The sequence below is a fragment of the Hemitrygon akajei genome, chromosome 6 (assembly GCF_048418815.1).
Source record: "Hemitrygon akajei chromosome 6, sHemAka1.3, whole genome shotgun sequence".
NCBI classification, from domain to species: Eukaryota; Metazoa; Chordata; class Chondrichthyes; order Myliobatiformes; family Dasyatidae; genus Hemitrygon; species Hemitrygon akajei.
Genome location: NC_133129.1, coordinates 44328775 through 44878937, shown reverse-complemented (window position 1 = coordinate 44878937; position 550163 = coordinate 44328775). Strand labels below are relative to the sequence as shown.

Sequence of the window (550163 nt, the reverse complement as noted above, 5' to 3'; positions counted from 1 at the left end):
AATTCTGTTGCAAAGACAGAAACACCATCTGAAACAGGTGGCAAGCAAATTTGGTCAGCTCTGTCTTCCTCAATCAGTTTCAATTTCACAGCCCAGATATTAACCAAATCTAAAAATGGATATATTTTAGTTTTACTTTGGTGCTCCGACGTCTCCTGCAAAAGACATTTTGATGGACAGCTATGATTGAAGCCATTTAGTTTTGCCCAATACTGCAGGCCCAACTTAACTCATCTTAAATGTAGAGGTGCTTCTCCCATCGCCACACATTATGCAGGGACTGATGTTGTTCTGAAAGCTCCACTGCAGAGTCTAAGTGCTTTCGACTGCACAGTGTCTACTTTTCCAAGCACTGCCGTAGCAGCGGAACCATAAGCAATACAACCATAATCAATTACTGATCTAATCATAGCTAGATATATTAAGTATGTAGTTTTCCGCCCTGCTCCCCAGTCACATCCAGCAATATTTCTCATAACATTTAAAATTTTCTCACGCTTTCCAATTGTTTTATCTATATGAACCCTCCAAGTAAGTCTTTCATCAAACCAGCCACCTAAAAACTTGAATACCTTGACTGTTTCTAATGGAGAATCATATAGACACAATTTACAATCAGGAATCTTTCTTCTAAAGCCAAAAATCATAAATTTGGACTTAGGAGCAGAAATCCTGAAACCCCATTTATTTGCCCAGTTTTCAACTGATCTTAAAGCCTTTTGTACCTGCTTTAATATATACTTGATGCTTCTTCCTCTTTTCCAGATTGCACAGTCGTCTGCAAACAACAATTTGCCAAATCCTGTCCCTACCTGCTCAAAGATATTGTTTATCATGACATTAAAAACTGGACTAATGATGCTTCCTTGAGGGGTACTATTTTAACTGACTTGGAGCTTGTTCCATCTATTCTTACTTGAATTGTCCTTTCCTTAAGAAAATCTTTGATCTAATTAAACATTCTACCTCAAATCCCCGCATTACAGAGTTTAATTAATAAACCATCCTTCCATAGTGAGTCATATGCTCTTTCAATATCTAGAAATACGCTTACCATTACTTATCTATTTTGAAACACTTTTTTAATATGATCTAAAAGGGCAACAGATTCCATTGTTGATCTTCCAGTTCTAAAACCATTTTGATAGGCAGCAAAATGGCCCTTATTTTCTAAAAAATAAACAAGTCTGTTGGTAACCATTCGTTCCATAGTTTTACAAAGCACTGATATTAAAGCTACAGGCTGATACGAACTAGGACTAGACACATCTTTACCTGGCTTTAAAACTGGAACTACCACTGCATGCTTCCATTCTACTGGTAATTTTCCTTCTTTTCACATTGAATTAAACAAAGCTAGCATTTCTATTAATACAGAGTCATCTAAATGCTTAAGCAATTCATAACAGTCCATCCCTACCAGAAGTGTTTGAACCTGATTGGACAGCTTCCTGCATTCCCTGAAGGGAGAAAAACAAATTTATGGTGCTATTATCATCCAAACTCCTGTCTAATTTCCAACTTTCCTTTAACATAATTTCCTTTCTCAAATTACCTGGCTCTCCAGAACTGTGTAACACTTGGAACATCTCTACAAACATATCAGCCTTTTCCTTATCAGTTACAGCTTCATTATCTCCTTCCAGCAAAACTGGGATAAATGGTTTTCTCTATATCCCTGACATTCTGTGAATGATCATCCATAGCTGCGTTATAAGTGTCTCAGGGCCCAGGGTCCCACAAAATCTTCTCCAACTATCCCTCTTTGCATTTTTAATTACTCTCCTTGCTACTGCTCTTTCCTTTTTATACTCCATAACATTATCTGACACTGGGTACTTTCTTAATTTCCTGTAAGCTCTATTTCTTTTTCTTACTGCTATATCACAATTTTTATTCCACCAGAGAACTAATGCTCGAACCTTAGGAACATTCTGTAGCGGAATAGTCATCTGAGCAACTTTATGAATTATAGAACAGAGGGATTCATTCCACTCGTCTATGGAGCCCTCGCTATCAATCTCGAATGTTATATCCACAGCTTTCTCCTGGTACTCATCCCAAAGGGCCAATGAAAAATTATACCCAGCAGCCCTCTCCTCAACTTCTACTATCAAATTTCTATCAAATCTACATAATATAGGATAGTGATCACTTCCTAGTGTGTACCTGTCCATAACATCCCATTCCCCAATCCTGGCTAAGTTTGAAGAAGTGATTGATAAGTCTAAGTGACTACAAGTATTCTTTATAATATTAAATCTTGTAGGCCTTCTGTCGTTTAGAAGTACCATGTTGTATTTATCTAGAAACTCCTCTACCACCGCTCCATTACTATCTTTACTTTCACTACCTCACATAGGATTATGGTATTGAAATCTCCAACCCAGATTACTGGGGATCTTACCTTATTCATAATTCCATCAAAATCTGATAGCATCATCTTATTACATGGATTATAGAAGTTAATCAAAGTTGTTTGACCACGAGAGCTCCAAACCTCCACAGCCACAATTTCAGGGTTAGATTTAAAATCAAGTCTTCTAAACTGAAGTCCTGTTTTTATGAAAGTTGCACACCCTCGGCCAGATTTACCCATTCTGTCAGCTCTCAAACTATCATATCCAGGGATCACAAAATCTAAATGAGGCTTTAACCATGTCTCCTGTATACAGATCAAATCAGGCTTATCTTTAAAAGTTCTAACGTATCTTTTACATTCTTGACGATTTGCAATTAAACTTCTTGCATTCCATTGTAATATTAAAAACATCCAAATACTAATTATCGGCCTTGTCATCCACATAAAGCTCCCCCATACTCTCTGACGCCGATAACTGGGAAGTATTCAGTGATTGTTTGTCTGTCATATACTCATGTAATTTTTCTGGTAAAACCTGTTTCATATCAAGGAATCTCTCTGCAGCTCCAACAACTACTTTTATCATATCCGACCTCTTGGTTGCAGTTTCAGCCCCGACCAGTACATCAACAACAAACGCCAAAAAAGACTTTATAGTCATCAACAACATGTCTGAAGGAACAATAGTTGGAGAACGCAGAATGTGCTGACTCCCCATTGTTCCAATCATTTCTTTACTTATCCTTTGCTCTCTATCAACTTTCTTTACTGCCTCAGCATATGATATTTTTGTTGGTTACTAACAACCTGAATCTGCTTTGCAGATACTCACATCCTCTGATCACTGCTACATGGTCCCCTCCACAGTTACCGCATTTCAGTGCCGCTGCCGTACACACTTTAATATCATGATCCTCGCCACATTTCACACATCTTCTTTTACCTTGACGTGAACCAGCAACGCGTCCAAATCTCTGGCAATTATAACAGCGCAAAGGAGGTCTAATATATTCTCTAACTTGATAAGACGTGCTCCCAAGATAGACTCTAATTGGAAGAACATCACCTGCAAAAGCCAGTTGGACAGGAGAATCCAAATCACCTCCTTTTCTCAATATTAATCGCTTGGCTTCAATCACTCTACCACCTTTAATATCATCCAAAATTTCCTTTTCAGTCATGCCAGACCAAATACCAAACACTACCCCCTAACTCCCTTCCTTTCTTTCGGAATAATACACTCCACTTTCACAACCAATTTTCTCACCCTTTATATTGGTCAACATTTTTGCAACAAATTTTCAGCAATCCATTGTATAAAATCTTGGCCTGGAATCCTTTACCTATTTGGTTCTCTAATGCTGCTGCCACTTTCAAAGGATTAAGGGCTCTAAATCCTCCTTCCCCTTCCTTCTGACCTTTAAATTTTATACAGAACTACAAATTCCTCTGATTCACCCATTTTCCTCAATTTGTTATCCCCTTTTACATCAGGTCTTTCACTTGATGCATCTCTCTTTTGGCTACCTTTACTTCTGGAGTATTCCACAGTCTCTCTCGCTCCTCCTTCAATCTCAACACCCCTCCCCCCCCCCCCTTTGCAGCCATAGGCTACAAACTAACCCTTTCAAACTACTAGACTGAATAAAGAAGAAGAAAATAAATTAATAAAATATGTAAGTTAAACAAACTAGGGAAACCACCACTGATCAAACATCAAAACCACCAGCCAGCTTGTTCAGCCATCCCTCTGGCCAGCCCCCTTGAGTTCCTTCTCAGCCAAGCTGCATGTCCAACAGCTAGACCTTCCAGATATAGGTATACTTTTACTACAATCAGTTGAAACACCTTGACTGTACACTGGTGATCTCCATTTAACTAATTATGTGACTTCTAAAGCCAATTGGCTGCAGCAGTGATGATTTAGTATCATATTAAAGGGGATGAATACTTGTGCGATCAATTATCTTGTATTTTATATTTGTAATTAATTTACGTCACTTTCTAGAGATCTCTTTTCACTTTGTCATGAGTTGTTTTCTGCTGATCAGTGTCCAAAAAAGCCAAATTAAATCTGCTGTGCTTCAACGTTGTAAAACAATAAAACATGAAAACTTCCAAGGAGGGGGAGAACTACTTTTTATAGGCATTGTACGATCCATCATTTCTGACTATCAATAACTCTGTATGGGCAGTATTTACATAGCACTCACTCAAATCAACATTTCTTTAATTGGAACATAATGGCATTCCTGTTTGGTTGAACCCTAAATCATACCAACCCTAGAAGTATATTGCTTATGAAAGATGGCCTTCTCACCACTGAGTGATGTGGCTGTTAGCAGAGTTAGCTAACAAGCCCTGGTGAGAGGGTTACATTTGTGGAGTGCTTGTCTGGGAATGCTGTGTGAATGTTGTTTAAGGACTGGTTACACTGTTTATTTGTGTGTTAAATTCCCCAGTGTTTAAACGAGTGTTTGTAGAAAGTGAGGTGCGCCATAATTAAGGTACTTTATTATGGATGCCATGGGGATTAAGGTTTGGTGCAATTCAAAGGAGATCTTTAAGGTATGCTTGTGTTCTGAGTGGGGAGGATGTCAAGATTCATGATGAGCTGCTACTTAGAGTGCTGAGTTCTGTAAAGGTGTTGGGAAAAGTTACACTGATTGAACGGTATTTTGACCAATTAGCTGGTAAAGATGTTGGTTAGCCCAGGCTACCAGTAACGTAACTAAAGTTGCGCTGCCTGATAAGATAGGGACATCTGGAGAGGTGGGGCCAATGCCAATCCATATCACTAAAGAAGGAGGGCATGTAGTTGAGGGTGAGGACTTTAAAGACAAGTTGTTCTCGTTTCTGCAAAGTGAGGGAAAAGGAGTTCTCTGATGTGAAAGGTCAAATAGGCCCTGAGCTGGTTTCAGCTATTACATCACTGGTTAATAAATGCCAACGTGTACCTGTGGAGAGTGAAAGTTATTGTAGGCTGGGAGTGTTCTCTGGAGTCAAGCTCACACCCAATGGAGAAGAAGAATATGAAGCTTGGGCTGAGCAGACATCTCAGTTACTGGATGAGTGGCAGTGCTCAGATAATTATGAAAAAAACAGAGACTGGTAGAGAGTTTAAAGGGTCTGGTGGCTGATTATAGTGAAGTTTCTAAAGGGAAAAAAATGATTAGCCACGTCAGCTAATTACCCGCAAGCTCTGGAAGATGCTTTTGGTTGTGCTGAAAGTGCAGCCAATTTTCAGATGAAGTTGAGGCACACATTCCAGGAGAAAAGAGAGAAGCTGCCTACCTATCTTTTCAGGTTGGAGAAATTGTTGCATTGTTTGTGCCACAAAGGGGGCATTTGGCTCTCTAAGAGAAATTGCTTGAGGATAGAGCAGTTTTGAAGGGAGTGTGTCATATGACATGATTATTCTACATACTCAAATGACTCAGAAGGTGCACCCTCCCCCATCTTTTACTGAGATACTTAGAGAAGTTAGAGAGGAGCAAAATGCGATGGACGTGATGGAGAATGCTGCTGAAATGAATCTCTTGACTAGAGAGGCGATCAATATTTTCTGTTACAATTGTGGAGAAGATGGACATTTCAAGCGAGACTGAGGTACAGGAAAATCCTTGAAAAGTAAGTCAGTGCTTAATTAAACAGAAGAAAAGAGGCATAATATATATTATTGCAAAGAAAACATAACAGTGCCTCTACTTTCTTAGGAGTCTGTGGAGGTTTGGCGTGTCATCGAAAACCTTGGCAAACCTCTATAGATGTGTGGTGGAAAGTATGCTGACTGGCTGCATTATGGCGTTGTATTGGAATACCAATGTCTTTGAGTGGAAGAACTCACAAAAGGTAGTGGATTTGGCCCAGTACATCACAGGTAAAAGCCTCCCAACCATTAAGCACATCTACATGAAATGTTGCTGTAGAAAAGCAACATCCATCGTCAAAGATACTTAGCACCTAGGCCATGCTCTTTTCTCACTGCTGCCATCAGATAGAAGGTACAAGAGCCTCAGGACCAGGCTCAAGAACAGGTACTACCCCTCACACCAGCAAGTTCAAGAGCAGTTACTGCCCCTCAACCATCAGGCTCTTGAACAAGAGGGGATAGCTATACTCATTTAAGGACTCTGTTATATTGATTGATGTATTGTCATTTCATGCTTGCTATTTATTGCTATTTATCTATATCTGCATTTGCACAGTTCGTTTACAGTCCCTGATGTTTACAGTACTGTTCTATAGATTTGCCAAATATGCCTGCTGAAAAAAAAATCTCAGGGTTGTATGTGCTGACATGTATGTACTCTGATAATAAATTTTACTTTGAACTTTGAAAACTACAGAGGGACTCAGTAAGGGAATGGGCTGGTGTCTCAGAGAGGATATGTTCCAATCAGTATATCAAGAGAAATACTGAAGTGCAAAATGGTATTTCCTGAAAGTTTAGTGGGACCAAGCTGTGATGTATCCATATGGATAGAAAGTGATATGCTAGAGCCATACTTGACACAGACTCTCAAGTTACTTTGCTTTATAGATCCTTTTACAACTGGTATTTGATGGATTTACCATTGATACCACTCAGTACCCTTGAGATTTGGAGGCTTAATACTAATGAGCACCCACACATTGGTTACTTGTTGAAACTGAAGTTTTCAGAAACAGATGTTGGAGTAACTAAGGTTATTGACACACCAGTGTTGGTCTGCACAGATCTGGTTGAAAAAAGTGAAGCATCCATTCTTATGGGAACAAATATTTCCATTTTGAGAAGGCTAGTGGGAGCATGCAAGGAGAGAAATGGAGAGAACTTTTTGAAAACCTTATCCGTTCATCCTGTGTTCAGAGCTGCTTTTGAGAAAGTGCAAGTTCCTCCCAAGCAGGATGATGAGCAGAAATGAGGAACTATATGGTACACCCAGTTTAAACCTGTCATGTTACATCCTGGAGGAGCAGCTAGAGTGATGGGAACCCCCAAATTTCCCAGAGTGCTCAACACTTCAGCCATCCAGGTAGATGCTCCTGATGATCAGGAAGAAGAGTCACGCTTACCTGCAGGAGTGCTAGTGAGACCTGAAATGCAGAAATCTTTGGCCGTCTTCGCATACAAGATGACAGTGATTATCAAGAGCACCCCAGGAAGAGATGTTATTCTCAGACATGGAATGCCAATTGCCCATCTTTTTCCTGTGACAGTATTGTCTATTTTTTTGAGAAAAAACAGAAGAGAAAGTTTCCTGGATCAAGCAAGTTAACATTAAAGTCATTCAACAGTGGTGCCTCACCTATACCCGAAGAATGGAAAAGGAGATTAATTGAGAAGATGTTGGAATGCGAAGATATCTTTTCTATTGACAAGTTTTATATTGGTTGCTCCAAGAGTACTTGCCACACTATTAGAGTGACAGAAGATTCACCTTTCCAAGAGAGATCTCACCAGTTAGCTCCAGTGGAGGTTGAAGAAGTTCAGCAGTAACTGCTTAAACTGAAAGAAGTTCAGTTCAGTAATGGGGCAGAGGGACATGAACTGCTGGAAGGTATGAGTGATAGACAGGGGGAGGCATCCTCTCGTTGAGAGGGAAGGTCACAAGAAGTACCTGAGGCCAAAGAAGCTGACAATGAGACAAGAAGGTCTCTTGAGACAAGAAAACCCCAGATAGGCTGGCATACGATGCACTGGGGAAACAAGAGTGTTGCATTCATCCCTATAGTGAGATATGTTACTTCCATTTACAAATGATTGGGGAGGTCCAGAAATCACACTAGAACACTAGAATACTACAGCACAGTACAGGCCCTTCAGCCTTCGATGTTGTGCCGACCCATATATTCCTTAAAAAATAGTACTAAACCCACACTACCCTGTAACCTTCTATTTTTCTTTCATCCATGTGCTTGTCCAAGAGGCTCTTAAATACCCCTAATGTTTTAGCCACCACCATCCCTGGCAAGTCATTCCAGGCACCCACAACCCCATGTGTAAAAAAACTTACCTCTGATGTCTCCCCTAAACTTCTCTCCCTTAACTTTGTACATATGCCCTCTGGTGTTTGCTATTTGTGCCCTGGGAAACAGGTACTGGCTAGCCACCCTATCTATGCCTCTCATAATCCATTTTTATGAATTATAATTTCAAAATTATAATTTGTCACAAAATTAATTTGAATACTGTGTCATTTGTAATGGTTTAATAAATTCCGAAGTCATGAGGACATGATTATTTTTTGCGGGGAGAAGGGTAACACCCTGTTTAGGATTCTATTGCTATTCTGTGAGGTAGTTTATATCAGCAGTTTTCTATAAAAGCGGTGTGCCATGCTAGGTGTGTTTTAGCTTCAGCTTAGGAATGTTGTTCAACTTAGGAATGTGTATCAGCCAGTCAGGATTGTGTGATGTGAAAGCAGGTTCTAGAAAGCTGTGGGCGGATGTTTTGGCGGGAGCTACAGAGCGGGGCACAAAGGAAGATGCTGCAAAATGCCATTGGAAGGAGAGTCCCCATTGCAAGAAGTGCTTTGTGCAAATGAATGGCTCCAAGGAGGAAGGGCCAATACTCCTGAGAGAGCCAGTATGTTCAAGATGGTCTTCAAAGGGAGTTCAGAAAATGGTGGATCCAGCGTGTGAGTAAAGAGATATACCCACCACTACTCCCATATGAGCTGAGACATTATGTGCACATTGGACAGGTTTAACTGTAATAGGCCCCTTTATTTTTCCTTTCTTTTTTTCTGTAACAGTTTGTTAAAGTTGAAAGTTGGTAAATATACTTTCTTTATAATTTTATGGTGTACGATCTGTCATTTCTGGGCTACCGATAACTGTGTATGGGCAGTATTTACACAGCATTCACTCAAATTGGAGTTTATTTAATTGGAACATCACAATGTTCCTGTTTGGCTGAACTCCAAATCATACCAACCCAATAATATATTATTTCTGAAAGGTGGCCTTCTCACCGCTGAGTCACATGGCTGTTAGCAGAGTTAGCTAACGAGCTAAGTCTGTATACAAGCCCTGCTGAGAGGGTTACACCTGCAATACCCTGGGCTCTCAACTTGTTAAGCAGCTTCATGAGTGTACCTTGTGAATGGTCTTTTGGAAAAACAAGTACACAAAATCCACCAATTCTCCTTTGTCTGTCCTGCTGGTTATTTGTTTAATTCTAAAAGATTTGTCAAGTAAGATTTTTCCCTTAAGGAAACCATGCTGACTGTGGCCTATTTTATCATATGCCTCCAACAACCTTAAAACCACATGTTTAAAAATTGACTCCAACATTTTCCCAATCAGTGAAGTGAAACTAATTGGCTTTTAATTTCCTTCCTTCTACCTCTCTCCCCTATTGAAGAGTGGAGTGGCATTTACAATTTTCCGGTTCTCCGGAACCATGCCAGAATCTATTGACTCTTGATAGATCATTACTAATGCCTCCACAATCTCCTTAGCTACCGCTTTCAGAACCCTGGGCGGTAGTCCATCTGGTCCAGGTGACTTATCTACCTTAAGACCTTTCTGTTTCCCAAGCACCTTCTTCCTATTAATGGCAACGTCACTCACTTCTGTTCCCTGATACTTTTGAACATCCGGCATACTGCTAGCGTCTTGTACAGTGAAGATTGATGCAAAATACTTATTCAGTTTGTCTGCCATTTCCTCTCCCCAGTCGTTGCTTCTACAGCCTCACTTTCCACAGCCTGATATCTCCTCTCGCCACTCCTTTACTCTTTATTTATCTGAAGAAACTTTTGTTATCCCCTTTAATATTATTGACTAGCTTACCTTTGTTTCCATCTTTTCCTTCTTTATGACTTAGTTGCCTTCTGTTAGTTTTTAAAAGCTTCCCAATCCTCTAACTTCCCACTAATTTTTGCTCTATCATATGCCCTCTGTTTGGCTTTTATGTTGGCTTTGCCTTCCCTTGTCAGCCACTGTTGTGTAATCCTGCCTTTAGAACCCTTCTTTGGGATGTATCTCTCCTGCACCTTCTGAATTACTACCTGAAACTCCAGTCATTGGTACACTGCCATCATCCTTGTCCCTTCCAATCAACTTTGGCAGCTCCTCTCTCATGCCTATTCTCCACTGTAATACTGATACTTCTTTAGCTTCTAAAGCTTTCAAATTGCAGGATGAATTCTATCATATTAGAATCACTGAGTTCCTTTACCTTAAGCTCTCTAATCAATTCTGGTTCATTGTTGCACAACACCCAATCCAGAATAGCTGATCCCCTAGTAGGCTCAACTATGATCTGCTCTTAAAAGTAATCTTGCAAGCATTCTACAAATTCTCTCTTGGGACCCAGCACCAACCTGATTTTTCCCAATCTGCCTGCGTATTGAGTTCCCCCATGACTATTGTAACATTGCTCTTTTGACATGCATTTTCTATCTCTTGTAATTTGTAGTCCATGTCTTTGCTATTGTTCAGAGGCCTGTATATAACTTCCATAAAGGTCTTTTTATTCTTGCAGTTTCTTATGTCCTCCCACAACAATTCTACACTTTCTGATCCTATGTCACCTCTTTCTAAGGATTTGATTTCATTTTTTACCAACAGATCAACCCTATCCCTCTGCCTACCTGCCTGTACCTTTTAACATAATGTGTATCCTTGGATGTTAAGCTCCTAGCTATAATCTTCTTTCAGCCACAATTCAGTGATGCCCACAACATCATACCTACCACTCTAACTGTACTACAATTTCATCTACCTTATTCCATATACTGAATGTATTCAAATACAGTATAGCAACTTCAGTCACATATTCATCACTCTTTTCAATTTTGTCTGCCTTTTACATTGCAACTCATACCATTGACTGCAATTTTGGCCTATCATCAGCCTGTCCTTGTTATCAGTTTCACTACACACTGCTTCTGTTTGTGAACCAACTGCCCCATCATCAGCCCTACCACTCCAGTTCCCATCCTCCTGCCAAGTTTATACCTGATAACTAAATATTCAATTGCACAAATGTAAGTGCTTCTTAGATCTTACTGAGTTATCCAATGCTTTGATCCTCAAATATATTTGTGCATCAATTGACAATGATATAGGTTTGCTTAGGAGTGGTTTAAGAAAATAAGTCGGAGTAGAAGTAGGTCCATTTGGCCAATCAAACCTGATCTGCCATTCAGTAAACTCTTGGCTGATCCAGTCTTGATCTCAAAATCACATTTCTAAGATTTTAGCAGTTTTGACATCTTGTAGTTTAAAGCTGTCATCCCAGTCCTACACATATTCAGTGACTCTCCCTTCAGAGCTGTCTGGGTGGAGAATTTCAAAGATTCATGATAGAAGGAATTCTTCCTCATCTCCAAACCTGGTGCTATAGATTAACAATTCAAAAAACAGTGGAGTGCAGTCTCTGACGTACCTGATTAAGTAAAAAACACACCAAGCAAAATGTTCAGTTAAGGTAAATGTTTTCATTCAGCATTAGCTTAACAAATGGAGTGACAACAATTCCAATGTACACAACTGTGTAGTTGCAAGTTCCCTCTAGTTGTTGTGTTGATTTGCAAACCCTAAAACAAGGATGGTGAATCTACAGTATATGTGACCAAAAGGGAACTTGCAAAAATACTGTTGGCATGTGGTGTGCAGTGCTGGCTCTTAATTCTTTAAACCCCACCCATAATAAAGAGATACATAATGATTATCTTTACTATCAAATGAAGCAGTGAATTTTTTTTACAACCAGAGAACAGTAAGATGTTTTCATCTGAAACTTCTCAAAGCCAGTTTGGTGACAGCTGGACAGTTGTGAGAAAGTGTTGGATGATATGTTTTGACAGCCTCACAGACCTAGTGAACACTTCAGGATTCAGATAGTGAATGGTTGGGCCAGCTGGCATTGGATTTGCTCTGCATACATTTTTTCTTTTGTCATTTGTAAGTGAATTCTGGATATTCACTCATAGCCACAAAAGTCTCACTGAGAGTAAAGTGTGTTTATCTTCTATTCCTTGATCGTTTATGAATACTGTATTTTCAATGAAAAGAAGAACAAGGGGCTCAGCAACAGATAGTATGGCTTCCGCAGAGTCCTGATATCAATGCGGAAATGTATTTTACTTGTAGTAACAAAATGGAGCCTGTATTGTACCAGGGTGCTTTGCTAATAGTGTTCGTGCAACGTAATATCAAAGGAACCTGAGTCCTTGACAAACTGCAGAGCAGCAGATGTGTTATAGGAACAATGCAAAATGCACTGATTAAGCAGATGAACAGAATGCATGCACCCTGTCCTTGAACTTGTGTTTAAGGGAGTGACTGTATTGTCTGTTTATTCAAAGCTATCACTGTCTCTTGTGTGTTGCTAGTCTTCCCTTGCTGTAAGTGAAATAAACGTGCTTATGATTGATCCACTCTGAGAGAACAGTGTTTAAGATGTAGCAAAAAGGTGATCAACATCAACATCATTGAGGCTGCCTAGGATTACCTGGAAAGACAGAAGTAGTGAGACAGCCGAAGTCTGAAGAAGAACTCTGGCCAGTTCTCAAAGCTGTTTGGAACAATCTGCCAGCAGATTTCCTTATAAAACCACATGACAGTGTACCTAAGAGAATTAATGCAGTTTTAAAGGCAAAGGGTGTTCACATCAAATATTGATTTGATTTAGTTTTTTTATTGTTTACTGATCTTTTGAATTTTTTGATATTTAGGAAGTTTTAATATAATTGTTTTTGAAAGCATCTTCACTTTGCAAGATTTTTTTTACATATACCCAAGACTTTTGCACTGAACTGTATGTACAAAAGATAACAATTTCACATTCACATTTCTTACGTTATATATGAGGTAAAATAACAGTACTTTTTAGAAATTGTTATTTTTCATCATCTTTTTAAAAATATTAATAATTTTAAAGAGGGTTTTCTGAATCGTTTCATTTATTTCAATTCATCTGTTATATGTTTGTTGGTAAATAAATGTAAATAAGCAACAGAACTCATCCACTTTCCTTAAAAGGGGTCCATAATTATTGTTACTTATTCATCAATGGTAATCTCTGCTTAAAATTACCATAGCATGTGAGAGAATTTTTTAGAAGAATATTACTAATTTGGACACATGCTCGCAAAAGGTTTGTCATTCATGCCCTAAATCTAGGCAGCATTACTGATCCAGTGGCTCCCATCATTCTGTTACATGTCTCTATAAAGGAACAAAGAATTTGTATTATTGATCCCAGCAACTTCTAGCTTCCTGCCTTGTGTACAAGGACACATGTTGATTAAATGCCCTCTCCCTTATCATTCCTCAATGAGTCATATTGGAGTTTAAATATTTTGGGTCACATGACTGCTTCTTTAATTTCCCAATTAACTGCTATAAGTAATGTATGCAGTTAAATATATCCTCATGATAAAAATAGATATGACTGCTTTTCCAGTGTGTTCCTCTTTAACCTTATCCATCCCATACATGATCCTTCTTCGCCTTCAGAAGGATGTCAATCATTTTCTCAATTTTCACATAATAGCGAATGCTATCAAAATAAGAGAAATATAATATTATAATACAGAGCTCTGATAAATATTTACTTGTTTTCTAAGTTGGGAGTCAGTTACTACTTGCATTGCTGGCCATTTTAAAGTATTAACTAAATCTTTGTGAGAAATTAACCTTACAATTTGAATGTCCTCTCCTTTAACACCCCTTAATGGATCATATATTGATTTAACCTCTTTTGGTTTGTATGCTTTGTATTCTTTAGAAAAGAATTGTACATTTTAGATTTTCTGGCACTCCTTTTTAAATTTATCCCTTCTCTAAGCAAAGTATTACCTCTCCTGAGCATTAAACTATCTTAATGCGACCTACATGTTTCAACTTAAACTTGACTGTTGCAAAATCAGCCCTGTGAAATTAGTGTCAGTGTGTAAAAGATTTTAAAGTTCCATCTCTTTTTCCTGAGTAACATTTCATGATATGCCCTTGTCAAATAGCCAATTATCTTTGCACCACATAGAAAATGCTGGAGGAACTCAGCAGGTCAGGCAGCATCAATGGAAAAGAGTAAACAGGTGATGTTTCGGGCAAAGACCCTTCTTCAGGACTGGAAAGGAAGGGGGGAAGTCAGAGTAAAAAGGTGGAGGGTTAGGAGGAAGAAGTACACGGTGGTAGGTGAGATAGGTGAAACTGGGAGGGGGGAAGGGTGAAGTAAAGAGCTGGGAAGTTGATTGGTGAAAGAGATAAAGGGCTGGAGAAGAGGAATCTTGTTAGGAGAGGACCGAAGATCATTGAAGAAAGGGAAGGAGGAGGGGAACTTTTGCTCCTTCCACCACAAAAAGCAGGATCTCCCAGGGCCACTCATTTCAATTCTACTTCCTTTTCCTATTCCAACATGTCAGTCCATAGCCTCGTGTACTGCCAGGATGGGGCCACATTCAAGTTGAAGGAGCAATACCATATATACCATCTGGCTAGCCTCCAATCAATGGCATGAACACCGATTTCTCCAACTTCCAATAATACCCCTCTCCCTTCACCACTCCCCATTCCTGTTACCTCTCTTTCCTTATCTCCTTACTTGCTCATCACTACCCTCTGGTGCTGCTCCCCATTCCCTTTCTTGCATGGGTCTTCTGTCCTCTCCTATCAGATTCCCCCTTCCACAGCCCTTTATCTCTTTCACCAATCAACTTCCCAGCTCTTTACATCATCCCCTCCCCTTCTCTGGGTTTCACCTATCATCTGCCATCTTGTACTCCTTTCTTCCCCTCCCCCCACCTTCTTACTCTGTCTTCTCAGCTTCCTTTCCAGTCCTAATGAAGGGTCTTGGCCCGAAACATTGACTATTTACTCTTTTCCATAGATGCTGCCTGATGTGCTGAGTTCTTCCAGCATTTTGTATCTGTTTCTTTAAATTTCCAGAATCTGCAGATTATCTCATAATTCTCTTTGTACGTTGTTGAGTGCCATCAAGTCATCATCAACTCATGGCAACCCTATGGATAGTGTAGTTGTTTCTTTGTATATTCACAGCCATATCCAAGCATCTTATCAGACATGAAATCCCCTCCAAACCAATATAAAGGACATTAAAAATCTGGAGATGTTGGTATATATCAATGTTTCAGGCAATGGTAAAATAATCAAATGTTGTTCCCTTGAAATGCCTGCACACAAGGACACAAGCTTCTCTCAGGAAAACTGTTTACCTGTTCTGAACAACAACTTTCCTGACTAATTTCAAAATTAAAGCATTATCTGATAATGAATCATATCCATTTAATTCCATTTAAAAGCAATTTTGAAAGACTTCCTGTTTGATGAAGTAACTCCTATTTTAGATACAGGAGTTAAGAAAAAAATTTACTGTCCTCATATATGTACTCTGATAATAAATTTTACTTTGAACTTTGCAAGCGTAAGTATTTTATCATCAGTGTCCTTAGCCAGGCCAATATCCCCAGCATTAAGGCCCTCAATGTACAACTGAGAGAATTTTCCATGAAGACTTGCACAATTTCTTTAATTATTTAAATTCCCAAGTTTTTCCAGTATGTTGTGCCTTTGTTCATTTTTCATTACTTGCAAAATGTTCTTATTCAAAGTTCAAAGGTCAAAATAAATTTTATTATTAAAGTACATATGTTGCCACTTACAACCCTGAGATTCATTTTCTTGTGGGCATACTTAGCAAATCTATAGAATAGTAACTATAACGGGATCAATGAAAGATCAGCCAGAGTGCAGAAGACAACAAACTCTGCAAATGCAAATATAAATAAATAACAATAAATAATGAGAATGTGAAATATCAAGATAAATAGTCCTTAGAGTGAAATCATTGGTTGTAGCAACACTTCAATGATGGGGAAAGTGAGTGTAGTTATACCCTTTTATCCAAGAGCCTGATGGTTGAGGGGTAGTTAACTGTTTTTGAACCTGATGGTGTGGAGTCCTGAGGCTCTTGTACCTTCTACCTGATGACAGCAGCAAGAAGAGAGCATGACCCAGTTGGTGGGAATCTCTGATGATAGATGCTGCTTTCCTATGTCAGCATTTCACGTGGATGTGTTCAATGGCTGAGAGGGATTTACCCATGATGTACTGGGCCAAATCCACTAACTTTTGCGGGATTATCCAAGGACACTGATGTTTCCATACCAGGCTGTGATGCAGCCAGTCAATATACTCTCCACTACACATCTTTAGAAGTTTGGCAAATTTTTAAGATGACATGCCAAATCTCCACAGACTCCTAAGAAAGTAAAGGCACTGCCATGCTTTCTTTGCAATTGCACTTACGTGCTGGGTCCAGGACAGATTCTCTGAAGTGGTAACACCCAGGAATTTAAAGTTGCTAGCCCTCTTCACCTTTGATCCTCGAATGAGGAGTGGCTCATGGACCTCTGGTTTCCTTCTCCTGAAGTCTATGATCAGTTTCATGGTCTTAATGACATTGAAATAGAGATTGTTGTTATGACACCACTCAGCCAAATTTTCAATCTCCCTCCTATGTGCTAATTTGTCACCACCTTTGATTCAGCCCACAACCCATCAGCAAACTTGAATATGGCGTTGGAGCTGTGCTTAGCCACAGAGTCATAGGTGTAAAGCGATTGGGGAATTGATAGGGTTTGTTGAATACAGTTTAATTCTGAATTAAAACTTTACTCTTTTTCATGCATCTAAACCACAGGATACACTTCCTGTTTTTTGTTGCAATCAAGATTTTATCATTCCCTTAGGCATTAGGTACACACCCTTGCTTCATGGCGTTTGGGACACTGAACAGCTCTGTGGTTCCATTTGGGAGGACAAGGCCATTGTGGAAGAGGTGAGTAAGACTGACGAACTTGTGTGGGCGTCCCAACTTTGAAAAGACTGTTCAGAGTGCTTCTCTATTAACTGGGTTAAAGGCCTTGGTTAAATATATGAAAACAATGTTCAAATCCAGGCTTTGCTCAATACATTTTTCTTGAGCTTTACGACCAGTGAACATCATATCGATGGTGCTTCTTCCAGGGCAGAACTTGCAGCATGTCTCGGGCAGGCTCTTCTCTCATATGGTGGTGATTAGGCAGTTGAGAATGATATGGGCTAGGATCTTCTCAGTAATCAACAGCAGCAAGATGCCGCAGTAGTTCCACAGTCAGCTTTGCTGCCTTTGTTCTTGAAAAGAAGTACAATCAAAGCGTCTTTGAATTCATTGGGCATGTCTTCATCTTCGCAGGTATTCATCAGAATGTCATGGAAGACCCTTAGCGCAGCTGGGCCCTTTGACTTGAAGATCTTGGCAGAGATTCCTTCCTTCCCAGAGGCTTTATTTAAGTGAGCAATCTCTTGTTTGACCTCAACCATGGGTAAGAGGGAGGTTGAGGCTGTCAGCAGTGGATTTCTGGGGGATCTGATGGAGTTTAGCCTGGTCTGCGGCAAAGATCCTGATGAACAAATTGCTGAAGTGCTCTCTCCACCTGTCGTTAATGCTCTTTTTCTCTCTGAGCTGGACTGGCATCTACTGACAGAAAGGATACGGAGCATGGCTTGTGTGGCCCATTGATTTGAAGGCATTGAAGAGCATCTTAAAGTTTTGGTGTCAATGGAGCACTGTATTTCCTTTGCCTTTCTCTCCTACCGTTCAGTTCACATTCTGTATAGTGCAGTTTGTGCTTGCCTCTGAAGATGTTTGAAGTGATCACGTTTCGGTATAGAAGAAGCAATGTTTAGCTATGTGAGAAGTGCCTTCTGCTTCTCTTCTAGTATCCTCATGATATTTTCATCAATTTTGTCAATCCAATCTGGATGAGCTCTCTTTTTTGATCCCAGGGCAGACTTTGCCTGTATTGAACCCACTTCTGTGGTTTGCCTCCATTCAGGAGCCTATGGGACACCAATGCATGGCTGTTTACAGATTGCTCTTGATGTTTATGGTGCTGTGACTTCTCAGTATCAAGAGGTTGTCAAATTTATTTTGGTGCAGCTGGACAATGTGCAGGGAGAGGATTGATCTAACCAGGCGATGATTATTCCAGTACTCTGCTCTATGCATTAATCTAGTGATCTTAAAATCACAAGTGTCCCATCTGCAACAAAAAATGCAATCAATCAAGTCCCATTGCTTGGATCTGGGTTGCATCCATGTTGTTTTGTATTTCTCAGTTTGTCTCAAGTGATAGTGTTAGTGAAAACCAAATCATTTCAGCACATAACTGAGCAGCAGTAAGCCATTGGTGTTGAGTTTATCAGCACTGTGATGTCCTTGTATCCCTTTCCAGTTGTTGGCGTCATTGCCTACCCTGGCATTGAAGTCACCTATCAGGGTGAACTTATCACTTGGAGGTGTTGCTTTCATAATTTATCTAAGGTTGGCATAAACGATCTCTTTGATTTCATCGCTGCATGTCATAGTATTTGCATAAGCACTGGTAAACATGACGTGGCGAGAGAGGTTGAGCACAAAGTGAAGTGTGATTAGTATTCATTGACGCAAGTTGACAGTTTTGGTAGCTGACACAGGAGCAAGGTCTTGTTGGCTAATCCTACTTCATAATTTTTATCTTTGTTTTCTGGTTTACCTTTCCAAAAGTTGGTGTAACCGCCCTTAGGCTCAGAAATAGAACCTCTGCTGCCAGTCGCTTCTCACTCAACATGGCAAAGTCAATATTGTAACAAGGTAAATCTCGTGCCATGGGGACCCTTCTTTGCTCAGGTCTATCAGTGTTCCAAGCTCCAAAAATAATTTTTGTTTTCATGAAATATCATTTTCACTCTTGTTTCTCCATGCTGTTCAAACACTTTTTCACATGCGTACTCAGTCACGTGGTCATGGACTTTGAACATGGTGTGTACTTACTGTTCAGATTTGTTGGATCATTATTTGATCTGCCAAGAGTCAACCTCGAAGATTGCTATGTGGAAGACTACACTCTACTGGTCCACGTGGAGAAGGATCTGCAACTGGTTATTGACAGGCTTGTAGAAGCCTCACATCTGTTTGGCCTCACCATCAACCCAGACAAAACAGAGGGATCCGCTGCTGCACTGCCTTCCATCGCTATCAAAGGCACAACACTGAGGTAGTAAAGGAATGTAAGTACCTCTGCAGTGTCATTGCCAGAGATGATTCCTTAGATAAAGAAATCAATGCCAGGATTTGCAAGGCCAGTCAGAGCCTGGGCTGCCTGTGATCACATGTGCTAAGCCAGCACAATATCCAAATCTTCACTTAGATTAACGTACAAGGCTGTTGTTCTCACTCTCCTCCTGTATGGTCGTGAAACATGAACTGTAAACAAAAGGCACCTCAAACTGCTGGAGCACTTCCACATGTTCAGCCTGAGATCCATTATGGGTATCTGTTAGTGTGACCATAGCGTGACAAACCTGGAAGTCTTCAACAGAGCAAAGACTACCAGTATTGAAGTCATGATCCTGAAATCGCATCTTCATTGGACCAGATATGTTATATGCATGGAGGACTCCAGAATCCTTAAGCAGCTGCTCTATGCCCAGTTGTCAGGAAGCAGAAGCCATGGTAGAACTTATAAGAGGTATAAAGACTGAGGGAAAACCAGCTTTGCTTTTTAGCAGGTGTAACCCTCTCACCGTGGCTCGTATATAGTCTTGGCTCATTAGCTATCTCTGCTAACAGCCATGTGTTTCAGTGGTAAGAAGGCCACCTTTCATAAATAATATATGTCCGGAGTTGGTATCATTTGGAGTTCAACCAAACAGGATCGTCATGATATTCTGATCAAATAAACCGCAATTTCAGAGAATGCTATGTAAATACTGCCCATACACAGTTATCAGTCATCAAGAAATAATAGATCGTACACCAGCAGAAAATTATAAAGAAGGTATATTACCAAATTTTCAACTTTAGCAAACAGTTACAGAAGAAGAAAAGAAAAATAAAAGGGCCCATTACAGTTAAACCAGTCCAATGTGTACATAAACGTTGGAGCTCATACTGGAGTATTCGGGGGTGTATCTCTTTACACACACTGAACCCACGGTCTGCAGGAAAGCACCCGCCACATTCTGAACTCCCTTGACCATCTCGAATGATCTAGCTCTCTCAGGAGTATTGGCCCTTCCTCCTTGGAGTCATTAATGTGGATCAACACCTTATATACTGGCTGGGTTGCCTCCAACCTGATGGCATGAACATTGACTTCCCTAACTTCCATTAATGCCCCTCCTCCCCTTCTTACCCCAATCCCTGATATATTTAGTTTTTTCCCCCCTCCTTTTTTTCTCTCTTTCTTCCCATCACTCTGCCTGTTCTCCATCTCCCTCTGGTGCTCCCCTCCCCCTTTCTTTCTCCCTAGGCCTCCTGTCCCATGATCCTTTCCCTTCTCCAGCTCTGTATCCCTTTTGCCAATCACCTTTCCGGCTCTCAGCTTCACCCCACCCCCTCTGGTCTTCTCCTATCATTTTGCATTTTCCCCTCCCACTCCTACTTTCAAATCTCTTACTATCTTTCAGTTAGTCCTGACGAAGGGTCTCGGCCCGAAACGTCGACAGTGCTTCTCCCTATAGATGGTACCTGGCCTGCTGCGTTCCACCAGCATTTTAGGTGTGTTGCTTGAATTTCCAGCATCTGCAGATTTCCTCGTGTTTGCATGTAAATGTTTCACCACTGCAGCTGACATGACAACAGCTCATTTAGATATCCTTTGTGAAAACACTCTGGTCAAGCGCATCTAAACATAGAAACATAGAAATTTGGCCCTTCGAGCCTGCACCGCCATTCAGTATGATCATGGCTGATCATCCAACTCAGAACCCTGTACCTGCTTTCTCTCCATACCCCCTGACCCCTTTAGCCACAAGGGCCACATCTAACTTCCTCTTAAATATAGCCAATGAACTGGCCTCAACTGTTTCCTGTGGCAGACAATTCCACAGATTCACCACTCTCTGTGTGAAGAAGTTTCTCCTCATCTCGGTCCTAAAAGGCTTCCCCTTTATCCTTAAACTGTGACCCCTCATTCTGGACTTCCCCAACATCGGAAACAATCTTCCTGTATCTAGCCTGTCCAATCCCTTTAGAATTTTATACGTTTCAATAAGATCCCCCCTCAATCTTCTAAATTCCAGTGAGTATAAGCCTAGTCGATCCAGTCTTTCTTCATATGAAAGTCCTGCCATCCCAGGAATCAATCTGGTGAACCTTCTCTGTACTCCCTCTATGGCAAGAATGTCTTTCCTCAGATTAGGGGAACAAAACTGCACACAATATTCTAGGTGCGGTCTCACCAAGGCCTTGTACAACTGCAGTAGAACCTCCCTGCTCCTGTACTCAAATCCTTTTGCTATGAATGCCAACATACCATTTGCTTTTTTCACCGCCTGCTGTACCTGCATGCCCACCCTTCAATGACTGGTGTACAATGACACCCAGGTCTGGTTGCATCTCCCCTTTTCCTAATCGGCCACCGTTCAGATAATAATTTGTTTCCCTGTTCTTGCAACCAAAGTGGATAACCTCACATTTATCCACATTAAATTGCATCTGCCATGAATTTGCCCACTCACCTAACCTATCCAAGTCACCCTGCATCCTCTTAGCATCCTCCTCACAGCTAACACCGACCGCCACCCAGCTTCGTGTCATCCACAAACTTGGAGATGCTGCATTTAATTCCCTTGTCTAAATCATTAATATATATTGTAAACAACTGGGGTCCCAGCACTGAGCCTTGCGGTACCCCACTAGTCACTGCCTGCCATTCTGAAAAGGTCCCGTTTACTCCCACTCTTTGCTTCCTGTCTGCCAACCAATTCTCTATCCACATCAATACCATACCTCCAATACCGTGTGCTTTAAGTTTGCACACTTATCTTCTGTGTGGGACCTTGTCAAAAGCCTTTTGAAAATCTAAATATACCACATCCACTGGCTCTCCCCTATCCACTCTACTAGTTACATCTTCAAAAAATTCTATAAGATTCGTTAGACGTGATTTTCCTTTCACAAATCCATGCTTACTTTGTCCGATGATTTCACCTCTTTCCAAATGTGCTGTTATCACATCTTTGATAACCGACTCTAGCATTTTCCCCACCACCGATGTCAGACTAACCGGTCTATAATTCCCTGGTTTCTCTCTCCCTCCTTTTTTAAAAAGTGGGGTTACATTAGCCACCCTCCAATCCTCAGGAACTAATCCAGAATCTAAGGAGTTTTGAAAAATTATCACTAATGCATCCACTATTTCCTGGGCTACTTCCTTAAGCACTCTGGGATGCAGACCATCTGGCCCTGGGAATTTATCTGCCTTTAATCCCTTCAATTTACCTAACACCACTTCCCTACTAACATGTATTTCCCTCAGTTCCTCCATCTCACTAGACCCTCAGTCCCTTACTATTTCCGGAAGATTATTTATGTCCTCCTTAGTGAAGACAGAACCAAAGTAGTTATTCAATTGGTCTGCCATGTCTTTGTTCCCTATGATCAATTCACCTGTTTCTGACTGTAAAGGACCTACATTTGTCTTGACCAATCTTTTTCTTTTCACGTATCTATAAAAGCTTTTACAGTCAGTTTTTATGTTCCCGACCAGCTTTCTCTCATAATCTTTTTTCCCTTTCCTAATTAAGCCCTTTGTCCTCCTCTGCTGGTCTCTGAATTTCTCCCAGTCCTCAGGTGTGCCGCTTTTTTTTTGCTAATTTATATGTTTCTTCTTTGGACTTGATACTATCCCTAATGTCCCTTGTCAGCCATGGGACATTCCTTCCCATTCCTGCCACAACCTTCCCTGGTTTATTCTTTTGCCAAACTGGGATGAACAACTGTTGTAGTTCATCCATGCGATCTTTAAATGCTTGCCATTGCATATCCACCATCAACCCTTGAAGTATCATTTGCCAATCTATCTTAGTTAATTCATGTCTCATACCTTCAAAGTTACTCTTCTTTAAGTTCAGAACCTTTGTTTCTGAATTAACTATGTCACTCTCCATCTTAATGAAGAATTCCACCATATTATGGTCACTCTTACCCGAGAGGCCTCGCACGACCAGATTGCTAACTAACCCTTCCTCATTGCTCAATACCCAATCTAGAATGGCCTGCTCTCTAGTTAGTTCCTCAACATGTTGGTTCACAAAACCATCCTGCATACATTCCAAGAAATCCTCTTCCTCAGCACCCTTATCAATTTGGTTCACCCAATCTATATATAGATTGAAGTCACCCATTATAACTACTGTTTCTTTATTGCACGCATTTCTAATTTCCTGTTTAATGCCATCCCCAACCTTACTACTACTGTTAGGTGGCCTGTACACAACTCCCAGCAGCGTTTTCTGCCCCTTAGTGTTATGCAGCTGTACCCATATCGATTCCACATCCTCCAGGCTAATGTCCTTCCTTTCTATTGCGTTAATCTCCTCTCTAACTAGTAATGCTACCCCACCTCCTTTTCTTTCCTGTCTATCCCTCCTGAATATTGAATATCCCTGGATGTTGAGCTCCCATCCTTGGTCACCCTGGAGCCATGTCTCTGTGATCCCAACTATATCATATTCATTAATAACTATCTGCACATTCAATTCATCCACCTTGTTACGAATGCTCCTCGCATTGACACACAAAGCCTTCAGCCTTGTTTTTACAACACTCTTAGCCCTTATACAATTATGTTGAAAAGTGGCCCTTTTTGCTTTTTGCCCTGGATTTGCCTGCCTGCCACTTTTACTTTTCACTTTACTACTTTTTGCTTCTACCCTCATTTTACACCCCTCTGTCTCTCTGCACTTGTTCCCATCCCCCTGCCACATTAGTTTAAAGCTTCCTGAACAGCAGTAGCAAACGCTCCCCCTAGGACATTGGTTCCAGTTCAGCCCAGGTGCAGACCGTCCTGTTTATACCGGTCCCACTTCCCCCAGAACTGGTTCCAATGCCCTAGAAATTTGAATCCCTCCCCCTTGCACTATTTTTCAAGCCACATATTCATCTGAAATGTCCTCCTATTTCTACTCTGACTAGCACATGGCACTGGTAGTAATCCAGAGATTATTACCTTTGTGGTCCTACTTTTTAGTTTATCTCCTAACTCCCTAAATTCACCTTGTAGGACCTCATCCCGTTTTTTACCTATATCATTGGTACCTATGTGCACCACGACCACTGGCTGTTCACCCTCCCATTCCAGAATGTCCTGCAGCCGTTCAGAGACATCCTTGACCCTTGCACCAGGGAGGCAACATACCATCCTGGAGTTTCGTTTGTGGGAATAAGTCTGGTGCCCAATATTAAATGCCACCTCACTTGCTGAGTTTTTCCAGATCTGATCTATGCATTACCCAATCCTGGAAATGGCCAGCAATACTATTTCAGTAGAAAATATTGAATATTGCCAAAATAATAGGGAAAATTATTTAACTTTGATAAATTTACATATCAGATGTCTGGAAGTCAGTGGAAAACCAATAATGTCCATAGTTTACCACAAGTTTATCTATTTTCTTAAGTTTGGTGTGCCTTGATCCCAAGTCATCACTCAAAATAAAATAAAGCAACTAATAGAACTGTAAACAGATTAAAGGGTATAAAAAAGCCATATGATTGATAGCTCAACAAACTTTAGATTCAAATGCAGATTGATTAAACATTTTGCTCAAATATACAGTCCTAACCACAAGGTTAACACCAGGTTGAGCTAGTGATGTGCAAGAGACATGATATTAGACTCAAATTAATTAAATTTAAAAGAGAAAGTTGAAAAAAAATGAGGCAGGCATATATCAGAATGTTGTACCAAAACGAACACAGGCAAACATATTTCAGGAGAAGATCACAACAAGAAAGGGCAGAGTTGGATTCTGGTGTCTTAATCCAAGGTTCTTTTAGAAGTCAGAAAAGAGGCACAAAACTTGATGCTTCACCATAATTTTATTAGGAGTTGGTAGAACAAAGGGAATTTGAAACAGAGCAGTAGGGTGTCTATTAGTTGAAAAAGATAAACTAAAGATGGTGCCTAGCATAAACAGCAATTTTATGCTACCTGGATAAGAAAAATTCCATTCAAATTTGTAGATTAGAGACAACCAGTTAGAAAGAGCTCATTTGAATATGGGCCGGCATAGTGGCATCAACGCCAGACTTCGGAGCGAAGGCTCCTGAGTTCGAATCCAGCCGGCTTTCCATCCGTGCTGGCTTGAACGTCGAGCTCAGCCTCATAAAAATAGGAAATCCTGCTAAACAGACTCTGAGTTAAGGGCTTTCTCCTTCATTCGAATACGGCAATACCAAGTTAACCAATGGCAAAGCAGTTACCTAATGTGGAACAAAGACTTACATAATGTGGAACAAAAATTATACTTCATATAGCCACTAGAGGCATATTAAACTTAAGAAATAATTAAACAATCCAACAACAGAAAATGGAAACATTTTTACTGAGTCTGAGAACATGGGAGTTTTCAGACTACTTCACAAGCAGCATAGCTAATATTGGAATATTAACAAGGATATGTTATGAAATTCAAAGATGGTGAACTGAAAGTGCTTGTAGACTATTCAACAGCAGTTACAGAAACACCAAAAGAGAGAATGGTGCAAGTAATTCAGAATCCAGTATCAGAATGAGAATAAGAATCAGAATCATTTTATTGCCTGTATGTGAAACTGACCAGAATTGATTGTGGTTTGGTGCCAAACGTAAAACACAAGACAGTGTCATAACAGACATTAGCAACCAACAATTTACAAGACAATAATGCAAACAGTGATGAGCAATCAACAAATAGCAGAATGGTTGCATGCAGAAACGACAATCAAACTTATATAAATGTGAACATATAAACAGACTCAATAACTATCAACAGAACAAGGAGAGCAGGAAAGACCTTTTAACAGATGTTATGCAGGGACAATTAGGGTATTACACCTAGTGAATTTTGTTGAGAACCTGGATAGCTATAGGAAAGAAGCTTAGGAGAAGATGTGTAGTCCTGGTGATGGTGGACTTGTAGCATCTCTGTAAATGCAATTTGGTGAATAGGTGACTGCTGGGATGGATGAAGCCAGCAGTAAATGTTTCAGCTCTTTCCTTTGTTCTAGCAATGAATGGGTCTTTTACTGTCAGTAGCTGACAACCACTGATCTTCTCAGCTGAGTGGACCATTCGTTGCAGCCTGGACTTGAAGAGGGAGGAGACAATGTGAAACCAAACAGTGATAGGGCTGGTCACAGCAATCTCAATGATGGCTGAATAAAAATTCATCAGACTATATCCTGAGATGTTAAGTTTCTAAAGCTGGCATAGGAAGAACAATTGCTGCTGGGCTTTCCTAGTGATGAGCATAACTTGCTTTTCCCACTTCTATGTATTGGTAATGGAAGTCTCCAGCAATTTGAATGACTCAGCCAGAGAGACAGCCTGACCATTAATTTCCAAGGAGGAGGGACAGGAAGGGGTTAGTTAATATGGTTAATGAGCAGGAGGTTTACGAGAACAAAGTAGTGATTAAGAGCCAAGTCTTGAAGATAGGAGTTACAGAAACTCCTGACAATCTCCAGGATGTTAGTTCCAGGATTGTTACGTCATGTGCTAGTGAGGCCAAAAAAAAGAAGATAATGCAATTTAACATGTGGCCAAAGAGATGGTGCAGGAATGAGGGCTTCAGATTTTGGTTCATTGGCCTGTCTTCCTGGGAAGGTTGGACCTGTACAGAGGGAACAGTTTGGCCTGAACTGGAGGGGGGCTAATATCCTTGTGGGAAGGTTTACTAATGCTGCCCCAAAAGGGTTGAAACTAGAATTGCAGGAGGATGGGAACCAGAATGCCAGGGCAGATAGTAGAATGGTTGTGGGGAAAGATATTAAGCCTACCTACAAAGACAAGAATCGAAAGGTTGAGCATGGTGGGAATAATGTTCTAAGTTCTGTATACAGTACTTCAATACAAGGAGTATTGTAGGTAAGACAGATGAGCTTAAAGCAAGAATCAGCATGTGGAATTATGACATTGTAGCTATTAGTGAGACTTGGTTGCAGGAGGGACAGGACTGGCAGCTCAATGTTCCGGGGTTCTGTTGTGTTAGACATAATAGAACAGGTGTCTTTGAAGGGGGGAGGGTATCATGACTAGTCAGGGAAATTATCATTGCAGTGCTCAGACAGGACAAACTGGAGGGCTCATCTACTGAGGCTATATGGGTGGAATAGAGGAATAAGAAAAGGATGACCATGTTAATGGGATTATATTGTAGACCACCCAATAGTCAGCAGGATTTAAAAGAACAAATTTGTAGATAGGTAGCAAACAGTTGCAAGAAAAATAAGGTTGTGATTGTAGGTTATTTTAACTTCCCATATATTGACTGGAACTTCTACATTGTAAAATAGATAGATGGCATAGAGTTTGCCAAATGTGTTCAGGAAAATTTCCTTAATATATAGAAATACAAGACAGGATGGGTGACAAAGGTGTGTGTGAGAGAGAGAGAATGCTGGTCCTCAAGTTGAGGTTCAAAATTGGAGAAAGGCAAGTGTGGATTGGGATAGCTTGTTTTCTGGCAAAGGTATGCTTGGTAAGTGGGAGTGAAATTTTAAGAGTGGAGTGTTTGTCTGTTTCCTGTCAGGATAACAGGCAAGGCTAACAGGTTTAGGGAACCTTGGTTTTCGAGAGCTATTGGAGCCCTGGTTAAGAAGAAGAAGGGGGTACATAGCAGGTACAAGCAGCAAAGAACAAATTTGATATTTGAGGAATATAAAAATGCAAGAGAACACTTAAGAGGGAAATTAGGAGGGCTAAAAGAAGACACAAGGTTTCTCTAGCAGATAGGGTGAAGGAGAACCTTCTACAAATATATAAAATATACTTTTCTATATATTTGGTGTCTACAAATATGTTAAAAGCAAAAGAATAGCAAGGAACAAAATTGGTCCTCTTGAAGATCAGCATGGCCATCTATATATGCAGCTGAATGAGATGGGGGGAATTTTAAATGTATTTACTCAGGAGACTAACACGGTGTCTATAGAAGTGAAGCAAAACAGCAGTGAAGTTATGGACTGTATGTATATGGATTACAGAGGAGGAGGTGCTTGAGGCAAATTAGGTGGATAAATCTCCTCGGCCTGTGTGAGTCTAGTGTAGAAACTGCAGGGGTCCAAGCAGAGAAATTTAAATTGTCCTTAGCCACAGGTGAGATGCTGGATGTTAGCTGATGTGTATCCATTGTTTAAGAAAGACTCTAAGAATAAATTGGGAAATTGTAGGCCAATAAGCCCAACATCAGTAGTGGGTAGACTATTGGAATGTATTCCAAGGGACCAAATACGTAACTATTTGGATAGACAGGCCTGCTTAGGGATAGTCAACGTGGCTTTGTGTGTGATTGATTGGGTCCAACCAATTTTATAGAGCAGCAACAGATGAAGTTGCAAGCAGCTGCTGAAATAGCCATATTATAGAGTAAATGCAGCAAATAAAACATGATACGGGACACCTTTTTCTCCATTTGCAATGGACCTATCCGTTATTTCATCCTCCATCAGATCCATGCGTGCAATTGCCGTTTCTTTGACTTTATCACGTCCTGCAAGGATCGCAAGATCTTCCATCTGCAGACCCCAGAGCCTGTTGGCTCCACCGCTAGCAAGCATGGACTTCATATCGTAGCCCCGGGCCTGGCCATCCATCTCGGCTACCCCAGTAACCCAGGGCATATTCAAAACCCGGACTCCAGCACCATCAATGCGTGTTCCAACGACCATGGACAGCTTCAAAGCAATTGCGCAACCACCGACTGCGACACCCCTCTCCCTCAGATCCCATCGTCAGCTCCTGGGCCCTCAGAGGCTCCATCTTCCTCTCACCCTAACCCTTCCCTCTCCACTGACACTACCAGCCTCTCTCCCCCTCTGATCCCATCTCTCATCCGTGCCAGGCCTTTACCATTCCCTCTGACCTTCAACTCTCTGAGGCAGAGCGCTCTGTCCTCAGTAAGGGTCTCGGCTTTGTCCCCCTTCGCCCACACCTCAGCGAGTTCCGCGTACACCATGACGCTGAACTCTTCTTCCGCCGGCTCCGTCTCCGAGCTTACTTCTTTGGCAAGGACTCTCCTACCCCCACTGATGACCCCTTCTCCCGTCTTCAACCCTCCTCCTCTACATGGACGCCCCGCTCTGGTCTTCTGCCTCCTCTGGATCTCTTTATTGCTAATTACTGACGGGACATCAACCGTCTTGACTTCACCACACCATGTTCCAGTTCCAACTTCACTCCTTCCGAACGCTCTGCTCTCCGCTCCCTCCGCACCAATCCCAACCTCACTATAAAACCCGCTGATAAGGAGGAAGCTGTTGTAGTCTGGCATACTGACCTCTACCTGGCCGAGGCACAGCAACAACTCTCTGATACTTCCTCTTATTTACCCCTTGATCATCACCCCACTAAAGAGCACCAGGCCACTGTCTCCTATACCATCACCAACCTTATCAGCTCTGGGGATCTCTCATCCACTGCCACCAACCTCATAGTTCCCACACCCCACACTTCCCATTTCAACCTCCTACCCAAGATCCACAAACCTGCCTGTCCAGGTAGACCCATTGTCTCAGCTTGTTCCTGCCCCACCAAACTCATTTCTGCATACCTTGACACTGTTTTATCACCCCTTGTTCAATCCCTTTCCACCTATGTTCGTGACACTTCTCACGCTTTGAATTTTTTCAATGATTTTAAGTTCCCTGGCTCCCACCGCCTTATTTTCACCATAGACGTCCAGTCCCTATATACCTCCATCCCCCACCAGGAAGGTCTCAAAGCTCTCTGTCCTTTGGTTGGCTTTGTGGACAGTCCATGTTCCAAGCCTATACGGGTATCCGTCCCCCTCTTTCCCTTTGCTACATCGACGACTGTATTGGCACTGCCTCCTGCAGGTATGCTGAGCTCATTGACTTCATTAATTTTGCCTCCGAGTGGTGGGTGGATGGGGTGAGGGCAGATGTGCGGGAAATGGGAGAGATGCGTTTGAGAGCAGAGTTGATGGTGGAAGAAAGGAAGCCCCTCTGTATCCCTTTTGCCAATCACCTTTCTGGCTCTCAGCTTCACCCCACCCCCTCTGATCTTCTCCTATCATTTCACATTTTCCCCTCCCCCTCCTACTTTCAAATCTCTTACTATCTTTCCTTTCAGACGAGACGAAGGGTCTTGGCCCGAAACGTCGACAGTGTTTCGCCCTATAGATGTTGCCTGGCCTGCTGCGTTCCACCAGCATTTTGTGTGTGTTGCTTGAATTTCCAGCATCTGCAGATTTCCTCATGTTTGCTTTTTAAAAACATGATCTTGTTAGAGTGTGCTTAAAACCATGTTAACACTGGCAATTTAAGATCTTGCGAAATGAAATGAAGTTATCAGATGCACGATAAATACTTTTAAAACATTATCAACATGGGCATCAAATACGGTAGAGATTTTCAGGTCCAACATCTAGTGCAGTATCAGTACTTCAAAGCGAAATGATATCACTGTCATATTGGATCCCTTTGTGTTGGTACAGCCCCTGAATGAAGGGTTGTCCCTTTAAAACTGAGAAAATAAGTAATTTCTTCAGTCAGAGAGTGTTGAATCTGTGGGATTTGTTGCCACAGAAATCTAAAGAGGCCAAGTCATTTGATGTATTTTAGGCAGAGATTGGTAGATTCTTAATTGGTAAGAGGGTTAAAGATTATAGGGAGAAAATAGGAAAAAGGGGTTGAAAAAAAGCCATGAGTAAATAGCAGAGTAAATTCAATGGGCTGAATGGCTTAATTCTGCTCCTATACTTTATGGTCTTCTGGTCAAAATGCGACATCAAGGTTTTAATCTTTCAATTGCTGTAAGGTGCAAATTTACATGAAACTGTTTTGTAAATAAATATGGTAACCTGCTTCAGTAAAAAAGCTTTAAGAATATTAGAGTCATAGACCAATATAGCATGGCTACAGGCCCTTCAATCCAACAAGTCCGTGCATACTTAGTGCCTTTTATAATCTTAAGCATTCCTATAAGGTCACCTCTCATTCTTCTACGTTCCAAAGAATAAAAACTTGGCCTGGCCAACCTCTCCCTATAACTAAGACTTTCTAGTCCTAGCAATGACCTTGTAAATTTGTTCTGCACTCTTTCCAATTTAACCATTTCTTTCCTATAACAGGATGACCAAAACTGTACGCAGTAGTCCAAGAGCAGTCTCCTCAATGTCTTATACAACTGTAACATAATATCTACTGTCATATAAGATACATCATCTTTAATTAGCAAGCAAACTATGTATAGCCCTGCTATTCTCACAAAACTGTAATGAAAATGTGCTAACTATAAATAGTGTGTATAAATAATTAATGTTTAACTACAATTTATGGTCAAACCATTGGATTGATAGGGAAAAGTCTGCATCAACTAGATCTATACTTTGAACATACAATATCAAATAAACCTTCCTAATTGCCTTTTCTAATCATCTTGTTACGTTCAAGGATCTCTGGACAAGAACCCCAAATCCTTTAGTTCCTGTCACTTCCCCCATGCATAAATTCTGAATTTAAAAAGATAGATTAATAAAATTATGTTAAAACAATCATTGTGATGTTGTTAAGAAGTGATACCCTTAAAGCTGACTTTATATCACCAAGATGCTTGCAAAGAAAATGAATAACTAAAATGATTAATTAATCTATTCAATTAATTTATCATAAAATTGGAGCTATTAAACTGTAAAGCTAATGCAGCTGAAAGTCTATACTGTTTCTCTCCCCATAGGTACTATCAGACTTGCAGAGTGAATCCATTATGGGGGCCCTGGATGGCCCCAGACCACAGTCTTTACTGCCACCCACATGGACCTCAATTCGATCATACATCCCCAGACCACAGATCTCACTGATTCCAACCCCGGCTCCGACAACCCTGGATGTCTCTGGACCAGTGACACAATTGTTGCCAACATCGGTTCCAGTGACCCTGAGCGAATCCAGACCTCGGGTTCCACCGCCGCCACCTCTGGTCCTACAACCCCAGATGCCTTCAGAGTGCAAATTGCAAGGCCTGTATCTCTGCGTCCAGCCTCTGCGTCCAGCCTCCTGGCCAAGGCTTTCATCACGGCCTCATCACCTTCCCTGAACCCTCATTTGTCACCTATCCTCTGGCAACACCAACTCTCCTTCCCCCCTCTGATCCCAGCAAAGATTCAGCAAAGTTCCAAGTCTGTCTCCTGGGTGAATCACAGATGCATAGGCAGAGCTTTGGCAAATCCAAGTAACTGTCACATTGTCGAGAAACCCAACTCCATGAGTTTGAGCACAGTGTAAGAGCAGATCTCCAATGAAGACATGCCTGCTTTTGGACTTGATCACCCACTCACACCTTGAAGGTGAAGTATTTCAAAAGAATACCCATCTGATGTAGCAGGAGCAGTGGCCAGTCAGAGAACAGCTCCCCTGATGTATAAATTTGATTAAAAAGAAATAATATGGCAATAACAAATTGCACAAAGGCTTTAAAAAGAGGATAAACCTACAAAAAAAAGCGATCTATGAAAGCCCAGAAGTGAAAATTTCAAAAGCAGAAAGCCTTGCAGTATTTTAGTTGTAACATGTTCACATAATGATTGGCTTCATTCAGTTGATGTTAAACTCTGATAAAACTGCAATGGTAAATCTGACTACTTTCATACATTTCTGAAAAGGAAGTAATAACTATAGGATGAATACATAGAAACAGCTGGTTAATATAGTACCTTTATGACACCCTCGAGCAATTGGTTTATTGTAGAGTAAGATAGTACTCTTCTGTTGCATAAAGGAATTTATAATTAACTATTGCTTCTTCCAATATGTGTGTATAACCATATTCTGGAAAGTACACACCAGCTTTAGTTATCAGACATGTAGTGGCTAGTACAGAAAGAGGAAGTTCTATTGTTGAATTTTTGAGGTTAAAAATTAGAGACAAGTCTATACTACGATCTATGGCCAGGAATTGAAAGATGTGAATCCTTGCAAGGCGACAGACTCTGAAGGAGTACCTGCTAAGGCTCTGAAAACCTGTGCCAACCAACTGGCAGGGGTGTTCAAAGATATTTTCAATCTTTCATTGATGGAGTTCCCACCTGCTTCAAAAGAGTAACAATTCTATCAGTGTCCAAGAAGAGCAGGTGAGCTGCCTCCCAGGAAATAGACTCGGAACTTTGTTTATTCTCCTCCATTTATGCTGCCTGACCTATTGAGTTTCTCTAGCATTTTCAGCACACACACACCTCATTCTCTCCCCTCTTTAGTCACACCTCGGTCTATTTTGTAATTCTGACATTTTACTGTTGAAAATTCCAGCATTAACATATTTAACTCCTTTTCCTTACCCACAAAAATGTCTTGATCTGTGGGATATTTCTTTCCAGTATAACAAGTAGGTTAGATTTCCCTAGATTAAAGTGCTAAGGTACTTTATGACTATTAAATGTGACAATCTTTTATTATGTTTACTATGCTGGCATGGAAATAATATGGCGGTTACCCCTGATCAGAAGCTCAACCTGGGTATCCTGCAGCAATGGACTCACTTCCTGCCTCTTCAAAGCCTTTCTAACCTTTTAACAGACAGAGAGTGTGATGGAAATAGAAACATAGAAAACCTACAGCACAATAAGGGCCTTCGGCCCACAATGCTGTGCCAAACATGTACTTATTTTAGAAATTACCTAGGGTTACCCATAGCCATCTATTTTTCTAAGCTCCATATACCTATCCAAGAGTCTCTTAAAAGGCCCTGTTGTATCCATCTCCACCACTGTCACCGACAGCCCATTCCACGCACTCACCACTCTCTGTGTAAATAAACTTACCCCTGACATCTCCTCTGCACCTACTTCCAAGCACCTTAAAACTGTGCCCTCTCACGTTAGTCATTTCAGCCCTGCAGTTCACCTCTCTTCCTCTGCTGCTCCAAGGAAAAAAGGCCAAGTTCACTCAACATATTCTCATAAAGCATGCTCCCCAATCCAGGCAACATCCTTGTAAATCTCCTCTGCACCCTTTCTATGGTTTCCACATCCTTCTTGTAGTGAGGCGACCAGAACCGAGTATAGTACTCCAAGTGGGGTCTGACCAGGGTTCTATACAGCTGCAACATTACCTCTCGACTCTTAAACTCAATCCCACGATTGATGAAGGCCAATGCACCATATGCCTTCTTAACCACGGAGTCAACCTGCGTAGCAACTTTGAGTGTCCTATGGACTAAAACCCCAAGATCCCTCTGATCCTCCACACTGCTAAGTGTCTTACCTTTAATACTATATTCTGCCATCATATTTGACCTACCAAAATGAACCACCTCACACTTATCTGGGTTGAACTCCATCTGCCACTTCTCAGCCCAGTTTTGCCCTGCTGTAACCTCTGACAGCCCTCCACACTATCCACAACACCCCCAAACTTTGTGTCATCAGCAAATTTACTAACCCAACCCTCCACTTCCTCATCCAGATCATTTATAAAAATCACAAAGAGAAGGGGTCTGAGATCCCTGAGGGACGCTACTGGTCACCATCCTCCATGCAGAATATCACCCCTCTATAACCACTTTTTGCCTTCTGTGGGCAAGCCAATTCTGGGTCCATATAGCAAGGTCCCCTTGGATCCCATGCCTCCTTACTTTCTCAATAAGTCTTGCATGGGGTACCTTATCAAATGACTTGCTGAAATCCATATACACTATATCTGCTGCTCTACCTTCATCAATGCACTTAGCCACATCCTCAAAAAATTCAATCAGGTTCTTAAGGCATGACCTGCCTTTGACAAAGCCATGCTGACTATTCCTAATCATATTATGCCTCTCCCAATGTTTATAAATCCTGCCTGTCAGGATCTTATCCATCAACTTACCAACCACTGAGGTAAGACTCACTGGTCTATAATTTCCTGGGCTAGCTCTACTCCCTTTCTTGAACAAGGGAACAACATCTGCAACCCTCCAATCCTCTGGAACCTCTCCTGTCCCTATTGATGATGCAAAGATCATTTCCAGAGGCTCAGCAATCTCGTCCCTCATCTCCCACAGTAGCGTGGGAAATGATCTCATCCGGTCCCAGAGACTTATCCCACTTGATACTTTCCAAAAGTTCCAGTACATCCTCTTTCTTAATGTCTATATGCTCAAACTTTTCAATCCCCTATAAGTTATCCCTACAATTGCCAAGGTCCTTTTCTGTAGTAAATACTGAAGCAAGGTATTCATTAAGTATCTCCGCTACCTCCTCTGGTTCCATACACACTTTTCCACTGTCACACTTGATTGGTCCTATTCTGTCACATCTTATCCTCTTGCTCCTCACATACTTGTAGAATGCCTTGGGATTTTCCTTAATTCTGCTCACCAAGGCCTTCTTATGGCCCCTTCTGGCTTTCCTAATTTCATTTTTAAGCTCCTTTGTGTCATCTTCCTGTATGCTCCTCTCTTAGCAAGCCAGTGAGTAAATGTACTCTTTTTAAATCTGTAGAACTACTCTAATCCTGTCAGGTTTGGTGGTTCAAGTACTTCCTCAGGACTGATGGTCGGTCCAGTTGATGACATGCAGGCTGCTTATTACTTTGAGGTATTTTCAAATAGTCAGTCTGGTTAATGACTTCAAGGAGCTAGGCTGAGCTGTGGCTTGGATGAGTGTTTTTGATTTGTCTGAATGAATACTGCACCACTGACTCTCAAAATCCAGGATGGAGTAGTCTGCCAGATTAGCACCCCATCTGTTTTCAACTTTGCCAACTAATATTGTCTGGAACGACTATTACCTGCAACTGCATAGGACCATCGTACAGCCAGCAGATGTTGGTATTTGATGCTTTGGAATCTCGATTTCACACCATTAAGCTTCGACAAAACCAGCCGACGTGTGCAGTATGCAGTGAGAATCCAGCAGTGAAGGATTTGATCGATTATGAGATATTCTGTGGCTCAGCAGCAACCGATCAGGTTAAGAGCACTGCTTTGTTAGATTATAGTTAATTGACTTTAAAAACAGAAGAAAAAAAACATTGACTGCAGAAAGGTTCTTTGCCAAAATTGTGGTTTGTTTAATAATAAGTTCGCCTCGAGATGTAAGGGGTGAGAGAGTGGTGAGTGCGTGGAATGGGCTGCCGGCGACGGTGGTGGAGGTGGAAACGAGAGGGTCATTTAAGTGATTTCCGGATGGCTAAATGGAGCTTAGAAAAATAGAGGGCTATGGGTAAAGCCTAGGTAGTTCTAAGGTAGGGACATGTTCGGCACAGCTTTGTGGGCTAAAGGGCCTGTATTGTGCTGTAGGTTTTCTATGGTAACCCCTTGTCAGGTTGATTTCTTTGGGACTTCCCCGGAGACGCTCATCGGGCATAATGGTTCAAAAATTTCAGCGATTTATGAGCACTATCGGTGCTTTCTGTGCGCTATTTGGCAGCTGCAGTTCTTACATTACTGCTTTACTGGCGGCGTACAGAGTTCGAGGAAGGGCGTTCTCTCCCTCGATAACTAGATAGTGTAGAAACGTGACATAACTCAATATGAAGCTATGCCCCTGCCGGAGATCGGAAGTTCTCGTGCGTCTGCTTCCTTTGGACCAATCAGGACGGATGTAGACCCAAACCTCAGGGCTTATTGGTTCTTCGACCTCGCAAGATCCCGACTGTCAGAGTGATTTCCAATCCGGAGAGGCGTGACATCCGCGTTCGGTTTCTTCAGCCAGTCAGGGCGAGGTTAGGATCGGACGATAGGTGCCATCTTTTGTTGTAGCCTCCCGGCTGGAACCGTAGCAACACTCGGGAGCTGGTCGGTGGCCGATTTGAGTCTTGGATCTTCTCTGAGCCTGGGTGAGTAAGGTGACCACTTTTAAAGAAGTATTGTCTTGTTTGTAGGCGCCGCGGCAGGCAGGCCTATCTAGGGTCCTGATGGAAGCCGGCGTCTGTGAGGTAATTGATGCCTCTTAGACTTTGGTAATTGTACTGGGTACTTGGTCGCTGCTTGTCTCTTCACTCTAATGTCTCGGGCCCGGTTGTGGAGGCTCATCCGCATCCCGTCCCCAGAAAGTCCACCTTGCAGCTGTCTCTCTCTACCTGAACGGGAAGGATCTGCGGTATCGCTGGGCCTTGAAATTGGTACTCATTCACTGTATCCTCTGGTAATTAGTTTTTGCACATCATCTCTGTTTGCTTCAAACCCGTGTCCTGAAATCGTGTGCCGCATCTCCATCGTCACAATTCCAACGGGTAACAATGTTCATTGCCCCTTTAAACAGCGGCAAGTGCACGTAAAGCTAAATGTTTTCAAAATATCTGAATTTTGGATATAGCGATTCAGTGTTGATGTATGTTGTTCGACAAAATTCTCGTTCAGAACTGGCTAAAAGATGCAGCTGTGCAATATACTTTAATCTGTTTTTCTTTCTTGGCACAATCCCATTTCAGGCAAATAAAAGGTAGCCATTTACACTTGCATTGCATTTGAAAGCTGCTGTGATTTTCCCGAGCCTTATCAATCATTACGGAATAATGACTCCGTTTGTAATTGGAATTAACAAAGTGAAATTATTAAATTCTTATGTTTTGCATTAACAGTAGTGGGCTGTTTCCTTCAATACAGTTCTCCGATTCGGAATCCTCAATTTTACATATATATGTTTTCAATGTGATTCAGCAGAATGCAACTTGCTATATTAAGAATATCCTGCTGTTGTCAAATGTGCCCCATGTAAATTTATGACAGGAAAAATTTGTATCTTTTATATTTTTGTCATTTGCTAGAGAGAGGAAAGAAAATATACAATGGATATAATTTCTAGAGATCTCACAGGACGGTGCTGACCATCAGACACTAATTCCATTTTATTTACCCCACATCCTTGTCATCCCCCTCAGAATCTGCCAGTCATCTGTACACTAGATATAATATACAATGGTCAGTTATGCCCCCCACCCCCAACCTGCACACCTTTGAGACGTAGGAGGAACCAGAACTTCCTGAAAAAACCATATGGTCGCAGAAAAAATACATATTCCCATAAAGATGGCATTGGATTGGAACCTAGTCACTGGAGTTGAGGCAGGTCTATTGGCTGCACTACTGTGCCATCCACTCTGGAAAATAAAATTTGGCAAATTAAAAAAAAAAATCAAGCATCATTTATTTTATCTGCTAATAGATGTTTTTTGGAGTTTTCGGTAATATTTTAGTTATTGAACTTGACGTGCACTGAGTAGGATCATTAATTCCATTCAAAAGTTAAAAATTTATTTCTGCCTCACACCCTGTTTTCATGGTACTGCTGGCAATTTGATTTGCTGTAACAAAATCCTTTCAGTAATTTTTGAGATGGCATGATAGTCGAGTGGTTAGTGTAATGCTATTACTGTGCCGGTGATCTGGGTTCAATGACTGCGTGGGCTTCTGGGTGTTTCAGTTTTCTCCAACATTCCAAAGACACATGACTTAGTAGGTTAATTGGTCACATGGGTGTAATTGGGCAGCATGGCATCATTGAACTAGAAGGATAGATAGATAGATAGATAGATAGATACTTTATTCATCCCCATGGGGAAATTCAACATTTTTTCCAATGTCCCATACACTTGTTGTAGCAAAAACTCATTACATACAATACTTAACTCAGTAATAATATGATATGCATCTAAATCACTAACTCAAAAAGCATTAATAATAGCTTTAAAAAAAGTTCTTAAGTCCTGGCAGTTGAATTGTAAAGCCTAATGGCATTGGGGAGTATTGACCTCTTCATCCTGTCTGAGGAGCATTGCATTGATAGTAACCTGTCGCTGAAACTGCTTCTCTGTCTCTGGATGGTGCTATGTAGAGGATGTTCAGGGTTTTCCATAATTGACCGTAGCCTACTCAGCGCCCTTCGCTCAGCTACCGATGCTAAACTCTCCAGTACTTTGCCCACGACAGAGCCCGCCTTCCTTACCAGCTTATTAAGACGTGAGGCGTCCTTCTTCTTAATGCTTCCTCCCCAACACGCCACCACAAAGAAGAGGGCGCTCTCAACAACTGACCTATAGAACATCTTCAGCATCTCACTGCAGACATTGAATGGACATTGAAGGGTCTGTTACAGCTCTGTATCTTTAAATAAAATATTGCTTGCAGTATTTGTCTGCCATATTTTTGCAGCATGATTAAGCTTTGATTCAAATATAGCTTGTTAGCTCTGCTATTTCCTTAAAGTATTACCTTATTTATTAATTTCAGAATAGTTTATTTCACATGATGGGCCGAAAGGCCTGTTCATGCTGTATTTTTCTATGACTATAGGTTGATGGGGTAGGTTTAAATGGCTCGGCATGGACTAGATGGACTGAAGGGTCTGTTTCTATGCTGTATTTTTCAGTGATTCTATGGCTATGGCAGTTGTATATCCATGGGTAACATCTGATCAATGGATTCTTATTCATTGCGAATTCTTTTTCAAGAGAGAACATGGATTCTTGTGCTTTGAGTCATGACCAGAAACCTGCAGTTTTTTTCTCTCTGGTATCCTTGTATGGCATACGCATCAACCAGTGTAACAAAAGTATAAGTAGCTAAAATACCTAGTGTTTGATCTGACATATTGATAACTGTTAATAATTCGTGGTACAGTATTGTGAATTTCAAAAGATGCTTATTGTTTAAATACATCAGAGGTAAATCAAGTCAAGTCCAGTCACTTTTTATTGTCATTTCGACCATAACTGCTGGTACAGTGCACAGTAAAAATGAGATAACGTTTTTTTCAGGACCATGGTGTTACACTTCGGAAGGATGAACTCCAAGGCAGAGTACAAAGTAAATGGCAGGATACTTGGGAGTGTGGAGGAGCAGAGGGATCTGGGGGTACATGTCCACAGATCCCTGAAAGTTGCCTCACAGGTAGATAGGGTAGTTAAGAAAGCTTATGGGGTGTTAGCTTTCATAAGTCGAGGGATAGTGTTTAAGAGTCGCGATGTAATGATGCAGCTGTATAAAACTCTGGTTAGGCCACACTTGGAGTACTGTGTCTAGTTCTGGTCGCCTCTATAGGAAGGATGTGGAAGCATTGGAAAGGGTACAGAGGAGATTTATGAGGATGCTGCTTGGTTTAGAGAGTATGCATTATGATCAGAGTTTAAGAGAGCTAGGGCTTTACTCTTTGGAGAGAAGGAGGATGAGAGGAGACATGATAGAGGTGTACAAGATATTAAGAGGAATAGACAAAGTGGACATCCAGCACCTCTTCCCCAGGGCACCAGTGCTCAGTACAAGAGGACATGGCTTTGAGGTAAGGGGAGGGAAATTCAAAGGGGATATTAGAGGAAGTTTTTTTTCACTCAGAGTGGTTGGTGCGTGGAATGCACTGCCTGAGTCTGTGGTGGAGGCAGATACACTAGTGAAGTTTAAGAGACTACTAGACAGGTATATGGAGGAATTTAAGGTGGGGGGTTATATGTGAGGCAGGGTTTGAGGGTCGGCACAACATTGTGGGCCGAAGGGCCTGTAATGTGCTGTACTATTCTATGTTCTATGACACAGTACAAAAACTAGACTGAGCTACGTAAAAAAAAAAACACAAAAAAAAAACTACACTAGACTACAGACCTACCCAGGACTGCATAAAGTGCACAAAACAGTGCAGGCATTACAATAAATAATAAACAAGACAATAGGGCAAGGTGTCAGTCCAGGCTCTGGGTATTGAGGAGTCTGTTAGCTTGGGGGAAGAAACTGTTACATAGTCTGGTCATGAGAGCCGGAATGCTTCAGTGCCTTTTCCCAGACAGCAGGAGGGAGAAGAGTTTGTATGAGGGGTGTGTGGGGTCCTTCATAATGCTGTTTGCTTTGCAGATGCAGCGTGTAGTGTAAATGTCCGTAATGGCGGAAAGAGAAACCCCAATGATCTTCTCAGCTGACCTCACTATCCGCTGCAGGGTCTTGCGATCTGAGATGGTGCAGTTTCCGTGCCACGCAGTGATGCAGCTGCTCAGGATACTCTCAATATAGCCCCTGTAGAATGTGATGAGGATGGAGGGTGGGAGATGGACTTTCCTCAGCCTTCGCAGAAAGTAGAGATGCTGCTGGGCTTTCTTTGCTATGGAGCTAGTGTTGAGGAACCAGGTGAGATTCTCAGCTAAGTGAACACCAAGAAATTTGGTGCTCTTAATGATCTCTACCGAGGAGCCATCGATGTTTAGCGGGGAGTGGTCGCTCTGTGCCCTCCTGAAGTCAACAACCATCTCTTTTGTTTTGTTCACATTCAGAGACAGGTTATTGACTCTGCACCAGTCCGTTAGCCACTGCATCTCCTCTCTGTAAGCTGACTCATTGTTGCTGATGAGACCCACCACGGTCGTGTCATTGGCAAACTTGATGATGTGGTTCAAGCTGTGTGTTGCAGCACAGTCGTGGGTCAGCAGAGTGAACAGCAGTGGATTGAGCACACAGCCTTGGGGGGAACCCCATGCTCAGTGTGATGGTGTTGGAGATGCTGCTCCCGATCCAAACTGACTGAGGTCTCCCAGTCAGGAAGTCTAGGGTCCAGCTGCAGAGGGAGGTGTTCAGGTCCAGTAGGCTCAGCTTTCCAATCAGTTTCTGAGGGATGATTGTGTTGAATGCTGAACTGAAGTCTATGAACAGCATCCGAACTTATGTGTCTTTTTTGTCCAGGTGGAGGGTGATGGCAATGGCGTTGACTGTTGAGTGGTTGGGACAGTACGCAAACTGCAGGGGGTCCAGTGAGGGGGCAGCAAGGGTCTTGATATGCCTCATGACGAGCCTCTCGAAACATTTCATGATGGATATGAGTGCAACAGGACGGTAGTCATTTAGGCAGGACACTGAAGACTTCAGCACAGGGACGATGATGGCGGCCTTGAAGCACGTTGGAACGGTGGCGCTGCTCAGGGAGATGTTGAAGATGTCAGTGAGAACATCTGCTAGCTGGTCTGCACATCCTCTGAGCACTCTACCAGGAATGTTGTCTGGTCCAGCAGCCTTCCGTGGGTTGATCCTGCGGAGGGTTCTTCTCACATCGGCCACGGTGAGACACAGCACCTGGTCATTTGTAGGAGGGGTGGACTTCCTTGCCGCCACGTCATTTTCCGCCTGAAAAAGGGTATAGAAGTTATTCACATCTGGGAGGGAGGCATCACCTGCACAGTCAGGTGATGTTGTCCTGTAGTTGGTGATGTCCTGAATGCTCTTCCACATGCGCCGCTTATCACCGCTGTCCTGAAAGTGGCTGTGGATTCGCTGGATGTGTCCACGCTTTGCTCCTCTGATGGCCCGAGACAGTTTGGCCCTTGCTGTTAGGGATGTCTTGTTGCCTGCTCTGAAGGCGGAGTCGCGGGTCCTCAGCAGTGCACGCACCTCCGTGGTCATCTATGGCTTCTGGTTAGCGTGTATAGTGACAGTCTTGGACAGAGTAACATCATCAATGCACTTGCTGATGTAGCTGGTCACTGATGCTGTGTACTCATCTAAGTTGGTAGAGTCGCCATCAGTTGCAGCCTCCCTGAACATGTGCCAGTCAGTGTGCTCAAAGCAGTCTTGAAGAGCAGAGATGGCTCCTGCTGGCCAGGTTTTCACCTGCTTCTGAACTGCTCTGGAGCACCTGACGAGCGGTCTGTAGGAGACTGAGGTCCTTTAACATCTGCCGGACGATGCTGAGGATGTTCTACGAGTCTGTGGTGGCCAGTGCTATCATGTTTGCTGTTGTGTGCTGGGGCAACAGGCTGAGGGTAGCAGACACTAACAGAATCAACAAACTTATTCGTAAGGCCAGTGATGTTGTGGAGGTGGAACTGGACTCTCTGACAGTAGTGTCTGAAAAGAGGATGCTGTCCAAGTTGCATGCCATCTTAGACAATGTCTTCCATCCACTCCATAATGTACTGGTTAGGCACAGGAGTACATTCAGCCAGAGATTCATTCCACCAAGATGTAACACTGAGTGTCATAGGAAGTCATTCCTACCTGTGGCCATCAAAATTTACAACTCCTCCCTTGGAGTGTCAGACACCCTGCGCCAATAGGCTGGTCCTGGACTTATTTCCACTTGGCATAATTTAATTATTATTTAATTATTCATGGTTTTATATTGCTATATTTCTACACTGTTCTTGGTTGGCGCGACTGTAACAAAACCCAATTTCCCTCGGGATCAATAAAGTCTGTCTGATTAGCATAACAGAGATGTGGTCTGAGTAACCGTGGGGGCGGGGCTCTGCTCGGTACACGCCGGGAATGTTTGTGTAAACAAGGTCCAACACATTCTCCCCCCCCTTGTTGCAAAGTCCACATACTGATGGAATTTGGGGAGCACTGACTTAAGGTTCGCATGGTTAAGATCACTGGCAACAATAAACAGTCCACCAGGGTGTGCATTCTGCAGTTCGCTAATAGCCCTATAGAGTTCACAGAGCGCCTCCTTAGCATTAGCACTGGGGGGAATGTACACACCAAATATAAGGACAGAGGTGAATTCCCGTGGCAAACAAAATGGTCTGCATCTAACAGCCACAAACTCCATTAACGATGAGCAGTATCTGGAAACCAGCACAGAGTTCTTACACCATTCTGTGTTAATGTAAACATACGAGTCTTACCAGAGAGAGCTGCATCCCTGTCTGCTTGAAACAAGGCGAGCCCGTCCAGCTGAACAGCGGCATCCGAAATTCCATCAGTGAGCCATGTCTCTGTGAAAACATACACACAACAGACTGTGTACTCCTGCCGAATATTTCGTTGGAGTCGGATGTAGTCCAATTTATTGTCCAGGGAGCGGACATTGGAGAGCAGAATAGACGGGAGAGCCGGCCGGCTAGGGTTTGCTTTTTGCCTGGCACGGACCCCTGCCCGCTTGCCTCGCTTCTGTTTCCTTGCACATCGCTTACAGCGTCTCCAGCTTCAGGCGACTCCGAGGATTGTAGGCCCATTCCCCTCCGCAAGCCGAGGTCACGTAATTTAACCAGCAGATCTTCGTGAAGGTTTGTTTTTGGGTGATCTCTATATTGTAGTAGTTTCTGGCGATGGTAGATAGTCGCTCTGTTATCCATGTGCCGGAATCGAAAATTGTGTATCAAACTTAAATTAGAAAATTAAATTAAAGTAACACTAGGTCTGAAAGGCCACTGCTGCTGTGCTGCGCCGTCTCATGGGACAAGGTAAGGAGAGAATCTTGTCAGAGTTATGCTATTAAGTCCCCTTATTCACAAGGAATAGGGGCATAGACTCTACACGGATAACAAAAAAAAAGTGCAGGTATCATTAAAGTTGCTTGCCATAAGACAAAACTGGGTTAACACACAGTGGTCAGCTTCTCCATGAATATAAACTACTCTATGTGTTGTATACATAGTGAATCTGATCTGGTTTCTGACAGTACATTGATTGACAGTACAGTCAGTTAATTGGGCCATTGGTTAATCAGGGTAAATGCTTTTTGGGGCAATTCTTAAAGCAAAAACTAATCGAGAAAATAGGCGAGGTTCCTTTTATTTATTTGAGACATTATGCTGTTTAATTGAGACAGGAGACTTGCTGATCAGTTTCTAACTAGCATCAATTGCATATTCTTGTGTGGCCATTAGACACGACAGTGCTCAGAGCAAACAGATTTTAAATGGTGTCAGTTGCATGTGTTTGTGTTCAAAAAGCAGTTATTTTTGTCACTGATAGTTGGTGAGAAATTAGCAGTAAGACAATTCAGAATTAGGATGGTGGAGAATATTGATAACTTGGTTTCAGTTGTTTATGCCCTGTCTGTTTGATGTTCCCCCAAACGAGAACTACAGACTGGTGATATGAAGACATGATCCACAGGGACCAAGAAGGGCACCACTAACTGGGACACTGTGGAGGTTCTAATGCAGGCAAACACAGGCTCAAATTTTTAGAAACATGTGTCCTCTTCTGATAACTCTGTAAACAAACGTGTACAAAGCCCTCAGAGCACAGCAAACCACTGCTTGGTGATTATTGAGTCATTGTTTAATAATCGGACTCTTGTGTCATCCATAACAGAATGTACTTCTGAAAGTAATTGTAAAAGATGAGTCCAGGGAGGACTCTTGAAAAGGGGGGTTTCCAACTGTGATGTGTTGAACTTTGCTTTATGGTGTTTGTCCATGGCATAAAAAAGGTTGGGAGCCCAGCTTTAAATTTTGTATTATCTGTCCTGTAGGTCTATAGTTTTCCCCACTATGATCTTTACTATAAAACAACAAAAGAATATATAATGGACTTCATTATATTAAGTACCTCCTTTTCTGGTGAATTTATTGTCAACTGTGTCAATAAAATAGTTTGTAGCACTCCACTTTTGTACTTTGGTTTCTGGTGCAGAGCTATTTTTAGTCCTTTTAGTGCCTATCAATAGTGGTTAGGAAAAGTGTACGGATTATTAAAATGTTTTTTTTAGCAATGATTACTGAAAATGTTGACAAGTTTGACTATGCTTCAAATAATTGAAGAATTGTCTTGTTGCCTCAAATTGCCAGGTTCCATGTATAAACTTGTTTTCTTTAAAGATCAGCAAAAACGAAAGTTATGAAGTCAAATGATATGTTGAAACTTGCTAATGTACATGTGAGTTTAAGATAGCTTTTTGTGCTAATGTTTACATGAACATGCACTGAGCAGATTAAAATATTTCACCAGTTGAGAAGCTAATCATTTGAACTGTATTCCTTTCTTGGTGACTAATTCAGAGTAAGATAGAGGTTAGAAATCAATGTCTTACCTATCTTTGGGCTGTGGAAAGATTAGATTTCATTATCCTTAAGAACAAGAATACAGTATATTTGTTAGTATTATGTCAAATTTCCTTATGATAATCAATTACTGTAATTCTGACATTTTTAACTTGTTGTTATGTTTACTAATTATACTTTCTTCTACTCTAAACAGGTTAAAGTACAGGAAAGGAAAAATGTTGTCCAGGTTGTTTCGCATGCATGGACTTTTTGTAGCCTCTCATCCTTGGGAGGTGATTGTGGGAACGGTTACAGTCACTATCTGCATGATGTCCATGAATATGTTTACTGGTAATAATCAGATTTGTGGGTGGAATTTTGAATGTCCAAAGATTGAAGAGGTAAGCACACTATTAGAAATAATAAAGGGATATTTTTACCATGCCTCATTTAAGCAAATTAATGAGTCAGATTTATTTTTGATCAATTTTTAAATTTTTGTCCCCTTTTGCCAAGGTTACATTTTATGTACAATTGAAATAGATTTAAAGCTTGAAGATCATTCTTAGATTCAATTTCAAGGCTCACAAATGAAATTGATTTTGAATTCAGTCATGTTTCCTGAAAAACTGCTTTTTATAGTCTTAAGGAAAATGAATGTAAATTCTTCATGTTTAGTATTACTAAGAGTTTTATAAGTGGAAGGAATAACTTTACTGGGGTAGATTTTCAGAATCTTTTTGTTTCAACCTATTTTTAATTCTGTTCAATTTCAATTCAGTTTTTCATTCGGATGATGGAAATTTGAACTAAAAACAATGCTGCAAGCTTTCAGGTTAAGCAGCAGTTCTAGAAATAAATAAAATCAATTAACATTCTCCAGATCTTTTGCTCTATGTTTTAATTATTGTGCTGGTAGCATCTTTCACATGAGCATTCCCAATTTTTTTTTATTCTTCATCAACTCCGGTTGCCTCTTCAACAAAGCTGATGGGACTCTGCACCTTCACGTAGTCTCTCCTCCCATCCAGAACAAAGGCAGGTTATTTTCTGCGTGCATTCTACCTCACTACCCTACCCATTCAAGTGATTTTGCTACCTTCAATGTGATGCCACCACCATCCCCACTTCCAGCAAACTCCCATCAACATCCTTTCTCACTGTTGCATGGAACGGTGCACACATTGTTTTATCACTTCGATCACCATCAAGGGACTCAAAAACCCTTTCCAGGTGATGTAGTAATTCACTTTGCATTGTTGCTTTTGTGTACTGAATTCTGTCCTTGTGCTTTATATTGGAGAAACCAAATGCAGTATGGATGATCCTGAGTTAGACCATAAGAAATGGGAGCAGGATTAGGGCATTTGTCCCAGCAAGCTTGCCCTGCCATTCACTTGTAGCTGATTTACTTTCCCTCTCATCCCCACTCTCCTGCCTTCTCCCCATAACTTTTGACACCCCGACTAAACAAGAGCCTATCGTCCTCAGCTTTAAATATACCCAATGACTTGGCCTCCAGAGCCATCCGTGACAATAATTTCCACAGATTCATTACCTTCTGGGTAAATAAATTCCCATCATTCTTTTAGACTCTAATAAGTAGAGACCCAGAGCCATCAAATGCTCCTCATATGTTAATCCTTTCATTCCTGGGATCATTCTTGTAAACTTCCTCCAATGTCAGCACAACCATTCTTGGAAATGGGGCCCAAAACTGCTCGCAGTACCCCAAATATGGTCAATGCCTTAAAGTCTCAGCATTACATCCTTGCATTAATATTCTGGTCTTCTTGAAATGAATATTAGCAAATGAATGAATATTTACCAAAGTGCACAACTATACACTTCAGTACACAATATTCCATCTGCCACTGCTTTGCCCATTGTTCTTATTCTGCCCAACTTCCTTCCGCACACTTACTGCTTCCTCAACACTACCTGCCCCTTGCCCTATCTTTGTATCATTCATAAACTTAGCCACAAAGCCTTCAGTTGTGTAGCTAGAGCATTAACATGCAATGTGAAAAGTAGCAGGCTGAACATCAACTACTTCTTGTCACCATTGGTCACTAGCAGTCAACGAAGGGGAAAAAACATTTATTTCCACACTTTGCCTTCTGCCAGTCAGCCATTCTCTGTTGATGCTAGTATCTTTTCTGTATTACCATTTGCTCTTTAACAGCCTTTTGTGTGGCACCTTGTTAAATGATTTCTGTTAATTCAAGTAAATAGCATCCGTTATCCTGTCACTTGAACTCAGTACTGTAACCAAATCCTGTGGACTTGTGTATTACATTGGAGCGGATCAAAGTGAGAAGATTAGCTTCTGTTGTGTTTGGGCCCATGGGAAAGAAGCTAAGATGGAATATTCACTGAGTATTGACTAAACATGGATGCAAAAGTTTGAATCTTGAGTTTAGGACTTTTGGCTCTACCATTGTTGATAGAAATCTGTTCAAGCTGCTTTCTTTCATTTGTTGCTTAATTGTCCACCCCCACTCAACTGTTAAGATGGAGGTAATGAAATTGTGGTAATAGAGGATTTCAACAATTTTGGATAACTAGCAGTTCCTTGTGTATTAGAAAATGACACTTCCAATAAAGGAATATCAAATAAAATGCCAACAATAAAATCCTCTTCACAAATGCTTGAACTTACTAAGGTTTTATTTTCCAATTTTTTTTGTATTCACAACTGTTTAGGGGCAAAAAATATTTTCTGATAAAATATTGTTCTTGTTTTCTCAGGAGATATTGAGCAGTGATATCATAATCCTGACTATTACTCGCTGTTTTGCAATCTTGTATATATACTTCCAATTCCAGAATCTGCGCCAACTTGGTTCTAAATATATGCTAGGTAAGGTCCAAGTACAATATTTAACATTTCCATTGAGTCTAAACTAATACTTGTATGTGACATATGCGGTATCTATTTTATCATTATTTCCTGCAACTGCATTTATAAGTTGATCTTTCTTTAGGGATTGCTGGTCTCTTCACCATCTTCTCCAGCTTTGTTTTCAGCACAGTTGTAATCCACTTTTTGGATAAAGAACTGACTGGTCTCAAGTGAGTACAATTATTATAAATATATTTTGCTTTTCTTGAATATTTTAGATATGTATTCAGACTTCCTTTATAACTATCTTTGTTTTGGATGCATGTGTTAAATGTATTTAGCTAGTCTGAGGTTGACACGGTGTAGTTTAGTTAAGTCTTTTTATTGCATTGTTAATTATTTGAAAGCAAGCCTGAGGAACATCTGGGTTCCTTTGGTAAAGAAGATAGTAGACATTCTTAAAATGGTGCCTCCACCACTTTTCTTTCTTGTACTTAAATGGCTCCAGATCAGCTTTTTGGTAGCATTCTCCTGATCTGAATCAGAAAGCTACAAGTTCAAAGTATCTATGAATTTTATCTTTGAAACTTGCAGGATCATTTCTACCAAGGCTAACTCCTAAATTCCTTTTTCAGTGAAGCCTTGCCTTTCTTCTTGCTATTGATTGATCTATCAAAAGCCAGTGCTTTGGCCAAGTTTGCATTGAGCTCCAACTGCCAGGTAAAGTGCTGATATATATACTTGACAAATCTTTCACAAAAGATGGATGAAAATTATTTGATATATGCAGTCTGAGCATTGCCTACAACAATACAATTCCTTTAGTAATGATGCGATTTTATTCCTTCACATTTTGGTATTTAATTAGGTGTGCTAAGGATAAAATTGATATTGTAGTTTACTTGAGTTTCTCATTTCATGTGTAAACCAGAAGAAATGCTGCTTTTTTTCTAATTAATAATATTAAATGATTTAAACAAACTTGCCATTCCTAATAATTTGCATCACAATTCTAGTCATTTTAGCAACTTTTATATATTGCAGTATGAAATTTGATATGTGTTCCATACTTAGCACCAATGGGCAAAATAATTATGTAGTCTGTTTACTTTGATAATATTCTGATGCAAGAATATTTTGAAGTTCTACAAAATGCAAAATTTGAAGATTTGGAGTGTTTGAGAATCTGGGTTTCTGTGGAAATAAACATTCCTAAATGTATTTCGATCTACAGGATGAAGTAAGGGAAAACATTGCACGTGGAATGGCTATTTTAGGTCCTACCTTCACTCTTGATGCTCTTGTGGAATGTCTTGTAATAGGTGTTGGTACTATGTCTGGTAAGTTGCCAACTTCATTTTCTTGTCCTTGTGTTTTTCCACACTGATTTAATTGGAAGTTGCTGAAAATTTGAAGTTTAGAGGGATGTGCTAAAATATATTAAACCTTACCAAGTTCTACTCTGTGACCAAGTGTAGGTGTGAAACTGCAATTTTATGAATGTGTAATCAACTTGGCATTGCTCTGAAATATTCCTAAGGGGGAATTGAGGGTTGAAGACAAAAACATTTTTTCATACCATTTCAACACCAAATTTTTAAAGTTTTGGCATTAAAAGTTATTGGATATTAACAGGAACATCAGGATAGGTAAATGCCTTTTAACCTCTTCCTTTTAGGTGTGCGTCAGCTAGAAATCATGTGTTGCTTTGGCTGTATGTCAGTATTGGCAAACTACCTTGTCTTCATGACGTTTTTCCCAGCTTGCGTCTCCCTGGTATTAGAGGTAAGAATGACATAAGATTTTCCAATTGTGCTGGCAGGATTTTAATGATTGTTAATGAGCTCCTTCTGGAGTAGCATTATTTCAGACAAATGTATAAAGTTAGCTTGCTTGTGAGATGTGAACTGTTTATGCAATCATAATAAATGATCTCTGCTTCTTGAAAATCGAAGAACCACGATGATTAAATATCAAGTTTCTCCTAGCTTTCCCGAGAAAGTCGTGAAGGTCGTCCAATCTGGCAGCTTGGACATTTTGCTCGGGTTTTGGAAGAAGAGGAGGATAACAAACCGAATCCTGTAACACAGAGAGTGAAAGTCATCATGGTCAGTACTTAAAGTTATTTACTGGTTAAAATATGGTAATTGGCTAGCTGATAAATTTGCCTTGCCAAAGTTTGTGTTGAAACAGTGTCAGCCTCCTGAGAATATTATTACACAGTGATTTCCTAAGAACTAACAATCTAGTCATGGATATTTTCTGGTGTTCTGCCACTACATTATTGATATTTTTAATTGTTTGATTTATGACTTGTAATCAGTATCTAAGTGCCTTTTAAGAGCTCCCATCCTGTCCTGTATCTGCTTCTGGTGAAGGTATTTTTGTAGTGTTGCTGAGTAAGTTTGAGCGTATACATGGTTATAATGATGTAACAATATTGCATTTCCAAATAAGGAACATGTGCAGTTATGAGGGGAAGTTGCACAAAATGATATTCCTATCCATCTGATATGTACAGTATTCTAGGCTTGAGTGGTAACGCTGAAGTGGGCTAGGGGCTGCAATGCGTTTTGTAAATGCTGTACGAACAACGGATGTGGTTTATTTTTGGTGGACGGGATGCTGATTAATTGGGCTGCTTTTCCTGGAAGGTATGCAATTTCTTAAAAATTTGTTGGAGCTGAACTTTTCCAGGAAAGAGAAAATAATTATGTGTAAATGGTGGAAGTATTCAGACTGAAAGGAGGTAAGTCACCCAGGCTTTGACCTTGTCAGTGTTTCTGTTGATTTGCATTTGAATTTCTAATCGAATGGTTGACTGCCTGGATGTTGATTTTTGTAGGGGGGAAGCAGCTGAGTGAATTTGCAGTTTTGGTGCTAGACTTGGAGAAAATGTTATTGTCAGGCACTTGAATGATAAATAGCTTTTATGCCACAGATTAACCCAAGAGTTATGTATTATCTAAGCTTTGCTGCATGCTGGTCTGTATCATGCTTTCTTAATTGATTTCAATGTTTGTAAAAACATCCTGTTTCTGAACTGGCAACAGAATGAAAGTTATTTAATCAGCTCAGGGTAGCTGTGACTAGGGCATTGCTTTGAGGAATTATGAAGATGATATTATTGACCTCCAGTGGCACTCAACTCTGCCATTATAATTGGGCTATGTAGTGTTGTACAAAGTATTAATCTAGTCATCAGAGAGCTTACCCCTTATGACCAGCCTTTACCATGGCCCTTGATGCCACACTCAGCCAAATGATGCCATGACTGCTCCTAATGACTGCTTTACCATCTTTTGGTATTTGTCTCACTAATCCATTTTAGGATCAAACATAATGATATAATGTGTGGCTAAGGGTTTGATAACACCCAAATAGGGTATCTGTGAGCAGAGTTTCAGGTAGAGTTTTGTCCCTTGGTGGCAATGTTAACAATACCTTCCACGACCTTCACTGGTAAATAGCTGGATTGGAGTTGTGTGCTTTTTTTCTTTTCTGAACAGAATATATCAGGTATTTTTGTTTTACATTGCCAGTAATGTAGGTTGACTAAAAACACAGTTAAATATGAAGTTTAAACTTACCTGCCAATTATTGAAAAATTATGATTGAAACATAGAAAACCTACAGTACAATACAGGCCCTTCGGCCCACAAAGTTGTGTGGAACATGTCCCTACCTTAGAAATTATTAGGATAGCCCACTATTTTTCCAAGCTCCATGCACCTATCCAAAAGTCTCTTAAAAGACCCTATCATATCCGCCTCCACCACCATTGCTGGCAGCCCATTCCATGCACTCACCACTCTGCTGTTTTCAAAAAAACAAACAAACATACAAACTTACCCCTGACATCTCCTTTGTACCTACTCCCCAGCTCCTTAAATCTGTGTCCTCTTGTGGCAACCATTTCAGCCCTGGAAAATAGCCTTGACTATCCAAACGATCAATGTCTCTCATCATCTTGTACACCTCTATCAGGTCACCTCTCATCCTCCGTTGCTTCAAGGAGAAAAGGCCAAGTTCACTCAACATATTCTCATAAGGCATGCTTCCCAATCCAGGCAACATCCTTGTGAATCTCCTCTGCACCCTTTCTATGGTTTCCACATCTTTCCTATCGGCGACTAGAACTGAGCACGGTATTCCAAGTGGGGTCTAACCAGTGTCCTATATAGTTGCAACATTACCTCTCTGCTCCTAAATTCAATTCCACAATTGATGAAGGCCAATATACCTCTTAACCACAGAGTCAACCTGCGCAGCCGCTTTGGGTGTCCTGTGGATTCGGACCCCAAGATTCCTCTGATCCTCCACACTGCCAAGAGTCTTACATTTAATACAAGATTCTGCCATAATATTTGACCTACCAAAACGAACCACTTCACACTTACCTTGTTGAACGCCATCTGCCACTTCTCAGTCCAGTTTGCATCCTATCAATGTCCCACTGTAACCTCTGACAGCCTTCCACACTATCCACAACACCTCCAACCTTTGTGTCATCAGCAAACTTACTAACCCATCCCTCCACTTCCTCATCCAGGTCATTTATAAAAATCACAAAGAGTAAGGGTCCCAGAACAGATCCCTGAGGCACACCACTGGTCACCGACCTCCATGCAGAATATCACCTGTCTACAACCACTCTTTGCCTTCTGTGGGCAAGCCAGTTCTGGATCCACAAAGCAATGTCCCCTTGGATCCCATGTCTCCTTACTTCTTCAATAAGCCTTGCATGGGGTATCTTATCAAATGCCTTGCTGAAATCCAAATACACTACATCTACTGCTCTTCCTTCATCAATGTGTTTAGTCACATCCTCAAAAAATTCAATCAGGCTCTTAAGGCACGACCTGCCCTTGACAAAGCCATGCTGACAATTCCTAATCATATTATACCTCTCCAAATGTTCATAAATCCTGCCTGTAGGATCTTCTCCATCAACTTACCAACCACTGAAGTAAATCTCACTGGTCTAGAATTTCCTGGGCTATCACTACTCCCTTTCTTGAATAAAGGAACAACATCTGCAACCCTCCAATCCTCTGGAACTTCTCCCGTCCCCATTGATGATGCAAAGATCATTGCCAGAGGCTCAGCAAGCTCCTCCCTCACCTCCCACAGTAGCCTGGGGTACATCTGGTCTGGTCCTGCCGACTTATCCAATTTGATGCCTTTCAAAAGCTCCAGCACATCCTCTTTTTTTTCTTAATATCTACATGCTCAAGCTTTTCAGTCTGCTGCAAGTCATCACTACAATCACCAAGATCCTTTTTCACAGTGAACACTGAAGTAAAGTATTCATTAAGTACCTCTGCTATTTTCTCCGGTTCCATAAACACTCTCCCACTGTCACACTTGATAAGTCCTATTCTTTCACATCTTATCCTCTTGCTCTTCACATACTTGTAGAATGCCTTGGGGTTTTTTCTTAATCCTGCCTGCCAAGGCCTTCTCATGGCCCCTTCTGGCTCTCCTAATTTTCTTCTTAAGCTGCTTCCTGTTGGCCTTATAATCTTCTAGATCTCTAACATTACCTAGCTCTCTGAACCTTTTGTAAGCTTTTTTTCTTGACTAGATTCATTACGGCCTTTGTACACCACGGTTCCTGTACCCTACCATAATAACTTCACTGTCTCATTGGAACATACCTATACAGAACTCCACACAAATATCCCCTGAACATTTGCCACATTTCTTCCGTACTTTTCCCTGAGAACATCTGTTTCCAGTTTAAGCTTTCAGTTTCCTGCCTGATAGCCTCATAATTCCCCTTACTCCAATTAAATGTTTTTCTAACTTGTCTGTTCCCATCTCTCTCTAATGCTATTGTAAAGGAGATAGAATTATGTCCAAAATGCTCTCCCACTGAGATCTGACACCTGATCAGGTTCATTTCCCAATACCAAATCAAGTAGTCAGTCTCTCCTCTTGTAGGCTTATCTACACATTGTGTCAAGAAACCTTCCTGAGCACACCTAACAAACTCCACCCCATCTAAACCCCTCGCTCTAGGGAGATGCCAATCGATATTTGAGAAATTAAAATCTCCCATCATGATAACTCATTATTATACCTTTCCAGGATCTGTTTCCCTGTTAGTATTGGGCGGCCTATTAAAAAACACCCAGTAGAGTTATTGACCCCTTCCTGTTCCTAACCTCCACCCAAAGAGACTCCGTAGACAATCCCTCCGTGATGTCCATGTTTTCTGCAGCCATGACACTATATGTGATCAAAAGTGCCACGCCCCCAGTTCTTTTGCCTCCCTCCCTGTTCTTTCTGAAACATCTAAAACCTGGCACTTGAAGTAACCATTCCTGTCCCTGGGCCATCTGAGACTCTGTCATGGCCACGACATCATAGCTCCAAGTACTGATCCACACTCTAAGCTCATCTGCTTTGTTCACAGTACTGCTTGCATTAAAATAGACACATCTCAAACCGTCAATCTGAGCGTGTCCCTTCTCTTATCACCTGCCTATCCTTTCTCGCACACTGCCTCCAATCTTTATTTGTGAGCCAACCTCTTCCCCAGTCTCTTCAGTTCGGTTCCCACCCTCCAGCAATTCTAGTTTAAACTCTCCCCAGTAGCCTTGGCAAACCTCCCCACCAGGATATTGGTCCCCTTGGGATTCAAGTGCAACCCGTCCTTTTTGTACCGGTCACACCTACCCCAAAAGAAGTCCCAATGATCCAGAAATCTGAATCTCTGCCCCCGCTCCAATCCTTCAGCCACACATTTATTCTCCAAGTCATCCTATTCCTATACTCACTGTCGCGTGTGTTGCAGTAATCCCAAAATTCCTACCTTTATGGTCCTGCTTCTCAACTTCCTTCCTAACTCCCTTTGGTCTTTTTTCAGGACCTCTTCCCTTTCCCTACCTATGTCATTGTACCAATATGTATCAAGACTTCTGGCGGTTCTCCCTCTCACCGCAGGATATCTTGGATGCGATCCAAAACATCCCGGACCCTGGCATCTTGGAGGCAAACTACCATCTGAGTTTCTTTCCTGCGCCCACAGAATCACCTGTCTTACCCCCTAACTATAGAGTCCCCTATTGCTACTGCCTTCCTCTTCCTTTCCCTACCCTTCTGAGCCACAGGGCCAGACTCTGTGCCAGAGGTACGGCCACTGTTGCTTCCCCCAGGTATTCTGTCCCCTCCAACAGTACTCAAAACAGGAATACTTATTGTCAAGGGGTACAGCCACAGGGGTACTCTCTAGTACCTGACTCTTCCCTTTCCCTCTCCTGACCATAACCCACTTATCTGTCTCCTGTGGTCCCGGTGCCAGCACCTGCCTATCACCTCCTCACTCTCCCTGACCAGACGAAGGTCATCGAGATGCATCTCCAGTTCCCTAACACGGTCCCTTAGGAGCTGCAGCTCAACACACCGGGTGCAGATATGGCTGTCTGGGAGGCTGGGAGACTCCAGGACCTCCCACATCTGACACTGAGCACAGAAAACCAGCCTTAAACACATACTTCCTTTCAGCAATTAACACAGGTAAACCTACCTTGCTTCGGTACTGCCAGAGCCCTATCACTCTGCTACCCCTCACTCCACTGCCTGCTGGATATGGCAGTCTTTTTAAACTTTTCCCGCTCTACTGGCTGATGTCATGCGCCTGTGCATTCTTGCCTGTCTTTGACCCCGAGCAGTAAAATGCCTTCCCTCTGGAAATCCTTCGCTGTTCCATTCACAGCTTCTTGCTCGGAATAGCTTTTTTTTTGGAACTCTCAACTACTGTTTAATGTCCTGTGCAATGAATCAAATTGGTTTGAATATTGGTTTTGGTGGGGAACTTGGATGGAAGCCAAGATGGGTTATCCACTTGGCATTTCTAGTTGAACATAGTGCCTGATGGTGGGCTCCAATATGTGGATGCTAAAACACATGCAGCACTTAATTATGTTCAGCCTTGAATACTTGACCTTTTTCCAGCACTTCCTTGCTGTTACAGAAGCTAGTCTTCAGCCTTTTGATCTTATGTGATCGCAAGACCTTGTTGGATATTGGTAACATTGAATAGTGCAAGTCATTGGTAAGACTGGCAGTGGGGAAGCTGTCATGCCTCGGTTATGGCGAGGTCTAGACCAAGGCAGCAGCTGACTAGGAGAGGAGACACCAAAGCAGTGTGGGAGTGCCACTGCAGGGCGCACTGGAATCTGCATTGGCGTGAGGGCTGCCCTCTGGTGTTTGCTTGGTGGAAGAACGAGCTGGACAAGGACAATTTACCATCAGTTCTACAGTTATGATACTCAAGCACTTGAACTATATGTTTTTTGTGACTGTATGTTTTTCTACAGCTGTAACCATATGTACTTTTTGTGCTATGTGCTGCTGATAATGTGTTTTGCACCTTTTCCTGGATGAATGCTGTTTCATTTGGCTATATTCATATATAGTTGAATGATAATTAAATTTGAATTTCTTGTAGACTGCTTAATGGAGAAGTTTGGAGAGCAAGTTGTATGCTGGTCCACAAGGTTACAGGTTGAAATGGTGTACATTGCTACTGATGCTGCGCATAAATTCAAGGATCTCTAATTCAAGCTGCCCGATTTGTCCCATTTGAACAATTGTAATATCTCATAGCTTGACAGAGGATGCCTGTTGTGTAACAAACAAGTCTTAATTTAGTCACCTCCACAAATGTTGTTGTTGACAGATACATCTGCAGTAGGTGGATATTGAGGATAAGATCAAGTAGGTTATCCTTCATTTGAGTTTGCTTTCTATGTGTTAAAGATCCAGTCAGGCAGTTGAGTTAGATTATTGTAGTTCCACTTCTGAAGGTAGCTCCTTGATGCCTGTTATCTTGTCTTTGATCCTGAATACTTTTGAACATGGTAAAACTAAGTCAATCTGGAATAGCATAAGTTGGAACTCGTTTTTTTAAATTTATAGAAACTAAGTAACAGCTGCTATAGAGTCAAGAGTCCTATAGCACATAAACAGGGCCTTTAGCCCACCTAGTCCATTCTGGTCTCATCTTCTGCATAGTCTCATCGACCCGCACCTGGACCATCGCCCTCCTTGCCTCTCTCATCCATGTAACTATCCAAATTTTCTTAAATGTTGCTATTGATCTTGCAGTCTACCTTTTCCTCTGGCAGCTTACTCTACACTTGCACCACCCTCTGAAGAAGTTACCCCTCAGATTCCCCTTAAATATTTCATCTTTTACCTTGGACTTTATTTCATCTTTCACTTTAAGCCAATAATCTCTAGTTCTAGTCTCACCCAACCTGAGTGGATAAAGGCTGCTAGCATTCACTGTATCTATACCCTTGTAATTTTGTATGCTATACCTCTCAGATCTTCCTTCACCTTCTGCACTCCATTGAATAAACTCCTAACCTATTCAATTGTTCCCTGTTACTCAACCCTCAAGTTCTAGCAACATTATTTTCCAAGCACTTTGATCTTTCCTGCCAATAGATGTTCAGAACTGCACATAATGCTCCAAATTTGGCCTCACAAACTTCAACATAAATCAGGAGTTGGGATGTTATGAAGGTCATTGTGCCAAAAACTGTCTTTATGACCCTGCCTAGTTATGCCAGTTTCAAGGAATTGTAGATCTGTATTCCCAGATCCCTTTGTTTTATCACACACCTCCAAGCCCTACCATTTACCTGCTGCTTTTCAGCCCATTTTCCTAGTTGGTCCAGATAACCTTGTAACTTTGGTTTCCTTCCTCACTTCACTATACCCCAGTGTTGGTGTCATCTGCGAATTTGCTTATCCAGTTTACCATATTATCCCCTAAATCATTAATATAGATGAGAAATGACAATGGACCAGTTTAATTTGCTACTTCATCCCAAATGCCAAGTGACTGAACCGTTTGGGGTAGCCTTCCACATGGGACTTTGTCAAAGGCCTTGCTAAAATGCATATAGACAAACATCCACAGTCTTCATCAACCTTCTTGGTGAATTCCTCAAAACTCTATAGTCTTACTTAGACGTGACCTGCCACGCACTGAGCCAGAGACTACTCCTAATTGTGCCTTGTCTGTCTAAATACTTGTATATCCTGTCCCTTAGAATACCTTTATAATAATTTGCTGTGGTGAAATTTTGGTGATCAATAAGATGAACACCAGTAATTGTGAAAGATGAATTGTTACTGAATTTTTGTTGTTTGTGGTTCAGTCACTAGGATTGGTTCTGGTTCATGCTCACAGTCGTTGGATAGCAGAACCAGCATCTGATGACAGCACCTTGGAAATGCCCAAGTCAACATCTGGGCTAGATGAAAGTATGCCGAGACGAATTGATCCAGAAGTACCACTGTGGCAGTTCTACCTTTCCAGGTAACTGAACACATAACCTTAAAACAGTTGTCAATTTTTCTAGCTTGGTCAGGGTGTGAAAGGTTATGGGGAGAAGGCAAGAGAATGGATTGAGAGGGAAAATGAATTGGCCATGATAAAATGGCGGAGCAAATTAAATGAGCCGAAAGGCCCAACTCTTATGGTCTTGTCATCTTGTGCGGTGAACAATGAATGGTATGAAAGTAGATTTAATGACATGTTTTACTTGGATTAAAAATGAGGATGTTAATTGCACAATTGGATTAACTAATCTTCAAACCTTCAAAAGAGTTATTTGTAGCTTTTTAAAAAAAATCAAACAGCAAGTTATTTTCTCGATGTTAGTTATAAATATCTCAGTCAACTTGTTGAGTTTCAAAGAAGTGTGGGAAACATCACCTGCTGAGCCAGGTGCCAAACTATGGTTGGAAAATGAATTATCTTAAATTTCACGGTAATGTTGCTCTTGGGATTTTAAAGTTGCACTTGAGAGGAGTATCAAGTGTAAATATTGTAAATTAATTTAGAATATTGTGAATTTCAGCTTGGACTGCTAGAAAGACAACAAGACTAGATTTGTCTTGCTTTTATATATTTAGTTATTTAGGGCAAGGAGGAAGAAAGACCTCGTGGTCCATCAAGTTCTATGACAACTGTGACACTGAGCTCCAGGGTTTGAGCACAAGCTCATAAGAGAAAACTAATATGGTAGATAAATAAACACTGTATTGATGCCAAAGGAAATTAGTGTTACAGTAGCATTACAAGTGCACAGCTGTACAAATATTAAAGAAGAAAGAATTAAAAAAAAAAAATAAGTTGCCTCACACAGTCTAATAGGAGGGGGTCATCACTTCCCTGGCTATAGGTTAACTCAGTATAGAGCCTATTGGCCGAGGGTAAAGGCTGATTTGTACTTCTGTGTAGGCTCTACACTGTAGCCTACGCAAGTGACCTATACGTTGTGAGCATTATACTTGTGCGTTGGTGTGTCTGCATCGCTCTGCAGTTCACTGCCAAAACGCTAGTTGGCGGTAGGGTTTCTATGCCACTGTGTTGAGTTTCTTTGTGTACTTCAAACAATGGCGACTGAAACTGAGCGCATCATGTTGAAGTTGGAGCTAATAAACGTTGAACAAGAGTTACTTTTATTGAAATTACTGCAACACAGAAAAGAGAGAAGACGTCAGAGGAGATGGTGTGTATGACCATTGAGCGGATTGAGGCAGAAGGAGGGTGAATTTTCTGTGCTTGTCTGGCCACTGAGAGACATGGATGAGGAAATGCATTTCAAATATTTTTGGATGTCGGCAGGTAGAGTTGACGATTTGGTTCATTGTTCAGAAGCAACCGGAAATGCGTAGGAGGAAATGCAATGCTACCAAGCAGACCAATCATAGTTGTTGCTGTCTGCGTCGCCGTGATGCATAGTTGCATTTTTGGGGAGCTGCACATTAGAGTATGCAGCTATGCCGTAGATTCGGCACAAAAGTATAAATTAGCCTTAAGAATGACTTCGTATAGTGCTCTTTGGAGCAGCGCTGTTGTCATAGGATTTTCCGTAGGATCCTTTGTTCTACCGCCTCCAGCGTGTCCAGTTTGACTCCTACAACAGAGTCAGCCATTCTAATCAATTTATTGATCCTGTTGGCATGACCGGTGTTGATGCCATTGCCCCAGTACACCACCGCATAGAAGGTTGTACTGGTGACAACAGATAGGTAGAATGTGTGAAGGAGAGGCCTGCATACTCCAAAGGACCTCAATCTCCTCAAGGAGTAGAGGTGACTCAGGCCCTTCTTGTACACAGCCTCTGTGTTGGTGCTGTACTCTAGTCTATCATCCAGCTACAGTCCCAGGTACTTGTAGGTCCTCACCACATCCACGTCCTCACCATCAATGGTAACAGGGAGCAGTGCAGGCTTAGTCTTCCTAAAGTGCATCACCATCTCTTTTGTCTAGTCAGTATTATTCTCCTTTGGTAGTCAGAAGGCTTTATAGATGATAGGTACATTGAGCTAATATGCTGCCTTCTATTCGTGTTCTCTTAATGCTATTATCTCTGTTAAATTCTATGAAAAAAGAAATGCTTGAACTTAACCTGACGTGCCCACAGCTTCTGTTCTTTCCTAAGCCTGTTTTATTGGAATAGCATTTTGACGAGATTGGCAACCGTTAGTGTGCGATAGATATCAAATAATTGATTTTGTGAAGCCTTTGTGCGTTTCTGTATGACTAAGTTTTATTTGATTTACCTTTTTTTAAATTGCACAGGATGGTCAGTATGGATGTTGAACAAGTAATCACCCTTGGCCTAGCACTCTTCCTTGCTATCAAATACATATTCTTTGAGAAGACAGAGACTGAGTCGACGTTCTCACTGAAGAATCCTATGTCATCGTCTTTGCACATGAAGAATACTGATTGTTGCAGGAATAATATTGAAACTACTAGATTACCGACAAACTGTCCAGTGAACGAGGAACCAACCAGTAAAGAAAATACAGGTGAAGGTTAAATATGTGCACTATATAATAAGTGCTGAGAGAAATGGTGAAAAGCTTTGTTTGTGTAACATCCTGATAGATCATTCCAGATGTAAATACATCATGGTAGTACAAAGGGGGGGGGGGGGGAATATACAGAATGCAGAATATAGTGTGTTTTTTTTTAATGGGAAAGGGGCAGTGCTTTAGCAGATTTTCTGCTTGACTAATTGAATTTAAATGATGAAATTATTATGGTCCTATTCTCTGAATTAATCAAATTATGAATTACATACCAGTTAATTTTATTTGTTCAAAGTTTTATTGGATTGTTATGACCATCCAAAACAATAACTTCTATGGCTAATTAACTATTACCATAGTATAATACTCAATTCTATCAGCTTGGATGTGTTTTTTTTTTCTGTCGCATGAATAATTTCTAACACCAATACCAACTTCAGCACAGTGAGAATTGTGCTTTTAAAATGATCACAACCATTAATTGGGAGCATAGCAGGAAATCCATTAACTTTTTCTATACATGACTGTTATCACACATTACTTGAAGTGTAATGACAAGCCTACTGATACTGATTGCCAATAACATTGAATTCTTATCCAAAATAAAGCCTGGCTTCTTGACCAATAGTTAGTAGAATTTTTAAGTTTCTCTTGGAAGAGGCAAAAGCAGAAATGGGAGACTGCCTGATAGAATTTTAAAACTACTTTGCTGTCTTGCATCCCTACCCTACCATATCTCAGCTTTCTCTTTTAAACCCTTATCCTTTTAATACACATCTCCTAATTAGCAAAGACTTTCTGGAGTCTTTGTCATCTCCTTTATTCCCTAAAGTTTGATCCTGGCTAAAGCAACTAAGATCCTAAGAAGAGTTTCAAAAATGCATGCAAATTAAATTATTTTCAATATCAAGTTTTACATATTTTTGTTCTTCTGTGTATTATTGTTAATGCCTTTTGAACATGTGACATTGTAATTTTGCTTGTACTTTAAAAAAAAATACTTTTTATACAGATGAAGTCATTAAGCCTATTGAGTGTTCCATCCCTAATTCAAACAATCGTATCTCGAAAGCAAAGTTTGTGTTGGGAGACTTCACTCCTCCTAGCTCTTCATCTTCGGGAACACCAGAGGAGCTAGATGCTGAGTATTTGTTAGAGCCAAGACCAATTGAAGAATGCTTGTCCATACTTAAAAACCCAGAGGTAAGAGTTCCACAAAACCTTCTCTCCCCCCCCCCCCCCCCCCCCACCATTTTGGTTTCTATTATATTGGGATGGGAGGGGAAGTTGACAGAAGGAGGGCAGTGGGTTTGTGAGCTTAAAATTAGTTTGAATGTGAACTTGGTTGAAGCCAGTTGTTAACAGCTGAGCTGCTGGAATTTAATGCCAATTAAAGATATGGATATTATCTGAATTGATGAAAGCTTTGAAATAAACATTTAGCCAGACTGAAAGTTATGTTCTGTAGTTAATAGTAACTTGTTAGTTCAGTGCTAGTCTTTACCTTTCTCCCCTCTACCTGCAGAATGATTTATTGTAATTTTAAGAGTGCTTAAAATTGAACAATGTAAAGAACTGAGGTTTTTTTTCCCCCTTACTTTTTAACAGCAAGGAGCAAAATACCTTACTGATGCTGAGGTAATTCTTTTGGTGAATGCCAAACACGTTCCATCTTATAAACTAGAGAACATGATGGAAACTCCAGAGCGTGGTGTATCTATACGTCGCCAAGTACTTGGTCCAAAACTCCCAGAGCCCAGTGCCCTTCAGCATCTTCCCTACCAGAACTATGATTACTCACTGGTAAGTTAGAGCTGTCAAGATTCAAGGTTTGTAATCATAATGAATGAGACTTATTCAATGGGTGTTTCATAAATATGAAGAGTTACTGAGATTGAACATTTATATGCAATGCTATCTAAGTGAAATCCAAATTCAACTTGGCAAGTTTTTTTTGTGAACACTTTCAACAATCCTTGGTGATGTTGAACATACTGAATTGAGATGACTATATTTTTATTATGGTTCCACTTTATTTTTCTGTCTCTCCCCTTGATGAAAGCCATACAACTGCAGAACAAATATGGGAAAGGAGCTAGGCACTTGTATAACTCATTTCTAAAAGTTTGATCTTCTTCCAAACTTAGGCCCTGTTAAATTATGGAACTTTAAGTTGTAATTTATTTTTCTCTGCCAGTGCTTAGAGATGTTACAGAATGCATTTTCTCTTGCGTGTAATTTTCATTTCCTATCCGTGCCTAGATAACAAAGTTTTAAGAAATTTGTTTTGTTTTTAAAACAATTAATGCTATAGACCCAGCAATTCATGCAGCATCTACTGAAAGGAAAGTGGTTAATGGTTTGTGTCAAAAACATTTTGTCACAACTAGGCCTATTTTTTTTTGTATCAGTCATGACCATGTCTTTCTAAGATATGATGATGATTTATAAAGGTGGAGTTATGAATGTTGCATACATGGTTTTACAAGGTTCCTTATAGTAGGCTCATCCCGAAGATTGAGATGCATGGGATCCATGGTGAAGTGGCCATTTGGATTCGGAGTTGACTTGCCCAGGTGAGGGACTCACCTGGTCCCTCAACACCAGCTCCATAGCAAAGAAAGCCCAACAGCGTCTCTACTTCCTGCAAAGGCTGAGGAAAGTCCATCTCCCACCCTCCCATCCTCATCACATTCTACAGGGGTTGTACTGAGAGTATCCTGAGCAACTGTATCACTCCCTGGTTCGGAAATTGCACCATCTCGGATCGCAAGACCCTGCAGCGGATAGTGAGGTCAGCTGAGAAGATCATCGGGGTCTGTCTTCCCACCATCACCGACATTTACACTACACGCTGCATCTGCAAAGCAAACAGCATTATGAAGGACCCACGCACCCCTCATACAAACTCTTCTCCCTCCTGCCGTCTGGGAAAAGGCACCAAAGCATTCGGCCTCTCACAACCAGACTATGTAACAGTTTCTTCCCCCCAAGCTATCGGACTCCTCAATAACCAGAGCCTGGACTGACACCAACTTACTGCCCTATTGTCTTGTTTATTATTTACTGTAATGCCTGCATTTTAAAATGTTTTCTGCATTTTATGCAGTCCTGGGTAGGTCTGTAGTCTAGGTTTTTTTTTCTGTTTTTTTTTAATGTAGGTCAGTCTAGTTTTTGTACTGTGTCATGTAACACCGTGGTCCTGGAAAAAAAAGTCTCACCTTTACTGTTCCAGCAGTTATGGTCGAAATGACAATAAAAGTGACTTGGCTTGATATAGGACAGGGTAATGGTTGGTGAGACTTATTCTGGCTGGAGCTCTGTGGCAGTAATGTTCCACAGGGATCTGTACTGAGATCTCTGCTGTTTCTGACCTGCACTTGGTGAAAATGTGAGTGGAGTGGGGGGGGGGGGGGGGGGGAGGAGAGAGGGGGTTAGCAAGTTCACAGATAGATAGATAGATACTTTATTCATCCTCATGGGGAAATTCAACATTTTCCAATGTCCCATACACTTGTTGTAGCAAAACTAATTACATACAATACTTAACTCAGTGAAGAATATGATATGCATCTAAATCACTATCTCAAAAAGCATTAATAATAGCTTTTAAAAAGTTCTTAAGTCCTGGCAGTAGAATTGTAAAGCCTAATGGCATTGGGGAGTATTGACCTCTTCATCCTGTCTGAGGAGCATTGCATCGATAGTAACCTGTCGCTGAAACTGCTTCTCTGTCTCTGGATGGTGCTATGTAGAGGATGTTCAGAGTTATCCATAATTGACCGTAGCCTACTCAGCGCCCTTCGCTCAGCTACCGATGATACAAAGATTGGCGATGTAGTGGATAGAGTAGAAGATTACCAAAGGATACATCGGGATACAAAGGATCAGTTGCTGGTATAGGCAGAGAAATAACATATGGAGTTTAATATAGCCAGATATGAGGTGTTACACTTTGGAAGAGCAAATGTAAAGGGCCGGTACACTGTTAATGGCAAGATCCTTAACAGTGTTGATCTATAGAGGAATCTTGGGCTCTAAGTCCATAGCTACCTGAAGAAAGTGGCTGCACGGGTTGATAAGATGGTAAAGAGGGCATTTGGCGCACTTGCCTTTTATTATTTGAGGTGTTCGGTTTAAGAGTTGGGAAGTTATGCTGCAGCTTTATAAAACACTGGTTAGACCACATCTGGAATGTTGCATTCAGTTCTGGTTATAGGGAGATGTGAAGGCTTTGGAGAGAGTTTAAAATAGGTGTACTGGAATGCTGCCAAGTGTTCTACAGGTTACTTAATTGTCTTTGCCACTTGTGCAGTTGCCTTCAATATGCTGGATAAGTGCTAAGTTTCTTTAGTATCTGTGCTATCTCAATATCTTTGTTTTGCTTTACTGACAGAATTTGGGCTCCCATTAAATCTGAGTTATTTTTCTTATATTTTAACTGTTAATAAAGTTGACCACCTTGTAGATAACCAAGCCTGTTTCTACCCCCCCCCCCCCCACCAATTGGGTTTGAACAAGTTCAATATTTTGCCAGTATGTTTTGGATTAATGGAAGCCATTTTGATTTTGTTCAAAATTTGCAAGTAGCCAAGTGATGTGTTTCAAATTTCTATCACCTTTGGAGAGTTAATTCCTAACTCTCAGAAAGGTCTGCATTGCTGAAGTATTCATTTTTATCTAGTCTCCATTTATTTCAATCAGTTTACCTTGTTATGAGTGCTGAACAGACCTGATGGAAATGGGGTGCAGAGTTAACCATTCCCCCCCCCCCTTTGAGAACAATGAACTATTGCTATGCTGCTAATGAGAGAGAGAGAGAGAGATGAAGCACAGAGACAGGAACATCTGCTACAGATAAGAGAGAGAGATGAAGCACAGAGACAGGAACATCTGCTACAGATAAGAGAGAGAGACACACACATTTGATTTGTGTATTATGGCTCTTCCTGGATTGTTTACCTTTCGCTGCAAGGACGTTACTTTGCTCGTTAACATTCCTAAGGAGACAGCAGGAGTGGCCTGATTTGATGGATGGCTGATACCCCGTCAGTAGGGATAAAAGACAGGTGTGGGGAGACACCCCTCAGACACACCAGTGGACACTGACTGGGTGTTGTGCACCCACAGGAAGGTGGGGGCTTCGTGGACCGAACCAGGAGATCGGTCAATAAAGCTCACAGTGTAATGGCAGGGCTGGTGGGGACTTGTGTGTGTGTCCACTCATGCCAGAGTGACGAGTCCACCACAGAAGAACGGTCTAGCTGAGAACGGAGGGGTCATAACTGAATGACCACAACGGTACAACGGAATCAGAGTACAACAGAAGGTTTGCTGGCTGCAGCTACTCAATCTCTTGCTCGCTGTCTCTCTCTCTCCAACGAATTACAATACAACAACCACAACTACTTCAGCACACATGAACTGAACTGAACTCTATATTCTCTTATGACAATTCATTTACCCCTAGACATTGATAGAGCTTGTTTATTATTGCTTATTATTATTCCTACGCTTTTATGTTTATTATTGCAAACCTGTTTTATATGTATATTTGCTTTTTTTTATACTGTATTGTGTAATTTACTAATAAACGCCTTTAGTTTTCGGTACCATCAGACTCCAACAGATTCTTCTATTTCTGCTGGTCTGTAAATCCAGTTACGGGGTACGTAACAACCTGTTCAGACTACTAAATCGCAAGGAAAACCTATTGGCAGGTCATGTTTATGATACCTGGGATGTATAATTGTAATGGTTTTTGGAATCTTAATTCTATCTTAATGTTTAAATTGATTGAACTTTCAGGTTATAGGAAATTGCTGTGAGAATGTCATAGGCTATGTGCCTATTCCAGTGGGAGTTGCAGGACCACTTTGTTTGAATGGAAAGGAATTCCAAGTGCCTTTGGCAACCACTGAAGGTTGTCTTGTGGCAAGCACTAACAGAGGCTGCAGAGCGATAAGTGTAAGTAGATGTAAATTGTCAGCTTTATTGCACCAGCACTGTGTAGTCGAGTACTTCCATGTGTCGGCATACTACAGTTTGAAATGTGATTTTAAGCTCAATGTTTATAAAGAAATTCTCTCAATCGTAGCTTGGGGGTGGAGCGTGGAGTTGTGTGATTGCGGATGGAATGACAAGAGGACCAGTTGTGAGACTTCCTACTGCGCGTAAGGCTGCAGCTGTCAAATTATGGTTGGAGAGCTCTGCTGGTTTCCGTATTATAAAGGAGATGTTTGATAGTACTAGCAGGTAAAATTTTACATATCTGTAAATTAGTGTATATCTTAAAGCAGCCACTGGCTTTGTTCTTTGTCCCAATGAAATGGTAAACTGAGCCACCCCACTTAGTTCCATTTTCTCCATCCCCATGTTGTCCCACAGCTTTGACACTGTGGATAGCACTGTCATTGTGTCACAATCGCATTTTCCACCATTGATTGTCACTCCATTCTTTCAGTGAAGGTATGGTGAACTGCTGGTGGTGCTGTTTTTGGATAATGCATTTTAACTGAGGCACCGTTTAACAATCGGTGTGGTTTTGGTATTTTAGCTAATGTGTACACTTTAAGTAACATCACTTAAAGACAAATATCATAAATGTTGCTGTTTTGAGTGCCTTGTGGGCAAGCCTGCTGCTATATTTCAACATGATTGTACTTATGAAGTACTTCGGGGTATCCAGAGGTTCTGGAAAAGCACCATACAAATTCATGAGTGTATCTTTATTCCCATCCAGCTGAGTGGTCTTAGCTTCTCAGTGGAAAACTTTTGAACTAATTGGAGAAATGTTAAAATAGATGATAATATATAATACGAGAGGCACAAGACTATGGATGCTGGAATCGAGTAAAAAAAGGTCAGAAATCAACAGGTTAGGCAGCATCTGTGGAGGGAACTGGACAGTTGACAGATCTTTCATCTGGACTGGGAATCTGTGATGCTGCCTGGCCCTCCAGTTCCTCCAGCACCTTTTTTTTTGCTTAACAAAATATTGAGTAGCTAACATAGTTATTGTATTTTGAACCTCTGCACATTTATATGTTTCACTTTTTTTATTTTTAAAAAAAAAATAAGAATTACAACTTGTTCTTGTCCTGTTATGCAGGTTTGCCCGGCTTCAAAAGTTGCAGATTGGCCTTGCTGGTCGTAACCTTTATATCCGCTTTCAGTCCAAGACTGGAGATGCCATGGGCATGAACATGATCTCAAAGGTGGGTACATGTTTCCAGTAATTATAGACAGGTGGGACAAAATGAGTGAAAAGATAGTACTGCCTAGAAAATGATACAGACAGTGAGCTATTTCATGAGATAAAATGAGTAACATCACTTGATATTTATCACAAAATTGCTTGCAGTTTTATATTTCTAGTCCCCTTTAACTCGTTCACTTGATTTTTGGCACCACGGTGTGTGGCGGTTAGTGCCGGCATGAAACCTGTAGTTTTCCCACCCTATCCACATGCCTCAATGTGGTTTCCTTCAATATCACAAAGATTTGCTGGCTAACGGGTTAATAGGCCTCTGTAAATTTCCCCTAGTGCAGGAGGGTAGCAGGAGAATCAGGAGTTAATTGGCATGTCAGAGAATAAGCTGCAGAGGTAAAATGAGAGAACGGGACTGATGATCAGACTCTGTTTCTCTCTCACTGGGTAAGAAAATATGATGACAGAGGCTCAATCAAATGTCAACGTTTTGTATTTGTCTTTACGTTAAGGCATTTCAGTCTCTTTTTGCACTGCATCAGTTGAAGGTGGATAGACACATTTAATACCACTTCCAGTTCCTGTAGTCAAACCAGGTCAGAAATACAGTGATATGTCAGTTTCTTTTATATAAATAAAAAAGAATAAATTGAAGACCCTTCATCTGCAGCAGCAAAATTCTTGGGCTGTGGGAAACATAGGAGGTTTGGGGGATGGGGGGAGAAAATGCTAAAAATGTCAGTAGGTGAAAAAAAACAATTAATGTTTCTGATAAAAAGAACTAATAAAATCTTTGAGTTAAGAGACCAACATTTCCTACCCAAGTATTTGAGCTATTTTATTTTTAAGTGGCAACTCGCATATAATTTTCCAGCCTTTTCAATTCTTTCTTCCTACCATTTTGGAGTTTTTCATTAGCTCTGCTTTATCTACTGTCTCTGTGGTATCTTGGATTCAAGTTTAAGGAACCATTTAGAGCTGTGAGACTTTACTGTGATTAAAGTGGATGGAAAGCAATTCTTTTGCCTTTGGCCTACAATTGAACATGTCTTTCCCTGCATCCCTTCCCTCACTGATTTTTTTTCTTTTTTTTTAGGGCACAGAAAAGGCTCTTATCAGACTGCAGGAAGAGTTTCCATCTATGCAGATACTTGCAGTTAGTGGTAACTACTGCACTGACAAGAAACCTGCTGCGATTAACTGGATTGAAGGAAGGGGCAAGTCTGTTGTCTGTGAAGCAGTCATTCCAGCTAAAGTAGTACAAGAGGTACATCACATCTGTTGGTATTTTTCCATTAAAGAAGCTTTACTGTCCTAATTATACACTCGTTTAACTAATTTTGTACATATTTCACATTTTCAAAGTGAAATTTTCAAAATCAGTTTGGTTTGTTTTCTTTACTTCAGGTATTGAAAACCTCAACACATTCTCTTGTTGAAGTCAATATCAACAAAAACCTTGTAGGCTCAGCCATGGCTGGAAGTCTTGGTGGTTACAATGCACACGCTGCAAATATCGTCACTGCTGTTTATATTGCATGTGGCCAGGTGGGTGCATTGATCCTTGTTTATACTGGCTTTTTTTCTGATAATTGTATGCAACTTTTTCATATTTAATTTTAAAATTATTATTCATTGAAAACTTATAAATCATTGAAGCCGTGGGTTCAGTGTTCACATTAGGATTATTTGTTTTGAAGTATACTTCAGAGTAGAGGTTCTCGGTTTGGAGGAGTTGGCTTGCCTCTAATAGTACAAGTGGTTTATAAAACTGCATAGAATCTTCTAATAGCATGGTTACTTAGCCCAATTTTACTTTTTTTCCCAAGTAATAAATTATTATAAATTTAGTAATTATTTGAGTGGAGTGGTTTTGTACAATCTGCTATCTTAATAATTCATTTGTGGGGAACTGTGCATTGCTCAGAGCCCATCTTGTAATAATCATTTCAGCATACTAATGTAGGAGCAGCAGAACAGGCTGAAGTGACTAAATAGCCCGCTTGTTTCCATGCCGCTAAGCCTTACATTTCCATATTTTGTTTTACCTTCAATGACTAAATCAGTTCCTTGGATGCCATCTGGTTTGCCCCTTTTGTTTTCTCTGGTGCTTTTCAAACTGCCACCAAAAGCCACCATCTTTCTGGTTGGTATTATAATGAATGCAGGCATTTTTTTAAATGACTAGTCCATTGAGGACATTTTGATAGCTTGAAACAACCTTAAGTTTGAAAACCATCAGATTCATAATTCTGCATTATACTTGTGTTGCACTGCCCTGCACTATATATAGCTTATAAAGGAGTGCAAAATACGTATGTGTCAAGTCACGCACTTTATTCTTCAAACATCTATGAACTGGCAATCTGAGAGGGCTAGGATGTTGCTATTCTTGAATATAATGTCTTGATGTTAAAGCCTATTCATCCTGCCCTTATCATTTTGCTGATGCAGATACCAATATTATCTACAAATTTAAATTGATATTTTGTTTCCCTTACGAACGCTTCAGGATCCAGCCCAGAATGTTGGTAGTTCAAATTGTATTACATTAATGGAATCAACTGGTCCTGATAATGAAGATCTGTACATCAGTTGCACTATGCCATCCATAGAAGTAGGTACTATTGGTGGAGGGACCAACTTGCGACCACAACAAACCTGCCTGCAGGTGAGCATTTGTATAGGGTAAATATTTCTACACAATTGTATCCTTTTGACTTAAGAATGTCATTATCAACTAAGCTGAGAGAAGGTTCTTGATATTTTGAAGGAGTATTCCAAAAGTTTGGGTAGCAGGGTGAAGATGCATCTGTACCAAAGGAGATGTAAGGTGCTCCTTTCCTCCACTAGCCTGCAGGAAATCCTTTGGACAAGGTGTAGCACCTGCTTCACCCCCGATCAGGGTCGTATGAAGCCATGGGAGCAGGTGGTGGGTGAGTGTATGAGCAGCTGGTGCATATCACAAGTCCTGTTTACATGACCACTGAAGCCAAGCAGACGATCTCTGAAGAACATTGATAATGGCTAGGGTCACCAGTCTTTTATAGGCACTGCCCAGAAGAAGACGATGGCAAACCATTTTTGTAGAAAAATTTGCCAAGAATAGTCATGGTCACCTTGATCACCTATGTCATGCACTAAGGTACCATAGTGATGATGGTGATGATTCCAAAAGCATCATTTAATTGTACATTTGAAGCAAATGGAGAAAGCAACATTCTTAAGGAATAAAAATTGATATTCGTAGTATTGATATTTAAACATTCTAAAAATAGCCCATGGACATAGGTGCTTTGGCAAATTTGGCAACTGATGCTCACAGCCAGAGGTCTCTTGTGTTATTAATTGACTATATATTTTGCTGTTCCAACTTGTATGGATGTCAGTGGCATGGGATGACTGATAATCAAGACTTGGGAAATATTTTCAGTTATTTGAGTAGTGACATGAAAGCTGACATATACACAGTGAGGTAAATAGAGCTTTGGTTTACCATCTGATCCAAGTGATAGCATCAATGATTATGTTATTAAGCACATCATGAAATGGACTTAAATCTATCAGTTAAAATTGCACAAGTCAACTATACTAATGCTATGCAACAGTACTTACTACTACAACGCATTTTTGGACCACTAATATGCATTAGTGGCGGACCTATCGATTTGCAGAAAGAGAGCTTTGCACAGGTCGGGGAGAAGAGTTTTAAAAAGGAGCATTTCACAGGGCTCGACTTATTAGTGGTGGACCAATCGATTCGAGATTCATTAGCAGGAGCGAATAAAATTAAAGCAGGGTCAAAGCAGAGTGGCCATTGTAGGAGTAGAAACTTGAGGCTTTGGCAAGGAGGCACAGGTAAATAGCAGATAAGGCTTTTGTAGTGTTTGAATTAAAAAGTCACTAAATTACAGCTAATTAAATAAAGTAGGGATGATGCAGGGTCAGATGATGAGCTGTAGCTGCATGATGTGGGAGCAGGTGAACTCCATTGTGGTTCCTGGTGACCACATCTGCAGCAAGAGTTGGCTGCTCGAGGAACTCTGGCTCAAAGTTGATGACCTGGAATCTGAGCTTCAAACACTGTGGTACATCAGGGAGGGGGTGAGTTACCTGGATTCTCTGTTTCAGGAGGTAGTAACACCCATTAGATTTGCAGCCTCAAATTCGGTGTGTGGTCAGGGACCAGAGGGTGTGACTGCGAGTGAGGCAGGTAGTGGGATTCAAGAGACAGTGCTGGAGAAGCCTCAGGCCTTGAGCTTGTTCAACAAGTCTGAGGTTCTTGCTTCCTGTGTGGATGAGAGTGGGGGCTGTAGGAAGAAGAAGCAACCTAACTGTTGCACCGTAGTTCAGGGAGCCATTCAAGAGGGGGGAGAGAAGAGAAATGTAGTGGTAGTTGGGGATATAGTCAGGGGAAAAGACAGAGTTCTCTGTCATGAGGATGGTGCGTCCTGAGGACTGTGTTGCCTGCCTGGTTCTGTTGTGGTTACTTGAAATGACTTGGAGACACAGACAATTCTTCAAGAAAATTAAACCTTTATTTGCAAACAAAGGCTGAGGCAATCAATGAACTTGTCACCGAAAGCCCACCGAGCTCCGGTGTACAGCATTCTTTATAGTAATTTCTTATCTCAGTTACATTTCGGTTTCATCGCCATACCCAATCAATTTTTAGTTGCATATCATCTATATATGAATTAATTAATCGCTCTTGCCTAGCCCGCGGTACGTCACCATTGTTTTTCACCCATTCGCATTGGGGCCTTATTCGTGGCCAAGATTATGTTTTTCAGACAACCTCCCTCACATTACATTCTTGCTCGCAGCATCCTGTCCGCCACCGTTATCTCGTACTAAACAAAGGCTGAGTGTAACACATGGGGTACATCGCAGCTAATAGTGTTGCAAAACAAGCAGGTGTTCTGTAAGTGCCATAATATGCAGCTATGAGAGTACAAAGTATCTAGTGAAAACAACACATAACAAAATGTGCCTAGTAAAATAATACATATTAATATTCGGTACCTAGAAGTGATTACGTAGTATAGTAAATAGCTAATACATAGTGATTATAGTTCAGGTATATATAATGATTATATCAGGTATATTTCTCAATAGTGCCAGGGTTCGGGACATCTTATTTGACCTGCAGAGGAATTTGCAGTGGAAAGGGAAAGATCAAGTGGGTTCATGAGGGTACTGGCAACATGGTGTTACGTTCCCCAGTAACCGGGTGACTTACCAGCAAAGATAGAGAGGTCCGCTGAAGCCTGGTGCTACTATTTTCAAACGTTTTTATTTATAAAGGGGCACAAACATATGGTTACTACAAAACATTCTGATCATGTACATCGTCAAAACTCAATCTAAAGCACAGGTGTAGTAATAATCAATCAAAAATGAGCTCTATCATTGTTTAGGGGATACTGAGTCCAATTGGATATAAGAGTCACTCAAAGTCTGCAGGCTTCCCCGTTTCGGGAACCGCTGGCATTTCACGTGCTGGAGAGAGAGAAGAGGAACACTTGCCTGTCGTCCTTGCAAGGCAAATCCCTGCTGTTAGTTAAAGCGGTTTTTCCTTTTGGGTCCAGCCACAGACTCCCGATCCGGAATCTAACGCACGTGGCTTCCTTCAGAATGGCTTCCCGCTCCGACGGGAAGCACTATCGTGTCTTCTTCGTGTGTCTCCTTGGTGCGTCTGAGGCCCCGCCTCGGCAGCCCACCTTTTATCTGGACTGGCAGGGTTGTAGATGTCAATCAGGATGGGGGTGAGGCAATCTTTCCCCCATCACCCATCTCACATTGCCCTTAGGGTTTGCACGTAGTCCAATTCCTTATTCCACAAAGGTGTCTCCCAAGACAATGGCTATGTCCAAGGCTTTTGTCTTGCTGAGCAGCCAGCCCACATTCCAAACCGTAAGGCTCTCTCTCTCTTGCGATTCTCACAAAGGAGGGGGCTGAGGTCATGACAATGGGTAGAATGGGGAAAGGGGTTCTGCTGAAGGAATTTGAGTAGCTAGGGACTAAGTTGAAGAGCAGAACCAAAAAGGTGATAATCTCTGGATTACGACCTGGGCCATGTGCAAATTGGCATAGGGTCAAGAAGATTAGAGAGTTAAATGCATGGCTCTAGGATTGGTGTGGGAGAAGTGGGTTTGAATTCATGGGAAATTGGCACCAGTATTGGGGAAGGAGGGAGCTGTACCAATGGGATAGGCTCCACCTGAACTCTGATGGGACCTGGATCGTAGCGAATCACATAACTAGGGCTGAAGATAGGGCTTTAAACTCAATAGTAGGGTGGAGGATTCAATAGATTGAAGAAGTTTGGATAAAGTTTTTTTAAAGTGTGAATGAAGATGAAGAAAAAGCAAAAGGTAAAAAAATATATATTTGTAAAGCACAAGGAGTGTAAGGACACTTTATCTGAATGCCCATAGTATTTGAAATAACCTAAGTGAACTTTTGGCACAAATCTGTACAAGGGGGTATGAGTTAGTGGCCATGAAACATCACAAAGGTTGGTTTGCAGCTGGTTATCAAGAAGGCAAATGGAATGTTGGCTTTCATTGCTAGAGGGATTGAATTTAAGAACGGGGAGGTTATGCTGCAACTGTACAGGGTACTGGTGAGGCCGCACCTGGAGTACTGCATGTGTTCTTACAATGTTTTCTTGATAACATGGCACAAGCTGCAAATTGTTCAGCTTAGAAATCCATATTTTATGGTATAGTTTGTTTTGTGGTAATACTCAGGCTGTATGGAATTACCCTCACACTTAAACATTCCATGTGTTTAAGTAGAATTCCAGTCCATTTATATTTGTACACTTCTATTTTTGCAGCAAGTTCTGCAGTATCTTGATACAGTAATTGCAATGTTTTGGGATGGGAGGAGTAATGCTGTATCACAGATTGTAGGAATTATTAAAATAACTCAAATACAGACTGTCAAGTGCATAGTCTTGGGCATGTGCTCATCTGTTAATGACTAATCAAGTTATGGAAACTTAAAAGTCTGCAGTTACAGACGGTGTTCAGGTCCTATCCAGCAGTGAGGAAACAGTTGGAAAACAGAAATGTCCAACGTTTTTTTGTATTGCTTGTAGATGCTTGGTGTTCAGGGTGCAAACAAGGAGGCACCTGGTGAAAATTCACGTCAATTGGCGGAGATTGTTTGTGGGACAGTAATGGCGGGTGAGCTCTCTCTCATGGCAGCTTTGGCAGCAGGACATCTGGTGAAGAGCCATATGATCCACAACAGGTAGTTTGATTCTTGTCACATTTTATTTTTGTGTAGAAACAAAGAAAATCATTTAATTTCTCTTTTCTTAATCCCTTCCTGTACTGAAAAGGGACTTAACAAATGTATCCTTTGATGCCTTTGTTCAGGTCATTCGTATACAGCTGTGAAAAGTTGAGTGCCAGCACTGATCCTCATCTATTACATGCAAACCAGAAGACCTTTTTCCCTCCATTTCCTGTTAAGTTAGCCAGCTAGTCTTCTATCCATATTAGTTTTATTTCAAATTTTAATGCCCAATTATTTCTGATGATTCAACTCTGACATTTGTAGCTACTTCATGGAACTCCAATAAATTGATCAAATCTGATTTCCCTTTCACAAAGCCATTTTGCATGGGTACGGGTGTCCCCTGTTTTTCAAACTTTTACTCAGCTTTCAAGTTCAAGTTCACACTTTTCCAGACTGAACTCCATCTGCCTCTTATCAGCCTAACTGTCCATCTGGTCAATGTCCCATAGTAATCTATGACAACCTACACTATCCACAACACCACCAACCTTTGTCATCTGTAACTTACTAACCCAACTTTCTATTTCCTCTTCCAAGTCATTTATTAAAATCACTTAGAAGGGGGTCCAAGAACTGATCCCGGCATAACACTACTGGTCACTGAATTCCAGGGAGAATGTGTCCACTTACTAACACCCTCTACCTTCTGTGAGCAAACTCAATCTGAATCCACACAAGTAAATTTTCCTGGATTCCATGCTCTTGACTTTCTCTAAGCCTACCATGTGGAACCTTATTGAAGGTCTCAAGTTTTTGATTTCTCATCATTGCTGATTTAGTTAATCTCTGTAGAGTAATTGTTGGAGTTACCAGGTTGCTTGAACAAAATTGAAAACCTAGCAATGATCTAATTCAATGCCAGAAGAGTCTATTTGAATAGATACGGAATTATACTAAAGTTCAATATCTCATTATTGAGTTGTCCATAAAATTTAATGGTTTGCTGAAAAAGAAATTAGAAGGTACTTGAAATTTTGAATAAGTAGGCCATAAAGGAAACACTATCACTTAGAATCAAGGAATAAAGGTTGTTAATTGGTTCGAATAAACACAAGATGCACTGTCATCTTGGTCTGTAAGTTGAACCTATTGGTATGCAAAAATCAGCTTTGTCAATTTTAAGTGATACAATTATGCAAAGTTATTCACACAGCTATCCATTAATCTGGTTTCTGCAGGTCGAAGATCAATCTTCAGGATGTCCCTGGCAGCTGTACAAAGAAAGCAGCTTGATCACAACAAGATTACAACCTGGAGGCTAACTGTAAAGACAAACATTTGGATATTCGAAAGTTGTTTTGGATTTTTCCCTTGTCAATGTGAGGGGACAGTTCAGTTTTCAGGATTGCTGAGATGTTGTCATATCAGTCTAGGCAAAAGCAGCATTGATTGGACGTGAATTAACACTCAAAGCTCAGAGGTGGTACAAACTCAAACTATACAGTCGTGCATAGAATCGAATATCACGTGAATGTACAGTGAAAGGAGTTGCAAATAATGGACCTTGTGAATGTTTGTTATCCCTACATATTTGTACAGTCTTAAGACAGTTTCCTCGGACTTTGCGTAATTTTCTCAGAAACTTAAGTTATTCATATTTTTGAAATAGACTTTATTTCAAAATTTAAACAACTTGTGGGTTACAAGAAAAGATTATTGGAAGGAATATAGTAACAACATTTAATTAGAAGTAACATGGTTATAGACAGTTTTCCTCTCTGTTCTGGTGTGGGGTTAACTGTCATAAAATGTCAGGTACTTGACGTTTTCAAAATCAGTCTTGAAAAATTTCATGATGTACTGCCCAACATTGCTTTATGCAATACATTCAGAAGAAGGGAATGTTGTGATGAAATGAAAATCAAATAGGATTATTATTTTTTTTTCAGAGCTTCATCCATTCTAACCCACCATACAATATAATCCCAAACATACTCTGTGCCTACTGGTTTCGAGCATCATTGGTAGCATATGGCAAAATCAAATGTATTGTTTCATGTACTGTCAGTCTCAAAAGTTAAAGCACTTTTCAACTGAAAAACTATTATATAAAAGGTGCCAAATTTTCAGTAATAATGTACTTCAGCTTCTCCTCCATCTCACTTTAACTCTATCCAGTGTCCACCAGTTAACTGAATTAACATATTAGTTTATTGAATGGATGTTAGAGACTGATCTGAATAGACAAAATTATATTCCAACAACTTCTGCCCCAAATTTACTGACACTTTACATGTATATAAACAAAACCAGAAACACTCTCCCACCATTACCTTCTTCTCACCCGTAAACTGCAGCTCCTACGTAATTTTAGCGCATCGGTGCTAGCAGACTACAAAATTAAGCTACAAAGTTCAGGCACAAAATCTGCCATTTTAATGCATTAAAAATAAATCTATATGAACTGATAACTGAAGCTTTGACATGACTGTTCAGGCACAATGGCATAACTAGTGGAGTTGCTGCCTTGCACTGCCAGAGACCCAGATGTAGTTCTGATCTTGAGTGCAGTCTTTACAGAGTTTTCATGTTTTCCTAGGATTTACTTCAACATCCCAGATTCCTGCAGTGTTGGAGGTTATTTTGTCCTGTAAATTTGTCCCTAGTATGTAAGTAAATGGTAGAATTTGAGGGAAGTTCATAATAAAAGAGAATGGGATTAATGTAACAGTGTAAATAGATGGTTGGCACACTCTGGGCTGAACAGTGTGGTTGTCTGATCCTATTGTGATGGCTTCACGTTAAATATTCATGTATAGATTAATGATAAAGGACAACAACAAAACTTTAATTTTCTCGGTGTTTAAATTTTTCCATTTCAGCACTTGTTCACGAGACAGAGGCTTTCTGTATAACTCACTTTAAAAAGTAGAAATTTTGATGCAATTTGGTGGATATGGTTTTAGGAAATTTTGATCCTGTGTAAATATAGGTCCCACTGCACGTGAACTATATTATGTTTAATGATAACAATTCTCGTAATATGACACACCTTGTTGCCTTTTCCTACTAATGTTAAGTATACATCCCCAGTTGGATATAATCAACTCCATAATTTTATAGAAACTTATCAATGAAAACATTCCATTCAGCAAGCTGAAATGGTTTAAGGTTTGTGCATGATGTAACTTTTTTCCTTGCGCTGCTGTGTTTCTGAGCCAGTGAACAAGTTCCTTTTGACTATGGTCCTCTTGGTATAATAGAATTTCAACATTTTTTTTAACCTTGGTGGGTATTTTCAAACTGTCCCACTAGTGCACTGAGACAAGATACACTTACATTTGTGTTTCCTCTCAAGACTACACTGAGTTCACCTAATTCTCTTGCCAGCTTTGCAACAATTGACCCATTGTACAGAACAGTAGATTTATTTTTCATCCAAATAATCTTACCAGTGATCTCTTTTTTTTAAAGAGTGCATTATTCCACCCGTTAGCAAATGGTTCTTAATCAAGTGTAAATAACTTAACATTTTTGACGTGCAATTTTAGTGTAGAATTCATTAATTTTATTTATATAATATTTACTTGAAAAACAATAGCTAGCTATTCAGTAACCAAGGAAGTAAAGTTCTCAGCCACCTGCTTTCCTTCTAGCATTTGTCCAGCAGAAGTTTTTGCAATGCAGTTGCTGAAGCGACTGTCCTTTATTTTGTCAGATATTTATAGAACTGCTTAATACACAAGTCAGCTGACAAAAAATTTAGCTGCGAAAGCAAAAATTCATTTCTTAGTGGGAAAAGATGCATCTAACCCTTTCCCTACCCCACTCCCCCACATGCATTCACACACTTTCAGCAGTGCTCCTGAATGAATATCAACTCTCATGGCTAATTTCCTCAAAACTGCTCTTTGAACAATAGATGTTATTTGTAACTGGCTTCTGGTGACCACCAGTGTTATATACTGTCTATTGAATCCCGAAAGTTTATCATTTGCTTGAAATTGAATCTAACGTGAACATACTGTGATGTATTTATATTGTACATTTTCTTATTAATGAAATGACAGCTTCTGTTACTTATTAAAGCTCAAATCAAATAAATATTTTCATAGTGTGCATATATATTCATTTGTTTATAAAATGGGTATTTTCAGTTTCCATGTGCATAGCATATTAACTTTCGTAATAATCATTAAATATTGCAAAAGATAGAGGTAAAACTCATTGATGAAAGTTAAACTAGAGAAATTTGAAGATCTTCTGGCTTGCCTGTATATCTTTGTTGCTTTATTTATCCATGAGTTGTAGTAAAATTGGTCATCCTCTGACACATGAAGCAACAAGCTTCTCCACACTCGTGGCTCTGGTAGAAGAGAAACTTAATTTCCCCACGTTTGTCTGTTTGAATGTTTTAAGTCTTCTCTACAGCTCTGTTGTTGCAGGTCTCTACTTGAAACATCAACCATTCATCTATCTCATTGAGGCTGCTTGGCCTGTGAATTCATCCAGGGAGTGTGTTTTTTCTAACCCTCTTTCCCCCCCCCCCCCCCCCCCGCCCCCGCCCCCGGCAATCCTCTGCCTATATGCCATGACTTCAATTATGTAACTTTTGTTTTGATTTGGCCATCAGCTGCTGTATTCCCCAAATTAATTCGCCCAAGTTTGCAGCACTTTCCCTTATTTGTGATAACAGTAAATTTAAGATGGGGCCAATGCCCCAATTAAATATTTGGTCTGCAATTGTTTAGACTCTTGGCAATTGAATTCAGCATGCTCACCAAAACAGTAGTCTGATAATCTAATTAATTTGAGGAATTGTAGATTCAGTTATCGAAGGTCAATGCTTTTGAGCACGAGAGAGTGGCAATGTTGTTGGGGATGAAGATGCCTTTCTTGGCCCATAGAAATTAATCAAATGGAAGTCTGTGATATATTTCTGTACAGTATGTAAATGATTTGTTAGCAATTTTGCATCTAAATAATAAAATTATGTGAATGAATAATGTGTGTTTTTTTTAAAATTAACTCCCTTGTTTCAAGTTTGTGTCCTGTAACTTGAAGTACGAGCTTGGCAATAGTCTACCTTGAGATACGGTACACATCCTGCAGACGAATTCAGTTATCTTCTGGAGAAGATAATCATAATTAGTTTTTCAAGTAGAGAAAATTAAGATGTCATTTAGGATACATTAAAGAAAAAAAAGAACAGAAGTGACAAAGGAATGCTATTTTTTAAAATATAGCAATTGAAAGCTGGGAGGATGGTAAGTGGTATGTTAGTTATGGAGAATAAAAGACTAATTTTAAAAAGTGCTTGTTTTCTGAATGACCCATAATTTAATATTGATTGCCAGTTGAATACTAATACTGTAGAAAATGTTCAGGTTTATCTGTACCTCTCATAATTTTGTATATCTCAATTTTGTATATCTCAACTTTTGCCTTCTCCACTTTAGGGAGCCTGGATTGTTCCCCTTAATCTTGTAAGTGAAGTTCCATTCAAGCACTATATTGGAGAATCTCCTCAGCACTCTCCAGAATACTGTTTTTCCTATAGTTTTGCAAGTAGAACTATACAACTGTAGCCTAAAAATATTTTGTGAACAATTCCTATCTTGAGTGAACTGCACCTTTATTCATTTACTGGGTGATGGGAGGATTGAAGATGACCAATGCGAGTTTACAGAGTCACTGAGACTCAATAACAGGAATTACGGATAATAGCGGAGGGAATAATTCAGTTGCAGTTTACGACCAAGACTAGGCTGGATAATGGGACTAGAAATTATTCACAAACTGCCACTTGTATGTAATAATTTTGGGAAGAGTAATTGGATAGGGACAAAGATGGGGGGGGGTGTTGATGTGTCAATTGAAAACAGGGTTCTGTGAAAGGGATGGGACTGGGTGATGGAACATAACTACATGTTATGTATCCCAAGGGTTCATATTTTCTGTGGACTATCACTTGAAAACGGCAGGAGAATGAGACTGGCTTTTGGAGAGACGAAGAATGCTCAGAAGATTGATGTTATGGTTTCTCGACAAGTTGTTTACCTTTCCACAAGGACACTTGCCTGCTTGTAAAGTTCTTACAGAGAGCGGAGGGCGGAGCAGGTTGATGGACAGCTGGTGTCCAACATATGGAGATAAAAACCAGGTCAGGTGATACATAGACATGGTTTTGGACGCTGAACAAGCTTTGTTGCACCCACAGGAAGGTGGGGTTTTTGGAGGATCGATTTGGGAAATAGATCAGTGGCTCTAGCAGTGTGAAAAGGTGCAACCGGTGGGGAATTATTTGTGTGTCCACCCTCACCTGGGTGATAATTCCATCATTAAAGAACGGTTGTATGTGTTATGGCCATAGTCGGTGACTTTAAAGGAAGAGAAGAGGGCATAAAAAGGTTTGAAACAGAAGAAACCTAGTGACAAAGAGGTCATTGTTTGGACTCTCCTCTGTAGCCCGTAAGGGTGAGTTTGAGTTCTATTTAAATACGAAGGTGTGACTGTCACGTAGTTAATCCACACTGCTAAGAATCCTGCCGTTAACCCTGTACTCAGCTTTCAAGCTCAACCTTCCAATGAGCATCACTTCACACTTTTCCAGACTGAACTCCATCTGCCTCTTATCAGCCTAACTTTCCATCCGGTACAACCTACACTATCCACAACACCACCAACCTTTGTCATCTGTAACTTACTAACCCAACTTTACATTTCCTCTTCTGTCATTTATTAAAATCACTATATAGAGAAAGGGGGTCCAAGAACTGATCCCTGCATAACACTACTGGTCACTGAATTCCAGGGAGAGTGTGTCCACTTACTAAAACACTCTACCTTCTGTGAGCAAACTAAATCTGAATCCACACAAGTAAATTTTCCTGGATTCCATGCTCTTGACTTACTCTTAGCCTATCATGTGGAACCTTATTGGGAGTGGGTTCTCTGGTGATTACCACTTGCGTGTTACCCTTGTTTGGGTGTGGTAGACAATAAACAGTAGGTTCAAGAGTAGGCCATTCGGTCCTTCTAGCCAGCACCACCATTCACTGATCATGGCTGATCATACACAATCAGTACCCTGTCCCTGCCCTCTCCCCATATCCCTTGACCCCGCTATCTATAAGAGCTCTATCTAACTCTCTCTTGAATGCATCCAGAGACTTGGCCTCCACTGCCTTCTGGGGCAGAGCATTCCACATATCCACCACTCTCTGGGTGAAGATGTTCTTCCGCATCTCTGTTCTAAATGGCCTACCCCTTATTCTTAAACTGTGGCCTCTAGTTCTGGACTCACCCATCAGCGGGAACATGCTTCCTGCCTCCAGTGTGTCCAATCCCTTAATAATCTTTTATGTTTCAATCAGATCCCCTCTCATCCTTCTAAATTCCAGTGTATACAAGCCCAGTTCCTCCAATATTTCAACATATGACAGTCCTGCCATTCCAGGAATTAACCTTGTGAACCTACGCTGCACTCCCTCAATAGCAAGAATGTCCTTCCTCAAATTTGGAGACCAAAACTGCACACAATACTCCAGGTGGGGTCTCACCAGGGCCCTGTACAGCTGCAGAAGGACCTCTTTACTCCTATACTCAATTCCTCTTGTTATAAAGGCCAGCATGCCATTAGCTTTCTTCACTGCCTGATGTACCTGCATGCTTGCTTTCATTGACTGATGTACAAGAACACTTAGATCTCGTTGTACTTCCCCTTTTCCTAACTTGACTCCATTTAGATAGTAATCTGCCTTCCTGTTCTTGCCACCAAAGTGGATAACCTCACATTTATCCACATTAAACTGCATCTGTCATGCATCTGCCCACTCACCCAACCTGTCCAAGTCACCCTGCATTCTCATAACATCCTCCTGATATTTCACACTGCCACTCAGCTTTGTGTCATCAGCAAATTTGCTAATGTTACTTTTAATCCCTTCATCTAAATCATTAATGTATATTGTAAACAGCTGCGGTCCCAGCACCGAACCTTGTGGTACCCTACTGGTCACAGCCTGCCATTCCAAAAGGGACCCGTTAATCACTACTCTTTGTTTCCTGTCAGCCAACCAATTTTCAATCCATGTCAATACTCTGCCCCCAATACCATGTGCCCTAATTTTGGCCACTAATCTCCTATGTGGGACTTTATCAAATGCTTTCTGGAAGTCCAGGTACACTACATCCACTGGCTCTCCCTTGTCCATTTTCATAGTTACATCCTCAAAAAACTCCAGAAGATTAGTCAAGCATGATTTTCCCTTCATAAATCCATGCTGACTTGGACTGATCCTTCTACTGCTATCCAAATGTGTCATAATTTCCTCTTTTATAATTGACTCCAGCATCTTTCCCACCACTGACATCAGGCTAACCGGTCTATAATTCCCTGTTTTCTCTCTCCCTCCTTTCTTGAAAAGTGGGACAATATTAGCCACCCCCCAATCAGCAGGAACTGTTCCTGAATCTATAGAACATTGGAAAATGATTACCAATGCGTCCACGATTTCTAGAGCCACCCCTTTAAGTACCCTGGGATGCAGACCATCAGGTCCCGGGGACTTATCAGCCTTCAGACTCAACAGTCTATCCAATACTGTTTCTTGCCTAATATAAATTTCCTTCAGTTCATCCTTTACCCTAGTTCCATTGGCCACTATTACATCTGGGAGATTGTTTGTGTCTTCCCTAGTGAAGACAGATCCAAAGTACCTGTTCAACTCGTCTGCCATTTCCTTGTTCCCCATAATAAATTCACCCGTTTCTGTCTTCAATGGCCCAATTTTGGTCTTAACTATTTTTTTGCTATTCACATACCTAAGGAAGCTTTTACTATCCTCCTTTATATACTTGGCTAGTTTATCTTCGTACCTCATTTTTTCTTGGCGTATTGCCTTTTTTGTTATCTTCTGTTGCTCTTGAAAAGCTTCCCAGTCCTCCGGTTTCCCGCTCATCTTTGCTATGTTATACTTCTTCTCTTTTATTTTTATACTGCCTTTTACTTCCCTCGTCAGCCACAGCCACCCCTTATTCCCCTTAGGATCTTTCTTCCTCTTTGGAATGAACCGATCCTGCACCTTCTGCATTATTCCCAGAAATACCTGCCATTGTTGTTCCACTGTCTTCCCTGCTAGGGTATTGTTCCATTGAACTTTGGCCAGCTCCTCCCTCATAGCTCCATAGTTCCCTTTGTTCAACTGTAATACCGACACATCTGATTTTCCCTTCTCCTTCTCAAATTGTAGGTTAAAACATATCATATTATGGTCACTACCTCCTAATGGTTCCTTTACCTCGAGGTCCCTGATCAAATCTGGTTCATTGCACAACACTAAATCTAGAATTGCCTTCTCCCTGGTAGGCTCCAGTACAAGCTGTTCTAAGAATCCATCTCGGAGGCACTCCACAAACTCCCTTTCTTGGGGTCCAGTACCATTTTGATTCTCCCAGTGTACCTGTGGGTGTAACAGGTGACAGGGTTAGGGTTGTCTTGGGTTGAGTTCTTGGCATTCTCAAAGGGGAGGATGAGCAATCAAAAGTCTTGCCTCCATGTCATTACCTCCAATGACATGGACAGGAAAGGTGAGGAGGTCCTGAAGAGAGATTTTAGTGAGCTACAGTAGGTAGTAAGGTGAAAAACAGGACCTCCAGGGTAGTAATCTCTGAATTGCTGCCTCTGCCATGTGCCATTGAGGGTAAGAATTGGATGATTTGGCAGGTGAATGCATGCCTGAGGAACTGGTGAAGGGGTCATGGTTGCAGATATCTGGATTTTTGGCATCTCTTCTGAGGGAGGAATGAGCTGTACAAAAGGGATGGGTTTCACCTAAACCCAAGGGGGACCAACATCCTTGTGGGCAGGTTTGCTAGAACTGTTCGGGAGCATTTAAACTAATTCGGCAAGGGGATGGGAACTGGAGTGATAGTGCTGAAGATGAGGCAGTTGGTTTACAAACAGTGGCAGTGTGTAATGAGGCTGCTAGCAAGTAGAGGCTGATGGGGCAAAATTGCAGTCAACAGAATGAGTTGCAATGTAAAAAGTCAGCAAAATCGAAAAGCAGAATATAGGACTTAAAGCATTATGTTTGAATGTGCACAGTATATGGAATAAGATATATGAACTTGTAGCACAGTTACAAATTGGCATGTATGATGTTGTGGGCATCACAGAATTGTGGCTGAAAGAAGATTATAGCAGGGAGCTTAATGTCCAAGGATACACACTGTATTGAAAAGACAGACAGGTAGGCAAAGGGGATGGCATGGCTGTGTTGGTAAAAAATAAAATCAAATTATTAGAAAGAAGTGACATAGGGTTGGAAGGTATTGAATCATTGTAGACAGAGATAAGGAACTGCAAGGGTAAAAAGGCCCTGATGGGAGTTGTGTACAGACCCCCAAACAGTAGTAAAAATGAGGACTTCAAATTGCAATAAGAGATAAAAAATGCATGCCAAATAGCCATGGGGGATTTCCATATGCAGGTACTTTGGGAAAATCAGGCTGGTGCTGGATCCCAAGAGAGGGAATTTCTGGAATGCCTATGAGATGGCTTTTTAGAGCAGTTCATGGATGAGCCTACTAGGGAATCAGCTATTCTGGATTGGGGATTGTGCAATGAACCAGAACTGATTAGAGTTTAGGGTAAAGGAACACTTCTGAGAAGTGATCATAATATGATAGAATTCACCCTGAAATTTGAAAAGGAGAGGCTAAAGTCAGCTGTATCAGTATTACAGTGGAGTAAAGGGAATTACAGAAGCACGAGAGAGGTGTTGGCCAAACTTGATTGGAAAATAACATTGGTAGGGATGATGGCAGAGCAGCAATGACTGGAATTTCTAGAAACAATTCAGAAGGTGCAGGATATATACATCCCAAAGAGGAAGATGTATTCTAAAGGCAGGATGACAAAATAATGGCTGACAAGAGAAATCAAAGGCAGCATAAAAGAGGGTGTATAATAGAGCAATAACTAGTGGGAAGTTAGAGGACTGGGAAACTTTTAAAAGGCAACTAAGTTATAAAGAAGGAAAAGATGAAATATGAAGGTAAGCTAGTGATGCACCATCAATAACTCACTCTGAGACGTAAGAAGCGAGATATCGGCTTTTATTGACTGGAAGAATGAACAACACTACATCCTGGAGAATGAGGCCGGGCTCAGGCCTCAATCGCCTTTATACAGGGGTCTGTGAGAGGAGCCACAGGAGCAGTCCAGACAGGTATATCTAGTTCACCACAGCTAGCCAATAATATTAAAGAGGATACCCAAAAGTTGCTTCAGACTCAAAGTGTAAAGGAAAATCATGCTGGAGAGGTAGTAATAGGGGACAAGGAAATGGTGGATGAACTGAATAAGTATTTTGCATCAGTCTTCACTGTGGAAGACACCAGCAGTATGCTGGAAGTTCAAATGTGTCAGTGGACAGAAGGGTGTGAAGTTGTCATTACTAGGGAGAAGTTCTTGAGAAATTGAAAGGTCCGAAGGTGGATTAAGTCACCTGGAGCAGATAGTATACATGACAGGGTTCTGAACGCAGTGGCTGGAAAAGATTATGGAGGCATTAATAGTGATCTTTCAAGAATCAATTGATTCTGGCATGGTTCCTGGGGAATGGAAAATGGCAAATGTCACTCCACTCCTCAAGAAGAGAGAGAGGCAGAAGGAAGGAAGTTATAGGCCAGTTGGTCAGACCTCAGTGGTTGGGAAGATGTTGGAGTTGATTGTTAAGGATGTGGTTTCAGGGTTCTTGGGGGGGTGGGGGGATGTGATAAAACAGGCAAAGTCAGCATAGTTTCCTTAAGCGAAAATCTTGCCTGACAAATCTGTTGGAATTCTTTAAAGAAATAACAAGCAGGATAGGCAAAGGAGAATCAGTGGATGTTGTGTACTTGGATTTTCAGAACCTTTTGACAAGGTGCCACACATTAGGCTGCTTAACGAGAGCCCCTGGTATTACAGGAAAGATACTAGCATAGTTAGAGTATTGGCTGAGTGGCAGGAGGCAAAGAGTGGGAGTAAAAGGAGCCTTTTTCTGATTGGCTGCTGGTGATTAGTGGTGTTTCACAGGAGTCTGTGTAGGGACTGATTTCTTACGTTATATGTCAATGATTTGGATGATGGAATTGATGGCTTTGTTGCCGAGTTTGTGGATGATACGAAGATAGATGGGCAGGTTGTGCTGAGAAAGCAGCAAAGCTGCAGAAAGACTTAAACAGATAAGGTGAATGGGCAAAGAAGTGGCAGATGGAGTACGGTGTTGAGAATTGTATGGTCATGCACTTTGGTAGAAGAAATAAAAGGGTAGAGTATTTTCTAAATGGAGAGAAAATTCAAAAACTCTGAGGTGCAAAAGGATTTGGGAATCCTCATGCAGGATTCCCTAAAGGATAATTTGCAGGTTCTGTCAGTGGTGAGGACAGCAAATGCGATGTTAGTATTCGTTTTGAGAGGACTAGATTAAAAGCAAGAATGTAATGTTGAGACTTTATAAAGCACTGGTGAGGCCTCTCTTGGAGTATTGTGAGCAGTTTTGGGCCTCTTATCTAAGAAAGGGTGTGCTGACATTGGAGAGGGTTCAAAGGAGGTTCATGAACACGATTCCGAGATTGGAAGGCTTATCATATGAGGAGTGTTTGATGGCTGATTGGAATTCAGAAGGATAAAGTGTGACCTGAGTAAAGCCTATCGAATGTTGAAATCCCTCAAAAGAGGGGATGTGCAGAGGACGTTTCCTATGGTGGTGGAGTCTAAGACCAGAGGACGCAGCCTCAAAATAGAGGGACATCCTTTTGGAATGGAGATGAGGAGGAATTTATTTAACCAGAGAGTAGCAAATCTGTGGAATTCATTGCCACAGGCAGCTGTGGAGGTTAAGTCATTGGGTATATTCAAGGCAGAGGTTGATAGATTCTTGATTAGTCAGGGCATAAAGGGGTACAAAGAGATGGCGGGAGATTGACGTTGAAAGGGAAAATGGATCAGCCATGATGAAATGGCAGAGCAGACTCAATGGGCTAAATGGCCTAATTCTGCTAATTTATCTTATGGCCTAATGGTTTTATGCTGTGGAGGCAGGTGCCTATGATGGAGTTGGTTGAGTTTGTAACTTTCTGTAGATTTTTTTGATCCTGTGAGTGCCCTTCCAGACCAGATGATGATGCATCAAGTTTAAATGTTCTCAGGACACATTGACAGAAAGTTGTGAGTATTTGGCAACATACCAAGTACCTCTAACACCTAATGAAATATGGCCCCTGATGTCCGTTCTTTGTAACTGTGTCAATATGTTGGGTCCAGGATAGATCTTCAGAGACGTGGCACTCAGGAACTTGAAACTACTCACCCTTTCCACTGCTGATCCCTCAATAAGCACTGATGTATGCTCCCTCAACTTCCCCTTCCTGAAGTCCACAGTCAATACCTTGGTCTTACTGATGTTGAATTGAAAAGTTAGCTTGATTCATGATGAAATGTGGCCCAGGAGGATCAGGAGCCAGAGTTGGATCAATCCTCGTCAGGCATGTTGTCCACAGCCGTTCCAACATGGGTGGCCCTGAGTCAGCACTGCCTGACAGAGTACTGGAAGCACACAAGCCTGCACATGATGTCAGCGTGTTGGTCCAATCAGCACAGACACAGCAGCAAAACACGTCGGACAAAGAGGAATGAACACTCCTAATCAGTAATTTGAAACACAAATTAGACACAAATACCGAACACTTTACAATGGTGCATCAGGTGTTGATGACACACCTACATCTCCAATAACATCAGAATCAGGTTTATTATCACCAGCATGTGACGTGAAATTTGTTAACTTAGCAGCAGTTCAATGCGATACATAACCTAACAGAGAAAAAAATAATAAAAATAAAATAAAATACAATAATAATAAACAAGTAAATCAATTACATATATTGAATAGATTTTAAAAAGTGCAAAAACAGAAATGCTGTATATTTTTTTAAAAAGTGAGGTAGTGTCCAAAGTTTCACTGTCCATTTAGGAATCGGATGGCAGAGGGGAAGAAGCTGTTCCTGAATTGCTGAGTGTGTGTCTTCAGGCTTCTATACCTCCTACCTGATGGTAACAGTGAGAAAAGAACATGCCCTGGGTGCTGGAGATCCTTAATAATGGACACTGCCTTTTTGAGACACTGCTCCTGAAGATGTCCTGGGTACTTTGTAGGCTAGTACACAAGATGGAGCTGACTAGGTTTACAACCTTCTGCAGCTTCATTCAGTCCTGTGCAGTAGCCCCTCCATACCAGACAGTGATGCAGCCTGTCAGAATGCTCTCCACAGTACATCTATAGAAGTTATAGTATATCCACCTTGTAAAATCCAGCCGAAATAAAATCCACCTTGCAAAGCACTAAATCAGCAAAAGCCCCAGCACTGGCGGTATCTATCCAGAAATGCAGAAACATCTCGGAGAAGAGAGTATCAGCTGGCCAATTAGTGCTTTCACCGATGTCTTAACAAAAGGAAAATATCCTGCCAGATGGGAACATGCCAAAGTCATCATGATACCTAAACCAGGAAAGTCTGCAGACTATCTCACAACTTACCGGTCAATTTCTCTCTTCTGCAAATGTGAGCATCTTATTTTATCCAGAAAATTACTGCTGATAGATCCTTTTGTACCAATTGAACAAGCTGGCTTCAGACAACACCACAATACCAGCAAACAAGTTCTTGCACTCATGTTGTACATCGAGTCAGGCTTTAAACTCAAAAAGAAAACTGGAGCAATTTCTATCAATTTAGCCACTGCATATGACACCATTCGAAACCAAGGCTTAAAATTAGAAGTAGCCCAAATCATCCCACGTAGAAAGATCCTACATCTCTTCCACAGAATGACAGGCACCTGTTCCTTCTTCACCTGCCTAGGAAGTGGCACCCCGCATTATGAAATTCCATAATGTGGGGGACATCACGTGATGACGTAGGATCGAGACGCAGGAACCCAGCTCTCCCGTAAAAAGTTAATAAATTAATGTTTAAATGAAGAAAAGTTAGTCAATACTTTCTAAAAGTTACTTATAAACTACTCCGGACTGTGTCAAGCTATGCCTCAAGGAAGGAAGATGAAGAAAACTAATACCGGGAAGACTACGCAAGTTGGAACAAGATATAAGTTACAACCTGTTGAAGAGAAAGAAGGAATTTAACCCAGCGATAAAAGCCTTATGGGAAAAGGGTTATAAATTTACAATGCGTCATCCAGCAACACTGATAATTTTTTTGGAGGAGGGAAAATTTTTTTTTTCCGATTATCGAAAAGCGGAGGAGTTTGTACAAGAACTTCCATCTATTCGCTAATTACACATAGAGGCTTCCAAATGTAATGGATTAAAGATGAAGATAGACCCAACGAACAGAAGTGATGGACATTTATGGATATTATAGAAGAGAAAAGCAAAATTTTAGAAATACTAAATGAGAATAGTATTTTTTTTTCTCTTCTTATACATATACTTTTATATGTTGCGGGGGGGCTGGGGAGCTTTGGATCGGTTACTGCGGGATTCACATGTGTAATCATGGCGGTTGCCATGACCCGTACAGCAGAGGGGGGTAATGTTGTGTTTTTTTTCACAACATTAGTAGGGGGGTATTTTGTTTTTTTTTCTTTGTATTTTAATTTTCTTCTATCTTTTTGCCTGGATGATTGGTGGGGACACACATAGCAACATGGAGATTTTTATAAAGATTTCCCAGGATACCACGAAAGTGGAAAGATTAGGTATTATTATAGATTGGAGTAATATAATAAAAAAAATGACTAATCTACTAAATTTTTTAAGTTTTAATGTTAATGGGCTTAATGGGCCAGTAAAAAGAAAAAGAATTTTAACATATATTAAAAAAATGAGAACTCCGTGGAGCATGTGGGGATCTTCCAATATCCAGGCATTCCCTTTTTTTTTCTTTCTTATTTTTTTAATAAGGATGTTAGGGGGGAGGGGGGCTGGGTAACACTTTTTTTTCATACACATTTATTCTGTAACTATTTGAAAACAATAAAAAAAGTTTTTAAAAAAAAAAGAAATTCCATAATGTCTCCCCAAGGGTCAGTTGTGGCTCCAATCTTGTTCAATCATTACCTTGGTGACCTCCCTGAAAGCAAATCTGCTAAATCTGGATAAGCTGATGACTGGGCCATAGCCTTCCAATCGAATGATGTTAAATCCACTGAGAAAAACCTCATCCAAGATATCAACTCCCTGTCCAACTGTTTCTCAAAATGGTACCTAAATATGAAAGTCAACAAAACAGTAACTTCCATATTTCATCTGCACAACCGACTAACGAAACCTAAACTTAATATCAAACTAAATACAAACAGCTATCCAACAATCCACACCCAAAGTACTCAGGAGTCACACTAGATCGAACTTTCTCATCCAAGGTCCACCTTCGAAACGTTGTAAAGAAAATAAAATCCAGAATGGCCATGATCAGGAAGATAGCAGGAACCAAAAGGGGTGCTAACCTGTCAGTGGTATGAAATCTACCTAGCACTATGTTTCTCAGTTGCTGAATATTGCACACGCACCTGGGAGAGAAGTGTTCACACAAACATCATCAATACACAGCTTCATACTTCTATGAGGATAATCTCAGGGGCCCTAAGATCCACACCTGTCCAATGGCTCCCAAAAATGAGCAGAATAGCACCCCCGGAGATCCGTAGAAGAGCAGCTTCAGCAAATTTCTATAAGTGTATCCAAAATATGCCTTGGGTGCAGTTCCTCTGGTCCGGGTGTCTTATATACTTTTAGATCTTTCAGGTTTTTGAGCACCTTCTCCCTTGTAATAGTAACCGCACCCACTTCTCTTCCCTCACACCCTTCAACATCAGGCACACTGCTTGTGTCTTCCACAGTGAAGACTGACACAAAATACTCATTTAGTTCATCAGTCATCTCCTTGTCCCCCATTATTATTTCTCCTGCCTCATTTTCTAGCAGTCCTATATCCACCCTCATTTCTCTTTTATTTCTAACATACTGTACTTGAAAAAACTTTTACTATCCACTTTGAAATTATTTACTATTATTTGATATTTCATATTTTCCCTTATAATGATTTTTAGTTGCTCTCTGTAGGGTTTTAAAAAACTTCCCAATCCTCTATCTTCCCACTAATTTTGCTTTGTTGAATGCCCTTTCTTTTGCTTTTACAATTGCTTTGATTTCCCTTGTCAGCTGTATTATTTTACCATTTTTGTATTTCTTCATTTTGAAATACACATCTCCTGCACCTTCCTCACTTTTCCCAGAAATGTACAACATTGCTGCTCTGCTGACATCCCTGCCGGCAGTTCCTTCCAACTTACTTTGGCCAACTCCTCTCTCATACGCTGTAATTTCCCTTACTCCACTGAAATACTGCTACATCAGGCGTTACTCTCTCCCTATCAAATTTCAAGTATACTCTCCACTGTGCAACTATAGAGTTTGTCAAAGTTTTATATGACCTGCCGAATCTTTTAAACTTCCAAGCAAGTGGAGGCGCTGTCGTGCCTTTTTTGTAACGGCATGCTGGAGCCAGTACAGTTCTTCTGGAATGATAAGAGCGAGGAATTTAAAGTTGTTTACGCTCTCCACCTCTGATCCACTGTGTTATGTTTGTTCTTAATAAAGACCAAGTGTGGGTAAACAAACACTACAGCATTTTATTATCAGAATGGCTTCAGCTTAACATCGAGTGTGTGTGACCAGCTCACCATCGTCACCTTGATGCATATGCTGCGGCAGCAGTACTCCTTCTCAGGGCGTAAAGGTACAAATCAGCCGAGATCCCAGTACACCGTTCTGGATCACACAGTAAAACTTCAGCATGGGCTCTTCAGTTAGGACACTTTTCCGCCTCTAGAAGCATGCTTCTTGCTCGCGAGTCCGCGATGTACACACATAGTAACACACCCTGTTGAGGACTGGCTCATGGACCTCCTGGAGTCAGAGATCACCTCTTTGGTGTTGCTGACATTGACTACCGGGGGTTCCTCATCAGGAGGTTGTTGTGGCACCACTCGGCCAGATTTTCAGTCTGCCTCCTACACGCTGATTCAGCCACCTTTCATTAGGGTAAACTCTCTTTGTAGCTCCATTGACAGAATCACAAGTGATCTGAAACAATGAACAGTGTGAGTGATCTGTCATGGTCCAGATCGGTTTCCCTTTAAATTTATCCAGGTTGTGTTATGATCCGGACCGTCGACTCCTTGTTCCCCTTTAATTCCCTGTTTCACGTGTCCCTCGAGCTTGGTTATTAAGGTCATTTACTCTCGACCGCACTGGCAGTTTATAAGCCCCTGGCTTCAGCCGTTCGGAGCAAGAGCATTATGGAAGTAACTGCAGATACAGTGAGCCAAAGTCATCTAGCCGGAGCAAGCCAAGACTCCTCCCGCAGAAAGTGCCAGCAATTCGCCTTCCCTGGCCAGAGTGGGTCCGGGCAAGGTTAACTCGCCAGGGTGAGTTAAGAGCTCCGGCAGCTTGGAACAAACTTGGGTCCAGTGATAGTAGAGTCCATTGTTTTGTCGTCATGTATCCAGCGCAGTAGGCAGGCCATTTGCCGCTACTCGAATGGACTGTGGTTGTGTGGTCTCCGTATCCGTGTCCTGTCTAAAGAGGGGTCCCGGCCCTGTACCCTAGAAAAGGTCCTGACCCCGGTGTCTGAAGGTGGGAGTCCCGGCTCCACGCCCGGTGTCTGAAGGTGGGAGTCCCGGCTCCACGCCCGGTGTCTGAAGGTGGGAGTCCCGGCTCCACGCCCGGTGTCTGAAGGTGGGAGTCCCGGCTCCACGCCCGGTGTCTGAAGGTGGGAGTCCCGGCTCCACGCCCGGTGTCTGAAGGTGGGAGTCCCGGCTCCACGCCCGGTGTCTGAAGGTGGGAGTCCCGGCTCCACGCCCGGTGTCTGAAGGTGGGAGTCCCGGCTCCGTATTTCATGTCCTGTGTTTGAGTATCAAGTCCTGGCTGTGGTGTTCCATGTTCCAAGTCTCCAAGTCCAAAGTCTTTTCCAAGTCCTGGCTCTGATCCCTGATCTCCAAGTCCTGGCCCCCCAGACCCAGAGTCCCAGCCTACTCCTGGGCCTGAGCCCTTGTCCATTATGCCTATTCCTGTTTCCTCTTTGCTCTCCTTGATTTCCTGGTTCTATCCTTGTCACAGTTCTTCTTGTAAAGAGTAATAAACTCTATTTTAGTTAACCTTCAAAAACGTGTTTGAGTCCTGCATTTGGGTCCTCCAGCACCATTGCCCCCCACATAGTGACATGATTGGCTCTTCCAGATGGGGTGAGGGCTTACTGGTGCACATTTGAGTTTGAAGGAATGGGAACATTTCTGTCAAGTGGAGTATAAAATGGGGAATTGTCCACTTTGTCAGAAGAAATCTAAATGATAAGAGCCTGCAGAGCTGTCAGGTGCAGAGATATATTGATATCCTAATGAATAATTCACACAAAACTGGAATGAATATACAGCAAGGATCTAGGAGAACTAAAACCTCCTTAGTGAAATAAGGCTTCTGAAGTTGCTTCAGACATGAGGCTAAGTGGTGTTAGCTGTCCTGTGGCTTGATGGCACTTTATTGGATCTGAACAATACTTTTCCTTGAGCTGGTTGTCGTGCAAAGAAAGCCCAGCAGCGTCTCTACTTTCTGCGAAGGCTGAGGAAAGTCCATCTCCCACCCCGCATCCTCATCACATTCTACCGGAGTTGTATTGAGAGCATCCTGAGCAGCTGCATCACTGCCTGGCTCCGAAATTGCACTATCTCGGATTTCAAGACCCTGCAGTGGATAGTGAGGTCAGTTGAGAAGATCATCGGGGTCTCGCTTCCTGCCATCACGGACATTTACACTACACGCTGCAGCCGCAAAGCAAGTAGCATTATGAAGGACCCATGCACCCCTCATACAAATTCTTCTCCCTCCTGCCGTCTGGGAAAAGGCACCAAAGGATTCGGCCTCTCACGACCAGACTATGTAACAGTTTCTTCCCCCAAGCTATCAGACTCAATGCCCAGAGCCTGGACTGACACCTTACTGCCCTATTATCCTGTTTATTTATTGTAATGTGTGTACTGTTTTGTGCACTTTATGCGGTCCTGGGTAGGACTGTAGTCTAGTGTAGTGGTGTGTGTTTTTTCCTGTTTTTTACGTAGTTGTCTAGTTTTTGTACTGTCATGTAACACCATGGTCCTGAAAAACATTGTCTCATTTTTACTATGTACTGTACCAGCAGTTATGGTTGAAATGACAATAAAAGTGACTTGACTTGTGTTATTAGGTACTGCTGAGTCAAGCCTCCCAGTTAGAAGGTAGCTCATTCATGACCAGACAACAGACGAGTGGGAAAGTGGACCTGAGGTACCAGAGCAACCATGTTGTTACAGAACGGTAGAGCGGACCCCGACGGCTGTTTCCATGTTTTATTAACTTTCTCAAGCGAACCATTCATCAGAGACAACATCTTTAATCTTGGATTAAAATTACTTTTAATGGTATTCTTTACACATAGGCTGAATATGAAGCAGCACTCGACATCTGTTACTCTTGTAAGTACTTTATAACAGAAGTTCATTTTCAGACGGTTTAGGACAGGGGTGTCAAACTCATTTTAGGTCACGGGCCGGATTGAGCAAAATGCAGCTTCATGCGGGCCGGATCAGTCGGACGCGTGCGAACGCAGCTTTCGTTGCCTCCGTTTTTTCAGCCTGCTCTCATGTGTCTCAGTCTCTGCTATAACTACAAAATGTTTCACTTTACAAATTCCGTTTCTTATGAAGAAGACTGCCGAATAAACGCTAAAAACCCTGAAAACCTGGTACCTGAATAAACTCAGCATTAGCCATATCATACACCATAGGCGCTTCGATTACTGGGGCCAGCTTTAATAGTAATTAGATATTATCTCGCGGGCCAAAGATAATTCCACCGCGGGCCGGATTTGGCCCGCGGGCCTTGAGTTTGACATATATGGTTTAGGATTTTTGCTTTCTTAATTTTATTAGCTTGATGTTAATATCTTTAAATACTATTGTTTTTAATCTATTTGCATTATGTCCCCTCTAGTTTCTTATGTGCTTGTTACTTTTGGATGCATGTTGTTCATTTGGATCAATTAGTGTTACATAAAGCATTTTTCAAAGAGGCTCTGTGGTAATTCCCTGTTGTTCTTTTAATATACTTGTAGTAGTTCACCAAAGCTGTTCTGCCATGCTTCCATCTCTCATTCAATACTCCACTGTATTCTGAGCTACTCAGTGGGTGTACACGAGTGAATCTGCAGATGCTGGAAATAAATAAAAACAAAATGCTGGCAGAACTCAGCAGGCCAGACAGCATCTATGGGGGGAGGTAGTGAGGACGTTTTGGGCCGAAACCCTTCAGGTTTACTCTAGTTACTTGCAATGGGTTCATTGCTGAGATGGTAATGATGCATTGTCTGCTATGCCAGACAATGAAGTGGCTAGTGTAAATCTCCAGCAACACCCTGAACCCTGCCACTGGGTAAGCTAAATCATGAGGGGCACTTGGTTACACTAGACAGCCCCACAGTCTTGGCAGGACTGAATTCTCTCAGGTCTTCTACTCTATTTGCATTCCCGCTCTGATTTTAGGCAAAATGACCAAGCAGAGGGCTCCTGAGGTTTTCTTATCCATCGGGAACAGGGTGGATATATCAATAGAGAAAAAAGTGAAGGATTATTTTAATTTTTAAATTTTGGTATGAGACTGAACTCCATCTGCAGAGGGCACTACAGTAACATAATGGTTAGTGTGATGCTAATGCAGTTCAGGGCATTTCAGAGTTTGGAGTTCAGTTCTGGTGCTGTCTGTAAGGAGTCTCTGTTAAGTCCTTTCTGTGGACTTTTCCGTGAGTTCCAGTGAGTTTTCCGTGGTACTCCAGTTTCCTCCCACAGTTCGAAGACCAGGTGGGTAGGTTAATTGATCATTGTAAGTTGTCCTGTCATTAGGTTGGGGTTAATTGGATTTGGTGGGGTGGCGCGACTCAAAGGGCCTATTCCACGCTCTATTGCTAAATAAATACATTTGAAGGCCACTTTGCAACTGAACATGAAATACAGGTGAAGAAACTTCAGTGTCTTTGGTTGGTTGATGTGAGTAAGTCCATTGAGGAGTTAAAATACTTGCAATATTTTTCAATCCATCTCTCAACTTGCACAATGAGTCCTAAGAATTTCCTGGCCTCTGTGGCTGTTCGATGGTACGCGAGATGCTGGAAAGATGAACAGCATTCAGCTGTGGTGCCAATACATCAAGGACTCAACAAGATGGCACATTCTTCCGCTTGCCCGAGGATCAATGTTCTCGCTCAGAAGCGCTGACAGTGATGCTGTAAGCAGACCTGCAAGCGCATTCAGTGCCAGTCTCCCATTAACAATGAGAATGTCCGTTAGACAGCAGCCTCCTGCCTCCGATTAGTCCACACTTCGTTTCTTACCTTCCTAACTGTTGCAGTATTACTTACAGCTGTTTTCACCTTCATTTTCTTTAAGCAAAATATTTAGTTTGCATTGAGATGGTGGCAGTAACAACACTGCATAGTACACAGCAGCATCTGGGCATGCAAAACCCTTATAGATAGGTTTTGTGTAAATGGAATTATTTTATTATTTCTCCCAAATAGGAATGCTTTCTCTCCCTTGTTGTTTCTGTAGTTTTACTGTTGTCCACTGTATGACGTTGTTAGCTCCTTTAATCTGGTTTCAATTTCCCATCTTCCATGTTACACTGATATAGATTGCCACAATTTGCTGCAAATCTGGATTATTGTATATAATGGCCACATGTTCTTTGTTATATTGTCTTCAAATGGAAGATGTGTTCTTAACCTGTCCAGTGTGTTTGTTTTACATAATCTATCATTCTATTCAATTCCATTACTGCCATTCTCTCTCCAGTAACTCCTTCAAGCTCTATAAAACCATCTTTGCCAATACTTTTGGTTACTGCTTCTGGTAACCTTATTTAGTTTAACTGATTTTTGACTCTGCGTGTGCAGATATTTTAGGAATTCAAACTGGTGGCAAAACCAGTTTCAATGTTTACGGCGCAGAATGTAAAGGGGAATGTTATGCAGAAGGAGATATGTCACTAATGTTTGTTGGGGGAGGGTGGCACAGAGGAAATCAAATAAATACACCTCAGTACCTGAGGGGAGATTGGAAATTCTCAGGCTGGCCATCATCTGTGGGGAGACAAAAGTTTACAGTTCAAATTGATAACCATTCATCAGAACAAGGAGATATTAGAAACTGGGCAGAATTGTTCCACGAGCAAGTTCAATGGTGGTTCGACAAATAGCGTGTGTGTTTAGTGGGAAGGTAATTAAACAGTCAATAAATGCTATGTTGATAGCTAAAACCAAACAAATCAAGTCTGATCTATGTAATCAAGAATGAGATGTTTGCCAGTATGAAACAGATGGGACATCCTAGAAAGGAAGTTGTCCAGAAACCCTAAGAGCTAGGTGGTGTGAGAGTGGTTAATGGAAAAAATTAAACAGGATCTTTTAAAGATGCAAGGACAATATCAGGAAAAACATTGCAAAATTTCAGGGAAGGGTCTGAAATATCAGTACTTCAGTGGGCACTTCAATGGATCTGATCATTTTCTATTAACCACACAGTCTAGTATTGCTCAAAGCAGTGAATGTTCCAGAAATTAAAATAACCAGTTAGATTCTTTTTAAACCAACAGCAGTCTCCCACAGCGATAAATGTTGACAGTCATTGGAAGAAACTTGGCACCATTGATTAAAAAATATGCTGGAGATCATATTTTCATCTTCACTGATGTTCACATTGATTTCCCTGCTTGAAGCTAAAGAAACCAAGATCACTAACCCGTTCTGGACATCGCTGCAGGAATTCTCTCGGTAATCTTTAACTACTTCCTTCCTCAAGATCTGTATATGTATGCATGTTAAAAGGGTAAACCTGTAACAAAATAACAACATTTCTATTAATGTTCTGCCTGCTCATTCTATTGCAGTGTTAGCTGAACAGGTATTTGAAAGCTTAGCTTGTGCTATACCCTTACCCAGCTTAGTTACAACGAAGAGATGTTAGCCAATGATAAAGGGCAACCTTGGAAGCAGTGGTATTGAAAGTGATGTTTGTGAACTCTTAGATTGAAGATGGGAAACAAAAAGAATGGAATGGAATTTCTATGAGAAGGATCAGACAGGGGAATTATGGAAGATTGGAATACAGGCTGTTTCCTGGGTTACAAATATGTGACTTAAAAACACCTACACAAGCTCCCATCAATTCAAAACTCTAAATATACAGTATGTATATATGTGCGTTCCTACAAAGTCACATTTGCACACTGGCCAAATGAAAATGCCAGCTGACAACATAACTCAAGCCCTTTGTGTGAATGGCAGTCATCTTCAGAGCACCATATTGTCTTTACAAACACTCCACAGTGCTGTATAATTCGTAGAAATTTAGCTTTTGCCATTCCTCCCAAAGCGCAAAAAACGTGATGGTAATGTATCTAAGAAAAGGAAAACCATCACATTGAATGTTAAAATGGATAATAATTAAGCAATCTGAAAATTGACAAAGTTTGGGGTTTCTCCTGTTCAACAGTCAATGCCATTATAAAGGACAAAGTGCTCATTCCTGAGCATGCCATTCAGAATTTTATAGATTCTGACAAAACCCCTGGGTATCCTGCAGTTTTTGGATGATTTTTGTCCTGATGTTAGCATTGTGGACTTACTACTGAACAGTCAAGCCAGTGGGTCACATTGCATTTTTATTACTTGAGGCATAAAAATATGAGCAACATTCAGAAGAAACTTTGTTCATCATTTCCAAAGATCTTCCAAGAACATAAAAGATGTGAAGAAGGAAGTGGTGGGTCTTTGAGCTTGAGATTAGTGAGGATGATGCCACTGACTTGTTCGAGTGTCATGTTGAAGGCTAAACAATGGAAACCTCATGCAACTGGAAAGTCAGCCATTAGAAAAGGACAGAAGTTGAAAATCTAAAACCTGAAAATGGATTTAGATTAGCAGCAGCTTTGCAGAAATTTTAGTAAGGTTTGGAAATATTAGATGAACAAGACCCTAACTTGGCAAGATACACCAAGACTTGTTGTAGTGTCAGCAGGGGGTATTTGATGCTGCAAATACATTTTAGAAGGAATTTGTTAAATTTGAAAGCAAAGCAGAACTAGTCACTTCCACCTCAGTAACATCTCTAGAACTAATTACATCTACCTTAGTATTGTGGAGATGTGGTTAAAGTTTGTGTACATATGAGCATATTCTGACTTATGAACAAAATTGATCTACCTGTAGAACTGGAACACATTCATATCCTAGGGATGGTCTGAATGGCATACTATCTAACCCCAGAGATAGAGATGGGTCAAGATGAGGAAAGGAGAAGTTAGGAGCAAAACCTTGTGAAAATGAGCCAAGAGTGAAAAGTAGCAGAAAAGTCTTCTATCTCAGGATCAAACAGAAAATAGCACAAATACTGTACAATAACTAACCTACCCTCAAAGAGATGAGGAAGAGGATCTGATTTGGACAGTAACAAGTATTCAACTTGCTCCCAAAAAAGCAGACACAACAAGAAAGTGAGTGGATTTGAAGAAGCCGCTCTTTTGCGAGGACTATTTTACTGGCATGGGCTTGGTGGTTTGTGGAGACGAGGGTAGGTCCTCCATTCAGAAGAGCTGAGAGGCTGTCAGGATTTCTGGGTGGAAGTATAAAATAAAAACAAAGCTTTGGAAGTGCTCCGTACATCAGGTAATACCTGTGAGAAGAAACACTGAGTTAATGGTTTAGGTTGAAGACGCTGTCAGAAGTGTCAAGGAGATAAAGGAAACTTGTTAAGCTGCAGCAAGCATAGACACGAGTGATGTTTCTGACAGGGTATAGTAGAATGGTCAGTGAGTGAATGGGGGCAGTTAGAGAGTGAGAACATGGACAAAAGAATGTGGGAGTTGTGAAGTACAGAGAAGGAAGACATGTCTTGCAGGTCAGGATGGAGATGTCTCCCACTCAGAGGAAAGAAAAGGAAAAACTTGAGGGTGCATACAAGCAAGTTGAGCTAATATCACAGGTGGGTGACTGACAGACAGAAATATCAAGTGGACAGAAGTGGAAGAATTCAACATTAAAGGCAAAATGGTGGAAAGTTCCGGATGAGGTGCTGTTACTCATGCTTGTGGTGACCCTCTTGTAAGAGAGGGAGCAGAATGGGAATGGGATGGAGAAATAACTGGGAAAGGCCATTTTAATCCCTGGAGTGTGGGAAGGGAGGGATGGAACAAGTGTGTCATTTGCAGGTCCTGGGTACAGGAGAGTGGATCGGGAAGTAATGAAGGCAATGGCCCCTATGAAATACTGAAAGGGAAGTGGAAGGGAAGATGTAACTGGTAATGTAATCTACTTGAAATGGAGGAAATTGCAGATAATGATCTGTCAAATGTGGAGACTAATTGGGTGGAAGGTGAGGGCAGGGGAATCTCTATCCTTGTTCTGTCCCAGAGGACAGGGTGAGAGTGAAGGTGCAGGAAATGAATGAGATATGATCAGGGCTTTGTTAACAGTAGAGGGGAAGGAACAAACACAAGATGCTGGAGGAAATCAGCAGGCCAGGCAACATCTCAGAATCAGGACCATGTCTTTTATGCATTGAATTGCTATCATATGATTTGCTGACTAGATATTAGCATTAACGAGCAGGTATCTGAGTGTATCTTAAGAAGATAAAGTGAAAAGTGTATGGTCGAGGTCTGAGAGCATGGAAGCCGTAGGTGATGTAGAAACATTGAAATGATTAATGTCCACTGGTAGTTTGTAATTACAAGGTCTAAATGAAATCAGAATTCTGAAGGTGGAAGAAAGGTTGCAGCTTCAAAGGAATACTCTGGGGTCCCAGAATCTGTCCCTGCGATGAAGGCAAAGAATGAAAATCTCAGCACCAGTCTGTGCTTGTATTAATACCAGTTCTCGAATCCAAACAGACACATGCAAAATCATTTGTTCTAGTTATAAATGTACCACAGCTCTGAGGGGCTGAAGGGTGCGGGGGTAGCCCCCTCCTTTGTGAGAATCGCAAGATCACTATTGAGTCAATTCAGGGGACACAGGAAATGAGAGAGAGACAGGCAGAATCCACAAAGAGTTTGGAATGTGTCCTGGCCTCCGAAAGGCGGACCCATTGATACCGGCTATTGTCTCTTGGAGACACATTTGTGGATTGGGGACTATGCTACGTGCAAGCCCTCGGGCAAAGTGGGCTGGGTGAAGGGGGGAGATTGCATCATCCCCCCAACCTGATTGACATCTGCTACCCTGCGAGTCAAGATAAAAGAGGGGCTGTAGAGATGGCCCCTCAGATGCACCAGAAGAAACGCTAGCGATCCTTTAATAGCGGGCAACCATTTGAAGGAAGCCACGTGTGTTCGGTTCCCTTGCCTGGGAGCTGGTGGCAGGTACCACAGAAATGGTTTTCTTGAACTAACAATGGGGAACCAACCCCCCCCCCCCCCCCCGACTCAACGGATTGGCCTCATCAAAAGACCCGGGCAAGTTTCTTTTCTCACAAATCTCTCTCTCTCCAACAAGTGAAAACCCAGCGGTCCCCAAAACCCAGAAGCCTGCAGGAACTGAGTGATGTTTATATCTCCATCGGACAATATTTTATCCCCTAGACAAATGATAGTGATTTCTTATTGATTATTACTATACCCGCGCTTTAGATTGAGTATTGATGACGTATATTATCTGAATGTTTGTATTAACCTTTGTGCCCCTTTATAAATAAAAACTTTTAAAAATAGTACCATCAGACTTCAACAGACCTCTCTATCTTTGCTGGTAAGTGACCCAGTTACGGGGTACGTAACAACTTGGGGATCTCGTCTCAGGATTTGATACCAAAAATTGAGGGCCAGTGAATTGGGATTGTAAGTCCAAACTTGGATCTGGTACGCGGGTAGCCAGACGGGAAACCAGCAAAGATGGACGTGGATGAATTTATGGGAAACCCGACTCTGGGGGCGCTAGAGGCGGCCACCAAATCAGACTTGGTAAATTTGGCGAAGGGGTTAAACCTCGCAGAGGTGAGGTTGTCAATGAAAAAGCGGGAGGTGCGAAGGTCCATAACTCAGTATTACATTGCGAAGAAAGTGTTTTCAGCTGAGGTATTGGAAAATATCCCTGAAAAGGTACCAGCTAGTGGGACGGCTCAGTTAGAGTTGGAGAAATTAAGGTGGGAACATGAAATTAAGTTAAAGCAGCTGGAAGCAGCCGAGAAAGAAAGGGAGCATGTGTGCCAGCTAAAGGAGTTAGAGGTGAAACGGGAGCAGGAAAGAGCTGAGAAGCAAAGAAAGCATGAACTTCAGCTAAAGGAGAAGGAAAGGGCTGAGAAGGAGGCAGAGAGTGAGAGGAAACATGCCTTGGGGATGGAGAAGTTAAAGCAAGAGCAACGAAGTCAGGGGTCGGACCAAGAGGAGCGGTTTGATGTTAGTCGGGCGTTGAGGTTAGTACCCCCGTTCAAGGAGACGGATGTTGATAGTTATTTCTTGCTTTTTGAAAAGGTGGCAGTGAATCAGAAGTGGCCCAGAGCACAGTGGGTGGCGTTGTTACAAAGTGTGTTAAAAGGGAAGGCACAGCGGGCATATGCGGCGTTGTCCATGGAGGAGGAAGGGGAAGAGAATTATGACCAAGTAAAGGCGGCCATTCTCCGAGGTTACGAGCTAGTACCTGAAGCGTATAGACAAAGGTTCAGAAATTTACGGAAAGGGTGGAATCAGACGTATACAGGGTTTGCCCATGAGAAGGGGGTGCTCTTGGACCGTTGGTGCACTGCCGAAATAGTGGACGAGGATTATGGGTGTCTCAGGGAGTTAATTTTGATTGAGGAATTTAAAGGTTGTGTTCCGGAGGAGATCCGGGTGCATTTGAATGAGAAGCCGAACAAGTCCATCTCAGAATTTGCAAGGTTTGCAGATGAATATGCCCTAACCCACAAGTCAAAGTTTTCCTCGACAAAAAGTACCCTGAGAGACCGTGGGAACGATCGAGAAAGTCCGCCGGCTGAGGCAGAGGTCCCACCGGGAGCTAGTGGTAAGATTGAGGGGGAAAAGGCCAGACATTTCCGGGCTTGACGTGTTTTAATTGTGGGAAGAGCGGGCATGTTGCGTCTCGGTGCTTTGCTCCGAGGAGGGAGACGGGAAAAGGGAAAGCAGCGGTCCCTATCGGATGTGCCGTGGTAATCAGTAAATCGACAAGAGAGCCCCGGGTGGACAGAGTATGAAAAGGGTCTGAGACTTGTCTGTCACACGGAACCGTGTCTTTGAGGAAGGGGGACCCACCAATTCCCGTACGGATTTGGAGAGACACGGGGGCTGAGCTGTCGTTGATCAGCAGTAAGATACTCGAGTTTGGTCGAAACACGGGCATGGTAGTGGTGAAGGGGATAAATAAATGGATAGAAATGGTGTCCGTACATAAGGTCATTATGGATTGTGAGCTGGTGTATGGACCAGTTGAAATAGGGGTGCCATCAGAATTCCTGAGAACTGACGTGGACATCCTCCTTGGTAACGATTTAGCTGGTGGTAAGGTTTGGGCAGCCATGACGCTGACAAAACAGCCTGTGAGTGAGGCTCCGCCCCTAGATTCCAAGAGCTATCCCGCATGCGCGGTCACTCGCAGCCTGTCGAGAGAGGCAGCTAAGAACGAGAGCAGTTTAAATCCGGCCAGTTTCGATTTGGCCGAGACGTCTTTACCGACCCTGTACCACGAGGGTTTAGAGGGTGGAAAAACGAAGAGTAGTAAAGTGAAAGAGGGTAAGGGAGAGGAGGTAGATCTTTCCTTAATGAGGGGCAAGGTTCTAGAGGCAGAAAATAAAGATGAGGAACTGTTAGAGTGGTTAAGAGGTCCAGAGTTGGACATAGATGATCTGTCTGGTTTGGCAGAACTGTTTGAAGAAGTTGAAAATTCTAAAGGTGTTCCCGACAATGAAATGAGGGCAGTCCTAGATGAAAAGGGTGCCCTTGCCTTGAAGAAGTCTGCTGGGTTGGCAGATGAGGTTGTTTCAGCCCGTGGGGTTGTTTACTCCGGAAGGGAGTCGCCCAGAGAGTAACTGGGAGGATCAGGGGAATTTAGAATTTGAAAAAGGTATGGGTATTGGGGGCCTGGAGGAGGGCAATGTCCCATTTGAGTGTGTCCAAGATGGGGATGCACGTGGTCCTGAACCTAGTCACGGAGCTCAGAAAAAGTCTGAGATTTGATTCAGCTGAACGAGACGGCTGTCCTTGTGGGTCAGATAGACTTGGTTCAGGGGAAAAGGGGTTAACCCTGGTAATCGTGGGAAGTGAGAGTTCCCCGATGCTTGTGCTCGAAGGGGTGGTGAAACTTAATACGGAGCTCCAAACTGGGGAGATAAATATTATTAGTGAAGGAAACGGAATTTCTGCAGTTTCCAAATCGAATGAAGAAATTTTAAACCCTGCACATCGCGTACAGATTAAGCCGGGAGATGCCAGGGCCCCCCACCCTATTGTTATTCCAGAATGTGGTGTGACGAGGCAGAATCTGAAATGCTGCTTGAACAAAGAGTTTGAATTAAAAACCAATAGCCTGAAGGGCCCTGACAAGAGGGCTAGCCACCTGCGTAAAATTAAAGAATTGGGTGGAAATGGTCTAAGTTTGGGACACGGTGTTGATAAAATAACCCCTATGAACGAGGCGGGCGGGAGTTTACCTCGCCAAACTACCCGAGTTCCTCCCATTGGAACTCACCGGAAAAGAGACGATGGCTAATGAAGGGCGCCATTTTTAAATAGCCCAGCCGGTTGTACGGGATTTCAGCAAGGCATGTGAATAATAAAGCCAAAACCCCTTTGGAAGCCTGCCTGTTAAGTTGAAAGCTACATAACGATTGATATTTGCATGACCTGTGGTAGCATACATGTAAGCTTAAGATCACAACTTGTTAGTTTTGGTTGCTGAAAAAAAATAGGTGGTTATTACGTTGAAGTCTGATGCTGTAAGACTTTAGTAAGGTACAAGATGTTAAGCTAGTAAAGGAAGTGACACTGTAATCGTTAACTGTTTAGATGCTGAATTAAATGTATAACTGTATTGCTCTGTAGTGAAAAGAAAAGCTTTTGTATTGTGTTAGATTCTAAAATCCTGTAAGGCTCTGTACTACATTTTCACCGCTGGTGAAAACGCTTTGAAGAAAGGGGGTGTTATAAATGTACCACAGCTCTGAGGGGCCGAAGGGTGTGGGGGTAGCCCCCTCCTTTGTGAGAATCGCAAGATCACTATTGAGTCAATTCAGGAGACACAGGAAATGAGAGAGAGACAGGCAGAATCCACAAAAGGGTTGGAATGTGTCCTGGCCTCCGAAAGGCGGACCCATTGATACTGGCTATTGTCTCTTGGAGACACATTTGTGGATTGGGGACTATGCTACGTGCAAGCCCTCGGGCAAAGTGGGCTGGGTGAAGGGGGGAGATTGCATCATCCCCCCAACCTGATTGACATCTGCTACCCTGCGAGTCAAGATAAAAGAGGGGCTGTAGAGACGGCCCCTCAGACGCACCAGAAGAAACGCTAGCGATCCCGTAATAGCGGGCAGCCATTTGAAGGAAGCCACGTGTGTTCGGTTCCCTTGCCTGGGAGCTGGTGGCAGGTACCACAGAAACTGTTTTCTTGAACTAACAACGGGGAACCAACCCCCCCCCCCCCTCGACTCAACGGATTGGCCTCATCAAAAGACCCGGGCAAGTTTCTTTTCTCACAAATCTCTCTCTCTCCAACAAGTGAAAACCCAGCAGTCCCCAAAGGCTGAAGCCTGCAGGAACTGAGTGATGTTTATATCTCCATCGGACAATATTTTATCCCCTAGACAAATGATAGTGATTTCTTATTGATGATTATTACTATACCCGCGCTTTAGATTGAGTATTGACGATGTATATTTGAATGTTTGTATTAACCTTATTTTTGTGCCCCTTTATAAATAAAAACTTTTAAAAATAGTACCATCAGACTTCAACAGACCTCTCTATCTTTGCTGGTAAGTGACCCAGTTACGGGGTACATAACATAGTAAATTAGTCCAATTCCTTTCTACTGCAAGAGCACCTTTGGTTTAAAAACTCCAGCTAGTTTCCTGATTACACTATTCATTTACAATAGAAAATTGGCTCATTGATTTTGAAGAAAAAAGTTAATATTTAAAAAAAAAACAATTGTCATTGTGTACTCTGTAGTGCATTGAGTGGAAATAACTTAGACTGTTGATTTTTCATTTTACAGAACTCCAGGTGAAAATGATCAGCACTAGTTTGGTCAATATTTGGTGCATCCTATCAGCCAAGCAATGATGGAACTTGCAAATGGAAATTACAGCCACACTGTTGATCTGCTAAATCCAATTTGTTTCCAGATCCAGAATATTGTCAGCAAAGTAGACATATTTTATGATACCATTCGGAAAGACCTGGTTTCGACTGAGCTCAGTATCATGAGAGTTGCTTCCATGATAAGAAAAGGACTAAGCAGTTATAAAGGTAAACTTTTTGTCGCATGTGCATCGAATTGTACAGTGAAATGCATAGTTTGCATCAAATCAGATCAGTTAGGTTTGAGATGGACAGCCTGCATGTGTCGTCATGCTTCTGCTGTCTAAAAGCACATCTTTGGAATGTGGGAGGGAATCGGAGAACCCGGAGGAAAGAAACACATTTATAGGGTGAACATGCGAACTCCTTACAGGTAGTGGTGGGAATTAAACCCTTGTCATGATCACAGATGCTGTTGTTCCTCGCCAGAGAAAGCAGGATCTCCCAGTGGCCACACATTTTAATTCCATGTCCCATTCCCATTCTGATATGTCTATCCATGGCCTCTACTGTCAAGATGAAGCCACACTCGGGTTGGAGGAACAACACCTTGTATTCTGTCTGGGTAGCCTCCAACCTGATGGCATGAACATTGATTCTATAATTTCCGTTAATGCTCTCCTCCCCTTCTTACCCCATCCCTTATTTATTTCCTTTTTTCTCTCTGCCCCTCTCACAATCACTCTTTGCCTGTTCTCCATCTCCCTCTGGCGCTCCCCTCTCCCTTTCTTTCTCCCTAGGCCTCCTGTCCCATGATCCTTCTCCAGCTCTGTATCCCTTTTGTCAATCACCTTTCCAGCTTTTAGCTTCATTCCACCCCCTCCTGTCTTCTATCATTTCAGATTTCCCCCTCCCCTCCTACTTTCAAATCTCTTACTATCTTTCCTTTCAGTTAGTCCTGATGAAGGGTCTCGGCCCAAAACGTTGACAGTGCTTCTTCTACAGATGCTGCCTGGCCTGCTGTGTTCCACCAGCATTTTGTGTGTGTTGCTTGAATTTCCAGCATCTGCAGAATTCCTCATGTTTGCGTTTTCAAAATGGCTATGCTACCATGCTGTCCAATGGAAGGGTAATTAATAAACCATCGACTAGGTCTATTTCTTGCATCTATTATTTAAAAAATGCCAACTCATGAGACAGTGTATTGGGAGGGCAGCTTTTCTAATAAGTTGTATATGTATTTCTAATCAATTTTCATTTATTTCTACATGGGCCGAGATTTATTTTAATAAAGTTTAGGAATGAGTTCAAAACCATCCATCTTTTGTACATGAGACTTGGGTTACCAATTGAAAGACATGAACACAAATAAACTGGAGAGCTCAAAGCAGGCATGATCAGGTGGTATGCTGGTTGTAGCTGCAATATGTAAAAGCTGGTTCTTAACATCAGTTGAAAGAAAGACTATCAGAGGTCTACAAGGAGACAGAATGCAGGTCAAGCAAAACTAGACCCCTGCAAATGACCAGGAAAATGCACAAAGAGTCTGACAAAAATGGAGAACAAACTGCAGAAATCTGACTGCAGTGTGAAAGGTGCTTGCATAAATTAGAAAGGAAGTTAGGAAAGAAAAGAAACATTTGAAAACTATTGACAGATGCAATGAAGATTTTATAAAAATATATGAGGAATAAAAAAAGTGGTCATAAACAAAATACTAAATGGCTATCTACAACAGGTATCGCTAATGTATGTCTACATGTCTTCAAATGTTGCAGTTAAATAGAGGTGTTAACAAGAAGACATGTGATATTGACCTCTATTGACCATTGGACAGTATATGACACTATAAAGTTCCCGGAGGCCCAGTCAGCATCAGCAGCAGAGCACTTTGAAGAGGTTCCTCGCAGATTGGCGAAGCCTGTATAAAAAGAGGACTTTGCGGGCATTCAGATATTCCAGAGGTCCAACCAGCACTGTGAATTAAATAAAAGTACAGGAGGGGCATTGTTGGGAGTAGACATGTGGTGAGAGTAGGAGTCAGGCTTTGATGAGAAGCTGAGGCCAAAGACAGATTAGAAGATTTGGTCTTGTTTGCCCATGATACAGAGCTGGCAGGATGGTGGATATGGCAGTGGAATGTTCCTCCTGTAGGATGTGGGAATTCATGGCCCCGATAGTCTCTCTAATGACTACATCTGTGAAATGCAGCCAACTCCAGCTCATGAAAGATGCCTTTAAGGAGCTGGATGAACTAAGGATCATTCTGGATGCAGAGCAATTGATAGTTAGGACTTCTGAGCATACGGTTACACCCGGAGTGCAGAATTCAGGGAGTAGATAGGTGAACACCGAGAGAGGCAAAGGGAGAAAGCAGTCAGTGCAGGATCCCCCTGTGGCCCTTCCCCTCAGCAACAGGTATACCCCTTTGGATAGTGCTGGGTGGGGGGGGTGGGGGGGGGGGGGAGGTGGCCTACCTAGGCAAGGCAGCAGCAGCCAGACCAATAGCCCCATGGTCAGCTCTGAGCCTCAAGAGGGGTAGGGTGAAGTCAGGCAGATCAATAGTCATAGGGGACTCGATAGTTAGGGGAACAGATAGGAGATATACTGTATATAACAAATATATAAATTAAACTAAGTGTAAAGTGAGAGCAAAAAGTCAGGTAGTTTCATGGGTTCATTGGCCATGTGATGGAGAATGGGAAGAAATAGTTCCTAAGATGTTGAGTGTAGGTCTTCATGCTTCTGTAGCTCCCCTCCGATGGTAATAATGAGATGAGGAGATGTCCTAGCAATGAGGATTCTTAATGATGGATGTTGCCTTTTTTGAGGGTTCACCTACTGAAGATGTTCTTGATGGGGAGTCTAGTGCCCATAATGGAGCTGGTTGAGTTTACAACCCTCAGCAGCTTTTCCCAATCATGTATAGTGGCCCCTCCCGCCCGATAAATTGTGTTCTCATTTTGGTAACTGGCTGCACAACAAAGCAGTAAGCTGAGACATTTGTTTATTCCCTTAGGCTCGTTTACAACGGCAAAGTGATTTTTCTGATTTTTATTGATGCAGGGCAGCAAAATGGATGATTTATTGTGTAGTTACCTGACGCATCAGCAAAAAGTGATAGTTAACTTGAAGCACCTATTATATAAGAGATAGGAGCAGGAGTAGGCCAATCGGCCCCTCGAGCCTGCTCCGCCATTCAACAAGATCATGGCTGATCCAATCTTAACTCTAGTTTTCACCGAATCCCACAAGGCAACAGTGCCAACCAACAGGGCACCATGCTGCCCATTTTATTTTATTATTCATCCCGCACAAACCCACGTGATCACCCGGGGAAAAAAAACCGAGTTGCCAATTGAGGAGAAAAAATCTGGAAAATTCCTCTCCGACCCATCCAGGCTATCGAAAACTGGTCCAGGAGATCACATGGCTGATCTAAACCTAGCCTCATGTCCACTTACCTGCTCGCTCACCATATCCCCTAATGCCATTTTTATCCAGGAAAATGTCTATCTCCGTTTTGAATTTATTGAGTGTAGTAGCTTCCACAGCTCTCTGGGGCACTAAATTCCACAGCCCCACTACCCTCTGAGTGAAGAAATTTCTCTGCATCTCAGTCCTGGAACGGCATCCCCTTATTTTAAGATTATGCCCCCTAGTCCTAGTTTCACCCATCATTGGGAACATTCTCCCCACATCCACCCGATCAAGCCCCTTCACAATCTGATATGTTTCAATAAGATCGCCTCTCATTCTTCGGAACTCCAATGAGTAGAGTCCCAATCTACTCAACCTCTCATCATACATCAACCCACCCATCCCCGGAATTAACCTAGTGAACCTTCTCTGCACTGCCTCGAGAGCCAGTATGTCCTTTCTTAAATATGGGCACCAGAACTGCACGCAATACTCCAGGTGTGGTCTCACCAATACCTTACCTATTCTCATGAAATAACCTTACAGTTTGAATGGGATCAAGAATTGAGCATAAATATTCAACTGCATTTGAGCTACCCATACCCTTCTCCCCTTTCACTTTCCTCTGGCTTTGGCCCCCCCTCCCCCACCAACCCCACCCTTTTGTTTTTTGCTGTTAGAACTCCAGTACATTCTCCCAGCTTCTGCAAGTGTACCACATCTGTTCTGAAAACAACACTTTCCACATTGGTTAGCTGCTGTTCCACAATAATTGCTAAGGTCCTTGACCAGAATATGTCCCTGCGATTTCTCACATTTTCAGTTCTCTCCACTTCTATGGATTACCCTCCATAATTTTTACCACCTTCGACACGAGTACCAAGGCACATTTTATTTTTGAGCACGTTAAGGTTGGTAGACAAATAGATAAAAGGAAAATTTAAGGTTCCAGTGACAATATGAGCTAACTTTGAGCCCAAGAACAAACATGGATGTCCACCTGCAAGAATACGCCACAGAACCCCTACATCTCAGCCACTCAAAAGGGTCTAACCTTAGAACATACATGTAACTTTGAAATAGGATTAAAGACATTTCTTTAAGTGCTGAACAACTATCTTTTATTCTTAGTGTCCTCTAGCTCTCGACTCTCCATTTAGAGGAAGAGTCTCTTAATACCTACACCATTAACCCCCGCCCCCAGAAATCTTTCATGGATGATCAAGATCGCCTCTTGTTCTAAGCTCAATTCAATATAACTCTGACTTATTCCCCCCTCACTCGTTGCATCGAGTACATTTTTGAATTGAATTGACTTTATTTCTTACATTCTTCACATACATGAGTAAAAATCTTCATGTTATGTCTCTGTCTAAATGTGCAATCATAGTGATTTATAATGAATAGAACAGTTAATGTAACATAGAAGTACACTCAATCAGCATGTTCATCAGTCTGATGGCCTGGTAGAAGCTGCCGCCCCGGAGCCTGTTGGTCCTGGCTTTTATGATGCTGGAGAAGGGGGAGTATCATAGGAAGGAAGGCCTTGGAAGAAAGAAAAGGGGAGGGAAGCACCAGAGAAAGATGGCGAACAGGCAAGGAGTTATTGTGAGAGGGAAAGAGAGAAAAAAAAATTAGGGATAGGGTAGGAAGGGAAGGAGGGGCATTAATGCAAGTTAGTGCCCCTCCTAATGTTGATTGTTCATGCTATCAGGTTGGATGCTACCCAGATGGAATATGTTCCTCCACCCTGAGTGTGGCTTCATCTCGACAGTAGAGGAGGCCATGGATAGACATATCAGAATGGGACATGGAATTAAAATGTGTGGCTACTGGGAGATCCTGCTTCCTCTGTTTCGCTGAACATCTACTCTCTGTCCACCAGAGGAACAGGATCTCCCAGTGGCCACACATTTTAATTCCACATCCCATTCCCATTCTGATATGTCTATCCATGGCCTCCTCTACTGTCAAGATGAATCCACACTCAGGTTGGAGGAACAACACCTTATATTCCGTCTGGGTAGCTTCCAACCTGATGGCATGAACATTCATTTCTCTAACTTCTGTTAATGCCCTTCCTCCCCTTCTTACCCCATCCCTAATTTTTTAATTTTTTTCTCTTTCCTTCTCACAATAACTCCTTACCTGTTCTCCATCTTCCTCTGGTGCTCCCCTCCCCCTTTCTTCCAAGGCCATCCATCCTATGATACTCACTTCTCTAGCTTTGTATCGCTTTTGCCAATCAACTTACCAGGTCTTGGCTCCATCCCTCCCCCTCCTGTCTTCTCTTATCATTTTGGATCTCCCCCTCCCACTTTCAAATCTCTTACTATCTCTTTTTTTGGTTAGTCCTGACGAAAGATCTCAACCCGAAATGTTGACTGCACTTCTTCCTATAGATGCTGCCTGGCCTGCTGCATTCCACCAGCATTTTGTGTGTGTTGCTTGAATTTCCAGCTTCTGCAGATTTCCTCATGTTTGCATCTGACTGGAGGTCACAATTTCAGACGTGATCTCATGAAAGTCCTGCATTTTTGGTACAAGGTTTTCATACTTTGGTATTTCATAATAAGTTTGTAGAATTGTCACTGCATAATTATCACAATTATATATCATAGATCACTCATCCATTTTGTACTGTTATATCAGTGGCTGCTAACTACTGTAATATAGCAAGTTGACTACTGGTTTTGCGGTGTAGTAGCTGCACAAGAACAGAAGAGATACACATCAATATTACATCTATTCTCAAAACCAGCCAGTTTTCAGAAAATACAGATCGAACACCCAGTGACTGACATCATGCTGAGGAAAGTAGACAACAGCAACCTTACATAAAGCATTTGCAATTTCTCTTACTATTTCAACAATGTATTCTTGAAGAAATTATTCAAAGGTGCAATTCCAACTCTTTGCAACACTAATTAGAACTTCTAGAACTCGACTTACACTGAATTTCAGGACCATAATCTATATAATTTGTTAATTTTTAATGTTTTCTTCCACCAACAGGTGCTTACTGGTGGAAAGACCCGTCTGCAAAGTGAGAGTCCTGCACAATACAGACTAAAATCTGGAGACATAAATATTTAAAAGTTGGATATATTACTCTAACTTGGCTTAAATTACATGAACAAATAGTATGGGAAAGTAATTGAGGAAAGGAGAATCAGGAACCAGCAGGGGGGATTTTGGAAGTGTAAATTGGGAACAAATGTACTCAGGGAAATGCACAATGGAAATATGGACTTAGTTGGATGGAGTTTTGGCTAGGTTTGTCCCACTGAGGCAGGGAAAGGATGGTAGGGTAAACGAACCATGGTTGACCACAAATGTGGAACATCTAGTCAAGAGGAAAAAAAATGCTTAAAGTTTTGGAAGCAAAGATCAGAGAGGGTCTAGAGAGTTATAAGGTAGCCAGGAAGGAGGTTGAGAATGGAATTATGAGAGCTAGAACAGGGAATAAGTGTGTAGCAAGTAGTATTAAATAAATCCCTAAGGCATTCTACAGGTATGTGAAGAACAGGAGGATAACTAGATTGAGGGTAGGACCAATCAAGGAATGAAGAGGATACATGTTCTTGGAGTCAGGAGAGGTCCTTAATGGATACTTTGCTTCAGTATTCACCAGTGAGAGAAATTGTGATGATTATAAGGACAGTATAAGTCAGGTTGATATGCTAAAACATGCTGATGTTAAGAAAGAGGATGTGCATGAAACTTTGGATAAACCTCTGGAGCCTGATGAGACACGTCCCAAGTTACTAGGAGAAGCAAGGTAAGAGATTGCTGTGCCTTATTTTTACTGGCAACAGTAGTAGTATCAGATGTTTGAAGCATGGCAAATGTTATTCCTTTGTTCAAGAAATGGAATAGGGATAACCCAGTGAAGCATATTTCAATGGTGTGCAAATTATTGGAGTAGATTTTTAGACACAGGATTTATGAGCATTTGGAGAAGCATAGACTGGATTAGAGAGAATCAGCTTTGTGAAGGGCAGGTCCTGCTTCGTGAGCCCGATTGATTTCTTTGAAGATGTGACAAAATACATTGATGAAGGTAGAGCAGTGGATTCAGAATTGGCTTGTGTACAGAAAACAGAGGGTGGTAGTAAATAGAGTGCATTTTGCCTGGAGGTTGGTGACCAGTGTGGTCCATGGGGATCTATTCTGGAACCCTGCTCTGTGCGATTTTCATAAGTGACTTGGATGAGTAAGTGGAAGGCTGCATCATTAAGTTTGCAGATTATACAAAGGCGGGTGGTATTTTGAATGGTGTAAAAGGGTATCAAGGGTTACAACAGGACATTGATAAGATACAGAGCTGGGCTGAGAAGAGGCAGACAGAGTTCAACACGGAAAAGTATAAAGTGAATTACTTTGAGAAGGTGAACTTGAAGGTAGATACAGGGTTAATGGCAGGTTTCCTGGCAGTGTGGAGGAACAGAGGGATCTTGGGGTACGCACCTGTAGATCCCTCAAAGTTGCAAAGCAAGTTGGTAAGGATGTTGAGGTGCATAGTGTTGGCCTTCGTTAGTTGGATGATTGATTTCAAGAGTCACAAGATAATGTTGCAGTTCCATAAACACTTAGTTAAACCAAACTTGGAATATTGTGTTCAGTCATTATAGGAAGGATGTGAAAGCTTTGGAGAGGATACAGAGGAGATTTACCATTTTAAGGTTATTGGAGGGAAGTATAGGGAGAAAAATCAGGATTTTTTAAAAAGTAGAATGGTAGGTACATGGAACGCCCTACCAAGAAGATCCCTCTTTTTATGGCTTCCGGTGGCCAGCCATTTCAATTCTACTTCAGATTCCCATTCAGGCTTGTCAGTCCATGGCTTCTTCTACTGGCCCATTGGAGAAGCAACACCTCATTCTGTCTGGGTAGCCTCCAACCTAATGGTATGAACTTCCTTTAATTTCCACCCCTCCTCCCTCTCTTTCACTATTTCCCATTTACATAAGATCTTAAGACATAGGAGCAGAATTAGGCATTTCAGGCCATCAAGTTTTCTCTACCATTTCATCATGGCTGATCACAGTTCCCACTCAACCCCATGCACCTGCCTTCTCGCCATATCCTTTGATGCCCTTACTGATCAGGAAATGATCAACTTCTGCCTTAAGTATACACATGGACTTGGCCTCCACCACAGTCTGTTGCAGAGCATTCCACAGACTTGCTGGTTAAATATTCCTCCTTACCTATGTTCTAAAGCGTCACCTCTCAACCCCTCAATTGGATATCCCCACCACAGGAAACATCCTCTTCCATCCACTCCGTCTAGTCCTTTCAACATTCAATAGTTTTCAGTGAGATCAACCTGAATTCTTCTAAATTCCAGTGAGTACAGGCCCAAAGCTGCCAAACGCTCCCCGTATGTTAACCCCTTCATTCCCAGAATCATCCTTGTGAACCTCCTCTGGACTCTCTCCAATGATAACACAATATTTCTGAGATATGGGGCCCAAAACTGTTGACAATAATCTAAGTGGGGCCTGACTAGTGTCTTATAAAGGCTCACATTATCTCCTTGCTTTTATATTCTATTCCCCTTGAAATAAATGGCAACATTGCATTTGCCTTCTTTACCACAGACTGAACCTGTAAATTATCCTTCTGGGAGACTTGCACAAGGACTCTGAAGTCCCTCTGCACCTCTGATGTTTGAACCTTCTCCCCATTTAGACAATAGTCTGCACTACTGTTCCTTTTAACCAAAATGCATCATACATTTCCCAACACTGTATTCCATCTGCCACTTTTTTGCCCATTTCCAATTTGTTTGTCCTACTGCAATCGCATTGCTTCCTCAGCACTATCCACTCCTCCAACTATCTTTGTATCATGCACAAACTTTGCCACAAAGCCATCAATTCCATTATCTAAATCACTGACAAATATTGTGAAAAGTAGTGGTCCCAATACTCACCCCTGAGGAACACCACTGGTCAGTGGCTGCCAACCAAAAAAGGCCCCTTTTATTCCCACTCGCTGCCTCCTGCCTGTCAGCCAATTCTATCCATGACAGTATCTTTCCTGTAATGCCAAAGGATTTCATCTTGTTAAGCAGCCTCATGTGTGGCACCTTATCAAACACCTTCTGAAAATCCAAATAAGTGACATCCACTGCCTCTCTTTTGTCCACCCCGCTTATTGCTTCCTCGAAGAGCTCTAACAGATTAGTTAGCCAAGATTTCCCTTTACAGAAACCATGCTGACTTTGACTTATTTTATCATTAGTCTCCAAGTACCTTGAAACCTCATCCTTAATAATACACTCCAACACTTTCCCAACCACTGAGGTTAGGCTAACTGGCCTATAGACAGTAGGTGCAGGAGTAGGCCTTTCTAGCCAGCACCACCATTCACTGTGATCATGGCTGATCATACAATCAGTACCCTGTTCCTGCCCTCTCCCCATATCCCTTGACCCCGCTATCTAAAAGAGCTCTATCTAACTCTCTCTTGAATGCATCCAGAGACTTGACCTCCACTGCCTTCTGGGGCAGAACATTCCACATATCCACCACTCTCCGGGTGAAAAAGTTTTTCTGCATCTCTGTTCTAAATGGCCTACCCCTTATTCCTAAACTGTGGCCTCTAGTTCTGGACTCGCCCATCAGCGGGAACATGCTTCCTGCCTCCAGCGTGTCCAATCCCTTAATAATCTTATATGTTTCAATCAGATCCCTGCTCATCCTTCTAAATTCCAGTGTGTACAAGCCCAGTCTCTCCAATCTTTCAACATATGACAGTCCTGCCATTCCAGGAATTAACCTTGTGAATCTTCGCTGCATTCCTTCAATAGCAAGAATGTTCTTCCTCAAACTTGGAGACCAAAACTGCACACAATACTCCAGGTGGGGTCTCACCAGGGCCCTGTACAGCTGCAGAAGGACCTCTTTAATCCTATACTCAATTCCTCTTGTTATAAAGGCCAGCATGCCATTAGCTTTCTTCACTGCCTGCTGTACCTGCATGCTTGCTTTCATTGACTGATGTACAAGAACACCTAGATCTCGTTGTACTTCCCCTTTTCCTAACTTGACTCCATTTAGATAGTAATCTGCCTTCCTGTTCTTGCCACCAAAGTGGATAACCTCACATTTATCCACATTAAACTGCATCTGCCATACATTTGCCCACTCACCCAACCTGTCCAAGTCGCCCTGCATTCTGATAACATCCTCCTGACATTTCACACTGCCACCCAGCTTTGTGTCATCAGCAAATTTGCTAATGTTACTTTTAATCCCTTCATCTAAATCATTAATGTATATTGTAAACAGCTGCGGTCCCAGCACCGAACCTTGCGGTACCCCATTGGTCACAGCCTGCCATTCACAGATCAGCCTGTTAATCACTACACTTTGTTTCCTGTCAGCTAGCCAATTTTCAATCTACATCAGTACTTTGCCCCCAATACCATGTGCCCTAATTTTGCCCACTAATCTCCTATGTGGGACTTTATCAAGAGCTTTCTGGAAGTCCAGGTACACTACATCCACTGGCTCTCCCTTGTCCATTTTCATAGTTACATCCTCAAAAAACTCCAGAAGATTAGTCAAGCATGATTTTCCGTTCATAACTCCATGCTGACTCGGACTGATCCTTCTACTGCTATCCAAATGTGTCATAATTTTCTCTTTTATAATTGACTCCAGCATCTTTCCCACCACTGACATCAGGCTAACCGGTCTATAATTCCCTGTTTTCTCTCTCCCTCCTTTCTTGAAAAGTGGGACAACATTAGCCACCCTCCAATCAGCAGGAACTGTTCCTGAATCTATAGAACATTGGAAAATGATTACCAATGCATCCACGATTTCTAGAGCAACCTCTTTAAGTACCCTGGGATGCAGACCATCAGGTCCCGGGGACTTATCAGCCTTCAGACTCAACAGTCTATCCAACACCATTTCTTGCCTAATAAATTTCCTTCAGTTCATCCTTTACCCTAGTTCCTTTGGCCACTATTACATCTGGGAGATTGTTTGTGTCTTCCCTAGTGAAGACAGATGCAAAGTACCTGTTCAACTTGTCTGCCATTTCCTAGTTCCCCATAATAAATTCACCTGTTTCTGTCTTCAATGGCCCAATTTTGGTCTTAGCTATTTTTTTGCTATTCACATACCTAAAGAAGCTTTTACTATCCTCTATGTTCTATAATTTCTATTTCTTTATATTCTAAATTATATCCTGTAATTTCCTCTTTTGTCTTCCTCCCCTAAAGGGCAGAGTGACATTTGCAATCTTCCGGTCTTCAGAGACCATGCCAGAATCAAGTGATTCTTGAAAGATCATGACCAACACATCAGTTATCTCTTCAGTGACCTCTGTCAGGACTCTGGAAAGTAGTCCATCTAACCCAATTGACTTACGCACCTTCTGACCTTTGAGTTTGCCTATCACTTTTTCCCTTTGCAATAGCACTTACTCCTGCTCCCTGACACTCATGGACCTCTGGCACATTACTAGTGTCTTCCACAGTGAAGACAGATGCAAAGTACCCATTAAGTTCATCTGCTATTTCTTTGTCCCCCATTACCGCCTCACTAGCATCATTTTCCAGTGGTCCAATATCAACTCACTTCCCTTTTCCTCTTTATATGACTGATAAACCTTTATCCTGCTTTATATTATTTGCTAGTCTGCCCCCATATTTCATCTTTTCCTGTCTTATAGCTTTTTTGGTTGCCTTTTGTTGGATTTTAAAAGCTTCCCAATCATCCACCTTCCCATTCACTTTTGCTACCTTGTATACTTTGGCTTTTATGCAGCGTTTAACTTCCTTTGTCAGCCCTGGTTGCCTACCCTGCCATTTCTTCCTGCCATATCTATCCTGCGCTTTGTAAACTACTCATAGAAACTTCTGCCATCTCTGCTCTGCCGTCATCGGCACAAATATCCTCCTCCAATCCACCTGGGCAAGCTCTTCTCTCACCTTTGTAATCTCTTTATTCCATTGCGATACAGATACACGAGAGTTATGCCTCTCCCTCTCAAATTGCAATATGAATTCAATATAATGATCACTGTCTCCTAAGGGTTCCTTTACATTAAGCTCCCTAATAAGATCTAGGTTATTACACAACATTCAATCTAAGATGGTCTTTCCCCGAGTAGGCTCAAGCACAAGCTGTGTAAAAAGCCATCTCGCAGGCATTCAGCAAACTCCCTTAATCCAACACCAGCCTAATTTTCCCAAACCCCTTGCATATTGAAGTCCCCCATAATAATTGCGTCATTACCCTGGAGTCTTTTCCAGCTCCCTTTGCAATCTCAGCCTCATATCTTAGCTTCTATTTGGAGGCTTGTATACGATTCCCTTAATGGAATTTTCACCCTTACAATTACTTAACTCCACCCACAAAGGTTCAACATTCTCTGACCCTATGTCACCTCTTTCTAAAGATACAATTCCATCTTTTACCAACAAAGCCACACCACCACGTATGCCTTCCTGCCTGTCTTTTCGATACAAAGTATATCCTTTGATGTTAAACTCCCAACTATGGCCTCCTTTCAGCCACGACTCAGTGATGCGCTCAATGTCATACTGACCAACATCAAATTGTGCCACGAGTTCATCCGCCTTATTTCAAATGCTATGCGCATTTAAATACAATACCTGCAGTTCTGCATTTTTTGCCCTTTTGAATTTTTCCCTCTGTGGTACAATATAACTCATTGCTCTGTCTGCATTTGTACCCAATCATTGGTGTGTTCTTCCTTACATTCATTTTACACCCATCATCTACTTGTAAACCTGTTGGGTCATCCTCAGCTCTATCACACAGATCCCCATCCCCCTGCCATATTAGTTTAAACCACTCCGAATAGCTCTTGTAAATTGCCCGCAAGAATATTGGTCCTCCTCAGATTCAAGTGCAACTCGTCCCTTTGTACAGGTCCCATCTACCCCAGAATAGGTCCCAATGATCCAGAAATCTGAATCCCTGCCCCGTTTATCTGCCACGTCATTCTAGTCCTATCCTCACTGGTGTGTGGCACAGGCAGCAATCCCGAGATTACTACTCTTGAGGTCCTGCTTCTCCACTTCCTTCCCAATTCCCTAATTCTTTCTGCCTGATTTAGGAACTCCCCAACTTCCCAGTTTTTTTTTTTTTAGGACCTCCTCCCCTTTTGTTATGTGTTGGTCCAACATGTACCATGACTTCTGGCTATTCACCCTCCCCTTTTAGGATATTGTAGAAACATTCAGAAACATCTCAGACCCTGGCACCTGGGAGGCAAACTACCACCCGTGTTTCCGTTTTGCATCCACAAAATCACCTATCTGTCCCCCTGACTATAGAGTCCCCTATAACTGCTGCCACCCTGCTCAGTTCCCTACCCTGAGTCACAGTGCCAGAGGCTTCCCCCAGGTAGGCTGTTTCCACCCCCCCCCCCCCCACCAATACTCAAAATGCAGCAATTATAGTTGAACAGGATAGCCACAGAGGTACTCTCCACTATCTGGCATTCCCCCTTCCCGCTCCTGACGGTCACCCATTTATCTGTCTCCTGTAACCTTGGGGTGACCACCTCCCTGTAACTCCTGTCTAGCACTGCCTCCCTTTCCCTAACAAGCTGAAGGTCATCAAGCTGCAGCTCTAGTACCCTACCATGGTCTCCAAAGAGCTGTGTCTCGATGCACTTGGTGTAGATGTGGCTGGGAGTCTCCTGGAAGTCCCACATGTGACACCCAGAACGCTGGTTCTGTAGACGTACTCCCTATTCCCTCTAGAGTTGAATAAGAAATGAGGAACAAACTTACCTAGACCCCACCTGTTCTTGCTGAAGCCCTGTTTGAGCCAAAGCCTTCCTACCCTGCCTCGATGACCGTTCCTATGATGCCCACTTCACTAGGCGGTATCTCTTTTATAGAGACTGGGTTTCCCATTGAAAATCCTGTCAGACCTGCATGAGAACCTTCCTGATGCATCTGCACAGTACTCCAATCAACGACTCTGGTCAAAAAACTTGCCCTCTTGCTTCACTCTCACCTTATCTCCTTATCTACCCATCACCTCCTTCTGGTGCTCCACCCCTTTCCCTTTCTTCCATGGCCTTCTGTCCTCTCATCAGATTCCCTCTTCTCCAGCCCTTTATCTCTTCCAATCGAGTCCCCAGCTCTTTATTTCACCCTTCCCCCTCCTAGTTTTGCTCTTCACCTACCTTGTATTTATTCCTTCCCTCCCCCCACCTTATTCTCACTTCTCATCATTCTCTTCCCCCCCCCCCCCACCCCCCAGACCTAATGAACAGTCTAGGCCCAAATCATCATCTGTTCTCTCTTTTCCATAGATGCTACCTGGCCCATTGGTCTTCCAGCATTTTGTGTGTGTTGCCCCATGTTCTTTAAATCTTTCCAAACCATGTTTTCACTTCAAAAGTAACAGTACAACATCAGCCATCCTCCAACCCTCTGGAACTTAACTAAAGCTAAAGCTGATGCAAATATCTCTGCAAGAATTTCTGCAGTTTCTTCCCTAGTTTTCCCACAAAGTCTGAGGAGGCACTCTGTCAGGCCTGGGGGTTTATCTGCCTCAACCTGCAGAGGGGATAAGGCAGTGTAGTTGAGCAAAAGGGGAAGGTGATGGCTGAAAACAGAGATGGAATGTGAAGGGGGAAATGAGTGGAGGAGATTGGAGAGAGTGGGAAGTATGATGCTGATTTAATTATTGCCTGGGGGTTCTGGCTTTTATCTTGCCTGTGGCAGGAGAGGACGAGTATCAAAGGCTTTCAATGCTATAATGGTTAGAAATTTCTATAATTAGTTGTTTTCCACTGTGTTGTTTTCAAGTTTTCAGACAGAAACATTGTGGGAGGAGAGGAACTAAGGCCATACATCAAATACTTAAGTTGTGCTTTATAAAATACCAATCAACACATCAACAGATAATTGTACTGTTGCTCTGTTGATCGTTTTGCCTGAAGAAATTTTACTGTCTGCATATTTTTGTACAAATCAGAACTGTCTCTGAAAATTGAAATATGAGGAGACCTTAACCTTAATTGTCAAATATGGACAGGCATAACAAGTTTTGCAACGCCCTGCAGGTTTCTTTGAAACAGAATGTGTTATTCAACTTAAGCTTTTTGAAACAAAAATAAAACCACTTGATATCTGATATAAAAGCTCAGCAGATCAGAGAAAAATCATGCAGAAAGAAATATTGGCTAGAGTCCCATAGGGAGAAGAACTGGTCCTCCTTGGTAACTTGGTGGTTGTAAAGGATGCAAGTCTTTTGAATGTTCTGGAAAGGGGAGTCCTCATTTCAATGGAGTACTCACAAACAGCCTGGAACATGAACTTGACATTACTAACACCCCCCCCCCCCCCACCAAGTAAAAAGACAAGTGCAAGATCTCATGGCAACAGCCTTGATTTAAAGATGGATATCTGATAGAAACAGTAGAGATGCTGCAGATTCTGGAGGTACTGAGCAACACTCACAAAATGCCAGAGGAACTCATCATGTCAGGCAGCATTTATGGAGTGAAATAGAAGTTTGATGTTTCCCTCTGAGACTATCAGGACCGATAAAGAAGGGGGGCAGAAGCCAGAATGAGGTGGTGTGGTGGGGAAGGGGGAGGGGAAAGAGTTCGAGCTGGTAGGTGATATGTGAAACAAGGCAAGGGGGAAGGTGGGTTTGTGGTGTGGGAGGGGGAAAATAAACAGGCTGGAAGGTGATTGTTGGAGGTGGTAAAGGGCTGAAGGAATCTGAGAACACAACGAAACATGGAAGGAAAGGAAGAAGAGCACCTGAGGGAGGTAATGGGCAGGGAAAGAAAAATAGAAGGGGTAAGAGGGGAGCCAGAATGGAGGGGGGAAGAATTTAGAGAAGTCTGTTTCTGCCATCAGGCTGGAGGCTACCCAGATGAAATGAGGTATTGCTACTCTAACCTGAGTGTGGCATCATTGGCATTAGGAGGTGGTCATAGGCTGACATATTGATTGGAGGGGAACACTAGCATGGATGATGACAGAGCAGCAATGGCTGGAATTTCTGGGAGCAATTTGGATTGTGCAGGATAGATTCACCTACAGTAGGAGTATTTTAAAGGAAGTGTCAAGCAACCATGGCTGATAAGGGAAGTCAAAGACAGTATAAAAGTTTAAAAAAGGCAAATATAGCAAACAGCAGTGGGAATCTAGAGAACTAAGAAACTTAAAAACCAATAGAAGGCAGCTAAAATGTGAAAAGATGAAATATGAAGGTAATCTAGCTAATAATATAAAAGAGGATAGAAAGATTTTTCAGATTTATAAAGAGAAAAGGAGGCAAGAGTGAACATCAGAATCACTGGGAAATGATACTGTAGAGGTGGTGATGATGACAAGTGCAATGTTAATGTTCATTTCAAGAGAACTAGAATTTCAAAGCAAGGATGCTATGCTGAGGCTTTAGAAGGCAATAGTCAGTCTGCACTTGAGTGTTTAAAGCAGTTTTGGGCCCCTTATCTAATAAAGGATATGCTGGCATTGGAAAGGATCCAGAAGAAACTCAGAATGATCCTGGGAATGAACGGGTTAACATACGAGGAACACTTGATGGCTCTGGGCCTGTACTTGTCTAGAAGAATGAAGGGGAAGTCTAGGACTGGAGGGCACAGCCTCACTATAGAAGGATACCCCTTTACAACAGAGACAAGGAGAAATTTCTTTAGCCAGAGGGTGGTGAATCTGTGTAATTCATTGCCACAGACAGCTGTAGAGGCCAAGTCATTCAGTATATTTAAAGTGGAGGTTTTATGTTCTTTGTTACTAAGGTGCCATAGGTTACAGGGAGAAGGCAGAAAGATGGCATTGAAAGGGATAATAAATCAGCTAAGGTGGAATGACGGAGCAGACTTGATGGGCCACATGGTCAAATTCTGGTCCTATGTCTTGTAGGAAAAGGAAATCAAATCTAAATGGGTGGCCACAGGGAAATCCTGCCTTTTCTAGTGGATGGAAGAAAGGCGGTTGACATAGTGGTCCCCCAATTTGTATTGGCTTTTACCTGTTGAAGGATTTGGCACTGCGAGCACTAGATATAGTAGATGACCCAAAGACTCACAGGTAAAGTGTTGCCTCACCTGGAAGGACTGTACAGGACATTGAAAAACACAGAAAACCTACCGTACAATACAGACCCTTGTTGTGCTGAACAGCAGTGAGGAAGGTGATGTAGGGGCAGGTGTACCTATTTCACTTGCAGGGATAAATGCCAGGAGGGAGATCAGTGGGGAGGGACAAGGAAGTCATAAAGAGAGGAAGTTCTTGGGCATTCCAAATAATCCTCTCTACAACACTACAGATTCTCCACATTCAGTAGTGCCACTGCTTCTACTTTCTATCTGCCATTGATGACTTTGTATCCAGAAATATTTACAATCTTTTGAGACTCCATTGCTTACCCAAGTCCCATACTTCTTACCTGCTTGTCTTTTGTTCTGTTTAATAATAAGAAATGTCTTTCCTATCAAGGCCATTGATTCAATAAGTTGAGCCAAATTTTCACTTAACATGTTTTGAACATTTAATGGCCATTTTATTAGTTACCCTTGTACACTAAATACAAATATCTAATCAGCCAATCATGTGGCAGCAACTCAATGCATAAAAGCATGCAGAGTTGCTCAGAGGTTCAGTAGTTGTCCAGATCAAACTCCAGAATGGGGAAGAAGTGTTATCTGAATTACTTTGACTATGGAATGATTGTGCCAGGCATGTGTATCGCAGAAACTGCTGAACTCCTGACACTTTCATGCACAGACTCTAGCATTCACAGAAAATGGTGCAAAAAAAAGTAAAAAAAAACAATGAGTGACAGTTCTGTGGGCCAAGCACATGGCCAGACCGGTTCAAGCTGACAGGAAAGTGACAGTAACTCAAATAACCACAAGTGGTGTGCAGAGGAGCGTTCCGTTTAAGTGGATGGGCTCCAGCAGCAAAAGACCACACCAGGTTCCACTCCCACATCTAATAGACTGGCCTCTATTTCTGTATGAGTTAACTCAGAAAATATTGTGCTGGCATGAACATAACAGACCAAATAGCTTAGTTATCTTGGTACACGCTGTTAAGGGCATATATTACCATCAAAGCTCATGGCTGTCAATGGTGGAATTTATTAATTATTAAGGTGAACAATGAACCATAGTGTTTTTGTCAAAACGTAACTCAGATTATATTTCCAGCAACATTTTCTGAATTTTTCTACAAGCACCAGCTACTAAAAATGGTGGCATTTTATTAAAGAGACAAAACATCCATAAATATAAAAACTCAGTCAAAAGCTAAATCCTGTCCTTAACAGAAAATTAGAGATGCTGTATTCAAATAATTACTGTTTTATTGAAGACAGATCTTTTAAAAAGATGCATTACAATTACAAAACAAATCACCTATAATGGATTACTGGTGACTTGCTCTGCAGAATTACTTCAGCCAATCGCCTTCTGTTACATCAGATCTCACCATTTCAACCCTAGGCTCTTTTAACAATGAAGCATTCAGCAGAAGTGACTGCACTGCAGACAACAGAACTTCACATTTTACTTAACACAGGTATCTTAAATCAGTGATTACTAGATTTATCACATGATTAATAACACCATTTAAAAAGCTCAATACAAAAAAATAATTATTGCTCATACATAATTTGTATTTTCTGCTGATAACTTTGGTGAATGCAGAGTATTTCCAGTACTGCAGTGGATTTAACTATTAACTTTTCAGTTTAGGACACTGAACAGTACAGAGAATTCCGCCTACAGTGTGGTGCTGGAACAACTAAATTAGTAATCATACGGCCAACTAATCTCTTCTGCCTAAACAATACACATATTCTTCCATTTCCTTCACGTTCAATGTGCCTATCTGAACATCTCCAATGTATCTGCCTCTGCCAGGCAGCCAGCGCTGTGTGTAAAAAAATAAATAAATTGCCCTTCATTTCCTTTGAACTTATCCTCGCTCTTCTTAAATGCATGCTGTCTGGCATTAGACATTTCAACCCTGAGAATAAGATAGTCTGTCTACTCTGTCTATGTCTCTCAATCTTATAAATCTGTTAGATCTTCCCTCAGCCTCTGCTGCTCCAGAGAAAACAACGCAAGTTTGTCCAACCTTTTGTTATAACACATTTCCTAATCCAGGTAGCACCCTGGTAAACTTCTTGACCCTCTCCAAAACCTCGACATCCTTCCTATAACAGGGCCACCAGATCTGTACGCAATACTCCAGATGCAGCCTAACTAGTGATTTGTAAAGCTGCAACGTAACTTCGTTTTTGAATTCAATGCCTTGATCAACAAAAGCAAGCATGCCATATGCCTTCTTAACCACTCTAGCAACCTGTGTAGCCACTTTAAGGGAGCAATGAACCTGGACCCCAAGATGCCCCATTCATCAATACTGTTAGGTGTCTTGCCCTTAACAGAGTACTGTCTCTTATAAATTTGATTTGCCAAGGTGCAGCACTTCACATTTGGCTAAGTTAAACTCCTCTACTATTTTTCCATCCGTATCTGCAGCTGAACTATACTTCACTGTATTTTTTAATCAGTCTTCTACGCTATCCACAGCACTACCAATCTTCATTCATCTACAAAATTACTAACACACCGACATACATTTTCATCCAGGTCATTTATACACATCACAAAGAGATCCCAGTACAGATCCCTGCAGAACACCACTAATCACAGACATCCAGTTAAAACAGTCTCTTTAACCACTACACTGTCTTCTATGGGCAAACTAGTTCTGAATCCAAACAGCCAATTCACTGCGGACGCCTGAATCTTCTGAATGAGATTCCCATGAGGGACTTCGTCAAACACCTTACTAATGTCCATGTAGACAACACCCACAGCTCTTCCATCATTCTCATCAAAAAAATTCAATGAAGTTAGGAAGACAGTTTGCCCTGCACAAAGCCATACTGGCTCTCCTCAATTAGGCAGCTCCCCCCCAAATGCTCATCAATCCTATCCGTCCAAATTCTGTGCCGTAACTTCCCTACCACTGATCTGATACTCTCAGGTCTAGCGCTTCCAGGATTACCCTTGGTTCCTTTCTTGAATATTGGAATGACATTAGCTACTCGCCAATCCTTTGGGATCTCCCCTTTTGCTAGAGAGGGTACAAAGATACTGGTCAAGGCCCCAGGAAAATCTTCACTTGCCTCTCTTGATTAGCTGGGTTACATCCCATCAGGCCCTGGGCAATTATTCACCTTAATGCTCTTTAAGAGATCTTACACAACCTCCTCTTTTACCCTAAAATGCCCTAGAATATCAATATGCTCGACTCTGAGCTCTTCACATCCTTCTGCTTGGTAAGTACTGATGTAAAGCACCCATTACAGAATTCACCCATATCCTCTACATCCAAGCAAATGTTCCTCCCACCCCCCGTTATCCTTGAGTGGTCCAACCTCTTCCCCTTTTCTACTTATGTTATTAGCACCAATGTGCACCATGGCCTCTGGCTGCTCACCCTCCCCCTTGAGAATATTGTTGCTACTGAGACATTATTGACCCTAGAACCAGGGAGGTGACACACCATTCTGGCGTCACTTTCTCAGCCACAGAACCTCCTGTCCGTTCCCCCATCACTACTGCTCTGCCTGACTTTACCCTTCCCTGGTGAGCCTCAGTGCCAGTGGCCTGGCTGTTGCTGTGCCCTGCTAGGTCACCCCCTCACCCACAACCACCCCCCCACTGCAGCACCCAAAGGGGTATATTTGCTGCTGAGGGAAATGCCACACAGGAGCCCTACAATGACCATTTACTCCCCTAATTGTCCTGGCAGTCACCCATAGGCTCTCAAGCCTGTACCCTGGGTGTGATCACCTCAGAAAAAAATTAATCTACAAGGTGTTTAGCCTCCTTCACATCCACTTCTTCTCGCTGAAGCTGTTGAGTTTATTATGCTCCATTTCATAACACCCTTCTTATTGTAGATGGTGCCACTAGATCACTGCTACAAGACATGCAAGAGTCAAGTAAAGATTGTCCTACTACTCATCTCTTACTACTACCCTGTGGGGTGCCAGAAAATAGAAATCAGGGTGAGAGGGAAGTCCACCCCGTGCCTCGTTTCCAAGAATGGGACCAATACAGCGGGTACTTCAAGACACTGGAAAGATACCAAAGTTGTCTCTGCATGATCATCCATATTCACTGGGTGAAGAACTAATCCCATGCCACCATCTTCACCCAGGCCAACATCTCCAGCAATGGGGTCTGTGTTATTCCCAGTTAATTACTCTGAACAGGTCTCTTTTTGATTGTTTCCCAAAAAAAATTATTCTCTATTCTGAACTCTTTATCACTGGAAGAGATACAAATTCAACTTGCAGACAGAACTGAGAATATAGTCATACCGCCTTGTAAAAAATTGCAAAACACCAAATGAAATCTCTAGTCCACAAATGGAAGATGAGGCTGTAATTGAGAACCTTGAATTTGTGGTTGGAAAGATGTTGAATCTTACATAAGCTGAAGGAGTGGACAACCTCAAACTAAGCTCATAGAATTCTTACTCACCTGTGGATTTCGCACTGGTCTTATCATCCACAAACCCAGAGTGGGAACAGGAATCTTCGATGCAAACAGACCCCCTGAGGTGATGGCAATGAATTGATGGGAGCTGTTTTGCTCTTTTGCACAGAAATTTCAGTGAAATTACCGGTGTTTGTTGGCATCATTTCATATAATAGATTATTTCACTAAGCACAATCCATACTATAAACCATGTTGTGGATGGCCTTGCTGCCTCATTGGAGTCAGATCCAGGCGGCAGTTATTTGCTGGCCACTGAATACAAATAAGCCTAAAGGAATATTGGGAATAATACTGATCCAGGTCCGTAAAGTCTGAAACCAGGACAGAAGTGACCATTCAACAGTTTAAAATGACAGCAAAGAGAAAGATGCTCTCCCTGAGTCTAGGCCCTTTGAGCAGGATTCACAAATTAAATTACCATTCATCTCTTTCAGCGTTTATCCACTCTTTCAATCATATTAGAACAAAGTAACAAAGTGCTGGTGGAACTCAGCAGCTTCTGTGGAGGGAAATGCAGCATCAACATTTTAGGGTTGAGACCCTTCATCTATCATTCCAGATGATGTCTCAATCTGTAACATTGATTTTATTCCTCTCCAGCAGTGAGCATCTGCAATCTCTTCCCCCTATATTTCAGAGTACTTCAGTTCATGGAAAGCACTTGCAATACCTTTTGCTGGTGGAATGCAGCAGGCCAGGCAGCATCTATAGGGAGAAGCCCTGTTGACATTTTGGGCTGCGACCCTTCGTCAGGACTAACTGAAAAGGAGGATAGCAAGAGATTTGAAAGTAGGAGGGGGATGGGAAATGCGAAATGATAGGGGAAGACCGGAGGGGGTGGGTGAAGCTGAGAGCCGGAAAGTTGATTGGCAAAAGGGATACAGAGCTGGAGAAGGGAAAGGATCATAGGACGGGAGGCCTAGGGAGAAAGAACGAGGGAGGGGAGCACCAGAGGGAGATGGAGAACAGGCAGAGTGATGGCAGAAAGAGAGAAAAAAAGGAGGGGGGAGAAAAACTAAATATATCAGGAATGGGGTAAGAAGGGGAGGAGGGGCATTAACGGAAGTTAGAGAAGTCAATGTTCATGCCATCAGGTTGGAGGCTACCCAGCTGGTATATAAGGTGTTGTTCCTCCAACCTGAGTGTGGCTTCATCTTGACAGGAGAGGAGGCTATGGATAGACATAACAGAATGGGAATGGGATGTGGAATTAAAATGTGTGGCCACTGGGAGATCCTGCTTTCTCTGGCGGACCGAGCGTAGGTGTTCAGCGAAATGGTCTCCCAGTCTGCGTCGGGTCTCACCAATATATAAAAGGCCACACCGGGAGCACCGGACGCAGTATACCACACCAGCCGACTCACAGGTGCAGTGTTGCCTCACCTGGAAGGACTGTCTGGGATCCTGAATGGTGGTGAGGGAGGAAGTGTAAGGGCAAGTGTAGCACTTGTTCCGCTTACAAGGATAAGTGCCAGGAAGGTGATCGGTGGGAAGGGATGGGGGGGACAAATGGACAAGGGAGTTGCGTAGGGAGCGATCCCTGCGGAAAGCAGAAAGGGGGGGGGGGGGGGGGGGAAAGATGTGCTTGGTAGTGGGATCCTGTTGGAGGTGGCGGAAGTTACGGAGAATTATATGTTGGACCCGGAGGCTGGTGGGGTGGTAGGTGAGGACAAGGGGAACCTTATCCCAAGTGGGGTGGTGGGCAGATGGGGTGAGGGCAGATGTGCGGGCAATGGGAGTGATGCGTTTGAGAGCAGAGTTGATGGTGGAAGAAGGGAAGCCCCTTTGTTTAAAAAAGGAAGACATCTCCTTCGTCCTGGAATGAAAAGCCTCATCCTGAGAGCAGATGCGGCGGAGGCGGAGGAATTGTGAGAAGGGGATAGCATTTTTGCAAGAGACAGGGTGGGAAGAGGAATAGTCCAGGTAGCTGTGAGAATCTGTAGGCTTATAGTAGATATCAGTAGATAAGCCGTCTCCAGAGATGGAGACAGAAAGATCAAGAAAGGGGAGGGAGGTGTCAGAAACGGACCAAGTATTTTTGAGGGCAGGGTGAAAGTTGGAGGAATGAAGTCAACGAGCTCAGCATGCATGCAGGAGGCAACGCCAATGCAGTCATCAATGTAGCGAAGGAAAAGAGGGGGACGGATACCCGTATAGGCTTGGAATATGGACTGTTCCACAAAGCCACTAACTGGGACCCATGCGGCATGGCTACACCTTTGGTTTGGAGGAAGTAGGAGGAGCCAAAGGAGAAATTATTGAGAGTAAGAACTAATTCCACTAGACGGAGGAGAGTGGTGGTAGAGGGGAACTGGTAAGGTCTGGAATACAAAAAGAAGCGGAGAGCTTTGAGACCTTCCTGGTGGGGGATGGAGGTATATAGGGACTGGACGTCCATTTTGAAAATAAGGTGGTGGGGGCCAGGGAACTTAAAATCATTGAAAAAATTCAAAATGTGAGAAATGTCACGAACATAGGTGGGAAGGGATTGAACAAGGGGGGATAAGACAGTGTCAAGGTATGCAGAAATGAGTTCAGTGGGGCAAGAGCAAGCTGAGACAATAGGTCTACCTGGACAGGCAGGTTTGTGGATTTTGGGTAGGAGGTAGAACCGGGAAGTGCGAGGTGTGGGAACTATGAGGTTGGTGGCCATGGGAGATCCCGCTCCCCTCCCTCTTTCTTTCTCCCGAGGCCTCCCGTCCCATAATCCTTTCCCTTCTCCAGCTCTGTATCCCTTTTGCCAATCAGCTTTCCGGCTTTCAGCTTCACCCCCCCACCCCCCCCGGTCTTCTCCTATCATTTCGCATTTTCCCCTCTCCCTCCTACTTTCAAATCTCTTACTATCTTTCCTTTCAGTTAGTCCTGACGAAGGGTCTTGGCCCGAAACGTCGACAGTGCTTCTTCCTATAGATGCTGCCTGGCCTGCTGCGTTCCACCAGCATTTTGTGTGTGTTGCTCAAATTTCCAGCATCTGCAGATTTCCTCGTGTTTGCAATACCTTTTGATGCCTTAATTGCTACTGACTCTCAATATCCAATAATAATTTTGTCTTTGCCTGTGAGGAAGCATCAAAGAAAACTGAAAAACACTGAATATAATTAAGGCTCTGTGACAATTTCACCAATTAAATAGGACATTTTAAAAGAACACACAGTCAAGATCTTCTGTAATATTTTAATACTTCTCACTTTTTTTAAATACTGGATTTTAATTTGTAATAACATGGAGGAACTAAACTTTATAAACTGATCTTTACACATTGCTGATTGAAAAAACTTTTACAGTTCAGTATCACAGACATTAACCAGTGTTTTATTGTACACAAAGCTAAATCAGGATATAAAGCTTTCATAAAAACAAATCTCTCAGCACGTTCTACACACAATATATTTTGAAATAGAAGTCCATATTTTAACCTGCAAATGAGCTGTTTTACATTCCAAAGTTTCAATACTTTACACCTGTCTCTTTAGTGTAATCACTTTATACCAGAATTTCAAAATTATATCACACTTAGTGCAAATGCGACTAACAATATCAAGTTCTATACACGTAAACTTCCCAATTTATTAAAAGTTAGCTTAAATCAATCAAGTTGCAGGTTTTAAACCTACCACCTGTTGCTAAGGATCCACTGATAAGTTAGTCAGGTATATAACTGTTTTTATTTGGGATGTTCAATCAAAAAGTACTCTTGCCCGAACCCTAAGTTTCCAAGAAGACCTATGAGCAAACTGTATTGAATGCATGTGATTCTAATGCATGACTGAAATGAACAGTGGTTTTATCTACATCAGGTTCTGCAACCTGTTACACTTTGTCTACTTTAAATCCAGTGTATGGTTCATTTGTGCAATTGACATCAATGCCCATATTTCTGGTTTAAAAATAGGTGAAATTAATTTTGTAAAAGATGGGCCAAATGTTTACAAAGGGTACTCTCATCAGCAGCGACCAATTTATTTAACTCATCAACACTCATGCTCGACCCATTAATATTTTAAAAGAAGTTCCAGAGCTAGCTAGTGTAAGGGTATTTTCCAAACTGTAAACCCCATTATTTGAAATAAACATTCTAAAATAACAGCTCTGAGACCATTCCACAACATTGGCCATTAAACATGTACTACGTGGCAGCCCAATACTTCCAATTACAGTTTTATTTCATACACAATTTGGAATATGAACCTGGCATAAGATTGTGTAGGGCAGTTATTCCAGGTCAAAAGAACAATAATGGTGATTTGAAAATTATGTGATCAATTTGCACATGCAAAAAAAACCCCAATGTAAGCAATCAAATGAGCTAGCAGCTTGGTAGAGTGTCCATAGCACGGGATGGTATAAGCTGGTGCGAACTGTAGTCGCACCTAAATTATTATTAATATTGAGTGAAGTGCTTTGTAGGAAATCATTTAATTATTTCAATAAGCAGCATATATTTTGCCAGCTAAAATAGAATTGGAATAAGCACGAGTCCAAAGTACCCTTTATAATATGTTGCCCCTGATTAACAAGAGCTACAAGTTCACTCAATGGCAAAATGAACCATATCTGGAAATCTATTTCATTTGTACACTAGCAAGAGATGGATTTATTTTGTCTAATTGAAAGAATCATCTGTATTCAGTCAAGCAAACGTCTCCTCTTGTTGACTTATAGCTATTTACATGATTATTTTATAAATGGAGATTAGAAATGTCTGCTGAATGATGGAACTGATCAGCAAGTTGCTTATAAACAGTTCAACTGCTTTTAGTCAAAGCCTGGAAGTTCAGGCTCAATTAAATAAAATGCTCTAGATCAATTCTCAATACATAGTAGCCATCATGGAATAGACTGCTCTCAGAATCTATTAGGACAGTCTATTGACTACATAACCAATCCTCAAATGTAGGCACTTTTACAATTATAGCTGTTTGATTTGGATACGATGTACTGAGTAATATGCTGCAAAAATAAAGCACTGTATGCTGATCACAAACAGTCGTTCACCATACAAAAGTTTGTTGTAGATTTAAACTTTAGATGTTATAAAAAAAATTCAAGTTGCAAAATAAGAGGGAAATTTTATATGTGCATGACTCAAGACCAAATATTTCTATATCCCAGCAATGAGAACAAAAAGCTGCATGCAGTTGCAAACACATCAAGTACAGCTTTGAAATCAAGTGAAAGGAAAAAAAGGTCTCACTGCATAGAATTTTAAGGGAACCAAAATTCTTCAGATATATCTATTGCAAATAGCTATAACATTTGAAGAGCATGTTTAGCCATCCTTGAAATGCAGCCGGCTGAATCTGCCAATCAGATAATTAATTCAATTCAGAACTGATTCCGCACAACAGCACTACTGAAGAGCAAGATGTACATTTTTCTAATGGGTGCATTAAATATTTATGCAACGGGCTTTGTCTATCAACTATATTTAGCCAGCGTACTTTACTCACAAAAATACATCCTTCTTGCACCAAATATTGCTTAAAACAGTCATTCATTCTTTAACGATATGCCTTCACTGGTAATGACCAGAACATTAATCTATTTCAAAATGAAAAAAATCCTGTTTGACATGTTTCAAGTACTGGTATCCCCCTTTCAGCCCATACCATCATCTTAAAGAATTCAGAACTTTCAATTACAACACAAAAATATTTGTAACAAATATACAAACTAAAAAATGTAGTAGAAAGTTGTAAACAAAACAGAAATAAAGCTTTTCAAAATCTCCATCAAAACAACTTGTTCTTCATAGGAGATAGTAAGAAAGAAGGGGCAAATGCCAGAGGTCAAAGGACAAAGTCAGCCCTGAACCAGTTTTACAGAGATTAGTCTCAAAGGGGGAAAAACAGGACACTGGTGTTAGAAATGACCAATAAGAGAATGTGATGAGGTCAGTGATTATAGTGTGCTGATTATCCACACACAAGTAAGACTTAAAGAAAATACATCCCACTGTAGACCCCAAAGATGGTTAACATTTGTAAATTTAAGAACAAAAATTAGGCTGTTTGCTGCAAAAAGAAAGTTGAAACTTTGGCCATGATTATGCAGGCCTACATTAACAAGCATGCTATTCTTTTTAAACAATTAAAGCCATCAACCTATTGTTTTCGATCCAAAGTATGATTGCTTCCGTAAAAAAAACGCTGGGTCAAATTGTAAACGGCTGTATGAGCAGTACATAGAAATGAATTACACACTGAAGTACCAAAATGCAACAGAGCACAGACAGTGTTGAACAGTCAGCCACAAATGCAATGTAGCAGCCGATAGCAGCTGGGTGCAGGCTGAGAACCGGGACTGGCCTTGCATTAGAAACCCATTGTGCCAGTTTGGGGTCACGTAATCCCCGAGTGTCAGAGATAGCTTTGTGACTATTTGTTGATCATCATGGTTGGAACAGCAGCACGTCCATGGTGAATGCTAAAGAAAGAAGACAGCACATAAGGACCACATTTAGACACCTATGTTTATGAACAAGTGATGCAAATAAGGCATTTTTCCTGCAACATTTTAAAATTCATTACAAGAATGCTCCTCTGATTATTCTCTGCAACGTAGCTCAAGATTGCCTGTAAAGAAGAGTATCAATACTACCTGAAATGTTAACTCCATTGCCTGGTGCAGATGCGACCTGATCTGATGAGTATTGCCAACAATTTGTCTTAGTATCAATACATGTTTGCTGTTGCACGTAACAGTTAGAATTATTCTGATTTTTTTTTGAGTAAATAGAGACAATATTTTATTTCCCTTTCAATGCAAAGCAAATGGACCTCCTGACCATGCATCTCTTCAGCTATATTTATGTACTGCGATTAGGACTGTATCCACGGTGTTACAAATGGCTAGTACTGAAACTAGTTTTCAGCACAAATTTTACCTCCTGACTACAAGGCTGAGAGCCTTGAATTTGTGCATTGACAATATATTATACATAAATCAGCACTACAATAAAATCTTAAGAGGAGATGTTGAAGCAGTAATTTACTTCTCCCTCTTGGAAGTTCAACCATATGGGATTATTCACAATTCAAGGAGAAACAACAGGCATCAAGAACTATTTTTTAAGATGTAGAGAGTTTCTGTTAGTATCTGAAATAATCCAATCACCCCACCATTTGCATAAGCAATATCAGTTTCAAATTTCAAAACTCAAACAGCTATCAAGATATCAAAGTATTTGCCTTCAAATGCACACAATACATCCACAAAACACTAGGCATCAGTTTTAATGATTCATCTATAAAATAAAAGGTTATTACTATTTTGTACCTTGGATACTAGAAAAGAATGTCTTTGCCTGAAGTCTTCTCCTGCACATATGATGTAAAACGTTTGAGGAATTTGGGATATTCACGTTTTGCAACGGCCCGAAGTACTGAAGCTGGTGCCCATCCTCCAGGATTTACTAAGAAGAGAAATAATATTTTGAACCCTTGCAGTAGGACAAATGAGAAGTTTTCTCCGATATGATATCATTCAATCACATTTACTGAGGAGACAAGACATTAAAATACCGTAGATTTCGCACTACAGAGCGCACCTGATTAAAAGCCGCTGGCTCTAATTTTAGAAAGAAAATCAATTTTGTACTTGTACAAGCCGCACCAGATTTTAGGCCACAGGTGTCCCACGTTGTAATATGAGATATTTACACAGAAAGATATTACACGTGAGGATTTTTTAACTTTTAATTAAATCCGTATGGTAACATAAACAAATACATATTGCAAATGCTTTTTTTCGAACCGTGCCTCTAACACGGCTACTTTTAAATATACATACGTATCGGTAACACACAAATTACGTTGCATATACTTTTTTACTGAACAGTGCACGAACAACATTCCAATATCTCCTAACGACGTAAAAAAATATATACTGCAGCCTACCAGGAAAAGTTATTGATCACCTTTAACTTAAAAACAGCGTTTTCGCTCGGGTAATGTGCTCAGCTAATGTGCTCCCCCCCACCTTCCCGTTTATCGCAAACCGGTATTTCCCACAAGACGCGGCGAAACCGGATGTGATGTCATAGTATCCCGGGATGTACAGAAAACAAATAGATAGATAGATACTTTATTCAACTAGAAAATACTAACAAATGAATTACTAAGCGAAAATATTATAAACTAAATAACTGCCATAAAGGCAGCACAATGCTTTTCTTCGAGTGTTTTCCATGTTGATGAGGGTGAGTACAAATGACTGATTTACAATAATTTAATTGTGAAAGTGCGCTTGATTTATCGTACAATTTCATTGGACCTCTGTGAACTACTCATCAATTTTATTGGTCTACTGTTACGAGGCAAAATGTTTTTGGCGGCATGAAAAAAAATCATGCATTAGCCGCACCGTAGTAAAGGCCGCAGTGTTCAAAGCTGTTCAAAGCGTGGGAAAAAAGTAGCGGCTTATAATCCGACATCTACGGTACTCTTCATGAGCAAAACTAACAGTAAAGCAGATGGCAAACTTTGGAGAATGACTCAAACTTCACAGCATCCTTGGTCAAGCAGCAAGGTGCTCTTAAACATTAAGTGACTGCCATTAATCTAGGGAAGTTAAGGTAAAGCCAAGGAAAAGGGATATAAGGTAACAAAAGTGAGTGGGAAGTTGGATGATTGGGAAACTTTTAAAATCCAACAAAAGGCAACTAGAAGCGTATAAGAGAAAAGATGAAATATGAGGGCAAACTAGCCATTAATATAAAGCAGGATACCAAAAATCTTTCTAGTTATATAAGGAGTAAAGAGAGGTGAGAGTTGATTTTGGACCACTGGAAAATGATGCTGGTAGTAATGGGGGGGAGGAAACAACAAAATGGCAGGTGAACTTAATGAGTATTTTGCATCTGTCTTCACTGTGGAAGACACTAGCAGTGTGCTGGAAATCTGAGTGTCAGAGAGCAGGAGAGAATGCCATTGCTATTACAAAGGGAAAAATACAAGGCAAACCCAAAGGTATTAAGGTGGAAAAGTCACCTGGTCCAGATTGTCCTGAGAAAAATTGCTGAAGAGATAACAGATGCATTGGTCATGATCTTTCAAGATATCACTTAATTTATGGCATGGTCCTGCTGGACTGGATGATTGCACATCACTCTACCCTTTAAGGGAGGAAGGGAAAGGAATTTATAGGTCAGTTAGCCTAACTCCAGTGGTTGGGAAACTCTTGGAGTCTATTATTGTGGTGAGGTTTTGGGATACTTGGTGACTAATGACAAAATAAGGCAAAGTCAGCATGGTTTCTGCAAAGAGAAATCTTGCATGACAAACATGTTACAGTTCTTTGAGGAAGTAACAAGCAGGATGGACAAAGGAGAGGCAGTAGATGTCGTTTATTTGGATTTTCAGAAGGCATTTGATAAGGTGCCACACGAGGCTACTTAACAAGATAAAATCCTATGGCATTACAGGAAAAATACTGGCATGGATAGAGGAATGGCTGGCAGGCAGGAGGCAACAAGTGGGAATAAAAGGGGCCTTTTCTGGTTGGCTGCCAGTGACTAGTGCTATTCTTCAGGGGTCAGTATTGGGACTGCTATTTGTCACATTATTTGTCAATGACTTGGATAATGGAATTGATGGCTTTGTGGCAAAGTTTGCAGATGATACGAAGATAGGTGGAGTGCTGAGGAAGCAATGCAATTGCAGCAAGACTTACACAAATTGGAAAAATGAGCAAAAAAGTGGCAGATGGAATACAGTATTTGGTAACGTCCAATAATGTATTTTGGGAAAAGGACCAATAATGGGGACTTTTATCTAAATGGTGGGGGTGGGGAGTTCAAACATCAGTGGTGTAGAGGGTCTTAAGAGTTTTAGTCCAAGACTCCTAGAAGGTTAATTTACAGGCTGACTCTGTGGTAAAGGGGCAAATGCAATGTTGGCATTTATTTCAAGGAGATAATGCTGAGCCTTTATAAGATACTAGTCAGGCAGCACTTGGAGTATTTTCAAAGGTTTTGGGCCTCATATCTCCAGGGAGAGTCTAGAGGGGGTTCACAAGGATGATTCCAGGAATAAAGGGGTTAACATATGAGGAGTGTTTCGCAGTTTTGGGCCTGTAATCACTGGAATTTAGAAGAATGCGGGAGGATCTCATTGAAACCTACTGGATGTTGAAGGGACTAGATAGGGTGGATGTGGAGAGCATGTTTCCTATGGCGGGGGTAACCAGAACTAGAGGGCACAGCCCCAAAATTGAAGGGCAATCTTTTAGAACAGAGGTAAGGAGGAGTTTTTGTTCGTTAGAGTAATGAATTTATGGAATGCTCTGCCACAGACTGTGGTGGAGGCCAAGTCTGCGGGTATTTTTAAGCTGGAAGTTGATCATTTCCTGATCAGCAGGGCATCAAAGGATATGCCGAGAAAGCAGATGTATGAGGTTGAGTGGGATCCGGGATCAGCCATGATGGAATGTTGAAGCAGACTCGATGGGCTGAATGGCCTAATTCTGCTTCCATGTGTTATGATCTCTGATTGGTGGGTTGTTAGAAGTGGCGCTGGACAATAACACACTACATTGTTTTCAACTTCAGGAGCATGATGAAGGAACCAAGAATTAGACAATCAAGCTTGCAGATGATTGCCGTTTACAAGAAACAGGAAACTCTGAAGCTGAATGAATAAAAATGCAAAATGTGCAAGAAAATAAGAACGTGGAACCTGGAGACTAGTGTGGGAAACAGGAGGTCTGTCTGGTATTTGGACCCCAGGAGGACCAACTAAAGTATTTCCTCAAGTACTCTTTCATATTTAAAGGTCAGTAAATGACATGATAGTTTCTACATACACACAATACTAAAAGCTAGTTTACAGACAAAAAAAGAATCAAGGTGGCTAAAGTAATGTTTTAAAAGGTTAGAATAAAAAGTGAGAATGTGATGGGCAGTTAGACTGAGGGTTCCTAAAAATTCATCTGGAGTTACGTGCATGGAATTTTTGGATATCACAGCCAAGATGATATATAATGACTCTAGAAGTATATTATTACAGACTGACCATATTAGCTTGCTGAGAAATGATCTAATAGGGAAACACAAAATGCCCTTCGAGACTTTCCACCTTCAGAGAATGGAATGTAGAAGCAGTTGCTCCCACAGAATATTTAGCTATAAATTTCAGATTTAAAAAGAAATTAAACTTACCATTGGCTACATATGTAATCTTGCACAGAATGTTGTCTCGACTGATTGCTTGGTTACCTTCTGGAGGGCTTACTAGTGTTTGGCAGATCATGGCAATGTTTATTTTGGCACGTACACATCTATTATTCTGCTGTTAAATAGGTGTAGAAACACAACCATATTGAAGTTCAAATGTGCATAAATCGGAACCAAGTTACTAAATAGTACATTCAGCTACAACTTCACTGACTAAGCTGACAGTTAGTAAATTAGAATATTTATCCATTTTAACACTCAAACCAGATTATAAGCTACAAAGTTCCTTTACATGTTTTATTGTTTTCAACTACAGTAATATTTTCAAAAAATGAAAGCAGCCACTTACAGGAGCATTGTCATGTTCCACAGAAAAGTTACAAACAAGCCACGTATCTGGATCATTCTCATTGGTATCTGGAACCTTTCGAATTGCAGACAAATAAAGTACATCCCTTTGCGAGGCCGGCCAAACCCTCTAGACAAAAGAAAAAACTGTCAGCACGTCAAACCATAAAGTCCACATCATGATATTGATATTCATTTACATAGAACATTAATACAGCTCAGGAACAGGCCCTTCTACCTACCATGTCCATGGCAAGCAGGAAGTCAAATTAAATTTATTCCATCTGCCCGCACAACATCCATATCCCTTCATTCCTTGCATGCTGATGGTGCGTTTCTAAATGACAATATTGTAGTGCTTCCAATTCCACCACAGGCAGTCTGCCCAGGCATTGACCACTGTGACAAAAACTTGTCCTGCACATCTCCTTTAAATTATCCACTCTCATTTAAAGCTAAGACCCCTAGAATACGACATTTCCACCTTGGCGAGAAAAATAAAACCTCCAAATATCTATACCAGCGGCATTTATCATAGTTTAATATACTTCATCAGGTTGCCCCTCAGACACAATGTGGGAAGAACTCACGTTTTGTCCACCTTCAGCTGATAGCTAATACTCGCTAATCCTGGCAACATCGTCGACTTTCAGTCAGGTGGCACCGGCAAACAACAAATCCTTGGGCAACACCTTCCAGATAGCAAATCTTTTAAATTACTTCAGTTTTCTACACCTTCTGCTTGATCTTTTTGTACTGTTTGTATTGCAGAAACTGTTGGTGCCTGTGATGTACAGTTTGGATCTCAGTGCTGTGCTGTGTCCAGACAGCTGCCTCATGGAGATTAGAGATGAGAACCCAGAAAGGACCCAGAACACAAGCTGACTCATGGAAGAAACCAAAGATAGGACACGGGGTCATAAACGACTCCATCTTGAAGCGGCAAGGAAGATTTAAACATCGAGGTGAACGCGTTTGGCCCTGGTCAGCGAGTGCACCCGACGGAGGCAGTGTGCTGGGTCTGCCGCCAGGTCGATGGCATTTGGACCTGGTCAGCGATCGCTCCCAACCGGGCCAGAGGGTCCGCGATCGCTCCAAACACAGGCCACCGTTCAGACCAGCTGCGAGTTCTGAGCCATGGAAGGACTGTTCGATGTTCTGAGATTTACGTGATTGGACTGTACATTATATTGGTTGCCTTCAAATTTCAACATTTTCTTTCATATGGCCAACTGGTGGGTGGGTGATCTGTAGGTTCTTTGTGTGTGGGTGGGGGCTGGAGGGTTCTTGATGCCACTGCCACTGATCTTTTTCATGAGTGAGGGGGCTGGTCGCTGCTTTTTCTTCTCTACAAAGGAGGGGTTGGGGGATGTGTCGCTATTGTTGCCTTGTTTTCTTTTTCTGCAGGGGAGGAGCTGGGGATTGCTATTGTTGTGTTTTTTTTCCTGCAGCAGAGGGGTTTGGAGATTGTTATGGGGCTTTTTTTCCTGTGGGAGGGGGTCAGAGAGTGTTGTTGTTGCTGTTTTTTCTGCGGGGGGGGGGGGAAGTCAGATTGTTATTGTTGCTGCTTATTTCCCCACAGGAAAAGAGGTCAGGGATTGTTATTATCACTGTTCTTTTTCTGCAGGGAGGGGTGGAGGATTCTGGGGTCTGCAAGTTTTGTTTCTTTTACTTTTTCATGTATATTTCATGGCTATCTTGAGAAGGCAAATACCAGAGTTGCATTGTACATCCATAATTTTACAATAAAATGAATGTTGAACCTGGATTAGCTTTTCTGGACCCTCTTCAAAGCTTCAGCATCCTTCCTGTAATAGAGCAATCAGAACTAGATACAATACTCCAAATCAAACCTACCAAACTTTTATGCAGCTGCAACATGATTTCTGTTCCTCTAATCTCAACACTCCAACTAGTTAAGGCAAGAATGTTGTATTCCTCCTTTACCACCCTATCTACTTGTGTCATCAAGTTCAGAGAGCTATGGACTTACAGCAGAATCTTGGGTACATCTCAATGCACTTAAAGATCCTGCCACTTACTGTATACACTCGTCTTATATTTGACTGTCCACATGATCTATATCCTGCTATAATACTTCGACAAATTTTCTCACTATCAGCAAGCTTACAAATTAGCCCACCTAGTTTTTCATTCAAAACACTTGCACACATAACAAACAAGAGGTCGCAGCTTTGATCACTGCAGAACACAACTAGTCGCAGACCTCCAATCAGAGCAAAACTCTTCTACCACTACCCTCTCTCCTGTCGCCAAGCCAATTCTGAATTGTATCTAACAAGGATCTGTGGATCACATGGGATCCACATCTGAATCAAGCTACCATGAAAGATCTTGGCAAATGCCTTATGAAAGTCCATGCAGATAACTTCCAATACTCTGCCCTCAATCAATTTTGCTACCTACTCAAAAATCCCAATCAGTTGTAAGGTGAGATCTCCCCAACATAAAGCTGTGTTGACTCTCCCTAAATAGCCAATGATTTTCTAAATGCAAGTAAATCCTATTTCAAGAATCCTCCCCAATGGCTTCTCTACCACTGATAGAATGCTCAACTGCATATAGTTTGCTGGATAGTCCCTATTCCCCTTTCTAAAGGAGCAACATTTGCTGGTCACTACTCTTCTGAGACGTTGCACGTGACTAAAGCTTGCCTTTCACAATAACCCGGAATAGATCCCATTAGGGCCTGGAGACTTGTCTACCATGATGTCTTGTTGATGTTTAACAATTATGAACTGAAGTTTCATCATTGAGGATGAACTCAAGGTTAATATCCTTTACTGGAAGCGTTAACATGTAAGCCCATGAATTAAAGTGACTTGCACCTAAACCATCTAGGACATTTGTTCTCCACAGTCACTACCTGTAACACTAATAGTTTAAAAGCAAAAAAAGTACGTACTTTGTGAGTCTGGTAGATGATGATTGCATTATCTGATAGAACTTCTACTACATGGAAGTTTTCAATTGTTGCTGTGGGTAGAAATTAACAAATCATCCAACCGCTTCACACAAATGAAGATACACATATTACATGAAGCACAAGATATGACTAAATAGGTTGTAACAAGAGTTCAATAGCTGCTTCTGAAGTTAGATAAAGGTGCACAATTTAATAAAAAGTGTTTTCTTATTTAGATGGAAAGCATAATGTTAGGGACTGGTGAACAGACCTGTGAGCAAAGGAAAATATTGAGAATACTGCATTGAATGTAATATTTTGCCCTTATCATGGCTGATAATATGTTTTACATTGAAACATGCATCTTTAATTTTATATCATGCTCAGTTTCATTTCATCTAGTTATCCAATGTTATTTGATTTGCCACCTGCATTTCCCACCTGAAAAATTATTTATAACATCTTGAAACAGAGGCAAAAAGAAAAAGTACTCACTAAACGTTTTGACAGGGGTAAGAGAGACCAAAAGCTACTTGTTACCCATGGGCAAGATCTTGCTGGCCCAGACATACCATAGTCAGCTGCAGTTACCCATTTTCAAGCTTTGCTTGCTTAAGTCTTTAGATACTTGGCCTGAGCACAATGGAAACACCCCCCACCCCCTTGCCCCAGAAAGCTGTGGCTGCTGGCAAAGCACCACACCTGGCTGTAAAAGCAATGCGTTTTTTAACGTCCAGTTGGATTAAAATTTAAAAATGAATGCAATCTGCTAAATGCACCTTTTAGGTTTTAAAAAAAAAATTAAAAACCTTGAAACAAAACATATGAAATGTACCTTTCTGCCTGCACATCTGTAGGCGTGCAAAATCAATGGCTCACAGTTTAACACAGGAAGTGCAAGATCCTAGCTTGGTAAATACCAGGGAACCTCTGCAAGGTTGAGCTTTATTGTGGGATTGCAACCACAGAACGGACAGATTTTACATTCAAAATTAGTCAATAAGTTTGGCAATTTTACAAGCAAATATGCAATTGTTAAATTATTGGGCTTGCTTCATTTAAACAGTTAAATTAGAACTTGATTTCAACTGTTTTGAAAGCACATTGTTGAAGATCATTTGAGGATCACATAGTGCACGATCCTTTTAAAATTCAACATATATACAAACACACATACATACTTTTTTCTCACCACTTATGGGTGATGGGTGGTGAGTACGTGCATTTTCCCCTCAATCTCGGGCCCCCTACCAGAGGCCTGGGAGTATGAAGGTTCCTGGTAGTGCGCTCTTCTAGAGCAGGATCTCAGATGTTGTTCCCAGGATTTGTTGGAGCCACTCTCCCAGTCCAGGAGTCACAGCTCCAAGTGCTCCTATCAGCACTGAGATTATTCTGGATTTAACCTTCCACATCCTTTCTATCTGTCTTTCAATCCGTGGTATTTCTCCAGCTTCTCGTATTCCTTCTTCCTGATGTTACCAACATTCGGGATTGCCACATCTATTACAGACATACCACCCTGCAAAAACTCATTTCAGGGAGGTAGCACCATCAATTTGCAGGAGACTTCCGGGAGAGGTGGAATGCCTGCAATCGAGTAGCTCTTTAGCAGCTAGCCAGCTAGTTTAAATAATGTTAGCTATGCTAATGAATGAATGACACCTGTTAAACTCACCTCAACATGTCTTTTACATTTTAACGTGCCATGGGCAATAGAAATGCTACCTGTCAGACAAGAAGAGCAGGCACATCTGACTGCTCCGAAAGTTCTTTGTTCTATCAGGATCACTTGGGAGTGGTGGGGAGCAGTGAACTTCTTTGGGCCTGAACCAACAATCATCTCTCAACTAAAAACAATACAATCAAGGAATTCTTTCTACCACATTTGGCTATCAAACACACATCCTTTTTCCCATAGCAACTCAGGTGTTTATAAAACTATGAAAGGTATTTACATAATGCCCTACTATTAGAAAGGTCAAAATCAGGGATCAGCAGGAAAGGCTAGACTTTGGTGAAGCTGAGGATTTAAATGTATCTGGTCCATTTACATTTGTCTGTGCCATTTTAGGCTTAAATATTTTGCATTTCAAATTGCTGAAAATGGGGACTTGTTAGACCACAATGAGGAATGTGAGTGAACAGGTCAGATGGAATAAAAGGAGGAAATGAACAGTCCATGAATTTAGAGATAATTAAATATAGCAAACATAGATCAGGTAATGTGTAAAAATGTTTACATTTAAAATTCCAGCATTTTGAACAGCTAATAATCCTAGATGAGTAAAGCTGCCTGGTGGAAACTGCCAATGATCTGCTGGTGATCTATTCAATAAACAATGATACAGGCATCTTTAAAAAAAATTAATAATGTAAAATATTCTTACTTTCCCAATCATTGCGGACATCGACATTCCAGAAATAATGGCAAACTTCATGACCTGTAACACCTTTAACAGAGTGTGTTGCTTTGAGAGGATCCAAGACAATCCCATTCTCTTCTACTTCTCTTCTGTATACCTGTGGTAAAATGGACAAGCACAGATAACATTCACTGCTATTTATTTGTTTCAACTGTCCATCTGTTGAGAACAATGGCTGGATCTAGCCCAGATCAAAATCTATTCCACTCTTAAAACAAATGCATTTTAAATTATGATCATGCAAATATTACTCACCTTCATTTCTCCCTCTTCCACCACCAACTGCCAATTAGCATCTCCACCTACATCCTGCAGAGAGTACTGCATATGATTTTGCACCATTTCTTCAACCTGCCCAAAAATAAAACACCTTTCTGAATTTTCAATAATCATATTCTTGCAGAAATAGAATTATCAGATGGAAACCAGGCCGACACAAGTCCTTGGTCATAGGAAGTTTCAGAGACACAAACATGCAGGTTGTCACAAGCCTGATTTTTATGCAGCATCAATTTCAGCTTCCTCATTACTCTCTACCATTTCCAAACACAGAAATTCAACAAATGGTCTTAAGTACATACCATTTGCTTTTACTCCTTTGTCTGTAACATACTGCAAATGCCTATTACTCAAAGGGCAAATTATGTCAGAATTACTTTCCCATTAAAATGCCAGTTTACAAATGTAATAAAAGCAAAAATAATTTAGTTCATTGTTGATCTCTTTCATACTTATTTAATTTATGTCTGCACAAAAAGGACCAACTCCTTATGCAATGATGAAAAGCCCCAAATATTAGTATTGAGACTTCGATAGTGTAATATTCTATATCAAGTCTAATCAGTTGCTAGTGTAATATTTCTCTGAAGTAACTACTTAAAATGGATAATCTTGTATCCAATATTCTAGCATAAAGCAGTGTACATTTGTTTAATATGGCTTGTAAAGCATTGTTCATATCACCAGTTCACTCTCAATTATTTTTCAAATCTCAGTATTTACTCAACATAATATTTTGCCACCACCACACCCAATTGTTGCCCAGTCTTCAAAGTTTACTTTCTCTTTTTCAGTTCAGGAACATAGCATATCACTCACTATTTGAATCCTTTGATCTAAATATTTTATTCCTACAGAATTGGTCATTATTCTCCTCCTCCACTTCTCCCCATCATAAGATTGCAACCAAGTTTATTTTGCTCTTTATCCTTCAAACTCCCCAGTCACAGAATCATCACCATTGCCACCCCCCCTTTAAACCCCAACACGTCCAAATCACACAGTACATATAGAAACAGACCCTTTCACTCACATCACCCTCAGCCTTCTCCACCAGGAATTAACTCCACCACTCTCCACTGTACTAGCTAATCAATATTAGTCAGGTGCTGAAGACTATCCACAACACTGCCAATCTACGTGGCATTTGCAAACTTAAAATTTATACCACCTACGTTCACGTACTTTTCTCTATTTCCAATCCTAGCTGTTCTACCATAAATTTCAATCCAGGTACCAGTCACTATACCCTCAATGTTCAAAGCTCAAGGTTAAAAGTTGGGACTACAACTAGAGGTTAAGGGTGAAAGGTGAAACATTTGAGGGGAACATGAGGGAAATCCTCTTTACTCAGAGGGTCATGAGCATGTGGAATGAGCTGCTAGTACAAGTGGTGCACTCAAGCTCGATTTCAATGTTTTAGTTTGGATAGGTACATTGATGGTAGGGGTATGACATTGTAGGTCAAAATGCCTGTATGTGCTACATTCAGATTTCTCCTGCCCAAACTATATCTACTAATCTCAAGCTCTAGTTTTCTCTAGCAATCAACTACAGTTCAAATCCTCACCCCTATTTACCTCTAATAACTAGAATTTATGCTTTTGCATGCAACCTCCAGTTCTTAAAATCCACATACAGCTTTACTTTGAATAACATTGCAACCTCTTGGAAATTTCTCTTCTAAGTCTCCAGAAAGGACTCAAGATAATTTTGTTATGAATTTGCTACTCGACCACCCTGTCATATCTACTTATTACCTACTATCCTGTGAAAAATTAAGATCTCTGTACTTGTATTGCTCTAGGACTACATAACTCTTCCTACATGAAAACAATTATGAAAATGTAAAATGTAGTTGCACTAGAAAGTTTGGTCTCACTCTAGTGGGAGAAACTGCCCACTGCCATTAGAGTCGAGATTAAATTAAATGACCTTTAATCCAGTAGTACGTACCCTGCTTGAGGGGCTAGTGAGACTTTTCAATGGATTGCTATCTTCTAGAGTCATAGAATCATAGAAAAGTACACACAGGCCCTACAGCCCATCTAGTCTGTGCCAAACAACTTAAACTTCCTACTCCCATGAACCTGCACCCAGATCATAGCCTTCCATAGCATTACCTATCCAAACTTAAACATTGAAATCGAGCTTGCATGCACCACTTGTGCTAGCAGCTCGTTCCAAACTCTCATGACCCTCCAAGTAAAGATTTCCCTCATGTTCACCTTAAACTTTTCACCTTTCACCCTTAATCTATGACCTCAGTGGAAAAAGCCTACTTGCATTTACCCCATCTATACTCCCAATTTTGTATACCTCTATCACATCTTCCTTCAATTCCCTACATCTATGGAATAAAGTCCTAACTTACCCAATCTTTCCTTATAACTCAGGTACTCCAGATCCGACAACATCCATGTAAATTTTCTCTGTACTCTTTCAACTTTATTTACATCTTTCTTGTACGCAAGAGATCAAAACTGTGCACAGTACTCCAAGTTCGGCCCCATCAATGTCTTGTACAACTTCATAACATCCCATCTCCTGTACTCAATAATTTGATTTAAAAAGCCCAATGCTTTCTTTACGACCCTATCAACCTGTGCCACCACTTTCAATGAATTATGGACCTGTACTGCCAGATCCCTTTGTTCTACCACAGTGTGCAAGATCTACCCTGGTTGGCCCTATCAAAGTGCAACACCTCCCGTTTGTCTGCATTAAATATAATCAACCATTTTTCCTGCTGCAAGCCATGAGAGCTTTCCCCTCTGTCCACTAAACTCCCAATTGTAGTGTCATCCACAAATTTGATGATCCATTTAACTACAGTATCATCCAGATCATTGATATAGATGACAAACGCTCGCTCAAGTCCATGTAAAGGACATCTGTTGCCTTGCCTTCATCGACTTTCCTGGTAACTTCCTCGAAAAACTCTACAAGATTGGTTACACGTGACCTATTATGCACAAAGCCATGCCGACTATTTTCTATCCATTTCCATCCAAAAACTCATACCTGGTCCTTTAGAATACCTTCAGATAAATTTCCTACTACCGATGCTAGGCTCATCAGCCTGTAATTTCCTGGTTTATTTTTACAGCCTTTTTTAAACAGCGGGACATTAGCTATTCTCCTGTACCAAGGATGTTTTAAATATCTCTGCCAGGGCCCCTGTAATTTCTGCACTTGCCTCCTACAGGGTCCACGGGAACACCTTGTCAGGCACTGGGGATTTAGCCACCCTAATTTGCATCAAGACAGCAAGCACATCCTCTTCTAATTTTTTGTGTCCATGGCTTGATGCTGTTTTGCCTCACTTTTACAGCCTCTGTAACCATCTCCTAAGTAAATACAAGTGCAAAAAAATCAATTTACAAACTCCCACATCTCTTTGGGTTCCACACATAGAATACCATTCTGATCTTCCAGAGGACCCATTTTGACCCTTGCTATTATTTTGCTCTTAATATATCTGTAGAATTTCTTAGGATTCTCCTTTGCCTTGCCTGCTAGGGCAACCTCATGTCTTAAGAACACATAGAACATAGAAATTTAAAGCACATTACAGTCCCTTCAGCCCACAATGTTGTGCCAACCATGCAACCTACTCTACAGACTATCTAGGATTTCCTTAGCGCATAGCTATCTATTTTTCTAAGCTCCATGTACCTCTCCCTTAAAAGACCTTATTACATCCACTTCCACCACTGCTGCTGGCAGTGCATTCCACGGACCCACCACTCCCTGTGAAAAACTTTCCCCTGACATCCCCTTGGCACATATTTCTAAGCACCTTAAAATTATACCCCCTGTGTCAGCCATTTCAGCCCTGGGAAAAAGCCTCTGGCTATCCACACGATCAATGCCCCTCATCTTATACACCTCTACAGTATCAGGTCACCTCTCATCCTCTGTTGCTACAAGGAATAAAGGCCAAGTACACTCGACCTATTCTCATGAAGTGCCTTCTTTTATCCCTCCTGATTTCTTTCAGGAGTATTCTCCTGCATTTCTTGTACACCTCAATTACCTAATTTGCTCTCCCCTGCCTCTACCTGCTATGCCCTCCTTCTCTTCTCTTAACCAGAGCCTAATTATCTCTAGAAAACCAAGGTTCCCTACACTCATTATCTTTGCCTTTTATTCTGATAGACACATACCAGCTTTCTACTCAAAATTTCACATTTGCAGGCTTTCCACTTCCAAGTACATCTTTGCCAGAAAACAGTCTGCACTTGCCAGATGCTTTCTGATACCATCAAGATTGGCCCCTTCTCTAAGTTAGAATCTCAACCCATGGACCAGACCTATCTTCTTCCATATTTACTTTAAAACTAATGGCAAAGCGCTCAGCTACGCAAACTTCAGTCACCTGCCCTGCCTCATTCCTTAATAATAGATCAATCAGAATCAGGTTTATTATCACCAGCATGTGACGTGCAATTTGTTAACTTGTCAAGTGTCGCACACACTCGTTGGGATTTCTGTGCACTGGCTAAGAAAACTTTCCAGAACACATTTGAGAAACTGTTCCATCTGATTCTCTTACAGTATGGGAGTCCCAGGCAACATACGGAGAATTAAAATCATCTGCTATAACAACCTTATGTTTCTTGCAACAGGTGCCATCTCTTTACAAGTGATTCAGGGCATTTACAAAGACAGGTGTGAAAACAGGATCACTGGGGACCCAAGTCACCCCAACCACAATCTATTCCAGCTGCTACCATCTGGGAAACTGTACCGCAACATTAAAGCCAGGACCAACAGGCTCTGGGACAGCTTCTTCCACCAGGCAATCAGATTGATTAACTCACACGGTTTTGAGTGTATTTATATGTTACATTGACTGTTCTATCATAAATTACTATGATTGCACATTTAGATGGAGACGTAATGTAAAGATTTTTACTCCTCATGGATGTGAAAGATGTAAGAAATAAAGTCAATTCAATTCAAATCCTGTGGACTGTTGTGTGGTCTATAATAGAGCCCTATTAACATGGTCATACCTTTCCTATTCCTCAGTTCCACCCATAAAGCCTCACTAGACAAGTTCTCCAGTCTGTCCTGACTGAGCACTGCCCTGGCTCGTAATGCTACCCCTGCCCTTTAACCCCTCCTGCAATCAAATCTCACTTATCGCTACAATATCACAATTCCAGGTGTTGATCCATGCCCCGAGCCCATCAGTTCATTTGGTTTTCCTACGATACTTCATGCATTGAAATATACGCAACTTGGAACATTTTTGCACCACACTCAACCTTTTGATTCCTGAATTTATCTGAGATCTTAACAACATGTCTCCACAATATCTCCACTATTTGTTCTGGCACTCTGGCTCCCATCACCCAGCAACCCTGTTTTAACCACTCCCACCTTCTCCCCCCCCAACATCCAGCACTAGTAGCCTTCTCACTAGGATATCAGTCCCTCTCCATTTCAGGTGCAAACCATCTCTTCTGTACAGGTCCCACCTTCTGCACCAAGCCCAATAACCCATAATTCTGACACCCTCCCTCGCCAACAACTCCTTAACCATGTGTTAAACTGTATGATCTTCCTATTTCTGGCTACTAATTCCCTGTGCCACTTGCTTCCTATTAACAGCACGTGGCACAGGTAGCAATCCTGAGATCACAACCCTGGAGATCTCCTATCCTTTAACTTAGCACCCAACTCCCTGAACTCTGCAGAACATTGTCACTCTTCCTACCCATGTCATTGGTACCCACATGGACCATGACCTCTGGCTGTTCACTGCTCACCCTGCCACTTAAGAATGGTGAGGACTTGATCAGAGATTATCTGGACCATACACTCAGGAGAATCTGGGAATCTAGTTCTTGTCCACAGAACTTCCTTTCTATTCCCCTAACATCACAGCTCGCTTCTTCTCCCCGCCAACCTCCCTTCTGAGGTAACAGAGACAGACTCAGTGCCAGAGATTGACTACTGCATCTTTCCCTTACCAGGTCATCCCTCTGAAATAGTACCTAAGGTGGTTGTTGAGGGGGATGGCCACAGGGGTACTCTGCACAGGTTGTTTAACCCCTTTCCTGTCACCCAGTCTCTTGTGTCCTGCACCTTGGGTGCAACTACCTTGTTATTTATGTGCTATCTATTAACCCCTCAGCCTTCTGAATGATCCAGAGTTCATCCAGTTCTAGCTCCAACTCTTGAACGTGGAGTTTTAGAAGCTGCTCACAGGTGTAGACCTCAGGATCACCGGAGGTCTCCCTGCCTTCCTACGTCCTGCAAGAGGCACATTCAATTATCCTGCCTTGCATCCCTACTGTTCTAACTGTGCAAATATAAAGGAGGAAAACAAAAATAAACTGGGAGAAAATCCTTACCTTGCTAATAAGTTAATTCATCAATAACAAAAAAATTATGTTAATACATTTAGCTTAGTATAAGCATCTACTACAGTTCATTATTAAAACTGCAAAAACCTGCATCATTTCACTTGGCAAAAACATGGTAAAAATTTATATAAATTGGCCAATTTCCAGACTGTCACCACTCTTTAGTCAAGGATGTAGCTTTTGTATAACAAATATTCCACTGGTATTAGCATTATGAGCTTTTTGAGCACCAGAGATTATCTGTAATAGTAATTAGGTACTCTAACCCACCAAATGGTGTAAATACTAACTATCTGCAAAATAATAATGCAGACAAGCTTGCTACTGCTGGGGCATCAAGATATCTGTTGGTGTGTGCGTAATGGAACTTGCCCAAATCACTACTCAAAAGATAGAGATACAGAATAAAATTTGTTCTCATGGAACTTGTGTGGTAAGTAAATAGATTTTTTTTAAAAAAACTTGCATTTCCTGACATGTGCACACAAGTAAGTGGCTTCATATTACAGAAATTCATGACATGGACTGTTTTCTAGGAACGTAAAACCTCTTTCACCCTTTGTGAGGGTCACGTGTAATGTCTTCTGGGGCTCATTTGTTTTGGATCTCACCCTTTCCCAGAGTTTAAAGTGTTTTCTGAAAAATATTGCAATCTTACTCAACTTCGTCATCAATAAATCATCAGCAGCACTGGTGCTTCACAGGGGACTGTCCTGTCTCCCTTTCTCTTCATCATCTACACCTCGGACTTCAACTACAACACAGAGTCTTGCCATCTTCAGAAGTTTTCTGATGACTCTGCCAGTTGGATGCATCAGCAAGGGAGATGAGGCTGAGTACAGGGCTACGGTGGGAAACTTAGTCACATGGTGCAAGCAGAATCATCTGCAGCTTAATGTGAAAAAGACTAAGGAGCTGGAGGTGGACCTGAGGAGGGCTAAGGCACCGGTCACCCCTGTTTCCATACAAGGGGTCAGTGTGGACATGGTGGAGGATTACAAATACCTGGGGATACAAATTGACAATAAACTGGACTGGTCAAAGAACACTGAGGCTGTCTACAAGAAGGGGCAGAGCCATCTCTATTTCCTGAGGAGACTGAGGTCCTTTAACATCTGCCAGACGATGCTGAGGATGTTCTACGAGTCTGTGGTGGCCAGTGCTATCATGTTTGCTGTTGTGTGCTGGGGCAGCAGGCTGAGGGTAGCAGACACCAACAGAATCAACAAACTCATTCGTAAGGCCAGTGATGTTGTGGGGGTGGAACTGGACTCTCTGATGGTGGTGTCTGAAAAGAGGATGCTGTCCAAGTTGCATGCCATCTTGGACAATGACTACCATCCACTCCATAATGTACTGGTTAGGCATAGGAATACATTCAGCCAGAGACTCATTCCACCGAGATGTAACACTGAGCGTCACAGGAAGTCATTCCTACCTGTTGCCATCAAACTTTACAACTTCTCCCTCGGAGTGTCAGACACCCTGAGCCAATTCTGGTCCTGGATTTATTTCCACTTGGCATGATTAACTTATTATTTAATTATTTATGGTTTTATATTGCTATATTTCTTCATTATCCTTGGTGCGGCTGTAATGAAACCCAATTTCCCTCGGGATCAATACAGTATGTCTGTCTGTCAAACGGAACTAAGTATTTTGTCTTAATGCTTAAAGAAACTTAAATTTTCAGAAAGAAAAATGAACTAATTTAAAGAATGTTAGCCAGAACTTGAGGCTAACCATCAAAATTTGAACAATTATCTAATGATTAAACTTTAAAAAGTAATGAGGTGATTAAGTATTTTAAATATCACCAACACCAGAACTATGGTTTTCCTGTCAAGAACCACATTTTATATTGACAAATAGGAAAATTCACAACATTTTCCCATTCATGGTTTACATGTCATACCCACATTGCCATTACTATTTGCCCCAACACTCAAGCAATTTCAGAAGTCATTTTTAAGCATCAACCAGACAGGGTGAGTTGGGAATAATATGAGCTCATGGGAAAGGGTGGCAGGATTCCCAGTCTTACAGAAAACATCAGTAAAGCAGACAAGGTTTTACAACAATCCAGTAGCTTTTCTACAATCATTATCAAGAGTCAATATTGTTGCTCCAGATCATTAACTGAAGTTAATAATGAACTTAAAGTCTGATGAAAAAGAAAGGCAATGATTGAAAGTGACAATTGCCAAAAGACCTTATCCTAAAATGTATGGATTTTTAAAGAAAATCTGATTAGTGGTAACCCCAGTGAAAATGCTCACAACTTCATAAATTTATTTCTTTGTACCCTGGCAATTTATGGCTCACACATTCCACAATATATTACGTACCTAAATTAGGTCTCAAGATTTAGATGAAGCTAGAGGGCTAGTGCATACCAGCAGTCTATTTAGTATTAAAATCCACTCAAATTAGTGGTCCTATTGGAGCAAATTCATCAATTCAAATCCACCTTACACTGAACACTTAATACTTTTTAGCTTGACATATTCAACTCAAGTTCACTAAATTGAAATATTTAAAACTGTCCAATATAAAGAACATATCGGAATCTTGATTTATAATACGAGCAATTTCCCTGCGCTGAAATCAATTCTAGAATGTGTATATCTGTAGCAGATCTGCTGATATTTTATAATTATGATTTCTAAATTTGAAGATGAAAAGTATAATAATAGGTTACAACAATACAAACATGACAAGACATTTGGTGCTGCATTTGCATATTACATAAAACAAGTTGTACTTTTGGAGAAGAACTTTTATGTGTACCATTTTGATATATGCAACATATCCCATTTATGGCAGTTTTATCCAAGATTACCAAAGACAAGCTGTCAACGAGTAAGAACAAGATTTATAATGCAATTGTATTACAAACTGAAATCAACTAGAAAAAATGCAGACACCAACAAACTGTCTGAGGAAACACGGAGCTTTACAAAAACAAACATTCTAGTGGAGTGTTAGTAGTGACGTTTTAAGATGAGAACTGCTAAGAAAAGTCTTAACTGTTCTTAATTATCTAACGCAATAGTGCTTACTCTTTACTTGATCTTTTGAAATGCATCATTTCTACAACCAATAATCTGCACTATAAATGTGCACTGACATTAAACTCAAGATCCTGTTAACTGATATGCTTTGGGCATATCATTAAATCTTTAACTGAAAATTAAATGTATTTAGAATAAGCGACAGACATTTTACATGTAAAGATTAACAAAAGGAAAGAATGCTACCAAACCTTAAGAAATTGGAATTTATCAGTTTGAACTGATCCTAAAAAAAAAACTACATTTTCTACTAGGAAGCTGCAATGCTGCTGCTAAAAAGTGACAGAAGTGAGGGGTGGTGTTGAGAGAAAGGAAATGATGAATTGTCTCCCTGCAGTGGTGTCATTAGTGGAGGATTAAAATTTCCAAGATTGTGCATGACTGTCCTATTCGCAGATACACTAAGGCAGAGTGAAGCAGGAAGAATTGAGCAAATTGTCAGGAAGCTATTTTGTTAGCAATTGCATTATTTGCGAAGTCAAAAATAATGGACTACTTATTTGCTGAGGCTGCTGAGCATTATATATCTAAGTCAAGATATAATTGAATAAAAATGAAATGGAAAGTTTCATGGTTGCATAGTAGCATACAGCTTGTGGAAAAAATTAAAGCTATACATGTTATTTAACTCCTGAACTGTTAGAATGATTAAAAAAATGGAAATTTTTACACTGGTTTGAAGCATATTGAACTTGAACATCTTTAAAATATTAACTATAACTGATGAGAAAGTTCAAGTTGCTGTAAATAAAAACAAAATGCTGGAAAAACTCAGCAGGTCAGGCAGCATCCTGTAGCTTACCATTCTGGATCAGACTCAGATGTACTACAATGTTAATATAAAAATGAGCAGACTTGTTATCTACTTATAGCATGAACAAGTTTTCAGGCAGGAGTGCATCGAGTAAGATAGGAGAAAGCATATAGTTAAATTTATTTTAAGAGTGCACAGTATTTGATACTTCTCAACATATCCTTGAGACATCTGAAGTGATAAGTGTTGTAAATGTATAAACTATAGGGCAATCCTACTGGTGATAACTTGCTTAGCTGTAAATGGTTCCTCTTCATAATAGCAAACATTTGCATGAAGCAGAGGAAACAACCCTCCCTCACTGTCAACACAAATTTGACTTGGGATTGAAGTTTGCAACACTGATTTCACAGGAATCTTAACATGCTCACAATGGTGTACAACATACTTGAGCACATTATCAACTAAATTTTAATGGGGTGGGTAGGGAAGGCACAAGTGGATTTGAAAGCAAGATTGATGCACCACTCAAGGAGGGAGTGAACATAGTGCAGATAGCAGACCTTTGAAGAACATTAAATTTACAGGGTGGATAACTGAATGCAGAGTTTGCAGCCAGCACTTGAGCCTCTGGAATTTTCTCTTCATAAAATACAGTAAAATTAATACGCAAGTAGTTAAAGGCAATGCAAGTTCAAATTCCATTGAACCTTGAACACCAATGCTCTTCAGTGAAAGCATTCGTCTTCCTTGGCCTTGAGTGAATGCTTAAGAATCAATAGATAAAGCTAATTATATATGGTTAAAACTGATGACTTATAAAAACACTTTTATAAAAATAAGTTTAATTTGCTGAGATCCTTAAACTGTTAATGGAGATGATTCATTTAAGCCACTATTCCAAAAACGGTCAACTGCATTCACCTCTACTTACTCTTCCCACATCCTACCCAATAATCTATTTCGCCACTTTAGGCAAACTGCCAGCAATTAAATCTACAGTGTACAGTTCTTAGAGGATGTACACCAAATTGAGGCCTACAGGGATTTTTCTTAAAATTACATTGAACACCGTAGGATGAAGTTGCAGATCATTGGCATTGTGTCACATTAGACATGGCAGGGTAAACAAATTCATTTTCATCCTCAAATAAAAAAAAAACAAAATTGGACTCTTACACTATTCAACACTGCTGTCTAAAATAGTTATTTGTTGATGGGAGGTAAACAGCACTGGCAATGCCAGCATTTATTGTTCATTCCTCAAGTACAGAGGCAGTTAAGTTAACCATATTAGTGTATGCCTAATCATATACTGGTCAGTCAAGGTAGTGTTGGACAAATAGAGCCTGTTTCCATGCTGTATGACTATTCCTTTACCTGAAGGACAAGTTATAAAAATCTCATTTCTGTACTTTTAAATATAGATTCTACATTTATTCAATTACTTAAATTAAAAAATTCTGAAGTTCCTTGATGGGACTTAAACACGATGACCAGAATTACACAACAGTATCAAAAGTAGTTGTCGCATGAATATAAAAGGGAGTCGGGGTACAGAAGAGGAATGACGGAGGAATTGAGCTGGAAATACAAATTAATTTCAATGTTATAATATGAGGTGTCTACAAATCTTGAAAAAGTATGGCCTGCCCCAGAGTTGGAGAGCAATTAATTTTAAACTAATGAATATCAGATGACAAAAGGCATAAGAACATTAAGATCAGCTGAATTTCCCTCTCCCGCATGAAGCTGAAGCAAATTGCCAACTGCACAAAAAACGTAAACCTGCTAAGTGAACCTAGATGCAATTGTTACACTTCCAACATTATAGATCAGCAATCATGCATAAATGAGTACAAAACATCAGAACATGTATATTAGTAATGGCAGGTTTCAGGTAATGGCATGCTGTTATGCATTATTGTAGCAGTGATGCTTGGATTAACCTATTCCATAGGAGATACATCTTAACAGCGCACAATTTTATGACACATTTCATTTTGTTCTTTTGCTTTAGGGATAATTACTTTCCAAAAGTTTTGATTTTCAACTGTACAAAATTTGACATACTATTATGATTTCTTTACTGGGATTATCTTTACTACAGCAGTTGCAGTTTAAAGTTTTTAAAGAGTTAAATATTTCTACAAAAAAATCTATATTGCAGTGGACACACAAAATTAGCCATGGGAATAAGTTATTATCAACAAACATCACCATCAACCACTATTAGGAGTGGAAGGAAACCCAGGTGAAGTAGTTAAGAGAATTGAACTGCAGAGAAGGACCACTCCGAGTTCATACAGTACCTGGGTGCTGAATCTGTGATCATCTGAGGCACTGACTAGATCAATGGAAGACATGGAGGAAGAGCGACTAAAGGGCTACCACAGAGACAGATAAAGAAAAACCCAGTTCAGAACAGAGGCACAATAAGGTAGTCAAACATTAACCTTCACCACAAAAAAAGTGCATAAAGTGCCAATAAGCTTTAAAGAAATAAGAACAGCCATAATGATGTCATGCAACTAAACAGTGTATTCCACAGCGTAGAGCCTGAAGAAAATGCAATAATTAGGTGTGTGCTTATGATCAATTTGTTTTGTTGGACTGTCACCATTAGTGCCCAGATTCTCAAAAATTGTCAAGTATAACTGTTATACAGGTCACTAACCACCGTTTCTGAACAGAATTCTTGATACTGAAATCAATTGTTTAAGTAATCCAGTATTATCCACAAAAACCTTTTTTTAAAAAAAAGATACACATTTAAGAAACTGATTATTTATTATTTGCAGATAAATGCAGTAGAAATACAAGGATAAAGTTCTCTATTTTCAAACTAAATAGTTTGTCAATTGTAAAGTTAAGCGTCACTTATATGTGGTGCTGGCCCAAAGTAGCTTCATATACCATAGATGGCTATGGGCAAGCCTTGTAATTTCTAAGGTAGAGACATGTTCGGCACAACTTTGTGGGCCAAAGGGCCTGTATTGTGCTGTAGGTTTTCTATGTTTCTATGCAGCAGTCACATATGAATCACTTTTTAATCCAGTACCTAAACACCAATTCAAATGTTTTTGCCTGTTTGTAAAAATGGCTCATGAAAACTAATCACAGATAAAAAAAAGATTTTATTGCCTACAGTAAAAACCATGGTTAACGCTGGTGGCATTTTAAACACCAGAAGGTAATCAAGCAGTTGACAAAACAAAATTAGGCCTTATTTTTAACATATCCATTGAACAAAAAATGTTCTTGATTAGAATGAATGCCTAATTTATTTCTATTGTGAGATTACTGAATTCTATTTCTCATCAACACCACTGGAAAGTATTTCAGGCTTTCCATTAGATCTTACTTTTTTAAAAGTCAATGAATTTTTTTAAGTGTCTCATTCTCCCCTTCCCATGCTGATATTTCACAGTCAAGGGGAGAACAATGCTGCTTGAGTGAAGGTAGCAACTAATCAACACTATCACAAGCAGAACTTCAGTGCTGTCACAGTGACATCACAAGTGGCATCTCCAATTTGAGCCTTTGACAAAACAGTATAAACAATTAGCAAACTTTTATAAAACAGAATAAATTACAGTGGCATCGAGATATACTCCGCTATGCCTCTGAATTCCTGTCTAACAATGGAAAAAATGTTCAAAATACCTGTTTGGCAAATCTGTGAGTACCAACTGTTGAGAAGGAATCACCAAAAGGCACAGCAGCTGACCAATGAATTCTTGACTTCTCTGTATGGGACTAAAAAATAAAATGATTACAACACTCGGTTAAAATCGACTAATACACAGACAACTGTTTCTGTTCAGGAAAATAAAGCTACAGGAGACATGGCTATTCTGCCCCTTGTACCTTCTGTACTATTTAACTGATCTTCCACTTCAGTGGTGCTTTCTACGTCAACTCCATATCACCCTGCTCCCTTAACATTTAAAGTTCTATTTCTCTCTTTCTTGAAAATCATTAATGACTGAACCTCCATAGCCTTGTTGGGTAAAGAATTCCAAAGATTCACCACTCTCTGGTTAAAGAAATTGCCCAGAATATCCAAAAACCAATCCCTTATTTTAAAACGTTTCCAGATTTTTCTGCCAGGAGTGACATCATAGCTGCACCTCCTGTCAAAACTAAGAATTTTGTTTCAGTGAGATCATCTCTCATTCTTTTACACTCAAGGGTTCTGACCTAAAATCCCAATTTATTTCTAATCCACTTTGTCTGTTAAACATCCTTTAATCCAAACAAAAAAAAATTACCTCCCAGATGATATGCATAATAATTTTGTCAATAACTTAGAGCCATACTTTTGAAGCTTAAATTCACTTAACATAATTAAGTGCGAGCCAGTTAAGTGTTTATGTTACAACATCAAAAATTCATTAACACACACAAAATGCTGGTGGAATACAGCAGGCCAGACAGTATCTATAGGGAGAAGCACTATTGACGTTTCGGGCCGAGACCCTTCGTCAGGACTAACTGAAAGGAAAGATACTAAGAGATTTGAAAGTAGGAGGGGGAGGAGGAAATGCAAAACGATAGGAGAAGACCGGAGGGGATGGGGTGAAGCTGAGAGCCGGAAAGGTGATTGGCAAATGGGATACATTGTAAAAAGTTATTTACAAGGTAAACAATACCTGCTCTTCAATTTTATCTTGTCTGTCAAGTGCAGCTTCAACAGCATCAAAGAATTCCTCTTCATTTATCAAACTGTTTGGACCTTCCTAAGGATTGCACAAAACAAAATGAACTCTAAAATATCTTGCAAATATATAACTATATGCAGAAGACTTTCCTTCACAATGACCCAGAACTTGAGGTTGAAGTTTGCAATTACTGTTCTCCAAAACTAAATGCAATGTTTGAAGTTTATACAAACACTGTTATAGAAATTCACAAGTTTCCCATTAGACAGTATTGTGTTTATACAAATTCTGCCATGGCAGTCTTTGGTTTGGTAACTAGTACAGAATCAGAGTACTATACTCTCTTTAAAACACCTCATTCAATGGTATTAAGCTAGGTCTAAAAAGTGAATTCAGATACTATTACTGCTGAACCTCTAACCTTGGAAAAATCATAACTTCTTGTGTAGAATCTGAATTATCCTGGGAATTATTTCACAATGTTATGAATTTCACAGCAAGACGATTTCTGAATAGCCTCTGGCACTGCAGCACATATCCCAATTTTCATTTTGCTTGCTGCAAGAACGTGATTGTGAAATTATTTCTAATAATCATTGTCTATAATTCAATGTTGGTATTAAATGGGAGAAGGTTAGCATTTGTTTAAATAAGGAACATAACTTTGCTGCAAAGTTTGTGTTTACCGAGCTAAAGTCATTCTAAAAAAAATCAAAAAGGTTTTAAACTAAGCACCCAAAATTCAAAGAAATTTATTTTAGGCAAAACTACTGTATCAGTAACAAGAATTGCAATTTTGAAAATTTCCTTGCTCTCCAACCCAAAAGATGAACATTGTAGGACAAGCAAAAATGATTTTTTAGAGAAATTGAATGCAATGAGTCTTACCTCATAATCAGGTCCACCAAAGTGACATTTTTTCTTAAGTTCTGACATTGCATTCTTGTAAGCATCTTCTACTTTTCGTCTCTTTTCAATCTCCTATATGTTTAAGATCAAATGTTGCACATTATTCCATCCCACACATGAGGTTATGGGGAAGAAAAACTATTGTGGCCTACAATGGTCATTTCACTTCTGCTACCTGGGTCTAACTATTAATTTTAAAATTTAAAATACAAAATCCTGAAATTGTATCTATAAACAAGTAATCAGTTAAGTTTTTCTTCGTTAAGTGAATTCCCCTAGGCCAGGATTAACGGAGATGACAGTGCAGATAAGTCAAATTTAGTCATGCTATCCTCTCACTATCCTTTGGCAGTTACGTGCATTTCTGTAATTTATCCACCTGCCATGTTTCAATAATGGTCATCACCAGTTATCTCTAGCAAGTATTTCCAATTTTATTCTCAAGATCTTTTGCATTTTTATATAGAACTTTGAGGAATAATGCAACAGCTCTTTTTGTTTAAAAAAGTTTCTCTAATTGCTGAGATCATTAGAGATCTCTAATAGACATCAACCAACCTAGTTTCCCCTCCCTAGCTTTACCCAAACTTCTATCATTTGATTTATCTCATCAGATCATGGCCCCAATCCAATTTGGATGCCAATATATGAAATGAAATTCTCCTTTTCTCTTTAATATTTCAAATAAAATGAAGCTCCTTGCTACATCTTCCAAGTTCATATCAAAACAGACCATCCTCTCCAACCTCCACCACCACTCAATTCTACAGAAGAACCTTGGCTTGTTTTCTGAAGATAACTCAAACTACATTACCATGGAAAATGTCTATTAGCACCTCCGTTATAATGGTGTTAAGCAAGCATGTGTGGAAATTTCAGTTTTATAACAATACAATGGATTCACAGTATTACCTTATCAATTCTTTTCTGCCAGCTGTCTTCTCGTTTTACCATTAGTTCAATACAATGAGAAAGAGTAGCCAGTATTCCAGCTGTAGTAGCTTTAAAAGTGATAGCTTCACCTTTAAAATCTATTCCATTGATCCCTTTGGGTGTCACACATGGAAACACTACAAAAAAGAATTATTCATAGGTGATAAGTTGTGATTAAACTTTCTAACCATAGATTAACTCTAAGGTGACATGTACGAGTTTTTTTCCCCCCCAGAAATAAAGAAATACCAAAAACTGAACTCATCAACTTGAAAGTTGCCATGCTGCCAGTATGCATTGCTGGACAAATGTGCATAAATCCAATCCCTTGGTATCTTCTGCAAAAGCTTCCTACCACTGACAAGAGGCTCTCTGGTCTACAGTTACCAGGATTACCTCTAGTTTCTTTCTTGAACAAGGACACAACATTTGTTGCTCTCCAGTCCTCTTGGGACTTGCTTGTTGCTAGTGAGGACCCAAAGATCTCTGAAATCCTTGGCAATCTCCTCAATGGCTCCTTTGAAAATTTTTGGATATGCACCATCTGGCCCTGAGGACTTAACCACCTTAGTGATTTTCAGAAAACCTAGCACTACCACCTCAATCACAAAATAACCCAGCACATTAGCTTGCCCCATCCTTCCCTTACTGTTCTCCAGATCTTTCTCAGAAGTACAGACGCAAAGTACTAATTTAGTACCTTAGCCACTTGCTCTGTTTCCAAGCACAAATTCTCTTTGTCCTTGAATGGACCTAACCTCTCCTTAGATATCCTCTTTCTTAGGCTGGACATTTAAGAGTATCAGGGAGGTGAAGCTTGTGCAGGGAAAATTATGACTGAGAAGGTGCTTAGGAAGCTTAATGGTCTGAAGGTGGATAAATCTCCTGGACCTGATGGAATGTACCCTTGGGTTTCGAAGGAAGTAGCTGGAGAGAATGCGGAGGCGTTAACGATGATCTTTCAAGAATCGATATATTTTGGCATTGTACCAGATGACTGGAAAACTGCAAATGTTTTTCCGCTATTTAAGGAGGGTAAGGGGCAACAGAAAGAAAACTACAAGCCTGTTAGCCTGACATCAGTAGTTGGGAAGTTATTGGAATCGATTGTTAGGGATGAGATTACAGAGAACGAGATGATTGAAGGGTGGCAAATGATATTCTTCTGTTCAAGAAGTGGAGTAGGGATAACTCAGTGAAGCATATTTCAGTGGTAGGAAAATTATTGGAGAAGATTTTTTGACACAGGATTTATGAGCATTTTGAGAAGCATAGTCTAGATTAGGGAGAATCAGCTTTGTGATGGGCAGGTCATGCTTCCTGAGACTCATTGAATTCTTTGAAGATGTGACAAAATACATTGAAGGTAGAGCAGTGGATTCAGAATTTGTGTGTGGGCTGAAATGCCTGCATTGTGCTGTAATGATTTAGGTTGTATCGTACAGGACAAATTTAGATTTCCAAATGTTATTGCTCTTACTACATGAACTTAGGGCAAGGAATTTTCAGTAATTCCCATATCTGAAAAAAAATCATCTGATTTGCTATATGTGCAACAATGTATATTTATAATTAAATACATTTCTCCATGCACAATACATATTCTTAGTAGATAGCCGTTTTAGATGGATGCTCATCGCTACAAATCATATGCAATGGCCTCAATGAATTAGGTTTAACAATTTTCAGTGAACAAGCTGATGCACCTGGCTCATCCTGAGGTCAGATGATGTGGGTCCAAAAGCCTAAATAACCTTCAACTTAATAATAAGCAAATGAGAGCTCATTAAAACAAGATGTGGAGAGAAACTTGGCCAGCAACTTTGATAGCTTCTGTATATTATAACACTGCATATTGATAATAAGCTAGATTTTTAAAAAACATGAGCTATTACCTTAAAATCTATTGAGTTTCACTGGTGAAATTTTACAACTATACTACTGGCCAGGAGTTTTGTTTTAAACTTTTAAAAAATAACACAATGAAGTGTCTCAGGACACTTTACACAAGACGATATGATAAGACCATAAGACATAGGAGCAGAATTAGGCTATCTGGGCCATTGAGTCTGCTCCGCCATTCAATCATGGCTGATCCTTTTCTCTATCTCCTCCTCAACCCCATTTCCCAGACTTCTCCCTATAACCTTTGATGCCATGTCCAATCAAGCACCTATCAATCTCTGCCTTCAATACACCCAATGACCTGGCCTTCACAGCTGCATGTGGCAACAAGTTCCACAAATTCACCACCCTTTGGCTATAGAAATTTCTCCTCATCTGTTTTGAAAGAGCAAACCTCTATACTGAGGTTATACAAAAGCTGGATGAACTCAGCAGGTCGGCCTGAAACGCTGACTGCTCATTTCAACAGGTGCTGCCTGACCGAGTTCATCCAGCTTTTGTATGTGTTGATTTGACCACAGCATCTGCAGTGTACTTTGTGTATACTGAGGTTATGCCCTCTTGTTCCATCATGGGAGAGATCCTTTCCACATCCACTCTGTTTAGGCCTTTCAACATTCGAAAGGTTTCATGAGATACCCCTCATCCTTCTGAATTCCAGCGCGTGCAGACCCAGAGCCATCGAATGCTCCTCGTATGATAACCCTTTCATTCCTGGAATCATCCTTGTGAAGCTTGTCAGAAACCCTCTCCAATGCCAGCACGTATTTTTTTTTTAAGATAAGGGGCCCAAAACTGTTCACAATATTCAAGGTGAGGGCTCACCAGTGCCTTATAATCCTCAGCATCACAGCCTTGCTCTTGTATTCTAGATCTCTTGAAATGAATGCTCACATGGCATTTACCTTCCTCATCACTGACTCTACCTGCAAGTTAACCTTCAGGGTATTCTGCACAAGGACTCCCAAGTCCCTCTGCATCTCAGATTCCTGGATTTTCTCAGTTTAGAAAATCGTCTGCACATTTATTTCTGCTACCAAAATGCATGACCATGCATTTTCCAACATTGTATTTCATTTGCCACTTTCTTGCCCATACTGCTTATCTGTCTAGGTCCTTCCTATCTTTGTATTATCTACAAACTTGGCAACAAAGCCATCTATTCCATCATCTAAATCATTTATATACAGTATAAAAAGAAATGTTACCCAACACCAACCCCTGTGGAACACCACTAGTCACTGGCAGCCAACCAGAAAAGGATCCTTTTATTCCCACTTGCTGCCTCCTACCAATCAGCCAATGCTCTGATACGAATGTGATGCAACTCTGAGGGGCCGAAGGGTACAAAGTCGCCCCGCCTCCTTTTTGAGAATCACAAGATCGCTATTAATTCGGGTCTGGGACCCAGGAAATGAGAGAGAGACATCCAGAATACACAAGGTTTGGAATGTGTCCTGACATCCGCAAAATGGAACCACTGATAACGGCCATTGTCTCTTGGAGACGGAATTGTGTATTGAGTACTGTACTATTCATTGAAGCCCTCAGGGGACAACCAGAGTGGGCTGGTTGAGGGATTGCATCATCCCAACCTGATTGAAATCTGAGACCCCGTGAGTAAGGATAAAAGAGGGTCTGGGGAACGACCCCTTGAGACGCACCAGGAGAAACGCTAGAGATCCCGTGACAGCATTTAATAGCGACAGCCGGTGGGGGCTCGTGTGAGTCCTCCCTTGCCAGGGTAGCGGGCTCATCACGGAAGAACAGCTTAGCTAAAGCAGAGGCCACAAGTGAAAGGCCACGACAACGAGACTCCTGACAGATCGAAATCATAAAAGGAAAATTGGCAAGTTTTTCTCCCAAATCTCTCTCTCTCTCCAACCATTGCAACCCAGCGGTCCCCAAAGGCTGCAGCCTGCATGAACTGAGTGAACTTTATATTTCCATCGGACAATACATTATCCCCTAGACAACGATAGAGCTTATTTCCTATTGATTATTATTATACCCGCACTTTTAGATTTAGTATTGACGACATATATTATCTGTATATTTGCATTGATATTATGTTTGTGTATTTTTACTAATAAATACTGTTAAAAATTGTATCATCAGGCTTCAACGGACCTCTCTATCGTTGCTGGTAAGTGACCCAGTTACGGGGTTTGTAACAGCTCTAACCATGCTAGTAATTTTCCTGTAATACCATGGTCTCTTAACTTGATAAGATTCCTCATGTGTAGCACCTTGTCAAAGACCTTCTGAAAGTCCAAATATACAACATCTACTGCATCCCCTTTATCGATCCTACTTGTAATCTCCTCAAAGAATTCCAACAGGTTTGGCAGGCAGGATTTTCCCTGAAGGAAACCATATTGACTTTGTACTATCCTGTCCTGTGCCACCAAGTACTCCATCACCTCATCTTTAACAACTGACTAACATCTTCCCAACATGGAGGTCAGGCTAATTGATCTATAATTTCCTTTCTGTTGCCTTCCTCCTTTCTTAAAGAATGGAGTAACATCTGCAATTTTCCAGCCCTCTGGCACCATGCCAGAGTCCAATGATTTTTGAAAGATCATTTCTAATGCCACCACAATCTCTAATGCTACTTCTTTCAGAACCCTAAGGTGCAGTTCTTCTGGTCTGGAGGAATTAACTAATTGAAAATATAGCCAAAATGTGATTAAGGATTTAAAAGGCTCTATTAGGCAGGAAGGCAGCATCATCTAAGAAATAAATATGCATCAAAATAGCAAAGACTATTATATAGGATGAGACTTGAATTGATTACATCTTTCCTTGTACCTGGATTAAGCAGTAAATGATACACAATACATATTCATGTGGTGGTATGAAAAAAAACTATTCCAGATTGAAATAGTCTGGTTTAACAAACTTACATGAAAATTGATCAATGCAAAGGAAGAAAAAATTCTAATTAAAATAACTCAGAACATCAGTTACAGAGAAAAATGAAGATCAAAGTATGTAACTGTTAAAATATAAATTTTAAAGATACATACATTTCTCTTTGCTGCCATTATTGTGTATAAAATCACCATCTGATCGCGTGGTTGGAAAGGCATCTTCATCGTCTTCCACTACTGCAACAGTAAAATTAATATTTTTTAATAGATTATTCTTAACTCGTGAAGCAAACCGACTCAGTCAGCTTCAAAACCAGTTTAAGCCATATCTGCTCCAAGTCCAGGAACATATACTGTTTCCATGTATTCCAATAACACTGGGCTATTTAACAGTGTTAACAGTTTTATGAATGGTGCCGAGGAGAAGCTACAATTGTTGCAGTTGGATTTCTTCGAATATACAACTGGTACCAATGCAGTTACAATAAGAGACAGAGCAGAACTACCAGGAACATGGAAGAACAGTTCAGTACAATCCCAAGGTCTTTAATTTTGTAAAATTATCTCTCCCTATAAATTAGACAGTTATTGTATCAGTCACTCTCTGTGAAAAGTAATAAATAGAACCAGCATTTTAGATCTGTATTTAAAATTCTCCCTCCCCTCTGTAGAAAAAGATCTTGTAGCAAAATTCATAAAAAAATTTAAAATCTATTAACTAACTTTGATAGCTTTTGACTGATTATTCTTAATGACTCTTAAATGGAAGTCCGACCTTTTGCTCCTGGGCAATTTGCTAGGTCCAGGGAATGCAAGGTATAGCCATTAAGATCACAACATAAAACACTCCAAGGAGATTTTCTAAAAGCATAATCAAGTAAAATAAACAGTTAAAAATAAGAAATGCTAAAATGGCACCTACAAGAGTTAGCAATTAATAGAGGTTAAGAGGTGGGGAGGACAGACACAAACTCAGCAATGGAAAAATAATCTACAATTAGATTGATACACTCAATTGCCATTATTTATTTAAAGATATGACACAGGATAGAGCCTTCTGGCCTAACGAGCCACGCTGCCCAGCGACCCTCCTATTTAACCCAAGCCTAATCACAGAGTAATTTACAATGACTAATCCACTTACTAGCTGGCAAATCTGTGGAAAGTGGGAGGCAACCAAAGCACTGAGGAAACATACACAGTTCATGGGGAGAATGTACAATATAGAATGGAGACAGGTGGAAAGGCAGAAGTGAGAGGCAGTGGCAGTGAGAGGAAAGTGAAGGTTGTATAGGCTAGTTATGTGAAGCACAAGCTTGGATTTGGACAAAAAGGTGCAAAATCTAATTTGCAAATGGGCTAAGTTGAAACAATGACAAGGTGACATACAAATAAGTTTTGATGCATGTTGGAATGTGAGCAGGAGTAAATTGGAGAGACTCAAGTTTTTGGGAAGCAAGCCAAGAACAATAGTGTAGTCAGGGGACAAGGTTGGGGGGTGGGGGGGGAGGCAAGCATGTACATTTGGCAATGATAGGAATATACAGGAACTAGGCCTGACAAATGTTAACAAAATGGAAGCACAGTATCTTTGTGACGGAATCTGGCATTTGAAACTGAAAGATTTTGGTATTTAATCCAAGGTTCTTTTAGAAGTCAGGAAAGAGGCACAAAACTCATTGCTTCACAATTATTTTAATCAGAATCAAGTTTAATGTCACTGCCTTATGTTGTCAAATTTGTTGTTTTGCGGCAGCAGTCCATTGCAATATATAAAAACGGAAACTATAAATTACAATAAGTACATATAAAAAATAAATTAAATAAGGAGTGCAAAGAGAGGGAATAAAATACTGAGATAGTGATCACAGTTACATTGTTCATTCAGCAATCTGACGGTGGAGGGAAGAAACTGTTCCTGAATTACTGAGTGTCTTTTCAGGCTCGTCGATCTCCTCCTCGATGGTAGTAATGAGAAGAGTACATGACCTAGGTGATGGGGTTCTTTAAAAATGGATGCCACCTTTTTAAGGCATCACCTTTTGAAGATGCCCCCGATGCCCCATGGGGAAGCTACTGCCCATGACAAGAGATGGCTGAGTTTACAACTTTTTTCAGTTTCTTCCGATCTCGTGCAGTGGCCCCTCCGTACAAGTTGTTGACGCACCCACTCGGAAGGCTCTCTACAGTACACCTGCAGGAAATGTGACAAACCCATTCTCAAACTCCAAGTGAAATATAGCCTCTGTCGTGCCTTCTTTGTAATTACAACACAGGATTGAGTCTCAGATGTTGACATCCAACATGAGTCTCTTCACTTCTGACCCTCTATGAGGACTGGTGTGTATTCCCTCGACTTCCCCTTCCTGAAGTTCTCAAACAATTCATTGGTCTTACTGACATTTAATGCCATGTCTTGTAGTCTCCCATGAGGAAGTCAAGGACCCAGTTGCAGAGGGAGGTAGAGGCCCTGGATTTAGAGCTTGTTGATTAGAACCAAGGGTATGATTGTGTTGAGCGGTGAATTGTAATCAATAAGCAACAGCCTGATGCAGGTAATACTATTGTCCAGGTGATCCAAGGCAGAATGTAGAAATAGTAACATTGCATACGCTGTAGACCTATCATGGTGATAGGCAAATTGCAGCAGATCCAGGTCCCTACTTAGGCAGGAGCTGATTCTGGCCATGACCAACCTCTCAAAGCATTTAATCACAGTACATGCGAGTACCACTGGGCAATAGTCATTAAAGCAGCTCACCCTGCTCTTCTTGGGCACTGGTATGATTGTCACCCTTTTGAAGCAAGTGGGAACCTCCAACTACAGCAGTGAGATTGAAGGTGTCTTTGAATACTACCGCTAGTTGAATAGCATGGTTTTCAGACCCTACCAGGTACACCATCAGGTTCTGATGCCTTACAAAAGTTCACCCTCAGGAAAGATATTCTGACATTGGCCTCTGAGACAGATGCTGCAGGGATTCACACAGATGTAGGTTTATTCTCCTTTTCAAGGCATATGTAAAAGGCATCGTGCTGATCTGTGAGTGAAGCATCACAGCCATTCATGATGTTAGGTTTCACTCTGTAGGACATAATGGCCTGCAAACCCTGCTTGAGTTGATGTACATCCAATTTGGTCTCTAACCTCAATTGGAATTGTTTTCTCACTCTTAATAGGATATAGCTGGACGTTGCATAGTTTTGGATCACTGGATTTGAATGCCACAGATCTAGCCCTCAGCAGACAATGAACTTCCTGGTTCATCCATGGCTTTTGGTTTGGATATGTCCAGTATGTCCTTGAAGGCACACACTCACCCATGAGTTTTGATGAAGTTAGTGACAACTATAGAGTATTCATTCAGATCTGAAATTGAATCTCTGAGTATTGTCTAGTCTACCAACTCAAAGAAGTCCTGCAAGCATTCTTCAGTTTCCCTTGACCATTCCTTCTTGATCCTCACTACTGGTGTTGCTATCTATAACTATAACACAATACACACAACTAACTATACACAAGGAGTAGAAGTACAGCTAGGTGATCAGAGTTTCCACAGTGTGGGAATAAGATAGCATGGTAAATGTACTTGATGGTGGTCAATTGTGTTGGTCCCTTTGATTCCACAGGTGATACGCTGGTGATAGTTGTTCAAAAACTTCAAGCTGGCCTGGTTGAAATCTCCCACAAAGATGGTGGGGGGGGGGGGGCACCAGGGTGCACAGTTTTGCAGCATCTACTTTTTGAAGAAGAGAGAAGCTACAGGTGGTGTCTCATATAAAACAGTTACTTTTATACTACCAAGATACGAAAAATTCCTTTCAAATTTGTAGCTAATAGACAACCGGGTGACCCATTGGGGCACCCTTTGAGAGAAAGGTAGTGCAGTCTGATGTGATGTGCTTTGGAAATTAAAGAAGAAAAACTCAACTTATTAAAGAAGAGAGATGCGTAGCAAGACAAATATAGCTCCTCCTCATTTAACGAAGGACACTTTTGATGACAACATTTCTGGTTGATCTGCCACCCTTCAAGAATACTCTAACATTTTCATTTCTTTTTCCCCGACTTAAAGCCACATACAGCTGACCATGCTGGAATACCAGTTTCTCCAAATAAATCAACACATTCTCCATAGTTTGGCCTTGCGCCTTACGTATGGTCATAGCAAAGCATGACTGAATCAGGAACTGGCTCTGCTGAGGAGGGACATCTTCCCCTTCTGATAAATTGAGAGTAATTCTTAGGATCATGATCATTTGTTCTTTCTCTCCGATCCTGGACTCGTGCGGCCCTGGCCTGATCCAATTCTTGTTCTCTCCTCCTTTTGTGCTTATTGTTGTCATTTTGGAGATGTGCATGCCTCCCCTCCTCTGTCTCTTCTTCTCTCACCTTTTTTGTCCTGACTCTTTGATCCTGGAGTCGTGCAGCCCTGGCCTTATCCAATTCTTGTTCTCTCCCTCTCCTTGCCACTTCTCGACAACATTTGGTGTCATCTGTTGACCATAATGTCCCCCTTCTCTTTCCATGTGGCATAATTATGCTGCCCATATTTTTTTTTACCCTAATGCTTGATAGAAGATACGAAGCAGTAACACCAAAGCCTCCAGGATGCTGATTATTCTTGATGATGTGGTTGGCGCTCTCCTAAATGGACGTGATAGCCCTGCCCTTTTGCTGCGGTTGGTGTCGCTGCTGTGAGCATTGTGAGGCGCTGCTGAAACTGGCCATGCGTATGTGTCATGGTGTTGCGTCACAGCTTCCATGAAAGGTAGAATCGACTCTGTGAGCATTGTGAGGTGCTGCTGAGACTGGCCGTGTGTATGCGTCGTGGTGTCGCGTCATGGCTTCCATGAAAGGTGGCATCAGCTCGGGTTGTGGAAAGCAGGGCCTGTTGACTGATGAGTGAGAAATTTTATACGAATATATGACCCTGAACTTTGCATGCATTCTGTAGGTTAGTGTATTTTAAGTCGACTTAGTCAAAAAAACAATGCCGCTGTAATGCACCATTTGGGCTAACTGGAGGTCATAACTGCAGTAAAATTTAACCAGTATGAAAACACATTCACTTAATGAAGAGCAAAGAAGCTTCCAGAATTATACTTTGTATAGCCACTAGAGGCATATTAAACTGTTAGATACATAGAGGTTACTTAAAATATGAGTAGATAATTAACTGTTAAACTGCAAAGAAAATGGACAATTAAACAGCAAGATCCAACAAAACCTTATTAAATAGAGAAGTGATACAACTAGCTAGCTTCACAGCAGATTTTTCTGGTGGAACTCATAATTTGACAAGACAATACTGGACCTCATCAAAATGAGCAAATAGAAATTCAACACAAAAACAGTGAAGCAGTGAGGAAAGTGACAAAGGAATGGAACAAGGCACAGCTGTTTCAAACTGATGCCAAGGCCTTGCCTTTAGGACGAAGTCACTGAGGAAAACTTACAGATGAGATTTGGACCAGAATAAATGGACATTCCTTTAGAACAGATAAGGATGAATTTGTTAGCCAGAGGGTGGTGAATTTATGGAATTCATTGCCACTGAAGCTAAAGACTGAGCCATTGGGTGTACTTACAACAGGGGTTGAGAGGTTCATGAATAGTAATAGTGTCAAAGGTTACAAGGAGAAGACAGAAGAATGAGGTTGAGGGGGAATAATAAATCAACTATGACCAAATGGCAAAACTGACTCGATGGGCCAAATGGCCTAATGTACTCCCCTGGCTTATGGACTTCTGGAGATCATGAAACTAAGATGCATCCTTTTGGGATTTCCTGTTGCATCGGTGGCTTGAAGTTCTAGCATTTCATGATTGCCAAAAAAAAATCTGGAGCCCGAAACAGTAGGAAGAGGCAATAAATTAAACACACTGCTCTAGTCTACTTCCACCTGAAGAACAAATACTTTGAATGAGTATCCCTATTAACAGCAAATAAGACTTTTGAACCCACAATTAGATTTTAAAATTAAAACGTTTGTCAATAAAATGATTTCAAACTCAGAATGAAAATATGAATGCACCTTTATCTCTCTGGAGTTCATCTTTAGATACAGCATCTGCACAAGCATCAAAGTACTTCTGTAGTGTGTCAACCTGTCGGCAGAGGATATCACGGAAGGTTTCCATTTCAGCAAGCTTTTCACGCAGGCTATGGCCTTTCTGAAATTCAAAGCACAAAGAAAGCTTTAACTTCTACAAAAAAATGCTGTTAATTAAATTTGGTAAGATACTTTTCAGTAAGTGGCAAACCATGCCATTTAATTAGATAAACCTTTTGTGACAAACACTGCAAATGAGCACATTTAATGGGCATTGTAACATCAGCTGTATGAATTTGTTTCGAGACTTGGGCTTTTAATTAAAAATTTGAAAGCAGCCACTAATTTCAAATCACATGTTAAGCTGAAACAAGATAAAAAAAAATTCTTGGAAGATTAATTTAGCCAATGGTAACTCTATAAAATAGAAATATTATAGGCTTGTTAAACAAAATTCAGAACCTGTGAGTGTATATTTCAAATCTAATTTTCTCCATTCCCATTATTATTAAAACTGCAAATATGTTACCCCGTATCTACATGGATGAGTTTACCTAGGAAAGTTGAGGGGTATGATGCAGAATGATCATTTCTATTCTACTGCTCAAAGTTATCACCTTCAAATAGTTCAGTTCAACTTTAGCAATGAAACTAAGCCTGAGATGGAAGATTTTCTTTCAACAACTGGGACGTGTAATTATAAATAAATAAAAAAGATAAAGTTCATTTCTGCTCTTGATTACAGATGCACTATAGACAGAGATGGCACTTATGGAATTCTCTCCAATACCAGTTTAATGCTAAAATGGCACTGATTATGGAAAACTCTTGTTTGCAGCTCCAATAGGAATAATCAAATATTCCCTTTTATGACTACTACAGCTGAAACCCACAATCACAGCTTTAGGTACTTCAGTAAGCAACATTGTTTTAAGATGTTTAAAAAAAATTCTCAAAATCTACGGACCCTGGACTTCAGACTCAGGTGCAGTTCCCTTTAAGAAAATGGAAGCGCGGAACCTTAGCCAATCGTTAAATACATTTGAAATGCAGAGGCTTTAGACCACTCCCCCCACCACCCCACCAATTCCCAACCAGCCTGCCAGCGACTGTACAGTCTCTGGGAAATACAGTGCAAGATTGCAGTGCCAGAGGGACATCAGGGACTGCTGCATACTTTGCTTCTCAGAAGCTTGGCTGCCCCTGTCATTTTGGATGCAGCGCTGCAGCTCAATGGCTTCACCATTCTCTGTAAAGAGAGGGCAGCTCAGTCTATTAAAAGCAGAGGGGGTGAAGTATGTTTTATAATTAACTCATCATGGTGTACAGACGTGGCAGTTCTGCCTCAGTCCTGCTCACCCGAAATGGAACTTTCCCAGTTGTACTCACGTCTGCTGTGATGAAGTGCCTTGACAGTTTGATCATGGCTAGAATCAACTATCTAAGCAAGGACCTGAACCCAACGTAATTTGCCTATTGCCACAATAGGTTTACAGTGGACACAATCTCACCAGCTCTCTACTTGGCCTTGGATACCTGAACAAATGGAATACTAATGTCAGGCTGCTGTTTACTACTTCCACCTCAGTGTTCAACACAATCATACACTCATTTCTAATCAACAAGCTTTTAAGCCTGTGCCTCTGTACATCCCTCTGCAACTGGATCCTTTACTTCCTCACCAGGAGACCACATCGGAAATAACATTTCCTACTTCTTGACAGTCAACACTGGCACACAAAGGATGCATGCTTAGCAAACACTCACGAATGCATGGCTAGGCTCAGCTCAAATGCAGTCTTTCAGCTGCCGATGACACAACTATTATTGCCAGAATTTCAAATGGCGACAAGGAAGCATACAGGAGTGAGATAGATCAGCTGGTTCACTGGTGTCGCAACAACAACCTTGCACTCAACGTCAGTAAGACCAAGGAATTGATTGTCGACTTCAAGGGGAAGTTGAGGAAACACACACCAGTTCTCATGGAGTGATCAGCAGTGGAAAAGGTGAGCAACTTGAAGTTCCTGGGTGTCAACATCTCTGAAGATCTATCCTGGGTCCAACATACTGATGCAATTACAAAGAAGGCCTGACAGCAGGTATACTTCATCAGGAGTTTGAGGAAACTTAGTAGTCAAAGACACATACACAAATTTCTACAGATGGGCTGCGAAGATCATTCTAACTGGTTGCATCACCATCTGGTATGGAGGGTGCAGAAAATTGTAAACTCAGCCAGCTCCATCATAAGTACTAGGCTCCCCAGCACTGAAGACATCTTCAAAAGGCGATGCCTCAAAAAGGCGGCATCCGTCATTAAGGACCCCCATCACCCAGAATATGCACTCTTCTCATTACTACCATCAAGGTGGTGGTACCTGAAGACACACTCAATGTTTCAGGAACAACTTCCTGCACTCCACCATCAGATTTCTGAATGGACATTGATTCATGAACACCACCTCACTTCTCTAGCCCCCTCTTTTTGCACTAACTCAATTAATTTAATTTTTATACAGGTATATACTTTCTGTAATCTACAGTTTTTTTGTTGTGTATTGCAATACACTGCTGCTGCAGAACAACAAATTTCATGACATACGCCAGTGGTATTAAACCCGATTCAGATTCTAATTCTAAACTGAAGCAGACAGCAATAACCATACAGGAAACACATTCTGTACTGGCAAATATGGCTGCCGCAACATAACATACAGTTCAAAACCAGCTCAATCTCCAATAGTGCTCCTTATAGATTTACTGGGCACAGGTGCTTCTTTGGGGTTGAGGGAACTTTTTTTTGAAAAAAAGTAGAATGTCGTCTCACTTTTTATGGTGAATTTGTTACTCTGGGTTTGCAATTATTATATAGGGAAGATAATTCAAATTGCTAATATTTGTAAGAGGAGGTATATGGATTTAGAAATACTTATTATGAAGAACCTAACTGCTGAAGTCTCAGAATGATCTGCCAAATATTGCAATGCAGTTCAAAAGGACCATGTAGATTTTGACCGGGTGTTCTTGATGGGTAACTGAGTATTGTGCCGCGGCAGGGGAAAGTAAGGTTTTCTTACTGTATAATTTTTTTGCTAAATAAATATTTTGAGATGGGAAATGATTAATCTCCAATTCTTTGTGGGTCTTCAAAAGTTGTCATGCATTACAATGAACATATGCACCACCAAGGAGCAAATACTACCAAGTTTCAAGTAGGACACAAACATGTTCACTAGACATATTGCACAATATCCCAGCATTTCATTCATCGTATTCAAAGTCAAACAAGACACCTTTTATTGCTTAATCAGAAGGCTGAAATGCAACCACAATATGCTCACTTGTCTTCAAAAAAGTTATAGAGCATTTGTCATAAAATGATTGCAATATATCTTGGTAGTGAAAAGCAAGATTGCTGCACTTGTCAAAAACAAGAAGAAACCTGTAGATTCAGGAAATCAAAGCAACACACAAAATGCTGTAGGGACTCAGCAGGCCAAGCAGTGTCTATGGAAAAAAGTACAGTTGATGCTTCGGGGTGTCCTGCCAAAGGGTCTCTGCCTGGAACTTCTACTGTACTTTTGTTCCATAGATACTGCCTGGCCTGCTGAGTTCCTCCAGCATTTTGTCTGTGTTGCTCCACTTGCTGCAGGTCTGAAATAAAAACAGAAGATGCAGGAAACACTCAGCAGGTCAGGTAGCGTCTGTGGATAGGGAAGTAGAACAAATGCTTCAAGTCTTTGACTTTTCAACAGTGTTAGTAAATGTTTAAACACAAGCACATTTTGAGTTGGAGAGACAGTAGTTGAAGGAAAACAATCAAGAATGTCTATGTTAAGGTGAAGCCCAAGCAAAAATAGATCTCAGACTCACATCGGCTGGAAGAGAATGAAGTCTGATTAGTAGTAGTTAATCTTTCTGGAGATAGCATAAAGAGAAGAAAATGCTAGACCAATTTAATACAACAGTTTCTGTAAACCTGAAAAAGGAAATGCCGGAAAACCCCAGATGATCAGACAGCATCTGTGGAGACAGAAAAGCTCAGTAACTGTAACAAGTTGATAGTACAGCATCATGATCAAAGATTCAAAAGCAAAAAAAAAGCTGGAAATCTGAAACAAAAATTTTTTTTAGCAAATGCGCTGTGGTCTGTTGAGTGATTCTGGCTTGTTCTGTTTTTACATTTTGATACAGGTCAGTCACATTGGTCCCTTTTACTGAATTTTTACATTGCCAAGACCAAGAGAAAATTCAATTTCCTCAAATAATAATAGGCTCTGGATCAGATTTATGGGCATGACTTGTGTAGGTGAACCTTTTGACTTGTCGTCATTCAAGTTATAGTTTTCATTACCTGAATCTTTCAAAGATAGCTGTATTTTGCCCCCCAGCCCAGAGATTTGCACTACTCATCAAAATGGATTGCTTTATGAATTGATCCAAAATAACCGATTAAAGCCCAATTATATAGTAATTTTGTAATTGATCAAAGATATATTGTACAAGGTACATCTTAAATCTCAGTGTTGAAAGTTAGGTTGTAGATTATAGACAGCCAATGGTGCATGTTGCTTATGTGCAAATTTTAATCTTTCCTACCTGAAGGTTGAGATCTTGGACTGGCCCAATGGAAGTCTGTGGTAACAAATGAAGGACTGTATAGTTTTTCATCTATAACCATTCGTTTACACAAGTAACTAGTGTCTCTTGGAACTGAACAGAGTCGGCATTTTTGTGCTGATGGTGGTTATGCAAAAGTACACTACAAAGGAATTATTTGACCCACACTTGGAACGTAGGGCATCTGTAAAATACTTCTGTAGTGTCTATTTTCAGGAAATCTAGGAGTTAGCCCAAAGTGGTTAATCGGAAACAGCACAAAAACCTGAGTAAATTTTTCAGGAACAAGATGTCACTGGGTCACTGAGTACACTTAATTCCTCCCCCCCCCCCCCCTTGTTTTTTATATCAAAAAAGATCATTTACAAGGATAATTCAGTTATGCTTCTAGAAACTTTCACATATGTATGCTGGAATGGAAAAGCCAGACCTTTCTCTACCTTTCTATTTGTTTGGATTCATCTTGCTTTTTTTAAAAAAAAAATTGAGGTTTAACTTGGTAGTAGCACAAATGCTGAAAACACAGCAACAGCCTTCTTTATACCCTGCCTGAACAATTTTTCTGAGGGTAATTTTGCATCACCAGCCAAGGCTGATTTCATTCTCAGAATACCTATCTTCCACCCTCTTTCTATACAAATGTCATTGACACTTTTGTACAATGTAACACCTTCCATGGATTGGAATCAGTAACCTGGAAAGCTCTCATATATAAAAGTTATTGCAAATTAAAGCATTGAACAGTGAACTCCACTACTGACATGAATTCTGAGTGACACACAATTAATTGTTTTTTTAATTTATAGATACAGCACAGAACAGGCTATTCTGGCCCAATGAGCGACACTGCTCAGCTACCCAATTATTTAACACTAGCCTAATTACAGGACAATTTACAATGACCAGTTAACCTATCTACCAGTTTGTCTTTGGATTGTGGGAGGAAGCTGGAGCACCCAAAGGAAATCCACATGGTCACAAGAGAACATACAAATGCTTTATAGACTGCACTGGAATTGAGCTCAGAACCCTGTGCCCTGTGCTAACAGTGTCGCGCTAACTGCTATGCTACCACGGCAACAGAATGACATCCTGCTTCCACATGCCAAACAAGTCCAGTGACAACACTTTAGCTAAATAAACGAAGTCATGACCTGGAACTTGACCCCTTATGGAATGGCCCATACAAGCCTGTCCAATTTAGCAGCATTTGCCAATGGCCTTTAAACCTTTCCAAACAATGTACCCGACACACAAAGTTCCTCTTAAATGTTTACTCTCTCACCTTAAACATTTGCCTCAAGTTCTTGATTCCCCAATCCTTTGGGGCGGGGGGGGGGGGGGGGGGGGAACCACATGCGTTCATCCTACCAATACCCCATGCGAATTTATACACCTCTATAAAATAATTTCTCGATCTCCTACAATCTTAGAATAAGTTCCTAATTTATTCAACTTTTCCCTACAACTCAGATCCTCAAGCCTTGAAAATATCCTTGTAATAAACTGGAAAGAGTACAGAAAAGATTTACATCTTTCCAAAAGCTGCGTGATCAAAATTGAACACAGTATCTTGTACAGCCTTCTTCACCACCCTGTCAACTTATGACTCAATTTTCAATACATATGTACAGTACAGTCCCAAAGTCTTGAGCATCCTAGATTTTTAAAAAATTTGGTTTCCAGGTAGTATGGTCTCCACAGAGCCCTGATCTCAACATCATTAAAGCTATCTGGCTGTGTCACTTGCTTCTGTCTCTCCAGGTAATCCCAAAGTCTGCAGAAGTACTGTGGCAAGTTCTCCAAGATGCCTGGAACAACCTACCAGTCGATTTTCTTATAAAACTGCACAGCAGTGTAACAAAGAGTTTTAAAGGCAAAGAGTGGTCACACCAAATATTGAGTTCATTTAGTGTTTTTTTTTTAAAAAACTGTTTACTGCTCTTTATAGCATTTTTGATACTTAGAAAATATAATTATTTTTGAAAGCATCCTCACTTTACTGAATTTTTAAAAATATATAAATGTGCACTAACTTTTGCACAGTGCTGTACTTGTACTCCAAGGTCTGTTTTGTAACACTCTCTATGGCCCTGCCATGCACTGCGAAAGTCTTACTTGAATTTGACTCCTTAAAATGCAACGTTTCGCACTTATCCCAATAAAACTGCATTTGCCATTCCTCAGCTCACTTACTTAACTGATCAAGATTCCCCTGTAATTTTTGATAATCTTTTTTTATTGTCCTATATACCATCTATTTTAGTGTTATTTGTAAACTTACTAACCATTACATTCCTACACAAATTATTGATATAGTGTGCAAACAATGGGCCCAGTACCAAGCACTGAGGCACACCATTTTGGGCCTCCAATTCAAGAAACAACATCCCAATATCACCCTCTGCTTTCTAGCATCAAGCCAACTGTGTGTCCAATTAGCCAGCTCTTCCTGGATTACATGCAATCTAACCTTCCCGAACAGTCTACCATGCGGAATCTCCAAAACCTGACTGAAGTTCCAATGAACAACCTCTGCTGCTCAGCCCTTGTCAACTTTCTTGGTCACATCAAAAAATAATCAAGTTTATGAGATGCCCTCCCACTCAAAGCCATGCTGACTATCTCTTATCAATCAGAGATTCCAGATGCTTGTATAGCTTATTTTTCAGAATTCTCACCAGTATCTTAACTACCAGAGACATCAGCTTTGCTGATCTATAGCACCCAAGATTTTTTTCGCTGCCCTTTGTAAACAAAGGCACAATACTTGCTTCCCTCCAGTCCTGTGGTTAATGATGATGCAAAAAGGGACTTGATGGGCATCTTTCACCCATCACAGAAGGTGGTTTTCTATGTGAAATGAGCTGGTAGAGGCAGGTACAATTAAAAGACATTTGGCCGGTACACAAATGGGAAAGGTTTAGGAGGAATATGGGCCAGGCACAGGGATATGGGACTAGCTCAGTTCGGTGACTTGGTCAGCATGGATGGGTTGGGCCATAGGGCCTTTTTCTGTGCTGTATGATTCTTTTGCAGGTGCAGATGAAAAATATTAAAAGGATGATTAAGAAACAATGATACAAATTGTTAAAACAAAAGTAGTGAAGTCGGGCAATTGTCCAGTTCCCTTCAGAACTACAAATCAATCTAACTTTCATCAATCCCATCCCCTCACAATGACAATACTCTGTTATCTTGCTTATTTCACATACATGAGATATACATAGAGCCAAACCCAGAGTGGAGCTTTAGGAGCAAGATCTCAATGTCATAGCCCTCTTCAGATGTTAAAAATTCAGATGGCACCCTCTTTTGCTCTTCCCAACTTAATCTTTTGGGCTAGGCTACTTTATCACAAATTGACTAATAAACCTCTGAATTTCCACCTCAGGGTACAGTTTCAGTGAATCTGTGAGAACTTAAATTTTATGATGTTAATCAATACTGTCTAGTCTACAAAGTCTGTATCGCAAACCCAACAAGTATCTCCAGAATTTCATGCATTGGAATAAAATCCATCAAGTTGTTACGGGGTGCACGCAGGTAGGTCTAGAGCGAGGATGGAAAAGTCAAGTGCGCATAACAGGATAATACACTCACCTTAAATGATGAGGTGGATGTAGCAGAATAACCACTTGCTGCTGACGTGAGGGACAGCATGGAACCATGACGTCGTAAACTTGATTCTGATCCATAGCCAGATTCTGCCTATATTAAAAAAAAACATACTGAATGTATCATGTGCATTTCACAATTCAAATCTATGTATTTGTTGAAGTTTGAGGTAACTGAATGTTCAAACTTTATGATGAGAAAACCTGCAGATGCTGGAAATACAAGCAACACGTACAAAATGCCGGAGGAACTCAGTAGGCCTGGCAGCATCAATGGAAAAAGAGTAAACAGTTGATGTTTCGTCAACTGTTTACTCCTTTCCATAGATGCTGCCTGGTTTGTTATAAACTTTGCTTTACATTCCCCCCCCCCCCCCCCCCACATCAGTTTGCCTCTTCCCCATGCCATTTTGTTCAAATTCTAATCCAAACTCTTTCCTTCCAACCTCCGTCCTCATGCTTTGATGTTTCATTTCTAACACCCCTTTACGCCACTGTTCCTCAAGTGATTACAAATGCAACTAATGAAAGAACAAAATGGCAAATATTTTAAAACATACTCTGAATCTCAATAGTCATATAAACAAGGAAAATGAATGCTGCTTAGCATTCAGTTAAAACATGGATATCACGTGTCAGATCAAAGGAAACACGTAGAACAGCAGGTGCATTCAATCGTTATTCATATGAATGCTGTTGGTTCCTGATTCTGACAAAGTACCCTTCTTTATGACTTCAGTCCGATTTTCTGATACTGTCTGTATCTCTGATATTAATGTCCTCAAAACACATGGAATGTCTCAACAAGGTTCATGGTTTGCTTCTCTTAACTGTATGTGCCATAAAAGTGCCATTTCATATAGTGTTAAGTATAATACTTTAGACAGACACTACCTCGCATCGTGCAATCACTGCCCACAAGATTTTGCATTGTTGTCACAATAACCAATTTTGAATATGGAAATAGTGCTCTGGAAATTATGGAAAACCTCTGATGCTTTTTAACACTAAAGTAACAGCGCACCTTTGCAAAACATGTTTAATAGAAATAGAGGCAGGAAACTTGCTTCCACTGATAGGTGAGACTAAAACTAGGGGACACAGCCTCAAGATTTGGGGGAGTAAATTTAGGACGGAGATGAGGAGCAACTGCTTTTCCTAGAGGGTGGCGAATCTGTGGAAATATATTTCAGACAAGGATGGACAGATTTTTGCATAGAAGGGGAATTAAAGGTTATGAGGCAAAAGCAGGTAGGTAGAGATGAGTCCATGGCCAGATCAGCCATGATCTTATTGAATGGTGGAGCAGGCTCAACAGACTAGATGGCCTACTCCTGCTCCTATTTCTTATCTTATGTAAATATCCGCTAGCTATTAAACGCATAGATCTTGGTTATCCAGATACACTGTAGATATGGCAAGGGATTTTTCTATCATCAATTTCTTCAAATCCACACTAATTCTTTGCCCAACTAAAATTTGTGTCCCTCATTTATTGTTATGCAGTACTGTGCAAAAGTCTTAGGCACATATACAGTATATAGTTAGGGTGGCTAAGACTTTTGTACAGTACTATATTTGTCAACGTGGAGAGCAAGTTTGTAAATCTGGTGGGAGCAAAGAATGTTGAGAATGGTAAGCATGAAGCGCTGTGGGAGGTGTGGAACAGGTGGCAGAGAAGGAGTGCTTGGGGTGGGGTGGCTTGGGTGCAGCTCTTGAGTCACCAAGCAAGGTCATTTGATTTCAAACAATTGTTTTATTGATCATTACAGAATGTCTCTCTGGTGCTTGCTGCTCCCTCCCCTCCTCCTTTCCCTTCTCCCAACCATGATTTCACTCTCCCTGCCCCCATCCTACACTCACAATAGACACACATCAGAATCAGGTTTTTTATTACTCACATGTTATGCAATTTGTTTTTTTTTGTGGCAATAGTACAGTGCAATACAAAAAAATCATTATAGTACCGTGCAAAAGTCTTGGGCATCCTAGCTATATACATATGTGCAAGACTTTTGCACAGTACTACAGTTTCTAGCTACAATGAAATAAGTTCACTCTGTTGTAGTGCTTCAGCTTTATTTATAGATTGGGTAACAAACAAGTTCTGTTTTTATAGCTGTCCCTATATGAATTTTGTCTTCAAGACTGAAAATACACAAAGAAAACTCAATATGGTAACCATATCAACACAGTATTGTAATAACTGGCATCAAAAACACACAAAACTGTTAAGAACAATTATTAATAGTGGAGAGAAAGAGGAAACTAATTCTGCTGTTTGTAGGAACAATATTATGGGAGCTCTAAAATGGATGCATACTACATCAAATCCCCTTTCCCTCAAAATTTAATTTGTGGCACTGATTGAGAGGATGGTAAACAGAAAATGCAAAAATGGGCAGAAGTTGCAAAAAATTTATCCAGGGTGTTGTAATAGACTTTCAGTTGTAATCACCCCTTCCCCACTCAATTTGTACGTTTATCAAAAAGAGCCAATAGAGCATTGGCACAGGACTGCAGACCAAGTGGAGTGGGGAGGAATTTCAAAGATGCACGCCTTTAAGAACAGAAAGGAGGAGAAATTTCTTCAGTTGCAAACCTTTAAAATTCATTACTCAGGATAGTTGGGAGATCTGGTAATCGATTTCATTCAAAACAGATCAACTTGTTGTTTATGGACAAGATGAAAATCATGCAATTCTGGGCACATTTTGGAAAAATGGTACTTGCTATGTATTGAATACTTCAGTAATATTACACGTCATTAAGCCAACACGACAAATGCGCGTGCCTCACTAAAAGTAAAACTAAATGCACACAAGTTATCCCCTGTCCCATGTTTTTTTTCCAATTAGTTTTATGCTTTGGGTTACAAAACAAAGTATTGAGGTGGAATATCGCCCATGATCTTGCCGATTCACAGGTCAAGCACAACAGGTTAATTAGCCTGCTCCTATTTCTAATGTGTTTACACCTTATCATGTACTAAAATCGGTGGTCCAGGAATTTTCTTTGAAAAAAGAGAACTTAAAATGTATAATGCACAAAATGCCAAAGACCACTGTAAAATCCTATTAGGTACGTAGCCAATGGCACTACACAGATCAAATGTAGCATAATTAACTGTCTCAAAGTCCTTTCCTCTAATTGCTCTATGAGCACAAAACATGAAGGAAAACAGGTTACAGATGTCCTTCATTTCAAACGCATCCGGAGTCACCTTTAAGCTACAAGGAACCAGGCCTCACTGGTCTTGCAAAGAGCAACTTTGCGCAATTAGCTTCTGCCACTAGATCACAAATGTATATGATATAAACGGCACCCAGACTGAGTGTGCATGCTAAGTGATCCATCCCGAAAACACATCAGGCACACAGCACACCCAAAAAGAAAATTAAAAGTTTGATATTTGTCAAGTCCCCAATTACATTCAGTGGTTTCTAACTAAATTTTATCTAGTAGTACACAAATGTTGAACATCTCAATAGAAATTAGAATTTTAGTTGCAACAATGCTGTTGCTATACAACAGTTTTCTACAAATCTAAGCTTTGCTCTCAAACTCTGGAATGGCAGTACAGTTGATCAGCTGTTCATCAGTTCGTGCAATGGATAACTCTACTAATGTGTGTTCAGTCCAAATAATTCCCATGATTACATGGGTTTCCTCTGGGTGCCCTGGTTTAATCAAACATAGCGAAGGTGTGATTGTAGTTTAAAAGACAGGGGTAGCTGGTGGGCATGCCATAGAGAATAGGTTGCAGTTAGTTAACTGGGGATATTGGAATTAATAGATGGGTTCTGAGACTGGGATAAACACAATTTCCTGTATGACACCGGAAGCTGCCGTAAGGAAATACAAGTAGGAGCTGCCAGCCATTCTTAGTCTCCAGCCGCGAGGAATTAAAATGTTACTCCTCTTGACTTTGTTGCAAGTAACTGGGACAAACATTATAGGGCCATTTCAAGAAACTGGGTCTTTCCCCAACTTTGTTTGCAGACTTGTATTTACTAATTATAAAAATAATGAAGATTGCGTTAAGGGACAGGGTGGAGAATGGTTTCTAATTTGAATGACACTCATCTACATGGGCATCAAACACTGCATGCTTTGCATTTAGCTTGAAGCATTGCTGGGTGTTAACACGTCAGCCACAGGTAGGTGTAGTGGAGATTTGAAGTAGGAAGACATGTGGCAAAACTTCTTTTAAAATAAATCTAGCAGTTTAAGCAGAGATTAAATACAAAGCTTTCTAATCATCTCACAAAAGAATGATATTCATTTTAATCTATCTGCAGGTTCACAAACTATGAAATAACAGTTCCTCAGAAGGCACAATAGGGCAGGAAGAAGGGCAGAGCTCTGGCACGTGAAACTTCATTCTTCACGACTAAGTGAATTATAAGCAACTTCACAAGCAACTTTATGATTAGGTCAAAACACCTCCACTGCAGTAAAAGTTAAACATCGATACTGAAGACTTTTGGGATAACATTGCCAGTTTAAAAAAAATTCAGACTATTCAACTTCATTTGCTGTGTTGTTTGGACAGCAGCCATTATCCTCGAATATATTCAAAGCAGCAGGTTCAGCAAGCAAGTTGGAAGGTAGTTTACTCTGCTTTCTGAAGACACTTCTAAAACACAGATCACGAATCACATCATTGGTACTTCATTTCCTGCAGGACTAATGCAGCATACAACACCGTGGACAAAATAAATAGCTCAAATTCAGACATGACAGAATTTCTTCTTCTGAGGGTCAGTTTCCTTTGTTCATAGTACCGTAGTTAATGGAAATGTGATGTTAATTATACATATAAGACAAACACACAAACATACTATACCTAAGAGCTTAAGATTAGTTTTGATTAGTAGTAGAAACTACATCAGAAAAATGCATAGGGAAAGTATACAGACATGCAAAGGTATTTCAAGAGATGCAACTAAAGCAGAACTGGCTCATGCCATAATCAAGACTGATGGCTCTTATCATTAGCTGTTCACTGCAAAGCCTTACACTGTAGAAACAATACATTTCTCTGTCATACATGTAATAATTCCAGTGCAACAGAATACAAACTGAAATTTCCATGAAGGGATATGGTTAACAGCAGTCTCCTGGTTCCAACAGGAGTAAAGCAAAAATGTGATGCTCTGCTGCAAATGCCATATAAAAGAAAACTCTGCAAGTTAATGATGCTGGTTACCATGCCAAGAGTAAGGGTGTACTTTCAAGAGCTGGAGATCCATGCAGAAATTATACCAGATGATTCTCACAGACTGACATTAATGGTGCACTGCAACGATGGCTGCTGCTGTCTGCTACATCCCACCACAGGATCCATTACAGCTTCCTTGTTTTTCAAAGTAAAACACTGCAATCTGCAAATTCAGTTCACCGCTGGTGTGAAGTGCTGTTGGCAGCAAAGCACAGAGCGTGGGTCTGCAGCCTCTCCTTTACTGCCTCAAATATAGACAAAAACCTCATCCCACACTTTGTTCTAATCAATCTAAAATAGGTCAATAATCACACTAGCACAAAGGCAAAGCATCATGGGAATTAATTTAATATGCATTTTATCAAAATATTTCTGCCAAGCAAATTTTAAATTTTATTTTGATGTCCCATATGAGCATGCATTAAGGCAGCTTTTTGTTGCAACATAGATTATTTGTAGCCAACTACAGCAAAATGCAGCATATAGCTGGCACCTGCATTCTTCATAATACTGCTGCAACTTAACATCCTGGGAAGCTGGACAAAAATCAGTATGATTGATTCCAGTTAAGAAATGTGGAGTTTCTTTAACATGACAACTGCCACACTGCCGTCCTGACAACTTGAAAGAAAAACTGATACACAAACAACTCCATATTCAAGAATGTTGTCGACTTGCGCACTTTTAAAGATAAAAGCCAACTAGAAGATTCCTGATCCAATCTTCAAGAATCAAGCCTGATATACCTGTCTCATGGAAGCAGTACATCAAGCAGGCCAGATACAATATCAGTTGTCACAATTAGTGGATATATGCAGATGTTTCAAGAAAATACATTGCTTCACCATAGGAGAGATCGAAACTCAATTGAAATGAACTGCTGAAACTTCAATTCACATCTGTTTAGTTTGCTGAAATATTATTAGACTTCAACAAATGAAGAGGTCATAAACAGTTTCTATAACTTAGCTCTCTCACTCATCTAATTAACTAAAATACAACTGAAACTGTACCGTATACTCTCTCATACTTTTTTGGTTTCCACTTTTACTGATGACACCACCAAAAATTCACATACTTGTTGCTGATCCTCAGTACTTTACGTCATCTTGACATAGAAAAAATGTTGATTTAGGTAACAGTTCTATCAGTTTGGAGAAGGAAGGCTGAGAATCGGAGCGGGAGTGCAGCAGAAGCCATTTTGATTTTTTCTTCTCATCAGAGTTAAGAGAGGCGGGACTGCGCAGGCGTGTGACATCGGGCAGTGAAGCGTGGAAGATTTAAAAGGAACACAGCCTTATACAGCGGGCAGTGGAGTGAGCCGGGAGTAGAGTGAAGGCTTAAGGGCTTTGGCTCAACGGGCTTAGGTGGAACGGGCGAGGCAAGGCAGGTTTAGGTTTCAGTTTTTCGTGTTATTTGAGGAAAGGGGGAAGTATGAGTGTCAGGGTAGCTTGTTGTTCTTGGTGTCGGATGTGGGAGGTCCTGGAGTGCCCTAGCCTCCCGGACGTCCACAGCTGTGCCAGGTGTGTCGAGCTGCAGTTCCTAAGGGACTGTGTTAGGGAACTGGAAATGCAGCTCGATGACCTTCATCTGGTCAAGAAGAGTGAGGAGTTGATAGAGAGGAGTTACAGGCAGGTGGTCACACCGGGGCATGGGAGGCTGCCAAGTGGGTCATGGTTAGGAGGAGGAAGGGGAAGAAGCAGGTAGCAGAGAGTATCCCAGTGGCTGTACCCCTTGACAATAAGTACTCCTGTTTGAGTACTGGTGGGGGGGGGGGGTGGAAACAGCCTACATGGGGGAAGCAACAGTGGCCGTGCCTCCGGCACAGAGTCAGGCCCTGTAGCCCAGAAGGGTAGGGAAAGAAAGAGGAAGGCAGTAGTAATAGGGGACTCGATAGTTAGGGGGTCAGATAGGCGATTCTGTGGATGCAATCAGGAGTCCCGGATGGTAATTTGCTTCCCTGGTGCCAGGGTCCAGGATGTTTCTGATCGCGTCCAAGATATCCTGAAGTGGGAGGGTGAGGAGCCAGAGGTCGTGGTACATATAGGTACCGATGACATAGATAGGAAAAGGGAAGGGAATATAGGGAGTTAGGAAGGGAGTTGAGAAGAAGGACCGCAAAGGTAGTAATCTCGGGATTACTGCCTGTGCCACGCAATAGTGAGAGTAGGAATGGAATGAGGTGGAGGATAAATGCGTGGCTGAGGAATTGGAGCAGGGGGCAGGGATTCAAGTTTCCGGATCATTGGGACCTCTTTTGGGGCAGCTGTGACCTGTACAAAAAGGATGGGTTGCACTTGAATCCTAGGGAGGCCAATATCCTGGCAGGGAGATTTGCTAAGGTTACTGGGGAGACTTTAAACTAGAATGATTGGGGGGTGGGAATCAAATTGAAGAGACTAGGAGAGAGGAGGTTAGTTCACAAATAGAGAAAGCTAGTAGACAGTGTGTGAGGGAGGATAGGCAGGTGACAGAGAAGGGGAGCGCTCAGACCGAAGATGTAGGGGAGAAGGAAGAAAAAAATAATAAAGTTGTTTGCACTGTTAGGGATGAACAGAGAGTAAGAGGTGGAGAGTTTCTTAAATGTATCTATTTTAATGCTAGGAGCATTGTAAGAAAGGTAGATGATTAGAGCATGGATTGATACCTGGAAATATGATGTTGTAGCTTTTAATGAAACATGGTTGCAGGAGGGGTGTGATTGGCAACTAAATATTCTTGGATTTCATTGCTTCAGGTGTGATAGAATCAGAGGGGCAAGGGGAGGTGTTACATTGCTTGTCAGAGAAAATATTATAGCGGTGCTTTGGCAGGATAGATTACAGGGCTCATCTAGGGAGGCTATTTGGGTGGAATTGAGGAATGGGAAAGGTGTAGTAACACTTATAGGGGTGTATTATAGAGCACCTAATGGGGAGCGAGAATTGGAGGAGCAAATTTGTAGGGAGATAGTAGATATTTGTAGTATGCACAAGGTTGTGATTGTGGGAGATTTTAATTTTCCACACATAGACTGGGAAGCCCATTCTGTAAAAGGGCTGGATGGTTTGGAGTTTGTAAAATATGTGCAGGGTAGTTTTTTTTGCAGCAATACATAGAGGTACCAACTAGAGAAGGGGCAGTGTTGGATCTCCTGTTAGGGAATGAGATAGGTCAGGTGACGGAGGTATGTGTTGGGGAGCACTTCGGGTCCAGTGATCACGATACCATTAGTTTCAATATAATTATGGAGAAGGATAGGACTGGACCCAGGGTTGAGATTTTTGATTGGAGAAAGGCTAACTTTGAGGAGATGCGAAAGGATTTAGAAGGAGTGGATTGGGACAATTTGTTTTATGGGAAGGATGTAATAGAGAAATGGAGGTCATTTAAAGGTGTGTTCCTGTTAGGTTGAAAGGAAAGGTTAAAAGTTTGAGAGAGCCATGGTCTTCAAGGGATATTGGAAACTTGGTTCGGAAAAAGAGGGAGATCTACAATAAATATAGGCAGCATGGAGTAAATGTGGTGCTCGAGGAATATAAAGAAGGTAAAAAGAATCTCAAGAAAGAAATTAGAAAAGCTAAAAAGACATGAGGTTGCTTTGGCAAGTAAGGTGAAAATAAATTCAAAGGGTTTCTACAGTTATATTAATAGCAAAAGGATAGTGAGGGATAAAATTGGTCCCTTAGAGAATCAGAGTGGACAGCTATGTGTGGAGTCAGAAGAGATAGTGGAGATTTTGAACAGTTTCTTTTCTTCGGTATTCACTAAGGAGAAGGATATTGAATTGTGTAAGGTAAGGGAAACAAGTAGGGTAGTTATGGAAACTATGACAATTAAAGAAGAGGAAGTACTGGCGCTTTTAAAGAATAGAAAAGTGGATAAATCTCCGGATCCTGACAGGATATTCCCTAGGACCTTGAGAGAAGTTAGTGTAGAAATAGCAGGGGCTCTAACAGAAATATTTCAAATGCCATTAGAGACAGGGATGGTGCAGGAGGATTGGCATATTGCTCATGTGGTTCAATTGTTTAAAAAGGGTTCTAATAGTAAACCTAGCAATTATCGGCCTGTAAGTTTGGCATCAATGGTGGGTAAATTAATGGAAAGTATTCTTAGAGATGGTATATGTAATTATCTGGATAGACAGGGTCAGATTAGGAACAGTCAACATGGATTTGTGCGTGGAAAGTCATGTTTGACAAATCTTATTGAATTTTTTGAAGAGGTTACGAGGAAAGTTGATGAGGGTAAAGCAGTGGATGTTGTCTATATGGACTTCAGTAAGGCCTTTGACAAGGTTCCACATGGCAGGTTAGTTAGGAAGGTTCAATTGTTAGGTATTAATATTGAAGTAGTAAAATGGATTCAACAGATGAGAGATGCCACAGAGTAGTGGTGGATAACTGTTTGTCAGGTTGGAGGCCAGTGACTAATGGTGTGCCTCAGGGATCTGTACTGGGTGCAATGTTGTTTGTCATATACATTAACAATCTGGATGATGGGGTGGTAAATTGGATTAGTAAGTATGCAGATGATACTAAGATAGGTGGCGTTGTGGATAATGAAGGTTTTCAAAGCTTGCAGAGAGATTTAGGCCAGTTAGAAGATGGAGTTTAATGCTGATAAGTGTGAGGTGCTACATTTTGGTAGAACTAATCAAAATAGAGCATACATGGTAAACGGTAGGGCATTGAAGAATGCAGTAGAACAGAGTGATCTAGGAATAATGGTGCATAGTTCCCTGAAGGTGGAATCTCATGTGGATAGGGTGGTGAAGAAAGCTTTTGGTTTGCTGGCCTTTATAAATCAGAGCATTGAGTATAGGAGTTGGGATGTAATGTTAAAATTGTACAAGGCATTGGTGAGGCCAAATTTAGAGTATTGTGTACAGTTCTGGTCACCGAATTCTAGGAAAGATGTCAACAAAATAGAGAGAGTACAGAGGAGATTTACTAGAATGCTACAGGCAGTCCCTGGGTTACGTACAAATTCCGTTCCTGAGTCCATCTTTAAGTCAGATTTGCACACAAGTCGGAACAACTATTTCCGGTATTATTTAGCGTCAGTTAGTCAAACGTTTGTCTTAGTATATAGTATATATTTTACCTTTCTATGCATATAAAACACATAAGAAACATATGTATTCCAATAATTAATACGTATGTATTCTAATAATAATAGTTGAACAAGTTAGGTCTTTATTCTTTGGAGCGTAGAAGGTTGTGGGGGGACTTGATTATGAAGGGGATAGATAGAGTTGACGTGGATAGGCTTTTTCCATTGAGAGTAGGGGAGATTCAAACAAGAGGACATGAGTTGAGAGTTAAGGGGCAAAAGTTTAGGGGTAACACGAAGGGGAACTTCTTTACTCAGAGAGTGGTAGCTGTGTGGAACGAGCTTCCAGTAGAAGTGGTAGAGGCAGGTTCAGTATTGTTATTTAACTAAAATTGGATAGGTATGTGGACAGGAAAGGAATGCAGGGTTATGGGCTGAGTGCAGGTCGGTGGGACTAGGTGAGAGTAAGCATTCAGCACGGACTGGAAGGGCCGAGATGGCCTGTTTCCATGCTGTAATTGTTGTATGGTTATATGTTATATAGCAAGTAGGAAACAACACTCTTTTTAGTTTCCAGGTCAACCATCTAAAATTACCAGAATCCTAGTAAAGGTGTGATGTATTTGTGCACTACTTAGCCATTATAAACTTTCCAAGTAGAATGCTACACCCTAAACAAAACATTTCTATGTTCAAGTTGTCCAATTGTCTCCCTTTCGCCCCCATCTCAATTTGGGATACAAAATTTATTTATACACAGTCTAATGGCTTCTTCATGGGACAGACAGCAAAACTAAAATCATAGTTGTTCCTGCAAGACCCTGATGTCACATGTCTGAACACATGGAACACTGCACTAAACAACTTAACTTCTAGGCACTTACAACTATACTAATATATAAGGTAGTAAAGAGGAATGTGGCTTCATTAAGACAAGTGCATTGAAGACTACTATGGACAATTAATAAGTAACACTTCACCCATTTTCACACTTAAGATATAAATTTTTCAAGAAACCAGAAGGCAATGAAAATAATTTAGTGCATTTGACAAGAACAGTGGATTCAGGTTCAATTGGAACACATCGGGACAAAACATTTTGGCCCAATTAAATGGCTGTCTAGACCAGCCAAAGATTCATGGAAATGGTTAAAAAGATACAAAAAAGATAAAGTACCATGCATCTGAGTAAAAAATTATGTATTTAAATGAAATACAGAACAAATTAGAATATTACCAATACTACTATGGAATTATAAAACAGTATTAACTCCAATTGTTATCAGAGAAATTCATCTACTTTACGCTGCTGTGTTCTTTTGATTGACTGTAAATGAAGAAAATCAGCACAGACACCCAAGTGCAGATACTGAAGTCAATGCTTTCCTGCATCTTGGTAAGGGTCTGAATTTTTTTTTACCCAAAATAAACAAAATGGTCAAAAAGCATTTGAATTGTTGTCCGTTATCCCAAATGGAGAATAAGCACATGCAACTGACACTACTGAAAACTGTTTGTACTAAGCAGTGTCATGTTTAACGGCTGCACAATTGCATCTAATTAGAAATTATTTAGTTAGAAATTGTTTGGCAACACTCTCCTGTCCCAATTAAGAGACATAGTGTCCCAAATAAACGTAGGATTAGTCTTTGTTCTTTAAGAGTTGTCCCAAATAAGCAGCTGCCTCGACTAACTGATGGTCTAATTAACTGGAATCCACTGCATTTTCTTTTTGAAAGTATGTAAAATGGAACAAGACAGATGATCCTCAAACACTGGTAATGTGAGAAACAGACAAATGTGGTCAAGAAAACAATTAGTTGTCAATGCTACCTGACCTTTTGATTTCTGAAGATTGAGCATTGTTCAACAATTAACTGTAAATGTTTTGCTTCTGCATCACATACACTTGTATGATTCTTCTGATGTTGTGTTGAAAGCAAATTAGAGGGGAAGTTTTCAATACTTTAATCCCAATTTTCAAAAGCCTCACAGATTGAAAAACTGTTGCTGCATGGGGAAAGCTGTATTTGCAACAGCACACAGAGGCTTTTGGAAACGATGCTAATGACAGACCTGTTGTGAAAGGAAAATAATTAGCGATGGAATGTGTGAATACTAATAAATTCTTGAATTTAGAAGGCCAAAGATTAAACAAGATATATAAAGGCATAGATTAAGGTACAGAGGAATTATTTTTCTGGTGAGTTAGGGAATCCTGAAAAGGCATAATCTCAATCTCAGATCCATGTCATTTAGGCGTGAAATTAGTAAATAAATGTGGAAACAAGCAAGTCATGAGGCTAAATGGCTTACTGCTGTTATGGTCCTAATAATACAAAAATATTCTATAGGAGACCTATAAAGAGTGGTTAGGGAATGTTCTAAGCCCTTAAACCCTTAATTCATCGTGAAAATGACAACTTGGAAAATGTTGACAACTTCAGGCCAATTTTTCCAAATATTTTAGAGGTCGACTAATTTATTTATTTATTTATTTATTTATTTTTATGAACGGGTCTTAAATACAAGATAATGGTTGTATAAAAGGATACTACGACTGCAGTATCTCAAGTCAAGCAGCCCAGTTTTGATTCTGATCACTGTTGTGTGGAGTTGCATATTATCTCTCTGTACATACAAAGTGCTCAAATTTTCTCCCACATTGCAAAGACATTATGTCTGGTAGATTAAATTGCCCCCAATGTAGACAGGTGATTAAAAATATCTGGAGTGTTAATGGGGCTCTGAAAGAATAGGTTACAGGAAATAGGTGGGGAGGGATGGCATTGGTTTGAGGGCCAGTACAGACTTGAGCTGAATGGCCTCCTATGTAATAAGGAACTACATTAGTTGGAGCTAGTTTATTATCAGTTTACTTCACAAATTAGTTCAGTATAGATGACCTAACAAGAGAATAAACCACCTGAATTAATACAGGTTTATTAATACAAAATGATCACCAAAACGATTCCTCGATTGAATGGCTTGTCATATGAAGAGCATTTGATGGCTTTGGGCCTGTATTCACTAGAATTCAAAAGAATGTAGGGGGACCTCATTGAAACCTATCAAATGGTGAAAGGCCTTGATAGTGTGGATGTGGAGAGGTTGTCTACTAGACCCAGAGGACATTGCATCAGAATAGAGGGGCATCCTTTTAGACTAGAGATGAAGAGGAATTTCTTTAGCCAGATAATTCTTTGCCACAAGCAGTCGTGGAGGCAATGTCTTATGTATATTTAAGGCAGGGGTTGACAGATTCTTGACTGGTCAGGGCATGAAGGGATACAGGGAGAAGGCAGGAGATTGGGGTGAGAGGAAAATTGTTGGATCAGCCATGATGACATGGCAGAGCAGACCTGATGGGTCAAATGGCCTAATTCTACTCCAATATCTTATGGTCTTAATATATCCATTAAGGAACATACTCATTAGCTTTGACAGTACAATTTTGTATGGACATTTGATCTTAAAAAAGTGTGTTATTAAACTTAAAATGCATATAATTGTTCAGTAGCTAATTATTTGATTGCATATTCAGTTGTATCAACCAAGCTCACAAATATAGGATAAAATCTGTATTTAGTTTAAGATCTCTCCATTATTGGATGGGGGAGGAAGAATGGGGCTTTTGAAAAGGAGGAGGGAAAGACAACTGCCCACCTCTTCAAAGGATTGCAACATATAATGTTAGTATACGACAGCCTTTCCTATTTCACGCTGGTATTCACTGGAGACTGCAGCAAATTGATTAGAGATGAAAAAGACAGTCTAGCCCGACCTTGCTCATTTTGCCTGACCCTTTTTAATGTCTGCTTTATTAAATATTTGAAGAAGGTTAAACAATTGGTTGTCTCCAACTTTATATATAATTTTATACGCTGCTGACTGCAGGTCCACCCCAAGTACCACCAAATTAAATTCTGATGATAGCAAATGTTTGCTAATATGGCTGCTAACAGGAGGGTATTTTTCAGATCTATGTTGATTTGTTGGTAAACCTATAAGATTGATGGAGCCAGAGATTAAATATACAGTCAGCCCTCCTTTCCGCTGGGGGGGATTGGTTCCGGGACCCCCGCGGATATCAAAAGACGCAGATGCTCAAGTCCCTTATTTAACCTGTCTCAATATGGTGGTCTTTAGGACCCAGCGGAACCCCGGACCTTATTTAACCTGTATCAATACAGTGGATTTTAGGACCTGGCGCAGCTCTGAATCCGCAGGGTTTCTGTTCACGAAAATAATCACGATCATGATTGAAAATAAAGTGGAAGTAATAAAGCGATCGGAAATAGGTGAAACGCCATCTGTCATTGGAAAAGCATTAGGCTACAGTCGGTCAACGATCGGAACAATTTTAATGGACATTTGAAAGGCCCTGCTTTGATGAAAGCTATAATTATTACTAAGCAATGCAGTGGTTTAATTATTGAAATACGTATGTTTCTTAATTGTTTTATATGCATAGAAAGGTAAAATATGTACTATATACTAAGACAAACGTTTTACTAACTGAGGCTACATAACACCGGATGTACCTGTCCCGACTTCAAATCCGACTTAAAGATGGACTCGGGAACGGAACTCATTCGTAACCCAGGGACTGCCTGTACTTATAAATCATCTCTAGATTACTTATAATACCTAATACAATGTAAATAGTTGTTATTCTGTATTGTCTAGGGAAAAATGACAAGAAAAAATAGTCTGTACATGCTCAAACAACAAGTGCTGGAGAGAGAACTTCCGGGTTTTCCCGTTTGGTTGAATCTGCGGATGCGGAACCCACGGATTAGGAGGGCCAACTGTACAAATATTCCAAGCAGCAAATGCGGCTCAGAGAGGAGGCTCAACTAGCTTTAGTAACAAAGCAGCTGCTCTATCATTGATCAAGAACATGGACAAAAACATTTTCTTTTAAATTTGTGAAATTTAAAAAGCCTCCCAACTGGATGGTATGTCAACTGCTCTGACCAAGCCTGCAAGAAATTTGAGTTATGAATGTAGCCCAATCCATCATTAAAACAGAGGATTTTCATTATCTGTTATACATGTGACAATAATAAACTGATTTCCAACATAACCTGCAGATGGCACTGCACAATACTTGCATACAAACTTGACATAGCAAAAGGTTACTCACAGTCAGTGACTGGAAATAAACCCCTGATAGTTGTGTTACACAGTTTAGAATGTTTTAAGTTTATCAGCTTTGGAAATCTGACAGTGCAATGAAAGAGACAGGTGACAGCTCTTGAAGAATTTTAGAAAGTGAGATGGAAATTTTAGAACTTATATTTGCATCAATATTATATTTGTTTCTCCAGTTCAAACACAAAAGGATAGTACACGGGAAATAGTTTTTCCTCTCTTAATTATGATGTGCCATTTCTAACATTGCGATCTCAACTAATTTGGTAACTTCAAGACAAAAGTCAAGATCTAGCCAACAGTATTGTTTCTGTGCAACAACCAACTCCTTGGTCATAAATCCACTAACACAAATTTCCACTATCTCATATTTGATGAGCAGTTGCTACAAGAACCTCCTCTGCAACATTAAAGGCCAAGAATCCACAGTAATATTTCCCCCCCAGAGTAGATATTTTGTACACACTAAATTTATAATAGTTTAGGGACCTGATAAGTTTGGTTTAATATTGCTGCATGTGCCAAAAAATAGTGAAAAGCTTGCTTTGCATATTGTTTATACAGATCAAAGCATTACACAGTGCATTGAGCTAGGATAAGATAAAATAGTAACAATGCACAATAAAGCATAAAAGCTACCAAAAAAAGTGCAGTGTAGATAAACAATAAAGTTCAAGATCATAAGGTAATTTGCAAGACCAAGAGTCCATTTTATTGTACAAAGGGCTTAATCAAGAATCTGATAAGTGGGATAGAAGCTGACCTTGAGCTTGGTGGTATATGCTCAATGGGAGAGAGAAGAGAGAATGCCTAGGGTAGGGGGAGACTTTAATTATGCTGGCTACTTTACTGTGGCAGCAAGTACAGACAGAGTCCATCGAGAGGAAGCTGGTTCCTGTGATGTGCTAAACTGTGTTCACAACTTTCTGCAGTTTTTTGCAAGTCACTTGCAAAGCTGCTGCCATACCAAGACATTATGCATCTATATAAAATGCTTTCTATGGAGGATCAATAAAAATTAGTAAGAGTCGATGAGGATGTGCAGAATTTCTTTAGTAAAGTAGTAAAGGTATTGGTTAGCTTTCTTGGCTGTGACACCAACATGATTGGACCAGGACAGGCTACTGATGCTCACTCCTGGGAATCTGAAGCTTTCAACCTCAACACAGTTTATGTAGGCAACAGCATGTGTGCCATCCTCTTGTTTTATTAACATCTAGTGAAAGCTTGTGGCTATGACATGTCACTAAGCTCTCTATCTCCTGCCTGTACGCCAACCCATTATTTGAGATGTAGCTCACTATGGTGGTATCATCTGCAAACTTGTAGTTGGCATTCAAACAGAAACTGGCCATGCAGTCATGAGTGTACAGGGAGTAAAGGGCTGAGGCCAATCTCATGGTATATCAGTGCTTAGAATAGTTGTGACAGAGGTTTTACCTATCCTTACTGATTGTGGTCTATTAGTCAGTTGCAGAGGGAGGCATTTGGTGTTTGGTGATGTTTGCCTGGGATAGTCGTATGGAAGTCAGAATTTCAATCAATAAACATGGGTGTCTTTACTGTGCAGATACTCCAGTTGCTGATTGTGGATGGGTGATGGGTGGGGAGATGAGTGTATGGCCATTGTCTGCCTTAGATCGGTTTTAGTGGTAGGCAAATTGCAGCAGGTTGAGGTTTTCTGTAAAGCTGGAGTTGATATGTGCCCTGACCAGTCTCTCCAAAGCATTTCACGATAGTGGATGTTACCGTAATTATGCAGCAGTTATTAAGGCACGTTATCTTGTTTTTCTAACGTACCAGGATGAAACTAGTCTTCATACAGAAGGCATCTACAACCTGAAACAGGGAGCAGTTGAAAATATCTGCAAATACTCCTGCCTGCTGAACCACACAGGATTCAAGGACACAGACAGAGACACCAACCAGGCCGATGTTCTTACATCCATGACAGTGACTATAGATTCAGGGTATATGGCAAACTATCAGGATGGGTGGTGACATACAATTATATAGCTAAGGTGCTAAGACTTTGGCACAGTACTCTAGTAATTTTATGTGTTGCACTGTACTGCTGCTGCAAAAAAACAAATTTCATGACATGTGAATGATAACCTGATTCTGATACGGATTTCTATTGTGGACTGAGAGTGCGAAGGGGGCAGGGAGAGAGCAGGGAGCAGGATGCACCAGAGGGACATTCTGTAATGATCAATAAGCTAATTGTTTGGAATCACGTGACTTTGCCTGGTGTCTTAGAGCTGAGTGTGTCTAAACCTGCGCCACTCCTCTAGTCCTGGCACCCCTTCTCTGCCACCAGACCAACACCCCTCCTGTGGCAGTCCACCCTCACCATTTTCAACACCCTTTGCTCCCAACAGATCTACAAACTTTCCCTCTGTTCCATGTTGACAAGTACAGTTCTCTGCAAAAGTCTTAGGTACCCAAGCCAAGACCAAGACTTTTGCCGTATTGTACTCATTCCCTTCTATTCTATGCAGAATATTTTAAGCTCATTGGGAGGGATGTGCAATGCTGCCCATTTTTCCTTTGTAACCCATTATAATATGCAAGCCCTGCCACAGCTGGACTGAGACTCTTTGGACTGGTACTTTGTCTAAGCACCTTGGATAGATTTATGGAGGTCATATCTTGATTTCTCAAAGTTCAGGGTCATTTGCTTTTTAAATGCATCAGATTTAGACTTCAGAAGACAGTGGATCTCCCAATTCATCCATGGCTTCCGGTTTGGAAATACCGCTTTGGTACACACTTGCTGATTAAGTCTGTGACGACAGTGATATATTCATCTAAGCTGGCAGCTGAGTGTTTGAACAGTGACTCAAAGCAGTCATGTAAAATCTCATCTGTTTCCTCAGACCAGTTCTGTAAGACTTTCTGCTCTAGATTCTCTCACAAGCAGATAGGGTGACCACAGCCTGGTGATCTGATTTATCAAAATAGTCTGCATTTGGGGTAGTTTGGCAGAGTCAGAATCAGAGTGCACCTCAGTACAGAAACAGCCCCTCGGCCCACCGAATCAATGCCAAACTATTACTGGCCCCTGATGGGACAGGAGACATAGTGGTAGTATTGTGGGTACTACCACTATGAGGTTCGCCTAATTGAAGACACTGGCAATCATGAAAATATTCTCTGGTTATGTTACTGCAAGGTTGTTGACCACGGAGTATAGCTCATTGAGTGTCTGAGGTGGGATGTTGACTGCCAACAGGTAGACATGAGTAAACTCATAAGCAAGCCGTCTCACCTATCTGCAGCAATGCCTCCCCACCTTTGCCGTTGCACACCCATCTCACCGCAGCCAATGAAGCATCTGTCCTCTTGGATAAGACAAAGTCTTGTTTCCCAACCACTGTGCAACTGTGGACATGACAAGCAACTCGACCTAACATGAAAGTAGTCTGGAGGGAAGCAAGTAAATTCAACCATTTCAGAGCACACTGAAGTTCCTCATAACATACCTTCATGTTAAAATCCAGATTTTAAAGATAAAGAGCTTCCAACATTCAGGCACATCATTATGGATAGACAAGAGTACTACAACAATCAGAAGCTTTTGTTTATAGAACTTGTGAATATATTGACAATCCATCAAGGCTTTTCTACCCAAGTAATTTCCAACCCAAGGACTGCAAATACGTTATATCAGATTGTTTTAAATACATTAATGGGAAGTGGATAACCAATAATTTCACAATTACCAAGCAAAATGCAATACATTGATTACAATGTTGGGAAATGTATGATAAATGCATTTTGGTAAAAGGAACAATAGTGCAGATTTTTATCTAAATGGGGAGAAAATTCCAACATCAGAAGTGCAAGTGGACTGGTGAGTACTTGTGCAACACTCCCAGAAGGTTCATTCACAGGTTGAGTTTGTGGCAAAGGAGGCAAATGCAATTTTGACATTTATTTCAAGAGGAATAGAATATAAAAACAAGGAGATAATGCTGAAGCTTTATAAGGCACTAGTCAGGTTGCACTTGGAGTATTGTCAACAACTTTGGGCCGCTTATCTCAGGAAAGGATGTGCTGTCATTGGAGAGAGTCCAGAGGAGGTTCAGAGGGATGATTCCAGGAAGCATTTGGCAGCTTTGGGCCTGTACTCACTGGAATTCAGAAGAATGAGAGAGGATCTCATTGAAACCTACCAAATATTTAAAGGATGAAATAAAGTGGATATGGAGAGGATATATCCTCTGGTGGGGGTACTAGAGGGCACAGCCTCAAAATTGAGGGAAGACATTTTAGAACAGAAGGAAAGAGGAGTTTTTTTTCAGCTAAAGAGTGGTGAATTGGTGGAATTCTCTGCCACGGACTGCGGAGGCCAAGTCAGTGGGTACATTCAAAGTGGAAGTTGATAGATCCTGATTGGTCGGGGTATCAAGGGACATGGTGAGAGGGCAGGTGTATGGGGTTGAGTGGGATCTGGGAACAGCCATGATGAAATGGCGGAGCAGACTCAATGGGCTGAATAGCCTAATTCTGCTCTTATGTCTTTGGGTTTATGGTCTTGCATCACCCATTCATAATTAAAAATGCATCTGGCTACCATATGGTTAAGAACCTACTGTTGATGCAATGAAATACAACATGGAATGTATGCCAAAATATAACATTAATCTTAAGCCAAAGTATAATATCAACCACATGTGAAATTCACAATACAGCATAAGCTCAGAGGCCCACTGCATGCCCCATAACCCATTTACACTAAATCTATATCACTTTGTCGAATCTACATTAATCCCATTTTTGCTTATTCGGCCTACATTCTCATTGACACCCCCGCCTTGCCCCGGTTTCTACCATTCATTATACAATGCAGGCAACTTTAGTGACGTTAACCTATTAACACATTGAATGCTAATAATTAAAGAAAACTACATACTCTGATCCATAAAAATTATAAGCTTTTAAACGTCTTTAATTTTGCCTACAAATGTATCCATTCTAAACCGTCCATGATTGTGGCAGTAATCTGCAGTTTTACATTTCAGAATCTCATACGAAAGTACTTTTAAATTAAGATAGGTTATTTTTGGATTTTGACCGAGGTGAAAGAAAACAAAAACAATCAATATGGTGACCATGTAGCCAATGGGTTGTCAGTAAAAGCCTACCCATTTCACCACTGTCCTTTCAAAACAGAGATTAACTATCCTTATGTAGCTCGTGTATGATTCTGCACTCAAATTTTATTAACGCTTAACTGTCCTCTGAATAGGCTGGTAAACTTCGTCAGCATAATTACAAACCTAAATAGCAAAACTAGACATTCCATCTATCATCAATTTAAGTTGATACAATAACATCACAACCAGCCCAACTAACTTTGCAATGCAGTACTAACTAAGCTAATCTTGAGGGGGGGGGGGTGGGGGCTTGCCTCAAAACAGGATTAACTGGCTGTATTATCTATAATGTATTACTTCTGTCTCGGCTTTGAAGGCGTTACAAAACAGCCATTAAATCTACTGGGTGTTTTTTTTTTGTAGACCACCCAATAGTAACAGGGACATCAAGGAGCAGATAGGGAGACAGATTCTGGAAAGGAGTAATAATAACAGGGTTGTCATGCTGGGAGATTTTAATTTCCCAAATATCAATTGGTATCTCCCTAGAGCAAGGGGTTTAGATGGGGTCCACATATTGTATTCTTGACACAATATGTAGATAAGCCTAGAAGAGGAGAGGCTGTACTTGATCTGGTATTGGAAAATGAACCTGGTCAGGTGTTAGATCTCTCAGAGGGAAAGCATTTTGGAGATAGTGATCACAATTCCATCTCCTTTACCATAGCATTGGAGAGGGATAGGAACAGACAGGTTAGGGAAGTGTTTAATTGGAGTAAGGGGAGATATCAGGCAGGAACTTGGTAGCATAAATTGGGAACAGATGTTTTCAAGGAAATGTACAGAAGAAATGTGGCAAATGTTCAGGGGATACTTCAGTGGAGTTCCAATGAGTAGCTAAGTTCCAATGAGACAGGGAAAGGATGGTAGGGTACAGGAACCGTGGCGTACTAAGGCTGTTGCAGATCTAGTCAAGAAGAACAGCTTACAAAATGTTCAAAAAACTAAGTAATGATAGAGATCTAGAAGATTAAATGGCTGGCAGGAAGGAGCTTGAGAAAAATTAGGAGACCCAGAAGGGGCCATGAGAAGGCCTTGGTGGACAGGATAAGAAAACCCCAAGGCAATCTACAAGTATGTGAAGAGCAAGAGGATAAGTAGTGAGATAAGAAGGACCAATCAGGTGTAACAGTGGAAAAGTGTGTATGGCACTGGAAGACATAGCAGAGGTACTTAATGAATACTTTGCTTCAGTATTCATTATGGAAAAGGACCTTGGAGATTGTAGGGATGACTTACAGTGGATTAAAAAGCTTGGGCATATAGATGTTAAGGAAGAGGATGTGCTGGAGCTTTTGGAAAGCATCAAGTTAGATAAATCACTGGGACTGGACAATATGTACCCCAGGCTACAGTGGGAGGTGAGGGTGGAGATTGCTGAGCCTCTGACAATGATCTTTGCATCATCAATGGGGACAGGAGATGTTCTGGAGGATTGGAGGTTGCGGATGTTGTTCCCTTATTCAAGAAAGGGGGTAAATTATCTTTTAGATTGGAAGAATATGGGAAAATATCAGGGTATAAAATAAACTGGGATAAAAGTGAAATTTTACCCCTTATTAAAGGAGATTATAGTCAATGTCGATTAGTAACTCAATTTAGATGGCCGATAAATGGTATAAAGTATTTAGGTATAAGAGTTGATATCGATATAAAGAACTTATATACCGGTAAATTATTTGTCATTATTGAAACAAATTCAAGAATATCTTGATAAATGGATAATGTTACCAATAACATTAGTAGGTAGAGTCAATGCTGTAAAAATGAATATATTTCCTAGATTACAGTATTTATTCCAAACATTACCAATACAACTGCTGCAGAAGTTTTTTCAAGAGTTAAATAAATGTGTGAGGAAGTTTCTTTGGAAAGGTAAGCTGTCAAGAATATTGTTGGAAAAATTGACATGGAAATTTGACCTAGGAGGGTTACAACTCCCAAACTTTAAGAATTATTATAAAGCGAATCTACTTAGAATTATTGCATCTTTTTTTGATGAAGATAAACCGGCATGGATTAGAATAGAGTTAGATAAGATAGGAGAAAATATACCAGAAGATTTTATATATAAATGGGAATCTAAATGGATACGGGAAAAGAAAGATTCCCTTATATTAAAACATTTGATTGATTTATGGAATAAGACAAATGTTGATGAGATAAAGAAACTTTTATTAGCAAAGAGACCTCTAATTCAAAATAGACTCATTCCTTTTACAATGGATAACCAACTTTTATATAACTGGTTTCAAAAAGGGATTAGATATATAGGAGATTGTTTTGAAGGAGGTATATTGATGTAATTTGATCAATTAAAGAATAAATATAACGTATCAAATAATACTCTCTTCTGTTATTTTCAATTAAGGGCTTACTTAAGAGATAAACTGGGTCAAACAATGCTAATGCCGAAACCTAATGAAATAGAAACTTTAATTCAAAAAGGAAAAATTAAAAAATTTACTTCTTGTATGTATAATTTGATTCAAAAACAGACACTTAAACAAGGAATTCACAAGTCAAGACAAAAGTGGGAAACTGATTTGAATATTAAAATTGATGAAACAAGTTGGTCAAGACTATTAAACACAAAGAACACTGCAGATGCTGTGGTCAAATCAAGACGTACAAAAAAGCTGGATGAACTCAGCAGGTCGGGCAGCATCCGTTGAAAGAAACAGTCAACATTTCGGGTCGAGACCCTTCGTCAGGGTCTCAACCTGAAACGTTGACTGCTTCTTTCAACTTATGCTGCCCGACCTGCTGAGTTCATCCAGCTTTTTTGTACATTTTGGTCAAAACTATGTCTTGATAGTATGACAAATACAAAAAATGTCCGACTTAGATTAGTACAATACAATTTTTTTACATCAACTATATATTACACCACAAAAAATAAATAGATTAAACCCAAATTTATCTGATCAATGTTTTCGATGCAATCAAGAAATTGGTACTTTTCTTACACTCTACCTGGTCTTGTTTTAAAATTCAACCTTTTTGGATAAATTTAAGTGTTTTATTGAAACAAATTATTGGAATACAACTTCCACATAACCCAGTATTATTTTTACTAGGTGATATTGAAGGGATAAAACCAAAATCTAAATTGAACAAATATCAGAAAGAATTTATAAAAATTGCATCGGCAGTAGCCAAAAAGGCGATTGCAGTTACTTGGAAATCGGATTCATACTTAAGTATGGATCATTGGAATAATGAAATTTTTAGCTGTATTCCACTTGAAAAAAATTACTTATAATTTAAGAAATAAATATGACATTTCTGAGAATTTGGCGCCCTCACTTACAAAAGATAGGATTAAATATATAGGTGCTCCAAAGATAAAGTTATTGGTCATCTGGCGAAAGAATACATATAGTAAAGCTATTTTGAATTCCATGGTACATGTGGGGATCTTCCGATATCCAGGCAGTCTTTCTTTCTTCTTTCTTTCTTTTTTTTATATTTTTTAGATAGGGATGTTAAGGGGGGAAGGGTTAAGGGGAGGGGGAGGGCTGATATCATATTATTCTAAAGCTCTATTCATTCTATGTAATTATCTTAAAAATTGAATTTAAAAAATATGAAAAAAAGAAAGGAGATAGAGATAGTCCAGGAAATTATAGACCAGTGAGTTTTACTTCAGTGGTTGGTAAGTTGATGGAGAAGTTCCTGAGAGACAGGATTTATGAACATTTGGAGAGGCATAATATGATTAGAAATAGTCAGCATGGCTTTGTCAAAGGTAGGTCGTGCCTCACAAGCTTGATTTAATTTTTTGGAAATGCGACTAAACACATTGATGAAGGCAGAGCTATAGATGTAGTGTATATGGATTTCAGCAAGGCATTTGATAAGGTACCCCATGCAACGCTTATTGAGGAAGTAAAGAGGGATGGGATCCCAGGGGACATTGCTTTGTGGATCCAGAACTGACTTGCCCACAGAAGGCAGAGTGGTTGTATTCGGGTCATATTCTGCACTGAGGTTGGTCACCAGAGGTGTGCCTCAGGGATCTGTTCTGGGACCCCTACTCTTTGTGATTTTTATAAATGTCCTGGATGAAGGAGTGGAGGGATGGGTTAGTAAATTTGCTGATGACACAAAGATCTGAGGTGTTGTAGATAGTGTGGAAGGCTGTCAGAGGTTACAGCAGGACATTGATAGGATGCAAAACTGAGCTGAGAAGTGACAGATGGAGTTCAATCCAGATAAGTGTGAGAAGGCTCATTTTGGTAGGTCAAATATGATGGCAGAATATAGTATTAAATGTTAAGACTTGGCAGTGTGGAGGATCAGAAAGATCTTTCGGGTCTGAGTCCATAGGACACTCAAAGCTGCTGTGCAGGTTGATTCTGTGGTTAAGAAAGCATATGGTACATTGGCCTTTATCAGTCGTGGGATTGAGTTTAGAAGCTGAGAGGTAATGTTGCAACTATGTAGGACCCTGGTCAGACTCCACTTGGAGTACTGTGCTCAGGTCTGGTTGCCTCACTATAGGAAGGATGTGGAAACCATAGAAAGGGTGCAGAGGAGATTTACAAGGATATTGCCTGGATTGGGGAGCATGCCTTGTGAGAATAGGCTGAGCGAACTCGGCCTTTTCACCTTGGAGTGACAGAGGATGAGAGGTGACTTGATAGAGGTGTACAAGATGATGAAAGGCATCAATTGTGTGGATAGTCAGAGGCTTTTTTCCCCAGGGCTGAAATGACTACATGAGAGGGCACAGTTTTAGGGTGCTGGGAAATGTCAGGGCTAAGTTTTAAAAAAAATAAACACAGAGACTGGTGAATGCATGGAGTGCGCTACCGGCGACGGTGGTGGAAGTGGATACAATAGGGTTTTTAAGAGACTCCTGGACAGGTACATAGAGCACAGAAAAATAGAGGGCTATGGGTAACCCTAGGAAAATTCTAAGGTAAGGACATGTTCTGCGCAGCTTTGGGGGCCGAAGGGCCTGTATTGTGATGTAGGTTTTCTATGTTTCTACAATAAGCAACTAAAGTCACTATTCTTGAAAGGTTCAAGAAACTAGATACTGTTAGAGCTCTAGAAAATTGCAAGGGTGCCAGGAAGGAGCTCAAGAATTAAATTAGGAGAGCAAGGAGGGGCCATACAAAGGCCTTGGTTAGCAGGATTAAGAAAAACGCCAAAAGGAATTCTACAAGTATGTGAAGAGCAAGGGGATGAGCCATGTGAAAACAGGACTAATCAGGATCAATAGTGGAAATGTGCATGCAGTCGGAGGAGGTAGCAGTGGTACTCAGCGAATACTTTGCTTCAGTAATCACCAGTGAAAAGGACCTTGGCAATTGTGGGATGACTTACAGAGGACCGAAAAGCTTGAGTGTATAGACATTAAAAAATAGAATGTGCTGGAGGCTTTTGAAAGGTATTAAGTTAGCTAAGACGCTGGGACTGGACAAGATATATTACAGGCTACTATAGGAAGTGAGGGAGGGGATTACTGAGCCTCTGACAATGTTCTTTGCATCATCAAATAGGGATGAGAGAAGTACCAGTGGATTGGAAGGTTGCAAGAGTTTTTCCCTTATACAAGAAAGTGAGTAGTGATAACCCAGGAAATTATAGACCAGTGATTCTTACTTCAGTGGTGGGCAAGTTGTTGGATAAGATCCTGAGAGGCAGGATGTATGAGCATTTGGAAATACATAATCTGATTAGGATAGTCAGCATGGCTTTGTCAGGGGCAGGTTAGGCCTTACGAACTTGATTGAATTCTTTGAGAATGTAACAAAACACATTGATGAAGGTAGAGCAGTGGACGTAGTGTATATGGATTTCAGTAAGGTAGTTGATAAGTTTTCCCATGCAAGGTTCATTTAGAAAGTAATGAGGCATGGAATCCAAGGAGACCCTGCTTTGTGGATCCAGAATTGGCTTGCCCGCAGAAGGCTAAGGGTGGTTGTAGATGTTTCATATTCTGCATGGAGGACAGTGCAGTGTCAAGTGGCGTTCCGCAGGGATCTGTTCTGCGACCCCCCCCCCCCCCCGTGATCTTTATAAATGACTTGGATGAGGAAGTAGAAGGGTGGGCTAGTAAGTATGCTGATGACACAAAGGTTGGGGGTGTTGCGATAGTCTGGAGAGTTGTCAGAGGTTACAGCGGGACATCGATAGGATGCAAAACTGGACTGAGAAGTGGCAGATAGAGTTCAACCCAACTAAGTGTGAAGTGGTTCATTTTGGTAGGTCAAATTTGAAGACAGAATACAGTATTAATGTTAAGACTCTTGGCAGTGTGGAGATCAGCAAGATCTTGGTGCCTGTGTCCACAGGACACTCAAAGCTACTGCACAGGTTGACAGTGTTGTTAAGAAGGTGTATGGTGTGATGGCCTTCAACTGTGGGACTAAAGAGTTGTGAGGTAACGTTAAAGCTACAAGACCTTAGTTAGCCCTATTTGGAGTACTGTGTTCACTTCTGGTCACTGCACTTCAGGAAGGATGTGGACATTATAGAGAGAGTGTACTACAGGAGATTTACAAAGATGTTCAAACATGAGGAAATCTGCAGATGCTGGAAATTTAAGCAACACTCACAAAATGCTGGTGGAACGCAGCAGGCCAGGCAGCATCTATAAGGAGAAGCGCTGTTGACGTTTCATGCCGAGACCCTTCGTCAGGCTTCTCCCTATAGATGCTGCCTGGCCTGCTGTGTTCCACCAGCATTTATTGTGTGTGTCGTTTACAAAGATGTTGCCTGGAATGGAGAGCATGCCTTAGGAGAATAGGTGAGTGAACTTGGCCTTTTCTACTTGGAGTGATGGAGAATGAGAGGTGACCTGATAGAGGTGTACAAGAGGGTGAGAAGCATTTGATTGTGTGGAAAGCCAGGTTTTTATCCAGGGCTGAAATGGCTAACACAAGGGGCATAGTTTTAAGGTGCTTGTAAGTAGGTACAAGAGGGATGTCAGAGACACGTTTTTCCATAGAGTGGTGGGTGCGTGGAATGCACTGCCAGCAATGGTGGTAGAGGCGGGTGCAACAGGGTCTTTTAAGAGACTCTTGGATAGGTACATGGAGCTCAAAAAAAAATATAGGAGGGCTATACAGTAGGGAAATTCAAGGCAGTTTCTAGAGTAGGTTACATGGTCAGCACAACATTGTGGGTCGAAGGACAGACTGACAGACATACTTTATTAATCCCGAGGGAAATTGGGTTTTGTTACAGTCGCACCAACCGAGAATAGTGTAGAACTATAGCAATATAAACCATAAATAATTTAATAATAATAGGTAAATTATGCCAAGTGGAAGTAAGTCCAGGACCAGCCTATTGGCTCAGGGTGTCTGACACTCCGAGGGAGGAGTTGTAAAGTTTGATGGCCACAGGCAGGAATGACTTACTATGATGCTCAGTGTTGCATCTCGGTGGAATGAGTCTCTGGCTGAATGTACTCCTGTGCCTAACCAGTACATTATGGAGTGGATGGGAGACATTGTCCAAGATGGCATGCAACTTGGACAGCATCCTCTTTTCAGTCACCACCATCACAGAGTCCAGTTCCACCCCCACAACATCACTGGCCTTACGAATGAGTTTGTTGATTCTGTTGGTGTCTGCTACCCTCAGCCTGCTGCCCCAGCACACAACAGCAAACATGATAGCACTGGCCACCAGACTCGTAGAACATCCTCTTCATTGTCCAGCAGATGTTAAAGGACCTCCGTCTCCTCAGGAAGTAGAGATGGCTCTGACCCTTCTTGTAGACAGCCTCAGTGTTCTTTGACCAGTCCAGTTTATTGCCAATTCGTATCCCCAGGTATTTGTAATCCTCCAACATGTCCTCACTGACCCCTTGGATGGAAACAGGGGCCTTAGCTCTCCTCAGGACCTGTAATGTGCTGTAGATTTCTAGGCTCTATACAGAATTTAATTGATGGTATGCAGATGGTTTTATGGTATGCAGAGTAAGACTTGTACAAATGCCAGATCCAATAGTTCCCTCAAATGCAGTTTCCATTACAGGTCTGAAAAGTCAGTGCAAGAAATGAAGGAAAAGGAAAGTCATTCCTACACTGAAAGGCATAAATCCTGAAGAACTGTCTGGGCACAAAATGTTGACTGTTTTATTAATTTCCATAGATGCTGCTATCCTGCTGTGTTCCTCCACAATTTTGTGTGTTAATTTATGGAATAGGATTATTAGATATAATAGAAACATAGAAACATTGAAAATAGGTGCAGGAGTAGGCCATTTGGCCCTTCGAGCCTGCACTGCCATTCAGTATGATCATGGCTGATCATCCAACTTAGAACCCTGTACCTGCTTTCTCTCCATACCCCCGATCCCTTTAGCCACAAGGGCCGTATCTAACTTCCTCTTAAATATAGCCAATGAACCGGCCTCAACTGTTTCCTGTGGCAGAGAATTCCACAGATTCACCACTCTCTGTGTGAAGAAGTTTCTCCTCATCTCGGTCCTAAAAGGCTTCCCCTTTATCCTTAAACTGTGACCCCTCGTTCTGGACTTCCCCAACATCGGAAACAATCTTCCTGCATCTAGCCTGTCCAATCCCTTTAGAATTTTATACGTTTCAATAAGATCCCCCCTCAATCTTCTAAATTCCAGTGAGTACAAGCCTAGTCGATCCAGTCTTTCTTCATATGAAAGTCCTGCCATCACAGGAATCAATCTGGTGAACCTTCTTTGTACTCCCTCTATGGCAAGAATGTCTTTCCTCAGATTAGGGGACCAAAACTGCACACACTATTCCAAGTGCGGTCTCACTAAGGCCTTGTACAACTACAGAAGAACCTCCCTGCTCCTGTACTCAAATCCTTTTGCTATGAATGCCAACATACCATTTGCCTTTTTCACCGCCTGCTGTACCTGCATGCCCACCTTCAATGACTGGTGTACAATGACACCCAAGTCTCGTTGCATCTCCCCTTTTCCTAATTGGCCACCGTTCAGATAATAATCTGTTTTCCTGTTCTTGCAACCAAAGTGGATAACCTCACATTTATCCACATTAAATTGCATCTGCCATGAATTTGCCCACTCACCTAACCTATCCAAGTCACCCTGCATCCTCTTAGCATCCTCCTCACAGCTGACACTGCCACCCAGCTTCGTGTCATCCACAAACTCGGAGATGCTGCATTTAATTCCCTCGTCTAAATCATTAATATATATTGTAAACAACTGGGGTCCCAGCATTGAGCCTTGCGGTACCCCACTTGTCACTGCCTGCCATTCTGAAAAGGTCCCGTTTACTCCCACTCTTTGCTTCCTGTCTGCCAACCAATTCTCTATCCACATCAATACAATACCCCCAATACCGTGTGCTTTAAGTTTGCACACTAATCTCCTGTGTGGGACCTTGTCAAAAGCCTTTTGAAAATCTAAATATACCACATCCACTGGTTCTCCCCTATCCACTCTACCAGTTACATCTTCAAAAAATTCTATAAGTCGTCAGATGTGATTTTCCTTTCACAAATCCATGCTTTGTCCGATGATTTCACCTCTTTCCAAATATGCTGTTATCACATCTTTGATAACTGACTCTAGCATTTTCCACACCACCGATGTCAGACTAACCGGTCTATAATTCCCCGGTTTCTCTCTCCCTCCTTTTTTAAAAAGTGGGGTTACATTAGCCACCCTCCAATCCTCAGAAACTAATCCAGAATCTAAGGAGTTTTGAAAAATTATCACTAATGCATCCACTATTTCCTGGGCTACTTCCTTAAGCACTCTGGGATGCAGACCATCTGGCCCTGGGAATTTATCTGCCTTTAATCCCTTCAATTTACCTAACACCACTTCCCTACTAACATGTATTTCCCTCAGTTCCTCCATCTCACTAGACCCTCAGTCCCTTACTATTTCCGGAAGATTATTTATGTCCTCCTTAGTGAAGACAGAACCAAAGTAGTTATTCAATTGGTCTGCCATGTCTTTGTTCCCTATGATCAATTCACCTGTTTCTGACTGTAAAGGACCTGCATTTCTCTTGACCAATCTTTTTCTTTTCATGTATCTATAAAAGCTTTTACAGTCAGTTTTTATGTTCCCGGCCAGCTTTCTCTCATAATCTTTTTTCCCTTTCCTAGTTAAGCCCTTTGTCCTCCTCTGCTGGTCTCTGAATTTCTCCCAGTCCTCAGGTGTGCCGCTTTTTTTTTGCTAATTTATATGTTTCTTCTTTGGACTTGATACTGTCCCTAATTTCAGCCTAATCCCTAATGTCAGCCACGGGTGCACTACATTCCCTGGTTTATTCTTTTGCCAAACTGGGATGAACAATTGTTGTAGTTCATCCATGTGATCTTTAAATGCTTGCCATTACATATCCACCGTCAACCCCTGAAGTATCATTTGCCAGTCTATCTTAGCTAATTCACATCTCATACCTTCAAAGTTACCCTTCTTTAAGTTCAGAACCTTTGTTTCTGAATTAACTATGTCACTCTTCATCTTAATGAAGAATTCCACCATATTATGGTCACACTTACCCAAGGGGCCTCGCACGACAAGATTGCTAATTAACCATTCCTCATTGCTCAATACCCAATCTAGAATGACCTGCTCTCTAGTTGGTTCCTCGACATGTTGGTTCAGAAAACCATCCCGCATACATTCCAAGAAATCCTCTTCCTCAGCACCCTTACCAATTTGGTTCACCCAATCTATATGTAGATTGAAGTCACCCATTATAACTGAAAAAGCAGATCAAGTTATAGTAATAATAGTGTGGAATTGTTAATTATGCAAGAGGCACAAATGGTCGTCACAAATATCAGAAATTCAGAATAAAATATCCAGCAGTTAGAGTTCAAATGGTGGCAAGTACAAGACTTCCGTACATGTGGTGCTTTCTTTAAGTGTCTGGTGAATAGTTTAAACTTGAGAAAGAATGCAGAGCAAAGGGCTACAAATCTGAAGTTTAGCTGTTTACACTATGCTAGTTTATTAGACTAAATAGGTGCCTAGCCAAGAAAAAACATTGAATATGATAGCATACAAATAATTCAGTAACTAAATCAATACAACAGTTTTTCTATAACATATCGCATTTAATCCCAATTTCTATTCACCCAAAACACTAAGTTCTTTTCTGAATAACAGTTTTATTACACTACTTCAGTGAATTTCAGAGACCAACTTCATTGCGAAAAGAAAATGACCTCTAATTCTGTGCAATAAGAGCCACTTTGCACTCTCTCATTATAACACAAGTAATTGAAACAATCTATCACTGTTCACCTCATCATAAGCTCTCATGAAGATCTCCAGGGGTCACCACTTACCTGAATCCTCTTCATAAATTCTAACTTTCATCCCTTGTAACATTCCAGTGATTTGAAGTTTTTTTTAAAAACAACTATTTCTTCATGTTATGCTCAAATATGTGCATAGTATAATTCTACTGCAGCCTTAAAAATAGTCTTCACCACACCTCCAAGTTCAACATTAATTTCTTGCTTTTGTAATTTTTGGTTCTAGATAGTGATATTTTTATTTTTTGTTTTTTCATTGCTACAAGTTATTGCATAGTCAATATTTTTGATATATATACACCCTTCTGTCACTCTGTTTCAAATGTAGCCACTATTCCTCTATATTTAAATTTCTTTGTCTCCATGAGACTGTCGCACCTGCTACTTATCGCCTTCCTGAATTACATTCGATAGTTTACAGACAGACAGACATACTTTATTGATCCTGAGGGAAATTGGGTTTCGTTACAGTCGCACCAACCAAGATTAGTGTAGAAATATAACAATATAAAAACATGAATAATAATAAGTAAATTATTCCAAGTGGAAATAAGTCCAGGATCAGCCTATTGGCTCAGGGTGTCTGACACTCCGAGGGAGGAGTTGTAAAGTTTGATGGCCACAGGCAGGAATGACTTCCTATGACGCTCAGTGTTACATCTCGGTGGAATGAGTCTCTGGCTGAACGTACTCCTGTGCCTAACCAGTACATTATGGAGTGGATGGGAGACATTGTCCAAAATAGGATGCAATTTGGACAGCATCCTCTTTTCAGACACCACCGTTAGAGAGTCCAGTTCCACCCCCACAACATCACTGGCCTTACGAATGAGTTTGTTGATTCTGTTGGTGTCTGCTACCCTCAGCCTGCTGCCTCAGCACACAACAGCAAATATGATAGCACTGGCCACCACAGACTCGTAGAACATCCTCAGCATCGTCCAGCAGATGTTAAAGGACCTCAGTCTCCTCAGGAAGTAGAGACAGCTCTGACCCTTCTTGTAGACAGCCTCAGTGTTCTTTGACCAGTCCAGTTTATTGTCAATTCGTATCCCCAGGTATTTGTAATCCTCCACTATTTCCACTGCTAATCCCTCAATTAAGGCTGATGTTTGATACATTTTACATCTGAAAAAACACTTCAACTTAATATCCATTAATTTGTATACTCTCACTTCCTAAATTTATAGTAAATAAGAGTTGCCCCATCATTTGGAACACAAGGTAGAACATACTGATAGCAGGAAGAACTGACAACTAATTTATTCAAAATGAACCATTTCAAAAACCAATGTTCAATATTTACTAATGAAATATTTATTTAGTTTTGATGGTACACACCCCCTTCCCAATTTATTTTCTATTTCATTCATAGCATACTTTTTACTATAACCTCAAATAGTACCTTTCATTTGGCAAATCAAGAGACAATTTTAGGTAAATAAAGGCTGGGTGGCAGCCTTGCCGTTTCTTTAGCATTTTTGTGTGTTTTTTTTTAAATAGAAGGCTAAGTTGCTAGCTGGACACTCAACCCTGCAAGGAGCCAGCCGAATTTGAACCCGGGACCACTTGCCTCCAAGTCCGGTGCAGATGCCAGTACACCACCAGCCAGCTTTATCAAGGGCACAAACTAGTATTTAAATAGAAACAAATCTTACATTATGATAGTGGAGGTTTCTCCAGTTTCTTGTCCTTATTGATTCAATTGAAAGTTCAATTCATATAGCATTATGAGAAATGTAATGTTTCTCAAGAGGCATTAAGAGCAAGAAACCAAACACAGTCCACCTTCACTAATCCGACTACTTGTAATCCGGTTCCTTCGATAATCTGGCACAGATTTCAAATTTCCCGGGCCACTGTACCAATCTGCTGCGCATTGTTTTGGTTGCGCTAGATCTGTTCATGTGTTGGTGCGCTCTTGTAAGCACAGACAGGCGATTCCTGCTTGTTTTCCTGCATTTATTAATATCATTTGCTCTTTTTTAGCCACAATTATGGCCCCAGTGAGTAAAGGAAATGCATCTCGTGCTGTGAAGCGAAAACACTACACATTATCCATTAAAGATAAGGTTGAACTCTTGAAAAAACTGGACAGTGGTGTATCGGTGAAAAGCTTGTACGAGTGTTACAACATTGTTTCTTTATATTATACACTGTGAAGAGCCAAAGAAAAACTGCTACATTTTTTTGCTGATAGTGGCTCAAAGAAACAGATGTGCGTAAGAAAAACAATGAAAGACGTAATAATTTCGGAACTAGATAAAGTGCTGATAACGTGGTTTAATCTGCGTATAAGTGAAGATGTTGAACTATCTGGAGATATGGAGAAGGAACAAGCAAAAGTGCTTAATGAAGAACTAGGACTAGATTATGAGTGTGACTATAATGAAGGCTGGCTTCGTTGGTTCAAGCAGTGGCATGGCTTACAGTTTTGTGCAATGTGTGGTGAAAAATATTCAGCAGACAAGGAAGCAGCAACAGAGTTTGTTGAAGAAATTGTTTTTGAAGAAACTGTTGTGCCAGCTTCAGCACCAGTTCCTGATGCTTCACTCATTTTTCAAGATGAAGATGTTGATGATCCTGACAACCCCACACTTGCAGACATGTAACTTTGCCTGAAGGTATATTAAAAGTCTCACTTTAGAAGCAGAAGTGCTCAACTTTTCTGTACAAGTTAATTCCTGTATATTTACCTGCACCCTTTATTTTATTTGTGCCTATACAGTATATTACTTTATTAAAATTTCACTTGCTACTCATTTAATATTTCTGTTTCATTATTATCTAACTTGTACTGACTTACATGATATTTTAAAGGTATGATGAGGCGGTTAGCTATTGCTTACAACAGAAGGATCACAATTCGGCATTTTCACTAATCGGGAACTCCTCAGGTCCCAATGTGCCGGATTATAGAATGTCGATCTGTATTTAAAACTTAAGTACGATTGAAAAATCAGTCACAATTAATTTTAAAATAACATTTCAGACAATTAAAAATTCTTGTTTTACCTTGTGTTGTTCAATAGCCTCTATCCATTGCTGTCTATGGTCTGGGTCTTGAGCACGGAGGTACCAGACACTATCATTCACACTGATATCAAAGCGACATTCATCAAACTCATGGGGCTGTGGAGAAATTTGCAAACCATAATTAGTCCGGGTTCATTCAAATTTTCACAGCAGACAATTAACAAAAAAAGGCATTATGGTTGTATGGAACAAGATCATTTTCCCTAGTATAACCCATTTACCTTTCTTTGAATAGAATGTACAGGAAGACTTTAAGCAGCAGTATTATTCAATTCCATTCTACTAAAACTTCAACATTTAAGAGTAGAATCATGTTATTTATTGATCTATTTATTTAAAACTTTGCAAGCCTGGATTGATTTTAAATTCTTTATGTGAAACAGATTGTATGGAAGCTACCATTTTTGGTTCAGGGCTTATTAGGTATTCAACTGGGGAAAAAGCAAGTTAAAATAGATCACAACTGCAATGAAGATAAATAAAAAATAAACTTTCATATAAAATTGGACCATGAACTCACATGGATTAAAGCCTCACTGACAAACAGATACATAGTTCAAGTCTACATTGCAATTAATTTTCAACCATGATCAAATTCAATCTATTTTCATCACTTCAATCAATTGGTGTTGAAAAACTAATCCCACTCTGCTGAAATTCTGTATTACATTAAAATTTTGATTTTCACTGGTTCTTGATCATAATGAGCTCGAGAGAATTCTTTTTTCTTTTTCAATTTCTTTATTAGTATTAATAATATTATGAACAAAATACAATTGATATATTAACAAAGGGATTACAAACATACAAATTCCCATTACACATGAAAGAATACATAAGCAATAATTACAGTATAAATGAGTTTTCCCAAAACATGAACCATACAGTATATGTATGAACAAGGTAAATCTAGATATTTCATAATATATGATATAAAAAAAAACAGAAAGAAAAAAGAAAAAAAATTTGCAAAATTGACTAAACTACTAATCTAATATCTAATGAAGAAAAAAGAAGCAAAAAAAGAAAAAAAAACTAAAAAAGAGAAAAAGGGCTGTTTATAATATCTCACAGGAATACATAATCATCAGTGTCGTCAACTCTGATCCTCTCAACATAAATAAGATTAAAGCTGGAAAATCCAAAAAGCTTGGAACAGGGTCATATTACATCATATGAAAATATTGAATAAATGGTCTCCATATCTTTTCAAATTTAATAGAAGTATCGAATACACCACTTCTAATTTTTTCTAAATTTAAACATAACATAGTTTGAGAAAGCCAATGAAATACAGTGGGAGGATTAATTTCCTTCCAATTCAACAAAATAGATCTTCTAGCCATCAAAGTGAGAAATGCAATCATTCGACAGTCGGAAGAAGATAAATGAAGTGAGTCCATCATTGGTAAACCAAAAATTGCGGTAATAGGATGGGGTTGTAAATCGATGTTCAATACCGCAGCGATAATATCAAAAATATCTTTCCAATATTTTTTCAAAAGCGGACATGACCAAAACATATGAGTTAAAGACGCGATTTCAACTTGACATCTATCACAAATAGGGTTTATATAAGAATAAAAATGAGCTAATTTATCCTTGGACATATGGGCCCTATGTACGACCTTAAATTGCATTAATGAATGTTTGGCACATATAGATGATGTATTAACTAATTGAAGAATTCTATCCCAATTCTCAATAGGAATAATAAGATTAAGCTCTCTTTCCCAATCATTTTTTGTCTTATAAAGGGGCTCTGAACGTATCTTCATAATTATATTATAAAGTTTTGATATAAGCCCTTTTTGAAAAGGGTTTAATTCAAACAAACTCTCCAAAATATCTGAAGACACAAAATTTGGAAACGTAGGAAGTACCGTACTTAAAAAATGCCTAACCTGTAAATATCTAAAAAAATGAAATCTAGGCAAATTATATTTATTAGATAATTGCTCAAGACATAAAACAATTGTCCGAAAATAAATCAGAAAATCTTAATAAACCCTTAGTTTTCCAAGCCAAAAAAGCTTGATCTATAACTGAAGGGTGGAAAAAACAATTAGATACAATAGGAATATTTAAAACGAATTGAGTCAACCTGAAAAATTTCCGAAATTGAAACCATATACGTAAGGTATATTTAACTATCGGGTTGTCAATTCGTTTCAGCAATTTAGAAAGAGCAAAAGGGAGAGAAGTCCCTAAAATAGAATCCAGAGCATAACCTGGTACCGATTTAATTTCCAAACTCACCCAATGAGGGCCAAAAGAACCATCCCAGTCTTTCAACCAACATAACAAATATCTAATATTAACTGCCCAATAATAAAATCTGAAATTAGGTAATGCCAACCCACCTTCCTTCTTTGTCTTCTGTAAGTATGTTTTACCTAACCTGGGATTTTTATTCTGCCATATATATGAGGAAATTTTTGAATCAACATTAGTAAAAAAAGGATTTCGGAATAAAAATTGGTACCGCTTGAAAAATATATAAAAACTTAACCATCTTAATAGCATTAATCCTACCTATCAGAGATAAAGATAATGGTGACCACTTAGTAAACAAGCCTTTAATCTGATCAATTAAGGGTAAAAAATTAAACCTAAATAATTCTTTATGGTTTTTTGTGATTTTAATCCCTAAGTAAATAAAACAGTCATTAACTAATTTAAAAGGTAAATTACCATAACTTGGGACCTGTCTATTCAAAGGAAACAATTCACTCTTATAAAGATTTAACTTATACCCAGAAAACTCACTAAATTGAGCCAACAATGATAGAACTGCTGGAATAGATTTCTCAGGGTTAGAAATGAATAATAATAAATCATCTGCATACAAAGATACCTTATGAATATCTGTCCCCCGATTAATACCCGAAATATCCTGTGATTCTCTGATGGCAACTGCCAAAGGTTCTAAAGTAATGTTAAATAGTAACGGGCTAAGAGGACAACCTTGTCTAGTGCCCCGAAATAAATGAAAAAAGGGAGATCTTTGATTATTAGTAAACACCGAGGCTACTGGAGTGTGATAAATCAGTTTAATCCAAGAAATGAATGTCGGACTAAAATTAAACTTCTCCAACACATAAAATAAGTAAGGCCATTCAACTCTATCAAATGCTTTCTCCGCATCTAATGAAATAACACATTCTGAAGTGCTATGTGAAGGAGTATAAACAATATTCAGTAATCTCCTAACATTGAAAAAAGAATAGCGATTTTTAATAAAACCGGTTTGATCTTCCGAAATAATTTGGGGTAATACCTTCTCCAGCCTGGAAGCCAGTAACTAGGAAAAGATCTTGGGGTCCACATTAAGAGAATTCTTTCAAAGTTAGTCGTTTTGGTATAGAAAGTCACTAGTGATAGAACATTACAGGAACAGGCCCTTCAGCCCACATTGTTGTGCCAAACTAATTACATTATTAATAAAAACAATTAAACTAATCCCTTCTGCCTACACATTGTCCATATCCATCTAGATCTTGCTTATTCATGGGCTAAGTGACTCTTAAAACCCTATTGTATCTGCCTCCACCATCACTCCAGTCAGCGCCTTTCAGACATTCACTTCTCTTTAAAAAAAATGCTTGCCCCACACATCCCTTTTGGACGTAGCCCTTCTCATTTTAAATGCAAGCCCACTGGTACAAGACAATAGATCTTTCGCCATTGACTGATTCAAGCTAATATACAAACTTGCCATCCTACAAGAGAGGGGTGATTTTATCTAATTGCTCAATAAGTTTTACTTATTAAATTATTAAATCTAATTCATTTCAAATGAATATGTAGAGAACTGAGGTATATGTGGAAAACTTCATGTGTGGTCCCAATACCGAAGGGCCAACCGAAAGTCTTGAATGACTACCATCCAGTGGCCCTGACTTCATACATCATGAAGACCCTAGGGAGGCTGGTACTGACTCACTTCTGACCTCGATCTCCTGCAGTTTGCTTACCAGGAGCCCACTGGAGTAGATGATATATCACTTACCTGCTGAACAGAGCCTACTCCCATTGGTTAAGCAGGGCAGCACTACAAAGATCATTTTTTTAAAAACTTTGTTAAGCGCCTGGGGGGGGGGGGGGGGGGGTACAGCTCCGATCAATGCAGGTTGGCACTTCTATTGTATCCTGGAGGAGGGACTACCTGACTGGCAGACCACATTATGGGCAGCTTCGGAAACGTGTGTGAGACAATGGCTTTAAGCAGCATTGGGGCCCCACAGGGGACTGTATTAGCTCTCCTCCCATTTACCCTGTATGCCTTGGATTTCAGATACAACACTGAGTTATTTCATGTGCAGAAATTCATATGACTCAGCAATAGTTGGGTGTATAAAAAGGAAGATGGGCCTTGATGGAGGACTTTATCTTACTGATGTTGAGCTGCAGATGATTCAGCTTGCACCATTTGACAAAGGAGATGGTGATGGACTTTAGGAAGACTGCTCCCTGTTACTATTGATGGTGAGGACATACAAGTACCTGAGGGTGTACCTGGAATACAGACAAAGGGGAGCACCAACAGAGGCTACATACAAGAAGGGCCAGTGTTGCCTGTACTTCTTGAGGATACGGAGGTCCTTTGGAGTATGCAAGCTTCTCCTTTACATGTTCTACCATCTGTTGGTGCCAGTACAATCTTCAATGCGGTGGTGTGCTGGGCAATGGCATCAACACAGGTGATGCCAACAGGCTCAACAGAAAGGCTGGCTCTGTTATGGGAGTCAAATTGGACACACTGGAGGCTGTGGTAGAACAAAGGACCCTACAGAAAATCCTGGCAATTCTGGACAATGTTTCTCACCCTCTACATGCCACTTTGGCTGAACAGAGGAGCACTTTCAGTAACACACCAAGACAACGGCGCTGCTCCAAAGAGCCCTACATGAGGTCATTCTTACCCTCGGCCAATAGGCACTATAATGAATCAACCTATAGCCAGGAAAGTGATGATCCCCTCCTGTTAGACTGTTTGAGGTAACTTACTTCTCTCCTAATATTTGTACATCTGTGCACTTATTGTGCTACTGTAACACTAATTTCTTTTGGGATCAATAAAGTATCTTTCTATATGGAACTAATTATAGGCAGAAGAGATTAGGTGTCATTGTTTAATTGGTTCAGCACAACATTGTGGGTCAAAAAGCCTGTACTTGTACTCTGTTTTAATTAAGGAAAATATAACAATTTGTACAAAAATTTAGACAAAAATCTAGCAAATGAAGTTCTTAAAGATGATCAAAGATTACCTCACTGTAACATAGCTAACTCCTTTTGCTTTGACCCTGCTTTAACAATAAGGGCAATTTAAAACTCAAAAGGCTTTCCCTCCAACTTTAGTTAGTTCGAAGTTTTGTAAATGCTGAATTGATCAAAATCGATTCAATCTGCTTTAACATAGCACTTTGTTGGTGAATAATGAAATGACTGTCAAATTTTTAATAATTTAGTTCCAAATAAAAAAAAGTAAAAGTTAAATAAGCTTACATAAATCATTTATATTTGAAATACTTGGAAATGGATAGCAACATGCAGAATTATAACTCAAAAGCAAACTAAAGAGTTACAGTTCCTCCCTGAAGCAACAAAAAAAATCAGCTTGCCCAAAATGGTGCACATCTGGAGTGCTAAAACTGAACATCTGCCAAACACAGGACATCAGCACCAGCAATGCCATAGAAATCAATTACGAAACCTGCAAGGAGATTGTCATAGCCATTGGCCTATAACAAAATGTGATATTGCAACATGGCAGCTTTGCTGCTTTGTTCCTCTGCAGCTGTCTGGAGTTCACAGTTAGTAATCCAATGGCCTCAAATGCAAGTATGCTGTGACATGGATCATGAAATTGTCAGATCTATTATTGAAAACTATGTAATTGACCACACCCTGCAGAGGCAGAAATATGAAGTATTCAGTCTAGCATACATGCAGTTTGCAATAACCCGAATGACATTTAACCACTATGTAAAATGATCTAGAAGACCACTCTGTTTCAGAACCAGAAACAGATTTAATATCACTGGCATATGTCGTGAAATTTGTTTAATACAATTAGAGAAGATCCACAAATGCAGTCTTTGCCAGTGATTCCCTTATTAACTAAAAAGGTCGATAAAATTACAACAATCTACTTTTAAAGCCAAAATTAATTGATAATCCATCTTTGTTCACTGTTGCCACTGTAGCATTTCTAGTAATGGCCAAATTTGAAAGTCCTTTTTCCATGAAGTTGAAGAGTTATATTAATGAACCACCGGATTACCACAAACCCCAGAGGGAAAGCGATAATACCATAAAACTTGTTGGCACAAAACAATGGAGTTGTGGTATCTGAGGTCTGAAAACGAATGCATGCTCATCTTAAATCAGCCCAAGAACACTGAATATTACTAGGGTTTAAGGACTTGATTATGTGGACAGTCTAAAATAGCTGGGTTTGTTCTGAGTCAGTCAATGTTAAGTGAAAATATAAAGTTTAATATCCTTGCATTTTGATAAAATAAGAAAACTGGTTCCAATGATAATGATTTATGACAATTGGCAAAAGAACTAAGGCTACTAATGAAAAATATTTACACAGCAAGTGATTGTAATCTCCACTTGCTGTTTACATGTGCTTTAGAGGAAACAGATTCAACACAAACTTCAAAAAAAATTGTACAATTACTTTGAGGGGAAGAAATCCATTTCTCTGGGGAAAAGAGCAAAAATTTGGGATTGGATAAATTAGAAGCTTCATTTTCCTTTCTCGTTTAAAACACTGAATCAGAAATCAAAACAATTCTAGAACTTCCAAACTGTATTATAACTAATTAACTAAAACACACTTAGCTGCCAACCACAAACAAAAATGTCGATTGTAGCTCCCTTAGAGAGGGTATGCATTAGTGCAATGACTCACGATTATGGTAACAGCACCAGCTTAACTTGTTTCTTTCTGAAAAACCTTGCACTCTGAACATGCCACATAATATCAACAAATTCTAATCAGGTCATCAAGATGTAAAAGAAATAATTGAACTTCTAGTACAAACATAATTTTTAACTATAATAATGGAATGATTTGCACAAGGCTGAATGAGGGATACTGCCAATTTTGGAGCTTAATGCTTTTCATAGTTCAACTATCAATTTTATTCAACCTGTATTGGTTTTTCAGCTGTCAGCCTTCTTTATACAAGCCAAGAAAGCCAACGGCTAAACTAAAATTAACTCAAATAAGATCATACATTTTCTGGCTTTCCTGATCACCAGTGTTTAAACAAACATGCATTCATGGTGGAAAAGTATGTTGGCAATGATCCCAGTATTCACTACAAGGAAGATATTATACACTTGTGATGCTACTGTGTTATACATGCACATACTCCACATTTCACAGTTCTTCCACACAGGGATTAGCAGTACATTAATAAACCAAATTACTTTTAAACTTAACTACTCCATGCCAAGCTTTGTCTAGGTTTAATTTCCACGATGGTGTTTAATTACCTGATCTCAGAAAGGCTCTGAAAATCTACATTGCCAGTCACCGTGCATAAAACTTGGAAGTGATTTTTTTTCCTTTTAAAAAAAAAGACTCACACATGATCACCTTTCAGTAAAACCATCTCTCTCTCTCTCTCACACACACACACACACAATGATATTGCAGTAATTTTAAATAACTTTCCAGAAAAAGTCAATAAATCACATGAATAACTGTCAACTTGATAATATCTGAAGCTACTAGCAATTATAGAACATCACTCTGGTATTTGCCAGTGTTCTTAAAGTACATTTTTAATTTTAGCAAAATAAAAACGATGGAAAGCAATACAGAAAAGTACTGAAATAGAGAGAAAGCGAAATGACAGTCTAGAGTTCTTTATATAGTGAATAGGATAGGCAAGTTAAGATAATTGTTTTAACAGCTGTAAAGTCACAATAAATTTGTCACAATAAATCAAGCTTCAATTATACAACATCAGGACAATATTTTATGCCACAACTCAGCAACAGGATTGAAAACAACTTTTATTTCACTAGTTCATTAATATGCTCCATACTCTTACGTTTATTTAGTGGCACTTAAAATTATTTACTAAATGGACATAACGCAAAAAAATTCCTGACCTAACCAACAATGTTAAACCAATGAGGGTAAACCAAGTACTCTGAACTGGCAACTGAAGCTGCCCAGAACAGCTGGAAGACCAAGATTTTCCCTGTAGAAGTGGGATGCAGGGGATTTGTAGCTACATCTACGACTAGTCCATTGAAGAAGATGGAGGTGAGGGGATATTCACTCCAACAAGCAATCAAGTCCTTGTCAATTGCAGCAGAAAAAAGCAGTAACACACACAAAATGCTGGTGGAACGCAGCAGGCCAGGCAGCATCTATAGGGAGAAGCGCTTTCGATGTTTTGGGCCGAGACGTCGACAGCGCTTCTCCTTATAGATGCTGCCTGGCCTGTTGCGTTCCACCAGCATTTTGTGTGTGTTGCTTGAATTTGGATTAAAAAGGAAAGACAACAACTGGGCTGCAAGATGAAGACAGGAGGGTATGGAACTGAGGGGTTGTATCTGGGACACCAGGTAGCACCGTTGAGCCCTCCGGATACGTCATGGGCTTAGCAACGAAATGTCGAAGGAGGGTGCCCACCTGATGACCCCGATGAGGTACCTACCCTCCTTGTCACCACTCCAAGCCCACTGCCAACATCGAGAGTGCCATCAAGTCCTATTAGCTCTATTACAATGAGGGTAAAATCATTAGCAATGCAGGATTTTAGGAATTCAATATCAATTTCAAATGTGGCATAAATATCCCATATCTGAGTTCAACACAAATTAATTCTTTTAAAAATCTGATTTTTATAGTAAAAGTTTAATTTTTCAAATTTCTCATAATCCACTCTCATGTTCATCAATTCATCCAAGGTCTTTCCCCCCTTTCCATCGCCCAGCATCAATACCAAATTCTATCCCACTTGGCTCCATCAGCCACATCCCTATCTACTTGGGGTCTCTTCAATCTGGATTCACTCTTCTTAACCTCTCTCCTACATGGCTCTCTGCACACCCTCCCATCCCCCATATATAACCTACCAGCCTTCATTTCACCCCTCCCTGTTATTTCTATACATTGGCCATTTTCCCTTTACACCCTCACTCCTGTCAGGACTCGAAGTATCAGCTGCTCCTGTGCCTCTGCTGTCTGACCTGGGGAGTTCTTCCAGTGGTTTACCTTTCACTTCAAATTCCAATTTCTTGTGTTTCCTGTGTATTGCCATTTATGGCCTTGAGTCAAATCAAATCACAGCCAATTAATTACTTTTGATGCCAGCCCCTCTTAACAGAATTATATGCCAAAGTTCATAAAAACAAAGTTATGAATTCTGTATCCATAATAGTCAGGTCAAAAAAGGTTGATTAGAGGCTTATAATAAAAAGGCTTTGGAAAACTTGTACCTCACACAACAAAAAAAATTATGAAATAGAAACCTATAATATTCATTAAAAACTCACCCAAGTGTTCTTTTCTGGGAAAAAGTAGTGAGAATGTGAAAAGGGTAAGGGGTACGTGTAGAGGGGGTGGGCGAGGGGTAAGTGTAGCAAAATATGTAGACAGGACAAGAGAGAGGTACGTCATTGGGGAAGTAAGGAGAGGTAGCTAAAATAAGGTGCCAGGCCAGACGTGGAGACCACAAGGAAAAGGGAACCTACGACCACAAGACAATGTGCTTGGCAAAGTATTTTGAGGATACCTATTTCAAGTGTTTTGAAGTATGTCAGTATTAATTCTAGGTATTACGCTTTAACCTTTGCTAATTCTGAGTATTTTGCATGCTTAGCTATGCAATAGCCAATCAATTGAGGAATTCGAATCGGTAACCATATTTGCGAATGTAGTACCCTACTTTTGGGTATAAGTATGACCTTTGTAAACCGACAAATTGGGAGTTGGCTACCTTACGCCCGAAGTGCGTGGGGCTGCGAACTCCTCTCTGAATAAAAACCGTTTCAGAGGTAATTTTGTGTCTCTGGTGTTTTTCCTCAACTGAGCAGGTTAATAATTTCAGGTTGACAGTAGTTTGCAGCCAACTCAAAATTCACTAAGCCTAAATAGCAAATTCCAGTCGAGTTTGGCCGGCACAACATCACACACAATTGGTACTATAGCTACAGAGCTCCAGCAACTCAGACAGTATCTGGGTGGAGCTTGCACATTCTGGTGGCCATGTGGGTTTCTCTGGGTATTCTAGTTTCCTTTCACAGTCCAACGTTTGGCAAATTAACTGACTATGGCAAATTACCCCTAGCTCGTGTGGTGGTAGAACATAGTTGATGGGTGTGAGGGAGAAAAAATTGGGAACTGGCATTGATTGGAATGTGACAAGAGCCGACGTAGACTATTAGAATGTGAATCAGTGATAACCATCTTCATTCACAGGAAAGACAAGGTCAATTACGTCAGCCCCAGGACAAAACAAAGAAAAAAAAAGTTGCTCAAAGCAATGCCCCCGGTGCCAGCTATCTTTAACTGCACCATCATGACCAAGTAGAGGGGATATTTTCTGATACCTGCAACCTTCAACTTCACTCCTAAATCTTCACTTAATGAAACCATGTGCACTTGCACACAACATCATTCAGGCTGAGAAGTGGCACAAAGTTACACCGCACCAATATTAGGCAATGACGACTTCCATCTAATACTTATTTCACCTTTTAAAGGGATACTGGTTTGTGCACAAAGGAACAGAACTGAAAATTGTGCTCAAAAGCCAAGATGAGGTACACAGAACATCAATAGATTCATGTGGAATGTAACTATCAGCACAGGCAAGTTAGGCAACATGATTTGCTTCAAAAAGTATTCAAGCCACATCTTCTAGGTAGTTCCTCACCAACAAAGCAATCTATTAAAATTGCAACTTGCTTGATGAAATGGGAGCTTATCGAGGTTTGGCTTTGAGAGCTGCCCTCTCTGCAATTGCACAGTAAATCATTGTACAATTTAGCAGATCATAAGTGGCCGTTCTTGCACAGCTCTGCTGTTCCAGGTAGTTTAATAAGCGACCCAATCTACTTTCTTGACTAAATGTCTTGAGGGGAAAGGACTTCTTTTAAAACTCAAACTTAGGAAAAGCCTACACAGCATGAACTCCAAATATATGAAAACTTGTCAAGGTCATAAAATTTATCCCATCGATAGATTGGCAAAATCAGATCACAAGACTACAGTGGTTAAACAATAATTTCCATTAGTCGAGATAGACAAAAGTACTGATAAGACTGCAGCTGATCAACCACAAAGGAAAAACCTTGTGCTGGTGAAAATATGCAAATTGAGCTTTTATCACCAGTATACGCAAAGTGGTAAAATGAGTATTACTTTACACCTTTATACATTTGAAAAATTACAAGTGTTTGCCTCAATCTGTTGCTACCATATCTAGGGATGTTTACTGAGAAGAGACTCCAGCAGGACTAAACAGAAGTGGGAGGGGGGGTGGAGAGAAAAAAATGGTAAATCATTCTCATGTTTACATTATAAAATAGTTGCAATCAAAATAAGGAAATAAAAAACTGCCATAATCCTTGGTGTAGTGAATAAATGCAAATACCCCAGTTGCTCAAACCCGTTCTGCCAATCAAACGGATTACTTGCACTGATGCTAATCCCTGTACTCCAATCCCCTTCGAGCCCAAACAAATTGGTATATCAGCTTAAATCAAAGCACAAGGTGAGATATCTCCAAAAGGTTAAATGCTAAGTATGATATTTCTCATCTCCTAGAAGCCTGACACCTCATTTCAGCGCAATGATTCATTATTCTAGATTTTCCAGTCACGCAAAATAGCCATCCTTCATCAACCCTCATAACCCCTAAAAAAAAGGAGAATCAGCAAATAGAATATTTAAGAGAAACATTGATTCAATTATATATTCTAGTTATCAAAGACCAAAGGATGACAATTTTGTTAGCCATGATTAGGCATCAAAACACACATCCTATTAACTCTGTTTAAAATACTTTGATTTATAGATTATACATGCACGAATGATGGAGTTAACTTTTGACATAATACATTGTGCAGTCTGTGCACAAACATTATACATAACCCTGGATGAACCATTAATGGATCTTGTCAATTACAAACATCAGAAAGCAATCATGTTCAGTCCATAAACAATCTTTGTAGCTTAAACCCCCATCCCTCATTTCCCTAGCCATGCATTACCATACAACAGTCAAACGCTCATTTATTGCTTCAGATTTATTTCAGCGCTCAAACCTGGCTTCCCTTTCTCCACTTTAAACTTCAATTATCACATCAAAACACATTACTTCAGTCCCTCCTCTCCACATGTATTTAAATCCCACTGCCCTTCCCAAACAAATCTCCAACTTGACAGTCTCTCCTTCAGCTGCTCTATTGACGTGGCCTGAATTAATATCCTACCACCTTCCACAAGGAAATTAATGGGCAGTCCAATCAGTAACTGACCAAAAACTGAAAATTTATATCTTTTTAGTCATCTCTTCAGTAGAATCTACTTTTCTTCTCATTTCTAATATACATCTTTAAGATCTTCACGTTACTCTTATTAGACAAACTTTTTTTTATTTCAAAGAAGCAGGGAACAAGATTTTCTGTTAGAACTATATTAACTAGAATGTCAAGATGAACTTTCAAAGCACTGCAAACATACACTGACTGGTTCTGAAACTGCACATTGGTCTGAGCTGCTAAAGCAGCTCTTTAACCTGCAATAATTGAATATTCAATATTTTTCTGTTTCTCACCTGGAATTTCAGACAAAAGTTTAACTTGCAAGAGCAAGGAAATACTGCCACAAATGGACTGAGGAAAGTTGAGAGCTCAGAGACCAGTATGAGAACCACAGACTCTTGCACAGATGGGGGTGGGCAATGCTTCCAATGCTAATTCAGAGCCGCTTTGTGCCCCAACATATGCTGAGGTCCTCAATACCACCCTGAATACTCCTTTACTTGAAATCATTGGTTAGAGATTTCCATAAGTGGGGATGAAGCATTTCTTCAAGGAGAACTTGAACACATCCTTGAATTTTCCCAGTCCACATGGCAATCTCACCTTGTGGGGAAGCTCAGAATTGAATGTCTCATTTGCAGCACACAGCTAATTTGGCTGTATAACATAGATTCAGGACCTCAACACTGGGAAACAAGGAGCACGACGAACATGACCTTAACAACAAGAAAAATGCGCGACATAGCATTAACAAGTATACATGTGCCACTTTGGCCTCAGTAGAGCCTTTGATTCCAACAGGGAGAGTATGATGCGCTCTCAAATTCAGCTGTCCTCAGATGTTTTACTATTGTGCATTTGCTCTACACATGCAGGTTGTGACATCTACCAATTGGCATACAATGAAACCATTGTCAAACAAAAATGCATCAGAAATATTTTGGGTTTGCTGCCAAACTTGCCTCAATCTTTCTTGTGACACGATTGCATCACACCTCCAACAAACTCTCAAAGAGTGAAGCTATTGTTCAGAATTTATCCAAGGGTTCCCAACCTGGGGTCCATGGACCCGTTGGTTAATGGCAGGGGTCCACGTCATAAAAAGGTTAGGAACCCCTGTTTTCAGCTGTCGATATTACATATTACAGCTATTCTATGATGGCATATGACTCAAGATATCATACTTGCCTGTGTGAACGTTTTGACTCCTTACTTAACGATACACTTGTTTTCTTGCAGTGCACTGAACATTGTGTTCTATTGGCCAAACACTGAAATTTAGACAAACGTGAGGTGATCTCATTGAAGCATAAATTCTGATCAGTTTGACAGGACAGATGCACAGAGAGTGTTTCCCTGGGGACTAAAGTGCTACATCTCAGAGTAAGGATCACCCACCTAATATATCCAGTAGACAGGAGTTTCTTCTCGCAGATGATTATAAATATTTATAATTCTCAGATCTGTGGATCTGAAAAGTTGAGTACACTTAAGCCTAAGACAGTTCTTCCCACAAACTGATGGTGTCAGATAGGAATACAGAATTGGCTTATGATCTTATCATAAGGTGCCACTGACTTATCAAGGGACCACATAAGCAAATCTTACTTCTATTTTGTTTAACCCAAAGTTACAAATGTAATTAAAATTTTATATTCAAAATTTTCCATCGGATGCAAATTTGCAAAAAAAAAAAACAGCAATCTTGGACGTTACAGTGAGTTATTTCAGAAAGTACAGATGATCTCAATTTTTTAATTTAAAAAAGTTGGATTGGCTTTTAATATTTAACATGCTTTATAAAACAAACCAATTTGCAATTTAAATTGATTTTGCAAACATTTCATTTTTCTCTGAAGTAACCAAATTAATTACTTACAAAATATAATATGTTCCATATACAAAACTTTGTGATCATCTTAACTATTCCCTGGAAATATTGTATAAAGCTACAATATATTTAAGAAATAATATTAAACAAAAAGACAGCATTGGTGAAGGATGAATTAGCTCAATATCCCACAAAATTTACATGCGGGCTTCTCCATATGGCAGCCAATGTTTCAACTCTACTTGAAGATCCTGATTTAGCAATGAGTGAGGGACATTTCAAGCCATACGACTGTGGTCACAACAGCATACTATTCTGCTGATGCAGGATTCTTCTACACAGGTTTTAAACTGCGAGATCCAAATTTCATCTACCCAGATAATCCAACTGTGCCAATAACAAAAACAAAATTCCCTCATAGAATAAACAAGAGTACTAATGCATGATCAATATGATAACCCTTACTATCAATGCTATCATGGCAAAACGAGGGTTTGCTAATTCACTCTAAGTTGCAAACCAGTCCTTCAGGTGAGGGGGGCAGAGAATTAAAGAGATGAGAAGGATTTCTTTAGCCAGAGGGTGGGGAATTGGTGGAATTCATTGCCACAGATGGCTATGGAGGCCAAATTATCGGGTATATTTAAGGTGGTGGTTAATAGATTATTGATTAGTAAGGGCGTTAAAGGTTAGAATCAGAATCAAATTTAATGAAATATGTTAACTTTGCAGCAGCAGTACAATGCAATACATGGTAAACATAGAAAAAACTGAATCACAGTAATTATATATTTATATATGTATAATAGTTAAGTTAAAATAAGTAGTGCAAAAACAAATTTTAAAAAGTATGAGGTAGTGTTCATGGGTTTAATGTCCATTTAGAAATTGGATGGCTGAGGGAAAGAAACTCCTGTACCTCCTTCCTGACAGTAACAATGAAAAGAATGCATGTCCTGGATGGTGAGGGTCCTTAATGACGGACACCATCTTCCTGAGTCACCGTTCCTTAAAGTGGTCTTGGATACTACACAGGTTAGTACCCATGGCAGGGAGAAGGCAGGAAAATGGGTTTGAGAGAGATAATAAATCAGCTATGATGGAATGGCAGAGCAGACTTGATGGCCTAAATGGCCCAATTCTGCTCCCTCCCATGTCTTATGGTTTTATGCTTGAGATGAACTTATTTCATTATACAGTTATTGACCTCACCTTTTCATTCACCCTAGAAGACAATGCACCGCAAGTACAAGCAGTTGCCAATTTTCTGGCTTATGTATTTGCTCTCTACTGAAAATAAAGAGTTGCATTAGAATAATCAGCTGCTGCCAAAATCTTAAGCACACCAGTGAAAAAGATAAAAATTCCACTTCAGCAATACATTTAGTTCTGTATCATTACTGTACTTAGTGAACATTTCTCCAGCAGTTCTTCATCAAACGTTGGAAGACATGCTGCCGTGTACCAAATACTGTCCACAATACACCTAGGTAGGAGAAACAAATGTAGCATGCCATGCAATTGTAATTCCACTAAAAGAATCACCAAAGTCAACCTTTGCTTAAAATATTTATCAGTCATTTCCAAGATCTTTACAGATTCTTAAAAAGTAGTATATCTGAAACATAATTGTAAAATGAAACCCATGAATAAGCAATTGAGGAAAGCCATTCTAAGCTGCAAGACAGTTCCTTCATATCCAATCGAAGTTTCAATAATCATCTACTTTTATGTAGAAGTTGGACAGGATTGGCATGTTTTAGCTGGTGTTTAGCACAGAAGAGTCTTGATAAGGCATGTGTGTAGCAATGTTTCCTTGAGTGAATTAAAAACCATGTTTATTAAGGAAACATCTGTTTGATTTGTCCTTCAGAATGACCAGTTCAAAATAAATCCGAATTGCCCTGCTAAAGCTTTGTACTTTTAGCACAGTATCCTTTAAATGCAGCATACATAGAATGTCAATTGTGGCGTTGGCAGATTTGAACAATTTTTTTTAAACTATGGGTTAAAATGGCAGGGTGTGTGTGTGTGTTGCAGTAATGCTCAAGAGTCTGTGGAAACCATTAGGACCCATAACGATCACATCTGCAACCTGCTTTGCTATTCAATGATCCTGGCTGATCCAATCACAACATCAGCTGTCAATTCTTGCCTAACCCCTAGTAACTTTCTGCTCCTTACTTACCAAGAACCCATTTAAAATATTTAAAGATTGTTTCCACCACCATTTCGGAAAGAGTTCCGAAGACTCCTCACCCTCCAAGGAAATAGTATGCAGGTGTTTCCTTATTTTTTTTTAAAAAAAAACACTGACCCATAGTTCTCGATTCTCCCACTAGAGGAAACATATCTGCACATATGCTCTGACAAGACACAAACTGCACTCGCCCAACTTTCCCCCATAAAACAGGCATTTCAGGCATTATGCTTATAAGCTTCTGAACCAATTCCAGCACTTTGTTTTTTTTTTAAATGAGACTAATACTGTTTATATTATTCCAGGTGTGGTCCATTTGTAACTTATAACATTGAAATATAATCTTCCTACTTTGGAATTAATTCTCCTCAAAAAACAGTACACTGCTTTATCTTTCTTTACTTGTACTAGTATTAGGTCACCTAAATAGATCACCATACATGGCTAGAACTATTCAACCTCTTAATTTTTGGATAAAACAATTTATTTTTTAAACTGCTAAAATGTACAATTTCTTCTTTGCACATCAAATTCAGTTTTAGATCTTTGCCCACTTAGTTATACATATCTCTTTGTGGCAAAAGAAAAATTGCTGGAAGAACTCAGCAGGTCAAGCAGTGTATGTTGAGGCAAAGGGATAATTGATGTTTTGAGTTGAGACCTTGCATCAGAATTGAGAGTATAGAAAAAAAGATAGCCAGTAGAGTTCAAATGACATTGGACCAAAAAAAACTCAAGGTGTCCATTGTGGACAGAGTCCAGGTACTCTGCAATGTGTTCACTTAGTCTGTGCTTGATCTCACTAATGCAGAGGAAGCCTCATTGTTAGAACTGAATGCAGCTGACCAGTTTGGAGATGCACATGAATCTCTGCTTCACCTGCAAAGGTTACTTTGGTCACTGGATGGTGGTGAGGGAGGAGCAAAACAGACATGTAGCAGGGCTTTCAGAGTTGCTGGGCAGGGGAATGTGCTAGGGTTGGGGAGGGGCAAGTTGAGGAAATACATGAGTAGGAATCATGGAGTAATTCCTGCAGGAATAAGTGGAAGGGGGCAGGGACAGCAAAGGCAATTTGTGGATGATGGTGATATCCCAATAGAGCTGGCAGATGTGATGTATCTGGCTCCATTCATCATCTCGCAGTCTCTTTTTCATCCCTCCCTCTCAATGCTCCATACAGGTTATCATCCCACTGAACTCTCAATTCTAATGTGGGGCCTATTCTCAAGACATCAAAATAGCTCCACAGTTTCTGCATTATGTGCAGAGTTCTTTCAACAGTTTATCTTTTGCTCCAGATCGCTGCACCCCCAGTTTATCCTGTGTTTCTTCTGTATCCCTTTGTAATCTCCATTTGCTGTCTGCACTTTTCTACCTAATTTATCAATGTACTCTTCGGTCTTCTTTTAAAAAAGCGATGAAGGAAGCCACAGTATTACCCATGGCATACTGCCAATGAGAAATGACCCATTTACGTCCACTCTATTCCCCATTAGCCAGCTAAATCTAACTGCACAAAATATGTCCTACACACTATGAGCCATTTCCTGCAATAGTCTATATCTGACATCCAAACTAACTATTCATTAGTTCCTTTTTACCCAGAGCACATTACCTCTTCAAAAACTTGAATAAATCGGTCAAATAGGATTTCCAATTTCATGAAATAATGCTGTATCACAGCCTAGATTATCTTCAGACTTTTTTCCAAGCTCCCCAACTCTCCCCCACCCTCACAACTACAGGTGTTAAGCCAACTAGTAAGTTGCAGACTGCCTCAACTCTCTTTTGAACAAAGGGATTCTTTCCCTTTAATTATGGCCAAGGATCATTCATATGAATCTTTAATAACTTTGTTTCCACCACTACCATCTGACCAGCACATTTATTTTTGTAGCATTGTTTTATTCCAGATTGCCAATATTGCCAATTAGTTTCATTAAGATTGGCTTCATCTAAATTGGGTTGAGCTGAGCATATTTTAGGAAATTTAAGTGAAGACAAAAGTGCAGAGTGGTAACAATGATTAGAGAAACAGCCAAGAGTGAAGAAGAATGGTGGAAGGCCAAAATGAAGGCTCTGTCTGAAAGCACACTGAATTCATGATGGTCAAATTAATGAATAGCACAAATAGAAATAAAGGGCACAATGGGTTTGCAAAAGGATTTAGTTAATTTCAGATCCATGCAAGGATAATTAACTTGTAGGTATGGGCAACACTTAGAAAGGCAAAAGAAACATTGGCCTTTCCCATAAACATGAGAAAATCTGCAGATGCTGGAAATCCAAGCAGCACACACAAAATACTGGAGGAACTCAGCAGGCCTTGGCAGCATCTATGGAAAGGAATAAACAGTCAACGTTTCGGAGCTGAGATGAACATTGACTATTTTCTCTTTTCCATAAATGCTGCCTAGTCTGCAGAGTTCCTCCAGCACTGTGTGTGCTGCTTCTATTTATCTTGCTTTTGTGTAACTATAGTGGTCTGTAAATATACTACAAGTAACATGTTGAATGTACCAGCCAATAGAGCAGTGGTTCCTAACCTGGGGTCTATGAACCCCTTGCTTAATGGTATCAGTTCATGGCATAATCAAAAATATTGGGAACCCCTACAATATTGTATAAATGCCCAGCATTGTACTTTACCTCATCATACCATGAGATCATTTACATTACCATGGTTATTGTAAAAATGCCAAAGCCATGGAAGATTCCAAGCTCACCGAGTACTTAAAGGGAAAATTTATGATCAAACAAATGCAACATTGAACAAGATCAACATTTGAAGTATTATTATACAGGAACTCCATGAGTTACTGAAGACCTGACTTAGGAAGTTCATCTTCAAGCAAATACTCCTGTGTATTTTAAGAATTTTTCAAGATGAAGATTACAGAAAAGCACAAAAATGAATGAAATGAAAAATGTATGTGTTCCAATGCAGGTTATGTTACGATAAACACAAAATGATATTTAATTAAGTGATAGAATTATGGGAAGTGCACATTAAACATGTTACAACAGCGATACAATCTAATGAATAGATTTTATTCAATATGGGCAATGTTATTCCTGATTATAATTTTCAGTTCCCAAACCTATTTAATTAACTCTTTAGAAGACCTGCTTTTGTGGGTGAATTATTCAGTGGGCTTGTAGAAATCTTTTGCACTGATATCGGTAATAAGTCCTTTAATGCATTAAAGAACAGACCGACAGTAGTTATATACACCTAGGGACAATGAACATTAAATAAGAAAATGCAGCATAGCTTTAGGACTGACATAAACAAAATCTTGCTTTCCACATCCCAATTTGTACCAAGTCCCTCTTGGTAATCATATCTATACTGTACTTGTTAGTATCCAGGGAAAAGAAATTTTATGGAGAGTTCTCAGGAACAGAACCCTTACGTAATCAGGGACTGCCTGTATTCACAGAGTGAAGGAATTCTCCCATTTTGTTAAACAAGGCAGTTATTCATGAGTTGAGAAAAGAAAACTCAAAGTGCAATTGCATTAAGGCCCCAATTTCCAAATGAGATAAAATGTTTCCTGAAACTCATGAGTAGGCAATAACTGGCTTCACTCAGTACATACTGACAAACATAGCATGGACAATTAATAGTTCTATCTGAACATAATTTCCTATCTTATGAAAGATACAGATCTTTTAATATTATGAGTATTGGAAGGGAACGAGAAATTAGAATGCTTGAATCATTAGGTACAGAAGACATCTAAAAAGTTAAATAAATGATAGAAAAAAATCTGATAGCATAACATGGCTATTGTAATATTGAAACATACTATAATTAGCTTTTAGTGAAAGTTACAGCCAAGATAATATAAATGACAAATCTAGATAAATTTACTTACATCCATTTAAGGAGTCAATACACATCAATTTAACACTTTAGCAATACAACGCTCTCATTACCATAATGACAGGGCAGGATTCGTAATATTTTGATTTAGAAGTGTGCTATCACAAGGTCAAAGATCAACACTTGACAAAATGAGTGCTGAAAATCCAGAGAAGAGCATTATAATAGTTAAATAATGATGGTGGAATTTCCAAACTCTATTTCTACACAGGACAGCTACACAGACATTAGAATTATTGCCTCAAAGACTCCAGACTTACGCTCAGTCCTGATATCTGGTGTATCTGTATGAGGTTTGCACATTTTCCCTGTGATTGTATGGGTTTGTTTCCTTCTAAATCCCACAGACGTGTAGTACTATAAATCAACCTTTAGCTATTGGTGAATGGTAGAACCTGAGGGGATTCATGAAGAGTTCATTACAGATTTGTTTTTAAGTGATTTTTGCAATATGTTTAAAATCAAAGTGATTGTGTTCTCTGAAGTAATAAGAGAACACACTTACTAACACTACTTCAAAGTACCATGGAAATAAATGATTAAGGGAGGCAAAATCTTTATCTTATTGATAAAAACCTCACCTAACTTTACTTCTTGAAGACCTCCACTCTTTTAAAGTAACCACTACCAGTCCATAATTACTAAGTCACCACTGCTTAGTAAGATTGGACTAACTAACAAACAGCTGTTACGAAGGATGAAGAGCTCTGATGGGCAGAAGGGTGCAAGGTTGCCCATGTCACCCTCCCCTGGGAGAATTACAAACCGTTACTGTTGCCAGGCTGCTAATGAGAGAGAAAGAGATGGAACAAAAACATACTTGGACTGGAACATTTGCTTCAGATAAGGGAGAGATAACACAGGGAGGAAGAGACTTGTTGTTCTACCATATTATGACTCCTGTAAGACTTACGGCTCCGGAGAGGGCTGTTTACTTGGCACTATTCTGTTCATTAAAATTCCTCAGTGGACAGCCGGAGTGGGCTGGTTTGATGGGCTAAGCCATTCAAAACTGATTAACACCTGAGACCCCGTGAGTAGGGATAAAAGTGAGGTCTGGGGAGACACCCCTGAGACGCACCAAGAGACACACTAGTGAGCACTGCTTAAGTGTTGGAACCCACGAGAAAGTGTGGGGCATCGGAGACCGAACGAAGGATCGGTCAATTTTAACTCACAGTGTTTATAGCGAGGCCGGTGGGGGCTTGTGTATATGTCCACCCTTGCCTGGGTGACGAGTCCACCATAGAAGAACGGTCTAGCTAAAGGACAGAGGGGTCATACCTGAATGGCCACAACAACACTTCGACGGATCAAGAACGTAAAGGAAGGTTTGACTAGCTGTCACTGTTAGCTCTCTCTCTAACAATTACAACACATTGACCAACAACTACCTCAGCCTGTATGAACTGAACTTTATATTCACATACGACAATTCATTATCCCCTAGACATTGATAGAACTTGTTTATTATTGATTATTATTATACCCACACTTTTAGGTTTAGTATTGCTAATGTGTATTATCTGTATATTTGCATTGTTGATATTGATTTGTATATTTTACTAATAAACACTGTTTGGAAAATAGTACCAGACTCCAACGGACACTTCTATCTTTGCTGGTAAGACACCCAGTTACGGGGTACGTAACACAGCAAATAAAATTCAACAGGCTGGAAAGTGGAAGTAAAAAAGGGTTGCTGAAACCATACAACAGATTAGGCAAGTTCTTTCAAAGTTTTTAAACTCCCAATCTTTGCCATTTTAAATTACGTCAATCTAAGTGCATCATATCACCCTACCACAAAAATGCACTTCCAGTTACTCGATCCACATACTTTAATATGCATTTAGTTTCAGAGCATCTTCACTGCCAACCAAATCATGTTAAATAACTTGATTCCTTTGAAACTAAAATTCATAGGAAGTATATCTGGAATTCTGCTCTAGATCATTATCTCTTGTAATATATGCAAAATTCAGGAAATTTAAAATTTGAGATATTAAAGTGGGAAATACTAAAAACTTCAGGGAATTGCTTACAAGGCCATAGGACACAAGAGCTAAATTAGGCCATTCAGCCCAATTAAACACTTTCAGGCTTTTTAGCTTAGATTGTAATGAATAATATAGCTCACCAATGATGTTTATGGGCACATATTGTGTTATGTGGCACAAAATTTGTATAACTTAATTAGTAGAACATGTCATTAAACTAAGATGGGCAAAAATAAATTTACTTATTGATTGGAAGTAAATGTTCTGAGATCAACACAAAGGTAAATAAAAAATGGCAATGTTTTTCATTAGATTTGAGACGAATTTAATTATGCAGACTCAGAAATTGTGCATACAAGAACAATCGATTCTTATCTACACCTATTGGCAATTTTTTACTCTATAAACTACAGCTCATACATATAATTCAATAAACTTAAAAATCAATCTGCTTCAAGTTATATGCAATTAAAAAAAGAAAAAAATCTAAGAAATGCATGAGTCGGGTAACATTTGTGCAGAAAAAATGGTTAATAATCTAAGTGAAAATTTACCCAAAATACTAATGGCATTCTTCCAACCACATGACAATTTTAGCATTTGGGTGAAAACAATTCAATAAGTGAAGATCGAGTTTGAATTGATTCTACAATCTAAAAGTTAATATAAACCAGAAAGTTTGAGAAAATTTCCAAAATAAATGAATAAATAATTGATGAAGCAGCAGGGAAGTATAATGGACTTGTAATATATTAGAATACCAGTAGAAAAACAGACAGGTGAAAAAGATGAGCAACACACACAAAATGCTGGAGGAACTCAGCAGGCCGGGCAGCATCCATGGGGGGGAGAAAAAAGTACAGTCAACGTTTTGGGCCGAAACCCTTCGGCAGGACCGGAGAAAAAAAGCTGAGGAGTGGATTTGAAAGGTGGAGGCAGGGGAGAGAGAAACGCCAGGCGATAGGTGAAACTGGGAGCGAGAGGGATGCAGCAAAGAGCTAGGAAGTTAGTTGGTGAAAGGCTGTGGAAGAAGGGGGGAAAGGGAGGAATAAGAGAGGGAAGCAATTGGTGGGCAAGGAGATAACATGAAAGAGGGACAAGGGGATGGGAAATGGTAAAGTGGGGGGGTATTACTGAAGTTTGAGAAATCAATGTTCATGCCTTCAGGTTGGAGGCTACACAAATGAAATGCAAGGTGCTGTTCCTCCAAACTAAGTGTGGCCTTATCCTGACAGTGGAGGAGACCATGGATGGACATATCGGAATGGGAAGTGGATTGAAAATGGGTGGTCACTGGGAGATCCCGCTTGTTCTGGCGATGGAGTGTAGATGTTTGGTGGTCTCCCAATCTACGTCGGGGCTCACTGATATACACAGGAGGCCATATTGGGCACACCGTACACAGTACATGACCTCAAAAGACTCACCTGGAAGGACTGTTTGGGTCCCTTAATGGTAATGAGGGAGGTGGTGTAGGGGCATGGTAGGTGTAGTACTTGTTCCACTTACAAGGATAAGTGCCAGAGAGAGATCAATGGGAGAGACGAATGGACAAGGGAGTCACGTAGGAAGCTATCCCTGTGGGAAAGCAGAAAGTTAGGGGGGGGGAGAGAGAGTGAGGGAAAGATGAGCTTGGTGGTGGAATCCAGTTGGAGGTGACGGAAGTTTCGGAGAATTATGTGCTGGATGCGGAGGCTGGTAAGTCAGGACGAGGAACCCTATCCCGGGTAGCGTGGCTGGAGGACAGGGTAAAAGGGAGACGTGTAGAGATTTAGTTGAGGGCAGCGTTGATGGTGGAGGAAGTGAAGCCCCTTTCTTTGAAAAAGGAGGACCTATTTCTTTCCATTAATCCACTAGGTAAAGGTTTAATTTCAATTATCCGAGATAAACTAGCAGCCTTACGACGGGCCCCTGTGGATAAAATTAAAATGGCCTGGGAGCTGGATTTAAATATCTCCTTATCCGAGGAGAGCTGGGACTCAGTTCTCAAATCGGTTAACTCAACCTCCCTTTGTGCTCGCCATTGCCTCTTACAGTTTAAGATTGTTCATAGAGCCCATATGTCTAAATCTAAACTATCTCGATTCTACCCTGGCATTAGTCCGCTCTGTGATAAATGCAAGAGGGGCGTGGCCTCTCTCATCCATTTGTACTGGTTCTGTCCTAGCTTGGAGAAATTCTGGAAAGATGTCTTCACTACATTATCGGGTATTCTGAATCAGCATCTAGAACCTAACCCCTTAATTGCTCTGTTCGGTTTTTGGGGCGAGACAGATTTATGTCTGGGTCCGACCAAATGCCGAATACTATCCTTTGCCTCTCTCCTGGTGAGACGCTTGATCCTCCTTAGATGGAGAGATGTTGCCCCGCCCACTCATGCGCAATGGCTTAACGACATTATGGCCTGCTTGGACCTCGAAAAAATTCATTATTCAGTTCTTAATTCGGATCTAAAGTTCCATAAGGTCTGGGGACCTTTTATCGCGTACTTTCATAACCTTCCTCCTGACTAGGGTTTTTTTTTCTTTTTTTTCTTCTTCTTTTCGGTCCCTTGCTTTCAGCTCCCTTTTTTTTTCTGGTAGTAGGCATTATTATCCTCTGTTACTAAGTGTATTCACAGTCTGGGAGTTTGACTGTCCGGACTTATACTCTTTATACTGTGTGGTGGTTGGTCTGGAGTTGTTGTTGTTTTTTTCTTGTGTTGTGGGGCTTGGGGAGGACACTAAGCTCACTTGTCTTTAATTTAGGTGCTTTTTTGTTAAATTCTCTTCCTTTGTAGCATATTGTTATTGTATGCTTAATCTTGCACTGTATTAATGCTCCTCATTGGGATTTAGGGTTTTTAATTTTGTAAAATGTTTTGAAAAACTAATAAAAAAAAATTTTAAAAAAAGAAAGAAAAAGGAGGACATCTCCTTCATTCTAGATTGAAAAGCCTCATCCTGAGAGCAGATGCAATGGAGGTGGAGGAACTGAGAGAAGGGGACGACATTTTTACAAGTAGCAGGGTGGGACGAGGTATAGTCCAGGTAGCTGTGAGAGTATTGGTTTATAATAGACAGACATTAGTAGATAAGCTGTCTCCGGAGACAGTGAGATCGAGAAAGGGAAAGGAAGTGTCGGAAATGGACCAGGTGAATTTGAGGGCAGGGTGGAAATTGGAGGCAAGGTGGATGAAATCGACAAGTTCAGCATGGGTGCAGGAAGTAGGACCAATGCAGTCATCGAGGTAGCGCAAGAAAATTGCAGGACAGTCACCAGTGTAGGCTTGGAACATAGACTGTTTCACATAGCCGACAGGCAGGCAGGCATAGCTGGGAACCATGCAAGTGCCCATGGCTACCCCTTTGTTTGAAGGAAATGGGAGAATACACAAAGGAGAAATTAGATAGATAGATACTTTATTTATCCCCATGGGGAAATTCAACTTTTTTCCAATGTCCCATACACTTGTTGTAGCAAAACTAATTACATACAATACTTAACTCAGTAAAAAATATGATATGCATCTAAATCACTATCTCAAAAAGCATTAATAATAGCTTTTAAAAAGTTCTTAAGTCCTGGCGGTAGAATTGTAAAGCCTAATGGCATTGGGGAGTATTGACCTCTTCATCCTGTCTGAGGAGCATTGCATCGATAGTAACCTGTCGCTGAAACTGCTTCTCTGTCTCTGGATGGTGCTATGTAGAGGATGTTCAGAGTTATCCATAATTGACCGTAGCCTACTCAGCGCCCTTCGCTCAGCTACTGATGTTAAACTCTCCAGTACTTTGCCCACGACAGAGCCCGCCTTCCTTACCAGCTTATTAAGACGTGAGGCGTCCCTCTTCTTAATTATTTTGAATGAGGCCAAGTTCTGCTACCTCCAACTGGATCCCACTACCAAACACATCTTTCCCTCCCCTACTTTCAGCAGGGATCACTCCCTATGTGACTCCCTTGTCCATTCATCCCTCCCCACTGATCTTCCTCCTGGCACCTATCCTTATAAATGGAACAGTGCTACACCTGCCCCTACACCTCCTCCCTCACTACTATTCAAGGCCCCAAACAGTCCTTCCAGGTGAGGCGACACTTCACCTGTGAGTCTGTACTGTGTTCGGTGCTCATGGTGTGGTCTCTTGTATTTCGGTGAGATCTGACGTAGATTGAGAAACAGCCTCGCCGAGCATCTATGCTCCATCCGCCAGAACAAGTGGAATCTCCAAGTGGCCACACATTTTAATTCCACTTCCCATTCCGATATGTCCATCCACGTCCTCCTCCACTGTTGGGACAAGGCTACACTTAGACCGGAGGAACAACACCTTACATTCCATTTGTGTAGCCTCCAACCTGAAGGCATGCACACTGATTTCTCAAATTTCCAGTAATGCCCCCTCCCACCACTTTACTATTTCCCATCCCCTTGTCCCTCTCTCATGGTACCTCCTTCCCTGCCCATCACTTCCTTCTGGTGCTCCTCCCTCCTCTCTTTTTTCTTACTTCCATGGCCTGCGTCTCTTTCACCAATCAACTTCCTAGCTCTATGCTTCATCCCTTCCCCCTCCAAGTTTCACCTATTGCCTGGTGTTTCTCTCTCTCACCCCGCTCCCCCCTTTTCAAATCTACTCCTCAGCTTTTTTTCTCCAGTCCTACCGAAGGGTTTCAGCCTGAAACGTCGACTGTACTTCCCCCCCCCCCCCCCCCATAGATGCTGCCTGGCCCGAGTTCCTCCAGCATTTTGTGTGTTGCTCAGATTTCCAGCGTCTGCAGATTTTCTCTTGTGAGTTAAAAAAGATGTACTAGAAAGAAACCTAAAACATTTTGCTCCAGATACCAGCATCTGCAATGTTGCTTCACTTTAAGTGTAGAAACTTCAGTGGATACAAAATTGTCTTTTCAGAAAACTAAGAGATAATGCTTATGTCCAAGTTGTCTATTACAATAGGACAGTCAGCATTCTGGTTACAATTTCTATTAATACACTTCAAGAAAGCACTTTAAAGAAACAATGTCATTCTGCATTAAAAGACAGACTTGACTTTTTTTGCCCCATACTGGTTTTTAACCACCCAAGTTAGTATCCCACAGCACAAACAAACCAAGGAAAGTTTCTGCCTTTTTACAGAATCAAGATCAGCCAGATACGATTTACATATTTTTAAATTGTTCTGCAAATTCATCCTTATCATTTTATCCAATATGAACATATGATTTTAAAACTCTAGGAGACCACAAGGCTGGTCTCCTTTTCCACTATTCAGTATGATTGTGGCTAATTGGACTGTAAACTCAAATCCATTTTTCCACCTATACACAGAAGCATTTCAAACTCTTGATAAACATACACAAGCAGACCCAGGGTTTCATTCTTGAAAACTGCTTGTAACCTGAATAGTTCATAAGTTGGAAATGAATAAAAATAATGTGTGGAAAAGGATCATAGAAGCAGGAACAGAAGTGGAAAGAACAGCTTACAGCCCTGCAGCAGACAAGAAATCCATTTCACTGATCTCCCAAATGCTTGCTGGTATCTACAGGATGTCCATAGCTGGGAATTTGCAACCTGGTGTGGTCCTGTATCTTTTGAACTGCATGTAAAAAATACAATTTCAACTGCCCTGCCAGGAAAGGTTCAAAAGGTTCTATCCCAAAACGGTAAAAAATCCTTATTGGTCTGGAATCAGCTGTTATTTTTAAGCATTCTCTTCCTAGTTCAGTATTCAGGCACAAGAGCAGCCAATCTCTCCACATTCATCTTGTCATTCTTCAGCTTTTTATACGTTTTGATCAGGATTTCCCACATTTGTCCAAATTGCAACCGATGCAAACCTAGCAATTCAATTTTCATTCAAGTTATTCCTCTAGTCAACCTCCACTTAATAAAAGCAGCAATCATAGTCTCTTTTTGATGAGATCAATATTCTACAAGATCTAAATGGGAACTCACCATCACATAATTCTGAATATTACAGACCATTTCTTTGCAGCAAATGGTAGATTTTCCAGTTGCTTCATCTACATATATTGCATGATTTAAAATGGCTAATAACACTACGATTTCTCTGCATCACAGACCTCTGCAGATTTTCTCTTGTTTGAGATTTGCAGATGCTGGAAATCTTAGCAACACACACACAAAATGCTGAAGGAACTCAGCAGGCCAGGCAGCATTTAAGGAAAAGAGTACAGTCATTTCCCGAAACATCAACTGTATTCTTTTCCATAGATGCTGCCTGGCTGGCTGTGTGTGGCTCTGCAAATGTTGTCATTTTGATAACCTTCCTTTGCTTTTATTACCAAAATGGACAATGTTATATTTTCCTACATTATATTTCACTACCAGATCTATCCATTCATTTAACCCTTCTACATTTCTCTCCTTATGTCCTCTTCCCAATTTACTATCTTACAAGTCATTTACTTTATATAAAGAATGAATGCGGCAGCATTTCAAGATACCAGTTATATTTGGTCAAGCAGAAAATAACCTATTAACGTCTACTCGTCTTTTTTGAGAACCATTCAACCTTGCACACTTTGAACCTTCATTTTCTACAACAAACCGATGCCTTCTGCTATTCAAGAACACCAGTTCCCCTTTATCCATAGCATGTTACTTTTAAAAAAAAACTCCAATAAATGGTTTCCCACATTCATAAAACCACGTTAACTTCCACTTGAATTTTATGTCCCTGATGTAGTGGTATTAAATGGCTTCTAATGTTTTCCCTCCTCTGATGCTTAGCTAATTTCTGCTTGACAGCCAGCACCTTTTCCCTGGGGCAGCAATGGCCAATATTAGAGGACAACCATTTAAGGTGAGTGGAGGGAGAAAAAGGGGAGATGTCAAAAGGTAGTTTTTTAAAAACATTTACACAGAGAGTGGTACATTTCTAGAACACACTGCAGATAGTCACATGGATATAAGAAAAATGGAGGGTCATGGCCTGTGCTGGACAGAAGGATTAGCTTTATTGTGGAGTAGGTCCATTTAGGCCAGCACAACATTGAGGGCTGAAAGGCCAGTACTGTGCTGTTCTGTTCCATGTTCAGATTGTCACGACGACTCAATTATTTTGAGGTTGGAGTTAGTTTGTAGCAATAACTAGGACATCCAGTCCCAGTTTTCAATGCTTAGTGAGAATGAAACAATAGTAACATGGTACTGTGCTTAAAATGTTCTTTGGAAGAAAGTTAAGATGTATAATAATGGGACAACGTACACCAAGCACTTCAAGATTTAAAGGCTATTATAAAACTAGGTGTTGCAAAACCTGGTTACGTTGCCATCTACGATAATAGAATTTCATTCACTCTGTAGTTCAAAACAACATGCAATGATAAAGGTACTTCTGAAGAATACGTTGTTGCCAGAATGATATACACAATAGCTTATAATTAAACTTAAAAGATGCAGTATTAACTACAAAAAACATTTTAGTTCAAGCAAAAAAAAATGAAGGGGCTTAGCAATTTTAAAACATAGAATTAACATCAGTAATTAACCTAGAAATTTATAGGCCTTCCCCATGTTATGCACAGGTTTTGCTGATGAGAACTGTTCATAAACCAATTTTTGCTCAAGTCAGAAACAAAACTACTTCAATAAGGATTGCTTAACAGGTACATGTATTGTCTTCCTCTGTGTGGTTACAGTGGCACAGTATCAGAATGTTCCACATCTAATGGCTAGTTTCTAAGTAGTAAATTCATAACTACAAACTGTTATCTTATACTGTTGAGATCAGTTGTATGGATAGTTTCAAAAGCAGTCATCCTACAGTACCTTTCCCAAGTGACCATTACATTTGCAGAAACAAATGTGTTGCACAATTGCTTGAGACAGTGTTGCATGATTAAATCTTTTCAGCATTCATACATACAAACCTCCATCTACAGTTGGAATAGGAATGACGAAAGGAACAGTGACTTATTTACCCTTTTTGATCCAGTGATGCTGTAATCAATTGTAATAAATTACTTTACCTCGAGTGTTTGCGAACATGAATCTGAATATTGCAGCTACGAAAGATTGGGAAACCAAATTCTGGAATATATTTGTTACAAACTTCCATTAGTTTAAGATTAACTTCACTGCAGAATATTTGTTGGGTGTTAGATACCACATTGCAGCAGGTTGATGAAAGCATTGGGCATTATTGTTTAATACCAGTTTTCTATTACAGAGCCTTTGATTATCACAGATTGCACACCGATTTCTAGCAAATAGAAGATGCAGAAGCTGAATCTGAGGAAGATGTTCCTTAGTCTCTCCTGAGTCTGAGGCAACTTAGTAGCTAATGCCATTTTTGGCATTTTCCTGGAGCTGTCATGCAGTGAAGATCATGTCAACTATGCCCCCAGTTAAACAAATCTAACCAATTCTGGGAGGAAACAGCTGAGCAGGACCCTTTTCATGGCTTTCCCTGTGGCTGTAAGACCCCACAGTTGGGCCTGTCTCCTTTCTTGAAGACGATTATGATTACAGCACAAAGATCCCTGGAACATCCTCCTCTTAAAAACTGTGGATGTGTCTTAAACTCTTTTAGTGACAACAATGTCTGCTCACAAGACTTTATTATCCTTGGGAATAGACTTCTTTATGATCCATGAAGGCTGGACTGGAAAGATTGCTCTCATATTCACTGTCACCTTCAAAATGCCAGTACAGCTTTCCACAAGTGAGGAAAAAAAGGTATGTAAAGAATAAGTCCTCGGGCCCAGCTACCAGCCAGCTCCACAAAGCACCCCAAATTCACTGGAAGGACAAGCAAACCACACCTACGTCCTTTCCTCAGTCAATATCCCCAACGTTTAAGACCCTCCTAACTTATTCAAATACACTGGGCAAACCACATTTTTTGCATTCCATTGCCAATTTCCCAAAACAGGTACTCCAATCTAATCCAGACAGGAAAATACCCTAGAATATATGATTTCTTGACGAATGCACCTTCCCAACTGACTCTAGGGAATCTCCTGGAACAGGTTTGCTGCTCCTTGGATGCACATCAGGGTGGTGTTGCGAACCTTGAGGCTACACTTTAAGAGCACACTGAAGCTTTATGTAGATAGATTACATCACAAACTAGCCAACTGCCTACCCATTAACCACTTCTGATATTGGCTTCATTAGCTACCTCAGAACACACAAAACCAAGGGAAAAAAAGGTGTTATTATCCTGAAGTCTTACTTAAAATGCTCACTGATTGCCACTGTTGGATTAACCCATTTAATTCTTAGATTAGACTTTTTAAATTGCATTTTCTTTACAGTTAATAATTATCTGCTTGTATTTTTAGATCTTGTATGCATATAACAATATGTATAGCCTCTACACAAAGAGGCTTACAAAGTATAATTTTGGAAAGCTCTTGAAGCTTATTTGTTCTGCATTAAGTGCTTTCTCATTGGTTAACTTGGTTCTGCAGTATTTCAAATGAGTACTTTCTCATTTGTAGATACGAGTCAATCCGAATTAAATTTTCATCATCTCTATGGGTATAAATAGAGAAACAAAAAGAGGCGCCATCTTACTCTTTAATTGAAATTTTCCTTTGACTTGTAGACCTCTATCACAGTCAGCTTTCCTCTGTTCTTAATAAAACAATTGTATAGCAACAAGGTTTTTGCCTCTTAACCTTGGATTAAAATATCAAAATACCAGTAAATGAAGTAGTCCACAGAGGATATTCTGAAGTTAGAATTTCGAACAATTGAAGACAGAAGTGGACTTTTTAAGTGCACACAAAAGGGGCAAGAACCTCCTTTGTTCTTCTGTTGTATGAGAGAAAAAAGGTCTGGTTTCAAATATCAGTTGGAAATTAGGATTGAGGATGCTTCATTGTTATTTAAAAGGAAAAACAACTGAAAATATATGGTTGCAGCCTACTTAGTTACAATCTATATTGGCACCTTGTAAAGACATCGTTGCTGCAACCTATTTGGTTACAATTAATAACCAAATATTAACATTAATATGTTCACATGTTGAACTACTTTGGTACCTGGGAAAAATATTGGCATTGCAACCTGGTTGGTTGCTGGATCAATCTATGGTTGTAAGATCAACTCATCTGGTTGCAATCTATTTGCTTGGAGGAGCAATTCGGTTACAATCCATTAATATTTTGAGATTGTGGTCAAAGTGATTAAAGTATGTATGAAGATTCAGCATGATATCTAAAATTTTGACATATGAACGCGTAGTGGAATGTATTGTATCCAGAGATACCGGCCACGTGACAGATGCACTGCCACCTGGCTGGTCGGAGGACACACCACATGCCAATCAACATTTGGTCCCTCCCAACTAATCAATGCACACCTAAATTATTGGTCACCTTAATTGGATTATCTCACCCAGCCCCATGCTTTAAAAGGTGAGACTTGCCCTTGGCTAGCCCTCTCTTACAGACCACCACATTGGAGGTAAGTGCATTGATTTATGCTTGGGAAGGTCTATCGTTTGTCCTGGTAAGGGAGCCGCAGCTATCCAAGGTCAAGGGGGATAGCTGTTGTAGTGCTTTTCCCTTGTTCTTTGTTTGTGTAACTGTACCCTGTCCCCACACTGCTTCCTGTGTATTGTAGTTGCTTGTGTTGACCTGACTTCCCCTTGTAAATAAATTCCTTATTATTAAAACTGTGTGTGTGTCCAGGCCTCTACTGTTGAGACTCAAAGAACCAGTTATTTTCCATCACAACACGTATATTGACAGGCTGCATCACAGCCTGGTATAGAAACACCAATACACTTGAATGGAAAATACTACAAAAAGTAGTGGATACCTTTCATCACAGGTAAAGCCCTCCTTACCATTGAGCACATCTACACGAAACAATGTTGCAGGAAAGTAGCATCCATCATCAGAGACCTCCACCACCCAGAATATGCCCTCTTCTCACTGCTGCCATCAGGAGCTTCAGGACTCACACCACCAGATTCAGAAACAGTTATTACCCTGCAGCCATCAGGCTCTTGAACCAAAGGGGTTAACTTCACTTGCCCCATCATTGAAATGTTTCTACGACCTTTGGACTAACTCTCAAGACTCCTCATCTCATGCTCTCTATACTTACAACTTATTATTATCACTTCTTTCTTTTTGTATTTGCATAGCTTATTGTCTTTTGCACACTGGTTGAATGCCCAAGTTGGTACAGTCTTTTATCGATTATATTATGATTATTATCCTATTATAGATTAATTGAGTATTCCCATAAGAAAATGAATATCAGGATATAACCTCCTGGTCAGTTTGATCAATTGCATGAGTGATTTAGAGTTAATGTAATGTGTAAAGTCTTTTACCAATCAAAAGAAATGCAAAACTTGTAATAAGTGAAAGAATGGCATGATAATTCAATTGAAGTGCACTGTGCAGAGCTCACAAACTAAAACAAAACGGAAAAGCACAGCCATTACTTCAAATGAGTGGTCCTGATAGTGTCACTACTACTGCTGGTGCTTCACCCTGGGAAACACCCACTTCTGAAACTCCACTCAGAGAATTACAGCCTACATCAGACAGATCTCCGAGGCAGCGATGCTATCCAAACTCCAAAGAATTAGTCTATGGTGGACTGTCTCCCAATTAAATGACACCATCTGAACTCTGAGGAATTACATGACATGTATTCTACAGCAGCTCCTAGTGACTTTTTAAGTGAGGACGACAGTGATGAAACAATAAGACTAACAGCAATGTCACAGCTTGTTCCAATAAAGATCAAGGGAATGAAGACTCAGGACTGAGGATAAATCCATTGTTAATCAGTGTATTGACAACCTAGCGGCAGATTCATCAACCATTCAACGATCGGCTTCAGGACACTAAATGCTCAGACAACCCTGTGATTCTTAATGAAGAACAAGTGAAAGAGTTTCAAAATGACATTGTGTATTGCACCTACATTAAGAATCCCTGATATAGGTAAACTATTAGAGCAGTCTCTATTTCCTGAGGAGACTGAGGTCCTTTAACATCTGCCGGGCGATGCTGAGGATGTTCTACCAGGCTGTGGTGGCCAGTGCTATCATGTTTGCTGTTGTGTGCTGTGGCAGCAGGCTGAGGGTAGCAGACACCAACAGAATCAACAAACTCATTCGTAAGGCAGGTGATGTTGTGGGGGTGGAACTGGACTCTCTGATGGTGGTGTCTGAAAAGAGGATGCTGTCCAAGTTGCATGCCATCTTGGACAATGACTCCCATCCACTCCATAATGTACTGGTTAGGCACAGGAGTACATTCAGCCAGAGACTCGTTCCACCGAGATGTAACACTGAGTGTCATAGGAAGTCATTCCTGCCTGTGGCCATCAAACTTTACAACTCCTCCCTCGGAGTGTCAGACACCCTGAACCAATAGGCTGGTCCTGGACTTATTTCCACTTGGCATGATTAACTTACTATTATTTAATTATTTATGGTTTTATATTACTATATTTCTTCTCTATTCTTGGTTGGTGCGACTGTAACGAAACCCAATTTCTCTCGGGATCAATAAAGTATGTCTGTCTGTATGTATGTAAATGAAAACACATGATGGCAGTCTTAACTGAAGACCCAACATATCGATGCAGCTACATGACAGTGGCTATATTTCAACAGGAGTTTGAAGAGATTTTGTATATCACCCAAAAAAAAAGATTTCGACTGATGTGGACAGCATTCTAACTGTCTGCATCACCGTCCGGTTTGGGGGTGGGTGGGGGCAACTGCACAGGATCAATGCAAGCTGCAGAGAGTTGTAAAATTAGTCAGCTCCAAGGGCACTACCTTCTGAAGTATCCAGGACATCTTCAGGGAGGTGGCCTTAGGAAGGTGACGTTCAGCATCAAGGAACCCCATCACCCAGGACCTGCCCCCTTCTCATTGCTACCATCAGGAAGGAGGTACAGAAGCCTGAAGAGACACACTCAATGATTCAGGAACAGCTTTTTCACCTTTGCCATCAGATTTCTGAATGGACATTAAACTCATGAACACTATCTCACTAATTTCTTCTTTTATTTCTTTTTTGCACTACTTGTTTAATTTTATTATATACATTTTACACACATTTACTGTACTTCAATTTTTTTCTCTTATCATGTGGTGCATTGTATTGCTGCCACAACGTAATAAATTCCATGACAGATGCAGGTAATATTAAACCTGATTGATTCAAGAACATGGAGACCAACACCACCAAAGATATTACTCTGCCAGAGATCTTATTCTGTAGACTGATGGCTTCTCAACGATTGACAGAGAAATTTAGATGGTACCTCCAAACAACAGGTAGAATTAAAAGCTTTAAAGCCTCCAAATTGGCATAAGAAAGATAAGCTAATATCTGCACTGAATCTCGAGACACTTTTGGAGTTGTTCATGATTTTGGAAGCTTATGGAGACAGAGGATTTCTTATAGCTGTAGGAACCCCAATCAAGAATGGCCAACTAGTACAAGAACTTAAAGATACCCTACAACCGTTGGCAGAAGTTGCCATATTAAAATGTAAAAGCCACTCCAAAATGACTACAATGGAAAGCCGTGGAAATGCATTCACAGATGAAATTGCAAAAATAAGGCAGCATAGGAAGGAATGAAAGGTGTAAAAGAACATGTGCAGTGGACCCAACAGCAGGAATATATTAACTAAGTTGAACACTATCACAGATGAACATACAAGATACTCAGAAGATGCAAGCTCAATACTCTTCACAGAAAGTGGTTCTGGGTGGACAATGGTAGGAAGTTAAACAGTGATGGAGTCATAGACTGATAACCCCCACTAGAGTGTGAAAGATGATCAACTGGTTCTGCAGATGGTGGTGGAATCAAAAGTTCAAGGCACAAGCTCGACAAACATTTGAAAGATGCATGACATATCAGAAAATGAATCCTAGAGCTGCAAAAAAGCTACCACAATTAAATACTCCTGCCCAGCCCGATCTATTTTTACACTTACAAGTGGACTGCATTTCTTCACCAAAGTGTGAAGAATATTCATATGCACTGGTAATAGTGGACAGGTTTTCAAGATGGGTGGAAGCTATTCCAGCAAGAAAAGCTACTGCCATACACACAGCAAAAATTCTTATCCAGGACTATGTTTCTAGATGGAGATTGTCATGCTATATCCAACTCTGACCAGGGAACACATTTCACTGGGAGTGATTATCAGGAATTATGTCGACTGATGAAGGTGGACAATGAAAATACCAATCACCCAGAATCATCAGGACAAATTGAACAGATGAATGGAACCAAACAATGATTGACTATAAGTATCATGAGGAAGGTGTACCATGTCCTACAGCTCTTCCTATGGTCTTGTGTAGCATCAGAGCAAATCCAAACAAGAAAATTGAATCAAGTCTATTCAAGGTGGTAATGGGGATCCTACGTCATTGCTGGCAGCCCTTGATCTCAGGGAGGCTGTGTGAAATTAACCCAAGGTGTCCAGTCTGCTTCTCAACAGGTATCTGCCACATGGGAAGACCCACTACAAGGAGGATACAACCTATTTCCACACGAGTGGGTCCTGATTAAGAAACTGCACAAGGAACCACTGGGAGCTGGACGGGAAGGCCCTTATCAAGTGCGATTAATTACCAACTCAGCATTGAAAGCAGAAGATACTGTCAGCCACTGCAAGCAGTACCCTGCAAGGACAACAACACTGTGGTTAATGTGCTAGTAACCTCTTGGCTACAGTGAGAAAATCACTAAGTAGCCAGAAGACTTCAAGCAAGTTAACAATTACTGAACATTATGAAGTTTATTCTAACATTAGTTATATTTTTGTCAATTTTGCCTAATTACTATGAGTACTAATATATCTTGTCATAACTTGCATCTTTTTTTTAACTTGTTTAAGGTAACTATTAATAGAATAGTGCAGCACATTCTTAATCATAGCTTTCTCTTTACTAATGGACAGAAGTCTATCTTTCATGTTCTATCAACTCTTAATGAAATAATCACGAAGGAACAAGTTATGTGCCTCTTTCCTGGCTTCTGAAAGAACCTTGGATTAAAACAGCAGACACTATTCACCTTTTTTTAAATTGATACATTCCTGGAAGGTGTTTTGTTATGTACAATTTTAAAAGGTTAGACAAATGCATCATGGCATTTTGGTATGTTGCATTTCTCCATGTAGAGAGGGGCACTGAATTCATTGTAATGAACTTAGATATTTAAAACATACAGCAAAGATTTGTAAATAAAACTTCCATAAAATCAATGAATTATTCTAAAGATGAAGAACAAACTCTGTAATCTACTTTTTAATAATTACTTCTACATCTTTCAAACGTCCCTTTTTTTTTAGTTAAACTAATTCCAAAGTCATTCTTAGATATCAAGAAGATACAGATAGGTTAAGTGAATTGGCAAGAAAATGGCTGAGGAAAAGTAATGCGAAAAAAAATTGATGGTTAAAATTTTTAAATAAAATAGAATGGTTTTGTTTTTAATACAGTGGATTCCAGTTAATTGGACAATCGGTTAATCAAGGTAGCTGTTATTTGGGACAACTCTTATAGAACAAAAAACCATTCAAGAGAATTGCTGCGATTCCCTTTGTTTATTTGGGACAATATGCCGCTTAATTGGGGTAGGAGACTTTTGCTGAACGGGTTCTAACTTGTGTCAATTGCATGCACTTGCATACTTAAACAGTTTTTCAATAGCTTCAGTTGCATACAGCAGTGATTTTTGTCACTAGTTGGCAGAAATAAGCAGTAAAACAATTCAGAACTGTCCTGCTTTCTGTGGTTTCAAACATTCAGGCTTGGTGATGCTAGAAATGGTCAGGAGTGAAAATGAAACGATTTCACTATTTCAACAAGCTAGGAAATGCAAAGAATTTGAAGTAATCATTAATTTTGTAATTAAAATTAAGATTTAGAGGATGCAATTATCAATAGCATTATATGAAGGCAGTCCATTACCTGCTCTACATGTTTGCACTGATATTGTTCATTATGTACACGGAATAGACTCCACCATTGATAACTATTAGGAACTAATACAATTTTACAGTACTGTAGTGCTATCGGTAGTATTGAATTGAATTGATTTTATTTCTTAGATCCTTCACATACATTAGTAAAAATCTTTACATTACATCTCCATCTAAATGTGCAATTTATAGTAATTTGTAATAAATAGTATATACAACAGGACAGTCAATATAGCATAGAAATGCAGTTGTATCAGTGTGAAATAATCAGTCTGATGCCAAGCTGTCCCAGAGCCCAATAGTCCTGGCTTTTATGCTACGGTACTATTTCCTGGATGGTAGCAGCTGCAACAGTTTGTGGTTGGGGTGACTTGGGTCCTCAATGCTCCTTCGGGCCCCTTTACACACCTGTCTCTGTAAATGCCCTCAATCATGGGAAGTTCACATCTACAGATGTGCTGGGCTGTCCGTACCACTCTCTGCAGAGTCCTGCGATTGAGGGAAGTACAGTTCTCATACCAGGCAGTGATGCAGCCAGTCAGGATGCTCTCAATTGTGGCCCTACAGAAAGTCCTTAGGATTTGGGGGCCCATACGAAACTTCCTCAACTGTCTGAGGTGAAAAAGGCACACCACGTGAGAACCCTGATGTGTATGCCAAAGAACTTAAAGCTGTTCACCCTCTCAACCCCAGATCCATTGGTGTCAATAGGGGTTAGCCTGTCTCCATTCCTCCTGTAGTCCACAACCAGCTCCTTTGTTTTTGCGACACTGAAGGACATTAGTGTTCCAAATTGTTCTACATTTTGTTTAAATACATGATTTGTTACTCAGTTTGTCTTTTTTAAAAAAAAATATTTCCATGAAACTTCAGCTAATTGGGCAAGCGCTTAACTGGCTAAAATGTATTGGTCCCAATTTGTCCTAATTAACCAGAATACATTGTACTGAGAATTTGAAAGCTGTTAGCATTGAGAAGGAACTGGGTGAATGTGTACATTTATCAAAATTAACATGCAAGGACAACAAGCAATTATGAAGACAAACAGCATATTGGCTTTTATTGCAAGAAGAAATAAAATACATAGGCTCTTTGTGAAATTGCTTTTGGAATACAGACCAAAGGCAAATATAAACGAGTGCAGTGGGTCATCAGGTAGAAGGCTAGGATGGCAGGTTTGACATACATGACTATGATGATAACAACAACGACATTGAGTCAGGCCTGAGAGGCCAGTGTCGGGCATTCTCATGCCTTACAAGGTGCAGAATGAAAGACTCCTACAGACATTTCTCAGTATTTTTCTTTATTTTATGAGGTTGAGTTGTGAGCTCAACACTCAACCCGGCATAGATGGAAAGCGTACTCTGGAATGGCCTGACTGGATTTGAACCTGGGACCTCCATTCCAGAGTCCGGCGCTGATGTCACTGTGTCACCACCCGAACTAAAGGAGACACACAACGAGAGATGAAACACACTGAACCATGTTTTCTTAAGATGGTAGGGGGCTTCCTTCTGTTCCTAATTATATTATTTTTAAAAAGTACAGGACTAATTACGGTAGTTTAGGAAAATATGATTGTGATAAAATGCACCAGATTCTTTAATAATGTCTCTCCCTATCAAGCCCTTAACATTTCCCCATCAAGAGTGTATGGAGCCAGTGGTCATAATCTCAAAATAAAGGCTTAGCTATTCAGCATAGGCAAACAGAAATTCCTTCACTTGACGGTGGCAAATCTTTGAAATTCTCTCTCAAGGGTGCTGTGGAGGCTCAATCGTAATTGAAACAGAATAATAGACTTTAGATATTAAGGAATAATTCTAACAACCTGCTCTTGCTTCTACAACTTATGTCCATGTGGCTACAATACGAGCTTAATGGTTAAATGATTTATCAAGATAATAACAGTCTCAGAAAACCTACTGCAGGAAATGGAAAGTTCCACATTGCGAGAACAGAATACTCAGTAATGGGGAAAGTCATGGTTGATTTTTTTTTAAAAACACATACATACAAGATAGAAATCAATGTTTGAAGCAGCAAGTCTTTACCTGTACCACTATTTCTCCTTTGAGAAATACTCAAGAACATTTGAAATACACTACAGTACAAAACACTTTAAATGCTGGAGCAGTTTTGAGTTTTAATCCCACTAAATCTGACTTTCACACCAGGAACAGCTCATATATTCAGTGTCAGATATATTTAACATGATTGGATTATACAATTGCAGCAAATTCTACCAAGATACTTTGAGCACAATATTGTGCAATGGTGTCTTTGAAAACTTCTCCACATTCAGCCAATAGCATAACTGATCTTATGCAGGTCAAAGCACTATTTCCTATTGGTAATTTGAACCACTATACTATCATTTATCTGAAAGAGCTAACCATATAGTCTCAAATTCCAGATAATTTGTTTAATCTCCAACCACACCCCTCCACAAAAATAATGCAACTCCCAATCAAAAAAAATATGGATTCTGTTTCGGTACAATCTGTCAAAACATTGTGCCTTAATGCCTTTCTGCTTAAAAAAATATTTCAGCTTCAGTTTTAACTCTTATCCTCTCAACTCAGTGGAGAGTTCAATGGTGGTGGGGGAGGGGCAGGACGGATGCACCAACAAGAACCATTCCAAAGAGAAGTCTCTACCTTCCATGTTCTGATAAAAAGGTAACTCTTTTAATTTCCCTTGATAACTAAAGTTGATGTTAATTTACTGAATTCCCATTTTGATTTATAATTTCTTATTTACTTCAACTGTAATACTTTAAAATACCTCTGAACGTTAAAAAAGTAATACAAATTCTTAACAGCAACATAACTTTATCCCCTGCTGTACCCTTTTGGCCAGGATTGTGGTGCGTAGGAGGGGGGAAGCGGCATCAGGAAGACAGTACTCCTTGTTAGTGCCTCAACCAAGTCCCAACTTAGCACTCAAGGGAGTTAAGGGCCAACAAAAAAAAAAGACAGCCTTGTGAATTTGACTAAGTGATCAGGTATGACTGAAATCACTCCGGGTGACAGATCATTCCAGTACACCTACCTATTAATCAGGTATCTAATTCCTTTTATGCAAATTGTGCATTTCATTAGAATGTTCCAATATTCACCCAAGCCGCATGCATCTATCTCATTGTTAATTTATGATAGGAAGAGATTAAAATGGGAATCAAGAACCTCAGGAATGTATTCTGTTTAACAACCATTGTATTTATACAATTAGTGATGCCATAACGAATGTTTATTGTCATTTTAATTATTCTTTTAAACATATCTACCTTCCAAAACAAATATGGCAAAGATTTGGCCATATCAGGGAACATATTCAACCAGATGCACCATACACCAATGACATAGTCCATACTCTCAATCCATTGGAACAAAGTTTGAGCCAGATCTAATACATCCCATCACTATTAGGACATACTTTGATGCACTAAGTCATCTTGTACACCAGTTATAAATAAATTTACATTCACGCAAGGATGAAAATGGAGAGAACATTTTGTCATTCCAGATCCTTGACTAATAATCACTTCAGGAAACAACTGCATATCGAGTCACTCCATGACTGAAATGCAGTCACCATTTCAGCTCTCTTGCTATATAATCATATGAACAAATCACCTGAGTGCCAACAAATGCTCATATGTCAGAAATAGGAGGGAGAAACTCCATTTATTTGAAAACTATGTAACCTGGTACATAGCAGACTGGTATAGCAAGCACTCCTAAGAATGCATCAGCCTTGGGTAATGAAACCACATCAGAAGACAGTTGGTTGAAATCCCTAGTAACACACAAAATGCTGGAGGGACTCAGGATCACATGAAGGGTCTCTGCCCGAAACATTGACTCTTTATATGTGTTTCCATAAATGCTGCCTGACATGCTAAGAGTTCCTCCAGAATTTATGTTACTCCAGATTTCCAGCATCCGTAGAATCTCCTGTGTTTATGATTGAAATCACTTTCCAGAATCAGAAAAACCTAGTTTGACACTTGTGCCCTGCACAGAATTTCCTCGGTACTGTCATAGGTGATCTCCTTCCTGAGTGATCTGAATCTGGCGCCATATCTGCCCTCTCCACTAGCCACAAGTTACCCCATTAATAGGAATAGATTTTAACAAATATTTGTCCCACATCCAACATCTTTAAAAATTGTCAACTGATGATTATCATGTGGTTATTTGTAGAACTTGTTGCATGTTCGTGTTATAACAGACACTACTTGCAAAAAGTGCATTTTAACACGTATGCAAATGCCAAATTCAAACAACTGGTGGTATTGTTTTCCCCACTCAGTTTAATACTCAAAACACTCATCAATGAACAAATCTACCAGGGCACAAACTCAGATTCAGGAAAGATCCTTTGCGGCCATCTCTTTCCTCAAGTATTCATCAAAGGCTAATGTAAACACAAGTGACCCTGTTGAATAGATAATAAGGTGCCTGCTAATATTTTACATTAGATCATTTAATATTTATTGTAGGCCCTGAATTGTCCAAAGACCATTACAAATTTTAAAATCACTTCACATTAGCCATGCTGCAGTGCAATATTAAAATGAAAAAATAGCAATGACTCCCAGAATGCAATTCTAATCAGCTTTACACTCAAGGCCTGCCAAATAAATGGCATGAAATTCCCTAAAGAGAGGGAGAGAAACTAATATCCACTACACTGGTCTTGCTTAATCTTTCAGCAACTTCTGAAAAACCATAAATATCCATATCCATCATTTGATTTCAAGACTAAATATATTAGTATTAACAGTGGAGTAGAAATTCATTCCCAACACTTTATAGATTTTTTTATATTCCAAAGCAAGCTTGCTTCAAAAGTATTTAATTGGCAGTAAAACATTCAGACATCCTTAAGTTTATGACTAGTGCTAAATAAATTGTACTTCAACAATGAGAAACAAATAAGACTGGAAACAAGAACAAAACTAATAAGTTACAACTGATCAAACACTGATTTGACATTTGGACTGAAGCGTTCTGTGTGACAATGTTGAACTACAGAATATTTGGACAAAGGTTGGCTACAGTTGCCAATAGGGCATCTCTTCAAGTTCAATACAGCTCACGACAGAAAAGAAGGAAGGCAATCCAATCAGATTGTAAAGCCACAAAGGAAGTGTTTAAATATATTAACAGGGTTCAATGATTAACACTCAACAATACACCTGCATTGACAGCATTAAACCCTGAACTAACCAGGCAAATGTGAATAGAACAAATGTATTAACTATTACTCAATGTGTAAGATCACTAACATCAATAAAACCATAAAAAAACTTACAGTAATGACAGCCTTGCTCAGACAGATTGAACCTCTACAACCGTACTCTGTTTCATCCTCGGATTTGTAGTAACTTAGGGTATTGGTTTTTAAAACCACCCATCGGTCCTGCCAGCCATGGATATAGTTGGTCCACTGAAAACATAATATGCAAGAAAACGTTTGATTCGGCTTATATTTAAAGATGTCTTATCACAAGAATTTTATCATTCTTCGACGTCGATTGGCTAGAATACTCTCAAACCACGGGAAAACATATGCCGAAATAAAACAATTCGATCTAGTTCAAGACGGCAAGGAGAGATGGGCGCATTACTCACTCCTGCCAGTGTTGCGGGAACACGAACACACCCGACTTCATATGAAAGTTTAAAAGCGAGGAGTACATCAGCCAGCACGGGTACACAAACTTCTGATTCGCGGTCAAAAAGACCAAATTGTAACTATTACTGAAAACAAAATTTAACGGGTTTTACCTGTTGTTTATTTACAAAAATCAAAGAGAAACTCGGCCCACCATCAGTGACTTTTAGTTTACTATACAGCCGTTTGAAATCACTACCAACAAGCGACTCCCATTTCGCCCATGGTTGTTGGGAGCAACTGACAGGCCTCGGGGCTCGGAGCTAGAACCTCTCCGTTACCGGGGAGACAGCTTGAGGTAGTCGAAGATTTAAGCAGAGGTAGAATAGTGTCTGCACCACAGTGAGAGGAGCCCTGGCTGCTCCGGTCTTGGCTCTGCTTCTTCTGCCTGGCGCACTGGAAAAGCGGGGAAGCCGTGAGGAGATCCCGAGCAACAGGAGAGGAGGGACGGGAGCACCGACCCGTCCTCGGGCAGTTCGGTGGACTCACCTTGCTCAATATCCCGCACAGCTCAACAGGCGGCCCCGACTCGGTGTCCAGATCCTCTTCGGAGGAAGAATTCCAGCTCTGATTGTCCGACATTGAGAGGGGGTCAGGCGAACCGAGGACAAGGCAGGGAGAGAGGGCAGGCGGAGTCGGGCCACGGCAGCCGCGTCTGCTGCTTTTTCTCGCCGCTCTGGTTCCTCCTCGCACCGGGACTCAAATCGCCACCATGTTTGTGACATCACCCGTGAGGTGGGCCGGGCTCGGAGCCTGGGCGCGGGCGCGCGCGCGCGCAGGGCGCTGGCTGCTCGTGACGTGGAACCCCGATCTGGGCCAAGGTTCGAGGCGTCGCGTCACCGTCAGGGAGCCGGGTCCGGCCGGTCAGCGTCGTGCCCAATCTGCGAGTAAACAACCACCAAACGGGGGGCGGGGGGAAATATGAAGCTAAATTAATTGTTTCCATGTCTCTACTCTCCAAGCCTGCAGTTCTCCCGAGTCACAAAGAACCCGAAAACTTCCCTCCAACATTATAGTATATATGACTGTGAGTATAATTGAAGAACAACATACCATGCAGTAATATTATCAGTGCACTGCTGTAAATTGAATGTTACCTATCTAAATAAAGTAGGCCTTGTTTTGTTGGTACAGTAGTTTATTATTTCTTTAATTAACATATATGAATTCCACACAAGGTAAGTCAGAATGGCAGAGTTCCTTCCCTGGAGAACACTAATGAGCCGGGAGGGAATTTAACAGCAGTTTTATTTTTAGGTCAGCGTTACTAAGACTAGTCTTGTTGTAAAATCCAGATTATTTAATTATTTAAAATTATACAGCTGTCACACTGGTATTTGAAAGTGGGTGTCTGGATTGTTAATGGGTGTCTAGGTTACTTAAGCAAAATATTGAAGATGGTGGAAGTCTGAAAGAAAAAGTGAAGGAGCACTCAAAAGGTCAGGCCACATCAGTGAGCTGAGAAACAGGACTGACATATCAGGTGAAGGGCATATCAATGCGAAAAGTGAGATGCACGTTTTCAGGTGCAGAGGGCAGATGGAAAGAACAGTCCAATCAATGTGGAACACTGATTCATTTTGTGCAGGTAACAAATACTTTTCAAAAAACGCACTCAGAACAAAACGATGCAGAGGCTAAATGAAACAATGGTAGTCATTGCCAACCACGATTTATTTGAAATTGTTCAACTCAATATTAACTCCTGAGGAGTGTAGTACGCCCAACTGGAAAATGGGGAAAGGAGCATCAATCTGCACAGGCAGTACAGATGGTTTTAGAGTTATACAACACCGAAATGAGCCCTTCTGCCCATCATGTCCATATGCATCTACACTAATCCCATTTACTTGCATTTGGTCTGTAGTCTTTTATGCCTTGGATTCAAGTACTTGTCAAGATTCTTCTTAAATGTTGTGAAAACGTCTACTTCATTACATCTTCAGGCAGCACATTCCTGAATCCAGCTAACCTCTGCATGAAAACCATTCCTTTGCCGATCCCCATATAGACGTGGAGGACATTCCTGACAGGATAGGCAGATGAGTAGTTTGTGAGGTTACGTATGCCAGCCATCATTTATGCTGGGCTCCTTAAATGGACTCTTAAGTTCTCAATATCATCTGAAATAAGTATTCAGGGGCCAGGAATCCTACTTGGTTGGTGGGAAAATGGCATTTTTCCCCAACCGAAGCCAGGGTGAACATCCAAATCCTTATAATCTGATAACCTGTCTACTGTACTAGCAGTAGAGTATGCACTTTGTGAATCTAGTGTCAGGTGTGAGAGAACGATATGGCTTGGCCAAGGGTGTTGACTTTATGTAATTATGGTCTCTGTAGTGGGAAAGCACACTGCCACTTATCTGGCAGTGGATTTGGAGGATTTTGAAAGACAGCATTGGCGCTATCTGTCAAGTCCCATGAAAGGCCTTCTGTAGATAGTCCGAGTGTCATAAGCATATGGGAGGGCACGATCACAATTTCAAAGTAAAATTTATTGTCAGAGTTCATACATGTCACCTCATACAACCCTGCGGGCGTACTTAGCAAATCTATATAATAGTGCTGTAAACAGGATCAATGAACAACAAACTATGCAGTTACAAACATAAATAAATTGTAATAAATAACGAGTATGAAATAAGATAGTCCTAAAATGAGAACATCGGTTGTGGGAACACTGGAAAAGGAATGTAGTTATCCCTTTTTGTTCAAGAGCCTGATGGTTGAGGGGTAGTAACTTAGTGAACCTGGTAATGTGAGTTCTGATGCACCTGTACCTTCTGTCTGATGGCAGCAGGGAACTTTGATGATGTTGCTGCTTTTCTACAGCAAGCTTCATGTAGATGTGCTAAATGGTTGGAAGGGCTTTACCCGGGATGTAGTGGGCAGACCTGGTAGACCATAAGTATTGTACTGGGTTTCAGGTTTTGATATTCAAGCACCTTTTTCCTTGGCAGTAGTTGGCAAATGCAGTAATAGTACACATTTAGACATGGCGAATATTCTTCAGCGAAGTGTGTCTTTAGTGAGAGAAATCTCCAGAAACAGAAAAAAGTCTGTGTTTTCCATGATTTTATCATGAATCTTTATTATTGAATGTTTAATACAGCAGGGCAGGTTGCTGGAGAACTTTTGCTTTGAAGGTGTTAAGTGTGAGGCACATGCTTCCATATGTTTAAGTGAATGGGTTGATCATGACTTTGAGGTTGGCCTTGAATTAACAAGTATACAAGCACTATTTGCATAGTCATCTATTGGTGTGACCTTTGTTTATCTCAACATTCCCTATCATTTCCTGATTTCTTCAAATAATAGGGTTAAATTTTATATTTTACAATCTAATGGAAACTTCTGTAAATCTAAACTGAACACATTAACTATCCTATCACTTTTAGGATCCTGGGGTGAAGTCATTATCACCCCAGGGCTCCAAAAAAATTTCTTCGCGCCACTACCCTTCCAGTTATAATTTTCCTGCACTCCATTCTGTGTTTTAATACCCAATATACATCTGATTTTTTTCCCCTTTCCTACTAAACTTTCAGTCATTCCATCCTGCTTTTTAAATTCTCTATTTAGTTTTATGTGCTGTCACCCAATTTTGGGGCAATATACATTTTGCTTTGTCAAACTGCTTGACACTCATGCAGTTTTACAGGATTTGCATTTCCTCCCAGCTAGGCATCAGCGTAAAACTTTGTACCTTTGCCTTTGATTCCATCATTTCTGTCACTGTTAAATGCTGAACCGGTTAATTGGTTATTTGACCCCAAACTGTTTTCCAATCCCACATTAATTTAATGTTAGGAGGCCATCTGTTTACAAATTCCATAAAACTTCCTGTCAGCTCCAGCCATTTCTTGTTGTCATTTACATACAGTTTGCATTTATGTAACTCCAGTAATGAGGAGAAATATAAAAAGCTGGTTCATAGATGCACAGTTGTGGGGGAAAAAAATCACCAAATAAGTTATAGAAAGTGCTATTTAGAAAGGTACCATTATCTATTTAAACCAGAGTCTATTTAAACCAGAGTTTTGAGGGGAGTTGTGCAATAGGTGGAAGGGAAGTCTGTACTAAGGCTATTGACATTTATAATGGGCAGGAACTGAATTACTAATGGGTGTACAAAGTATGATCCAGGGATTTAATAAATGTTGAGAGACCAGAAATTCTTACGCCTGATTTTCATTTACTTGAGTTGAAAGATTATAAATAACAACATAAGTCAAGTCAAGTCACCTTTTATTGTCATTTCGACTATAACTGCTGGTACAGTGCATAGTAAAAATGAGACAACGTTTTTCAGGACCATGGTTTACATGACACAGTACAAAAAACTAGACTGAACTACGTAATTAAAAAAAACCCAGAAAAAGTTATACTACAGACCTACACTGGACTGTATAAAGTGCACAAAAACAGTGCAGACATTACAATAAATAATAAACAGGACAGTAGGGCAAGGTGTCAGTCTGGGCTTCGGGTATTGAGGAGTCTGATAGCTTGGGGGAAGAAACTGTTATATAGTCTGGTTGTAAGAGCCCGAATGCTTCGGAGCCTTTTCCCAGACGGCAGGAGGGAGAAGAGCTTGGCTTGGCTCAGGAGACTGGGTGGCTTACTCCTGCTTCTAAATCGTATGTTTGTATGCCCAGAATGCAAGATCACACATTGAACACAATTCTCCTACAACAAGTACAAAAGGTCTGTATAGATGGACAAAGATGACTAGTTGCCCTATTGACATCCTTCTAAATTGTGTGGCATGCCAGTGTAGAGGTTAGCACAACACTTTATGGTACCAGCAGCTGGGATCGATTTCTGCTGCTGCCTGTAAGGTGTTTATACATTCTCTTCGTGACCGTGCAGGTTTCTTCTCACAGTTCCAAGACCTGCTGTTTATAACTTGCCCTGTAATTAGGCTAGGGTTAAATGGGGGGTTGCTGGGTGGCATAGCTTGAAGGCCCAGAAGGGCCTACTCCATATTGCATCTCAATAAATAAATAAAATACAGAATCATGTGGCTCCAAATAGAACTACAAGTAGACAATGGCTACGAGTCTGGTAAGCATGAAGAATTCCCAGAACTGGTCGATGGGTCTGTAACTCTATCTGTGAGTGTCTCATTCACAAGCAAACACTGAATTCTCTACAGTGTGTGTGGCTTAGATTTGCATTTGTGTCAGGATAAAGTCTGACCCTGTATAAACTATTACTCTACTTCCTTCTATTATCCATTCTCCTGTTCTATCAGATTCTTTCTTCTCTAGTCCTTGACCTTTCCCACTCAGCTGGCTTCACCTATCACCTTTCAGCCAAGCTCTTTCCCCTCTCCCTCACCTTTTAATTTAGGCATTTCGCCCCTTCCCTCTCGGTCCTGAAGGGTCTTGGCTCGAAACGGCGACTGTTTACTCTTTTCCATAGATCCCGTGTGTTGCTCAGGATTTCCAGCTTCTGCAGATTTTCTCATTTGTATTGTACTGTACCTTTTATTAGAATCAGAATCAGGTTTATTACTACTGGCATGTGACATGAAATTAGTTAACTTAGCAGCAGCAGTTCAATGCAGTACATAATCTAGCAGAGAGAAAAATATGTATTGGGTCAACCCTTTACAGTTCTGGCATACTGTGTATAAATAGAACCGATGTGCAGACATTCAGTTTTATGACCCAAAACTTAATTATACGCACAAAGTATCAAGTTACCATGACGAGATTAAACAATGAATCCCTTTTATGATTATTATATACAGTACACTGAAAACAGCTATTTTTCCATTTCCTGATTTGGACAGTAAAATACTCAGTATCTCCTGGATACTTTAAAACTTAAAAAAAATTAAAATTCAACATTTGCCATAGTGAACCGTAGCAATTTGGAGAAAAAGATTTATATTGGAAGCAAAGAATCTAGAGTCCCCTGTTTTTCACTACGTGGTGGTTCAACATAAAAAAGAATCACATAATAAATACTTGCATACAGTATATGAGATATATAATGTGAAAAGTGTAGATATAAGATTTTGTGAGGTAGTTTTTCCTTATGAAGCTGTGTCACATGCTTAACTATTGCAACATTGTACACAATAGTCTTCAGTTTCGTTTAACAGAAGCTGACACTATGAAGACATATTTCTTCATCCTCCTAAGTACGTTTAAACACAACTCTGCATTGCAATTCATTGCACAATGTCTTTGTCACATGCTTCTCCCAATTTGGATTTAAAGTAGAATGGGGCATATTAATGGGTAATTAAGTTTTCCAGCTACTGAAGGAGCACTTGTGCAAGTCCTTAACATTTTAGGGTAAATGTGTGTGTGCTTGTTCATAATCACATGTATTTTGGAAAGATTATTAAAGGAGAGTGGCTGTGCTGCTGTTTTCCACACCCACCACCACTAATTGCAACCCCACAAGTTGTGCACACCTTCTCCCGGAACAAGACACCAGGTTTCTCCAATGATTAAGTAAAGCCAGCTTTTACTTACATAAATGGAAAACTATGAATCGAATTAGTGGAACTGTTTTTTCAAGACCAGATTTAAGTTTTCAAATAATTACATTATCCTGAGCAGGAAGAACAAGAAAGGCTAATCATTAGCCTTCCATCTCTAATCTGATTTGAGTACTTAAAGCAGCCTTCTCTGACCGCTGCAGACTGCCTGCCACTGGTGGCATTCTGTAAACATGTTGTCAGCAATTTCCAGTTCAGACTCGCATCTTACTTGTATGTAAATTCTAGGTGTGGTGGAGAGGGAAGGGGGCAAGAAAGGAAATTAAACTACTTGATCAGTTAAGGTTCAGGAAAGTCGGGAAATACTTTTGCAACATTACAAAAGTTCTCTGAAGAAGACTGCCTGACATTCAATAAGATCATAATTAATATTCTATGTCCGACGTAAATTCCAACAATGTTAACAATTTTTTTCCCCTAGTTTCCCAATAGTTTTAAATATATTCAATTACCAAGTGTCCAATGTCAGTTAGGGGAAAGAATCCCAAATATTCACACCTTTTTTTTTCAGCATGAAGAAATATCTCCACATCTCAATCATTAATATCTGACCCAATTATATTGGGAAACTGTTTTGCATAGTATTGGACCTTCTGGACATATAAAATGTGTTCCCTGTAGTCCAACTCATTGTGCTCCTGAAAATGATATCTCTATGAGATCATATACAAAATCTATGAAATCCTGTACCTCACATTGTAATTCTCATTCCAGAAATATCAAACATTGGTCTCAATTTCATTGAGAACTGAATACATAACTGTGAGCAGCACAGCAACAAATGTACCATTATCCTGAGGAGGTATTAAATATTGATCTGATGATAAATGCATACTTAAATAATCTTTTAGAGCTCTTTAACGAAAAACAGTACTATTGTTTGGCCAACATGTATCCTCATCCAGTGAAGTAAAGCTACCTAAAGAAAGCTAGAAATCTGATATAAAATCAGAAGATGTTGGAAATGCTCAAAATGATAGACAGCATCTGACCTGCTGAATTCCTCCAGCATTTTGTGTGTGTTGCTTGGATTTCCAGCATCAGCAGATTTTGTCTTGTTTGTGATTGGAGCATCTTAATGAACAACCTTCATCATTTTCTCTCATCTGGCATCACCAGCACTTGCTCTTTCAGTCTCTCCAGGCTTCTGTCACACATATTCTCTTCGATCTGCCCATTCCTTTTCTGAAAAATAAAAATGTTCGATTTCTAACATTTTATGGATTTAAGATCATAGATAATATTATTTATAGCGTGAGCAAGGAATGTTAGTTGCTGAATTAATTCAAATGTGTGCAATATTTCATTTGTGAAAATCTCAGAAAAGATGAGTACATTCGGTGCATGGCATACAGGGAGTAAAAATTCCTTACTTTTAGTTGCTGGTTCAGCATTTTGGAAAAGACAGGAGTTATGAATGTCAGTTTACTGCTGTTTAAAAAAAATCAGACAAATTTGAATACATGGAATTGGAGGAAACATAATCATGTATAGACATCTCTACATTGGTCTATTGTGTCAGGTGCTCATGATGCAGCCTCTTCTACAAAGGTGAGATCCATTGTAAATTGGGGGTCACTTCTAGGACCACCTCCACTCCAACTGCCAAAAGCGGAACTTCCTGGTGCACAAATATTTTAATTCCGATTTCCATTCCCATTCCGACATGTCAGTCTAAGTTTTGCCCTTGTGCCACAATGAGGCCATCCTCAGGGTGGAGGAGCAACAACTTATATTCCGTCTGGGTAGCCTCCAACCTGATAGTGCAAATATTGATTTCTCCTTCCAGTTAAAAAAAATCCCTCCCCTATTTCCCACTCTGGTCTCTTACCTCTTCTCAACCACATATCACCTTCCCCTGGTGCCCCTTCTTCCCTTTCTCCTATAGTCCACTCTCATCTCCTATCAGATTCCTTCTTCTCAACCCTTTACTTCTCCTAACTTCATCTATCACCTTCTTGTTACCCTTCTGCCCCTACCCCCACCTTTTTATTCTGGCATCATTCTCCTTCCCTTCCAGTCTTGAAGAAGGGTCTTAGCCCGATTCATTAACTTCATTTCCATGGATGCTGCCTGGCCTTCTGAGTTCCTCCAGCATTTTGAGAGTGTTGTCATGAATACAGAGTTGTTTATGAAATAAGATATGGAAGATAATGCACTCAAAATGACAAAATGAATATTGAAAGACATTTGGTTAATACAGTGTTAATGTTGCAGAGACTTTGATTAAAGTAACCTTACTGAGTTGGTCTCTCTTGGGTTAATCAAATTCCAGAATTTAGCAAATTGGATTATATCTTTTTCTTGAAGTGCTGCAGTCAGAAATGCACACAGTACTGTGGAAATACACATAAAATGCAGGAGGAACTCAGCAGGTCAGACAGCATCTGGAGGAAAATGAACAATTGGTGACCCTGACCAAGACTCTTTATCAAGACTAGAAAGGAAGAGGGCAGAAACCAAAATAAAAAGGTAGGGGTAGTGGGAGGAGCTCAAGCTGGTAGTTATAGGCGAGTCCAGGTAAGGGGGAGAAGGTAGGTGAATGGGGATGAAAGGGAATGTGAGAAGCTAGGTGATGGGTAGAAGAGGCAAAGGGCTCAATAAGGAATCTGGGAGGACAGTAGATCATGGAATAAAGGAAAGAAGGTGGGAACCAGAGGGAGTTGATAGTCATGTCATGAAGATGAGTAAGGAGAAGGGGTGTCGGGCACAGGAAGGAGGGAAACAAAGGTGGGAGGAACAGACGGGAGTGGTTATGGGAAGTTAGAGAAATCAATGTTAGTGTCATCAGACTAGAGATAACCAGGTGGAATACAATTGCTCCATCAATCTTCGTCAGGCCTCAACATGGCAGTGGAGGCTGTAGTGGACATGTCAGTGTGGGAATGGGAAGTGCATTTGAAATGGGTGGCCACCGGTAGATCCTGGCTGTTGCAGCAGATGCAGTGAAGGTGTGTAATGAAGTGGACCCCCCAATAATGCCATCACAACCGACCCATTACCTTCCTATGGTTCCCCACCTTCTCTCCTTTATTCCAATGCCTACAATCTTCTATAAGATTCCTCCTTCAACCGTTTGCCTCGTCCACCTATCACCCTCTCACATTATTCCTTTAATTTTCCCCTCCCCTCTCTCACCTGGACTTACCACCACCTGCCAGCTTGTGCTCCTCTCCTACCTTTTTTCTAAAATTCTCGTTCCTGCACTCTTCCTTTCCAATCCTGATTGATAGTCTCAGCCCGAAACGTTGACTGTCCGTTCCCCCCCCCCCCCCCCCATAGATGCCGCCTGCCAATTTCCTCCAGCATTTTGTGTGTATTGCTCAAGATTTTCAGCATCTGCAAAATCTCTTATGTCATTTGTCAAGGTGCGAAGACAAAACGGGGCAGCACGTGTACAAAACTGAATGAATGGTGAAATACTCTCCCGAAACGGAATTGAAGTTTCATTCTCAGAACTATGACAGAAGGATTGCAAAATCCCACCCTTCACTCGGATGTGGATCACCGGTTGTGCGGAAGTGACGTAGCATGGTCGCCCTAATGATAAAGTGGCAGCTGGTGGTGAGATGAGTGTCTTTAAAAAGCTACATTTAGTAAGAGCGCGGTAACGTTTCTGGTAAAGCAGGTGTTATTTCGTCACATGAACTTCATGGTGGGTGATTTGCTCGGTTTCCTCTTTAAGGGCATCGTTCAGGTCCCAGCACCGGAAGTTGTGCAAGTTATGGGACTGGATGCTGAGCTATTTCACATAGCGTTAGGCGGTAATTCACAAAGTCTGCGTCCTGTCGCTAAACTGTAAATGGTTCACTTGTTGCAAATCAGTAGCTCGGCTCCTTGAGAAGCCCCAGTGATGCCTGGGTTGAGAGAATTTTAGTGATGGTCCCGGAGAGAAAATCGCTATCGTTATCCGTTAATTTAACCTCTTTCCGGGGAAAAAAAAGTAATCTTACGCAAATATTCACATTTTCAATGTAATTTAGACTATATTCCGACCTCACTAAGAGGGCTTATTTCCACTTCTTTGCTGTTGGTCGCACTCTTCCGTGTTTCAGGTTATCTGTTGCTAAAATCATCATGGATCTTCAACTCCTACTGGTCCTGATCAGCCTATGTGAACTTGAGGTTGCAAAAATACTATTTCTCGTCTTTGACTTAGCAAAAAGCCACCCTCATTTTTCACATCTGTACTTGCTGACTCACATCTCATTCTATTTAAATAGCACTTTTTAAAAATAAGATTTCTCACTTTTTATTCAAGTATATGTGCTGTAACACCACTCTTCGTTTATATGCTGTCTCATAATTCTTGTCTATTACCTCTTTCCAAATTGAAAAACTGGAACATTGGTAGCCATGGCCCTACTATTTGGAATTTTCTCCTTAAACCTTAAAGTGTTCTCAAAATACACCCTGATATTTCCCATGCAGGATGGTTTTAATTTTAGTTTGATAATCCTCCTCTGAAGTGCCTCAGTGTTTTGCTATGTTTAAGATGTATATGCATGGAAACTGTTAAAATTTACTCAGAAATGGTATTATTTATCTTATGAACTACAATTTCAGGGTGCATCAAGACCTCCCGTGGCACTTTTACAGATATTTAAATGCAATTTGAATTTGATCTTGGTGCAATAAAAATGCTAAAACAAAATGTGCACATTATTTTTCCATAAATTAAACCACAGAAGATGATAGGTGGTGTGATACTCTGTGGTTGGACTTGTTAAAATAAGTCATCCTCGCTGTAATTAGAGTATTGTGTGCTTACATTAAAGAACAAATGCATTACAACAGTAAGATGAAACTTTACAATATAAAATAGTCTCAGCTAAGATATTAAGTGACTTTGGAAGAATGTACAGTAAATCTAAAAGAGGTTAGTTTAATTGAGGAGCTTCAAGTTTCAGGCAGAAATTGAGAAAAGTTGCTTTCCCTCTTATTTTCCTGTCTCTTTCTCTTTGATATAACAGTCTTTCTTTCCCCATTTCCTATTTCTGTTTCTGATTTGACTAATTCATCTGATTTACTTGTCTTATCATTCCTGCCTCTTTCTCAATCTCAAATTTTCTCGGTTAAGGAACTGAACTTTTCATTCACTAAGAAGGCATACAGTGCATTGGCCTTCATCATTCATGGGATTGTGTTTAAGAGCCAAGCTATATAGGACCCTGGTCAGACCCCACTTGGAGTACTGTGCTCAATTCTGGTCGCCTCACTACAGGAAGTACATAAAAAGGGTGCAGAGGAGATTTACAAGGCTGCTGCTTGGATTGGGGAGCATACCTTATGAGAATAGGTTGAGTGAACTCGGCCTTTTCTCCTTGGAACGACGGAGGATGAGAGCTGACCTGATAGAGGTGTACAAGATTGATCATGTGGATAGTCAGAGGCTGTTTCCCAGGGCGGAACTGGCTAGAGCGAGAGGGCATAGTTTTAAGGTGCTTGGCAATAGGTACAGAGTAGTGGTGGCGGAGTTGGAAACGATAGGGTCTTTTAAGAGACTCCTGGATAGATATGTGGAGCTTAGAAAAATAGAGGGTTATGGGTAAGCCTAGGTAGTTCTAAGGTAAGGACATGTTTGGCATTTTCTGTGTTTCTATGTCTGGGAAATCTTTCTTTCCAGCAGGGGAACATGTCACACTGGTGCTGCATTCTATACAAAGTCCATTCCAGCATAATTTGGACCAATATAATCTCATTTCCCTGTACCATCTGGATGGTCAAGAATCACCCGACTAAAGTGCATTGGGCACAGCTAATAAAGTTACTGTCTCACAGCTCCCATGACCAGAGTTTCGTGCTGACAATGGGTGCTGCCTTTATGGAATCTACATTCTCCCTGTTATCACGTAGGTTTCCTCCAAGTGTTCAGATTTCCGCCCATGTGACAAAGGTTTAGTAGCCCCTGCAGATTGCCCCTGCTGTAGGTGGGTATTGAATTCTGGGGAAGTTGATAGGAAATGTAGGAAGAATAGGTTACAAAAATAATAATGACAGGTTGGGTTATTCTGATGTTTGGCATAGATTCAGTGGGTCAAAATAGTCTCCTATATCAGAAGGAAGTATAGAAATATATCAGCTAACAATATTGCCAAAGTCTTCCCATTATGACCATTCACAATCTAATTGCTGAAAAGTAAATTGAAGACTGATGAGGGGTAAGGGGTCAGCAATAATTTAATTGGGATTGTACAGTTTTATACAGGAGCACAAGGATATAGAAGCAGGAGTGAACTATCAGACCCTTCAAGCCTTTTTCACCATCTAATATGATCACGGTTGATCTCTGATCTTAACTTTTCTTTGTCAATTTTACATGCTTGAAATATCAAATATTTATCTCCTCCACTGTTAGTACAGCTAATGATTCAGCTTCCATCACCCACTGGGGCAGAAAGTTCCAGATAATCACTGCCCTCTGCAAGATCAGATTTCTGTGTACTTAGTTTAAATGAATGGGCCCTTACCTTGTTTATGTTCTCTAGTCCAAGATTCTTCCACTAGCGAAAACATCCCAACATCTATCATGTCCAGCCCACTTAAGGTATTTTATTCTTCTATAAGCTTCTTAAAAACTTATTCTTAACAACTCATTCTTAAAAACTTCAAGGAACATAGCCCAAACTGTTTAGACTTTCTTTGTAGGACAAGAATCTCGCATCTCAGGAATTAGCCTTTATAGCCTCACCAGTGCTACTATATATTGCTTTTAAGTGAATGGATGAAAAATATATACTGTATTCCAGATGAGACCACACCAACATCATGTACAATTGAACAAAGTCTCCCTGTTTTCAGACTCCAGTCCCTTTGTAATGAAGACCAAAATGGTGTTTGCTGCCTTAACTACTTGTTGGACCTGTTTTGACTCATGCACTGGAACATCTCGATCTTTGTTTAGATAATAATCTGCCTTTTGATTTTGCTTACTAAAGTGCATGACATCATACTTTCCCACCATAAACTTAATTTGGCAACCTTTTGCCCACGTATACAATCTACCTATATCCTGTTGCACAATCGCAGTCTCCTTATCACAATATGCCCTTCCACCTACTTTTGTATCATTGGCAAATTTACCTTTGTTCCTTCCTCCAGGTTATTAGTATGTACTCAATGCCAAGGTCTGGTAGTGTGAGGTCATGGTTGTGGATTGGCTCGACTTGGATTCTTTGCTGCCATAGAGCACTGAGTTCACTGCTTGCATCCTAATCTTTATCTATGACTGGCCAATATATAAAGCTTCTCGCCAGTGCTTTCATTCAATTGATACCCGAGTGACCGTAGTGGAATGGTTTCAATACCTTTGGTCAAAGTGTTCATGGAGTCACTACGCTCTCTCCAAATATTAGGTCACAGTTGGGTGTGATGTATGACATGGTAAAAGAGTACGACATCTTCCTCACCTTAACTGACCATCCATTGACGAGGTATCTGCCGATATGCTGAAGAAGAAGATCTGCAGCCATTTCTGCTCAGATCTTGTGGACCGTGACCAGAGCACATTCAGCAGCATCCCATACTTCCCAGTGGACTTTGGAATCCGCAGCCGCAACTGTCTTTGTTTTCAGCAATCTGCTGAGTCATAAGTCTGGAGAGCGCACTGGTTTGATGTGTACTTGATTTCAAAATCAGTAGGCTAATTAAATCGTTGCCCACTTTTGTGGATGGTTAGCTGTATACACCAGGATGAAACACTGCTGCATGGTGCTGTTGCAGTTGTTGTTGCACGGTCTCACATACTGATGGTAGTATTGTGTCGACTGATGTGATTTGAACGACTAGTTTCTTTGTACAGACCTCATTCAGCGGGGTCTCCAGATATCAAGCTTGTTCATCCAGTCAATGCCAAGGACATTCGGATTTGGCTGGTCTGTTAGGTAACACGCACCATTGGTTACAATTCAGCTTCAACATGCAGTGCAATTTGCCGATCAGCTGAAGGGTTCCACCTGATGCATTGCAGGCAGAATGATAAGTTAATTTGACTGGTGAGGAGCCAAGTGCCTGGCACATACGTTTGGAGATTATGGTCATGTCTGACGCTGTTGTAGCTTGACCAACTCATTGTCGATAAGTATGTTGACGTACCATCTCCTGGGGGTTAAGTCAAATTTGAATGTGACTATTGAACTCTTCGTAGATTTTCATGGCTTTTGTCCTTCTTGCCCAGAAGTGAGTGAAAGATGGCAAAAATCTTCTTTGTGACTATGGTGTTGGCATTTGCTATAAATAAGTTTCTTGTACTGTATTGGCAGATTCTTGTGTAATGCCATGCACCACAGTTCCAACAAGCTGTGTTTGGTCACTTGGAGATCTGCTGAGTGTTGATGTTTGGGCTGTTCAACCAGGTTGGAATCATGTTTCAGGTTGATCAAACACTGACATTCTTGAGTGACAGCTTGTAAAGTCATATCAGGGTCTTGCTCCAGTTTGGCCAGGATCCATTTGCAAATCTCTGCATCGCCAAGTGCCTGAAGTCTACAAATAAAAATCGGACATTTGAACTGTGATTCAGTCATGTTACCTAGCTTGAACTTTTTACATTTGTGATTGATGACACTGGCATATGTGATGAAGTCAATCAGTGTCATATTTAATGAGTTTCAGGCATTGATAGCAAACACTGAACAGAAATGACTGCCCTCCAAAAATGCTTGTTAGCTGTTGGACAGTTTTGTTAAATGATAGGTCACATGGGTTCTTGAGCAGAATGATGTTGAAATAATGCTCATGTTCAGCAGTACCCCATTTGCGGAGCAAAGTGCATGTCTTCTACAAGCGGAGTTTACTGGTGAACTCGACCCAGAGTATATCTTTTTAACGTTTAAGGTATGATTCAAATGTAACTTCCAAAGTGACATCGAACTGGAAGTTGGTAATGGGCACAACTGACTCACATGAGTTCTGTTCAGTTTTTGACACTGACTCACTGCTGGTCAAAGTTTCGATTAACTTCAGCTGGGCTGCCATTGAGTTTGCTGCTGTTGTAGACTTGTGCACAAGTCTTCTGCTGAACTTGCCATGTCGATATAATACAACACCTCATTGCTAATTTGTTGTGTTCACTCACGGATAACTACTGATGAGATCTGAAGCCAGGAGACAGAACAAAGCTGGATCTCGAAATACTCCTTTGTTCAGCAAAACTATGCAACTACAAAGTCTCAAAAAACTGTACATCCCAAAGCACAATTTAAATGGATTGCCGGAATAACATTCAAGACTTTGATTAGAACAGCATACAGTTAGTGAAAGCCAGCCTGGGATTGTTTGTTTTAGCTTGCTGTGACATCTTTAAAATTGTGGCTTTTGAGTGCAAACCACAATTTACAAATGACAAAACAAAACTTGGTGTAGTGAATTTGGCTGATTGTTGGAGATTTCAAAGAGGTATAGAGAAGCTGATAGAAGATAAGAATTATAGGAAAGACACCAAGCAAAAATACAGAAGATAAAATGTGAAGTGTTACGTTTTGATAGAATGAGAAGAGGTAGTATAAATGTGGAAGTTTATTAAACTGTGACGAGGATTGTAATGGAATTGCAGGAGGCAAACCAGATATATGACAGATGAAATTTAATGCAGGAACACCACCAATGAAAAATACAGAGCATACAGTATGTGAAGTATTACATTTTGATTGGCAAGTGACAAAATAAGCTAGCAAACACAATTCTGAAAGTTGTATAATAACAGAGATCTAGGCATTCAGTATATTGTTGCTGAAACTAAGGAAGTCAAAGGTAGGATGGTGATTATGATTAATTGGAAATCAGAATCAGAATCCGGATTAAAATATCACTGGCATGTGCCCTGAAGTATGTTGTTTTGTGGCAGCAATACATTACAATACATAATTTTAAAAAAAACCTCTAGATGATAGTAAGAAACACACACACACACACAACACACACACACACACTCACTCACTCACTCACTCACTCACTCACTCACTCACTCACTCACTCACTCACTCACTCACTCACTCACTCACTCCCTCCCTCCCTCCCCAGGTTATGAACGAGTTCCATTCCTAAGTCCGTCTTTTTGGATTTGTACATTAGTCAGAACAGGTACATCTGGTATTATTTAGCGTCAGTTAGTCAAACATTTGTATTAGTATATAGTATATATTTTACCTTTCTATGCATATAAAACACATAAGAAACGCATGTATTTCAATCATTAAACCACTGCGTTGCTTAGTAATAATTGTAGCTTTCATTGGGGCAGGGCCTTTCACATGATCCATTATTCTCACTTTATCCTTTAAAATTGTCGCAATCATTGACCGACTATAGCCTAACACTTTTCCAATGACTGATGGTGTTTCACCTCTTTCCGATGGCTTTAGTATTTCCACTTTATTTTCAATCGTGATAGTTTTCCGTCAATGGAACAGAAACACTGTTGATTCAGCAGCAGCATTAGGTGGCGGGTCCTGAGCTCCCTTGGGTTCTAAAGTCCACCCGCACTGAGACAGGTTAAATGGGACAAGTAGGGGCAGTGCTGACTGGAAAAGGGAGGTCAGGGTGAATCTTGCTAAGCAAAATTTAAGCCAAATACAAAGTTGCACACTCAACACAGTGTTAACGGCAACGTGATTCAACTTAAAATGGCAGACGGCGTTCTCATTCCTCGAGCGGACGAATTTTTAATATAATAAATAAGTTTTATGGCAGGCCGTTCATAAGTACGAGTTGTTTGTAAGTTGGACATTCGTAATTCAGGGAATGCCTGTATATGGTTAGAGTGCTTAAGACTTTTGCACGGTACTGTAGTAATTTTATGTGTTGCATAGTACTGTTGCTGCAAAAAAAAGTTTGATGATAAACCTGATTCTGATATGAGTGTCTATTGTGGACTGAGAGTGGGAAGGGGACAAGAAGAGGGGAATCATGGTTGGGAAAAGGGGAAGGGGGGGAGCGGGAGACATCAGAGAGACATGCTGCAATGATAAATAAACCAATTTTATTTTAGAATCATATGACCTTGCCTGGTGCCTTAGGGCTGGGTGTTTCTGCACTTGTGCCACCCCCGTTCCGGTTCTCCTTTGCCACCTGTCCCACATCTCTCCTGTGATGCTCCACCCTCGCCATTTCCAACATCCTTTGCTCCCACCAGACTTACAAATTCACTGTCCACTCCACATTGCCAAATAGAGTACTGTGCAAAAGTCTTGGGTGCTCTACATATATCTATGCCTAAGACTTTTGCACAGCTCCTGTTCCTCCTCCTTGATGGCAACAATGAGAAGAGGACATGTCCTAGATAACTGGGGGTGGGGGGGGGGGGGTCCTTAATGACAGGTGCTGCCTTTTGACGATATCCTCAATGCTGGGAAGGCTAGTGCTCACGATGGAGCGAGCTGGCTGAATTTGTAACTTCCTGCCGCTTTTTTCCGACCCTGTAGTAACCCCTCCACTGACAGTACTGAAACCATTTAGAATGCTTTCTCTCCATGGTATGTCTTTAGAAATTTGCAAGAGTATTTGCTGACATACCAAGTCTCCTCAAACTCCTAATGAAATATAACCGCTGTTGTCCCTTCTTTGTAATTGCATTAATATGTTGGGCGCAGGGTAGATCTTCAGAGATGTTGACACCCAGATGGGCAGAGTAATGGCAGTTAGAATTTAATCCTGATAAGTGCAAGGTGAAGCACTTTAGGAGTACTGATATACAGTACTTAGTGAATGTTAGGGCCATGGGGAATATTGAGGTGTAGGCAGAATAGACTGTGAGAAACATTTTTTTTACTGGTGAAGGCTCCACGAATTAAAATAGACATGTGTTTGACAAAAGAACAAAAAAAATTTTTTTTATATATAATGCTTAAATGCATTGCCAGGGGTTGTAGTGGATGGAGGTTCAATTGTAGTGTAGTGTAGGAAAGTGGATACCTATCTGAAAGCATAATCATTAAGTCCTTCCTCAAACATTTTTTTTACACTGAATGACCTTAATAATGCTGTCATAGTAAATCTTAATACTACGACTTAACAGTAGAAAACAAGTAGAACTGCTGATGTTGGGTTCTGAATCAAAAGCCGGAATGGTAGAGCTTAGCTGGTCAACAATTTTAAAATAAGTCAACTTGTTTAATTTTTTGAGAATTGATCAGACTTCTTTTTTGTTTCTTGTTATTTATTTAGGACTAGGATATTGAAGAAGAGATCAAGGTACAAACAAATTGAAAAACAGAAGCTATCATGGAACGCACTGCAAGAGAAAATGAAGATAGCACCACTGCTAATGATGCTGGCATTCTGTCCAGAATAGGACTTAATGATAACAAAGCTGGAATGGGAGGTTTGGATAAAGAAAAAATTAACAAAATAATAATGGAAGCTTCTAAGGTTAGTTAAAACAGATCTTAGCAACCAAAGCAAGGCTAACCATTTTTCATGCTTTTCTAATTTGTGAGCTAAATTGTGTTTAGATGTTAAATCTAACCCTACTGATTTAAGTATCTGCCTAGGAAGGTTATGAGTGATGAATGGAATAGATTTTCTCCTTCCCTGCTGTTGTCAAAATAGGCTCAGCAGGTAATATTTATCAGAAGTGCACATGTGACACCCAATCATAAAACCATTGCATGAACTAATGAGTAATTCACCACTGTATTTTTCCTTCTGAAGCACTGTATAACCCAGATTCTTGTGAGCCTGCATTCTTAATGCATCCTGATTACCACTAATAACTTGTATGCCTGGCTGACCTTCCAAGCTCTGCCCTCCAAGTTTCAACTCATTTAAAGCTTTACTATCTTGTATTATAGAAACATAGAGAACCTACAGCACAATACAGGCCCTTTGACCCAGGATGCTGTGCCGAACATGTACTTTCTTTAGAAATTATGTAGGCCTCTATTTTTCTAAGCTCCATGTATCTATCCAAGAGTCTCTTAAAAGACTGTGGTATTCGCCCCCACCACTGTTACTGGCAGCCCATTCCACGCATGAAAAACTTACCCCTGACATCTCCTCTGTACCTACTTCCAAGCACCTTAAAACTGGAACCTCTTGTGTTAGCCATTTCAGTCCTGGGAAAAACACTCTGATGATCCATGATTATCTCACAAATGGTCCCAAATAGGCGTTCCAACATTTTTCTTGAATTGCCAAACCTCAAAAATATTATCCATGTATATGACTTTGCAAAGCCACTGAAAAAAATGTTTTGATAAATATACTTGGAAATCCATTCAGCAGCACTGGAACTTGCTTGTTATAGGGCATTGATATCTCGAGTTATATGATCAACAAGTCGACTTCACCTGTACAGTGATTTATTTTTAAATTGCCTTTAATAATATCACAAATTTTATTTCTCTTCTCTTTTGCTATGATGTAAAAACATGTGCTTTTTATCTAAATTACACCTAGGAATGTTGCCTTTTACAAGGCTGACCTGGTGTTATTTTGGATCAAACTGATTACTTACAGTTTGGACACTCATTAGAAATACTGTTTTTGTAATTAAACCCCCTTTTCATCTGCATTAATAAATTGATCAGCGTTTCCACCCTGAATTACTGCACAGAATATGCTTTTCTGTGAAAGAAAATCTAATTATACTCACTATAAGGATTAACAGAATATTTGGAATCCAACACATGACAATTGCATTTTAGCAGAGACCTGAATTTTGGCCTAACAAGTACAATTTACTCTCATCATTGTTTTGCTCTGGAAAAATACTGCCTTTTCACACCAACTAGGAAGAGATTTACCTCATGCCTAGCCAGAGAATTTTATTAGAACTCTAAAAATAATTTTAAAAATGGAAAAGTAATACTGAAAATGTTCTTTTTAAATTGAACAAAAGTATCATTGCCTCTGACTTACAAATTGATTATTGGGATCTGATTGGTTTGTGGAAATTATGAGTCAACAAATGAAAGCTGGAAGAGTTCTTAGTCAAGCAGCTTATGTGGAAAGGGAAACCAGTTAACATCTTGGGTCAAATACCCAGCCTCAGAACTGTGGGCAGTGGAGGGTTTGTTGTTTTCAAAGCAGAGCTGGCAGGACTAGTGAGGAACTATGGGGATAGGTTAAGCTAGATGAGGTGATGAGCAGCATGAGTACTGGCAGTTAACAAGACATTTTAAGGAAACAGCATGACTATATAGATCATGAGATTTTTTTAGAGTTCATGTTGAATCTCAACCAAGCAGAGGTGGAGGTTGCAGGTGGACAGGTCAGAAGAGAAATAAGATCGTGAATTAAAGTGACACACAACGGGACGTTTTTGGATCACCACTGCTCTTCTAACTGAATGTGAAAATCTTCACTGTAGAAGACACCATTAGAAATTCAGGAGTGTCTGCGGGCACAAGTCAGTGTAGTTGCTATTACAATGGCAAAGGTGCTTGGGAAACTGGAAGGTCTGATGGCGGGTAAATTACCCAGACCAGATGGACTCTACCCCAGGATTCTGAAAGAGGTAGCTGAAGAGATTGTGGATGCATTACTAGCGATCTTTCAAGAATCACTAAACTATGGAATGGTTCCAGAAGCGTGGAAAATTGCAAATGTCACTCCACTCTTTAAGAGTTTGAGGCAATAGACAGGAAATTATAGGCCAGTTAGCTTGACTTCAGCGTTGGGAAGGTGTTTGAGTCCATTATTAAGGATGAAGTTTCAGGGTACTTGGAATCACAAGCTAAAATAGTGCAAAGTCAGCAATAGTTTCCTGAAGGGGAAATCTTGCCCTACAAATCTGTTGGAATTCTTTGAGGAAATACCAGGCAGGATAGACAAAGGAGAGTCAGTGGGTGTTGTTCACTTTGATTTTCAGAAGGTCTTTGACAAGGTACTGCCCATGAAGCTTCAAAATAAAATCAGAGTCCATGGTATTACAGGAAAGATACTAGCATGGATAGAAGATAGGCAAACAGTGGGAATAAAGGGGGCCTTTTCTGATTGGCTACCAGTGACTAGTGGTGTTCTGTAGGGGTCAGTGTTGGGACCGCTTCTTTTCACGTTATATGTAAATGATTTGGATGACATAATTGGTGGCTTTGTGACCAGGTTTGTGGATGTTATGAAGATAGGTAGATGGAGGGGTTAGGTAGTGTTGAAGAAGTAGGGAATTTGCAGAAGGACTTAGACAGATTAGGAGAATGGGCAAAGAAGTGGCAGATGGCATATAGTGTAGGGAAGTGTATGTTCATGCACTATAGTAGAAGGAATAAAGGTATAGACTTTTCTAAACGGAGAAAATTCCGAAATCAGAGGTGCAAAGGAACTTGGGAATCCTCATGCAGGATTCCTGAAAGGTTAACTTGCCGGTTGAGTTGGTGGTAAGGAAGGTAACAGCAATATTAGCATTCATTTCAAGAGGACTAGAATATAAAGGCAAGGATGTAATGCTGGTGCTTTATAAGGAATTGGTCAGATCATACTTGGAGTATTGTGAGCAACTTTAGCCCTCCTATCAAAGAAAAAATGTGCTGGCATTGGAGAGGGTCCAGAGAAGTTTCATGAGAGTAATTCCGCTAATGAAAGCGTTAATGTATGAGTGTTTGTTGGCTCTGAGCCTCTACTTGCTGGTGTTTAGAAGAATGAAGGGGACCTCATTTAAACCCATCAAAACACCTAGAAAGAGTGGATGTAGAGAGGATGTTTCCTATTATGGGTGAGTCTAGGACCAGAGAGAACAGCCTTAGAATAGAACAACGTCCCTTTAGAACAGAGATGAGGAAGAATTTCTTTAGCCAAAGAGTGGTGAACCTGTGGAATACATTGCCACAGGTGACTGTAGGGGCCAAATCATTGGCTATATTTAAAATGGCGGTTGATGGGTTCTTGATTAGTAAGGGCATCAGAGGTTATGAGTAGAAGGCAGAAGAATAGGGTTGAGACGGATAATAATTCAGCCATGATAGAATGGCGAATTCTGCTCCCATGTCTTGTGGTCTTAAGGTGTTCCATAAGGTGATCATCTACTCTACATTTAGTTTCTCCATTGTAGAGGAGCCCATGCTTTGAATCCCAAATGCAGTACACTGGATTAGACCGCATGCAAGTGAATCACTGCTTCACTTGGACTGAATGTTTGAACCCTGGGTTATTATGTGACTCATGTATATTGATCAGGAAAGATGGGCTAATTGTATCATATGGTAATGTGCTTTATGGATAACACATGTATAAAATGCTCTCTGTACTTCTGGATTTACTAGGGTTATTAAGTAGGTATTTTTAACCTCTATAGTTTAACTAACAAAGAATTCACTATGTGGAATCACATATTTAGACTAGTTGATCATCAATTGACTATTTTACTTTCACTTATCTGGATTTACTCCTCCCTTTCTTCTCTCTATTTTCTTTTATGTTATATTAGTTTTCTCTTACATTGTGTACATTCTAGGCATGCTAGGTTGACACTGGAATGTATGGTGATACTTGTGGACTGCCCTAGCACTTCCTTGAGTGTGTTGATTTTAACAAAATTGACATATTCCACTGTATGTTTTGATGTATAAGTAACAAATAAATCTGAATTTTAAAAAAGGTGGTATTTTTCACATTGAAATTTGTTATGGAATCTGATTATCTCCGCTTTGCTAATGCCTTTCATGAGGAATTATGGTAAAATTAGTGACATTTGACATATAGTTACATATCTGTGCTGATTGCTTGCCACTATGATTTTTATTTTGGGTTCAGGTGACTAAAGTATTTCCAGTATTGGAAACATAAACATTCCCTTTATTTATATTCCAATCATTGGGAGAACTTTTAAATTTTTTTTTGTATCTGCCGGCTTTTACTACTTTCAATGCATGGACTCTTGATTGTCTGCTTTTCCATAATTTTGAGATTTTCAGCATTTGAAAAATTCACTTACCTTTCTTGAGTGAGCATTGACTTTGAAAACCAGCAGCTTGTCTTACATAATTTTGTATTAATTATAATCTGAGGATTATCTTTGTCAAAAAATGAAACCTTAAAATTGTTTTGTTTGTAATTAGATAGCCAGCATATTTGTTTTCTTTTTAACTCTAAATTTAGTTATAATTTCTTTTTGGTCCTAGGGATCAAGATTCTATGAAAATGAACAAAAGAAGGAACAACAGGTGAATCAACGTATTGAGAAAATGTTGCAGCAGAAAGTGCAGATTACAGAGCATCAGCTGAAGAAGCGTCAGCAGCAGGTAATTGGCAAGGAAGAAAGTAGAAATAAGCACATATTTGCTTCTGATCTCCAGTGGTTATATTTCACATTTTCAACATTTTTTTTCTCATTCACACTTTCTATTTATACTTCCTTTTGACAGATCAGCAATAGTTAATAAGCTTTCGTAACTTTCTCTGTCAGCATTACTGCCATCTGTCTCTTTCGGTCTCTACCCTATGACAGACATTGGAATGTAAAAATATAGAAGCATCAGCAGGCCTCTTGTGCCCCTTTGTCAGTTTAAATAGGGTCATAGCTGATCCTGCACCTCTCTGCATTAACCCCACATCCCTTGACTCCTTTGGTATCTAAATATCTATCTCTGTTTGTAATATACTGAGCAACTGAACATCCACAGCCCTATTGGGCAGTGAATTTCAAAGATTCATCATCCTCTTATGAAGAAATTCATTTCATCACTGCCTCTTATTTGGAGAATGTGACTCCTAATTCTAGACTCCCCAGCCAGGGAAAGCATTACCTTTGCTTTTATCCTGCAGTTTCATAAGAATTTTGTCTGTTCCATTGGAAACTCTATTCTTGTAAACTTAAGAAACACAGGCATATTCAGTTTCATCTTGCCTATAATGACAAACCTGCCATTCCAAATAATTAATCTGGAGAGCCTTCACTGTATTCCCTCCATCCCAGATATATGATTCCTTAGGTAGGGAAGCCAGCTATATTCAATACTTCAGTTCTGCATAATTAGTGGAATTCATCTGTACCCTTATATGCAGGATCAACAAGTGGTCAAGACATAAGAGAGTTGTATACCACAGAATCGGCTCTTTGACCAACCACATCTGATATAATCACTTAACCCATCTACACTCATCCCATTAGGTCTGCATCATTCTCTGCCTTACCTGTCCAGGTGCCTGACCAAATCTCTCTTAGACATAGTGGTTGTATCACAACCTGCTCAGTAGTATGTTCCAGGCATTTATTACTTTCTGTGTAATAAAGTAAAACTTACCCTCAAATGTCTTCTAAAGCTCTTACATCTTACTTTAAACCTACATCCTCTTGTTTTTTTGATATTTCTACCAAGGGAAAATGATTCGGACTTACTATGATATCTATGCCTCTTATAAGTTCATACACCTTTATCGGGTCACCACTCAGCTTATTTTGTTCCTGAGAAAACAAACCTTGTGTATCCAATCTGACCCCAGAACTGAAGTCCTCCAATTCAGGCAATATCCTGATGAATATTACACTCTCTCTGACACAACTTCTTTCCTACAGAGTGGTGATGAGAACTACACACAATACTACAGATTTGCCTAATTAGTATTTGGTAAAGTTGCAGCATAGCCTTCGAACTTTTATTTTCTGTTATGACCTATGAAGACAAGCATGCCATTTGCCTTCTTTACTCCCCCTCTACCTCTGTTGCCATTTTCAGGGAACTATGGACTTGTACTCCATTGCCCCTCTATTCATCAACTTTCCTGAGAACCCAGCCATTTTTTATATATGTCCCCTACTTGACTTCCCAAAATGCAATATTTTACACTTCCCTTATAGCCTTTCTAGTTGATTGCTGAATCTAGATATTATCATCCAAGTGTATCTAGACACCAAACAATCTGTCACCATTTAAAAAAAATCTGCCTTTCTATTTTCTCGGTAAAATAGATTACCCCACCTATTAGTCTCCAGTGATTTTGCCCATGCATCTGTATTCCCTGATGCCAATCTGCATCCTCCAGAGCCCCCTCCACCTATTGCACGCTACCTTGGTCTCTGTTTTCAGCTCTTATTTCAGATTTCCTGTACACATGTAAAAGAAAGTTAGCATAAGCTTTTCTTTAAACTTGCTCCTAATTTAAAAAATCAAATTGAATTTGTTCATTTTTTGCAAGTGATCAAAGTTTCATCAGCAAGACCACCATTTTATCAAGCAGAAAGCCACTTAGTTCAAAACAATTAAGGGTGGAAGGAACACATCAGTGAACCAGATTTTTATGATGACCGGGTAGTTTCTACAGTCACCATAATGAAAACTAGATTTTTTTTTCAAATCCCAGATTATTCATTTAATTTTACATTTTACGGATGCCCTATTTTTCCCCATGCAAATTCCATGAGTGAACTTTATTCCTTATCTTGGATTTCTGGGGATATTTATGAATTCCATGAGGGATAATGTCCTTAACTCAAATGTCCATAATGTAGGAGCACCTGAATTCTTTTAATAACGGCAGCAATTCCATTAGATTTTCTTTTGTTTACATTGTTCTTGGTCCTGATTGGTTTTGTATATTCAGTCAATCTGCTGTATGTGGTATCTCATTGTGTTACCTTTTTCTGAAAAGTATGACACTATTTTTCTGAAGTAATGCATAATGGCTTCAAATGAACTGTAGTTCTTGGTAGTGTCTCTAAGAACTGATTAAATAGATTTTATAGTGAATTCCTTGCCAACTAAGTGAGCGAGAAAACTTTGATTAGTCATACCCTCGTGGCATGAAGTAGATCATGTGTTTCAACTTTGAGGAACTTGCAGTGAGCATCCAAGGGGAATGATGTTCCAAAATCATTCACATGGTAACACACAGTTCTTTCATTCCAATATTAATTATAGTATTTGAAACCCTGTGGTAAAAGAACTAGTCAAAGCTCATAGTGGACTTCATTATTTTTAAAACTTGATCTGAGTTTTTGCCAGATTGTCACAAGTTAAGCAGGATCAAAAATATAATCAAGGTTGGTCTTTAATATGTCTTCATTTATCTTTGGCAATACTTTTTTTCTGAAATATAAATGAACAGTTTATTTTGTTTTGGAAAAGGACCAACAGCAGTGGATTATGTGACTGCCATGTTTTTTAAGCATATATTAAAATAGTTGTGTTAAAGAATTGAAAAATAAGTTGATTTATTCTGGTATTAAAATAGCATTTGATAGAAATTGTATCTTATGATTAATTGATTATTATTATTGGATTCTGGAACTTTGAGGAATAAAGCCAGATTAAAGATTAAATCTTGTGTCAAATTCTTATGATTATTTTATCCTTAACTGTTCATTATAGTATGAATGCTTGTTTTTTTTAAATTTGAAGTTAATTTTAAAAAACTAATTCCATTTTTTCTATATTCTGGAGGAACCAGCTCAAGATAGATAGTCTGGCATGATTAGTGAGAACTAGTTTCCTTTGTGAATCATTTGTGTGTAATGGAAAGTTATGTAGCCCTGAAATATATTTCAATCAGAACTGGACCCTGTCCATTCAAAAGTTATTATAAAGCAACTTGAAAGCATTTGGAAACATTTTCATTTCCCCTCCTCCTTATTTTAGGGTTTCAGAAGTTATTTGTAGTAACCCCAGTTGCTGACTAGAATTTGATGAATTGGTGATCTGTAATAATTTGAATCATAAGCAAGTTTTTATGTCCCTGTTTATGGCATGTGGCTTAGAGTTGGCAGTTTTCTGAAACTGTCCCTTGGATACTGCTTCAAGTATCATCAGAAAATAATATTATCAATATTTATCAGAGAAGAACCAAACCTAAGATTAGCATTCAAGATTTGTAATGGGTGATGCATAGTAAATAATTAAACTGATATTTGTGCACTGCAAAATGCTGTGCAGATAAGAAATCTAAAGGGACTGAAATATTAGGTTTTCTGGTAGAATAGCATTAAGAGGAAGCTTGAAAATTGATCATTTGGTGAAATACCAATTTAAGAGTCAAGATTGCCATGAAAGGAGATTGATGGACATATGTTATAAACTGTTCATCTTGCCCATTCTAGCTAAGTCTTTCACTGTTGGACATTCAAGTCCTCTCATAAAGAAAACCATTGAGATTTCTTACAGGATTCTGCAGGGCGAATGCAAGGAAGATGTTTTCCTCATCTGAGGAACTGTAGTCTAAAAATAAAGGGCATGTTATTTAGGGTTACAAAGAGGAGAGTTTATTACTAAAATGGTGGTACATCTTTGGAATGCTGTACCAGAAGGCTGTGGAAGCTCAGCTAATGAGTTCATCCAGGAGGGAGATCAGTGAGGAGGGATGAATGTCCAAGAATAAGGGCCAGGAGGGAGATCATGCAAGGATATGTGCCATTCGTCTCTCCCCCCACCCCCTCCGATCTCCCTCCTGGCACAAGTGCTACACCTATCTCTACACCTCCTCCCTCACTACCATTCAGGGGCCGGAAACAGTCCTTCAAGTGAGGTGACACTTCTCCTGTGAGTTTGTTGGGTGCTCCTGGTTTGGCCTGCTGTATATTGGTGAGATCTGACTTAGATTTGGAGACCACTTCACCAAGCACCCACGCTCCAAAAAACGAGGGATCTCCCAGTGGCCACCCATTTTAATTACACTTCCCATTCCCATTTCCCTTCCAACATGTCAGTCCATAGCCTGTACTGTCATGAAGAGACCATACTCAGGTTGGAGGAACAACATCTTATATTCCATCTGGGTAACCTCCAACCTGATGGTATCAATATCGATTTCTCTAACTTTTGGTAAGGCACCCCCCCCCCTTTGCAATTACTCACTCCCTTTTCCATCTCACCTCATCTCCTTACCTGCCCATCACCTCACTCTGGTGCTCTTTCCCTTTTTCTATCTTCCATGGCCTTCTGTCCTCTCCCATTAGATACCCTCTTCTCCAGCCTGTAACTCTTTCACCAATCAACTTCCCAGCTCTTTACTTCACCCCTTTCCCCTTCCCGGTTTCACCTGTCACCTTGAGTTTCTTCCTACCCTACCCCCACCCTCTAGCACTGACTCCTCATCTTTTGTTTCTTCAATCCTGATGAAGGGTCTCAGCTCATACATCGACTTTTCTCTTTTCCATAGATGCTATCCAGCCTGCTGAGATCCTTCAGCATTTTGTGTGTGTAGGCACGGTAGATGGTGTTCACTCCAGGGTGGAAATGTCAAATACTCAAGGGCATAAGTTTAAAGTGGGAGGGAGAAAGTTCAAAGGAAGTTTGCAAGGCAAGCTTTTTTTTTGACAGGAAGTGGTAGATGCCAGGGAGAAGGTAGAAGCAGATATGATAGCAATATTTAAAAGGCATTTAGACAAACTAGGAATAGAAGCATACAAACCAAGTGCTAGTGAATGGGGTTAGTTTAGGTTGGCATCCTGGTTAGCAACTTGTCTGCTGAAAGTTTGTTCCTGTGTTCAATGCTCTTCAATGTTCTGACCTTTTTCAAAATTTTGACTTCTGTTAATGTCTCCAGTTTTTTGTCCTCCAATGAAAACCATCCTAAATTCTGTGGTTTCTTCACATGATTGGTTTCTCTTTGCAGGTACCATTCTAATCCTGTGTGTGGGAGCTATGACAAACAAACAAAAACTTAGTACAAATATATGTATTTAGAGCCTAGATTGCATAACCAAGAACATCATTATTTTGTCTAAAATGAATGTAATATTTGACTTCACCTAATTATCCAGGTGGATCGAATTGTGATTGAATTAAAGAAGAACCGTGATCTTAGTCGCACAATTGTACATATTGACATGGATGCTTTTTATGCTGCTGTGGAGATGAAGGATAACCCCGAACTGAAAGACAAACCCATGGCTGTTGGATCAATGAGTATGCTGGTATGGATAATAATAAAATAATAATGCTTAGATTCCTATATTTTGGAGTAGCATCAAATTATTGAGTTTTAACTATATAGCTATTTGTATGTAGATTATGTGTTTAATATCTGAATGAAAGGTATTAAAATATCTTAATAGCTTACAATATCAATATACAGTGCAGTATTATTTGGATGGTAAGTTTAAATGTATCCACATTAATATTAAGTTTGTAAGTTTAGTCATTTGCCAAAACTGGAACAATGAATGGTATTTGTGTTAACTGCATTGAATTGACAAAGTGGTTATTGTACTATGTGAAACAAAAGTCAACTTACACTACCTCTTGTAGTTCCAGAGAATGCTGTTTCTTGTACCAATATACTTTTTATTCTGTTTTTAAATCCTCTTCCGTGTATATTACCACTTTGTTTTTAATTGCATGGATGAGGTTTTTCCCGCCACAGAGATAATGAAATATTGTGATAAACTTTGATTAATATGCAGTGAGTACATAGGCAAAGAGAATTGGATTACACCAAGTTCAAATTTAATTGTCATTCAAACATACATGAGTACCCATGAGTGCAGCCAAACACAGCCCCAGTACTCTGGGACCAAGGTGCAAAACACAATACCAACAGTCATACATTGCACATACTGTATAAGACAGCAGTAAAATATATAGTCCGTCCCTGAGTCCATAAATGTTGCAGCAGCCTGCAGTCGAGCACAATATAGCTTGTCTTCTCCTGAGCAAGTATTAGACAGCACCGACTCCAGCATGTAAGCATACCTGATAAGCATGACATTTCAGGTTTTCAAGAAATGTCATAGACTTGAATCATTAACGAGAGAAAATCTGCAGATGCTGGAAATGGAAATCCAAACAACACACACAAAATGCTGGAGGAACTCAGCAGGCCAGGCAGCACCTATGGAAAAAAAGTACAGTCGAAGTTTCGGGCCATGTCCCTGCCGAAGATGCTGCCTGGACTGCTGAGTTCCTCCAGCATTTTGTGTTTGTGACTTGAATCATTAAGTCAGTTTCTCTCTCTATAGCTGCTGTTTGACCAGATATGTATTTCTATTATTCATCTAATTTTAGATGAAGACCATAATTAAACCATGAAGAATCATAATAGCATATTGTTTTGTTTAAAAATTACAAGAGTTGAGTTGTCCTTTGTAACTCCATATCAGTTGTTTATCTCTAAAGTTAAACTAGGAAAACCTAAGACAATTCAAAATTCTTCATATTTGTATAATTTAGTTGGTGAAGCTATACTGGGTTTCTCCACATAAATGCAGGGAATTAGAGTTTAAGATTTATCAGTGTTGCCTTTATATTACACCATATTTTTGTGCACTAAGTGATTGAAGTTAAATAAAAATACATCAGTGGCAATGGAAAATCAAGTACAGCTAAACCCATGATCTATGATTTTATATTTTGTTCACTCTTTGTTGACGGACTTACTGACGTAGAGCAGATTGAGTATGAGCTTTGGAAATCTGAAATAAAAACAGAAAATGTTGGAAACACTTAACAGGTTAGGCAGCATCTTTGGAAAGAGAAACATGGTTAACATTTAAGGTCAAAGGCAATTCATTAGACCTTAATCCTAATAAGTGATAAAAGTCACAGATTTGAGGAATTCTGCAAAAGAATACAAGTCAGAGCAACTGCCCCTTCTCTAGAAAGGCTATCCACGTACTAGTCAAATTGCTCTTCTGGATGCACTTTAAAAATCCCATTCTGTCTAGGCCTTTAACACTAAGATATCCCAGTTGATATTGGGGAAGTTAAAATCACTTCTTATTATAGTCTGTTATTCTCAAATATTTTTGTGAATTATCTAAATTTCTGCTCCTTAATCTCCTGGGGCTAATGGGAGGCTGTAGCAAAGTGATGCCCAACCCTCATCTTTGTTTTTGTTTCTGAACATATGGCCTCATTTAAAGTCTTCTAGGATGTTCTCCCTCATTTCTGCAGTAATTGAACTTCTTAATTAATATTTCAATGTCAGCTCTGCCATTTTGTGCATCTGACACCCCATCACCACATCTTCCCCCTCTGCTTTCCGCAGAGATCATTCTCTCCATGAATCTCTTGTTCCCTTGTCCGCTAGTCTCTCCCCTCTGATTTCCTTTCAGGCACTTATCCCTTTCACCATCCCAAATGTTATAGCTGGAACTATACCTCCTCCCTCACCACAATTCAGGACCATAAACAGTCCTTCCGTGTCATTTATTGCATCTGGTGCTCCTTCTGTGGCCTCTTCTGCATTGGTGAGACCTGATGCTGATTGAGGGATCATTTTGTGAAGCATCTTCAATCTGTCATCTGTAACAACCAGGACTTCCTGGTGGCCAACTTTTTTATTCTACCTCCCATTCCCACACTGGTATGTCTGCTTCTGGCTTCCTCTACTGCCAAATTGAGGCTAGAAGCACCCCTTATTCCATCTTGGTAGCCGCCAACTTGACAGCACCAGTATTAATTTCTTGAATTCCAGTAACCACTCCCCTCTGCTTTCCTACCTGCCCCTGCCCAACTTTCTTTTCCCTTAATCTTCTAACCCATTACCCCTTCTCCTTCCCCTCCCATCTTCACAACCTGCTATCACTACACTTTCCCTCTTCTGGTTCTCCACCTCCTCCCTTTCATTCCATGGTCTATTGCCCTCTTGTATACAGATTGCATTGTTTTCAACCCTTTGCCTCTTCCATCTATCCCCTCTCAGCTTTTCATATCAATCCCTTTCAACTGCCTTCCACACTTACCTACGTTCCCCTCTCACTTGGACTCACCTGTAACATACCAGATTGTGCTCTTCCCCTTCCCCACCCCCTTTATTTTGAGTTTTGCCCTCTTTCTTTCATCCTTATGAAGGGTTTCAGCCCAAAATGTCAACTGTTCATTTCTTTCCATTTATGCTACCTGATCTACTGATTTCCTCCAGCATTTTTATGTGTTGCTCCCATTCCAGCATCTGGAGTTTTCTTGTTTTCTCATGTGCTAATCAATGCTCTTGGTTAATTTTCCTTAATAGTCAGACTTCTTGCATCAAGATAGATGAATTTAACCTAGTATAACTCCCATATGCATTGTCACACCAATGTTACTGTATGCTCAGTCAACTAGAGTGGATTAATTTTCCTTCTATATTTGGATCTCTCCTCAACTGTACATATGCTCTGTCTAATTAGTTTAAACTTTCCACAAAAGTACTAGCACACCATCCTGTATATACAGGATTACAGTGTGTACACATACTGTCTTCCCCCGAAGCAATGCTGGTGATCCAGAAATCTAAAACCCTCCTTTGGTACATCCCCTTATGCAAACTCGTACCTTGTTATCCAAATACCAGTTCCTATACAGTACTGTATTTGATAGCACATGGGACTGGAAGTAACTTGAGAGGTATGGCATTTTAGTCTGCTCTCTAAATTCATGTTAAACCATCTCATCCCCTTTTGTTTTCAAGCTATGTTGTTTGTGTCAATGTGAATAACTATCTTCTGTTGTTTACACTTCCCCTCGAGAATGTCTTCAAGGCATTCTATGACATTTTAACCCAATTTCCCAGGAGGCAACACACCATCCTGGTCTTGTATTTACATTAGCAGAAACACCTGTCCCCACCTATTCCCCTCCCTGTCAAATTCAATACTTTTGCACTCGGATTCTTGCTCCTCCCTCTTGTGTAGCTGAGGCACTGACAGTATTGTTTCCTCGGTTCTGGTTGCATTCCACAGAGATGCATTCACTCCCACTGTATTTGTTTGACATTTCTCTGATGACTTGTCTGCTTCCTTTCCTCTGTGTCATATATTCCTTTTCTGAAAAAAATGTGCTAACCGAGTAGCTTAGATAGATAGATAGATAGATAGATACTTTATTCATCCCCATGGGGAAATTCAACTTTTGCATTGTAGTGCATTCAGCAGGCACCAAAACTCCAAGGTACAATATTTAAGCTGGAAAACTGGAGGCTCTATATGCTTGGCAGTACAGAGTGCCTGTGGTCGTGCAGGTGGCAAGGAGGCATTTGAAATTACCATGTGCTGACAACTATAACACGGGACTGAGCGAGAGGGAACAGACTTGTATTAGTATAATATCCTCCCCAGTCTCTCACTTCACAACTTTGTAGAACATAATCATGGTTATAATACTGAGATTTATTTATTTATTTATTTATTTAGAGATATATCATGGAACAGGTCCTTTAGACCCAACATGCCACACCACCCAGCAGCCCACCTATTTAATCCTACACTAATCACAGGACGATTTATAATGACCATTTAATGTACCAATGGCATCTTTGGACTGTAGTAGGAAATCAGAACATCTGGAAGAAACCTATGCAGTCACAGGGAGAACGTATAAATTCCTTGCAAGTGTAGCTGGAACTGAACTCCAAACTCCAACCCTCCAAGCTGTAATAGTGTTGCACTAACCACTTGCTACCATAGCGCCTATGCGGACAGCTTCCCTATTTTCACAGAAGAAACTCATACAAACAACAGCAGAGAATTGAACCTGTGAATTTACTGTGAACTCCTTTGCCTGACAGTGGTACTGCTCACAAGAAGCATATGTGAGAATGCAGACCTCCATAGACTTGAAGTTATGGAGTTATTCCAGTTTGTAGGCCTTTGCACACTGCACACTTATTCTACTTAAATAGCAGTATCACAGCAGATTTGCATTTTAAATTTACCCAAAGAAATATTTCTAGTCATTTGGATATGATTATTCATCACACTGTTCAATTGCTTTCTAAATATGCTTTAAAGTGTGTTGTATCCAACTATTCTAAGTGTTTAATAATTTAATGATAATGTTTATTTTAAAAATCTATACACTTTTAGCTTTATAGAGTTTTATGATAGTATTAATTTTGGCAGATAGCTGTTGTAGTTATGAGAGTTGTTTATCTAATACAATAATTTTTATTCTTTTAGTCAACATCAAATTATCATGCTCGGAAATATGGAGTACGTGCAGCTATGCCTGGGTTTATTGCTAAGAAGCTGTGTCCAAATTTAATTATTGTTCCAGCACACTTTGATAAGTATCGAGCAGTAAGCAAAGAGGTGTGTCTAATTTTCTGGTAATATTCCATGGTTTTGTTTATTGCTGTTTCTGCTAGATTTGCCTGCTATATCTTTACTATAAATTTACCATTGCTTTCCTTGTATTATTTTCCCATAATTTAAGATATTTTACTTATACTTTCATTGTAGTTCTAAAATATGAAAAATTCCCAGTAAAGTATCTTAGTAATATTTTTCTATCTTGCTTTATTTTTTGTGTACTAAATCCAAATAATTGTTGCAAAGCTCTGTGCACATTTTCAACCATTTATTAGGAGTAAATAGGGAACTGTTCAATCTCACCACTTCTACTATAGAACCTCCCACTTTGGTCATCAATCTGCAGAAAGCACAGGACACTTGAGTGGTGCACATTTAGAAGCTGAGCTCGAAGGTATCACTGATTTGTTTACTGAAGCATATGTCAGGTCCTTGGACTAAATATTTGCAAAAAAAGGTCATCGATCTGCCTGCACAATACTGCTCCCCCAACAATAAAGATTCACAAAGAAACCCTGGAATACCCAGACCACTTTTCAAATATTAAAATAAAACACTGATATGTATGATGAAATTCAACATCACCTAAGTGCACCAGTATAGGCTATCACCTATTGAGGTAAAATATTCAAAAATCAAGTAATCAAGCTCATTTTAAAAAAATCATGTGTATCAAGGGCAGTAGAGTATATTCAGAGATATGAGCCTCATCAGCCAATTCCACAGAAAAATTATTGTCAACCCCTACAGGACTGCTTAAGAAGAAGAAGAAGGATTTAGTCCTGTAGAGCAAGAAGAAAAAATAAGTTTGTCTATTTCCTTAGAGGAAGACTAATGAAGGTAGGATATTTGATATCGTCTACACGGGTTTTAGCAAGGTTTCACATCAAATTTCCATTGATTCCAAACCAGATCTATTTAAGAATACAGGTTTTCCCCACTATCCGAAGGTAGAGCGTTCCTATGAAACTGTTTGTAAGCCGAAATGTCATAAAGCAAAGAAGCAATTACCATTAATTTATATGGGAAAAATTTTTGAGCATTCCCAGACGCAAAAAATAACCTACCAAATCATACCAAATAACACATAAAACCTAAAATAAAACTAACATATAGTAAAAGCAGAAATGATCTGATAAATACACAGCCTGTATAAAGTAGAAATATTGTAGGTACAGTGTAGTTTCACTTATCAAAATCAGGAAAACAGCAAGCCAAAATCGATTTGGAGAAAAAAAATTGGCACGTACACGCATATGTGCGTACATGCATGCACACGTACACGCATGCGTACACAACTGCCCGCACAAGGCTTCACGGTCATGGTAGTCTTTCTCGGGGTAAACACACATAAAAAGCAGGTGTCTTTTTTTCGTAAAAGCGAAACTCCTCTGGTTAGCGAAAACAGGTTATTGTTATATGTTATTTGGACTAATGTAGGTCTTTCGTAACAGCGAGCTGTTGTAAAGTGAAAGTTCAAAAAACAGGGACTGCCTGTATTCCATCCAGCTCCCTTCCGCTACATTTTCCCCATAGCCTTGTTTTTTTCATTTCTATGCAGTGGTCCCCAACAACCGGGCCGCGAGGAAACGATATGATTTGGCGATATGAAATTATATGAGTCAGCTGCACCTTTCCTCGTTCCCTATCACGCCACTGTTGAACTTGAACGCACGCGAGGTTATTACCCATGCGAGGTCATCAGTCGGACAATAATCTACAACTACTTGATGAGTAAAAAACAAATGTTGCTTGAGAGTTTCTTTGTAAGAGATGGTAGGGGGACATAAAAGGCAGAACGATGATGATTACGCAGAGACAGCTGAGGCCGAGACTGCAAAAAAAAGGAAAACTTTCCTTTAACAGAAAATACGACGAGTCGTACATAAAATATGGCTTTAATGCGATCGGTGACTCGCACGCTCCAAGCCCTCTGTATGTGATATGTGGAGACAACCTGTCTAATGAGACAATGAAGCCCTCGAAACTGCTTCGGCACCTTGAGTCCAAGCACCCATTGAGTTTTTTGAGCGGAAAAAACGTGAGCAAACGGGACAGAAGCAAGTGCTGAGAGCCACCACCTCCACAAATGCTGCTGCTCTGAGAGCGTCGTACTTAGTGGCTAGCCGTATTGCTAAGGCTAAGAAGCCTTTCACTGTTGGTGAAGAATTGATTCTGCCTGCTGTCAAGGACACGTGCTGTGACCTGTTGGGAGAAGCTGCAGCTAACAAGATGGAACAGGTTTCTCTTTCAGCTACCACAGTTTCAAGGAGAATCGATGACATAGCGGAGGACATCGAAGCACAGCTGTTGGAACGGCTTAACAAGTCACCATGGTATGCCATCCAGGTGGACAAGTCTACCAATGTCGACAACAAGGCAATACTGCTGGTTTATGTGCGATATATATTTCAAGATGATGTGCATGAGGATATGTTGTGTGCACAGCCGCTGCCAACCAACACAACTGGGGCAGAACAATTCAAGTCTTTGAATGACTACATGTCAGGCAAACTGACATATCATTCTGTGTTGGAATATGCACAGACGGGGCTGCAGCTATGACTGGACGGCTGTTCTGGTTTCACTACCCGAGTCAAAGAGGTTGCTCCTGAATGCCAGTCTACACACTGTCATACACAGGGAAATGCTGGCTAGCCGAAAAATGTCACCTGATCTTAACAGCGTATTGAATGACGTTGTTGAAGTTATCAATCACCTCAAAGCAAAAGCCCTTAACTCACGTCTGTTTGAGCAGCTTTACAAGGAAATGGATGCAGAGCACAAATGCCTTCTCTTACACACTGAAGTCTGGCTATCAAGGGGTTGAGCCCTGGCCAGGGTTTTTGAGATAAGAGAGCCGCTACAGAGATTTCTTTCAGGAAAAAAGTCACCACTGGCAGCACATTTCAGTGACAAGGAGTGGATAACAAAATTTGCTTATCTGTGTCACATCATCTACCTGCTCAATGAATTCAATTTGTCACTTCAGGGGAGAATGACAACTGTCTTCAAGTTGCAGATAAGTTGTCTGCTTTCAAAGCCAAACTGGATCTGTGGGGACGGCGAGTGGGCAGGGGCATATTTGATATGTTCCCAACATTAGCTGGGATTTTGGGAGAGACTGAGGCTGCACCATCCTTCTCACAGCTGGTGCGCGATCACCTATCTTCGCTGTTGATAGAATTTGAGATTTACTTCCCAACCACAAATAACCCAAGATGTGCAAAGTAATGGATCCGTGACCCATTTGTGAATGTTCCTGGTGAATCATCTAAGTCAGCGCGGGAAGAAGATCAACTCCTCGAGCTTACAGATGACGGTGAGCTGAAAAGTATGTTTGACATTAACATCTCTGCTGGCATTCTGGATGAAAGTCAAGGCTGAATATCCTGAGATAGCCACGAAAGCACTGAAAATGTTGATTCCATTTCCAACATCATACTTCTGCAACGCGGGGTTTTTTGCAATGAATGCAACAAAGACTAAATTGTGGAATAGACTGGACATAAGGGACTCCCTTTGAGTATTGCTGTCTCCCATCACCCTTCGATGGGACCATATTGTTGCAGGGAAACAAGTCCAGGGCTCCTACTGATTCAGCGATATTGGTGTGTTGCAATGATTTTACATGTTCATACGAGGAAAATATGCGCTGTGTGTTTAATATTAAATTTGTTAGATAAATCTTTTTAGAAACGAAATTGAGTGTATTAGCCACTTATAAATGAATTATAGTTGACTTATCACCTATATTCCAGCCGTGATTAACCCCCCCCCCCCCAGTCAGCCGGTCTGCAAGGATATTGTCAATATTAAACCGGTCTGCGGTGCAAAAAAGGTTGGTGACCCCTGCTATAAGGGACAATAATCTCACAATAATGTTACAGTCATGCAGCAGGACAAAAGCCTTTCAGCCCACAGAGTCCATGCCAACTATCAATTATCCAACTAAGCTGTTACTAACCTCATTTCTCCCATGTTTCTATTAGTCACCTACAAACTAGGAGCGATTGGTAGCAATCAATTAACATATCTGCTTACACGTATTTGGGATGTGAGTGAAAATTGTGTGGTTATGAGAAAGTACAAATTCCACAGACACTACACCAGAGAACATGATTGAACCCAAGTAACTGGAGCTATGATGCAGCAGGCCCACTAGTTACACCGCAGTGCCACCCTTGAACTCTCAAAGACAATGACTGTCAATAGTAGATTGATTAAAATAAAGTAGTTGTGTTCCAGAAGCATTTTTGAAGGGAATGGAGGGATATTGATCTGTGTAGGCAGAAGGGGTTAGTTTAATTTGGTATCACACTTGGCACAGACTTCATAGACAGAAGGACCTGTTCCTGTGCTGTACTGTTTTAAGTTCCTATTTTCTAGGTAAAATCAGAAATCTTTATTAAATGGCTAGAATGGAAGAAGTGCTGATACTTCTGAGGTTGTAAAGCCTGAAGATATTGTAGGGATAGGCAAGGATGAATACTGGAAAATTTATATGGATTCGTGATAAAGTCAGCAATTCTGCAAGTGTCGCTAAATGTGAACTGGTGTGAGTTAAAACAGGAGTTTTTGATTACTTCAAACTTATGGATGCTAAAAAGGGAGAAATAGATGAGGAAGAAATTAACTTTTTAAGATAAGAAGATAAATACATATTTCAGGGCTTCAGTACCAGATTCAAAAATTTTTCTCCTGGAATATCCTTACTGAGTCCAGTTAATTTTGTGTCTCCCTAAGCCTTGTACCTACAGATTCCTCACTCCTCTGGTCTAGAGTTCTCATAAGCTTTCTACTTCTCTCCTTTAGTATTTCCTTAAATATGAGCACCTCTCCCTGCATCCATTTTCACTACTGCATCACTTTTTATTTCATTCTTATGAAGTAGTCAAAAAGCTAAAATTAGAGAAATTATGAAATACTATTTGCTTTTAGAAATATAAATTGTTTCATCAGAAATTATTTGTTCAAAATTTTGGGATTTTTAGGGTATACTTAATATCATGTTTACTTTAGTTATTTAAACCTATTGTAATTAGTATTCTTAGGTTAAAACTTGGTTTTAATTTTCGTAGGAAGGTTTTCATTTGAAATATTTTCAGATAAGTAATTCACCCAAACTTGCTGAAACATTTGAATGGCAAATTGCCGACTATTCAAAATTTAGTTTCCCATATAATCTTATCAAAAAGTCAAAGCTTTTAGACTTTGCATAACACCAATTACAATGAAGTTATTTAAAGCATCTTCCTTTATTTAAAGCATTTATCAACAGATGTTACTATAATGTGAAATGGGCTTGAAATTATTTTCTCTACATTCATGTACATTATAAATTTGTCTAGTGTAGGGAACATTTCTATCAACTACAATTTAATAGTGACAATGAGCAGGCATTTTTGTTAAGACTAAGCATGTTTAATACTAAAAGCACATATTAAAGAGCGTTTTAATACACAACAGAAAAGACAACACAATATGTAATAGAAATGATGTAGATTTTTTTCTGGACTAGGTATCAGATCTTGTACTGCTGGTAAGACCTCTCTGTGCTACATACAATATATTGTAATAATCTGTTTGTTATGGGCTTCAGTCGTAATATCTTACATTGTTATGTAATATGTCTTCCACTATATATTGCAGCGTGCTTCCTCATTTCTGTATTTACCTGCCTGTTTTGTGAAACCCTTTTTTCCCTGAAGTAACAGGAGATTTTATGGTAAACTATAGTTTTTAAATTGATACTATCCTCTCAAGTAGGTCATAGCATTCTTTAGAAGGTTATATGTGCACAGAAAGTCTTTTGTATTGAAAATATTTCTTCTCTTTAGTTATCACCTGATGGTTGATGGCCAGATAGATTGCAGAGTACAAACCCTTTGTTCCTTTTTTGATGGAAGAATGTGATGTATTGTTATGTGATCATCAGTGCCTTTATAAAATTTTTAATATTTTTATATCTTCTCTGGCAAAGGTACGAGAGATAATGGTAGACTATGACCCCAATTTCCTACCAGTAAGTCTTGATGAAGCCTACCTGGATATAACAGAGCATTTAGAACAAAGACAGAATTGGCCAGAACACAAAAGGACATATTACTGCCATGGAGAAGGTAATTCAAAAATTAATAATTTTGCTTCCTCATATAAAAGTCATTCAGATCTCACACAGTACAACATTTGATATGGATAAATTTCATCAAGCAAATGATCTGGGTGATGTACCTCTGCCCAGTTTGTACATTGTGTTTACCAGAGCTGGAAGGAAACAGACATTTGACATAGGTGAGCCTCATGAAAAAGAATCAGGATTTTCTTTGAAATATAATTGCATCATTTTATAAAATAGATTTATCTCATTTTAATCCTAATATTTTAAGTCATAGATATGTGGATTACTGACAAATTCAGAATTTATTGCCCATCCATAATTGCCCTTGAATTCAGTGACTTCTTGGGTCACCAATGAGTCAACCACATTGTTGTGAGCCTGGACCTGGACCCATCTAGGCTGTGTAGGACACCAGAGTTTTAAATGCAGATCCAATAGTTTTGTTGTATACATTACTGATGCACTTTAATTCCAAAATTTATTTATTCTTGCTGTGCTCAATTGGAATCCAAATTTAATGTCTCTTTTCACCTGGTTTGTCTTCTGGGTTGGAAATAAAAACAACCACAGCAGATGCATGAAATCCAAAATAAAACAGAAAATGCTGGAAACACTTAACAGATTAGTCAGCAACTGTGGAAAAAGAAACAGAGTTGTGCAGAGGATACAGAGAGTCTGCAGAGAAATGTAGATAGGTTAAGTGAGTGGGTAGGAATCTGACGGAGTACAATGTTGGTAAGTGCGAGGTCATCCACTTTGGAAGGAAAAATGAAAGAGCAGATTATTATTTAAATAGTAAAAAATTGCAGCATGCTGCTGTGCAGAGTACCTTGGGAGTGCTTATGCATGAATCACAAAATGTTGGTTTGCAGGTACAGCAGGCTATGAAGAAGGCAAATGGAATGTTGGCCTTCATTGCTAGAGAGATTGAGTTTAAGAACAGGGAGGTTATGATGCAACTGTACAGGGTACTTGTGAGGCTGCACCTGGAGTAGTGCTTGCAGTTCTGGTCTCCTTACTTGAGGAAGGATATTTTGGCTTTGGAGGCAGTGCAGAGGAGATTCACCAGGTTGATTGCAGAGATGACGGGGTTAGACCATGAGGAGAGATTGAGTCATCTGGGACTGTTCTCGCTGGAATTCAGAAGAATGAGAGGAGATCTATAGAGACATAAAATTATGAAAGGGATTGACAAGATAGGAACAGGAAAGTTGTTTCCGCTGGTAGGTGAGACTAGAACTAGGAGACATGGCCTCAAGATTTAGGGGAATAGATTTAGGATGGAGATGAGGAGGAGCTGCTTTTTCCAGAGAGTGGTGAATATGTGAAATTCTCTGCCCAATGAAGCAGTGAAGGCTACCTCAGTAAATATTTTTAAGACAAGGCTGGATAGATTTTTGTATAGTTGGGGAATTAAGGGTTATGGGGAAAAGACAGGCAGGTGGAGATGAGTCCATGGTCAGGTCAGCCACGATCTTACTGAATTGCAGAGCAGGCTCAAAAGGACAGATGGCATTCTCCTGCTCCTATTTCTTATGTTCCTATGTTAAAATTTCAAAAGAGGAAGGTGAGAAAAAGTGTTAAGTTTCAAGTTGCAGAGAGGGGAAGGGAAAGGTGGATAGAATGAGGGGACATCTCCAATAGGGTGAGGCTAGATTGATATTTTGATATGCTCTTTATTTGGCTCTTTGCTTAATAAATTATGCGAGACATTTAGAAAGAGAGAAAACAAATAAAGAGACATTTAACAATTTGTAAATATAGATTAGAGCTGTTGCAGGGTACAGATACCAAATGAAGTCTATTGGAAATAGGCATCAGATTAGACTGTCTATGGAGAGAGAAATACTGAGTTCATTTTATAAAAAGATATTCTTACAGTAGAATCAGCCAATTCTGATAGTAACAGAATAAGTTACATGAGATTTAATATTGAGACCTGCAGATTGCAGTGTGTCTAGATGTGAGATGAGGCATTTTGCCTTTTTGCTTACATCGGACCTGGTTGGCCTTGAGAAATTGACATGAAAAGAGATTTATTTGGGGATCTTTGAAGTCTATATGGTTTTGATTTACTTGCAGCATTATTTCAGCTGCCATTGCCAACTCAGGACTCAGTTGGTGGACATAACAGAAAACATTAGGCACCTTTCGATCTAGTATTGGCCATCGTTGTTATGGCATAGGTAATGCGGGCAACTTTATTGTAGCTTTCTCAGATTATGGAACTGTCAAGTGCCCAGTGCCTTCACTGAGGGATGCCACTGTGAGCCCCTTGTACTTACTGACAAAACAGGATGTTGTTATGATATTTATGCTAACTAATTAATTGTGTTGGATGTCCAAATACATGTAAAACATTGTTATATAACTACAATAAATCCTATACAATCCTAACCAACCTATGGTTATGTAAAAATGAGAAAATGTTTGAAATACACAGTAGTTCCACAGAGGCAAAATACTCAAATACTGATCAAGGTTATACAACAGAAATATTAATTTGTATTTTTCCATCCAGATGCCATCAGAAGCATTTAATTTTAGCATTGTAATATCTAATAACTGAAAGAAAACCACTATTTCCCATTTTTCTCTTGGAAATGCAGTTTCATAACTGAAGTTCAACAATGACTATCGTTTAAAGAAAAATAATAATGTCACTAAAATTATTCATATATTTTGGAGTTCATTCTTTTGGTGTCATTTAGAAGCTTTCTTGTGTTTTAAAAAAATGAATTATTGCATTGTTTCCATTTCCTCAATCTTCTTTATTCCATATAATATTACACCCCATATACCCTTTCTGCTTTTTATGATGGCTGATCAGCTTTCCACATTTCTCTGCATAAAAAGAGCTCACTGCTGGAGGAAATCAGTAGGTCAGGCAGTATCTTTAGAAGGAAATAGACACTGGATGTTTTGGGTTGGAACTGTTTTATCTGGACATGAAACATCTGTTTCCCTCCACAGACGCTGCCTTACCCACAATGTATTCCTCTAACAGTTTGAGATTTGACCCAGATTCATGCATCTACAGTCTCTTGTTTCACCTCTTATCCTCTGAATTTTCCTGATATCCAAAAATTGGTTGAATACATCTGCAGATACATATAAGGATGGCATTCACAGCTCACTCAGGGCAGTGAATTCCAAATATGTACAATCGACTATTTATAAATAATTTTCTCCTCACCTGAGGTCCTGAAGATCTGAACCCTTATTCTGAGATTATGTAACTCCCCCACCCTTTCCTAGACTTTCTTGTCTGAGGAAATAGTTTATCGCCATCCATGTTGTCAGTCAGTCAAAATATGGTATTTTTCAATAACATCATCGCTCATTCTTTTAAACTCCAGCAATTTATAGCCAATATTTAATGTCTACTCAAAGGAGCACCCCAACTTCCAGGAATCAATTTAGAGTCTATACTGCATTATATGTTAAAAACAATGCAAGTGTTTTAATATAGAATGAAAGAAAAAGATCAGACCAAATAATTATAGAAATTCAAAGAAATATTTTTGCTAAGCAGATTTCTAATAGAAGTGGAACTGTGCAATTTTAATAAATAATCCAAATTCTGTATGCTTTGACACTGACAATTTAATTGAATTATTTATACAGCAAAAGAAAACATGGATAGTTTACAGCTATGCAATGAAGATGTGGGAGATATGGGAGATATTTCACCTATACTTTTCAAGGATAGCCCTCCCATGTTGTCACAGCAGGAACCAGTTCACAGTGCAGTGCAACAGACAGATGCTAGTTTGCAAAGCAATGAAAAAGAATCATACCAGCAGGAGAAAGAGCCGATTGTGTTTGGTATTACAGCAGAGGAGGCTGTTAAAGAGCTGCGCTTCAGAATTGAACAGAAGACAAAATTAACAGCAAGTGCCGGTAATGGTGCCTTTATAATTTCTTTAACTTTATTTTTTTTCTGTTTCAGCATTGGGCATGGGCGTAGTTTTATAAAACAGCTGTGAACAATAAAGCATTATGCCAGTGCACAACATTTAGTAACTTAACATTGAAATAATAGCCAAAGAATAATGTTGTAGGATTATAAAATAAAATACAGCAGAAACAGGCCCTTTAGGCCATTGTATCCATGCCAAACATCGACAGAAATCCTACTACACTACTCCTATTATTTGTACCTTCCCCACATTATCATCAACTCCCCCCCAGATTCTACTGCTCACCTATAAACTTGGGGGAAATTATAATGGACAACTGATCTATCAGCCTGCAAATCTTTGGGATGTGGGGCTCCAGTTACAGGGAGAAACTCCAAACTCTGGTTGCTGGAGCTGTAAGACAGCAGCACCTCTAGCAGTGTCACTGTACCCTTGACTTCTGATAGAATATCATTTACACAGGGCTGTACTGGCAGCGTCAGCTGCAGCTTTGTACCCAAGACCCTGGAGTGGGATGTGAACCCAAGCTTGCTCTCAGAAGCCAAACTGTACCCTCTGAAACACTGCTGACAGTAAGATTAATAGCCTGATAATGTCTCATGAACATGTATGTAAAAACTCATGCTGGTCCCTGGAAGATCAGTTACAGTTAATTTACATTCTAATTCTTCTCAAAATCTTTGGCATTTTGTGAATTAAGCTTTTGGGCTAAAGGTTTTCCACATCTTAAAACTAAAGCAAGATTTTAATTTAATAAGGCAAGTAAAAACTGTAAAATACCAAATATGATTCATCTTTCATGGTCTAATGCAGCACAGAAATATGCCTTTTTGGTCTATTATGTTCATGCCAACCTGTTTGCTCACCTACACTAATCTCATCTGTCTGCATTAGATTTGTATCCTTCTGTGCCTTGTCTATTCAAGTGCATTTCTGAATTCCTCTGTTATGTATTGATTACATCTTATTTCAGTACCTTTAATGGCAGCACATTCAAATGTTAACCACTCTCTGTATTAAAAAAATCTTTCCCTTCAGATTCTCATTAAAATTCCTTCCTTTCAACTTAAAACTGTGTCCAATTGTCTTTCCCTACCATGGAAAAAAAAAACGTTCTGACTATCTACCCTATCTGTGCCATCATAATTTTATGTACTTCTGTCAGGTCACCTGTCAGCCTTCTTGAACAAGCCCAGCCTGTTCAATCTTTCCCTATAATTACAGTCCTCCAAGCCTGGCAAGATTCTGGTAAATCTCCTCTGCACTGTCTACAGTGCCACTTTGTATAGTGTGGAGACCAGAACTACACACAATACTTCGAGTCTGGCCTAACCAGGATTTAGTAAAGTTGCCATATAATGTTCTTTGCCTCAACCTATGAAGACAAGCATATCAAATGTTTTCTCCATACCTTAAATACCTGTGTTGCCATCATCAATGAACAAGGGACTTGAATCCCAAACATCCCTCTGTTCATCAGCATTCTTTGTTACAACATTGTTTACTGTATAACTCCCGAAAGAAGCAAAGAGCAGATTTAAAAACTGTTACAATGAAATTCCTATTTCACCCACCTAGGGGATCATACCGAGCTTTTGTAGAAGCTGTCACAGTTAACATCAGGTTCATCTCCCAACTGTAGGAATTCACCAAACTGTTAGTCAACAAATGAGAAAGTAACTTGTTTCAAAGGATTTCAACAGTGGGGAAAAAAGCCACATGTTGGATTTCATAACATCATAGATCCAGTCTTTGTCAGCTCTCAGAGTGCTCTTATCTGTCTCTTTAAGTCACTTAATTCCTTACAACCTATTCTCTCTCACTTGTTCAATAATTTCCCAATTCTGTTCATCTGGAGCAAGCTGTCAACTAGAGTGTAGTCTATTTCATTGAACACCCTGTATACTGTATTTTGGTCAGATTTTATTGGAAATGAGTTCAACACACATGTGCTGCTATATGTACACTTGGCTCAGTGGCCAAGGACAAAAGATGATGCTGAACAAATCATTACTGCTTAACTTGATTTTTCTAGGAATTGCACCAAACATGATGTTGTCCAAAGTGTGCAGTGAAGTAAACAAGCCAAATGGTCAGTATCAAATTCCACCAGACAGTGGTGCTATGCTGAACTTCGTAAAGAATCTGCCTATTAGAAAGGTAACCTGTTGCTGAGATTTTATCGTTTCTACATATGCACAGTCAAAGTCATCAACTTGAGAAGTGGTTAATCTCCTTACACCATCGCTAATACTATCGTGCAAAAAAGTCAGGTTAAAAACCCAGGGCAATTTAGGGGAAATTCCTATTTTATCCATCAAGGTGACCAAATCACTCTGACACTGATGATTCCATGTAATAGAATTGAGCCATAGAAAAGTACAGCACAGAAACAGGCTCTTTGGCACACCTAGTCTGTGCGAAACCATTTAAACTTTCACCTTTCACCCTTAACCCATAAATTCTAGTTGTAGTCCCACCTCCCTCAATAGAAAAAGACCTGCTTGCATATACCCTATCTATACCTCTCATAATTGTGTATACCTCGATCAAAGTTTCCCTCAGTCTTCTATGTTCCAAGGAATAAAGTTGTAACCTGTTCAGTCTTTTCTTATAACCCTGATCCTCCAGTCCTAGCAACATCCTTGTAAATCTTCTCTGCACTCTTTCAACCTTAGTTACATCTTTCCTGTGGGTAGGTGATCAAAAATGCACACAATATACTAAATTAGGTCTTATGCAACTTGAACATAGCATCCCATCTCCTGTATTCAGTACTTTGATTTATGAAGGCCAATGTGGCAAAGCTTTCTTTATGACCTTTTCTATCTGTGCCACCACTTTGAATTGTGAACCTGTGTTTCCAGATCCCTTTGCTCTACCACACTCCTCAGTGCCCTACTGTTCACTGTGTAAGACCTACCCTGGTTAGTCCTACCAGAGTGCAACACCTTGCACTTCATTAAATTCTATCTACCATTTTTCCAGCTGGTCCAAGTCCTGCTGCAGGCCATGATAGCCTTCATCGCTGTCCACTATACCCCCAATCTTGGTGTCATCTGCAAGTTTGCTGATCCAATTAACCACATTATCATCCAGATCATTGGTACAGATGACAACCAACAACGGACCCAGCATTGATTGCTGCAGCACTCCACTAGTCACGAGCCTCCAGTTAGAGAGGCAACCATCTACTACCACTCTCTGGCATCTTCCACAAAGCCAATGGCTAATCCAATTTACCCAATTTACTACTTCATCTTGACTGAAACAGCTGAAACTTCATCACCAACCTCCCATGCGGGACCTTGTTAAATGACTTAAAATTCCTTAAAATATTTATCCTTTGCTGTCTATATCAGGTTAATCTCCCACTTGTTGGAATTTATGTTGACTTTTGATCAAATTTTTTTAGTTCCTAATCCCCATACATTTTCTGGTTTTACATATAACAATTACAGCACAAAAACAGGTCATCTCAGCCCTTCTAGTCCGTGCCGAACACTTACTCTCACATGTTTAAAATTTGATCCTTAAGTTCATTTTTTATTTAAATTAAATATTTGCAGTTATGTCAGCTTTTCTCTCAAAGCTAAGAGTGACAGATTCACTTGAAAAGTTTCAACAAATGGAGTGAGCTTGCAAGACTTGTTAGAGAAGACTTGAGCTGACAAATCTACTAGAAAAGCTGGCTAAAAATAGTGGAGTGAGAAATTGGTAAATTGGTTTATTGTTGCCACATGTACAAAGGACAGCGAAAGGCTGTGTTCCGTATCAGCCATAGAGATCAGTTCATTACAACAGTGGATGACTGCAGAATAAAGTGTTACAGTTATAGAAAAAGTGTGGTGCAGCTAGACCATAAAGTGCAAGACAGTGATGAGTTGGATTCTGAAGTCAGTGGTCCATATTATTGTACTAGGGGACCGTTCAGTAGTCTAATAACAGCTGAATAGAAGCTGTCCTCGATCTTGGTTATATGTGCTTTCAGTCTGTCTGATACGAGGAGAAGAAGAGAGAATGTCCGAGTGAAGTATTTAATTTTGCTGGTGGCTTTACTTGGAAGTAGTGAGAAGAGCAGAGTCCGTGAAGAGGAGACTGCTTTCCCAGATGAGCTGAGCTATGTCCACGTATCTGTGCAGTTTCTTGTGATCTCAGGCAGAGCAGTTAACATACCAAACTGCAATGCACCCGGACAGGATGCTTTCTATAGTACATCAATACAAATTTGGTCAGAGGAGACGTGTCAAATTTCTTTATCCTCCTGAGGAAATAGAGATCCTAGCGTATTTTCTTGATTGTGGTATCAATGTGGTTAGACCAAGACAGGATATTGGTGATGTTCACTACTAGGAATTGAAGCTTTCAAATATCAGTTCCTCAGAGAGAAATCACCAATACTGTATCTTGGTCTAACCACGTGTAGACAATAAGCAATAGTTTAATGTAGCTGTCTTAACTGTCCAGATTCTCCAGAGAAAAGTGGAGTGTCCCTGTCCCCCACCCCCATCCTTCATCCTCTCTGTCTCTTTCTCTCATCTCTCAGCTCCTCTCCCCATTATGACACTTCTGAGAATGCTTCTCTCTAACCAAGGTAATAACTTAGTTATGCTAACCTATGGCTTTGTGTCAGATATTACTTGATGATGCTCTTGTGATGAGATGATTTACCATATTAAAGGTACTGTATTGGAGAATATTGTTACCCTTTAGATAAAATATTTGTTCTGCTTGCTACTTTTATCTGTAGGTACCTGGTATAGGAAAGGTAACAGAAAAAATGCTGAATGCATTAGGAATTACAACATGCACTGAGCTGTACCAGCAGAGGGCCCTGCTGTCCTTGTTGTTCCATGAGAGTACCTGGCACCATTTTTTACAGATCTCGCTTGGTCTGAGTGAGACACACCTTGAAAGGTAAATAAGTTGCTTCTGAAAGTTTGTGTAGTGTGGTATAGTGAGTTGTTACAAACATAATTAGTCAGCTAAAATGTTATTAAATTAAAAACTGAGAACACTGTGAAAAATGATTGTGTTAAAGAATTTAGAATTTGAACATACTGAGTTAAGACTTAACTTTAACAATTCATTCCCCTGAAAAACAAGTTGGATACATTTGGAATGTATTATATCTCACCTAAGTAAAATTGCAAAGTGATTACAAGAAAAGATTTGAAGTTGTGACAGGTGATAAGATTTTAAGGGCAGCACGGTAGATGTAAGTGTAATCCTATACAGCACCAGTGATCTGAAAAATTGGGGTTCAAAGATCACTGGAAGAAATTTTTACAGTCTATCCATGACCGCATGGGTTTTCTCCGGGTGCTTCGGTTCTAGGGTTAGTAAGTTGTGGGCATGCTGTGTTGACACTGAAAGCACGTTAATCCTTGCGGGCTTCCCTCACCACATCCTGGGACTGTGTTGCAAATAACACATTTCACTGTATGTTTCAATATACATGTGATAAATAAATCATTAAATGTTTAAAAATAAGGGATGCCTATGTGGAGTGATTCATGTGCATCCCCTCCAATCTCATCTATTGCACTTGGTGCTCTTGATATGGCTTCCTCTACATTTGTGAGACCAAGAATAGATTTGGCAACCATTTTGCAGATCACTTGCACTCTATCCACAATGCCCATCTTGATTTTCTGGTTGCATGTCACTTCAGTTCCCTGTCCTAATCCCTGTCTGTTCTCTGCCTTGTCTGCTGTCAAGGCAAGGTCAAATGCAAACTAGAAGGACTTGTCTTGTAACTTCATATTCCATTTTGGTAGTATATAACTCAAAAGTATGAATATTGAATTGCCCAATTTCAGGCACCCTATGTTCTTTTCCCATTTCTTTTGGTGCACCAGGGTTCTCCCTCCTTTTGTTCACCTTTCTCATTTACAGTTGGCTGTAACCTACACACCTATCTATCTGTGTTTCTTCTCCTCTTGCCTGCTGTCTCTATATCCTCCACCATCTGGTCCCATCTGCCCATCACCCCTCCCCTATCTAGCTTCATTGATCACCTTCCAGCTTCTACCTTCCCCCTCCCTTGTCCCACCTGACTCTATCTGCAATCAACTGCCTTCCAGTTATCACCTACTAACCTCTGTCTCACCTCTCCCTTTCACCACTTTATACTGGCTAACTTCTGTCCTGATGCACACGGTCATGGCCGAAAATGTCAACCATCTTCACAGTTGCTGTTTCACTCATCAGGTTCTTCCAGCAATTTTTTTCTTTGTTCATGTGTTTTGAAAAGTTAGGCTCAAGAAGGATTTTGAAACTAGCCAGAAATCATAGCAGTTTGTAAGGACAGAATTCCAGTGATTCAATCACATTTTCAGTAAATGCATATCAGTTTCTACCAACTTCTCTGTTAAAGCTACTCATCATTTTGAATACCTTTGTTAAGTTTTCTCTTAACCTCTCTGATCAGGCATCAGCTGTAGAAAGAGAAAGTTTCAAACTAAGGATCCTTTACAGAACTGCAAAAGTGAGAATATAGGTTAGTTTTAAGTTGCAGCAATGGACAGGACAAAGGAGCGATCTGCAGTAGGGTGAAGCCTGAAGTGCCATTTCAGGAGGAATTAAGACTTAATAAGAATCGCGTGAAAGTGGTTGATTACTGAGGACACGTGTTAGAGGAAGACAAAATCTTACACTGTTAATCAAGAGAATTACATATGTGGACCACCTTGCCAAAGAATGTTACTAGTGACAAAGGTGGGAGGAAACTGCCTGAAATGATTTAAATAGGTAATGAAAGAAGAACTATTTGAAACATTTCAGATTCTTAGAGAAAATAGATTATAAATGGATGTTGCTAGAGAGTATGGGGATCAGATTTACTTTTTATCTTGAATCTTGTCCAAGGATTCCATGAAATTTATGGCCATTTAGTGAGAGGAGAAGGTTAAATAGTTGCAGATATTTTTGAGCTGGGTTTTTTTTGTATTAGCTGTGAATTTGTACATTCAGTCTAAATGATTGAAGTGGTTTGGGAAATTTAACTTGGAATCTGGAAATTATCCAACAAGACACAGCATGGGTTTGCTTCAAATGCAAATACAAAGAATGAAACTGATTCAAATAAATGAAAACACCACCTAGAAAGTAAATTAAAATGTATTGTGGAGTACACTTGAGACTAGTGTGTGACATGACTTAGGTTTTTGAATCAGTATACAGTATTGTGTGCTGATCTGTGGATGTTTATATCCAGCAAGACTACTTCAGAGCCTTCCGTTGGGAAGGTAGCTATTTTTAATTATGGTTCACAGGTCAGCTATAGATTTAAAAAAAAATAAAAGCCATATCGAAACTTTTCAGTCTTTAGGATCAAATAAACAGTAGTATGCTATCTTGGGAATAATTTGGAATAGCCATAATACAAAGAAGTAACAGTCTCATTGGTCAGGTGTATTCTCAGAGGACTTAATATGGAGCAAGATCATAATGAGGTCAAGTGTATTTCTCATGTGAACTATGTGATAGAGCAAACAACAGACAGTGCAAGAACAGGCTCTTTGGCCCCCATGTCTCCACTGACCACAATGACAATCTGAACTAATCCCATCTACCTGCACAAGGTCCGTATTCCTCTATTCCCTGCCTGTTCCCACTTGTGTCTCTCAGACTTGTTGGACGAATAAATTAATATTTTACCAGGTAGGGATTATTTGTTTATAATTACCCCATTTCCTTCCTGTTCTTGATCATTGTTAGTTGTTTCATCCCAAACTAGATGAATAGCATATCTGATATTGTTATACGTATGGTGATGGTTAGATATGGGAGAAAATTATCAAGAGTTAAGTTTGGATTGTCCTAGCTGAATCATGTTAGGCTCTGGGTCACATCATAATTTTATACGCCAATAAACCTCTAAAGCAGAGTCCTGCATTCTATGTCATATGTTTAGTGGTGATTGAAAAGAACTGAAAGGCAAAAAAAATTGTGTTACTGGTATCAGTGATGGCTTTTGTCATGGTGCGATCATTTGCTCTCTGGAAGACTTTTGCTAAAGCTTCTCTCACAGTAGGTTGAAGGCTTGTTAACTGTAACGGAAGAATTGCTGATGTCACTTCAAATCTCTCAACAAACAACCAAGTAGTTTAATAGTTGTAGAAGGGAAAATGATATTATGTATTAGGAACCATGATGCTGTGTTCAATTTGCTTATTCTTCCTGTAGTCTTTGCACTTACCCACATAGTCTGCAAAAATTGCATTATCTATTGGACAAGTAAAAGGACTGAGACTCCTGAAAAGCTACCTTTCCCACACACCCATCCATCTTGACTGATGAGTTTTGCGGTACTTCGTCAAAGGGGTGTGATTGCTCCATGGAATAAAATATTCAAGTAACTTTTCCCCTTCCTGGTGTATTCCAGCTGAGAGCCACCTATTCAACTCTTGTGCAGAAGGTGATACAGCTGCATACACTTTCTTTGGGTATGGGTCATAAATGGTTTAAATCAGGTCCTAAATACTGCAGTTGGAATACATCACCTGCCTTTCCATTCCTACCTTAAATTAATTTATTTTGAAAAGGAAGCTTGCCCAGAGCCTTTTTTTTTAACTGAAGCTCTATATACATCTAGCGCTGTAGTTATTGAATTATGTGGAAAATTTACATGGCACTGAAGCTAAAATTGTAAAGGAACACTGTAAAGTCTGAAACATAAAGCAATGCAAAATCGCTAGCAAAATGTCAGTTCTTTATTTAGTTGTTAAATGGAAAGTGTGCATTCTTAAAAAAAGAGAAGTAATTTAGTTCATTATGCAGTGTTAGAAAATATCTTTTTAATTGTTCTGAAACCTGTGAATGACATATATAACAAAACTATAACACAAAAGTGTATTAAGGACCCAAATATATGGCACTGGATGTCTTGTACACTGCCTAATCATATGCAGTACTAAAGGACCAATCATAGAATCGTACATCACAGACTTGGGCTCTTTTGGACACCATGTCCATGCTAAATGTGTTGTCTATCTACACTAATCCTATTTGCCTGCTTTAGGCCAATATCCCTCTATGCCATTTGTATCTGAGTACTTATCAGACAGACAGACATGCCTTACTGATCCCGAAGGAAATTGGGTTTCATTACAGCCGCACCAACCAAGAATAGTGAAGAAATATAGCAATTTTATCCAAATGCCTTTTAAACTTAATTCTATTTGTTTGTAAGTTTATTCTGATATACCATTGCAGATAGCCACCAATTATGTCTAAGTACATAATCTATATACATTGATTGTATCAACACTAATATAAATGTAAATACATAAATGATGTTTGCTGCAATTAAAAGAGCATATGTATATTAATACAAAATTATCCTAGTTTGAAGAGAGATTTAAACTTCATTCTTAAAATATCTCCACATGTGAGCTTTATATATTTGGAAGAAAATTGTATTGGTAACAATAATAACTTTTATTGTTGTAGAGATGGTGATCGGAAGAGTATGAGCACAGAAAGGTGAGTCCTCTTCAGTATTCACATCAGATTTGGCTGTATGCTTTGCTCTTACTGATTCCTATTGCTTAGCTCTTTGTTAAAGCCTATGTGAAAACCTGAATTATGAACACTTGTCTTTATGTAGTGGTCAAAATGCTTCACAGAGCAGTGCTACAAGCAAAGAAAAATGATCAAAGCCATTCTAAGTATATAATGGGAAGTAGAAAGCAGAAAATTAGAAAGAAATGTAGAGAGTTTAGGGCAAACGTGGCTGAAGGCCTCATTACTACTGGTAGAACAGAAAATGCAGGATCATCATAAAAAACTATCTGGGATTATGGGGCTGGAAGAGATTGGGGATTAGGGTAAAATAAGGTAAACAGAAATTCATGAATAAAAAGATTTTCAATTCAGTGTTTTGGGAGATGAAGATCCACAGGAGATGAGCAAAGATAGGGACAGTGCATAATGTTACTGACAGGGTTTTGAATAATTTGGACCTTGATAGATTGATGCTTGAGACACCGGCAAAACATTCAGTGAAATTGACTTTGGAGATAAATACACGAGTTTTAGCAGAGGTGAAATGGACTGTACTGAAGCAGTGAAATTGGGCAGTACTGACATTAGTTACAGTTTGAAGTTTACAACTGATCTCAGGGACAAATATTTTCAGCTGGATTGGCAAGGTAGAAGGGATTGTGGTGTTGGCTAATGGAAATTCGATGGGCCGAATGGCGTAAATCTGCTCCTGTGTCTTGTGGTCTTTTAGTCTTAGGGACTCTCAGGTTTTACTTGTGTTTGAGTGGAAAAAATTTTATATTTTTCTTGATGACTCTCAACAGTAGTGAATTCTGGTGAACAGGTGTGAAAGACGGCAAAATGGTAAAATATTAAGGTGACGTTGAAAAGGAGACACAAGGTTAATCAGTCACAATACTGGATTTTTTTTTTTGCTCAGAGTGACTTTGACTTTTGATTGAATAATTTGACCAGTCTTGTGACAGAGATAAGCTTAAAGCTGTTTAGTGAGTATTCCTGCAAAGATCTTCAAAATGGCGGAGGCAAAAAGCAGGAAATGCTTCTGTGCAAGGTCATCATCAGTAGGTTTCACTTGTGTATAGGAATCCATCAACATATTTATCAGTTTTCAAATCACAATAAATAAATCTTCACCGCAATGGAATTCAGAAGCAGCACAATATATTTTATATTATACATATATCTATGGAAGAAAATAAATTGTATTTTAAAGGGTTTTTATTTATAAGTCACAGGCCTAGACATTCTCTGGTGTTATGTAATAATATTTTTATGAGGAAGCTAGTCATTATAACTGATGGCAATTCTGTATGTATTTCTGGCCTTTTTTGATTCATATCATTTTAATATGTAATTTAGTTATGCGTGGAGGCACACAAAATTTATGTTATTGTATTATAGTAAAACACTGTGAATGATAAATGTAGGAATACAGTTGCAAAAGTTTGTGGATCCTTTGCAGTTACCTGGTTTTCTGCATTAATTACTCATGTGGTCTGATCTTCATCTAAGTCACATTAATAGACAAACACTATCTACCTAAACTAATAACGCACAAACAATTGTACTTCTCATCAATACTGAACACACCATTTAAACAATCACAGTCTAGGTTCAAAAACATATGTATACCTATGGGGTAATGCCGTCTACTAAAGCTATTTGGAGTCAGGTGTTCTAATCAATGAGATGAGATTGGAAGTGTGTGTTCTAGAGGTGCCCTGCGTGATTTAAAGAAAAAATCCAGTCAGGTTACTGACAGAGCCTGCTCTTCTCAAGAAAGATCTGTTCATGTACATCATGCCTTGATCAAAACAACTTTCAGTGGGCCTTCGGTGAAGAAATATAGAGATGCATGAAGCTGGAAAAGGCTACAAAGGCATTTCTAAAGACCTGAGTGTTCATCAGTCCACAGTAAAAGAAATTGTCTACAAATGGAGGAAACTCAGTACTGTTGCTACGCTCCCTAGGAGTGGGCGTCCTGCAAAGATCAGACTAAAAGCACAGTGTACAACGCTGAAGGAGGTGAAAAAGAACCCAAGGGTAACAGCAGAAATCTCTAGAACTTGCTAAAGTCTCTGTTCATTTGTCCACTATAAGAAAAAAACTGAACAAGAATGATATTCATGGAAGGACACCATGGAGCAAACCACTGCTCTCCAAAAAAAAAACATTGCTCATGTCTCAAGTTTGCAGAAGACCACTTTGATGTTCTACAATGCTTCAGGGACAATTATCTGTGGACATATTAAACAAAAGTTGAACTTTCTGGCAAAAATGCATACCGCTATGTTTGGAGGAAAAAGGGCACTGAACACCAACACCAAAACCTCATCCCATCTGTGAAGCATGGTGGAAGGAGCATCATGGTTTGGGGATGCTTTGCTGCCTCAGGAGCCGGACAGCTTATAATCATTGAGGGGATAATGAATTCAGAATTGTATCAAGACATTTTACAGGAGAATGTCAGGGTAACAGTCCGTCACCTGAAGATAAATAAAAGTTGGATGGTGCAACAATGATCTGAAACACAAGGGTAAGTAAACAACAGAATGGTTTAAAAAGAAGAAAATATGTGTTTTGGAAGGCCAAGTCAGAGTCCAGAACTTAACCCAATTGAAATGGTGTTATGTGACCTGAAAAGGGCTGTTTATGCAAGGTATCCCAGAAAAATGATGAACTGAAACAGTTTTGTATGGAGGAGTGGGCTAAAATTCCTTCTTGCCATTATACAGATTTGATCAGCAGCTACAAGAAATATTTGGTGGAAGTTATTGCTGCTAAAGGAGGCTCTACCAGTTATTAAACACAGGTGTTCACATACCTGTTTCAGCCTGGACTGTGAATGATTAAATAATGTGTTCCATAAACACATGAAAATCACAATTGTTTATGTGTTATTAGTTTAGGCAGATTATGTTTGTCTATTTTTGTGACTTAGGTGTAGATCAGACCACATTTTATGAGTAATTAATGTAGAAAACCAGAAGATATAGGCCATTCAGCCCATCGAGTCCTGCTCTGCCATTCAATCATGTGCTGATCCAGTTTTTCTAGTCATCCCCACTCCCCTACCTTCTCCCCATACCCTTTGATGCCCTGGCTAATCAAGAACCTATCTATCTCTGTTTTAAATGCACCCAATGACTTGGCTTCCACAGTTGCTCATGGCAACAGATTCCACAGATTTACGATCCTCTGACTAAAGTAATTTTTCTGCATCTCTGTTCTAAATGGATGTCCTTCAATCCTGAAGTTGTGCCCTCTTGTTCTAGACTCCCCTACCATGGGAACTAACTTTGCCATATCTAATAAAAAACACAAAATGCTGGCAGAACTCAGCAGGCCAGACAACATCTATGGGAGGAGGTAATAACGACGTTTCCATATAACCATATAACAATCACAGCACGGAAACAGGCCATTCCGGCCCTCCTAGTCCGTGCCGAACTCTTAATCTCACCTAGTCCCACCTACCCGCACTCAGTCCATAACCCTCCACTCCTATCCTATCCATATACCTATCCAATTTTACCTTAAATGACACAACTGAACTGGCCTCTACTACTTCTACAGGAAGCGCGAAATGTTTTTTATTTATTTCCAGCATCTGCAGATTCACTCGTGTTGCCTTTGCCATATCTAATCTGTTCAGGCCTTTTAACATTTGGAATGTTTTTATGAGATCCCCCCTCATTCTCCTGAACTCCAGGGAATACAGCCCAAGAGCTGCCAGATGTTACTCATACAGTAACCCTTTCATTCCTGGAATCATTCTCGTGAATCTTCTCTGAAGCCTCTCCCATTTCAGTTTATCCTTTCTAAAATAAGGAGCCCAAAACTGCACACAATAATCCAAGTGTGGTCTCATGAGTGCCCTATAGAGCCTTAACATTACATCCCTGCTCTTATATTCTATGCCTCTAGAAATGAATGCCAATAATGCATTCGCCTTCTTCATCACCGACTCAACCTAGAGGTTAACCTTTAGAGTATCCTGCACAAGGACTCCCAAGTCCCTTTGCATCTCTGCATTTTGAATTCTCTCCCCATTTAAGTAATAGTCTTTCCGTTTATTTCTTCCACCAAAGTGCATGACCATACACTTTCCAACATTGTATTTCATTTGCCACTTCTTTGGCCATTCCCCTAAACTATCTAAGTCTCTCTGCAGGCTCGCTTTTTCCTCACATAACTGTAAAGCATTCGCAAACTTTATCTTGCAAATGTAAGTTAAGCCCAAATGCACTGAGAGGTCCCACAGGGAATCAGTAGTTGAATTATTTATGAATGGTGCTGCTGCTGATGAATTTGTTCCATCAAGGTGATCATGCCCACGTCTAATGGCATAATGTTATCATCCTTTGGGAAGTGTAGTGTATTTCCCCAAATTCCACCCACTGTACACAGGGAATATGTGCTCTAAATCAATTTCATTGCAATGAATTCATTTTTCAGTGAGTTCTCATTCAAAGAATGATCACTGATAAATTGCACTACACAGAGGTCATAAAGCAAACTGTTTGCTTGCTTGATGTTGGACCTAATTAAGTTTGTATGTGATGACTTAGGATTCATAATTCTAATATACAAAATTCTTTACGTCTTGCTTGTTTGAATACCATCCCCCACTAGCCTCAGTGGAAACTAGTGTGGGTTCCCTCTTTAGCATGCATTCTTACATATGTGACTTACAGGCATTTACTGTCATCAAGTTATTGGCTATTTTCACAGTGTATTTTCTGACTTTAGAACCTGTGTGAAGTAGAATTTATTTTTGAATTCTAGAACTTTCAGTGAAATCAATAAGGCATCGGAGCAGTTCAGCTTATGCCGTGAACTTTGTCATGATCTTGAGGAAGATCTCCACAAGGAAGGACTAAGGGTACAGCTTTTCTCATTTTGTCAAAGTATTTCTGAAGTCTTTTTCCTCTTAACATTGTAAAGTTTAAAGGTTTAATGGTATACTTCACAAAAATAATGAATGTTACCTGAAACTGTGTTCAGTATAGAGAGGATTTTTAAGACTTTGTAAAATAAATCTTCTAAAATTTTAGGGGAAGACTGTAACTCTAAAATTGAAGAACATAAACTTTGAAGTGAAGACAAGAGCCTGCACAGTTCCATCGGCAGTTTCTAAGGAAGAAGAAATTTATGCTGTTGCATCTGAATTACTGAAGACTGAGCTTGAGAACCTACATCCTCAGCCACTGAGACTCAGACTTATGGGTAACACTTAACAGGAGTTTCCAAATATCAGATAAAGGTTTCTTTAGTTCAATAGCCACTTGTCATTAATTTTGACTAGACTCCCCTTTTGTTCCCTTTGATGAGATGGCAAAAGTAGACTGTCATCAGGAAATTGTAAATTCAACTGGTTGCAGATTACCTACATTGCAAACACAAGGGGACACAATGCAAATAACAATTGTGTAAAATCTAAATAGTAGACAACTATTTGAAATATAAAGTGGTTAGCTTCTGCAGAAAGAAGAAAGACTGAGTGAAACTTTTATTCAGAACAGAAAATGCACTGCTAAAAGTTTTTTTAAAAAACAGAACATTAATGAATGACCTGGAGGATTCAGCTTAACCTATTCTACTTTACCAGTTATCAAAGCAGTAAGAATCATAGAATGAAATGAGCATTTTTAAGATAACAAGACAAAGCAAGCCAATAGCTTTCTGTTAATATACCAGGGCTAAGTTACACGATTTTGGTATAATGACAGCTACTGAGAGAGGTGAAAGGATTAACAGAGTACATTTACCTTTCTTATGTATAAAGCTATAAAAGTTTGATGTGATTTTATATCTTACTGAAAGAGAATCACAACCTTTGTTTTAATTTTTAAAAATTTTATTTGGCACATTTTGTATCATTAGAACATTAGAAAGTTTTTGACAAGAACAGGTCATTCGGACCTAAAGCTTGCCATTCATACTGTATGAATTCCTATTCATACAGTGTGTTGAAGTAACTATCAAGTTTAGGTTTGAAAGTCTCCAAGGTACTACTCTCAACTACACAACTAGGGAGTTTGTTCCATGTGTCCACAACTCGATGTGTAAAGAAATGCTTCCTGATGTTAGTCTGAAATCTCCCTTTCACATTTTTCTTGGGTCATACCAAGCCATTAGTATTTCACCAGTTGATAGAAAGAGGCTTTAGCTTAGCCTAATTTGCTTCCTTGCTTTTAATTCTATTTGAGGAGAAGAGGTCTGTTTGGAGACTGCTGCACATTGTTGCATGGATTCCTGACAAATATTTGGTCTACAAGATATGTTAAAGTGCCGGGGTTAGGACTCAATGTATTTAAGTAAACTACTTAAGAACTTTTTAAAAGCTATTATTAATGTTTTTTGAGAGGGTGATTTTAGATGCATATCATATTTTTACTGAGTTAAGTATTGAATGTAATTAGTTTTGCTACAATAAGTGTATGGGACATTGGAAAAAATGTTGAATTTCCCCATGGGGATGAATAAAGTATCTATCTATCTATCTATCTAGTATGTTAATTCATTCCACTGCTGTTTGAAATTAGAATCTTATCTTTTTCATACTTTTTTAACTATTGAATTTTTCTTTCTAAATCTCATGGGAACCACTCAGTATTATTAAATTGTCACTATTGCTCAGTTAATATATTATTGTTTCTCCTGTAAGGTGTACGGATTTCTGGGTTTGTCCATCAGGATGAGAAAAAACCTCCCCAGAAAAGCATCATCAATTTTCTCCAAACTGGAAAATCTGAGACCTCAATTTGCAGTTCTGATTTTGAGTGCGTAGACATGAAGAACCCAATACAACTAGCAGAAACATCTAAAAGAGAAAGTTTCTTCAATAAAAAGCGACAGCAAAATAGCCAGGTTCTTGCAGTCAAACAGCAAGAAAAGTGCACATCTACTATAATGCCCTCAGCTTGCACAGTGGATGATATGCAGCCCAAGGATGATGGCCTGGTTCTAGCATTAAAGGCTACTGATAAGTGCCCAAAATGTTTAAAAAGACTAGGTATATCAACTTCAGAAGAATTGAGGAACCATATTGATTGTTGCCTATGTGTAACAGTAGGGGAAGCAAAGGCAAGCTGCACAATCATGAAGGATGCATGTATCTTGGATACTAATTTTAAAAATGAAAAAATAATGGATCCAAATGAACAAAAAGGAACAGAACATCAGGAGAGCTGCTCAGAACTGTGTCCGAGAATTATGGATGTAGATTTGCACGGAGGGATTGAAAGTAGCAGCTTTACTGGTGAATCATTAGTTAAAAACATTACCTGTCCGATTGTACAATCTGGTAACCAGACTTGTCTTAAAGATCACATGCAGCCATCTAACAGCACAGTAAGACCTCTGACACTCATTAAAGATAAATGTATCTTAGAAGAAGAATCTTCAGACCACTGCAATTTGTCAGTTATGTCTGGTAAAGATATTCATTCAACACTGGAATCAGTTCAGCTCGATTCAACTAAATCTAATACGAGCAGGTTAAATTCCCTTTCGTTTGCACAACTCAACCTGTCAAAACTGGGTGCTCAGCAACAGTCAGCCCAGGCAGTAAAGCATGCTACGTCATTAAAGGGAAGGTTGTCTTCTGAATCAACAGAACCAACTGGTCTGGTATGTCCAGTTTGCAACGTTAGACAAGAAACAACAGATCTTTCATTGTTCAACGGGCATGTTGATATCTGCCTAAATCAAGGGGTTATACAAGAGCTTACTGAAAGATCAACACACCTATTTTCCAATGACTGCACTTCAAAGGAAGTAGGTGAGCAACCTTATTTCCACATAATCAGTTTCAGTAATGTGTATTAATTGAGGGCCTTTTAAAAGGAATTGTATTTCTGTTGAAACCCATTCATTTTGTCATGTGTGGTCTCCTATAAATCAACCAGACCAAGGAGTAGAGGCCCACTCATTTCTTTGACAGACAACAAAGGCCAATAGATTGCATGCTGAGCAAGAAATTTTTAATATTAAGTCTCCTAAGTTCGAGAGCAGTGGGGGAACTTTATTCCATTATTTGCTATAATGAGGAACAATTAATGGAGAGTTAGGTGCTAAGTTAAAGGCAGGACCTCCAGAGTTGTGATCTCAGGATTGCAAACAGTGCCACGTGCTCATGAGGCCAGAAATAAGAAGTTCATACAGTTTAACATGTGGATAAGGAGTTGGTGTAGCAGGGTGGGCGTCTGATTTTTGGATCATTGGGCTCTCTTCCAGGGAAGGTAGGACCTGTACCAGAAGAGATGGCCTACGCCCTAACTGGAGGGGAACTAATATCCTAGTGGAAAGGTTTGCTAGTGCTGCATGGGAGGTGGGTTAACTAGAGTTACGGGGGATCGGCACCAGAGTCCCAGAACAGATAATGGAGAGGCTATGGAGACAGACGTTGATAAAGTCAAGAATCAAAAGGTTGAGCATGGTGCGGCTAATGTCCTGAGCTGTGTATACTTCAATGCAAGAAGTATCGAAGGAAAGGCAGATGAGCTCAGGGGATGCATCAATACATGAAATTAAGGTATTGTAGCCATTACTGAGACTTGGTTGCAGGAGGGGCAGACTTGCAGCTCAATATTGTTTCAGAGTGGGAGGGATTAAAGGAGGAGGGGTGGCATAACAAGTCAGGGAAAATGTCACGACAGTACTCAATCAGGATGGACTGGAGAACTCGTGAGACATTATGGGTGGAATTGAGGAATAAGAAAGATATGACCATGTTAATCAGACTATATAACAAACCACCTGAGGAACAAATTCGTAGAGAGATCACAGACTGTGGTAAGAAGCATAAGGTTGTTAAAATACGTGACTGTAACTTTCCTCATATGGACTGGGACCACCATACTGTAAAAGGACTAGATGGGATAGAATTTGTCAGATGTGTTCAGGAAGGTTTCCTTAAAGAGTACGTAGAAGTCCCAATGAGAGGGTGTGTGATACTTGACCTGCTATTAGGGAATGAGACAGGGCAGCTGACAGGTTTGTGTTGGGAACATTTTGCATTGAGTGATGATAATACCATTAGTTTCAAAGTAAATGTGGAAAAAGATAGGTTTAGTCGGTGGGTTGAGATTCTAAATTGAGAAAGGCCAATTTTGATGGTATCAGAAAGGCCCTGGCATGTGTGGATTGGGACAGGCTGTTTTCTGGCAATGGTGTACGTAGTAAGTCAGAGGCCTTCAAAAGTGAAAGCTTGAGAGTACAGAGTTTGTATGTGTCTGTCAGAATAAAAGGTAAAGTTAACAGGTTTAGGGAAACCTTGATTTTCAAGAGATATTGAGGCTCTATTTATGAAAAAAGGTGTTGCAGAACAGGTATAGGAAAGTAGGAACAAGTAAGGTACATGAAGAGTATAAGAAATGCACGAGAACACTTAAGAAAGAAACTAAAAGAAGGCATCAGGTTGCCCCAGCAGACATGGTGAGGAAGAATCCTATGGATAACCTACAGATATTTTAAGAACAATAGGATTGCAATGGACAAAATTGGTCCTCTGGAAGATCAGAATGTGAATCCATGCATGGAGCCCAAAGAGATGGGGGAAGAACTAACTTATTTTTGCATCTGTATTTACTCAGGATATAGACACAGAGTCTGTAGAAATAAGGCAAAGAAGTGGACCTTGTACAGATTACAGAGGAGGAGGTCTTTGCTGTCTTGAGCTACTTAGGGTGGATAAATCCCCAAGGCCTGGAAAGTGTTTCCTCGGACCCTGCAGCAGGCAATTGGAGAAATTGCAGGGGCCCTAGCAGAGATATTTACTGTATATCATCATTAGTGACAGGTGAGGTACCAGAGGATTGGAGGATAGCCAATGTTGTTCTGCTGTTTAAGAAAGGCTCTAAAGCTAAACCCAGAAATTATTGGCTGGTGAGCCTGACATTAATAGTGAGAATGTTTTTGGAAGGTATTCTAAGGGTCTGGATATATGAGTATTTGGATAGACTTGGACTGATTACCGATAGTCAGCATGGCTTCGTGCATGGGAGGTCGTGTCTAACTAACCTAATAGAGTTTTTAGAACATAGAAAACCTACAGCACAATACAGGCCCTTCAGCCCACAAAGCTGTGCCGAACATGTCCTTACCTTAGAAATTACGTAGGGTTATCCATAGCCCTCTATTTTTCTGAGCTCCACGTACCTGTCCAGGAGTCTCTTAAAAGACCCCATCGTATCTGCCTCCACCACCGTCGCAAGCAACCCATTTCACACACTCAGCACTCACTGCTTAAAAAAAACTTATCCCTGACAGCCCCTCTGTACCTACTTTCAAGCACCGTAAAACTGTGCCAGCCTTTTCAGCCCTCGGAAAAAGCCTCTGACTATCCACATGATCAATGCCTCTCATCATCTTATACACCTCTATCAGGTCACCTCTCATCCTCCGTCACTCCAAGGAAAAAAGGCCGAATTCACTCAACCTATTCTCATAAGGCATGCTCCCCAATCCAGGCAACAACCTTGTAAATCTCCTCTGCACCCTTTCTATGGTTTCCACATCCTTCCTGTAGTGAGGCGATCAGAACTGAGCACAGCACTCCAAGTGGGATCTGACCAGGGTCCTGTATAGCTGCAACATTACCTCTCAGCTCCCAAACTCAGTCCCATGATTGATGAAGGCCAATGCACCATATGCTTTCTTAACCACAGAGTCAACCTACACAGCAGCTTTGAGTGTCTTATGGACTCAGACCCCAAGCTCCCTCTGATCCTCCACGCTGAGGAAGTTAGCAGGAAAGTTGATGAGGGCAAGGCAGTGGATTTGGGGTGTTGTCTACATGGACTTTAGCAAGCATTTGACAAGGTCCCATACGGGAGGTTGGTCAAGAAGGTTCAGTCACTTGGCATTCAAGGTAGGTAGTAAATTAGATTAGACATTGACTTTGTGGGAGAAGCCAGAGAGTGGTAATAGGTAATGGCCTCTCTGACTGGAGGCCTGTGACTAGTGATGTGCCACAGAAATCAGTATCGGGTCCATTGTTGTTCGCCGTTCAATCAGGTGTGTTATCACCAGCATGTATCATGAAATTTGTTAACTTAGCAGCAATACAATTCAATACATGATCTATATCAATGATCTGGATGATAATGTGATTAACTGATTCAGCAGATTTGCGAATGACACCAAGATTGGGGGTGTAGTGGACAGTGAGGAAGACTATCAGATCTTGCAGCGGGATCTGGACCAGCTGCAAAAATGGGTTAAAAATGGCAGATGGAACTTAATGCAGACAATTGTGACTTGTTGCACTTTTGTAGGACCAACCAGGTTAGGTATTACATTGTGAACAGTAATGCACTGAGGAGTGCTGTAGAACAAAGGGATCTGGGAATACAAGTCCATAAGTTACTAAAAGTGGTGGCACGGGTAGGTACGGTCATAAAGAAAGCTTTTGGCACATTGGCCTTCATAAATCAAAGTATTGTGTACAGGAGGTGGGATGTTATGTTGAAGTTGTATGAGAAGTTGGTGAGGCCTAATTTGGAGTACTGTGTGCAGTTTTGGTTACAGGAAAGATATAAGTAAGGTTGAAAGTGTTTAAAGAAAATTTACAAGGATGGTACTGGAACTGGAGGACCTGAGTTATGAGGAAAGATTGAATAGCTTAGGATTTTATTCCTTGGAACGTAAAAGATTGAGGGGAGATTTGATGAAGGTATACAAAATTATGAGGGGTATAGATAGGGTAAATGGAAGGCTTTTTCCATTGAGGTTGGGTGGGACTCCAACTCGAGGACACGGTTTAAAGGTGAAATGTGAAAAATTTAAAGGGACCATGAGGGGAAACTTCTTCACTCAGAGGGTCGTGTTAGTATGGAACGAGCTGTCAGCACAAGTGTTGCATGCGAGTTTGATTACAGCATCCAAGAAAAGTTTGGATAGGTACAAGGATAGTAGGGGTATGGAAGGCAATGGTCCCAGTGTAGGTCTGTGGGAGTAGACAATTTAAATGGTTCGGCACAGACTAGATGGACCAATGGGCCTGTGTCTGTACTGTACTTTTCTAAGATTCTGTGACTCAATAACTAACTTCTGACTAAGACTGAAGCTATTGTATCTGTAAAATATGGCTTTGTAACATCAAGGTAATATGTTTAAACAGAAGCTGAGTGGATTGACATCACAGCGAGTTTTAATACTAAATCATTTCTAGTAGGAAAAATATTAGCAGAATAGAATTGTAGTTTGTACATTTTATATACACTTCTCAAAATGTTTACACCTTTCTGGGTATGTTCTTAAGTGAGATGGTAAACTTGAGGGAGAAAATTTAGCATTTCCCAGAAGTTGTAACAATCTGCCTGGTGACTCCCTAGAGTTGGATGACGTTATACAGTTAAGGACGATGTTAAAATTTGAGAGTTGCAGTGGGCAATGGTGTGATTCTGAATTTGATAAGTTCTCACAGGACACTATTATGTAAATTACACCATGGTCTTCAATCTTGTACATGGGATTGAATGGCAACAAAGCAGCTACTTATAACTGGGAAGGCTCAGCAACCAGCTTGAGGCCAATCTCCCAGAGAAAAATTGATCGCTGCTAGAAGAAATAGAAAAGTCCAGGGCTACATGACTGGTGAACTTGACAGTTAATTCTTTTGTTTTAGTTACTGTCTTTTGGGGGAGAATTAATAGTATTCCTTTGTTTTATTATTAGGTCCATCAGAAATTGGAAAGGGATCTTCAAATTCATTTGTTCGAACAAAAAGGTGAGAGAATTAGGTTACTTTGTAGTATTGCTATTTATGCATTGTGATAAAAATGAAACAGGCTCATGTCTGGGGTGACCATTAAATAGCAATCTATGCCTATCTCATTTCCTCTAGTATTCCATCAACTCCCCTCACATGCCTCATATTCTCCTAATAATTCACCTATTCTGGAGACAATTTTCAAAAGCCACAAAACCTACCAGTCAGCGTGTGCCTGTCATGTGGGCAGAAAGCAGAATATGTGAGGGGAAAACCCACATAGTCAAAATGAGAATGTATAAATTCCACTCAGATGGCAGCCGGTGTTCGCTTCAGATCTGTGGAACTGTGAGGAGGCACTTTTACTGCAGTATATTTATAATTTATTTTTATAGATTTTATTCATTATTTACTAAATTCTAACCTCAGCACATTATATAAGCCAGGCAGCACCTATGGAAAAAAGGAAATAGTCGAAGTTTTAGGCGAGACCCTTCCACAGGCCTCCGGCATTTTGTGTATGTTACTTTGGATTTCCAGCATCTGTGATTTTCTCGTGTTTGTATATATAATAATGTACCAACATCTGTAGTTTTGCCTTTGGAATACTTAAGGTCATTATTCTTTCTGAGTAATATAAATTCTTCACTGATTTTTAACGGTATTCATTATTTTAGGATAGCGTAACTATCGTTAAATCTGATGGTGTTTCTTTTTCTGCGTGATTGTCCAATCTCAAGGTCTTGAGAAAGGGATGTTTATCGCTTTTTAAAAATAGATAAGGAGAATCTAGTAGGAATCCTTTGTAATATCTGCTAAATAAGAAAAAATATCATACAGCATTTTGTGTGTGTTGCTTTTATTTCCAGCATCTGGAGATTTTCTCTTGTTTGAGGAAAGCATATTATTTGTTTCTAGTTTCAGGCAATAGAAGATAGATTATTATGAAAAGTGTTTTTAATGTATGAGAGCTGATAGGGCAACATTAAGGATGAACTTGCTTGCTGTTCATAGACTAGCACTGGGGTAATCTTTTATATCTTTTTTCTGTGTTCCTGTGGATTCCTTGCATCACCAGTCAGTGGCACCAGGCTACAATAAGACGTGTTTTCTCTGGTTCTCAAGATTGCATGTCTTTCAGCTGATGTCTGATTTTGCTTTACATAAGTTAAAATGTTAGTAACCTTAGAAGTTTACTAAGAGTTGTAGAGTGTATGTTCACCAATTCTCTCTGACAAAAGTTAAAGAGTAGTTTTCTGTACAAGAATTAAGAAGATCACAATATCAATGAATGATTTTTTTACTTTCCTCAATGCGAGCAATTATCAAAATAAATTTTAAACATTTAATTGCTCTGATTATTTTAATATAGATCATATTCCAGTGTATTCTGAAAAATAGATAAGTATATTCGTACCAACACTTAACAAATGGAAAATCAGCAGTCTTAGAATTTCAGTGTTGAATTCTGTTCAGCCCTCTTTGGAAATCCTGGTCAAAGTTAAATTGCTCAAGTTGTCTCTTGCTGCTTTGTTTTTTTTAATATACTTTAATATTTACTCATTTTCAGGACTGGATCAACAGCCCAGCAGCCAATAACTAAGAAAGCAAGGTGCAATAGTTCCATAAACACGATTGATAGATTCTTTAAATGAAAAGCTGCAATGTAACAAATATTTGATTTTATTTCACTTTGAATTACCTGTAATGGAAATGTAAGCAAGCACTTTTGTTTATGTATTTAATAAATTCTACAGATCAGCAACCTTACATTGATTAGGTTGCTAAAGAACTGTTCAGCACATAGTTAAGTCATACTTCAAATGGCCATACCTTCATCAATAATGTATAATTAATTTTATCAACTGAATTGTAATAAATGAATCTATGAAATGCTATTTACAAGAAACAGTACAAATTTGAAATAAAGAACATAATTGGGCTCTTATATCATGTAATATGCAAAGATTGTAAAAAAGATCTCTATTTCAGAGTAATATATTTTTTAATTCTATATGTTTGGTTTGTATGATTAATTGTTAATATTTTATAAGCTATTTATGAAAATATATAAAGCTGTACTCATTGAATTATTTTAATGGAAGTTTTAAGTATTTCTATCAGTGAAGCAGTACTTCTTGGTTGACGTGGTGAGATTTGGTTCTGTCCAGCCTTATTCATATATATCATTATTTGCATTAAAATCTGCATTATCTGCATTTGCATGTACAGTTTTTCTGGATCTGTTTTAATGTACCTAGTCATCTGGTGAAACATTTACTAGTGATGTGACATTTTGTCTAAAACATTTATTTGTAAGCATTAGCAGTTATACTGCAGAGGGCGAAGCCCTTTGATAAACCAGTTACTTGCTTTATTTTCTCAGTTTAAATGCTTTATTTAGCTCAATAAGCTGAGGAATAGCTTGCAAAACAGAAAATATTGCAAATTAGTGGTAGATGGCTATTTGACCTGTGCCTACCTTGCCATTCAGTACATTTGTGTCTGATCCCCTATGTCAATACCACATTCCCAGAAATCTTTCCATCTCTTTCAGTACATTCAGTCACAAATGTTTTGCACCATTTCCTGAGCTAATTACCCAGAGTATTAGGCCCCTCCTTCACCAACATCATCGTCAGACAGAAAAACAGCTTCCCTGGACCAAGCATGTCATTCCCTGTCAGAGTTATGCATGTTTCAATGTAATCCCTGCCCATTCTCATTTTTAGGGAAAACAGGTCTTGGTAGCTTAATCTCCCTGTCTGATTATCCCTCCATCCAAAAAACCATTCTGGGGTACATTCACTGCACCACCTCTATGGCAATATATTCTTATATAAGTAAGGACACCAGAACTGCACAAAATACTCCAGCTGCAGTGTCACCAAAGCGTTCTACAATTATTGTAAAATGGTTCTATGCTAGTTTATTTCTGTTTAATACTGATCACCCCAAAAATAGACAGTGTACCAATGCAAATAAAATTATTGTTGTTGCAAAATAGAAAAATAAATATATTGAAGATTGTTCAAGAGGAGAAAGTGAATATAAGATGTTATTAAATGTTCAAATGTGAAAGACTAACTTTTATATTGTAAATTTCACAGCTTCTAATAGCTTGACCTCCAATGTTCTTTATCTCCAGCACTACTTTCAAAATAAATGATATTTAGGAAGTTGGTAGCTGATGTGCATACTTGCACAAGCTCCCACAAAAGTGAAATGTAATATTCAGCTAATATTTTATTTTGTTGGTTTTATTAAGAAACTAACATTGATCAGGACATAAAGGATACCTCTTTGTTAAGGCAATGAGATCATATCCACTATCTGAGAGAACAGACGAGATTTGGTTTAACAATTCCTCAGAAGGAACCCACCACTTTCCGTATCTTGGAAGTCACCTGTCCTCCAATGTTGTCCTTAATGACGAGATCCAACATCGTCTTAAATGTGCTGGAACAGCTTTTGGACGTCTCTGAACAAGAGTCTTTCATGATCATGACATCCGAACAGACACCAAAATGTTAGTGTACAAAGCTATGGTAATCCCAATACTCCTGTATGCATCAGAAAGAACAAAGAACAATACAGCACAGTACAGGCCATTTGACCCACAATGTTGTGCCGACCCATAAACACTGCCCCACATATAACCCTCCACCTTAAATTCCTCCATATACCTGTCTAGTAGTCTCTTAAATTTCACTAGTGTATCTGCCTCCACCACTGACTCAGGCAGTGCATTCCACGCACCAACCACTCTCTGAGTAAAAAACCCTTCCTCTAATATTCCCCTTAAACTTTCCTCCTTAAAGCCATGTCCTCTTGTATTGAGCAGTGGTACCCTGGGGAAGAGGCGCTGGCTGTCCACACTATCTATTCCTCTTAATATCTTGAATACCTCTATCATGTCTCCTCTCATTCTCCTCCTCTCCAGAGAGTAAAGTCCTAGCTCCCTTAATCTCTGATCATAATGCGTACTCTCTAAACCAGGCAGCATCCTGGTAAATCTCCTCTGTACCCTTTCCAATGCTTCCACATCCTTCCTATAGTGAGGCGACCAGAACTGGACACAGTACTCCAAGTGTGGCCTAACCAGAGTTTTATAGAGCTGCATCATTACCCCGCAACTCTTAAACTATCCCTCGACTTACGAAAGCTAACACTCCATAAGCTTTCTTAACTACCCTATCTACTTTTGAGGCAACTTTCAGGGATCTGTGGACATGTACCCCCAGATCCCTCTGCTCCTCCACACTCCCAAGTATCCTGCCATTTACTTTATGCTCTGCCTTGGAATTTGTCTTTCCAAAGTGTACCACCTCACACTTCTCTGGTTTGAACTCCATCTGCCACTTCTCAGCCCACTTCAGCATCCTATCAATGTCTCTCTGCAATCTTCAACAATCCTCAACACTAACCACAACACCACCAACCTTGGTGTCGTCTGCAAACTTGCCAACCCACCCTTCTACCCCCACATCCAGGTTGTTAATAAAAATCACGAAAAGTAGAGGTCCCAGAACTGATCCTTGTGGGACACCACTAGTCACAACCCTACACTCAGAATGTACTCCCTCCACCATGACCCTCTGCTTTCTGCAGGCAAGCCAATTCTGAATCCACCTGACCAAACTTCCCTGGATCCCATGCCTTCTGATTTTCTGAATAAGCCTACCGTGTGGTAGGCTGGACAACATACAACATCTGAAGGCACTTGAAAAGTTCCATCAACGCTGTCTTCAAAACATCTTAAATATCAGCTGGGAAGATAAGAAGAACCAACGTCAGTGTGCTAAATGAAGCAAAAACAACGAGCATTAAAGCCTACGTCATCAAAAACCAACTAAGATGGAGCGGTCATGTTGTTCGGAGGAAAGATGAACGTCTGCCGAAAAAAATCTCCTACTCCAGCTTAAAGAAGGCAAACGTAAAAGATGCAGACAACAGAAGAGATTAAAATATACTGCGTATGTTAATCAAAATGGCTTCTTTGTTAAAAGTAAAACTGCTTCTTTGTTATGCTAACTGGAGAGAGAGTGCTTTTCTTGCAGAGCACTCTCGAAGCTTGTTTGGGTTTAAGTTGCTGATAACGGTATTGTATTCATTTGTTAACCAATTGGGTTGGATGTTATTTTCTCTTGTGAGTCTGGGAGCTGGGATTGCGTGGTCTTTTTGGGAGTCGGGAAGAAGACGGCGAGGAAGGTGGATAAGTGCGGCACTGCTGGTCGATCACCGAGGGTGGTCCCAGGTGCGGGGGTCATGGAGGTCGGAGAAGAGCGAAGAGTAGTTGGAGGATTTGATGACTGAGCTCCAACGATGTGCACTAATTGACAGAACTTTGATAAGTTTTGGCGCCTTTTCTTAATTTTCTTTCCCTTCATATATATTGTATTATTATTAATCACTTAGTTCTAGTAAGATTTATAATGTGTATTCTGTAAACGTACCTGGTGTGAGCTTGATATTGTGTGTGTGAGTTTGTATTAGCATGTATTTCACAGCATCCATGTATACGGGAGGCGCGGTTTGGCGGGTGGACGAATTTTCCCCTAGACATACACCAGCCGGTCCCGTAAGCATTACACAAAGATGTCTTAAAAGCCAACATGAAGAAATGTAACATCGATATCAACAACTGGGAAACCAATGCCAAGGACAGGAAATTCTAGCAAGCCATCATCTGAGAAGGAACAGCAACTTTCAAAGCCAACAGATGTGCAGAATTAGAAGAAAATGGAAAGAGAGGCAGCAACAACCAAAGCCCGATCTTCCATGTGGAACTACCTGTCCTGGATGCGGAAGAACTTTCAAAGCCAAGATTGGACTCATAAGCCACTTTGGAGCCCAAAAATAGATCAACAGAACGAAGATCATCATCCTCAACCTCGAGGGATTGCCATTGCGTGTGTGAAATGGAAGAGTCAGATGGAGCTATCATTGAAATAAGTTTTTCAGACATCTTCACTCCTCCATGTGAAGTTCGGAATGAGTACCTGGCCGAGTACTGAAGACTTGTGTTGACTGACTGGTGTGTTCACTGATATCATCAACCTCTCACTTCGACAATGTGTGGTACCCATCTACTTCAAGCAGGCTTCATTGACACCAGTGTCTAAGAAGAGCATGGTAAACTGCTTCAATGACTATCGCCCAGTTGCACTTACATCCACAGTGATGATGTGTTTTTAGAGGATAATGATGAAACATATCAACTCCTGTCTGAGTGGCAATTTGGATCCACTTCATTTTACTTACCAAAGCAACAGGTCCACAGCAGATGCCAATTCATTGGCTCTTCACACAACCCTGGAACATCTGGACAGCAAAGATACATACCTCAGAATGCTCTTTATCATTCACACCTCAGCATTTAATATCATCATCCTCTCAAAACTAATCAGTAAACTCTGAGACCTTGATCTCACTACCCCCATGTGCAATTGGACATTGGATTTCCTCACTTGCAGACCCCAGTCAATTTGGATTGGCAAAAACATCTCCACAATCTCCATCAACACAGATGCACAATGGGGCTGTGTGCTTAGCCCCCTGCTGTAATTGCTTTACACTTAAGAATATGTGGCTAAGTTCAGCTCCAACACCATATTCAACTTCTCCTTTACATTTGTGTACTGGAAATGACACTAAACAAGCTTGAATCTTGAATTTTAAGGGGAACACCACTCAAAGGATGGAACAAGCTGCCAGCGGAAGTAATGGATATGGGTGTGATTCCAACATTTAAGAGAATTTTGAATAACTACGCAGATAGGAGGGTTATGAAGTTAGATCGATGGGACCAGGCAGAATAATAGTTCAGCATAGACTTGATGGGCCTGTTTTTTTTTGCTGTGAGGAGCAGTCTGACTTCCTAATTTATGGGTTTTGCTGTTAAAAATATGCTAGTAAAGTATCTCTCAGATAATTTCACAACTTCTGCTTCTGCTCACACCATCAGCATGTTGTACTTGTCAGTGTTTACCCCCAAATTCTGGAAGCTATAGGTGAGGTCGAGGAGGGATCCTCATATGACATTGAACAGTTTCTGACTTAATTGTCAGGTTTAGAAAGGTTGCAAACCTCTGAATGATAAGGAAAGATTAGGGAACACTAACTCCACTCTTCACTTGGAATACTATCTCCATGTAAATAACACTCGGTTTCATCAGAGAGGCAAGTGGAAGATGATCCAACAATAGCTGTGATCTATGCACTAGCACCTATTAGACTAAGTTATCATTCAAACCTGATTCCAGAAATGTATCTGTATAACGTGCCACAACAGAGCCAATGACTGATGAATTGGTCGCCATTAAAATTTGGTCTGTCATTTCCATCAACCCATGTCCAAAACAATGAAGGCAACGTAAATGCTTTAAGAAAAATCAATGAGTAGCCAGCAAAATCCCACATAACCTAACTTAAGCTAAGTTATCTCACTTGGTCGAGTCATTGAATATATTTAAAATGGAGGTTAATATGTTCTTGATTTGTAAGGGTGTCAAAGGTTATGGAGGGAAGGCAGGAGAGTGGGCTTCAGAAGGATAATAAATTAGCCATGATTAAATGGAGGAACAGACTCGATGGGACGAATGACCTAATTCTGTTCCCGTGTGTTTTGGTCTTATGGTCTAACTCTCAACAAAAGCTAACATCTAACAATCTGAGGACACCACACCAAATTCAGTGCTTGTTCACCCTAGATGTTTACTTTCATTGGGAAGAGTCTCCTGGCTTCTCTACCAGTAAACTTGTGATCCAAGTCTATCCATGAAATTTTAACTGGATAAATCAAATGCTTAATTTTAAGCTGGGCTTAATTTGTTGAGCATTAGGGTAGGAGGTGAGGATACTTTTATCTGGGGGCATGTACTTGGCTCAGCTCTTATATCTAATAATTAATCGAATTGTAGAGATTGTTCCAGGTATTCCCAATTTGTTTTGGCTCCATGCAATGCTTTAAAGTGAAGATCTGGCTGCATTTATTATCATTCCAGGTATTCAAAGTGAACATTGAAAGACTGGGAATTCAGGGCTGTGGTAAGCTGTTAGAGGACTTGATGCCTCAGGAGATCAGCCAGGATCATATTGAATTGTGGGGCTGGCTTGAGAGACCAAGTGGTATAATCCTGCTCCAATTTTCTTGCATTTCTGTATCTTTTCCACTGCTTACTTATTAATTGGTCATTGATAGTCAAAAGGTCAAATATAATAGCTTCAAATGCATTTGGAGAAGAAAATGCACCAATCTAAAACTTATGGTCGTATCAAATCATTGAATATATTTAAAATGGAGGTTAATAAGTTCTCGATTAATCAAGGGGTCAAAGGTTATGGGGAGAAAGCAGACGAGTGGGTTGAGCGGGATCATATCAGCCATGATAGAATGATGAAGTTGACGTGAATGGTGTAAATTCTGCTCCTATATCTTGTGGTCTAATCAACTTAAGAGCTCCTTACTTTCTCTAACCCGCCACTGTAAGCAGTTTGTGTAAGGACTGCGTATGCTTTGGTTTTCTCACACAGTCTAAAAACTTATTGGTTGGTGGGTTAATTGGTCATTAAATTGCCCCGTATTCGGGGGATTGCTGGGCGGCGGGTTCGAGGGGACGGAAGGGACTCTTCTTCGTGGTATATTAATAAATAAATAAATAGATAACTGAAGACTATCCAATTCATAAAACCCTTGAGATGCGGGTGGTAGTTCTCACAACAGTCCAGTTGCAGGTTCTCAATATAAAATGTCAGCTGCCTATTTCCCTCCACAGGTGCCACCTGACCTCTGAATTCTTCCAGTAGTTTGTTGCTCTAGTTTCCAGCATTCACAGTCTCTTGGGTCTCTATTCTAGTGCTCCACAAAAGTTCCTTCAAGGAATGCCCACTTTGAAGAAGCTTTCCTCCTCTACAAGTCCAAATGAAAGATGTGGACCGAAAATGTTGACTGTCCATTTCTTTCTACAGATGCCTAGAGGCCCGATCAGTTCCTCCAGCAGTTTATTTTTTCCCGCAGATAATAGCATCTGGTCTTCAGTTTACACATCCCGTCTGGAAAGCCAGTGTGACAGGAACGCCCATAAAGCCATTCATTGGTAAAGCTCAAACTGACGTTTGCAGGCTCGGCTGCAGCCGCGCCTTCTGCAGTTTCCAGAAGCAAAACTCACCTGGGTCAACAGGTTCCAGGGCTGCGGAGGCCGATCGAGCATCGCGAAACATTCCCTCGGATTTTTCTTTTGGTGATGGAATAAGACGAGACCCAAACTCATTCCGCTTAAACGCTACCATTGGGAAGGATAACATTATCTTGATTTTTTTCCTAAGAAAAAAATAACTTACGGGGTTCAAGTTCATACACAGCAAAAGAACTGTTCTTGAAATCTGCGATCTGGAGCTGGAAGAATGAAAGAAATAACCAACAGTATTTTGAAGGATTCTTCGAGGGATGAAAAGTCCCAGCTGGAGATCTGTGAGTACAAATACAGCGGGAATGTGAATATACGGAGAACAATCATACTATGAATGATTCATTGAGAAAAGCCAATCTAAACAAGAGCCCACATAGCCAATATTTGCATGGGAACTTCTGCCGATCTTTGGATTTTTAAAACACTACATAATACCGTAAAATTCAGAATTGGACTATTCGGCCCGACACAATCCCACAAAACACAGAATTGGACCATTCGATCATGGCTGATTTTCCCCCTCTTAGTCCCTTCCTCTTACCTTCTCCCCGTAACTTTTGATTCCATATCTTATCAAGAACCTATCATCAACTTCCATGTACACTTTGGGATTTAGTCAGTCTGGCTATGCTACAAACCTGTCAATGTCCACTTTTAGTGATAGTTGAGGTTCAAGTATTAGTTAAGACAAATAAGAATACAGTACTGTATTGGCTAAATACATCAATAAATAACAGCGACAACATAGAACAGTCCATCCAGCTTTAAAAGCAGATGATGTGAACCTCAGTAGTACAATCGTCCACCTCTGTGTTGAGAATAGTTTATGCCAAGGTCGGCAGACAATACTGTAAATATGCTTTGAATCATTGAAAACAACCGTAGGAGTCTAGTGCGCCATTCAACTCGATGGCATTTGATCAAAGGTCATGGAGTCATAGATCCTTCACTTCAACATCTTGTTGTTATCTCTCCATATCACCTGCACTTCTTCCAAACTGGTTTACTGCATTGGGTTCTCATGTTATAGTTTCCTCTACAATGGCAAAACCAAGTGTAAATCAGCGAACTGGTGTTGCGGAGCACCTGCATTCTGTCTGCCACTGCCATCTTGAACTTTCAGTGGCATGTCGTTTTAACTCTCCTCCCCACTCCCTCAATGACCTGTCTGCCATCCTCTGACTCCATTGTTATGAGAGGCAAGCACAATTTGGAAGGACAACGGTCATTCTTCTTGTGCAGTTTACAACCCAATGGTATGAACATTAAATTTTCCAATTACAGGTAACCCACACTCCCGGTTTTCTTCCCCTCGACCAAGATTTTTAATTGAGATCCAAGTGGGATGTTGCATTTTAGGAAGACAACTGAGGATAGGACTTTCACAGTGAACACGGAAGGAGCTAAGAATTCAAGTACTTGGTTCCTCAAAACAAGTGCATGGCATTTCAGATAGACCGTGATGATGAAGAAGCCTTTTTATTTTGTCATGATTGCATTCATAGGTCTAGTTGGGATGTGAGGCTACATTTGGAGTATTGTCTGCAATAGGAAATATGCCATTAAGTTTGAAAGAGTACAACGGAGATTCTGCCGGCATTGAATGGGCTGAATTATGAAGAGGGGTTCAGTTGGTAGAGACTTCAGGTGACGGGTGGTCTTGTTGGGTGCCGTTCATGGCGAGCCTGTGGATAGTGTAGTTACCGCTAGGGTTTTCGTGGTAAGTTACGGAAGTAGATTGCCAGGCCTTTACTTCCCTCTGGTTGGGACCCGGCCGGATTCAAACTCAGTACCATCCGCCTCGGAGTCGATTGCTGATGCCGCTACACCACCGGCCGGCCCAAGGAGGGCTGATCTTACCGAAGTGTGTAAAACCATGATAGAGTGAATATGCAGTTTTCCCTGAGGTTGGGGAATCAAGAAGTAGAATACACAGGTTTAAGATGAGCAGGCAGAGGTTTAATAGTGACCTGATGGGCAACTTTTTTCACCCAAAGGACAATCAGCATGTGGAATTAAGTTGCCAGAGGAAGTGGTTGAAACAGGTACACTAACAAAATTTAAGAAACTTCGACAAGTACGTGGATAGGAACGGTTTAGAGTGATATGGGACCAACACAGGCAAATGGAAAAAGCTTAGATGGGAATCTTGATAGGCATGGACAAGTTGGGATGAGCTGCCTGTTTCTATGAGTCATAAATCTGATACTAAAGGGGGAGGGGAGAGGAGGAGGAAAGAAAAAAAGTTCTCCCCTTCCTAGGGACAGATGTATGTATGCACACCAAACTTCTGAATTTAGTAATATTATAGAAGTGTGTTTATTTAATAATGCTTACAGGTTTATAAATAACCTGTAAGTAAAATACACGTGTATATTCAGTGGAGAAAGAACATTGGAAAAATTGACACCCATGCAAGTTAACACTGAAATCATAAACACAGAAGTTTCTGCAGATGCTGGAATTCGTAAGCAAATTGCTGGAGGAACTCAGCAGACCAGGTAGTATCTATAGAGAGGAATAAACAGTCGATGTTTGGGATCAGACCCTTCCTCAGGATTGCAGAGGAAGGGGCAGAAGCCAGAAAAAGGAGGGGGAGGGGAAGGAGTGGAAGCAGGCAGGTGATAGATGAAAGCAGGTGAGGGGCTGGGTAGGGGAGGAGGATAAATGAAGGTGGAAGAGGTAAAGGGCTGAAGAAGAAGGAATGTAATAGGAAGACAAAGATAAGGAAGGAGGTGGAGGACCAGAGCGAGGTGATGGGCAGGTGAGGAGAAGACCAAGGATGAAAGGGTAACCAAAATGGGGAGTGGCAAAAAAGAGGAGAGAAGGTATAGAAATGACTGGATGTTAGAGAAATCGATGTTCATGCCAATAGACTGGAGGCTACCCCAACACCAGAGTTTGGCCTCATCAGTGCAGTAGAGGAAGCTGTGGACAGATGTGTCAGAATGAATACAGTGGCACTGGAGACTATAGATGACCTTGACAGAGTTGTAGGTGAAATGCCTCACCTGGAAGGAATGGGTCCCTGAATGCTGTAGGTCTAGGAAGCCTCTAGTCTCCCTTTGGTTCCCCTCCTCCTTCCATATCTGCCCAGGTCCACTGTGCTCCCCTATTAGATTCATTCTTCTTCAACCCTTTACCTCTGCCACCTATCCACTCTCAGCTTCTTAATTCATCCACTGCCCCTACCCACCCACCTTCCCCCTCACATGGCCTCACCTGTCACATTCTTCCCATTCCCCCACCTTCCTATTCGGGCTTCTACCCTCGTACTTTCACTTCCTGGTGAAGGTTTTAGACCCGAAACATCAACTGTTTCTTCCTCTCCATAGATACTGTCTGGCTTGCCAAGTTCCTCCAGCATTCTGTGTGTGTAACACTAAAATCACACTTATTTAGTTTTGGGATAGTTTATTGTTAACAAAGTCCATTGTTCACAGAGGAGAGGTGTGAGCTCATGGTCCTCTCTTAAGAGCTGAATGAATCAGCCATTATATACTAGCAGTTCCAGAACATAAATACCATGTGACTAAACCATAATATATTTTGAAAGTAGTTTTACAATTTTGTGAAAAATAAATCCTTTATAAGTATTCAAGGTTTTTTTAAGTTTCATTAGCTTAAATGGTAGCGATGTCTTCATGCCAGCAGACTCAGAATAAAATGAAAGTTTGAAGTTCAAAGTAAATATATTATCGAAGTATGTATACAGTATGACTAATATACATTACCCTGAGATTCATTTATATTCACAACAAGGAAATACAATAAAATCATTGAAAAACTATACACAAAGACTGAGAAACAGTGTGCAAAAGACAACATCTAAGTAAATAATAATGAAGACGTGTAGTGATAGAATGTGAGTCCATAGGTTGTGGAATCAGTTCAGAGTTGTAGTAAGTGAAGTTATCAACACTTCACTGAGGAACCTGATGGTTGTAGGTTAATGACTTCCTGAAAATTTGGTGATGTGGGCCCTAAAGCTTCTGTTCCTCCTCCTTGTACCTAAAATGGTCACAGCCTTACTTTCAGATGGGACTGCCTTATTTTTTGAGTTAAAAAACAGTTGTTATACTGAAAAGGTGATTTAAATTGCTCCTGCTAACACCTAAAGGGCGATTGAATCATCACAACTCCATTATCAACATACTGCACTTTTCTGCAGATTATCTCCAGCCCAGCTTTCTGGCTGGTTATTTATTGCTCTTCACGTTCAATTTTTCACTTTGTAAATTTCACATTGCTATGACCATTAGATATTTTCCAGGTTCTAAAGATGGTGAGTAAATGTGACACAAAAAATGAGAGTGGAATGTAATTTTCAATCTGAGGCACCCCCATCATCAACATCCTTAATCTTGTAAACCTGCAATAAAGAATTTACATAAGCATTCATTGTATTGTCTTTTGAACACCATGCATTCAGTAATCTCTAGTTTTGTTCTAGAATTGCAGTGCAATTACTAAAACCCAATCTATGTTCATTCTCAAGTGCTGTATATTTTCCATCATTACATTTTCTTTCTTTTCAGAATTGGAGAAGATGTTGCATCTGAATGTATCTATACTGATAAATGGCTTATTAAATATGTTGAAGCTACAGGAGACCCTTGAGCCAAAATATAACCATCTACTCTCTGATCTGATATGCCCCATATTTTAATAACATGGTGTGAGAATCCTGAGAGGCTTTCTACATGGATAGGTGCCGAAAGGTCTCGGCCCAAAACATCAACTGTACTCTTTTCCCATTAATGCTGCCTGGCCTGTTGAGTTCTCCAGCATTTTGTGTGTGTTGCTCGGATTTCCGGCATCAGCAGATTTTCTCTTGTCCAATCAATAGGTTGTGGTTATCTTCTACAATATTTGCATACTGTACAAAATGGAAAAAAAAAACACATGATCTTCCATTGCATACCTTATTTTAGAATAGTGAGGTTAGTAGTCTGTCTTTATAAATAAATAAAAAAGTTCTAGCAAAGTAATGCAGTCAAGAAATCAATGCTGGAAAGAGAATGGTTGTAAGCCATTAACATCTTGTTGTATGATGTCCTTTGTTTTCCAGAGCAGTGCTTGCACACTACTCATTTACGTCATGGAAACATATGACAAGACAAAGTCTGTTCTGCCATTCCACAACTTTAACTGATCTTCTATCTTAATACAATACTCCTGCTCTCCATGATGCCTATAGTGCCCAGAAATTTGACATAGAATAGCACAGCACATTATAGGCCCTTCGGCCCACAATGTTGTGCTGACCCTCAAACCCTGCCTCACATATAACCCCCCACCTTAAATTCCTCCATATACTTGTCTAGTAGTCTCTTAAACTTCATTAGTGTATCTACCTCCACCACCACTGACTCAGGCAGTGCATTCCACGCACCAACCACTCTCTGAGTAAAAAACCTTCCTCTAATATCCCCATTGAACTTCCCTCCCCTTAACTTAAAGCCATGTCCTCTTGTACTGAGCAGTGGTGCCCTGGGGAAGAGGTGCTGGCTGTCCACTCTGTCTATTCCTCTTAATATCTTGTACACTTCTATCATGTCTCCTCTCATCCTCCTTCTCTCCAAAGAGTAAAGCCCTAGCTCCCTTAATCTCTGATAATAATCCATACTCTCTAAACCAGGCAGCATCCTGGTAAATCTCCTCTGTACCCTTTCCAATGCTTCCACATCCTTCCTATAGTGAGGTGACCAGAACTGGACACAGTACTCCAAGTGTGGCCTAACTAGAGTTTTATAGAGCTGCATCATTACGTTGCGTCTCTTAAACTCTATCCCTCGACTTATGAAAGCTAACACCCCATAAGCTTTCTTAACTACCCTATCTACCTGTGAGGCAACTTTCAGGGATCTGTGGACATGTACCCCCAGATCCCTCTGCTCCTCCACACTCCCAAGTATCCTGCCATTTACTTTGAACTCGGCCTTGGAGTTTGCCCTTCCAAAGTGTACCACCTCACACTTCTCTGGGTTGAACTCCATCTGCCACTGCTCAGCCCACTTCTGCATCCTATCAATGTCTCTCTGCAATCTTCGACAATCCTCTACACTATCTACAACACCACCAACCTTTGTGTCGTCTGCAAACTTGCCAACCCACATTTCTACCCCCACATCCAGGTCGTTAATAAAAATCACTAAAAGTAGAGGTCCCAGAACAGATCCTTGTGGGACACCACTAGTCACAACCCTCCAATCTGAATGTACTCCCTCCACCACAACCCTCTGCCTTCTGCAGGCAAGCCAATTCTGAATCCACCTGGCCAAAGTTCCCTGGATCCCATTCCTTCTGACTTTCTGAATAAGCCTACCATGTGGAACCTTGTCAAATGCCTTACTAAAATCCATGTAGATCACATCCACTGCACTACCCTCATCTATATGCTTGGTCACCTCCTCAAAGAACTCTATCAGGCTTGTTAGACACGATCTGCCCTTCACAAAGCCATGCTGACTATCCCTGATCAGACCATGATTCTCTAAATGTCCATAGATCCTATCTCTAAGGATCTTTTCTAACAGCTTTCCTACCACAGACGTAAGGCTCACTGGTCTATAATTACCCGGACTATCCCTACTACCTTTTTTGAACAAGGGGACAACATTTGCCTCCATCCAATCCTCCGGTACCATTCCTGTGGACAACGAGGACATAAAGATCTTAGCCAGAGGTGCACCTTGTGGAGCAGCCTGGGGAATATTCCGTCAGGCCCCGGGGACTTATCCGTCCTAATGTATTTTAGCAACTCCAACACCTCCTCTCCCTTAATATCAACATGTTCCAGAACATCAACCTCACTCATATTTTCCTCACAGTCATCAAGTTCCCTCTCATTGGTGAATACTGAAGAGAAGTATTCATTGAGGACCTCGCTCACTTCCACAGCCTCCAGGCACATCTTCCCACTTTTATCTCTAATCGGTCCTACCTTTACTCCTGTCATCCTTTTGTTCTTCACATAATTGAAGAATGTCTTGGAGTTTTCCTTTACCCTACTCGCCAAGACCTTCTCATGACCCCTTCTTGCTCTTCTCAGCCCCTTCTTAAGTTCCTTTCTTGCTACCCTATGTTCCTCAATAGACCCATCTGATCCTTGCTTCCTAAACCTCATGTATGCTGTCTTCTTCCACCTGACTAGATTTTCCACTTCACTTGTCACCCATGGTTCCTTCACCCTGCCATTCTTTATCTTCCTCACCGGGACAAATTTATCCCTAACATCCTGCAAGATATCCCTAAACATCGACCACATGTCCATAGTACATTTCCCTGCAAAAACATCATCCTAATTCACACCCGCAAGTTCTAGCCTTATAGCCTCATAATTTGCCCTTCCCCAATTAAAAATTTTCCTGTCCTCTCTGATTCTATCCTTTTCCATGATAATGCTAAAGGTCAGGGAGCGGTGATCACTGTCCCCCAGATGCTCACCCACTGACAGATCTTTGACCTGACCCAGTTCGTTACCTAATACTAGATCTAGTATGGCATTCCCCCTAGTCGGCCTGTCAACATACTGTGACAGGAATCCATCCTGGACACACTTAACAAACTCTGCCCCATCTAAACCCTTGGAACTAATCAAGTGCCAATCAATATTAGGGAAGTTAAAGTCACCCATGATAACAACCCTGTTATTTTTGCACCTTTCCAAAATCTGCCTCCCAATCTGCTCCTCAGTATCTCTTCTGCTACCAGGGGGCCTATAGAATACCCCCAGTTGAGTAACTGTTCCCTTTCTGTTCCTGACTTCCACCCATACTGACTCAAAAGAGGATCCTGCTACATTACCCACCCTTTCTGCAGCTGTAATAGTATCCCTGACCAGTAATGCCACCCCTCCTCCCCTCCCCCCCTCTATCCCTTTTAAAGCACTGAAATCCAGGAATATTGAGAATCCATTCTTGCCCTGGTGCCAGCCAAGTCTCTGTAATGGCCACTACATCATAATTCCATGTATGTTTCCAAGCTCTCAGTTCATCACCCTTGTTCCTGATGCTTCTTGCATTGAAGTACACACACTTTAGCCCTTCTACCTTACTACCTTTATACCCTTTATTCTGCTGCTCTTCCCTCAAAGCCTCTCTATATGTTAGATCTGGCTTTACTCCATGCACTTCTTTCGCTGCTCTATAGCTCCGGGTCCCATCCCCCTTGCAAATTAGTTTAAACCCTCCCGAAACATGCTAGCAAACCTACCAGCAAGGATATTGCTCCCCCTCGAGTTCAGGTGCAACCCATCCAATCTGTACAGGTCCCACCTTCCTAGTTCCCGAAACTCACACTTCAGGACCTCATCCCTCTTCCTGCCTATGTAATTGGTCCCAACATGTATCACGACATCTTAAATACATTCAGCAACTTGACCTCCATGGCTTTCTAGCGAGGAAAATTCCAAACCTACACCCTCTGAGCACTGAAATTACTCTGCACCCCAGTCTTAAAATCTCCTATCTTGTTTTCTGAAATACCTTCTAGACCTCTCCCTCCCCACCAAACCAAGCCAGAGAAAAGAACCTCCCAGCATTCTCCCAGTCAAAATTTGTCCATTTCAATGAGATCACTTCTCAGCTGAATGTCTCCACTCTCGCCTCATTGGAGAGATTTAGTGTATTTTACCTGCACTCGATATCTTGCTTTCCATCAGACCCAGTGACCATTTTAATGACGGGTCAAATCAAGACAGCACACTGAAGAAATCTTAAGCTTTTACAGCTCTGCCACAACTTGGTTTATACAGACTGAGTTTATAGTGTACTTCAGGAAGCACTTCAAGTGAGACCTCAAAAATGCTTTGCTGACACAAATAGCCTCTAGTACTTTATAATATTTGTGTTACAATAGTTACTTTTGAATTATACATTCACAATTAATCATCTAAAGCCAGTTTTCTCTGCGGATTATGATAATTAATCTTTGATTTACGCTGGACCCGTGTGGGCCTGGTTTTCTGTCTTTGCTTATCCTGTGACCTTGCTTTTCAGTTCATATTCCAACATTCTTATTTATAATTCCCGGAGATTACTTGTCTCCTCACGCAACAGTCCTGCTATCTCAGGAGCTAGTCAAGCAAACCTTTGCTACAGTTCCTCCATGGGCATTGTAAGCAGTCAGCCTTTCATAAGTAATTAACATACAATATTCCACCATTGCAAGAATACATAAATAAGTACTGAAATTACTTTTGCAAATATGGTGTGTTTTATTTGGTTGGAATTGTGTACAAAGGACATAAGTTATTTGAATGCAGAGAATGTCAAAAGTTGTTTAGTAGTTACAAAGGGATTTCTCTTTCATTCTTTGTGTGAAGTTATACCACACACTGGTTGTGTCATCTACATTACGATAATGAGTGCCCTTTAGAAGTGATTACATAGTACCTTTGGATCTGGAAGATGGTATTAATGCAATGTTTGCTTTCAGGTATTGCCACACTTGGTAATAAGTGTTTAGTAATTAATATTTGACAAATGATACTGATTTGTCGTCACTACCTCCTCCCATAGATGCTGTCTGGCCTGCTGAGTTCTGCAGCATTTTGTGTTTTTATTTATTTCCAGCATCTGCAGATTCACTCGTGTTGCCTGATAACTGTTAATGGTAAACAGTAGCATGGATATTGGGTGCAAGTTGAATAGGGAGTTAACATTGGCATGTGGTAAAGGTAATGTCGCAGTAGTTATGGGGGATTTCAACATGCAGGTGAACTGGGAGAATCAGGTTGGTGCTGGACCACAGGATAGGGAGTTTGTAGAGTGCCTACGGGATGCATTCTTGGAACAGCTTGTACGAGAGCCGACCAGGGACAAGGCTATTCTGGATTTAGTGTTATGTAATGAACAGGATTTGATAAGCGATCTCACAGCAAAGGAGCCATTAGGAGGTAGTGATCATAATATGATAAGTTTTTATCTGCAATTTGAGAAGGATAAGGGCAGCTCGGAGGTGTCAGTGTTGCAGTTGAACAGGGGAAACTATAGAACCATGAGGGAGGAGCTGGCCAAAGTTGACTGGATGGATAGCCTAGCAGAAAAGACAGTGGAACAGCAATGGCAGGTATTCTTGGGAATAATGGACAAGGTGCAAAATCAGTTCATCCCCCAGAGAAGGAAGGATTCAAAGGGGCAAAAGGGGCCACAGTGGTTGACAAAGGAAGTCAGAGATTGCATAGCATTAAAAAAAAGGAAGTATGACAGAGCTAAGGTGAGTGGGAGGACAGATGATTGGGAAGTTTTTAAGGAACAACAGAACTTAACTAAAAAGGCAATATGGGGAGAAAAAATGAGGTACGAACGCAAGCTAGCCAGGAATATCAAGGAAGATAGCAAAAGCTTTTATAGGTATGTGAAGAGAAAGAAGATAGTTAAGAACAATGTTGGGCCCTTGAAGAATGAATTGGGTGAAATTGTTATGGGAAACAGAGAAATGGCAGAAGAATTTAATGAGTACTTTAGATCTGTTTTCACTAAGGAAGACACAAGCAATCTCCCAGATGTATGGATGGGCCAAGGATATAGGGTAACAGAGGAAATGAAACAGATTGACATTAGGAAGGAAACAGTGATGAGTAGACTGATGGGACTGAAGGCTGACAAATCCCCAGGTCCAGATGGTCTGCATCCTAGGGTACTAAAGGAGGTGGCCCTGGAAATTGCGGATGCATTGGTAATTATTTTCCAATGTTCCTTAGATTCAGGATCAGTTCCTGAGGATTGGAGAATGGCTAATGTTATCCCACTTTTTAAGAAAGGAGGGAGGGAGAAAACAGAGAACTATCGACCTGTCAGCCTGACATCGGTGGTGGAGAAGATGCTAGAGTCCATTATTAAGGATGAAATAGTGGCATATCTAGATAGCAGTGATAGGATTGGGCTGAGCCAGCATGGATTTACCAAGGGTAAATCATGCTTGACTAATCTGTTGGGAGTTTTTTGAGGATGTAACCAGGAGATCCAGTGGATGTAGTGTTCCTCGATTTTCAGAAGGCATGTGATAAGGTCCCTTATAGGAGATTAGTGGGTAAAATCAAAGTTCAGGGCATCGGGGGGAAGACATTGACATGGATAGAAAACTGGTTGGCAGATAGAAAGCAAAGGGTAGCGGTGAATGGGTGTTTCTTGGAATGGCAGGTGGTGACTAGTGGGGTGCCACAGATCTCGGTATTGGGACCACAGCTGTTTACAATTTACGTCAACGATTTAGATGAAGGCATTGAGAATAACATCAGCAAATTTGCTGATGATACTAAGCTGGGTGGCAGTGTGACATGTGATGAGGATGTTAGGAGAATTCAGGGTGACTTGGATAGGCTGGGTGAGTGGGCAGATACTTGGCAGATGACGTTTAATGTGAATAAGTGTGAGGTTATCCACTTTGGGAGTAAGAACAGGAAGGCAGATTATTATCTGAATGGGGTAGAGTTAGGTAAGGGAGAAATACAAAGAGATCTAGGAGTCCTTGTTCATCAGTCACTGAAGGTGAATGAGCAAGTGCACCAGGCAGTGAAGAAGGCTAATGGAATGTTAGCCTTTATTACAAAGGGAATTGAGTACAAGAGCAAGGAAATCCTCTTGCATTTGTACAGAGCCCTGGTGAGACCACACCTGGAGTATTGTGTATAGTTTTGGTCTCCAGGGTTAAGGAAGGACATCCTGGCTGTAGAGGAAGTGCAGCGTAGATTCACAAGGTTAATTCCTGGGATGTCTGGACTGTCTTACGCAGAGAAGTTAGAGAGACTGGGCTTGTACACGCTGGAATTAAGGAGATTGAGAGAGGATCTGATTGAAACATATAAGATTATTAAGGGATTGGACAAGATAGAGGCAGGAAATATGTTCCAGATGCTGGGAGAGTCCAGTACCAGAGGGCATGGTTTGAAAATAAGGGGTAGAGTCATTTAGGACAGAGTTAAGGAAAAACTTCTTCTCCCAGAGAGTTGTGGGGGTCTGGAATGCACTGCCTCGGAAGGTAGTGGAGGCCAATTCTCTGGATGCTTTCAAGAAGAAGCTAGATAGGTATCTTATGGATAGGGGAATCAAGGGATATGGGGACGAGGCAGGAACTGGGTATTGATAGTAGATGATCAGCCATGATCTCAAAATGGCGGTGCAGGCTCGAAGGGCTGAATGGTCTACTTCTGCACCTATTGTCTATTGTCTATTAATGTTTCTTTTTCCATTGCAGTGTTGCCTGATGAGAAGATATTCCACAATGCAGCAAAAGCTGGTGAAGTAAGTACTCTGGAACAGTGCTTAAGCCGAAATGTCCAGATTAACATTAGAACTGAGGTAAGTAATTATGCTGGTCTTGCATAGAATATTCTTCAGCAGTGACTTTGCTATTCCTTAATTTTAACATGATCTCTTGATTCTTAATAGAAGTAGTAATCTTTAAAGAGGACTAAGGAAAACCCATCTCGCACAAGCTGTAAGAGAGTTTATTATTTCCTTTCAATCCTGTGGCTGGTCTCTCAGTTGTTGTCAATATTACTGCAGAGGCTGGAAACCAGAATAATCGGCAATTTTAAACATTGTAAGGTCACATTTCCTATAGTATTAGTGAATAATTCCTTAAATTACAAACTGTTTGCAGTGGAGTTTAAAATCTAATTAAAGTGCAGGCAGACTAGAGTGCAGATGCTGGAATTTTCAGCAAAAGAAGTAATGGGCAGATGTGGTGAAGGATGATGTGTTGGGTGCAGAGGCCAGTAGGTGAGATGGGAGGACCAGGAGAACTCTGTTATGTATGTAATATTCCAATAATATTTGAGTAACCTTGTATATACTGTATACTGGTTGATTAAGCATTCTCTGTTTGTTTAAATAATTTATTACGGGTTTTATGTATAAATATGTGAATTGCATATGTCACCATGTGATACATGCATGCCTCCCTTACAGTAAACTTGAAGTTAGACCAGCATTTTTGGACTCCTGTGTCTTTCTTTGAATTAGTTTAAGATTTTGAAGTTACAAAATGTAACAAACTCTATCTCTGTTCTGTTGGGGGGGGGGGGAGGAAGGGTAATAACAGATGTGTGGGGAATGGAGGAAATATCTATAGTACACTGGAAGCCACATTTCCTGAAGAAGGAAGACATGTTAGATCTCCTAATGTGTAAAGCTTCATCTTGAGAGCAGATGTGGTGGAGCTGGGGAAACTGAGCGGCAGGACAAAAAGCGGTATACAGTAGTCGAGGTGGTTGTGGGGTACCGAGAACTGCAGAATGGGAGGAAAAGTGTTAGTGAATTAAAGGCTGGGTGGAAGTTGCTGGCAAAGGTGAGAAAACTGATGAACTCCACATAAATGCAGACAGTAGCACCAATGCAGTCGGCAATGTAGCGGAGGAAGCACTGGGGAAGAATGCCAGAGTAGCCTTGGGTCACTGCCAACAAAAAGAAAGGGCCTATGGCTACATCTTTAATATGTAAAACGTGAGAGAAATTGAAAGAGAAGTTGTTGAAGGACAGTACTATTGCCACGGAGAAGTCAAATGCAAATTAGAAGACCATCTTGGGTAACCTGCAGTTTTCCAGTTTCAGGTAATCCACTCCTTTTTTTGCTACACGTACCAATCCACCCTTGATCTCTACCCCTTTATTAACCTCTTCCATCACTTTCTCCTCATTTTCTGGAGACATTACCCACTCCCCATCTGCTTATCACCTACAACACATTTACCTGGAATATGGTACCCTGAGGGGGAGAGCCAATAAACTTGAAGAGGAAGATAACTTAAAAACATATAAAGACAAAAATTGATGGAAATACTCAGTGGGCCAGGTAGCATCAATGAAGAGAGAACTGAGAAGAGCTCTGATTGACTTTCTTCACCACAAACATTCCACGAACTGCTTATTCTTTCCAGAATTTTCTGTTTCTCTTTCAAATTCTGATATATGCACTTCCTTTTTTTTGCTTTTTATGTGAAAAAGATGCATAATTTTCTTAGAATTAGGGTGGTGCAGCAAGATAATTTGCTGCCTCACATCTCGGGTTCAGTTCTGACCTCAAATGTTGTCTGTGTGGAGTTTGCACCCTGATCCAATGATACAGCACTCTTATTATTACACAAGGGGCCTGACAGTTTCAAGCTTGAAGCCTTGAGAGTAATATGTCATTTCATTATATCATAAATATTATTCCTATATAGAAAAGATTCCAAGCTATAATTTAAATGGTTTACATCCTACCATAGTAACTTGGCACCTTTAGTAAGGGATGCTTCATGAGGAGAAACCTGAAAAGCTAAGGCGAATGCCAATGGAAAATAGTTTTCACAACACCAAGAGAAACTCTGTGCAGATACTAGCTTAGAAGGCCCAGGATGAGCATATCCCATTCTCAGCCAGTCCTCTTCTGTACCAGTTATTACTCCAAGGTCATCTGGCCAAGATGAGATTTGGGGTTGTGGTGGAAAATGAAGCTGAGGAGAAGCAGGAATGAGGCTAACATATGTAGCTTTTCTAAAGAAAAGAACTCCATTTGTGGAGTCCAAATGTCTCCACAAATGTATTTATTTTTGAAAATGCCTCATGCAAGTGGCATGGACGCTTGTGAAGTTACCTATACTAATTCTCAGCTAATTGTTTAAGCCAGTATTGATATAATTAAAAGACACTGTCCTCCAATGTTATGGCTAGAGAGCTCATCAGTTGTCAACAATTGGCGGTAAGCTCCATATTGAAGGCTTCTTGAACGAACTGTTGCTGGATCTTGAAAGCCTAAGTATGGTCCCTCAGCCACATGTTATGATACTGGCAGGAGGAGAGTGGCCAAAGCAAGGTCTCTTAAGCAGAAGAGGACAATAGAGGAATTTGAGATAGTTCACAGCTTTACTTCCACCGATTCAGGGAGCATGCCTCTTGAGTGTGGTGTGTTCTTCATCCCCAGAATATGTTGGGGCTTGGCCCGATAGTGCATCTTGGATATCTGAAGTGAGAAAGGCAGGGAGATGGTGAGAGAAGTGGTGATGTAAGGAGTTTGAACCATCTGTGAGGCAGAAAATATTGTTGGATGATATTGTTGGAAATCATGCTCTTCTCAGTAATGTCCAACTTGTTGTTGGATGCTTGCTGCGTGGTGGTCTGCTGGCGGTTGCAACACATCCTCCTCCAAGTGACTGAATTGGTGTGGTCTCTATGTCCACCTGCTAGTTTGCTGCTAAAATCTGTGTGTTGCGTGCTCAAAAGGAGGGATAGGGGAGAAGTATTTGTGAGTGTCCCAATAAATGCAAATGATAAGCTTGCAGTGTTTGAGTAGCTGGATGTGTTGATGTGAAATCTGGAACAATATTAAGCATTGTAAACCAGCTGTGGTACTGAGCCACAACTCAAAGTGAGACAGTGGACATTAATTTGTCTGGCCATGTTTCCCGACTCACTTCTTATTTTGGCTGCTGGTCTTTATTTCCAATAAAGGGCAGGATCTCTGGCCAGGCAACTGACTCCTTTACTAGGAACTCCTAGTCAGCACAGAGCATAATAGCAGGGGAACTGGCCAAACTAAGTCAGCTAATAACACCTAATTAAACTAATCCATTCTGCCTGGATATGATCAATTTCCCTCCATTCTCAGCTTACTCACACACCTATCCAAGAGCCCCTTAAACCTCTCTTTTATATATGCCTCAATACCCAGTCCTGGCAGTGCATTGCAGGGACCCATCACACTGTCAAAAAAAACCTGCCTAGCACATCTCTTTTAAACTTCCTCTCTCACCTTAAACACTTACCCTCTACTACTGCATATTTCAGTCCTGGGGAATAGGTTCTGGCTGTCTACCCTGTTTATGCCTTGGTTATTACTATTTTTTTAATAAACATCTGTCAGTTCTCCCTTCAGCTTCCAATGCACCAGAGAAATCAACCATAGTTTGCCCAGCCTCTCCTTACGGCACATGACCTCAGACCCAGCACCCTTCTGTAAATCTCTTCTCCACCCTCTCCAAACTGTCACATCCTTCCCATGATAGGCCAACATGGCTGAAACGGAGTGCCCGTGCTTGTACCTCTGGTGATAGTATTATTGTCTGTGGACTGAAAGCTGAACACTGACATTAGTCAGTGGCTACCTTCCCTATATTAGGAGCAGGTCTGCCATCAATGTGTGCAGGTTAGTTTCAGCTATAACACTCATGGGCCATACATAACTATTGCAATCACTTTGGTCTTCACATCTTGGTGTAATACGCACATACGTCCTTGGACAAACTGATGTGGGTCTCTTTTGCAGTGTTATATTTATACATGCTTATATGTACAATATCTATGATAATCAGATATCATATGAACATAACAAACATTCATCTTGCCAGCAGTAATTACTAATGTACACTATATAAATATTCTATTTTGTTAAATAACAAAAGTAGCTGTGGTTTTCATTAGTGTGCATACAGTATTTTATTTTATTTATGTACTTTTCTGGATCTGGTTGGTAATTGTTCTTGAACAGAAGGCGTTTGTAACTCAGCGTTTTGTTGGGTCTGAGTGCACATGTGTGCCAGACCACAGCAAGATGGGAAATTTCCTACCCTGAAGAACATAAGTAACTAGATGATAATCTGGCTGTTTTGCAATTGTTGTTACTAATGACTAGATTTTTTAAAAAAATCCAAATTCTGGTCTGAATGTGAGTTCTACAGTTGCCATATTATGATATGAATATTGGTCTCTGGATTGCTTCATCAGGTCTCTGGGTTACCAGTTTTGTAACTTAACTACTGCACCACTTCCATATTTGCTGTGCCAGCTGTTTCTCACTGTCCTTTTTCTAGTCCTCTTTTTCCTGTTGTTTCTGCTCTTCTTCCTTCTCATTTCCTGGTTCTTCTTGCAGCTGCTCATTTTTGTTTATATAAACCACTATTTTTTAAAGAAGGTATTAATCTCCTTCTTTCCTTCTGCCACCAGATTTCTAAATGGTCATGAACCTGTGAACGCTACCTCGTTATTCCTGTTTGCACTATCTGTGTTTTGTAACTTATAGTAATTTTTATGTTTGTACTTCACAGTTGCCACAAAACAACACATTTAACAACATATGTCAGTGATAATTAACTTAACTCTGAGTTTTATCCATCACTTGTTAAGAAATAAGACTCTTCTCCAGACTTAAGAATTTTGCAGTAAGAATATTATAACAGTACCTCAAGTTAAATATGTTATCTTTAATTTTGCATCTGTTCCTGAGCAGTCAGATCGTACTGCCCTCCATTTTGCTGTTGCCAACCAGTGTGAAAATGCTGTTTCCTTTCTTCTGAACCACAATGCCAGAGTGGATATTAAAGATAAGGTTAGTGCTGGACTTTGTGCTGTCAAACAATTGTAAATTGTATTGTGGTGGATATTCAGTCCCTGACCCAGGGGGTCTTATGTTTGCTAAGCTCACATTCTAAACTCAGCTGCTGCCACTTCTAAAAATAAGCAGATGTAATATACATTGATCCAACATACATTGTTTAGGTTTTGGCCGTAAATAGGAGTCAGCCTTCAATTCTTCAAATGTAAATGGAAAGCAGTAATCAGTTTGAAGTTAAAACAATGTACTCAAAGGTTTTAAGGTTTCAAAGGCACATTTAATGTCAGAGAAATGTATACAATACACATCCTGAAACGCTTTTTCTTCGCAAACATCCACAAAAACAGAGTAGTGTCCCCAAGGAATTAATGACAGTTAAATGTTAGAACCCCAAAGTCCCCCCACCTCAGCTCCTCTCCCTCCCGCACTTAAGCGGCAGCAAGCAACAATCCCCCTCCCCCACCAAAGGCGCTCTCTCTCTCGCCCCCTAATAAGGGAGAAAGGGGTGTCTCCATTTCACAGCGAGAGGGGCGACATAACAAACAACTTGCTGGTTTACGATGTTAAAAGTCCATTGCGTCGCTTTTTTCTGAGCTCTGCGCCCAAAGATCTCAGGTCTCTGGGCACACAGCCAGAGATCTTCAGTCTCCAATGACATACCGATCGCCTGCAGAGGCACCAGCCTCTGGTCCCCATGAAATCTCAGTCCTCTGAAAGCGAGCGAAGTTCTTAGGCCGAGCCCTTAGCGTGCCGAACAACGACCAGTTGTGAAACCCCGAGAGCGGGTCCCATTCCCACAAAGAACCGCAGTCAGCGTGTAACTCCAGGTCAGGGTCTTCAAAAGAACCCTGAAAGGGAAAAATAGAGATATTAAAGATGGAAATAGAGCTGTTTCCAAAGATGCAAGCAAAGGAGTCGCCGTTAGGTGCCATTATGTCTCCTAAGCTCCTCCCCTACAATAGTACTGTCTATAAAAGCAGTTCTGTAACTAGCAGGTGCTCTGTCTGTGGAAAGTAAGATGTAGCTCACTGCACCTGGTTTATTACTGCTCAAGAGATACAGTGGAAGGCAATTTGACATGTTTCAAAACAGACAAGCTAAGTTCCTTTGTTCAAGAAAGCTTGCAGACCAGTTGGATAATATCACTTAACATATCACATAACTAATCTATTAATATTGAAAGTTAGCTTCACAGTGTTCATGGTGGGGAGCTGAGATCGATGTCTCCAAAAAGCTTTTAGACCTTTTCTGTAAAAAAGGTGTCTGAGGAAATATCATGTACATATGAAGTCAGCCAGGTGGCAAAGAAACAGTATAGGTGTAGAGAGCAATTCAGGCTTATTAGGAGTAGACTAGTGAGCATCTAGAAACATGAAAGAAGCACTGGGTGAATTAAAGCCCATTCCTCTAGCTTTGGCTTCTGCAATGGATGATTCATTTGTCTGTGTTGTTGGCATGTCTTCTTATTTTATAGGAATTGTACCTGTGTTTTGGAAGTCCTTTGTATTTTTGAATGCTTTGTGTTTAGAATGCCTTGTGTGTTGTAATTTAAACATGTTTAAGATAGAAGTCCTCTGTGCTTTAATTTTGTTTTAAGAATATTGTTTGGACTTAAACATGTATCACTGAAAATAAATGGACTGTGTTTTACACTACTTTGTTCGCTGTAAGTATTGTCTGCTTGGTAGAGAGAGTGTCCTACCCCTCAAGTACTGGGTTTGACAGCTAAACTCACCATGGAGAATAAACAGGGAAATGAGGTAGTTACAGTATAATCTCTCTTTAGTGAGAGTACTTGTGGCTATTTACATCCGATAGGGCTTAAGGTCTGTGTTTGAGTTTAGAACTTTACGGTCAGCAAAACCAATATCATCACAGTATATTTTCATAATGCAATCCATGATGAATCTGACTTTCAAAAATGATGAAATAGCAATGAAAACATTCCAGGGAGTAATTTTGACTTGAGTAATAAAGTAAAATCAGTGATAGATTAATGTTCCTTAATTTTATTTTCATTGACTTCAGTAGAAATCAAATTGGGAGAGTAGTATAATAGGCAGAATATTCACTATTACCTGCCTGATGCAATCTTACAAATCCTAATTTATCACTCAGAGTTCAAGAATTAAACCCATTATTAATTTGCATATTTTAGTTCGTAGGTAAAAATCTGGGCCAAAATTAATAAGTATAATCTACCATACACCCAATTTTCTCACACACCAGAAGGAATCCCATTGGATTTCAAGTGATTGCTAATCGAAAAATTCTTTAATCTAAAGTGATCCAGAAACATTTGTGTGAACAAGTCAATGAAATCAATGCAGGACCACAATTCATCATTGATGAGCTTGAGAAGATGGGTGCATAATTATCATTCAATTATACAACTGTGCATTGAGTAGAGGAAGTCAGTATTGATTTTTTAAAACTAAGTTATACTTTTCTAACTTGACAGAGATTTTGATTATGTGACAGAGTTAATGAGAGAAGTACTTTTGGATATATTAACTTGCAAAAGACATTTCATAAACTGCTATTAAGCCTGTTACCAAGATTGAAGGCTGAGGAATGAAACAACTTTAACATGGGTAGAAAATTGGCTGAGTAATGGGAAATAGAATGAGGCAGTGAGAGTTTGTGTTGAAATGGGGTAAAAAAAGAGCTTTATTTGTTATATGTACACTGAAGCATACAGCGAAATGTAATTTGTGTGAAATCAAATCAACGAGGGTTGTGCTGGGCACGTGTCGGCATGTTTCTTGTGCCAACGTAGCATACCCACAACTCATTAACCCTGACTGTATGTCTTTGGAAACTGAAGCATCCAGAGGAAGCCCACATGGTCACAGGGAGAACATACAAACTCCTTGCAAGCAGCATGAAGAATTAGACCTTCAGATGTAGGAGCACAATTAGGCCATTTGACTCATTGAGTCCGCTTCCTCATTCCATCACTGCTCATTCATTATCCCTCTCAACATGTCAGGGCGCTGGCGCAGGGATCCAATTGCAGACCCAGTACTGTGCACACAGTGATATTACTTGAGTAACAAATCTCGAGGTGCGAACAAAGTCGGCATCAAAGTTCAGGCAGAGATCAAAACATCCAGGGAAATCCAAAAACCAGAATCAGGAAACAGGCAGAGCTGATATTAGATGGGCAGACTTCAGATATAAATGCCAGATAGGCTCAGGAAAATGCACTGGCAGAATCTGGCAAAAACACAGGACTGAAATACACTGAGCAATAAACAGTGAGGCAGATGATAGGTGGAGCACAATGAGACACAGGGGGCAGCAATACAGGTAATAATGAGAAGCAGATGAGAGACTGAGCACTCAGTAATACCGAGGCCAGAGTAGAGTGGAAGCGGGGACAAGAGCACATGTCAATACAAAACCACAGACTGACAGCTGGGGGAAACACACCAAAAGATAGAGGTACTGACACAGCACCATTCTCCTGCCTTCTCCCTTTAACTTATGATATCCTGACTAATCAAGAACCTATGAACTTCTGCTTTAAATATTGGGCTGTGGAGAGAAAGCTGGGGACTGGGACTAGCTGGATTGCTTTCTGCTACACACTGACCAAATGATGGTCTCCTTCACTCTAAAACTACTTTGGGATTCTGTGATGTACTGGAAAATGAATAGTTTCCTTTTGCTTTCTTTAGACAGCAAAATAGCCTGCATCTAATCATAAAGAACATATAGCTAACCTGAATTTCACTTCACAGGCAATATAAATAGCATTGATATAAGAAGTAGTGGAAAATAAGGAAGGATCCCTTTACGTGTCATGTTATAATCTGGAATATGATGTATGAAAGAGTAGATTTGTGGCAGGTACAATAGTCACTGACAAAAACAAATAAGTTCAAAAGGAAATGTTCGAGGGGCTAGAGTGAAAAAACATCTGTGGAACTAGAGTGAAAGAGCAGGTAAAGGAAATAATTATAATTTTATTAAGAGCTAGTATAAATATGATGGACAAGTAGCCTCTTGGCCATAACGGTAGCTACATTTTCTTTGTAATCACTGTGTTCTGATTGGAGGTTTGTGGAATGGAATCTTTGTTGATAACAGAAATGTTGTCATTTTCCTTTGAAGCATGGTATGGATGCCTTTCTCCTTGCTGCCTGGTTTGGACACTTGAATATCTTGAAACTGTTGGTAGAAAAGGGTGTTGATCGAAAATCCACAAATGAGGTGAGTGTGGAATCTTTCTGCCACATGAAAGAACAACAGGTGGTCTCCTATTACATGATATACCACACGTATGATCCATCATGTAACGTGTAGGTTTATTTTCCTTATCCCTTCTGTAAATGGGAAGCATAAATTGATCGACCTCTTATAGATTCCTATTTGACCCGAAGTCACACTCTCAACAATTCAGGAACAGTTTCTTATCACTCTTCCATCCAATTTCTGAATGGGCATTGAACCCATGAACACTACCTCACTACTTTTTAATTTCTATTTTTGTACTACTTAATTAACTATTTAACATATATATACTTATTGTAATTCACAGGGTTTTTTTTTGCACTTTTATTATGTATTGTATTGTACGGTTGCCACAAAGTCAACAAATTTCACGACATTTGCTGGTGAAATTAAACCAGATTCTGATTCTGATTAGACAACTATATTATATAACCTGTGAGTGTGCAACAATAAGTACAAAGATTATAGAACATACAACATAGAACAATACAGCACTTGACAGGCCATTTGATCCACAATGTTATGCCAACCTTGATGTCAATTTATACTAAATGTTCTCCTCTTGCATATCATCCATGTTCCTCCATTCCCTTTCATGTTCATATGTTCATCTAAAAGCTTCTTAAATGCCACAAAACAGCCTGCCTCCACTACTACCCCAGTATCACTCTCTGCATAGAAAACTTGGCCCTTATGTTGCCTTTAAATTCCCCCCTCTAAAGCTTGTCCTTTGATGTTTGACATTACTACCCTGGGAAAAGATTCTGACAGTCTACCCTATCAATGCTTCACATAGTTTTAAAAACCTCATGCTGTTATTCATTTATAATTTTCCCCTCAATGGCATTCCATGAATTACACAGGAGTGGCCTTTTGGGGAGGTATAACTGTTCATGCCCGGTCCTACAGGCATTCTTTACTTTCCTATCTTACATAGCTGAAGCTGATGAAAAGTTCCCGCTGATGGAATGCAGCACAACTATGTCCTCCCCTGATATAAATTAATGTTAATTCAAGCAACTGGAAGAGAGACACATGGCTAATTTTTCATATCAATTCATGGGCTACACCATCCCCGCTAGGTGCTCCACAAGTAAAATTGATTCTCTCAAGACTAGTTTAACTTTTCTGGAACACAGCAGCTGGGATACCCTGTCAGGTTTGGATCAGTATTACAATGCTGATTTGCCCATGAGATTAGCAGAGTACAGTAAAGGCGCACTTGAGGTTTACACCTTGGCTTTATGTGTAAATTGAACTTAATTAGCTTTTAAAAATAAGATTTGTGACACTAATGCATAATTTCCATTCCACCGTCCTTGAAAATGATAAAATCATTGAAGCCAGCTGTGAGACTCAGAACAACATTATTTTTTAAAGGTTTCGAAGGTACTTATAATGTCAGAGAAATGTATACAATATGCGTCCTGAAATTCTTTTTCTTTGCAAACATCCACGGAAACAGAATAATGCCCCAAAGAATGAGTGACAGTTAAATGTTAGAACCCCAAAGCCCCCCCTTCCAACTACCCAACAGCAAAGCAATAATCCCCCCCTCTCCCACCAGCAAAACAAGCATCGGCACCCCCCACCGAGCACTCACGTGTGCAGCAAGCATCAGTAAAGACACAGACTTGCAGTTACCCCAAAGACTACTCGTTCATCCAGTAATTTGACATACCACAGCCTCTCTCTCTCTCTGTAATAAGGGAAAAAGAGGTGTCTCTGTTTCACAGTGAGAGGGGAGACATAATAAACAACTTGCTGATGTATGATGTTAAAAGTCCATTGTGTCACTTTATCCGAGTTCTGTGCCCAAAGAACTTGGGTCTCTGGGCACACAGCCAGCAGCCAGCTCATTGCCTTTGATCTTCCATCTCCCATGACACATCGATTTCCTGCAGAGGCACCAACCTCAAGTCCGCCCACCTCTAGAGCCACGAAATCCTGAAACTCTGAAGGCGTGCTAGTCTTCTAGGCTGTGTCCTTGGTATATCGAATAGCGACCAGTCGTGAGACCCCGAGAGTGGGTCCCATTCCCACAAGGAACCAAAGTCAGCGTGTAACTCCAGGTCAGGGTCTTCAAAAGAACCCTGAAAGGGAAAAGCAGAGATATTAAAGATAGAAATAGAGCTGTTTCTGAAGATGCAAGCAAAGGAGTTGCCGTTAGGTGCCATCGTCTCCTAAGCTTCCCCCCCAATTAAATTGAACCTCACCAGATTTATGTGGTTTATGTGCTTATTTAAAATTAAATCTCAAACTCTCTTGATTTTAGTTTTGACTCCCTAACTATTATGTTTAAGGAGAGGATTCACAGTGAATGATCTTTGGAGTATAGTTTACACACCGACATTTCACTGACTATAGTGTGCATTGACTGATTACAGACTAAAGTCTAACCGACCAGGTCCAGGAAGTGGAGCAGGAGCTGGATGCACTGAGGACCATCCAGGAGGCTGAGAACTTCATAGATGAGTCTTTTTTGGAGGTGGTCACACTCAGAGTGCAGACTTTAGACAGTAGATGGTGACCACCAGGAGAAGGAAGCAGTCAGGGCAGGGTTCCCCTGTGGCCATTCCCCTTAGCAACAAGTATACCATTGTGTATTTAATATTTCAGTAATATTTGAGTAATATTATAAACATGTCGATTAAACATTTTTTGTTTAAATAATTCATTATGGGTTACATGTAAAAGTACGTAAAAGGCACACCGCATGACACCGCATCAATCATACATGCATCGCTAAAAGAGAAAACAAACGTACATGAGTTATCTCCCAACTCAGTGATTTTCTTTGAAGTAGTTTCATGTTTTGGGGTACAAGACATAACACATACCCCTGCTGGGAGAGGGGAAGGGGGTGGAGAATGAACTCTCACAGCACATCTGCAGCTGCTAGGCCAGTGGCAATGTGGCCAGCTCTGAGTCTTAGCAAGGAAGGGTAAACTTCAAGGGTAAAAAGACCCTGAAGGGAGTTATGTACATGCCCCCAAACAGTAGTCAGAATGTGGGATATGAATTTCAGCGTAAATAGAAAAGGCATATAATATTCATGGGGGATTTCAATATACATTTAGATTAGGAAAATCAGGTTAATTCTGGATGCCAAGAGAGTGAATTTGTAGAATGCCTACCAGATAGCTTTTCAGAACAGCTCATGGTTAAGCCCACTAGGAGATCAGCTATTCTGGATTGAGTGTTGGGTAAAGAAATAGATTTGATTAGGGCTTAAGTTAAAGGAACACTTGAGGAATTTGTGATGATAATATGACAAGATTCACCCTGCAGTTTGATAGGGAGAAGATAAAGTCAAATGTGTCAGTTACAGTGGAACAAAGGGAATTATAGAGGCATGAGAGAGGTGCCGACTGAAGTTGACTGGAAGGGCACACTAGCAAGGATGACAACTGAACAGCTATACCTGGAGTTTCTGGGAGCAATTCAGAAGTTGCATGATAGATACACACCAAAGAAGAAGTAGAATGAGGCAACTGTGGCAGACAAGGAAAGTCAAAGACAGGGCATGAGCTAAAAGAGAGGGCATATAATATAGCAAAAATCAGTGGGAAGTTAGAGCATTGGGAAGCTTTTAAAACCAATAGAAGGTAACTAAAAAACATGAGAGAAAAGATGAAATATGAAGGTCAGCTAGCTAATAATATCAAAGAGGATACCAGAAGTTTTTTTTTCAAAAAATTGAAAAGACGTGAGTTGAGAGTTAGGGGGCAAAGGTTTAAGGGTAACACGAGGGGGAATTTCTTTACTCAGGGAATGGTAGCTGTGTGGAATGAGCTTCCAGTAGAAATGGTAGAGGCAGGTTTGGTATTGTCATTTAAAGTAAAATTGGATAGGTATATGGACAGGATAGGAATGGAGTGTGGGCCAGTGGGACTAGGTGAGAGTAAGCGTTCGGCGCGGACTAGAAGGGCCGAGATGGCCTGTTTCCGTGCTGTAATTCTTCTATGGTTATAAATATATAAAGAGTAAAAGAGAAATGAGAGTGGATATCGGACCACTGGTGGTCAAACTTAATAAGAATTTTTCATCAGTCTTCGCTATGGTAGACACCAGCAGTACGCCAGAAATTCAAGTGTCGGGGGCAGAAGTGAATGTAGTTGCGATTTCTAAGGAGGAGGTGCCTGGGAAACTGAAATGTCAGAAGGAGTTAAGAGACCTGGACCAAATAGAGTACACCCCATTGTTCTGAAGGAGGTCACTGAAGAGATTGTGGAGGCATTAATAATGATCTATCAAGAATCACTAGAATCTGGAATGGTTCCAGAGGAATGAAAATTTGCAAATGTCACTGCACTCTTTAAGAAGGGATGGAGGTAGAAGAAATGAAATGATAGGCCAGTTAGCCTGACCTCTGTGGTTGGGAGATGTTGGAGTCCATTACAATGGATGATATTTCAGGGTACCTGGAGATGCATGAGAAGGTAGGCCAAAGTCAATATGGTTTTCTTGCCTGACAAACCTGTTGGAATTCTTTGAGGAAATAACAGGCAGGATAGACTAAGGAGACTCAGTGGTTGTTTTTACTTCAATTTTCAGAAGGACTTTGACATGGTGCCATACATGAGGCTGCCTAACAGATACGAACCAAACATGTATTACAAGAAAGATACAAGCATGGATAGAATCCCCTCTCTCCCTTCCTCTATTCCCTATTATGACCTTTCACCTCTTCTCACCTGGCTATCATTTTCCCCTGGGTCCCCTCTTCCTTTCTTTTCTCCTATGGCTCACTCTCCTCTCCTGTCAGATTTCTTCCTCCCCAGCCCTTTACCTTTCCCACCCACCTGGCTTCACCTATCACCATCCAGCTAGCCTCCTTGCCTTCCTCCCACCTTTTTATTCTGGTGTCTTCCCCCTTCTTTTCCAGTCCTGAAGAAAGGTCTCAGCGTGAAAAGTTGATGTTCATTCATTTCCATTGATGCTGCCTGCCCTGCTGATATTCTACAGCATGTGTTGGTTAGCTGGAATAGAAGACTGGCTGATTTGCAGGAGGCAAAGAGTCAGAATAAATTGAGCCTGTTCTGGTTGGCTACTGGTGGCAAATGTTTTTCCACAGGAGTCATTATTGGGATTGCTTCTTTTCATGTTACATGTCAACAATTTGGTTGATGGAATTAATGGCAGATGATACAAGGATAGGTAGAGGGCCTGGTAGTGTTGAGGAAGTAGGGTGTCTGCAGAAGGACCTGGATGGATTGGGAGAATGGGCAAAAAAGTGGCAGATGGAATTTAGTGTAGGGAAGTGTATGGTCATGTAATTTGGCAGAAGGAATGAAGGTGTAGAACAATTTCTAAACTGGGAGAAAATTCAAAAATCAGAGGTTGAAAGGGATTTTGGAGTCCTTAAGCAGGATTCCCTAAAGGTTAACTTGCAGGTTAAGTCATTGATAAGGAAAGTAAATACAATATTAATATTCATTTCAAGAGGACTAGAATCCAATGCTTTACTGAAGTATTCAGCCCCCAACCATTTGTTCGCATAAATAAATTAGTATTAGAACAAGGGACTTTGATCAGATTAACGGAGAATTTTTATTTGTGAATCACCTGCTCCTCTTATTTCACAGTAGATCCCAAAAAACAAGGAAATTGTAAATTATGAAAAACCAAACTTTCAAAAACTGAAACAGTATTACCTGGCTGATGCACAGTATCAGATTTAAGCCACACGTGCCACTAAAAATAATATCTTTTTGCAAAGCCTTACTGTAAAGATGTGGAAGAAGGTCTTGTGGTCGGATGAGACTAAAGTGGAACTTTTTGGCCTCAACACTAAGCAGTATGAGAGCCTCAAATCTGATACTGCGTATTGGCAGGTAACACCCTCCCTACTGTAAAGTATGGTGGAGGTAGCATCATGCTATGGAGTTGCTTTTCAACAACAGGGACTAAATATCTTATTGAAATCTATTGAATTATGAAAGGCCTAGACAGAGTGGATGTGGAGGGGATGTTTCCTGTAGTGGGTGAGTCTAGCACCAGAGGTCACAGCCTCAGAAAAGGGGATGTTTATTTAAGTCAGAGATGTAGAGGAACTTCTTTAGCCAGAGGGTGGTGAATCTGTGGGAATTCGTTGCCATGGATGGCTGGGGAGGCCAAGTCATTGAATATACTTAAAGCAGAGTTTGATGGGTTCTTGGCTAATCAGGGTATCAAAGATTATGGGAAGAAAGCCTGAGAATGGAGTTGAGAAGGATAATAAATCAGCCACGATAGAATGGCAGGGCAAACTTAATGGGCTGAATGGTCTAATTCTTCTCCTGTGTCTCATGGTCTTATCATATGCTGTGTATGTATAGTTCAGAACTTCAAAGGCTAATATAATGCTTAGAGATTATAACACTGTAGGAGGTTAAACATTTTCTGAGAGAGGTTTCTCACTGTGACAGTTGTGACTGATTTTAAAATATTGAAAGGAAATTTCCATTGTGAAAAGCTAAAAGAATGTGTTTTTGTCCTTAGGAAGGATTGAATGCACTGCATTGTGCTGCCCAGAATAATAAAACTAAAGTTGTAGAATATATAGTAAATGATCTGCAGCTGGATTTAAACAAACCCACAGAGGTAGGTGAGTCACCACTCGAGGTTTGGTTCTATATTACCAAATTGTTTCTACGCTTTGCTTATCAGCACATGGAAAGGGGAAACACAATGTAATAAGTTGGATTTAACTCAGAAACTTGATATATGGTTCTTCTCTGTAGTGGTTACAGTATTATTTATCCTGCACCCTGGGTGTGATTCAAGCTAGGGTCCTTTACGTGAAGCAGTAATATTCCTCAGTCTCTGCTAAGCATGGCAATCAGAGTGGGTATAGAAATTGCTGTAGTTGACCTTTGGGGACTCATCTATGGAATAGAAGATAGCTGCTGGTTGCTGAACTGGATGCTAAGCTATTGTGTGGGACCTGTATTCAGTGCCAAGAATATATGTATATGGAGGTGTTTGTGTGGGTGGGATGAGAAGTTGTTCCCAAATCGGTGTATGTTATTTCCTTCATTCACATGTAGCTTATTATCATATATTGGCAACAGCAGCTTGTCCTGATTGGTTTGACCTTACCCCTTCTCCTGAAACTGTGTAAAATGAAACCCAGCAAAGTCTCTTTCATCCCCAGCACATCAAAATCGAACAGAGAGAGGTTGTATGGAGCCTGTTATACAAGAAACTACTCTATACCTTCCTTTAGAAAACAAATACATTGTTTTTTTCCCTTCTGAAAGGGAAAGCTATGTTAAACTTTCGATTGGAACCCTTCACCAGCAATATTGAAAAATATTTTCCCCTTAAATCTGAGTCAGACTGAGATCCCAAGGGATAATATTAAGTAAAGTATCTCTTCCAGCAATTGGGCAATTATAAATAAATTGAACCTGTTAGAAATCAGTAAACTATATTTTTTTCCTGTTTTCAATGTTAAATATTTTTAATTGATCAAAATTGAGGAATGTAAAACTCCTTAATGAACATGGTGCAGTCTTTTCAAATTCTAACAAAGATCAAATACTTGTTCGCTGCCTTCCCCTGCCAAGAAATTTGCCGTGAATCAAATATTTAAAAGACTGTTTCATTTTCTTTAATTTACCAGTAATGTGCAACTCAGTGATCAAATGCTCTCGATACAACTTTCTATTTTACTGCATGTTTTCACTAAATTTACAATCTATTGAGGATCATGTTAGGTACAATGCATATAAGAAAAAGGAAGTATTACTGAGAAACAGCCATTAAGCAAGTTAAATATGTTCCTCATAACTTCAAATGATATTGGGCTACCAGCAGGAAGGATGAGAGTGGAGTGATTCTGAAATGGAAGAAGACTTTTCATTTTAAGGGATCGGAAACTCATTGTGCACCAAGTTATTTTGCAGGAAAGGGATATTCTGATCCTTTGAAGGTGTTGGGAATCAGCATGACCAAGTTGAATGATTTTTAAACTGGGCCACCTCAAGCATTTGTGAATAAATTTTATATAACAGAAGTATGACTTCAGATTTAAACACAAAACAAAACACAGAATGGGCTCTTTGGTTCATGAAGTCTGTGCTCAATATTATGCCAAATTAAACTAAATCTCGTCTGCCTGCCCATGATCCATTCTCTGTATACTCATAAGCTGATATAAAAACCTCTTAAACTTCACTATCACAGCTGCTTTTACTGCTGTCCGTGATGGCCAATTCCAAGCACTTAACATTCCATGTGTGTAAAAAAAAAAATTGAACACACCTCTTTAAACTTTACCTTTCACCTTAAATGCATGTTCTGAAGTATTTGACATTTCTACCCTGAGTTTGATCTTCATTTCAAATCTTTGCTTTGAAGAAAAGAACAGTATAGCTGTGGGGGAACTTATTGATGAATCACTGTATGAATGGGGAGTTGACAAGTTCTGATTTCATTTTTAGAAAGGCAAAATGCCGTATCACTTGGCAGCTGAAAATGGGCACCTAGAAATGGTTGAGGCTCTAAGGAAGCTTAATTATAACACACAGAAGAAGGATAAGGTAATGACAACTGAATTGCAGTTCTCATTGTGCAAAACCTTCCTCAACTTTAGTTCCTTGTGGGCAATATTCTTCTTAATGTATTTTAATTCTATCAAATTATGCTAACAAAGACTTCTGTCAAGTAAACATTTAAATCATGACAAAATGTGGGAAGTACTGAACCAGACAACATGATTAACATTTCTGATGCTGATCTTATGTTAGACCTGAATGTTTACAATAAGTAGATCAATAGACGACCTGAATTTTCCAGCATTTCTGGTTCTGCTTTAGATACTTGATACTTCCTAGTTCTCAGTAATTTGTGTTTATGCCTGGGCTTTTACGTTGATTTTTTTCCAAATACAGAGTTGAATTACATAATTTTATAGTGCAGAAGCAAGAGATTTGATCTTTTATTGGCTTTTTAGAATAACTATCCTGTTTGCACACTTAACAAATTCTTGCTTAATAATCAATAGCAGACCACTCTAATCGTACATAGCTGATTATAAGGTCTGAGATCTTACTTGATTTCATTGTGCAGGAAGGTAATACGCCCTTGCATCTCGCTGCATGGAATGGTCATGTGACAGTATTAACAGTGCTGCTGAGTGAAGGGAACCTAATAAATGAGGAGAATGAGGTAGGTTGTTATCGATACTAAGTTGTTATCTGAAAACCATCATTGGAAAATATCTGCAAGATTGTACTCCATTTGCATATCTTTCAATCAAAGGGAAAAATGGCTTAATGAATGATGGATTTCTCTGATACATCTTTCTTATATTTTTAGTAATTTTAATGTTGACCATGCTTGTGTTTAACTTTTAGCTGAAAGGATTTTAAAAGATGCAATGAACTATGCTAATATTATCTTACTTAGTGCACATATTGTATATTACATGGAACCTGTGTGTTAATTTAATAAAAAAACACAGTAACTTTGAGGAAGGAGGCTAAAAGTGGGCAAATCCCATGGGCTTCATGATGTAGATCCTCCTCATAGTCATATAGCCTTTCAGGCTACTGATGTCCCAGCAATATTCTTCCCATTTCCCAGCACTTGATACACAGCCTTCTATGCCTTGATAATTCAAATGCTCACCTGGATACTTCTTAAAATTGTTGTTAGAATCTCTACCTTTCAGGCAATGCATTCCAAATTCCAAACCACTCTTTGGAATAAAAAAAATCCTTGTCATATCCACACTAAATCTCCTGCCCCGATTAGTCTGTATTTTTTGAATTTGTCTTGGATTCTTTGTTGAGCAAATGTGCTACATTTCCAGTCATGGGATGAGGTGAAGTGTAACTGGGAGCCAAAATCAAAAAGGCTGATCAATACAGGACTGACAGTGTTATATTTGTATACAGAATAAGGTAGATGATCTTAGATCGGCAGGTATGATGTTATGGACATCTCCAAGCTGTGGCTGAAAGAAGATCATAGTTGGGAGCTTAACATCCAAGAATACACATTGTCTCGAAGGACTAGCAGGTAGGCAGAGGAGCTAGAGTGGCTGTATTGGTAACAAAATAAAATCAAATTCTTAGAAAGAGCTGACATAAGATCAGAAGATGTAAAATTCTTGTAGGTAAAATTAAGAAACTGCAAGGGTAAAAAAACCCTAATGAGAATTAACTACAGTCTCTGAACAGTAGCCAGGATGTGGGGTACAAATTAAAACAGGAAATAGAAAAGGCATGTCAAAAGGGCAATATTATAATAATCAAGGGGGATTCCAATATATAGGTAGATTGGGAGAATCTTGTTGGTGCTGGATCTCAAAAGAGGGAATTTGTAGAACACCCATGAGATAGCTTTTTAGAGCAACTTGTATTTGAGCCCAATAAGGAAAGATAATTCTGGACTGGGTGTTATATAATATCCCAAATTTGATGAGGAAACTTAAAGAAACCCATAGGAGGCAGTGATCATAATATGATCAGTGATCACCGTGCATTTTGAGAGGAAGAAGATAAAACTGGATATATCAGTATAACCGTGGAATAAAGGGATTAACTGTGGCATGAAAGAGGAGCTGGCCAAAGTTGATTGGAAGGGGACACTAGCAGGGATGACGGCAAAACAGCAATGCCTGATGTTTCTGGGGAAATTCAGAGGGCACGGGAAAGATGTATCCCAAAGATGAAGTATTCTAAACGGAGAATGAAACAACCATATTGACAAAGGAAGTCAAAGAAAGCATAAAAGCAAAAGAGAGGGCATATAATATAGAAAAAAATCAGTGGGAAGGTAGAGGATTGGGAAGCTTTTAAAAACCAACAGAAGGCAACTAAAAAAGCCATAAAGAGAGAAATGATGAAATATGAAGGTAACATAGCCAATAATATAAAACAGGATACAAAATGTTAGCTTTTCAGATATATGAGTAATCGAGAGATGACAGTGGATATTGGATCGCTGGAAAATTACACTGGTGATTTAGAAATAGGGGACAAAGAAATGGTGGAGGAACCTAATAAGTATTTGCATCAGCCTTCACTGTGGAAGACACTAGCAGAATGGTAGAAATGCGAGAGTGTCAGGGGGCAGAAGTGAGTGTAGTTGTTAGTACTGAGGAGAAAGTGCTTGGAAGCTGAAAGGTCTGAATGTAGTTAAGTCCTCTGGACTAGATGGACTACACTCCAGGGTTCTGTAAGAGGTGGCTAAAGAGATTGTAGAGGCATTAGAAATGATCTTTCAATAATCACTAAACTCTGAAATTGGTCCAGAGTACTGGAAAATTGCAAATGTCACTCCACTCTTTAAGAAGGAATGGAGGCAGAAGAAAGGAAATTATAGGCCATTTAGCCTGATTTCAGTGTTTGGAAAGATGTTGGAGTTGATTATTAAGGATCCGGTTTCAGGGTACTTGGAGGCACATGATAAAATAGGCGAGAGTCAGCACGGTTTTCTAAAGGGGAAATCTTGCCTGATGAATCTGCTGGAATTCTTTCAGGAAATAACAGACAGGATAGACAGAGAAGAGTTAATGGATGTTATTTATTTGGATTTTCAGAAGGCCTTTGACAAGGTGCCACAAATGAGGCTGCTGGCATTATTGGAAAGGTATGTGAATGGATAGAAGATTGGTTGACTGGTAGGAGGCAAAGAGTTGGAATAAAGGAGGGTCTTTCCTGGTTGGCTGTCAGTGATTAATGGTGTACCACAGGGGTTGGTGTTGAGACTGCTTCTTTTCCTGTTATATGTTAATGAGATACATGATGGAATTGATGGCTTTGTGGCCAAATTTGCGGACAATACAAAGATAGGTGGAGGGGCAGGTAGCACTGAGGAAGCAGGGTGTCTGCAGAAGGACTTGGGCAGATTGGGGGAATGGGCAGTTGGAATATAGTGTAGGGAAGTGTGTGGCCATCCACATTGGCAGAAGGAATAAAGCCATGGACCACTTTTGTAAATGGGGAGAAAATTCACAATTCAGTAGTGCAGAGGGACTTGTGAGTCCTCGTACTGATTTCTTAAGGTTTACTTGAAGGTTGAGTCGATGGTAAAGAAGGCAAGTGCAATGTTAGCATTCATTTTCAGAGGACAGGAATACAAAAACAAGGATGTGATGCTGAGGCTTTATAAGGCATCGGTTCGACTACACTTGGAGTATTTTGAGCAGTTTTGGGCCCCTTTTCTAAGAAAGGTTGTGCTGGCATTGGAGAGAGTCCAGAAGATGCTCATGAGAATGATCCCGGGAATGGAAGTGTTACATATCAGAACTGTTTGATGGGTCTGGGCCTGTACCCACTGGAGTTTAGGAGAAAAAGTGGAGATCTCATTGAAATCTATCAAATCCCCTCACATTAAGGCTACTTAACAAGTTAAAATCCTATGGTGTTACAGGAAAGATACTGGCATGGTTAGAGGAATGGCTGCCAGGCGGGAGGCAGCATTGTGGGAATAAAGGGAGCCTTTTCTAGTTGGCTGCCAGTGACTAGTGGTTTCTCAGGGGTCAGTATAGGGACCGATACTTTTCACAATGTTTGTCAATGATTTAGATAATGGAATTGATGGCTTTGTGGCAAAGTTCGTGGATGATACGAAGACAGGTGGAGGGGTAGGTAGTGCTGAGAAAGCAATGCAATTGCAGCAGGACTTAGACAAATTGGAAGAATGGGCAAAAAAGTGGCAGATGGAATACAGTGTTGGGAAATGTATGATAGTGCATTTTGGTAAGAGGAACAACACGGTGGATTATTATCTAAGTGGGGAGAAGGTTCAGAGGTGCAGAGGGACTTGGGAGTCCTCGTACAAGGCTCCCAGAAGGTTAATTTACAGGTTAAATCTGTGGTTTAAAAAAAAGGCAAATGCAATGTTGGCATTTATTTCAAGGGAAATAGATTATAAAAGCAAGGAGATAATGCTGAGCCTTTATAAGACACTAGTCAGGCCACAGTGGAGTATTGTCAAAAGTTTTGGGCCCATTTTTCAGAAAGGATGTGTTGTCATCGGAGAGAGTCCAGAGGAGGTTCATGAGGGTAATTCTGGGAATGAAAGGGTCAACATATGAGGAGCATTTGGCAGCTTTGGGCTTCACTGGAAAATTAGAAGAATGCGTGGGGATCTGATTGAAACCTACCGAATGTCGAAAGGACTAGATGAGGTGGATGTGGGGAGGATATTTCCTATGGTAGAGATACTCAGAACTAGATGGCACAGCCTCAAAATTGAGAGATAACCTTTTAGAACAGAGGTAAGGAGGATTTTTTTTTTTAGCCGAAGAGTAGTGAATCTGTGGAAAGCTCTGCCACAGAGTGTAGTGGAGGCCAAGTTATGGGTATAGTTGATAGTTTCCTGATCAATCAAGACATCAAAGGATATGGCAAGAAAGCAGGTGTATGGGGTTGAGTGAGATCCAGGATCAGCCATGATGGAATGGCGGAGCAGACTCGATGGGCTGAATGGCCTAATTTTGTTCCTAGTTCTATTTGGGAGTTTGCAAGTTCATATGGAATGATGCTAGGTGGCCTAAATAGCGACATGCCTTTCTGATGTCTGCAACCTCATTCACAATAGTTTGTGCTCTCCAATCAGTTTTTGCCTGTGTGTGAATTTATATCTTAAATTTACGTTGCAAAGTTAAGGTTGTCACTTTACAGGTACACCTCATATTTACCCTAATTATAAGAGTCCTTCAGATCTTCTGCTGACAGTTCCTAATGCCACAACCTTCTCTCAATGTCTCCATTTATCCAGGCCATGCTGGGTCCTGATCTGAAATTTTTCAGTTTTGAACTTGGGGAAGTTAACATCAATGGACTATTTGTCAGTGGGGAGCAGGGGACCTCCATAGCTGAAAATTAACCTTTTCTCACCTGCCTTCATAGTGATTGAATGAAGAAGTCATTGTGATCAGCACCAGGAACTTTGATTGTTCTTCTGAAACCAGCGACATCAAGGTCAATTGTGACACAAAGTGTACTGTCCCAGATGTGATTAAGAATGTTTAAACTTTCCAAAAAGATTCCACTATAACCTCCCATTTTTTAGATAATCCCTAGTAAATAGTAAATAGATAATCTCTAGTAATTTTTTTAAGTAAATATCTGCTGGTCTGATGCATTGGTGTTTCACAATATAATCCAGTGCTTTTTGTTTGTGAGCAGGAGGGTGAGACTGCATTCTACCTGGCTGCAGTGGGAGGTCACCATGAATGTGTAACATCGCTGCTGGGAGCAGGAAGTGACACTAATATTTTGCCAAAGGTACACAGAGCTTTTATAGGAAATGTAAAGAGCTATACTTCTCATTGTGGTATGGGGAGAAAGCAGGAATATGGTGTTGAGATAGAGGATCAGCCATGATGTTATTCAAGGGCTGGAAGAACTGATTGAATTGCCCCAGTTTTGCTCCTGCTTGTGGCTCAGACAAGCCTCTTCCATATATCTGTCAATGTATCTAATTAATATATCTAGATTGGCATACGTTTGAGATCCCTGCAGCTCATAGTCTCAAACAAACCCAGTCCCATCCCATGCTGGGAGTAGTGGGGTGGCTGCATTTCCTGTCACAGCTCTCCAAGAGGCTCATCCACTTTCAGAAAATGATCATTGGGACGAGTGCCTCACACAGCAAAGAAAAGCCAAGCAGACCATAGTCCTCTCCTTGTCACTTTATCATCATCAATCCTTTATTGTGGCACCATTTTCCTGCATTCAGCTAATCCCTTTGATATCTCAATATCTAAAAGCTATCTAGCCCCTTGTGAGAGGAAAGAAGATTTCTGCAGAAGAGGGAAATACCAGGATGGGGAGGAAAAGTAGTTGCTGACTGGGAGAAGTCAGTAAGTAAAGCAATTACAGGAGTGTCTTAAATTCAGTCGCTCAAACCTGGTTATGTTTATTTCTGGCCTTGTATTCAAAAACCTAGGAGAAGGATAGCTTCCATTTTATTGAAATACAGCTATTCCCTTATACACTGTCAGCTGCAATACTGTGCGAGCAGCGCTTAGCGCGTGACACAGAGCTTACATTGCCGGTAATCAGCAGGAGCTCAAGAAACGCAGCTACAATCCACGCAAAGTCATCAAAGTAGCAAAACAACAATATGGGGACAATATCCAGACACAACTCTCCACCAACAACACACACAGCTTATGGAAAGGTCTGCACACCATTGTAGACTTCAAAGCTAAGCACAGTGGTGCTGTCAACATTGCTGCCTCTCTCCCAGATGAGCTAAATCTGTTTTACGCTCGGTTCGATATCGCCAACACTGAGCCCCTGAGGAAACCCACTGAAGTGACCTGCAGCTTGGTCATCTCTGAGGCTGAAGTACACAGGTGTTTCCAATGAGTGGTCAGTCGCAAGCCTGAGGGACCGGACGGCATCCCAGGGCGGGTACTCAGGATGTGCGCAGCACAACTAGCAGGTGTGTTTACAGACATTTTTAATCTCCCAATGCAGAGTGCCCTCCTACTTCAAAACATCCACCATTGTCCCAGTACCTAAAAAGACCGAGGTAACATGTCTGAATGACTGGCATCCTGTCACACTCACCTCAATAATAAGCAAATGCTTTGAGAGGCTGGTCAAGTCAGCATGCTACCACCCACGTTGGATCCCCTACAATTTTCCTACCAACACAACCGACTGACAGATGACGCAATAGCCACAGCTCCACATATCTGGAGAAGAGGGATGTTTATGTGAGAATGCTGTTGTTGAACTACAGTTCAGCATAATTCAACACCATAATTCCCTCCAGGCTTGATAAGAAGATCAGAGACTTCAGACTTCACCCTGCCTTGTGCAGCTGGATCCTGGACTTACTGTCAGATCACCAGCAAGTGGTAAGAGTGGGCTCCCTCACCTCCAACCCTCTGACCCTCAACACAGGAGCCTCTCAGGGCTGTGTATTAAGCCCCCTCCTTTACCCACTGTACACTCATGACTGTGTCACCACTCACAGCTCCAACCTGCTAATTAAATTTACTGACGACACTACATTGATTAGCCTAATCTCAAATAATAATGAGGCAGCCTACAGAGAAGTCAAGAAAACAACCTCTCGCTCAATGTCGCAAAAACAAAGGAGCTGGTTGTGGACTACTGGAGGAATGGAGATGGGCTAACCCCCATTGACATTAATGGATCTGGGGTTGAGAGGGTGAACGGCTTTAAGCTCCTTGGCATACACATTACCAATGATCTCACGTGGTCAGTACATACTGACTGTGTGGTGAAAAAGGCACAACAGCCTCTCTTTCACCTCAGATGGTTGAAGAAGTTTGGTATGGGCCCCCAAATCCTCAGGACTTTCTACAGGGCACAATTAAGAGCATCCTGACTGGCTGCATCACTGCCTGGTATGAGAACTGTACTTCCCTCAGTCACAGGACTCTGCAGAGAGTGGTGAGGACAGCCCAGCACATCTGTAGATGTGAACTTCCCACTATTCAGGACATTTACAGAGGCAGCTGTGTAAAAATGGCGCGAGGATCATTGGGGATCCGAGTCACCCCAATCACAAACTGTTGCAGCTGCTACCATCTGGGAAACGGTGCCGCAGCATAAAGGCCAGGACCAACAGGCTCTGGGACAGCTTCTTCCACCAAACCATCAGACAAATTAATTCACACTGATACAGTTGTATTTCTATGCTATATTGACTGTCCTGCTGTACATACTATTTATTACAAATTACTGTAATTTGCACATTGCACTTTTAGACGGAGATGTAACGTAAAGATTTTTACTTCTCATATATGTGAAGGATGTAAGTAATAAAGTCATTTCAATTTATTGCAATCAGTTCTAGAACACTAGGGTCTTATGTAAAATCTGAAAGCAAGTCATGACATCAGTGCTCCTGTTTATAATTGGGTGATCTCTGCACTTAAATACTCTTCTAGTTTGGTGTGTGTGTTGTGGGAAATGCTACATATAAATTATAAATCGAGCAGACAGTAGTTGAATTAAAGAAAACTAGAGGAGAAGAGATTTCTGTAATTTCAACACAATGTTGTCACAAGGCAGGTTGGAGTATGAGAGGTTTGCAGGAGCCTAACTCTGCAGTTCCAGTTCATTTTTAAAGTATATTTTGTTTCTTGTCTTAAGGCTGAGTAGTTTGGAAATGTGACAGTGTATAATTTCCTTTCAGAGCAATACGAGCCCTTTGCATGTTGCAGCTGAGAGAGGCGACCATTCCTTGGCTTCGATGCTTATTGACGCTGGAGCTGATTGCAATAGTCAAAATAAAGTAAGTATCAAAAGGAGAGCGACTTCATTTGCTTACACACAGTTGTAATCCTGCAATGATGCTCTGTGATTCAGTCATTCAGCCCTCCAACACTAATTTATGGGCTTTCTTATAGAGAAAAGAATCACCTCTGCACTTAGCTGTTAAATATCAACATATGCCAATTGCCCAGCTCCTTGTGGAATCCATGTGCGATGTTAACATTTTAGATGAGGTGAGCTTCTTTTTTAATTTGTTTCTTCTGTTTGAATTTAGACAAATGAGAGCATGTATCAGATTTGGTGCGCAGTGGTTTCGAGGAACGCCACTGGAGTGGAACTGTCACTTCCAGAGGAAAGATTGCTAATGCTGAACTGTTGTCTCCTTTGTGTTATCTTGGATTCCAGGGAGGGGCTAAGTGGGGGTGGTGTTGGGGGTTACTTGTTCTTGCAAAGGGCATGAGGAATACTTGCAGATGGTGCAAACATTTTAATTCAACTCAAATGAGACGGGAAGGCCAAGGGACATGCGCTTCCTTAAAGTTTCATCCGTTTGCTGCATTTTTTTAGAGCCATCGGGAACATCTGTCAGACTCTAGGGAACTCCTGCCAGCTTTTTCAGCTTGCAACCATAGGAGCCTGCATCCAGTGAGCATTAGACCTTGAGCAGAGAGAAAGGTTCCCACTTCTGAAACAGATGCATAGCCTGACTGGAGGGCACACTTACGTCTGAGGTCCCATTGATTTAGGCCTTGACCTTTGGCTAATCGCTGATGTGTTCAGGCTAGGCCGTCTAGTGCACATCCAGATATGTTTTGCACCTAGTATGTCAGGCTGGGGAAGGTTGGTGGGCACGAGAGGAAAGAAATTCCTCCCCTAATTTTTTTTGTCTGTTCAGTCCTGCAATGTGGTTCTGCTTTTAGTTGTTGAAAGGTTTTTTGACTTTTGTCAGTAAATTTAAAATATTGATATGTCTATAATTAGAAGAAGGCTTAATGAAAATTTGATGAGGGAGTTGGAAGGGGACTTTAAAACTCAGGATATGCAAACTAACCACTAAACCATTCAGTGTATGATAATTCCGTTAGTCACTGTTCTAACACAATGTGAAGACCATTTCTTGAGCACCATGACTGTTTGCTCCAAAGGAAATAAAACCCAGTATGAAAAATCAGTCATGATGTGATGCTAAACCAGAGCAGGATATACACAGTGAGAGGTGGGGGCCAGGGCTATTCTGTAGAACAGTGAAACCTAGGTGTATGAGTAATTAGTTCCGTTAAAGTGGCAACGCAATTAGATAAGGTGTTGAAGAAGGCATATGGCATGCTTGACTTCATTGTTTGTGACACTGAGTACAGGAGTGGGGACAACATGTTACAACTGCACAAGACATTGGTGAGACAGCTCTTAGAATATTGCGTGCATTTCTGATTGTCATTCTACTGATAGAATTAAGCTAGAGAGGGCGCAGAAAAAATTCACCATGGCATTGCTGTGACTGGAGGGAGGTTTAAGTTATATGGGAAGACTAGCCAAGCTGTTTTTCCTGGAAGGAGGCTGAGGGATGACATTATTAAAGTTTATAAAATCATGACAGGCATAGAAATGGTAAATAGTCACAGTCTTTTACCAAGGGTATAGCAGTCTACAATTAGAAGATACGGGTTCAGGTTGGATGAGAAAGATTTAAAGGGGATCTGACGGGCTAGTTTTTTTTTACAGAGTGTGATGAATATATGGAGTGCGCTGCCAGAGGAAATGGTAGAGGTGTTCATAGGACACTTGGACATGTGCATGCATTAGAAAGGTTAGGGACAAGGGCCAAATGCAGGGAAATGGGACCAGCTCAGAGAGGCACATTGTGTAATATGGCCAGGTTAGGCCAAACAGGCCAAAGAGTCTGTTTTTTGCTGACTCCATAGTTTCTCATTAGTTTTTCATGGTTAACAAATATGACCTACGTGGGGAGGTGCTAAGATGAATGACCTAACTCTCAGAACCCTGTAACTCTGTGTCTTATACGTGCTGGGCCATGATAGACAAATGATCATCCTCAGCTCCTATCCCCTGCTGGTTACCAAGTCTTTGAAACAGTCTGTGTTCCATGTGAATGTGTTGTGGATTATCAGCAGAGCAAAAAGAAAATAGTAAATAGCAAGTTCGATGTAGAGCCAAAAGAAATAGTTTAAAATCCTTTTTTGTAAGTAATTTTATGTTGTTCCCCAGAGAAACCAGAATCCATTGCATCTGGCAGCAGAGCTTGGAAAAGCTGACTTAGTGGAACTGCTCCTGAAAGCGAACACTGATCTGAAACAAAGGGACAAGGTTCGTGTCTGGAACAATGTGAGGCTTTGGGTGGTTATGTGCAATACTGAAATGTTAGAAGGGTAATATGTTTGCAGTTCAATATGAAAGGTGTTTGTGGTGAACTACATATACCTGTCTGGACACGCCCCCTGCTGACTGCTCCTGTGGCTCCTCCCACAGACCCCTGTATAAAGGTGATGGAGGTTTGAGCCTGGCCTCTCTGTCTCCAGGATGTAGTATGGTGGTCAATCACTGCTTGTTCCTTCTTCCAGTCAATAAAAGCCGATACCTCGCTTTTACGTCTCAGAGTGAGTTATTGATGGTGCATCAGTGTTGCATGCTTCATGGGCGACTTTCAGGAAAGATGTTCTAAGCAGCATGTAAAACGTGGATGCTCTACCACCATCCTTGTTGACTCAGAACAGAGAACATGCAGGCAATGTTTGGGCACTCAAACAGGATGGATAGAGGGTGCACATGGACACAGGTTAAGATGCAAACATGTTACTTCATTGAGCATTTGTTTCATTTGTAACTAATTATAAATAGTGGTGTGAATACAATATTTTATTCTTCCCTACTGACATTGTTTGGTAAGTTCCATCACAACTATATAAAGATTTTGTTTGGCTTATTATTATCCATGTACTGAGATACTGTTTGCATGCCATCCACAAAGATCATTTCACTATAGCAATGCACTGAAGAGAAAGCAATAACAAAAAGCAGAATAAAGTGCTACAATTACAGAGAAAGTGCAGTGCGCAGTGCATTAATAAAAAATGGTGATAGTCAAAGGGGACATGCTGGGTTTCTCTAGCTTGCTGAAGAAGTAGCCTCCTGATAGATCATGCTGAAACAGAGCTCAGGCTATTCGATTACCTGTGATCTTAGGCCAACTTGTAGCGTCAGATGGAGAACTGCTGCTCTCATTTCTTACATTTGTTTTATTAGAATTAACGTATGCAAATATCATGCACGGAGCTGTTTCCTTTTATTGATACAAGCAATATTATACTATATAGAGGAGAATAATGTATTTGGGGTAGATGCTGTTAATAAACTTTGTCAGCATAAACTAATAACAAATTTCATACAGCACGATTCCTCCTAGTGAGACTGCGAGTTAACTGTCAGTTTGTATGGAATTGCTGGTCTGGTTTGGCTGTCATTCAGATTGCCAGGAGAGTTCCATTACTCAGTTAACACAGAATCCAGAAGCCACGCTGCAGCCTATCACCCCAACACTCCAGATCCACTTAGCTTCAGATCTGAAGATGGTCTGCGTCTTAGCCATTTTGTTAGGTATTGCTAAATTATTACTGGACTATTTTTACAAACATTACAACTTGCAGAAAGGAAGCAATGCATACTTGTAAGTATATTATATACACCATATATTTGCCAATTACATAAATACACAGTGGATTTTGGTTAATTAGGCCATTGGTTAATTGGGGCATCCACTTATTTGGGACAACTCTTAAAGAACAAAAATTTATCAAGGAAATTGCCGGGATTCCCTTGGTTTATTTGGGGCACTATGCCTCTTAATTGGGACAGGAGAGTGTTGCTAAACAGTTCTAACTAGCATCAGTCACATGTACTTGTGTGGCTGTTATGTGCTTAGAGCGAACAGTTTTTAAAAAGCACCAGTTGTGTGTGTTTGTGTTCAGAAAGCAGTGATTTCGTCACTGATAGTTGGCAAGAAGTAATCAGTAAGAATTCTGTAAAAAGTAAGAAAACAGTGAAAACAGCAACACACACAAAATGCTGGTGGAACACAGCAGGCCAGGCAGCATCTATAGGGAGAAGCGCCGACAGCGATTCTGTCATTTAACAGTCAATTAAATTCCAGTCAATTAAGACAGATCGGGACCAATACTTTCAGCCCAATTGAGCAACTGCCCTAGTTAGCTGAAACTTTATGGAAGTAGTTAAAAAGGTATTAAAAAAGACAAGCTACCATTGACTGAGTAACAAATTAAGTATTTAAATGAAATACATGTAAGAACAAATTAGAACACTCTCGATACGTCTACAGTGCTATAAAACTCTATATGAATTCCTAATTGTTATCGATGGAGGAATTCATCCAGTATATCTGTACACTGCCACCTAGGAAAATTCAGTGCAGACACCTAGTGTAGATAATAAACTTCCTTCATACAATGCTATCAATCCAAAATTTCATTTCCATTGTGACATTCAAGCTAATTGTCGATACCTTCAAATTCTTCATAGTGCCTGACTTGTTGAAATAGTGAAATCCTTTTATTTTCACTCCTGACTCTTTCTGGCATCTCTAAGCCTGAAACTGCAGTGAACAAAACAGTTTTGAATTGTCTTGCTGCTTATTTCTCATCAACTATCAGTGAGGTTAATCACTGTTTGTTGAACACAAGCACATGCAAATTACGCTATTTAAAATCTGTTCACTGTAAGCACAGTGTAGTGTCAGAGAGCCACACAAATGCACACGTCTGATACTAGTTAGAAACTACTCAGCAACAGTCTCCTGCCCCAATTAAGCAGCAAAGTGTTCCAGATAAATGAAGGGAATCCTGACTATTTTGTCTCTCTCTCTCTCTCTCTCTCTCTCTCACACACACACACACACACACACACACACACACACACACACACACACACACACACACACACACACACACACACACACACACACACACACACACACATATAATTAGCCCTCTATTGTAGAGAAGAGGTATCTGAAATAGTAATAGATAACACAGTACATTGGTTTTCCATTGTCTAATTTTAAAAGGCAGCAATTGCTTCTTTTGTGGTGTTAATGGTTATGATGCCAATAATCTAAGTCCTAAAAATATAATGTACTGATCCAAGTTATTTACTTTAATTTCATATTCTGCAGCAAGGCAAGACTCCACTGGGAGTGGCAGCAAGAGTCAATCACATCATTATTGCAGACATGATCATCAAAGCAGAAAGATATTATGCATGGAAGGAGGTGAGCTATTACTTTGAAGCTAAGCTCAAGATGATATTTTTATTTGTCCAACTTTGTTTTCTAAATATTTAATTGTGCTATTTCTCCCAGTTGGCTATGAGTTGTTCTCTTCACTATGAGTTGTGCTATGTTACTTTGTTACTTATCGTGCTGGCATAAAAATAACCTTTTCTTTAAAGCTCTTGACCCAGGAATTTACCATAGTCTTTCTTTGCAATCCTCCATAGCACCAGGTGGATACTGTATGTCTGCAAAATCCTTCACAATTTCAAAGCACCAAGAGGTGTGACTGATTGGTACAATAATGTGCCCCCCCACCCCGTCTACAATTTTCCATATTTAGCTCTGTGCAAAGCCATTGCAGTCAAATGCTTTAGTTGTGAATTTTATGCATAGGTGCTTCAAAGTGTCACAGCAACACAACAGTCTTTCTTTCAATATCGGCAAAACGAAGAGCTGGTCATTGACTTCAGGACGGAGGCAGTGCACATGCTGCAGTTTACGTCAATGGTGCTTATGTGCAGGTCGAGAGGCTTGAGAGTTTTAAGTTCCATGGAGTGATCATCATCAATCGCCTGATCTGATCCAACCACATTGACGCTATGGCCAAGAGAGCACACCTCTACTTCTCAGGAGAATAAAGCTCCTGGTTAAGATGGTGCCGAGCTGCAGTCTCCATTGAAATGGTGGCTCAGACCTAGTTGATTTTTGCCTGCTATTTTGAATGTTTTACACCTTGGCTATATCCATGTATGGTTGAATGATAATTAAACTTGAATTTGATTTGATTTTTAAGTTTTTATGGGCAATTTTTGGGACCAAGAGGGCAGTTACAGGTCAGATTAGGGTTTAGGAACAGCAATGCGGAGGAGTTAGTGGTCAGGCCTCTGTTTTGTGCTCCACCTTCAAAGGCCAGCTCTGTGGACAGGTGAGTAAATTCATCTGGAGTCCAGGTCTCCATTGCACTCAAAGGCCAACGATGAGGGCAGGTGATGAAGGACGTCTAACGTCCACGCCTCCACTGCACTCAAAGGCCGGCGATGTGGTTGGATGATGAAGAATGTCTGGAGTCCAGGTCTCCATTGCACTCAAAGGCCGGCGATGTTGTCAGGTGATTATCAGCTACAATGAAAATGAAGACACAGTTACTGCTAATTTAAGGATCAAAAATTAAAACCAGGGCAAGTTATTATAAGAGTATATCAGAAGAGAGCTGTGTGACTTTATTCTGTAGCATGTAATTGGTTTATTATTGTCACATGGATGAAGTTACTGTGGAAAACTCTGTTTATCACGCTGTTCAAACAGGTCAATTCCAAACTATAAATATATGAAGGCAGTGCAGGGAGAAGATAATAACAGAATGCAGGATGTATTGTTCCAGTTGCAGTTACAGAGAGAATCCAGTGCTGGAAGGTGATAGGGTTCAAGTTCCATGATAAGGTAGATTATGAAGTCAAGAGTTCATCTTTATCTTACAAGAGGTCTATTCAACCGTGTTATAACAGCAGGGTGTCATTGTGCCTGGTGTTTTCAAGCTGTTGCATCTTCTGCCCAATGGAAGGGTGGAGAAGCAAGAACATCGGGGATGAGAGAGTCTTTCGGTTATGTTGGCTGTTTTCAGTGGAGGGGAGGTTGGTTTCTGTGATGAGCTGAGCGGGGTCAACAGCTGTACAACTTCTTGCTGTGTTGGGTAGGCAGTTGCCATACCAGGCTGTGATGCATCTGCACCTGGTTAGGATGCTTTCCACAGTGCATCTACATAAGTTAGTGAGGGTCAATGGGGACATGCCATTTTTCCATAACCTTCTGAGGAAGTAGAAAATCTATTGAAAAGTGTAATACTTCCCGCAGTGTTTAGATCGCAGTTAAATTCAGGTGATATTCTATGCTAGGCTATTGTTTTATGGTAATTGAAATTGAAGAGAGTTAATATCTAAGTTGAGTTTACTGTTACATGAAAAAGTACACGTATGCTCATGAGCAAAGAGACGTACTTCCAGTAGCATCCCAGCACATCACATATAAGTGGTGTCCACAAGGAGAACATAAACTGTACACATTTTTTTCTAGAAAGAACACCATTAGAACAAGTTAAAAATAATGTCCATTTCAGTGCAAAGTGATCAAAGTGATTCAAGCAACACACACAAAATGCTGGAGGAGCTCAGCATCTATGGAAATGAGTAAATAGTCCGACGTTTCAGGCCAAGACCCTACACCAGGACCAGAAAGGACTGGGGGAGATGCCAGATTAAGAAGGTGGGGGGAGGGAAGTGCGTCAAGCTAGAAGGTGATAGGTGGAAGAGGCAGCAGTCACTGGAACGAAGCAATCTGATAGGAGAGGAGAGTGGACCACGAGGGAAAGGAGGAGGGCACCACAGGGAAGTGACAGACAGGTGAATTGCTAAACTGTAGTGATTAAGGTTGTACCAGTGGCTCAGGAACCTATTGGCTGAAGAGAAATAGCTATTCCTGATCCTGGTGGTGTGGGACTTACAGTTTTTGCACCTCCTGCCTGATGGTAGCTGTAAGAAGGTAGGGATCATTCATGATAGTTGTTGGCTTCTTGAAGCAGTGCCTTCTACAGATACAACCAAGGTGGGGAGGTACGTGCCCACAGTGTACTGGGTTGAGCCTACTATGCTCTGCAGCTGTGCATTCATTTTGCCATACCAGACCATAATGCAGTCAGTCGAGATACTTCAACAGTATGTCTGAAGAAGTTTGTTAGAGTGTTCAGTGACAAGCTGTACCTCCTTGACCTCCCGAGAAAGCTAACATGCAGGTGTGCTTTCAGTGTGCTTGCACCTATGTTCTGGGCCCAGGACAGGTCATCTGGTATATTCATGCACAAGAATTTAAAGCTGCTGCCTCTCGCCACTGCTGATCCCTCAATGTTTTCCATCCTTCCCCTTCTGGAAATGAATGATCAACTCTTTAGTTTTGCTGATGTTGAGGGAGAGGTTGTTGTGGCACCACTGGACTAGAAATGTAAGCTGATTCACGAGCACCTGGAACTCAGCCGACAACGGTGGTGTCGGTAGTGAATTTATATATGACTCAGCCACACAGTCACGTGTGTATAGAGAATAGGGCAGGGGCTAAGCAAGCAGCATTCAGGCATACCGGTGTTGACAGTCAGCGAGGAGGGGATGTTGTTACCTATCCTCAATGATGAGGAAGTCTGGTATTGATTTTTAGAGGGAGGTACGGAGGGCCAGGTCATAAAGAATAATTGCAATGTCAGTTTTTGTCAATTTTGGGCATTCCAGCTTTTGTGAATCTCTTTATTTCTCCACTCCCATACCTTCCCAAATCCAGCCTTTACTGTCTTACTGGCTCTACTGTTTCCTATCTCTACTGCCTTTGGAGTTAGTGCAAATTCAGCATGTTAACTAAAACTTTGTCAAACATCAATAAGTGCACAGCGGAGAGTACCTGGACAGGTTGCATCACGGCCTGGTATGGAAAGACCATTACCCATGAAAGGAAGAGCCAAGTAATAGTGGTAAACACAGCCTAGTCCATCAGAGGTAACACCTGCCCACAACTGAACACACCTACAAGAAAGCAGCATCCATGGTTAGAACCCCCACCATACAGGCCATGCTCTCATCTTGCTGTTGCCGTCAGGAAGGACATATAGGAGCTTTAGGTCCAAAAAACTCCAGGTTCAGGGGCAGTTATTACCCTCCAACCATCATGCTCCTGAACCTGTGTGGAAAACTTCACTCACCTCAACACGGAACTAATTCCACAACCTATCAACTCACTCTCAAGGGCTCTACAACTCATGTCTATTAACTTTTTAATTTATTTTTATTTGCACAGTTTATCTTCTTTTGCACATTGGTTATTTGTCAGTCTTTGTAGTTTTTCATTGATTCTGTTGTATTTCTCTGAAATTGAAACACGATATATGGTGATTTACTTTGAACTTAATTAACTAGTACTTCATCAGTTTGTTTGAGTTGGTTAAAAATAACCTGTACAAACTAGTATATCAGGTTTAACTGATTGTTATAGTTCACAAAGGATTATGTGTCTCAGCAACTGCGGGATGTATGTCAATACGTTGAGCTGAAGGTGTAGGCATATTGTGATTGTGCCTGCGTTGTCTCACTGCAGTGGCTTGGCTTTTGTCTCAGTTGTGTTGAGATTTTCATCCTTTGGGTAACAAGGTTTTAAAGCTTTACTGCGTTCAGCTCATATTGACTTTCTCTGATATTTTGCTACAGCTGACTTTCACCACATAAACATATCCCCCGTGTAGTGTGTTCATAGTTTCTGTTTTGATACTGCAGTTAAAAATTCATATCTTGTGTGATTAACTAATATTTAACTGTAGCCACTTATGTTTCAAATACATTTTTTAAAATGTATGACTGCACAAGTTCATGGCTGAAATTGTATTTTAATGATAAATTAAGGTTTTGGGTGGTGGTGGGTGAGCTCTTTTCAAAATGGGCACAATTTTGAGTGTCATTTGCCTGAAGAGATGCTAAGTGCCTTAAACAACAATTCTGCTTCACCATTGTTTCCACTATTGCCTCCTGGCACTAACTATAATACATGTTTGTATTATAACATTATACTACACTAACAAATATGTGTTACATTTAATCAACACTTTTAACCCGGAAGTATGATAATAAAATGCCAAAAGTGGACAAAATCTATCACAACAGACAGTTTGAAATCTCCATTTCATTATTACGTCCTCCTGGTGCTTGAATCAAATCATCAATTGGCAGTAAAGAGTGGCAAGCTTCAGTTCTGAGCACCTATACAATGTTAACTAATAGAGAAAAGACATTCACTAACTTAGACCAGACTGGACTTAAATGTAAACAAATACACTTCAAAGATAGCTTTGTATATTTACGACTCTCTCTCTATTGGAATTCTACTGTTATTATCACTATATTGATTACAGTAAAACTCCAAAATTGTTTAGAATTCCTGATAGTTTGGCATCTGGCTAACTCTGAGTGTGACCAGGGTATGTGGCCAGCTCCAGGGTCTGTATGTGGACTGGGTGTTCAGCTAGGGCATGGGTCAGAATCCAGGAACAAAGTGTTGGGGCGGAAGTCGATTTGTGACCAGGCTCAGATTTGCATACTTCTGTCCCCCTTTACACTCAGCAGGTTTACTGGAAAAATTATTGTACTGCTGTATAACATGTGAATGCTACGCCAAAAACGTACTACGTGGTAGGGTAATTGGTCATTGTACACTGTCCCTCGATTAGGTTAGAGTTAAATCAGCGGGTGGCAAAGCTTGCTGGGCTGTGCAGCTCAACAGACCGAAAGCACCAGCAATATCTTGTGTGCTATTGGAAGTTTATTGTTCGGGCACTCCCTAGATTACATAATGGCTCCTTTCCTCAGAAATGATTGTAAACTGATTGTAAGAGCAGTGTGTCAACAATGGAAAACAACTGAGTGATAGGGTAGCAACAGAAGTTCACTCATTTGCCACAGATATGGTCATAAAAGAGCAGGTGCCAGTGGACGCAACAAAATTCCAACAAGACGTTTCCTTTTAATCCAGCTGTAGTTTAAACACTTGGATATTTGCCCATACGGAAATATTCAGCATGCATACATTAATGAGTACAAATAATTAGAGCACTAAAGGAGGCCAATTTTAAGATTAATCCTACTTCCCCACCCTCTTTCCATGGGCTTGCAAATTCCTTCCTTTCAGATATTTCACAACTCTGTTTTGAACACTGCAATTACATCAGTCTGCACGGCAATGTCAGCAGTGCCTTTCTGACCCTGGTCACTTACTGTGCAAAAAGAGGACTCCTCATTGTTGCTTATGGTTGTTTTGGCAATCTCCTTCATTCTGTGCCCCCTAGTTCTTGACCACTGAACCAATGGGATCATTTCCCCTTGATCTGCTCTATAGAGCCTGTGTGATCACCCTCCACACTCCTGTGATCTGCTCTATAGAGCCTGTGTGATCTCCCTCCACACTCCTGTGATCTGCTCTATAGAGCCTGTGTGATCTCCCTCCACACTCCTGTGATCTGCTCTATAGAGCCTGCGTGATCTCCCTCCACACTCCTGTGATCTGCTCTATAGAGCCTGCGTGATCTCCCTCCACACTCCTGTGATCTGCTCTATAGAGCCTGCGTGATCTCCCTCCACACTCCTGTGGCCATGGAGAAAAGCATTAACTTTTTCAGTCTATCCACATAACTCAAGTCCGTCAACCTTGGAGTTCAATTTGGGAGACCTTCTCTGCACCTCTGAAATCTTCACATCTTTGCAGAAGTGTAGCACTCAGAGGTGGACCCAGTTCTTGAACTGTGGCTGAACCAATATTTTATTAATGTTTGTCATGGTATCCTTCCTTCATTTTCCATGGTTCTATTTATATTCCATGTGCTTTTTTAACCACTTCCCCAGCCTGTGCTGCTACTATCAACAAACTGTGCCATGTATCTGCTGCTCTCTGATCTTAACCCTCGTTTAGGATCATGCCTTACAGTTTAATTTGCGGCTTCTCATCCTTTCTAACAAAGTGATACACTTCACAGTTCTCAGCATTAACTTTACTCAGCCAACCCACCAACCTGCCCCTATCTGATTGAAATTGATCTCTATCAATAGTGCCCTCTACACCCAATTCCAGATGTTAATGCACTTTAATAAAAGCTATGGTTCTAGCACTGGCCCTGGCGATTTGACCCTGGGTGGTGTACAAGATAATAAGGGACATGGATAGACTGGACAGCCAGAGATTTTATAAAGGCATAACCTGAAGGTGGCTGGAGGAAATTATAGTGGGGGATATCAGAGGTAGGTTTCTTACACAGAAGAGAGGTAGGCCCATGATAGGTACATGGATGAAACAAAAATGGAGAGCTATGTGGGAAGGAAGGGTTAGATTGATTTTAAGGTAGGTTAAGGGGTTGGCACAGCATCGTGGGCTGAAGGTGTACTGTTCCATCTTCTATGCTTTGTTCAGTCCATGGTATACTACCCTCCGATCTGAAAGACTATCTTTTACTACTACACTCTCTTTCCTGTCTATTATTAGTCAGCTTTCTCTCCATGTTTCTAGAGGTTAATTCCACGGTCTTCCATCTTGGTGATGGGCTTACGATGAGACACTTTTTAAAATGTCCCTTGTAAATCCAACATCAGTCACAATTTGCTTAACAGCCCTGGGTGTCATTTCAGCAGAAGTGAGTAATACATGATTTTCCCAAACAAATTAATCGAGGCTCTCTCCAGTCAATTCACACTTATCCAAGTGACTGGGAATTCAAAGCTTATTTATTTATTTAGAGATACCACGCGGTATAGACCCTTCAGCCCCAACAAGCTGCATCGCTCAGCAACCCACATACTTAACCTTAGCCTAGTCACATGACAATTCACAATGACCAATGAATCTACTAAACAGTATGTGGGTGGAAACCCACATGGTCATGGGAAAGAAGTACAAACTTCTTACAGAAGGTGCTGGAATTGAACTCTGATCTCCAGCTCTCTGAGCTATGATAGTGTCATGCTAACCACTATGCTACCATGTTATTGTTCCTAAAATTTTACTGAACGCTGAATGCGAATTGACTATTGATTGTGGGTTTACTTTCTTGAATAAGGGAATGCATTTGCAATTTTCCAGAATTCAGGCATCACTGCTGAATTTGTAGATGTTTGGAAGGTTTTGACCATAACTTCCTCGAGCACCCTAGGAGACATTCCATTTGGACAAGGTGATTAGTCTATTTTTTGTTGCCTCTGATCTCCCTCATCATTTCTGGTCCATATGAAGCCCTCAGCTCAAACCTTTGACTCTTTATTACTCTTCACAGATGCTGCCTGACCTGCTGAGTTCCTCCAGCATTTTGTGTGTGTTGCTCGGTATTCCAGCATCTGCAGATTTTCTCTTGTTTGTGAAGTCTAGATACAGTGGATTCCAGTTGATTGGGATGCAGTTTGGCCTAATTAAGCGTCTGCCCCGATTAGTCAAATTTTCATGGAAATAGTTAAAAAGGTGTAAGAAAGACAAGCTACCATTTAACTGAGTAACAAATTATGTATTTAAATGAAATACAGAATAAATTAGAACACTATAAATCCTGCTATAGTAATATAAAACTGTATATTCTGGCAAGATGGTGCCAGCAACCAATAGCGACATCTTGCAGACAACTTACAAAACTACTACTCTTCTTCTTCTAAATGTACTTCTTCTTCTGAACTGCAATCAATTACAGCCTGTTGTTTCCCTTTAAAGAATGCAGTTCTGAGCTGACTAAATGAACTGGTGCTTCTGCGATCTCCTGGGGGATTTGGTGTGGATGAGAGCGGAGAGTGTACATTGTAACTATGGCCATTGCTGGGGGTGTACACTTAATCGATTACTAATGGTGGAATATAAACCCATTAGTCTGTGTTGGTTAAGGCATCGAGCAAGATTAAAATCATTGAGGATGAGAGCGGAAAATGGTGTTCAGTGCTGTCTCTCTGAGTCTCATGTTCTCTTTTTGCTACTGCTGGCAGGAGGAAGGTACAAGAGTCTTGGGTCCCATGCCACCTGGTTTGGAAGCATCTGTTGCTGTGCAGACAATGGGTTTCTGGGTGGGCTTCTCTTGCCTCAGTGCTGAATTGTATCCTGCAGCTGGAAATTTGCATTCGGAGCCTTTGCAGTTCACGTTTCTTGTGTTTTTGTTTACTTTTCTTCATTTTTACTATTTGCATAACTTGATAAAGGTAATTCAGTGCTGAACTGACTCTGCATTTGTGTCTGCAACCATCGCCACAGCCCTGAGCACTCGCTTTCGGGGACTCTGCGGTTAATATTATTTGTTTATTTTTTTTATCGTTTGCATGATTTGTTCTTTTTTCACACATTGGGTGTTCGGTAGTCTTGTTGCATGGGTTTTTCTTTAAATGGGCTCTAGGCGTTTCTTTGTTTTGTGGCAGCCTGCTAAACCAAATCTCAAGTTTGTACGTACACAGTATACTTACCTTGATAATAAATGTACTTTGAACAAGCTCCTAATAGTTATCGACAGATGAATTCATCCAGGGTAGGTTGTTACATTCTCTTGATTGACTATAAATGAACAAAATGAGCAGCCACCTAGTACGAATAATGGACTGCCTTCGTACAATGCTTCGGCAGATTGTATCCTCCAAATCTTCATTTTCATTGTAACATTCAAGATGATTGTTGTTATCTTCAAATTCTTCATAGTTCCAAACTTGTTGAAGTAGTGAGATTGTTTCATTTTCACTCCTGGCCATTTTTGGCGCCTCGAAGCCTGAATGCTTGAAACCACAGTGAGCCAAGAATGAGCCAAGAAAGAATTGTCTTACTGTTTTAATTCTCACCAACTGCAAAATCACTGTGTTTTGAACAGAAACACACAACTGATGCTATTTAGAACCTGTTCGCTTTAAGCACAGTCTAATAGCCACACAAATGGATGTGACTGACACTAGTCAGAAACTGTTTGACAACAACCTCCTGTCCCAGTTAAGCAGCGTCACATCCAAAATTAACAAAGGGAACTCTGACAATGTCCTCAATTAGTTTTTGATCTTTACAAGTTGTCCTAAATAAGCAGCTGCTCTGATTAGTAGATGGCCAAATTAACCAGAATCCACTGTATTATGAGCCAAGTTCTCAAGACTGAGTCCCTCCCTGCACCCCAGGGGGAAGTAAAAGGATCTGAAAGTATGAGAGAAGATAGTTACAGCTACATTTTAATATTTTCAGGATATTTGTGTGCTGATAATGAATGAATGGTCCTGTCCTAATAAATAAGCCAGACTTACTTTTTTGCAATTGCACCAACAGGCAGAGAGGGATCTGCAGCAATTTCTAAGAAATAAGTGGAACACTTGTGTCTTTATTCTAGGGGGGAAGTTGACTAGTGACATCTAAATCAAAGATTCATGTAATGATTAGAGTAGATGAGGACAATTGTACCTGAGGATAACTGTACCTGTTCTGTGTAAGAGTTAGCTATTCCCAGTCACTATTCTTTTCTCCACAACCCTGCAAACTGGGTCCTTTCTGATTCTTACCCAGCTCATTAAATATGAAAGAAAATATACAGACCTGAAACTTCAAGCAGTGAAATTGTCTATTATTTGTCTTGTACATCATCTTCCAAAACCCAGTCCAGTTTGGAGCTGGAGTAAAGATGTCTGCTAGAAACATTCAGCAGGCAGGAAACATCTGTGAAGAATAGACATCATTTTAAGTTGCCTTTCACCAGGTACTTAATGAACTGAAATGTGATTTTATGGATGTGACGAATGTGTTCAACTGAACTCTGAGAATCACAGCATTCTTTCTTTGTGGTTAATAAAATCCTTGTTCAAATATTGAGTGACTTACTAACAGTTTGGTATTTGTTTACAGGGATTACCTGGCTGGTAGCTAACTTCAGCTAAATTTAGAAAGTTAATAAGACCTGGAAGTCCTTTATTCATACTTTATGAATTCTTTGAAACTCACACAACCTCTTCAATAAAAGCTTCTATTTCTTATCTCTTATTAATTTACTACAACCTCAATAGGTCAGCAAAAACATCAGCAAGTGACAAATAATGGCCTCTTGTCACTTCAAACTTTCTCTTCCTTATTTAGTTTGCTGTTTTAGGTTCCTTTGATTTTTAATGGCCAGGATCCAAATGCGCTATGAGAGAAACTCCCACCAGAGGCTAATGGGAAATTTCCACATAAAGTTCAACCAGTAGCCCACCTGGGAAAACCATTTTAGATGGACACTGTGGGAACAGGAGGAGGAGCAACAGGAGCCTTGCATTGCTAAGTTAACAATCTTTGTAAATTCAACATTCCATTGGGTCCCAGATTCAAAATTCCTTGCTGTGACATTTCTTCCTTTATGAAACATTCTATAAACTAGCTGTTAGCAGACTGCCTTTGGCCCTGTGATTTTCCAGGGGCTTGGATATCTGAAAATGGGCAGCTCTGTTCTGGTGTTGTTCCACTCAGTATAAAGGTAGTCATAGTTCTGAACAAATGCATGAAGTATTTTCAGCAGCCAGCCCATCTGTTGGGCAAAGCAGCTCAGCAAACATAACGTTTTGGCATTTTTGTCCCGCATAACTGCAATGAACTATCAGAGATATACTTTGTATTTCTAGCACCAGCAGAGTTTTCTTGTATAAATAGTCTGAACTTTTTTTTAAGTCTTTGGGTGTTTTAATGTATTCTGTTTTTAAAATGTTAAAATAATGTATTGGTTTTAATAATTGGAATAGTACTTGATTGTTTCTGAATATCTTTAATGGTCTGAGAGATTTTAGTTACCAGTATTCAGTAGGAAACCTAATCCAGGGGCTGTAGCTTGGCTGACTATCACAGATGCTTTCACTGTTTATGTGTGCAAGGTTTGCTTGCTATGCACCATACTCCATTTACCCTATATAATTCCATAACATTCCAGAAGACCAAGTTACTGCGCCTCATTCAACCAGCTTTGTTCTCATTGTTATGGTCACATGAGGCAAGGATGTAGTTAATTCAGAGAGGAGAATGTGGTCACTTTGGCACTGAGTGCCAATTTTGGCCTATTATATGCATTTATGTTCAGTTGTTTCTTAGTGTTAACTACACTCTATGCTGTAGTGGTACTGAGATTGTAGGAATTAATATTTAAATGTACAAGTACTTTCTTGCCAGGGTATATTCACAAATTTGGTGCTAGAACATTAAAGCTACACCATGCTGCAAGAAAATCAAGACTGAGGGGAGAATCCTATTGAGTAGACTATGATGCTGTTGTATACTACTCTGAGGAGATTCACTTCCTTATTCTTCAGGTCATCCAGGATAGACTGCCAATTCCAACAAGCAATTACCCATTAACATTCAAACCCGATCATACCACACAGACCAGCCAAATCCGCACAACTTTATGGAGCCTGGCACACCGTGACCTCAAGCCAAAGGACTGGAAGAGGCTTGCAAACCAATGGCACTTCACAGAAGAACAAATTAAAGGAATTGAGGAACAATGGACAGGTGAGAAATGTGTTAAATTGGACATTCAGATTGAAACATTTCAATGTTAAAGATTAAATAATTGATCACTCTACCCTCAGTTGCCATCTCTAAAAATTACTTTTCTTTTTGACTTCCTGTCTCCATTCCTGCTAGTGAGCAGGGATGTGTCCTTACTAGTATTCAAATACCCATGAGTACAGATATTTTTAGGGGACTCCATTTACCCTAGAATACTTGGTTTCTGAATCCTTTATGGACATGATCAGGATATGACAACACACTTAGACACAATCTTTCACTACTAAAAGGGATTGCACTTCCAATTCTCAAAAGTATTTGTCCAATGTAACACCAGAAAGCAGTCAACTTTATCATCTCCCATGTAGTTGTGATATAATGAAACTTATCATGCTAGTCTTCTAGAGCACAATCATTCCCTTAAATGAAACATACAAAATTCTTAAAGGGTTTGACTGGTAGGTGGAAGGAAGATGTTTACTGTCCCTGACGTTTGGATAATGGGGCACAGTTTGAGAGGAAACTTAGCACGAATATGTTCAGAGTGGTGAACCTTTGGAATTCCCTCCCCCTTGAGGTGTGTGGAGTCTCAGTTGGCTCAAAACTAGATTTCTGGGCATTAAAGGAATCAAGGAGATGGGGATAATGCAGGAAAATGGTGCTGAGGTAGATCAGCCATGATCTCGATGAATAACAGTGCTTGCTCTAAAAGCTCGATTGTTAATATCTGGTCCTTTTTCTTATGTTCTTATCATAGGCTTTCAATATAATTTCTCAATGATGCACTTTGTTCTAAACTAAATAGATTCATTATTTATTCCTTTCATGAAAATTGATCTTCCTGGATTTAACTGAGAATCTCTACCAATGTCTACATGTGTATTTAGTCAGATGGAAGCAACTGATCCCTTTCACCTCAAACCAGCGGTGACTCTGGATAGTAACTGTCCATGGACAACTGTGGCAGACAGAGCTTTACTGTCTATTAAACCTATATGTCATATAATGGGCTGGATCTTCCAGTGGTGGTGAGCACCCAGAACCTAACAACTGATGTACTTTGGGAGAACAGTATCTTCCAGCATGCTCTTGGGCACTGGCCCAAGTTGACTGTTTGGGCCCTACACAGTGTTAGGCTTCTGTCACCAGCCTGTATTATGTGGCTCTGAAGAGGAAAATGGAGTGTCAAATTGGTTGAGGCATCAACTTAAGTTTCTTCTAATTTGGAGTTGACAGAGAAACAAGGCAATGTTGCATTTTTATGGTCTTTTTTAATCTTAAAATAAATCTAGTGAACAAAAATGCATTTTATTACTAAAAAGAATGTTTATTTCACATTTAAGTTGCACAGAAGTTCATGATTTCATTTTATTTCACAATTAAGGAACATTTGGAAGGTGGGGTAGACCGTGCCTGGTCTGTGACAGGAATGAGTTTGGTCTCAGTTCACCTCCCTTAACTCCACTTCCGCTCGTACTCACGTTATCTGGGCAGGGTTATTCAATCATGGGTATCTGGGTGAAAAGTTCTTTGTTCATAAGACTGCTGCAATTTAATTTTGCATTCCATTAAATGGTGCGGATTATGATTGTGCAAGCTGGCAAATTGGTTCATTATTATTGTACGTACAAAGATAAGAGTTTTGCATACCATCCATAAAGATAATTTCATTACATCAGTAGGGAAGACAGTGAGGGAATGCATAACAAAGTGTTGTAGTTATAGAGAGGGTGCTGTTGAGGCAGTCAATAAAGTGCAAAGCCCTAACAAAATAGATTGTGAGATTAATAATCTATCTTATTGCACAAGGTGATGGTTCAGTGGTCTTACAAAAGCAGGATAGAAGCTGTCCTTGACATGGTGGTACATGTTTTCAGGTTTTTTATCTTCTACCTGATGGGGGGTGTGGGAGGTGTTGGAGATGAGAGAATGTTCAATGTGGATAGGGTCTTTGATTATGTTGGCTGCTTTGCTGAGACAGTGAAAAGTGTAGAATCCATGGAGGGGAGGTTAGTTTCTGGGATGTGCTGAGTTGTGTTCACAATTCTGTGCAAGTTTTATGTGGTCTCAGGCAGAGCAGGTCCCACACTATGCCATTATGCATCCAAATAGGATGCTTTCTATTGTGCATTTATGATAATTATTGAGAATCAAAGTGGATTTGAGAAAATTTCTTTAGCCTCCAGAGCATGTAGAGGTGCCATACACTTTCTTCGTCAAGGCATCTGCAATGGTTGGATCAAGACAGGCTTCTGATGTCCACTCCTAGGAACTGAACATCTCAGCTCTCTAGCTTAGCACAGTTGATGTAGACAGGATAGGTGCACCACTGCCCTTGCTGACCTGCTCTTTTGTTTTGTTTTAAAGGAAAGTCATGACACAATGCTGCTAAACACTCTATCCTTTTCTGTACTCCGACTCATTGTTATCTGAGATACAGCCCGCTACAGTGGTATCATCAAGAATCTGACCATGTATAGGAGTACAGTGGGGGCTGAGGACACAGTCTTATCAGACATCAGTGTTGAGGATAATTGTGATGGAGGTGTTCATGCCTATCCTTACTGTCTGTGGGCATTTGGTTAGTAAGTCAAGGATCTAGCTGCAAAGGGAGGTGTTCAGTCCCAGGTTTAGGAGCATAGAGATAGATTTGCATGGAATTATAGCGCTGGAGCTGGAACTGTAGTCAATAAGCAATGGCCTAACATTGGTGTTTTTACTGTCCAAATGTTCAGAGATGAGTGCAGATAACATCTGTCAACTCTGCAAGTTCACTAGCATCTATGGAGGGAAATGGATAGTTGATGTTTTGGTCAAAATCCTTCTGTGGGACTGAGGACTTCTGGTGTTAAGGCATTTTGTTTATACTTTTCTTATACATAAATTTCCATCATTAATATGCACTTTACACTTGCCCAGGTTTTCAGGTAAAATTTGTTCCGCAAACTGGAGTTTTTAGAAAAATCCATTTTCAATAGCAAAGCCACTTTCCTTCATTGTGCTTGTAAAGATGCTGGTGAACTGCTAGAGAGCATCTGGACATGCTGCAAAGTATGGAAACTGCATGCCAGAGGACAAGAAGGCTCTACAATGGGTAGTCAAATCTGTCCAACGCCTCAGCAGCACCAGCCTATCCACCATCAAGCACATACATACAGAAAGGGGTCAGAAAAAGGACAGCAATATCATGAAGGATTTCACCCACCCTGCTCATGGACTGCCTGTGCCACTCCCTTCAAGAATGAGGCTAAGTAGTGTCAATGCCTGAACCACCAGACTCAAAAAATGTTAACTTTGTTTTTTGATTTTTGGCAAATCTGGCAGTAATGAAAGCAAATCAACTTCTTTATCTTCACCTCTCAAGAAAAGTGGAACGTGCACACCACAAAGTCTGTTCCTCACACTTTGTCCCTATCCCATGAAAGAATTTAGCCCACCAAGGCACTTGGTTAATTAGGCAACATATTATAAAGTACACTTCAGAATATGTATTATTTATTTGTTTATTGGTTAGTTACACATTGAAGGGCAGACTTCAATGTGTTTCTATTGTCTGCTTCAGTTAAAGCCTACAGGATTTTTTTTATTGCTGGATTTTGCCATCTAGTTTCATCAGTAAACTAGTGTTATAGTGGCTTGTGAAAATCACATTGCACACTGAGATATCAATATACTGATGTTTCCATCACACAAGGTCATATCTTCATGTAACTAGGCTGAGTGAAGTTCAGATTTACATTGTAACACTGGCTCTTATTGAAACATTGTTTAGTATTTTTAATAAACATTTATTTTCCCTCAGGAGCAAAGAGTTATAAGGAACATGGACACAGAATGCTACTCATCTGGCTGCATGGAATTCTTCTAACTGGCACAAATCCAGTCAAGGCCTTGTATGAGGCACTAGTTAATATTGAACAGAATAACTTAGCTGGTAAGTAAAAAGGGAATACATTTTCACATTTTAAAATATCATGATGAATGGGTTTTACATTCGCTCACAATGTAGTTTCCTTCTGTCTTTGTTTGATTGCATCATAATCATTTTAATATTTTGATTGTGGACTGCAACCACAATAACCTTTCTCATACCTGAAATGAAATTCCTACTGCAGGTGCCAAAATGTTTCTGTTGAGTGTACTCTTATTTATTCATTCACGATAAATTGACCCATTGAACAAGTGTCACACCCAGCTCAAACCAGGGAGCGTAATCAATTTCAGTAAATTCCTAAACAGATGAGAGTATTTAAAGAACAATGTTCTTTCTCATATTCTCCTATAAATGTATGATTGAAGGTTGGAGCTTGATACATTCAGATTTCCTGACACAGATGGCTGAATGTCTTCCTTGTGCATTCTTACCTTAAGATGTAGACCTACATTTTAGCACAAGATGCAATCGTGGTAAAGGATCTTAAGGCAACTTAAGGATCTCCCACCCAAAGTCTGATTAAGTAGATTGACATATAATGCCCCTTCATGGTAAATAAAAAGGCAACTTTGACATTTCTGTTGTTAGTACCTTAGGATTTGGCTCCAAATGCTTCATGTAGACTTCTGAGCTTAGAAGTAGTATATGCATTACTCAGCTCAGTCGCAGTAGAGGGGATCTGTGATTCTGACCTCACCAACTCTTGACTTCCTGTGGAGGAAGGGAGAGTTTGACCACTAGCAGCCAGCTAGGTTGTAGAAGGTACAAGACTAACAAAGCTGCCCTAACTAATGCATAGGAAGCTGATAATGACCATTCTTCACAAACAAGCTAACTAAAACATTTTATGGGATAATATGATTGTGGGAGGCCCTGTCACCATTTTGGCAGGAATAATTTTGCCTAGTTTCCAGGATTAGTGATCAGGATTTGTGAGCCCGTGTCTGGAAACTGGATCTCTTATCACCTGCTTTTTATGTACAACTTGCATGTACATGCAACGTGGATGAGGCCTTAAATGAGTCTTTCTCATCTGTATTCACCAAGCAGAAGAGCATGTAAAATAATGAGTTCAGGGACAGGTAAGTGGATAATTTGAAGTACTTCATTATCAAGGAGATGTTAGATGTCATAAGGGTTGATAAATCCCAAGGACCCAATGAGATCTATCCCAGGTTGCTGTGGAAAGCAAGGGAGAAGATAGATGGGGGGCCCTGACAAAGATACATACAAACAAGAGAAAATCTGCAGATGGTGGAAATCCAAGCAACACATACATAATGCTGGAAGAACTCAGCAGGTCAGGCAGTGTCAATGGGAAAGAATAAACAGTTGACGATTTGGGCTAAGACGCTTCATCAAGACTGATACTTACATCTTTGTTAGCCACAGCTGAGCTGCCAGAGGACTGAAGGACAACTAATGAAAGAAGCACAGTGGACGTTACGGACAAAGGGTCTCGGCCCATAACATCGACAGTGCTTCTTCCTATAGACGCTGCCTGGCCTGCTGTGTTCCACCAGCATTTTGTGTGTGTTGCTTGAATTTCCAGCATCTGCAGATTTCCTCGTGTGGACAACTAATGATTTACTTTTAAGACAGGCAGCAAAGAGGAGTCAACTGGTGAGCTTTGTGTCAATGGTAGGGAAGTTATTGGAGAAAATCCTAAGGGACCATATTTATATACATTTGGATACAGAGGCTGTTCAAGGATATTAGTGTTGCTAGTGTGGGGTAATATTGAGTTTTTAAGAGAAAACTGAAAACATTGATGAAGGTAGGTTGATAGAAACTGACTAACTGGACTTTAGTAAGGCATTTTCCTGCATGGTAGGCTAATCCAGAGCACATAAGATTCAAGGTTAACTAGTTAATAGAATCTGAAATTGGTTCAGTGTTGGAAGGCAAAGGGTATTGGTGAAAGGATGCTTTTCTGATTGGAGGTCTGAGACCAATGGTTTAATGCATGGATCAGTAATGGATTCTCAGATGTGAGCATATGATTAGTAAATTTGCATATGGCACTAAAGTTGGCAGTGTTGAGGATAAGTAAGGAAGTGTAAGTGTCTAAGACTACAACTAGTTATGGATCAGATGGAATTTAATCACACTGTGAGGTGAAGTCAAACAACAGAAGGAGATATGGTGAATTGTAATGTTAAGGATTGCTGATGAACTGAGAAAATCTTGTGATTCACGCCCATGATTGCATGAAAGTAGCAACACAGGTGGATAGGGTGATGAAAAACACATGTACGTATTTGCCTTCATAGATTGGGAGCACAGAATGTATATATAAAAAATGGGACATTAGTTACAACTTTACAAGACACTAGTTAGATTATAGTTGGGAGTATTGTCAGCTCTTTGGTCTCCATACTGTACAAAGAATGTGGTTATGCTGAAAAGGGTAGAAAGAAGGTTTACCAGGATGTAGCTTAGAGTGGAAGACTAGGGGTGGGAGAGATAGAAGAGAGTGGTTTTGCTTTTTCTGGAATGAAGGGGCTGAGTGATGACCTGTTAAGAGGTTTACACAGGCTACAGAATCTTTTTGTCATGGTAAGGTATCAAAATAAAAAAAAAGAGAGAGTAAAGGTTTAAGGTGAGAGGAAGGAGTTTTAAAGGGAATTTGAGGGGGAAGTTTATTTTTGCAGAGTATGCTTGATGTCTGGAACTCTGCCAAAATAATGGAGGAATCAGATATATTCAATGTATTTAAGAAACTTTTAGACAGTCCCTTAAATAGGCATAAAAAGATAGGGACCTAATGCAGTCAAGTGAGCTTGGATAGACTAAAAGGTCAGCATGGACACAGTAGGTCAAAGGGCCTGTATCTGTGCTGTACAGCTCTACTATTCTCTACGATTAAAGCAATTTTACCTAAGTGAGAATGTGCACCAAAAATAAGGCTCAACTTGAGTATTAAAACACTGCTGTCCACAACAAGCTGTGGGATGGGGAATAAACCTGTTCATTCAGCCTATTGTTTATTGCATCAGTAATCGTGCCCTTTTATAACTTTGCTTTCCTTGTTCCTATCGGGCTTCTTTTCTCCAGATTGGGAGAGAAACAATCTACTGTGTATTCTAATAACCTCCACATTTGTGATTGCTTAGTTATACTTACAACCATGGGTTAGTGTCTCTATGCTCATGAGAAATATTTCAAATGTAGGAGTTCTGACAAAGTGTTCTTTCTGCGGTAGATTTTTGTACAGCTTTACAATTGATATTTACATTCCTTCTGTCGCTGTGACGTTATATGCTTAACATGCATGGTAGGAACTTGCTGGAGCTAAACAATAACACTGGTGTTAAAATGCCTGACTCCACCCTTAAAGTTATAATAGTTTTTAATTTGATAACATTTTAAAGGATTTTGTCAGCATTATTCACTTCATGAAATGTGCAAGTGAATTGATTTTCTCCTTGCAACCTCATTCCAATTGAGTTATGGAATTCTTTCCTCAGTAACTTTCTTGGTGATCTCCAAAAGAGTGATCAATGAAACAGGTGGAGATGAAGGAAGATCTGGAGTTAGGGTCATGGCCATGGTGCAGAGGTTAATCAAACCAATGTGGAAAAGCCTAGGAGAAAAATAAAAGAAATACACAATTAGTAAAGATACTGAACTGGCCAACCTTCTGTAGAAGAAAGTGCAGTTTCTTTTCTTGTGTGTGAATTAAGGAAGTTAAGTAAGTTCAGTTAATGTTGGGAAGAGAAAGATAATGTGTTGAATTGCATTTAAACTGTGAAAAAAACATTACAGAAGACAAAAGAAAAATGTGAGAAGCTCAAATAAGGAAAGAAATATACATGAGTCAGACTGCAATAATTTGTTTTTGAGCTGTACAGATGTGCTTGTCATGCTTCAGGAATGAATTGTAAGCTCTGCTTAAACACATATAATTAATTACAACAGGTTGGGAGGCAACAACAATAAAACAAATAATTACACATATTCGGAACCATGGAGGTATTTCTTAGCTGTGGAGGTGGTTATAATAAGACCAAGTCTTGCCAAAGTAAATAACATAATACTCAGCAGGTGATTGAATACGAGTCTCTTACATTGTCATGAATGTGTGAATAGAGTCATAAAAATGATCTAGATGATGAAATAGATGGCCTTGTTGCCAAGTTTGCAGATGATATGAAGATTGTTGGAGGAGCAGTTAGTGTTGAGGAAACAGGTAGGATGCAGAAGGACTTAGACAGATTAGGAGAATGGGCAAGAAAGTGGCAAATGAAATATCATGTTGGAAAATGCATGGTCATGCAGTTTGGTAGTAGAAATAAATGTGCGGACTAATTTCTTAACAGGGACAAAATCCAAAAATCTGAGATGCAAAGGGACTTGGGAGTCCTTGTGCAGAACACCCTAAAGGTCAACTTCCAGGTTGAGTTGGAGCTGAGGAAGACAAATGCAGTGTTAGCATTCATTTCAAGAGGTCTTGAATACAAGAGCAGGGATGTGATGCTGAGGTTTTATAAGGCATTGGTGAGGCCTCACCTTGAGTATTGTGAGCAGTTTTGGGCTCCTCATCTAAGAAGAGATGTGCTGGCATTGGAGAGGGTCTAGAGGATGATTCCAAGAATGAAAGGGTTATCATACGAGGAACGTTTGATGGTTCTGGGTCTGTACTCGTTGGAATTCAGAAGGATGGGGGGGGGGGGGGATCTCCTTGAAAACTTTTGAATGTTGCAAGGCCTAGATAGAGTAGATGTGGAAAGGATGTTTCCCATGGTGAGAGAGTCTAGGACAAGAGGGCACAGCCTCAGCATCGAGGGGGCACCCTTTCAAAACAGATGTGGAAAAATTTCCTTAGTGAAAGGGTGGTGAATTTGTTGCCACAGGCAGCTGTGGAGGCCAGGTCACTGGGTGAATTTAAGGCAAAGATGAATAGGTTCTTGATTGGACATGGCATCAAGGATTATGGGGAGAAGGCCGGGAACTGAGCTTGAGGAGGAGATTTTTTTTAAAAAAGGGATCAGCCATGATTGAATGGCGGAACAGACTCAATGGGCCAGGTGGCCTAATTCTGCTCCTATGTTTTATGGTCTAATAGTGGTAAGAATCTTGATAGTGTGGAGGATCAGTGAGATCTTGGGGTCCATGTCCATAGGACACTCAAAGCTGACAGTGTTGGCCTTCATCTGCCTAAGGATAGCAGCGGTGTCCATTCAAAACAGAGATGTGGAGAAGTTTCTTTAACCAGAGGGTAGTGAATTTAAGGTGTATTTAAGGTAGAGATTGATTGGACATGGCAAAGGTTATGGGGAGAAGGCCAGGGAATGGGGTTGAGAAAGAGAAAAATAAGATCAGCCATGATCGAATAGCAGAGCAAACTCAATGGGCCAAATAGCCTAATTCTGCTGCTATGTCTTATGCATTCCTGTGACAGCAATCTGTGTAGATGTGCTCAATGGTGGGGAGGGCTTTACCGATGATGGAGTAAGCTGTCTCCATGACTTTTTTAAAAAACCTTTTTTGTAGGATTTTTCATTCAAGGGCATTGGTGTTTCCTTAGCAGGCCATGATGCAACTAGTCAACATACTATTCAACACACATCTACAGAAGTTTGTCAAAGTTTTATATGTTATGTTGAATCTTTGCAAAGTTCTAAGTAAAGGCCATTTGCTTACGGTCTCCCCCTTTCATATTTGTGCAGTCAAGTGCAAGTTGAGATTTCAAGTTGTGATGGGAGATTTTAAACTTTCCTAATACTGACTGGCATCTCCTTCAGGCAAGGGGTTTGGATGGGGTGGAGTTTACTAGGTGTGTTCAGGAAGGTTTCCTGACACATCATGTAGATCAGCCAACTTGACGACAGGCTCTAATTGATCTGGTTTTGGGAAATGAACCTGGTCAGGTGTCAGGTCTCTCAGTGGGAGAGCATTTTGGAGATAGTGATCACAATTCTATCTCCTTTACAATAGCATTGGAGAGGGATAGGAGCAGACAAGTTGGGAAAACATTTAATTGGGGTAGGGAGAAATATGATGTTATTAGGCAGGAACTGAACGGGAATATAAATTGGGAGCAGATGTTCTCAGGGAAATTCAAAAGAATGAGAGGAGATTTTATAGAAACATATAAAATTATAAAAGGGATAGAAAAGATAGAGGCAGGAAAGTTGTTTCCACTGGTAGGCGAGACTAGAACTAGGAGAAATTGTCTCAAGATTCAGGGGAGTAAATTTAGGATGGAGATTAGGAGGAACTGGTTTTCCCAGAGAGTGGTCAATCTATGGAATGCTCTGGCCAATGAAGTAGTGAGGCTACCTCGGTAAATATATTTAAGACAAGGTTGGATAGAGTTTTGCATATTAGAGAAATGAAGGATTATGGGGAAAAAGGCAGGTAGATGTTGATGAGTCCATGGACAATTCAGCCATGATCTTATTGAATGGTGGAGCAGGCTCAAAGGGTCAGAAGGCCGACTCCTGCTCCTATTCCTTATGTTAATAGAGTCACTGATCCCATTTCCGTCCAGCCGATCAGCCAGTCATCTTCTATCCAGAACAATGCGTTAATTCCAACAGTGAGCTTCCGTGGTTACCTTCATTATCAAATCAAATGATATTTAATGAACACAAGAAGAAGCATGTAAAACTGATGTAGAAAACACCAGGAAAATCATGAGACATGCTTGAACAGAGATTGTGAAAGAACTGTTAGACTGTGTGGAATGTTGAATGCACTGAAGTCAAGAAACACACTAATAGCCCACCTTTCTGGAGGACTGCAGGAAAAAAAGAGCAAAGGCTTGAAAAACAACAATTGATGATTAGTTTTCAGGAATAAAGAAATTTTGCTAGCAGATTGACTGTTGAAGCTGATGAGCAGTGGATCATAAGATATAGGAAAAGAGTTAGGCCATTCAGCCCATTGAGTTTGCTCCACCATTTGATCATCCACATCATTAACATATAATGTAGAAAGTAGTGTATCTAACACCAACCCCCACAGAAAACCACTAGTCACCAGCAACTGGCCAGAAAAGGACCCCTTTATTCCATTAGACATAGGAGCAGTTTTTGGTCAATCGAGCCGACTCCATCGTTCAAGCATTATTATGCCTCTCAACCCCATTCTCCTTCCTCCTCCCCATAACCGTTGATGCCCTTCCTATTCAAGAGCCTATCAATCTTCGCTTTAAATGCACCCAATGACTTGGCCTCCACAGCTGGTTATGGCAATGAATTCTACAATTTACCTTCCAGTTAAAGAAATTCCTCTTCATCTCTGTTCTAAAGGGATGTCTTTCTGTTCTGAGGCTATGCCCTCTGGTCCTAGATTCTTCCACTATTGGAAACTGCCTGCAAGTCCACTCTATCTAGGCCTTTCAATATTCGGCAGGATTCAATGATATCGTCCCCCTCATTCTTCTAAACTCCAGCGAGTACAAGCCCAGAATCATCACTCCCCATATGCTAACACGTACATTCGCAGGATCATTCTCATAAACCTCCTTTGGACCGTCTCCAATGCCAGCACATTCTTTCTTAGGTATGGGCCCCAAAGAGGCTCACAATACTCGTGCAGTCTGAGCAATGCCTTATAAAGCCTCAGCATAACCTCCTTGCTTTATGCTCTTGTCCTCTCAAAATGAGTGATAACATTGCATTAGCCTTCTTTACTACCGATTCAACCTGCAAGCTAAATAAACGAGGATTCTCAAGATTTGGAATTTGCTCCCCATTTAGAAAAATATTCTGTACCTTTATTCCTTCTAGTAAAGTACATAACCATACACTTTCAGAGCAAGAAGGCTGCGGGTGAACGGCTAAGGATTTCCAGAGCAAAGGTAGTTTTACTACTCAGGGTAAAAGAGAAGCAAGACTACGCAGGCGCGCGACGTCAGCCAGTAGAGCGGGAAACATTTAAAAAGAAGCCCGCCATATCCAGCGGGCAGCGGAGTGAGAGGTAGCAGAGTGGTAGGGCTTTGGCTCAACGGGGCAAACAGGTAACGAGGTGAGGAAGGTCTACCTGTGTTAATTGTGGAAAGGAAGCAGTATGTGTGTGAGGCCGGTTTTCTGTGCTCAGTGTCAGATGTGGGAGGTCCTGGAGTCTCCCAGCCTCCCGGCCGGCCACATCTACACCCGGTGTGTGGAGCTGCAGCTCCTCAGGGACCACGTTGGGGAACTGGAGATGCAGCTCGATGACCTTCGTCTGGTCAGGGAGAGTGAGGAAGTGATAAGAAGGAGTTATAGGCAGGTGGTCACACCGGGGCCATGGGAGACAGACAAGTGGGTCACAGTCAGGAGAGGGAAGGGGAAGAGTCAGGGACTAGAGAGTACCACTGTGGCTGTACCCCTTGACAACAAGTACTTCTGTTTGAGTACTGTTGGTGGGGGGGGAGGGGGGGTCAGCCTACCTGGGGGAGTCCGGCCCTGTGGCTCAGAAGGTTGGGGAAAGGAAGAGTAAGGCAGTAGTGATAGGGAACTCTATAGTTAGGGGGTCAGACAGGCGATTTTGTGAATGCAGGAAAGAAAATCAGATGGTAGTTTGCCTCCCAGGTGCCAGGGTCCGGGATGTTTCATTTCGTGCCCAAGATATCCTGCAGTGGGAGGGAGAAAAACCAGAGGTCGTGGTATATATTGGTACCAATGACATAGGTAGGAAAAAGGAAGAGATCCTAAGAACAGACTACAGGGAGTTAGGAAGTTGAGCAGGACCACTAAGGTAGTTATTTCGGGATTACTGCCTGTGCCACACGACAGTAAGTACAGTAGAGGAATAGGATGAGGTGAAGGATAAACGTGTGGCTGAGGGATTGGAGCAGGGGGATGGGATTCAGATTTCTGGATCATTGGGACCTCTTTTGGGGCAGGTGTGACCTGTACAAAAAGGACTGGTTACACTTGAATCCCAGGGGGACCAATATCCTGGTGGGGAGCGTTTAAACTAGAATTGTTGGGGGAGTGGTAGGAACCCAACTGAGGAGACTGGGGAAGAGGAGGTTGGCTCACAAATTGGGAGAGCTTGTACAGTGTGAGAAGGGGGATAGGGAGGTGATAGAGAAGGGACGCACCAAGACGGACGGTTTGAGATGTGTCTATTTTAACGCAAGGAGTATTGTGTACAAAGCGGATGAGCTTAGAGCTTGGATCAGTTCTTGGAGCTATGATGTCGTGGCCATTACAGAGACTTGGATGGCTCAGGGACAGGAATGGTTATGTCAGATGCTGGGTTTTAGATGTTTCAGAAAGGACAGGGAGGGAGGCAAAAGAGGTGGGGGCATAGCACTGTTGATCAGAGAGTGTCACGGTTGCAGAAAAGGTGGGTGCCATGGAGGGATTGCTTACTGAGTCTCTGTGGGTGGAGGTTAGGAACAGGAAGGGGTCAATAACTCTACTGGGTGTTTTTTTATAGGTCGCCCAATACTAACAGGGAAACAAATCCTGGAAAGGTGTAATGATAACAGAGTTGTCATGATGGGAGATTTTAATTTCCCAAATATCGATTGGCAGCTCTCTACAGCAAGGGGTTTAGATGGGGTGGAGTTTGTTAGGTGTGTTCAGGAAGGTTTCTTGACACAATATGTAGATAAGCCTACAAGAGGAGAGACTGTACTTGATTTGGTATTGGGAAATTAACCTGGTCAGGTGTCAGATGAGGGAGAGCATTTTGGAGATGATGAGCATAATTCTATCTCCTTTACAATAGCATTGGAGAGAGATAGGAACAGACAAGTTAGAAAAACATTTAATTGCAGTAAGGGGAAATATGAGGCTATCAGGCAGGAAATTGGAGGCTTAAATTGGGAACAGATGATCTCAGGGAAAAGTACGGAAGAAATGTGGTAAATGTTCAGGGGATATTTGTGGGGAGTTCTGTATAGGTATGTTCCAATGAGACAGGGGAGTTATGGGAGGATACAGGAATTGTGGTGTACAAAGGCTGTAATAAATCTAGTCAAGAAAAGAAGCTTAAAAAAGGTTCAGAGATTTAGGTAATGTTAGGGATCTAGAAGATTACAAAGCTAACAGGAAGGAGCTTAGAAACGAAATTAGGAGAGCCAGAAGGAGCCATGAGAAGGCCTTGGTAGACAGGATTAAGGAAAACCCCAAGGCATTCTACAAGTATGTGAAGAGCAAGTGCGACAGTGGGAAAGTGTGTATGGAACCGGAGGAAATAGCAGGGATACTTAATGAATACTTTACTTCAGTATTCACTATGGAAAAGGATTTTGGTGATTGTAGTGCAGACTTACAGCAGACTGAAAAGTTTGAGTGTGTAGATATTAAGAAAAAGGATGTGCTGGAGCTTTTGGAAAGCATCAAATTGGGTAAGTCACCAGGACCGGATGAGATGTACCCCAGGCTACTGTGGGAGGAGATTGCTGAGCCTCTGGCAATGATCTTTGAATCATCAATGGGGACAGGAGAGGTTCCGGAGGATTGGAGAGTTGCGGATGTTGTTCCTTTATTCAAGAAAGGGAGTAGAGATGGCCCAGGAAATTATAGACCAGTGAGTCTTACTTCAGTGGTTGGTAAGTTGATGGAGAAGATCCTGAGAGGTAGGACTTATGAACATTTGGAGAGGTATAATATGATTAGGAACAGGCAGCATGGCTTTGTCAAGGGCAGGTTGTGCCTTACGAGCCTGATTGAATTTTTTTGAGGATGTGACTAAACACATTGATGAAGGAAGAGCAGTAGATGTAGTGTATGTGGATTTCAGCAAGGCATTTGATAAGGTACCCCATACAACACTTATTGAGAAAGTAAGGAGGCATGGGATCCAAGGGGACATTGCTTTGTGGATCCAGAACTGGCTTGCCCACAGAAGGCAAACAGTGGTTGTAGACAGGTCATATTCTGCATAGAGGGTCGGTGACCAGTGGTGTGCCTCAGGGATCTGTTCTGGGACCCTTACTCTTCGTGATTTTTACAAATGACCTGGATGAGGAAGTGGAGGGATGGGTTAATAAGTTTACTGATGACACAAAGGTTGGAGGTATTGTGGATAGTGTGGAGGGCTGTCAGAGGTTACAGCTGGACATTGATAGGATGAAAAACTGGGCTGAGAAGTGGCAGATGGAGTTCAACCCAGATAAGTGTGAAGTGGTTCATTTTGGTAGGTCAAATATGATGGCAGAATATAGTATTAATGGTAAGACTCTTGGCAGTGTGGAGGATCAGAGGGATCTTGGGGTCCGAGCTCCTAGGACGCTCAGAGCAGCTGTACAGGTTAGACTCTGTGGTTAAGAAGGCGTATGATATATTGGCCTTTATCAATCGTGGAACTGAATTTAGGAGCCGAGAGGTAATGTTACAGCTATACAGGACCCTGGTCAGACCCCACTTGGAGTACTGTGCTCAGTTCTGGTTGCCTCACTACAGGAAGGATGTGGAAGCCATAGAAAGGGTGCAGAGGAGATTTACAAGGATGTTGCCTGGATTGGGAAGCATGCCAGGTTGGGTGAACTTGGCCTTTTCTCCTTGGAGCAACGGAGGATGAGGGGTGACCTGATAGATATGTATAAGATGATGAGAGGCATTGATCGTGTGGATAGTCAAAGGCTTTTTCCCGAGGCTGAAATGGTTGCCATAGGAGGACACAGGTTTAAGGTGCTGGGGAGTAGGTACAGAGGAGATGTCAGGGGTAAGTTTTTTTACTCAGAGAGTGGTGAGTGTGTGGAATGGGCTGTCGGCAATGGTGATGGAGGCGGATATGATAGGGTCTTTTAAGAGACTTTTGGATAGGTACATGGAGCTTAGAAAAATAGAGGGCTATGGGTAAGCCTAGAAATTTCTAAGGTAGGGTCATGTTCGGCACAACTTTGTGGGCCGAAGGGCCTGTAATGTGCTGTAGGTTTTCTATGTTACTTCACTACGTTCAATCTACCGCATCTTTGCCTATTCTCCTAATACGTCTTCCACAGTGAAGACTGATGCGAACTACTTATTCAGTTCGTCCGCCATTTCTTTGTTCCCCATTACCACCTCCCAGTCATGGTCTGATTCTACTCGTCAATTTCCTACCCTTTATACATTTGACAACACTTGGTATTCTCATTATTGGATAATTTACCTCCATTTATCATCTTTTCTTATTGCTTTTTAGTTTTCTGTTGAGTTATTAAAGATTCCTACTAATTTTTGGTATATTGAATGCCCTCTTTTGCTTTTATGCGGTCCTCGACTTCCTTTATCAGCTGCGGTTGCTTCATCCTCCCTTTGGAATGCTGCTGCTTCTTTGGGAATAACCAATCCTTTACCTTCCCAATTATAGTGAAGCTTAGATGAGCAAGGACAAGGATATCTAACATCACATAGTACACATTGCTCCTTACGTTTATTATGCACAGTATTTTCACTCAATTACACCAAGTTAATATAAAAACAATAATCTATCTTCTGGAGTCCAGCTAGTTTCTATTCCATATTGGGCTAAAGGAGCAAATAAACACACCATTTTAAACAACAATCTGCTGGAGTAACTCAGCAGGTTGAACACATCTGTGGAGCTAGCAAAGGAACTGAAGTATTGGGTTTACATTTCCTCCCGCTCAAATGCTGCATTTGCAGTCTCATGTGGCGCAATTTTAAATGTAAGCTCACAATGATTACAGATATTGGATTTTTGCCTGTTCTGCCCATTATATTTTTTTAGTACAGTACTTTATATTGACTAAACAAAAATATCAAATTTTTGATTAAAATTATGCTATTCTTCATTAGAACTAAATTGTTTTTTTGTTTCCATAACAGAAAAGATCAGAAAAGAAATTAATGGCATGCAATCTTCACAGAAATGTACAGTTTCTTAAAGATATGCTTTCCTTTTTCTGGAGCTATCTGCCTGGCATTCTACTACAATAACGAACTCGAGGAAGAAAATTCAGCTCTGGTATCACCGCATCAACGTGACTAATGAAGGCTAATATTAAAATATCGACTGACTGTTTACAGTAAATGTCAGGAAAATGTTGTCAAATCTGAGCCTGAGAACATTTTACAATTTTATACATTTTAAGGAATCTCTTCCTTAAAAATGTTTACTAATGTTTACTGGTATTGCTTCAGTAAAACAGAAGACAGTGAAAAAGGATTTCTGGAGTACAATACTATAGACAGACCTTGCTCATTGGTAGAGCACAGGGTAGTCAAGTGTCCTGGATGAATTAGGTGCTTTAACTAATTTAATAGCTTAAAAAAAATCAACTAGCTGCTTGTGAAATTAATTACAATAAAGAGCTAGTTCATACCACTAACATTTCTTGCAAAAGGTCTGGGTATCTTTTTTTTTAAAAAAGAGGAATGTTTATCAATGTCTAGTTGAGGATATTATTACAAGCTGGCATTACTATAATGAGAATAATCCTGGGAATGAAAGGGCTAACATACGAAGAGTGTCCGACAGCTCTGGGCCTGTATCCGCTGGAGTTTTGAAGAATAAGCAGAAATCTCATTGAAACCTATCAAATATTGAAAGGCTTAGACCCTAGATAGGCTAAACTTGGAGAGGCTGTTTCTTATTAGCGGGGGAACCACAGGGGACAGTCTCAAAAGAATAACATTTTAGAACAGTGATAAGAAAGATTGGCTTTAGCCAGAGGGTTAGGAACCTGTGAATTCTTTACCACAGGTGACTGTGGAGGCAAAAGTCATTGGATATATTTAAAGCAGAGGCTGATAGGTTCTTAATTAGCAAGGGCCTCAAAGGTTATGGGGAGAAGGCAGGAGAATGGGATTGAGAAGGATAATAAATCAGCCATGATGGAAAGGCAGAGAAGAATTGATGAACTGAATGGCCTAACTCTACTCATGTGTTATGATCTTAAGTAGACATTGATCATCACCAATGTCGATGTTTAATTGTACAGATTTAAGATGGTCAAATGTTTACATGCTAAATGAATAAATTAGCATTTAATTGATATTCAACCTTTTTTCCCGTCTTAATACCATTTCCGATATTGAAAATTATTGAAGAGAATAGTACTTACACTGGAAGCGAAGTAGTAGTAACCTGAAACCAAAATAGCAAGATAACTTGTCATCAAAATGGGCAGGTTGCTTTCTTAAAAAATAAGAATAAGATGCTATTTTCTGCAATAAATTTAACACATCAGTTTGGACATCTTGCCCAAGCCACCAGCTCCACTGCACAGAACCCTTGGGGAATGTAGGTTTCGGTTCAAGCTCAGTCTGGAAAATCAAAAACTTCTCTCAAGGCTTTCCATTGTCATTCGAAAACTTATGAATCCCAGCAACAATGTCAAGATTTCCCTCCAATATGCTGCCCATCATAATCAGATTGTGAACCTCACAGTTCCAGATTGTGGCTAAAACAAGCAGGATACAATTTGTGACATTGCATCTACAACTGAAGAAGCATTTTCAAACAGGTGCTCCATGACCAAGCAACAGAAGGAGTGGAAAGCGATCAAGATCTGATCACTTCTAAGTCACAGCAGAAATGTAGGACGACAGATCAAAAAGAAATTTGGGGTTAAGAGCCACACCGCCATTGACAATTTGAGCAATGAAAATTGTGGAAGATAGCACTCCATAGGTAGATTATAGGAACATACTGATCATATTTCATCTAGATTTCCATTCAAACCATGCTACTATATGCCATTTGTGGAAAGACCCATTTTACTAGTGAACAGATATTCTGGAGGGAGATGACTAATGCAGTCAAAAAGTCCACTGTATTGCACTTGTAAAATTAATCCCCAGTGACCATATGTATGCAAGAGTATCAGAGTTGCCTGCAAGGAAGTAGGAATAAGCTCTATGAGTGGGCCCTTCAAATGGTAGTGGTGGGATTCTGATGGAAGTTCTAGACTCAAGGAAACAGACTGGAAACAAAAGATACAAGAATACAGTGGTCAAGGAGTCAAGCATTAAGGTAGGAATCAGGCCACAATACTCAGGGTAAAAAGGGAAGCCTGATACAGAAGAGTAGTCCAAAGGCAGCAAAAAAAAATTAGAAAACTAAAATGGGAATGAGGGAAGAAAACTAATAGGAAATATTAAATGAAATTCAAAATGCAAGTTTGTAGCTGAGTTTATTAACCCCAAGATCCTCTATGTGCTTGCAAAGCATTATCATCCTGATAACCATTTCAGACAAAGATAATTTCGGACACTTAGCTGCATGATTTAACCACTTGAGCTATTTTATTATTGCCTATGTAACACTCGCCTCGCCTAGTGATAATCCCCCTGCCCGGCCAAACCTAAGAAATCTCGTTTGGGTGAAGACTGAACGATATGTCCTGTTACAAATCAGTACAACGAAATAACAAACAGTACACAATAAGTGATTAAACAATTAAGCTTTATAACTCTTACTTTGATCAGATGGTTAGTAGAGAAACAAAATATAAAAGGGCCCAAATCATAAGATTCAATAATAAACAGTCTGTACACAAAGTTGCAAGCTCACGCAGTTCAGTTGTCCTTCTTCCACCATTGGTTTTCTCTGAGTATCACCGACCTTTGGAACCCCGCTCCGAGACCACCCTGTCCGGCGGTCTACCAAATTTCTCCATTCACGTCTTCTCTCTTCATCTCTCTCCCCCCCCGGCAAAAGCCCATGAAATCAACTGCATCCAGAATCACAAGACACAGCAACAATCTCTTATTGGCTAACATGCATCCTGTTATCTCCAGCCATAACCCAAACATTGCTGCTACAGAGAAACTGTTACCTCAGCAGTGAACATTACAAAGAAGCCATTACATTAGCAGTGAATCCTTACAGCGTGCTACACTCTCCCCCCACCAAATTTAGTCATGTCCTCATGATGTTGAGATAATTCCCCAACCCTTCCTGCAAAACACAAGCCCAATCCAGGTGTAAAAGGCAGTGGCATAGTTCCCCAAAACAGTAGAGATCACAACCTGTTCCCCAGGCACTACATAGGACATCCTCTCCGGTGGTCTCCTAATTCTCTGACACCTCTGTACCTCCCCAGTAACTCTTCGGGCTCAGACACTTGGCGAATCCTCCCTCGATCTATCACTATTCCCCCTGCAACTCGGAGCCCTCTGTCCTGTGTCCAGGCCCCGCTTCCTCTCCTTCAGGGTCCTGCTGTAACCCAGGCTGCCCACAGATAGCTCCCTCCACCTCACCTGACTCAGTGGGAGAAGGGCCAGGAGTCTCTTCCTCAATCAATGGGGAGTTAGTGAAAGGCAACATGTGCCGAACATCCAGATCATCATCCTCTGAATCAGTATCCTTCTTATGGGCGAGGCCCGGCCAGCCTCTCCTGCTGTGGGCCCTGCAGTCGCCCCGCATTTTTGCAGAGTCCTCTTACAAGATGTAGGCTCCAAGTCGGGCTCTGGGTCTACCTCTACCTCTTGTCCTGGGGGCAACAGGTGGTTCCGATGGAGAATCTTGACAGGATCCATTCCCCTCCTCTGGTTTCACCCAGAAAACTGGTAGGTTTGGCATCTGACTCTCCACCACAACAGTCAGCCAACTTGTGCTTTTCAGGTAGCCCCAAATTCCTTATGAGGACTCGGTCTCCCAGCAGTGGTTGGGAGAACCTCACTTTCTGATCATACCTCCTCATATTTCCTCAATTCTGCTTGGCGGCCACGACCCCAGCCAATTCATAAGCCCTTTTCAGCTCTCTCCTCATATCAGACACATACTTCAGATAAGGCTTCAGTGGTAAGTCACCCTCGTCAGTCCCAAAACAAAGGTCAATGGGCAACCTTGCCTCGCACCCAAACATCAGATAATATGGCGAGTACACATTAGCTTCATTTTGTGTACAGTTGTAACAGTGAACCAGTGCCTAATATGTTGACTCCACCTGCTCTTTTTGCTGATCTCCAGCGTCTCAAGCATGTCTAGCAAGGTCCGATTAAACCTCTCAGGTTGGGGATTGCCCTGCGGGTGATAGGGAGTAGTTCTCGACTTCTCAACTCCAAGCATGCCCAGTAACTCATAGATGAGCCTGCTCTCGAAGTCCAGTCCCTGGTCACTACGTATCCACCTGGGAAGACCATAATAAACAAAATACTTCTCCCATCACACTTCTGCCACCGTAGTCGCCCTCTGGTCCTTGGTAGGAAAAACCTGAGCATAACTAGTGTAGTGGTCCATGATGACTAAGACATTTGCCGTGTTGCTGGCATCGGCTTTCTATGGACAGGAAATCCATGCACACCAGGTCCAGTGCCCGCACTCTGCAAGTGGGACAATGGAGCTGCCCGCGTACGCAGTGTCTTCCACCGTATGCAGCAAATGCACGACTTGCAGAATTCTGCAACCTCCGACTTCAGGGCCAGTAAAAGCAGTCTCTGAGCAATCCATGGGTCTTTTCCACCCCTAAATGTCCAGAATCATCATGAAGTGACATCAACACAATCCTCCGATACTTCTCGGGCAGAACCAGCTGGCAATGCCGAGGTCAGTCCGGGGGTGACATCTGGTTCTTCGACTCCAACCGAGGCCATTCTTTCAGTCATGGAGGCACCGACATGTTTTGTCTTCTCCGCCTGAGCCACATCTCCCTTTTCGACCACGGAACAAATAGTGTCAATGCCCGGATCATCTCGCTGAGCAGCTGCCACTTCCCCAGGACTCAATTCCGGCAGCTGATTTGTCTTCGGACATAGAAACATAGAAAATAGGTGCAGGAGTAGGCCATTCGGCCCTTCAAGCCTGCACCGCCATTCAGTATGATCATGGCTGATCATCCAACTCAGAACCCTGTACCTGCTTTCTCTCCATACCCCCTGACCCCTTTAGCCACAAGGGCCACATCTAACTTCCTCTTAAATATAGCCAATGAACTGACCTCAACTGTTTCCTGTGGCAGAGAATTCCACAGATTCACCACTGTGTGTGATTCACTCTCTATGTGAAGAAGTTTCTCCTCATCTCGTTCCTAAAAGGCTTCCCCTTTATCCTTAAACTGTGACCCCTCATTCTGGACAGTCAGGTTTCAGTAAACTTGGGGAATGGCATCATCAGAAGCCCCCAATTGATCCACTGCTTAATCCTGCCTCTCCTTTTCCTCTGCCTTCAAAGTGATGGCAAACTGACACATGGCCTTCACCCCAGGGGCAGGAACGCTCTCCCACTCCTTGTCCCTGTCCAATCCCTCATGCACTCATAGGGACAAAGCACCCGCATCAATGTTCTGGCTTCCCGGACAGTACTTCACGCTGAAATCATAGACAGACAATGCTGCCAACCACTGATGGCCTGTGGCATCAAGTTTCACTGAGGTCAGGATATGTTAGGGGGTTGTTGTCCGTTCTCACCTCAAATTTGGCCCCGTAAAGATAGTCACTCAGCTTATCCACCACTGCCCATTTCAATGCCAGGAATTCCAACTTGTGCATGGGATTTCTCTTGGAGGGTGACAAACTCTGGCTGACAAATGCCACAGGCCTCAATCCAGTGCCCTGATCCTAATACAGGACGCCCCCAAACCCTCTCGGCTGGCATCTTTGTGCAGCACATATGGCAATCAGGGGTCCACAAAAGCCAGCGCTGGAGCCTGGATCAGCAACTCCTTAAGCGACTGAAAAGCCGCCTCACATTTTACATCCCGCCTCTGTCCAAAGGGCTCTGACGTGTTTAGATATTCTCCACCCTCCTGTCCTTTTTTCACCCCTCCCTTTCTTCCCCAAGGGAGGGTAACCACACAGAAGCAGATTCAAGGGGTGACTCACTTTGGCGTAGTCCTTCACGAATCTCCAATAATAACCACAAAACCCAAGGAACGAGCACAGAGCACTCACAGTCTGGAGCCTTGGTTAAGTGGTCACCGCTTCTATCTCAGCTGGGTCTGTAGCTACTCCCTTCCAAGAGATTTTGTGTCCAACATGGCTAACAGATATTTTGCAGAACTGGCACTTGTCCAGGGAAAGTTTTAACCCTTCAGCTTTCAGGCAGCCGAGCACATTCAGTAGCCTCGCTTCATGTTCTTCCAAGGCGGATCCAAATACATCAACACCTCAAGCAAGTTCATATCCCCCACCATCTTCTCCATGACATGCTGGAAGGTTGCAGGGGCTCCCGATATGCCCTGGGGCATCCTTTTGAACTAGAAGAATCCCAGGGGGCATATAAATGCTGTCTCCTCTTTGTCATCCTCACTTGGGATCTAGTAATATTTACTCCTCAAATCCAGCACACTAAACCACTTCGCATCACTCAGAGGCCAGCGCGTCTTAGACCCTCGAGACCGTATACTGGTCAGGGATGGTGTGCCTGTTCAGAGTCCTTAGTCCCCACACATGTGTACCTTCCCGTTCTTCTTCCAGGCCACTACTATTAGGGATGCATAGGGGCTTCGGGACTCAGTGATGATCCCAGCTTCTTTCAACTTACACAAATGCTGCCGCACGTCTTCCACGTCTGCAGGGGCCAGTCACCGCGACCTCTCTCTAAATGGGGTGTCCTTGGTCACCTGGATAGTGTGATGAGTGCTCTTTGAACAACCCACATCAAACTCGCCAGTGGAGACACCTTCCAGCTTCAACATCTCCTCTACCAGCTTCCTTTTCCAACCCGGCGGCACCGGGGAGTTCCCGAATTTGAGTGAGTCAGCGGTCAACTTTCCCCCCCCTTTCCAATAGTTTCTCCTTGACGTGCCTCAAGGGGGCACCAGACATTACTGTCACCGGGAACAAATGCACCAGGGGCATTCCCTGCTTGAAGGTGACCTCCCTCTTCGTAGCGTTCCTGACGATCACTGCAATTCTGCTCGCCTGTACAACCGAGGGCTTCATCAATAGCCCAGCAGGAAATCTCAACTCCCCCTCGTGGTCCTCCAGAGTATCCACTAAGAGGGCTTCACCCTCAAACACTCCAGGAAATTTGGGGGTCCCCATCACTCTCACTACTTCCCCGGGCCGCACCACCATTGGCTTCGACAGGCCCTTGTTTAAATTCGGTATCCGGCCCACTGCTGCCATGCACTTCCTCAAAAGCAGCTCGAAACACTGGGTGCACGGATAACGTCCCCAAAAAGCTCTCACCCGCCTTCTCCTTGCAGGCCCCCATGAGCCTCCTCACAAGAGGGGTGTTGGTCACACCAGAATTGAAATGCCACCCTTCTCAACAGGGTCCGGACAAACCAGCACCAATGTATCCAGAACCTCAGACACTCCCACATCGGCCTCCGAGAACTCCAGTTTCACTGACAAATAACCGTCGTATGGATAATCACCAGCACTGATACCCCGAATCTCCAGTGCATTGAATGGTTTCAAGGATAAATGCTTCAGATAACGGTTGTAAAACGAACTGTACAGTAAGGTGACCTGAGACCCGGTGTCGAGTATGGCTTTAGCATAAATACCCTCTATCCGTAGTGACACACTGGAGCGTGGTCCCACTAAGCCTTCAGGAATAGGGTCTTTTGCTTTTGGGAGTTCCTTGGTACATTGCTGGGAACATGTTTCCCCCAGAGACACCAGGCCGTTCCCTCATGGGATCTCCTCTAAGTTTTCCCAACAACTCTCCCTGCTGAGGTATCTAGGGGCTCACTCTCCTTCTGGTGTGACACCTGCTGCCAGCAGCCCTCCGCATTGTTCGTCCCCTTGGGGAATCCGCGCCTCCACCCCACATCAGCTCCATCGTATGGGGGGAGGGGTCACACCCACTGATAACAGCCGACACATCTCCGTTCTCAACTCTGCCACAATCTCCTCTGCCGCTCCCTGGGGTAGGCTATCTGTGGTCACTTCACTGCAGGGGACTACTACCAAGGACTGTACCCTGCTGACCGAGTCCTCCCGCACCTCCGCCACGTTCTCCTCTTCCCATACCTCAACAAAAGATGGAGGGGGCGCGTCTTACGAGACTGTCAGAGATCCCACACAATCAGGTCCTGGGACTGGGTGCCCCTGGCTATCTGGTCCATTCTCAACTGATCCACCTCAGCCGCCTGAATGCCCCCTCTGCACTGCAAGCAATTTAGCTGCCTCTCAAGCCGAAAAATATAACCAGAAAGCTTCTCCCACTTCTCCTGACGCACGTTCTGAAACCCCACCAGGAACTCCCTTGGGCTTCCAGTCGGACCAAAGGCATTACCCAGTGCTTGCAGATAACTGACGGCTGTCGCTATGGGACAATTTAACCTGACAGTTCTGACAACGTCAGCAGAACGCCCATTCAAACTTTCAACCAATCTGTCACTTTTCATCATCCCAGCACTGCCACTCATCTAACAACTGAGAGGTCCGTTCCGCCCACGTCTCATACTCCTCCTCCCCTTTAGGGGTGGGTGTTATTCCAGAGAATAGGCGGAGCCTGCCATAGCTGGGACTTTGAATCTGATTTTTCCATTTATTCTCCAGAGAAGAAAGGGTGAATACTATCTCAGAGTTCTCACTCTTCACTGGGGGACGTGGACTAATTAAACATTCTAAATCTTTCCCCTCACTCTCAGAAATGATAGAACCCTGTCTTTGAAATCTCCGCCCCCAGCTACCTCAGCATTGGTCAGCATTAAAACAAGAGCTGTGCTCACCATTTTATCAGACCTCCACTCACAATTGCAACTTTAACAGTATTTAACAGTAGAATTAACAATTCACCCGGAGTACAAACATCTGCCCCACTGGTTCATTGCTCAGGGTAATCACACAGCATCCAATGGAATCAATCCCGAATGTAGCCCCTACAATTGTAACACTCGCTTCAACTAGCAGCTTAATATAGGGGATGAACTCCTGCCCAGTCAAATTTAAGAAATCTTGTTTGGGTGGAGGCTGCGCGATATGTTCCCAGTTACAAATCAGTACCCCAAAATAACAAACAGTACACAATATGTGATTAAACGATTAAGCTTTATAACTCTTACTTTTGTCTATATGGCTAGTAGAGAAACAAAATATAAAAGAAAAAGGGCCCAAATCATAAGATTTAATAATAAACAGTCTGTGCACAAAGTTGCAGCTCACACAGTTCAGTTGTCCTTCTTCCACCATCAGTCTCCTCAAAGCGGCACTGACCTTTGGACCCCCGCTCCAAGTCCACCCTGTCTGGTGGTCTACCAAATCTCTCCATTCACGTCTTCTCTCATTTCTCTCTCCCCACCTCTGACAAAAGCCCATGAAATCAACTGCTTCCAGAATCACAAGACACAGCAACAATCTCTTATTGGCTAACATGCATCCTGTTATCTCCCGCCATAACCCAAACATTGCTGCTACAGAGAAACTGTTACCTCAGCAGTGAACATTACGAAGAAGCCATTACATTAGCAGTGAAACCTACTACCAAGATTTTTATGATGCTGGTCATCATACATTGAAGTCACACACAAGTTTGCTTTTGATTATAGTGTTCTTTTTCCAGAACTCATTTTGACCATACATCCATCAGATCACAGCAACATGCCTGTAATTAATCCATGTATGGATGATGAAACATAGAGCATAAGTTTTAAGAGACTAGTTACTTATATATTCTCACTAGTTGGATAAAACTTATTTGATTTGATTCCTATGTGTTTCTATGCTTCTGCTAAAGTACACAGCAATAATTGTTAAAATACACTGTATGCAATATTTTTAGCAGTTGTTACATTCTTCATTTGTGCAATAAAATTCCCAAGGAAAAATAAAATAATTGAGAATACCTTGTAATACTGTTAGGAGAAAATTTAATATAGAAGTTTAAAATAAGAATCCTATACACACACAGAAATCATTTACTCTTTTAAAGTCAAGCTTTGTGCTCATATCGTTCAAAATCATTACAGTTCAATGGGAATAAACTAAAACTTGAACTTTAAGTCATAAATATATTTAACAAAAAACTTTAATTATGAAAATAATAAGCTAAATTTCTATGTATTTAAAACATGATAATAATAAGTGTCTTGAAATACAAGCTCAGAACAATTTTTGCTCTGAACATTTTGTTACTCTTAATACAGTTATGGCCAAGCCATGGAAACCTCTCCTGTAACAGCAAACCCATCATTTTTACCTTCTTACAGCATAGGACAAAATGGAAACTAATAATTCAAAATCCTCAATTTCAAATTCACTCTTCTCAACTTACACAGACCGTATAGATTGTATACAATTGTTCTGCTAACTTGTTCCACTTAAAGCATCAAGGAAATGTATACTCAGTGAATTTCAGTTAACAAGGACAATGACAAATAAAAATTACTTGGGCTACACCTCTCATATTTAGCCATCTTTTCCTCTATTCCATAAAATTAATGACTACAATGCCTCAAAAATAATATACAAACAGGTGTTCATAAAAGCATTGTTATAAACTCCATTTACGTGGTAATGTCGCATTGTAAAAGCAGCGAGACAGCTCATCCATGTAACAAAAGAGGTCGACTTTTAGACAATAGATTAGTTTAGAAGGGGAACCAAGTAAGAGGAAATGAGAATTATTAGTTAAAAACAATATTTGTTTTAGCATTACATTTTGGTTAAAATAAGGTATTACAATAAAAAGTGTCTTAATATCCAAACAGTCTGTATTTTAATTATTTGTAAAATAATGGTAGAAGCAGAATAAACTAGAGGACACGTACTTGTCCAATTGCCAATGGGAGTTTCATCTCTTTAAGCAAGATGAGGATTTTAAGATTGGATTTTATTTTCAAAATCAAATCTCACAGTTGAGAAAGCCATGTACTGCATCCAGTCGCATACCCGAGTGCACTCTTATGGAAAATTAATCAAACTCATTATCAGCATTATGAAAATTCTAAGCACAGCGTCTTCACACAAATCATGCTTAGAAAGATCTTTCACCAATAGGCTAAAACACAAGTCATTTTTAAGTTCTCTCCAGTCAATTCATTAAATTTTACAGCATTTAAAAATCACTCATCCATCATAGCTTAAGAACCACTCTGTATAAACCTCATTTTTTTTGTTAAACTGGGAATATGCAATCACACACTTACAATTGTGCCTGTGGATTAATTCATTAATAATTGAATAATACTGGTAGTTCCCAATTACAAGTCCTCAGTCTTCGGTTGTAACACAACCATGTTTCATCAGTTTCCATGAGGTACCTTGTATGTATTTCAGGTAGCTGCTGACAGTGGTGAGGCAATCAGTCTACAACCTTTATTGACTGGATGCCACAGCTGACTGTGGACGATTTTGCATTCCCCCCGGTGGCTGACTGGAGTTGACTTGATCGAGGATATTTGGCTGCAGTCGCTTGGCCAATGGTTTGCTGGAAGATAAAGAATAAGTGAACAGCATTCTAGTACATGGTCCTCAGATCAATGATTTGGGGGGGGGGGGGTTGTAAAATAAGATTGCTATACATTCTTCAATTTTTAAAATAAAAAACCTCACATTTTTCTACAAGATATAAAGTTTTGTCAACCTTGATTTTATCTTGCACTGAAATTTATTTTTCATGATTACACTTCAAAATCTCATAAGTATTTCAATTACAGAGGAAGCTAATCATTTATCAATGTAGAGCAACCTCCCTCTTGCTGGTTCTTTACAGATTTACGCATGTTTGAATGAGGTACTTCATCTGAACATTATGGTTAACATTTCTAGAAGTTATCATCATTCTATTTTGCGCTGCTAATAGATCATACAAATATTAGAAAATTATTTTGGCTGGCAGCTAACAAAAACATAAGATGTTAAACAGCAAGCAGTTTTAAAGATGTCATAAACAGAAATATGCCTCAGAAATGTTACTAACTTAATTTACAAGCATTTGTGCCACCATTTTTAATATATTAATCAGTTTGCTCACATAATATTACACTGTAATTCATTAAAATGAGGACTTTCAACCTTGATTTTTATTTGAGTTTTTTTTATTCCATGGGACTATTGTATTTCTGTTATGAATAAACAAAATCTAAAAATTAATTCATGATAAAATCTCAATGTGCAGAGTTTACAGGTTAATTCAAACAGAAGATTAACACTGAGTCACAAAAAGACTGCAGTTGTCCTTCAGGGAACCTGCAGAGCTCAATTCTGCAGTTCAATGCAGTGGAAAAAAACGATTAACATTCTGTAGGCTGTTATCATTTTATGATGATCTGAGAGGCCCCGTATTATATGCTGCATATTCTTATGTATTGCTATGCATGCAAGGTCAAGGGCTAATGGAAAAAAGAGCAGGATAGTCTGTGGTGAGGAATTTTCATTTACTTATACACTTCAACAGCATTTGAAGTAGGTTTTTGAATAATTGCATCAGAATACATTTGGCCTTTTCACATGAAAGGTTAGAATCAAATGATTCTAAAAAAAAAATCATAGAGCAAGGTCAAAGAACAATATAGCACAGATGCAAGCTCTTCGGCTCAACAAATTCATGCAAATGATGGTGCCCACCCAGCTAATTGCAGTTTCTGTGTTTGACCCATTTCCCTCCAAGCATATCCATGTGCTTCTTAAATGATACTATTGTACCTGCCTCAACCACTTCTTCTGGCAGCTCATTGCATATACTGACTGTAGAAAGCTTGCTCCTCTCACCCTCTAGTTTTGGTCTCCCCTATCCCGAGGGGAAGGCTGTTACTATTCACCTTACATACGCCTTAATTTTAAACATTTCCATAGGGTAGCCCCTCAGAGTCCAAAGTATATTTATTATCAAAGTAAGTATACATTATACAATTTTGAGATTGTCTCCCTACAGGTAGCCACAAAACAAAGAAATACAAAAGAACCCATTAAAAAGACAAAATACCCAATGTGCTGAGAGAGAAAATAATACAAATTTTGCAAATAATAGAAGTAAGCAAATAGCACTTAGATCAAAAGTGAGTCCTTAGACACAAAGCTTGGAACAGCTTCAGTTCAGTGCAGAGACAAGCAAACATTGTGTAGCCCACAGACATGAACGCTAGAACTACGAGAGCAAGCCACGGCCTTAACCTCAGTTCAGCACAGAGCAGAGTAAAATGTTGTAGAGTCCACAGACACGGAGCCTGTAGCCTCAGTGCAGCACAGAGCAGAGCAAATAGAACCGTACAGTGTAGAACAGGCCCTTCGGCCCACAATGTTGTGCCAAACCAATTAAATTAGTAATCAAATAGCCAACTAATCTCTTCTGCCCGCAGTATGGAAGCAACAAGTAGATTCCTGGTCAAGACTGTTCACTCTTTCCTTTGTTGTTTCCTGTTTCTCCTATATTAGTCCCATCCAATATAATATATATTGGAATCACTGATCTAAACTCTGCTATGGGAATGGATTCACACTCACCTGCCTGCACTGGATTGAGACCTGGGTACCTCAAAACCTCATCTCATTACTATTTTCTAGCTGAGGTGGATTCACATATACAGCCAATGAAGCTATTTAATGTCGCAGAATAACAAGCAGAACAGGCCCGACCCTCGCCTCTGGTGTTGACATCCTGCCTTTTCAATCCATCACTGGTTTGGCGAAGCGCAGAAACAAATATCACTGTGATGATTGTACGCTCTAGTATCAATTGTTTGGTGACAATAAAGTAAGTAGGTAAATTGTCCAAACACTGGGTTGTTCCTCACTCTTAGACCCAGGCCCTATTACATTGATACACTCTGGGCCTGGGCTCCGCCGCCATGTTTCGGCCCGTACCCAATCTTTCCAAATCAGCCCGGCGCTTAGTTCAATCAGACTTCACTCTTGGTTTAGGGGCTTCGGTTTAGCTACAGCTTTCTTATAACTGGTGGCTGATAGGCTGAAGGCAAAGATCGGGGAAGCTTATGAGAGACAAGAGACTGCAGATGCTGCAGTCTGGAGCAAAAAAATGAGCAGATGGAAGAACTCAGTAGGTCACGCAGCACAGCTGAAGTGGTCTGTTTCAGCTTATCTGGATCGAACAATAGAGGAGAGATAGCCAGTGTGAGGGGGGGTGAAGGAGTGGGACAAGACCTGGCAAGAGATGGATGGTTCCAAGAGCAGATAGTCATGTGGGGGAGGGAATAAGAGAAGAAGCTGGAAGAAGATAGGTGGAGCAATAGGCCGCAGATGATGGAATATGAAAAGAGAAAACCACAAATAAGGGAGGTAGATGGGAACAGTGCTGGAGAAGGAACTTGGTGGAAGGTGCGTGACTGTGATGGGCAGATGACATAGCTGGAGGAAGGGAATGACAGTGGTAAATTAGGAGCTGAAGGGTGTGGGCAGATGTCCAGAATCAGGTTTATTATCACTGACATATGTCATGAAATTTGTTGTTTTGCAGCAGGACAGTGCAAGACATGAAAATTACTACAACTTAAAAATAAATGAATAGTGCAAAAGACAAAAAAGGACGCAGTGTTCATGAACCCTTCAGAAATCTCATAGCAGAGGTATTCAGGCTCTTGTACTTTCTCTCCAATAGTAGCAATACGGAGGCCAATGTCATGCGTTCAATGTCATGCATTGGGGTTGTAGAACACCAAGGTAGAACATGATGTGCAGTTCTTCTAATTTGTGTTGGGACTCACTTGAGAAGGAGAAAAGGCAGAGGATAGACAGGCTGGTGTGGGAAAGGAAAGGGAAATTAAATGGCACGCAACCGAGAGTTCAGGGTGGCCATTCCAGAAAAGTGTAGGTGCTCAGCAAAACAGTTACCTAATCTGCAATATGGTCTCACTGTACAGGAAGCCACATAGACAGCACCAAATACAACAGACAAATTTGCTGGAGGTACATGTGAATATGTCTCATCTGGATGGGCTCTTATGTCCCTTAATGCATGCAAGGAGGAGACTTACACAAGGTATTACACCTCCTATAGGTGCAGAGAGAAAAGGGAAAGTATAAGGGATGAAAGAAACAGGTCACAGAAAGTGGTTCCTGCAGAATGGGACAGAGGGGAAGATGTGACTAGTAGTGAGATCACATTGTTCCAGATAGAAATGCTGAAAAATGATATGTTGCATCGGGAGAAACAGCATCTCATAACTACACCTGGTGTTGTCTACAACCAGACATATGAACAACAAATTCTCCAGCTTCCAGTAAATTGCTCCTCCTTTGCCCCCTTTCCCCTCTTTTTGATCTACCCTGTACTTCTTCCTACCCTCAGCCTGGTTTCTTTCCCTTCTTCCACCCTCTATGTGCACATCACTAACACACTCCTTCCACAGGCTCTTCCCCTCTCATTCTTGGTGGCATGTGCTTTTAGGCTTTTGAATCTTCTGCCCAATATTTCTTTCCAGTACCTGCGGTCTCTTGTGCTTCAGAATTATATCCCTGTTCAGTCTGAGGGGAGGCAGATTGAGAACAGAAATGCAAGAAATAGAAAAGATGAAGGCAAAGGCCTCATGGGATGGAGGAAGAGGCATTTTCTGAAGGACAGTATCGCAGATGTCCTGGAGTAAAAAGCCTTGAAAACAGATGTAGCAGTGAGAGAGCGGCTGAGAGGGGATGGTATCCTTGCAAGGTGGGAGATGTAGTCTAGGCATCTGTGGGTATCAGTGGGTTTGTAGTAAATGTGTTTCCCGAAGTGGAGACAGATTAAAAGAAATGTATTAGAAATAATAGTGAATGGCGACAGGATGGAAGTTAGCAGTGAATTAGTAGTGAAAACTTAGGTCTGACCCAGAGGAGAGTAGATGAAGGATCGGTAGGAAATAGAAGGAATATAACTCCGTACTCTTAATTATGATGGAGGGGAAGCCATGGTTCACATTATGGATATATGCATAGTCTCACCATTGCAAATATGATGGAGATAGGAGAAATTAGGCTTATAATTGATATGTCACTAGCACATCCCTCAAGGTGGAGACAGAGAGCCAGACAGACCCAGAAAGCAGAGGAAAGAGTTAGAAATGGACATTATAAAAGTGACAGCAGGGTGGAAATTAGCAATTAAAGTAATAAAATTTGAGCTCTACACTAGTGCAGGAAGCAGCCCCAATGCATTCAGTACATAAGAGAGAGAGTTAAGGGAGAGATCCCCAAGTAGAATCAAAATAAAAGCATCCCCACCAGATCAGATGTTGCTATTGCCACTTGCATGAGCCCAACTTATGCCTTTTTGTGGCATCTGTGGAACTGAGGTTTGCAAGAAGATAACTTTCTCATGAGACCATACATTGGACACGTGACTGTAAATACAATGGATGTGTTATCTGCGTGACTGTGACTGTCCCAATGGACGGGTGTTGTCAGTGTCACTGTGACTTTCCCAATGGACAAGTGTTGTCTGACTACCCATAAATGCCTTAATGGACCGGTGTTGTATGTGTTACTTGGTGTCTGGGATTGCTCCAATGCACAAGTGTTGTATGTGTGAGTGTAATTGCCCAATGGATAAGTGTTGTCTGTGAGACTGACTGTCCCATGGACAAGAATTGTCTATGTGATTGTGCCAATGGACAATTGTTCTCTGTGAGATTGTGATTGTTTCAATGGATAAGTATTGAACACTTAAGTGTAGTTGCCTCAATGGACAAGTGTTGTACGTGTGAGTGTGATTGTCCCAACAGGTAAGTTGATAGAACCGGTAGGATAGAGCTGAGGATGAGTCAGTAAGTTTCCAAGTAGATGATGGATGTAACATGCACATAATGAAGGACAAGCCAACGATTGGATACAAATATCAGAGGTAGTTTTTTCACAAAGAGTCTGGTGGGTGTGTGGAATGCACTGCCAGCGAAGGTGGTAGAGGCAGATAGAATAGGGTCTTTAAGAGACTCTTAGATAGGTACAGGGAGCTTAGAAAAATAGAGGGCTATGCAGCTGGGAAATTCTAGGCAGCTTCTAGAGTAGGTTACATGGTCAGCACAACATTGTGGGCTGAAGGGCCTGTAATGTGCTGTAGGTTTTCTATGTTTTATGTTTTCTATAACCAGGCCATTTGACCCATTGAGTCTGCGCCACCAAGTGAGGTCATTGATTAAAAACAAACAAAAAAATTACTGACAAAAGCTCTATCGAAGATGAAGAAAAAGTTTCATTATTAAGAACACAAACGGTCTATGTAAAAATAGCTAAATATGTAAGATGTTTGAGGAACTTCTAAGATTATGGATAAAAAGACAGGATAAGGGCTGAAGCAACAATATAATTTCAAAGAGCTTGTACAATCATACTGCTTTGAATCATCCTCTGTATGATTTTATAATTCTAATGAATAAAATCCCTAACACATTGGACTTTTCTTTTGAGGAACCATAGGCCATTATTCTGTGCCATAAGTGATATAAATATTTTTATTCTCCTTGTGGATCCCCGACACTATTAGTGCTCTGTCCAATGCAGGACTTTGAGGAAAGATGCCCAATGTGTTAGAAATAATTTCAACAGTCAATAAATTCAAAAGCAACATACTCAATCACTCTAAAATAACAGGTATTGCATCAATTTTTCTGGACAAAATGCTTTCAAGTTTCATTGATATAGTACAAGTCTACTGGACTGAAGTAGATATCTAATTTCACAGCATCTAAAGCAGTTAATTTTACTTTATTACCTGTGTAACTGGATGATGCCTTTCCACACAGATTGTAGTCATTGGTGGAGACACTCCCTGGCTGGATCCACCTTTAAACCCTCTTGCGGATGGGTCATGTTGCCCTGTCAGACGTGCCACTATGGTTTTTCCAGCTTTTTGCTGTACAGAGCTTGTACATTTGGTCACAGGCTAAACATGGAACAAAAGAGTCAAGGTTAAAAAAACTAAATCACACCACTATTCTATTCAGAGTAAGAACAAGTTGGTAAAATGCGAACTTTTTAAATAATTCTTCCTGATCACTGAGAGTTTCTTTTAATAACAACCCTTCTGGCATAGCATGCTGCACTGAAAGGTCTCCTACCACAATTTATAATTGTGATCACTCATAACCCAATTCTCATAAAAAGAACAACAAAGGGTATGTGACACAAGTACAAGATAAATACTTCAGTCTTCATTAGGATCCAAAGATGCCTCTGGATAGATTGTGAAACCACCCTCCCCCCACCCCACACTGTCACATCAACCCACTTAACCATATAACAATTACAGCACAGAAACAGGCCATCTTGGCCCTTCTAGTCCGTGCTGAACGCTTACTCTCACCCAGTCCCACCTACTTGCACTCAGCCCATAACCCTCCATTCCTTTCCTGTCCATATACCTATCCAATTTTTTTTTAAATGAGAAAATCGAACCTGCCTCTACCACTTCTACTGGAAACTCACTCCACATAGCTACCACTCTCTGAGTAGAGTTCCCCCTCATGTTACCTTGAAACTTTTGCCCCTTAACTCTCAACTCATGTCCTCTTGTTTGAAACTCCCCTACTCTCAATGGAAAAAGACTATCCACAACTCTATCTATCCCCCTCATAATTTTAAATACCTCTATCAAGTCTCCCCTCAACCTTCTACGCTCCAAAGAATAAAGACCTAACTTGTTCAACCTTTCTTTGTAACTTAGGTGCTGAAACCCAGGTAACATTCTGGTAAATCTCCTCTGTACTCTCTCTAATTTGTTGACATCTTTCCTATAACTTGGTGACCAGAACTGTACACAATACTCCAAATTTGCCTCACCAATGCCTTGTACAATTTTAACGTTACATCCCAACTCCTAAATTCAATGCTCTGATTTATAAAGGCCAGCATACCAAAAGCTTTCTTCACCAGCCTATCCACATGAGATTCCACCTTCAGGGAACTATGCACCATTATTCCTAGATCACTCTGTTCTACTGCATTCTTCAAAGCCCTACCATTTACCATGTATGTCCTATTTTGATTACTCCTACCGAAATGTAGCACCTCACACTTATTAACATTAAACTCCATCTGCCATCTTTCCACCCACTCTTTTAACTGGCCTAAATCTCTCTACAAGCTTTGAAAACCTCCATCATCCACAACCCCACCTACCTTAGTATCATCTGCATACTCACTAATCCAACTTACCACCCCATCATCCAGATCATTAATGTATATGACCAACAACATTGGACCCAGTACAGATCCAAGGCACACCACTAGTCACCGGCCTCCAACCTGACAAACAGTTATCCACCACTACTCTCTGGCATCTCCTATCCATCCACTTTTGAATCCATTTTACTACTTCAATATTAATACCTAACGAATGAACCTTCCTAACTAACCTTCTGTGCGGAACCTTGTCAAAGGCCTTACTGAAGTCCATACAGACAACATCCATAGCTTTACCCTCGTCAACTTTCCTCGTAACCTCTTCAAAAAATTCAATAAGATTTGTCAAACATGACCTTCCACACACAAATCCATGTTGATTGCTCCTAATCAGACCCTGTCTATCCAGATAATGATATATACCATCTCTAAGAATACTTTCCATTAATTTACCCACCACTGACGTCAAACTTACAGGCCAATAATTGCTAGGTTTACTCTTAGAACCCTTTTTAAACAATGGAACCACATGAGCAATACGCCAATCTTCTGGCACCATCCCCGTTTCTAATGACATTTGAAATATTTCTGTCAGAGCCCCTGCTATTTCTACACAAACTTCCCTCAAGGTCCTAGGGAATATCCTGTCAGGACCCGGAGACTTATCCATTTTTATATTCTTTAAAAGCTCTAGTACTTCCTCTTCTTTAATCATCATAGTTTCCATAACTACCCTACTTGTTTCCCTTACCTTATACAATTCAATATCCTTCTCCTTAGTGAATACCGATGAAAAGAAATTGTTCAAAATCTCCACTCTCTCTTTTGGCTCCACACATAGCTGTCCACTCTGATTCTCTAAGGGACCAATTTTATCCCTCACTATCCTTTTGCTATTAATCCCTGGTCCGAGTATTCCATTGCAACTTACATCTGTCTATACCTACAAGACAAGACAAACTTAGCTGATTTACTTGCAATGCTAGTGTTGCATGGGCTTAACAAAGGTGTTTTTCTCTTTTTTATAATCTCAAGACAAAACTGGACTTTCAATGAGCTGCTTGTTAGCAGAAGAGCTGGATTTGGTGCAGACTGCATTGCTGCCTGATATAGGAAGGCATTGGAATTGGTATGCAGAGGTGACCTGCAGTGTAATGGCAGGTGATTGTCTTGGATGTTTCTCTTGCAACTGCAAAACCCTGTTGGGTACTGATAATGTAATATGCAGTAGGTCATTTCCCTTGTTTGCTGGCGCGACAGAGGGGATGATCTGGTGAAACCACTAATGATAGGAGGGAACTTATTAATGAGGATGTGAGTAAGGTACTAAATGAATACTTTGCATCACCATTCATCAAGGTGAAGAACAGAGGATAGCAAGACACGTGTGGGGCATGCTAATGTTCTAGGACATTTTGAGTTCAAGCTAATGTTGCTGCTATGTCTTTTGAAGAGCATCAAGATAAAAGTCCCTGTGAGGCCCAGGAATTTATCCCAGGGTTATTAAAAGAGACAGAGAGGAGATTGATGGGGTCTTCACGTGATCTTTGTATTCTTTCCTGGAGGACTTATTGTGGAATAGCCAAAGCTGTTCATTCGTTCAAAAAAATAAATAGGAATGATTCAGTAAATGGTAAGCCAGTTAGCCTCACAAAAGTTGTAAGGAAGCTTTGAGAGGACTTCTATGATGGAAATTATGCACGTGGCTTCATTAGGGACAGTAAGCATGGCTTTGTGCAGACAGGTTCTGTTTTATAATCTTAACTGAGTTCCATTTTGAGGCAATGAAGATGACTGAGGAGGGGAGGGCAGTGGATTTTAGTTAAGGCATTTGACAAAGTCTGTCATGGTAGGCTGATCTAGAAGACTAACATGCATGTGATCCTTGTTCAATTGATATTTTGTACTCAGAACTGGATTCCCAGAGGGTGGTGGTGAAACTATGTTCTTCTGGTTGGAAGTCCATGAGCAATGGTTTTTCTCAGAAATCAATGCTGTCCCTCTGGTTTTATGACTTGGATGAAAATATAAATGGGTTTATAAGCTAGTTTGCAAATGACACAGATTGGTGGAATTATGGACAGTATAAAGAGTTATTACAGCATAACATAGATCAGTTACAGATATTTGTAAAGAAATATCAAATGGAGTTTAAAATCCAAACAAATGTGAGCTGTTATGCTTTGGGAGGTTGAACTCAAGGGGAAAGTATGCTGTTAATGGCAGGATCCTTCACAGTATTGGTACAGTGGGATTTTGGGGTCGAAGTCCATAGGTCCTCGAAAACGGTCACACCACTAGATGGGATGGTAAAGATGGCGTATGACCTACTTGCCTTTGTTGGTCAGGGCACTGAGTACAAGTGTAAAGGAGTCATGTTGCAGTTAGCTTAGTTAGGACACAGTGAAGGGTCTCAGCCTGTAATCTTGACTGTACTCTTTTCCATTGATGCTGCTTTCCCTGCTGAGTTCCTCCAGCATTTTGTGTGTGTTAGTTTAATTTGACATTATGTTCAGCACGGACACCATGAGCTGAAGATCCTTTTACTGTGCAATCCTGTTCTGTGGTCTAAGAAAACTTAGTTGATTCTCCTCAAAATAAACAGAAGGTCTCAAAATGCAAGTAACAGTGCTGCAGAAGTAGTGTTGATGATGCACAGCTCCAGTAATCCAGGTGATATTTGTGTGGAATTTGCATGCTCTGCCTTTGACTGCAAGAGTTTCCTGCAAGTACTTCCGTTTCCACCCACACCTCAAAGGTGACTGGTGGCTAAGTGGCTGCTGCAAATCACCTCTAGTGTAGGTAGATGGCAGGAGAATCAGGAGAGTTGATGAGTACATGAGATTACAGGGAATAAAATGAGGTTATGGCACGACATAGGGAATGCCCTGAGTTGGCATAGAGCTGTAATGAAATGGGAAATCAAAGAGGGGCAGGATATGGCGAATCGTAAGGCATTAAGGAATGTTGGTTCCAAGGTTGACATAGCCGGAGGTGGTAATGAGGATAAGCTCTCACTACCTATAAAGTGCTTCCACATGGCTTGCATCTCAAATAGCCTCTGTCAACCAAGCCCAGCTCCCGGCCTTCACGTGGCAGAACTGTTCCTACCAACAGGAGAAGGGGCAAAGGCGGGTCTCTGGCGCCTCAAAACCAGATGCTTCGGGCAGGTGGGGCTCGTTAGTCCTGGTCGACTGCCCACCTAGGAGAAGGAAAACTGATTTCAAAACCTCCGCTGCCTTGCGGCCACACCCAATCATGGGAAAGGCTATGGGAGTAAACCCTGAGAAGAAATCCAGAGCCAGAGTTCCGTAGGTGGTCAATAGGGAGGACTTCATCAATCTATTGTCCGGCAACTCCTGCAGCCAAAGAGGCCACCTTGTGTAACGATCTTCGTGCCAGTGGATCCTGACCTCCGAGGCCGAGGGAGTGGGACTGTCTCTGTGCTAAGGCTTTTTCACTATATCTTTCACGCACAAGTCCTTGTGTTGTGTATCTTCGTCTTCTTTCTCTTTTCAAAAGTCAAACGGCGATGGGAGAGCAGCGAACCAACAGGTGGAGGTGACCAGAGTTGCAGTTGCAAACCTGCACGTCGGCGGCCCTTGTACAGATGGTCGTTGTCCTCTGAACCCAGGGCAGTAGGGGAGTTGGGCAGAATCCAGGGTGACTGGGCAGCCCTTTTTAGGACAGCGCTGCCCACCCTGTAATCAGGGAGGGGCCTAGAAAAGGTGGCCTAAACATTGCCTGCCCAAGATCATCTGGCCAGTTAACCGCAACTGACAGATCACCAAATCATTGCGGTTGAAATCAAAATCAAAAGAAAAAGATTCTCTGTCTAGGAGCATGGAACGTTCGCACCTTAATGGATAAGGAAAACACTGCAAGACCTGAAAGGAGAACAGCTCTCATTGGTAAAGAACTTGCTCGCTACAACATTGACATCACAGCGCTGAGCGAAACCAGGGTTGCAGATGAGGGATCCATCACTGAGCTTGCCAGTGGCTACGACTTCTTCTGGAGAGGAAGGGCGCAGGACGAAGACAGGATCCATGGAGTGGGCTTCGCCATAAGCAGTACCCTGATGAAACAGCTCCCCAACCTGCCTGTTGGCATCAGCAAAAGATTGATGAAGCTACGTCTGCCCCTCAGCCAAAATCGACATGCAACTATTATTAGTGCCTATGTCCCCACCCTGACCAGCCCTACTGAAACCATAGAGCAGTTTTACGCCGACCTTGACTCCATCCTGCGCTCAGTGCCGGCCAGTGATAAGCTGATCTTGCTGGGAGATTTTAATGCCTGAGTCGGCCAAGACCATGATCAGTGGAGTGGAGTGCTTGGCAGACACAGAGTCGGGAAGATGAACAGCAATGGCCTTCTGCTTCTCAGCAAATGTGAAGAGTATGACCTCACTATCACGAACACAGTGTTCAGAATGGCCAACAAATTCAAGACAACATGGATGCACCCTAGATCCAAACAATGGCATCTGATCGATTATGTCATTGTCCGTCAACGTGACATCCGAGACGTAGTCATCACACGAGCCATGCGAGGAGTTGAGTGTTGGATGGACCACAGACTCCTCCGCACCATCCTCAAGTTACACATCGTTCAATCTCACAAAAAGCGTCCAAAGGCAGTACGGCCATCCTTTAACACCTCCAAACTTCGGCACCCTCCGTGCCTACGCGAATTTCAAAATACTCAAACAGAAACTATCAACAAACCAGCCACTCACGGGTAACCCAATCCAGAGATGGAGCCACTTCAAAAATGCTATAACTGAAACGGCAAAATCAACCCTAGGCCGCAGAAAGCGCACCCACCAAGATTGGTTCAATGAGAATAGCACCATCATCGATGACCTACTCACCAAGAAGAACAAGGCATTCAAAGAATGACAGGATGACCCGAACTCCACCTGCAAAAAGGACAGATTCAAGTCCTATCAGGCACTCGCTCAAAGGGAAATCCGTATAATGTGCGACACATGGTGGAATAAGAAGGCGGATGAGGTTCAGCACTATGCTGACACAAACAACACCGAGCAGTTCTTCAACGCCATCAAGTCTGTCTTTGGTCCCTCAAAGTCAAGCATAGCTCCTCTGCTTTCTGCAGATGGATCCTCGCTTACCAAGGACAAAAAGGGCATCAACACCAGATGGAAGGAACACTTCAGTCAGCTCCTGAACCGCCCCTCCACTGTCGACCAGTCAGTACTCGGCCAGATACCCCACAGCCCAGTCCATGAGCACCTCAACAACCCCCCCCTCCCTGACTGAGGTCAGCACAGCCATCAACAGATGAGCTGTGGCAAAGCACCAGGCAAGGATGGCATTCCCACAGAACTGTTCAAAGCCCTCAACCAGGAGTCACTCGAAGCATTCCAGGATGTCCTGGTCAGTATCTGGGAAGAGGAAGTAATGCCACCCGACCTTCGGGATGCTGTAATAGTCGCCCTATACAAAAACAAAGGCCTGCGCACAGACTGTGGGAACTACCGGGGCGTCTCCCTACTTTCCACCGCCGGCAAAATCCTGGCTCGCATCATCCTCAATAGACTTATTTCAACAGTATCCGAAGGAAACCTCCCAGAATCGCAATGTGGCTTTCGGCCTAAACGTAGTACTGTGGATATGATCTTCTCTGTTAGACAAATGCAAGAGAAATGCCTGGAGCAGAACATGAACTTGTACTTTGTCTTCATTGATCTGACTGAAGTATTTGATACTGTCAACAGAGAAGCCTTGTGGATCATCCTCGGGAAACTTGGCTGCCCTCCAATGTTCATCAACCTCATACGCCTCTTCCATGACAACATGACTGGAGAGATTCTCTCAGCTGACGAACCTAGCAAGAAATTTGACATCTCCAACGGCGTTAAACAGGGCTGTGTGCTTGCACCAGTACTCTTCAACCTTTTCTTCACTCAAGTACTAATGCATGCCGTCAAAGACTTAAACCTGGGCACATATCAAATACAGCCTGGACGGGTCACTCTTTGACCTACGTCGCCTTGCAGCACATACAAAGACCCTCCAAAAGCTGTTTATAGAAGCACTCTTTGCAGATGACTGCGCACTCATGGCGCACCAAGAGGACCACCTACAAACAATGGTCAGCAGATTCTCCACCGCATCTAAATTGTTCGGCTTGACAATCAGCCTCGGTAAAACAGAGGTTCTCCTGCAGCCTGCACCTAACAGTGCCCCGCCACAGCCATGCACCACCATCGATGACACACAACTACGGAATGTTGACAATTTCAAGTACCTGGGGAGTACCATCTCCAGCGACAGTGCCCTTGATAAAGAAATCACATCAAGGATCCAGAAAGCAAGCCAGGCACTTGGAAGGCCCCGGGTCAAAGTTCTGCGGCATAAAGACATTCGCCTCTCCACTAAACTGAAGGTTTACAATGCTGTTGTGGTCTCATCACTTCTACAAAGTGTATATGGCTGTGAAACCTGGACACTGTATCGCAGACATGTCAAACAGCTTGAACAATTACACAATCGTGCTCTGCGATCAATCATGCGAATCCGCTGGCAAGACCGTATCTCCAACCTGACAGTCCTGGACCGAGCCAATTCCACAAGCATTGAAGCCAAGGTTTTGAAGGCTCAGCTCAGATGGACCGGCCACGTGATCCGCATGGATGAGTCCAGAATGCCGCGACAGTTGTTCTACGGAGAACTGGAGCAGGGCAACCGTGCCCAAGGTCGCCCAAGGAAGAGGTACAATGACAACCTCAAGTCAAACCTTAAGTGGGCCAAACTCCAGCCCCGTGATCTCGAACACACTGCTGCTGATCGATCCAAGTGGCGCAATCTATGCTCCAAGGCAGCAAACAACTTCCAAGCCAACTGGCGCATGCAGCGCCTCAAGGCGAGTCAAGAAAGACACAGGAAGGCGTCCGCTCCTGCCCCAACAGGCGGTGCTCCTTGCCCCAACTGCAACCGTATCTGCGCTTCGGACTTCAGCCTCAGAAGTCATATGCGTGCCCACAGACGTTGACTGCACAACACATTCGTCTTCCTCGGACTTCGAGAGACTACTAATGAATGTTGAGAAGCAGAGGAACCTTGGGGTTGAAAGTGGCAATACAGGGAGGAATATGTCCTATGACATGCAGACCAGTCAAGGCATGAATATAAAGTTGGGATATCACAATGCAACATTACAATTTCTAATTTAGACAGTACTTGTAGTACTGTGTGATGTCCTGGTTGCCATACAATAGGAAGGATGTTTTCAGACAGGAGATTACCAAGATATTGCTTGCACTGGACGGCTCTATTTAAGGAGAGATTTGAATAAGAATGAAGATATTGCAGTGATTTGATATGTTTTTTTGAAAGAGGCACAGATATGGTAGACAAAATACCCCACCCCACCTCATGGTAAATTAAGAGGGTAAAGGTTTAAGGAGAGAGGAACAAATATTAAAGGAGAAAATGAGAGGAAGGTTTTATTTTATTACACAAAATGTTTGATATTTGGATTACACTTGTCAGAGGTAGTGGAGAAATCAGATATCAATCACTATATGTAAAGAGACATACAGACAGGCACTTAAAAAGACAGAAGGGTATGGACCTAATGCAGCAAATAGGATTAATGTTCGTGGACAAAAAGGCTGGAATGAATATGGTGGGCAAAAGGGCTTGTTTGTGTACTACGGCTAACAAAGCTGAAAGTTTGTGGTTATTACTTATTGATTTAAAGAAACAAAAACCTCATTTACAACAAAAATAGACAGGTAAAATGAGACAGATTGTACCTAACTATCTTTAAGTAAGCCCTCCTCTCAAAATAGTAAAATTATGTTAAATCTGCATTGTTATTATGCAGAAAATAACATAATGCATTGTTAAGAAAATCTGCATTGTTCTTAAACTGCAACCTGACCAGATTTCTGGTCTTTATCGTATAAAAGTGATCAAAAAACCATTAGTAAAATTGCAAAAGAAATTTACAAGTATTATATCAGAATGGAGAGATTATAGACATCAGAAAAGAGACTTCTTTGGTAAAGAGAAAATGAAAACTATGTTCCATCCCTGGGATGTATATGGAAATAATAATGGAGAATCTCAAACTAGGGACTATAAATAAATTAATAAATTCCACAGTGAGATGTTTAACTAATTGGAATGCATTACACAAGTCCTTGAAGTGAAATAACGGCTTAACTGAGAAAGGATCCAGTGCTCTCCCTGAATAAATTCTTCTCGGGCTTCCAGCCGGGTACAAGTATCAATTATAACCAAAATTTTGTAGGCAAATTCTACCATCTTCTTCAGGGATAATGCCTGGGTGTGTCTAGTCCAGTGGTATTTGTACCCCCGTAGCCCATCCTTCCTGTTTGGTTAGTCCCCATCCAATCAGGTTTGCGCTTTCCCACCTCGTTTACAATTGAATTCCAGTTCTTACTTCGAGCGAGATCTTTGGCTTTGTTAAAATGCTTTTACTCTGGTTTTATTTCAATGGCTTCCTTTACCAAGCGGTCCCAAAAAGCCATTGGCGTAAGTCAATCCTTTGACCATTGCGAATAAAGTGTTCTGCTACCGCCGATTTCTCCAGGTAACCCAAACAGATACACCTCCTCTGCTTTTTGATACGGATTTCCACCGTGCATCCCATCTGGCCGATATACACTGCTCTGAAAAAATTAGCAGTAGCAGAACAGTACAGTCACAATGGCCACAAGATTGACTTCGGCACAAAACTACTGTGCTGTGCCAATGGCTTTTGAGACAATCTAGTAAAGGAAGTCATTGAAATAAAACTAGAAGAACTTTAAGATGAAGGTCTTGCTCTAAGAACTGGAATTTGATTGTAAATAAGGTGGGAAAGCAGAAACCTGATTGGTTAGTCCTCATCTAAACAGGTTTTCACTCTCCTACCTTATTTAAAATCTGGCCATAAGATTGACTTCGGCACAAAACTACTGTGCTGTACTAATGGCTTTTGAAACCGTTTGGCAAAGGAAGCTATTGAAATAAAACCAGAGGAAAAGAATTTTAACAAAGATGAAGGTCTTGCTCCAAGTAAGAACTGGAAATTAATCGTAAACAACGTGGGAGAGTGGAAACTTGATTGGATGAGGACTAACCAATCAGGTGGGACAGAATAAGAAGGTATAAATACCACTGGACTAGACATACCCAGGCAATATCCCTGAAGAAGATGGTAAAGTTGTTATTGAAACATCACTTATAATTGATACTAGTGTCTGGCTGGAAGCCCAAGAAGAATTTAAATGTTTTAAAATGGAAATTAAACAAAAGAGAGGCTAGAAAGGTGTTTTATGTAGCAAGGTAGACAGGATGGGAAGCAACCTGTATCAGTAAGATTAATTGGGCATTTGTACATTCTAATAATTATGTATTTGGCATTAAAGAATTCAGTTGACAACTTTGCTCAAGATTGGACAGAAAATACCTGAGAAGCAAGGGTAGGAAACCAGGAGGCAAATCAGTTGTTCATTTGAGATTAAATCCAGGAAAGTCATCAAATGGAATACAAAATAAGCAACTGATTTGGTTTTGTTGCTTTGCATGAGCTATCAAAAATAATGCATAATTCGTAGTATTACTTAAATCATTACCAGTTTTGGGGCCAATTGGAATCCTAATGCCGAAGATGTTGTCACAGTGGTAGTAAATGGTGGAGTAGATGCACCTCCTGAAGTTGTCTGGGAAACATTTGTCGAACCAAAATGTAAAGTGATCTGGGAACAGAGTATGTGAGAAGGTGAACAGAGTAATGTGCAAGACCTCAGCTGCTAGAAATATTTTCTGTAAAAACATTAAAACACATTGTTATATAATATTCATTCACAATGTGGAAAAATATTTTTATTTATCCAGCTGCACAGCTACCTTAAACAAATGTGGAGGGTTTTCAGTATCAACAGATTAAGCCAAGGTTGCTCGGAGCATAGCTGCCAATAATGCAGGAAACTAATGAAAATGCATAAATCAGAGGAACAGGAAGACCTGGAGAAAGGAGATATGTAACTTTTTATGGGTTTTAAACACAGTGATAACTTAGAGGTACCAGAGGATGAGGTGCTGTCCCACAAATACACTAATTATGAGCAGTAGACCTTTTGGATGGGCTGCAATTTATTGTAATAGAAACAGAATCTGGGTACAAGTACATTCAAAAACGTTTTGGTGCCTTTTTATCTGAGGCAGGCTTTGAGACAGAAGGAAATGATTTTTCAAAAAGCATTTAGGATGGAGTGAAAATAAGGCTTGAATAGTTTCACCCGTGAAATGAGGAAGAATCAGTGTGGTAAACAAAAACCAAGATATTTGGTCTGACAAAATGAAGCAAATGCAAGTAAAATACAAATTGCTGGAGGAACTCAAAAGGTCAAGCAACATCTGAGGCAAAAGCTCAGGTCATCTTTTGGGTTGAGACCTAAAGCTTCGACAAATGCTGCTTGATCTGCCAAGTTCCTCAGTAGTTTGCTTTCCCCCCCAGATTCCAGCATGTGCTGTGTCATGACTCTACACTCAAGCACAGATACAGACAACACAGGCTGTGTAAAGGTGAAAGCAGAGGTTGGGGTACAACTAGAGTTCAGCAACCTCCATGTAGAACAAGACTGCACATTTCTGTGTGATCATGCCAAAGAGCAATAAGAATCGGGGCTGAGTTTGTGGTGGATTTTAAGGGAAAGCAGGGATTAGGAAGCAGATAAAATTTTGGAATTTTCAGATAGTCAGTGGTTGGTATGATCAGGTTCAGAAAGAGTAGTTGTAGAGATGCTGATTATGACTGAAGATAAAGATGTACAAGTATGAAGAATAGAGGAAAGACAAGGTGATATGCACCAATTCATATAAAATAGTACTGCTGACTTTCGATAGGGATATTTCACAGCTTTGTATGCATTCTTATTTAGACCCACAATAAAAAAAACATGGTGGGTAATAATCCTGTAATTTCAACTCAAGCATTTTCAATGTTGTAGAATTTAAAACCTCAACAGAATAATTGTAGGGAACATTAAATAGAGTAAGGGAGGAGACAAACACAAAGATAGGAGGGAGTTTGAAAATCTGGCTATATAGTGCCACAACAATCTTTTACTCTCAATCCTCATCAGGGGATCTGAGGTGGAGAGAGTCAGTAACTTGAAATTCTCTGGCATCATTTCAGACATAAGCACCATTACAAAGAAAGCAGGCAGTATCTCTACTTTCTTAGAAGCTTGTGCAGTTTAGGCATGTCATCTAAAACTTCATCAAGCTTCTTTAGATGCATAGTGGAGTGCATCTTGCCTGGTTGCTATCACAGCCTAGAATGGAAACACCAATGCCTATGAACAGAAAAGCCTACAAAACAGAGTAGATACAGCCCAGTCCATCAAAGGAAAAGCCCTCCCACCATTGAACACATATGAGCACTGCCACAAGAAAGTAACGTCCATCAAGGACTCCCAGCATCTAGGTAATACTCTCTTCTTGCTGCTATTGGGAAGAAGCCTTTGGTCCCACACCACCAGGTTCAGGAACAATTACCCTTCAACCATCAGACTCCTGAACCAGAGTGGATGACTTCAATCACCTGAACACTGAACTGATTCCACAACTCTTGGACTTACTTTCAAGAACTCTACAACTCATGGTTTCAATATTATTTATTGCTTATTTATTTATTTATTTATTTATTTATTTATTCATTCATTCATTCATTCTTTTTGAATTTTCAGTTTGTCGTCTTTTGCACTTTGAATATTTGTCAGTTTTGCGCAGTTTTTCATTGAATCTATTGCTTTTCTTTGCATCAACAGTGAATGCCCTCAAGGAAGTGAATCTCTGGGTAGTATATAATCACATATATGTAATTTGATAATAAATTTACTTTGAATTAATTTAGTTTTACTAATTAAGATACTTCCCTAATTCAGTGGTTTGTTTCCCTCCATCCAGCTGGTCCAGAGCAGAGGCAAAAATACCAGGTAGCCAAAAATAATCAACATGGAAATGCAAAACTTAATTAGGACTTTATTATAAGTTGCAAAGAGCATCAGAATTTTCTCTGACTGCAACACTGACCTCTGGTGACAATGTGAACGGATTTGCAGTTGTATGTGCACTGCAAAATGAGGGAATTCTGTTTTAAAAAAATAACACACAAGCTCTTTTTTAACAAAAAAACAAATGTTAGGAACACTAAGTGCTTGACCTGTACTGACAGAAATAATTCACAATACGGAGCACATATTGCAGGTATCAATCACAATTTCTCCCACTGTTGAAAAGGAATTTATTTCCCTTTCAGAGATCCATGTTGATCCTGTTCATTCCTATTACTATTTTTCCGTGCCTACTCGAACCAGGCCCAACAGTATGTTCTTCACTTTTTTCCTCCCCTTCCTCCCTTTTTAAATAGTGGGGATCCATTTGCTACCTTCCAATCTGTGGGAACCATTTTAGAACCAACATAATTTTGGAAAATGACTCATGGTGCATCCATCATCATCATAGTCACTTCCTTCAAACATACTGAGGAACACCAAAATGGTAGGGAAGTTTCAAAACACAAGTTGTGGAGGATTACAAGTTTAGTATAAAGGAGCAGCTCAAGAAATTACCGTTAGTTTTAAAAATACCACTTTAGTATGGAGATAAAGATGATACTTTATATTCTAGAACATTTGAGATGTCCCATTTTTTTCTTTTTTGAAGGGTCTCCCTTCCACCACCATTGGTGCTGCCCTCACCCACATCTCCACTACTTCCTATACATATGCCCCTCACCCCATTGTCCTGCCATCATAACAGGGATACAGTTCCACATGTCCTTACTTAACACTCCACGAGCCTCCATATCCAGCTCATCATTCTAAACTTCTGCCATCTCCAGTGGGATCCTACCACTCAGCCCAGATTACTTCCCACCTTTTCCATTGGGATCGCTCTCTATGTAACTCCTTTGTCCACTCTTTCCTCCCCACTGACCCCTCTTCCTGGTACTTAACCCTACAAGCAGGACAAGTGCTACATCTGCCACAACATCTCCTCCTTCACCACTATTTGAGATCCCAAACAATCCTTCCAGGTGAGGTTACATTTCACCTGTGAGTCAGGATCATCGATTATATCTGGTGCTCCCAATGCGGCCTCCTCTGTAGTACACTGATGAGAGAGGGCGCAGATTGGGGGGATTGCTTTGTTGAGCAGCTTCGTTCTGCCTACCGCAAAAAGCAGTATTTCCCAGTGGCTACTCATTTCAACTTGATTACCTACTCCCATTCCGATACATCGGTCCACAGTCTCTTCACAGTCCAAATTCAGGTTGGAAGAGCAACATCTCATTCCATCTGGATAGCTTTCAATCTGTTGGCATGGAGATCAGCTTTCCTAATCTCTGGTGATTTCACCCCTCCTCCTCTTTTCCAGTCTTAATTATAGATTCCCGCTCACCTACCACATCACATCTCTCTGGGGCCCCTCCTCATTCCCTTTCTTCCATGGTCCACTTCCCTCTTCTATTAGATGCCTTCTTATTCAGAAGTTTACCTATTCCACTTCCCTTCCAAGCATACTTCATGCCCCCTCCTCCATGAGCCACATGCCCCCCCTCACCTGGTCTCCCCTATATACCTGACAGCTTGTACTTCTTTCCTTCCACTCACCTTTTTATTCTGGTTTCTGCCCCCTTCCTTTTCAGTCCAGATGAAGGGATTTGGCTGGAAACATGGACTGTTTGTTACCCTCCATAGATGTTGCCACATTTGCAGAACTCCCCCAGCGTATTGTGTGGGTTGCTCGAGATTAAAGCATCTGCAAATCTCCTGTGGTTATTAGTCCTGATGATCTGCAAGCAATTATAAGCTCTTGGATTCTACATTTGCACCTGTATCTCCCTACTTTCATACTTAGTACCCCTTGCAATAAAGGCCAACAACCCATTCCAACTTCATAACTATTTGTTATACTCTCGTGTCAACACTTTATACTAACACTGTAAAGAACAGACTTCATTTATTCTCCCTTCCAAAGTAGATAGTTCCATCCACTGACTTATTGTGCACTTCACCCTACATCTCTGCAGGTTTTGTCTTTGAAATGCATTACCTACCTATCTTTGTATATCCAGTAACTACAGCTAGTGTGATGTCACAATAATGGTACTAATACATTTTTCTCAACATTCCCCCCCCCCACCACCAGCTTACACCAGTCATTAAAAGGAACATTATATTATTGAAGGCAGCAAATAGAAAAGGTAGGTTACCCTGAGCTGATTATTTTGTCTCAAAGTGGAGTGGTATTTAATCAAAAGGTGCATAGTGGTACACTTAAAGCTGCTGGTTCACACATCCAGCATCTTGCATTTAAAAATTTAGTGCAGAAACACATACCAAGCAGTGGTTATTTGCGATGGTTACAGAGCTCCAGACTACCAAATTCCCATGTTTTGCACTTTATCATCTTTCTACAATTTAAGCATACCACAAAATAAAAAAGTATATTTTATTATGTAGTCTAGAAGTTCAGTTTGTCAAGTGCATCTTGAATGGATGTGCAGTGTTTTCAACAATTTCACTAAATATAGGAAAGTGAATAGTTTTCAGGCTACACCATGCCAGCTTGTTGTGGCCTATTACCAAGGCTACATTAATTATGATCTTGTACATGTCATACCAACTGTAGCACTATTGCTTGTTTCTGAAAAATATAGCTTGATCACTGTACTCTTAACTGATGATGGCAAGCTCTTGCTCTCTGGCTTTAGATCGTGGGTATTATGCTAAAATCTACAAAACAGATTTCTACAAGTACGAGAAAACTCAACAACAGGTAATATGAGATGCACGTTGCATTACAAAGTTTACAGCATAAATTAGGGAATTTAGTTCAACTTATCTAGCTTTTTATTTATGATCTATAGGAAGTCCTTTTCATTTATCTTCATACATCAGCATATTCTCTCTCCTATCTCTGTCTTTTGAATTGCACTTAGGTTGCTCGCAACAACTGTACCTTATGGCAGTACATTCTTTATGTAAATAAAATTACCACATCCAATAGAAACTCCAGATTTAAAATCACTCATAGGTAACCATTTCTGCATGGATACTATTCAAACCTTCCCTAATCTTAAAGGATGCTGTCAAGTCACCCTTCAGCCTTTGCTTCAGAAAAGAATGTTTCTCAATTCTGATATCCTTAGGACACCAAAATCCCCATTATTTTGCAATTGTCACATTGATATAGATCAGCAGATATATTTGATATCAGTTGATAGATCAAGACAAGCTTAATATCAGGGAATATAATCTTGACTACATGTCAATATCACAGATGAAAGGCCTCAACCCAAAATGAATGTCCTCCCTGCCCCACTTTATATAGATGATGCCTGCCTTGCCAAATTCATCAAGTAGTTTGCTTATTACTTCAGACTCCAGCATCTGCAGTCTCATGCCTCCATAATACTTAATGGTTACCAGAATAGCTCCATTCCACTTCTTGAAAATACTTTGGTCATCATGAATTTCCTCATTTTCCAAATACAGAAACAATGTGTTGAAACTGTCGGTCATAAGTTTTTCACTAGCCTCTGAGTTAACTCAGAGACAGGTGCTTTCTTATATTTAAATTTTTGCTGACTAACAGACTTAAAAAGTTTGATAGAATGCAAAATTCCTTAATTCCAGCATCTGCAAATATTTTATTGCGTCCTTAATTACATGTTGTTGGATGGATTGTACAGCATTATTAGTAAATCACTGTATCCTGTTTTGGGAGCAACTGGCAGTTCTTCATAAACTTGGAGGTGTATTATAACCTTCATACCCTCAATGGTTGCATCCACAAGAGCTTGACCAAACACAGCCTTGGTTTCATATCATAATCACATTACTGGGTGTTTCTCACTTTACCTACCACTTGTTTATTAATTTCACAACCCTTTCTCTAGATTTCCATTAATTAATTGTAAGTGATTACTGGACGCACATCAGCTGTTCTGAAGGATAGTTTCCTTGATTGTCTTGATGGAGGGAAAAAGTGCTACCCGAGGCTAACATCAGAAAGGTTGGGAAAACCGTTTTTTAAAGATTACTTTTCATCCAGAGATTTGTAGAACCCCAACTAAAAACTAGCCATTTGGGGCCAGTGCTTGATCTACAGTTTAGATGTTCTCCACCTGGAAGATCCAATAAATTTATTACATCTATAAGCCCCCCAAATGGCAAGTCAAGGATAACCAATGCTTCCCACTTATGCAATGACCTCAGCTATAGGATCACAGAAGGGTATTCAGAAAAGGATATTACTCCATTCCAAACATCTTATAAATAGTTCACCTTTCCTTTATAATACATATCAACTATAATAATTTGTGCACCTGATATTCTATTGAATTAATCCATTGTACCGATTTGGATTTAATCATATACATTATTTTAGCCTTGCAAAGCTCCAATGGGCACATTCAAAGAAATTGAGGCAGATCCACAATGCCAGAAAGCAAAATCAAATACTAAATGCAGGAAGCATTCGGTAGGTCAAGCAGTCTCATATGGATGACATAAGGAGTCTTTTTATGAACTAATAAGTTTGCAGAAGGGGAATGAAATGGAGAACATAAAGGGATAAGGTGCAGCTCAAGTTATCTGGGCTACAATTAAAAACTGTCAGACAGATGAGGAAAAAAATAATTTGGAAACAGATAGACAAAAGCTGTACTTTCCTGAAGTTAAGTCTTGAGGGCTGCCTAGACCGAAGACAAGATGCTATTTTTCAAACCTAGAACAATGTAGGAGGCTGAAAGACAAGGGTCAGAGTGGATGTAGAATTAAAGTGACAGGTGCCTGGCAGCTCAAGTTAGCCTTAATGACTGTACTAATGTGTGCTACAAAGCAGTCACCTGATAGGTATCTTTTTTTCTCCACTGTTGAAGGCAAAACATTGTGAAACAGGAAGCAGAATAAGTGAATTACTGAACATGGAAGAACTATTTGGTTTTTCATGGTGGGAATGAAAGGAGGACAGATGTTGCATTGCTTGTATCTGCATCAAAATGTACTGGAAGGAGAGTAGCTAGTGGTAATACAAGAGAGAACCACAAAAGTCCCTTCAGATGCTGAAAGGGAAGGGGAAGCCTTTGGCCATGGAATCCCACCGAAGAGGAAATTAAGAAAAATAATCTGGCAATGTGTTTTGGAAGAAAAGGTCAAGAGGTTGAGAAGTGTAGGAAATAGAAGAGCTTGAGAGAAAGTCACGGTTAAAGGAAAACAGAAGCAGTGATGTGGAAAATCTTACTATGATAGATGCAAAGACAGAAATTGTAGAAGACTGAAATGGAGTTCTTTGAGTAATCACGTGCAAGGTGGTACAGCCCTTAGGACTAAGAACCTGTTTCTGTACTGTACTTTTGTATGACTCTATCTAGTCCATGCCTGACCATTGAAACTGCCTACTCCCATTGACTTGCACCGGGACCATACCCCTGCCATCCATGTATGTATCCAAACTTCTCTTGAACATTGAAATCAAGCTCACATTCATCATTTTTGCTGGCAGTTTGTTCCACACTCAAACTTCACAAGTGAAGTTTCCCCTCATGTTCCCCTTAAATGTTTCGCCTTTCACCCTTAACTATGACTTCTGGTGTTTTTGCAAAAGATAATGATCTGAAAACATGTGGATATAAACATTCGGGCATGAACGAAACTCAAAACACAGTGATTTTCTGTGTATCGGGATGTGCTGCTTAAAGCTTAAAGTTTCAGAAATAATCTGGCAAGTCTCTTTGGATTTCAGTCATTTCTTAGTTTCAGATGCCAAACATTTTTATTACTTACTCAGTCTTCGCAAGACTCTCATTATCTTTACCCAACATCCTTCAGTCCAAATACTTTATCTCTGTGACTTGCTTGATTTATGCTACCCAACCAACCACATTATCCTTACAGACTGGAGGGAGAACAAAACAGCAAGGGACACCTTTAATGACCTTGTAAAGACATGTAGAGACTGTAATGACATTTTTAATAAATGCATTTATTGCTTTACATACAGATGTATTACCACTTAGAATTTCACCAATTTGTAACTGAATTTGCCATTAATTCAAAGTTGGAAAAAATGTGGTCTCATTTATCTTATTATAACAGTTAATAACAAAAAAAATTACAAAAGCAAAGGATACACTACTGTGCAAAAGTCCAGGCACATGTAAAACGATTTTGTAAATGAAGATGCCTTCAAAAAGTAATGATAATAATAAAATAAAAAGCAGTGAACAGTAAAAAACTAAATTAAATCAATATTTTGTGTGACCACCCTTTGCCTTTAAAACCGCATCAGTTCACTTACAGTTGAAGTCAGAAGTTTACATACACTTAGGTTGAAGTCATTAAAACTCATTGTTTAACTACTCCATGGATTTCATATTAGCAAACTATAATTTTGGCAAGACGTTGAGGACATCTACTTTGTGCATGACACGAGTAATTTTTCCAACAATTGTTTACAGACAGATTATTTCACTTTTAATTGACTATATCACAATTCCAGTGGGTCAGAAGTTTACAAACAAAATCAAAAGAAATCAGCCAAAACCTCAGAAAAAAAAAATGTGGACCTCCACAAGTCTGGTTCATCAGTGGGAGCAATTTCCAAATGCCTGAAGGTACCACATTCATCTGTACAAACAATAGTACGAAAGAATAAACACCACGGGACTCCGCAGCCATCATACAGCTCAGGAAGGAGATGCATTCTGTCTCCGAGAGATGAACATACTTTGACATGAAAAGTTTAAATCAATCTCAGAACAACAGCAAAGGACCTTGTGAAGATGCTGGAGGAAATAGGTAGACAAGTATCTATATCCACAGTAAAATGAGTCCTATATCGACATAACCTGAAAGGCTGCTCAGCAGAGAAGACACTGCTCCAAAAATGCCATAAAAAAGCCAGACTACAGTTTGCAAGTGCACATGGGGACAAAGATTTAACTTTTTGGAGAAATGTCCTCTGGTCTGATGAATCAAAAATTGAACTGTTTGGCCATAATGACCATCGTTATGTTTGGAGGAAAAAGGGTGAGGCTTGCAACCTGAAAAACACCATTGCAACCGTGAAGCATGGGGGTGCTTTCCTGCAGGAGGGACTGGTGCACTTCACAAAACAGGTGGCATCATGAAGAAGGAAAATTATGTGAATATATTGAAGCAACTTCTCAAGACATCAGCCAGGAAGCTCAGTCTCAAATGAATCTTCCAAATGGACAATGACCTCAAGCATAACTCCAAAGTTGTGGCAAAATTGCTTAAAAACAACAAAGTCAAGGTATTGGAGTGGCCATCACAAAGCCTTCACCTCAATCTGATAGAAAATTTGTGGGCAGAACTGAAAAAGCGTGTGCAAGCAAGGAGGCCTACAAACCTGACTCAGTTACACCAGTTCTGTCTGGAGGAATGGAACAGAATTCCAGCAACTTATTGTGAGAAGCTTGTAGAAAGCTACCCAAAACGTTTGACCCAAGTTAAACAATTTAAAGGCAATGCTACCAAATACTAACAAAGTGTATATAAACTTCAGACCCATTGGAGAAGTGATGAAAGAAATAAAAGCTGGAATAAATCATTCTCTCTACCATTATTCTGACATTTCACATTCTTAAAATAAAGTAGTGATCCTAACTGACCTAAGACAGGAAATGTTTTCTAGGATTAAATGTCAGAGATTGTGAAAAACTGAGTTTAAATGTATTTGGCTAAGGTGTATGTAAACTTCTGACTTCAACTGTAGGTCATGCAGTTTTATAAGAAAAAAATAAATCAGCTGGTAAGGTTGTTCCAAGTGTCTTGGAGAACTTGCCACAGTTCTGCAGACTTTTGGCTGCTTACTTGCTTCTGCCTCTCCAGGTAATCCCAGACAATCCCGATGATGTTGAGATCAGGGCTCTGTGGAGGCCATACCATCTGTTGCAGAACTCCCTGTTCTTTATGACCTTGGTGTGTGCTTGTGGTCACTGTCCTGTTGTAGAATGAAGTTGGGATCAATTAGACACCTCCCTGATAGCACTGTATGATGGATGATAATCTGCTTGTACTTCTCAGCATTAAGGATTCCATTAATTTTACCACCACCACCAACTCCATTTGCAGAAATGCAGCCCAAACCAGCAGGCAACCTTCATTGTGCTTCACTGTTGGCTGCAGATATGCATCCATGTAGCACTCTTCAGTTCAACACACAAACTGCTTGTTTTCAAATTTTATCTCATCAGTCCAGAGCATTTGCTGTCATTGTTCAGCACCCCAGTCCTTGTGTTTTTGTGTGCAGTTGAGTCTCTTGGTTTTGTTTCAACTTCGGAGGTACGGCTTTTTGACAATGAAGACGACTTCTGACGAGATTCCTTGGGACAATGGAGGGATGTACTTGGGTTCCAGTGTTTTCTATGAATTCAGAGCTGACAGCTGTGCTGGACTTCTTCCGACTTAGAAGGAACGCCAGTTTGATGTATCTCTCGTTTGCTGTACTCAATTTCCATGACTGAATACTGTGTTTCTGGTCCTCAACTTTGCCCTTTCTTTGTGCTTCTTAAGGAAAGCTTGAACAGCACATCTTGAAACTCCCGTCTGCTGTAAAACTTCTGCTTGGGAGAGACCTTGCTGATACAGGATGAGCACCTTGTGTCTTGTTGCTATGCTCACTCATACCATGGTGTAAAAACTGATGATTTGAAGGTTAAACTGTCACATCTGCCACACAGTCATCTTCAAGTTTGAATCTCCTTCACCCAGTTTGATTCCTTCTATACCAGTTTCTGATTTAGTTAATCAGTTTAGCTTATTAAACTCAAAGTCATTGATCATTAATACCTGTTGGTTATCTTTAATCATACACTGGACAATAGACCTACAAAGTAATCACATTTTTATTTGAAAAGTGGTCTATTAACGTTACTTTCTTTAACGAAACAAAGATTTATCTGTAACATTCAATTTTTTTGAAAAATGAATGTTTAGAAATCTAAATTTTACTCTTTTCTACTGACACAGTAATGCAGAAGACAAAAATAAACATCTAAACCTAAATTTATATTTAAAAAACCAAGGGTGCCCAAGACTTTTGTATAGTACTGTACATTTGAAACAAAAAAGAATACTGAAATTACTCAGCAAATTAGGTGGCATTCTTGGAGAGAAAAAAATACATGCTTCATGAATCAAGTAAATTATCAGACCTGGCCCCTTTGCTTTTATTTCAGCCTTCCTAAATCTGGAGTTCCTGTTCTTAGAGGCAATCTCTTTGCCCTTGACAAATTGCAAGATGGCAAAAAAAACTCAAACAAGCTAATAAAAATAGACTACCTTGAATTAAATCCCACCTGTGGGAAATAATATTAGAACATATGTAAAGGTCTGGCATAAACACCTTGAACTTCTGTAATGTCACTGTCTTCATTACCCAGGAGAGGACAAGGAGCTGGATCAACATGTGCCCAATGCTGTAGAGAAATGTTCCAGTAAAGGCAATTTCAACCTCATTCAATCTGCTAGTTTTAAATTAAATTTTAATCTGAAGTCTAATCAACTCTTCAGTTTATCAAGTTTCTTCCTTGATGTTATTAAACCACAGAGCAGTTCGAGGCATCAGTGGCCTACTCCTGCTCTAGATTTTTATGCACAGTAGCTATAGATTTACAAATTTCAGAATACAAGCCCTTGAAGACAAGTGAAATAGAGCTTCAAATATCTCTTAGAGCCATTACTTAAGCTTCTCTAGGAAAGAAACATTTAAGATATTTCTTCTGGAAGAAAGAAATACAGAAGGATCTGCAAGGGTAAAAAGACACTAAAGGGAGTTACATTCAGGCCTTCGAACAGTAGCCGGATGTGGGCTATAAATTACAATGGAAGATGGAAAATGCATGTCAAAAGGGCAATGTTTCAATACTCATGGGGGATTTCAATATGCAAGCAGATTGGGAAAATCAGGTTGGTGCTGACTTTGGATCCCAAGAGAGAATTTGTAGAATGCTTATGAGATGGCTTTTTAAGAGCAGCCTCTGCTTGAGCCTAGTAGGGGATCAGCTATTCTAGATTGGGTGATGTGTAATGAACCGGATTTGTTCAGGGAGCTTAAGAAACCCTAAAGTCGAATGTTGACCAGAAGAGGACACTAGCAGGGATAACAGCAGAGCACCAATAGCTGGAGTTCCTGGAAGCAATTAGGATAGATATAAACCAAATGATTCTGGGAATGAAAAGCTTATCATATGAGGAGTGTTTGACGGTTCCTGGTCTGTAATTGATGGAATTTAGAAGAATGAGTGGGGGGGGGAATCTCTTTGAAACCTATTGAATGTTTAAAGGCCTAGACAGAGTGGATGTGGAGAGAATGTTTCCTGTCATGGGGGAGTCTAGTAACAGAGGGCACAATCTCAGAATAGAGGTATGTCTAATTGGTACATAGATGAGGGGGAATTTCTTTAGCCAGAGTGTGGTGTATTTAAGGTAGAGTTTGATTAGTCAGGGCTTGATAGCTTGTGGGGAGAAGGCAGGAGAATAGGGTTTAGAGGCAAAAGGATCAGCCATGATCAAATGATGGAGCAGGCTCAATGGGTCAAATGGCCTAATTCTGCTCCTGTCTTATGGTCTAAGATATAAAGAAAATGTGCTAATTTCTGTTGAATGGGCACGAGTTATAGGTTACAAAGAAAGTTTAAATCAATGCAATACATCATGAACTGCCGATCCTAAATAATTTTAGAAGGCAAATCCACAATTTTCACGAATAGTTACTAACAAATATATACAATGTAGCATGTGAAAGTTCTAAACAACATTTCAAAGATTCCTTCACTGTGTTTTCTTTCCTTGTTCTGTAACTTGTTTTTGTTAAAATATTTATGTTCTCTTCATTCCTGATGCAAAGCTTGCAGTCTCAAAACTAATCTGGTGACAAAGAATTCTGTATTCCTTACAAAGAAATTTCACTTTGATTTTAAACTACAATTCAGTCAAACATTTTCTGGCGAGTCCAGCATTTTGCATCTAATCCTCATTACCAGACTGAAGGTGGTGATGATCCACTTTCTTGCGTAGGTGCTGTCCATTCACTGAAGGCAATTCCTTAAGTGCCATTCATAATATTTCAAGATTTTAACCAGGCAACGATGAAGTAACATTAGGGCAGTGTATGACTCGACCAGAATAATAATTGGATTAGACACATCAACACTTTGCCTATTACACTAAACCAGAGACCATTTGTTCTGCAGCAAATAACAACACTACAGTATATATATCAGGAACATAATGGAACATTGCTCACCTGCCTGAACATGCACCTCCAAAGCACTCAAACAGCTTGAGGTAGATGTCAAAACAACCCCTTCTGAATGATATCCAATCCATCATCATTCATTCCAACCACCACCTGGCACTGCAGTTTACACTATGTATTTTAGCATTGGTACAAGGATTTATCAGCACCTTATCCAAACCCTAGAAAGATGAGCAGCCAGTGCACATGAATATGAGCAGCTACAAATTCGGATTAAGTCATAGAATCCTAAATCAGGAAACTTTTCCCATGCCTTCATTGTTCTGGAATTCCTTAAAAGCACTGCGGTGTATCTTCAGATTCAGATTCAGTTTATTGTCATTTAGAAACCACAAATGCAATGCAGTTAAAAGATGAGACGATGTTCCCCCAGATTGACACAGATTGGTGTTTTCAAGAAAGCAGCTCAACAACAAAAGCAAAATAGGGATGGACAATAAACACACACTTTACAGCATCATTGATATACCGGAAGGAAATAAGACATTTTGCCATCTTTCCTCTGTGAAGAAATTTGCAATTATTCGCATGTTGATCAGTACAACACTGAATGCATTATCAACCCTGTCAATGTTTGATTAGGTGTCTTTGGCAAAGCCAAGTATTGTTCTCATCATAATTTGTCCACAAAAGTTTCTTGCTGGCTAATTTAGATGAACAGTCAGCTGTATCACAGTAAAGTTTATCTTTACAAACCCCCTGCCATGGTGTTGCAAACTATGGGAACTAAAGCTCAGGCTTCATGCATCCCTAACCTTATTCATTCATCACTATTGTGCTTTACACAAATTAAATAGTGAAGCAGACTAGCAAAATGTACTAAAAGTCAACAATATTAGGACCACGTACCATCCGATCAGAGTCAAAGGGAATTGAAGGATCCAAGGTTGTTGGAACAGGACAAACTGATGGTTTGGGTGCAGCGGCAGAAGGACAGCAATCAAAGTCATCTCTTCCATGTAGAGACTCTGCTGTTTTTAAAAAAGAAATACAAATGGAACAACGTGAGTGCAAAACAAGATAAAAGCCTGCAAAGCGTTTATTCGGTGTTAAACTTATATAAGATTCCTTAAAAAGTTTTTGGGACCCTCTGGACCAAATGGAAAATGTTGATAATGACAAAAGGTTGAGGGCTAACTATGTGCTTCATTACTCACCAAATCAAGCAAGGGAAAAAAATCATACAATTTCTCACTGGTCAGTATAATGAAACAGAATCAACAATTTTCTTCCGTGTAAACCATACTTAGCTAATTTTCCCCAAACCAATTTTGTTTTATTTTATTGAAAAATGATTTAGAGAAAGTAATGCTACACCTCCAAATTCCTTCATTTATTATTAAATTCATCTTTAGAAAGTGTTTCTATTTCTAGTCAGTTGTACATTAGAAGGAAGCTTTACCTAGTCAACAGTTAATTGCCCAATCTGCACATGACTAGAGTTGTAATGACAGGGCAAAAGGTACTGACATTGACATAATTTGGCAACCACTCTTACACAAATCCCCTTCAGTCTTTTTCACATGCCCCTGAGATTACTCATACTGACAGATTTATTCTACAGGGGTTTAATTTCTTCTGATATTTTATATTAGAACTCACTACTTCATAAAGAATCTGTGAAAAAAGATCAATAGGCTACTTAATAATGAGACAAGGGAAACTGAAACCTTGAGATGAACAATATCCACAATTCATTTCCAGATGGAATTAATTAATATCAATCAGTCCTCAATGATTTCACCCTCCTCTGCAGGACATACTTTATCACCCACAAACCAGAAATCCAATCCTGGTCTAAATGAGTTCAGAACAGAAAAAGTAACATCATGCATACCTGCAATCAAGGTATCAATCTGGTGCAGTCTCAGCATAGATCAACATGCATGATGAACAGGAAGAGCACTATGTAAACAGAACCTAGGAATCTCACAAGTCACGCCAAAGCACTGCAGCCTTGACTTTTCCTGTTACAAATGGTATATGAAAAATTAAGCAATGGGAGGCAAAGCCCTAGGCATCCCGATGTTTAAGTAATGCCAGCACTCAGCACGGAAGTTCAAATGGACATAAATCATGAATGAGTTTTCAAAAACATGTCACACTTTGCACTGTTCACAAATATTATCAACCAGTAATGCTCTTTGGGAAACCTTTCATTGCCTTTGACCTCAAAGTCTATAGTATCAATCTTTAGCAAATTCACTTCATTGCAGTTGGTATCGAGAAATAACAGTGCAGTAAACACAACAATTGTTGCAAGTATGTACAAAATTTTAAGTTGTGGTAATGGACATCGATCTGTGCTCTCGAGCTAGTCTCACTCCTGAGACTTCTATCAACTGCAGCTCCCATACCATTCAAGTGGTAGTAAACAGCTCTGACTTGAATTACCTTTACGGTTGGCTACAGAATCACACATACACAAAAATGAACTGTCTATCCTGTACTTCGCTTTAGTCACACAGATCATGTCTCTTATTTGTATTAAGCCAAAGGGTACCAAAAACTACTACAATTAGCAATTTTGCAGATGCAGCCACTCAATAGCTCGTGATACATCACTGACAGCCTTTTTTGTACTGCAAAAATATTTTTCATTATAACACACTTCAATTTAATTCTCATTGATTTTACATTTCCATAAAGACTCAAACTTAGTTACTAAAATCAGTTGGAATACTCAGTGCTTAGCATCGCAAAGAATTCAGGCAGAAGACATTGCCATGAAAAAAATAAATTGAGCATATTTATATACCAATAGGCAGAAATCTTTCTTCTCAAACTATTCCAGGAATAATTATGTTAAATTTGTGCCAGAAACTACTTTGATAATATTGCATGATGAAATGTAAAAAGGAAAAGAAATTTTAAAAATTCCAGGAACATAAAAATGCTGCAAAAATTAGAGAATGATTATGATTGAAGAAATTGAATACTTTACATGAAATCATCCACAACACATGAAGGAAAGTTACATAAACAGAATACCCGACTTCTCAAAAAGGAAATCTATGATAACAAATATTAGCTCTTCAAAAATTCACACAGGAAGACCAATTGAATTACCATATTTAAGATACAGTGTCATACAAAAGTTTGGGCACCCCGGTCAAAATTTCTGTTACTGTGAATAGCTAAGTAAAAGATGACCTGATTTCCAGAAGACATAAAGTTAAAGATGACATGTCTTTAATATTTTAAGCAAGATTACTTTTTTTATTTTCATCTTTTACAGTTTCAAAATAACAAAAAGGAAAAGGGCCTGAAGCAAAAGTTTGAGCACCCTGCATGGTCAGTATTTAGTAACACCCCCTTTGGCAAGTATCACAGCAAGTAAATGCTTTCTGTAGCCAGCTAAGAGTCTTTCAATTCTTGCTTGGAGGATTTTCACTCATTCTTCCTTGCAAAAGGCTTCTAGTTCTGTGAGATTCCTGAGCCGTCTTGCATGCACTGCTCTTCTGAGGTCTATCCACAGATTTTCAATGATGAGGGGACTGTGAGGGCCATGGCAAAACCTTCAGCTTGCACTTCTTGAGGTAGCTCATTGTAGATTTTGAGGTGTGTTTAGGATCATTATCCCATTGTAGAAGCCATCCTCTTTACAGCTTCAGCTTTTTTTTTAATATACATACAGTGTGATGTTTGCTTCCAGAATTTGCTGGTATTTAATTGAATTCATTCTTCCCTCTACCAGTGAAATGTTCCCTGTGATTAACAGTTGGAGAGGTTTAATTTCATGAAATTCTGTACCCTTTTTTCTCCAAACATAACTTTGCTCATTGCAGCTAAAAAGTTCTATTTTAACTTCATCAGTCCACAGGACTTGTTTCCAAAATGCATCAGGCTTGTTTAGATGTTCCTTTGCAAACTTCTGATGCTGAATTTTGCGGTGAAGATGCAGGAAAGGTTTTCTTTTGATGACTCTTCAATGAAGATCTTATTTATGCAGGTGTTGCTGCACAGTAGAACAGTGCACCACCACCCCAGAGTCTGCTAAATCTTCCTGAAGGTCTTTTGCAGTCAAACGGGGGGGGGGGGGGGGGTTTTGATTTGCCTTTCTAGCAATCCTACGAGCAGTTCTCTCGGAAAGTTTTCTTGGTCTTCCAGACCTCAACTTGACCCTCCACTGTTCCTGAACTGCCGTTTCTTAATTACATTACGAATTGAGGAAACGGCTACCTGAAAACGCTTTGCTATCTTCTTATAGCCTTCTCCTGCTTTGTGGGCATCATTTATTTTAATTTTCAGAGTGCTAGGCAGCTGATTAGAGGAGCCCATAGCTGCTGATTGTTGGGACAAGGTTTGAGGAGTGAAGGTATTTATAAAGCTTTGAAATTTGCATCACCTGTCCTTTCCTAACGATGACTGTGAACAAACCATAGCCCTAAGAAGCTAATTAAAGTCTGAGACCTTGGTAAAAGTTATCTGAGAGCTCAAATCTCTTGGGCTGTCCAAACTTTTGCATGGTGCTCCTTTCCTTTTTTTCACTCTAAAATTGTACAGAACAAAAATAATACACTAATCTCACTTAAAATGTTGAAAAGAATGTTTCATTTTTAATTTTATGACTTTCGGAGATCAGTTCATCTTCTACTCACTTAAATATTCACAGTAACAGAAATTTTAACCAGGGATGCCCAATTTTTTTCATGCCACTCTATCTATAGGCTCTTAGTTTGCAGGACATTTTACCAATAAGAGAAACACGTCAGTATTATTCTGGACACCAAATATAGTGACAAAATAATAATCAAGCTTCCTACAAACAGAATTGTGCTTGAAAATATGCAGAGCACAGTATTTGAGTATGCATTAACAGCACAGAAACTCATCTGTGTTGCGGTTCACAAACAAGAGAAAATCTGCAGATGCTGAAAATCTAAACAACGCACATAAAATGCTGGAGTAACTCAGCAGGCCAGGCAGCATCTATGGATAAAAGTATACAGTCGACTTTTCGGCCCAAAATGTCGATTGTACTTTTTTTCCATTGGTGCTGCCTGGCCTGCTGAGCTCCTCCAGCATTTTGTGTGTGTTGTTTAATACGTCACAGTTGACCATCAAATGAAGATACAAATGAAGATTCGGTTTTATTGAAAATAAAATGCAATCTAAGTGCGAAGTAATTTTTTTGTATATATCTTATTGTTTTAGGTGAACAGACTTGGAAAAAAATTAACAAAAAAACTAACAGAAAAAAAATACAGCACATCCACAAAAACCACAACCATAGCAAAATCAAATTAAATATTGAGCAGCAAAAGAGAAAAAAAATAGAGGCAAAAAGTAAACATATGCAGCAGAGCTGAACCATACCAAAAAACCCCAGTCCTCACCCAGTAAGAAAATCCAGTACAGGGCCCTCATAACCTTTCAAAGATGTCCCCTCTGTCCTCATTACATAGTCTCAGTCTCTCCAAATGTAAAATGTTTGCCAGTTCTCTCAGCCACAGATCATATGTAGGCACAGAGTCCATTTTCCACATTTGCAGGATTAACTTCTTAGCAATCACCATTCCAAACAATACAGCCACTTTTTCATATATATTAGCTGAAGATAGGGAGCTTGTTGCTCCAAGGATGGCTATGAGCGGGTCTGGTTCCCACCACTTCCCATAAGCCTTAGAGAAACAGTGAAAAATACTTTTCCAGTATGCATAAAGCTTACAACATGACCAGAATGAATGTGACAAGTTACTGTTCACAGACTTACATCTATTACAAACTGGCAAAACATCTGGGTAGAAGCTATGCAACTTTTCTTTAGAATAATGGAGTCCAAGTGCAAAATAATTTACCATTCCTCAAAAAACCATTCCCAACCATATCCCACATCCATTGAAGGAACCATTCCAAAGTAAAAAGAGAGATCTGGAAACAACAGCACACTTTTGATCAACTGGAAGCAAAAAAACCTTCCAAGCACGTATTCTGATCAGAGGCTGTACTGCAGGGGCTCCCAACCCGAGGGCTATTGACCCTTCAGTTAATGGTATGGGTCCATGGCATATAAAAAAAGGTTTGGAATCCCTGCTATAGTGTCTTTAGAGTAGACAACTACCATTGTTCAAAATGACTGAGGAAAAGAGGATATTATTAGCATGCGGTACCATGACAGCATGTGAAAAAATTTAATAAGGCACCTTTATTGCAGTAAAAAGTATCAGACATAAGGTAATACTGAGGTAAAAAGGAGCTATTAAGAGCTGACACACAGTATTAAGAAAACTGTCAAAAAACTTTTTTGAAAGGATACAAATCACACCTTAATACTGTCAAACCTTAACAGTTAAAGAGTACCAACTATACAAAGTTATCCAGCATTAGCCATCTGAAGAAATTAAGAAACACGCATCAAGCTGATGTATGAAAATCATTGAACAACAGATGTGGAAAAAGTACACTTTGTGAAAGCTTAGATGAAATGCTAAATGCCAGATTGTTTTAAGAATTTGGAAACTAACTTTAGGCCAAGGGATCATGAGTACCAAATACATTTTGTTGGGGTGGGGAAGTGAGAATTTATAGCCTGTGGAACAATTGATAAAAATGTGCGCAGACAGGACAGACTGGAAAGCTCATCTACTAAGGCTATATTGATAGGACAGAGGAAGACAGGGATAACCATATTAATGGGTTTATACCATGGAACACCTAATAGTCAGTGAGATTTAAAGGAACAAATTTGCAGAGAACTCACAAAATCTGACTATAAACATAAGGTTATGATCGTAGGTGACTTTAATTTTCCACATATTGATTGGGATTCCCATAGTATTAAAGAATTAGGTGGGAAAATGTTTGTCATATATGTTCAGTAAAGTTTCCTCAATCAATAAGTTCAGATCAGGTGACAGACACCTGTGTAGGGGCACACATTGTAACTAGTGATCACAATACCTGGAGATTCAAGATAATTATGGAGAAGAATAGGTCTGGTCCTTGGGTTGAGATTCTAAGTTGGAGAAAAGCCAATCAGAAAGAATCTGGCATGTGGATTAAGATAGGTTGTTTTAAGGCAAAGATTTGCTTGGTAAGTAGGAAGCCTTCAAAAGTGAAATTGAATGTATAGAGTTCATATGCTCCTGTCAGAATAAAAGGATCCTCGGATTCAGAGGTATGGAGGCTTTAGTTAAGGAGGAGCTGCATAGCTAGTATAGGTAAGAAGGAACAAATGGGGTATTTGAGGAGTATCAAATGTGCAAGAGAACAGAAACAAATCAGGACGCTGTTCTTGCAGACAAGGTGAACGAGAATCCCAAAGGCTTCTACAGATATTAAGAGCAAAAGGACAACAAACAACAAAATCCGTCCTCTTGAATATCAGAGCACTCGTCTATGCATGGAGTCAAAAGACATTTTGAGACCTCCTCGTATGATATTTTGCATCTGTATTTACTCAGGAAACAGTCTATAGAAGTGAGGCAAAGCAGCAGTGAGTTCATGGACTGCGTACAGATTAGAGGAGGTACTTGTTGTCTTGAGGCAAATTAAAATGGATAAATCCCCAGGTCCTGACAAGGTGTTCCATTGGAGACATTTAAAATATTCTTAGCAACAGGTAAGGTGCCGGAGGATTGGAGGATAGCTAATGCTGTTCTGCTGTATAAGAAAAATTCCATGTATAAACCTGGAAACTATAAGCTGGTGAGCCTGAAATTAGCAGCAGGCAAGTTATTGGAAAATATTCTAAGGGACTGACATACAGGTATTTGGATAGACACGAACTGAGTAGCAATATTCAACATGGTTTAGATTTTTCCTGAGGAAGTTACAAGGAAAGTTGATGAAGGCAAGGCAATGGATGTTGTCTAGATCAGTGGTTCCCAAACCTTTTTGGGTTGCTTCCCCCTTGATTCCCAGATCACATCCCCCAGCATCCCCCTCTCCTGTTGCAGCCATTACACAAAAACTGTAAAGAATTTTGATTTAAAACGCACAGTGAAATAAAATAGGAACTGCAAACTCAAAGCAGTGTCAAATAATTGCAAAAATTATTCAAATCTATTCAAACGTACAAATAAAATGTCTTTATTTACATAATTACAGTAAAAACAATTTTCAACAACAAGTTTAGAGTATACATTAGTAGTCCAACTATTCACTACTTCATTGCATTTTCACCTTTCAATGAGATGATGGGCTTGGTGCAGTGATATCATCTTCTCTCAGTCAAGCTGAATGTCACTCAGAAGGAGTCTCAGATCCCCAGGTTCAGTAATTTGCAGTTTGTTCTGTTGTTTTTAAAAGAAATTGGGTGATGCACTGAAACCACTCTCCACTAAATATGTTGGAAAGACAATGAAGAACATCCTGACCTTTTCCTCAGTACAGGATAGCGTTCAGTGATTTCTTTCTGCACCTCAAAAGTTTTGACATGATGTTCTGAACCTCTGCTTCAGCTGAATGTCATTTTGTGTTGAGATCAGTTCTTCGTCTATCCTTCCTGTTAATTCCCCATTTCAAGTGTTTGGGTAATGAATTCATTACCCAATCTGGAATTCAGATTGACAGAAGATCCTGAAATCCATCTGACATGTTTTTATGCATAAACCACCTAAATGGGCACAGTATACTTGAAGATCATCTGGTATCCTTTATTTCTCTAGCAACTCAGAAAGGTTCGGGAATTGGAAAAGGTTGTGATGGCCAATGCTGCACTTAAATAAGGGTTAATTTGGACAGAAATGTGGAGATAACTGATTTGAGTTCAATAAGATTTACATAATTTCCTTTCAACTGAAGATCAATTTCATTAAACTTTGTGAATAATTCTGATAAATAGTACTATCATGCCTAATATTCTTGAGTTGATTACTGAACAAGCATTTGAATCTTCAAAGAATTTTAAAATTTCAAAAAAGCCCATAAAAGCATCTCAGGTAATACCTTTTTGAGAGCTATCTGACTTCTCTGTGTAATAACAAGTCTTCAAATGGCTCATCATTCTCAGTATGAAGTTCTAGAAATAGTCGAGAATTGAGAGCATAGGACTTGATTTTATTTACTGTTATGATAACAGTATTGAATGATCTGTTAGGTTTTTTTGCAACAAGATGTCTGTGAATTACACAGAATGAGAGTCAGGTTTATTATCACTGGCATGTGAAGACACTAAATCAGTTACAGTACATGTATATTGAATAGATTAAAAATAGTGTAAAACCAGAAATAATATATTAAAAAACTGAGGCAGTGTTTATGGTTCAATGTCCATTTAGGAATTGGGTGGTAGAGGGGAAGAAGCTGTTCCTGAATTGTTGAGTGTGTGCCTTCAGGGTTCTGTACCTCCCCTAATGGTGACAATGAGAAAAGGGCATGCCCTGGGTGCTGGGGGTCCTTAATAATGGATGCTGCCTTTCTGAGACATCCCTCCTTGAAGTTATCCCCAGGTACTTTGTAGGATAGACCCAAGATGGAGCCGACTAAATTTACGACCCTCTGCAGCTTCTTTTGGTCCTGTGCAGTAGCCACTACCTTCCCCCATACCAGACAGTGATGTAGCCTGTCAGAATGCTCTCCATGATACATCTATAGAAGTTTTTGAGTGTATTTGTTAACATTTTGAGTGCATTTCCAAATATTTTCAAACTCCTAATGAAGTATAGTCGCTGTCTTGCCTTCTTTATAACTGCATCGATATGTTGGGACCAGGTTTGATCCTCAGAGATCTTGAGACCAAGGAACTTGAAACTGCTCACTCTCTCTACTTCTGATCCCGCTATGAGGATTGGTATGTATTCCTTTGTCTTACCCTTCCTGGTCCACAATTCTTTCGTCTTACTGTGACACCACTCCACTAGTTGGCATACCTTGCTCCTGTACACCCTCTCGTCTTCTACTGAGATTCTACCAACAATGGTTCTATCATCAGCAAATTTATAGATGGTATTTGAGCTATGCCTAGCCACACAGTCATGGGTATAGAGTAGAACAGAGCAGTGGGCTAAGCACATATCCTTGAGGTGCACCAGTGTTGATCGTCAGCGAGGACGTTATCACCAATTCACATAGATCGTGGTCTTTCGGTTAGGAAGTCAAGGATCCAATTGCAGAGGGAGTTAGAGGCCCAGGTACTGTAACTTCTCAATCAGCATTGTGGAAATTATATGCTGAGCTACAGTCAATGGTTAGCATCCTGACATAGGTGTTTGTGTTGTCCAGGTGGTATAAAACTGTGTGGAGAGTCATTGAGATTGTGTCAGCTGTTAACCTATTGCAGGGATAGGCAAATTGCAGTGGGTCCACGTTCTTCCTGAGGCAGGAGTTCAGTCTCATCATGACCCACCTCTCAAAGCATTTCACCACTGTAGATGCGAATGCTATTGGGTGATAATCATTAAGGCACTCACATTATTCTTCTTAGAGACTGGAATAATTGTTGCCTTTTTGAAGCAAGTGGAAACTTCTGCCCGTAGCAGTGAGAGTTTGAAAATACTCCCGCCAGATGGTTGGCACAAGTTTTCAGAACCTTACCATAAATGGCAAGTATGTTAGGTACAACTTTTTCAAAAAAGTAGTAACTCCATGGTGGTGTCCCACCTTTTGCACAAGAATGTTAGCGAATGGAATGTGAGAGAGCGTGAGAGAACGCGAGAGAGAAAAGAAAAAACAATTGCTCAACAACCCGAAATATTGATTCTCCCTCCATATGTCTTTCATGCAAGTAACACTCTTGAACCATGCGTTCATGTTTTATGAAGCAAACATAACTAAGAAGCAAAGATTCGTTGCCTGGCAAAGTTGAATCATTAAAACTGCAGAGCAAATTCTATTGTCCTAAGTAAATTGACAATGAAGCTTCCACATCTCATACATTTTATCTATTCATCTTTGAACAGAGTTGTTGCTGAGATGATCTCAATCTTCCTCTGTGCTTTAATCAGAGAGAAATGGAGCTTGGTCGCATTGATCACTTACACCATCTTCTTCCAAAGACTCGTGACTTCTGCAATTATTTGGTCAAAGTTCAAAGTATATTTATTAACTAAGTATGTATGTGGTATACAACTCTGAGATTAGTCTTGCTGTGAAACCAAGAAAACCAATTCAAGAGAAAAACATCAACCCACCCCCATAGACTTGCAAATGGCAAAAAAAAGTGAAAAGGCGGAATATAAAACGCAAAATCAAGAGACCTGGCATATTCAGTTCAGCTCATTATCTGCAGGCCACCCTGATCAAAATTGCCCAAAATAGTTAAAAGAAAAAGGAGTGACCAGAAACACATCATAATGCGAACTACACAATCCAATCCACAAACTGCATCAATTAAACCTTGCCCAAGACCCTGAATTTGGAGCTATCCTGCGAAAGCATTGAAGAGAGAGGAACCATTCAAATATATGGACCTTCCTTTGGGAGCAGTGAGCGAGACGTGGTAGATGGCGTTGAACATTCACTTGTCTTCTGCACTTGCCTCGATGATCTCAATCTTCCTCTGTGCTTTAATCAGCGAGAAATGGAGCTTGGTCGCATTGGTCACTTACACCATCTTCTTCCAAAGACTCATGACTTCTGCAAAATCATACTCAGAACCTCCCTTACAGCTGGCAGAATCAGTTCTCCTCTAATTGCATGGTACTTTCCAGATTTAACAATGAATAGTGAAATGATAGAGCATGCAAACTACCACTGTATAGTTGTGAAATGCTGGCAAACAATGTTTTGAAGTATTTTCCATTTCTGTAAGCTTTCAGAAAGTGACTGAAAATAAGACATGTTCTTCTTTGCTTTCAGGGTGCATTCTCTTTAAATGTTCAAGGAAACAATGGTTTAATTGCCTCATTTGTAAAAAAAAACATTCACACAACAGACATATGGGCTGCTGTTGGCTGCTTGGTGCTGATAAAAATCTGCATTTTAGATACTCCACACTATACTATCTACACTTTTCTTTTGTTTGGTCTGCTTCTGCCGTTTTCATATGGAATAATGACCAGGCAATCACAAACAAAATGCTGGTGGAACACAGCAGGCCAGGCAGCATCTATAGGGAGTAATAGTCAACGCTTCGGGCTGAAACCCTTGGTTCTCGACCCGAAATGTCAACTGTACTTCTTCCGATAGATGCTGCCTGGCCTGCTGCGTTCCACCAGCATTTTGTGTGTGTTGCTTGAATTTCCAGCATCTGCAAATTTCCTCATGTTTACAGTCAATCACTATTGTTTAAGTCCAACTTCGATCAAAGCAGACAGTTATGACATCATAGCTCAGGCAAAACCTGACTCTCTACTTGAAGGTAGCCATATCTTGGTTGGGTTATGGGCTAGAGAAATATGGTCCAGACCATTCGAAAGAGCAAATTCTGAACTTTATCCTATTGAATGCCATACCCTAATTCACAGGAACCGCATCACAGTGTGATTAGTGTATGGGAATCATACTAGCTAGCACTGTACCACAGTAGTGAATGGCAATCATGTGTGGGTGGGGTCTGGAAATAATTTCTTCATTCCAGATTTCTCATGATATGGCAAAATACAAAAGTGTTATATTGCTTTTCAACAACTGTAACCTGTTTCGAGCAAAGTCTAAGAGAACGGTGGTTAGCAAGAGAAAAGGTGATTATGTGATCATTGTAATCAATTATTAAATGCTTATTATAAGTAGAGAAGCTCATTTCTTAAATTAAGCCTATAATCCCTCAGCTGCCTCCAAATTAGTACAGGAATTGGGATGTTATGTTGAAGTTGTACAACGCACTGGTGAGGCCCCAAAACATTTCTACTTTTACCTTTAATCCATAACCTCTAACTCTAGTCTCACCCCACTTCAGTGGGGGGAAAAGCCTGCTTGATTTTACCCTATCTATATGCCTCTTAAGTTTGTATATCCCAATCAAATTTCCCCTCATTCCGCTGCACTCCAGGGGGGAAAGAAGTCCTAGCCTATCCAATCTGTTCCTTTAACTCAGGTCCTCAAGTCCCAGCAACATTTTCTCTGAACTCTTTCAACCTTATTCGTATCTTTTTGCAAGTAGGTGATCACAACCGCACACAATACTCAAAATTTGGCCTCATCCATGTCTTATACAACTTAGTGTTCATAGAGCTTTCAGAAATCTGTTGGCAGAGGGGAAGAAGTGTTCCTAAAATGTTGAGTATGTGTCTTCAGGCCCTGTACTTCCTCCCTGATGGAATATATAGTATGTAAAAATGAAAAACAAAATCTATTTCTACAAATGTTTTCATGATTGTATAGTTTTTAGACTATACTATCTACATTTTGAGCTTCATGCAACAAAGCTGGTGTAGTAGACATTTATTTATTTAGAGATACAGCACAGAGTAGGCCCTCACGGGTCTTTGAGGTTTAACGCCTCAGCAACTCAATTCAATGCTAGCCTAATCACGGGACAATTTACAATGACCAATTAACCTACCAACCTGTACACCTTTGAACTGAGAGGAAACCTGAGCACACGTAGAAAACACACACATTCCATGGGGAGGACGTACAGACTTCATACAGGTGACAATGGAATTCAACTCCAATGCCCCGAGTTGTAATAGTGCCGCACTAACCCTGTTGTTGAAATTGGGAAGTTTTTTCTGTAAAAAAAAAATGCCCCTGTACAAATGATAGGAGAAGAACCCCAAGTACAAAAACTAAAGAACTTTCAGATTTAATATCTCAGCATAGCATAATTAAAGATGCAGTTAAGAAAGGAAAAGCACATTATGTACTTTAAATTTAAATGAGATGCCAAAAATAATTTGCAGCACACTATGGATGGTGATCTTAAGACCATCTCAGAGGAGCTGACATCTTTGAAACATGCATAGGAGAATTTTTTTTTGATGCACTCTGTTAACCAATGAGGTGACCTTAGATAATGCAACTCATCAAGTAGAGGAAGTGTTACTGGTGGACCACTTTAAAGTGGTCACAGAAAAGGACAGAGATGCACCAGTAAAGGTCTCCATAAACAAAGAGAAAGTATGCAACACTTTAGCATGCTTAAAGGTGAATGGATCCACAGCACCAGTTGGGGTTACCTGAGGCTGCTGTGGGAGTCATGGGAAGAGATATTTGGGGCACTGTCTGATATTTTTATTATCTTTACTGGACACTGCAGGAGACTGATGGGCAGCAAACAGTCCTCCAAATGTGGGGAGCGTGGTAAATAAGTTTACAGGTGACGAATATTGGAAGGAGTTGTTGCTAGTGTGGAAAGTCTTGGGCCACAGCAAGTTATCAATATGTTGTAAAAAATGGCAGATGGAGTTTCATCTACACCATGGATTCCCAGTCATTTTATGCCATAGAGCAACACCATTACACAAGGGTGTGTGGACCCCAGGTTGGGAGCCCTGATCTAGACAATACTTGAAGCACTACCGAGGCTAAAACATGTACCATGAATGGTAAGATTTGAGAGTATTGAGGAACAGAGGAGCCTTGAATTACAAGTCTATAAATACTTAAAGGTGCAATACTAGTAAATAATATGGTAGGACAGCCTTTGGAACACTGACCTTCATTAGTTGGTGCATTGAATACAGAAGTGGAGAGATTATGTTCCAACTTTATAAAACTTTTGTCAGGTCTCAACTGGAGACTTGTGTGCATTTCTGGGGTTTACACAATAGCAAGGAAATGATAGCATGAGAAGGTGCAGAGAAGATTCATCAGGATGTTGCCTGGGAAAGAATATTTCAGTTATAAGGAAAAACTAAAGAAGCCATGACTGTTTATCCTGGACTAGAGGTTACAGGACAACTTCTATCCCACTATTATCAGGCTAGTGAAAGTTTCCCTAGTAGGGCAATACTGACTCGACCTCATACCAACCTTGTTATGGCCTTGCACTTAGTTAGAGAAAGTTCTGTGTAGACAGAAACTGAATCACTTTACACAATACACATTAACATCCTGTTACCTTTTACCCTAGTACAGTTGTCCCCGCTTTACGAATGTTCGCTTTACGCCACTTCGCTTTTACAAAGAGGATTTTTGCTTTTATGAAAATTTTTCCCATATAAATTAATGGTTCTTCGCTTTACACCATTTCAGCTTAAGAAAGGTATCATAGGAACGCTTCATCTTTGTAAAGGGTGGGACACCTGTACTGCCTCAAAGCACTTTTAAAATGGAAGGAATGTAAAATTAAGAGGGACTATTCTCCACCCCCCCCCCCCCCCTCCCATAGAGGTAGATAAAATTAGAGAATATCGAATTAGGAAAAGCAAAGAGGTTTAGAGGGAATATTGAAGGGAGGCAGCAGCTTCACCCACAGCTATAAATAAATTTTCTACTGAAAAAGGAAGTAGTGCTTTTCTGGCGTATATAATGAATAAACTCCTCTTGGGCTTCCAGCCTGGTACAATTATTGATTATAACAGACGTTTCAATGACTAACTGCCACCTTCTTCAGAGAAGATGCCTGGGAATGTCTAGACCGGTGGTATTTATCCCCCCATAGTCCATCCCTCCTGATTGGCTAGTCCTTATCGAATCAGGTTTTCACTCTCCCTTTTCTTTTCTATCTCTATCTTTTCTTTCAGTTAGTCCTGACGAAGGGTCTTGGCCCAAAACGTCGACTGCTTCTTCCTGTAGATGCTGCCTGGCCTACTGCGTTTCACCAGCATTGTGTGTGTGTTGCTTTCATTCTCCCTCCTTGTTTACAATCGAATTCCAGTTCTTACTTGGAGCGAGACCTTTGCCTTTGTTAAAATTCTTTTCCTCTTGTTTTATTACAAAGGCTTCCTTTACCAGGCGGTCCCAAAAACCATTGGTGTGGCACAGTAGCTTTGTGCCGAAGTCAATCCTATGGCCATTGCGAATGCAGTGTTCTGCTGCCGCTGATTTCTCTGGGTACACCTCCTGCACTCCTTGATGCAGGTTTCCATTGTGCGGCTCCACATTCACAAGGAATTCGGTAAATGACAACCAACCCAGTCCCAGGTCACCTTCAACTCACAAAGGCTGAGACTTGAGCTTCCTTATTAAGGGCCCAGTTGCTTTCCTTCACCTTGTAACTACTATGTAGGTACGTTGTGTGTAATCATCTTATTTCATTGGTGAGGCTCTTCTAACTTGAAATAACTTTGCTTCTGTAAACTGAGTGGTTAAGAAGTAGATGGAGAACAGTAAAGCAAGGAACAAATGTAGCTCATGAAAAATACAAGAAATGCCAGAGAACACTTAAGAGGGAAATCAGAAAGGCTAAAAGAAGGCATGAGGCTGATTTGGTTGACAAAGTAAGGGAGAATCCAAAGGACTTGTACTGTATACATTGATAATACATGAACCTTTGAACTTTGTATCCATCTCTCGAATAAATGCAGATGCAAAAAAAATCAGTTTTAGATCTACAGAAATTAGGCAAAAATTGCAGTGAGATCATGGATATTATATGGATTACAGAGGAGCTGCTTGCTGTGCTATGGCAAATTAGGTGGATAAATCCCCAGGGCCTGATAAGATGCTCCTTTAGAATTTGCGGGAGGGCAATGCAGAAATTGCAGGGGCTCTAGCAGAGATATTTAAAATATTGTTAGCAATGGGTGAGGTGCCAGAAGACTGAAGAATAGGCAATGTTGTTCCACTGTTTAAAAAAGGCTCTGAGAATAAGTTGGGAAATTATCAGCCAGTGAGCCTGACAACAGTAGTGGGTATGTTACTGGAAGTAATTCTAATGGACTGGATATACAATATTTGGACAGACGGACTGATTAGGGACAGTCAACAATGTTTTGTGCATGTATATAGTGTCTAACCAAACTTATAAAGTTTTTTAAGGAAGTTACCAGGAAAGTTGATGAAGGCAAGAGTAGATGTTGTCTACATGGACTTTGGCAAGGCCTTTGAGAAGGTGTGCATGGAAGGTTGGTCAAGAAGGTTCAAGTGCTTGGCATACAGGATGAGGTAATACATTTAATTAGGCATTGGCCAGAGAGTGGCTGTGGATGGTGGCCTCTCTGACTGGAGGCCTGTGACTAGTGAAGTGCCACAAGGATCTATACTGGGTCCATTGCTGTTTACCATCTACATCAATAATCTGGATGATAATGTGGTAAACTGGATAAGCAAATTTTCAAATGACACCTAGATTGGGGGCATAGTGGACAGCAACGAAGGCCATCAATGCTTACAACGGGATCTGGACCAGCTGGAAAAATGTCAGATGGAATTTAATGCAGACCAGTGTGAGGTGTTGCTCTTTGGGAGGACAAACCAGAGTAGGACTTAAGTGGTGAAACGGCATGGGACTAAGAAGTGCAGTACAACAGAAGGATCTGGGAATTACATCTATGGTTCCTTGAAAGTGGTATCACAGCTAGAGAGGGTCTTAAAGAGAGCTTTTGACATGTCAGCCTTCATAAATCCAAGTCTTTAGTACAAGAGTTGGAACGTTATGTTGAAGTTGAATAAAACATTGGTGAGACCCAACTTGTAGTATTGTGCGCAATTCTGGTCACCTACCTACATGAAAGATGTCAAAAAGATTGAAAGAGTGCAGAGAAAGTTTACAAGGATGTTGCTGGGACTTGAGGACCAGGTTTATAAGGAAAGGTTAAAACTTTACTCTGGTTTATAGGAGAATAAGGAGAGATTTGATACATGTATATAAAATTATAAGGGGTATAGATAGGATAAATGCAAGCAGCCATTTTCCACTGAGGTTGGGTGAGACTGGAATTAGAGGTCACGGGTTAACAGTGAACGGTGAAATGTTTAAGACGAACATGAGGGGGGAGCCTCTTCACTCAGAGGGTGGAATGAGCTGCCAGCAGAAGTGGTAGATACAGGTTTGATTTCAACATTTAAGAGAAATTTGGATAAGTACCTGAATGGAAAGGGCATGGAGAACTATGGCTCAGGGGCAGGTCAATAATATTTCAGCATGGACTAGATGGACTGAGGAGCCTAGTTCTATGCTGAAGTTTTCTATGACTAAAATTTTCACGCCTCAAGACATTAACTGTGTGGCTACTCTTCGTGAGTTAACAGCAATGCTTGTTGTATTCATCAAGTAGAATAAAGAGAAAAGCAGTTTCATAATGCCTTGTAGACAAGAACAACATAATCCACATGTTCCCCATCTCAAAGCTACAGATGAGGAATTATAAGCATAAGTTTCAAAAAATTTGTGGCTAACATCTTAGAGGGACTCAAGTACACAACATCCTGGGTGACTTCAACACCAGAGATAAGAACGTACATATCTTTAAAATGTAATTTTATAAAATAGAGAAAAATCCGTTCCAGCGGAGTTCTCCTGATACATGTCCTGTCATAGCCAACATTTTTGTTCAAAAACACAATTTTACACCAACATCCACGAAGTGACACCTATTAGACTACATCATTGTCTGAGCAAGAGGCCAAAAGTATATCACGACAGTTGATGACAAATGAGAATCAGAATCAGATCTATTATTACTAATATGTTCCTAAAGCATTGAGTACACATCTTCAGGCTCCTGTACTCTTCCCTGAAGATCATAATAAGAGAACCTCTTATGATCTGCTACATTCCAGCCTCCACACCAGGTGGTCAGAGCTCTCCATGGTACATCCATTGAAATTTGCTCATCTTTGGCAACATATCAAATCTCCACAAACTCCTAGTGAAGTAGAGATGCTGGCATGCCTACTTTGTGATTCCATCAATATCTTGGGCCCATTATAGACCCTCTAAGATATTGACCCCCAAGAACATTTAGCTCTTTTCACTACTGACCCCTTTATGAGCACCGTTCTCCTGACTTGACTTCTCCTGCGTTCTCCTGACTTGCCCTTCCTGAAGTCCCCAATCAATTCCTTCGTCTTACAAACATTGAGTGCAAGGCTGTTGTTGTGACAACATTCAACCAAATGATCAATCTAACTTCAGTTTAAAAGCTGGATGAACTCAGCAGGTCGGGCAGCATCCATTGAAATGAGCAGTCAACGTTTCGGGCCAGGACCCTTTGTCAAGTCCTGACGAAGCGTCTCAGCCCGGAACGTTGACTGCTCATTTCAGCGGATGCTGCCCGACCTGCTGAGTTCAACAGCTTTTGTACATGTTGATTTGACCACAGCATCTGCAGTATACTTTGAGTTAACTTCTGTTTACCTCCTTGTCACCATCTGAGATTTTGCCAACAGTGGTGTCATCAGTGAATTTAGAGATGGCAGTTAAGCTGTGCCTAGCCACACAGTCATGTGTATAGACAGAGAACAGCAGTAGGCCAGTAGGACTGGTAAAAAAGATGAGAAGTTAGAGCAAGAAGGTGGGGAAAGGGAGATGAAGTAGTACAACTTGGTAGGTGACAGGTGAAACGGGGGGGGGGGGGGGAGTAAAGAACTGGGAAAGGGGAACCTTATTGGTGAGGGTCAAAGACCATGGAAGAAAGGGAGGGGGAAGGAACAGCAGAGGGAAGTGATGGGCAGGTAAGGATATAAAGTGAAAGAGAGAAATGGGAATGGTGAAAAGTGGGAGCTGTTTTAATCTGGATGGCCAGCATAAATACCTCCAGCAGTAAGCAGTAGTATGAGTCTTGACTCTGCTACAATAAAACAAAACCCCACTTCAAGATTTCCAGCATTTACGCAATCTCATGTTAATAAAACACAAGGTCCTGTTTAAGGAGAATGGTCAGGAGCTAATTATCCTCAAATACAAGGTGATCTTGGATAATATCATCATGCCTCAAAGGTTTAAAAACAAAGAACAAATTCATAGATACCTGGAAGTTGCACTTTCAAAATTATCCAGTCTCAAATGCCAAGGGCATACCTTGTTGAGAGCAAGAAAGGAATAATTTCATTAAGAACAGCAAGGCTGTTGTAGGGGTGTTTTGAAGAGCTCCTCAATTATTTGGTCCAGTTGTGCTGCTACCCAAGGATGACAAAATGAAAAGGGCATTCATGAACCAATAAAAAATTGGGTCTTTGGAGCACACAGTATTGCTGCTGAAATGTTTATATACAACTGAGATACTTCTGACAAAGTCACATTCTTTTGAATTAAGAAAGACAGAAATATGTCAGCAGATCTTATCAAGAAAAAAGACATCCAATGGTAATAATAAGATTCTCTTATTGGAAAAGTCATTGCAAAAGCTAATCTTCAATGATTTCTTTCAAAAGCCATAAGAACTACTTCCCAAGTCATAATCCAGATTCTCCCCATGTAAAACAACACATGGAATGCATGGAACAGATTAAATTCTATCCTGACTTTTCTTCAACCTTACAAAATACTTCAACTCTGTGGACTGAGGAGCACCATACATAATCCTCCTAAAATATGGCAAATTCTACATCAGTTCCATGATAAGTAAGCCATGATTCTAACCAGTTGATCAATCACAGAGGTAATCCCAATATAGTCTTGGGTCAAGCAAGTGAGAAGATTAAATATTTGCAGCTGCTGACAATTCGAAGTAAAAACAGAAGGTACTGGAAATACTCAAAGGGTATGTAGCATGTGTGAGGAGAGAAACAGTTAATCTATATTTACATAAGGTTCAGGTAAGGTTATGCCTTTGCTCCTACGTTCTTATCAATTTCTCTGCAATAACACAACAAATGAGCATGACTAATTTACAAGACAGAAGGAAAACTAATTAATGTTATTTCCTCTCCAGAAACAAGATCACTTCAACCTCAGTCAGAGCTGCAGATCAAAATGGAGAGCTGCACACACACTCAAAGGCTAATCTTCAAGTTATCATTGAATTGTTCATTAAACATATGAGAATGATCTCCTGCAAAAAACAAAGGCCCTTTACCAATTTGGCACTGCCACTCAACATCATAATAAAAGGGTATGCCGAGACCCCAGAAAGGTCAATTTTGGGAACCAATTTTCAGTGAAGCCAAGGATTGATAATTAAATTCATCACAGCCTCCTATGTATCAGCACAGATTTCTGTTAACCAAGAAAAAATGCAAAGATGACAGTCCAAAGTCAGCTTCACTGTCCACGGTCAACGAGTCAGCAGCGATTCCTCCAATCCTAAATAATTCAGAGACATGGCCAACGGAAGGCATCGAATATTACAGTGATACCTCCAAATCGATTGGCCAATTAGTCACACCTTTATCATGTCCTCCTGATATGCCATTAAAGCTCTACACCAAACTTTCTCAACCTTTTTAACCTGGAGGAACCCATAGTTTTCAGGTCTCAGAGAACACTAAAAATTATTAAATCTACAGCTCATGGTACATTTGTATGATCAGTAAGTTGTAGATATAATCCAAAAATAATTGTCAATGCTCTTTTGAGTGGAGAATGAACCTTTTAGCCAACCTTTCTTGAAAAAAAAGTGAGGTAGTTAAGCTTAGCTTACCTTTCCTTTCTTGAAATTAAATCTTTTTGTCTCTTTCATAAATTTTAAAAACGCATAAGGCAAACATAATATATTTCTGTTAAATAACTGGCTTAAGCCAAAACGTGATTAAATTTTTCTAAAGGTAGGCTCGGTAGATTTAATCTAAATAAAAGTTGTAAAGTGATTTTAATTAATACCATGTACAACAAGAAATTTTATTGACTATGTTGAATAGTAAAGTTACTAAAAATCGTAACCCAAAGCAAAATGAATAAAAATATAGCCTGACACAATTTCATACAAGACTTTGAAAAATCATTTTCTTACTTTGTGACATGATTAGGCTTAGCATGTGGAACTAGTGTTTGTTTATTGCTGCACAAGTACTCGATTCTGGGTCAAACTTGAGATAAGCACACATGGACTTCAAATGAAATGAGACTATCTCTATTCTTGCTTTTGATGCTTGTTAAAGAAGAGAGCTTGCTCACACATATAAGAAGTTGAAAACTGCAGCAAAATGTTCCTTGCTTTCCTATGAATGGCAGGATACTCTTCTTTCACAGAAATCCAGAACTTGTCCAGGGACTGGTCAATAAATATCATCTTGAGTGCACAATCAGATTGCATCACACAAAGTTCTTCCTCTTCTCTCAAAGTCAAGTTTTCAGATTGAGCAGTAGATTCAGAGAAAGGGTCCTTCATCTAGCCTTACACTTGAGTTGAAAGGGAGGAAAAATACTGTTCAATTTTGTACCGCAGTTCTTTCAGGTGGTTTTCAATAAGACTTGAAACTTTCTGATCCCTTCTTCACTTACAAGCCCAAGCAGCAGTGGAAACATTTCAAGATTTCCTTTTGTAACATGATTTCTCCAAAGATACAGTTTTCATTTAAATCCAAGAATTTTGTCACTTGAAACGAAAACATTTTCTCCAGGGCCTAACCAAGACTTGTTCAACTGGCTCATATGATAAAAAAAAATGCCTGCTAAGTAGGCTAGTTTCTGCTTCATCTTCAAAGCATTCAGCAAAATCTGAGCTACTATTTTCTTGAAAATACTCCTGCAATTCACCTTTCAGCTCAAACACCTTGTTGAAAACTCTTCCTCTGCTAAGCCACCGGATTTCTCTATGCAGCAGGAAACTGGTGCGTTCCTTCTCTACGTTTTCAGTTTTTAAAAAAAATGCATTCTTGAGTGAACTGGTTGCTGTTTAATAAAGTGAACCATTTTTGTATCATCATCCAGAACTTTTTTTAATTTCATTTCCAAGAGTTTTTGACATTGGCACTTCTCTGTGAAGAAAGCAGTGTGTTGTGACACGGTCAGGATTTACTTTTTTTAAAAAAAAATAGAGAAACAAAATCTCTCATCGAGCCAACCATTGATGAGGAGTTTGAGGAGTTCACCTACCTGGCAGCATCATCTCCAACAATGCTACAGTAGTAAGGATCGTTAATAATCGACTTGCCAGAGCTAGCAGTGGCTTTGGGCACCTCCAAAAATGTGTGTGGAAGAACCACCAGCTGCGCCTGTCTACAAAAATTTAGGTGTACAGGGCTACCGTCATCACAACACCACTCTACAGCTCCAAAGTCTGGGTCTTGTACTGCAAGCAAATCCCACTGCTTGAGCACTTCCATCAACGTTGCCTGTGCTTTATCATGGGTATCAGCTGGCAGGATCGTGTCTCCAACAATGAGGTCCTACAGAAGGCTCGACTTCCAAACATTGAAGTCACATGGACAATTCCAGGTTACCCAAAGTGGTACTCTATGGAGAACTCTCTCAGAGCAAGAGAGATCGCAGTATAAAAATGAACTTAAGCAGTAGCTGTCTCAGCCAAATATCAAGATCAAAGACTGGCAGTAGCTGGGTTGTGACAGAGACCACTGGAGAGCATTGACCACGGTGCCGCCAGGAATTTTGAGGAATCCAGAAGAGCGACTGCTGAAAAGGAGACGCAGGAAGGGTCCTACTACCCAAGCGCCTACATCCCAGCTGTTCCCATGTCCCTACTTCTCCAGAGTCTGCAGATCCAGAACTGACCTCTACAGTCAGCAACAATCGTGCCGTCTCTCCTGAGGACTCTTCTTCCCTCCTGATCTTTGCAAGTGAAGAACCAGCCATCATCGAGTGAAACCTTTTCAATTTCTCATACTGCATCTTGTCCTAGCATTATACCCACTATAATTCTACACACTGGCATTATTAGGTTCTAACTGTGGATTTTCCTTTTCAGGGTAATAAGTTCTGTTACTAAATATCTTGCTTCCTAGGCATTTACTAACTGTGGTTTTCTTAACAAACACTTTACTGTTTGTTTTGAGATTCCAATAGCCATTTTAAATAATCAGCACTTTTACGTGTCATATGCCTGTGATTTGTACTGCAGTGTCTTTTTAATTTTACTGCAGCCCTTACTGCATTTGCAAGTTGTTTGCAACAGACTAGGCACAATGGAATAGAACAACTTGGATCATCAGTCCATGTGAAACCCATTGATAAGTAACTTCCATTAAAAAGACTGACTTTGTGTCCACTGTTGCATTAGTAGATTGCAATTCAAAAATCGCCACATTAGATAATCAGACATGTCTGTAAAAGACAGACAGACTTACTTTATTGATCCCGAGGGATCGAGTTGCATGCCATCTTGGACAATGTCTCCCATCCACTCTATAATGTACTGGTTAGGCACAAGAGTACATTCAGCCAGAGACTCATTCCACCGAGATGCAACACTGAGCGTCATAGGAAGTCATTCCTGCCTGTGGCCATCAAACTTTACAACTCCTCCCTCGTAGTGTCAGACACTCTGAGCCAATAGGCTGGTCCTGGACTTATTTCCCTTGGAATAATTTACTTATTATCATTTAATTATTTCTGGTTTTATTTTGCTATATTTCTACTCTATTCTTGGTTGGTGCAACTGTAACGAAACCCAATTTCCCCCAGGATCAATAAAGTATGTCTGTCTGTAATTAAGTGATAGAATTATGGGAAGTGCAACAGCAATACAATCTAATGAATAGATTTAATGAATAAATTTTATTAACACAGGGTTAATAAAATATAAAAATAGGTGAGTCCATTCAATGCTTGAAAAATGCACCTCAAGATCCTCAGCAGTCTATCGTCTCCCCTCCATGCAATTATTAACAGCCTCTCTTATCTCGTGTCGAAAACTGAGAATGGATTTAACCAAATAAACACTGTCCTACTGCGCACTGCCATACAGAGTGGAGAGACCTCTAATGAGGCTGCTCGGTCACTGCCTGTGAGTGGTAGCATTATGCAAAGTTCAAAAAACAATATATTTTTTCCCCCAATAACAATCTGTCATGGAATCTTGGTTGAGAAACCCTGCTCTATACTCATTCAGCACCTCCAATGAGCAGGCTATATTATCTAGCTGTCCAGGCAAGAATTCACAAGACCCAATAAAAACATTAAGAAAGTCCTTAAAGCCTCCTTTAAAATGTAACATTCTCACCAACTTGTGAGAATTCCCAGCCTGTAACCTCAGGAAATGAAATTATGCAGGAAGATACAAAGAACCTCAAGTCTCTTCATCAGATACATGCTGAGGGCATTTGGAAAGGTAGAAAGAGTGAAACACCTCCCACAAATCTCATACAACTGCTCTGTTAAATACCTACTGCCCCATTTCCTGCAAAGTTTACAGACACCTGATAAGCAAAGGAGTACAACTGGATAGAAAGGATTGCAGAATTGAGGTTACAATCAGACCAGCCATAATCTTGTTAAATGGTGGTTGCCTACTTGCACTCATTCACGTTTGTTTCTATGATACCACAATGGCCTCATGAACCACCTTAAAATCCACATAACTAGAATGAAGTCAAGCTTGATTATCCTTCAGGGACAAGAAAAAAATTTACAAGGTTTGGTCTCAAAGACCGTACAGCAAATAATTACTAGGCATTTAAAAACATTGTATTTTTAAAGTTATGGATTATATTTGAAGTGATGGAAACTAAAGCAAATTATAAATCTGGTCACTCTGTGCAGTAAAGAAATGCTGATAACCTGTATCAACAAACCCCATTGGCAAAAAGCTCAATCACATTTGCACAATCCCTTAAAAATCCGCAAAATTAATACTTCACAAAAGTATGTTTAATCTCACCCAATAACCAAAAGAATAACCAATGACCCACTTAGCTGTGCTCCTGATTGTATCATAACAATTACTTTTTAAATCTAAGCAGTTGATTAGAACAATTGAGAAACCAGAAAGGCAGAAATGATATTTTGGTAAGCTTATTAATCTTGCATATCTGAATTTTACTTTCAACTTTGACAGTTAATGTTAATTTATATAGAACTCATCCCTAGGAACAACTTGTTCACAGCATCATGCCACAATACAACAATTTGCCCATTCTCAACCTTTCAAAGAGCAATCCAAATAATTCCAACTCTTCACTCTTCCCCATGGTCCGGAAAATGTTCCTTTTCCATCCAATTTTTTTTTTTGAAAGTGGAATTCATTTGTACTTCTTAATCATGTAATGAATTCCACTAAGAATTATTTTTTCATCATCTCCCCTTTGGTTCTTTCTGACAATTACAGTACTTAAAACCAAGTTCTCAAACTGATTTGCTGCTATTGAAAAATTAAAAGTTAGAAGTTAAAAGTTCAAGAATAAACCAAGTCTATTTCATTTTTCATTGGCAAAAAGCTCAATCACATTTGCAGCTATTTGCACAAATGCACATCTGCAAAATCAGGATGTATTTCCGGTGTAGGACTGAGGCAGACAAATATTGGGAGACAAGATAGATTAATATTAAGAACTACTAGGTGCACAGAACATTTGTGAGAAACTTATACAGACTGGGTTGGTCGCCAATTAAAACATTTCTTTAAAGGAATTAGGTATGCAGTGCAAAGTTACTACACACCAGGATTTAAAGCTATAGAAGACAAAAACAAACTGATCATTTTAAGTATACATTTTTCATTTGGCTCACTGTTCTCAGAGTAATCCTATGAATCATAATTTTCTTCCAACCCTCTCAAAAATGCCCAATAATATTCTACCCTCTACACACCAAACTGTCTCACCAATCATTAGTACTTCGGTCAATTTCACCTCTTTATTCTAGCTGAGAGACCCAAATTACACAAGCTAAAGCATACAGCTCCAAATTTTCTTATGGAAGATAACCCAGAACTAATACTTTATAGAACAATGCACTAACTTTATGCAGCTGGCATTGAACCCAATCTGCAGTGAGAAAACATGGGCATTTTAGACAGGCCTTATGGACTTTAAACCGACTGGAGCAGTATTCACCTAGATTTACACCATGGAGATCCAATGGACAAGATGCTCTACTAAAGAGAGATATTACCCTGCATAACTGCACTCCTATATTTTGGAGGTACAGTGGCATGCAAAAGTTTGGGCACCCCTGGTCAAAATTTCTGTTACTGTGAATAATTTCAAAATAACAAAAAAGGAAAAGGGCCCGAAACAAAAGATTGGGCACCCTGCATGGTCAGTACTTAGTAACACCCACTTTGGCAAGTATCACAGCTTGTAAGCGCTTTCTGTAGCCAGCTAAGAGTCTTCAATTCTTGTTTGGGGGATTTTTCGCCCACTCTTAGAACATAGAACAGTACAGCACATTACAGGCCCTTCGGCCCACAATGTTGTGCTGACCCTCAAACCCTGCCTCCCATATACCCCCCACCTTAAATTCCTCCATATACCTGTCTAGTAGTCTCTTAAACTTCACTAGTGTATCTGCCTCCACCACTGACTCAGGCAGTGCATTCCACGCACCAACCACTGAGTGAAAAACCTTCCTCTAATATCCCCCTTGAACTTCTCTCCCCTTACCTTAAAGCCATGCCCTCTTGTACTGAGCAGTGGTGCCCTGGGGAAGAGGCGCTGGCTGTCCACTCTGTCTATTCCTCTTAATATCTTGTACACCTCTATCATGTCTCCTCTCATCCTCCTTCTCTCCAAAGAGTAAAGCCCTAGCTCCCTTAATCTCTGATCATAATCCATACTCTCTAAACCAGGCAGCATCCTGGTAAATCTCCTCTGTACCCTTTCCAATGCTTCCACATCCTTCCTATAGTGAGGCGACCAGAACTGGACAAAGTACTCCAAGTGTCTAACTTGGCCTAACTAGAGTTTTATACAGCTGCATCATTACATCGCGTCTCTTAAACGCTATCCCTCGACTTATGAAAGCTAACACCCCATAAGTTTTCTTAACTACCCTTTCTACTTGTGAGGCAACTTTCAGGGATCTGTGAACATGTACCCACAGATTACTCTGCTCCTCCACACTCCCAAGTATCCTGCCATTTACTTTGTACTCTGCCTTGGAGTTTGTCCTTCCAAAGTGTACCACCTCACACTTCTCCTGGTTGAACTCCATCTGCCACTTCTCAGCCCACTTCTGCATCCCATCAATGTCTCTCTGCAATCTTCGACAATCCTCTACACTATCTACAACACCTCCAACCTTTGTGTAGTTTGCAAACTTGCCAACTCACCCTTCTATCCCCACATCCAGGTCATTAATAAAAATCACAAAAAGTAGAGGTCCCAGAACAGATCCTTGTGGGACACCATTAGTCACAACCCTCCAATCTGAATGTACTCCTTCCACCACAACCCTCTGCCTTCCGCAGGCAAGCCAATTCTGAATCCACCTGGCCAAACTTCCCTGGAACCCATGCCTTCTGACTTTCTGAATAAGCCTACCATGTGGAACCTTGTCAAATGCCTTACTAAAATCCATGTAGATCACATCCACTGCACTAACCTCATCTATATGCCTGGTCACCTCCTCATCTTCAGCTTGCTTTGCTTTTTTTAAAAAAAAATACAGATGGTGTGATGTTTGCTTCCAGAATTTGCTAGTATTTAATTGAATTCATTCTTCCCTCTACCAGTGAAATGTTCCCCGTGCCACTGACTGCAACACAAGCCCAAAGCATGATTGATCCACCCCCATGCTTAACAGTTGGAGAGGTGTTCCTTTCATGAAATTCTGCACCCTTCTTCTCCAAACATACCTTTGCTCATTGCAGCCAATAAGTTCTACATTATTTCCTCCACCAACCCCCTCCTCCCACAGCAAGACCTCTTGTCCAAAAGGGAAAAAAAAGAAACCTATGATTTATTAATCTTGCCAAACCTATCTGCAATCAATGAATGCCAGTTCTAGTCACCTTTTAGTCAAGGTAATTGCTCAAAAATCCTAGAATCAAAGTCTAATTGCCAAAATTATCTGGGCCAAGATGGCCATCTCTAATTTCCAAATAAATGTTTTTAAACTTGTACATGGACTATTCCTTAACAGTTCTGAAAGTCTGTATAACAAACATGGCACAAGATCATAGTTGATACATATCTAGCCTCACCACTTCCCAGACCTCTTCCCACATTCTTCAACTTCCTTCTGTGCAGATCTCAACTGTCTAACTGTAAAAAGCCACGTCCCAAAAATTGCTACCAAACTGAAAACAGACCTGAAGAAAAAGTCTGATTTCAGAAATAAAACTTTAAATTCTTAATCAAAAATATTCTCAAGATGTAATATATACTGTTGGTACAGACTGCTGATCAGCCAACTGATATTTGAAAGTTTAAAGCAACAATCCTTGCAATCAAAATTGCATTCAGTTATGCAGTAGATTTCTTCTCATTCTTCTCTCACATTCGCTTCTTTTTAAAGTGTCAACCTCTACAGATGCGGTGCCCAAAAGGCAACAACACTCCTATAACCATTGGGCCCAGAGAACTAAATCCAAACACCCATGTTTTGTATGTGTTATGTGTTTATAGATGCATTCAATTTTTTTTTTTTAAACTAATTACTATTTCATATTATTTTTTGTGTGCCATACTCTGCCAGAGCCTCAGCGACCACTTTTTTCAAAGTGGTCATCTTGGAGGAAAGATTCTGTGAGTGGTCTCACATGTCCTTCTCACAGCACAGTTTTTTTCTTACGAGGCCGAGTTGCAAACTAGACACTCAACCCGGCACGGATGGAAAGCATATCCAGGAGCAGCCCGACTGGACTCAAACTCAGGAACCTTCACTCCGGAGTCCGGCGCTGATGTCACTGCACCACCAGCCGGCTTTTCATATACTTCATATATTACACCCAAGAAAAAAATTGGATTAAAATTATTGGAATTTTATAATAATTATTTGTACAAGTTTCACTTTATTTGTATTCAAAATATGCAGCATTGAATAAGCATCTTCCAATTTATTTTCGATGAGCATTGCTAATAATACTGACCATGTTCCACTCTTCTGCTTCCATTCTGAAACATGCTCATTGCTTCCAAATTCAGAGCACATACACCACGCATGAATGCTTTCTTCATAGAATCAGTATACTTGTCCTTCTCAGCTAACAATCGTCGTATCTCTGCTCTTGCACCTTCCAGTTCTTCTTTTGACTACAATTTCAAAGGAGAAATTACTTAAAACAGAACTGTAATATATCACAAAAATACATATCTGCACTTTCTTTATTTGGGGTCACATTGGTCAAATTACAATGTGTCTTTTAGTAAAAGAGGACACCACACCTTTCTATCTACAGGGGGAAAAGACTTGCTTATACTTGAGCCACTCAAGAGAGGATGAAGTTTTTTAGTTTTAAAATAAATGAAGTTTGCTTTATATTCATGTAACATTAACAACTCAACTTTTCCTTTTCAATTTAAAGCAGCCACAAGGAAATTAGTCTTTGAACTTTCCCCTTCACTAGGTGGTCAAGTCTCAGTCCTAAGTACATTCAAGACAGACAGATTTTTGGATATCAATGAAACTAATTAGATTATATTGAGCAAGTGCAGGGAAATGGCAGAGAAGAGAATTTAGCCATGATATTTTTGACTACTGAAATAGGCAAGAGCAGCTGAAGGCTGCCTACTTCTGTAGATCATAACTGTGCCTCATAACTTTGGCAAACAAATCTGTGATGTGTTGGAAAACCGAAAGAAAACACTGAAAACTTGGCATACAAAATAAAGAATCCATGTGGAAATTTAATTCCTGTCCATTATACATTATACAATTTTGTTAGTGAATCCCATACCACACATTCATGTACCCCACAATGAACACTTACTGATGCTCATTTATGGCATAAAACCTTTAAGTGTTACTTACTGCATCAAGCTTTCTCTCATAGTCTCTCGAGAGCTCAACACAGACTTCCTCAGCTCGAGCTTGACATGCTTTTTCTACCCTTGCTTTCCATTCTGTTTGCAATACCGATTTCCAAGCTGTACATGCTTTCCTCATCAGACAGAAATTGTAATGCTTGTTGGCCAGGATATTGGCATAATCCTTGAACAGATGATCCACAATTAATATTAAATCTTTAACCATTACAAAATTTAAACAAATATTTACCTATTGATTTTACTAAAGTTAGTTGTGCCTGATGCATTGCCACTTCAGATCTAGAGAATGAAATAGAGCTGAAGTGCTGCATAAAATATTTAAACCTTGAATTTCAAAGTAAATTCTTCCACAGATCACAATCTGCTTTCCCTTATTTATACAAGGCTGATCCTTCAACTTTTCCCCCTAAATTATTGTGCCTTTTCTCTTCAATTATAAGAAAGCAAGTATCTAATTGTTATATTCAGCAGCATAAATGATTGATAGATAGATAGATAGATAGATAGATACTTTATTCATCCCCATGGGGAAATTCAACTTTTTTCCAATGTCCCATACACTTGTTGTAGCAAAACTAATTACATACAATACTTAACTCAGTAAAAAATATGATATGCATCTAAATCACTATCTCAAAAAGCATTAATAATAGCTTTTAAAAAGTTCTTAAGTCCTGGCGGTAGAATTGTAAAGCCTAATGGCATTGGGGAGTATTGACCTCTTCATCCTGTCTGAGGAGATTTGCATCGATAGTAATCTGTCGCTGAAACTGCTTCTCTGTCTCTGGATGGTGCTATGTAGAGGATGTTCAGAGTTATCCATAATTGACCGTAGCCTACTCAGCGCCCTTCGCTCAGCTACCGATGTTAAACTCTCCAGTACTTTGCCCACGACAGAGCCCGCCTTCCTTACCAGCTTATTAAGACGTGAGGCGTCCCTCTTCTTAATGCTTCCTCCCCAACATGCCACCACAAATAAGAGGGCGCTCTCCACAACTGACCTATAGAACATCTTCAGCATCTCACTACAGACATTGAATGACGCCAACCTTCTAAGGAAGTACAGTCGACTCTGTGCCTTCCTGCACAAGGCATCTGTGTTGGCAGTCCAAATGCTGGCATATTGTTAATCCCTTCATTTGTATTATTGTCTCAGGCAGAAATTGATTTTCATTGCATAGGCAGAATTTTACTTAGCAGAAATAATCAGCTTAAGTGGGATTATTTGGTTTCAAATAACTCAAAATTAACAAATTCCAATTATATTACAATCAATGATAGAATACTATACTTGACTACACAAACAGCACTGACAAGCTAAACATATTGCAGCTCAACTTATTGTCTCCCAACTTTAGGTAACTCATTTATTATATTTATTGGAGCTGGTCATTTCTGCCTGTTAATTTCCCGACAAATGCTGGTGATATTAAACCTGATTCTGATTACCATTTTCACTTGTTAGGCATGTCCTAGAGTTTTATAAGTAGCAACATATTACAAAAAGAATCTGAACTTTATTACTACTTGAACATTATAACACTTCACTTGGGTCTCACCATGTCACAGATAATCCCTTTCTTCTCCCACCTTCTCTGCTACTTAAAGCTAACTTGTTTTGGTCTATCTCAGCTTTGATTAAGAGCCACAAACCTCAATTCCCTTTCCCAAAGCGATTATTTAACAGCACCCTGGGATGTAGTCTGGACATCAGTAACAACTAAAATGACAAACTAACACATCAGACACAAGAGCAACACCACTCATTTCAGACGAAAATTTTCATTTGCATTAAAATGAATTAGGGGCAAAAGAAATTTGTATATTGATCAAATGAAAACTGGAACTTCAAAGATGGCAATTTCTAAAATATACCCTGAAATGTTAATGTCAATTTCACTTAAATATTAGTTGGTTATATGACATCAGACATTTTAAACATTCCAGTACAAATAGATAATAGATCGCCATATGTTAACCCTATGAATTATGTAATAATATTCAAATATATATGCACAGGAGCATAGATTATAGGAAACTTATTATATAGGAAAATGTGCAATTATACAATTTGGAAGGAATAAGGGGGTCACACATTTAAGATGAGTAGAGGAGGAACTTTTCAGAAAATCTTGATTCTTAGGAATTCTCTACTATAGATAACTGGAAGTAGCCATGAAATATACTCATAGACAGACACTTGAACAAGGGAATTGAGAGAAATGGGAAGTGCAGGTGGTGGATGGCTGAAAGAAAGTAGTTTGGAGCCAGGTTAAATCACTCATGATGTTTTTTATTTTCAACAGTGGAACAAAGTCCAGGGTGAAATGAATTACCTCTGCTTGTCCTTTTTATGTTCTTAAACATGGATTTCAATTTCCTAACTAACTTAAATATTTCTAAATAAAGGAATATTAAAGTAAAAATTGAGTTTTATTTCATTTTAATTTGATTCATATACCACTTATGAAAAGCATTTCCTCATTACTTTTCCAACAGTTCTTTAATGTAATTAGCTATGATGTTAACTAGCAAGTTGAGCAGCAAAAAAAAAGGCACAAGCAACTCTTCAAAATAAAAGTTGACAGCAGTAGAAAAGATCAAGTCCTAACCAGTGAAGGCTAACCCTTTATAGGAAAATACGCAACAATCAGCAGGAAGCTACTGATTGTGTCTGTTGCTAGTCATTAATCCTGGCCAACATCAGATATTCTCGGCATGTAGTCTAAACTTGAATTTAACAAAATTTGATAAACCTCTTTAGCTACCATTATGATTAAAGTGTGTTGATCTTAAAAACAAACTTTTTGACTAGTGTATGGTTGTGGGTTAATTGAAAATGCAGATTTTAATTAATTTGAAAAATCATGACAATGAATAGCACGCGCAATCCATATTATTTCACTCAAATTTCATCATCTCTCATGAAATTATACACAAGGTCATCACTTTGTTTAGAATTAATCAGTTTAAGAGTCTGAAATAGATGTTCACTTCACAGTTCAATGTAGATATCCATGTTACTGTGTCTCTCAAACAAAAATGAAGGCATGTCTAACAGAAATCAAAATTCTAGTAGTAGATTAAAATCAACTACAGATGACAAATTACAACTGTACAAATTTTTGCACAGGTTATCCTAGAGAGCAATGCTCCCAACACAGGAAGTTGTCAAGTTGGGATCTCTTCTGGGGGAGGCATGACCTGTTCAGAAGTGACCGGTTTCACCTGAACCTGAGGGAAACCAATATTCTCATGGGCAGGTCTGTTATGGCAGTTACAGAAGGTTTAAACTAATTTGGTAGAGGGGTGAGAACCAGGGAACTCAGGATAGGATGGATGGTGAAAAAGCAAGGATAGCGTGCAGTCAGACTGTCAGGAAGGGCAGGAAGATGATAGGACATAACTGCAGTCAGCAGGGTGAGTATCAGTGCATTAGGAATGCAAAATCAAAAAGGGTGGCAAATACAATATTCAAAAGTGTTATATCTCAATGCACGAAGTACAAGAAATAAGGTGGATGACTTTGTTGCACTATTACAGATTGTCGGGCATGATGTTGTGCTCATCACCAAATCGTGGCTGAAGGATGGTTGTAGTTGGGAGCTGAATGTCCAAGATTACACGTTGTATCAGCGGGATAGAAAGTTAGGCATGGATCTGCTGGTAAAGAATTCATCAAATCAGCAGAAAAATGTGATATAGCATCAGAAGATGTTGAATCCTTGTTGGTTGAGTTAAGGAACTGCAAGGGTAAAAGGATTGTGATGGCAGTTATACATAGGTCTCCCAACAGTAGCTGGGATGTGAGCCACAGCTTACAACAGGAAATAGAAAAGGGGTGTCAAAAGGACAATGGATCTCAAGAGAGTGAGTTTGTTGAATGCCTACAAGATGGCTTTCTAGAGCAGTTATCGTTGAGCCTACTAGGGGATCAGCTATACTCAATTTGGTTGTGCAATGAACCAGTGGTGATGAGGGAGCTTAAGGTAAAAGAACCCTTAGGAGGCAGTAATCACAATATGATTGAGTTCAAATTGCAATTTGATACGGAGAAAGTAAAGTCTGACGTAGTGGTATTTCAGTGGGGTAAGGGAAATTACAGTGGTATGAGAGAGGAGTTGGCTAAAGTAAATAGGAAGGAGATACTGGCAGGGATGTCAGCAGAGCAGCAATGGTGAGAGTTTCTGGGAAAAATTAGGAAGGTGCAGGACAAATGTATTCCAAAATTGAAGAAATACTCAAATGACAAAATAGTACAACCATGGCTGACAAGGGAAGTCAAAGATAATATAAAAGCAAAAGAGAGGGCATACAACAAAGCAAAATTTAGTGGGAAGACAGGATTGGGAAGCTTTTCAAACAACTTAAAGAATTATTAGGAAGGAAATGATGAAATATGAAGGCAAGCTAGCAAACAATATCAAAGTGGAGAGGAAATAATTTTTTCAGGTATGTAAAATTATAAAGAAGGTGATTGGATATTGACCCTCTAAAAAATGAGGCCAGAGAATTAATTATGGGGGTCAAGAAGATGGCAAATGAACTAAATGAACATTTTGCGAACCTTTCGGAATTCTTTGAGATTACATGTAGGAGAGCCCATAGTATTACAGGAAAGTTACTGGCATGGTTAGAGCATTGGCTGATTGGTACGAGGCAGTGTGTGGGAATAAAAGGAACCTTTTCCAGCTGGCTGCCAGTGGTGTTCCGCAGGGGTCAGTGTTGGGACTGTTTTTTTTTAATGCTGTAGATCAATGATTTAGATGATGGATTTGATGACTTTGTTGCCAAATTTGCAGATGATATGAAAACTGGTGGAGGAACTGGTCGAGAGACTGGTAGTGTTGAGTAAACAGGTAGGCTGCAAAGGACTTGGGCAGATTAGGAGAATGGGCAAGAAAGTGGCAAATTAAATACTATGTTGGAAAATGCATGGTCATACACTTTCGTAGTTGAAATAAATGTGCATTCTATTTTCTAAACTGGGAGAAAATCCAAAAATCTGAGATGCAAAGGGACTTGGGAGACTTTGTAGAGAACACCCCCCCCCCCCCAAATTACAGGTAAAGTCAGTGGTGAGGAAGGCAAATGCAATGTTAGTATTCACTTCAGGAGGTCTAGAATACAAAAGCCAAGGATATGATGCTGAGGCTTTATAAGACACTGGTGAGGCCTCAGCTTGAGTATCATGAACAGTTTTGGGCTCCTCATCTAAGAAAAGCTGTGCTGGCATTAGAGAAGGTTCAGTGGAGGTTCACAAGGATGATTCTAGGAAGGAAAGGGTTATCATATAAGGAACGTTTGATAGGTCTGAGTCTGTACTCGCCGGAATTTAGAAGGAATAGGGGGTTCTCACTGAAACCTTTCTAATGTTGAAAAATCTAGACAGAGTAGATGTGGAAAGGATGTTTCCTATTGTGGGGGAGTCTAGGATAAGAGGGCACAGCTTCAGGATAGAGGGGCATCCATGTAAAAGAGATGCTAAAGAAATTTCTTTGCCAGAGGGTGGTGAATTTGTGCAATTCATTACCACAGGCAGCCAGGTCAGAAGGTGGATTTAAGGCAGGGCTTGATAAGTTCTTGATTGGACACGGCATCAAAGGTTACAGGGAGTGGGGCTGAGGAGGGGGATCAGCCATGATTGAATGGCGGAGCAGACGATGGGACAAATGGCCTCATTCTGCTCTTATGTCTCATGGTATTATCAGTTTATACCATTCAGGATGGTGTAGCAAATAAAGAAACATAATTAAATAGCTCTGACCAGAAATTGATACTTTAATTATAAATGCTATAATCTGACTTGTCTGAATCTTTCTTCTCCATATAACTGTTTGGAGAATGTTGAAATACTGGTAGCACATGTACTATCTAAATCATGATTCTATTACTTTATTAAGATCATTGTCCACAACTCTCGTATTCCCCACAACCACAGATTTTTGATTACAGAAGGGTCAATCACTTAGAACGCCATTACACATTCATTTAGTAAAACCTGTTCTGCTTTATTGGGATCAATAAAGTATCTATATATCCATTCTAGATTTTTCTTCAAATATCATTGAGGCATGATTATGTGTTTCATGTGGTACTCTGTAGAATATGGGAAGCTAAAAACTATCACAAAATAATATCCATTCAGTTAGCTTTAATGTATATTCTTAGCATGCATTCAAACATACTTCTGCTTTCGCTTCTGAATGTTGAAGTCGCCACTGTGTAAATCTACGCATCAATTCGATCTTCTCTTTTAGATTCTTAAGACCTTGAATCAAGTTGGAAATCACCTTTGTAGATAAAAAAGATGGAACTCAGTCTCATTTTATTGATTGCTTCTGAAACAATTAAATATGCTCAAAAACATTATTGAACATCACTACGCTCTCAATTAAACTCCCCCCACCTCCAGTACAACTTTGTACAGTCAAAGATCTGAAATCAAAAAAATTATATATATATAATAGATAGATCAGCAGAGCCATGTTACAACCATGTTGAAGGCTGACACAGTTTCAACCTTCTTTCAGTCCCGACCTCTGGTAATACTCTTGCAGCTTTCATGTTCTCCTACGTAAGGTTTCTTGCCAGATCTCAATTATGTGGCAGTTAGTGGGTTAATTGGTTACTGCACATTGTCCTCAGTGTAGAAGAATGACAAGAGCACCAGGGGCGGGGAAGAATCATGGTTAAACATAACGGAATATAGCTACAAATGTGGGGGAAATAAAATGACTCTGTTAGCACATGAATGACCTCCGTCTTTGTTGCAAGGAGAAACAGGGTATGAGGGGAATTTGTTTTTTTTTAATTAAAAGCATACATCAATAGAAATAAGACAAATGAAACCTTATTTTTAGTGCCAAAGACTGTTTATCTGTAATTACTAATTAGCATTGATCATACATTTAACTCCAATTAAAATGCATCCAGATTTTACTTTGCTTCATAGCAGGTCCTTTGAAAAATAGATCCGATTTGAACTTGAGCACAGTTGCACAGGTTCAGCCACTTTACATCCCTCAACACGTTTCAAACAGTCAGTAAAGCATCATTTTCATGAAACCAAGGCACGTCTCAGACAGCATTTCTAACTTGAACATTTCTTCACATACTACAACTTCAAGCAGAGAAAAGTATGAGCAAAGGCATTACCCCAAATCATTACTCCTACTGCTAGTTCACATTACATATTAAATAGAAAAAGAAAGTCAAATGGTTAAAAGGTAACTTTTCCAATTTCACCAGCATCGTAAAAACTAGAAATTAATTATGATTCCGGTTACAGTATTTTTCAAATTTTAAGAACAGAAGTAAAATAGAAGACTGTTTGATTGGAAGTTGAAGATGGGGTTAGAAGTGAAGAGGGCAGATTTAAAAAGGTAGTACTGTTTACTATATTAATAAGAAATATGGAGGAATGCAACGTTAAGAATCATTGTAGCCTGAAAGCAAAGTTGTTTTGGTCAAATTTAAGTGAGGTATCAAGAGAAGCCAAGATGCTGAAGAACTGTATGTGAACCTTGCAAAACAACATTTTTTGTCAAAATGAGTTACAAGGAGTGGCTTGATAGATTGGCACATATTTCCTTACAGCACAGGAGGCTGAGGCATGATCTTAATAGAAGTTCATAAAATCTTGAGGAGCATGTGTAAGAGCATATAGCCAAAGTCTTTTCTGTGGAGTAGGGATGTCCAAAACTAATGGGACTATGTATAAAATGAGAAGGAGTTATTATTTTGGAGGACCTGTCCTAAGCCCACCATGTAATTGTAATGTTGAAGAAAGCACTGGAGCACCTCTAGTTTAAGGTTTTGTGAAGAATCGACATGGCATTTAAAACTCTGACAAACTTATATAGATGTGTAGTGGAGAGTATATTGACTGGCTGTGTTACAGCCTGGTATAGAAATAACAATACCCATGAACGAATATCCTACAAGTAGTAGTGGATACGGCCCAGTCCATCATGGGTAAAGCCCTCTCCATCATTGAATTGATCATTGTGTAACATTGTCACTGGAAAGTAGCATCCATCACCAGGGACCCCCACCACCCAGGACATGCTCTCTTCTCACTGCTGCCATCAGGAAGGTGGTACAGAAGACTCAAGACTCACACCAACAAGTTCAGGAACATTTAGTACCCTCAACCACCAGGCTCTTGAAATAAAGAGGGTAACTTCACTTGCCCCATCACAACTAATGGACTCACTTTCAGGGACTCTTCATCTCATGTTCTTGATATTTATTGCTCATTTATTGTCATTTCTTTCTTTTTGTATTTGCACAGTTTGTCTTGTTTTTCATAGATTCTGTTATGGTTATAATTCTATAGATTTATTGAGAATTAATCAAGAAAATGGATCTCAGTGTTGTATATAGTGACATATATACATTGCTAATAACTTTATTTTGAACTTTATAGTGTGCCAACAGCACTGACTATGAAGTTATACAAAGAAAGGTTCTGATTTTCTATTTTCCCACCACCACCCAAATCCAAACTGACATTTTCCTACTTCTGTGCCATTCTGCAAAGCACTAAGATTTCTGATGTTCCTGTACAATGCAGGAACTATTGCAGAACAGACAACTCACTGCCCAAACAGAGCCATTATAATAGCCAGTGAAATCTGGTGAAGACTTAAGGCTCATGAGTTGTGGAAAATAAACTCAAAAATAGATATATTTCGGGGCCCTTGCAGTTTTAAAAAGAACATTTAAAAATTAAGTTAAATTATATAAAAACATTAACACTTGACTTTCTCTTGTGCTGGTATCTCCATGTGAAGGGAAATAGAGCTGCAACCAATGGGAGCTATATGGAAGAAATGGATTGACATCTTTGGAAATCAAGACTTAACAGTGATCAACAGACAAGTCTCCGAATTTGAGTCTATATTAATTTCAATTATAGGTATAGGTCACAACAGATTGAAATATTCAGTCATTGTGTCATGTATTATGGGAATTGGGCTGCAATTCAAACGTTACTACTGGATGGCAGCTCATTTAATGTTCCTCTCCAATGACACTGGGTTATGCTATTCCTTATTCAAAACCTGCAGATATGAGAGAGTGCTCCAAAGTCATCTAGATAACTACAATTCAACTTTCTGAAGGGAATGAAAGCATATTCCTTAGCAAATATAGCCAATGTTACATTACCTCTAACCTCTGGACAATGCTGAGACTTAATTTCATATTTATTTTATCCTCACAATATGTTAAAAATTCTGTTAAAAACCAGTTTATCTTATATTAAATACTTCTGTCAAACCAGTTACTATACCTCATCTTTTCTTCGAACAGAATCCTCATAAGTACGAATTAGCTGGTTTAAGTTCTGGGTCTGGGTGGCCATTTGTGCAATTTGAGCTTCATGCTTCTCCTTTTCTTCTTTTAACTCCTGCTTATGTTGTTCGATTACTGAAAGTCTCCACTGGCGAATTTCAAAAAGAATATTGGCCTTCCAAAAAAAAATAAAGAAAGCTATCTTTTTAACTTTATCAAACAAAGATACACAATAGCAGAGTGTACTATTCACACTTATTTTAAAAAACGTAATTAAACAAGTCCTTTTTATGAACTCATTTGTACAAAATACTTTTTCCCCTACAAAAGTAATTAAGCTATAATATCAACAGTAATGTTTGATAAGTTAAGGTAACTATATTACCCAAATGCTCAATTACCCCACAGGAACAGGACAATTATTTTAAATGTTCAAGTCCAGTTTTGATTGTTCCCTCTGCACTCCTTTTCATACAACTGTTCATTTTTTTCATATTTTCCTCATTTAAATGCAAATTACACACTTGAAAATCTTAAAAACAAAGTAGCAGCAACAAAGGCCTTCCTGACTCTTGTGTGTACTTCTTCAATCAATACAATCATGGCTGATCTTACTCCTCAGCATCACTGCAGCAACTCCCAATTCCTTGATTGCTTTAATATATAAATATCCATCAAATTCCACTTTGAAGATGTACAGAAAATTAATTTCCACAGATTCAATTAAAAATTTCTCTTCCTTTCATTACCAAACCTTTTATTTTGAGGCTATGATCTCAGGTTCTCCAGCCAAATGAAGTGTTAATTCCACATTTATTCTTTCAAGTCTTTCAAGAATTTTATGCATTTCAAGGAAATCACTCTTCAATCAGGACAGCATAGGAACATTAATAATTAGTAGGTCAACTAGCCTCCCAAGCCTGCTCTATCATTTATTGAGATAATGGCTGATCTTCTACTTTGACCTTCATTATGCCCAAACTATCAATGGGGTTTTTGAATCTTAATGGCCCTCTGTTGGTCGACATCGACCATCAATATTGTGTCTTCGCCATTTACATTGTTGTTGTAGCACTGCCAGCATGCAAGCCAAAGCATACGTAGAGCATGCAGTTGGCTCCCCTCTCCAGGCAGCTCATGAATCGACAGGAAAAGCAGAGGCCAATACAGTTTTGCTCCATTGATGTCGCAGGAGTTGCCAGTCAGCATTGAACTGCCTTAATTCATAGGACTGCCTTAAGGACTCCAGCTCCAGAATGTTCCTTTGGGTTTACTTCTGAAGCCTCCCCATGAGTGGGTATAGCCACAAGGCAGCGGAGGTTTGAGATAAGAGTTTTCCTTCTGCTGGATGAACTGCCAACCACTGCTGATGAGCTCCATCTGCCTGGACATGCCTTGAGAATTTCAACAAGTCAATACCTCTGGGTGAAGACATTCTATACCAAATAGAATACCCTCTGTACCAAATGGCTTAATCCTGTTTCTGAGACTGACTCTTGGTTTCAAACAACAGGAGAAATATTCTTCCTGCTTTTAAATTCTTAGAAGGTTAGACAAAATCAAGTTTCAGTGAGGAAAATTCATTTGTACTGTGTAGTGAGCTGTGAAGAGGATAGTAATAGTTTAAGGAGACTGTCAGGCTGGCAGAAGGGGCAAAAATGTGTGGCAGATAAAATTAATGCCAAGATATATGAACTGTTAAATTTTGGTAAAAAGAATACGAATGAATATAAACCAGAAGATAAATCTTGCAAAGATTCAGTTAATATTTGTTCTGTAATTGTATAAGCTTTCTTTCTTTTTCAATCTTTTTATTAAGTTTTAAACACGTATACATAGTCATAATAGTACAAAGAGAGTGGGATTATATTATTGGTAGTTAACACATATTGATATAAGCTATAGGTAACACCAATATAGTTGACCCCCAAGCTCTTAATATAAACATGATATAAAGAAATAAAAAGATTTTAAAAAAATCGGAAAATCAAAAACAAGGTAAACTAAACAAAGCTGGGCTGATTTTTTTTTTCACATCGGATACAACAATTAATGCCATCAACTCTGCTCCTCTACCTATATTTGTTAATACTGTTACGAAGGATGAACAACTCTGATGGGCAGAAGGGTACAGAGTTGCCCATGTCCCCCTCCCCTGGGAGAATCACAAACCATTACTGTTATCACGCTGCTCATGAGAGAGAATGAGAGAGACACACAGATAAAAGGAAAACAAGTTGGAACATCTGCTGCTGATAAGAGAGAGGAAAGGAGCCATTGATTTACTGTTATGTCTTTTGGAGAGGGCTGTTTACTTGGTACCATTCCGTTCATTAAAATTCCTCAGTGGACAGCCGGAGTGGGCTGGTTTGATGGGCTAAGCCATTCAAAACTGATTGACACCTGAGACCCTGTGAGTAGGGATAAAAGTGAGGTCTGGGGAGACACCCCTGAGACGCACCAAGAGACACACTAGTGAGCACTGCTTAAGTGTTGGAACCCACGAGAAAGTGTGGGGCATCGGAGACCGAACGAAGGATCGGTCAAACTCAGTGTTTCTAGCGAGGCCGGTGGGGGGCTTGTGTGTGTGTCCACCCGTGCCTAGGTGACGAGTCCACCATAGAAGAACGGTCTAGCTAAAGGACAGAGGGGTCATACCTGAATGGCCACAACAACATATCGACGGATCAAGAAAATAAAGGAAGGTTTGAATGACTGTAGCTGTCACTGTTTGCTCGCCCTCTCTCTCTCTCTCTCTCCCTCCAACGGTTACAACAAAAGAATCAACAACTACCTCAGACTACATGAACTGAACTGAACTTTATACTTTCCCATGATAATTCCTTATTCCCTAGACGATAGAGCTTGTTTATTATTGATTATTATTATACCCACACTTTTAGGTTTAGTATTGCTAACGTGTATTATCTGTATATTTGCATTGTTGATATTGATTTGTATAGTTTACTAATAAACACTGTTTTGAAAATAGTACCAGACTCCAACGGATACTTCTATCTTTGCTGGTAAGACACCCAGTTACGGGGTACGTAACAATACAAAGAAATCAGAAAGGGTCAAATTACATTTTATTAAAATATTGAATAAATGGCCTCCAATTTTCTTCAAATTTAACTGAGGGATCAAAAGTATCACTTCTAATTTTTTCTAAGTTTAAACAGGATACGGTTTGGGAAAACCATTTGAGATATAGTCGAAGGGTTAAACTCTTTCCAATTCAATAAAATGGATCTTCTAGCCATTAAAGTGGCAAATGCAATCATCCAACAAGCTGAGAAGGGTAAGTCCATCATTGGTAGATCAAAGATTGCGGTAATAGGATGAGGTTGTAAATCAATACGCAAAACTGTAGAAATAGTATCAAAAATATCTTTCCAATATTTTTCCAAGAAAGGGCAAGACCAAAACAAATGAGTCAAAGAAGCTTTGTCAGAATGGCATCAATCACAGATTGGACTTGTATGAGAATAAAAGCGACCTAATTTATCTTTAGACATATGGGCCCTATGAACCACTTTAAATTGAGTCAACGTATGTTTAGCACAAATAGAAGAAAAGTTAACTAATTGAAAATTTTTCCCCCATTTCTCTGTAGATAAGGAGAGTTGAAGTTCCTTCTCCCATTCATTTTTAATTTTATCATAAATTTAAAAAATGATTTTAATAATCATAAATGATTGCTATTAAACCCTTTTGATAAGGGTTTAAACCTAAAAAAAATTCCGTGATATCTGTTGGATATGAAATCCGAAAAGCAGATAACAGTATTCAAAAAATCTCTAATCTGAATATCTTAAAAAAATAGGATCTGGGCAAATTATATTTATTAGACGACTGTTCAAAAGACATGAAACAGTTATCCAAAAATAAATCACGAAAACATATTATACCCTTCATTTTCCATAACAAAAAGGCTTGATCTATAACAGAGGGTTGAAGAAAAATTAGATGTAATAGGACTTGATAGAATAAATTTATTCAAGCCAAAAAATTTACAAAACTGAAACCATGCTTGTAATGTATATTTAATTATTGGATTAACCATCTGTTTGTTCAATATGGAAAGAACAAAAGGAAGCAAGTCCCTAAGATGGAAACCAATGAAAACCCTTGTACAGAATTACATTCAAGGTTAACCCATTATGGACTTAACATTTATATCCGCACCCCGTGTCCAAAATATTAAATATTGAATATTAATTGCCCAATAATAAAATCTTAAATTCCGCAGTGCCAAACCACCATCCTTTTTTGATTTCTCTAAATACTTTTTACTTAAGTGTAAAGGGGGTTTCTTCTTTTTCTTTGTTACTGCGTATGTTAATCAAAATGGCTTCTTTGTTTTGTTAAAAGTAGGAATGCTTCTTTGTTGTGAGAGAGTGCTGGAAGCTTGTTTGGGTTAAAATTTACTGATAACGAGAATTGTATTTCTTTGTTAACCAATTGGGATTAATGTTGTTCTTTCTTCTGAGTCTGTAAGCTATTGTTGGCGGGCTTTTGGGGAGATTGGCGCGAGGGGGTGAGAGAGAGAGGACGCGATGCTGTAAACTGGGCGAGGAGCAGATCCCAAGCAGGGGTCAGAGGCCAGGAGGTACCCCGAGGAGAGGAGACAAAGATAGATGTGTTTGGTTGACCACTTCGGGTGGTCCTGAGCTGCAAGTTAAGGAGTTCGGAGGGGATTGAATGGTGGCCAGAAGACTTTGGTAATTGAGCTCCAACGGTTGTGCACGAAGTGGTTTGGACTTTGATAAGTTTGGCGCCTTTTCTTTATTTTATTTTCCTTCATATATACTCATCGTTATTAATCACTTAGTTATAGTAATCTTTATAAATTGCAATAATTTCATCGCATACGGTGTCCTGTCTGTTATTTGGCGAGGCGGGGACATCACACAGCATTCACACAAGCTGATTACCTAGTTTGGTGGGGCCAAAGGCTGCTCCCCCTAGGCGAGAACGAGCTGAGCGAGCCTGAGGCGACCCAGGGGGTTACATAACCTAGGATTTTTATTCTGCCACATGTAAGAAGAAATTTTAGAGTCAATAGTATCAAAAAAGGATTTGGAAATAAAGATTGGCACTGCTTGAAAAAGATATAAACATTTAGGTAAAATAATTATCTTAATAGCATTGATTCAACCAATCAATGATAAAGACAATAAGGACCATATAGTAAGCAATCGCTTAACCTGGTCTATTAAAGGTTAAAAAATTGGCATTAACTAAATCCTTATGCTTTTTAGTAATTTTAACACTCAGATAAGTAAAATAGTCCGTAACCAATCTGAATGGTAAACGTCTCTAAATTGGAACCTGCATATTTAAAGGGAAAAGTTCACTCTTATTAAGATTCAGTTTATAACCAGAGAAGTTACTGAACTGGGCGAGCAGCTAACAGCGGGAATGGATTTCTCAGGATTAGAAATATATAGTAACAAATCGTCTGCATATAACGATAACTTGTGTATCACATTCCCACAGGAAATGCCAAGTATAATAGGTGAATCGCAAATAGCAATAGCTAAAGGTTCCAGGGCAATATCAAATAGCAATGGGTTAAGAGGGCAACCTTGCCTAGTGCCACGAAACAACTGGAAGAAGGGAGATCTTATATTATTGGTTAAGTACCAAAGTGGTATGATATATCAATTTAATCCAAGAGATAAATTTCAATCTAAATTTAAATTTCTCAAGCATGCTAAATAAGCATACCCATTCAACTCTATCAAACACTTTCTCAGCGTCCAATGAGATAACACATTCTGGAATTCTAGATTAAGGAGTATAAACAATATTCATTAATCTCTTAATATTAAAAGACGAATAACGATTTTTAATAAATCTGGTCTGATCTTAAGGCACAAACTAACGGAGATGGGAGTAGACTCTCACATGGTGGATTGGATAGTGGACTACTTGACAGATAGACCTCAGTATGTGCGGTTGGGAGACTGTAGGTCTGACACGGTGGTCAGCAGCACAGGAGCGCTGCAGGGAACCGTACTCTCTCCGGTCCTGTTCACCCTGTACACATCAGACTTCCAATATTACTCGGAGTCCTGCCATGTGCAGAAGTTCGCTGATGACACGGCCATAGTGGGGTGTGTCAGGAATGGACAGGAGGAGGAGTATAGGAAACTGATACAGGACTTTGTGATATGGTGCAACTCAAACTACCTGCGTCTCAATATCACCAAGACCAAGGAGATGGTGGTGGACTTTAGGAGATCTAGGCCTCATATGGAGCCAGTGATCATTAATGGAGAATGTGTGGAGCAGGTTAAGACCTACAAGTATCTGGGAGTACAGTTAGACGAGAAGCTAGACTGGACTGCCAACACAGATGCCTTGTGCAGGAAGGCACAGAGTCGACTGTACTTCCTAAGAAGGTTGGCGTCATTCAATGTCTGTAGTGAGATGCTGAAGATGTTCTATAGGTCAGTTGTGGAGAGCGCCCTCTTATTTGTGGTGGCGTGTTGGGGAGGAAGCATTAAGAAGAGGGACGCCTCACGTCTTAATAAGCTGGTAAGGAAGGCGGGCTCTGTCGTGGGCAAAGTACTGGAGAGTTTAACATCGGTAGCTGAGCGAAGGGCGCTGAGTAGGCTACGGTCAATTATGGAAAACTCTGAACATCCTCTACATAGCACCATCCAGAGACAGAGAAGCAGTTTCAGCGACAGGTTACTATCGATGCAATGCTCCTCAGACAGGATGAAGAGGTCAATACTCCCCAATGCCATTAGGCTTTACAATTCAACCGCCAGGACTTAAGAACTTTTTAAAAGCTATTATTAATGCTTTTTGAGATAGTGATTTAGATGCATATCATATTTTTTTTACTGAGTTAAGTATTGTATGTTATTAGTTTTGCTACAACAAGTGTATGGGACATTGGAAAAAAGTTGAATTTCCCCATGGGGATGAATAAAGTATCTATCTATCTATCTAAATAATTTGAGGCAATACATTCTCTAATCTAGTTGCCAATATTTTAGAAAAAATCTTGGAGTCCACATTCAATAAGGATATGGGCCTAAATGATGCACATTCAGTGGAATCCTTATCTTTTTTAAGAATTAGGGAAATAGAAGCACCGTAAAAAGATTGTGGTAATTTACCTATAAATAATGCATCCGTAAAAATTCTACACAACCAGGGAGAAAGTATAGTAGAGAAGGATTTAAAAAATTCCACTGTGTAGCCATCTGGACCAGGTGCTTTACCTGAATTCATTGAGGAAATAGCATCCTTTATTTCTTGTTCCATGATAGGAGGATCTAATACTAAACCTTCATTGGGTGATAATTTTGGTATATTCAATTTCCTTAAGAATTTGTGCATTATAGTGGGGTCATCAGGAAATTCTGATTGCTCTAAAGAGGTATAAAATTCTTGAAAAGATCTCTGTTGGGTGGGGGGGGGGGATGACTTAACTGGGACAAGCTGCGGAAGTCGGATCTCTGGCATTGAGTCTGGTTCTGCAGTGCAGAAGGGAGGGTGGATAAGAGGAGAGCGGTAATGATAGGGGACTCGATAGTTAGAGGTACAGACAGGAGGTTCTGTGGTCGCAACCGGGACTCCCAGATGGTTTGCTGCCTGCCGGGTGCTAGGGTCAGGGATGTCTCTGATCGCGTGCACAGCATTCTGAAATGGGAGGGTGAGCAGCCAGATGTCATGGTACACATCTGTACCAATGACGTAGGAAGAAAGAGTGAGGAGGTCCTGAAGAGTGAGTATAGACAGCTCGGTAGGAAGTTAAAAAGCAGGACCTCAAGGGTGGTAATCTCAGGATTGCTACCTGTGTCACATCCCAGAGAGGGTAAGAATAGGATGCTCTGGAGGATGAACATGTGGTTGAGGAAATGGTGTAGGGGACAGGGTTTCAGAATCATTGAGACCTCTTCTACTGCAGTTGTACAAGGCCTTGGTGAGACCACACCTGGAGTATTGTGTGCAGTTTTGGTCCCCTAATCTGAGGAAAGACATTCTTGCCATAGAGGGAGTACAGAGAAGGTTCACCAGATTGATTTCTGGGATGACAGGACTTTCATATGAAGAAAGACTGGATTGACTGGGCTTACACTCACTGGAATTTAGAAGATTGAGGGGAGATCTTATTGAAACGTATAAAATTCTAAAGGGTTTGAACAGGCTAGATGCAAGAAGGTTGTTCCCGATGTTGGGTAAGTCCAGAACGAGGGGGTCACAGTTTAAGGATAAAGGGGAAGCCTTTTAGGACCGAGATGAGGAGAAACTTCTTCACACAGAGAGTGGTGAATCTGTGGAATTCTCTGCCACAGGAAACAGTTGAGGCCAGTTCATTGGCTATATTTAAAAGGGAGTTAGATATGGCCCTTGTGGCTAAAGGTATCGGGGGTATGGAGAGAAAGCAGGTACAGGGTTCTGAGTTGGATGATCAGCCATGATCATACTGAATGGCAGTACAAGCTCGAAGGGCCGAATGGCCTACTCCTGCACCTATTTTTTATGTTTCTATGTTTCTTCTGGGGCAGGTGGGACCTGTACAAGAGAGACAGGTTACATCTGAACTACAGGGGACCAATATCCTTGCAGGGAGGTTTGTTAGTGCTGTTGGGGGGGGGGGTTCAAAACTAGATTTGCAGGGGGATGGGAACCAGAGTGCCAGAGTAGATAGTGGAGTGGAGCTGAAAATAAATGTTAAAGTTTCATGCAAAGTCACAAATAGAAGGGTTGTGTGTGGTGGTAATAATTTTCTGAGGTGTGTCTATTTCAATGCGAGGAGTATTGTGGAGAAGGCTGACAACCTGAAGGCGTGGATTGACACGTGGAATTATGACATTGTAGCCATTAGTGAAACTTGGCTAAAGGAGGGGCAGGACTGGCAGCTTAATGTTCCAGGGTTCCGATGTTTCAGACGTGATAGAGGTAGAGGGATGAAGGGTGGGGGGAGGTGGCATTGCTAGCCAGGGAAAATGTTACAGCAGTGCTTTGGCAGGACAGATTCGAGGGCTTATCTATTGAGGCCATATGGGTGGAGCTGAGAAACAGGAAAGGTATGACCATATTAATGGCGTTGTATTATAGACCACCCAATAGTCAGCGAGAATTGGAGGAGCAAATCTGCAGATAGATAGCAGACAACTGCAGGAAACAAAGTTGTGATGGCAGGGGATTTTAATTTTCCACATTGATTGGGACTCCCATCCTGTTAAAGGTCTAGACTGGTTAGAGTTTGTAAAATGTGTTCAGGAGAGTTTTCTAAATCAATATATAGAGGTACTGACTAGACAGGATGCAATATTAGATCTCCTATTAGGAAATGAGTTAGGACAGGTGATGGAAGTGTGTGTAGGGGAACACTTTGGTTCCAGTGATCATAACGTCATTAGTTTCAACTTGATCATGGATAAAGATAGATCTGGTCCTCGGGTTGAGGTTCTAAACTGGAAAAAGGCCAAATTTGAAGAAATGAGAACACGAGGAAATCTGCAGATGCTGGAAATTCAAACAACAACACACACAAAATGCTGGTGGAACACAGGCCAGGCAGCATCTATAGGGAGAAGCGCTGTCGACGTTTCGGGCCAAGACCCTTCGTCAGGATCTAAAAAGCGTGGATTGGGACAGGCTGATCTCAGGCGAGGATGTCATTGGTAAGTGGAAGGCCTTCAAAGGAGAAATTTTGAGAGTGCAGTGTTTGTATGTTCCTGTCAGGATTAAAGGCAAAGTGAATAAGGATAAGGAACCTTGGTTCTCTAGGGATATTGGAACGCTGATAAAGGAGAGAGAGATGTATGACATGTATAGGAAACAGAGACCAAATAAGGTACTTGAATATAGAAAGTACAACAAATACTTAAGAAAGAAATGAGGGGGGCTAAAAGACATGAGGTAGCTTTGGCAGTCAAGGTGAAGGATAATCTAAAAAGCTTTCTACAGGTATGTTAACAGCAAAAGGATAGTAAGGGATAAAATTGATCGTCTTGAAGATCAGAGTGGTCAGCTATGTATGGAACCAAAAGAAATGGGGGAGATCTTAAATGGGTTTTTTGCATCTGTATTTACTAAGGAAACTGGCATGGAGTCAATGGAAATAAGGCAAACAAGTAGTGAGGTCAAGGAACCTAATCAGATTGAAGAGGAGGAGGTGCTTGCTGTCTTGAGGCAAACCAGAATAGATAAATCCCCAGGATCTGACAGGGTATTCCCTCGGACCTTGAAGGAGATTAGTGTTGAAATTGCAGGTGAGGCACAGGAGGATTGGAGGATAGCTCATGTTGTTCCGTTGTTTAAAAAAAGCTCTAAAAGTAATCCAGGAATTTATAGGCCGGTAAGTTTGACGTCGGTAGTAGGTAAATTATTGGAAGGAATACTAAGAGATAGGATCTACAAGTACTTAGATAGACAGGGACTTCTTAGGCAGAGTCAACACAGCTTTGTGCATGGTAGGTCATGTTTAGCAAATCTATTGGAGTTTTTCGAGGAGGTTACAAGGAAAGCGGATGAAGGGAAGGTAGTGGATGTTGTCTACATGGACTTCAGTAAGGCCTTTGACAAGGTTCCGCATGGGAGATTAGTTAAGAAGATTCAGTTGCTAGGTATACATGGTGAGGTAGTAAATTGGATTAGACATTGGCTCAATGGGAGAAGCCAGAGAGTGGTAGTGCAGGATTGCTTCTCTGAGTGGAGGCCTGTGACTAGTGGTGTGCCACAGGGATCAGTGCTGGGTCCATTGTTACTTGTCATCTATGTCAATGATCTAGATGATAATGTGGTAAATTGGATCAGCAAATTTGCTGATGATACAAGGATTGGAGGTGTAGTGGACAGTGAGGAAGGTTTTCAAAGCTTGCAGAGGGATCTGGACCAGCTGGAAAAATTGGCTGAAAAATGGCAGATGGAGTTTAATACAGACAAGTGTGAGGTATTCCATTTTGGAAGGACAAACCAAGGTAGAACATACAAGGTAAATGGTAGGGCACTGAGGAGTGCAGTAGAACAGAGGGATCTGGGAATACAGATACAAAATTCCCTAAAAGTGGCGTCACAGGTAGATAAGGTAGTAAAGAGAGCTTTTGGTACATTGGCCTTTATAAATCAAAGTATTGAGTATAAGAGTTGGAATGTTATGGTGAGGTTGTATAAGGCTTTGGTGAGGCCGAATTTGCAGTATTGTGTGTAGCTCTGGTCACCGAATTACAGTAAGGATACTAATAAGTTTGAAAGAGTGCAGAGAAGATTTACAAGGATGTTGCTGGGACTTGAGAAACTGAGTTACAGAGAAAGGTTGAATAGGTATGGACTTTATTCCCTGGAGTGTAGAAGAATGAGGGGAGATTTGATAGAGGTATATAAAATTATGATGGGTACAGATAGAGTGAATGCAAACAGGCTTTTTCCACTGAGGCTAGGGAGAAAAAAAACCAGAGAACATGGGTTAAGGGTGAAGGGGGAAAAGTTTAAAGGGAACATTGGGGGGAGGGGTGGCTTCTTCACACAGAGAGTGCTGGGAGTGTGGAATGAGCTGCCAGATGAAGTGATAAATGCGGGCTCACTTTTAACGTTTAAGAAAAACCTGGACAGGTACATGGATTAGAGGTGTATAGAGGGGTATGGGCAGGGTGCAGGTCAGTGGGACTAGGCAGAAAAACAGTTTGGCACAGCCAAGAAGGGCCAAAAGGCCTGTTTCTGTGCTGTAATATTTTATAGTTCTCAACTATGCTCCATTTGAAGTTTGACCCTCTTTTTATAAAGCTCCTTACTAGGAGCAATGGAATATTTCTTGTCGATTTCTTTGATCTTAACATCCAACATACAGATTTCTTTATTAATTTGTTTTTTCAGTCCAGCAGAAAATGAGATAATTTGCCAACAGATGTATGCTTTAGAAGTATCCCATAATATCCCGCAGAAAATTTCTTCCGTAAAGTTTGTTAAAAGAAGAACTCAATCTGTTTCTTAATAAAATTAACAAAGTCCGAGTCCTGAAGTAGAACGGAATTAAATCACCACTGACCAAAACTAGGTGTAACCATTAATTTGATAGAAAGTTTCAGGGCGCATGGTCAAAAATGGCAATGGAATTGTAGTTACAGTCAATAACAGAAGGAATTAAACATTAATTAAAAAAAGTAGTCAATTCTAGAATAATTGTGATATATATGAGAAAAGAATGAAAACTCTTTATCCTTTGGATGTAAAACCGTCCAAATTTCTAAAATTACAAAATCAAGCATAAAGGAATTGATAGAAGTAGCCAATTTATTGGGAAGTACCTGATTAGATCAACCTATCCATCGAAGGATTTAAATAGCAGTTAAAATCTCCACCCATTATCAACATATTGTAGCGATGTGCTACACACAGCGCTGAAATAACGACACGCAGGTGCTGGTATTTCAATCCTTAGCGCCCGCCCTCTCCGGGCGGAAATGACATCAGAGGTGCATTACCAAAGTCTCTCCCCGCGCCCTGGCTATTTGTGAGCCCGTTCACCTGTGCAGAAAGTGGGTCGCCACATAACCCCCCCCCCCCCCCCCAGAACCGGCGATACACCCCCCAATGTCCTCAGTCTGGGTCGGACTCTGTTTGGGAGGTCTGCCTCTGCGCCGCAGTGCCTGAACCGCGACCGGCTGCGCCAAGTCCACATGGGCTGGTTTGAGTCGGTCCACCGTGAAAACCTCCTCTTTCCCCCCCAATGTCCAGAACGTACGTGGACCCGTTGTTGTTGATCACCCTGAACTGCCCCTCGTACGGCCGCTGTAGCGGCGCCCAGTGTCCGCCCCTTCGTACAAACACAAACTTACAGTTTTGCAGTTCTTTGGGTACATGGGTCGGGGTCAGTCCGTGCTGTGAAGTTGGTACAGGGGCCAGGTTGCCGAGCCTTTCGCGTAGTCTGTCCAGGACTGCTGCGGGTTCTTCCTCTTGCCCCCTTGGGGCTGGTATGAACTCTCCCGGGACGGCCAGGGGTGCGCCGTACACCAACTCTGCCGTCGAGGCGTGCAGATCCTCTTTGGGCACTGTACGAATTCCAAGCAGGACCCAGGGAAGCTCGTCCACCCAGTTAGGTCCTCTCAGGCGGGCCATGAGAGCAGAGTTCAAGTGACGGTGGAAGTGTTCCACCAGTCCGTTCGACTGTGGGTGGTAGGCAGTTGTGTGGTGCAGCTGCATTCCCAACAGGCTGGCCACAGCTGACCACAGGCTGGAGGTGAACTGGGCGCCTTTGTCGGAGATAATGTGGGCCGGTACCCCAAAGCGTGCTACCCAGGTTGCGATCAGTGTTCGGGCGCAGGAATCGGCAGATGTGTCGTTGAGCGGGACCGCCTCTGACCACCTCGTGAACCAGTCTACCACCGTTAGGAGGTACCGCGCACCTCGGGACACTGGTAGGGGGCCCACGATATCCACGTGAATGTGGTCGAACCTCCGGTGGGTGGGTTCGAACTGCTGTGGCGGGGCTTTAGTGTGCCGCTGTACCTTGGCTGTTTGGCACTGCGTGCACATTCTGGCCCATTCACTGACCTGCTTGCGAAGTCCGTGCCACGCGAACTTGCTGGAGACCAGCCGGACGGTTGTCCTGATAGATGGGTGCGCCAAATCGTGTATGGAGTCGAAAACGCTCCGCCTCCAGGCTGCCGGGACGATGCGGCGAGGTTGGCCGGTAGCCACGTCGCACAGGAGGGTCCTATCACCTGGGCCTACTAGAAAGTCCTGCAGCTGCAAACCCGAGACTGCGGTCCTGTAGCTGGGCATCTCGTCGTCTGCCTGCTGCACCTCCGCCAGTGCTGCATAGTACACCCCCAGGTACAGGGCCTGGACAGCTGGTCCGGAGAGTGCGTCCGCCACGACGTTGTCCTTTCCCGAGACATGCTGGATGTCCGTCGTGTACTTGGAGATGTAGGACAGATGTCGCTGCTGGCAAGCCGACCAGGGATCGGACACCTTCATGAAGGCGAAGGTCAACAGTTTGTGGTCCGTGAACGCGGCGAACGGCCTGCCTTCTAAGTAGTACCTGAAATGCCGGATTGCCAGGTATAGCGCCAACAGTTCCTGGTCGAAAGCACTGTATTTGAGCTCAGGTGGTCGCAGGTGTTTGCTGAAAAACGCCAGGGGTTGCCAGCGACCCTCGATGAGTTGTTCCAGCACCCCACTGACTGCCGTGTTAGATGCGTCCACTGTGAGGGCGGTAGGGACGTCCATTCTGGGGTGCACTAGCATAGCAGCGTTTGCCAAGCCTTCTTTCGTTTTAATGAAAGCAGCGGCGAACTCCTCATCCCAGGTAATGTCCTTGCCCTTACCCGACATCAGGGCAAACAGGGGGCGCATGATTCGGGCAGCTGAAGGGAGGAAACGGTGTAAGAAATTTACCATACCCACGAATTCCTGAAGGCCTTTGATTATGTTGGGTCGGGGGAAATGGTGGACTGCGTCTACCTTAGCGGGCAGAGGGGTTGCCCCGTCTTTAGTAATCCTGTGGCCCAGGAAGTCGATGGTGTCGAGCCCGAACTGGCATTTGGCCGAGTTGATTGTCAGGCCGTATTCACTCAGTCGGGCATAGAGTTAACGGAGGTGGGACAGATGCTCCTGACGACTGCTGCTGGCTATGAGGATGTCGTCCAAATAGATGAAAGCGAAGTCCAGGTCGCGTCCCACTGCGTCCATTAACCGCTGAAACGTCTGTGCGGCATTCTTTAGGCCGAACGGCATGCAGAGGAGCTCGAAAAGGCCGAAAGGAGTGATGAGTGCCGTTTTGGGGACGTCGTCCGGATGCATCGGGATTTGATGGTATCCCCGGACAAGGTCCACCTTGGAGAAGATCTGTGCGCCGTGCAGGTTTGCTGCAAAATCCTGAATGTGCGGCACAGGGTAGCGGTCCGGTGTTGTAGCCTCGTTCAGCCTGCGGTAGTCGCCGCATGGTCTCCAGCCCCCTGTTGCTTTGGGCACCATGTGCAGGGGGGAGGCCGATGGGCTGTCGGACCACCGTATGATCCCCAATTCCTCCATCCGCTTCAATTCCTCCTTTGCCAGGCGGAGCTTTTCCGGGGGGAGCCTTCGTGCGCGGGCGTGGAGGGGTGGTCCCTGGGTCGGAATGTGGTGCTGTATCCTGTGTCTGGGCATGGCTGCTGTGAACTGCGGTGTCAGAATCGATGGGAAGCCCGCCAGGAGTCTGGTGAATTCGTTGTCCGACAGCGTGATGGAGTCCAGGGAGAACGTCTGGAAAGTCTCAACGTACCAGTCTTTTCCCTTGCAAGTCGACCAGCAGGCTGTGAGCTCGCAAGAAGTCCGCCCCCAGGAGTGGTTGAGCCACCGCAGCCAGTGTGAAGTCCCACGTGAACCGGCTGGCACCGAACTGCAGCTGCACTGTGCAGATGCCGTAGGTCCGTATCGTGCTGCCGTTTGCAGCCCTCAGGGTGGGTCCTGGCTTCCTGTTGCGGGTGTCGTACCCCGTTGGGGTCAAGACGCTGATCTCCGCTCCGGTGTCGACCAAGAATCGGCGTCCCGACTGTTTGTCCCAGACGTACAAGAGGCTGTCCTGGTGGCCAGCTGCCATAGTCATTAGCAGCAGCTGGCCCTGGCCCTGGCAGGGCAGGCGACAACAGCGGGCTTTTGTGCCCCACCGCTGGTGGTAGAAACACCACTGTTCACTGGCCTCCTCACTCCTGTCTCTGTGTTGTGTGCGCCTCCCTGCCAGGCCCGGTCTGGTCCGCTGTTGGGCGCGTGGCCTGGTAATCTGACCAACGGACGCCACGCTCTCCCTCTTGGCTTTCCACAGCACGTCTGCCCGGGCCGCCACCTTCCGGGGGTCGCTGAAATCTGCGTCGGCCAGCAGCAGATGTATGTCCTCGGGCAGTTGCTCCAGGAACGCTTGCTCGAAAATGAGGCAGGGCTTGTGTCCGTCAGCCAGGGACAGCATCTCGTTCATCAATGCTGACGGCATTCTGTCTCCCAAACCGTCCAGGTGAAGCAGGCGGGCACCCCGCTCACGCCGTGAGAGGCCAAAGGTCCCAATGAGCAGCGCCTTGAACGCTTCATATTTGCGTTCTTCCGGGGGCGACTGTATGAAATCCGCAACCTGGCGGCCGTCTCCTGGTCAAGGGCGCTCATCACATGGTAGTAATGCGTGGAATCAGAGGATATCTGCCAAATCTGGAACTGGGCTTCTGCTTGGCTGAACCACATGCGTGGTCGCAGCGTCCAGAAAGTCGGAAGTTGTAGCAAAACTGCGTGAACAGATGAAGAGTTGGTCATCTTTGGTCCAAATCCCGTTTGGACCGTCGGGGTCACCAATATAGCGATGTGCTACACACAGCGCTGAAATAACGACACGCAGTCGGTAAGTCGTTTCGAGACTAGTTTATTCAAACTTTGCAGTGCTGGTATTTCAATCCCTAGCGCCCACCCTCTCCAGGCAGAAATGACGTCAGAGGTGCATTATCAAAGTCTCTCCCCACGCGCTGACTATTTGTGAGCCGGTTCGCCTGCGCAGAAAGTGGGTCGCCACAATATAACCATTTTAGTTAGGAAGGGATGTAAATAAGAGTTTAAAAAATTCAGGATAATCAACATTTGGAGCATAAACATTAACCATAACCAGTTTTTTGTTACAGAGCAAACCTGTAATTAACAAGAATCTACGATTGGGATCCAAAATTGTTTCATAGTGGACAAATGATATTGAAGAATCTATAAAAATAGAAACTCCTTTCACTTTGGCCTGAGAGTTGGAATGGTATTATTGACCTTTCCAAAACCTGAAAAAACGCTGAATATCTTCTTTCCTCACACGAGTTTCTTGTGCAAAGATAATATGGGAATTCATTCTATGGAATACTTTATAAATATATTTTTCTCTTTCATTGGATGACTTAAACCATTTGTATTCCAAAAAACAAAATTAATAACCTTTACCATCATATCAGAATCAATCGTATGGCATGTAAAGGGTTAACCAGAATGCAAACTCATGAACCCGGAGGAGGTAAAAAGATTCAAGCAGGAACCGGAAGTTACGACATATCGGACCTTTTAGTAGTTTCACATTAGCCCAGGTGAAAAAATCTAAACTAAAAAAAAACCATCTCCCCCACCAACAAAGACCCGGAAATAGGCCAGAGATTGGCCAAGAGATAATCTAGAACTAAATATACCCCCATCTCTCCTGAAGGCAGCCAATAGTCAAAAAATGTGTAAAAAAAATCAAAAAAGAGAAAAAGGAAAATAAAAACTACAGCGATTTAAAAAAAAGTTTAAATCATAAAGCAGAGTACCATCATACTAATATTTCAAAAAAAAAGAAAAACAAGCGCCAATTCATATTCTTATTTTCAAACCTAACAGATTGAAAAAGATGCAGGAAGAAAATAAGGTCTTCTGGGAAGAAGAAAGCAGGACGACACTTTAAAATGTAAAAAAAGAGGGTGAATGCTTCTCCATTCAAAGAAAGGAAATCAAACAGCAAATCATCTACTAAGTTAGTTTCAAACAATAAAAAAGAGCAGAATCACAAAAAGGGAGCAGAAAAGCTTAATCTAGAAATACAAAAAATATCTACACTAGAAACCAAAAGTGCGAATGCTCGCATTATAATGGATCAGATCTGTAAGCTAGTTAGTAGCTTAAAAATACAAGTAAAAACCAAAAAACGGAAGAACATTAATTAAGCCGTAGCTGAAGAACGTTGTTCATCGAAAAATTTTTGGGCTTCATTTAATGACTTAAACAGACAACGAGAATCATCAGAAAGGACAATTCTTAATTGGACAGGAAACAGCAGGGCTGGTTTGAGACCCATTTGAAAGAATTCATTCCTTAAAAGCCATTCGTTCCTTCAAAACTTCAGGGCTGAAATCTTCGACGAAGTGAAATTTGAAACTTTGAAATTCAAACATGCCTTTCCGCTGAGCAGCACATATCAGACGATCCTTGATATGAACGTAATGGAGACGAATATTAACTGGTCTTGGTTTAGATCCAGTGGGTTTTGGACGTAAAGTACGATGAACGCGGTTGATTAATGGAGGGGCATCCAGAACTTCTGTGCCAAACACATCAAATAAAAATTGAAAAAAGAACTTGATACGATCACCCTTCTCAAAATCTTCAGGAAAACTGATTATCCGTAGATTCTGTCTTCGGGATCAATTTTCACGGTCGGTAACTTTGAATTTATAACGATCTAACTGTTGAGACATCGAAGACAAAATTTGTTCCGAAGTTGTAATCCTTCGATCCCTCTGCCGAGCTCCTTCATCAAGTTCTGAAATTCTTGCTTGTTGTAGTTCAAATTCACGTTTAAACGATTTAAAATTATCCTCAACCGTCTTTAAAATTCCTTCAAACACGGCAAATTTGTGACTGAGTTTATCCTCTAAATGTTTTGACATTGTTTCAAAAGTTAAAGGAGATTGCTTAGATGATTTCAAATCACCATCTTTTTTCCCCATTAGCGTCAGAGTCTTTCCTGTTTTTAGCTTCTCGTGATCTTGTATTCATTTCCAGTAACTTAAAGTCAAAGTCCAAAAATATGTCTATAACATTAACCCTTTAGTGTAGGTATAAAATAAAGTAAATAAGGGTGGCTACGGGTAATACAAGTAAAAGGAATGGAGCAAAGCCAAAATGAATCTCACGCCATGAGCGCCAGCAGGAGAGTCCCTGAATAAGTTTTCAAATGGCAGTTTGAGAAAATGATTAAGAATGTATATGGGATCAAAGGCTTTATAAATAGAGGCAGAGTGTACAAGAGCAACAAAGTGATTAACCTTTTTAAAACACTGGTTCACAAGTATTATGTAAAGTTTTGCCACAGTACATTAAAAAAAGGCATGAAGGTTGCAGAGAAGTGCAGAAGAGATTTAATTTATTGATTCCAGGGATGAGAGACATAATTAAGTAGTTCGTTTGGAGAAGCTGGGTTGTTCTTTGAACATAAAAGCTCCAAGAACATCTAACACAAGTTTTTAAAAATCATTAGGGATTAGACAGTGCAGCTCGAGAAAATCTTTCTATTTGCACATGGATAGATGGTGGTGGGGGTGGTTCAAAAGCTCAGCGATGTGGAGTTACAGTGACTCAAAAACAACCAGAAACAAGAGGGTTTTTTTTTTAAAATACACAAGTGCAACAAATAGTCAAATGCATTGCTTGGATATTAAGGCAGAAATCAACTATCATGTTTAAGAGGAATCTGAAAGGAAATAACCTTCAGGATATGGGAGAGAGCTACCTGGATCTTACTTATCGAATTGGTACAGACTCAATGTGCCAAATCACCTCCTTGCATTTTGCAATTCTCTCCCACTTCAGTCATTTCTTAAATCAGTACTGAACACTTACTTCAATCAATGTCAAATCTTTGCTAAATAATCAATGAAGATAGTTGCATTAACACAGCTCCAACTTTACTGACCTTGAGTTGGTCACTTGCAATGTTGAGTATATTTTCTACCTTATCCAGATTTTCAGCTGGAATAGGCAAATGATGTACTGACTGAGACATTCCAGGTGTTCTTGTAACTGACACATGCGAAGGGGTCCTTTCAGAGTGAAAAAGCCTTTCTATAGGCAAAACTGTATTTGATGCAGATGAAATAGTTATCTTCTGGGAAACTTCCCGGCCTGTAAAATAGGAGCATGGTGTTCAATAAAAGTTCTTTTACAAAATTCAGACTTAATTGTAAGAGGTAAAATATACATGAAGTAATGAAGCAATGCCACACAAGCCCTTAAAATGATCCACTCATTTAATTGCTCTATGAAAATTGAAACTTCCACAGAACATATGCAATCTTGTTACATGATTTCAATAACTGAAATAAAAAGCTATTTACAAGACAAATTGGTAACCAATAATCTAAATTTACAATAAAAAATAAATGCACCCCTACAACCCATTAGACTTCATTCACCTTATCATAAGAGAATCTAGGTCAGCTTTGCATTTTATAAAAACACTGACATCACAGGAGTTAAATGCATCATAGTAGACACTATATTTAACATTAGCAAGAAACACAGTAGTGACATCATAATACACTGATCATAAAACACAAATTCACATACAAATTCTGCTGTATGTGAAACAAGCTCCATGAGATTGCCAAAATGAATGGTTTTTGTAATCATTTTATTTTGTAATATTTCTGAATAAAGTATATTTTTGGGGAAAAAAATTATTCTCAAATCTTTAAAAGGTAACAAAGCAGCAATATGACTTTAGTCAAGTAGTGCATTTACAGCATGAGCACCAGTGGAGAAAAAAAGGCAAAATAATGATATTATGAATACTGTTAATTATTACTTCCTGAATACCAATGATTAAAAGGACCAGAGAAACGTTATGCCCACAAAACACTTGCTTCATTTTTCTCTACTCCTACTCAAACATTACTTTGCTTCTCCAACCCACATTTATACAAATCGGCTATCAAGCAACTGTTCTCCTGCGCCATTTGCCTCAGGTTGTCTTATTCATGTTAATATTATATTTTCTATGCAAAGCCTGTTTTTCCAATAAATTGAGACTTGTATATTAGCTTCAGAAATTAACCTTAAATACACTTCAACTATAGTTTTCTAAAATTTACAAGGAATCAATTCTAGATAACACTACCCTGCTTAGTTTTAGCAAAGAAACAGCATCCTAAAAAAAAGTACCCTCAATTATACAAGTAATCTCACAAGAACAAAAATTATTTTTTCCATTCACAAAATGATGGAGGCCAGGCAGCAACTCTGGAAAAGAGTAAACAGTTCATATTTCAGGCTGAGACACTTCATCAGGTTGTATGTTTTACTTTGACTTCTAGTATCTGCAGATTTTCTCTTGTTTTTTAAAAATTATTGATTATGCAAAACAAAATTTAAGCCAAAGATGATGTGGATCTTTACAACTGGGGCAGTTAAACTTACATTAGAGATAAGGAAATAAGAAAGAATTTATAGAAATACTTCGTCAGTCACAAAAGATGTAGAAAGCCTCACAGAAACAATGGAGAACAAAATGTTCCAAAGTGGATGGGAATTTGAAAACTAGTGTTAACAAAAATTTTGGAGAATTTAATGGAACTGAAAGCCAAAAAAATAACCACTACCTACACTACTTACTGCTAGGCCTACATTCCTTGGTAAGACTTTTGAAGAGATCTCTACAGATATAATGGGTGTTCAGGATGACAGCTTCCAAAATTCCAAGAAGGTAGCAAATCCTAACTCACTATATAAGACAATAAGACATTGGAGCAGAATTCGGCCATTTGGTCCTTCAAGTATGCTCCACCATTCAATCATGGCTGACACTTTTTTGCCCTCCTCAGCCCCACTCCCTTTGATGCCATGTCCAATAAAGAAACTATCAAGTTCTGCTTTAAATACACCAACAATCTGGCCTCCACAGCTGCCTGTGGTAATAGATTGCACAAAGTCATCACCCTCGGGCTAAAGAAATTTCTCCACATCTCTTTTAAATGGAAACCCTTCTATCCTGAGGCTTCTATCCTACCCTACTATCCTCTTGTCCTTCATCATGGGAAACATCCTTTCCACATCTACTGTCTAGGTCTTTGAACATTAGAAAGATTTCAATGAGATTGCCCCTCATCCTTCTAAATTCCAGCAAGTACAGAGCCAGAGCTATCAAATGTTCCTCATAGGATAATGCTTTCAATCCTGGAATCAACCTTGTGAGCCTCCTCTGAACCCTCTCCAATGCCAGCACATCTTTTCTCAGATGAGGAGCCCAAAACTATTCATGATACTCAAGCTGAGGCCTCACCAGTGCCTTACAAAGCCTCAGCATCATATCGCTGTTTTTGTATTCTAGACTTCCTGAAGTGAATGCTAACATTGCATTTGCCTTCGCCTTCCTCACCACCAACTCTAACTGCAAGTTAACCTTTAGTGTGTTCTTTTCTTTAGGTGTTCTGCACAAGGATTCCCAAGTCCCTTTGCAACTCAGATTTTTGAATTTTCTCCTTGTTCAGAAAATAACCTGCACTTTAGTAGTAGAAATAAATGCGCATGACCATGCATTTTCCAACATCGTATTTCATTTGCCATTTTTTTGCCCATTCTCCTAATCTAAGTCCTTCTGCAGCTTACCCATTTCCTCAACACTACCTGCCCCTCTACCAATCCATATCATCTGCAAACTTGGCAACAAAGCCATCTATTCCATCATCTAAATCATTGATATAAAGCATAAAAAAGTCCCAACACAGACCCCTGTGGAAAACCACTAGTCCTTCCAATTCACTTTGGCCAACTCTTCTCTCCTACCACTGTAATTTCCTTTACTCTACTGAAATACTGCAATGCCAGACTTTATTTTCTCCCTATCAAATATGAAGTTCAATTCAACCATATCGTGATCATAGTCTCCTAAGGGTTCTTTTATTTTAAGTTCCGTCATCACCTCCGGTTCATTACATAACACTCAATCCAGTATAGCTGATCCCCTCGTAGGCTCAACAACAAACTGCTCTAAAAAGCCATCTTGTAAGCATTCAACAAACTCACTTGAGATTCATTTCCAACCTGATTTGCCCAATCGACCTGCATGTTGAAATCTCCCATTGTAATCTGGTCTACATCTCAGCTACTATTGGGTGGCATGTATATAACTGCCATCAGGGTCCTTTTACCTTTGCAGTTTCTTAACTCAACCCACAACGATTCAACATCTTCCAATCCTATGTCACATCTTTCTACTGACTTAATGCCATTGTTCATCAGCAGAGCCACGCCACCCCCTCTGCCTGACTTCCCAACCCTCTGATACAGTGTGTCAGCTTGGACATTCAGCTCCCAACTACAACCATCCTTCAATTATCCTGACAATCTGTAATAGCACAACAAGATAATCCACCTTATTTCTTATACTCTGTGCACTGAGATATAACACTTTTGAATACAGTATTTGCTACCCCTTTTGGTTCTACATCCCTAATGCACTGAAACTCACCCTGCTGGCTGCAATTATGTCCTATCATCTACCTGCCCTTCCTGACACTCTGACTGCACTCTATCTTTGCTTTTTTACTATCTGTCCTGTCCTGTGTCTCTTTACACCAGTTCTGCCAAGCTAGTTCAAACCCTACCCAACTGCTCTAACAAATCTGCCAGCGAGAATATTGATTCACCTCGGATTCAGGTGCAACTGTCACTTTTGAACACGTTATACCTCCCCCATAAGAGATCCCAATGATCCAAGAACCTGAAACCCTGCCCCAGCACCAGCTTCTCTGCCCAATGAAGCAGTGGAGGCTACCTCAGTAAATATATTTAAGACAAGGTTGGATAGATTTTTGCATAGTAAGGGAATTAAGGGTTATGAAGAAAAGGCAGGTAGGTGGAGATGAATCCATGATCAATTCAGCTATGATCTTATTGAATGGTGGAGCAGACTCAACAAGCCAGATGGTCTACTCTTGCTCCTGTTTCTTACATTCTTATGTTCTCAGCCATGCATTAATCTGCCAAATTACTCTGTTTCTACCCTCACTGGCACGTAGCAGTGATAACATGAGATGAACGAAGTCCAGAGGGTTCTGGGTGTTATAGTACACGAATCACAAGGTAGGTGGGTAGGAGCAGCAAGTGGCAAGGGAGGCACCTTTACTTGCAAGCGGGTTGGAGTTTAGGAAAAGGAAAGTATTGTTACAATTCTACCGATGAGACCACAGTATTGAACCTCTTATTTAAAAACGTATACTGGCATTTGAGGGTCTCGCAAGTGATTCACTAGGCAAATTTTTGGTACGAGAGATTTGCCCTACCCTGCGTAGCTAAAGGAATTAGACGAATGCCTGAAACAAGAGGGTAAATAACAGAAAGGCAAGATGTTTCCACGATTATGAGAATCTGACAATGGGAAAGAGTTACAAGATTAAGGGCAATCACAAAGCTGAGAAGCACAAGAGGTTCTTCTTACAAAGGTTTGTGAATCTCTGTAGCTCCCTACCCCATAATATCATGGAGGCTAAATCATTGCAGGTACTTAGAGGCAGTACATTGATTTTTGAAGAATTATGAAATTGAAGGCTATAAGGAGCTAGCACAGAAGAGAGGAAGAAAGACTCATGATCATGATCATGTTGAATGACATACAAGAGTCAAGCAACATCCTGCTGCTAGTGTTCTACTGTTTATTCCTGAGTACAGAGAGGAAAAAGAGCTACTAACTAGCTAGTCTAACATCAATGGTAAGGAAACTTTTGGAAACTTAAGGAAATGGCACTATTAAGCATTACAAATAAAAGAGACTACTGTATATGGTGAATTAAGCTTTTCACAAGTCATTCACTAGGGTACAACAAACAATTAAACAAAATGACAGCGAATGGGATTGGGCTAGCCTACGGATGTGGACTGGGGATTAGTTAACAAACAGAAAAAGAAATAAACTTATCATCTTTGAATTGACTGGTTGCAACTGGTGATGCCACACATGTACAGTGCTAGTAATCTAAATCATTGAATCGACAAGATGGCCTAGGCTGATAAAGCTGGGTGGGAATGCAGCTTGTAAGAAGCTGCAGGGAGAGGCTGCATAGATGCACACACGCTAGGTCAGTGGCTAATGGAATATGCAATAGGTGTGCAATGTAGGTTTATATGCTGTTTATCAAAATTGGGAGATTGATAAGGTGATACATTCAGAGGGACTCGGGTATTGTAGGTACAGCAAGTAGTAATGGCACAGTGCGGCTATTCTCTCAGAACCGTTTGAGCAGAATGAGCGTAAACAGCATGTTTCCAAGCTTAAAATAATGAGAGTTGATCTTATGAGATCAAACAGAATTCTTACAGGGAAATACCAGAATGAGGTGTCCTCAGTATCTCCACTCAGAAGGGAGATAAGAGGAAATTCATTTTTGAAATTCTCTATACACAAGGCTCACTTGCTGAGTGTGTTCAAGACAGATAGATAGATTTTTGAACATTAAGAGGACCAATGAATATCGAAGGGTGCAGAGGAGATTTACAAGGATGTTGCCTGGATTGGGGAGCTTGCCTTATGAGAATAGGTTGAGTGAACTCAGCCTTTTCTCCTTGGAGCGTCGGAGGATGAGAGGTGACCTGATAGAGGTGTACAGGGTAATGAGAGGCATTGATCGTGTGGATAGTCAGAGGCTTTTCCCCAGGGCTGAAATGGCTAGCACGAGAACACATATTTTTAAGGTGCTTGGAAGCAGGTACAGAGGAGACATCAGGAGTAAGTTTTTTAAAAAAAAACGCAGAGAGAGGTGAGTGCGTGGAATGGGCTGCTGGCAGCGGTGGTGGAGGCGGAAACGATAGGGTCTCTTAAGAGACTCCTGGATAGTTACATGGAGCTTAGAAAAATAGAGAGCTATGGGTAAGCCTAGGTAGTTCTAAGGTAGGGACATGTTCGGCACAGCTTTGTGGGCCAAAGGGCCTGTATTGCGCTGTAAGTTTTCTATGTTTCTATGAAATTAGTGAACAAAAACTGTATGGAAACAAAAGATTAGTCATATTATTAAAAGGAAGAGCAGAAAGAGAATTGAATGGTTTCCAATTCTCTTTCCTACTCATATGTTCTCATGTTCTAGTTTGCTTGCTAATATCCAGTTTTAAAAAAAAGAAATAATGTTCTTTTTCTATAATACTTCACATAATTCATTTAAACCTGACACTGTAATGCTTTGAACTACATTCATTCAAACTTGGATAACATCATTACATGTATTATTTTTCAAATAAATTGGGGTGATCGTGTCACAGACTGCAAGGCTGCTGCCTCACAACCCCAACTATTAGGAATCCTGACTTCTGGTGACATCTGTGCAGTTTGCACATCTCCCTATGAAAGCATGGGTTGCCTCTGAATGCTCAGATTTCCTTCTTCATCCCCACTACATAGCAATTGACAGGTTAACTGGCAAGCAAGATTTGACCTTAGAGGGTTGGAAGAGTCAATGGAAATATCGTGGAGAATAAATTGGATTTGCGTAAATGCGCAATAATGGAGTTATGCAAGAGCACTTGTCCATTCCATGCATTTTTTCCATTGTAAGCTTTAAAAGATGTCTGGTACAATTTGAGAACCAGAGGTGTTCTTAGTATCCTGAACATGCTGACAATGGGAAATACCACAGTGGTAATACCCTTAGTGCCTAGTGGTTCTACTCTAGTTGGGCAAAGTCAACTGCCTACTTGTATGATGAAAGGAAGGTAAATGTTGGAAGTAACTTAAGATGCTCAGCTCTAAGAACTGCTTCAAATTTGTGGAGTGATGTCTTAATGCTGGTATTACTGACCTCCAATAACCACAACAACACTACTTTGTGCCATTTAGGATTACAGTCATTGATGTGCTTTCCCCTAATGCCCTTTGACTTCTGGTAAAACTTAGCCAATTGCTGGATCTCAGTTTTACTAGAGTTTTTGACTATACATTTGATGTTTTTGACTTCAAATGCTTTTTTTCCAAAAACAGTGTTTCTCCTTACTATTGGAATTCAGTTCTTTGACTCACATTATAAAAAGACAAAATTCTTAAGTGCAGTAAATTCTTTACTGCTGTTAACCAAGGAGTATATCAAATCTTTTGAAGTTCACCCAATCAAATTTTCTAAGTTTTTAAGGATTACTTAACTGCATAGAAATGAGTACCTTTTCAGACAGCTTCAATAACCAACTTATAATTTATAAAATTCACTCAAGGAATTGCTGTAATAAACAGATAACTTACAAACTTAAAGTCTGAGTAAACAGGGCAGTAGCCTGCCATTTCAGTCCTGTATTTACATCAGAACTATGCAGCAGTACTATTGGAAATGCATCAACTGTCACTGCTGGCACATGAAAGTATTATTAAAATCATTCCATCTATGTATTCCTTCCCAAAAATCTACAGAGTTTTCTTTTGAGTATGTACCTTCCGCAGATTTTTCTTTTTGTGCAGAATCAGATTTCTCAGGGACCAATGTTATGCCTGCAGCCCATTGTCCTTCATGCCTCTCCTGTTCTGTTGGAGAACCTGCTGGAATATCAATGTAGATAATTCTCAATGACAATATTCACTGTCAGAGTTCTTTCTCTATGGTGAAAATTAGATCTTATCCACTTAAACTTAAAAATTTAACACAAGAGAACTTAATGAAGAAAACTATTTTCACATTAGGCCTTAAAAATTCCTCTACAAATGTTATAAGCAGGGGCATATCTTTTTAATCACAATTCAATAATACCAACACACAAAATGCTGGAGGAACTCAGCAGGCCCAAAATGTTGACAGTTTATTATTTTTCTGATGTGCTTAGTTCCTCCAGCATTTTGTGTGTGTTACTCTGGATTTCCAGCAGCTGCAGAAATCTCTTATCAATAATACCAAATATTCAACATCATAAGCACATGCCCTAACCTACTTGTCCCTAAAATCAAAAACCTGTGAATAACAGTGAAATTACTTCCAGTTATTGGAAGTGATTGGTCATGATTATGGCCAACACACAACCTTGCCACTGCTTTCAATAAATGTTTTTTAAAATTTTTAAGCAAAAGGTGAATGCGTTTGAAGTGCACATTAAGAGTGATCAACCCTAAACAATGATTAATTGAGATTTCTGGCCTTATCAAATATTCACATCCAGAGAGACAAGAATAATTCTAATCATGGTGATACGATATATATGTGTAGAGGATTTAATTAGGAGAGAAGATCATTTGATTCATGACTACTGATAAAAGTTCAAACTTTGAACTGGGACCAACTGGATACATCCTAGAACCAGAATAAGAGGAGAAATGCAAGTTCCCAAGTTCAACCCAAACCTGATGGTCTCCCTGACGATGACTCCTGCAGGAAGTGCAGCCAACTCCAGCTCCTGAAAGACTGCATTACGGAGCTGGAGTTGGAGTTGGATGAACTGAGAATCATCCGGGAGGCACAGCAATTGATAGATAAAACTTTTGAGCAGGTGGCTACACCCAGAGTGCAGAATCCAGGAGTAGAGGGATGAATGAGAGATGCAAAGGGAGAAAGAAGTCATTGCAGGATCCCCCTGCAGCCATTCTCCACAGCAACAGGTATACCCCTTTGGATACTGCTGGGTGGGGGGGGGAGATGGCCTACCTAGGCAAGACAACAGCAGCCAGACCAATAGCCCCATGGTCAGCTCTGAGCCTCAAGAGGGGTAGGGTGAAGTCAGGTGGAACAATACTCATAGGTGGAACTATCCCCTAATACGATAGTTAGGGGAACAGATAGCAGATTCTGCAGCAGCAAGAGAGATATCAGGATAGTGTGTTGCCTCGTGGGGGCTCAGGTCCAGTATGTCTCTGAGCAGTTGCAGAATATTCTTGAAGGGGAGGGTGAGCATGGTACATGTTGGCATCAATAACAAGGGGTAGAGGTCCTGTGCAGTAATTTTAGGGAGTTAGGAAGGAGGCTGAAGAGGAGGACCTCCAAGCTGGTAATCTCCAGATTACTCCCACGAGCTAGGGAAGGTCAGAACAAGATAGCACAGATAAATGAGTGGTTGAGGAGATGGTGCAGGGGGCAGAGTTTCAAATTCTTGGATCATTGGAACCTTTTCTGGGGAAGGGGTGACCTGTACAAGTGGGACGGGTTGCATCTGAACTGGAAGGGAACCTATATCCTGGAGGGAGGTTTGCTAATACTATTGGGAAGGGTTTAATCCAGATTTGCAGTGGGGTGGGAAATGAAGCAAAGTGGCAGAGGATGGGGCGGTTGGCACACAGCTTGTAGGGAGTGTGAGGAAGGATAAGTAGATGATAGGGCAAAGATGCACTCAGCCATATGGTTTGAGATGTGTCCATTTTATTGCTAGGAATATCATAAACGAGGCAAATGAACAGAGCGTGGATCAATATGTGGAACTATGACGCTGTGGCCATTACAGAGACTTGGATGTCTCAGGGGCTGGAATGGCTGCTGAGTGTGTTGGGCTTGAGATGATTCAAAAAGGACAGGGAGGGAGGCAAAAGAGGTGGGGGAGTGGCACTGCTGATCAGGGATAGTATCACAGCTGCAGAAAAGGAGGAAGTTAAGAGGGATTGTCTACTGAGTCACTGTGGGTGGAAATCAGAAACAGGAAGGGGGCAATAACTCTACCGGGTGTTTTTTTTTATATAGACCCCCCCCCCCCCCACCATTGGTAACAGAGACGTGGAAGAGCAGATAAGTAGGCAAATTCTGGAATGGTGCAATAACAATAGGGTTGTTGTGATGGGTGATTTTAACATTCTTAGTATTGACTGGCATCTCCTTAGAGCAAGGTTTTAGTGAGGTGGAGTTTGTAAGGTGTGTTTAGGAAGGTTTCTTGATGCAATATGTAGATAAGCCAAATAGAGGAGAGTATTTGATCTAGTATTGGGAAATGAACCTGGTCATGTGTCAGATCTCCCAGTGGGAGAGCATTTTGGAAGTAGGGATCACAACTCTATCTCCTTCATCATAGCGCTGCAGAGGAATATGAGCAGACAATTTGGGAAAACATTTAATTAGGAAATATGGCACTATTAGGCAAGAACTTGGGAGCAGATGTTCTCAGGGAAATGCACAGCAGAAATGTGGCAAATGCTCAGGGAACATTTGCATGGGGTTCTGAATAGTTGTGCTCCACTGAGGTAGGGAAAGGATGGTAGGGTAAAAGAACTATCATGTACAAAGGATTAAGCAAATCAAGTTAAGAAGGAAAGAAAAGCTGTTAGAGCTCTAGAAAATTACAAGGGTGCCAGGAAGGAGCTCAAGAATGAAATTAGGAGAGCTAGAAGAGACCATGAGAAGGCCTTGGCAAGCAGAATTAAGAAAAACCCCAAGGCATTCTACAGGTATGTGATGAGCAAGAGGATGAGCCGAGTGACAATAGGACCAATCAGGGGCAATAGTGGAAGTGTGTGCACGGAGCCAGGGGAGGTACTTAATGAATACTTTGCTTCAATATTTACCAGTGAAAAGGACCTTGTCAACTGTGGGGATGACCTACAGCAGACTGAAACTCCTGACCATATAGACTACAAGAAAGAAGGTGAGCTGGAACTTTTGAAAAGCGTCAAGTTAGATAAGTTGCTGGGTCCAGACAAGATATACCTCAGGCTACTGTGGGAAGCAAGGGAGGAGATTGCTGAGCCTCTGGCAATGATCTTTGTATCAATAGGGATGGGAGAAGTACCAGAGGACTGGAAGTTTGCAAATGTTGTCCCTTGTTCAAGAAAGGAAGTAGAGATAACCCAGGAAATTATAGACCAATGAGTCTTACTTTCATTGGTGGGGAAGTTGTTGAAGATCTTGTGAGGCAGGATTTATGAGCATTTGGAGAGACATAATCTGATTAGGGATAGTCAGCATGGCTTTGTCAAGAGCAGCTCGTGCCTTACGAGTCTGACTGAATTCTTTTAGGATGTAACAAAACACACTGATGAAGGTAGAGCAGTGGATGTAGTCTACATGGATTTCAGTAAGGCACTTGACAAGGCTCCCCATGCAAGGCTCATTCATAAAGTAAGGCATGGTATCCAAGGAGACTTTGCTTTGTGGATCCAGAATTGGCTTGCCCTCAGAAGGGAAAGGGTGGTTGTAGATGGTTTGTATTCTGCATAGAGGGCAGTGACCAGTGGTGTTCTTCAGGGATCGGTTCTGGGACCCATCCATTTGGTGATTTTCATAAATGACCTGGTTGAAGAAGTAGAAGGATGGGTTAGTAAGTTTGCTGGTAACATAAAAGTTGGGGATGTTAGGATACTCTGGAGGGTTGTCAGAGGGTACAAAGAGACATCAATAGGATGCAGTGGTTCATTTCGGTAGGTCAAATTTGAAGACAGAATACAATATTAATGGTAAGACTCTTGGCAGTGTGGAGGACATTCAAAGCTGCTGCTCAGGTTGACAGTGTTGTTAAGAAGGCGTATATGCTGTAGATTTCTATGTTCTAAAAATGCAAGGGGTAATTTTCTTTTCCCAGTTTGTAGCAGTATTAAAGAGGAATGACAAAACATAGCCAGGTCACATTAAGGAGATGTAATCATTCTCAACCATTTTCTAGAAGAATTTTAGACTGTCAGCCTGATTATAAATTTCTTATTTCTGGGGCAAGACAGTTCACACATCCTCAGAGACCAAGAGCATTACCATATATGCAAGTTGACACCTACATAACAGTTTAAATGAAGATTCACAAAATAACATTCACTGTTCAGATACAAGTTAAACTCAAATTTCTGACTGTGCTTCTTAATTATATACACTTTGAACATATTAATATTTGCTGCCTGATAGTACAATTCACTTGCTGGCACAATTTCAAAGAGTGGTTTGGACAAGAAAGTTTTTGAAGATCGTGGAAAATTCTGAAACTGGTCACCTGCTACTGCACTTAAAGCTTTGTCACTTGCTGCAGATTTAGTCATGGAATGCGACTGTCTGAGGCCACTAGAATCCCACTTTGGAGTTACCACTGCATAACGTAGGAGCTCTTCATACTCATCCTTTTAGGGTAAAAGTACATATTTTGTTACTTCACAATAACCAAAACTCTTACATATGGACAGAACAGACTCACCCTCAGAAGGGCCAACTATTAAGGAAATCAAAATACCAAGGAGACTATAAATCAACAATTGAAAATGGGAGACTCAGCATTTACTTTCTTAATTCCCTTTATAGTATCCTGCCTTCCAAATTCATTTGTAATTAATACAATAGAAAGCTGATCATTAATTTATAATTAATAGAAGCTGATCAGTTACAGCACTTCGTTTTGCAAGCCAAAACATACGCAGATCAAATGCAAGGGTGGGAGGTGGGGGGGGGGGGGGGGGGTGGAGGAGTGGTGGAAGAAACACATCATATTAAAAAAAAGCTTCACAAATGCAATTTCTGCTCATCAATTTTGGCCTCCCACATTACTATTTTGAGAATGCTTTAAACCTATATTAAATAGCCACAGACAATAGAACAAACACTGTCTGTAAAAAGACAGCTGTGGAGGACAGCAGATTCCAAGGAGCATTGTTTTGGAAGTCTGGATCATGTAGGGACTATTTTAGATGATGTAGTCATCTCACGATAGAACGTCATAGAATGATACAGCATGGATACAGGCTCTTTGGCTCAGTGAGTACATGCCAACCACAATGCCACCCAGCTCGTTCAAATTTCTGCATTTGGCCCATAACCCTCTAATCCTCCATGTACCTATGCAAGTGTTTAACTAATACTATTGTACTCCTCTGGCAACTCATTCCACATAATGACTAGCACCAGCGTGAAAAAGTTGCCCAAAGTTCCTCTTAAATCTTTCCCCTCTCACCTTAAATCTATGCCCCCTAGTGTTCTACCATTCACAGTATAAACCCTATGCTACTTTGACTTTTCCAAAATGTATAACCTCACACTTACCTGTACTGAAATCCATTTGCCACTCTTTGGTCCACTTCCCTAGCTAATCAAGATCCCCTTGTAAGCTATGAAAAGATTCTTCACTATCAACAACATCTCTTAATTTCACGTTATCTGCTTGGAACACAAGGGTGGATAAATCCTCAATACCAATCTACCCCATGTTGCAATGGGTGACAAGAAAGGAGATTGCTAGTTAGCCTAGGTGAGGTAACAGAAAACTGGAGGACAGCTAATGATATTTCTTTAAGGTGGCCAACAGGGATAAACCAGGTAAATACAGGCTAGTAAGACTTCCATTATTATTATTATAGAAAACTCGAAAGGACAGATTTTTGTTTGGAAACAGGGAATTATTAATAGTCAGCTTGCTTTTCAAGAGAAACTCCTGTCTCACTAATGGTTTTTTTTGTGATGAGGTAATCAAAGAGATTGAAGAAGGGAGAACAATAGATAATGTCTATATGGATGTAGAGTGACTTTGTCAAAGAACATGGAATTCAATACAAACTGGTTCTTGGAAAGTAAAATGAGCTTAGTGATGGGAGGCAGAAGGTGGTGATGGAAAGATGTTTTTCCTGATGGGAAGTCTGCGACTTTTGATGCACCACATGGATCAGTGGTGTGTGTGATATATGTTAGGAGGTATGATTAAGTTTGTGAAAAATATGAAATTTGATATTGTTGAGAATAGCCAGGATGATGTTTAAAGTTACAGCAGGAAACAAATCAGATGGAAAATTGGGCAGTGTTAACAGATGAATTTGATCAGGAGAACTTAATGGACAGGCAGTATCTGTGGAGGGAAACAGCTGATATTATGGGTTAAGAGCCTTCATTGAGACAGACAGAGTTCCTCCAGCAGTTTATTTGTTCAATTTTGTAAAAAGGTGCATCTGGTTCTTATGTTCTTCAGGGAAGGAAATAAGACATCCTTCCTGTCTGTTTTTATATGAAACTCCAGGACCACCAACACAAGTTGATTCTAAATAGCTTCTTAATTTATAGAAATAATTAGGAATTGACAACAAATCCAAAATTACAGTATTTTTCACATCCCATAACTGAATAAATGATAAAGACATCACAACATAAAATTACTGAACTTACTGAACTGTTTAGAAGTCATAAGGCAATTACATGAATGCATTCATCACATTTTAACCAAGAAAAGCAGCCCATTTAGAATGTCCATCACTTAATGGGCAAATACTGCTTACCATTTCTCACTACCCACATCAATTAGATTGTCAATCCTCAACTTATATTATGCACACCAACTGTTGTATATGGAAAATAAACAGCATAATGATAGAAATACTTAGCAAGTCAGGAAGCATCTAGAGAGAAATATTTAATGTTTCAGTTTAAATAACCTTTCATCAGAATTGGGAAACTATGGTATATCAATTTGTAGTTTTTAATTTTAAACTAATTAACTATTTGGTAACAAGTCTTATCTGCCTAACATTTATGGTCATGACCGTTGATTTCTTGAACTTCCAGTAATTGCACACCCCCCCGACCTTCACCATTCCATTTCCCTCTCTCACCTCATCTCCCTACCTGCCTATCACCTCCCTCTGCTGCACCTTCCCCTTTCCTTTCTTCCATAGACTTCTACCCTCTATTAGATTTTCCCCATCTCCAGCCTTATATCTCTTTCACTGATCAGCTTCCAGGCTCTTAACTTCACCACCCCACCCCCACCTTTCCAGTTTCACCTAACCCTACCACCTTGAACTTATTCCTCCCCTACCCCCCCATCTTCTTATCTCTTTTTTTCCCAGTCCTGATGAAGGGTCTCAGCCTGAAACATTGGAAACATTGACTGTTTACTTTTTCCCTATATATGCTGTCTGGCCTGCTGAGCTCCTCCAGCATTTCTGTGTGTTGCTTGGATTTCCAACATCTGTAGATTTTTGCACCTTTATGATCATGCCTCTTCAAGAACTTGTGCAATTCTCACATAATTTACCTGCAATACTCAAAAAACTGGTCAAAAAATGTATGCTATGCTGCTGCATCCATATGATAGAATGCATTCCTGGAACCCAGTAAGGATGAGCCAAGTTTTCCTACAACTAAATAATACGACTGAAGCCTTTGCCTACTGAAAACCATTCCTTAGTCATAGACGCTATCCTTTCCTCAGCTAGAGGCAGAGCCAGATCTTAAAGGTCTTGGAAATATTTATTCAATGATTCCTGTAAATGCAATGGGCAACAATCATTGGTTCAACTCTCATTTGTACAGAATAAGGCATAAAACTTCCACTTCCAAAGGACTTGGCCAGACACTGAATTCTGGTATTGAATTCTAAAGTTACCTAGTAACTTTAATGAATTGCGAAGAAATTTCTGCAACTCACTTCTAAGATATACATTGTGTACCTTTCTCATTCTGATTTAAGCGGTTCATGGTAACATTTAAAAAAAGATAATTTATATTGTTTCTGTCTAAGGAGCACACTGGCTTTACAATATATCATGGTCAGGCAGGGAAAAGGAAAATTGTATACAAATTGACATCCAGATTAATTTTAATAAACCTACATTATGTGGTAGAAGATTCAACTAACCTGAAAACAGCTATTTCATCATTGATTGAAACAAAACTAAGCAACCCACCAAACTTAAGCAAACTCATCTGGTAACATTTCTACTCATGTTTACACAACTATGTTATGAATTTCAGGAAACCTGGATACTCTTGTCTTTACCTCTCCCACAGAAATGCAGTAAAACACAGTGGAGTTAAGCCACGGATTTTAAAATTGAAGCATGTCTTCATTTGACCTACGATTTTACCATTGGATTTAAAATTGATAGAGCTGATACCAGTTTGGTTTACAACATGTAACATTATTTCCAACCACTTTTTCAACAATTTTAAAAGACAAAGGTTTGTAAAGGCATACAAATATGCCATGAAAGACATGTGTCAGAAGTCAGAAGTGTCCATTTTTATCATCTCTAGATAAAACTAGATTTTTACTGCAATTTATCCAATAATATGAAATATGATAGTCTGGATTTCCAGCATTTGCAGAACCTCATGTTTAAGATGAAACAATCACAATCTTTCAGTGAAGTTGAGAGGTAATCTCTGCCAGGACTTTAGTCTTGAGGCAGGGATTAATTTACCTAATTCTTCTTAAACATGGGAGTCTTTAAACATCTCAGAGGGACTAAAGAAATTACTTTAATGTCTTATGAGTGCTAAAGCACACATCCAGAGTTTACATTATATATGCCATTCTAATTACAAATACCATGCTCTTCATGACAAATATACCCAGAACACCCAATTTTGCAAATTTTGATTCTATCACTGATGATTTCAGCTCTGCTTGAAACTATGCATTGAGAGGTAGAAACTGAAATGCCAGAACTGTACTGCAGATCAACAGCAACTGCAGTGGGAAAAAATATCCAAAATTTCAGTTCTCATCACAGATGCTACTAAATCTACTGATTATTTCCAATTTTTCCTCGTTCAGGTTTTAGCATCTACGGTTTTCTATTCTTTTAAAGTATTGTTAATTTGTTTTCTAGACTGCAGAAAAAGATTATTTATGAACACAGTAGTGAAAATTTTATGCAGTTGACTCAGTTGAGGCATTTTGAACTTGGCATTGACAGTATACGATCTGCAACAGCACAAAGCTATTAATGCTCATGACAGATCTCCTAATCAATAACATTAGCACCAAACCATAATTAATCCAGAAGATCTGTATATACCAAAAAGGCAAACAGACCTCCTCCATGTTGATGTCATTTCCAGAAGATAAGCCAAAATATTGGAGAAATACCAACTTGTGGAGCAAGTGGGAAAAATACAACACCACAATCAAAATAAAAACTTACCCTGCAAGGGATTCACACTCATCTATAATATGTGTATTACTGCTAAGTATACTAATGAGCTTTCTTTAAAATTAATATATACAAAGTGCTTTATAAATTTACATTGAACACCTAGAAGGAAATTGCTTCTCCCTACCTGTAGCTCTGAAGAAACCGAACTACCACGATCTGAATCTTTAGGCAATACTGGACTGAAAGTGCTTTCTTCATTGGAGGACATCTGCAAAAAATGAGAATAATTAATTGTTTTAATCACTAATCCAGATCCAGAAACAGTTATTAGTCTTTCACTAACATTTACTCATTCCATCTTTTTGCCACCTACATGTGTATTTCTTACAAACCATGGTTTAGCATCAACTCCCATGATATTTAAGCTGGTTGATGGTGCAGTGGATCTGCACTGGACTTCGAGGAGAGTGGTTCTGGGTTCGAATCCAGCTAGCTCCTTGCATACTTTCCATCCATCATGGGTTGAGTGTTGAGCTGGCAACTTGGCCTCGTAAAAATACAGATAAAACTGCTAAAGAAACGGCAAGGTTGCCGCCCGATATGGCATAAGGCAGAGAAAGGACCAACAACAACAAAAACCCATGATACTACAAGAATGTATAACTCGTATTCCTCAGAAGGACAATTACAAAAAAGATAAATGAATGTAGCAGGGTCATTACCAGATGCTTGAAATTGAAGGCAACAAGATTAAAATCTAGTCAAGCAGCTAAAAATTAATTTTTAAAGAGACCTACCATTTGCCAAACCTTGTCAGAAGAATTTCCTGTTACAGGCTGGTACTCGCCCAAAGTTTATTTCCTATTTTTACTTTTATGAAATAAATTGACAAAATGGGGACCAGACAGATTTAATAAGATGAAAGTAAATTGCCATGACATTTTATTCTTTGTCAGCCAATCAGTCAATTTCCACATTTAATATAAGAATTCTGTGGGTTTTTGTTTTCAAATTCAGACACTTTAAATTGAAGAAATCCATTAAGAGCTGCTGAGAGGAAGAGCTGCATTGTATCACTACACAAGCACACAGATTCATTGATGTTCTCAATGAAATTTCCTCAAGCTTTTCCCCAGTGTAAATTTATTGGTCAGTTTTACTTCCTTAAACATCACATCGGAGTATAAACAGCAGGTAGCTTTAATCAACACACACAAAATGCTGGAGGAACACAGAAGGCCAGGCAGCATCTATAAGGAGAAGCACTGTCGACGTTTCGGGCCGAGACCCTTCATCAGGACATATGTCATCAGTCCTGATGAAGGGTCTCGGCCCGAAATGTCGACAGTGCTTCTCCTTATAGATGCTGCCTGGCCTTCTGTGTTCCACCAGCATTTTGTGTGTGTTGTTTGAATTTCCAGCATCTGCAGATTTCCTCAAGGTAGCTTTAATGTTCAATCTCTCATTGTTGCATTCAGCGGTTTCTACCTACTTCAAAAAGGCATAAATCATAACAGCATCCAAGAGCAGGGTGAGCTGCCTCATCAACAATTGCCCTGCAGCACTCACATCTACTATGATGAGGAGCTTTGAGAAATTAGTCATGACTAGAAATAGCTCTTGCCTGAGCAAAGACCTGGACCTGCTGCAATTTGACTTGTGCCACAATAGGTCTACTGCGGATGTAACCTCACTGGCTTTCAACTCAGCCTTGACAACCTGTACAACAGCAATACCCATGTCAGACTGTTTATTATTTACAGCCTAGCATTTAACATCATCATCCCCTCAATACTAATCAACAAACTTCAAAACCTGGGTTTCTGTACCCCACCATCCAGGACATGGCCTCTTCTCATTACTACCATCCTATACCATCAGGTATAGGAGCCTAAAGATACACACACTCAATGTTCTAAGAACAGCTTCTTAATCTCCATCATCAGATCTTTGCATAGACTATGAATCCATGAATACTACCGCATATTTTGCTTTTCTTTTTGCATTGTTTATTTTTCTGTCCCTTAATGTAGCTTATATTAAATGTGTGTGTTTGGAATGTGCTTCTGCCACAAAACAAATTTCACAATACAAATTAGTGATAACACTCCAGATTCTGATGTTTTAAATTAATTTAAGTATTCACTTACTTTTTTCCTTGTGATATCAATATATTTAAAAATCTTAAAGCAATACCTTAGGTGGAAAACATCCCACCAAAATCAGTTTTGCTTTTTACAATAGTATGCTCAAACCACAAATCAAGGCACATTTCATTAGTTACTCATTCAATTATTCTGATACAATATTTTGTTTGTGTAGTTGTCTAATAAAGAGCACTGAGTACTAATTATTGAAAGAATGAAAGTTACATTATAAAAATGTTAAACGGAAGTTGAAGGGATGACTGAGAAATATTGGTCAAGTCTGATCTTAAAACAAGCGGGCTGGTGGCATGATGGCATCAGCACTGGACTTTGAGGCAGAAGGCCCAGAGTTCAAATCCAGCCATGCACGCTTTCCATCTGTGTTGGGTTGAACGCTGAGCTAGCAACTCAACCTTGTGTTATGCCCTCGGCCCCCTCCTTTGTGAGAATCGCAAGAGCCCTAGTCGAGGGGGGGTCAACTGACCCAAGAGAGAAAGAGACGTGCTGAATAGACACAGGAAAATGGGAGAGAGAGAGGGAGACGTGCGGAAGACCACGTTCTCCCAAGAAGCAGAATAAAGGCGACATTGACTATTGTCTCATGGAGACCACGTGAAAAGCCCTCGGGCAAAGTGGGCTGGTTGAGAGAGAGATCGCATTACCTGCAACCTTGATTGACACCTGCGATCCCGTGAAGAAGTATAAAGGAGGGTCTGAGGGGGGGAACCCTCAGACGCACCAAGGAGACACCAAGGAAGCACGGTACCGATTCCCGTGGGAGCGGGAAGCCATTTTGAAGGAAGCCATGTGCGTTAGATTCCAAATGTTGAATCTGTGGCTAGAACCAACGGAAGACTGCTTTTAAATAACAACGGGGAAGTCTACTCCCCTGATTCCAAGGATTTGCTCTGTAAAGACAACGGGCAAGTGTTTATCTTTTCTAAATCATCTCTCTCTCTCTACATCGTGAAAACCCCAGCGGTTCCCAAAAGGGAAAAGCCTGCAAACTTCTGAGTGACTCTTTATATTTCAATTGGACTCAGTATTACCCCTAGACAACTATAGAGCTTATTTCTGATTGATTATTGTTACACCGGTGTTTTAGATTGAGTTTTGACAATGTATATGATCTGAATGTTTTGTATTAACCATACGCTTGTGCCCCTTTTTAAATAAAACGTTTGAAATAGTAGCATCCGACTCAGCTGATCCCGCTATCTTTGCTGGTAAGTTACCTGGTTACGGGGTTACGTAACACTTGTAAAAAAGACATTGCCTGCTACAGAAACATCAACAGCAAAAATTTGATGGCCTATGCTCTCTCATGAGTTGAAAGGCAATTTCTCTTTTCTTGATCTTAAAATACAGATGCAAGAGCTACAGGTTTTAGTAAATTTTAATAAGCGTGTATAAATGGGATGGGAACAAGTGCAGAGAGACAGAGGGGTGTAAAATGAGGGTAGAAGCAAAAAGCAGTAAGGTGAAAAGTAAAAGTGGCAGGCAGGCAAATCCAGAGCAAAAAGCAAAAAGGGCCACTTTTCAACATAATTGTATAAGGGCTAAGAGTGTTGTAAAAACAAGCCTGAAGGCTTTGTGTGTCAATGCCAGGAGCATTCGTAACAAGGTGGATGAATTGAATGTGCAGATAGTTATTAATGAATATGATATAGTTGGGATCACAGAGACATGGCTCCAGGGTGACCAAGGATGGGAGCTCAACATCCAGGGGTACTCAATATTCAGGAGGAATAGACAGGAAAGAAAAGGAGGTGGGGTAGCATTGCTGGTTAGAGAGGAGAGTAACGCAATAGAAAGGAAGGACATTAGTCTGGAGGATGTGGAATCGATATGGGTAGAGCTGCATAACACTAAGGGGCAGAAAACGCTGGTGGGAGTTGCGTACAGGCCACCTAACAGTAGTAGTGAGGTTGGGGATGGCATTAAACAGGAAATTAGAAATGCGTGCAATAAAGGAACAGTAGTTATAATGGGTGACTTCAATCTACATATAGATTGGGTGAACCAAATTGGTAAGGGTGCTGAGGAAGAGGATTTCTTGGAATGTATGCGGGATGGTTTTCTGAACCAACATGTCGAGGAACCAACTAGAGAGCAGGCCATTCTAGATGAGGTACTGAGCAATGAGGAAGGGTTAGTTAGCAATCTTGTCGTGCGAGGCCTCTTGGGTAAGAGTGACCATAATATGGTGGAATTCTTCATTAAGATGGAGAGCGACACAGTTAATTCAGAAACAAAGGTTCTGAACTTAAAGAAGGGTAACTTTGAAGGTATGAGATGTGAATTAGCTAAGATAGACTGGCAAATGATACTTAAAGGGTTGATGGTGGATATGTAATGGCAAGCATTTAAAGATCGCATGGATGAACTACAACAATTGTTCATCCCAGTTTGGCAAAAGAATAAACCAAGGAAGGTAGTGCACCCGTGGCTGACAAGGGAAATAAGGGTTAGTATCAAGTCCAAAGAAGAAACATATAAACTAGCAAAAAAAAAGCGGCACACCTGAGGACTGGGAGAAATTCAGAGACCAGCAGAGGAGGACAAAGGGCTTAATTAGGAAAGGGAAAAAAGATTGAGAGAAAGCTGGCAGAGAACATAAAAACTGACTGTAAAAGCTTTTTATAGATATGTGAAAAGAAAAAGATTGGTGAAGACAAATGTAGGTCCCTTACAGTCAGAAACAGGTGAATTGATCATAGGGAACAAGGACATGGCAGATCAATTGAATAATTACTTTGGTTCTGTCTTCACAGAGGACATAAATAATCTTCCGGAAATAGTAGGGGACCGAGGGTCTAGTGAGATGGAGGAACTGAGGGAAATACATGTTAGTAGGGAAGTGGTGTTAGGTAAATTGAAGGGATTAAAGGCAGATAAATCCCCAGGGCCAGATGATCTGCATCGCAGAGTGCTTAAGGAAGTAGCCCAGGAAATAGTGGATGCATCAGTGATAATTTTTCAAAACTCCTTAGATTCTGGATTAGTTTCTGAGGATTGGAGGGTGGCTAATGTAACCCCACTTTTTAAAAAAGGAGGGAGAGAGAAACTGGGGAATTATAGACCGGTTAGTCTGACATCGGTGGTGGGGAAAATGCTAGAGTCGGTTATCAAAGATGTGATAACAGCACATTTGGAAAGAGGTGAAATCATCGGACAAAGTCAGTATGGATTTGTGAAAGGAAAATCATGTCTGACGAATCTTATAGAATTTTTTGAAGATGTAACTAGTAGAGTGGATAGGGGAGAACAAGTGGATGTGGTATATTTAGATCTTCAAAAGGCTTTTGACAAGGTCCCACACAGGAGATTAGTGTGCAAACTTACAAGCACACGGTATTGGGCGTATGGTATTGATGTGGATAGAGAATTGGTTGGCAGACAGGAAGCAAAGAGTGGGAGTAAACGATACCTTTTCAGAATGGCAGGCAGTGACTAGTGGGGTACCGCAAGGTTCAGTGCTGGGACCCCAATTGTTTACAATATATATTAATGATTTAGACGAGGGAATTAAATGCAGCATCTCCAAGTTTGTGGATGACATGAAGCTGGGCGGCGGTGTTAGCTGTGAGGAGGATGCTAAGAGGATGCAGGGTGACTTGGATAGGTTAGGTGAGTGGGCAAATTCAAGGCAGATGCAATTTAATGTGGATAAATGTGAGGTTATCCACTTTGGTTGCAAGAACAGGAAAACCGATTATCTGAACGGTGGCCGATTAGGAAAAGGGGAGGTGCAACGAGACCTGGGTGTCATTGTACACCAGTCATTGAAGGCAGGCATGCAGGTACAGCAGGCGGTGAAAAAGGCAAATGGTATGTTGGCATTCATAGCAAAAGGATTTGAGTACAGGAGCAGGGAGGTTCTACTGCAGTTGTACAAGGCCTTGGTGAGACCGCACCTAGAGTATTGTGTGCAGTTTTGTTCCCCTAATCTGAGGAAAGACATTCTTGCCATAGAGGGAGTACAGAGAAGGTTCACCAGATTGATTCCTGGGATGGCAGGACTTTCATATGAAGAAAGACTGGATCGACTAGGCTTATACTCACTGGAATTTAGAAGATTGAGGGGGGATCTTATTGAAACGTATAAAAATCCTAAAGGGATTGGACAGGCTAGATGCAGGAAGATTGTTTCCGATGTTGGGGAAGTCCAGAACGAGGGGTCACAGTTTAAGGATAAAGGGGAAGCCTTTTAGGACCGAGATGAGGAAAAACTTCTTCACACAGAGAGTGGTGAATCTGTGGAATTCTCTGCCACAGGAAACAGTTGAGGCCAGTTCATTGGCTATATTTAAGAGGAAGTTAGATATGACCCTTGTGGCTAAAGGGATCGGGGGGTATGGAGAGAAAGCAGGTACAGGGCTCTGAGTTGGATGATCAGCCATGATCATACTGAATGGTGGTGCAGGCTACAACAAGTGTATGGGACATTGGAAAAAATGTTGAATTTCCCCATGGGGATGAATAAAGTATCTATCTATCTATCTATCTATCAAAGGGCCGAATGGCCTACTCCTGCACCTATTTTCTATGTTTCTATGATCCCAATATCCTAGTAATGAAATACAGATGTAACTTCCTTCTCAGCTCATGAAGTAATTTTTAAAAAAAATACGTTAGCACATAGAACAATACAGCACAGGAACAGATCCACCATCCCACAATGTACCAAACATGATACGAAATTAAACTAATCTCTTTACCCTGCACATGGTCCATATCCCTCCATTCCCTACAGATATATGCATGTTAAGCCTCAAACACCATAATCTTATCCGCTTTCCCAATCCCTCCTGGCAGTCCTTTCCAGGTACCTGCAATTCTGTTTAAAACTCTGTCCTGTATATCCCCTTTAAACTTTGCTCCCTTCACCTTGAAATGCATGATTCATTTCTTCAAAATGCTGTTAAGTGCAGAACTCTTCCTATCAAAAATCTTTGCAATCTTTATCAAACAATGGAACATTCCTTTAGTAACACAAAACTAGTTAACTTGATTACTTGCAACAAACAGCATAACAATGTTACAAACTAATTCTTATGATTATGGAATGAAGTAGGTGAGGGAGGGGTGGGGTTGAAGTAATGAAGCTGGTCATGTGTGGAAGAAGAGGTCACCCTCTGAAAGTTTATAATGAATTACTATGCAGTTACAAGGCTAAGCACAATTTAATTGTCTGTCTCGTGTCAATTTTTGAAAGACAATTGCAAGGTCGACACAAGACAATAGTTCATTAAATTCTTGCCTACAGGGACAGTGGCCTACAGATTGAACAACCAACATCTGATATGTCAGTGGCTGAGGAAAACAGCATTGACTTTAGCTTCAAATTCAGATACCAGAGTAAAAAAACAAAGCTGGGGAAACACCAACAGGGCCAAATACTGTGTATTTTGAGACAAACACCCCCAACCCCCTAATATAACAAAAAAAAAGAGGGGATCTGAAGACACTACCAGCTTCATCAACTGAATTTCCAAGATGGCAGCGCCACACAGCTTGCAGCGGCCACTCCAGAGGTGATTATCTGTTATTGTGAAGCGGGGTGCCGTGCGCAATCATAATCGATTGAAAACTGACGTGGGAGCTCGGAGGAACATCGGGAAATCTCCAGGAAGACCTTCTTCGTTGCTGCTGCTGCTGTGAGGTCCGGGACTCTGCTGGGAAGAACAGGCCCCCAGTCCCCTCGGGGTCGCGTTGCCGTTGGCAGGGCCATCTTAATATGCTCGGCAGAGGATGATGCACGGAGAAGCAGTGCCAGAGGGGATGGTTGGAGGCTCGACGGACTCGGAGTCTGCTGCGATCAGGTCGCTTTCACTGTGTGCTGCGTCTGCGAGGCTGGGATCGATGGAGCTTTCGTTGGGTGCTGCGTCTGCGAGGCTGAGTCGGGCAGCGCCGTGGAAGTCCATAGCAGGGGTATTCCCTTCTGCCGCCGGCGTGGGATGGCGAGTCTGTCGGGACCCTGGGGACTTGTGGAAACTGTGTGCTGATTTCTTTTGAACTTGTAGTCCTTTAACATCTTTGGACTATTTTTACTGTGCCCATAGTCAGTTATGCTATTGTTTGCACTGTTGTAACTATGTGGTTTTGTGCAGGTCTTGTTGCTTTAGTTTTTGGTCTTGTTTGTCTGGTGGATTTGGAGGTCCTTTCCGGGGAATGCGCTAAGATGGCAGTGCGATATTAATACACAGCAGCCTCTCCAGACCCTGGATTGGGGATTGCCAAACGTTATGTGGATTTTCTAGTGTAGTCTGTTTTGTCATATGCTTTTGTGATATCATTCTGGAGGAACGTTGTCTCATTTTTTAAACTGCATTGCATTTGTAGTTTCTAAATGACAATAAACTGAATCTGAATCTGAATGATGATCAGTACTCAGAGTTAAGTTTATAGACATGGTTTTAAAGTTTGTTGTCTCGTCCATTACATTAATTATTCTAACCTCTCAAGTTGGACTAATACGAAAATCTGTTTTGTTATCTATTATTAACCACAGGCCAAACACTTATACAGCCAATAGTTCTATTCCCAACCCAAGTAAATGTGGTTAAATTTTGTGGAATTACTTCTCCGACAACACAGCTCTAGACAGTTAATCATTTTGAATTTCTAAACACAAGTTCAGATCTTCAGGAGACTTTATATAATACCATTATATTGAAGGATAATCTTGTTATCAGTATAATGAAATACAATGGATTCTGGTTAATTGGGACACATCGGGACCAGTACATTTTAGTCTTAAGTACTTAGTACATTTACTTAGTACATTTTTACTTAGTACATTTTAGTCTTAAGTACTTAGTACTTAAGTAGCTGACCCAAGTAGCCGAAGTTTCTTGGAAACAGGTAAAAAGGTATTTTTAAAAATGACAAACTACATTTTAACTGAGTAACAAATTATATATTTAAATGAAATATAGAACAAATTAGAACACAACCAATATTACTACAGAGCAGTAAAACTGGATTAGTTCCTAATAATGATTGATAGAAAAATTCATCCAGTATACACGGCTACATTCTTTTGATTGATTGTAAAATGAACAAAATCAGCTCAGACACCTAGTGCAGAGAATGGACTGCCTTCACACAATGCTTTGAATAATTTTCAAGATAGCTGTCAATACCTTCAAATTCTTCATAGTTCCTAACTTGAAGTTGTGAAATTGTTTCATTTTCACTCCTGTCCATTCTTGACATCTCCAGCCTCAATGCTTGAAACCGGAGTAAGTAATATAGTTCTGAATTGCCTTACTGCTCATTCTTGGCAAAACTCACTGCTTTTTGAACACAAGCACACATTACTGATGCTATTTAAAACCTGTTCTGACTAAGCACAGTGTAGTGCATGCGACTGATGCTAGTTAAAAACCCGTTCAGCAACATCTCCAGTCCCAATTAAGCAGCATGGTGTCCCCCCAAATTAAACAAAAGGAATCCTGCCCATTTTCTCGATTAACTTTTGTTATTTAAGAGTTGTCCCAAATAAGCAGCTGCCTGATTAACCAATGGCCCAATCCACTGCATTGACTTTCTGAACATGAAAATTCTTAAAACTCTTAGGCTTTTAACTCAAGTATATTTTCTCCCACATTGATGCTCAGATGGTAAGCCATTAAAATTTTATTTCTTTGTTTTTGTTCCCTCAAGTAGTTGACAGAAACCTGTCAAAACCTCACCTTTAAAACAAACATGTTCATTGCATGGAACAAGGGATTGACTCCAATCTGATACCTGGCTACAAGATGAATATTCAATAAAAAACATTCCCAATGGTACCATTTGGAAAGCAATAGGAAAGTATCCAGAAATCAGTACCATGTCACAACTGCACAAGAGTCCACATCAGAGAAGCTGGAAGAGTACTTGTGAAAACTCCTAGTACCTTCAGGACTTCACATGAATAGCTGACAGAAGTAAATATTGTACATCGTCACATACTTGAGTTGATAAGCATATCACAAGCACCAAGTTAAGAGCAATAGCTTATTTTGCTAGATTGACTATTTGAATGCCTGTTTTTCCCACACAGCCACATCTAAAGAAGCTGTGCCGTTCCGAATCAGATTATCACTGATTTAAGTAATGTGAAATTTGTAATTTTGTGACAGTAGTATAATGAAAAGAAAAAAAGTTACAAAAATAAATAAGTACTGAGCTTAAAAAAAGTAGAAATAATGAGGTAGTGTTCATGGACTATTCAAAAATATATGATAACAGCAGGGAAAGTAGTAATCTCTGAATTATTAAGTATCTTCAGGCTCTTTCCTGATGGCAGTAATGAGAAGAGGGCATGTCCAGATGGTGAGTATCGTTAATGATGGATACCAGCTTCTTAAGACACAAGCTCTTGAAGAGGTCCATGTTTGTAGGAAGGATTGTACCCATGATGGAGCTGGCTAAGTATACAACCCGCCACAGCTTCTTGCAATCTTCTGCATTGGAATCTCCATGCCAGACTGTGATGTAACAAGTCAGAATGCTCTTCACTGTACATCTATAGAAATTTGCAAATAAGTCAGTACTTTGGTGACATACTGAATCTCATCAAACTCTAATGAAATAGAGCTACTGACATATCTTCTTCATGACTGCATCAATGTGGCGTGTCCAGGACAGATCCTCTGAGATGCCAACATCCATTAACTTGAAGCTATTCATCCTTTCCACCATGGACCTTTCAATGAGAACTGCTGTGTGTTTTTGCACCCTCCCTTTCCTGAAATCTACAATCCTTGGTCTTGCTGATGTTGACTGTGAGATTGTTGTTGTGACACCATTCAACCAGCTAATCTATCTTACTCTAGCAAGCCTCATCAGCTAAGATTCTACTGAAAACTGTGGTGGTATCTACAAATTTATAGATGGCATTTGAGCTGTTTTGCCACACATTCATGAGGGTAGAGATGATAGAGCAGTAGCTCATCATGAACTAACCAGTTTATGATTTTTTTTGAATGGGCTTGATTGAAGGATCTTTTTCCAGTATATGCAACAGTTTTGTTAACATCCTACAGAGGTTTACTGTGCCAACAAATAATGCTTTCAGTAACCTTAAATGCCATACACCAAGACAAATAAACATCAATCCCATTGTATATTTCCTATTTTTTGTCAAATGATAAATTGCAAGTTGTTATAACTACTCATTGCATTTTTGATCAGAATCCAGCATCTATTTACCCACAACCTTAATCATACAATTGCAATATTCACAATACAAATACACTTAAATTTCTAGATTTCCTATTTATGATTCCTGGTAAGCCAAACTCCAGATGATTCCAGGATTGAATGGCTTGTCATATGAAGAGTGTTTGATGGCTCTAGACCTGTATTCACTGAATTCTTTAGAATGAGGGGTGACCTCATTGAAAACTATTAAATGTTGAAAGGACTTGATGGAGTGGATGTGGAGAGGATGGTTCCTAAGATGGGAGAATCGAAGACCAGAAGACACAGCCTCAGAATAGAAGGGTGTCCTTTTAGAACGGAGAAAAGGGGAAATTTATTTAGCCAGAGTGGTGAATCTGTGGAATTCTCTGCCACTAGCACCTGTGGAGGCCAAGTCTCTGTGTATATTTAAGGCAGAGATTGACAGATTCTTTATTGGTCGGGGGTGAAAGGATACGGGACGAAGGCTTGAGGCTGAGAGGAAAATTGGATCAGCCATGATGAAGTGGCAGAGCATACCCGATAGGGCAAATGGCCTAATTCTGTTCCTATATCTTAAGGTCTAACTCTGCCAGAATAAAAGCAAAATCTGGCAAGTAAAATCAAAGAAAATCTCAAGAGACTAAAATACAAGAGGATGGAGAAGATAATTGAGAAAAGAGTAAAATCTATTAGGAACAAAAAGATGTATGGAGACAGAGGTGGCAGTAAACAGTGAATGCTGTGCATCTATCTGCACAAATGAGTGGCAAGAACAATACCAATGCTGTTCAAGATGTATACATCTCCTTGGCTGTTTAAAAAAGCATGGTGTGAATTTCTCAGTCATCCTTGGTTACAGAAGGTCATGCCGGAGATTAGAGGACTATTACATTTGAACCATTGTTTAAAAATGGACAAATACCCCAACCATCAGGACTTTATCATTTCCTATCAGAGTCACCTTCTGCAAAGGCACACATGCACCTAGCATCACTTTATGCACACACAATCAATGTATACATGTAATCTCAAACAAGAGACTATTTGTAGATGCTGGAACTCCAAGCAACACACATAAAATGCTGGAGGAACACAGTGGGCCAGGCAGCATTGAGGAAGAGTACAGTTGACATTTTGGGCCAAAATGTCAACTGTACTGTTTTCCTAGATGCTGCCTGACCTACTGAGTTCCTCCAGCATTTTGTATATGTTGCTATACAAGTAATTATATGTCTTTACATGTATTGTGTTTCTTTATAATTTTTTTTATCTTATGCATTTTTTTCTCTGCTGCATTGGATCTGGAGCATTAAATATTGTGATCTCCTTTTCACTTGTCTACTGGAAATTACATCAAACAATCTTAATTCTTGGATTGTGAATTACATGCCAGATATTAACTATCGTACTGGGTAAATTATTGGAGTCAATTCTAAGGTACATTAGAGACAGTTCTAAGATTTGGAATATCACAGTCCACATGCCTAAAGATTTGTAAGGTTATATTATTTTTTTTTTGGAGAAGATAACAAAATTCATGAGGGCCATACATTTGACAATAATCTTTAGGGCACCAAAAAAGCTTTTAGACAAGTCTCATATGTCAAACTGGTTTTTAAAAAAAGTTTAAAAAAACCTTTGTAAGCCACAGAAAGTTGGAATAAAGCTCTGTGGTACTGGTAAAGGCATATTTGCGACTAAAAGACCATACTCTGTTTTTTTTTGTATTGTATATTAATGGGCTTAAAAACAGGGACAGGATTAAAACATTTGTAAAAGATGTTTTTTAATTGCCTTGCACACAAATACAGATGGACAAATTAAATGTTTTCAACCTGAAAGGTTAACTTTCTTTTCCACTGATTCTGTCTGCCAAATGTATCCAGCATTTCTTTGCAGCTGGTCTTTACAGCAAGAAGATGAGGAGGAAAATGAAGACATTTTAATGAAATTTTAATATGAAAACTACTTTATGCAATTGTGATTGCCCCTTTACATGAAAGATATGGAGGCTTTGGAAAGAGTGCAGAAGAGGTTCACTAGGATGCTGCCTGGATAAGTACAAGCAACAAGGAAAGATTGGACAAACTTGGGTTTCAACTCCTCCCCTGCCTCCCCTGCCTCCCCCAAGCATCACAAGCAAAGAGAAGACTTGATAAGATAATGACAGGTATAGACAGGGGGAAACAGTCAGAATCTTTCTCCCGAAGGTGGGAATTTCAAATACTAGAGGACATGCACTTAAGGCAAAGGGGAAAAATTTAAAGATATGTGGAACAGATTTCTACTTAAAAAAAATTAAGTAATGGGTGCCTAGAACAGACTGCCAGGTTGGGCTGGGGTGGAAGCAGGCATGACAGTGGCATATGAAAGATTATTACATAGACACATGAATATGCAAGAACCAGAAGGATGCGGATCATGTGCAGGCAGAGGAAAATTAGTTTAATTCAGCATCATGTTCTTTGCAGACAGTATGGGGATGTAAAGGGCCTGTTACTGTGTTGATGTACTAAGTTATATAAGGGCACTGATGAGACCACAGCAAGACTAGTGTGCGAGAGTCTAAGGAATATTTACGGGAGTGAAGGCTTAAAAGACTGACCGAGTTAAGTAATGTTGGGATTTGTTGCTCCAAAAGGAGAGATTTTTTTTTTTTAAATGGATTTTCATTCTCAAGAATAAACAATCCTGCGGTATCAGACAAAACTATCAGAACTCACCAGAGCAGTTGCATGGATATCTTTCTCAGAATGGCCTGAAACTGAGCAGTTCATTCAAGACCAACATGAGAAAAAAATTATATACCCAGAGAGTGACAAATCTTCAGATTTCCCTACTTCAAGGCTATGACAGCTCAAGTCAATACATTTATTCCAGGCAGTGATTGACAAATTAAGATATCATGGAATATAGTTCTATTCTAGGAAAGTGGCACTGAAGGAAAAGTTCAGTCAAAACTTTATTAAGCGTAAGGAATTAAATGGCCTAATTTTGCTTTATGTTCTCATGCTAACACTAGTTAGGTCATATACTGTATTATATACTGAGCAGAGTTTCAGTTACTCTATTACAATCAAAATATGATTTACTGAAAATAACAGGTATTACCACGACTGCAAAATACTAGCAAATAATTAGATAGATCGAGACTGTTTGCTTCAGAAGAGGAAGCCAAGCTATATTCTAATTATATACATATTGAGAGAAGACTACAGTAGTTAGAGAAAACAAGGTCATGCTTCACTGAGAGGGGTCAGGACTCAGAGGGCACAAAGAGAGGATTTAATGAAAGAAAACGGGGATCGAAAATCAGTAGACGCGGAAACCCATACCATATTTGAAAAGACAATACAAGGCAAGTAAGATTATAATGGGCAACTCTTTTTCATCAGCACCGATAGCATGGATACAACGACATCATTCCGTATCGTATACATTTAAATCTTGTTACTCCCCAAAGTCCCAAATCAAGGCGTTTGAGAATGGATTTTGTACTAACCATCCAACCCTCTTAACAATTACATAATTTACAACCTTAGGAGATGAGAATGCCCCTGCCAGCTTAGAGACGTTCGATATTCTGGTCGTAGTCGGCTGCAATACAGGTATAGGCGCTGTCGGCCGCAGGTCGCTTCGGTCTCGGGAACGAGCTTTCCGTGCAGTTAGAATACAGTCACAAGTGGAGGAAGTAAACTCGCTCAGTTATTTCGGGTTTAATACAGATGTACAATACCAATACCAAACTAGGGCACACTTGAACCGAAGCCAATCTCATCGAAAGCCCCACACAGGCCCGACTCTTTCCTCCATAAACACAGCTGCTCTTCCTAACCGTTCAAACCATCCGCACGCCAATGAGCACCGAGCCTATTGGAGGTGGGCACCACCAAGCCTAGTCGCTGATTGGTCTGGGAGTCAAACTCAACCTTGTTCCATGCCGTGTTTTGATTGGACGGAGTCCATACCCCGAGTGGTTGTCATGGTTAACGGACGCGCGAAAAATCTAGTGGGAGTTGAAGGAGAAAATTATCAGCTGGAGGGATTCAATGGGTTCAGTAACGTGGGGATTAGAGATTTGGAGGATGCAGAGAGAGAGAGAGACAGGCAGAAAAATTGTCGACTTTTCAGGTCAAATCCTGCTTCAGGGCTGCAGGTTCCAACACCTATTCTTGAGATTTGGAGAAGTATCGACAAACTTGGACTCTGTTTCACGGAATCTGCAGGTAGTTAGTTCATTGTCTTAGTTTTATTTCAGACTTTTGGCAATACTCTCCCTTCCTCTGATAGTCGTTTGTAGATATAATTCTTTAGAATGTCCTCCCCTTTCACTACTTTTCTCAGTATCAACCCGTCACTTTGCATGTTCTTCTCCATTTGTCACCTGCCTCAGTGGAACTACCCAAGATGGGCCTTCCCTTTGGGCTTCTCAGCATCCTCTGTTCCCCTCATCATCACCACCACTAGACCAGCTTCACTCCACCTACCCAGAAATAATTACCCTTTTATATATTTTAACATCTCTGAAAATTGCTGGTTCAGATGAAAGGTATTGACTGATGCACTAACCCCATTTTTCTCTCCACGGATGCTGCCTAACCATGGTTTAGTCTCTAAATAGAGATTCTATGGCACTGTTTAAAAATCTGAGAATCTTTTCAGTGCACCGCCAATATTCTTGATATAAACAGGACAATTCAGGCAGATGGGGCTGTTTAGCCGTGGTTGGCAGCTCATTTGGGAGAAGGAAAACTGAGCTCAAACCTCCACTGCCTTATGGCTATATCCACTCATGGAGAAGGCTTTGGGAGTAAATCCCAAGGAAAATCCAGAACTGGAGACCTTCAGGCAGTCCTACATTGAGTTCAACGCAGACTAGCAACTCTTGCAATGCTGCTGGTACCAATTGTATCAGTCACTGCAATACCTATGGATTCATCAGCTGTGTGGAGATGGGGAGCCTGCTTCCCATACAGTACTGCCCTGGCTTGCATATTATTGCATATGACGTGGAGAGCTAAGATGCAACATCCGTGGTCATCTATGGCCAATGGAGGGCCCTAGAAACCAGAAAGTGAAAATCAGATAGCCATCTTTAAGAAAAACAGAAATTGCTGGAAGCTGTCCTTTAGCACATCCCACCTCACCCTATATATATGTGTGTGTGTGTGTGTGGGTATATATATATATGTGTGTGTGTGTATATGTATGTATATATATGTGTATGTCTAAATATATGTATATACACACACACACACACACACACACACACACACACACACACACACACACACACACACACACACACACACACACACACACACACACACACACACACACACACACACCTCTCTGAGCAATATAGGAAAGTACTTGTCTTTGTCAACAACTCCCTGCTGAAACAGTATGATAGTCCCTATGAACTGACACATTAGTAGAATAACTGAACTCTGCTCCTTGTAGTTTGTGTAGAATGTCTGTGAGTTTCTTTTCAAATATTATTATTATTATTATTCAAAAAAACACAGGTACATCGAAGTAACAACACTTACAATGCCTCAAAAAATAAATTATCTTAAAAATTAACATTTTTGTGAATTAAAAAAACCCTACTAAGCGAGAAAAATGAGAAAAAAAAAGAAACCATTGGAGGTACAACCCTGGAGCCATGCGTCATACAGAAAGCTTCTAAAAATAAGCATCAAACCGCCAACAAGAAAGAAAGATATATCAAAAAAAATTTACACACTTAGATCGTGGAGGAAATCTATCAGTTAACTGAAATGATAATAACGAACAAATGAGCCCCATCTCTTCTCAAAATCAAATAAAGGTTCAAAGGTTCGACTTCTAATTTTCTCCAAGCTAAGACACAGCATCACTTGAGAGAACCATTGTGACAAAGTAGGAGCTGATATATCCTTCCATTTCAACAAGATGGCCCTCTTAGCTATCAATGTAACAAACGCAATAACATGTTGGTCAGACACAGAAATACCATGGATATTTTGAGGAATTATTCCAAAAAGCACAGTCAATTTATTAGGTTGTAAGTTGATTCTGAGTGCTTTAGAAATTGTCAAAAAGACTGACTTCCAAAACTGTTTTAATATAGAACATGACCAGAACATATGTGTCAGTGTAGCTATCTCAGTTTTACATCTATCACAATACTTGTCAACATTGGGAAATATTTTAGAAAGTCTCTCTTTCATCAAATGGTAACAATGCACAATTTTAAATTGAATCAGTGAATGACTAGCACAGACCAAAGAAGAGTTAAACAGCTTCAAAATCCGCATCCAATCCACCCATATAAAAGTCAAATTGAATGTCTTCTCCCAATCCTGTTTAATCTTAAGTAAAGGACGCTTATCCCATTGTAATAATAAATTATAAATTCTTCCAATAGAACCTTTCATCGAAGGGTTCATATTCATAATAGTATCTAACAAGTCAGCCTCCAATATGTAAGGAAAATTACTTAAATATTTTTGTAAAAAATGTCTAACTTGAAGATATTGTAAAAAGTTTGAATATGAGAGAGAATATTTATTGACTAATTATTCAAAAGACATCAATCTACCTTCTTTAAATAAATCCAAAAAAGAATCAATACCTTTATTTTTCCAAAGTGAAAAAATTGGATTGCTCCAGGAAGGTTTAAAAAAGTAATTACGATAAATTATACTACAAAGTTTAAATTTTTTAAGATTAAAAGAGTTGCGGAACTGGAGCCAAATTTGTAAAGAATGCTTAACCACAGGATATAGGTTTAAATTAGCAACTTTAGCTAATTGTATAGGTAGAGCAACTCCTAATAACGAAGTTAAATAAAACTGTTTCACAGCTCTCAGTTCCAAGTCTATCCAAATTGGCCGATCATTCCTATCACCCCAATATAACCAAAAGGACATATATTGCAAATTAACAGCCCAATAATACAATCTTAGATTAGGCAAAGATCCTTTTTCAACTTTTGTAAATGATTCTTACTAATTCTTGTTCTTTTATTATCCCAATAAAAGATAGAATAATAGAATCAATCTGATTTTTAAAAACTTCTTTGTCAAAAAAACAGGAATACTCTGAAATAAATATAAAAATTTTGGTAAAATCATCAGTTTAACTACATGATTATGACCAACAAGTGAAAATGTAAGTGGGCTCTATCTACTAAATGAGTACTTCATAGAATCCACTAAAGGAGGAAAATTGGCTTTATAAGGATCCTTATATTTTTCAGTAATTATGACACCTAAATATCTAAAAGAATCCGTAACTTTAAAAGGAATATTATCATATATAGAGACAGATTCATTTAAAGGAAGTAATTCACTTTTACTAAAATTTATTTTATATCCTGAAATTAATAAATTTGTCAAATAATTTTAGCAAAGCAGGAATAGATTCTTCAGGCTTCGATATATATACCAATAAATCATCAGCGTAAAGAGAGATCTTGTGCATGGTCTCATTCACAAAAATCCCATGAATATTCTTAGCTTCATGAAGAGCAATAGCAAAGGTTTCTAATATTAAGTTAAATAACAAAGGACTTAATAGACAACCTTGTCCCATGATAGCTGAAAAAAAGGAGACCCACAGTTATTAGTGACAACAGTAGCAATAGGAGCTTTATATATAATTTTAATCCAATTATTAAAATTAATAACAAAATCAAATTTTTTAAAAACATTAAATAAATATTTCCATTCGACTCAATCAAATGTTTTTTCAGCATCCAAAGGTACAACGCATTGTGGAGTTTTAGAAGAGGGTGAATATATAATGTTAAATAGTCTCCGAACATTTGCAAAAGAATAACGACCCTTTATAAAGCCTGTTTGATCTTTAAAAATGATTTTACGCAAAATACTCTTCAACCGATTGGCCATTATCTTTGAGAGAATCTTAGCATCAACATTCAATAATGAAATAGGCCTGTATGAGGCACAATCAGTAGGATCTTTATCCTTTTTGAGAATTAAAGAAATAGAATCCTCATAAAAAGTAGAGGGTAAATCACTTTTCACAAAAGTATCTTTAAACATCTCTAACATATATGGAGAAAGCAATTTTCCAAACTTTTTATAAAATTCTGCAGGATAACCATCAAGTCCCAGGGCCTTACCAGATTGCATTGAAAAAATAGCTTTATGAATTTCGGATTCAGTAAATTGGGCATCAAGAGTTTTTTGATCCTCAGCAGAAATTTTAGGAAAAGCAATCTTTCGTAAAAAAGCATTAATTTCAGAAGAATCTACTGGACATTGAAATTTATAAAGTTCAGTATAAAAGTCTTGAAAAATCTTATTAATTCCTTCATATTCCCGAGCCAGGGTACCATCCTTTCTACGAATTTTCAAAATTTGCCTTTTGGCTCCAGCCAATTTTAATTGAGATGCAAGTAGTTTATTATTTTTATCTCCAAACATATAAAATTGGCTCTTTAACTTAAGTAGATAACCTTCAATTGGATAAGTTAATAATAGGTTATATTGTGATTGAAGTTCCACCCTTTTTTTAAATAAGTCAATATTAGGGGAAGTCACATAGATATTATCTAAATCTTCAATTTGTTTTGAAATTTTGTCTAATTCTGCTTTAGTCTGGTTTTTAAGTTTAGCTGAATAAGAAATAACCTGACCACATAAAAATGCTTTAAATGTATCCCATATAATTAATTTGGACATACCTCCTATATCATTAAAAAGAAAAAAAATCTTTTATCTGGCTTTCAATAAAACTGATAAAATCAGAGTTTTGCAATAAAGTCTGAGATATGCGCCATGGTAGACAGGCAAAAATGACATCATCAAATTCAAAGGACAAACTCAAAGGCGCATGATCAGATATAGCAATAGCGTCATAGTCACAGTTTTTAACATTAGACAAAAGACGGGGATCACTTATAATATAACCAATCCTTGAATATTTTTTATAGATACATGAAAAAAAGGAATAGTCTCTGTTATCAGGGTGCAAATGCCTCCATAATTCAATCAACCCAAAATCAGTCAAAAAGGAGTTAATAACTGACGCAGAACGATTTGTAAGTCACTGATTAGTTGAGTTCTTGTCAATCATAGGATTTAAACAACAGTTAAAATCCCCACCCATTATCAACAAATATTCATTTAAATCTGGCAATAAAGCAAATACTTTTATAAAAAAAAGAAGGATCATCTAAATTAGGACCGTACAGATTGACCAAAACAACCTTCCTATTACAAATCACTCCTTTAACAATTAAAAATCTACCATTAGGATCTGATTCAGTATCCTCTTGAGTAAATATATTAGATTTAATAAAGATAGAAATGCCTTTAGTTTTATTCTGAGAAGTAGCATGGAGCTGTAATTCATTCCACCATCCAAAA

At 40.3% G+C, this 550163-nt stretch overlaps 5 protein-coding genes across 20 annotated transcripts; 3 read left to right on the top strand and 2 right to left on the bottom strand.

Annotated features, from left to right (window-relative positions):
* Positions 1–37013: 37013 nt before the first annotated feature.
* On the top strand, positions 37014–81186 carry hmgcra (3-hydroxy-3-methylglutaryl-CoA reductase a). The gene is made up of 20 exons (XM_073048287.1): positions 37014–37169; positions 46234–46420; positions 48771–48882; positions 49007–49094; positions 49500–49584; positions 50099–50204; positions 50543–50649; positions 50853–50972; positions 59046–59206; positions 61481–61713; positions 62729–62919; positions 63325–63519; positions 67525–67683; positions 67814–67971; positions 68828–68933; positions 70023–70193; positions 70334–70474; positions 71439–71597; positions 76035–76189; positions 77419–81186. The coding sequence occupies exons 2-20, from the start codon at positions 46256–46258 to the stop codon at positions 77471–77473; spliced, it is 2667 nt and encodes an 888-aa protein (XP_072904388.1). The 5' UTR covers positions 37014–37169; positions 46234–46255; the 3' UTR covers positions 77474–81186.
* A 52534-nt stretch (positions 81187–133720) lies between these two features.
* LOC140729023 (ceramide transfer protein) lies at positions 133721–263194 on the bottom strand. Of its 8 annotated transcripts, none has more exons than XM_073048279.1 (19): positions 262948–263191; positions 262096–262230; positions 218356–218472; positions 183488–183595; positions 179864–179899; positions 175244–175382; positions 169361–169441; positions 164403–164560; positions 163470–163562; positions 162573–162659; positions 161584–161676; positions 160230–160304; positions 147686–147781; positions 147395–147527; positions 145008–145078; positions 142083–142211; positions 141719–141848; positions 137839–137974; positions 133721–136986 (listed from the first exon to the last, which is right to left on the bottom strand). In XM_073048279.1, the coding sequence occupies exons 1-18, from the start codon at positions 263038–263040 to the stop codon at positions 137847–137849; spliced, it is 1902 nt and encodes a 633-aa protein (XP_072904380.1). In that variant the 5' UTR covers positions 263041–263191; the 3' UTR covers positions 133721–136986; positions 137839–137846. The 8 variants fall into 8 exon arrangements, with proteins under 8 accessions (XP_072904380.1, XP_072904381.1, XP_072904382.1 ...); XM_073048280.1 differs by having other exon boundaries at positions 141719–141845; positions 262948–263190; XM_073048281.1 differs by lacking the exon at positions 179864–179899.
* Positions 263195–263211: 17 nt separating this feature from the next.
* On the top strand, positions 263212–332557 carry polk (polymerase (DNA directed) kappa). 4 transcript variants are annotated; one of them, XM_073048275.1, is made up of 16 exons: positions 263212–263485; positions 272349–272544; positions 281143–281346; positions 286035–286154; positions 291608–291760; positions 296723–296854; positions 302838–302976; positions 306603–306878; positions 308934–309058; positions 311649–311815; positions 316355–316387; positions 321197–321293; positions 321466–321637; positions 323079–324194; positions 329093–329144; positions 330697–332556. In XM_073048275.1, exons 3-16 carry the CDS (start codon positions 281200–281202, stop codon positions 330779–330781), a joined length of 2814 nt encoding a protein of 937 aa, XP_072904376.1. In that variant the 5' UTR covers positions 263212–263485; positions 272349–272544; positions 281143–281199; the 3' UTR covers positions 330782–332556. The 4 variants fall into 4 exon arrangements, with proteins under 4 accessions (XP_072904376.1, XP_072904378.1, XP_072904377.1 ...); XM_073048277.1 differs by having other exon boundaries at positions 272349–272635; XM_073048276.1 differs by lacking the exon at positions 272349–272544.
* Positions 332558–338290: 5733 nt separating this feature from the next.
* On the top strand, positions 338291–412236 carry LOC140729021 (ankyrin repeat and death domain-containing protein 1B-like). 2 transcript variants are annotated; one of them, XM_073048272.1, is made up of 15 exons: positions 338291–338598; positions 350519–350622; positions 355529–355627; positions 359753–359851; positions 366356–366457; positions 368302–368400; positions 368930–369028; positions 374005–374103; positions 377000–377098; positions 377214–377312; positions 379306–379404; positions 382283–382378; positions 394210–394411; positions 398214–398345; positions 411068–412236. In XM_073048272.1, exons 1-15 carry the CDS (start codon positions 338532–338534, stop codon positions 411124–411126), a joined length of 1554 nt encoding a protein of 517 aa, XP_072904373.1. In that variant the 5' UTR covers positions 338291–338531; the 3' UTR covers positions 411127–412236. The 2 variants fall into 2 exon arrangements, with proteins under 2 accessions (XP_072904373.1, XP_072904374.1); XM_073048273.1 differs by lacking the exon at positions 379306–379404.
* An 8698-nt stretch (positions 412237–420934) lies between these two features.
* On the bottom strand, positions 420935–544634 carry poc5 (POC5 centriolar protein homolog (Chlamydomonas)). 5 transcript variants are annotated; one of them, XM_073048267.1, is made up of 13 exons: positions 544283–544634; positions 529641–529724; positions 524596–524719; positions 520148–520252; positions 512660–512868; positions 493247–493423; positions 490137–490241; positions 483932–484111; positions 483051–483213; positions 454321–454442; positions 439746–439868; positions 428721–428891; positions 420935–422510 (listed from the first exon to the last, which is right to left on the bottom strand). In XM_073048267.1, the coding sequence occupies exons 1-13, from the start codon at positions 544283–544285 to the stop codon at positions 422385–422387; spliced, it is 1692 nt and encodes a 563-aa protein (XP_072904368.1). In that variant the 5' UTR covers positions 544286–544634; the 3' UTR covers positions 420935–422384. The 5 variants fall into 5 exon arrangements, with proteins under 5 accessions (XP_072904368.1, XP_072904371.1, XP_072904370.1 ...); XM_073048270.1 differs by having other exon boundaries at positions 454321–454439; XM_073048269.1 differs by having other exon boundaries at positions 520148–520249.
* Between the last annotated feature and the right edge of the window lie 5529 nt (positions 544635–550163).

What these genes read in the sequence shown, in the direction of transcription:
- hmgcra (XM_073048287.1), top strand. Translation starts at nt 46,256, where the DNA reads ATGTTGTCCAGGTTGTTTCGCATGCATGGACTTTTTGTAGCCTCTCAT. An exon ending in AATGTCCAAAGATTGAAGAG is followed by an intron (nt 46,421 to 48,770) that starts GTAAGCACACTA and finishes TTGTTTTCTCAG; the next exon opens with GAGATATTGAGCAGTGATAT. An exon ending in GCATGAACATGATCTCAAAG is followed by an intron (nt 68,934 to 70,022) that starts GTGGGTACATGT and finishes CTTTTTTTTTAG; the next exon opens with GGCACAGAAAAGGCTCTTAT.
- LOC140729023 (XM_073048279.1), bottom strand. Translation starts at nt 263,040, where the DNA reads ATGTCGGACAATCAGAGCTGGAATTCTTCCTCCGAAGAGGATCTGGAC. An exon ending in TGAGCAAGGCTGTCATTACT is followed by an intron (nt 218,473 to 262,095) that starts GTAAGTTTTTTT and finishes ATTTCTCCACAG; the next exon opens with CCCCATGAGTTTGATGAATG. An exon ending in GGCAGAAAAGAATTGATAAG is followed by an intron (nt 163,563 to 164,402) that starts GTAATACTGTGA and finishes TTAAACATATAG; the next exon opens with GAGATTGAAAAGAGACGAAA.
- polk (XM_073048276.1), top strand. Translation starts at nt 281,200, where the DNA reads ATGGAACGCACTGCAAGAGAAAATGAAGATAGCACCACTGCTAATGAT. An exon ending in TTGGATCAATGAGTATGCTG is followed by an intron (nt 291,761 to 296,722) that starts GTATGGATAATA and finishes TTATTCTTTTAG; the next exon opens with TCAACATCAAATTATCATGC. An exon ending in AAAATTAACAGCAAGTGCCG is followed by an intron (nt 306,879 to 308,933) that starts GTAATGGTGCCT and finishes TGATTTTTCTAG; the next exon opens with GAATTGCACCAAACATGATG.
- LOC140729021 (XM_073048272.1), top strand. Translation starts at nt 338,532, where the DNA reads ATGAAAGAAATAACCAACAGTATTTTGAAGGATTCTTCGAGGGATGAA. An exon ending in AAAGTCCCAGCTGGAGATCT is followed by an intron (nt 338,599 to 350,518) that starts GTGAGTACAAAT and finishes TTTCCATTGCAG; the next exon opens with TGTTGCCTGATGAGAAGATA. An exon ending in ATCGAAAATCCACAAATGAG is followed by an intron (nt 359,852 to 366,355) that starts GTGAGTGTGGAA and finishes TTTTGTCCTTAG; the next exon opens with GAAGGATTGAATGCACTGCA.
- poc5 (XM_073048267.1), bottom strand. An exon ending in CTGTTCGAAGAAAAGATGAG is followed by an intron (nt 490,242 to 493,246) that starts GTATAGTAACTG and finishes TTATCTACAAAG; the next exon opens with GTGATTTCCAACTTGATTCA. An exon ending in AAGCAGAAGAGTGGAACATG is followed by an intron (nt 454,443 to 483,050) that starts GTCAGTATTATT and finishes TTTTAAAAACAG; the next exon opens with CAGAGTCTCTACATGGAAGA.